Genomic DNA, 576,716 nt, shown 5'->3' with positions numbered 1-576,716 from the left:
CAATACCATTATTAAGGTGGCAGAAACAGAATCTTGCTAATCTGAAATTAAATTTCTTGCGAGCCAAGTCAACAAACGCTAGATAATTCCTGGAAGAGCTCTGGTAAATTAGCCATCAACAGACACATAGACATAAACAACATCTATATACTATGCAAAAGAGACAATAAACATGCCAAAAAAGGGAACAAAGAGACCCAAACACGTTCCCAGCAGCAATCAACACCTAGATTAGCATAGATTAACATCAAGATTAACATCAGTCCAACAATCAAGAAAAGAGAAGTACATGCTGGTTTCCAAGCACCCAAATTTTGATTACATGACTGCGGGGATGCTGAAATGGTCTTGTATGAAAAGACCGACTGTGTCATTTTTTTCATGCTATTGTAACTTTGACTAGTTGCTAAATGAATGGTTATAAGTCGAGGACTACCTGTATCCTATTCTACTTTGTTGTCTTCAAATTTCATGTAGAATCCTTGTCCAGGTCTGGATACCACCATACATAGAGCCTTGGTGGCGCAGCAGACTAAAAGTGCTGTTAACTAGCACCAGCTGTCTGCAATTACTGCAAGTTCGAATCTCACCAGGCTCAAGGTTGACTCAGCCTTCCATCCTTTCGAGGTAGGTAAAATGAGGACCCGGATTGTGGGGGCAATAAGCTGACTTTGTATACAAAAGAACACCGCTTGGGGGGGGGCGAAAGCCCTACTAAGCAGGTATGTACAAAAGTATGAAGGCTATTTCTTAACGCATTGTAAGATGCCCTGAGTCTCCGGAGAAGGGCGGCATATAAATCAAACCAATAAATAAATAAATAAATACTTCAAAAAAGGAGCAAATTCTAAAGAGGTCTTTAAAAATGGTGAAAGGTCAATCTTGAGAAAAATGATTAAAACCTTGTGAGTAATCTTTAAAGGATCTAGTTATGTTTAGGGGATGGATGGATGGATGGATGGATGGATGGATGGATGGACAGACAGAAAGGCTACATCCATCTAGTGGCTTTTTAAAATTAAGTAAAACAAGGAGAGAAGCAACCTAGAACTAAGGAGAAATTTCCTAATGGTGAGAGCAATCGAACAATGGAACAGCTTGCTTTCAGACGTTGTAGGTGCTCCATCACTAGAGATTTTCAAGAGAAGACTGGACAGCCATTTGTCTGAAATGGTAGACGGTCTCCTGCCTGAGCAGGGGGTTGGACTAGATGATCTCCAAGGTCCCTTCCAATTCTGTCATTCTGTCTATGTCTAAGTCTAAATTGAAGGTTGTTCCACCCTTTATTTTATCCATGTCAGCACTGATCATTCTTGCTAGGAATCAAATTAATTAATGCAAAGTGACATGTTTTATGGTATGCGTTTTGAGCTATTGATGATGTTGGCACTTTGATTATCTCTGTAGAAATCCAATGTTGTATTTTAGCTTTAATGTGACCTTCATTTGGGAGCTTTTTCCAGCAATTGTTCTTCTGAAGTAGGCAAACTTAGCATGTAGCTCGCTTCCCAGAGTTGTGGGTGATCCATCGCCGGAGGTTTTCAAAACAGACTGGGCAACCATTTGAACGGGGTGGTATAAGATTGTCTCCTTGAGCAGGGTTGGACTAGAAGACCTCCAGCATCCCTTCCAGCCATATGATTCTATGTTCTAAAGACTTTTTTCCTAGCAATAGCACTTAGACTTACATACCACTTTACAGTGCTTTACAGCCCTCTCTAAGTGGTTTACAGAGTCAGCCTATTGCCCCCAACAATCTGGGTCCTCTTTTTACCCACCTCAGAAGGATGGAAGGCTGAATCAACCATGAGCCTGGTGAGATTTGAACTCCCAAATTGCGGGAAGCCGGCAGTCAGCAGAAGTAGCCTGCAGTACTGCACTCTGCGCCACGATGGCTCATTAAATATGCCTTGACAGCATCTTTTTTTTGTATCTATGTTATTGGCTACATCTAACTCAGGGGTGAAATGCTCCAGGTTCGGACCGGATCGCCCGATCCGGTAGCGATGGTGGTGGGTGGTTTGGAGAACCGGTAGCAAAAATCCCTGTGCCCCCCCACCACCACCACCATGCCCAGCTGAGCCGCAGGATCATCAGAGACTTTTTTTTTTACTTTTAAAAGCATTTTTTCTACAACCTCTTCCGACAAAAAAATGCTTTTAAAAGTAAAAAAAAAAAAAGCCTCTGATGATCGTGCGGCTCAGCTGGGATCGTCAGAGGTTTTTCAAAGCATTTTTTTCTGCAACCACTTGGCCGAAGAGGTGGTAAAAAAAATGCTTTGAAAAGTCTCTGACGATCTCAGCTGAGTTTCCTGATCGGCAGAGAGGTATTTTTTTAAAAGCCTCTCTGACGATCCCAGCTGAGTTTCCTGATGGCCAGAGGCTTTTCAAAGCATTAGAAAAAATGCTTTGAAAAGTTTTAAAAAAAAAGTTGGCCACGCCCACCCAGTCACATTAACCCCCCCTACCAAGCCACGCCCACAGAACCGGTAGTAACAAATTTTACATTTCACCCCTGATCTAATTCCAGCCTAGAGTTAGAGAAACTTAAGTTATCTCAATTGTACTTTCTTGCTTATTCTGATATCATCAAAAAGCAACTTCAATATGAAATCCCAAAATTGCTTTTCCAAGAAAGTCCAGTTGCCTTATGGAGATGTCTCTTTGGGACAACCATGTCTGGATGATTGAAATCTCCATAGATGTTCCATGTTCAGAGTTTGTAATCCAGGTTTTTTGGGGGGTTTTCAAAAGCATATAGCACATGTTAGCCAGGGATCACAGACAGTGGCTGGCTGCCTCTGTGAAAGGAATTTTTTCGAGTGGTGTTATCTTTACACGCGGGATGCCCAAATGCAAGTAGGCAATTCGGGGAGGCTCCTTTCTTGCCCCTATGCAGTTTATTCGCTCACGGGTATCAAGCAGCTGACCTCAGCAGTGAGCAGGCCATTGGTGGTATTCAGCCGGTTCTATCCGGTTTGCGCGAACCGGTAGCGGGGGCAGGGGGAGGCTCCGTTCAACTGCTTGGATGTCATCATGCCCCGTTTTTGACACTCTGTGCATGTGCAGAAGTGGCACGCTCACAGTGGTGGGTTTCAAATTTTTTTACTACCGGTTCTGTGGGTGTGGCTTCGTGGACACGGCATGGCTTGGTGGGTGTGGCTTGGTGGGTGTGGCAGGGGAAGGATACTGCAAAATCTCCATTCCCACCCCACTCCAGGGGAAAGGATACTGCAAAATCTCCATTCCCATCCCACTCTGGGGCCAGCCAAAGGTGGCATTTACCGGTTCTCCGAACTACTCAAAATTTCCGCTATCGGTTCTCCAGAACCTGTCAGAACCTGCTGAATTTCACTCCTGGGACCCAGGCTCGGCCATCCACCACCACCTGGGTCAAAGATAGCCGTGCGGGTGAGCAGATGGATTTCAGACAGGAGTTATTGGTTCGGCCCTTCACAACAATCCAGTTTCTCACGTGGCCCCTTGGGAAAATTAGCTGCCCACTATCCCAAAGGTGCTTTTCCAAAAGGCAACTGGACTTCCTTGTTGTTGTTGTTGTTGTTTTCTTGAACTGAAGAAGCTTCTTGGAGTAATAGCGAAACATTTTCAAGGAAAAAAACTAAGGAAGTCCAGTTGCCTTTTGGAAAAGCACCTTTGGGACTGCTCTGACCTGGATGATTTGAGAATCTCCATTGGCATTTAATTGCCCACCCTTGCTCTATTGGAAGACTTCTAGAGAAGAATTCCTGTGACTGGCAGGTCTTATAGTTGGGAAGTTCTTGGTGGAGTGTGGCCTGAATCTCCTTCCTTGTAGTTTTAACCCATTGATTCTGGATCTGCCCTCTGGAACGACAGAGAATTAGCAGGGCTTTCTGTCCATTAGGCCTGTCAAAAATGACTCCTAAGGAAGAAAATATTGGGGCATATTTTTTTTTTTTAATTTGATTTATATGCCGCCCTTCTCTGGAGACTCAGGGCGGCTTACAATGCGTTAAGCAATAGCCTTCATCCTTTTGTATATTTATACAAAGTCAGCTTATTGCCCCCACAAACTGGGTCCTCATTTCACCTACCTTAGAAAGGATGGAAGGCTGAGTCAACCTTGAGCCTGGTAAGATTCGAACCTGCAGAAGTTGCAGGCAGCTGTGTTAATAACAGGGTGCATTAAACCACTGTACTACCAAGGCTCTTATATTTATATTATATATAAATATATATATATATATTATATATATTATAATATATTTATATTATATTTGTTCCAGAGGCGCAAAAATCTTAGACTGCCAACTTTCACAGAATATCAAACCAGCTTTTCAGCTCCCCCAAAACCACGCATTGATCTCCCTTTGATGATGCCTGCATACAAAGCAGAGTCAAATGCAAATTAAGATATTCAAGCATTGTCAGGACAACATTATTATGGAAGAAATATCGAGCATCCGTATGGATTTAGAAATAGAAAAAAATAATGCAGTAAAACTGAATAAGGAAAAGAAGTGAATTTGGTCACCCTGATGTAAAAAAAGATGTGGAGACTCTAGAACAGTGGTTCTCAACCTTCCTAATGCCGCAACCCTTTAATACAGTTCCTCATGTTGTGGTGAACCCCCAACCAGGGGTGGGTTCTAATTTTTTTTACTACCAGTTCTGTGGGCGTGGCTTATTTTGTGGGCGTGGCTTGGAGGTCATGTGACTGGGTGGGCATGGCTAGCTGGTCATGTGACCGGGTGGCCATGGCTATGTGTATAGGGACTACCCAGAGGGCTGAAAAAAGTCATTTCTGACAGGTCCTCGGACTTTTGACTGGTCCTCACACTTATGACCATCCTCAAATTTATGCCTGTGCAGCATTCTTAACAACCATGTCACTCATTTCACAACTGCTTCTCTTCAACATGGTGATAAGATAGGGCAAAAAATGTAAAATGTGAGGACAGTCGTAAATTCGAGGACTAGTCAAAAGTGCGAGGACCAGTCAAAAATAACTTTTTCAGCCCTCTGAGTAGTCCCTGTGTACAAAAGGACTACCCAGAGGGCTGAAAAAAGTGATTTCTGACAGGTTCTCGCACTTTTGACCGGTCTTCGCAGTTATGACTGGTCATCATTTATGCCCATTATAGCATTCTTAACAACCGTGTCACTCATTTCACAACTGCTTCTCTTCACCATGGTGACAAGATAAGGCAAAAATGTAAATTGTGAGGACAGTGGTAAATTCGAGGACTGGTCAAAAGTGCGAGGACCAGTCAAAAATAACTTTTTCAGCCCTCTGAGTAGTCCATATGCATAAAAGGATACAGCAATAGAGAGGGATGAAGGAAGGGAAGGGAAATTAGAGTAGGAGGGAGGGTAAGAGAGCAACAAAGATGATTAGGGGACTGGAAGCTAAAGCATATGAAGAACGGTTGCAGGAATTAGGTGTGTCTAGTTTAATGATAAGAAGGACTAGGGGTGACATGATAACAGTTTTCCAATATCTAAGGGGCTGCCCGGGGTGAAATGCACTTACCTTCGCTACCGGATCACAAATGTGAGCATGCGTGTGCCTTCTCCACACATGCGCAGAGCCTTCTGCTCATGCGCAGAGGATCAAAAATGGGGCATGATGACGTCTGGGCAGGTGGGCAGAGTCTCCCGCCACCGGTCCTACCAGATCATGCAAGCCAGATAGATCTGTCTGGATTTCACCACTGGGACTGCCACAAAGAAGAGGGGGTCAACCTATTCTCCAAAGCACCTGAAGGCAAGACAAGTAGCAATGGATGGAAACTAATCAAGGAGAGGAGCAATCTAGAACTAAGGAGAAATTTCTTGACAGTGAGAACAAATCAGTGAAACGGCTTTCCTCCAGAAGTTGGATGCTCCAACACTTGTTCTGCCCCAGCTACGGACCCCAAAGAATGCAGCACACACAAAATCTAAACAAAGCTTATTTTACTCAAATAACTCAGTCTTTTGCAAATGTAGGCTGTTAATAAACTTTCTTAACAGCCTGCAAGAATCCACAGATAAGGTAATAACAGTCTTACTAGGGTTGGCAGGAAGCCCAGAAGCAATGTTGCAGAGAATCCAAACGTGAAGGAGAGAGAACTAAAGTTGTTCCCTACAGCTTGCTGCAATCAGCATTCCTCCTTAAATAGGCTAAGGGAGTGGCCAATTAGCCCCAAGCCTTACTCTCGAGGAGACCTCCTCCTGAGGAACCACTCCTGTCTTTTGGCAGCTCTGCGTGCCCGTGCATTGAGAAGGGGCTCCTCCTCTTCATCCTCTTCACTTAAAGGAGCTTCTGGAGGTTCTGAAGGCCCTGGCTGAATCCCTGCTTCTTCTCCAGCTTCCTCACTGTCCGACTCGAGCGCCAGCTGCACAGGCTGCTGGCGCAGCACCAGCCTCCCCGTCGTCAGAATCAGCTACAATCCGCGCAGGCCGCTGGCGGGCCACAACAACATTAGAGGTTTTTAAGAAGAGATTGGACAACCATTTGTCTTAAATGGTATAGTGTTTCCTGCCTGAGCAGGAGGTTGGACCAGAAGACTTCCAAGGTACCTTCCAACTCTGTTGTTGTTGTTGTCATTGTTATCTTATGGGGAGGTTGGGTTGGTCTAGCTGCCATCATCCAAGAATACATCTAGGAGAAAGGCACACATCCTCATGCACTCAAGAGCAAAAAGTGAATTTATGCAAGATTTATCATGCGGGACTGCTGGTGATAAAGCATTTGTATGTGCTGGAAGTCCATTCTTCCATATTTCGCCGGAGTAATTTAATCACAACTCTGAGCAATTTATCTGCAACAAGGATGGCTTCTGTTTCTCCATAATGAGCTGATTATATCTTGTCAGAGGAGTCTTAAACCCATCAGATCTCAAATGAATTACACCAAACATATTATTTTCATAGCAGCTGGAAATGACTAAGGGGTGAAACAGAGCACTTTATTGTCATATTTCATTGAGAATAATAACAGAGAGTCTGTTAAAAGGGAGCATATGACACCAATTCACGTAGGTCACTAATTTCATAAATATGAACTTGATCATTTAGTCAAAGGCTGGCTCCGGATTAGCTCAGGCAGTTGGAAGGAAGCTATTTCCTCTCTGTAGAGCTAAGCAGGAGTTGGATGTTTCATTGATTGTACCTCCTTGTCCAATTCTCACACTTAGTCCTACTTCTCAGACACTGTAGAGCAGGGGTGTCAAACTCGCGGCCCATGGGCCAGTTGTGTCACGTGCTGGCCACACCCACCCCTGGTTTAGCAAAGGGGGGAAAAGTCATGGTATGTCACATGATGACAATGTGACGCCATGAGTTTGACACCCCTACTGTAGAGCGGTGGTTGGGTAGTATGGCCCTTTTATGATCTGTGGACTTCAACTCCCAGAATTCCTGAGCCAGCAAGGAGTCCCATATCTTTATCTGGGTTATGCAATGTCAGATTACAGGTGAAATGCACAATGGTTAGAATGTTTCTGCACACACAGACAGCCCACACACACCCATACATTTGCCCCTGTTCAATCAAAAGCAAAAACATCAATGGAGAAAAAGTAGAATAGCTTCCCCCCACTTCCGCCCCAATCTTTAAAGGTAAAGGTAAAGGTTCCCCTTGCACATATATGATAGTCATTCCCAACTCTAGGGGGTGGTGTTCATCTCCATTTCAAAGCCGAAGAGCCAGCACTGTCCAAAGACGTCTCCGTGGTCATGTGGCTGGTATGACACCAAAGGCACATGGAATGCTGTTACCTTCCCACCAAAGGTGGTCCCTATTTTTCTACTTGCATTTTTTACATGCTATCGAACTGCTAGATTGGCAGAAGCTGGGACAAGTAATGGGAGCTCACCCCGTTACGCGGCGCTAGGGATTCAAACCGCTGATCTGCCAACCTTTCTATCGACAAGCTCAGAGTCTTAGCCACTGAGCCACCACTTCCCTATAAAAATACAAAATATATAGATATATATATCTTTAGCTGTCCATATAAGATAACTTTTTTTTCTTTTTAAAGTCTCCATTACTTCCCAAAGTGAGTCAACTCCAGAAATAGGGTAACCACATTCTCTGTTTCTCATCACAATTGGCCAGATTCACACAATACCTTGAGACACAAATTACGGTGCTAAACCTAAATGCAAAAATAACCCACAAGGTCGCTGGCTATTGTCCCACTCTCACATACATCAATGTGTTTTTCAGACTGGCTGACAGGTGCCGAGGAGTCATCTCTATACTATTTGAGCATAGAATGGAAAGTCTGTCCAGTGATACAGAAGAGCCTCTCCTTCTGTTCAATCAGATGTATCTGCCATTCTGTAGATCATGACAGTTAGAACAATTAATCAGTGGAACAATTTGCCTCCACAAGTTCTGGGCATTCCGACCATGGAAGTTTTTAAGAAGAGATTGGGCAACCATTTGTTCTGTCCCCGTCCCACACGCACACACACCAACAGACGTCCAAGAGTTAAAAACCAAACCAGCTGACAAAATCCTTTTCCTTATGATAACGGAACTTGGCAGCAACCTAGTGGCTGCCTGCCAAGAGTTTATTACTCACGAAGATATAACATCTCTCCGCTTCTGGTACCTCAAAGGAAAATGTTCAATAATTACAGAGTAAATCAAGTCCAAATATAATCCAGCAAAGTCTATAGCAAAAGTCCGGCAATGCAGAATGGCGTGGAAGCTTTCAGCTTTGTTCGTCACAAGGTTAACTGGCCACCACACTCCCTTTTATACCCTGTGGGGTGTGGTCCAGTGACTCAGCCTAATCTCTGGCACGCCTTTTCTTCTGTTGCGCGCGCTTATCTCTGCGACGCTGTCGAGGATCCAGCCAAGACTCATTACTCTCATCACTGTCCACCTGTGGCTGTGTGGATGTGCTTGGCCCCGGCCCTATCTCTTGCCCTTCGGCAGACACCGAAGGCATTGCCAGAGAGGAGGGTCCTGGAGAGGGAGGCCTTGCCAACTCCTCTCCTTCACTCTCGGAGTCCTCTCCTGCTGATGACACAGGCTCAGGTAACGGAGCCACAACACCATTTGTCTGAAATGGTATAGGGTTGCCACTTGCGCAAATGGAACGTGCGTGCACACACTTGCCCACTGCTCACACTAGTGGGGATGTGCACACATGCGTGCTCACCACCATTTCCATGGCCCAGTTCTGAATGGTTCAAGGCCCATTACTGGGAGTTGGGAACCCCTGGACTAGAAGACCTCCAAGATCCCTTCCAGCTCTGATATTCAGCTGCCTTGGTGCCAGGTTTTGACAGATGGCTAAACTCAGAGTATGCCAAACTGTCAAAATTCACCTCTTTCCTGAGCCTCACTCCACATTAGGAAGAGTAAGGTGACACTGGTTGAAAGAGGAAATGAATCCAGAGGGGTTTATATCAGGCACAAGGAGCCCAAACAAGTCCATGAGTAGGCTAAAGTAGTTTCTTTATTGTTGATTGCCTATTTACAAGAATCTCACTGGACTAACTGCATTCTCTTGGGATCAGGCAGGTAAAGGCTTCAAGAGTGGCCTCTGTCGCTTCCTCCCATGGAGTGACTCCAAGCTAGACTACCTCTTTACTCCCACCTCTACTATAGCCGGAGATTCCATGAGAAGGCCAAATTAGTCATTAACATCTCTTCTAACCAGCTCCTTATTTGCTGCCAGAAACTTTTGGCTTTTGAGCACTCCCACCACATATGGTAATATGACCCTAGTTCCACCTCACATTTCCAACAAATTGGAGAGTATTCTTTACTAATTCTTGCCAATCTTGTGGGTGGGAAGTGCCACCTGTAAAACTTTTTATACAGGTTTTCTTTATAAGAAGTGTGATTTTGATATTTTTTTTCCCACAGATTTTGCCAGTTGTCCAAATCGATACTGTACCCAAAACATCTACTCTAGATTATCATTGTCTCCTTAACTTGTTCTTCAAGCATATCTTCTTCTAATACATAGTGGTACAGTTTTTTTATGGTCTTTCCCTCTGTGCAAAGTGTAAAGTGAAGTGTAAAGAAATACCCTTAGAAGAACAAGTAAAACACAAAATTAATAGCTGTGCAGAGATGGACAGACTTACTTTAGAACTCAAAGACAAAAGTGAATCAACATACTATGAAGTCTGGAATAAATTTTATAATTGGTTAGATAAGAGGAAGAATGCCAAAAACAAGGGATAACAAAGGTCTGGAAATGTATATATCAATGTATATTAATATATCAATGTATATTGAACTTGTGAATGTAATATTGGTTTATTAAATACATGCATAGTTGGTTAGGAAGTAAAATACTGTATACTTGATATATAACGAAGTAGGAAATATGTACATTTGTATATAGAGCAATGAATAGATTACTTATTAACTTGATTTTGACGTAAATGTTAGAAACCAGAGACGTTGAGCAATATCCATTGTTTTACTTTTAAAACTAATAAAATAATAATTTAACAAAAGACAGAAGGCTAAATTAGTTTCTTTATTATTGATTGTCTATTTACAAGAATCTCACCAGACTACCTACATTCTCTTGGGATCAGGAGAATTGTATCTATCAATTACTTTCCTGAATTAAAACTGTAAGGGTAGCACTAGTTCCTGACCTTGTTGCAAAAGCAGAATGGTGTTTGGCACTCAAAGTGACATATTTAATGCTGACGCTTCCTCTGAGTCAAGGACTGGAAGAATAGCAATAGCACTGAGACTTATATACCGCTTCACAGTGCTTTTACATCCCTCTCTAAGCAGTTTACAGAGACAACCTCTTCCCCTCCAACAATCTGGGTCCTCATTTTACCAACCTTAGAAGGATGGAAGGCTCAGTCAACCTTGAGCCTGGTGAGATTTCATCTGCCAAATTGCAGGCAGCCAACCGGCAGGCAGCTTGCAGTACTGCATTCTAACCACTGTGCCACCGCGGCTCCTAAGAATGTATATTAATACACCAACATCCTGGCTGAGCCCTTTGGCTCAACATGACATGTGAACCCAGCACATTGTTGTAGGTCTAAATTTCATAGTTGCCTTTGGGAAATCAGGAACTAAGCAAGCCCAGATCTAGCCGATTAGTTAATATCTTCCTTCCTTCATTCACTTCCACATGATTATTTCCACCGATTTACCCTGGATTTACAGCCACACAAGCAGCAAGTTGAGCTCTCCATAAACCAGATGTTGCAACGATGTATGCCTTGCCTGAAAGCATTTGGACGCCAGTTGCCATGGCTTGTTTCTCATAACTTCACACTTGTGTTTTCATCTGGATTGCATAATTGTTGCTGATGATGGCTTTAATTGGACAGGCAACTGTAAGGACAGCTGGAGAGAGGAAGTTTTGGTCAGCACAAGCGGAGACAGATTAGGAAGAGGGATTCAGAAAAGCCTGTGCAAATAACAGTAGCATGGGGGGAAAAAACTCAAGGGAAAACACTTCATTTGCAAGAAAAGTCAGATGTCTTGTAGAATTGACATGAAAATGCAGGATCACATTTTTCAAGTCCTCCTGTTAATGTTCTCCAAGTGGAAACTCACTCTTTAGTATAGGAAGGATTCAGTGGGGGTTTCAATTTTTTTTACTACCGGTTCTGTGGGTGTGGCTTGGTGGGCATGGCATGGCTTGGTGGGCGTGGCTTGGTAGGCATGGCAGGGGAAGGATACTATAAAATCAGCATAGTCCAAACTAAATCAAAACAAACTCTTCATAACACAAATTCTTCAGTCTAATCACCAACCTTGGTATAATTAGGCAAACTGCCAAAGGCTTCTCTTGGCAAAAGTTTAGAAGCAGACCTTTCTGTCCTCTACCATCCCCTGGAGACCATTTAAATTCACGCCTACTGCTTCAGTGACTCCATCCAGCCACCTCATTCTCTGTCATCCCCTTCTTCTTTTGCCCTCAATCGTTCCCAGCATTAGACTCTTCTCCAGGGAGTCCTTCCTTCTCATTAGTGGCCAAAGTATTTGAGTTTCATCTTCAGGATCTGGCCTTCTAAAGAGCAGTCAGGGTTGATCTCCTCTAGGACTGACTGGTTTGATCGCCTTGCAGTCCAAGGGACTCGCAGGAGTCTTCTCCAGCACCATAGTTCAAATGCCTCAATTCTTTGGCGCTCAGCCTTCCTTGTGGTCCAACTTTCACAGCCATACATTGCAACTGGGAAAACCATAGCCTTGACTATAAGTACTTTTGTTGGCAGGGTGACATCTCTGCTTTTTAGCATGCTGTCTAGATTTGCCATAGCTTTCCTCCTTAGGAGCAAGCATCTTTTAATTGCTTGGCTGCAGTCCCCATGTGTGGTGATCTTGGAGCCCAGGAAAATAAAATCTGTCACTACCTCCTTTTCTTCCCCATCTATTTGCCAGGAGTTGAGAAGGCCAGATGCCATGGTCTTAGTTTTCTTAATGTTGAGTTTCAAGCCAACTTTTGCACTCTCCTCCTTCACCCGCATCCAGAGGCTCTTTAGTTCCTCTTCACTTTCTCCCATCAGAGTGGAATATCTAGTAATAAAGGAGAAAAAAAAATTGCAACATTTGCGGTTTAGCTTGTCACTCGTGTAAGATGTTTTCAATATAACCGAATCTCCTCTTGGACAGACTCTACTTCATTCTCGGTAGCTTAAAATCTTGAAGATGTTGAGCTGAACTCTGGGTGACTTATAGACACATCCATTTAGTTTTCTCGGCAGGAGTGTGCAACCAGAGGCTAAAAAGTGTGTGCCACTGCTAAAACCCTTCCATCAAACCATCCCCAGCAAGTTAACACAGATCAATGCAATACTTTAACTACCATTCTTGTCCAAAAAAGTATGTCTGTTTTCCTGGAAATTTGGAGTTCCACACATACTGTATGTAGAACATGTGGAGCCTGAGTGGCGTAGGAGGCTAATGCCTCCTACTAAGGCAGCATTTAACATCCAGCTGCCTGCAATTACTGCGAGTTCAATTCTCACCAGGCTCAAGGTCGACTCAGCCTTCCATCCTTTCTAAGGTGGGTAAAATGAGGACCTGGTTTGTGGGGGCAATAAGCTGACTTCACATAAAATATGCAAAAGTATGAAGGCTATTGCTTAACGCATTGTAAGCCGCCCTGAGTCTCCGGAGAAGGGCGGCATATAAAAATAAATAAATAAATAAATAAATAAATAAATAAATAAATAAATAAATAAATAAATAAATAAATATGTAGGGTTTCCTGCCTGGGCAGAGGGTTGGACTAGAAGACCTCCAAGGTCCCTTCCAATTCTGTCATTCTATTCTAATCTAAATATACAATGATTTTGGTTTGGGTTTGCGTTTGTATTTCCTCTCTCTTTCCCCCCAAAAACGGGCAGAGACAGAACCCCAAATAAAAATGTAGAACTACCTTGTTTCCCCTAAAATAAGACATCCCCTGATTGGGCTTTGGAGCACATGTGCTAAAATAAGCCCCCCCCCCAAAAAAATAAGCCCTCCCCAAAAATATTTAAATGCATGCACAGCTGATCTCCACCATTTCCTCTGGTTACGATTAGGGAGTCAGATCTGGAAATCAGGTAAGATGGCAAAAGGAGCCTATCTTCCTCCATGCACTCCAAAGTAATAAGACATCCCCGAAAATAAGGCCAAGCACTTATTTCAGGGTTCAAAAAAATATAAGACAGGGTCTTATTTTGGGGAAAACACGGTATTACATACCAACTAAAACATTAATTTAGAGAGAGACAGAAATTCATGCACTATACTATAGGGCAGGGGTCAGCAACCTGCGGCTCTGGAGCCGCATGTGGCTCTTTCATCCCTCTGCTGTGGCTCCCTGTCACTCAAAATATGTGTCACAACTGCCAATGTGTGACACCCACCGGGACATGATTTATTGAGCTTTTCAACCCCCGATAGGCCAACCATGGATAAATCCAAGAAAAGAAAAGTTTCAGAAGAAAACAGAACGTTTAATTCAACTACATATGCTAGTTTTGTGGCCACTCAAGAAATAGTCAGGCACAAGAAGGGTTTTGTGGCTCCCGGTATTTTCTTTTCTGTGGGTCTAAATGGCTCTTTGAGTGTTTAAGGTTGCAGATCCCTGCTATAGTCAATGGCTATATTAATATTAGGGACTTTTTTAAAAAAAATGGACTCAATTCATTCACACTTTATAGCTTACAATGGTTAGGTTGGAAAAGCACCACCTCTATTACAAGTAATCCTCAATTTATGACGGCAGTGGAGCCTGCCCGTTAGGGTTGCAATGATGGTAAAGCAGGTTACTTATGTGCCTTTTTTTGCAGTGGTTGTTAAGTGAATCCATGGTGGTTAAGCAAACCTATTGTTTGCTATGGGATGCATTTGCCAAAAACTGGAAGTAAATACCTGTTTTCAGCAAAATTGTGTAAATCCCAGTCATAGGATCACAGGACCCAGGGGTGAAATGCTCCCGGTTCAGACCGAATCAGCTGATCCGGTAGCGATGGAGGCGGGTGGTTCGGAGAACCGGTAGCAAAAATCCCTGGCCCCCCCGATACCCAGCTGAGCTGCACAATCATCAGAGGCTTTTTTTTTTTTACTTTTAAAAGCATTTTTTCTACAACCTCTTTGGCCGAAAAAATGCTTTTAAAAGTAAAAAAAATAAGCCTCTGATGATTGCGCGGCTCAGCTGAGATCCTCAAAGGCTTTTAAAAGCATTTTTTCTACAACCTCTTCAGAGGTTGTAGGAAAAATGCTTTAAAAGCCTCTGAGGATCCCAGCTGAGTTGCCTGATTGGCAGAGGTTTTTTTTTTTCTTTTAAAAGCCTCTGATGATCCAAGCTGAGTTGCCTGATCGTCAGAGGCATTTAAAAGAAAAAAAGCCTCTGCCGATCAGGCAACTCAGCTGGGATCGTCAGAGCCTTTTGAAAGCATTTTTTTACAACCTCTTCGCCAAAGAGGTTGTAGAAAAAATGGTTTTAAAAATTAAAAAAAATGGCCACGCCCACCCAGTCACATTACCCCCACCACCAAGCCACGCCCACAGAACCGGTAGTAACGAATTTTAGATTTCACCACTGACAGGACCGTACAAATACCTACAAAGATGGGCCATTTGCTAAGCACCTGAAATGGAGTCTATCTTCTATGTTCTAAAGCTGTGCCTATTTTAAAGGGGATCGTTGAGGTTCTCCCCTGATGGTAGCCTTCCATCAAAGGTCCCTTGGTAAACATTAAAAGTTTGGATTGCAATAGCAAGGCAATCCAAACGAAGCAAGCCACTGACACACTTTCTTTGGTTAGAGGGCTACTCTTTCCATCTTCATTTCCCAAAGATGCTGAGTCATTTCCTACAGCCCAGAGTTGCTGTCTCATATTGTTTTGTTGCGGTGAATGCATTCACCTCGCTTTGATCTCTGAGTCATCCTTTCAACGCAGTGGTGTTGCCAGAGGAAAAGGGATTCTACGGAGGGAGAAATGCTTCTGCTTTAACCTCTCCGTCCTAGCTTCTTCTTCATTTTTGCATTTTTTTTCCCTATGCCCTTAAATGGCAGTGGCTTTTTCTCAGCGTGGGCTGGGCCATTCCTTCTCTTTCGACCACTCTTTCTCGGGATGGAGGAAGGAAACAAAGGAAAGGGATTCCTATATATATATATATATTTATTCCTAAAGAATTTCTTTATGGAAGTGTTTCTCAACCTTGGCAACTTTAAGTCATGTGGATTTCAATTCCCAGAATTCCCCAAAGCTGGCTAGGGAATTCTGGGAATTGAAGTCAGAGGTGGGTTTCAGCAGGTTCTGACCAGTTCTGGAGAACCGGTAGTGGAAATTTTGAATAGTTCTGGAGAACCGGTAGCAGAAATTTTGAGTAGTTCGGCAAACTAGTAAATACCACCTCTGACTGGCCCCGTCCCCATCTATTCTCTGCTTCCCGAGTCCCAGCTGATCGGGAAGAAATGGGGATTTTGCAGTAACGTTCCCCTGCCACGCCCACCATGCCACGCCCACCAAGCCACATCCACCAAGCCGTGCAACACCCACCAAGCCACACCCACAGAACCGGTAGTAAAAAAATTTGAAACCCACCACTGATTGAAGTCTACATGACTTAAAGTTTCTAAGGTTGAGAAATACTGCTTTATAGAATTGTCTCACAGGACACATGTAGACAAGGCAGAAAGATTGTGCCAAACTGGTCCCATAAAAAGTGCGTAGAAGAGCAACAAAGATGATAAAGAGGTTTGGAGGCTAAACCTTACGATGAATGGTTGTGAGAACTCGGTATATCTAATCTAACCGAAAGAGAAGGATTAAGGGTGAGATGATAGCAATCTTCCAGTACTCGAGGGGCTGTCACAGAGAAGAAAGGGTTGATTTATTCTCCAAAGCACCTGAGGGTAGGACAAAAAGCAACAGGTGGAAGAACCCCTCTTTGAGGGAGATGGGTGAAGAAAGAAAGAAAGAAAGAAAGAAAGAAAGAAAGAAAGAAAGAAAGAAAGAAAGAAAGAAAGAAAGAAAGAAATCAGTCATGAGTCACATTTTTCAGGGCTGTTGTAACTTCAAACAGTCGCTAAACGAACGGTTGTATGTTGAGGACTATCTGTATCGAAGCCCAGCAAAATCATGATAGTCCTTTGGTCATCTGTAAATCTCCTTATCCCTCTTCATAACAATAAATAATAAATCTTTCTTTCTTTTTTCTTTCTTTCGCTTTTTCTTCTTTCTTTCTTCCTCCCTCTCCCCTCCTTCCTTCCTTCCTTCCTTCCTTCCTTCCTTCCTTCCTTATTTTCTTCCTTTTCTTTCTCTTTTTCTTTCTTTCTCTTTTTCTTTCTTTCTTTCTTCCTCCCTCCCTACTTCTTTCCTTCCTTATTTTCTTTCTTTCTTCTTTCTCTTTCCCTCCCTCCCTCCTTCCTTCCCTCCTTCCTTCCTTATTTTCTTTCTTTTTTCTTTCTTTCTCTTTTTCTTTCTTTTTCTTTGTTTCTTTTTCTTCTTTCTTTCTGTCTTCCCCCTTCCTTCCTTCCTTCCTTATTTTCTTTCTTTCTTCTTTCTTTCTTCCTCCCTCCCTCCTTCCTTCCCGCCTTCCTTCCTTATTTTCTTTCTTTTTTCTTTCTTTCTTTCTCTTTTTCTTTCTCTTTTTCTTTGTTTCTCTTTTTCTTCTTTCTTTCTGTCTTCCTCCTTCCTTCCTTATTTTCTTTCTTTCTTTCTTCTTTCTTTCTTCCTCCCTCCCTCCCTGCTTCCTGCCTTCCTTATTTTCTTTCTTTTTTTTCTTTCTTTCTCTTTTTCTTTCTTTCTTTCTCTTTTTCTTCTTTCTTCCTCCCTCCTTCCTTATTTTCTTTCTTCCTCCCTCCTTCCCTCCCTCCCTTCTTTCTTTCTTCCTTCCTTCCTTCCTTTTTTCTTTCTTTCCTTATCAGCTTTTAAAATGTCACAGAAAAGGAATTCTGTTTTGCTTGCCAGACGTTTCTGGGTTTTTCTTTTTTTTTTTTCCCCTCGGTTTTCTTCAGCACAACAGATCCACCCTGTAAATCTTCCCAGTCTCTCCTGCTCAAGACTTGAGTTAAAAGAATTTGCTTTTAAAGAGATAAATGGAGAAACAAACCAAAGGAAGCCAGAAATTCGTGAAGCAAAAACAGATTCCGATTCTGGAATTGTTCCTGTCCCTTCTCCTCAGAGAATATTGCTGTTCCCTACCAAGCACGCATCATCCATTCACCTCCCGTCGCAGCTCCCAAATTTAGTGTTATTTCTACCCATTGTTATGGCTGCTGTGGGCAGGGTGCTCAGGAAGAAACATTGCCAACAGCTGGTGCCTATAAAAGTCTCTTCCTCCTCCTATCTGGTTTAATGAATGAAGGTAGGCCTTATCCCCATTCTGGAATGATCTCCTTGGTGTTCTCCCGTGTCCATAAAAGGCTTTGAAATTAAAGAGGCTGAAATCAACAGGAGTATATCTTTACCTGCTGTTCCATTAAGAAAGAGAGAGAGAGAGAGAGAGAGAGAGAGAGAGAGAGAGAGAGAGAGAGAGAGAGAGAGAGAGAGAGAGAGAGAGAGACTTACATTGAAAATTAAACAGAAAGAAGACACAGAATACTATCAAACTTGGAATTTATTTACCAATGGTTGGGGGGGGGGGGAAGGAGGGAGAGTAAGAATGGCATTTGTATTGTTAAGAAAATTAAATACCCAGTCAACACAATGTTTATTAAACACTAAGTAATGTACCTAAAACAGGCAAATACCACCTCTGGCTGGCCCCAGAGTGGGGTGGGAATGGAGATTTTGCAATATCCTTTCCCCAGGAGTGGGAAAAGAATGGTGATTTTGCAGTAGCTTTTCCCCTGGAGTGGGGAGGGAATGGAGATTTTGCAGTATCCTTCCCTTGCTATGCCCACCAAGCCACGCCACGCCCACCACGCCCACAGAACCGGTAGTAAAAAAAGTTGTATTTCACCACTGGATTAACCCACCACCATTTAGCAAAAGACACAAGCCCCTTCATTGCACAACCACCCCCCAAAAAAACAGTCCAAACTTCAAAGTCACAGAAACCTATAAATATCCATCCACTCATTTAACCATTTATTCAGCTGACCCAGAATTAAGGGGCCTTGTGTTCATCCACCCTGCCAGAAAGTTCCATGTAGGCAGAAACTACAATTGGAAATGAGTGGTCTTTCAGATATCTGGACGAGATAGTACTCAGATATTATTATTATTATTGATTAATCTTTAGTGAGATTCACAGCCTTTGAGGCTGGTTAATAGCTCAGCAGCTCGAGTCCTAACCAAGGACCTAGGAACTGTTAAGGTATCGTCGGAGGATGTAAGCTGTTCCGAGTAAGGTGGTTTTTTGTAGAGTCAAAATGTTCAAGTCCGGTAAATTTAGAATTTCTAAATAGCAAGGTAGCCCTTTGGGTATTGCTCCAAGGGCTCCAGTTACAATTGGGACAACACACGATTTCTTTTTCCACAGTCGCTCAACTTCAATTTGCAAGTCCCGGTACTTTGTGATTTTTTCTTGCTGCTTATCTTCAATCCGTGCATCACCAGGTATTGCAATGTCAATGAACCATATTTTTTTCTTTTCAACTATTGTTATGTCAGGTGTGCTGTGGACCAAGTGCCTGTCAGTCTGAATCCTGAAGTCCCACAAGATCTTGAGTTTCTCATTCTCTAAAACTTTCTCAACCTGATGTTCCCAGTGGTTTTTGCTGTACTCAAATCCAAACTTCTGGCACAATTTCCTACTACTACTACTACTACTACTACTACTACTACTACTATTATTATTATTATTATTATTATTATTATTATTATTATTATTATTATTATCCTTTTCATCTTTTCTACTACCCCCCTCCTATTGATATCATATTATGATTATTATTACGTTGTTGCTTTGTATGTACACTGAGAACTTCTGCAAATAAAGCCAGATAAAGCTCTTCCTTTCCCTTCCCTTCCCTTCCCTTCCCTTCCCTTCCCTTCCCTTCTCTTCTCTTCTTGTTACTCTACTCTACTCTACTCCACTCCACTCCACTCCACTCCACTCTACTCCACTCATTCCTATGCCATGCAGGAAGGGATGGGATTCAAATAATTTAACAACTGGTTCTTTGCCCTAATGATCGGCTGGGTGGGTATGGTGGGCATAGCCAGGGGGTGTGACAGGCAGCACTCAGCCTCCTGCACCCCCCTGGGAGTGAAAATGGGCTGGGGGGGGCGCCACAGCCCATTTTGGGCTTAGAGGCCTCCCTGCACTTACCTGGGAGACAAAATGGGGTGCGTGGGGACTTCTGGTAGGGGTGGGGTGGGAAGGGGTGGAGTCAGCCAGCAATTTAACTACCGGTTCACCCAAACTGGCCCGAACTGGCTGAATCCCACCACTGCATGCAGGACTTTGTAAGAAACAACTGGCATCTTGAATTGCCCTCAGAAACCAGCTAGCAACCAATGTAGCTTGCCTAACAGCAGTGACTCATGGGCACACCAAGAAGCACCCATTACTTTTTGCTCTACTCCCGTTTGTATGAGCTGTGGCTTCTAGCTGGTCTTCAGTTGATGCCCTTTTGGAAAAACAATACTTTAGAGCACTATTTCTCATCCTTATGTCAGGTTTCAGTGTCGTCTCAAATAAATTGCATTTCCAAAAAAAAAATAGTCTTTGATGAAATCTTTCATTTATTAAGCACGACAATCTGTCCCCGATTATATCGTAGCCAACACTGACTTCCTGACCCCAAACCTTCCCTTTCCGTTCCCCAATTCTCTGTGTCTCATTGGCCATCTTCCAAATCACTCTCCCCATATCTACTACTTCAGCTCCCAGGAATGTCCCCCCTTCCACCCCATCTCCTAGGGGATATTATCTTCAGGGAAAATAAGTAGGTGAAAAGTCAACCGTCCTCTTGCCAGCTGCCCCCTCTCCTCCTCCTTATGTCAGCACTGGAACGAATGTAGTTTGGAGTGCTGACACCTTAGCAGCTTTAAGATGTCTGGACTTCACCTCCCAGAATTCCCCAGCTAGCATGGCTGACCGGGGGATTCTGGGAGTTGATGTCCAGACATTTTAAAAATTGTTAAGGTTGAGAAACCATGTGGAAAACCTTATTCTGTAGATTTACAAAGCCATGATTCTACCCTGCCAGGTTTTTTCCCTCCTCTTCTTTTAAAGCTTTTTATATCACTTTGAATGTGTCTGTCACATGTCATTTAACAGCAGTAGTAAGTGTCTCAAGATAAATGGTTCCTTCTTTCTCAGGGGCACATTACATTTTTCTGTACCACTGGCCAGCTTGAATCACTTTTATTCCTTGGGAAACATAAGCTCCCTGCTTCCTTAAAAGGGATCATAATTCTCTCCAGTGGAGACCTCTTAAAACGCTCGTGACTGGCGCTATCTTCATTAGAGAAAGGCAAATTAAAGTCTCAGCAATTTTTTTTTTCCTCTTCTCTTTAATGATCTCGTAGGATTCTCTTCGATGCTGCCGGGGATGAAATGGCAATATATCATATTGTCATAATCCATGATGATAGATCAAGAGCCAATGGCCCAAAGTAAGACAGGTTCCCCCTCATCCCCCCCAAACAAGCCAAGAGTTACCTTTTTTTGGTAGAAATGAGATTTTATTTATCCTCGACTTTAGGGGGAAAAAAGTGAATGAGTAACAACACTCAATTTGATTTTGTGAGTCATTGGTCTGACACCCAAAATAAAGTCTAGGCATCAAAACTGTGAGCCTTGACTCATTGCCAGAATCCTCAAGCATTTCAGGATCTTCTTCCAAAGTCTCCCTTGAGCCCTTGAAATATATTTTTCTAATATTTTTGTCAGGAAGACAGAACTGTTTGGATCGAACCATCTAACAATAAATATTGTTGCCTAATGTGAATCAGAGGCACAAGGAGAAATGAAAATGACATTAGAATCATGTAGAATAGAATAGAATAGAATAGGGTAGGGTAGGGTAGGGTAGGGTAGGGTAGGGTAGGGTAGAGTAGAGTAGAATAGAATAGAATAGAATAGAATAGAATAGAATAGAATAGAATAGAATAGAATAGAATAGAATAGAATAGAATAGAATAGAATAACAGAGTTGGAAGGGACTTTGTAGGTCAACTAGTCCAACGTCCTGCTCAAGCAGGAGACTCCATGCCATTTCTGACAGATGGCAGTCTCTGCTACTGTGTGAAGTAACCTTATATTGAAATCTATCATTTTGCAAATGTTTTTATTCCCCAGCTAAATAAGCTTTTCTACTTTATTTTCAGAATGCTTGGGAATTTCTTTTGAATTTCTTTCAGTGTGTAATTACAAAAATATAAATAATTAAATAAAGGCAAGAATACATTGCTCTGTATAGGATAACTTTGCCGCAATTTTCTGGTCCTTTGGGGGAAAATGTTGAAATTCTCCCCATGATACAAGTTTAATGTGTCTTTTCTACCACCGATAAAAGAAAGGATCCACCACCAATTAAAGAAGGGATCCTGAACCTCCAATTAAAGAAGGGATCTGGAAGACATTTGTCAAAGTCTCTCTTAATTCTGGATCAGATCAGCTTAAGGTTTGCTGTTGATTTATACATCATACACCAACAGAGAAATATGTTTCTGATGGCTCCTTGGTGCTCTCTGATCTTGGTTGTTTTCTGGAATATTTTCATTACCCCAAATAAGTAAATTATCAGTGTACTGATGATGTTATCTAGTTTGGGTAATGAAACATCTGCAAGAAAACAACCAACTTCACAGAGCATCAAGGACCCCACTGAGCCGAGGTGGCGCAGTGGTTAGGGTGCAGTACTGCAGCTACTTCATCTGACTGCTAGTTCAGCAGATCAGCGGATCAAATCTCACCAGCTCAAGGTTGACTCAGCCTTCCATCCTTCCGAGGTGGATAAAATGAGGACCCAGATTGTTGGGGGCAATATGCTATTTAGTATACTGTCTTTGGTGTAAGCCGCCCAGAGTCCTCGGAGAGTGGGCGACATAGAAATATGAATAATAAAATAAAAATTTGAATCCTGAGCTATAAATAATCTTTCTGCCATCCATTTGCTAACCATGATTCTAACCAACTTTTTCCAATTGTGCAGGAAAACAGAACTAACCAAGGTTGTAGGACAAGAAGGGGCTTAACCTACGTATTTTGAAATCATTTATTTTAACTCCAGTGAATGAGTAATTTTATAGTATAGTGTAGTGTAGTGTAGTCTAGTCTATTGTCATTGTCATTACAATGACATTATTGTCATTGTACATAATATACCATATTTTTCGGAGTATAAAACACACCGGAGTATAAGACACACCTTAGTTTTTGGGGAGGAAAATAAGAAAAAGCTGGTTGGCAGGTGGATCGGCCTTCCAGAATACCCCCAATCAGCTGTTCCCAGAGGTGAATTTTAGCAACAGGTTCCTTGGTTGTGAGCTCTGTGCCTTGCTTTTTTTTTTTTTTTTTTTGCTTTTTTTTTCTGCCTCTGAAAGCCTCTGAAACAGAGCTTCAGAAAAAAAGCTTCTGAAGCTCTGTTTGGAGGCTTCTTTTCTGAAGCTCTGTTTGGGGGCTTTTTTTCTGAAGCTCTGTTTGGGGGCTTCTTTTCTAAAACTTCATTTCTGATGTTTTTTTCAGCCTCTGAAACCTCCGTTTGAGAAGCTGGGCGGGGCTATATTCATAGTATAAGACGCGCCCAGATTTTCACCCTCTTTTTTCGGGGAAAAAGGTGCATTTTATACTCTGAAAAATACGGTACACAACGAAATTGGTTTAGCCTCCCTGGTGCAATCCATAACAGAAAATACAAAACAACATAAATAGTATAGAGAATAATCCCTATACAAGTAGAATAATCCCTATACAAGTAATTGGGGAAAAAAGACTATTCATACATTTCAGTATGTGCATGGAGTGATTGTGATTGTGTTTAAGAGTCCATGGGTAGAAGCTGTTTTTAAACCTGTTTGTCTGGCTGGCTATGCTTCGATGTCTTCTGCCCGATGGTAGAAGCGAAAAGAGACACTGGCCAGGGTGTGAAACATTCCTAAGTATCTTCCTTACTCTGCTGAAACAGCGAGACCTGGCAATGTCATCTAGTGGTGTTAGAGGGCAATCAATGGTTTCTTGTGCTGAATTGATCACTCTCTGTAGTGCCTTCCTGTCCGCAGCTGTTAGACCAGCATACCATCCTGTTATACAGTATGTGAGGACCAGTGGTGAAATCTAAAATTTGTTACTACCGGTTCTGTGGGCATGGCTTGGGGGGGGGGGGTGTAATATGACTGGGTGGGCATGGCCAGTTGTTGTTTTTTTACTTTTAAAACCATTTTTTCTACAACCTCTTGGGCCGAAGAGGTTGTAAAAAAATGCTTTCAAAAGGGTCTGACGATCCCAGCTGATTTGCCTGATCATCAGAGGCTTTTTTTCTTTTAAATGCCTCTGACAATCCAAGCTGAGTTGCCTGATTGGCAGAGGCTTTTTTAAACAAAAAGGCTTTTTTAAAAAAACCTCTGCCGATCAGGCAACTCAGCTTGGAGCATCAGAGGCATTTAAAAGAAAAAAAGCCTCTGATGACCGCGTGGCTCAGCTGGGCATGGGGGGGCAGGGATTTTTGCTACCGGTTCTCCGAACCACCCACCGCCATCGTTACTGGATCGGGTGATCTGGTCCGAACCGGGAGCATTTCACCCCTGGTGAGGACACTTTCTATCTTAGACCAATAGAAGTTACTAGAGATATTACCATCTTGTCACCATGTCCCCCTCTGGTTCTGGGAAGCATGTTTTTATTTATTTACATTTATTTCCTTACTAGACAGACACTTATTAGGAACTGCCAGCCAGAAAAGGTGTCTGGCCATGATCTGGAAAATTAAAGCAAATAAAATAAAATAAAATAAAATATAAAATAAAATTAAATTAAATTAAAATAAAATAAAATAAAATAATAAAATAAAATAAAATAAAATAAAATAAAATAAAATAAAATAAAATAAAATAAAATAATAAAATAAAATAATAAAATAATAAAATAAAATAAAATAAAATAAAATAAAATAATAAAATAAAATAAAATAAAATAAAATAAAATAAAATAAAATAAAATAAAATAAAATAAAATAAAATAAAATAAAATAAAATAGATCTTTAGAATTCTTGAAAGCAGTTTGTACATTCCTCCAAAGATGTCTAGGGCCTTTAGAATGATGGCGAGAAACAGCCATTCAATATGTGAAGCACTTTTCTATGAGGTCAGAGATATTGTGTTTTTGTACACAAACCATGTCAAGAGGTCGCTGGTTTTACATTTGCTATCAGTGGAAACAAATACAACAAATGTTTGCTCCATCTGTGGAAGTTTCTAACAATTTTTCGGTGATGTTACAATTTTCAAGATTTCTACCTGACCTCTGACAACCAGCATTCTCAGAGTGGAAAATAACTTCACTGAGCTGGACTTTTAGTGAAACTTGAATGAATAATCTAGCCAACAATCAGCTGTCTGCCTCAAAAGCAAAGATGTGGCATAATAGTTTTTAATAGATTTTAATGACCGGTTTTCCATATTTATTGGTTTTTAATTAACCGTGAAACATTACTCAAAAGTTCTGTTCTTGGGAGATGGGTAGCCATACAAATAAGATAAATAGGTAAAAATAATACTTTGTATCACCTTGGATGATGAAGATGAAGATGACGATGACTTAAATTATGTGCCATCAAGTCATTGTCAATTCCCGGCTACCACATAAATAGATTTTCTTCGTGATGATCTGTCCCTAACTTAGTTCTTCAGGTCTTTCAATGGTGCATTTGTCACCACTATAACTGAGTCCATTGACCTTCCTTCTCCTCATTCTCTTCTGTTCTAGACACAAGAAGAGTTTTCTCCCCATACTATCACTCTGCTAAACACCTAATTCCCACAACACTTTCAAATTATCTACTAAGATTGTATTAATATTATTCTTCTCACCTTTCCTATTTCCTATCTCCTTTTCTACTTATGACTATAACTTTGTTACTTGTACATTTACAATTTCTATTCTTTTATTTAGTTTCCTAGTACAATTTATGTTGGTTCCATCACGAAGTAATGTATCTTAAGTTTTATGATGAATGTATTTTTGTGATGACTATGATAATGAGTTATCACTTATAGCTTTTATGTACAATGAGAGCTTATGCACCGAAGACAAATTCCTTGTGTGTCCAATCACATTTGGCCAATAAAGAATCTGTTCTGTTCTGTTCTGTTCTGTTCTGTTCTGTTCTGTTCTGTTCTGTTCTGTTCTGTTCTACTCTACTCTATTATCTTTCCCACCACTGAAGCTTTCTCTTGAGAGCTGGGTCTTCACATAATGTGTCCAAATACCAATATGGTTCTAGGCCGCATTAATAAAGGGACAGAATCTAGATCATGTGAAATGTTAGTACTGTTTAAATTGCCTTGGTAAAATCACACTTAGAACACTGCATCCAGTTTTGGTAGCTATGATATTAAAAAGATATTGAGACTCTAGAAAAAGTGCAGAGAAGATCACCAAAGATGATTAGTGGAGTGGAGGTTAAAACATATGAAGAACAGTTGCAGGAACTGGGTATGTCTAGTCAAATGATGAGAAGCCCTTTCTTATCAATGGAGACCAAATGGAGCAAGTGGCCAGTTTTAAGTTTCTAGGTGTTATCATAAAAGAGGACCTGACCTGGGGTGCTCACATTGTAGCACTGGTCCAGCAGAGATTATACTACCTGAGACTTCTCAGGAAACAACAACTGAATGAAAAATTGCTGGTGACCGTCTACCAATGCACCATAGAGAGTATTTTAATTTATTGCATCTGTGTATGGTTTGCCAATTGCACAGTGGCAGATAGGACAGCACCCTAGAGAGTCAACATCATTGAGCAGAGGTTCATTGGTTGCCCTCTCCCCTCTTTGGAAGACCTTTATAGCTCCTGCTCAGTGGTGGTTTCAAAATTTTTTTACTACCGGTTCTGTGGATGTGGCTTGGTGACGTGGCATGGCATGGCTTGGTGGGCATGGCTTGGTGGGCGTGGCAGGGAAAGGATACAGTAAAATCTCCATTCCCACCCCACTCCAGGGGAAGGGTACTGTAAAATCTCCATTTCCTCGGCCTTGGTCACAATACCTTCCAACTCTATTATTCAAAATAGGATAATTGTGCTTTGAGTGAGAATTCTGGATACATTTGTTTGATGATCAAATCCATTGCTTGTCTTGGCTGTCCATGGTCTTCTCAGAAGCCTTCTCCAGCACCAAATTTCCAAAGCGTCAATACAGATAGTCCTCAACTTACAACCTCAATTGAGCCCAAAATTTACGTTAAGCTATAAATTTGTTAAGTGAGTTTGGCCCCATTTTACAACTTTTCTTGTCACTGTTGTTAAGTGAATCATTCTTAAATGGTTGTTAAGTGAATCTGGTTTCCCCCATTGACTTTGCTTGTCAAAAGGTCACAAAAGGAGATCACATGACCCCAGGTTATAAATGTGAATCAAGCATCTGAATGCAAATCACGTGACCATGGGGATGCTGCAATGGCCATAAGTGTGAAAAATGGTCATAAGTCACTATTTTCAACGCCGTTGTAACTTTGAACTGTCCTTAAGTGAACTGTTGTAAGTCAAGGACTACCTGTATTCTTCCTATCCTGCTTTTTCAAAGTCAATGTTAGCTTTCATAGATTGTCACAAAGACAATCACAAAAGTGTTTTTGATCTTTGTATGTATAGACTGTATAGACTAAATAATGGTTTTAATGATCATCGTAAAACATGCTTTTTAAAAACAATAATAGTAATTGTCACATTTTGGGCAAGAATTCTCCATAGTCAACACACAATTCATTTTCAGCGCACTTTGCAAATAGTAATAATTATGTAAATGTTTGTGTAACAAATAAGCCACTGTCATTGGCAATAATATTCCATCAAGTTATTAGCTTAGCAAATCTTATTCAGCACTTTTTAATTCAAAATGGGAACAGAGCAATTTAAATCACAGTCTACGTTTTTGCCTTTTTTATTAAGGGAAGTAAAAAAAAAAAAAAAGCACCGGCAATTCACTTACTATAAGCTGTTAAATTGGTACATTTAGATAGGTTTTAATTTAGTATACAGTCTGAGCTTTAACAAGGTAAATATTCAGCCAGACTATTCAATTAAACAAACCAATTGAAATACCATTTCTAATACTTTATAACAGGAGCCTCTGCAGAGGTGGTAAAAACAGCAAAATGACAGCCATAACTGGGCATTTAAAGCCTTGCCCCCTTTCTACACATGTTATGTGCAACACTCTTAAAAGGGGGGGCAAGGCTTTGATTGCACGCAAGGCCGCCATGTTGTCTATTTGAGCCTCTCTTGTGGATGCCCCTGCTTTACAAAAATATATAATTAAATGACTACAGAAACTCACCTTGAAACTTGCAGGGAATTGGGAGCAGTGGTATTACCTAAATCAGTTCTAGACAAATGGTTGCCATGTTTGTTATTTTCCATTTGTCCCTCTTCTTACATTAGACAGCAGACCAAGTATCTCTGACAGTGGAGGCTTTTAAGAAGAGACCAGACAATAGTATAAGGCAGGGTTGTCAAACTCACATCGTCATGGTGGCATCACATGACGTAAGGCAGTGGTGGGATTCAGCCAGTTTGTACCACTTCGGGAGAACCGGTTGTTAACTTTCTGAGCAGTTTGGCAAACTGGTTGTTGGAAGAAATCATTAGGGCAGAGAACCGATTGTTAAATTGCTTGAATCCCACCACTGACGTAAGGGGACTTTTTCCCCCTTCGCTAAACTGGGAGTGGGTGTGGCCAGAGCATGACGCATCCGGCCCGTGGGCTGGGAGTTTGACAGCCTTGGTATAGGGTCTCCTGCTTGAGCAAAGGATTGGATAGAAGACCTCCAAGGACCCTTCCAACTCTGTTATTCTGACCAATGTATCAACTAAACAGCTGACCTAATTACATCCCTGGAACATTTTAAGATACTGTTAAAGGATCCATGATAGAGAGAGATTAGAGAGAAAGAGACAGAGAGAAATGATAGAGATAGAGATAGGGATAGATTAAGAGACAGACAGAGAGACAGTTGACAGAGATAGAGATGACAAAGACAGGAGAGAGAGGGGGGGAGGGAGAGAGAGAGAGAAGGTGTAGAAAGAGACAGAGATAGAAAGATAGAAAGACGAGAGACACCAAGACAGATGGAGACGAAGTAACTATAGACAGATAGATAGAAAAGCTATAGCAAGCTATAAAGAGAGACAGACCAAGATTGATGGAGACAGAGACAAAGAAATTAGAGAGAGAGAAGCTGTAGAAACAAATGGAGATTGAAATAGAGACAGAGAAGCTGTAGAGAGAAACTACAGAAAGAGAGAGGAGAGGAGAGGAGAGGAGAGGAGAGGAGAGGATAGAGACTATAGAAAGATAGAAATGGAGGCAGAGAAGTTACAGAAATAGAGAAGCTATAGACAGAGAGACAGAGAGTGAGAAAAATTGTAAAAGGACATATATATAGAGATAGAAGCTGGAGAAGATAGTCAGGGAAGCTATAGAAAGAGAAATAAATGGCTCCAAGAAATACCAAAAAGTAGTGAATGCTTCCCTAATCCTCAATTTTCCACTCGCCCTTTTGTCCCCTATTTGAAATTATATTTTCAGCAGTATTCCTACAAAGAATCAAATCTCCAGCAAGACAATTAGCAAAGTTGGGTTAACAAAGACATTGCTGTGTTGACATAGCAAGTTATTGCCCTAAAGCAGAAATCGCCAACCTGGCAACTTTAAGACTTGTGGACTTCAATTCCCAGAATTCCCCTGCCAGCATGGGGAATGGCTGGCTGAGGAATTTTGGGAGTTGAATGTCAGGCCTGGAAGCCATCTTTTGCATTGGGCCTTCAGGCCTGCCACATTTATTACTGTGGGAAACTGGGAGGGGGGATTGTATGGAGGATGGGTGGTATATAGTCATAATAATATTCCTTTCTCAGAGAGTCAAGGACATTTTGCCCTGCATCTGGAGGGCTGGAACTGGGAGGCATCTCCAGTTGGGACGGTGCTTGGATTGGACCATGTGATGGATATGTGGGTGCTGGGCAGGGTCTTGGACTTTCCTTTGGGTGGGGAAAACCTGGAAGCTTTCAGATTCGGGTTTTCTCAGATGTGGGAAATATGACATCTCTAATAAACGTAACTTTGAGGAAACTCAAGCCTCGGAGTTTTCTTTTGTTGGGGGTGTCCCTTGGAACCCTGACCTTGAAATTTGCCAAGGTTGGAGTCCCCAGCTCTAAAGGATGAATCACAGGAAGATCTAAGGTTATGGAATGACCTAACAGCATGAGCCAATGGCGAGTTTCCGCAGCACCATGAACCACAGATTGTCCAACTTTAGTTTAATATTTTCTGTAATCCCGTCTTTTTAATGTGAAATAGTGCTGTAGAGGTCCAAGATGGTTGCATGAGTAGGGATTTGCTGGTTTGTTTAAATCCAATTTGGATATTCCTTTGTCCCCAACAAGTAGAAGACTTTCCCAGAAAATGGAGTGCGGCCCTTACTTTTTTCTTTTCTCAGCCACAAAATTAGTTTGGATAAAGCCACATGTGAGGAAACCTTCCAGTTACTGTTCTTCTCTCCCCCTCCTCATTTTAAATTTCTTACCCACATTGATTTGAACAAAAAGAAAAGAAAAGAAAAAGAAAAAGAAAATTAGCCTGCAGGCAGAATAGACAGTTAGATTTAATGTGGCTCATTTCTAAAAGGAGTTCAGTCCGTTTTAAAAAATAAGTTTTGGAAATGTTATATCAGCTGTCGCTGCCAATGGCAAAGCTTTTCCTGAGCCAAAATGTTTCTGAGAAAAATAAAATAAGATTTATATTTCATAGAAATGGGCTGTGTCTAAAAAGGAAAACTATTATGGCTCATTCATGGCTAGATGCCCATCACTGATATCCAGTGATATAACTCGGTCACAGTCTCTTAATGTGAAATTTATTTCTTTTAATGAAACGGGGATATTCAGGTTTTTTTTAAAGGGAAATAAATTAACATTAATTACCTTCATGATTTGTCTATAAGATTCTCACACCCGTAATAGCATTCTTTGCAAATGCTTTGCTCTCTAAACTAGTTATCCCAAAAATATTGGATGTAAAGTTCTGCCTTCAGAGAATATTTGTGTTTGTCGTAAATGTAGATGTGGAATTCTGGACAATATTTGATGAGATTTTTTTTTTTTAAAGCCACCTAGAAAAAAGGCCCTATAAATTTTTCAGTGATCATGGAAAAACTGCTGTGGGGACCTAAGGAAATAAAGAAATAAGAAATGTAAAATATGAGGACCCAGGAAAGGAAGAGAGAGAAAAAAGCATAGGGCAAAGAGATGTTCTAGAATCAAATGAGAACTTTTCACTTTCCAGAGTGGGGTGGGAATGGAGATTTTGCAGTATCTTTCCCCTGCCTTCAACCTTCAAATCCCACACTAAAATAATGCCCACTGCGCCACGCCCACCAAACTACACCACGCCCACCAACAAAACCGGTAGTAAAAAAAATTGGATTTCACCACTGATCTATATAGCCATTTGCCATCTAAGTAATATCTATAGAATGAATAGGAGCTTGGGTGGTGGAGATGTAGCAGAAGAAGCCCACAGCTGAGACAGCAATTTTCCTTCACTTCCTTGCAAACTCCATCACTCATCATGTACAAATGTATTTGTTATTGTCCTAACTGAATATACACCTTGTCTTTCTGTTTATGCCAAGTGGCTTGCAAAAGTAACCGGATGCAGAGTATTAAATGTAATAAATCGGATGCCATCAACATCAACCTTCCAATAAAGGAGAATATTTGCACCTCAGGATTGGTGCTCTCGGAGCTTGGTTGCTTTCTTGCAGATGTTTCATTACCCAACTAGGTAGCATCATCAGTGCTAGCCCCACAAATCAACCTTCAAATCCCACACTAAAATAAATAGCCATTAAAAGTTCGGTGAAAGAGATGGTGGTTTTGGTATTTTTATCATCCTCTTAATTTCTACACAAGCAGCAGCTAAACACTCTTCCTTAAGAAGCTGGTTTCATAACCTGGGAGTCACAAAGGAGAAGACTTAGCCCCATGTTCATGGATAAGCTTCTGGCAAGCAAAACACGGATGCCCTAATTAAATCATGAGCCTCGAGCCAAGCTTCAAAAAAAATCCAGTTATTTATTAGAAGCTTCATGTTGGCACATTCCAGGTGAAGCCAACTCTAATCCCACATAATTTATGCCCCACTCATGACCCTGTTTTTCCCCCCCTCTCCCCAGGGTGTGTCATCAATCACATTCGCCAACGGGGCAATTTCGTGGGTTGTAGAGATCACTCCCCTCCAGCTGCTGTGGGTAACCCTGGGAGACAGCCTTGAGAGAGATTATGTCTGGAATGTGCTCCTGACTTTGGCTGCCGTGCTGCTTCATCGGTTTCCCATCCCCCTTGCCTATGGCAACTCGAGAGCAAGAAAGGGATGCTTTGCAAGTTGACATCCAAAGGGCTACAATGGTCCAAGTTATCAACCAGGTTCTAAGAAAAGAGAAGAAGGTCCTTTAGATAACACAGGTAGTCCTTGACTTACGCCTGGTCACTTACCCAGATTCCAAGTTCCGATGGTCACCACCCCCAACGATCACGTGATTACATTTTGGGTGCTTGGCAACCGGCCTGCATTGGCAGCCATTTGCAACATCCCCAAGATCACGTGACTGTGATTTCCAATGTGATTTTTTCTGGAAAACGGCATTTACTTGTGATTTCAGCAAGACATACCCACTGCGCCAATCGGTTGGCTTTACAACTACTGCATCTTTTTAGCCACTGCTACACAAAAAAAGGTCTAGGGCGCAATCACACCATGACCTAATTAACAACCCAAATGACTTATGACCTTAATTCCAGGCTCAATTACGGTCATAAATCAAGGACTAGTGTAAGGTCCTAAGACGTCAGCCCCATGAAGTGCACTCAATAATCAAATTATAGCCAAGATTGGAAGAAGAATCCATGTGCCATGCATTAAGTAGCATCATCTTGAAAACCCTGTGTGTTTTTAGTACAAATGTTTACTCTCTTTAGCTGTTTGCAGAAGAGGACAAAAGTGGTTTGTGGCTGTCTTATTTTAGATATACAGTATATATATTTAAAAAATCTTAACTGCCCTTTAGATTTTCCTCTCCTTTCCTCCTCACTCCGCTCCCTCTTGTAACTGCAGGGTGTTTTTTTTTTTTTATTGGATTAATGATTTGTAATGCACAATAATATGCAGTCCTCTTTGCAGTATTATCTTGAGAGCAAGGCATGGCCTTAATTATGTTTACGCTTGTAAAATAAAGCATCATAAAATTGCTAGCAAATGCAATAGCACAGGGTGATATCTCCTTCCTTGCAAATCATTTCGCTATGAAAACCATTCCTTTCCTGGAGAGAATGGTATGGAATCATTTTTTTAAAAAAAAACAAAAAAACAGCCCACCCAGAATAAAAAGCTCTTATGGAAGTTGTTGTCCCAAAGTGGGATTACAGCCACTGTTTTAGATAGCTTCATAACATTATTAAGCCAAGTGAGACTCTAGAAAGAGTGCAGAGAAGAGCAACAAAGATGATTAGAGGACTGGAGGCTAAAACATATGAAGAACGGTTGCTGGAACTGGGTATATCTAGTTCAGGGGTCAGCAACCTGCAGCTCTGGAGCCGCATGTGGCTCTTTCACCCCTCTGCTGTGGCTCCCTGTCACTCAAAATATGCGTCACAACCGCCAATGTGCGACACCCTCCGGCACACAATATATTGAGCTTTTCAACCCCCGGTAGGCCAACCATGAATAAATCCAAGAAAAGAAAAGTTTCAGGAAAAAAACAGAACGTTTAATTTGACAACATATGCTAGTTTTGTGGCCGCTCAAGAAATAGTCAGGCACGGGAAGGGTTTTGTGGCTCCCGGTGTTTTCTTTTCTGTGGAAAATGGGTCCAAATGGTTCTTTGAATGTTTAAGGTTGCAGACCCCTGGTCTAGTTTAATGAGAAGAAGGACTAGGGCAGTAGTGGGTTCCACTTACTTTCGTTATCAGTTCAGAACTGTGAGCGCGCACACGGGCTTGCTTTGCTTGTGCGCGGCACTTCTGTGCATGCGCAGAACCTTCTGCACATGCACAGATAGTCCGTGATGACATCCGGTTGGGTGGGCGGAGCCTCCTGCCGCCACCATTACCGGTTCGCCCGAACCAGGGCGAACCAGTAGAAACTCACCACTGGACTACGGGTGACATGACAGCAGTCTTCCAATATCTGAGGGGCTGCCGCAAAGAAGAAGAAGTCAAGCTATTCTGCAAAGCAGTTGAAGGCAGGATAAGAAGCAATGGATGGAAACTAATTAAGGAGAGACGCAACCTAGAACTAAGGAGAAATTTCCTTAGTTAATCTGTGGAACAACTTGCCTCCAGAAGTTGTGGACGCTCCAACACTGGAAATTTTTAAGAAGAGATTGGTCAGTAATTTGTCTGAAATGGTATAGGGTTTCTTGCCTGAGCAATGGGTTGGACTAGAAGAACTCTAAGGTCCCTTCCAACTCTGTTCTTCTGTTAAGCACATAAAGGCGACTTGCATGATGAAGTTCTGGTCTGCATCAACAGAGAGATAACATCAAGATCATTATAAGCACGGGTGAAATCCAGCAGGTTCTGACAGGTTCTGGAGAACCGGTAGCGGAAATTTTGAGTAGTTGGGAGAACCGGCGAATGCCACCTCTGGCTGGCCCCAGAGTGGGGTGGGAATGGAGATTTTGCAATATCCTTCCCCCAGGAGTGGGGAGGGAATGGAGATTTTGCAGTATCCTTCATCTGCCATGCCCACCAAGCTACACCACGCCCACCAAGCCATGCCCACAGAACCGGTAGTAAAAAAAATTGGATTTCACCACTGATTATAAGTACAGTAATAGTACCGCTCTATACTTCACTAGTGAGGCCACATTTTGAATACAGGCAGTCCTCGACTTATGACCACAATTAAGCCCGTTCTATTGCTAAGTGGATTTTGCCCCATTTTATAACCTTTCTTGCCACAATTGCTAAGTGAATCACTTAGTAACACAGTTGCTCAGGGAATCTGGCTTCCTCCGTTGACTTTGCTTATTAGAAGGTCACAAAAGGTGATCATGTGACACACACCCCACACACAGACCCCAGGACACTGCAGCCGTCATCAATATAAGTCAGTTGCCGAGCTTATGAATTCTGATCACATGACTTTGGGGATGCTGCCACAATCATGAGTGTGAAAAATGGTCATAAGTCACTTTTTCCCAGTGCCGCTGTAAATTTGAATATGTCACTAAACAACTGTTGTAAATTGAGTACTGCATCCAGTTCTGGTCACCACGATACAACAAAGATACTGAGACTGTAAGAACAAGATCAAGACTGTAAGCCTTGGTAGTACAGTGGTCTAAAGCACCCTGTTATTAAGACCAGCTGCCTGCAATTACTGCAGGTTCGAATCTCACCAGGCTCAAGGTTGATTCAGCCTTCCATCCTTTCTAAGGTAGGTAAATTGAGGACCCAGTTATGGGGGCAATAAGCTGACTTTGTATAAATATACAAAAGGATGAAGGCTATTGCTTAGCGCATTGTAAGCCGCCCTGAGTCTCCGGAGAAGGGCGGCATATAAATCAAATTTAAAAAAAAAAACACGGGTGTCAAACTCGATTTCATTGAGGGTCACATGAGGGCTGTGTTTGACTTCAGGGGGCCGGGGTAGGCATAACCAGGATGGGGGTGGCCAGATCAATGTCACTTGTGTTGGGGACCCCTGTGGCAGCCTGAGTGCCCTGACAGCAAAAATGGGCTCCCAAACTCCAGTTTTCAGTTGCGACAGCCTCCTGCAACCCTCGGCCAATGAAAACGGAGCTTGCAGGGGCCGTACGCTGCTTCCCTTGCAAACTCTGTTTCTGCTAGCAGAAGCCCCATAGGCCAGTCCTTCACTGTTTCCAGGGCGGCCCTGTGGACCAGATCTAAGTACCCTGTGGGCCAAATCCGGCCCACGGATCTTGAGTTTTGACACCCCTGCTCTAGAAAGTGCGCAGAGAAGAGCAACAAAAGAGTCTGGAGGCTAATTAAACCTCACACATCTTTTCCTTCATCCTTTGCCATTTACAGTAAATCTGGTACTTCTGTCCCTTTATCTCCCACAGACCGTAAGGATCAGTGCTGGGTTTCACATTTTTTTTACTACCGGTTCTGTGGGCGTGGCTTGATGGGCGTCGTGTGGTGTGCCTTGGTGGGCGTGGTGTGGCTTAGTGGGTGTGGCAGGGGAAGGATACTATAAAATCTCCATTCCAACCCCACTCCAAGGAAGGATACTGTAACATATCTGGAGCCTGAGTGGCATAGGAAGATAATGCCTCCTACTAAGGCAGCATTTAACATCCAGCTGCCTACAATTACTGCAAGTTCAATTCTCACCAGGCTCAAGGTCGACTCAGCCTTCCATCCTTTCTAAGGTGGGTAAAATGAGGACCCGGTTTGTGGGGGCAATAAGCTGACTTTGTATAAAATATACAAAAGTATGAAGGCTATTGCTTAACGCATTGTAAGCCGCCCTGAGTCTCCGGAGAAGGGCGGCATATAAAAATAAATAAATAAATAAATCTCCATTCCCTCCCCAATCCAGGGAAAGGTTACTGCAAAATCTCCATTTCCTCCGCTTGGGAGGCAGAGAATAGATAGGGGCAGGGCCAGTCAGAATTTTTACTACCAGTTCTCCAAACTACTCAAAATTTCCACTATCGGTTCTCCAGAACTGATCAGAACCTGCTGAAACCCACCTCTAGTAAGGATACCAAGAAGATCCTTTGGATTGGTGAACAAGGAAAAGCTAGTTAGGCACAATCTTGTCAAAAAACATAGTCACTTTCATATTTCAGAGGTCAATTTAGGAGAACCACTTACCAAAGCTTCAGATCTTTCAGTTATCTGGGGAGGAACCATCCAATCAGTTCATCCTCCCTATGGAGTTGTTGACACCAGATACTCCATGAACATCTGATGTTCGTGCCTCCCCCAACTCAGATCAGCATTGCTCCTACTCCAAGACAAAGACCAGATCTACTATGCATCCTCCTACATGTCTTGGATAACCCACATGGTTGTCAGGATGCCATGAATTCTTGAACCATCTCTGACACTTCCCACAAGGAAAACAGTTTGAAATCCTCTAGCACCATATGCCTGCCATCAAGCTCTAGTGAAACCGGGCTGAAAATTGAGCCTGTGTTTTCCTGCTGGTTTTAGGTAATAGAACTCAATGCTAAAATTAACTTGAACAAAATCCATTCATTTCACAATTTGTCTCGGTATCATGTGAAACCAGTCTAAACAAAGAAGACCTTAAAGTCACACTCCTAAATTGGAAGTAGAAAAGATGCAGGGGGAAAAAAATGCTTAGTTGAATTTGTTATCCTACCAAGAAAAAAAAAATGTAGCTACGTCTCCTTAATTTAGGAAGATTTCAGATATCGGAATTACGGGTTATAAAATCCTGTTTGTGTGGAGTAGAGATGGTGGAGGAATAAGTTTAATTTAAATGTGAATATATTAGATTTACATTTTTCAAACTAAGGCATATGTAAAACTTAACTGTTCTTTGAAATTCACATTTCTGCCAATCTTTTTTATTCATAAACATTTTGAATATAGTGCATTGTCAGGGTATTATATCATTTACAAAAGAAAAATAAAGAAAAGACAAAAAGAAATATTAACACATATACTGTTAACAATAGTAGGTTCGCCTGATTCGCCAGTTGCGTCCCTTTCTGGATCGGGACTCCTTACACACAGTCACTCAGGCACTCGTCACTTCCCGCCTGGACTACTGCAATGCTCTCTACATGGGGCTCCCCTTGAGGATCACCCGGAGGCTCCAACTGGTGCAGAATGCGGCCCGCGCGGGGGATTATGGGAGCGAGGGGGCGCTCTCATGTGACACCTCTCCTGCATGAGCTGCATTGGCTTCCAGTGGTCTTCCGGGTGCGTTTCAAGGTGTTGGTCACCACCTTTAAAGCACTCCATGGCATAGGACCTGGGTATTTGCGGGACCACCTTCTGCCGCTGATAGCCTCCCACTGACCAGTACGCTCTCACAGAGAGGGACTCCTCAGGGTGCCGTCAGCCAGGCAATGTCAGCTGTCGACTCCCAGGGGGATATCGGATCTCTAGGTCTTTTGCCATGCCCTAAAAACTTTTCTTTTCCATCAAGCAAAGCTGGCGTGAACCCCCCCCCCTTTTTTTTTTTAGCCTTTTAAATTGTCAATGGGTTTTAGTTTGAATGTTTTAAATTTAGGCCAAAGTCATATAATTCTTCTAAAAATTTTAAATTTTGTATTGGTATGTGTTTTAGTTTCGGCTGTGCACTGCCCTGAGTCCACTAGGAGAAGGGCAGGATACAAATTGAATAAAATAAATAAATAAATAAATAAATAAATAAATAAATAAATAAATAAATAAATAAACAAACAAACAAACAAACAATAGTAATAATGTAACAGAATAGTTTTGGCTAAATTTCTCTTTATATTGGCTTATTTATAATTCTGTTAATTATGTTGGTATATTTATAATTATAAACCATCTTTATACTTAATTCATACATAGCCAGGGGTGAAATCCAACAGGTTCTGACAGGTACTGGAGAACCGGTAATGGAAATTTTGAGCAGTTCGGAGAACCGGCAAATACCACCTCTGGCTGGCCCCAGAGTGGGGTGGGAATGGAGATTTTGCAATATCCTTCCACTGGAGTGGGGTGGGAATGGAGATTTTGCAGGATCCTTCCCCTGCCACACCCACCAAGCCACGCCCACCAAGCCACACCACGCCACCAAGCCACGCCCACAGAACTGGTCAGAACCGGCTGAATACCACTTCTGCCATGAAGCCTGAGAGAGGGAAGGGAGTGGGGGAAGTAGATAGTCCAGCTAACAGTCAAAACAAAATCTTTTTCTGTGGGAACCAAGGTCATTCTAATGGCTGGCTGGTGAAAGAAGGAGGAGCCTGCCAGCTATACTCATTGGACAATGTGACACCTGGGAAGGGGGATTTTTACTCTTTTAATTAGGTGAAAACTGTGGGAACTTTTAGAGTTGGTTTCTACCGGCTGTGCCAATATGATGTATCCAAACATGTTCTTTGAGGAATCTACCTGCCTCTGAGTTCTGCTGTCAATGGGGGTGTTATTCAGAATGCTGACACTGAGCATGAATTCACTAATCAAGGCAATAGTAACAGAGTTGGAAGGGACCTTGGAGGTAATCTAGTCCAACCCCCTGCTCATGCAGGAGACCTTTACTAGGGATTTGAACCACCGAACTGCCAACCTTTCTAATCAACAAGCTCAGTGTCTTAGCCACTGAGCCACCTAGTCAGGCTTGACTAGGTGCAAGTCCAAAACAGTTTTCAGCTCCTGTTTGTAGCCCTGTGATACTTTGATGCATTGAACCAACTGAAAAAAAAATAATAATAAAGATGCCTTCATGCGCTCTCCTTCCCTCTTTAGATTTATACCTTCAGCTATCTATTGTTGCACATTCTGAACTACTTGAAATTAACTGCGATAAGATCCTTTATTGGAACTTACTAACTATGGGGCATGAGAGATAAATCTAAGTGTCCTGCCCTGTTAATTAAACCAAGATTTATTAATTTATCAAGACTCTCGAAACAGACATGTTTAATTGCCCTCTTTATTAATGTGTCTAAGAAAGCTTTAGCATTTAACTGGCATTTAAATGAGAGTTCCAGCAAGATGTGGTATCAATTAATGGTCTTCTTAAAAGTCAGACGGTATTTTCACAATGCCAACCCAATTCCTCTTTTTCCCCCTCCCCACCTACACACCTCAAAGAATACTGGAAATGCATTTTGTGTACCAGGAAGGAACAAAAGGCTTCTATCTGGAAAATAAGTCTTGCCTGCGATATCTTGCCGACATTTTTGAGAACAAAATCCCTCTCCAAACTATCTTTCCAAGAGGCATGCATGAAATTCAGGCAAATGGAATTTTCCTCTCCTGCAAAATGCAGTCTCAAGGGGCAAATAGAGGAAATCAAGAATGGGATACTGTGGTGCTTAATGACGTGGGAATTGCTAGCCAGAAATGTTTGCGCTCCAGGAGTTCGAGCCCAGCTCCATCAGATGGAGTGAGTTCCCGCCGCTCAATCCCTAGCTCCTGCCCACCCAGCAGTTCAAAAGCGAGTAGGTCAATGGGTACCACTTTGGTGGGGAAAACTTAGCTCTGTTTGTGTGTGCAGGGAGCAGAAGCCGGCCAAGCCAAGGCGTCATGACACAAGAGGAGGCAAGGTGAGGTGAGACTGATGGAGGCAGCCCAGAAAAGCCAACAACCCAAGTGCTGCTGGTTAATTAGTGTATTGCTACCGTGTTTCCCCGAAAATAAGACCCTGTCTTATATTTTTTTTGAACCCTGAAATAAGTGCTTGGCCTTATTTTTGGGGAGGTCTTATTATTTGGGGGCATGTGGAGCAAGACGGGGCTCCTCTTGCCATCTTACCTGATTTCCAGTTCTGTCTCCCTAACCCTAACCAGAGGAAATAGCGGGGACCAGCTGCGCATGTGGTTAAATATTTTTGGGGAGGGCTTATTTTCGGGAGAGGGCTTATTTTCAGGGAAACACAGTAGTTCACACCCCAAGGTGGACCAAAGATAGGCATGCAAGTGCTGAACAGAATGAACTAACAATCTAAGACACGGGTGTCAAACTCGCGACATCACGTTGCGATCATGTGATGCTTCGCGACATTTTTTTCCCTTTGCAGAGCTGGGGTGGGCGTGGGCTACACGTGACACATCCAGCCCGCGGGCCCCCAGTTTGAGACCCCTGGTTTAAGCTGTCAGGACTGCCTTTGTGTCTAGCATGTGTAGATTTCCCTGACACATGTCATACACTAAATACCATCTGTTTGTCTGTCTGTCTGTCTGTCTATGTATCATCCGTCCATCCGTCCATCCAGGGGTGAAATGCTCCCGGTTCGAACCGGATTGCCTGATCCGGTAGTGATGGAGGTGGGTGGTTCGGAGAACCGGTAGCAAAAATCCCTGCCCCCCCTCCCATGCCCAGCTGAGCCGCGCGATCATCAGAGGCTTTTTTTCTTTTAAAAGCCTCTGACGATCCAAGCTGAGTTGCCTGATCGTCAGAGGCATTTAAAAGAAAAAAAACCCTCTGACGATCAGGCAAGTCAGCTGGGATTGTCAGAGCCTTTTGAAAGCATTTTTTTACAACCTCTTCGTCGAAGAGGTTGTAGAAGAAATGGTTTTAAAAGTAAAAAAAAAAAAATTGGCCATGCCCACCCAGTCACATTACACCCCCACCAAACCACACCCATAGAACCGGTAGTAACAAATGTTAGATTTCACCAATGCATCCATCCCACTATACCTGTTGCTTTTCACCCCAATGGATGGGTTCGTGTTATTCATATTTATTACTATTGCCTTGTCCTGGGGTCATGTGATCACCTTTTGCAAACTTCTGATAAGCAAAATCAATCAGGAAGCCAGATTCACTTAACAAACGTGTTGCTAACTTAACAACCGCAGCGGTTCATTTAACAACTGTGGCAAGAAAGATAGTAAAACAGGGCAAAATTCACTTAACAAATGTCTCATTTAGCAACAGAAATTAGGGGCTCCGTTGTAAATCAAGGATGACCTGTATAACACCCAGGTGACCAATGTTGCTCAAACTATCAGAGAAAGTACATCTTCCTACTTTCCTGCCTCTTCAGCTTTTCCTTCCAGAGGAAGATTTTTTTTTTCTTTCTCCTGCTTTTATGGCTCCCCCTTCTAGCCCAACCCTTTTCTGAAGTCAGGCTGCCCTGACTTGAAGCTGAGAATTCAGACTTTCCCCAAACAACCTCTATTTCATGAGCCACATGGTCAGCTTGATCTAGGCACACATCCTTCTCAGAGCCATTGTAGCAAATGAGGACCGGACGAGCAATGATTAGTGGCGTTCCCTAAGAAACCACCGTGTAGTTTAAAAAGAAGAGTGGAAAAGCTCAAGGCAGCACTTGTGGGTGTTTACCAGGGGAAACAAGGCAGAGGTGGGTTTCAGCAGGTTCTGCCCAATTCTGGAGAACCGGTAGTGGAAATTTTGAGTAGTTTAGAGAATCGGTAGTAAAAATTTCTGACAGACCCCGCCCCCGTCTATTCTCTGCCTCCCAAGTCCCAGCTGATCAGGAGGAAATGGGGATTTTGCAATAAACTTCCCTTGGATTGGGGAGGGAATGGAGATTTTACAGTATCCTTCCCCTGCCATGCTCACCAAGCCACACCCACCAAGCCATGCCACACCCACTAAGCCACGCCCACAGAACTGGTAGTAAAAAAAATTGAAACCCACCACTGAAACAAGGGCTGAGGGGCACTCAGCCTGGAAATAAATGCACCCAGGACACATAGGTCCTTTGTACCTAACGCCGGAAGTCTGTTTTCCTTCATCATATTCATATTTTGGTCCAATTTCAAGGAGGCAATATCTCAAAGAATGCATTTTGGAAACACCCATTTCCTAAGGACAGGTTTAAAGTGCAAAATGTTCCTTGAGATGGGCTGAATTTCGATGGACATTGCATGCATGTTCTAGTGAGGTGGGCTGGTATAGGCATCTCCTCAGTTAGCCCAGTTCCATGCCCGGGGTGGGATTCTACCAGTTACGACCGGTTTGGGCAAACCGGTAGCTCCAACAATCAGCTGTGAATGAACCGGTTCACCCCGACGATCAAATGGGCTAACCCTAACCCTAACCCTAACCCGCCCACACGATTTTCCTACCTTTATCGTCTTAGCTGATTCATATGGCAGAGTGGATTGCTGCGTGAATCAGCTGTGTTACTCCTCCAAAGAAACACAGAAGTGAAGATTTCTTTGAACTGCACACGCAACCACCGAACCAGTTGTTAAACTGGGAGGATCCCACCACTGTCCATGCCCTAAAGTGCTTTAAAGGTTAAAACTGGCATCTTGGACTAGACCTGGAAGTAAACTGGTAACCAATTCAGTTTGCAGAGCAGACGTATAACATGCCCTGTTCTAGAAATGCAGCTTTCTGTACCAGCTTAATCTTTTGGATAGTCTTCAAGGCCAGTCTCATGTACAGAACATTACAGTAGTCAAATCTGGAGGTGACTAGAACATGCGTGCCTGCAAATAGGGCCTGCTGATAACAATAGCAACAGCACTTAGACTTATATACTGCTTCACAGTTCTTTACAGCCCTCTCTAAGCAGTTTACAGAGTTAGCATATTGACCCTAACAATCTGGGTCCTCATTTTACTGACCTTAGAAAGATAAAAGTCTGAGTCAACCTTGGGCCGGTCAGGATTGAACTGCTGGCAGTCAGCAGAATTGGCCTACGATACTGCATTCTAACCACTTGCACCATTACAGCTCTGATCCAAGAATTGTGCAACTGATATACTAGACAAACTTATGCAAAGGGCATGTCAGCATTCCAGAAAAAAACCACAAATCCAAGTAAAAACTCTGAAGCAAGCATCTTTCAAAGTTCTATTTACTAGAATAGGTAAACTGGCACATCTGGGAAAACCCGAATCTGAGAGGTCTGGATTTTCCCTCAGTAAATCAAAACCCCCAAAACCATCCCCTCACTCCTCAGTCGATCACATGCTCCAATCACCATCCATCCCATCTCAAGACAGCACTCCAACCACTCCTTCTCCAGATGCAGGATCGGCCTGACCTTGACCGACAGGAAGAATGCTATTATGTCTAAAGACAGCCCCTCTACTAAATTCCTCCCTCCTACTTTCCCACACAGGAGAAGGTGGCAGCATGGAAGCTTCCGGCCTAATATGGCTTCCAAAGTTGACAGGGCATCCTAGCCATGATTGCCACCCATTTATTGAAGGATCCCCAGATTGCATTTAGGATCTGTCTGGGGCAGTACTACCCAGTGGTGGGATTCAAATAATATAACAACCGGTTCTCTGCCCTAATGATTTCTTCCAACAGCCAGTTCACCAAACTGCTCAGAAAGTTAACAACCGGTTCTCCCGAAGTGGTGTGAACTGGCTGAATCCCACTACTGGTATTACCCCATCCAGCCCCCAAAATGGCATAATCGTAGGAACATAATCCTAGTAAATCCAAAGCCACTCAGTCTTGCCAGGATTCAGCTGGAGCCTATTGTTCCCCATCTAGATCTTCACAACCTCCAGGAACCAGAATAAACCATCCAGAGCATCATTTGATTTGTTGGGTGGAGATACATCATTGGGTACCACCCACATATTGATGATACCTCACCCCATGGTGATGGATGAACTCATCAGCAGTGTCAAGTAGGTATTAAAAAGAAAACACTGAACCATGCAGCGTCCAACATGGTAGGGACCAAGGACCTCTCCTCCCCAATCATCACTGACTGGAATCAATCTTGAAGGATGCAGGCAGACGAGCATAACATCATGCCACCCATGACTGTCAATCCTCTGAGCCCATGAGTGATGGCATTGGAAGCCATTGAGGAGCATGAGTTGCATAGGAGGCTAATGCCTCCTGCTAAGGCAGCATTTAACATCCAGCTGCCTGCAATTACTGCGAGTTCAATTCTCACCAGGCTCAAGGTCGACTCAGTCTTCCATCCTTTCTAAGGTGGGTAAAATGAGGACCCAGTTTGTGGGGGCAATAAACTGACTTTGTATAAAATATACAAAAGTATGAAGGCTATTGCGTAACACATTGTAAGCCGCCCTGAGTCTCCGGAGAAGGGCGGCATATAAAAATAATTTTTTAAAAAAAATTGAAAAGTATGGGTGCACCATCCTAGTTCTGTCCTTGTGAGAGGTCACCTAAAAGTATAACCAATACTCATTTCCATCCAGGTCTAGATGTGAAGTCCAGCTGAAAATGAAAAGAAGGAGTTCAGAAAACAATATATGTAGCAGTGTTCCAATATTTGAGGGGCTCCTAGAAAGATGAGGAGGTGAAATTATTTTCCAAAGCACCTGAAGGCAAGACAAAAAGCAATGGATGGAAACTAATCAATACTTGGTTAGAATAGAATAACAGAGTTGGAAGGGACCTTGGAGGTCTTGTAGTCCAACCCCCTGTTTAGGCAGGAAACCCTACACCACTTCAGGCAAATGGTTATCCAACATCTTCTTAAAAACTTCCAGTGTTGGAGCATCCACAACTTCTGGAGGAAAGTTGTTCCACTGATTAATTGTTCTGTCCAGTGGTGGGTTCCAACCGGCATTACCACCAGTTCTCTTCATGCACACGCTTTGCGCGTGATTGCCGCTCGCATGCGAGCCGAACTTGCGCTCTGCGCAAGCGTGTTAGGTTTCTGCCCAGCTAAGGTGTGGCAATCCACTCTGCCGCACCTATCAGCTGGGCTAGAAAAATAAGAAATGAAGATAGGAATAACACGGGGGCGGGCGGGAGGGCCCAGCTCCCAAACAAAGAGAACCAGTTCAGTGACATCACATCGTCACTGCTACCGGCTCGGCCGAAACGGGCTGAAATGGGAGCAACCCACCACTGGTTCTGTCAGGAAATTTCTTCTTAGTTCTAAGTTGCTTCTCTCCTTGGTTAGTTTCCACCCATTGCTTCTTCTCCTGCCCTCAATAGCTTGACTCCCTCTTCTTTGTGGCAGCCCCTGAGATATTGGAAGACTGCTATCATGTCACCCCTAGTCCTTCTTTTAATCAGGCTAGACATACCCAGTTCCTGCAACTGTTCTTCATATGTTTTAGCCTCCAGTCCCCTAATCATCTTTGTTGCTCTTCTCTGCACTCTTTCTAGAGTCTCCACATCTTTTTTACATCATGGTGACCAAAACTGGATGCAGTATTCCAAGAGTGGCCTTACCAAGGCATTATAAAGTGGTATTAACACTTCAGGTGATCTTGATTCTATCCCTCTGTCTATGCAGCCAAGAACTGTGTTGGCTTTTTTGGCAGCTGCTGCACACAGCTGGCTCATATTTAAATGATTGTCCACTAGGACTCCAAGATCCCTCTCACAGTTACTACTATTGAGCGAGGTACCAAGGAGTGAGGTATCACGAAGAGAAGCAATCTAGAACTAAGGCAAAATTTCCTAATGGTTAGAGCAGGGATGTCAAACTTGCAGCGTCACATTGTTGTCACTTGATGCAGCATTACTTTTTCCCCTTTGCTAAAATGGGGGTAGGCATGTCTAGCACATGATGCATCAGGCTTGTGGGCTGCGAGTTTGTCACCCCTGGATTAGAGCACTCAATCAATAGAGTAGCTTGCCTTCAGAAGATGTGGGTGCTCCATCATTGGAGGTTTCTAAGAAGAGATCGGATAATAATTTGTCTGAAATGGATAGAGTCTCCTCCTTGAGCATCGGTTTGGATCAAGGTCCCTTCCAACTCTGTTATTCTATGTTCTGTGAACCAGATAATCCTTTCATTGTGTCTGTGTCTGTATCTGTGAGAGAGACAGAGACAGAGAGAAGAGAGAGACAGGGAGACAGAGACAGAGAGAGAGACAGAGAGTTGAGAGAGAGAGACAGACAGACAGAGACAGAGACAAAGACAGAGAGAGAGAGAGAGAGAGAGAGAGACAGAGACAGAGACAGAGACAGAGACAGAGAGAGAAAGCTATTCTTGTCGTTTGTGAGAATTTTTCTGTAGTTTTAGGAAATAATTATCAGGAAGATAAGTAAAGGGGGATGAAAGATGGCCCTTCCTTCCTTCCTTCCTTCCTTCCTTCCTTCCTTCCTTCCTTCCTTCCTTCCTTCCTTCCTTCCTTCCTTCCTTCTTATTTCTATTTATTATTATTTTATTAAATTTATATGCTCATCTTGCAGTTTGAGACGACTGGACTGATTAAACCAGGATTTTTCAAATTTGACTAAGCCAGGATTTCTCAACTTGCCATGTGTGTGTGAGATAGAGAAAGAAAGAAAGAAAGAGAGAAGAGAGAGAAAGAGAAAGAGAAAGAGAAAGAGAAAGAGAAAGAGAAAGAGAAAGAGAAAGAGAGAGAAAGAAAAGAGAGAGAGAGAAAGAAAAGGAGAAGGAGAAAGAGAGAGAGAGAAGGAGAAAGAGAGAGAGAGAGAAAGAGAAAGAGAAAGAGAAAGAGAAAGAAAGAAAGAAAGAAAGAAAGAAAGAAAGAAAGAAAGAAAGAAAGAAAGAGAAAGAGAAAGAGAAAGAGAAAGAGAAAGAGAAAGAGAAAGAGAAAGATCAGTAGGGCACAGAAATAGTCTGGGCAAGAAGGAGCCCCCTTCCCTTAATTATGAGCAGTCATGGGGGTGGGGCTGAAGAGCCAAAATAAAGCTACATTTTGCACTAATTGACTTTCAGTATTTGGATGCAGTTTGAAAAGGGTTGGGGAAAGACCGTTCCCATAGTGACAAAGACTATTCTGCCCAATTAGCCAATCACTCATTATTTGGCAATTACATCAACAGGAGGATTGCAATTTCAGATGTCCTTAAAACTTACCACAACCGATAAATGTTAACAAGATTGTGATTGTGTGTGTGTGTGTGTGCGCATGTATGAAAACACGCCTTTGGGTTAATCTTGCCTCCTGACAATTGCCTGGAACACGTCCTCGCCGTTTTTTTGGCAAAGTTTCAGAAGTGGTTTGCCATTTCCTCTTTCCTAGGGCAGAGAGAGGGGGGGGAGACTGGCCCAAAGTCACCCAGCTGGCTTTGAGACTGAGGCTGGAGTAGAACTCAGGGTCTTTCTCCAGCACAGGAGTGGGTAGCCACCTAGAGTAGCTCCAATGCGAGATAGGCAGCAAATAAATGCAACAAATAAATAAATAAGCCAAAGTTCCTTTTTTTTCTAAGCTAATTTCCTGGCCTATACAGGTAGTCCTTGATTTATGACTACAATTGAGGCCAAAATTTTCTTTGCTAAACGAGGCGGTTGTGAGTTTTGACCACTTTACAACTTTTTTTTTTTTTGCGACAGTTGTTAAGTAAATCACTGCCGTTGTGGAATGATGAGGTCATTAAACAAATCTGGCTTCTCCCATTGGCTTTGCGTGTCAGACACTGGCTGGGAAGGTTAAAGGGCAACCATCATGAATATATAAAAGGTAAAGGTTCCCCTCACACATATGTGCTAGTAGTTGTTCTCAACTCTAGGGGGTGGTGCTCATCTCCATTTCAAAGCCGAAGAGCCAGCGCTGTCCAAAGACATCTCCGTGGTCATGTGGCCGGCATGACTAAACACCAAAGGTGCATGGAATGCTGTTACCTTCCCACCAAAGGTGGACCCTATTTTTCTACTTGCATTTTTTTACGTGCTTTCGAACTGCTAGGTTGGGAGAAGCTGGGACGAGTAACGGGAGTTCACCCCGTTACGTAGCTCTAGGGATTTGAACCACTGAGCTGCCGACCTTTCGATCGACAAGCTCAATGTCAGCCACTGAGCCACCACGTCCCTCACATAAATACATACATAAATACAATAAATACAAAGAGCCAAAATTTTGATCACATGACCATGAGGATGCTGCAGCAGTCATAAGTGTGAAAGGTGGTCATAAGTCATCTTTTTCACTGCTGTTGTAACTTAGAACTGTCACGAAACAAACAGTTGTAAGTCAAGGACTACCTCCGGCGTTGTGCTTGGCAGAGGATATGCAAACCACCATTTTGTTCTTCACCGATTCATTCTAAAGGTATGAATGACAAAATGTGTTGTTAATGTGTTGGTAAACAGACAGTGTATGATACATTTAAATGATGGAATGTTTTACACACAATTAGTGTTGAAGGTTGGTTATCGAATTCAATAAGAGCAGTGTAGGGTCGCATAACGCTTGTGTTGGAAGCACAGAGGCACTTCCAGGTTTGAAAGGATTAGCCAGTGACAGCACCATTGCCCAGGAGATGTCCATTTGGGGGCTTCTTTCACGTCTCCGGCAAGAGTGGAGCGAAAGACGGGAGCTCAACCTACCCTACGGCAGCACTCGGGTTTCAAACGCGGGCTTGCTAACCTCCATCCCAATGTCCTAGCTGCTAACTGTAGCAGTGTAAGATGGACATATAATATCATCATCTTTTAATGACCCCATAATCCTTTGCTGGGTGGAGTCTGGGCAACTGAATGGAGTTAGTAGAGTGTTTAATGGCCAGATGCCCTTCCTGTCACCAATGCAGAGTTTTGTTCAGCAGATATATTCTCACTGTGCCCAGAGAGAGAAATATCTGCCTCTATCTAGGATCGAACTCACAGCCTCCTGATTGTGAGGCAAGAGCTCCACCTCTAGGCCACCGCACCACTCCAGGATGGACATGCATGAAAATAAAAGAGATACTTAGCCAATGGTTCAACAATCAACAATGAACAAGGATGTGTGAAATCCATCTGGCTGTTACACATGCTAAAGGAGAAACATCAGGAATCTCTATGGCGACATTAGATTTCCGCCGGTTGATGATGGGTTTATACAGGTATATTTGCATGCAGAGGATGGGGTCTTGATGGCTGAAGGCCTGAACGATTTCCAATAAAGGTTAGATTGTGTGATGCTGCCAGAAATATGGACTTGAACGTTAATGCAAAAGACCAAGAGACACGTTCCTGATTAGAAAATGGGTTGGAAACCGCAAGTTATAGAGAAGTGGTGAAAAATGGGACAAGGGGAAGAATTTGTGTGCCTTGGTTGAATGTTTACCAAGATGGGAAAATGTTAAGATCTGCAAAGGCTGGTTTTAAAAAAAAATTGGTGGATGGTATGTGGTTCTGTTGAAAGGAATACATTTTCATTGAACGTAGTGAAAATAGCTGAATGCAAAAAAAGGATGCATTGTAATGAGAGCTGGCTACATCCAAAGATGTATTAAAAACGAACTGAATGTAATAGAAACTTACTTAAGAAATGTATGTAGGAAAGCAAGATGATATAAAATCAGGGGTGGGCTGCTGGGGGTTCTCAGGGGTTTGGGAGAAGCTCTAGCTAAGATTCTGTGCAGTTTGGAGAACCCCCAAATCCCACTCCTGGCTGGCCCCACCCACTCTGCCCCTCCCCTCCCAGGAGTCTCCATGTGGCCTGTTTTGGATGCAGCTAAGTGCAGGGTAGGGCTGAAATGCTCCCTGTTCGGACCGGATCACCTGATCTGGTAGCGATGGCGGCAGGTGGTTCAGAGAATCAGTAGCAAAAATCCCTGTGCCGCCCCCCCATCCCCAGCTGAGCCGTGCGATCATCAGAGACTGTTTTTTATTATTTTTTCTACAACCTCCTCGGCCGAAAAAATGCTTTTAAAAGTTTTTTTAAAAAAAGCCTCTGATGATCACACAGCTCAGCTGGGATCATCAGTGGCTTTTAAAAGCATTTTTTCTATAACCTCTTCGGCCAAAGAGGTTGTAGGAAAAAAAATGCTTTTAAAAGCCTCTGATGATCCCAGCTGAGTTGCCTGATCATCAGAAGCTTTTAAAAGCATTTTTTTTTCTACAACCTCTTCGGCTAAAGAGGTTGTAGAAAAAATGCTTTTAAAAGTTTTTTTTAAAAAAGTTGGCCACACCCACCCAGTCACATTACCCCACCACCACCAAGCCACGCCCACAGAACCGGTAGTAACAAATTTTACATTTCACCATTGGTGCAGGGTGCTCATGGAGGGTCGGAGAGGGTGAAAAATGGGCCTACTGGAAGTTCCGGAATGGGCCTGTTTCCCGCCTCCAGAGGGCCTCCAGAGGCTTGGGAGGCTGTTTTTGCCCTCCCAGAGGCTCAAAAAAAGCCTCTGAAGCCTGGGGAGGGGAAAAAATGCCCCGCACACACACACACCATGGTGCAGGAGGCCAAGTAGGCCATGCCCAATATGAACACACCCACCCACTAATCAGGCAGAGAACCCCTTGCTAAAATTTTTGAAGCCCATCCCTGGATAAAATCAAGAATTAATAGTGGTTAGTGTGGTTTGAGTACAACGGTGAGGGACCAGTATGAAAAAAAAGAATATCAAGATGGTTTATTTCTTTAAAAAAAATGAATGAATTAGGATTGAACTGAATTATATGAAGGGAGAGCAAATGGATTGAGAGAAAAGAAAAGACTGAGAAAGAAGTAATTGGATGACGTAAATGAGGTCCTTAAGGAGATGTCCATGGAGATGTTTGTGTTATGTTTGTTTTGTTTTATTTGATTTGTATATCGCCCTACTCCCGAAGGACTCAGGGCGGTGAACAGCCACAAGATAAAAACACATTAGTACAAAAATTAAAACAGAATAAAACCGGATTAAATAATTTGGCTGAAGACCGATTTAAAACACCCCAATAAATTAAAACCAATTTAAAATTTGTATTTTAAAAGGAAAAAAGGGAAAAATTAGGCCAGGCCAGCCTGATAGAATAAAAAGGTTTTAAGAGCGTGGCGGAAGGTGCGTAGATCCGGGATCCTCCATATCTCTGGGGGGAGCTCATTCCAGATAGTAGGTGCCCCCATCGAGAAGGCTCAAAGGTGCTCAAAAGGTGCTTTTTAAAAAAGGAACTGAACTGTTTTTTTCTCTTGAGGAAGAAGAAGAGGTTTCGCTTCTCATCCAAGAAACTTCATCAGAACCAATGAAGCTTCTTGGATGAGAAGCGAAACCTCTTCTTCTTCCTCAAGACGAAAAACAGTCCAGGTGGCTTTTGAAAAAGCACCTTTGAAACAACTATGCCCTGGATGACGGAGAATCTCCATACATGGCTATGAAGATTTTCAATCATCCAGGTCATGGCTGTCCCAAAGGTGTTTTCTAAAAGGCAACTGGACTTTCTTGGGATTTTTTTCCTTGAAGAACTGAAGAAGCTTCTTGGATGAGAAGTGAAACGTTTTCAAGAAAAAAACCAAACGAAAATCCAGTTGCCTTTTGGAAAACCACTTTTGGGTCCTTAAAAAGAGTTTAAAAGAATATAACAGAATGAATGGAGCAGTGGTAGAGGTGGTGGAATCAAAGAATAGAAAAATATGACGAGATAATATGGTTTTTGTGGTAACCTAGACCAGGAGTCAGCAACCCGGGGCTCTGGAGCCGCATGTGGCTCTTTCATCCCTCTGCTGAGGCTCCCTGTCACCAGTCGGTGCCACATTTGATAGGACGTTCAGTTAGGACAGGTAGAGGAAGAAGGATGCTGCGCTAGGAGGAGACACTATGATGGGGGAACTGGACTTCCAGTCGGCTCCAGAATTGAACGGGGGGCTTCCATTTAGGACCTTTGTGGCTCTTTGAGTGTTTAAGGTTGCCGACCCCTGACCTAGATGTACTCATGTTTCGTTTCCTTCTCTTTTATCTCATGTCTTTAAATTCTTGAGTTATTATTTCCTATTCCTTTTCCATAATTTGCATTGCATACTTATCCAGGCATGAAGGGCGTGTATGTTTTCTTTGAACCAAATAAATTATTAAAACACAATGTATAAGTTGTGGAAGAGATGGGAGAGGCAAGGAATAGAAAAATTGGATAAACGAACTAATTGAAGGCAAACCAAGCAAGAAGGAGATGAGGGTAATCAGCTGAGAAATAAATCACTAGACTGCTCACACGAGAGAGTGCTATCTGCACAAAAGCACATCCACACACACAAACACAAAAAAATTGGGTGGGATAGGATAATTTTCCACAGCCCACTCGCAGTGACCAACTTGCCATGGCCAACTCGCTGTGGGACAACTCGCCACAGGACAATTTAACACTTCAGTTTAATTATTCAAAATGAGTTAAAAATATTTTAATTTTTGTCATTCACATTTCATTCTGTTCCTCATTGTGCTTCCTTTCTTTAATGATTCTATTCCACCATTTCTTTGATATTAGTGTCACTCTTGTCCCACAGCAAATTGTCCTGCAGTGAATTGACCATGAGGAGTTGGCTGTGGTGAGTTGGCCGTGGTGAGCTGGCCATGGCGACTTGGCCGTGGCAAGTTGACCATGGCAAGTTGGCTGTGGTGAGTTGGCCATGGTGAGTTGGCTATGGCGAGTTGGTCATGACAAGTTGGCTGTGGCGAGTTGACCATGGCAAATTGGCTGTGGTGAGTTGGCCATGGTGAGCTGGCCATGGCGACTTGGCTGTGGCAAGTTGACCATGGCAAGTTGGCTGTGGTGAGTTGGCCATGGTGAGATGGCCATAGCGAGTTGGCCATGGCAAATTGGCTGTGGTGAGTTGGCCATGGTGAGCTGGCCATAGCGATTTGGCTGTGGCAAGTTGACCATGGCAAGTTGGCTGTGGTGAGTTGGCCATGGTGAGCTGGCCATAGCGAGTTGGCCATGGCAAGTTGGCTGTGGTGAGTTGGCCATGGTGAGCTGGCCATAGCGAGTTCGCTATGGCGAGTTGGCCATGGCAAGTTGGCTGTGGTGAGTTTGACATGGTGAGCTGGTCACGGCGAGTTGGCTATGGCGAGTTGGTCATGACAAGTTGGCTGTGGTGAGATGGCCATGGTGAGATGGCCATTGGTAAATTGGCCGTGGCCAATTGTCATAGACCCAAAGTGGGGGACATTGAAGTTTCATTGTCCTGATGGAGGTACCTTTTCTCTACTATATCTAGAGCTAGTGAACTCATCAAGGAAGAAAACTAGGGATTATAATAACTCCAGATGATAACCTGTGATGAAAGAATGTAAATGGAAAAGAAACTAATCTCAGGTTGCTCTCCAAATTCCATTTGAGATATGTCACAATTATTATCTATGGAGCTTCTCAGTCATCCAGGTCATGGTTGCCTTGAAGGTGCTTTTAATTCAAAAAATGTTCAGTTGCTGCACTGATTCAGCAGTCCAGCTGCATTTGAAAGACAAAGGTCACTCTTGAAGGCAGCAAAGTCCACATTCTGGGGAGAGGGGACCACTGGCTTGAAAGAGGGGTCAAAGAGGCCATCTACATTAAGACTGAACAGCCCTCTCTCAACACAGAGGGAGGGATACGACATCACCTATCTCCTGTTTACAACACAGTCCTTTCAGCAGTTCCAAGAAGGGTCCACACCCATTTGTACCATTCAGGTGACCCTAAGGGCAGTGTTATGGCCCACCAGCGGCCAGCAGAGCTGGCAGCAGATTCAGACAGTGAGGAAGTTGGGGAGGAACATGGGCCAGTCCTGGAGTCTGGGGAAGGCTCGGACGATGGCTCTGAGTCGGAGGCAAAGAGGGGGCCAAGGCCATCTGGTAGTTCTTTGCTGCCTCCAGAGTCTCCGGAGTCTGACATCAGTGAGACAGAAGAACAGCGTGAGCCCATTCCCAGTGTGCTCATGCACAGAGCTGCCAGGAGACAGGAACAATTAAGGAAACAGGGTTGACTTGGGAGTAAGGCTTGGAGGTGATTGACCCCTCCCATAAGACATAAAAGAGAAGCGAACGGGACGTCAGCTTTTGCAGGAAGCAATTAGTTCATCTGGCCGATTCAAGATTTGAAAATTCTGTTTGTGACTCTGTGCCAAGTTTGGCCTTGCCCTGCATCTGGAAATTAGCTCTTTGGCAGCGTTCCACGTGAGATAGGTGGGTGTTGATAACCTTCCTCTGAAAGACTGTTTATCAAGCCTTGCGGACTATAAATGAAAGTAATTTACAGCCGTATAAATTAAAGAAATTTGCCAGGACTAAGTTTGTGCTGTTTACTTTCTAAGGAAGCCTAGGTCAGAACAGGCATGGATGAACCTCCTAGTGGCCTCAATGACTCTCAGAAAGAGTGCTAATGACCAGATGACTATAAATCCTCCCGTTTTCCACCATCCAGTCAGAACAGAAGAAGTTTCTTGGATGAGAAGCGAAACGTCTCCAAGCAAAACAAAGAAAGGGCAGTTGCCTTTTGACAAAGCACTTTTGGGAATGTCACAATTAACTTTTCTACCAACCAATGTTCTGTATTAGCAGCATCGCAATAAGATGAATGTTCCTGCAAAGGAAAGAGTCTGGACTTTTCCTCCTCTAATGGATCATGTCATCAGCATTGATTTTTCTGCCTCAGTCACCTTTGGAAATTCTCCTACACCCTTTTCAAAGCTGCAGCCTGTTACAAATGAGTTGACAGCAACCACAGGGACATGGGAATCGGAGATAAGCAGGGGATCTTCTGCACCTTCATGGTTTATTCATCAGTTAAAATGGATGAAAACTGGTTAGATGAACTCGCATTTAAGGGTGGAAAAATCACATTTAAAAACAAATAAGTGGTTATCGTTGTTGTTGATTATGATGAACATAATCATCATCATTTATTTATTTATTTATTTATTTATTTATTTATTTATTTATTTATTTATTTATTCAATTTATATGCCGCCCCTCTCCGAAGACCCAGGGCGGCTCACAATACACTCAAAAAATCACTATAAAAACACTTAAAAATTAAAAACATTAAAGACATTAAAACTCATTCACACCATTCATGGCCGGATCTCGCCAGATCACAAGAGCGAGATCAACGGCCCCAGGCCTGCCGGAAAAGCCAGGTCTTCACTGCTTTTCGGAAGGCCAATAGGGTGGGGATGGTCCGGACCTCAGGAGGTAACTGGTTCCAGAGAGCTGGGGCAGCCACAGAGAAGGCCCTCCCCCGCGGCCCGCCAGCCGGTATTGTTTAGCTGACGGGACCCAGAGGAGACCAACTCTGTGGGATCTTACCGGTCGCTGGGAGCTATGCGGTCGAAGGCGGTCTCGAAGATATCATCATCCATTAACCTGTTTGGTGGGTTTACACACATTAGCCAGTCAGGCTAGGTTGGTATAAACCATAATATAAGGTTAAAACTAACCATTAGCCAGTAATTCTTTAATCAACCTGGTCAACTGTTACATATGAAACCCATCTATATATGAAAATTGTAATACATTTCCTGAAACTGACTTGACAGAAACCCTATTCAGGGTTAATCTTTATAAAGCATTCCCCATTGTGCATATTTTGAATAAAATTCATTTCCCTTTACCAGAATAACTCAAGTGTCATTGTTCCACTTGCACACTGAATAGTAGGAGACGTGTTTTCATGCTATCAAATTTCTCTCTTGTAGATAGTTGTACTTAATGAACAAATTCCTAAGGGGAACTCATATCAGCATGACATTGTTGTAATGTTTGAATAAGGTTACAGTTAACAAAACATGGGATTGGGGGGGGGGTTGAGTGGAGTAAGGTAACCAGTGACTCAAGCCATGGAGGTTTTGAGACTCTACAAATCCTACAAATCCTTATAAAACTACTATCTGGATGCCCGTGCTTCACTACGAAACTATATGATCAGGCGTGATAAATTGACACTTACAGCCTGAAACTTAATGTAGAATGTGTAAACTCCATAGCATCAGAGCGTGTTAATATAAGGCAACTGGCAGTTGGAACAGAGTTCCTTTCAGGTGGGGAGGGAGAGTAGAACATCTAGCTCCTTAGCCTCAGAGCATGTGACTATATATGAAATACTAATTATCTGATGGTCATTTCGAAAAATCCTTTCTTAGTGAGCATCTTAGAGGACTTACTGAGTCCAACCTCCTGCTTGGGCAGGAAACCCTATACCATTTCTGGCACAGGTGGGTTTCACATAATTTTGCCACTGGTTCGCAGCACACTGAAAATGTTTTGCTCACATGCATGGCTTGCATGCTTGCGCAGGGCTTAGAAAATGTGCCTAATTAGGATGGCATAGTGCCGGGGCAGGTGGGTCGCCACTACCAGTTTGCATGAACCAGTCTGAACTGACTGAATATCACCACTGATTTCAGACAAACGGTTATCCAGCATCTTCTTAAAAACTTCCAGTGTTGGAACATTCACAACTTCTGGAGGCAAGTTGTTCCACTGATTAATTGTTCCAACTGTCAGGAAATTTCTCCTTAGTTCTAACTTGCTTCTCTCCTTGATTAGTTTCCACCCATTGCTTCTTGTCCTGCCTTCGGGTGCTTTGAAGAATAGCTTGACTCCCTCTTCTTTGTGGCAGCCCCTGAGATATTGGAACACTGCTATCATGTCTCCCCTAGTCCTTCTTCTCATTAAACTAGACATACCCAGTTCCTGCAACCGTTCTTCATATGTTTTAGCCTCCAGTCCCCAAATCATCTTTGTTGCTCTTCTCTGCACTCTTTCTAGACTCTCAACATCTTTTTTACATCATGGCGACCAAAACTGGATGCAGTATTCCAAGTGTGGCCTTACCAAGGCATTATAAAGTGGTATTAACACTTCACATGATCTTGATTCTATCCCTCTGTTTATGCAGCTTAGAACTGTGTTGGCTTTTTTGGCAGCTGCTGATCACAGCTGGCTCATATTTAAGTGATTGTCCACTAGGACTCCAAGATCCCTCTCACAGTTACTACTATTGAGGAAGGTCCCACATATACTGTACCTGTGCATTTTGTTTTTCTTGCCTAAATGAGTTGACATCCAAGGTCTCTTCCAGAATCATCCTATGATTCTATTATTCTAAGGCTGGCCCAAATCACCCTCTGGAGTAGCAAGTATGGTCAGAAATCTGATTTCTGGAGGAACCTAACGCCAGTAAGAGTACCCATTTTAACTTTACTTCTCACAGCTTCCTTTCTTCTCTCTCTCTCTTTTTTTTCCTTTAAACACATTTTACTATCTGGGGAAGTAGGGAAGCAGTCAACTATATGCATGGTTAGGGTAATCATTTCTGAATATTTTAGCTTTGCTTTAAAGTTATATTATCCTTTTTTACACGAACGGTGCTTATTCTCATGGAAATACATTTATCACTAGGGCGGTAAAACTAAGGTCTTCGTTCCAATGACTAAATTGGCATCCTAATGTAGAACAGTTCAAAATATGAAATTTAATAATGCCAATCATTTTGGATCTTGCCCCTTGGGGGGGAAAAAAGTTAATTTCTCCACCAGAGTTCCAAATGTTTCTTAATAAGAGTTAATAATAAGAGAACTCCCAGGAGACCATTAAGATCAGGGTTTGCAATGATATAACTGAGCAAGTCCTCAGCATCAGAAAAGCCATGGCGGTACAGTGGTTAGAATGCGGTATTGCAGGCTAATTCTACCCACAGCCTGTAGTTCGATCCTGACCGGCTCAAGGTCGACGCAGCCTTCCATCCTTCTGAGGTTGGTAAAATGAGGAGCCAGATTGTTGGGGGCAATAGGCTGACATTGTAAACTCCTTAGAGAAGGCTATAAAGGAGGCGTGTCAAACTCAAGGGCTGGATCCGGCCTATGGGATGCTTAGATCTGGCCATGAGGCCACCCTGAAAACAACAAAGGACTGGCCCACGGTGCCTCCACCAGCAAAACCGAAGCCTGGGAGAGCCACACGTGGCGGCCTCACGCTCCATTTTTGCTGGCAGAGGGCTGCAGGAGGCCGTCGCAGCCAAAAACGGAGCCTCAACGAGTGACGTCGAGGTGGCCATGCTCACCCCAGCCATGTCCACTCCAGCCATTCCCACCCCACTCCGGCCATGCTCACCCCCCCCACCCCGGAGATGAAATACAACCCTGCTGTAGCCCTCAATGAAATCGAGTTTGACAGCCCCGCTATAAAGCACTGTGAACCAGTATGTTAGTCTAAGTGCTGCTGCTATTGCTATCACGGTGAAGTGGGAATATGAACTAGGTCTCCCTAATCTGATCCATCGCTAGTCTTATGAAAAGAAGGACTAAGGGAGACAGGATTGCAGTGTTGCAATATCTCAGGGGCTGCCACAAAGAAGAGGGAGTCAAGCTATTCTCCAAATCAACTGAGGGCAGGAGAAGAAGCAATGGGTGGAAACTCATCAAGGAGAGAAGCAACTTAGAACTAAGGAGAAATTTCCTGACAGTTAGAACAATTAATCAGTGGAAGAACTTGCCTCCAGAAGTTGTGAATGCTCCAACACTGGAAGTTTTTAAGAAGGTGTTGAATAATCATTTGTCTGAAGTGGTGTAGGCAGTGGTAGAATTCAAGTTTTTTTTACTACCGGTTCTGAGGGCATGGCTTGGTGGGCATGGCAGGGGAAGGATACTGCAAAATCTCCATTCCCACCCCACTCTGGGGCCAGCCAGAGATGGTATTTGCCGGTTCTCCAAACTACTCAAAATTTCCACTACTGGTTCTCCAGAACCTGTCAGAACCTGCTGAATAACACCTACAGGTGTAAGGTTTCCTGTCTAAGCAGGGGGTTGGACTAGAAAATCTCCAAGGTCCCTTCCAACTCTGTTATTCTATTTCTATTTCTAATGTAGTGAAAAAAAGGACTAGACATGATAGCAATATTTAATAATAATAATAATAATAATAATAATAATAATAATAATAATAATAATAATAATAATAATAATAATAATAATAATAATAATTTTATTTCTATACCGCCCTTCTCCCGAAGGACTCAGGGCGGTGTACAGCCTATTTAAAAACACAAGACAAAACAGCAATTAAAATTTAAAATAATTAAATAAATTTGGCTCAATTAAAACCCCAGAAATTTAAAATACCAGAATTTAAAACTATTATGTTGATAGCCCGGCCTGGCAGAACAACAGGGTCTTCAGTGCGCAGCAAAACACCCGGAGGTCGGAGATCTTACGTATCTGAGGAACTGCCACAAAGACAAGGCGCTCAACTCAAGGCAAGACAAGAAGCAATGGATGGAAACTAATCAAAGAGAGAAGCAATCTGGAACAAAGGAGAAATTTTCTGACAGCGAGAACAATCAACTAGTGGAATAGCTTGCCTTCAAAAGTTGTGGGTGCTCCATTATCTGAACTGATATAGGGTCTCCTGCTAGAGTAGGGGGTTGGACTCGAAGACCTCCAAGGTTCTATGTTTTACATTCTATAGTTATGGATTTGTGATCAGAGCCCCACCAGAACTCAATCTGGATTTTATTTGGATTGGATGGAAGGCAGTGGGTGGGTTGCCCCCAGTTCGGACCGGTTCGCAAGAACCGGTAGTAAAACCGGTGGGAGGCTCCGCCCACTGACCCGGATGTCATCAGAAGTGATCTGCGCATGCGCAGAAGAGCGCGCGTGTGAGCAAACAAGCATGAGCATGGGGGCACTATGCGAACCGGTAGTAAACACATTTATTTATTTATTTATTTATTTATTTATTTATTTATTTATTTATTTATTTATTTATTCAACTTGTATACTGCCCTTCTCCCCAAGGGGACTCAGGGCGGTGAACAGCCAACCTTAAAACACATATAATACAACAGTTAAGAAAAAACTAAAAATAAATTAAATCATCGGCATTCCAATTTAAAATCCCAGATCTACAAGATCGAAAAGTGAATGAACAAGGATTCCAAGCCAACATTTTCTAGGACTAAAAACAAATTAGCCAGTCCAACAGACATGAATCCAAAGAGGGTCCCTAAAGTATTTTTCTAATGTCATTTGTTCAGTAGCAGCATTTTTTTTAACCTAATCATAACCTTTGACACGCTTTTGCAATTCCAAATGAGTTTTATTAGAGTTGCTCCTGCAAACAGCACACTCTTTGAAAGTTATTTATTTCCTACAAATATTTCTATCCTGCCACAATTCAAAAAAGACATGTGACAGCTTATACATAAAATAAATAACACACTTAAACCATCCAGTGGTACAATCTAAAAACCCGACAGTTGTAAGTATAAACTGTACAGTGCACAACACAAGCCAAAACCACAATAATACCACATAAGTTTTTAAAAAAATAACACACCATCAGTCCAGCAAATTCCCCAGAAATGAGAGATTGGTAGTAATTTCTCTGTAATAAATCTAACCGATTGGGCTGATACTTCTAGGGTAGACTTTAAGCATTGAGACTCACCTATGAGACTTTCTCATACCCACATAAGGTGAAGGACTAGATAAAACTAAAAGCAGAGTCGTTCCCAAGGAATGGGGCTTTATCTGGGCAGACCCAGATGAAAAATATGTTGCCTTGAAGCTAAAAAAAAAAAAGCAAGACGCATTTAAACTGATTCTGGTTACCTTGTGCCACTGAGTACCTGATAAGCTAAAGGTAAAAGTTCCCCTTGCACATATGTGGTAGTCGTTCCCGACTCTAGGGGGCAGTGCTCAACTCCGTTTCAAAGCTGAAGAGCCAGCGCTGTCCGAAGACGTCTCCGTGGTCAGGTGGCCAGCATGACTAAACGTCAAAGGCGCATGGAACGCGGTTACCTTCCCACCAAAGGTGGTCCCTATTTTTCTACTTGCATTTTTTACATGCTTTCGAACTGCTAGGTTGGAAGAAGCTAGGACAAATAATGGGAGCTCACCCCATTATGCGGCATTAGGGAGTCGAACTGCTGATCTTTCAATCAACAAGCTTAGGGTCTTAGCCACTGAGCCACCCCCACCCCCAATAAGCTAGTACCTGATAAGCTAGTGGTAAATCAACACTCCTACTGACTGACTAGGAACCCATTTCCCAGGCTTCAATCATTTCTCTGACTATTTTTGTCCCTGCTCGGCCAACAATTGTAGTAGCTGTGGACATCAGAGATTGAACATCTCTGTCTATTGCAGTGTGAGAGTACTAATGAGTTTGGATCTCTCCTCATCTAACCGCTCACTTGTGTTCTTGCAATCTGGTGGTTAGCTTCCTCCCCGTCTGAGCTACGTAGTCACAGAGGCAATCCAAATAGGGAATCCGATGAATTACATTAGAAGTTTCTCCCACCTCCAAATGATTTTTGTAGTGCATAATTTGTCCTCCTTGTATGGTAGCCTCTGGGTGGTATTTAAACTGGGCTCAAATCTTCTGCACCAGGGGTGTCAAAACTTGCATTGTCATGGCGGCATCATGCGACATATCCCCCCCCCCTTTGTTAAATGTGGCATGGGCATGGCCAGCACGTGATGCATCTGAGCCACGGGCTGTGAATGTTCTGTCCCACTTCCTCACACAGGCAAACATAATACCAAGCACGTCTGCCAATATTTTATTAGGTAAACAGATTAGAATTCTTGGCAGACCAAGGTTTTGGCAGCAAACTGCTGAATGCCTGCCAAGACCATTTTCACTCCCATAAAGCAGAAGAGGACTTATCTTCAGTCCGCTCCAGGAGCAACAAATTATCTATGAGACAAGAGTTTAGTCAATGTTCAGTCCAAAATATATCCAAGCCGAATTTCAGAGATCATGATGTGACTTTCAGGGTTTAACTTTGTCTGTCACAAAGCCTGAAGAGCAATCCCACCCACTTTTATTCCTGGTGGGGCGTGGCTCCGTGACTCAGCTCAATCTCTGGCCCACCCATGCCTCTTCCATTGCTGCGCCCGCTTCTCCCTCCGACGCTGCCTGGGATCAAGCCAGGATTCATCATCCTCGTTCCCAATCAATTGGTGCTCCGATATGCCTTCCTCCTTCAGATGGAACCTGAGGCATTGCCAGAAAGGAGGGTCCTGGAGAGGGAGGCCTTGTCAGTTCCTTCACCTTCTGAGTCCTCTTCCTCTGTTAGGACAGGTTTGGGAGTCGGGGTGACAACAATGAGTTTGACAGCCCTGTTCTGCACTTATGCCACCAGGATCTGGGATGAATGTCTTGGGGAGGAGAAATACTCTAACTTGACCTATGGGCTTGATAGCTTGGTGGACCTTGGAAGTGAAGCAACCCAGGGAGCACTGGAGAGCATCTGCTAAGTCCATAGCCTCATCCCCATGCATACACAAACTTAGATTGGATGTGTACCTTTCTAGTTGACACATCCAATCAAAGCTTTAAAAAGTAAAGGTTCCCCTTGCACATATGTGCTAGTCGTTCCTGATTCTAGGGGGCGGTGCTCATCTCCGTTTCAACGCCAAAGAGCCAACGCTGTCCGAAGACGTCTCTGTGGTCATGTGGCCAGCATGACTCAATGCCAAAGGCACACAGAATGCTCTTACCTTCCCACCAAAGGTGGTCCCTGTTTTTCTACTTGCATTTTTTACGTGCTTTAACTGCTAGGTTGGCAGAAGCTGGGACAAGTAACGGGAGCTCACCCCGTTATGCGGCACTAGGGATTTGAACCGCTGAACTGCCGACCTTTCGACCGACAAGCTCAGCATCTTAGCCACTGCGCCACCGCATCCCTTATATAATCAAAGCTTAGCCAACTGTAAAATCCTTTTTCCAAAGACCTTCCCAACTTTCCCACTCAAAGTTTGAGGTTACATCCCCAAATGATGTTGAGGAGAAACCCAGCACAGGATTCTCACAGGATACATTTTGAGCCTTATGAGATTCCCATTCGATCTCTGCTGGGCACTATTGTGGAGGGCACTATTGTGATTATACGAGCACCGAATTGATTTCAAAGCCATTCATAACTCTAATGAGGAATGAAGACATCCTATCTTCTCATTCCATAAGAGCCCACAAGTGATCAACCATCGGAAAAATGCAGTGGAGAGATTTTCCACCCATCAAGTCCCGTATAAAGGTGGAAAAAAATTTATGAAGATCATCTTTAGCTTTCAGGAAAAGGGGAACAGGTTTAGACTGAACTTATTTTTCCCTACCGTCAACTTATTTTTTCCATGCAGACATCCACTTATCTGTAATCAATAGCTGCTAGCTAGCAAATGTGACTCCGAGAAGGTCAGTTCACATGCTTTGACATGGGTGATTAATTGGACACAGGACCCAATGGCAAGTGATGGGAAGGTTTCAGAAGAAGCCCACTGGGAAACAGGATGGCTAATTCTGCTGTCAAAAGGAGGCCAGGCTAAGACAGAGATCTATACCTTCAACAGCTTTAGCACCAGAGTAACAATGAAGATGAGAAGTCAAGGCAGATGGAGTTGTAAGGACTGAGGTATGCAATTTTGGCTGGGCCTTTGAGTGATGTGCAAACAGATTTGTGCTAAAAAGAAGTGAAGTGTAGGTACTCCTTGGATTATGACCAATGGTTTAGTGACCATTTGAAGTTACAACAGCACCTAAAAATGTGACTTATGAACAGTTTTCACACTTACGACCGTTGCAGCATCCCCATGGTCATGGGGCCATGGTGGCACGATGGTTCAGAGGCGGGTTTCAGCAGGTTCTGACCACTTCTGGAGAACCGGTAGCGGAAATTTTGAGTAGTTCGGAGAACCGGTAAATACCACCTCTAACTGGCCCCATCTATTCTCTGCCTCCCGAGTCCCAGCTGATCGGGAGGAAATAGGGATTTTGCAGTAACCTTCCCCTGGAGTGGGGAGGGAATGGAGTTTTTACAGTATCCTTCCCCTGCCACACCCATCAAGCCATGCCACGCCCACCAAGCCATACCCACAGAACAGGTAGTAAAAAAAAATTGAAACCCACCACTGCAGTGGTTAGAATGTAGTATTGCAGGCTAACTCACTACTCACCACCAGGAGTTTGATCCTGACCGGCTCAAGGTTGACTCAGCCTTCCATGCTTCCAAGGTCCATAAAATGAGGACCCAGATTGTTAGGGGCAATAGGCTAACTGTGTAAACCGCTTAGAGAGGGCTGTAAAGCAATGTGAAGTGGTATATAAGTCTAAGTCCTATTGCTGATCAAAATTCAGATGCCTGGCAACTGACTCATATTTATGACAGTCACAGTGTTCTGGGGTCATGTGATCACCTTTTGTGATCTTCCAATAAGCAAAGTCAATGGGGAAGCCAGATTCACTTAACAGCTGTGTTACCGACTTAACAACTGCAATGATTCACTTAAGAACTGTGGCAAGAAAGGTTGTAAAATGGGGCAAAACTCACTTGACAATTTTCTCGCCTAGCAACAGAAATTTGGGGGGCTCCATTGTGGTTGTAAGCCGAGGATTCTCTGTAGAACCAAGACAGAGGCTACATTTGATTTCATTTAATTGACAGTTCGGTACATGAAAAATACAGTAAATATAAATCCTCTCCAAGTATCTCTTTAGGAGTTCATAGAATTTCTGTGATATTCCTGCAGGTGCTATCATATCACTCACAAGGTTACTTAGACCTTCAAGCTCTCTTGTGGGACTTGGTTTACAGGCTTAGCCCATTTATGTTCTTCTTTGTAACTGTTCTGGTTGGTTGATTGGTTGATTGGTTGGTTGCATTGTTGGTTGGATGGTTGGTTGGTTGGTTGGTTGGATTGTTGGTTGGATTGTTGGTTGGATTGTTGGTTGGTTGGATTGTTGGTTGGTTGGATTGTTGGTTGGTTGGTTGGTTGGTTGGTTGGTTGGTTGGTTGGTTGGTTGGATTGTTGGTTGGTTGGATTGTTGGTTGGTTGGTTGGTTGGTTGGTTGGTTGGTTGGTTGCATTGTTGGTTGGATGGTTGGTTGGTTGGTTGGATTGTTGGTTGGATTGTTGGTTGGATTGTTGGTTGGTTGGATTGTTGGTTAGTTGGATTGTTGGTTGGTTGGTTGGTTGGTTGGTTGGATTGTTGGTTGGTTGGTTAGATTGTTGGTTAGTTGGATTGTTGGTTGGTTGGATTGTTGGTTGGTTGGTTGGTTGGTTGGTTGGTTGGTTGGTTGGTTGGTTGGATTGTTGGTTGGATTGTTGGTTGGATTGTTGGTTGGTTGGTTGGTTGGTTGGTTGGTTGGTTGGTTGGTTGCATTGTTGGTTGGATGGTTGGTTGGTTGGTTGGTTGGTTGGTTGGTTGGTTGGATTGTTGGTTGGATTGTTGGTTGGATTGTTGGTTGGATTGTTGGTTGGATTGTTGGTTGGTTGGATGGTTGGTTGGTTGGTTGGTTGGATTGTTGGTTGTTGGTTAGATTGTTGGTTAGTTGGATTGTTGGTTGGTTGGTTGGTTGGTTGGTTGGTTGGATCATTGGTTGGATTGTTGGTTGGTTGGTTAAATTTATATAGATGCCCATCTCATGACTCTGTGTGGCTTACAAACTTGAAAATCCACAACAAATTCTCCCCCAAAAGAACCTTGGACCCCAAATATAACCAGTAAAGTCATTAAAACATTTTTAAAAAACATCCCAAAGGTGCTTTTTCAGGAGGCAACTGGACTTTCTTGTTTTTTCTTTGAAGATGTTTCCATTCCTCACCATCCAGTCAGAGCTGAAGAAGCTTCTTGGATGAGAAGTGAAACATCTTCAGAATAAAAACAAGAAAATCCAGTTGCCCCCTGAAAAAGCACCTTTGGGATAACTATGACCTGGATGACTGAGAATCGCTACAGACTATAAAAAATAACATGCAAACTATTCAACCATAAAAAATATAATCTGCAAGAGAACACCATTCATTTTCTGTAGCCATCAAGGTTGGAGCCAATCTGACCTTTGGAGGAATGATGTTTCAAGGGGGGGTTGCTGGACAGTACCTGCAACATCCCCTTTCTTTCAGACCCAGGTGGGATGGGTAGATGTAATTCTCAAGACCCTTTCTTGAACGATGGTGACCAGAACTGGACACAATGTTCAAGGTGGGATCTGACTGAAGCATAACAAAGGGGGAACTGTTGAACTTTCTAATCTCCTTCCACTAATGACTGTATGATTGTAACCTTGTTGCTGGTATCCTGACGATTTAGATTGACTGTTTCCTAATATGATTTGATTGCTTATTTGTTCCCTATGACTATCATTAAGTATTGTACCTTATGATTCTTGATGAACGTATCTTTTCTTTTCTGTACAGTGGTGGGTTTCAAAAAATTTTACTGGTTCTGTGGGTGTGGCTTGGTGGGCATTGCTTGGTGGACGTGGCAGGAGAAAGATACTGTAAAATCTCCATTCCCACCCCATTCTAGAGAAGGATACTGTAAAATCCCCATTTCCTGCTGATCATCTGGGACTTGGGAGGCAAAGAAGAGATGGCGGCAGGGCCAGTCAGAATTTTTACTACCGGTTCTCCGAACTACTCAAAATTTCCGCTACTGGTTCTCCAGAACTGGTCAGAACCTGCTGAAACCCACCTCTGGTACATTGAAATATGCACCAAGACAAATTCCTTGTGTGTCCAATCACACTTGGCCAATAAAAAATCTATTCCATTCTATTCCATTCCATTCCATTCCATTCCATTCCATTCCATCCCATCCCATCCCATCCCATCCCATCCCATCCCATCCCATCCCATTCTATTCTATTCTATTCTATTCTATTCTATTCTATTCTATTCTATTCTATTCTATTCTATTAAGAATTAGCCCTCAACTGCCTTTGCCTTCTTTGCAGTCACATCACACTGGGAACTCACATGTTATTTGCATTCATTCAGTTTTCCAAGGTTGTTTTACAACCACCCTATAAATCAGGAGCTAGTGCCAGTCGTAGACCTTTGCACAGGTTCATCTTATACCCTGTTCCTGCTGATAGTCACTCATGCCATAGTCATCTCCAGATTAGACTACTGCAATGTGGTCTAGATGGGACTGCTCCTGAAGAGCATCTGGAAGCTTCAGCAAGTACACAATTCAACAACATGTACAATTTGGTGTTCTCCTAGGACAATGCATATTAGACATCTGCTCCACAAGCTGCATTGGTTGTCAGTTTCCTTGCTGGTCCAATTTAAGGTGATGGTGTTGACCTTTAAAGTCCTTCATGGCATGGGACCGGACCATCTCTCCCCACTTAAATCAGCCTGTGCCATCAGATCCTGCAGAGAAGACATGCTACTGATTCTATCAACTAGGGATCTACATTTCATGGGTCCCAGGAGATGTGCCTTCTCTGTTGTAGTGCCGTTCTTATGGAACATTCTTTCCTCCTTAATTTAGATTGTCCTCATCCCTTCTGACATTCCCAAAAACCCTCAAAACCTGGTTATGTGACCAAGCTGGGCGCCCATGGAATCGAAGATCAATTTAGATAGCTCCTTGGTTGAAGGGTCGATTTTCATTTCTTTCAACTACGAGTTGCATTTCTGGGTTTTAGCATATTTATTATGATGGTCTTTCACACTTCTATTTGCCGTTTTTATATTTTCTCTTTTTATCTATTGTTGAGTACAGTATAACCCAGAGTCACCTTCGATGAATTTTCTCTTTTTATCTTTTGTTGAGTATAACCCAGAGTTACCTTCGCTGAGAAGGACAGCTATATAAATTTGAATAATAAATGAATAAACATCTGAGAAATGATCTGTCAACAGAAGATGTGACCTGCCAATGAAAGAGGCCTCTCTTACTTCAGCCAGCATGGCCTCCCATGAAGCAGGTTGACAGGTTGGGAGAGAGAGTACGTGCTAAAGTGGGACAATTTGGACAGAGTAGGAGTAATTTTCTGTTCCAGGCAACCACTCCACAAACTGTGTAAATTTCACAGCCTCACTGCATGGCCTGTGAATCCTCAAAATCTCTCATTTCAGCTGGCACTGCCACCATGGAAACTGCCGGCACACCTCTCTATAAAGCCCTAGTAAGACCACTCCTAGAGTATTGCATCCAGTTTTGGTCACCACACTATAAAAAAAGATGTTGAGACTCTAGAAAAAGTGCAGAGGACAGCAACCAGGATGATTAAGGGACTGGAGACTAAAACATATGAAGAACGGTTACATGAACTGGGCATGGTTAGACTACTGAAGAGAAGGACCAGAGGGGACATGATAGCAGTGTTCCAATACTTGAGGGGCTGCCACAGAAAGGAGGGGGTCAAGCTATATTCCAAAGCACCTGAAGGCCAGACAAGGGACAATGGATGGAAACTGACGAAGGAGAGATGAGGAGGAACTTTCTGACAGTGAGAACAATCAACCAATGGAACAGAAGTTGCCTTCAGAAGTTGTGGGAGCTTCATCACTTGAGACTTTCAAGAAAAGCTTGAACTGCCATTTGTCAGAAATGGTGCAGGGTCTCCTGCTTGAGCGGGGGGTTGGACTAGATGACCTATAAAGGTCCCTTCCAATTCTGTTAATCTGTTTATCTGTTTACCATGCAGCAGAGACCAGAGGATAAGACCCCTATCCAAATCAGCCAAAAGTAGCCAATAGGAACAAAGTAGACCCCCATCTCCAGGTTTATTGTCAATTCAGTCCCAAAGATCATATGGAATTCAGCAGGAGTCCTTGTAGGATAGGGTGACTGGAAAGACATCAAGATGGTGGCTACCAAAAGTGCCACCCTTTTTAAAGAGCCTTGATAGTACAGTGGTCTAAAGCACCCTGTTATTAAGACCAGCTGCCTGCAATTTACTGCTGGTTCGAATCTCTCCAAGGCTCAAGGTTGACTCAGCCTTCCATCCTTTCTAAGGTAGGTAAATTGAGGACCCAGTTTGTGGGGGCAATAAGCTGACTTTGTATAAACATACAAAAGTATGAAGGCTATTGCTTAACGCATTGTAAGACGCCCTGAGTCTCTGGAGAAGGGCGGCATATAAATCAAATTAAAAAAAAATGCATTATGATCATGTAATTATGCTTGCCAACTTGACTTTTTAGATACACATAGCAACAGGAGGACAGCCCTATCAGCCTGACTTCATTTCAGAAGAACCCAGAGTCAGCTGATGCTGGTTATGAGCTGTGAAGAAAAGGATGTTACACAATGCAGCGGTATGGTTCAAGGTTGGTTGGTTAGTTAGCCATCCAGAAGCTGAATTAAGGGGAGCAACACAGAGCTTGGAAAGAGAAGAAGGGATGTTCCAGATGTTTCCTGTTCACCGTTCCACTCTCTAACTCCTTCAGCTCCTGCGGAACCTCAGAAATCGAAGATGCTGCTTGAAGAACTGGCTCCTATCAATCAATCAGAATAAAGCTGGAGGGGACCTTGGATGTCTCCTAATCCACCTCCCATGTTCAAGCAGGAGACCCTACACCGTTCCAGACAAACGGCTGTCCAATCTCTTCTTAAAAGCCTCCAGTGATGAGCCGCCCGTAACTTCTGAAGGCAAGACATTCCACTGGTTAATTGTTCTCACTGTTAGGAAGTTTCTTCTTAATTCTAGGTTCTTTCTCTCCTTAATTAGTTTCCATCTATTGTTTCTTGTCTTGCCTTCTGGTACTTCCTAGCAGAAGAAGAGATGGGAAAGGAGAAGGTGGCTACTGCATCGATGAATCCATAATACTACAAATGCAGGCTTGGGCAGAGCTGTTGATCATCTCCATAAAAGAGCTCAGACTATTTTTTCCCAGTAGTCGACCTCCATCCCCTTTCATCCTCGGAAGAATGCCTTGTACAGGAATAGCCAATCTGATGTCCTCCAGATGTTTTGGACTACCGTTCCTATTAACTCTTGTTACTGGCCCACGCTATCATGGACTGATGGGTGTTGAAATCCAAAGTCCCTAGAGGACGGTGGGTTACCAATGTCTGGTCTATAAGCCAAGTAACTTTAAAGGTAAAAATAAATGATAAATTGCAAATTCCTGAGGAGGAGAAAATGCAAAAAAAAGAGGAGAAAGTGCCATCTAGAGGTCAAGAGAGGTAATCAGCCAAGCTTTAAAAAAAGGAAGTAGAAGAGTCTTTTGAACTCATAGTGGTGTTACTGATCCCCTTTTCTTCCAGCCTGGGTGGATCTATAACCATTAGCCTGGTCATCTGGGGATGATGGCCTTTGTCATAGTATCTATCTGATGGGAAGATTCAGGGAGAGGCTGCAATATGTCCAAGCAGGATTCTTTGTGGCCCTCTATTATCATTATCATTATTTATGGGACTATATTATTGTTATTGTTTTTGTTATCATCATCATCACCTTCTCTACTACCTTCTCTTATTGGTATCACTATTATTATTATTATTATTACTCTGCTGCTTTGCATGTACACTGAAAACTTCTGCAATGGAGACAAATTTCTTTGATGTCTAATCACACTTAAAGTACCGTATTTTTCGACGTATAAGACACACCTTTTTCCCCCCTAAAAGGGGGTGAAAATTTAGGTGCGTCTTATACACCGAATGTAGCCCCGCCCACCCACTGGCCCCCACCTTTTGGCCTCTGCCTCCCAGCAGTTTACCTCCTTGCAAGCAAACAGCAAGAAAAAAACAGCTCCTTTCAGCTTCAGCACAGCCTAATTAGCACAAGTTGATTGGATCGGCCTCCCGACTCTCAGCTGATTTGCTCTTAGCTGTTTTGCGCAGGGCTCTGCTGCTTGCTGCAAAGAGGTAAATTGCTGGAGCAGGGTTTTTTTTTTTTTCCCTTGTGCTAATCAAGCTATGCTGAAAACGAAAATGAAAGTAAAACAGGCTGTTTGCTGTTTGCTGCAACGAGGCAAAATTGCGCAGAGGCAGAGGCAGATTTTTTTTTCTTGTTTTCCTCACCAAAAAAGATAGGTGCGTCTTATACTCTGGTGTGTCTTATACTCCGAAAAATACGGTATTCTTTCTGTTCTGTTGTTCTGTTGTCCTGTTAGCTGTTGTCCTGTTCTGTTTTTTTCTGCTCTGCTCTGCTCTGCTCTGCTCTGCTCTGCTCTGCTCTGCTCTGCTACGTTACGTTACGTTACGTTACGTTATGGCAAAGGGTGATCATAAGACTTGGGACATTGTTTTAAATACATGCCCGTTGTCAAGGACCTGATGATACGACCATGGTGATGCTGCGTTGTAAGTGCAAGGTCCAGGTATAAGTCACTATTTTCAGTGCTCTTGTAACTTTGAACGGTTACTAAATCGCTAAGTCAAGGACCACCTGTAGACCACATCCATGAATAGTTCCCACTGAGTAGCAAGACCCAACAACTTTCACAATGAAGTCCAATTAAGAAGCCTGACTTGCCGTTTAACTAAATCCTGAACCTTTAAGGCATCTTATCTCGACAGCGGGGAATTAAAAGTGCCAGAGAGTTTAATTAAGCTGCGTTAGATCGATAGCTTTCACACTGAGTGAAGCACAAAGTCTGCCCTACACCCCAAAGCTACAGCTCTGTCAAAAGGGCACCTCAACTCCCAAGTTGGAAACCATCGCAAGAACAAAATTGTGACTTTGCCACAATAATTCCCTCATTCATACATTCTCCTCCACGCCAGAGGTGGGGTTCAGCAGGTTCTGACCAGTTCTGGAGAACCAGTAGCAGAAATTTTGAGTAGTTCGGAGAATCGGTAGTAAAAATTCTGACTGGCCCCGCCACCATCTATTCTCTGCCTCCCAAGTCCCAGCTGATCGGGAGGGAATTTTGCAGGAACCTTCCCCTGGATTAGGGTGGGAATGGAGATTTTACAATATCGTTCCCCAGCCACACCAACCCAGCCACACTCACCAAGCCACACCCACAGAACCGGTAGTAAAAAAATTTGAAATCCACCACTGCTCCACGCATACATTGGCCTGGATCCCATGATATAGCCTTCTCCCAGTCAACAGATTCCTCTTTCTGTATGACAGAACTCAGTATCAGATGGCTCAGTCATGTCTTTATTTCCATATTTTAATTCTCCAAATAGTTCAAGAATGTCCCCTCAGGAAATTTCAAAGTACTTAGGATGATCTCACCACAACCACATTAGAAGTCAGGTTCCTTAAATATCGAATTATAACATCTAGCCCATTGCAATTATATGCCTCCATATTATGGTGATTTTATTATGGTTTTGTCTTAAATTAATCTATTATCTCCTGTATTGTATTCTCCACATATCTATCTCTGTCTCTATCTTTAGTGTGTGTGTGTGTGTGTGTGTGTGTGTGTGTGTGTGTGTGTGTTTCCTCTAGCCAGGTTTCTCCTACGTAACCAAGGTTTTTCTGCAGCCCTAGCTCAGTAGAATCACATCTGGGCTTTTTTTCTTTCTTTTCTGGCAGCCAGCAAGTTCCAGTTGCCAGGTGAGAGACTTATATAGATCTATTTCTAGCTTGTTAGCCTTCATCAGTAAGCCACACCCACACCTCATGTATCCTCCCTGTAAAGGTATAGTATCTATTTTCTTACTTCTTCATAGGATTTATATATTCTCCGGAACATTTAAAAGTTTAAAAAATTTTATTTTAAAACTTGTGCTAAGTATAAAATGGGGATTTTATACTCTGACGAAGTCGGTAGGGGCCGACGAAAGCTTAGCACAAGTTTTAAAATAAAAAAATTTAAACTTTTAAACATTCCGGAGATCGTGATGTCTATCGCCTCTTCTATATTGTGCATATTCTTTCTAGCCAGGTTTTACCTATGTAAACTAAGTTGTTCTACAGCCCTGGTTCTGTGAAATCTCATTCACAAGTTTCTGGGCCTTTTTTCTGCTGACAAACTGCAACTCTGTGTTGCTCTCTGCCAGAGAGATATATAATAGATAGATAGAAGATAGATGATAGATAGATAGATAGATAGATAGATAGATAGATAGATAGATAGATAGATGGATGGATGGATGGATGGATGGATGGATGGATGGATGGATGGATGGATGGATAGATAGATAGATAGATAGATAGATAGATAGATAGATAGATAGATAGATAGATATGAAAGAGTAGTGATAACAGATAGATGAGAGACAGACAGAGACAGAGACAGACAGATACAGAGAGAGACAGAGACAGAGAACATGGAAATTACCACGGAGCTAGAATGCCTAGAAAGGTCCTGTTTGCCATGGACATTGAAACAAACCAGAAGTTCACAGGTAAGTAAATTGCACAATGCAGACTGTTTGGGTGACAGTTTAGCTTCCTTTAGTTAGTTCCAGAGGTTGAGTTTTCCATGGATGGATTATTGATTTTATTATTAACTGCCCAGTTTGATTGAGCAGGCTGGTTGTACAAACTTTCTAAATAAATAAAGAGAATGGATATAGTTGCAAGGATAATTCATCATTTTAAAAACCAGGAATAGTAGTAGTAGTAGTAGTAGTAGTAGTAGTAGTAGTAGTAGTAGAAGATCATGTGCATTTTGATGATGATGATAAACAATTTCATGTATAGGATTAGGGTTTAGAAAAATAAAAACAAGTGATATGGGTTTGTATGCGTGTGTCCAGACACATATATGTGTGTGTTCATGTTATTCAGATAGTCCTCAATTTATCAACAATATTGGGACCAGAATATTTGTTGCTAAAGAAGACGGTTGTTAAGTGCATTGTGCCTGATTTTACAACCTTTTTCAGCCACGGTTGTTAAGTGAGAGGGCAGTTATTAAGTGCCATTAAGCAAATCCGGCTTTCCTCATTGATTTTGCTTGCTGGAAGCTGGCTGGGAAGATTGTAAATACAGGTAGTCCTTAACTTACAACCACAACGTAGTCCAAAATTTATGTTGCTAAGTGAGAAATTTGCTAAGTGAGTTTTGCCCCATTTTATGACTTTTCTTGCCACATTTGTTAAGTGAATCACTGCAGTTGTTAAGTTAGTCAGGCGGTTGTTAAGCAAATTGGGCTTCTCCAGGACGCTGCAACCGTCATAAATAGGAACCAGTTGTCCAGCATCCGAATGTAAATCATGTGACAATGGGGATGCTGCAAAGGTCATATGTGTGAAAAACAGTCATAAGTCGGTTTTTATAGTGCCGTTGTAACTCTGAATGGTCACTAAGTGAACTGTCGTAAGTTGAGAACTACCTGTACATGCCGGCAGCCAAGAATCCAAATATTGATCATGCAAAGATCAGTTGTAAGTCCATCTTTTCAGGGGAATTGTAACTTCTAGCAGTTGCTAAACAAATGATTATAGGTTGAGGACTACCTGTATTACATTACTATTTAATAATACTTTTAAATTATTCTATATAGTGTCCTCAAAATCATAGTTAAAGGTTAACTGACATACGGTATCTATAATTATATTCTAGGGTCTATGTGTAATGTATAGTATGCATGTTATGTAAACATATTTTTTTTAATGAAACTTTAGAATAATAGGAGGGACGCGGTGGCTCAGTGGCTAAGACGCTGAGCTTGTCGATCGAAAGGTTGCCAGTTCAGCAGTTCGAATCCCTAGTGCCGCGTGACGGGGTGAGCTCCCGTTGCTTGTCCCAGCTTCTGCCAACCTAGCAGTTCGAAAGCACGTAAAAAATGCAAGTAGAAAACTAGGGACCACCTTTGGTGGGAAGGTAACAGCGTTCCATGCATCTTTGGTGTTTAGTCATGCTGGCCACATGACCACAGAGACGTCTTCGGACAGCGCTGGCTCTTCAGCTTTGAAACGGAGATGAGCACCGCCCCCTAGAGTCGGGAACGACTAGCACATTTGTGCTATTTGTTGTTGTTGTTGTTTTTTGATGTCACCTCTGTTCCTTTTTGCTTCCAAAGAAGTCGGTGGGAAGTAGAAGTGGGGAAATCTTTTACAGGCAGAATAATAAGTAGTAATCTTTTACCTTAGAATAATAAGACCACAGCTGTCCCTTTTGTCCTCTCCTTGTTCAATGCTGCCTTATTTCTTTCTCATTTTCTAATTCTGGTTTTCTGTCGAATTTATTTTTATTTCATTCCCCCCCCCACCCAGTTTTGCACAAAAATTACACTTCCAGAACTGAGTTTCCCTTCAGCTTTCACAACTTCCCTTGTGAATGAAATCACCCACATCTCTTTCACAAAAGCTCACCTCTAAAATGAAACAACTTTTGCTGAAAGGAAATTCAACCCATAAAGCATGAGCACAACTTCCTTTTCTGCCTGCCCCTCTCATTCATTCTTTTTTTTTTTAAGTGACAGTTAATTCACAAAAAGTGGTCAGCCTTTCATCACCGTAGGAAAGGCCACCTTGTGAGCTGCGAGGAAGGAAGGCGGGACATGTTCCTTCTTCAAACTTGACAAACCGTAAAGGTTACTAGACCTCTTATCTGCCTGGAAAAGATTTCCCCACTTCTACTTCCCACCGACTTCTTTGGAAGCAAAAAGGAACAGAGGTGACATCAAAAAATAACAACAACAACAAAAACACTACCGGTATTACACAGCAAGCCATAAGGAAGACTCATGAGCTGGTTCCTGGCTCCATTTTCCATGCAACTTCTCCCAAAGTGTTGTAGGAGATCTAAGATCTAGAACTAGTCCACACCTAGAACATTGCATCAGGTTTTGGTCACCACACTATGAAAAAAGATGTTGAGACTCTAGAAAGAGCGCAGAGAAGAGCAACCAAGATGATTAGGGGACTGGAGGCTAAAACATATGATGAATGGTTGCAGAAACTGGGCACGGCTAGTCTAGTGAAGAGAAGGACCAGGGGAGACATGATAGCAGTATTCCAATATTTGAGGGGCTGCCACAGAAGTGGGGGGAGGTTTAACCTAGTTTCCAAAGCACCTGAAGGCCAGATAAGGAATAATGGATGGAAACTGATCAAGGTGAGGTTCAACCTGGAAATAAAGAGAAATTTTTCTGACAGTGAGAGTAATCAACCAATGGAACAGAAGTTGCCTTCAGAAGTTGTGGGAGCTTCATCACTGGAAGCTTTCAAGAAGAGACTGGACAGACATTTGTCAGAAATGGTGTAGGGTCTCCTGCTTGGGCAGGGGGTTAGACTAGATGACCTACAAGGTAGCTTCCAACTCTGTTAATCTGTATCTGTATCTAATTTGACCTTTACAGCAGGGATGAACTCAAAGTTATATATATATATATTTCCCTCATGGTTTCTTCACAGATCTCAGAGACTCCCTCAGTCAATGTTTAATGAGAATTATTAGCAGATTCCCTTCCATTTTGAGGTGAGTAAACTGTCCAACGAGATGTAGATGTTTTCCCTGTTGATTTCCTTGGATACATCCAGATATAAATGTCAAAACGGAAAGTTAAGGTCACATGATTCCTGCCTGCACCTTTCCTATGCTCTCTCCAGATCTGGTAGGACCAAATTATGGGTTAATTTTTACACTTCGGATTATTTTGAGAGCATTAAGAGACCAAATGTGTATCTCAAAAGTTACAGAGACTCAAAGCACCCATGTCATCTTTTAAAAACCCACTCTTGCTTGGCCAATGTAACCTGAACTGGCCAATTTAACAGAATAACAGAGTTGGAAGGGACCTTGGAGGTCTTCTAATCCAGCCCCCTGCTGAAGCAGGAGACCCTATACCATTCTGGACAAATAGCTGTTCAGTCTCTTCTTGAAAATCCACAGCTTCCTGTGGAAGCTGCTGTTCCGCTGATTAATTTGTTCTCACTGTTTAAAAAAAATTCTCCTTAGTTCTAGGTTGGAACTCTCTTTAATGATCTTTCCCCTGTTGCTTCTTGTCCTGCCCTCGTGTGCTTTGGATAACAGGTTGATCTCCTCTTCTCTATCACAACCTCTCAAGTACTGGAAGACTGCTATCATATCACCGCTAGCCCTATTGTTGTTGTTGTTGTTAGTTGCGAAGTCCTGTCCAGCCCATCGTGATCCCATGGACAATGTTCCTCCAGGCCTTCCTGTCCTCTACCATCCTCTGGAATCCATTTAAGCTCATGCCTACTGCTTCAGTGACTCCGTCCAGCCACCTCATTCTCTGCCGTCCCTTTCTTCTTTTGCCCTCAATCGTTCCCAGCATTACACTCTTCTCCAGTGAGTCCTTCCTTCTCATTAGGTGGCCAAAGTATTTTGAGTTTCATCTTCAGGATCTGGCCTTCTAAAGAGCAGCCAGGATTGATCTCCTCTAGGACTGACCGGTTTGTTCGCCTTGCAGTCCAAGGGACTCGCAGGAGTCTTCTCCAGCACCAGAGTTCAAAGACCCCAATTCTTTGGCACTCAGCCTTTCTTATGGTCCAACTTTCACAGCCTATTAAGCCTACTCCTATTAAAAACAGTTAAATACTAATAACAACAATAGCAATAGCAACTTATATACACTTCTTACACACATCAGAAACGATAAGGAAATTTGGCGGTGTGGGCAGGGAATGGCCTCTCTGATACATCTCAAGTAATCCCAGTTATTGTAGCTTGGAGGGTTGACCTCCAGTCCAATAAATCTCTCTCAAGTCCTTAGAAAAATCCCCTTTCTTATACGGACAAATCCTCTATCGTGGCTGGATTGGATCTTGGTTTAAGTGCTCAGCTGTCCATTAGCATGTCATGAGACTCATTCAGTATTTGCCTTACCGGGCTCTGAAGAAAAAGAGAGATAAAGCCAGAGGTGGTATTCAGCCGGTTCGGACCAGTTCAGGCAAACCGGTAGCGTAAATTGAGGGTAGGCCCGCCCCCGCCCACCCAGCCACCTGCCCAACTGCCCCGGCTGTATGCCATGCTATTTAGGCATGTTTTTGAGGCCGGGCACATGCGCGGACGGCGTGAGAGCAAAGCGCATGCACGCTTTGGCTGGGTACACGCGTGGAAGGTAGGTGGCGCACAAAGTGTGCACGTGCGCAAAGCAAGCATCCATGCTAGGCGAGCATCCATGCGCGTGGCGAACCGGTAGTAACAAAATATGAAACACCACCAGATAAAGCTCACTGGGTGTTATCAGTGTGTTGATGATAGGACCAGGGGTGAAATCCAGCAGGTTCTGTCAGGTTCTGGAGAACCGGTAGCGGAAATTTTGAGTAGTTTGGAGAACCGGCAAATCCCACCTCTGGCTGGCCCCAGAGTGGGGAGAAAATGGGGATTTTGCAGTATCCTTCCCTGGAGTGGGGTGGGAATGGAGATTTTGAAGTATCCTTCCCCTGCCACGCCCACCATGCCACACCACACCCACCAAGCCACGCCCACAGAACAGTAGTAAAAAAAAAATGGATTTCACCACTGGATAGGACTCTTTCAATCTCGGAATGATCTCACTCAGCAGTGGAAAAGTGGATCAGATTAAACCGGCTGAAACACTCCCGTGCAAACACCACAAGGTTGAGGAAAATATCCCGAAACACCATCCAACTCTACAGAAGGGGACAGTGATGGATGGAATCAGAAGAGTCCCTGGAGAAGTGAACTATTCTCGTTCCTCCCCATCTCTTTCTTAGCAAAGGTCACATGCAAGATAAACGGGCTGCTCGAGGGGCCTAAACCCTGAATGAAATGGATACAGGCAATCAAGTTCTTCTCAGAAGATCTGGATCCAATCCGCCAGCAATTAAATGGGACTGGCTTCATTTTCAAGGCCTGATCACAAGTGGCCTTCACCAATTAATGCAATTATGAAGGTCTTGGCCTCATTCCAGTGAAGGAGATCAGTGGAAAAATTAGGCAAGTCTCCAAGTTGGAAAGGAAAGGGAATTTACCTTTGCACAGAGACAGTGAATTCTAGTCCCACCTTAGGCATGAAAGCCAACTGGATGACTTTGGGCCGATCACCAGGAGATTGTGAGCTCTAGTTCTGCCTTAAGAATAAAAGCCAACTAGGTGACTTTGGGTCAATCACCAGGAGACTGTGAATTCTAGATCCACCTTAGGCATGAAAGATGACTGGATGACTTTAGGCCAATCACCAGGAGACTATGAATTCTACTCCCACCTTAGGCATGAAAGCTGACTGGATGGCTTTAGGCCAATCACGGGGAGAATATGAGTTCTACTCCCGCCTTAGGCATGAAAGCTGACTGGATGACTTTAGGCCAATCACCAGGAGGCTGTGAGTTCTAGTCCCATTTTAGGCATAAAAGTTGACTGGGTGACTGGGCCAATCCTTGTCTCTCAGCCCAACCCATCTCACAGGATGTTTTTTTGTGGAGAAAACAGAAGGAAGAAGGAGTATTGGGTATGTGCTGGCTGCTTTGAATTATTTATGAAAAGAAGAAAAGCAAGGTTAAAAAAAAACCTAATAAATAAATCTCAAAAAGATGGACTCTTCCTTCCTCTCTCATGCAAGGAGAATAACTGGATCCCACTCTCAAGTGAAAAAGTTCTGTCTCAAATGGATTTTCAGAAGTCAGACTCTGCTGAGTTCAGATGCAGGTCAACAATTGAGGATTCAATACTGGACAGTTTCACTCTTGTCTTCGTGCACTCTGCCAAAAATAGTCTAAGAAGAGACAGAGGAAACAGTAACTGTTGCGTCGTATATCTTCCTAGGCCTAATAGACAGAGACCCAGGGAACTAAGGAACTATAACTGAAAGCGGAATTTTTGTGGCAGGTTTCACACACGCTCAGCAGCCGGAGATGGGAATTTGCAGGGTGTCAAACAGCAGTTAGCAATCTGTGCTCTGCAATGAGAACCTTGCAAACCAAAACGCGTCTCATCCTAGAGGGTGTCACTGCGTCAGCACGACCACATTCTCTCCCTGTCCACAAATGAATGAGCCTTGTTTGCTTTTCATTCAGCTGGTTGTTTTCATTGAGAAAGAGAGAGAGAGAGAGAGAGAGAGAGAGGGATGAGACTCTGCTTGTCATTCAAAAGGTTATTGCTCTGTGGGCGATGGCATGTGGAGTGCTTTTATTTTTAAACAGCTTCAAGTTTTCCCACCCGCTTAGGACAGTTGCTTTGCCCAGCGTGCACACACACTGTGAATCAAAACCAGGAAGCGTCTGCGCTAAATGGAGCTAGTTGTTTTTCTGTCTTGGCAGCTTTCCTGGCGGGCGAGGCCTGCCGATTGAAAGAACATATGCGCCATGCTGCTTTTATCTGCAGCGTCTCTCTCATTGGCCAAGGTTGGAAGGAGTCAAGGGGGGGGGGGAATGATAAGTTGCCTCTTGTTAGCGAGAAAGCAAATATTGAAAGTCCAAAGTCCGTTCCTTGGCGGTCTTCATCCACATGATCCGGATGGAAGATGGTTGCAGACATGACCACTCTGGTGAAGAAGAGATGATGTTGGGGTAATGGACCTCTGACCACTGTTGTCAGGCGCCTTCTTGTAGAACAAGTCTCCTAGCATCCTTCTAGAAGGATTGTCACTACTCAGGTGACCCTGACGACACAGATAAACCTCCAGTTCAGGGGTGAAATCCAACAAGTTCTGACAGGTTCTGGAGAACCGGTAGCAGAAATTTTGAGCAGTTCAGAGAACCGGCAAATGCCATCTCTGGCTGGCCCCAGAGTGGGGTGGGAATAGAGATTTTGCAATATCGTTCCCTCAGGAGTGGAGTGGGAATGGAGATTTTGCAATATCCTTCCCCTGCCACGCCCACCAAGCCATGCCCACAGAACCACTAGTAAAAAAATTTGGATTTCACCACTGCTCCAGTTTTTTTTAAGTTAGCTACGTAGCCAGTTTTGTTTTTTCACCAAAGTTTTTTTTTTTTTGGATTGGAGCTTTCTTATTGTTATGGGTAATTTTTTTGTTTGTTTTGGGGTTTTGGGCTTTGGGGGTTACTAATGGTACGTATAGTTTAATGACTCTTTTGACTTCAGGCAGAAAGGTGTTATAATGATCTTCTGCAGTATTACAGCCAATGAACAGAAGGTGCCAATCAAGAGATGAGAGGTTGGCAACTGTGAGATCATAGTTAGTTTTTTTTAAGTTATAATTTGGAGTTCCATCCTTTTGACCCTCTTTGCAAGGACCTAAAGTGAGACAAAAGTCAATCATGCTGTGGTCACTGTTGGAAAAAGATTCTTTGACTTGTAGACCATAAATATAGTTTAGACTGTTGCAGAAGATTAGATCAAGGCAGTTGTTGAGCCTAGTGTTGTTAGTTACTAATTGATCCAGTTCCAGAGTTGTAGCAGCATTCTACAGTTGGCCTCAACAACTCTCTAAAAAGACTGCAAATGTCCAACTGTCTGCAAGGAGCATAAGTCCTTCCATTCCCCACCATCCAGTCAGAGCTAAAGAAGCTTCTTGGATGAGAAGAGGAACGTCTTCAAAGAAAAACCAGAAAGTCCAGTTGCCTCTTGGAAAAAAAAGCATTTTTGGGACAACTATAACCTGGATGACTGAGAATCTACATTTAGCATCCTTCTACTTTTTCTACCTGGGTTCACATGATATACCAAACATTATTTAGGTTTTCTGAATGTTTCCTGACAGTGAGATAGGACTGGATATCAGTGGAACAGCTTACCTCCAGAAGTTGTGAGTGCTCCATCTCTGGAAGTTTTGAAGAAGAGGCTGAACAGCCATGTGTCCTGAGTGATATAAGGTCTCCAACTTGAGAAGAAGATTGGGCTAGAAGACCTCCAAAGTCCCTTCTAGTCCTGTTATTCCATTCCACGTTTTACGTTCTAGATTGAGTTCAGCATGTTTGATGAAGCCAGACAGTGCTCAGGTCTTGATTTCTGTGAACCCAGATGAATTGGTTTATTTATTATTTATTTATTTATTTATTTATTTATTTATTTATTTATTTATTTATTTATTTATTTTATTAAATTTGTATACCGCCCTACTCCCGAAGGACTCAGGGCGGTGAACAGGCACAAAATAAAACACATAAGTACAAAAGTTAAAACATGATTAAAACCCAATTAAATAATTTTTGCCCGAGACAATTTAAAACTCCCAATAATTTAAAACGAATTAAAATGATTTAATGGATGATGATTTAACCAATCATCATCCAATCTTTCCCATGTTGGATTTACAAACGAGAATTGTGAAAGCTTTGAAGAGTTTTGTGAGAAGGGTCTAAGAACAAATGAAAAGAAGTCAAGTTCTAGGACAGTGTTTCTCAACCTTGGAAGCTTGAAGATGGGTGGATTTCAACTTCCAGAATCACCCAGCCAGCAGCACTGGCTGGGGGATTCTGGGAGTTGAAGTCCACCCGTCTTCAAGCTAGCAAGGTTGAGAAACACTGTCCTAGGACATTATGTGAAGGGACTAAAGCTCAAGATTGTTAAAAGTAAATGGGAAAAATACAAAAATGTGGTGTATCTGTTCAAGTGTAGTAATCCTTAATAAACATTTGCTGAGGAGAACTTTAAGAGAAGAGATGGAATATGGGAAAAAGAGACGATTTGTGGTATTTTAACAGAAAGTGATAGATGACTAAAATTGTTTATATTTATGATGAGAGAAGTCACTTTTTTTACATTTCTTTTTCTTTACTCTTATTTTTTTTCTTTTTTATTTTTTCTTCTTCTTTGCATTTTCTATTGTATCTTTTTATTGTTTTTTCTACATTTGCACTAGGTTGCTTTTCTTTTTAATTGTACCGTAATTTTTAATAAAAGCACTAGGAAAAAAATCATGGCTTAGGGCAGGGGTGTTAAATTCAATTTCATTGAGGGCCACATCAGATTTGTGTTTGACCTCGGGGGGGGGGTGTTTATGGCCAAGATGGGTGTGGCCAGCTCAATATCACTCATATTGGGGGCGCCTGTGGCAGCCCGAGCGCTTTGCCAGTGAAAACAGGCTCCCGAGCACCGTTTTCAGCTGTGATGGACTCCTGCAAGCCTCTGCCAGTGAAAATGGAGCTTGAGAGGGGCCCTCCGAAGCTCCATTTTCATTGGCAGAGGCACTGCTGGTCCTTTGCTGTTTCCAGGGTGGCCCTATGGACCAGATCTAAGCACCCCACAGGCTGGATCTGGCCTCCAGGCCTTGAATTCGACATCCCTGGCTTAGGGCAATGTGCAAACCAGGTTGAAGTGTTCTCATGAGAAAAAAAAATGGTGCACCTCTTCCTTTAAAGCAGTGTCTCCCTAAAGCTTGGCATCTATGGGAACTTGGCATGCTGGCTGGGGAATTCTGGGGATTGAAATCTTAGAGTTGCTAAGGTTGGGAAACACTGCTTTAAGATGTTTCCAGACTGCTTCTGTCTGGCTATTAGGTACACTGTCCACATAGCATTTTTGATAAGGGCATCGGAGTAGTCACTTATCGTAGGCAAGTGACTTGGTTCTCTTTCTAGCCTTAACAGAACAAAACCCATGGATGATGGATGGAGAGAGAAAAAGAATTCCGCATATCAGAGGACCCCTTGCATCGATTAAACTTAAAATTTCTGTCTTGGACCACAGATATCAAAGGCAAAAGAAATAAACCTTGCAATCAGATCGAAGGCAACATGAATGCAGCCTGAAAACTTTGAAATACTTGAGATCACCTAGTTAGCTGATTAGAAGGGAAGATTCCCAAGCCTGCTGTCCCTATGCCTGCTCCGAAGAATTTATTTATCTGATATTAATCCCACCTTTATTATTGTTTATAAATAACTCAAGGTGGTGAACATACCTAATACTCTTTCTTCTCCTGTTTGCCCCACAACAACAATCCTGTGATATGGGTTAAGCTGAGGCAGAGAGACTGGCCCAAAGTCATCCAGACAGCGTTTATGTCTGAGACGGGACTAGAACTCACAGTCTCCTGATGATTGGCCCAAAGTCACACAGCCCACTTTCATGCCTAAAGCAGGACTAGAACTCACAGTCTCCTGGTACTTAGGCCCGCACCTGAACCACTAGACCAAACTGGTTTTTGATATCCCAAAGTCTTTATTCATCTAGCAATTCCTGACCACAGCAGGATAAGATGATTTTATACAGTAAGATAATAACAACAACAACAACAACAACTGGAAAAAAATCATGAAATATCGCGACCTGGTCATCAAAACTATATGGTTACATGGATGAAACATGTAACAGTGATACCTATTGTCATCAGGGCACTTGATACCATGTCCAAGAATTTTATAAGATACATCAACAAATAACAGCTTCCTGCAATAACACCAGTGGAACTGCAAAAAACTGCGCTACTCAGAACATCGTACATCTTAAGAAGGTACTTGGTTGATATCTAGGACACTGGCAGCAACCTGTATCAACCATTAACACCAGTCAATGGTATTTGTGATGCATTTTTGAATGTTCAGTTGACTGAGTTTCACGTTTAATGAATAAAGTAAATAATAATAATAATAATAATAATAACTTTATTGTCATTGTACATGTATACACAATATACCCATACAACGAAATTCACTTAACACCCAAAGACCAGGTCCAACACACATAACAATCCCCAAACACCACCCCACCACAAATTCCCCACCCCTAAACCACCCAAACATCCACACAACAGATCAAGTAATGCTGTCCAACAGCTCACTGATGGTGGCCCTTTAGTTCACTGTTGAGTGCAATTATAGCTCTGGAATAAAAACTATTCAGAAAACGTGTGGTCCGAGTTTTAACTGTTCTGTATCTTCTGCCAGAAGGCAACAGTCCAAAAAGATTGTAAGCAGGACGGGAAGAGTCTCTGAGAATGTTATGCAACTTCCTCAAACAGCGAGATGCAAAGATGTCATCCAGGGCTGGTAGCCGGAGCCTGATGATATTCTGGGCAGTTTTAATGATTCTCTGTAGAGCGTTTTTGTCCGCTACAGAGTTGCTCCCATACCATGCAAGAATGCCGTATGTCAGGACACTCTCAATGGTGCTGCGATAGTAGGACAGAAGTAGATGCTGAGATAGATTTATCTTCCTGAGCATTCTCAGGAAGTACAGCCTCTTCTGTGCCTTCTTCTTAGTCTTAGTCTTAGTAACTTCATCAGCAATGTATCACCATTCAAAACCTTTGACTTTCCCCAGTTAAGTATTTACCACTGCCCTGCTTAATTTATTTGACTTAATTCATGCATCACCTGCATTTCTGGTGTGGCATGAACACAGCAAGCTAATAGTGTAGTCACCCTCTACTGTGCACACATATGCTGCAGACAGAGGATGTGGGGAGCCACCAGGCTGAGCATTTCACCATGTTTGGAAATAACTCTGGGGGGGGAAAAAAGAGAACTAACATTTTATGCTTAAGTTGTTTGCAGACATGGGGCCCCGGTTTCCATATGAGAGAACAGTGAGTTGGGATCCAGAACTTTCTAAAGAATGGCTCCGAATACAGAAGGAGAAAGAGGAAAAGGGAGCATTATCACTGGAGGCTTTCAAGAAGAGGCTGGAGTGCCATGTGTCAGAGATGGTATTGTCAGGTTTCGGTGCTATCTTGAATAAATTTCATTCTCAAGTGCAAACTGTCTAATGAATCATTTTTATTTTAAGAATAGCAATATCCGACATTTCTGATTCAAATTGCAGCCAAACTGGCCCCTCCTTCCAACCCCCTCCTCTTCCGCTCTCCAACCCCAATGTCCCATTGGCCATCATACAGATCCATCTCTACATCCCGGCACGTTCTTTTCACAGGAATGTAGCCCCCATCCTCGTCTCCCAGGAAACACTATCTGTAACATACAAAACTAGGTAAAAGTTCATCTTGTTATGTCAGCGCTGGAAGAAAGCCTAATTTGGAACGCTGACAGGTATAGGGCAGTGATGGCTAACCTTTTTGCCATCGCGTGCCAGGAGAGGTGGGGCGGGGGAGGGTCGCGTGCACACGTGCCCACACACATGCGCGCGCAAACACACCCCCCCCGCTCCTGACACATTATGGCCTGGTAGGCCTGTTTTTCTTTCTTACCTGGTTCCAGATCCTCTCTATTTATCTGGGAAGGGCGAAAACAGCCTTGGAGGCCCTCCAAAAGGCCTGAAACGGCCCATTTCCCAATTCCCGGTGGGACAGGAAGTGACATTTTTTGCTGTCCCCAGCCTCCTGAGCCTCTCTAAGAGTCTCTAGGAGCCTCTCTAGGAGTCTCTGGAAGCTGGGGACAGCAATGTCACTTCCTGTCCCACCGGGAGTCAGGAAATGGGCCCTTTCAGCCTCCATAGGGCCTCCAAGGGAGTGGGAAAGGCTGTTTTCGCCCTTCCCAGATACACAGAGAGGATCTGGAACCAGGTAAGAAAGAAAAACGGGCCTTCCCCACCCCACCCCAGGCCCTCCAAAGGCAGGAAACAGCCTGTTTCCCTATTTCTGGTGGGCCCAGAAGGCCCGAAAATCAGCTGCTCGGTGCGCGCATGCGCCCCAGAACTGAGGTGGCGTGCCCACTAATATGGCTCCCCGTGCCACCTTTGGCACACGTGCCATAGGTTCGCCATCACAGGTATAGGATCTCCTGCTTGGACGGGGGAGTTGGACTAAATGACCTACAAGGTCTCTTCCAACTCTGTTAATCTGTTAATTTTAATTGTAATAAAAAAAAATCTTTTTAAGCAATGAAATTAAGAGCCGTGGTGGCGCAGTGGTTACAATGCAGTACTGCAGGCTAACTCTGCCCACTGCCAGAAGTTCGATCCTGACTGACTCAAGGTTGACTCAGTCTTCCATTGTTTCCGAGGTCCGTAAAATGAGGACTCAGATTGTTGGGGGCAATAGGCTGATTCTGTTAAACCGCTTAGAGAGGACTGTAAAGCACTGTGAAGCGGTATGTAACTCTAAGTGCTATTTCTGTTGCTATTTAAATCTATTGGGTCATATCCAAAGACACTCTTTTTCCAGATCAGGCCAAAGCAAAAATCATTTAAATTGACTTGAATCAAGAGATCTGCACTGCACTTCATTGAAGCAAAGAAGTGAGAGATTTTTCCCCATGAAGCATCATTAAGGGTGATATGATAGCAGTCTCCCAGCATTTTGTGGATTGTCACCGAGAAGAGGGGATTGACTTTTTCTCCAAAGCCCCTGAGGGCAGGACAAGAAGCAATGGGTGGAAACTAATCAAGGAGAGAAGCAAACTAGAACTAAGGAGAAATTTCCTGACAGTCAGGACAATTAATCAGTGGAACAGTTTGCCACCAGAAGTTGTGGGTGCTCCAGCACTTGAGGTTTTCAAAAGAAAACTGGACATCCATTTGTCCAGAATGATATAGGATTTCCTGCTTGAGCAGGGGGTTGGATTAGAAGACCTATAACAGTGATGGCTAACCTTTTTGCCGTCGGGTGCCAAAAGCAGGGGGAGCGCAAAAGGGTTGTGCGCGTATGTGCCCACACCCATAATTCAATGCCCCCCCGTGCTCCAACCCCCCTGCACATGTGTGCGCGACCCCCCCCCACACACACACACACACACCGTTTTGGGCCTAGCAGGCCTCCCTGAAGCCCATTTCCAGACTTTTCGTAGACCCCCTTTTTCATCCTCCTCAGGCTCCAGAGGCTTTCTTGGAGCCTGGGGAGGGTGAAAACAGACTCCCCTGCCCCTAGAGGCCTTCTGGAAATGGCCCATTTCCCGACTTCCAGTGGGCCCGGCAGGCCCGGTTTTCACCCTCCCCAGGCTCCAGAAGCTTTCTTGGAGTCTAGGGAGGGCAAAAACAGCCTCCCCCCCCAGGCCCTCTGTAGGCCAAAAACGCCCTCCCAGAGCCTCTGTACGAGCCCTATACTTACCTGGCATCCAAAACGGGCTGAGTGGAGACTCCTGGGAGAGGAGGGACGGTGTGGGCGGGACTAGCCGAAAATCAGTTGGGGAGCTGAGCTAGGGCAACGGCTCACGTGTCCGCAGATATGGCTCCACGTGCCACCTGTGGCACGCATGCCATAGGTTCGCCATCACGGACCTAGAACATTATATGTTCTAATAATAATAGAACATATTATTCTATGTTCTATGTTTTGGACCAGTTCTGCATAGGAATTCTTAGTCTTCGTTCTACTTGTCATAGGACAGCTGAGCCAGTAATGGGTTGCTACCGGTTCACCCCGTTCAGGCAAACCAGTAATAGCAGCAGCGGGAGGCTCTGCCCACGCACCCAGATGTCATCAAAAACACTCTGCGCATGCACAGAACTTTCTATGCATGCGCAGAAGTACCGCATGCTCCCAATAGGCGTGGCTTGGGGGGGTCCTGTGACTGAGTGGGTGTAGCCAACTCAATGTCACTCATGGCCACACCCACTCAGTCACATGACCCCCACCACCACCAAGCCACACCCACAGAACCCGGTAGGAAAAAATATGTGTATGAGCACCAGAAGGGCTCATAGTGAATGCTGTGGCAGAGAGAATCCGAATTTTTCTCCCTCCATTCCCAGCAGAGCTGTTGCTCCCTTTATGGTCGTCCCCCCCCCGGCCTCCTCCCTCCCGGGGTCGAAGTACCTTAAAGGGACAGGCTGCAGCAGCTCCGCTGTGAATGGAGGGAGAAAAGTTTGCATTCTCTCTGTTGCAGCATTTAATGTTGAATTGGTTGAGCGGTCGGAAGGGGTAAGTAGCAATCAGGTGAGTTGGTGGGTGTGGGCAGGACCAACCAGAGGTGGTTTTTACCAGTTCAGCAAACCGATTCAAATCGTCCCTACCAGTTCGCCCGAGCCAGTCCGAACCGGTCGAATTTCACCCCTGCCTTTAATGACATCAAGGCCAGGGGTGAAATGCTCCCAGTTCGGACCAGATCGCCCAATCCGGTAGCGATTGTGGCAGGTGGTTCGGAGAACCAGTAGCAAAAATCCCTGCCCCCCCCCATGCCCAGCTGAGCCACGCGATCATCAGAGGCTTTTTTTTAATTTTTAAAAGCATTTTTTCCTACAACCTCTTCAGCCGAAAAAATGCTTTTAAAAGTAAAAAAAAAAGCCTCTGATGATTGCGCGGCTCAGCTGGGATCATCAGAGGCTTTTCAATGCATTTTTTCTTCAACCTCTTCAACCAAAGAGGTTGTAGGAAAAAAAATGCTTTTAAAAGCCTCTGATGATCCCAGCTGAGTTGCCTGATCGTCAGGGGCTTTTAAACACATTTTTTTTTTGCAACCTCTTCAGCCAAAGAGGTTGCTTTTAAAAGTTACCAAAAAAAAGTTGGCCACGCCCACCCAGTCACATTATTCCCCCCCATCAAGCCATGCCCATAGAACCAGTAGTAACAAATTTTAGATTTCACCCCTGATCAAGGTGACTCTAAACTGGGCAGCTTCGGCACATGGAGCAGGAAATGGAAATACAGCAGCTAGTAAACTTGGGTTGCTTCTTGAAAGGCCTCCTCTTTCCCCCCCAGGGCTCACCAAGAAAGCTTTCTCTCTCGGCCTTCTCCGATAGTCATCTCTGTAAGCAGATGGCTGAGAGAAGCTGGAAACAGATCAACAGGAAACAATAGAGTTACTCTGCTTTTAAAAGCAAAGGAGCCACATGGAGAAGACGGTTCGCTTGAACCTTCATCAAAGGAAAACACCCTTCCCAAGATTTCTGTCGCTTCTCTTCCAGATGCCGCTTGTCTTCCACCCGATAGAGGACAGACCTGTAAAAAGATAGAAAGGTGACTCTCAGAATGGAAAGCCGGTGACAGAACCATCTTTCCCACACAGACACTTTCCAGATGTGGGTGCCATTCCGACACATCTGGAGAACATAAGGCGTGACCTCAAATTGAACTGCAGGGAGAAGCTTCCCTTCTCCAAATTCCACATCTGCATTGAAGGGCACCCAGAATAACAGCTGATGGACCAAAGCACCAGCTGGAATGTCTGCCGAAGGCAGAAATCAGACATTGTAGTGAGGTTTAATCTTGTTCGTCTAGTTTCGGCTCAGCAAAATTGGGCAAATCCAGATACTGTTGCCCGTTCTCCATCATTTATGTTTTAATGTTATGTGTGAATCTACCCAGTTTTGATTTACTGGATGAAACATGTTTGAATAAATGATCAACGCCTTATTTGTGATCGATGAAGACAATTACTGTGTCATTCCTGCAGAGTTCACCCACATTTTTAGGAATCTCTGCAAAAAAAAGGGGGGGGGTGAGGGCTGGTTTTCGTCTTTCTTGTCTCTCTGAAAGAGCACTAATTCAATTTCTCCAGTCTTCAAAACAGCAGCCATAGCAATTAATATGATTATTAGCAAATGATTGTTCTGATTGAATACAGACTTCCAGACATCAGCTGGCAGTTAAACATTTCACACACCAAAGTCTCTGTAGAGAATGCAGAACGGATTAGAGGGGGGGGGGAATGGATTATAGGGTCTCCTCATTTAGCAACTGCTTCACTTAATGACCTTTCAGTTATGATGGTGATTCAAAGTAATTTTGCAACCAAGGCCCGCATTCACAACTTACAAATCATCTCACTCTCTCTCGGTCACTTGATCGCCACTACAGTCAGTTAGTACACATTGTCCTATGTAGAATCAAAAACCCAATCACAGTCCCATGATTTTTCACTTATCAGCCACTTCACTTAATGACAGAGTTGCTCATCCCAGCCTCAGTCACTAAACAAGGATTACCTGCACAGTGGTGGGATTCAAATTATTTTACTACTAGTTCTGTGGGCATGGCTTGGTGGGCGTGGCTTGGTGGGAGTGGAAGGGGAAGGATACTGCAAAATCATTATTTCCTCCCGATCAGCTGGGACTCGGGAGGCAGAGAATAGATGGGGGCGGGGCCAATCAGGGCTGGTATTTACTGGTTGTCCAAACTACTCAAAATTTCTGCTACCGGTTCTCCAGAACTGGTCAGAACCTGCTGAATAGCCCCTCTGTACCTGCAGATATATTCAAACTCATTTACATGAGCAGTTCAAGAATGGTAGGAGTAAGAAGGAAAAAATGAAAATGTCCAAAGTGAGTGATCTTTATCCTTTACCTTTGCACTTTAAGTGTTTGTTAAATGTCAAAACAACTCTCGGTGGATCTGGGCTTTTTGCTCTTAAGTGGTCTGAGATATTCACAGAAGATAACATGAAGACTAAAATTCCAAAAATGGTATGTGCCAGAATATTCACACAACATATAAGAATATATAAGAATAATATATAAGAATATATAAGAAGGGTTGGGGGGGTGACATGACAGCAGTGTTCCAATATTTGAAGAGCTGCCACAAAGAAGAGGGGGTCAACCTATTCTCCACAGCACCTGAAGGCAGGAAAAGAAGCAATGGGTGGAAACTACCGTATTTTTCAGAGTATAAGACACACCGGAGTATAGGACGCACCTTAGTTTTTGGGGAGGAAAATAAGAAAAAAGCTGATTGGCAGGTGGATAGGCCTCCCGGGATAACCCCAATCAGCTGTTCCCAGAGGTGAATTTTAGCAACAGGTTCCTTGGTTGTGAGTTCTGTGCCTTGCTTTTTTTTTTTGCTTTTTTTTTTGCTTTTTTTTTTGCTGCCTCTGAAACTTCTGAAACTCTGTTTCAGAAAAAACTTTTTTTCCTGCCTCTGAAAGCCTCCGAAACAGAACTTCAGAAAAAAAGCCTCTGAAGCACTGTTTGGGGGCTTTTTTTCTGAAGCTTCATTTCTGATGCTTTATTCAGCCTCTGAAACCTCCGTTTGAGAAGCTGGGCGGGGCTACATTCGGAGTATAAGATGCACCCAGATTTTCACCCTCTTTTTGGGGGGGGGGGGAAAGTGCGTCTTATATTCTGAAAAATACGGTAATCAAAGTGAGAACCAACGTAAACTAAGGAGAAATTTCCTGACAGTGGGAACAATTAGCCAGTGGAACAGTTTGCCTTCAGAAATTGTGGATGCTCCATCACTAGAGGCTTTTAAGAAGAGATTGGACAGTTATTTGTTTGAAATGGTATAGGGTCTCCTGCTATTTTTTTTATTTATTTATATGCCACCCTTCTCTGGAGACTCAGGGCAGCTTACAGTGCATTAAGCAATAGCCTTCATACTTTTGTATATTTATACAAAGTCAGCTTATTGCCACCACAAACTGAGTCCTCAATTTACCTACCTTAGAAAGGATGGAAGGCTGAGTCAACCTTGAGCCTGGCAAGATTCGAACTTACTTTAATTGCAGACAGCTGGTGTTAAATTACAGTGCCTTGTCTGCAGAGCTATCCAGGCACGAGGATGGACTAGAAGACCTCCAAGGTCCCTTCCAACTCTGTTATTCTGTTATATTTAAACTTAATAGTACCTAGTAGTGTCTTCGTGTTCCTAAATTCTTGTGTTCTTTGATTCTTACTTTTCTTCCGTGATGTGGCCTTCAGTTCCAATTTGTCCACCGCTCTCAATCCATATGTAGGTTTGGTGACTTCGTAGTTTTTTCAGGCAATCAAGCACGTCTGCCAATTCTCATTTATTAATCAGGATGCAAAAATGTTTGGCTCTTGCATATATAACAGTATAGATTTCCCTGCTTCCTAGAAAATATTTCTTAACAAGTCAAATCTCCGTTGCAATCAAAAACGAAACCTTAAAAGGGAACCAGAATTTGGAATCACATAAATATTCTTGAGGGGCTTCAAAAACTAACTCTGAGTTAAGTTCTACCACAAGTGAAGAAAAATTACTTTTGCCTCTGGAGATATCCTGGTATTAACAGAATAATAGAGTTGGAAGGAACCTTGGAGATTTTCTAGTCCAACCTCTGTTTCAAATAGGAAATCCTATGTCAGACAAATGGCTGTCCAGTCTCTTCTGGAAAGAGACTCATACTACTTTTTTTAACCCTAAATATTATGTGCAGGATGCGGTGGCTCAGTGGCTAAGACGTTGAACTTGTCGATCGAAAGGTCGGCAGTTCAGCAGTTCGAATCCCTAGTGCCGCATAATGGGGTGAGCTCCCGTTACTTGTCCCAGCTTCTGCCAACCTAGCAGTTCGAAAGCACCTAAAAAATGCAAGTAGAAAAATAGGGACCACCTTTGGTGAGAAGGTAACAGCATTCTGCGCGCCTTTGGCATTGAGTCATGCCGGCCACATGACCACGGAGACGTCTTCGGACAGCTCTGGCTTTGAAACGGAGATGAGCATACGTCCCCTAGAGTCGGGAACGACTAGCACATATGTGCGAGGGGAACCTTTACCTTATTATGGGTAGGCAGGCGACCTTCAATATCACAATTTTCCTTCCTCAACTAATTTGAAATCCACCTGATTTTAGCACTCTTTCTCTCCAATTCACCAACGAGAGACTGCAAAGAACATCCTCCAATTAATATCTTACTCTCTGGACTATACTAATCACGGAGTCACAACAATCCCATTGCTGCCACTCCAAACAAAATATAAAATAAAATGCCATTTCTTCTGCAGGTTTTCCAGCACCTGGGTTTAAGTGCAGTTATATAGAGTTTACAAAAAAAAATAATAATGTTTTTTTTAAAGACATTGCTGTGATGGGATGCCTAGGCAAGAAAAGGCAAATTGTAAAAGCTGTAAATAACATGTTGAAATCTTCTCAAGGTTTCTGACTTGCCTTGCTGTCATTCCTCTAACATTTTAAAAATCCTACGAATTGAGAAGGTGACTTTTGGGCAGTTTTGCAAACAGGTATCTTACTCAATCGCTGTGATCATGTGGGTGTGTTGCTACATTTGGGTGGCTTGGGAGAGAGATAAATTTAAAACAATGCATGGAAGGGAAGATAAACTCCAGGAACAGGAAGCTGGATTTTGGAGGGGGAGGCGAGGGAGGAGAGAAGTTAGTGACTGGCTTCAGTCTAGCTGCTGCAAAACAGGGCAAGAATTCCCATCAATGGGAAAATGGACCGCCCAGATATTCTACAAAGCCACAATGTTAAAAAAAAAAAAAATCAGCTTTGCTGCATTTCTAATAAACAGGAGTAGGGGCTGAAATCAATTAACTAAAAATTAAAAATAGGTGACAGCGTGAAAGTGATCAGGTCTAGGGTGAATCTTCTAGGGGAGCAAAGCAATGGCATGAGAACATCTAACCATCAACATTATCTTTATCAGTTCAACCTTAACTTTACCTTGGAACTGATTTTGAGATGTATATTTCATAGTTGATCTATGTTTTCGATTACCATATTTTTCAGAGTATAAGATGCATCTTTTTCCCCCCAAAAAAGAGGGTGAAAATCTGGGTGGGTCTTATACTCCGAATATAGGCCTGCCCAGCTTCTCAAACGGAGGTTTCAGAGGCTGAAAAAAGCATCAGAAAAGAAGCTTCAGAAAAAAAGCCCCCAAACAGAGCTTCAGAGGCTTTTTTTTTGAAGCTCTGTTTTGGAGGCTTTCAAAGGCAGGAAAAGAAGTTTTTTCTGAAACAGAGTTTCAGAAGTTTCAGAGGCAGAAAAAAAAAGCAAAAAAAAGCAAGGCACAGAGCTCACAACCAAGGAACCTGTTGCTAAAATTCACCTCTGGGAACAGCTGACTGGGGGTATTCCAGGAGGTCGATCCACCTGCCAATCAGCTTTTTTCTTATTTTCCTACCCAAAAACTAAGGTTTTTTTATACTCCGGTGCATCTTATACTCCAAAAAATACAGTGTCTTCCTTCCTCGCTACCCTACTATTTGTAAAATATTGGCCGATGAAGAATTTTGAAGATAATCAAGCAACAGATCTTCAAACACCTAGAAGTAAGCAAAGCTGTTACTAGAAAGACAACATGGGTTTGTCCAAAACTTATTAGGCCAAACAAATCTTATTGCATTCTTTGACAAAATGGTTAAGTTAGTGGCCAGCAAAATGCTGCGGACATAGTATTCTTGGACTTCGGTAAGGCATTTGACAAAGTTGGCCACTGTCTATCTTGGTAGGATAGAAAAATGTGGGATAGACAGCATCACCACCAGATGGATTTGTAACTGGCTGATAAACCATACTCAACGAGTAGTCCTTAACAGTACTACATCTGAATAGAGAGAAATAAGCAGTGGGATATCCCAAGGTTCTTTCTTATGCCCAGTACTCTTCAATATCTTCATAAATGATGAGGGAATAGAAGGAAAATTCACTAAATTCACTAAAGGATGAATAGCCAATAATCTAGAACAGGGGTGTCAAACACAAGGCCCGTGGGCTGCATGCGGCCCATGATGTGGTCAGATTCGGCCTGCAACGCTGTCCTGGAAAATGTAAGGGACTGGCCCACATTGCTTTGGCCTGGTCTACCCAATGCGAAGAGGAAACATCAGGCCAGTGTCACTTCAGCCTGGTCTACCCAGTGCAAAGAGGAAACATCAGGCCAGCGTGGCTTCGGCCTGGTCTACCCAATGCAGAGGAAGCATGCCAGCAGTTTGGGGAGTGGCGTCAAGCTGGCCACTCCCACCCAGTTGGCCATTCCCACCCAGTCAGCCACACCCATTGAGTGGCATCAAGCCCACCATCAGCCACACACACACACCCCCAAGATCAACCACAGCCCTGATGCAGCCCTCAATAAAATTGAGTTTGACACCGCTGATCTAGAAGATAGGCTCAAGATCCAGAAAGATCTTAACAAATCTGAACACTGTGCTCTATCCAACAAAATGCAATTCAACGGCAAGGAAAAGAAAGTTTTACACTTAGGCAAGAAAAACCAAATTGACAGGTCTAAAATAGGTGACACCTGACTCAACTGTGAGAGGGATCCAGGACTCTTGGTGGACAAGCACTTCAGTATGAGTCAGCAGTGTGCGTCAGCTACCCCAAAAAGCCAATGCAGTTCTGGATTGCATCTTGCCTTGGTAAAATCACAGTCGGAATACTGCATCCAGTTCTGGTCACTAAGAGAAGTTGAGACTCTAGAAAGAGTGGAGAGAAGAGCCACGAAGACGATTAGGAGACTGGAGGCTGAAATATATGATGAACAGTTGAAGGAACTGGGTGTGTAACAGAAAGAGTAACTGGGTGTGTAAGAGAAAGAGAAGTATAAGAGAAAGACTCGGGGGGGTGACATCAGAGCTGGTATTCATTTTATTTATTTATTTATTTTATTTAACTTATATGCCGCCCTATCTCCAATGGACTCAGGGCAGCTCAGAACAATAAAATCCACAATAACCACAGTACAAAGTTAAAATACCTAATTAAACCAGATAAAAGTTAAAAACCCATATAAAACCCCATCAGTCCAGGCCCTGGGACTTGAATAACCAAGTTTTTAATTCGCAGCGGAAAGTGCAAAGGTCAGGGGCCAGTATTCAGCCGGTTTGCACCAGTTCAGGCGAACAAGTAGCAGCAATCGCAGGTGGGCCCACCTACCCACGGGCCCACCCACCCACCTGCCCTGACTGCAGGTCGTGCTGTTTAGGCACATTTTCGAGGCCGGGCGCATGTGTGGAAAGCATGCGAGCAAACAAAGTGCATGCATGGAAGACTGGGTGCATGCATGGACAACGCATGCACGAAGTGAGCCTGTGCGCACGCAGCGAACCGGTGGTAAAGTTAAGTGAAACCCACCCCAGGGACCGGTTCCATGGGTAGAGATTCTTCCGCAGACTGGAAGGCAGAGGTGGTATTCAGCCGGTTTGGACCAGTTCTCCCAAACCGGTAGCAGAAATCGCGAGTGGGCCCACCATCCGCCCCGGCTCTATGCCGTGCTATTTAGGCCCGTTTTTGAGGAAGGCATGTGCGTGAGCAAAGCACATGCGTGGAAGGCCGGGCGCATGTGCAGAAGGCAGGCACACACGCAAACCGGACACAGGCGCATACAAGGCAAGCGTGTGCGCGTGTGTGAGAACCAGTAGTAAAATAATCCAAAACCCACCACTGCTGGAGGGGGCATGCTTTCGCGTGCTGCCTCCATCCTGCAGATGAGGCTTTGCCCACCAGGGGTGGGTTCTAAATTTTTTTACTACCGGTTCTGTGGGCGTGGCTTATTTTGTGGGTGTGGCTTGGAGGTCATGTGACTAGGTGGGCGTGGCTAGCTGGTTAGAGTCATTTCTGGAAGGTCTTCGCACTTACGACCAGTCCTCGCACTTACGACCCGACTCATTTGTTTGCTTTTAACACTGATCAGCTGTAGGACGGCCCTTTGAAGCCCCGCGGCAAGAGTTTAAACAGTTTTTTTCCCTCTAGTCATCAGCTGGGACTCAGGAGGCAGCAATAGATTGGGGGTGGGACCAAATAAAAGGTAAGAATAACGTGAGGGGGTGGGGGTGGGAGGGCGGGGGGGAGAACCGGTTCAGTGACATCATATCGTCACCGCTACCGGCTCGGCCGAACCGGACCGAACCGGGAGGAACCCACCACTGGTTGGCACGACCTGGTTTCTGGACTGTCCGGTGCCAGTCCATGGACCAGGGGTTGAGGACCCTGGTATAGAGTGTTCTGCTTGAGCAGGGGGTAGGACTAGAAGACCTCCAAGGTCCTTTCCAGCTCAGTTAATGTAGGAAACTTGGTGAATGCTTTTGTGCTGATTTGGCTGGTCTTAATGAGGCTCCCCCCCACCATGTATGGTATATCAAAGCTCTAACTACTTTTCCTTTTTCCTTTTGCCAGTTTGCTTCTGCTACAATCCCTTTTAATCTTGAAGACACCAAAGGGTGGGTGGGACCTTGCGTATGTGTCAGGATCTTGATGGATGGATCCCCTCCTAAGCTGATATATAACTGAAAATGATGGTGCTCTTGCTAGAAACTCTGGCCGGCAGAAAATGTCAAACCCTAACAAAACACTAAATCATGGTTGAATATAGAAGTTTTCTGGACCAACAGTGACCCCTGCTGCTTCTTATTTCTTTCTCTTTTCTCTTTAGCCGGGCTAAAGCTTTCAGATGAGGAGTTTCACAATGCGCCAAAGAGCTAAGGAAGCGCAGACACCCGCCAAACCTGCAGTTTTGGCAAGCCTCAGTTGGCTCCTTCAAAAGATCCTCCTGGATGTCTTTACGTGAGTGTGCAAGCACAGCCATTTTATGTTCCCAGAAAGGAAAAGACTGACAAGACAAGTAATGTGTGGAAGATCATTAAAGAGAGAAGCAACCTAGAACGAAGGAGAAATTTCCTGACAGAACAATTAGACTTAGAATAACTTTATTGTCACTTCGAATGTACACTAATCGACATATATTGAAATGAAATTCCGTTGCATATAACTCTCAAAGGGTCACCAGCTCCAATATACACTACATAAACATGAAAAAAATAAATGAATAAATGATAGATAGATGTTAGACAGACAGACAGACAAACAAACAGACAGACATAGACTTAAACTAACTTTATTGTCACTTTGAATCAGGGGTGCTATTCAGCAGGTTCTGACAGGTTCTGGAGAACCGGTAGCGGAAATTTTGAGTAGTTCGAAGAACCAGCAAATACCACCTCTGGCTGGCCCCAGAGTGGGGTGGGAATGGAGATTTTGCAGTATCCTTCCCCTGCCATGCCCACCAAGCAACTCTCACAGAACCGGTAGTTTAAAAAAAATTGAATTCCACCACTGCTTTGAATGTACACTAATCGGCATATATTAAAATGAAATTTCATTGCATACAACTCTCAAAGGGTCACCAGCTCCAATATACACTACATAAACATGACAAAATAAAATGAATAAATAATAGATAGATGATAGACCAACAGACAGATAGATAGACATAGACTTAGAATAACTTTATTGTCACTTTGAATGTACACTAATCGGCATACATTAAAATGAAATTTTGTTGCATGCAGCTCTTAAAGGGTCACCACCTACATAAACATGACTAATTAAATAAATAAATACAAAATTAGGCATTTATACCAGGGGTGAAATCCAGCAGGTTCTGACAGGTTCTGGAGAACCAGTAGTGGAAATTTTGAGTAGTTCGGAGAACCAGCATATGCCACCTCTGGCTGGCCCCAGAGTGGGGAGAGAATGGGGATTTTGCAATATCCTTCCCCAGGAATATCCCCCAGGATATTGGGGAGGGAATGGGGATTTTGCAGTATCCTTTCCCTGCCATACCCACCAAACCACACCACACCACGCCCACCAAGCCATGCCCACAGAACCGGTAGTAAAAAATTTTGAATTTCAATATATATATATATATACCCACATACCCTGTTTCCCCGAAAATAAGACATCCCCTGATAATAAGCCCAATCGGACTTTTGAGCGCATGCATTAAAATAAGCCTCCCCCCAAAAAATAAGCCCTACCCGAAAATATTTAAACGGCGAGCTGGAAATCAGGTAAGATGGCAAGAGGAGTCCCATCTTGCTCCATGCACCCCAAAATAATAAGACTTCCCCGAAAAGGGGAGGCCAAGCGCTTACTTCAGGGTTCAAAAAAATATACGACAGGGTCTTATTTTCAGAGAAACACGGTATATAATGTGACACAGAGAAACATCACAGTCTAATTCAGATGTATACATGTATATAGCGAGAGAAACGAATCTTGCGAGTTTACCAGACCGATGGCCTAGGGAACAAAGCTGTTACAGAATCAGGTAGTCCTGCTAGAAATACTTCGAAACCTCCTCTTAGAGGGTAACAACCGAAACAGACTGTGAAGTGGGTGTGTGGGGTCTCTAACCATGCTTTGAGCTCTAAGCACATAGCTTCATTAATCAGTGGAACGGTTTGCCTTCAGAAGTTGCGGGTGCTCCATCACTGGAAGTGTTCAACAAGAGACTAGACAACCATTTGTCCAGAATGATATAAGGTCTCCGGCTTGAGCAGGAGGTTGGATTAGAACAAGGGACCCCAACCTGTGGGCCCTGAGGGGTTTGCAGCTGGACTATGGAAAGGGCTGGAGGATGTGCACACATGCACATCCTCACTTGCACAAGCAGTGGGTGAGTGTGTGAGCACACACTCCCTTTGTGTAAGCGAGATGCGCATGCATGCCGCTTATGCAAATGAAGCTGCATCAGGGGTGAAATGCTCCCGGTTCGGACCGGATCGCCCAATCCGGTAGCAATGGCGGCAGGTGGTTCAGAGAACTGGTAGCAAAAATCCCTGCGCCCCCACCCCCCCCCACCATGCCCAGCTGAGCCGCAGGATCATCAGAGGCTTTTTTTTAATTTATTTTTAAAAGCATTTTTTCTACAACCTCTTCCGATGAAAAAATGCTTTTAAAAGTATAAAAAAAAAACCTCTGATGATCGTGTGGCTCAGCTGGGATCATCAGAGGCTTTTCAAAGCATTTTTTTCTGCAACCTCTTAGCCGAAGAGGTGGTAAAAAAAATGCTTTGAAAAGTCTCTGACGATCCCAGCTGAGTTGCCTGATCGGCAGAGAGGCATTTTTTAAAAAATCTCTCTGACTAACCCAGCTGAGTTGCCTGATCGGCAGAGGCTTTTCAAAGCATTAGAAAAAATGCTTTGAAATGTTAAAAAAAAAAGTTGGCCACGCCCACACAGTCACATTACACCCCACCACCACCACCAAGCAACGCCCAAAGAACCGGTAGTAACAAATTTTACATTTCACCCCTGAGCTGCATGCACGCTTGCCAGCCGCTTGCGCAAACCATCCTCTGCCCCTCCCTCCCTTGCAAGTCCACGAAGCTGGAAACATTGGGCAACTCTAAACTAGAAGACCACCAAGGTCCCCTCACGTTCTATTAGTCTATGTTCTATGTTCTAAAAAGGATATTTTTTTCCCTTCTTAAGGCATTCCTACATGAAATAAATGACTCTTAAAGGAATTAGGGCTTTCCTCACTACCAAGCTAAAATGCTCTTTCGAATTGGCAGAAAATGAGACTGGTGTGAAACCTTCTGCTTCCATTACTGATCTCTCTACTACAGGGGTATCAAACTCAAGACCCAGGGGCTGGATCCGGCCCTCAGGTGCTTAGATCTGGCATGCAGGACCTCTCTGGAAACAGTGAAGGACCAACCCACGGTGCCTCTGGCAGCAAAAATGGAGCTCAGGAGGGCCACTCGTGGCTCTCCCAAGCTCCATTTTCAGCTGCAACGGCGTCCCGCAACTCTCCGCCAGTGAAGGAGTTCAGTTTTCACTGGCAGAGCACTAAGGCAACCACAGGTGCCTCTGATATGAGTGACATCGAGCTAGCCACTCGCCCTGGCCATGCACCTTGCCCCCCCCAAGGTCAAACGCAACCCTGATGCAGCCCTCAATGAAATCAAGTTTGACACCCCTGCTCTACTACATAATACATAATACATACTACATAATACATACTACATTTATTGCTTACTAGCTGATAACCCGGCATTGCCCGGGTATTTATGTATCCCAATTCTTACAGGCTTTTAAAAGTATACGTACTGTATACACATTATAAAGTAAAAACATACACAAAATCACTATACATCTTTGGGCCCCACCCCCTGTCCATCCAGATGCCCACGGCCACCGGTAACCACCATCCGGCGCCCGGCAGTGTTGGGGCTACGCATGGCTGGCTGCCACAGTAACCACCTGGGCCAACACCCATATGGCAGCAATGGTCCTCCTCGCCATCAAGAATGGCCCAGCGGGTGCTGCGTGGACACTGTGGAAGGCCGCCGGGGCTGATCAGCTGGGCAGCGCGGCCACTATATTCACCCTGAGGAGCGTTAGGGGTGTCCTACCCCCACAGTATTTTTTTCCAGATGGTAAGTTATCTGTGTACCAAGTTTGGTTGAAATTTCTCAAGGCATTCCAGAGTTATCCTGGAACATACACACACACACAGAGAGAGAGAAAGAGCCATTTATATATATGTGCAATCACACACATTGCTCCTAGAAGCACGAAGCCGAAGACACCAGCCTGAAGATGACGAATGAGACTTCGTCGAAACGTTGCCAAGAAACCTCCAATTTTACGCAGGAGAAAACCCGAATAACCAAAGACCTACATACAAACACCCGCGAAAACCTCGTCCTTAAACAGTATTGGAATAAGAGAAGATGCTAGTTGAGTAGAACTAGAGAGGACTTGTATGTTGATGAAGGCTCTGGAGATATGGAGAAAAGAAGCAATGGATGGGACATGTTCATATTTTAGGTTCATAGAGCTGGAGACACGGCCCTAAGTTTCCTCAATATCTGGATGTAATCTTAGCCACCAAGCACTCGGTCCATTTGGGAAACATGCAGTTGTCAGTTTACATAAATTAAACATACATATGGGGTGTAATCCGTGGTTTTCTCATCTCTGGGCATTGGATAACTGTGACGGAGTTCCCAGTTGTGTTAGAGTATTCCTGTAATGGATTACAAACCACAGCTGCTGGATTCACTCAACATGCCCATTTCAAACCAAAACAAACCAAACCACTGTTGCGGCTTAATGAGTTCTGTGGAATCAGGACGATAACTCACGATGATTAATTTGGGAGTCATTATTAGTGTTCTCCAGGATAAAAGGAAGTGCTACTGGAATTGGATATAGTCTAAAGCAGTGTTTCTCAACCTTGGAAGCTTGAAGATGGGTAGACTTCAACTCCCAGAATCCCCCAGCCAGCGCTGCTGGCTGGGGGATTCTGGGAGTTGAAGTCCACCCATCTTCAAGCTACCAAGGTTGAGAAACACTGGTCTAGAGAAAAGAAGGACGAGAGATGACATGATAGCAGTCTTCCAATATTTGAGGGGCTGCTACAAAGAAGAGGGGAGGGTCAACCATCCTAAATACATGACAGTTGCCAAGCATCTGAATTTTGATCATGTGATCATGGGGATGCTGCAACGATCGAAGGTCAGTTGGGTTTCAAATTTTTTTTACTACTGGTTCTGGGGCGTGGCTTTGTGGGCGTGGCAGGGGAAGGATACTGCAAAATCCCCATTCCTTCCCCACTCCAGGGGAAGGATACTGTAAAATCTCCATTCCCTCCCGATCAGCTGGGACTCGGGAGGCAGAGAATAGATGAGGGCAGGGCCAGTCAGAATTTTTACTACCGGTTCTCCGAACTACTCAAAATTTCCGCTACCGGTTCTCCAGAACTGGTCAGAACCTGCTGCAACCCACTTCTGTCGTAAGTGTGAAAAACGGTCATAAGTCACTTTTTTCCAGTGAAGTTGTAACTTTGAACAGTCAAAGTTGTTCTAAGATCAGAAAACAACTTGGAGGTGTTTTTGAGAAGAAAAACAGTAGGGCAGGGAAGGCCTAAGCTGCCTCCGTAACTTTATCTTGGGTCATGCTTCATTTAGGATGGTAACCTCAAGGCTGCTTTTCAATCTTTAAACATTCTGGAGAGATTCTCTTTCAAAGGTTTTGATCTAAAATTGGTGGCGATTACATTGCATCTCTGTAGGGGCCTTACAGACGGGTCTTTCCTGGCCCATGTGACTTTAAGCATGTACAGAGTGCAGCTGGAATATAGAATGTAGAATAACGGAGTTGGAAGGGATCTTGGAGGTAAACAGATAACAGATTAACAGAGTTTGAAGGGACCTTGGAGGTCTTGTAGTCCAACCCTCTGTTTAGGCAGGAAACCCTACACCACTTCAGACAAATGGTTATCCAACATCTTCTTAAAAACTTCCAGTGTTGGAGCATTCACAACTTCTGAAGGAAAGTTGTTCCACTGGTTAATTGTTCTAACTGTTAGGAAATTTCTCCTTAGTTCTAGGTTGCTTCTCTCCTTGATTACTTTCCACCCATTGCTTCGTGTCCTGCCTTCAGGTGCTTTGGAGAATAGCTTGATCCCCTTCTTCTTTGTGGCAGCCCCTGAGATATTGGAACGCATCACATGTTCACCGCTTGCTTCTTATGTTCAAACAAAGAACACTGCAGAAGATCGTTTAGGGACTGGCAGTGAAATGACCAACTCAAAAGTTAAAAACACTCCAGACAGGAAAATCCCCAAAGCATATTGGATTGTTCAAACCAGCTGTGAAACTCTAAACCTGCCTTATCAAATGACACGAGGAGGAAGCCCCCCTCCTCCTTAGACATGACTCCAGCCTCAAAGCTTGGAGGCCGCCAAGTGAGGGAACAGACAGAGGCTTTAAAACAACGAAAGGGGAATCTGAGAATCAACAAGGAAATGTCCCTTTAAGCCCAGCCAAATGGCAGACCGTGTAATAAAGCAATGGGCAGCGAGTTTTTTACCCTTTTGTCGTGTCGTTTTTCCTGCTGGCACAATTCTAATTAAAATCTGGCTTCTACAGTTAAAAGGAGAGGTTGATCAGTAAGGGTTGACTTCACTTATGAGATGAAATCTCATAAATAGGATGGGAGAAGTAAAATCCCCTTTCAGCTGAGTTTCGTTTCTGATGACTTCATGGATACAGCTGTAAAGTTGTTTCTTCTTCTTCTTCTTCTTCTTCTTCTTCTTCTTCTTCTTCTTCTTCTTCTTCTTCTTCTTCTTCTTCTTCTTCTTCTTCTTCTTCTTCTTCTCCTTCTCCTTCTCCTTCTCCTTCTCCTTCTCCTCCTTCTCCTTCTCCTCCTTCTTCCTCCTCCTCCTCCTCCTCCTCCTCCTCCTCCTCCTCCTCCTTCTTCTTCTTCTTCTTCTTCTTCTTCTTCTTCTTCTTCTTCTTCTTCTTCTTCTTCTTCTTCTTCTTCTTCTCCTCCTCCTCCTCCTCCTTCTCCTCTAAACCTTCATAGCAAATGAAGAAGTGTTGCCCTTTGATTACAAGTAGTCCTCACCTACCAACCTCTTGTTGCAGTTGGTAAGTGAACCCTATCTGTATTCTAAATCTCCTTCCACTCAGCCTTTGTAGATGGATTGGAGTTCTAATGCTCTGCAAAGGGGAGAAGATCTGCTTTCTCCAGACCATGCATGGTTTCATAGGTGTCAAGCACATGGGTAGTCCTCAACATAGGACCACAATTAAGCCCAAAATTTCCATTGCTAAGCAAGGCAACTGTTCTGTGAGTTTTGCCCCAGTTTATGACTTTTCTTGCAGTTGTTAAGCTAGTAACACATTTGTTATGTGGATTAACCCCCAGGGGGTTGGACTAGAAGACTTCTAAGGCTGCTTCCAAGACCTCCAAGGCGGTGGTGAAATCTGAACCAGTTTGCCACCAGTTCGCTGGACATGCATGCGCAGTGCATGCCAAATGCGCACTGCATGCACACATATATGCAGTGTGCGCCAAGCATGTGCCAAATGCATGGAAAAAGGAGGTTTGGGAAGGTAAGTATAACAGTGGGGTGGGAACAGCTGTTCCGCGTGATTTCGATTCACTAGAAAACAGGATTTACTGCTTTCTAGCGATTTTAAATAGCACGGCACAGCTGATCATAGGAAATGGTTTGGAGGAACCAGTAGGTTTTTTTTTACTAGTAATACGCCCGAACCGGTAGTTTTTATCACTTCCAGTTCACCCGAACCGGTGTGAACCAGTAGAATTTCACTACTGCTCCAAGGTTTCTTCCCCTCTGCATTTGTTGTCAGGAAATCAGAAAAGGTGATCCCATGACCCAAGGATTGCAATCGTCATAAATTCATGCCAGTTGCCAAGTAAGCAAATTTTGATCACGTGATCAAAATTCACACTTACTGCAAAGGCCATAAGTCACTTTTTTCAGTGCCACTGTAACTTCAAACAGTCACTAAATGAATGGCTGTAAATTGAAGACTACCTACCCTGTTTCCCCCAAAATAAGACATCCCCTGATAAGCCCAATTGGGCTTTTGAACCCATGGCAATAAGGCCAAGCACTTATTTCAGGGTTCATAAGACAGGTCTTATTTTTGGGAAAACACGGTATATACTCCCTCAGACACCCATTCTCCCAGTTAGAGAGGTCACGTGTTCTAACTTTATCTCATAAGAAAGATGTTCAAACTCCCTGAACATTTTGGTTCTCCTTTCCTATGCATTTTCCCACTCTATAATTTCTTTTTTCAGATATGATGGTCAGAACCTTCCATGCAGTGTTCCAGAAAAAAGACACCCCATAAAGTTGGGACTATGGTGGCATTTTTCTTTCTAATCCTTTTCTGATGAACCTAGTATGGAATTTGCTTTCCTTACAGTTCTCCTCACTGAATTATCCGTTATGATCCCATCAGTGGTAGAATTCATTTTTTTTTTACTACCAGTTCTGTGGGCGTGGCTTGGTGAGCATGGTGTGGCTTGGTGGGTGTGGCAGGAGAAGGATATGCAAAATCTCCATTCCCACACCACTCCAGGGGAAGGATACGGCAAAATCTCCATTCCCTCCCCACTCCTGGGGGAAGAATATTGCAAAATCTCCATTCCCACCCCACTCTATGACCAGCCAGAGGTGGTATTTGCCGGTTCTCCAAACTACTCAAAATTTCTGCTACCGGTTCTCCAGAACCAGCAGTGAAATCCACTTACCTTCTCTACCGGTTCAGGAACGGGAGTGCACGCCTCTTCTGTGCATGCGCAGATGGTAAAAATACAGGATGTAAATGATGTTCCGGCAGGTGGACGGAAACTCCCGACGCCAGCGCTACCGGTTCAGCGAACCGGATAGAACCGGGGGGATTTCACCACTGTCCAGAACCTGTCAGAACCTGCTGAACAGCACCCCTGGATCCCATTCTACCCTCCTTTTTTTCACGTTAGTTACAGGCAGCTGTGCATAAAAAACCTTATTTTATCCTTTAGAGTGTAAAATATGGAATAAAGTTGCATAGGCCGTTTGATTGACATTTCACCCAGTTTAAAGAATTCCTCCTGGAGTCTTATTCTTTTTAATCAACCAGAATAGTTTAGCATCAGATGCAAATTTGGCCCGGTCTCTACTTACGCCTTGAGACTATTTTTGAACAAGTCAAAAAGCACGGTCCCAATTAGATCCCTGAGGGATTTGACTTCTCCACCTCACCGATTCTTTGCTTGCTTGCTTGCTTTTTTAAACAAAAAAACCAACAAAAAAATCTAGCAATCTATAAAAAGACACAACCGCTTAGCCAGGGCTGTTGATTTTATATAAGAGTCATTAAGGAGGAAGAACTTCATCAACAGCTTTTCAAAAATCCAAGTATAAAATGTTGAGAAGGATAGGGTTAAGGTTTCCTCCATCAGTGAGTCTGCTGACAGTTTCAAAGCATTGTACAAGGTTGGTGAGGAGGTGGGATTTAATTTATTCATTCATTCAATTTATCGTACTTCGCAGAGATGCTATTCAACAGGTTCGGCCCGGTTCACACAAACTGGTAGCGGAAATCGAGAGTAGGCCCGCAGTGGGCCCACCCACCTGCCCCGGCTCTATACCATCCTATTTAGGCACGTTTTTGAGGCCGGGTGCATGGGCGGAAGGTGCAAATATGAGCAAAAAGCATGCACGGAAGGCACATGCTCCAGTAGCAACAAAATGTGAAACCCACTGCTGCTACCTTGGACACATTTAAGGAGTCTGGAGAAAGCTCTGTTGCTAGGAAAGGAGGAAGAAAAGAGAAGAAGGGGATGAGAAAGAAAGTGGGTGGAATATTATAGCAGTAAAGAATCCATTCAGTAGTGGGTTGCCCCCGGTTCAGTCTGGTTCTTGCAAACCGGTAGTAAAACAGGGGGAAGCTCCGCCCACCCACCCGCATGTCATCATAGACGATCTGCACATGCACAGAAGCTTCTCATTGCAAGCCAGTAGTAAAGGTAAGTAGAACCCACCCCTGATTCCATTGTTGGAAGACTGGAAAGACCAGGGACTGATTGACTCGGAGAAAATCTATTTATGCTGTCTGAAATGGCGTAAGGTCTTCTCCTAGACAGGAGGTTGGACTAGAAGACCTCCAAGGTCCCTTCCAACTCTGCTATTCTGTTATTCTAGCATCAATTTGATGGTACATAATCCATTCATTTATTTTGAGAGTCTGTCCAATTCTAAAAATTTAAACTTTGCAAAATCCATGAAGGTTCCCCAACTCCAGCAAGGCTTATTCTTCTATGTGCTATTTCATCATTGTCGTCATCATCTTCACTAATGATCATTTCTATCATTTTGCTTGGGCAAATGCTAAGCTGGTCAGCCAATGATTATGGCACACCCTTTATAAAAATGAATGTCTCACTTAGTTCATATTCAACATGTAAAGGTTAAACACAGGAGTCTCCTACCTTGGCAACATTAAGACTTGTGAACTTCAACTCCCAGAATTCCCCATCCAGCCTTTCCAGGGCTGAGGAATCTGGGAGTTGAAGTCCACAAGTCTTAAAGTTTCCAAGGTTGGACACCGCTGTCTAGTGAATCCCCAAAAATGCAAGGATGTCGCGCATTGGAGCAGGGCTTGCATGTTCTTCCAGCCATGGTTTTTTATTCCACATGAATAAATGTTGAAACAGTGCCAAAGTCTTAATGATTTGGTGTTCACGCCAACAATTTGATAGAGTAGAGTAGAGTAGAGTAGAGTAGAGTAGAGTAGAGTAGAGTAGAATAGAATAGAATAGAATAGAATAGAATAGAATAGAATAGAATAGAATAGAATAGAATAGAATAGAATAGAATAGAATAGAATTCTTTATTGGCCAAGTGTTATTGGACACACAAGGAATTTGTCTTGGTGCATATGCTGTGGAGTACATAAAAGAAAAGATACATTCATCAAGAATCATAAGGTACAACACTTAATGATAATCATAGGGAAACAGTCAATATAAATCTTAAGGATACCAGCAACATTTGATTGAAAAAGAGGATGAGAGAACTCATAACAATTAAATGAATTTATTACTTCTTCTTGTGCTAAGATGTCCAGTTTCTGTTCTGATTTGCCCTCCTGGATCCCATCTGTGCCTTACCTAAAGGAAAAGCATAAAGAGTAGTAGAACTTCTCCTTGGTCTTTAGTAGTTCTTTGGAAGACCAGAAACTAAAAGGAGATAGAATAACAGCAATCTCTAGCTAGGTTCACACAACATGTTAACTAGGTTAAACTAGAATTTACAGCTTATCATATTGTGGGAATCCTGAATTGCTTTAACCTCGAAACTTCCACATTATGGAATATTATTGTGGACGAGGGAGAGATTCATATGTAGGGTTTAGTTCACTGGATAAATGCAAATAATGGATTGCAATTCAAAAAATATGTATCAGATTACTTTCCAATAGGTTCAGTTACATTGTGTTTTGGGTTGTTGTTTGTTTTTTACTGTGTTTACATTGGGTACAAGTTTGTAAACTACTCTATTCATTTCGCAAATGGGTTCATTGTGTTACTCTATTGTAAATTACTCTGCAGAAGATAACTGGCAAGGGGACATGGGTCCATTAATTTTAAAATAAATGAATAATTAAATCTGGAGTACATTAGAAGTACTTTTGAGTCAGCTTCCAAAGAACCTTTATGAAAATAGTTTCTCAAGGGATTATTTTTCCCAAGTGCAATTTACAAAGTTATTACTAAATAACATTGCAACACATAACACGGACCAGTCATTTTTTAAGATTTTTTTCCCCTCCTTGTTCTACTTGTCTGTCTCAATACCTGCAGAACTTCCCATAAAAATTGTAGATACCAGCAAGGAAAACATCATCCCGATGATGACTTTGAAAAATGGCTATCCGAAAGCTCTTTGTAACTTTTCATTCACAAAAAAACTGCTCTGTGTAAATATGTGGTTACTGAATGTCTTGGATAAGCCTATTACAGTAATTCTTACCACAATGGACAAGGTGTGCTGGCTGATTGGGAGGAACTTGTTTCTTTCCGTTGGTAACCACAGGACTTTCTCCGAGTCTTTTTTGTTAATGATTCCTAGAAGAGGAGGAGATCGCGGCGATGTTTATAATGTGTGTGTATGGGTAGAATAGACCCTTATCTAGATTCCAGCTGATTTTCATTCTCAGACAGCACCCATTTTCTCCAGCATAGAATGGAATGGAATGGAATGGAATGGAATAGAATAGAATAGAATAGAATAGAATAGAATAGAATAGAATAGAATAGAATAGAATAGAATAGAATAGAATAGAATTCTTTATTGGCCAAGTGTGATTGGACACACAAGGAATTTGTCTTTGGTGCATATGCTCTCCGTGTACATAAAAAGAAAAGATACATTCGTCAAGAATCATAATGTACAACGCTTGATGATGGTCATAGGGTACAAATAAGCAATCAAATCATATTAGGAAACAATCAATATAAATTGTAAGGATACCAGCAACAAGGTTACAGTCATACAATCATAAGTGGGAGGAGATGGGTGGTGGGAATGATGAGAAGATTAATAGTAGTGCAAACTTAGTAACTAGTTTGACAGTGTTGAGGGAATTATTTGTTTAGCAGAGTGATGGCGTTCGGGAAAAAAACGGTTCTTGTGTCTAGTTGTTCCGGTGTGCAGTGCTCTATAGCGTCGTTTTGAGGGTAGGAGTTGAAACAGTTTATGTCCAGGATGCGAAGGGACTGTAAATATTTTCACAGCCTCCTTTTTGACTCATGCAGTATACAGGTCCTCAATGGAAGGCAGGTTGGTAGCCATTGTTTTGTCATGTTGGGTTGCAGAACCAAACCAGACAGTTATAGAGGTGCAGATGACAGACTCAATAATTTCAAACTTGGAAGGGACCCTGGAGGTTTCTAGTTCAACTCTTTGTTCAAGCAGGTGACCCTATACCATTTCAGACTGATTGTCCAGTCTTCTTAAAAACTTCCAATGATGGAAAACCCACAATTTCTGAAGGCAACCCATCTCACTGGTTAATTGTTCTAACTGTCAGGAGATTTCTCCTTAGTTCTAGGTTGCTTCTCTCCTGGATTAATTTTCATCTGTGGCTTCTTTTCCTGCTTTCAGATGCTTTGGAAGACAGAATGTAGAGATTCTCAGTCATCCAAGTCATGGTTATCCCAAAGGTGCTTTTTTCAGGAGGCAACTGGACTTTCTTGTTGTTTTTTGGATGACTAAGAATCTCTACAGACTCTTAGCTACACAATTTGGGATTTAACAGATTAACAGAGTTGGAAGAGACGTTACTATACCATTTCTGACAAATGATAGTCCAGTCTTTTCTTGAAAGCCTCCAGTGATGAAGCTCCCACCATTTCCAAAGGCAACTTCTGTCCCATTGGTTGATTGTTCTCACTGTCAGAAAGTTCTTCCTCATTTCTAGGTTGAATCTCTCCTTGGTCAGTTTCCATCCATTATTCCTTCTCTGGCCTTCAGGTGCTTTGGAAAACAGCTTGACCCCCTCCTCTCTGTGGCAGCCCCTCAAATATTGGAACCAACAAATATTGGATGAACACCCTTTGAATGGTGTGGGAGTAGGAATGGATTTCCAGAGAAAAAATTGCAGACTACAGGAACCAGGAGCTCTACTCAGGTGACCCTGAGGATACAGATAAACCTCCAAGTGATTCAATGACCCTCTAAAAGGATGCAAATGACCAGCTGTCTGCAAGGAATCTAAATCCTTCCATTCCCCCACTATCCTGTCAAAGCTGAAGAAGCTTCTTGGATGAGAAGCAAAATGTCTTCAAAGAAAAAACAAGAAAGTCCAGTTGCCTCCTGAAAAAAGCACCTTTGATACTTTGGAAGACAGATTGACTCCCTTTTCTTTGTGGTGGTCATTGGCTTTGTAGTCCAAGAACAAGCTGAGGAAGGTTGGACTATGTTGATGCATTCTTGACCAGTTTTTGTGAATGCTGCTGGCAATCATTGTTAAAAGACAAGATAGGTTAGTGGGTAAATAAATCAATAAAGATAACTCAGTGTGACCTATTTCATAGGGGTTCCAAGAAGATCCAATGGGACCTCATTGCAAAGAAGTTCTTAAAAGGTGCAAATCTAATCATAAGCATTTTGTTCTAGTTTGAATGGATTGGACCTCTGTTTTTTCAATGACTTCCACTGAAATCCTTCATTGGAATCCTCTCTCCAGTGATTACAGAGGGGATAAGTGATAGATAGATAGACTAAAGAGATGGATGGATGGATGGATGGATGGATGGATGGATGGATGGATGAACAGACAGACAGACAGACAGACAGACAGACAGACAGACTATAGATATGACAGCAGAGATGGATGGATGGATGGATGGATGGATAGAGATAGATAGATAGATAGATAGATAGATAGATAGATAGATAGATGATAGACAGACAACAGTCTATAGAGATGCATGGATAGATGGCTGGATGGCTGGATGGCTGGATGGATAGACAGATGAGATAGATTCCCAATGTCCTCCTTTCTTTGCTGAGTTTGTATTATCCTCAGCTGAACAAGTGGGATTTATTTTTGCCACCAGGAACATGGATTGTTCCTCTTGGAGATAGAAAACCAGTGCTGAGCAATGAATTCAGTTGATGCTTGAAGTCTCAGAGCTGCAGCTGTTCAGTGATCCAATGTGCCCACACATATCTCCAAAGAAATGAAAATGAAGGCTAGCTGTTCTTCAGAAGTGTGCACTGCACTTGTTCCAGAGGAAGCACCAAAGTAAAGAGGAGCATCAGAGAACATCAAGAAAGAGGTCAATAAGTTCTGTTATATTGTCCATGGAAGCCATACTCTGATCTGGAAACCTATGAGCCATTTTGGGAGAGAGTCCACAGATTTCACTCCAAACTCCAAAATACGTCCCAAATCCATAAATATTGGAGATCCTAACCAGAGAGTTGAAGATGTATAAGAAGAGACTTTTGGTAAACATATTGATCGCATTAAATTGCTGAACCAACAACTAAGAATGTAGTTGGGTAAATTACAAAAAAAAAACATGGCACTCTTGATTTCAATCACTAATATTATCAGTTTGGCTCTCATTCTCAACTGGAGCAAAAACAAAAGTAGTTGGAAAATATATATGTTTGTTTGTTCATTTGTTCATTCATTCATTCATTCTTCCCTCCAGTCCTTTGCTTGTTATTACTTCTCTTGCTTCTTCTTGCAATTTCAATGTTCAGCATTGACTTCCTATATAAAACTTTGAGTGACAATAAATAAATAAATAAATAAAAACTTTGAGTGACTGATTGTATAAGAGGCCATGTTTCCCAAAGCCTCAATAATAACATAGTAATTCAGTATTACCCATACGGCCACTTACTCAGGAGTAATATATTTTTAGATTTATTAGGTTCTCTAGCTTTTACTCCAAGATAGCCCTCAATGACATAACAATAGTTGAAAAGAAAAAAGTATGGTTCATTGACATTGCAATACCTGGTGATGCACGGATTGAAGATAAACAGCAAGAAAAAATCACAAAGTACAGGGACTTGCAAATTGAAGTTGAGCGACTGTGGAAAAAGAAATCATGTGTTGTCCCGATTGTAATTGGAGCCCTTGGAGCAATACCCAAAGGGCTACCCCGCTATTTAGAAATTCTAAATTCACCGGACTTGAACATTTTGACTCTACAAAAAAACACCTTACTCAGAACAGCTTACATCCTCTGACGATACCTTAACAGTTCCTAGGTCCTTGGTTAGGACTCAAGCTGCTGAGCTATTAACCAGCCTCAAAGGCTGTGAATCTCACTAAAGAGAGTAACCAATAATAATAATAATTTATACTAATAATAATTTATAATGTATACATTATTATACTAATAATAATATAATTTATAAATAATAATAATAATAATAATAATAATAATAATAATAATAATAATAATAATTTATTTATTTATTTATTTTATTTCTATACCGCCCTTCTCCCGAAGGACTCAGGGTGGTGTGCAGCCTGATTAAAAGCACAAAGACAGACAAAATTTAAAAATAATTAAAATTATTAAATAATTGGCTCAATTATAAAACCCCCAAATTTAAAATCCCATATTTAAAACCAATTAAAATGTTTACATTGATAGCCCAGTCTGGCGGAACAACAAGGTTTTGAGGGCACAGCGAAATACACGGAGATAATAATAATAATAATAATAATAATAATAATAATAATAATAATAATAATAATAATACCCTTTGTCACACTGATACCCACTGTCATCCGGGCACTTAGTACCATGTCCAAGAATTTTATAATTTGCTATATATGCGCTACTTGGAACATTGTACATCTTAAGAAGGTACTTGGTTGATACCTAGGACGCTGGCAGCAACCCCTATCAACCATTAGCATCAGTCAATGCTATTGGTGATGCATTTTTGAATGTTCAGTTGACTGAGTTTCATATTTAATTAATAAAGATAATAATAACGAAGCCTTCTTTAGTGAACTCTCCTTGCTCCCATTCAGAAAATCGGCAGTCTTAGAAATAAAGGGATCTTTCCTTGAAGTAAGGGGGGGGGAAATTATCTCTCAGCCTGCACAAGAAGAAACTCAAGTAGGGCTGATATAATCTGTTTTGGGAAGATTAAAGAAAGGAGTTTCCTCATTCCTTCACCAACAAAGGCGAGCTGATTTGTCTTCAGTGGACAAGGCAGATAAGGGAAGTGAAGGCTCCTCTCCAGCCAGCACTGTTTGTGTCTCTTTCACACCAGGGGATCTTATCCATGTGTCTTTCTCTGAAATTCAGTGTTTGTTTGCTCTGGGGCCACAGATAGCTGTTGGGTGGGAAGCTTGCGGTGTACTCGTTCAAACAGTTCCTCCATCTGACTGGTCTAACGGGGGTAAACAAAGAGGCCCACCAAGCAAAACAACCCACCCCAAGATGGGCAAGCCGATCCCTTTGGATTGCTTTCCCTAACCTGATGTCCTCCAGATGTACCAATCCCATTGTAGGAATCCCAAGTATATGAAGAACGGTTGCAGGAATTGGATATGACCAGTCTAGAGAAAAGAAGAACCAGGGGGGACATGATAGCAGTGTTCCAATATTTAAGGGGCTGCCACAAAAAAGAGAGAGTTAACTTATTTTCCAAACCACAGGACAAGAAAGAATGGTTGGAAACTCATCAAGGAGCGATTAAGGAGAAACTTCACAACAGTGCGGACAATTAACCATGAAACATCTTGCCTTTGGAAGTAGTAGGTGCTTCATCACTGGAGGTTTTCAAGAAAAGACTAGAAGCCACTTATCTGAAATGGTATAGGGTCTCCTGATTGAGCAAGGAATTGAACTAGAAGACCTCCAAGGTCCCGTCCAGCTCTATTCTGATTGATTGATTGATCATTCTCAGCTCAAATACTGGAGAATTGTAGGGACCAGGAAGTCCAGGAAGTCCTTAGATAGGAAAATTTGCTTTGGCAAAAGAAAGTGAAGACATGCTTCAGTTTGGCCTACAATAGATAGGGTCCCTTTGGCGTACAGTCAAAATCCTGTTAGTTCCTGACACTGATGTCCACAAAAGTGTGCTGCTTGTGTGGGTCAGGGATTTAAATAATTGGCTTAAGACTTGACTAAAAGGTTTTTTTTTTTTAATTTTTATTTGATTTATATACCGCCCTACTCCCGAAGGACTCAGGGCAGTGAACAGGCACAAGGTAAAACACCTAGAATACAAAAATTTAAGAGCAGAAGTAAAATCGAATTAAATCAATTTAGCCCAAGACAAATTTAAAACCCCAGGTTAAGAACAAATTAAAAATTTACATTATAATTTAAAAGAGAATGGGAGAGGTTAGGCCAGACCAGCCTGGTGAAATAAAAAGGTCTTGAGAGCACGGCGGAAGGTGCGTAGATCCGGGATCCTCCGTATCTCCGGGAGAGCTCGTTCCAGATAGTAGGTGCCCCCACAGAGAAGGCTCTCCCCCTGGGGGCCGCCAGCCGACATTGTTTGGCTGACGGCACCTGGAGGAGTCCCTCTCTGTGAGAGTGTACCGGCCGGTGGGAGGCCATTTGCGGCCTCCCAAGGTTGCCTTGAAAGCATCTGAAAACTTCTCTATTCCTAAGTGGATAGAGGTTCTGGTTGGTAAGTTGATTGATAAGCTCCAGAGAAATGGTGGACTAGATTATGGAGGGTCAAATGCTCCAAAAGTATCTTGCTTAGGAGCAAAGACCTTCTTCTTTGGACAGAAATTGACTCTACTGCTGGGATAAGGCACCTAGATCCCATGAACTATAGTTCCCACCTGTCAAGCGCAAGAAATCAGGAACCAAGGCTGTTCAAATGAATGCAAGTTTATCCCATGCTAGCTCTCTACAAGAATGCAAATGAATAGAATTTTATTGGCCAAGTGTCATTGGACACACAAGGAATTTGTCTTTGGTGTATATGCTCTCAGTGTACATAAAAGAAAAGATACGTCCATCAAGAATCATAAAGTACAACACTTAATGATAGTCATAGGTTACAAATAAGCAATCAGGAAACAATATCAATATAAATCGTAAGGATACCAGCAACAAAGTTACAGTCATACAGTCATAAGTGGAAGGAGATGGTTGATGGGAACGATGAAAAGATGAGAAGATTAATAGTAGTGCAGACTTAATAAATAGTTTGACATTGTTGAGGGAATTATTTGTTTAGCAGAGTGATGGCGTTCGGGATAAAACTGTTCTTGTGTCTGGTGTGCAGTGCTCTATAGCATCGTTTTGAGGGTAGGAGTTGAAACAGTTTATGTCCAGGATGCGAGGAGTCTGTAAATATTTTCACAGCCCTCTTTTTGACTCGTGCAGTATACAGGTCCTCAATGGAAGGCAGGTTGGTAGCCATTGTTCTTTCTGCAGTTCTAATTATCCTCTGAAGTCTGTGTCTGTCTTGTTGGGTTGCAGAACCAAACCAGACAGTTATAGAGGTGCAGATGACAGACTCAATAATTCCTCTGTAGAACTGGATCAGCTGAATCTGAACTACTAATGGTGAAAACAAATTGGCAGTAGATAAGAGTCAGTAGAATTAAAGGAGGGTGGGATGTAGATCTCTTGTGGGCACAAAGGGGCTCCAAGATGACGACACCTTGACCTCTTTCTTGGGCTCAACCTGGTCATCTCCTACACACCATTCTTTATTATTGGACATGCTAGCAAGAAGTACTGGGCATTCACATGGGAAGGGTCACCATTCTCTACGCATACATACCCTTACTTTATCCACCATATCTTCTGAGGTTTATTAATGCATGCATGAACTCTGGGGGGGGGGTATTTTTGTATGTTGGTATCAAGGAAGTTGGCCTAGAAAAAGTCATAATTTGACTCAATGCAAAGCATTCTTATATTTCCATCAGCTTCAGTCTCTTGTTTCTTGCATTTCCTACTTCTGAAAAGATACAGGAGTTTCTTCACTCATTTTCACTCCTTTCCAAGCAATAGGTATCTGAGAATGACCTCCTCCCCAACACAGATTTTGACGGTCAAAAATTCTACTGCATCCAGTTTGGTCACCGTATTATAAAAACGATGATGAAGCTTTGAAAAGAATCCAGAAAAGAGTAACAAAGATGATTAGGGGTCTGGAGGCTAAAACATATGAAGAATGGTTGATTGCTCTGCCTGTTAGGAAATTTCTCCTAGTAATTAAGAAAATATTGGATTGTGCAGAAATGAATCGATTGACTTTGACAATTAAAGAAAGACAGGAATCGGAATATTTTAAGGTATCGGGACAATTTTATCATTGGTTAGAGAAGAGATATATGTAGGGTAATGTTGTAATGAAATGAGTGAAGAAGAAAGAAGAGAAAGAAGATAGATAAATGTATTAATAGAAAAGCAAGAAATGTGTGAGAAATGTTATAACAAATGAAATGATAATATTAAGATATGATAAATAGTGGAGGAGTAGGAAGAAGAAGACACAAAAGATGTACTCAGTTGATACACTGATAGATTGATTATGTATTGTATGTTTGTTTGTCTATAAAATAAACAACTTTTATTTAAAAAAAGGAAATTTCTCCTTAGTTCTAGGTTGCTTCTCTTCTTGGTTTGTTTCCATCCATTGTTTCTCGTTTTGCCTTTTGGTGCTTTGGGAAATAATTTGACCCCCTCCTATTTGTTGCAGCCCCTCAAATATTGGAACACTGCTATCGTGTCTCGCCTTGTCCTTCTTTTCACTAGTCTAGACATACACAATTCCTGTAACCCTTCTTTGTATGTTTTAGCCTCCAGCCCTCTAATCATCCTTGTTGCTCTTCTCTGCACTCTTTCCAAAATCTCTTTTTTATATTTTTAACATCTTCTTTTATATTGTGATGGCCGGAATATAACTTGTGTGATTAGCATCGGTGAGCTGCATATCCCTCAGAATAGGCCTAATAGGACACAAGCCCTGATCACAAGCCCTCGGTGGTGCAGCGGAGAGCCTCGATGGTGCAGCGGACTAAAGTGCTGTTAAGTGCTAGCACTTAGCTGCCAGCTGCCTGCAATTAGTGCAAGTTCGAATCTCACCAGGCTCAAGGTTGACTCAGCCTTCCATCCTTTCGAGGTAGGTAAACTGAGGACCTGGATTGTGGGGGCAATAAGCCAGCTTTGTATAGAACAACACCGCTTGGGGGGCCCGAAAGCCCTAATAAGCAGGTATATACAAAAAAGTATGCAGGCTAGCTATTTATTTATTTATTTATTTATTTATTTATTTATTTATTTATTTATTTATTTATTTATTTATTTATTGGTTCGATTTATATGCTGCCCTTTTCTGGAGACTCAGGGCAGCTTACAATGCGTTAAGCAATAGCCTTCATACCTTTGTATATACCTGCTTAGTAGGGCTTTTGCCTCCCCTTCCTAAGCGGTGTTCTTTTTTATACAAAGTCAGTTTATTGCCTCCACAATCCGGGTCCCCATTTTACCTACCTCGGAAGGATGGAAGGCTGAGTCAACCTTGAGCCTGGTGAGATTTGAACTTGCAGTAATTGCAGGCAGCTGGTGTTACTTAACAGTGCTTTAGTCTGCTGTGCCACCAAGGCTCTTATAAGGCATTGTAAACCGCCCTGAGCCTACAGAGAAGGGCGGCATATAAATTGGACTAATAAATAAATAAATAAATAAATTTATCACACACACCACCCCTTGCAAACACCAAAAACCCTGCTTAGCAAGTCAATGGATACGGCCTTCATGTTTTAAACATTGATTACATATAATTAGTTTCTCTCGTTTGAAGTCTGGCCCAGTATATTCTTGTGGTGCCAACAAGCTGCTCTGCTTGTGTGTGTGTGTGTGTGTGTGTGTGTGTGTGTGTGTGTGTGTGTGCAAGTGTATGTGGGTGTGGGTGAGAGTGAAATAATAGGGTATTTGGAGGGGGGGCCATGCCCTCCCAGTTCAGTTAACGCTTGCAGGAAGTGGTTTGCCAGCCCCTGCACAAGAGCTGATACCCCTTCTCAGAAATGAACAGGCAGTTCTCTAAAGATAGATTGCGCAAATTAAGACGAAAACCCACTGGGGGCCTTCGAGGGCTCCAGCTGTTAATTCCCCCAGCGCCGAGTTCCAGGAGACCATCAGAAGATCCTCTTCTGTCCATACCCCACCCACCCACCCCTCCCCAGTTTCCCCTCCCAGCATTTTACACAGCTGCCTCCCGGACGACTACAAGCAACGCTCGTTCGTATTCACCCATGGAGGCCTCTTATGCAAGTGGTCTTGGGTTTCACATCCGCAGCTCCCCCAATTTTCTCCAAAGTGTGGCAGCTGCACACATCCTTTATTGCCCCCCTCACCACCACCACCACCACACACACACACACACCCCATTCAGCCCCCGGGGCCTGTGAAATCGTAACTGTAATTTCGAAAATTGTTCCCAAGGCTGCCATGCCAGTGGGCTTGGCTGGCCCTCTACAAAAAAATGTTTCACCCAGGTTTGGAAGAAGCCGGTGTTTTAGAGATAAAGCACCCTGGAAAGAGAGTGGCAAAGATTTCCAGAAGGGTGGTATTAGAAAGGATGTCTCTCGGTCCATCTCAGGGTGGGGGGGGGATCTCTAGTACCAGGTCCCCATAGTTGACAGAAAGTGGAGGAACCCCATTCAGCAATTATATTCATTAAAGCTAAAACGTAGGCGATGGATAATTCTGCCAGCTATGGTATATCTCTGTTCCTCATTTAGGATCACCTGTTGTGATTTAGGTGATTTTTTTTTAAAAAAAATGGAATGAGAATAGAGTTGGAAGGGACTTTGGAGGTCTTCTAGTCCAGCCCCCTGCTCAAGCAGGAGATCCTATGCCATTTCAGACAAGTGACTGTCCAGTGCTGGACAGTGATGAAGCACCCACAACTTCTGCAGGCAAGCTGTTCCACTGGTTAATTGTCCTCACTGTTAGTAAGTTTCTCTTCAATTCCAGGTTGCTTCTCTCCTTGATTAGTTTCCATCCATTGTTTCTTGTCCATTTTTACCAAGCAAAAAGTTGCTTGGTAAAAAAAATTGTGTGGAATTTGGGGCATACTTCGCCAAGCTCATACAGTTTTTGATTTGCCATGTTAGCTAAATAGATACAGCTTTTCAATTTGTGTGTGTTTATATCATTCCATATGGAAAAAACTGAACTTTTGAATACTTATAGTTTAGATGTAAAGATACCTAAACAGCATAAACTTCTATCTCTATGTAATCTCTATCTCCCTCCCTCCCCAGATAGATGATAGATAGATGCATGGATAGGTAGGTAGGTAGGTAGGTAGGTAGGTAGGTAGATAGATAGATAGATAGATAGATAGATAGATAGATAGATAGATAGATGTAGGTAGGTAGGTAGGTAGGTAGGTAGGTAGGTAGGTAGGTAGATAGATAGATAGATAGATAGATAGATAGATAGATAGATAGATAGATAGAAAGATAGAGGTAGGTAGGTAGGTAGGTAGGTAGGTAGGTAGGTAGATAGATAGATAGATAGATAGATAGATAGATAGATAGATAGATAGATGTAGGTAGGTAGGTAGGTAGGTAGGTAGGTAGATAGATAGATAGATAGATAGATAGATAGATAGATAGATAGATGTAGGTAGGTAGGTAGGTAGGTAGGTAGGTAGGTAGGTAGATAGATAGATAGATAGATAGATAGATAGATAGATAGATAGATAGATAGAGGTAGGTAGGTAGGTAGGTAGGTAGGTAGGTAGGTAGATGATAGATAGATAGATAGATAGATAGATAGATAGATAGATAGATAGATGGAGGGAGGGAGGGAGGGAGGGAGGGGGAGGGAGGGAGGGAGGGAGAGAGAGAGAGATGATAGGTAGGTAGGTAGGTAGGTAGGTAGATGAGAGAGAGAGACGAGAGAGAGAGAGAATTGAATTCTTTATTGGCCAAGTGTGATTGGACACACAAGGAATTTGTCTTTGGTGCATAAGCTCTCAGTGTACATAAAAGAAAAGATACATTCATCAAGAATCATAAGGTACAACACTGAATGATAGTCATAGGGTACAAATAAGCAATCAAATCATACTAGGAAACAATCAATATGAATCGTAAGGATACAAGCAACAAAGTTACAGTCATACAGTCATAAGTGGGAGGAGATAGGTGGTGGGAACGATGAGAAGATTAATAGTAATAGTAATGCAGACTTAGTGAATAGTTTGACAGTGTTGAGAGAATTGTGTGTGTGTGCGCGTGTGTGTGTAAATGATTTTTTATTGCCTGCTTCCTAGGATTGAGAGAAAGTGGCTGCCCCAAGGCCACCCCACTGGCTTTCCACCTAAAACAGGACTAGAACTCATAATCTCCTGGTTTCTAATCTAGTATCTTTATCCATACACTCTGATACATGTGTATCTCCCTATGGAAATAGACATGCATTCAAAATACCAAAACACTGGTTAAGTTCTCCTCTGCCTGGGTTCCTCTTGAGTTTTCTCCATGGGAAACTTGTTGTCATCATTGGTGACTTCTTTGCCTACAGAAGGTCCAAGGTGCGAATCCTTCTATATCTCCAAAAAATAATAATAATAATAATCTAACAAACAGGAGAACTAGGGTGACATGACAGTAGTCTTCCAGTACTTGAGGGTCTGTCACAGAGAAGAGGAGGAGTCAACCTATTCTCCAAAGCGCTTGAGGGTAGGACATGAAACAATGGGTGGAAATTCCTCAGAGATAGATCCATTCTAGAACTAAAGAGAAATTTCCTGACAATGAGAATAATTAATCAGTGGAAAAGCTTACCTCCAGAAGTTGTGGATGGTCCATGAGTGGTGTGGTGGCCTAGAGGTACAGTTCTCGCCTCACAATCAGGAGGGTATGAGTTCAATCCTAGGTAGAGGCAGATATTTCTCTCTCTGCGCACAATGAGAATATATCTGCTGAACAAATCTCTCCATTGGTGTCAGGAAGGGTATCCGGCCAGTAAACACTCTGCTAGCTCCATTCAGTTGCCCAGCCTCCACCCTGCAAGGAATTATGGGGTCTTTAAATGATGATGATGATGATGATGATGATGATGATGGGAAGTTCTGGATGCTCCATCACTTAAAGTTTTGAAGAACAGATTGGACAACCCTTTGTCCAGAATAGTATAGGGTCTCCTGCTTGGGCAAGAGTTTGGACTAGAAAATCACCAAGGGCCTTTCCAACCCTATTGTTCTATGTTCTGAGGTGGATCTCCATCTGAAACCTTGCCTAGCTTCTAACAGTAGCCTCCTTTGTTGTTGCTGTTAGTTGCGAAGTCGTGTCCAACCCATCGTGACTCCATGGACAATTTTCCTCCAGGCCTTCCTGTCCTCTACCATCCTCTGGAGTCCATTTAAGCTCACGCCTACTGCTTCAGTGACTCCATCCAGCCACCTCGTTCTCTGTCGTCCCCTTCTTCTTTTGCCCTCAATCTTTCCCAGCATTACGTTCTTCTCCAGTGAGTCCTTCCTTCTCATTAGGTGGCCAAAGTATTTGAGTTTCATCTTCAGGATCTGGCCTTCTAAAGAGCAGTCAGGGTTGATCTCCTCTAGGACTGACCGGTTTGTTCGCCTTGCAGTCCAAGGGACTTGCAGGAGTCTTCTCCAGCACAAGGCCTCAATTCTTTGGCGCTCAGCCTTCCTTATGGTCCAACTTTCACAGCCACACATTGCAACTGGGAAAGCCATAGCCTTGACTATTCGCACTTTTGTTGGCAGGGTGATGCCTCTGCTTTTTAGTATGCTGCCTAACTTTGCCATGGCTTTCCTCCCCAGGAGCAAGCGTCTTTTAATTTCTTGGCTGCAGTCCTCATCTGCGGTGATCTTGGAGCCCAGGAAAATAAAATCTGTCACTACCTCCATTTCTTCCCCATCTATTTGCCTCCTTACCAAGGCACTTTTTAGTGACATAAACAGAAAAAAATGTATGCCATTCTTAACTTCACTGCCATTTTTGGCTGAAATTCTTTCTACCCATGTCTGTTGGCCAAGCTGGCCAAGGAAGCTGAGAAGTGTAGCCCAACACATCTAGACAAACATTCACAGAGGGAAGGAGGTCCAAAGATCTAACTCGCACCTGTGGTTGCTAATGAAAGATACTTATTACTCGGCATCCCAACCGTAATAACCTGCTTCCCCGGGCCTGTAGATCCCATCCCTTCCTTGAACCAGTGAGGGACTTGCATTCCTCCTTTGCGCGCTATATTCCCACGCTGGAATTGGATTCCGTAATTCAGCAAGAGAGCATCTCTCCTCTCCCTTCTGTACAACAAAGAGCTGGCCACACAGCAACAGAGGAAATGAGAAACAGCTGGTCAGCTTCCTTTCTCTCTGCTAAGCATTGCACAGCAACAGCTGTGTCTGGCATTTCATCCAGTGCAGAAATCCATCGGGCTTCATCCCACCCACCCCATTCCCCTCTTGCTTTACATCACACCTCTCAGCACTGGCATCTGGGCTCACACCAAACAAAACAAGGGCAGTAGTTGGAGGCCTTCTGAGATGCCTGGACATAGAAATCCTCAGTCACCTATTGATGGAGAGACACGAAGGGCCAGCTATCCCTTTTCCAAAACGATGTTCTTTTAAACGAAACCATGTTGCGGGGTCTTAAACCTTTTATCTGCTTCCTTTGTAGAAGCCAGAAGGTTTGGAACAGGGGTCTTCAACCTTAAACACTCAAAGAGCCATTTGGACCCATTTCCCACAGAAAAGAAAACACCGGGAGCCACAAAACCCTTCCCGTGCCTGACTATTTCTTGAGCGGTGACAAAACTAGCATATGTAGTTGAATTAAACGTTCTGTTTTCGTCTGAAACTTTTCTTTTCTTGGATTTATCCATGGTTGACCTACCAGGGGTTGAAAAGCTCAGTAAATCACATGCCAGCAGGTGTCGCACATTGGCAATTGTGACACATATTTTGAGTGACAGGGAGCCACAGCAGAGGGGTGAAAGAGCCACATGTGGCTCCAGAGCCGCAGGTTGCTGATCCCTGGTTTAGAAAGTTGTACTTATAGAGGCAGTCTTATCAGCAGTGGGTTTCACATATTCTTACCACCGGTTCACCCTGCATGTGCATGCTCGCGTGCACCCGGCCTTCTGCATGCTCGCTTCATACGGGCACTTTCCATGCATGTGCCTGGCCTTCCGTGCATGTGCTTTGCTCGTGCACACCTTCCACGCATGCGCCCGGCCTTGAAAACGTGGTTAAGTAGGATGGCATTACATCCGGGCGGGTGGGTGGCCACCCGCAGTCGCCACTACTGGTTTACTTGAATTCATCCAAACCAGCTGAATACCACCTCTGAGTCTTATCCTTTCCATGCTTCTCAATCAAAAAAGTTCTGATTTCAAGAGTGGTAGAGTCAACTCTTTGAGATTGGTACATGGATGAGTCCTTGTCAGCCCAACATGGTAAATCAGGTTAAGAAACCACCACCGTAGAGGTCAGGGCTGTTTTTATTGTAGTAGCTGTAGTAACAAAATTTTGCAAGTCTGAATGTGCTTCCCCCAAACTCAGTTTGTCTTCATGTGAACTATAGATGGGCTTCTCTGAGTTGTTTTCTCAGTTTACTTTCTTGAGTTGGCCTCTCTTATCTGGCAATTGCCTTAATCATCATTCTTCCTCCTATCTTCCAGGCCTTTCCTGGTGCCCTTTAGAGCTCCTCCACTGTACCAGATCATCTCATGAATAGTTGGCTAGATCAGATGATTCTGTGGTTCTCTCCAGTGGTGGGATTCAATTTTTTTTTACTACCGGTTCTGTGGGCGTGGCTTGGTGGGCGTGGCATGGCTTGGTGGGTGTGGCTTGATGGGCATGGCAGAGGAAGGATACTGTAAAATCCCCATTTCCTCCCCACTCCAGGGGAAGGGTACTGTAAAATTTCCATTCCCTGCCCACTCCAGGGGAAGGGTACTGAAAAATCCCCATTTCCTCCTGATCAGCTGGGACTCGGGAGGCAGAGAATAGATGGGGTGGGGCTAGTCAGAGGGGATATTTACCATTTCTCCCAACTACTCAAAATTTCTGCTACCGGTTCTTCAGAACTGGTCAGAACCTGCTGAAACCCACCTTTGCTCCTCTCCCACTTTATTACTTTATGATTTGTGGTGTGGGCTTGTTTCACAATTAGGATCAGCCTGGATATCTCCAGTTTGATAACTATTGTCCCACAGCAAATTGTCCCATGGCGAGTTGCCCATGGCGAATTGTCCCATAGCAAGTTGGCCACAGCAATGTTGGCCATGGTGAGTTGGCCGTGGCGAGTTGGCCATGGTGAGTTGGCCATAGTGAGTTGGCCATGGTGAGTTGGCCATGGTGAGTTGGCCATGGTGAGTTGGCCATGGCGAGTTGGCCATGGCAAGTTGGGTGTGGTGAGTTGGCCGTGGCAAGTTGGCCATGGCGAGTTAGCCATGGCAAGCTGGCCATGGCAAGCTGGCCATGGTGAGTTGGCCATAGCAAGTTGGCCATGGTGAGTTGGCCATGGCGAGTTGGCCATGGCGAATTGGCCATGGCAAGTTGGCCATGGCGAGTTGGCCATGGCAAGTTGGCCATGGCGAGTTGGGCGTGGTGAGTTGGCCATGGCAAGTTGGCCATGGCAAGTTGGCCATGGTGAGTTGGCCATGGTGAGTTGGCCATGATGAGTTGGCCATGGAGAGTTGGCCATGGAGAGTTGGCCATGGTGAATTGTCATAGACCCAACCCAGAATCACAAAGTGGGGTATGCAGTAAATGCAGTGCTAATTTCATTGGCACAGAAAGAGATTGCCCAAGTGTTTCCAGGGTATATGTTTTCAAGAGTAACTTGAATGCTCTGAAGCTCCGAAGACTCCTGGATCTGGACAGACCTGTCATGAACAGCAGCCTAGAGAAATAATCAGCAAAAGAAAACGTGTAAATAGAAGACAGTGCAAAGAAAGAATGATAAAACGTCTATGCCTTGAAGACATGCAGCCTTCAAGAATCCTTTGGGAAGAAGGGGAGTTTTATCCCACCCCATCAGTTTGCAAAAGTTCCAGGAAAAAGTTTTATGGTGCTGTCAAAACGTTGCATTATTTCAGCTAATGAATTAAACATCCTTCTCATGCAGGCTTAAAGGAGTTGTATTCAATGGCTGAAGCCAGATTCATCCCAAGAAAGAATGTATCTGGTTTGTGAGTTTTCTAATGAAAACAGATAATCACTGTCATAATAAAATATTCTGCCATGCCACACAGCAACTGATGACATAATCACAGATGGACGTATGGGAAGTGGGTTAATGTTTAAAATGTGTTGTTTTTTTCTCTTTCTTAGGTTGCAGCAGACAGAAATATATATATCAGAGGAGAGGCAATGAAGTTGCTTTAAGTTGTCCTGAAAAATATTCCCTTCCAGACTGAGCATTTGGTACAGATCGCAGGTTTGTGGCAGTTGGCTTGGACTTCAACGTGTCCTCATTTTTCTGTCTGAAGTAGCTATAGGTATAAATATTTCTGATATCCCAACTATTTTTGTAAAATGTGGGCTGTTCACTCATCTCTGACTGATTCAGATTTAACAGATTAACAGAGTTGGAAGGGACCTTGTAGGTCTTCTAGTCCAACCCCACACCCAAGCAGGAGACCCTACACCATTTCTGATAAATGGCAGTCCAATCTCTTCTTCAAAGCCTCCAGTGATGAAGCTCCCAGAACTTCTGAATGCAACTTCTGTTCCATTGGTTGATTGTTCTCACTGTCAGAAAATTTCTCCTCATTTCTAGGTTGAATCTCTCCTTGATCAGTTTCCATCCATTATTCCTTCTTTGGCCTTCAGGTGCCTTGGAAAATAGCTTGACCCCCTTCCTCTTTCTGGCAGCCCCTCAAATATTGGAAGACTGTTATCATGTTTCCCCTGGTCCTTCTCTTCACTAGACTAGCCATGCCCAGTTCCTGTAACCATTCTTCATATGTTTTAGTCTCCAGTCCCCTAATCATCTGCACTTATTCTAGAGTCTCAACATCTTTTATATAGTGTGGTGACCAAAACTGGATGCAGTATTCTAGGTGTGGTCTTACTAAGGCTTTATAGAGTGGTATTAGTGCCTCCCTTGATCTTGATTGTATCTCTCTGTTAATGCAATTTAGGATTGCATTGGCTTTTTTGGCTGCCACTGCACACTGTTGGCTCATATTTAATTGGCTGTCCACTAAGACTTCAAGATCCCTCTCACAGTTACTGCTATTAAGCATGGTTTCTCCCAATCTATATGTGTACTTTTGGTTTTTCTTGCCTAAGTGTAAGACTCATTGAACGATTGATTGATTATATGTTATCAAGCCAGTTAGCAACCGCATAGGTAGAACTTCTCCAGATGATCTGGAGAAGATCCTTCAGAACTCCAAACAATGTACTCATTGTCTCTTTACTTGAGTCCATCATTCTTCTTACTGATCATCCTTCTCTTTCTTTCCATCTTTTCTAGCATTATGGGCTTCTCAAGGGAGTTGATTGATTATATGTCATTAAATCAGTCTTAGCAACTAGATAGATTCCTCAGAAGGATTTGTCCCCAACCTGGTCCTTTGATCCTTCCTGGATCCATAAGGTGTATAGTAGTGTTGAAAATATAAGGTACAGAATCTGCTGCTTCTGCTGAGGAATTAACTTATATATGGTTAATCTAGGAAAGAAAGAAGAAAGAAACGATTGTATTGGAGCAATCTGAAGAACATCTACTGAAGCATTCTCTGTCACAAAGACAACCTAAATGCATTTGGGAAACTCACTGGCTGAACTCGAGATTGATAGCCCCTTCCACTATCTCTTTCCACAGTTAGTACTGAAAGTCCATGATTAAAGAGGTAGTCAATAAACATCAATATTTGTAGCCATTGATAGCCTGTTCCTCCAGTCCTCTGTTAAAGCCATCCAGCTTGTGGTAGGAAACTCCAGTGTTTAATACGATATTGGATGGAAAAGTATTTTCTCCTTGTGATCCTACACCTCTGTCAAATTTGTTCCAGTGGATGACTTCTCACATTGTGAAAAGAATAGACTAGAATAACAGAGTTGGAAGGGACCTTGGAGGTCTTCTAGTCCAACCCCCTGCTTAGGCAGGAAACCCTACACCACTTCAGACAAATGGTTATCCAACATCTTCTTAAAAACTTCCAGTGTTGGAGTATTTATAACTTCAGGAGGAAAATTGTTCCACTGATTAATTGTTCTAACTGTCAAGAAATTTCTCCTTAGTTCTAAGTTGCTTCTCTCCTTGATCAGTTTCCACCCATTGCTTCTTGTCCTGCCCTCAGGTGCTTTAGAGAATAACTTGACTCCCTCTTCTTAGGGGCAGCCCCTGAGATATCAGAACACTGCTATCATGTCTACCCTAGTCCTTCTTTTCATTAAACTAGATGCAACCAATTCCAGCAAGATGCCAGGCTCTGCCAGTTTGCCATGGTTGCATAACGATGAAAGACGGACCTGCCCCGTGTTCACCAAGCGGGGGGGGCGGGGTTTACACAGCCACAGAGTGCGGCAGCACTTTCTGTTCCTCACACAGAGAAAGAGATCTTGCCAGGCACACCACCAGCAGTTAGGTAATCGGAAGCCTTTGTTTCCGCTAATTGCCACATTGGGGCACTATATAAGGGAACACATTGTTGTGGAGGTGACCAACGACCAAGCCGCAAAAAATGCAATGCTGACAAGAGAATTGATGTCTCTTTCTCTCGTGCGTACACCACAAACACACTCACATATATACGGTACACACAGCCGGGGCCGTGTTTCATCTCCAAGGACGGATCTTGGCTGGGTGGCTTTTGACCCAGGCACCTTTCACACGGAGAGGGAGGGAAAGGGACCGATCTCCAGTTGGTGTCATCTCCCATCTGTGTTTCTTACAATGCCAGAGGGAAATCTCTTCTCTTTCAAGTTGAGATGGCTTTTTTTTGGGGGGGGGTGATTATTATTATTATTATTTTGCAGTCTTTCCTCCAGAACAACTCTCTCACGCTGGTACCTGGTGCTTCATGGATGCCATGGCACCTTGCCACCACTTTCCATCCTGCAGTAATAATTAGATTTATTTGCCTGTCCCACAAACATCACACTTGTTCCGCTGAGGATAATACAAACTCAGCAAGGAAAGGAGGACATTGGGAATCTATCTCATCTGTCTATCCATCCAGCCATCCAGCCATCCAGCCATCTATCCATGCATCTCTATAGACTGTCTGTCTGTCTATCATCTATCTGTCTGTCTATCTATCTATCTATCTATCTATCTATCTATCTATCTATCTATCTTATATCCATCCATCCATCCATCCATCTCTGCTTTCATATCTATAGTCTGTCTGTCTGTCTGTTCATCCATCCATCCATCCATCTCTTTAGTCTATCTATCACTTATCTATCTATCTATCTATCTATCTATCTATCTATCTATCTATCTATCATCTATCTATCTATCTATCTATCTATCATCTATTTATCTATCTATCTATCATTCTTTCTATCTATCTATCATTCTTTCTATCTATCATCCATCTATCTATCATTCTTTCTATCTATCTATCTATCTATCTATCTATCTATCTATCTATCATTCTTTTTATCTATCTATCTATCATTCTATCTATCTATCTATCTATCTATCTATCTATCTATCTATCTATCCAATTTCGATAGTTGCCCATTTCAATCAATGACTCTGGGTGGCTTACAATTAAAAAAATATATATTACAATTAAAATACTGAAAGCATTTTAAAACGAAAAACAAACAAACAATAGAAACATCCAAAATAAATATACCTAACAGCCAAGATACTTGGCAATACAGTCAGGAAATGAGGCCCCTGACACATTCAGCACCCCAGACATGGGAACATAATCATATGCAAAAAGTCTTCACAGAGAAAAGGAATGAGGTGGATAACCTGGCAGACTATAGACTGCAATAGACTGCATTCAAATAAGATATGAAAGCCATGGTTGGCTGGATCATAGTTTCCTGAATTATGGTGTTGGAAGGTGTTATCTAGGCCAGGGGTTTCCAACCTTGGCAACTTTAAGACTTGTGGACTTCAACTCCCAGAATTCCTCAGCCAACAAAGCTGGCTGAGGAATTTTGGGAGTTGAAGTCCACAAGTTACATCTGGTTTTCAGCAAACCGCAACCATAGAAAGTATTGGTATGCTGAATGACAGTGAGTTTGCTTCATGACCACAGTGATTTGCTTAATGATCACTGCAACAGAGGTCATACAATTGGGTCAATCACTGACCAACTCGCTTTATGACTATCACCAGTTATGACTAGGGTGGGGCAGGTCATAATTCCATATGGTCGTAATTTAAGGACTATCTTTCCGCCGTGCTCTTTCCGCCATGCTTTCTGCCGAGCACGACTTTCTGCCATGCTCTTAAGACCCTCCTATTTCAGCAAGTCAGCCTGGCCTAATTTTCTCCCCTGTTTTAAAATTCTTTTAAATCAAAATTTTAATCTGTTTTAAATTATTGGGATTTTTAATTGTCTTGGGCTAAATTATTTAATCTGGTTTTAATTATGTTTCTAACTTTTGTATCTATGTATTTTATTTTGTGCCTGTTCACCGCCCTGAGTCCTTCGGGAGTAGGGCGGTATATAAATTTAATAAAAACAAACAAACAAAACAATCTGTATACACTGAGCCTGGTTAGTAATTGACTTCTGGTTAGTAATTCACACTTCTCCCATGACACAGTGACAAAAGATGAGCCATGGTGAGCCCACCATCACTGTCTGAAACCCCCTCTCACTACAGTCCAACAGGCTGAGGCAAGGGTCAGCAACCTGGGGCTCTGGAGCCGCATGTGGCTCTTTCACCCCTCTGCTGCAGCTCCCTGTCACTCAAAATATGCATCACAACCGCTAATGTGCGACACCTGCTGGCACACGATTTATTGAGCTTTTCAACCCCTGGTAGGCCAACCATGGATAAATCCAAGAAAAGAAAAGTTTCAGAAGAAAACAGAACATTTAATTCAACTACATATGCTAGTTTTGTGCCGCTCAAGAAATAGTCAGGCACGGGAAGGGTTTTGTGGCTCCTGGTGTTTTCTTTTCTGTGGGAAACGGGTCCAAATGGCTCTTTGAGTGTTTAAGGTTGCAGACCCCTGGGCTGGGGTAACTATCAGAGTTCACATAACTTGAGAGATGGTAAAACCAGCACTGAAATCAACGGAGCTTTTCCTGCTGCCACCATCTCGGCCTCTTCAATTTGCTGGTTTCTGCTGCCATCTACTGCCTCTCGTGTTTTCCAGGGACTAATGTGCGAACACATTAAACACCCCAAATCTCTACGTAAGGACGCTCATATCTGGATTGCAGAATTGGTTTATTTGAGATTGCCTTTTCAGGGGAACAAAAGGAAAGTTTGGTTTCTATGTTGTGCTAGGTTTCTCTATCGCATCTCCTAACCACTGGAAACACCCGCGGGAATAGCCAGTTTCTTTCTTTGCTGAGTCTCACTTAGGTCACCTCATGCGGAGGAATTCACTGGAGAAAGTAATTATGCTTGGAAGAGTTAGTGGTAAAAGGAAACCAACAAAGCATACAGTGGCTGGGCACCGTCAAAGTGGACACCGGGCCAGAGCATAGGAAAATTCAAAGAAGAAGTGCAAGATCAGAAGATGTGACAAGACCTGGTCATAGAATCCCCAAGATTTGGAATGACTAAATGGATAACATCAACTTTTTTTTCTGCAGAGAAAGGCTGGTTTCATATGTTGGAAGAAACGTCCATCTGGGTTCAGTTCCAAGTGGGGAAAAAAGACACTGAAAACATGGAGACTGTTTGGAAAGATGGTTTTTAATGGTGGACAGGACCTTGATGATGTTGGTTGAAGAAAAAAAGGGCAGAGATGCTGAGAGTGCCTGAGTTTTATACCCTCTCTGGGCTTTTGAATTTGAGCTTGTATTCTGATTGGTTGTCAGACTCTCCATGGGGCCATGCAGGGGCAACTCTGTAGGCTGTCCTGAGTCCCAGGCTTGGTTGAGCCTTGCTGGGTGATGTAATCTTCCCAGGTGCCGTTTGGTGAGATGTGTTGAGAACTAATCCAGGGGTGAAATCCAGCGGGTTCTGACAGGTTCTGGAGAACCGGTAGCGGAAATTTTGAGTAGTTCGGAGAACCGACAAATACCACCTCTGGCTGGCCCCAGAGTGGGGTGGGAATGGAAATTTTGCAATATCCTTCCCCCAGGAGTGGGGAAGGAATGGGGATTTTTCAGTATCCTTCCCCTGGAGTGAGGTGGGAATGGAGATTTTGCAGTATCCTTCCCCTGCCATGCCCACCAAGCCACGCCCACAGAACCAGTAGTAAAAAAAAATTGGATTTCACCACTGGGCTAATCCTATCATGTCCTGAGAGCCATGCCTTAATCCCATCACCCTGGAGCTGAAGGTCTTTTGTGTTGTAGATAAGATGTCTTTTGTCTTTCTGAGGCTATTAACCAGGGGTGAAATGCTCCTGGTTCAGACCGGATCGCCCGATCCGGTAGCAATGGCGGCGGGTGGTTCGGAGAACCGGTAGCAAAAATCCCTGTGCCTCCCCCCCCCAATATGCCCAGCTGAGCCGCACGATCATTAGAGGCTGTTTTTTTTTAACTTTTCAAAGCATTTTTTCTACAACCTCTTCAGCCCAAAAAATGCTTTTAAAAGTTAAAAAAAAAAGCCTCTGATGATCTCGTGGCTCAGCTAGGATTGCCAGAGGCTTTTAAAAGCATTTTTTTCTACAATCTCTTCAGCCTAAGAGGTTGTAGGAAAAATGCTTTTAAAAGTAAAAAAAAAAAAAGTTGGCCATGCCCACCCAGTCACATTACCCCCACCACCACCAAGCCACGCCCACAGAACCGGTAGCAACAAATTTTACATTTCAGCCCTGCTATTAACAAAGGTGGGAGCCGCTTTCCAAGAGCACGTTTCTCCTTTTCTCATCCAGGAAGGTATAATATTCTGCCTTTTTAATATTTCCTAGAATATTTCATTTTTTTTTTTAGGAGACGGCTGGATGCTAACTTCCTACACATACAACCCATTCATTCTTAATCCAGGTTAAGAAAACACAGTTTCTGTGTCCGTCCAACACAAATGGCCCAAACCCATAGATTATACGATGTCTTAATGTAATGGTCTTAAGTCACCCAGCATTCCAAGAAAACAACATAGCATAGCATTGTGATTAACACCAGCTGTCTGCAATTACTGTAAGTTTGAATCTCACCAGGCTCAAGGTTGACTCAGCCTTCCATCCTTTCTAAGGTAGGTAAATTGAGGACCCAGTTTGTGGGGCCAATAAACTGACTTTGTATAAATATACAAAAGTATGAAGGCTATTGCTTAACGCATTGTAAGCCACCCTGAGTCTCCGGAGAAGGGCGGCATATAAATAATAATAATAATAATAATAATAATAATAATAATAATAATAATAATAACAACAACAACAACAACAACAACAACTGGATTTCTTACAATATGATGTTGCCTAATGCCATTTCGGTCTAGTTTGGCGTTTTGTGTGAAGCCAGCCAAAATGTGCTTGCTTCATGGACAATGCTCCTTTCTCTGGTTTTCTTCTCATTTTAACTTTAATTGTACATGCTTGCTGTAAATTCCTTTGAGGGGATTCCTCTTCCGCTCACCACTTGAAAAGTAAATTTATCTTAAGTCTGTTTCTATTCACAAGACTTTATTTTTTAATTCATCTTTTTCATGCCCAGCTGCTACTGTAAATTTCTGCTGGGAGGACTGTTGAATGTGCTCTTTGCTTAGTCAAACATGACAAGACTCTTCCTGCATGAAATGACAAGGATAGAAAAGTTATGGAGAAAGCTGTTCCATGTTTAAAATCCTGAGATGTTAATTTATTTTATTATTATTATTTTGATGCAGGGTAAAAGGGATAATAAAAAAGGAATGTGGGTTCATTTAAAACAAAATTCAAAGGGGCCCCTTAACAACAAATGGCCCACATGATTGTCGTATTTATTCTATTAGCTGTGCATGGCCCTTCTTCTTCTCTCCATGCTCATTCCAAAATGATAAAGGAACATGGTGAGCGCCATCTAGTGCATTTATCTAATACTGTGGCAGAGTTGAGATTAAGAAAGCCACCCAAACTTCCTTTCTTAATGATTTTTTTTAAAAGGTCCTGATGGATAAGGATGACTGCTGTTCTAAGAAACAATAAGTAAAAGAACAAGGTAGATAGATGCATCCTAGACTAGAGACTTCTGAATATTACGTCAAGTGGCATATGCATCTAATGTATAGGGTTACGGCCAGTGGTGGGATTCAGCCGGTTCGGGACAGTTTGGATGACCAATAGTTAAATTTCTGTCTGTCCCGCTTCTTCCTGTCCCGCCCTTTCCAGGAGTCCCCACACACCCCATTTTTGCTCCCAGGTAAATGCAGGAAGACCTCCTAGGCTCAAAATGGGGCGTGGAGGGAGGCACTGCGGCCCCCCGCAGCCCATTTTCGCTCCCAGGTAAATGCAGGAAGACCTCCTAGGCTCAAAATGGGGCGTGGAGGGAGGCACTGCGGCCCCCCGCAGCCCATTTTCGCTCCCAGGAGGCTGCAGGGAAGTCTACTAGGCCCAAAACGGGACACGGGGGGCAGCGCTCCCCCTTGTGACCCGTCTTTGCTCCCAGGGGGGTGCAGGAGGCTGAGTGCTGCCTGTCACTTCCCCTGGCCACGCCCACCATGGCCATGCCCATCCAGCCAGTCATTAGGGCAGAGAACCAGTTGTTAAATTATTTGAATCCCACCACTGGTTATGGCTCAGAGTCATGATAGTCTGTAGAGATTCCCAGTCATCCAGGTCATGGTTGTTCCCAAGCTGCTTTTTCAGGAGACAACTGGACTTTTTTTTTTTTCTTTGAAGACGTTTCACTTTTCATCCAAGAAGCTTCTTCAGCTCTGAGGTGTGGCTTTACTCCCAAGTCGACCCTGATTTCTGAGTTCTTCTTGTCTTCTGGCAGCTCTGCACATGTGCACACTGGGAACAGGCTCCAGGTGTTCCTCTGCCTCACTGTTGTCTAGCTCTGCCTCTGACTCAGAGCCCTCGTCTGAGCTTTCCCCAGTCCCCAGGACTGGTCCATATTCCTCCCCAACCTCCTCACTGTCCGATTCTGCTGCCAGATCCGCTGGCCACCGGTGGGCCACAACATCTCCAAAACACCAGAGGACAGGACAAGAAGTAATGTGCGGAAGCTTGTTAAAGAGAGATCCAGCCTAGAAGTAAGGAGTAATTTTCTGACTACGTGAACAATTAATCAGTGAAACATTGCCTCCTGTAATCAGGGCTGGATTTAGATGAAAAGAGGCCCTAGGCTATTCCACTTATGAGGCCCTTTCACCTATAGTGAAAGTGTAATTTTAATTTTGCTAACAATTTGAATGTAGGGAATGTAGGCCCCTCTTGATCTTGAGGCCCTAGGCTGAAGCCTAGTTAGCCTATAGGAAAATCCGGCCCTGCCTGTAATACTCTGTGGCTGGAAGTTTTCAAGAAAAAAGAATTGGATATCCATTTGTCTGGGATGGTATATCCTATTTTTCAGAGTATAAGACGCACCTTTTCCCCCCCAAAAAGAGGGTGAAAATCTGGGTGCGTCTTATATTCCGAAAGTAGCCCCGCCCAGCTTCTCAAACAGAGGTTTCAGAGGCTGAAAAAAGCATCAGAAGAAGCTTCAGAAAAGAAGCCCCCAAACAGAGCTTCAGAAAAGAAGCCCCCAAACAGAGCTTCAAAGGCTTTTTTTCTGAAGCTCTGTTTCAGAGGCTTTCAGAGGCAGGAAAAAAAGTTTTTTCTATAAGGGAGTTTCAGAAGTTTCAGAGGCAGAAAAAAAAGCAAGGCACAGAGCTCACAACCAAGGAATTGCTAAAATTCATCTCTGGAAACAGCTGATTGGGGGTATTCCGGGAGGCCAATCCACCCACCAAATAAGCTTTTTTCTTATTTTCCTCCCCAAAAACTAAGGCGTGTCTTATACTCCAGTGCGTCTTATACTCCAAAAAATACAGTAAGTACTCCTGCCTTGTGGAATCACAGGAAAACAGAATTAGTTACACAGTGGTGAGAACTGTGAAACTTCAGCCAAAAATATCACACACACACACACACACACACACACACACACACACACACACACACAGAGTTCCAGCAGATATGGGATTCCCACCCTCCGACAAATGTTCTCTGAAAACCGAATGCCTGTGGATCATCAACAATGAATGGAGGTGAAGTCTACATGTCCCAGGCGGGGGAAAATGAGACATTTTACATGCTAGAGAAACCTAACAGCCTTGATGCAACCCAGTGTGTTGCATCAAGGCTGAAATGTTTGAAAGAACAGCTGGGAAGACATTATTCACTGTTTAAATCAGACTCTCTTCAACTTTCCTTTGAAGGACCACGCTGGGTATTGCAGTTACATCCCAAGGCAAGCAGAACTGAAAAATATGGCTTCCATGTAGAATGTATAGGGTTCCAAACCAGATGCATAATAATCAGTCAGTTTGGCCCTTCAATTATTTCAGTCAGTAAATAAATTGCTAATTTATTGAAAGTTTGTTTCGCCTATGTAAATGCAGAGTGCAGGGAAGAGCAACAAAGAGGATTAGGGGACTGGAGGCTAAAACATATGAAGAACGGTTTCAGGAATTGGGTATGTCTAGTTTAATGAAAAGAAGGACTAGGGGAGACATGATAGTAGAGTTCCAATATCTCAGGGGCTGCCACAAAGAAGAGGGAGTCAAGCTATACTCCAAAGCACCCGAAGGCAGGACAAGAAGCAATGGGTGGAAACTAATCAAGGAGAGAAGCAACCTAGAACTAAGGAGAAATTTCCTGACAGTTAGAACAATTAATGAGTGGAACAACTTGCCTGCAGAAGTCGTGAATGCTCCAACACTGGAAGTTTTTAAGAAGAGATTGGATAAGCATTTGTCTGAAGTGCTGTAGGGTTTCCTGCCTAAGCAGGGGGTTAAACTAGAAGACCTCCAAGGTCCCTTCCAACTCTGTTATTCTATTCTATTCTTTCTAATCTTAGGCAGGACCCCTCAAGCTAAACAGGCTATTCTGGGCTGGCTAGAAGAAAATATTTGTAGCTCAGGGTTTTTTGTTTTTTTTTAATTTGATTTATATGCTGCCCTTCTCCGGAGACTCAGGGTGGCTTACAATGCGTTAAGCAATAGCCTTCATACTTTTGTATATTTATACAAAGTCAGCTTATTGCCCCCACAAACTGGGTCCTCAATTTACCTACCTTAGAAAGGATGGAAGGCTGAGTCAACCTTGAGCCTGGTGAGATTCGAACTTGCAGTAATTGCAGGCAGCTGAATGTTAATAACAGGCTATTAGTCTGCTGCGCCACCAGGCTCCTCTATGGTTGAACTATGGGGTCCTTGATGCTCTCAGAACTTGGCTGTTTTCTTGCAGATGTTTCATTATCAAAGTAAGGTGGCATCATCAGTGGTAGATGATCCCGGGATTCTCTGGTTTCTTTGTAAATTGTGAGTCTACTCTACTCATACAATTCAATTAATTAGGACAAGCTTGACATAGCACTAGCTGGTTGATTTTCATCTGGGGTCAGGAAACTCAGCAGTGTTGGATCTAAACTATGAATTTCAGGAGATGTTTAATACACTTGAAGGTTAAAGAAGGGTGATGCAGGTCATCATACAAGATCCTTCCATACATACATAAGCTTACATAGGAAGCTTATTTTCAAGAACAGCCAGGATCTCTGAAGCAATTTGATGGGACTCAGTAATCAAAGCCTCCCTTGGTCCTTACTTTTATAAATCATTTGCAACATTTGGAAATCCTCACTTTAATTCTGTATCAGACCGATCTAAGTGGTTGAGGAATTGCCAAGGCACAAAGTTTTTCATTGAGAATCTCTGATATCTTTGGGCAGAATTACCATTAAAAGAACTCGGAATCCTTCACATTAAAAAAATCTGGAGATGTCTTCTCCATCTATTAAGACCAAGGTTAGGAAGGCTTCAGTTTATGAGATTATATTTTATTAGAATTCTGAATCCCTTTGTGGATTCAAAGAAAGAACCTCAGGGAAATTTGAACCCCTTGGTCCAATTGAAGTCACAATCATTCCTTCAAAACTATACCCCAACTCTACCCTGACTGTTCTAGCTGTTGATAGGAAGCCTATCAATATTCCCATGGCTGAACAATTAGATATTTGCTCAGAGGAGAAGAGGGAATTGCAAAGAAACTGAACAAACTCTTTACATTTGTCTACACAGGAGAAAAATTGGGAGAAATCTTTGAACCTCTTCTCGGGAAAGGAATTAAATGAATTGATCCATAAAAAGGTAAAGGTAAAGGTTCCCCTCGCACATATGTGCTAGTCATTCCTGACTCTAGGGGGCAGTGCTCATCTTCATTTCAAAGCCAGCGCTGTCTGAAGACCTCTCTGTGGTCATGTGGTTGGCATGACTAAACGCCAAAGGCGCACGGAAGGTTGTTATCTTCCCACCAAAGATGGTCCCTATTTTTCTACTTGCATTTTTTACATGCTTTCGAACTGCTAGGTTGGCAGAAGCTGGGACAAGGAACGGGAGCTCACCCCGTTACGCGGCACTAGGGATTCGAACCGCTGAACTGCCAAACTTTCGATCGACAAGCTCAGCATCTTCGCCACTAAGCCACCGTGTCCCTGAAGAAGCACTAGGATTGACTGACAAATTGACAAACATCAACAAACCTCTAGTCCTTGTTAGCATCCACCAAAGTTATCAAGGAGCTTAAAAATGAGTTTGTGGACCCCCTAGCTGAAATAGTGACTCTGCACTCAGCCTCTTTGGTTGAGAACTGGAAGATGGCCAATGTAATTCCACTTTTGAAGAAAGGCTCACAGGGAGATCCAGGGAATTATAAGCCTGTCAGCTTAACGTCTGTTCCAGGAAAGATAGAGGAAATTGCCATTAAAGATAAAATTTCCCAACGTTTTTGAGAAGATAACGTTTTCCTTAAGGATATGGTTTCACTTAGCAAGGGTCTTATCTAACCAACCTTGAACTTTTTGTCGGAGATAATTTGTGAAAGCAGGAGACATCAACTACTTAGAGATTTAAAAAAATCCTTATTCCAAGGCTTTCAAGCTTACTCAGAAATCATCGATAAAGGACTTTATCTATGACTTCTCAGTAAGCTCAACAGCCTTGGCATAAGACAAATAAGTAAGGCCACAGCTGGAATGCTGCATCCTGTTTTGGTCACCACATTACAAAAGAGATGTCGAGATCAGGGGTGAGTTCTACTTACCTTTACTACCGGTTCGCATCGTGTCCGCGCATGCGCGGATCACTTCTGATGACGTCCAGGTCAGTGGGCGGAGCCTCCTGCCAGTTTTACTACTGGTTCTTGCAAACCGGTCCAAACCGGGGGCAATCCCCCACTGGTCGAGATTTTGGAAAAAGTGCAAAGAAGAGCAACTAAAATGATTAACGGCCTGGAGACAAAAACATATGAAGAACGGTTACAGGAATTGGGTATGGCCAGTCTAGAGAAAAGAAGGACTACGAACGACATGATAGCAGCTTTCCAGTATTTGTGGGGCTGCCACAAAGAAGAGGAGGGTCAACTTATTCTCCAAAGCACCAGAAGGCAAGACAAGAAACAATGGATGGAAACTCATCAAGGAGAGAAGCAACCTGGAATTAAGGAGAAACTTCCTAACAATGAGAACAGTTAACCAATGGAACAACTTGCCTTCAGAAGTTATGGGTGCTCCATCACTGCAGGTTTTTAAGAAACGACTGGAGAGCCACCTATCTGTAATGGTATAGGGTCTCCTGCTTGAGCAGGAGGTTGGACTAGAAGACCTCCAAGGTCCCTTCCAACTATGTTATTCTGTTCTGTTATAAAGTTGCGCGGATTTCGTTCGTTTTTGCGAATCGCAGCATGTGTCTGGAAGCCAACGTGAATAAACCAGCATTTTGCAAAGAGCTGAACTGTGTTTGCTGAGTTTTGCTTGCTTCTTGCACGGAACTACTGAGAGCTTGCCTATTTTAGTAATCCTGGAACTCTCCTTCAATTGCATTCCTGACAGGTCAATGGATACTCTATGCAACTTTCCTTAGGAAATCTGCATGCCTTTGTAGTATCCTTCTGACTTTTAAACCATGTTAATGTGATAGCGGATAAACAAATTGCTGCGGCAAATTGCTGTAAAGGAAACAGCGGAAAAAGCTCCAGACAGGGGTGTTTCCTGCCAGAGATGTCAGAAGATATGGTAAAGGATAGTCATTTGTGGATGGTTGATACTACTTATTTGTGTTATTGATATGTTAATGTAGGCATCCATTCTAAGGTGGCCTCCAGGCACCATCATCTCCATGTTGAGGGCCATCTGCCCACCTTATCTCCACAGATGTCCTTTCCTTTAAGTAGCCATAAAATAATTGTTCATGACATCAATGTTGTCCTTCCATCCTGATGAGATCTGGTAGGCTCTTGACAATCCAGTGATCACTGCATTCTTTGAGGCTCAATAAACAGACTCTGTTATCCAATTACTTTGGTTCCTTAGAGATGGGAAGAAAAATTCCAAAAGCCTGGGCATTTTCCAGAAGTGTTAGGAAACGATTGTCCCAGCCCCGTCAGCTCTGTACCTGCAGCCCGTTAGCTTGATATAAGCTGATCAGCTTTGACTAGTATTTAGATAATTAGAACTGCAGAAAAAACAATGACTACCAACCTGCCTTCCATTGAGGACCTGTATACTGCACGAGTCAAAAAGAGGGCTGTGAAAATATTTACAGACCCTTCGCATCCTGGACATAAACTGTTTCAACTCCTGCCCTCAAAATGACGCTATAGAGCACTGCACACCAAGACAACTAGACACAAGAACAGTTTTTTCCCCAACGCCGTCACTCTGCTAAACAAATAATTCCCTCAACACTGTCAAACTATTCACTAAGTCTGCACTACCGTTAATCTTCTCATCGTTCCCACCACCCATCTCCTCCCACTTATGACTGTACAACTGTAACTTGTTGCTGTATCCTTACGATTTATCTTGATTGTTTCCTAGTATGATTTGATTGCCTATTTGTACCCTATGACTAGTGGTGGGATTCAGCCAGTTCGCACCACTTCGGGAGAACCGGTTGTTAACTTTCTGAGCAGTTTGGCAAACTGGTTTTTGGAAGAAATCATTAGGGCAGAGAACCGGTTGTTAAATTACTTGAATCTCACCACTGCCTATGACTATCATTAAGTGTTGTACCTTATGATTCTTTTTTATTTTATTTTTATTTATTTTATTTTATTTTGAATTTGTATACCGCCCTTCTCCCTGAGGACTCAGGGCGGTGAACAGCCAAATAAAAACATCAAATACAAATATTAAAATACAGTTAAAAATATCTATAGATTTGGCCCCATTAATTAAAACGATAAACAAAACAATTAAAAACATTTAAAAAGAATTAGGCCAGCCCGGCTTGTTGGAAAAAGAAGGTTTTAAGGGCTCGGCGGAAGGCACTGAGGTCATGGATTCTCCTTATCTCTGGGGGCAACTGATTCCAGAGGGTAGGAGCCCCCACAGAGAAGGCCCTCCCCCTGGGGGTCACCAGCCTGCATTGTTTGGCTGATGGCACCCTGAGGAGGCCCTCTCTGTGGGAGCGCACGGGTCGATGGGAGGTCGTCGGTGGCAGTAGGCGGTCTCGAAGATAGCTAGGCCCTATGCCATGGAGCGCTTTAAAGGTGATAACCAACACCTTTACATTCTTAACGAATGTATCTTTTCTTTTTATGTATACTGAGAGCGTATGCACCAAGACAAATTCCTTTTGTGTCCAATCACACTTGGCCAATAAAGAATTCTAATCTAATCTAATCTTCTAATCTAATCTACTTATTTCACACAATCCATAATCAGAATCTGGCTTACTTACAAGCAAAGCAAAATTAAAGGCCTACACCAGCACAAAGCAAAATGAACAGACAATTATATATTTCTCGAAAACACTCAACTGTGCATTTATACTTGCCCAAAATCAGGGCAGGATTCCAATCAGGAGATACATCTGTGTTTGTCCACAACCAGGATATGCATCCGTGGAGGTTGTCCTTGACTTAACGACCACAATGGAACCCAAAATTTCTAGGTGAGATCCTAAGTGAGTTTTGCCCCATTTTGTGACCTTTCTTGCCACGGTTGTTAAGGGAATCACTGCAGGACTTAAATTAGTCCGTCGGACAGTTCTTAAGTGTGAATCTGGCTTCCCCATTGACTTTGCTGGTCAGGAGGTCCCAAAAGGGAAATCCCGTGATCCTGGGACAATTATAACAGTCATAAATACATGCCAGTTGCCGAATTTTGATCATGTGACCATGGGGATGCTTCCAACAGTTGTGCGAACAATGGTTCTAAATCACTTTTTTTTTGCAGTGATGTTGTAACTTTGAATGGTCGCTAAATGAACCATTGTAAGATGAGGACTACCTGCCATTCCCCAGCAATGTAACTGCCTGTTACTTTTGCACCAAAATACCCTGTGGGGACACGGTGGCTCAGTGGGTAAGACACTGAGCTTGTTGATCGAAAGGTCGGCAGTTCAGCAGTTCGAATCCCTAGTGCTGTGTAACGGGGTGAGCTCCCGTGACTTGTCCCAGCTTCTGCCAACCTAGCAGCACATAAAAAAATGCAAGTCGAAAAATAGGGACCACCTTTAGTGGGAAGGTAACAGTGTTCTGTGCGCCTTTGGCGTTTAGTCATGGCGGCCACAGGACCACGGATAGCACTGGCCCTTCGGCTTTGAAACGGAGATGAGCACTGCCCCCTAGAGTCAGGAACGACTAGCACGTATGTGTGAGGGGAATCTTTACCTTTACTCTGTGGCTGTTGGAATTTGAAGAGCCTCCTTCTCCAACAGCACCTATCTTGAAGGTGCCTTTTAAAAAGGTTGAGCTGTTGACTTTCTGCTGGATGAAGCAGCAAAAGATACCGGAGGGAAACCTTTTTTTCTAAACATGATTTTTTCAAAGAGGAGAAATAAAAGGACACCAGGAGTAGCAGCAACCTACTCTTGGCCCCCTAACCAAAGATGGATAATCCCTCCTGTCTTCTAAAGATAATGGCTGCTTCCAAGAACCTCTTTCTTATCAGGGAGTATCTTGGGTTGACACAATAGGGAAGAGGACAGGGCAGTGACATCAACTTCAGCATCGGGGCAGAGGTGGGGTGGGGGGTGGGTTTCAGGAAGCCAGCCCTGGAGTCCTGCTAGGAAATGCCAGGCCCTCCCTTAACCCTTCCTAGCACTGATGATGTTACCTAGTTTGGGGAATGAAAGATCTGCAAGAAAACAACCAAGTTCAGAGAGCATCAAGGACCCTTCGTTTCAACCCCTAGCTATAAATATTCTCCTTTATTGGTAACTCCCTTGAACAGTTCTGCTTTCTGTAAATAGGAAATGGCCTTGCTGGACAGGTGAAGAGGACAATGTATGGGCTGTAAAAGCTTGAGGAAACCCAGTTCAAGTCCAGCCTGAGCCACAGAAGCTCACTGGACACCTCGGAACCATTTTTCTGGTTCTCTCCAAGCCCATTTTGCCTTAGAGAGTGGCTATTCTGGAGATAACTCAGAGATTTTCATAACACCCTCTAGATCAGTGGCCTCCAATGCTTTGGGAACCAGGGACTGGTTTCGTGGAGAAATATTTTTCCACGGACCGGACAGTGCGTGGTTTCACGTGCTGCCTGCATCCCGCTGGCATGGCCCGGTTTTGGCATGCCGCAGCCCAGTACTGGTCCATGGACCAGACGATGGGTACCACTGCTCTAGATCTTTTAGGAAAAGTGGAATTTTATGCTTATGGAAGTCTATATGTCACTTAGGTGAGATGAACAGGATAGGATAGGAGGGGAGGGGAGGGGAGAGGAGAGGAGAGGAGAGGAAGGAAGGAAGGGGAAGGGGGAGGGCCTTGGTGGCACAGCAGACTAAAGCGCTGTTAAGTAACACCAGCTGCCTGCAATTACTGCAAGTTCAAATCTCACCAGGCTCAAGGTTGACTCAGCCTTCCATCCTTTTGAGGTAGGTAAAATGAGGACCCGGATTGTGGGGGCAATAAGCTGACTTTGTATAAAAAAAAACACTGCTGGGGGGGGCGAAAGCCCTACTAAGCAGGTATATACAAAAGTATGAAGGCTATTGCTTAACGCATTGTAAGCCGCCCTGAGTCTCCGGAGAAGGGCGGCATATAAATCGAACCAATAAATAAATAAATAAATAAATAAATAAATAAATAAATAAATAAATAAGGGGAAGAGGAAGGGGAAGGAATGTATTATTTATTTTTGTATTAAATCTATTTGTCACCCATCTCATTTCAAACAACGCTGGGCAGCAGATACATTTGATAAATAAATAATAAATCCATTCATTTATGCATTCACTCCTTCATTCATTCATTCATGCAATCATTCATTCCATGAAGGTAGATCTCAACTTACAACCTTTCATTTAGTGACCATTCAAAATTACAAACGCACTTGAAAAAGGTCATGACTTATGACTGGTCCTCACACAACTGTAACAATGTTTTACTCTGTCCCTCCTTTGGCATCCTTTCTTGAATTATCCTATTCCACCATTTCTTTGATATCAGGGTAACTCTTGTCCCGCGATGAGTTGTCCTGCGGTGAGATGGCCGTGGCGAATTGTCATAGACCCTCTCAGGAATGGGTTACAATGGGTTGTGCTTTAATATCCAGAATGGAACAATGCCAGGATTTCTGTATTGTTTGCGAGAAGGACCTTGGGGTTCTCCAAGGCTTGACATTTAAAGGGAAAATAGAGAGATCTGGAGGGAGGGGGAAAGGTAATATTAATGTTAATAACAGTGGACTAAAGCACTGTTATTAACACCAGCTGCTTGTAATTACTGCAAGTTCAAATCTCTCCAAGGCTCAAGGTTGACTCAGCCTTCCATCCTTTCAAAGGTAGGTAAAATGAGGACCCAGATTATGGGGGCAATAAGCTGACTTTGTATAAATATACAAAAGTATGAAGGCTATTGCTTAATGCATTGTAAGCCGCCCTGAGTCTCCGGAGAAGGGCGGCATATGAATTAAAGCAAAATACATACATATATATCACGTTACTAACCAGAGCATACAAGACATTTGCTAGACCAATTCTCGACTACAGCTCATGTTTCTGGAACCCGCATTGCATATCGGACATTAATACAATCGAACGTGTCCAGAAATATTTCACAAGAAGAGTCCTCCACTCCTCTGCTCGCAACAAAATACCTTATGCCACTAGACTTGTAATTCTGGGCCTAGAAAACATAGAACTACGCCCCTAAGTGTAGCTCATAAAATCATCTGCTACAATGTCCTAACCTGTCAATGACTACTTCAGCTTCAACCACAACAATACAAGAGCGCACAATAGATACAAACTTAAAGTGAACAGCTCCAAACTCGATTGCATAAAATACGACTTCAGCAACAGAGTTGTTAATGCCTGGAATGCACTACCTGACTCTGTGGTTTCATCCCAAAACCCCCAAAATTTTAACCTAAGACTGTCTACTGTTGACCTCACCCCATTCCTAAGAGTTCTGTAAGGGGCGTGCATAAGCTCACTAGTATGCCTATCATCCCTGTCCTAATGTTTCCTCTATTTGTATCTATTTTATGTATTCAATAAATGCTTATAATTATATAAATTACCTAATACGTTCTTGACAAATAAATAAATAAAATAAATAAATAAAGTTGTCACTCTCAGGACTTGGGAGAATGGTCTTAATTCATCGGGCGAAATTTTCAAAGGCTCGTGTTCACGTCGCCCGAAAATGGACGGAGGACCGAAAGAAGGTTGTTTGACATAAGGAAAGGCTAATCTGGAGCAAGGGGTGGGGAAGGAGAAGCGGGCAGGCGAAACTCTCGCAATTCTGCCTTGCAACATTTATCACTGACACTCTTCCCCTCCCTCCTCTCGAGGGTCTGCCTTTTCAAAGCTGGCAGCCTTTCAGCGTTTTCATGTGCCAAATCTCCAGGCGATACCATTAGCCTACTTTCAAAACTGCCACAGCCTTCAAAAATCCCTGGAAACAGCCTTTGCGTCAAAGCCTTCTAGGAAAGGAGACTCAGCAGTTCATCAACTCGGAAAGCAGGCGAGGGGCAGCGAGGGTGGTGGGATGGGATGGCTGCTGTTTCAGCACAAAAAGAATACCTGGGGAGGGGGCTGGTTTAGGTTGTTTGGGGAGGGTTGTCCCAATCCACCCTTTAAATAAAAGATGATGCCCTGGCCATTATCCGAACGGTGTAAAATGCCTTTGAGCACAGAAAGGAGATCAAATGCGTATTATAAATAGCTCACACCAGGGGTGAAATTCAGCAGGTTCTGGAGAACTGGTAGCGGAAATTTTGAGCAGTTTGGAGAACCGGCAAATGCCACCTCTGGCTGGCCCCAGAGTGGGATCGGAATGGAGATTTTTACAATATCCTTCCCCCAAGAGTGAGGAGGGAATGGGGATTTTGCAGTATCCTTCCCCTGGAGTGGGGTGGGAATGGAGATTTTGCAGTATCCTTCCCCTGGATGGGAATCAGATGGTTAGCAAACTGGTTCATATTTATGACTGTTGCAATGTCCTGGGGTCATGTGATCCTCTTTTGCGACTTTCTGTCAGTTTCCTCTCGAACCACCTGTGCTCCGCCGAACAAACACCACACGCACACACTCAAAAGGTGAAGCTATCCGGTTTAATCGTAGCTTACACGGTGGTCATACAGTAAGCGCTGAAATTTTTTGATGAAAAACAAAGTCGGAGACGCCCGATTCCTCCGCTTATCCGGCTTTATAGAACGCCCCCAAGCGCCCCGCCCTTGCTCACTTGTACATTTAAAGTAACCACGCTATTTACTCATTCAGGTTTGCTGTGGATCGCCAGTTACTTCCGGATCTCGCTGTCCCTCGTATCGAATGGCGTTTTTTTCCTTTAACATCGTTTTATTGACCCTGTCCCCAGATTCCCATACTGTCCACCACCTGATATCACCGTGCCTTGCTAAACGCTACAACACCCCCTTTCACCGTGTCTCTGTTCTTCTGGCTTGTCACAGTCCCCGGGATCATGTGTCGAGGGAATGGCTGACACTCGACACTTTCTAACAAGTAAAGTCAATGTGGGAGCCACTTAACAACTGTGACAAGAAATGGGACAAAACTAAGTTTTTAAAAAAATTCACTTAACAACATAAATTTTGGGCTCAATTGTGGTTGTAAGTCAAGGGCTACCTGGATTGATGTTATTGTTGCACTGATGATGTTACCTAGTTGGGTAACGAGACGTCTGCAAGAAGACAACCAAGCTCAAGAGAGCACCAAGGACCCCTCATTTCAATCCTGAGCTGCAAATATTCTTTTCTATTGATGAACAACTTCGGAAGTTGTGGCAGCTTCATCACTGGAAGCTTTCAAGAAGTCTGGATTGCCATCTGTCAGAAAAGGTGTAGAGTCTTCTGCTTGGATGTGGGGTTTGTCTAGATGACCTACAAGGTCCCTTCCAACTCTGTTAATCTGTTTAAAATGATATTGTTTTGAGGGAGGGTAAAGGTTCGTTCTCTGAGCTTGAGGGTAGGTTTCTGAACGTTTCAGCCTGGTTTACCCAACGCGAAGAAGAAACATCGGGCCAGCACGGCTTCAGCCAGGTCTACCCAACACGAAGAAGAAACATCGGGCCAGCACGGCTTCAACTGGGTCTACCCAACGCGAAGAAGAAACATCGGGCCAGCACGGCTTCAACTGGGTCTACCCAACGCGAAGAAGAAACATCGGGCCAGCACGGCTTCAACTGGGTCTACCCAACGCGAGAAGAAACATTGGGCCAGCACGGCTTCAGGCGGGTCTACCCAACGCGAAGAAGAAACATCGGGCCAGCACGGCTTCAACCGGGTCTAGCCAAAGTGAAGAGGAAACATTGGGCCAATGTGGCTTCAGCCGGGTCTACCCAACGCGAAGAAAAAACATCGGGCCAGCGTGGCTTCAGCCGGATCTACCCAATGCGAAGAGGAAACATGATAGCAGTTTGGAGAGTGGCATCGACCTGGCCAAATACACCCAACCAGCCACACTCACTTAGCCCCCCAAAGTCCACCACAGCCCTGATACAGTCCTCAATGAAATTAAGTTTGACACCCCTGGTTTAGGACTTCAGTTGTGGGTGTGTCAAGTGAGGGTCTTGTGGCAGGTCGTGTGATGAGTCAGCTGACTCACAGATGACTCATCACAAGACATCATAATATAAACAGAAGAACACTGACACTCCCCTAAACTCGGCTGAAGATATTACCTAGCCTGGTAATGAAACATTCGGAAACCAACCCACAAGCTCGGAGAACAAAACTTCACCCTCAACCTACATCCTACACCTGAGCTACAGATATTGCAAACTACCCGTGTTTCTCCAAAAAGATGACCCACCTTGAAAAGAAGCCCTATCACATTTTTGAGGCATGCAATCAAATTAAGCCCCACCTACAAAATTAGCCCTAATGAAGACCCCGCCCACCCCAGGGTGCAGGGGGTGGGGCGAGGAACACAGGTAAAAAATAAGCTAGGGTGGGGATGGTGAGGGGTAGAGCTCCCTACTTACCAGGCCTCGCACAGCCCGACACCCGCCTCGCCTTCTTCGGTGGCCACTTGCCGCCAATTGCACGCATCACCCCGGCCTCCATTTCGCCTTCAGATGCCTTCAGGCATTTGTTATCTGCAGCCGATAAGCGATCCGGAGCTCTGTGATTGGCTGCAGATGCCTTCCAGCAGGCATCTAAATACGAAACGGAGGCCGGGGCGATGTGTGTGAGTGGCGGCCTGCAGCCGCAGAAGGAGTAGGTCAGCAGCGGGCTTCCGCTAGGCGGGGCTGTCAGTGCCACCGCCGTGAGGTGAGTCAATAATTAGAACCCTTCAAAAAGAAGGCCTAGCCGTTTTTTTTTTCGGGGGTCAAAAGAAAATAAGACCCGGCCTCCTTTTTGGAGAAAGACAGTATTGCATATTGTTCTGAGGGCTGTGCAGGACCTAAACAGAGGTTTTGAATGGGAGAGACTATTTCTTCCTTTCCATGCACTCCCAGATCTGATCCAGAAGCTTGAAGGGTTCAATCTTCAAGACCGCCTTCTACCGCATAGCTCCCAGCGACCGGTAAGATTCCACAGAGTTGGTCTCCTCCAGGTCCCGTCAGCTAAACAATGCCGGTTGGCGGGCCTGCGGGGGAGGGCCTTCTCTGTGGTTGCCCCAGCTCTCTGGGACCAGTTACCTCCTGAGATCCGGACCATTCCCACCTTATTGGCCTTCCGAAAAGCGGTGAAGACCTGGCTTTTCCGGCAGGCCTGGGGCCGTTGATCTCACTGCTGCGATCTGGCGAGATCCGGCCATGAATGGTGTGAACGGGTTTTAATTGTTTTTAATGTTTTAATGTTTTTATATATGGTTTTTAAATTTATTTATTTATTTATTTATTATATTTCTATACCGCCTTTCTCCCGTAGGACTCAAGGCGGTGTACAGTCAAGAAAAATATAGACCCTCAAACATCATAAAATTGCTAATTAAAATTATTACTTAGTTTGGTCAATTAAATAAAACCCAGAATTAGATAACATTTAAAAAATCATTCACATGTTTTGTAATGAATTGTAAGCTGCCTTGAGTCTTCGGAGAAAGGCGGCATACAAGTTGAACAAACAAACGAACGAACAAACAAACAAACATAAATAAATAAATAAATAAATAAATAAATAAATAAATAAATAAATAAATAAATAAATAAATGGGACCCCACGGAGTAAATTGGACCGAAAGGGAAGCCTTGTGTCAGAAAGTTGCTTAGGTCTATCCGGAATCTTCAAAAATGGGATGGTTGTTTGAAAATTGACTGGTCAATTTAGGGCAAGGTTTGCTATTTTGTACACACAGCGTGGAAGCCAAAACATGTTGTCTGTAACCAGAGCACCTCTTTCCCAGCACAAACAAACATAAAAGCCACATGATGACTTGTTTTCAAAAACTCTTCAATAACAAAAAACATGGTGATTCTTGTGGGAAAACAGAACTTGGGGGAAAAAGTGAAGTCAAAATTCCATAAATTCCACGTTAAGCTAACAAGGCTGTCTGTGGAACGAGAATTTATTACTGTACGTAACGGTTTCTCAGGAAGTGGGTTAAAAGCGTCTTAATCCAATGAAGTTATGCCGGTATTAACTCATGACTTAAGGCAGAGAGGTTAAAATAGGTTTTTTCCAGCCAAGGGAACAACTAAAATTAATCTTGCTAAAATACTATTAAAAATGAAACAACAAAATGTTGAAAAGTTATATTTATATAGTTACTTACCGAGCAAGAATAGAATAGAATAGAATAGAATAGAATAGAATAGAATAGAATAGAATAGAATAGAATAGAATAGAATAGGTGGAATGGAATGGAATGGAATGGAATGGAATGGAATGGAATAGAATAGAATAGAATAGAATAGAATAGAATAGAATAGAATAGAATAGAATAGAATAGAATAGAATAGAATAGAATATAGGAGTGGAGTGGAGTGGAGTGGAGTGGAGTGGAGTGGAGTGGAATGGAATGGAATGGAATGGAATGGAATAGAATAGAATAGAATAGAATAGAATAGGTGGAATGGAATGGAATGGAATGGAATAGAATAGAATAGAATAGAATGGGATGGGATGGGATGGGATGGGATGGGAATAGAATATAGGGTAGGGTAGGGTAGGGTAGGGTAGAATAGAATAGAATGGGATGGGATGGGATGGGATGGGATGGGATGGGATGGGATGGGATGGGAATAGAATATAGGGTAGGGTAGGGTAGAATAGAATAGAATGGGATGGGATGGGATGGGATGAGAATTGGAATTAGAATATAGGGTAGAATAGAATAGAATAGAATAGAATAGAATAGAATAGAATAGAATAGAATAGAATAGAATAGAATAGAATAGAATAGAATAGAATAGAATTAAAATATAGAGTATAGAGTAGGGCAGGGCAGGATAGGAATAGGAATAGGAATAAACTGGAAGAGACCTTGGATTACCATTCCAAACAAGTGATTATCCAGTCTCTTCTTAAAAACCTCCAGTGAAGAAGAGACCACGATTTCTGGAGGCAAGCTGTTCCACTGGTTAATTGTCCTCACTGTTAGGAAGTTTCTCCTGAATTCCAGGTTGCTTCTCTTCTTGATTAGTTTCCATCCATTGCTTCTTGTCCTGCCTTCTGGTGCTTTGGGGACTAATTTGACCCCCTCTTCTTTGTGGCAGCCCCTCAAATACTGGAATACTGCTATCATGTCACCCCTAATTCTTCTTTTCTCGAGACTAGCTGAACCCAAATCCTGCAGCCGTTCTTCGTGCTTTAGTCTCCAAGCCTTTGATCATCGTAGTTGCTCTTCTCTGCATTTTTTCCAAAACTCAACATTTTTTTTTTTTTTGGTATGGTGACCAAAATAGGTTGATCTAAATTATATAGTAACCAAAATATTTTTATAGTCCTCAAGGCACGTCACAATGTTTGCAAGTTGAAAATTGAAAAATTTGACACTTCCTACAAAGAAAAAGAGCTGGTTAATTAAGACTTACTCATTCCTTTGGTTCCAGTGGAACGTAGCTCCAATTAATTTTAGTTTGATCAAAATGACTGCAGGAAGGAAGTCAGAAAAAGCATACTAGTCTGAAAGCAATTCAAAAAGTGCTATTTGCTTTAAGAAACTAAGAATCAAAATCATGCAAAGTATTAGTACTGCTTTATAAAATCTTAGTAAGGCCACACCTCTGGAATACAGGGACTCCTTGGCTTACAACAGTTCGTTTAATGACCGTTCAGTTACAATGGCACTGAAAAAAGGTGACTTATGACCGTTTCTCACACTTACGACCATTGCAGCATCTTCACAGTCAAAATTGATGCTTGGCAATTGGTTCATATTTATGACGGCTGCAGCATCCCAAGGTCATGTGATCCTCTTTTGCGACCTTCTGAAAAGCAAAGTCCATGGAGAAGCCAGATTCCCTTAAAGAACCAGGTGACTAACTTAACAACTGGCAATGATTCACTGAACAGCTGTGGCACGAAAAGTCCAACTGGCACGAAATTCACTGAACTATTGTTTCTCTTAGTCACAAAAAAATTGGGGGCTCAATTGCGGTTGTAAATTGAGAGCTACCTGTACTGCATCCAGTTTTGGTCACTACAAAAAGATATTGAGACTTTTGGAAAAAAAAGTGCAGAAAAGACCAACTAGGATGATTAAAGGGCATGGAGACTAAAACATGAAGAACGGTTGCAGGATTTGGGTTTGGCTAGTCTAGAGAAAAGAAAGACGAGGGATGACGTGATAGCAGTGTTCCAATATCTGAGGGGCTGCCAGAAAGAGGAGGGGGTCAACTTATTCTCCAAAGCACCAGAAGGAAAGACAAGAAACAATGGATGGAAACTAATCAAGGAGAGAAGCAACCTGGAATTAAGGAGAAACTTCCTAACAGTGAGAACAATCAATCAGTGGAACTGCTTGCCTCCAGAAGTTGTGGGTGCTTCACCATTGGAAGTTTTAAGAAGAAACTGGACAGCCACTTGTCCGAAATGATATAGGATCTCCTGCTTAAGCAGGGAGCTGGACTAGAATACCTCCAAGATTCCTTCCAGCTCTGTTTGATTGATTGTGCCCTGTTTCTCAGGAAGATAAATCTATCTCAGCATCTACTTCTGTCCTACTGTCGCAGTACCATTGAGACATATGGCATTCTTGCATGGTATGGAAGCAGCTCTGTAGCGGACAAAAAAGCTCTACAGAGAATCATTAGAACTGCCCAGAATATCATCGGATATTCTACAAGCCCTGGACGACATCTTCAAATCTCCTTGTTTGAGAAAGTTGCATAACATTCTGAGATTCTTCCCCTCCTGCTTACAATCTTTTTGGACTGTTGCCTTCTGGCAGAAGATACAGAACAACTAAAACTCGGACCACACGTTTTCTGAATAGTTTTTATCCCAGAGCTATAATTGCACTCAACAATGAACTAAAGGGCCACCATCAGTGAGCTGTTGGACAGTATTACTTGGTCTGTTGTGGGGATGTTTGGGTGGTTTAGGGGTGGGGAATTTGTGGTGGGTGGGAGTGTGTTTGGGGATTGTTATGTGTGTTGGACCTGGTCTTTGGGTGTTAAGTGAATTTCGTTGTATGGGTAAACTGTGTATACACATACAACGACAATGAAGTTATTTATTTTATTTATTTATTTCCCCTAAAATAAGACACCCCCTGATAATAAGACCAATCAGACCAATAAGACAGAGCTGCAAATCAGGTAAGATGGCAAGACGAGCCTCGTCTTGCTCCAAAATAATAAGACATCCCCGAAAATAAGGCCAAGCACTTATTTCGGGGTTCACCAGGGTCTTATTTTCGGGTAAACACGATGATCTAAATCCAGTTCCACCGACATTACAGGCAGTCCTCAACTTACAACCATTCACTTGGTGACATTCAAAGTCACGAAGGACCTCCCCAAAAGATACTTATGGTTCGGTTGTGAAGTTTGAATGGCCGCCCCCTGACTCCGCCCGAGTTTGCAGAGTCCCGTGACTGCTTTTGTTGAAAACTAGGATTTTACTTCTGCTTTTCAGCAAAAATGTCCCATAGTGAATAATAAGTTCACTTAACAACCGCGGAATTCGCTTTACGAGTGTCCATTCACTTAATGACCATGATTTACTTAGGGACCGCCGTTCAAAAAAAAAAGTCATATAATCAGTTGAGTCACATGATGGTCCTCTTTATGACCATCCTGATTTACTACCGTAAGCGGAAACTCGACAGATAGTCCTCGATTTACAACAGTTCATTTAGTGACTGTTCTAAGTTACAAAGGCGCTGAAAAAAAGCGACTCATGACCGTTTTTTGGAGTTACGACCTTTGCAGCATCCCCATGGTCACGTGATCCAAATTCGGATGCTTGGCAACTGTTTCATACTTATGATGCTTGCAATGTCCCGGGGTCACATGAGATCCTTTTGCGACCTTCTGACGAGCAAAGTCAATGGGGAAGCCAGATTCACTTAACAACCGGGTGACTAGCTCATCAACGGCAGTGATTCACTTAACAACTGGGGCAAGCAAGGTCGTAAAACGGGGAAAAACTCACTTGACAAATGTCTCACGCTTAACAATAGAACTTTTGGGCTCAATTGTGGTCTTAAATCCAGGATTACCTGTATTCCTTTTTAAGCAATGTTCTCCAGGCACCTATTCATTATAGGCCCCTCCCTCTTCAATTACTGAAACAAACCACGCTTAGAAAAATGAAAGCTGATTTTTATTGTTGTTTCCACAGCCAATCCTTTGACACAAACATGCATACGTAATTTGGCTACGCACACACCAATTTTTTTTTTGTTGAAAAACATTAGTTATTAAACATACAACATACATCCTTACAAAAATGAGTCGAAATGCAAACTTAACTTTTTTTTAAAAAAAACCCAAACGAACGGTTTTTACTAGTTCTTTTAAAAAAAAATCTTTGTGTTGGGTACCATTTGTACAAACACTGTTAATTTAAACAAATCTGCTTTTTTTTTTTTTTTGAAAGTTTTCCTCCCGGTTGCACATAAGAAAAGCTGCAAATAGAAAATGAAGTCACTGAGGATTTTTCTTTTTTCTTTTTTTTTTAAATAGCAGTAATAGGCAGTTTCGCCATGCACGAGAAGCAATATTAAATATTAGTTTTTCAAAAAACAAAAAGGAAAACAAAACAAAAAAAGAAACCACGTTTAAAAATATTTAGTTCAAGTCACAGAACTTTCTCTCATACAGAGAAATCCATAACGCAATGCAAGAAATTAGCTGCCATGTACAATGGCGACTCTGAAAAGTAAAACAAAACAAAAAAAAAATAAATTTACCTTCCAGAGATGATACATTTCATTGATTTTGGCACAGAAAAGAAGTTATCAGCTTACCCAAGGACAAGAACGTGATTTTTTTTTTTTTTTTAATGGAAGAGAGGACACGGGGAAAGAAAGTCAAAAGCAAGACTGAACAAGATAGTAGTTGCAATCACTTTTTTTTAAAAAAAAAATCTGTGCATCTCAGTCATTGCAGAATACTGTTTACAGCAGGAGCACACCTTGCAGGTAACTGTTATTGCAACATAGATTTAATTTGCTTGGAGGTAGTCTCATCGTTCAAATGTTTTGTTGTGTACCTATCGAGGAAAGAAATACATGTTAAGGTGATGCTTCGCCTTATTTATTATTTTTTTATAAAAATGTCAAATGAGCCTTGGTGGCGCAGCAGACTAAAGCACTGTTAAGTAGCACCAGCTGCCTGCAATTACTGCAAGTTCAAATCTCACCAGGCTCAAGGTTGACTCAGCCTTCCATCCTTTCGAGGTAGGTAAAATGAGGACCCGGATTGTGGGGGCAATAAGCTGACTTTGTATAAAAAAGAACACCACTTAGGGAGGGGGGGCCGAAAGCCCTACTAAGCAGGTATATACAAAAGTATGAAGGCTATTGCTTAACGCACTGTAAGCCGCCCTGAGTCTCCGGAAAAGGGCGGTATATAAATCGAATCAATCAATCAATCAATCAATCAATCAATCAACGCGGTGAACAGTGTGGCACCTGGGCGGCATACATTCCAGTACAAACAAAACTAATTGGATTAAACATTATTATTGCATTCAATCAACTTGTGAAATTTCCATAACAATACACATCTATATTAGGTTACAGTCTTATCATTATTCAATTATTCCACCTATTTCTCATTATTACTTTCATTTTATCGAATAAAAATGTAATACATTAATATCCCCTTTATTTCTATCTCTTACTCTAGCTTTTAATCATATCACCCAGTTGTCAAATTTCCGAAAGATGCCCTAATTCAAATTTTTTTTACTACCGGTTCTGTGGGCGTGGCATGGCTTGGTGGGTATGGCTGGGGAAGGATACTGTAAAATCTCCATTCCCTCCCCACTCCAGGGGAAGGATACTGTAAAATCCCCATTTCCTCCCGATCAGCTGGGACTCGGGAGGCAGAGAATAGATGGGGGTGGGGCCAGTCAGAATTTTTACTACCGGTTCTCTGAACTACTCAAATTTTCCGCTACCGGTTCTCCAGAACTGGTCAGAACCTGCTGAAATCCACCTCTGATATCACCCTATATTAGAAATCTTTTCCTTTCCGTTTTTTTTTTTTAAGACTCAGATCAAGTACAGTTTGTAGTGCTGAGGCAGCCATAGCAACAGCACTTAGATTTATACATGCTTCATAGTGTTTTACATCACTCTCTGAACGGTTTATAAATATCAGCATACAACAATCTGGGTCCTCATTTTACTGACCTCGGAAAGATGGTCAACCTTGAGCTGGTCAGGATCGAACTGCTGGCAGTGGGCAGAGTTAGCCTGCAATATTGCATTCTAACACTACGTCACCACCATGATGCTAAATAGTGCAATTGACTGTCTATCCATCTCTCTTCTCTCTCTCTTTCTTTCTCTCTATCGATCGTATTCTTTCTCTGTCTCTCTCATCAGCTCATCTTTCTCACCAAGGGACTCTGGGCAGTGTACAAATAACATAAAAACTGTACATAATTTTTTAAAAGAGGCAATTAGAATTCCACATTAAAAAGTTGATTAAAGGGCAGGAGTTGTGGAACAACATATTCTCTGGATAAGAGTTATTTGACTCACAAATGCCAGAAGAAGACATGTTTGACAGAAACCAAACACAGCACTCCTGGAGAACCCGATACAATGGAAAAGCATGGTGATGGAAAGGTTATGGTTTGGGGCTGCTTTGTGGCATCACGGCCAGCTTCCCATCAAAGAACCCACTATGAATCCTTCATTGTACCAGAGGATGCTTCAGGATAAAGTGAGACCACCTGTCAGAAAACTAAAGCTCAAACAAAAGGTGGCCTTGCAACATGATAGGAACCCTAAATCTTCTACTAAATCCACCTAAGAATGAGAAAGAAAGAAAGAAAGAAAGAAAGAAAGAAAGAAAGAAAGAAAGAAAGAAAGAAAGAAAGAAAGAAAGAAAGAAAGAAAGAAAGAAAGAAAGAAAGAGGGAGGGAGGGAGGGAGAGAGAAAGAAAGAAAGATAGAGAGAAAAAGGGAGGGAGGGAGAAAGAGAAAGAAAAAAGAGAGAGGGAGGGAGGGAGAAAGATAGAAAGAAATAGAAAGAACGAGAGAAAGAAAGAAAGAGAGGGAGGGAGGGAGAAAGAGAGAGAGAGAGAAAGAAAGAGAAAGAACGAGAGAGGGAGAAAGAAAAAAAGAAAAAAGAAAGAGGGAGGGAGAAAGATAGAAAGAAAGAGGGAGGGAGGGAGGGAGAAAAAGAGAGAGAAAGAAAGAAAGAACGAGAGAGAGAGAAAGAAAGAAAGAGAGAGGGAGGGAGAAAGAGAGAGAAAGAAAGAGAAAGAACAAGGGAGAGAGAGAAAGAAAGAAAGAAAGGAAGGAAGGAAGGAAGGAAGGAAGGAAGGAAGGAAGGAAGGAAGAAAGAAAGAAAGAAAGAAAGAAAGAAAGAAAGAAAGAAAGAAAGAAAGAAAGAAAGAAAGAAAGAAAGAAAGAAAGAAAGAAAGAAAGAAAATAAATTCTGGAACGGCTAAGTCAAAACCTAGATGTAAAGCTCACTAAGGGTGGTTTAAAATAGGCTATATAATTGAGGACCCAGTTGTGGGGGCAATAAGCTGACTTTGTATAAATATACAAAAGGGTGAAGGCTATTGCTTAGCACATTGTAAGCCGCCCTGAGTCTCCGGAGAAGGGCGGCATATAAATCAAATTAAATAATAATAATAATAATAATAATGCAATAAACCCCTCAAACATTTTTTTCGCACAGCTGGGGGGAAAAAGTGTCTGGAGAATGGGGAAAAATTCCTTTTAGTTGATCGGTGGATGGTTATAAGAAATGTCCACTTGAGATTACTTCTGTCCAAGGGGCAATACCAGGTATTAGAGCCATGGTAATTTTTTTCCACAGGGGAAAAAAATGGCATATAGGTAGTCCTTGATTTACAACCATAATTGAGCCTACAATTTTAGTCATAAATCAAAATGGTCATTAGGTGACCGTGCTTGATTTTACAACTTTTTTTTTTTTTTTGCAGCGGCTGTTAAGTGAACGTCGCAGCCATTAAATGAACACGATTCGTTAAGCGAACTCATTATCTCCAATATGGGGGTGTCTTTTTGCCGGAAACCAGAAATAAATAATGGTTTCTGGGGGGAAAAAAACCCCATCATACATTGTAAAAAAAGGAAGTTTTTCAGGTCCATCGTAACGCTGAATGATCACCTAGCAACTGGTCATAAGTCATGGACTACCTGTATCTATTTTATTTTTTGTTGAATGGATGATCGCAAAGTGAATTTTTCATAGGATCTTTTTGTTCAATTACATCATCTTTACACCTTTATATTCTGCTTGAATGAAAACGAAAAGATGTGATATATTTACGTTTGTTTTTTTTTAAGCACATGGATGATGTGCTTGCGAATTTATCTTTTTCACATGACGGCATCTGATTAAATTAGCGTTTACTACGCAAAATGTTCTTATAAACTTGGATCTTTCGCATTTGTACCATCTTAATTTTTACTGTGCTTTGTCCCTAAGCTCTAAACAGCGGTTAGTGCCAGAAATATACCATAGAGAATTGAGATATTTGATTGTGAATGTTTTAACAGCGGCTAGAATTGTGTTTGCGAAAAACTGGAAAAATGAGAAAATACCAACGCAAGATGAAGTTATTAAGAAAATTATGGAATGTGCTGAAATGAGTAAATTGACATATGAAATTAGAGAACAAGAAGATAAACAATATTATAAGATATGGGATTTATTTTACCAATGGCTAGATAAGAAAGCATGGAAATGAAATATGAAACATGAAATGAATGTTATAAATATAATACTTGAAAATAATTTTTATAAAGCGGTAAAGCCATCGTTAAATAAATGATAAATGAGGATGTTTATTTGTTTGAAAGTATGAGAAACTAAGTAACTAGTAAATTTGAATATGGAGATAAAGCACAAAAGATTTGTAACCAACCGACACACTGTTTGAAATTGTAATGGAAGACGGATTGATTTTTTATGTTTTGTTTAAAAAAATTTTAAAAATAAAAAATAAAAAATAAAAATAAACAGCTGTTAGTGAGAATTCAGTCCAACATGGCTTGATCTCCTTGTTCCCTTTTCTACTTATTTGGGAGACAAAATTGTCTGCTAGGTTTGTCAGGAACCTGTTGGATCTTCCACTTGGTGCAGAGTTTGTCCCCCTGTTGATGTCAGGGTAGTTAAAATCCCCCAGCTTTGGGCAATATGTTTGCAGTACTGGTTAACCAGCAAATGAAAGAGGATGGAGGGCTTGCTAATTCTTACAAATCTGTTTCTTGGAAGCAAGAGACTCACAAGCCAGCAACTCTATTTCTTGGAAGCCAGAGACTCACAGTCTCTTGCTCACAGTCAGCAAACCTCTGGGATTCAAACATTCATTCTACATCAAGATGGATTTAAACACACACACACACACACACACACACACACACACACACACACACACACACACACACACAACGCAACGATTGTGCTTAACATGGGAGGGCTTGTTAGGTACCTGAGAGCATTTAGAAGGCCTTCTACGCTGTTTGGAGGCTGGTCTTTGAGAACTTTGATGCATCCTTTCATCTAGAGTGCCATAAAACAGGAAAAAACAAAATATAGCATTTCAACGAACGTCTAGACGTGATGCAGTAATTCCGTACCTGTAATTTCAGCGAACTTGATTCATGCAAAGACTTTTTATTGGATATTTTAGGAAATATCCAAACTTGGTCTCAGTGTAAGTCACCTGAATTCTTAAAATGGCAACTTAATAATAATAATAATAATAAACCCTGCCACCACAAAAAAAAAAAAAAAAAAAAAAATCAAAGAAACTGTAGCATACATTTTCTCAAGCTCTGTTTAGTTGTGAACTTGGAGAGACCCATACGTGTAAACGACTCCTGAATTATCCCATTTATTGTCTAAATTATTTATTTTTCTAAATTATCCCATCTGTTGTTTAAAGCAGTACTTTGAATGCTACATCACCCATGTGTTGTTCATATGTGCTGTTAGGAGAAAAACATGAAGGATAGCATAAAAACCGAAATATGTTACATAAAGAACTATATTTTATGAAGACCTAGAGCAGGGGTCAGCAACCCGCGGCTCTGGAGCCACATGTGGCTCTTTCACCCCTCTGTTGTGGCTCCCTGTTGCTAGTCGGCTCCACAACTGATAGGGCTTTCGGTTAGGACAGGTAGAGGAAAAAGGATGCCGTGCTAGGAGGAGACTCTATGGTGGGGGAACCGGACTTCCGGTCAACAGAAGAAAAAGGACACCGTGCTACAGGGGTGGGTTCTAAATTTTTTTACTACTGGTTCTGTGGGCGTGGCTTATTTTGTGGGTGTGGCTTGGAGGTCATGTGACTAGGTGGGCGTGGCTAGCTGGTCAGAGTCATTTCTGGAAGGTCCTCGCACTTACGACCAGTCCTCGCACTTACGACCCGACTCATTTGTTTGCTTTTAACACTGATCAGCTGGAGGACGGCCCTTTGAAGCCCCGCGGCAAGAGTTTAAACAGTTTTTTCCCCTCTAGTCATCAGCTGGGACTCAGGAGGCAGCAATAGATTGGGGGTGGGACCAAATAAAAGGTAAGAATAACGTGGAGGGGGGAGGGCGGGGGGGGAGAACCGGTTCGGTGACGTCATATCGTCACCGCTACCGGCTCGGCCGAACCGGACCGAACCGGGAGGAACCCACCACTGCTGTGCTAGGAGGAGACTATGATGGGGAAACCGGACTTCCGGTCGGCTCCAGAATTGAATGGGGCTTCCGGTTAGGACCTTTGTTGCTCTTTGAGTGTTTAAGGTTGCCGACCCCTGACCTAGAGCAATAAAGAACACACAGAGGAAATAGGAAATAGCACACAAAGAAGAATCCAGGCAAGCAGCTTGAAGCAGCAGAAATGGAGTTGTGAAAATAAAAACTCAAAATCATTTGAGGCCAGCACACAACATTAAGAATAATAGAAAGGGCTGCTTCGCTTATGTTTAAAATAAAGGGGGGGGGGGCGGATCAACATATCACCTATTCAATGAAGAAGGGTAACAACTAATAAGGAAGAAACAGAGTTATTCCTGTTTTCATTCCATCTTCTCTAACGAAATCTATGTGTTCCACTAGCAGATTGTGAAGAGAAGTAGGAAGGGATGAGAATAAAAATTGAGACTGATAAAACTATGGTCATGAAATACCTCTTTATTTTGAATGAGTTTAAATGTCCAGGGCCAGATAAATTGAATTTCAGAATACTGAAGGAATCACCTGATGGGTTGGCCAAATATTTGGGTATTATTATTACTATTAAACTCCCTGGAGAACCGAAATCTCCTTATCTTCAAAAAGAGGAGAAAGGAAGGCCAAAGATGCAGAAAACTATAAATCCGTCATTTTGACACCAATGCCTTGGGAGATGCTATAGTAATAGATCTGTTTGTAAGCACTTTTAAAAATAATGAAGCCAGCACGGATTTGTCAAGAACAATTCTTGCTGCATCTCATTTTTCAAAAATTATCCCATTTTTTAATCAAATAGCTTCCCTAACACATTATGGGAAGGTTGCATATTAAATATTGATTAGCACCCTCACTTGGTATCTCTCTCCAATTTGATGAGGTGGGTATAATTATTGATTATATCTATTTATCCATTTAATTGGAATGCTTTCCAGCCCAGACTTAATTAGCTTGCTAATCAGCATATTGTAGGAACTTGGACCAAAGTCAGGGATAAAATCCAGCAGGTTCTGACAGGTTCTGGAGAACCTGTAGCGGAAATTTTGAGTAGTTCAGAGAACCAGCAAATACCACGTCTGGCTGGCCCCAGAGTGGGATGGGAATGGAGATTTTGCAATATCCTTCCCCTGCCACGCCCACCAAGCCATGCCCACCAAACCACACCACGCCCACCAAGCCACGCCCACAGAACCGGTAGTAAAAAAATTTTGGATTTCACCACTGACCGAAGTGGTGTAGAAAATGTGTCTCCCATTTGCAGCTGATACAAAATTGGATGGGAGAGTTCATATCTTAGAAGATGGAAGTAAAGTTTAAAATTGAGTTGATAGGCTGGAAAAATGACCTGAGTATAATGTGAAAAAAGTTCAGGTAGTCCGACTTACAACAGTTCATTTAGTGACTATTCAAAGTTACAATGGCACTGGGGGGAAAAGTGACTTATCACCGTTTTTCACATTTACAATCGTTGCAGTCTCCCCAACAGTCATGTGATCAAAATTTGGATGCTTGGCAATTGACTCATATTTATGACAATTGCAGTGTCCCAGGGTCATGTGACAGTGTCATGGTTTTGTGACTTTCTGATGAGCAAAACCAATGGGAAAGCCAGATTCACTTAGCGACTGTGTCACTAAGTTAACAATTGCAGTTATTCACTCAACAACTGTGGCAGGAAAGGTCGTAACATGGGGCAAAACTGACTTAACTATCACGCCTAGCAACGGGAATTTTGGGCTCAACAGTAGTCGTTAAGTCGAGGACTATCTGTACTTGCCCCTTTCATATTTTTTCTAAAGGTTCTCATTCAGTGGCAAAGACTTCCCAAAAAATCTGAAAGGGAAGAAGTACTGTTTCCCTTTCAGAAGGGGAACAGTGTCAAGTGCTTCAACTAGGAAGCAAATTCCAAATGTCCTAGGATTGGACATTTATTTATTTAATTTATTTATTTGTCAACAAGGAAACAAGTAACAGTATAGACATAGACATGGACACATGAAAAAAAAATGGCACAAATAAAAGGAAATAAATAAGCAGAACATAGCCATAAACACATAAAATGAGTACATATAAATGGGAACAGTAGGACAGGGGAAAAGATCGTGGAGAAGTCCTAGATTGCAAACTGAATTTGAAACCGTAGCCTGGTGTTGCAATAAAAAAAAAAACACTTATTAGGCTGACTCAACAGAAGCATTGTTGCCAAATCACGGGAAGTAATTGTTCCCCTTTATTCTGCTTCAGTCAAATCCCGCTGGGCTCCATTTTAAGGATTCAGAGAAATTGGAAGAGGCTAAGAGAGGTGCAATAAAAGGATCATCAGGGGAGGATAAATTTAAGGGAGAATCTGAAGGTAGAATCCAGGGTTACTCTTAATAAAAAAGTATCCAGGGGTCACATGACAGCCCTCTTCAATTGAAGCCAAAAATTCTTAAAGTTGCAAAGGTTGGACAGTAAAAGTAAAGGTTCCCCTCGCACATATGTGCTAGTCGTTCCCGACTCTAGGGGGCGGTGCTCATCTCCGTTTCAAAGCCGAAGAGCCAGCGCTGTCCGAAGATGTCCCCGTGGTCATGTGGCCGGCGTGACTAAATGCCAAAGGCGCACGGAACGCTGTTACCTTCCCACCAAATGTGGTCCCTATTTTTCTACTTGCATTTTTTACGTGCTTTCGAACTGCTAGGTTGGCAGAAGCTGGGACAAGGAACGGGAGCTCACCCCATTATGCGACACTCGGGACTCGAACCGCTGAACTGCCGACCTTTCGATCGACAAGCTCAGCGTCTTAGCCGATGAGCCACCGTGTCCCTAAAGGTTGGATACCCTGGCCTAAATAGTCCTTCCAATCTACAATTAGCCCTCTGTGTCCTCCCACTGTCCTTCCTCCTCCCCCATGCAGTCAGCAATGAAAAGGAACATTTCAAACTATCCAAGCAAAGAACTTACATCAATTTTTGAAGTTTTTGCAAAAGCACCCACTGGATGCACATGGTCGTAGAGGATTATAACACCCACCATTACCCTCAGGCAGAAGGATACGGTCTCCTCGTTTGTGAACCTGCTTCTGTATTCTCTGGAGAAACAAGAGACGACACAAAAGAACATTGGATTACCAAAAGCTGAAGCAACGTAGTTTTTAACAAACTTGCAAGTTCAGCTCAATAACTTCCCAAAACATGACCTACATTTGCCATGAGTGACTGTAGGACAGCCATTTATGAAGAGTCTTAAATTAAGCTTATCAACTATAACGTTCAACTATTGTTATCCATCTTTCTTGGATGGATCCAGCTGTTCTACGAGAGCCCCGATTCAGCTCCTGAAGTTTATTTTTTAAATGCATTGATTCATATCTTGCCTTTATTATTTTTTTGAAAACAACTAAAGTTAGAGAACATATCTAAAGTTCCTTTTTTCTCCTATTTTCTCCACAACAGCCCTGTGAGATGGGTTAGGTTGGCCCAAAATCACCCAGCCAACTTTCATGCCTAAGGCGGGACTAGAACTCACAAGTCTCCTAGTAACTGGCCCAAAATCACCCAGCCAGCTTTCATGCCTAAAGCAGGACTAGAACTCACAGTCTCCTGAGGATTAGCCCAAAATCACCCAGCTGGCTTTCATGCCTAAAGTGGAACTAGAACTCAGTCTCCTGTAATTGGCCCAAAATCAACCAGCTTGCTTTCATGCCTAAGGCAGAACTAGAACTCATAGTCTCCTGGTAATTGGCCCAAGGTCGCCCAGTTGGCTCTCATTCCTATGGCAAGACTAGAATTCACGATCTCCTGGTTTCTAGCCTGGTGCTTTAACCACTAGACCACACTGGCTCTCCTTAACTTTGATATTGTTCTCAAAGGAGAAAGCTGTGAAATAAGCGCTTGGCCTTATTGCCATGCGCTCAAAAACCCAATTTGGCTTATTATCAGGGGATGTCTTTTTTGGGGGGGGGAAACAGGATATATATATAAAAGGCTTCAACTTTACACAGACTGTACTGTAGGCAAAACAGACAATTTCATGCTTTTTTTTAAAACTATGTAGGAGGTGAAAACATGTAGAAAACTATGGGACACCTTGGAACGCATCTCCAGTGTTGAAATATTTAACAGTATTCCCACAAGAAATAAACTGGAGAGTTTCCCCCTAAACGTAAGATAATATTAAAACGGAAAGTGCCAAGATCTCTCTAAAGAAGAATGTAACTCCATCTGCTCTTTAAGCGGGGTTACTAGTTCTACTGGGAGAAGATGGGAAGCAGTCCTTATTTCCCCCTATGGCCGTCATCGCCTGATGAGACAGGGGCAGACGCAAAATGTATTTTACGGTTCTATTTTATCACTGCTCAGGCCTCCTCAGGGTTCTCTTTCACAGAACCATTGTATTTTTGCTGAGAATGGAGACAGAGGATAAGACGAAGAGGATAATATCCCTGCTCCCTGCTAGGATTCCTGCCTCTGGCAAATCTCCTGCAGAACTAGGCGCTTAGAGCTCAAAGCATGGTTAGAGACCCCACACAACCACTTTACGGTCTGTTTCGGTTGCTCCCCTCTGAGAGGAGGTTTCAAAGTATTTCTAGCAGGACTTCCAGATTCTGTAACAGCTTTGTTCCCTAGGCCATTCGTCTGGTAAACTCGCAAGATTTATTTCTCTCGCCATGTTATATGTATACATCCAAACTAGACTGTGTTGTTTCTCCGTGTCATATAACAATATATGTGGGTATATGCATAATTGTATATGTATGTATGTATGTATGTATGTATGTATGTATGTATGTATGTATGTATTTATTTAGTCATGTTTATGTAGTGTACATTGGACGTGGTGACCCTTTGAGAGCTGTATGCGACGAAATTTCATTTTAATGTAGGCTAATAAGTGTGCATTTATAGTGACAATAAAGTTATTCTACTCTACTCTAACCGGGTTAGACTAACCCGTCATCTTAACACACTACTTGGATAAACAGATCAAACTAAAAGAAGGAGCAACATGTTTGTGATCCAGCATTTTGGAAAATGTGAGGTTATATAAAACCACGGGAGAAAGAGACCTAAATACTGACAATATACCAAATACTGTTTCCCCCCTGCCCCTCTCCCTCCTTCCTTCCCTCCCTCCCTCAATCTCTCTTCTCTTTCTCCCTCAGTCTCTCTCTCTCTGTCTCTCTCTTTCTCAATCTCTCTCTTTCTTTCTCCCTCTCTCAATCTCTTTCTTTCTCCCTCAATCTCTTTTTCTCCCTCAATCTCTCTCTCTTTCTCTTTCACACTCTTTCTCCCTCACACTCTTTCTCAATCTCTTTCTCTCAATCTCTCTTTCTTTCTCCCTCAATTTCTCTCTTTCTCCCTCAATCTCTCTCTCTTTCTCCCTGTCTCTCTCTTTCTCCCTCACACTTTCTTTCTCCCTCTATCTCTTTCTCAATCTCTCTTTCTCCCTCCCTCTCTCTCTCTCAATCTTTCTTTCTCCCTCAATCTCTCTCTCTTTCTCTCTCACCACTCTCTTTCTCCCTCACACTCTTTCTCAATCTCTCTCTCAATCTCTCTTTCTTTCTTCCTCAATCTCTCTTTCTCCCTCAATCTCTCTCTTTCTCCCTCACACTCTTTCTTTCTCCCTCAATCTTTTTCCCTCCCTCCCTCTCTCTCTCTCTCAATCTCTTTCTTTCTCCCTCAATCTCTCTCTCTTTCTCACACACTCTTCCTCAATCTCTCTTTCTCCCTCAATCTTTCTCTCACGCTCTCTCTCTCTCTCTCTCAATCTCTCTCTCTTTCTCCCTCAATCTCTTTCTCTCTCACACTCTTTCTCCCTCACACTCTTTCTCTCTCTCTCTCTCTCTTTCTCCCTCAATCTTTCTCTCTCTCCTTCCCTTCCTCTCCCTCTCCCCTTCCCTTCTCTCCCATGGCTGGGAAAAGATCACACACACACACACACATTGCTACCCTAAAAGCAACTTCTGGGCTGAAAGGATTTCTTTGAGGAGAAGAGGAAGCTAAGTTAAGGAAAATAGGTTTGGTCTCAGCCTTTGTTCTATATATGTTGCAACAACCTCAGTGGTTGGGAGAGGGATGGGAGGAGACTGCCATTCTGCAATATTCTGTCATTTTAGAAAGGTCCTGGCTACTTTAACACGAGTGCAGCTTTGTGTTTATCCGTGTGTGTGTGTGTGTGTGTGTGTGTGTGTGTGTGTGTGTGTGTGTGTTTGCAGAGACCAGAATAAATCGATTGGTTGACTTTACCCTTCTTTCTTTTACCGATTTTAATTTCTTTCAGTCTTTTACAATTTTACTAGTACCAATAAACCTCATTTAGGTTAATTGAAAGTTTACAAACTACTACTCAAATACTTCCTTGTCAAAGCAAGGAGGTTAAAATGGAAAAGGGAAGAAGGGAGGGGGGAGTCACCAAGCGTGTATTTTAGGCTATAAAAGGTATTAAAGTAATGTTAACTTCCGTCAGCGATTCTTCCAAAATCTTTCCTGGAATAAAAAGCCAACATATAAGAGTTGCTCCCGTATTTGTTAAAATCAAAGTTGGCTCTATCCTTTTGTGTAAAATAGTCCCTTAGGTTAGGACCATTACAGTGATACCTCGTGAGGGTTATACGATGGTCAATCATACAACCCAACTGATTTGATTTTACAATCCTTTTCTGGCACCTGCGGTTAAGTGAATGCCATTGGTCGTTCAGCAAACATCACTGTCGCTACACAAATCAATGGTTTGTCAATAGATCAATAGATCTATTGACAAATCAATAGATCTGTCAGAACTTTGAATGGTCGCTAAGTGACCAGTCATTAAATTGAGGACTACCTATATTTAACATCTGTAAAGTAAACACTCTTTTGGGTCAAGATAAGTTATCTAGTAAGTTCATCAACCTGTCCATGTGCTTTTCTTGGGAAAGTGATGGAAGTTGTTGTTGTGATCTAGGCTTTCTGAGTCATTAAAACACACAAGTAGTCCCTAAAACCTCTTTTATTGCAACAGCTGTGAATTATGTTCATTCACAGCTGAGTCCCAATTAGTTGCAAAAAGTCCTTCGGGATAATCACCAACCTTTATCTCCCTTGACACCCTGCCAAAGATCTACTTGGCAAAGCCACACAGATTCCAGAATCAAACAAGAGATGCCGACCGGGAACAGAATTAACAACGCTGCTTTCCTGCAAAGGGCCCACATGCCTTTGCTCCTCTTTTAAGCCTTATGGAAGGGGCCAATCATCTCCAGGCCTTACTCCCGAGTCGTCCCTTTAGTTTTAACTGTTCTTGCCTTCCGGCAGCTCTGCCCATCCGCGCTCTAAGAACAGGCTCCTCCTGTTCCTCTGCCTCTCTGATGTCTGACTCTGGAGGCTCCAGAATCCACGCATAACTCCCAGATGGCCCTGGCCCCATCTCTGCTCCAATGCAGAGCCCTTGTCCGAGCCTTCCCCAGACTCCAGGACTGGCCCATGTTCTTCCACAGCCTCCTCACTGTCTGACTCCACTGCCAGCTCTGGAGGCTACTGGCAGACCACAACAGTTGTCTGCCACTGGTCTCCTTCTATTTTTGTTGCGTTTTACTTCTTGACTTCCCAAACTAGCTTACATCTCTTGGCGTTCCCCATCCAAATACCAACCAGACCTGATGCCACTTAGCTTTATGAATAAGTCCAGGGCCAGTTCAGAATAGCCACCTATTTGTGAACTGAAGGAATTAAAAATGATTCCCACATTTCCCCTTGTCTGCTCAGTTTAGATCAGGGGTGAAATTCAGCCGGTTCTATCCGGCTTGGGAGAACCGGTAGCGGCGGCTGTGGGAGACTCCACCCACCCGCATGGATGTCATGACATCACTTTTTGTGACATTTTAAGCCTCTGCGCATGTGCAGAAGGCTTGGCGCATGCGTGCACGACGGTTCGCACACATTTGTGAACCAATAGGGAAGGTAAGTGAATTTCACCCCTGGTTTAGACCCTGTGCATATTGGTACCGGTAGTCCTTGACTTAAACCACAATTGAGCCCGAAATTTCCGTTGCTAAGTGAATTTTGCCCCATTTTACGACCTTTCTTGCCACATTTGTTAAGTGAACGACTGCAGTTGTTAAGTTAGTCACATGGTTGTTAAGGGAATCCGGCTTTCCTACTGACTTTGCTTGTCAGAAGGTCGCAAAAGAGGATCGCGTGAATGCTGCAACGGTTATAAATATGAAACACAGTTGCCGAGCGTCCAAATTTTGATCGTGTGACTTCAGGGACATTATGACGTGTGAAAAAGGAGTCATAAGTCATTTTTTTTTTCAATGCCGTTGTTCACTTTAAACGGTCACTAAATGAACTGTTGTAAGTCGAGGACTACCTGTATTTGACAATGATGATGGTTCTACTCACGGGGTTTCCAGCATGACTCTGCAAACGCTGGCCATGGTGCTTAAGCAATCTGTGGTGTTTTCTATAGGTAAATTCTTGTTCTGTGAATGGATGGTTAAAGGAAGAAAAAGTTAGTGAAATGTGACCGGGAGCATCGTTTTCGTCACCCCTTTCCTAATGGGAGTCTGTAATAGTAATTATGGTTAAGGATGGCCCAGAGGTTGTTTGAGCAATTTCTCCTGATTCTAAACCATGCAAGGCACGTAGGAGGAATTCAGAGATTCTAAAGTGTTAACGGGTTTGTATTCTACCTGGAGCTGCCTTTGAAGAGCATCCCAAAGCTTCCTCTGGCATAAAATGCATTGTGCCAGTGGAAAATGCACAGACAGTCACACCTCGGCTCTGTGAGTTGCACCGGTTGGTAGTTTGCTGCTAGGTGCAGTTCAAGGCCTTACGGCTTTGACTTTTGACTTTTAAAGCCCTTATTAAAGCCGTAAGATCTTATCTGAGGGATCCTATCAACTACCCCGTTGGCATATGCAGCAAAAGAAACTCCTGGGACATTATTTTACCAAGAGTATAACTTTGCTGATAGATCCATATAGGCACAGTAGAAGCAAAGCCAGTTCTGAAGTTTTTGTGCGCAAAAAAAAATCTGCATAGTTAAAATCTCCATTTTCCACCCTCTAGGCCACCCACTATCCATTGTCCCCCAATCCAGTGCAATTTCTTTGTTTTGGGAAACAGTCAGCCGGCTCTCATCATTTGACCTTGAGTTGTCGAGATTCTCCCAGGTCACAAATGGCACACATAAAGTCTTCAATTCCTCCCCAGCCACCCATACTATTCCAATCTTCTTTTGGGAAACCATAATGAACTTGCGAAGTCATTGTATGAGGCTAAATGAGGTTGGGGGGTCCTAGGTGCCTCTCTGATTGTTTTGTTGTGGACCTATCGTTGCTCTAATTAGGTAACATCATCAATGCTAGACTAGCACTGATGATGTTCCTTAGCTGGGTAATGAAACGTCTGTAAGAAAACAACCAAGCTCAGAGGGCACCCTCATTCAACCCTAAGCTAATACTAGTCTCCTTTATCAATACCTTGAGATTCTTTTATATTATCATTTTTGTTCTCGTTCATTTTTGTTTTGTTTTTAATATTGTGATATGGCTTTGTTATTCTGCTTGTAAGCAGCCCAGAGTAATTTTTACAAAATGGGCAGCTACACAAATTTGCGAAATAAATAAATAAAAACCTCTGAGCAACATTACACAGGTCTTGCTGTCTGTGAAGAACACTTCATAATATTGACAAGGTTTGACGCTTCCTCTCCACTGAACCCCCAAAATAAAATTTATGCGAATCAGTCACAAAAGACACAATTGTTTTTCCAAAGCTATCTGTGTTAACGGAAATTAATTCATGCACATACCTCTGAAACAAATTTTGTTGTGGCATCACTTAAGGTTTTCAACATTGGTGTCGCTTCAGCGTAAAATAAGGACATTCTATTAGCCAATTCATTGTTTACTTCATTTTCCCCTTCTGCCTACCAAAAGTTAAAATACATGTTTGCATGATTAAACGGGTCAAGGAGAAGAGAACACAGGAAGTCATTTTCTTCGATTCTACTTAAAGGTTACCTACTGGGACATTGTTGATTCTCATACGACTTAAGGTTCTTCTGTAATAACTGAAATCATTCTGAATTGCAGGATTTGTCATCTAAAAAGAAAAAAAAGAAAAGGTCAAGATACCAAGAACTTCATGATAAAATTACATACAAGCCTGGGCAACTCAGTTTCTGGTACCCAAAATGACACTCACAGAACCTCCATGTTTAAATATATTAGGATAAAGAATGAATTATTAAAAATTAAAAGAGAATATATCTGATTAAAAATGGAGAAAATGGAATTTGAGGGCAAAAGAAGATACTGTTTATAGAAACAAGAATAGAAATATTAAGATTTGATTAAAAAATATGGAAAAAGAACACTTTGGCAGAAATTGTAACTAAGTAAAATATATTTGGATATGACAAGTTGTATATATGATATGATCAATACTCTGTTTCATAAAATATGTGGGTGTGTGTTGGGAGGAAAAAAAACTAATAAAACCTGGCTCAAAAAAAAAAAAAAAAAAAGAACCTCCATGAAATATTGAAAAAAATACCATATTTTTCCGAGTACAAGATGCACTTTTTTCCCTCCCAGAAGAGGCTGAAAATTTGGGTGCGTCTTATATTCCAAATGTAACGCCGCCCACCCCCACCCTTCAGCCTCTGTGCTGCAGAGATTGCCACCAACAATGGCTTGTGTTTTTAGGCTCCATATGCCGCGTTTTCAGCCTCCAAATTCTCTGTTTGAGAGCCCTTCAAGGCTGCAGGGAAATGTGCCAAAGCACATCGCTGCCAATCGCCGCCTGAAAATGCGACACGTTTGGAGGCTGAAAATGCGATGCGCGGTGCCCAAAATGGCTACCCGGAACAGCTGCTGCCTTCTCTTATCCCTTCACGCTTCGCCTACTTTAGTCACTGGAGCTCCCTCCGAGGATCAGCTGTGCTTTTGAAGCTGTTTTTCAGCCCCAATGTGGCGCTTGCGAGTGAAGCGATCTTCCGCGCTTTGCCTCCTTTTCTAATTGCTGCTCCCTCCGATGATTAGCTGTGCTTTTGAAGCTGTTTTTTAGCCCCAACTAGCCCCAACCTCAAAACCAGCGAGTGAACTAATGTGCTGAAGCTGACCGGGCTAAGTACGCTAGCCAGATGAATACCTGGTAGGCAGAATTCCCCCCCCCCATTTTCCTCCCCAAAAACTAAGGTGTGTCTTATACTCCGGTGCGTCTTATACTCTGAAAAATATGGTAATTGCTAAATCTTGTGAATCAGGATCCCCATGTGAGAATACATGACATTTGAGGGGAGAATATGCCAGTTCTTGAGGCAAAGGAATCCTGAAATCATGTTTAAGATTTGGGGAATGTGTGAGATTTTCTACCCTTTTCTACTTTCTTATCTTCTTATGAATAATTTATATGCCTATCCATTATGAACACTGTTAAGTTTTGGTGACTCACAATCAAATTATTTCGATTTTATTAGGTGAAATGCCAACCTCTGCCTTAACTTGTTCAAAAGAGGGCAGAGTTTCTCAGTTGTAAAAGGTGGAGAAATTAGACATATATATTTGATTTTTTAAAATCCTGCCTTTATTACTTAATAGGTAACTCAAGGCAGTGAACACACGTGATACTTTTTCCTCCTCCTATTTTCCCAACAAACCACCCTATGGGATGGGATGGATTGAGAGTGACCAACTCAAATTCACCCACCTAGCTTTCATGTCTAAAGCAGGACTAGAACTCACAGCCTTCTAGTTTGGACCAAATTCCCCAGCCAGCCTATATGCCTAATAAATAAATATAAATAAAATGGCATTTCAAGCCCAAGCCACTTCAGTAGCATTGATGATCACAGTTCAGGACCTGATCATATATAAAGCTTAATCAACTGGACTATTAGAGATGCACCAAAATATAAATGAGCAAAAATGGTGAGTCTGGGACATAATAATTAGAATTACCAAATTTCTTCCTCTTCCTCTGAAGACTTACCATAGATTGCACCGAAGTGAGGGATAGAATGGCAAAACTAGGATGGCTCCTGATTTGATTCAGGTCTCTTATTGGTTGGTTATTTATATTCTTAATGTGGATTAATAACCCGACTCATCTAACAAAAGGTTCACAAGTAAATATGTTCTAAAAGAATGTTAGAAATCTATTATTTCTGCAAAAGGCGGAAATAGGAAGAAAGACATTTAACTACCACCTTATCTGTTTTAAACGCAATCTGAAAGGAGACCAAACCTCACAGCCAATAATGTGACTTGGTGATCAGCCAACCATTCAGGAATGACTCTGTTGTATTTACCTTCAGCTCATCAAACCGAAGCGTGAAATGAAGGATTTCTGCAAACTGTTTAGCGAGAGCCTGCTCTCGCTCCAGATGCTGTGTAGGAGAATATGGCGTGCTAGTCAGGGCCCCAAGGAGACCTCGTAAAGCAGCTTCTATTTTGAAGGTGAAAAAAAGAAAGACAGGCATATATCAAACACTGGGGACGTGTTGGTAACATCTTGGCATAATTCACAGTTACAAAAACAGGGTGCAGTTCAAGCATGACAAAATCCTTGGTGTGTTGTCTAAACAGTTAAGTTTAACCTGCCTCCAAAAAAACGGGGGTGGGGGGGAAGAAAAAACAAACAGGCCCACACTGAAAATTTACAACTCAAACACACACCAGCAAGCAAGTTGCCAAAATTATGTAGGGGTGTGATATTGTTCTTAAAAGTCATCTCCGATCATCTGTCATGCTAAAATGGATTTAGGGCTTTGCAGTTGCTAATCTAAACGTGTGTGAAGTGGAAATACAGAACTGGATAAAATAAACACTCTGAACTATTGCGGGCATCAATGAGCTAATGGTCTTACCTAGCCTCTGAGAAAATTCATAGAATTTCTTTAGTTTGCCCACTAGGGGGATAACTGCACCCCACGCCTTCTCTTGCAGTCTCTCGTCGGTGGGATGCTGTATTGCCTGAAAAAAAATTAAAACGTAGTTCATAAAAACAGGAGTTTCCCTTTACCCCTACCCTTTAATATGATCTTTTTATTGTTATTGATTGATTAGTCTATAGGCCTGTGAAGGGGAACCTATGGCACGCGTGCCATCATCAGCTGTTCTTCTGGTTTCCAGTGCATACATGCAGGCCAGCCAGCTGATCTTCGCACATGCCGGAGCCCCAGAAACCCGAAGACCAGCTGGCTGGTGCCCATACACGTGCCAGCAACCTAATCTTTGGGTTTTCGGCGCTCCGGCGCGTGCGAAGACCATCTGGCCAGTGCACATGCATGAGCCAGAAACCAGAAGACCAGGTGGCTGGTGCATATGTGCAGCTGATCTTCGAGTTTCCAGGGCTCCAGCACACACGCGTGTTCTGGTTTGGGCACTCGGTGCTGAAAAGGTTCGCCATCACTGCTATAGGCCATATCAATGTACAAGGTTCAAACGCGTATTACGAATAAAATCCTATACAAACTGTTTAAAATAAGAGTGGGATAAAATACAATAATTTAATACATAAATATATAAAATAGAATAAAATGACATAACACTGTATTTCTGTATCACCCCTGCAATCTACCCCAATCTTTAATATTATCTAATGACAAAGTAGAGGCATTGTTTTGTATGTTGTTTATACATTCTGGGGAAAGAGAAAGTTACAGGATTTATTTATTGGTTCGATTTATATGCCGCCCTTCTCCGGAGACTCAGGGCAGCTTACATTGCATTAAGCAATAGCCTTCATACTTTTGTATATACCTGCTTAGTAGGGCTTTCGGCCCCCCTCAAGCAGTGTTCTTTTTTATACAAAGTCATCTTATTGCCCCCACAATCCGGGTCCTCATTTTACCTACCTCAAAAGGATGGAAGGCTGAGTCAACCTTGAGCCTGGTGAGATTCGAACTTGCAGTAATTGCAGGCAGCTGGTGCTACTTAATAGCACTTTAGTCTGCTGCGCCATCAAGGCTCAAGGATCTAAACGTTTTCACTGTACACATCAGACTATGAGGTCAATAGCAGTTCTATGAGGATCACCTTTTACAAGTTTTTGATGCAAAGGCAAGCTGGCAACTGGTGTGTATTTACAACGGTTGCACAGTGCTCCATGGGCACGTGCTCTCCATTTGCAATCTTCAGAGCCGGCTTCTGATTTGCAAAGTCGATGGGGAAGACAGCAGGAAGTCATAAGTTGCAGTTAGGTGACATCATGCTTATTGACTGTGGGTGATCTACTTAATTGCTGTTGTTAAGTTGGGAATGGTCACATGATTTACAATTTTACAGCCCACAGCCAGGAGTTTGATCTTGACTGGCTCAAGGTTGACTCAGCCTTCCATCCTTCCAAGGTCAGTAAAATGAGGATTGTTAGGGGCAAGATGCTGATTCTGTAAACTACTTAGAGGGGGCTATAAAGCACTGTGAAGTGGTATAGAAGTCTAAGTGCTATTGCCACCGTGTTTCCCCGAAAATAAGACCCAACTGGAAAATAAGCCCTAGCATGATTCTTTTTTTCAGGATGCTCGTAATATAAGGCCTACCCCCAAAATAAGTCCCAGTTAAGATCGTCAACCAGATGGATGCATTTAGTACTGTATTTCCCTGAAAATAAGACCTAACGGGAAAATAAGCCTTAGTGTGTCTTTTGGAGCAAAAATTAATATAAGACCCAGTCTTATTTTCGGGAAAACACAGTATTAGTGACATAATTGCCAGTCCCGAGGGCAATCTTTGATCCACATACTGATGGGTCAAAAGTGGGGGAAAGGAGATGCCTTAAATAAAGTGTTATCCTTAAAGGGAGCAGTGTGGTGGTGACACAACAAATGAGAAATAGATGTAATTTGTGTGCATGGAATTGATTGCTTACATGGAAAAGTATAAAGCAAACCCTTTGCGTGATTGCTAAAGACATCAAGACCAGTTTTTTTCAAACTTGGCAACTTTTAAGATGGGTGGACTTCAACTCCCAAAATTCCCCATCCAGCATAAAGCTGGCTAAAGTCCACCCAGAGTTGCCAACACTGTGTTGAAAAACACTGATCAAGACTCTTGACCTACTGAGTATGCTTGTAAGTATTATGTTAAGGCTGATAAACAAGCAATATAATCTAACATTTTCTCAGTTAAGATATCAAGAGGCCTTCACTGATCGCAAGGAAGCTCGTGGGCGCTAGGCTTTTAGAACAGGATTCCTGAATTGAGTATCCGATGAAGTTTACCTCTCGTATTTCATGTCCAGCTCCTCGGTAGGATTGTAAATCTTCCAGGATTCCTTCTGCATCCTTTAACACTACATTTACCTGATTGTAAATTTCCTTTTCTGATTCTGTAGGTTGAGCATCTACACACAGGAGAGAATATCAGGTTGCGTATGGAGTCATCCAGTTTACAAATCTAAATATTATGCCCGTATTTTATTCCTAATTCTATCAACCATTCTCAACTTTAGTGGAATATCTTTCCACTGTGACATTCGATGACAATTTATCTGTCATCAAGATAATGTTTGTGTGGCTTAACTTTATTTATTTTATATTTATCAACCAGTGGATGATCTCTTTTATCCGTTACATTGGTGGTAGCCTGGGTAGATCTCGTTTTATCAGTTTACTTTCATATATCATTGCAAGAATCTTGCAGATTAAAGTAGATCAACTACATTTTCAGGCAATGTGTTCTTGTGTTATGTCCCCACCACCAAATATAAAAATATTATCACTGATCAGCATTCTTGTGAAATTTTAGGTACCATTCGGAGTGATTTTAAGAGGCTAATAAAAAGAGATACTACATCTATTATAAAGCCACATGGGCATAGAATGTATTCTAATTTCATTTAAAAGATCTTTATCCCAAATCAGGAACATTTAACACATTTCTCTGTTCTCTCGCAGTGCTTTTTGAAAATTAGAAGGCATTGAGCTGTATACTACTTTGGATGTGAAAGGAAGAAAGGATTCTACAGAGAATGGGAAACACCTCATTAAAGTAGCTGCATCTTTTCCCAGGGTCACACGGCTGCCTTTGTGGTGCAATCCAATAAAGATGGGTGTAGTTGAAGGAGTTATTACCTAGTGACATGACTGTACCACTATGTGCACCAAAGAATCTTTTCTCCTTTGAATCTGAAGGGCTGCACAGCCTTCATAAGGAAAACTTCTAAATGGAAATGCTTGTTATGGCCTTATTCAGGGGAGTTATGCACAGATGTTTTGCTTGCCCATCCAGCTGCTTTGCAGCAACTTCATTTTACAAGGAAGCCTCTTAATCTTGGGGTTTTGTTACATTCAAACTGCAAAACTGTGATTATTCAAAAGAAACCAGTTTCACCATAAGCTTTAGGGCCCTCTTCTTTTGAAATTGGTTTCCCAGTTCTGATAAAATAGGACTTGCTAGCTTCGCAAGATCTGTTCCACTACAGTTGAATACAAATTATGGGCACCAACAAAATACTTAAAACATGTTTATTATAACCTATAATTAATTAACACAATAACCCCTTTTTTCCTAAATGGATATTGTTGTCTCAGTGAATACTCCTAACACGTGCTCAGATTTTTTCATCCTTGTGTAACCCACTCTCATATAAATTAGCCAATAAAATTAGAATTAGAATTTTTTATTGGCCAAGTATGATTGGACAAACAAGGGATTTGTCTTGGTGTACATAAAAGAAAAGATACGTTCATCAAGAATCATAAGGCACAACACTTAATGATAGTCATAGGGTACAAATAAGCAATCCGGAAACAAAACAATATAAATCGTAAGGATACAAGCAACAAAATTACAGTCATAAGTGGAAGGAGATGGGTGGTGGGAACAATGAGAAGATTAATAGTAGTGCAGATTTAGTAAATAGTTTGACAATGTTGAGGGAATTATTTGTTTAGCAGAGTGATGGCATTCAGGATGTGAGTGATGGCAAAAGGGAACTTAATTTATGATTCAGGCATTGTCTAATAAGGTTCTTTTTCAGAAATACATAAAACAAATAGCCAGGGCTTATGATACACAAGTTAAAAACAGTTCTCACTTTCAAAATCCAGGAAAAAGTTTGGTCCCTGTTCAAGGTCTGTGCATGTCAAAACTTTAAGAAGGTTCCCCATGTTAAGATGCCTGTTGAGACAAAAAGAAGACATATTTTCTTTAGGAAATATTTTTAGGAAAGACATTTTCTTTAGGAGGAGATGAATACATTGATATTCACATACCCTTGGGAGCTCAGTCACTCCCTATCAATGATCAACAGAGTGGACATATCACCTCCAAATTCCCAATGTCCTACAGATGACAGTTGGCTCTTCCATAACAAATGAAAGGCACAGGAATCTCATTCCGTTGAACTCTGATGAAAAACTAATTAAGAAGGTATCTAATTTCTTAAAGGTAAAGGTTCCCCTCGCACATCTGTGCTAGTCAATCCTGACTCTAAGGGGCGGTGCTCATCTCCGTTTCAAAGCCAAAGAGCCAGCGCTTTCCGAAGACGTCTCCGTGATCATGTGGCCGGCATGACTAAACGCTAAAGGCGCACAGAACGCTGTTACCTTCCCACCAAAGGTGGTCCCTATTTTTCTACTTGCATTTTTTACGTGCTTTCAAACTGCTAAGTTGGCAGAAGCTGTGACAACTAACGGCAGCTCACCCCGTTACGCGGCACTAGGGATTTGAACTGCCGACCTTTCGATCGACAAGCTCAGCGTCTTAGCCACTGCGTCCTTTTATATAACTTCTTTTATATAACTTTATAATAACTTTTATATAACTTCCATTTTCTTAAAAATGGAGGATGAACAAATAAAAGGTACAATGGGAAAAATGTTTTGGCTATAACATAGAACTAGAGAAATGGCAAAATTTATGGGAAAGAAACTGTAAGTTCACAATGGCAACTTCTTATAAAGAAAATTTATATAAAAGGTTTTAAAGATGGCATTTACCACCTGCTAGGTTAGCTAAGATGTTTAAAAATATGTCATGTTGGAAATGTAATAAAAAAAACCTGGCACAGTTTATTATATGTGGTAGACTTGTGTTAAAGCTAAAAAAATTGGCAAAAATACACAGATGGATAGAAATGATAATAGGGAAACATGTAGATTTCAAACCTGAACTGTTTTTATTAGGGATGGTATCAGAAAAAATTGATAAGTATGTAGGTAATATTACATGTCTTAACAGCAGCGAGGATTATTTTCGCACAATATTGGAAAAATGAAGAAATACCGCAGGATGAAGAGATAAAGAAGATATTAGATTGCGTAGAAATGGTTAGACTTACATTGAAAATCAAACAGAAAGAAGGCACGGAATATTATCAAACATGGAACTTATTTTACCAATGGTTGGAAAAAAGGGGTGGAGAGTAAGTAGGGCAATTTAAATACCCAGACAACTTAATGTTTATTAAGCACTAAGAAATGTAATAAACAGAAAATAATAAAATTTATTTTTTTAAAAAAGGAACCCCATTCCGAATCCACTAAAGCCACAGACCACACAGTTCCCCAAGGACGATTATACTACTCTTCTTAGATTTAACAGATGCCTAGATTTGAAAGGGGACACGGTGGCTCAGTGGTTAAGATGCTGAGCTTGTCGATTGAAAGGTCGGCAGTTCAGCGATTCGAATCCCTAGTGCCATGTAATGGGGTGAGCTCCCGTTACTTGTCCCACCTTCTGCCAACCTAGCAGTTTGAAAGCACATAAAAATGCAAATAGAAAAATAGGGACCACCTTTGGTGGGAAGGTAACAGCATTCCGTGCACCTTTGGCATTTAGTCATGTCGGCCACATGACCAGGGAGACGTCTTTGGACAGCGCTGGCTCTTCGGCTTTGAAACTGAGATGAGCACCGCCCCCTAGAGTCGGGAACAACTAACACATGTGTGAGGGGAACCTTTACTTTTAGAGTTGAAAGAGGCTCTTTGAATTACTGAATCCAATCCCCTTATCAGTGAGCAAATATATTTTCCCTTTGCCCACAGCTTATAGATTTGGCAGATCTGAACATCCAGGTCTTCCTTTCTTTGCTGCTTTCACATCATATTAACAACAAATTCTCATCATTCTTCCATACTTTAAAATAGGGCCCAAGCAGCTGAATGCCCTTAAAATGCTTTGGAGTATGACTTCCAACACAGCTGATGGAAACTGTAATCCAAAAAGCAGAAAAATTGCTTATTCCTCAATCTATATCATCACAGCAGGTATCCAGCATAAGTATACAGTTATAATTTTTTTTAAATACTAAAGCCTTTCTCCTATTTGTTTTTTTTTCTCTAAGTGCATAGCTACACACACACACACATACACAAACACACACCATGTATATTCTTGAATTATCCATAGAAAGGGATATCAAGTTTATTATTACCTACAGTAGTGGCCAAAATTGTGGAAACCTTTTGGGAAAAGTGTATTTTTGAAGTTTGATGGCTAATAACACCACTTTTTTTTGGGGGGGGAGAGTTTCAAGATACTCATATTCCACTGCTGGAATGGCCTGGGAATAGCCCAGACCTTCACCTAATTGAAAATCTAGGGAGCCGACTAAAGAAACTTGTTAGTCAGAAGCGACCCAGCATTAAAACCCAGTTAACAGAAGCCATCATTCAATCTTGGTTTCACATTATAACAGCTGCAGTACTAAAAGACTTGGTTCACTCCATGGGAAGACCTTGTAAGGCTGTAATTCATGCTAAAGATTACCCAACTAAGTATTAACTGACATGGTGATAATTTCTGTATATCTCGTTTTTTCTATGGTGATCATTTTTGTATATCTCATTTTTTTTTCTATGTGTTTCACTTTTCTTCTTTATACTGTAACTGCTATTCCAATAGCAAATTCTTCATAAAAGTTATTGCATTACATTCTTGATTAAATTCTTTCCATTAATATATAATTTTATGGTACTACTCCCACCAAAAAAGTGGTATTATTAGCTAGTTTTAGAAAATACACTTTTCCCAAAAGGTTTCCACAATTTTGGCCCCTACTGTATTTACATATTAATAACCAATAGATACGTTGAAGAGGAAAATATGTTTCTTTTAATGCAGAGAAGAAAGGTATACAATACAATTTTCAAAGAAAAACCCGTAATATCTCCAAAATTATGTTTCTCGGGTCATTTTACCACTGAACCAGAGTTGAATGGCAATATTTCCTTCTCAACAACTGGCTTTAATAATCTTCTGCTACCCAGAAAGTATTTATCATTTATTGAGAGAAATGTTAAGTGCAATCCAGTTTAGTCAGCAGCTTGTTGTACATTTCACTTCCAAAATGACTTTCCTTCACCCACAAAAGGTAGGTTTATTTTTCACAGCAAGCTGTGTTATGGGAAAGTTATGGGATTAAGATGGATGGCACCCCTGAAATGCTTCCTTTTTAGGTCTAAGAATCTTAAATGCCGACAATTTAACAAGATGTCAAGCCTATGCTTTAAAGTATCATGTTGAGACAAATGATATTCTGGGAAAATCGGCAGCGTGGAACTCGGATGCTGCAGGAAACCATCTGCTGAAAAAGCAATTATTGGTGCATGAATGAGGAAAACCTTGTTTCCCCCTCCTTCCCACAGTTGTGGGGCAGACTGCATGCATTAAGGTTAAAAAAGCAGGAGGATGAGTTTCTAAAGCTTTCCTACATGAACTCTTAAGGTCAAAACAGTCTTGGGTGATTAATAAACCAGCTGCTATCAGAAATTAGAATCTTTCAACATCATGGAGCAAAGTTATAGAATTAAACCTCGGATTCATTAGGGTTTCTTTTCTCTGAACTAACTACGCGCCAGTTCCCACAGCTTATGATGCAACCACAGTAACCATAATGTAATATTGATTTATGGGGCAAAAGGGGGAGAGAATCCCCAGTACAGTAATACACAAGCACTTCTAGTGGGCTTTTATATTAATAGAGCTCTCTATATTTATAAAGTATGGTCAGATGTAAACACAAAGGGAAGGAAAACACATTTCCCCACCAGCCCTACAATGAAACTACCTTCACTGAATGTTACTTATTGCCTGCTATTATTTAGGGGCCATTCTCTCAAGCTGCAACAGGTGTAGCAACGGAAGGAGGAGGATTTCAGTAACTCAACTGAGAAATCAATAATTTTACATGCCTTCTGCCTTTTAACTTTTACCACTCCAGCTGGCACTGAAAGGAAGAACAAACACTTCTGCCCTGTTTTATAGTATTGTTAACTCTACTGCAGGAAGTTACATACTCTAAGAGCTCTAATTGTCATTCATTGACAGAAGGCAAAATATATGAACGCTATAGCTCTGGTTCGACAAAACATACCGTATTTTTCAGAGTATAAGACGCTCCTGAGTATAAGATAAGTATTAGTTTTTGGGGAGGAAAACAAGAAAAAAAAAATTCTGCCTCTGCCTACCAACATCCATCGGTATTCATCTGGCTAGCGTCCTTACAGCAAACAGCCTGGTCAGCTTTAGCACGTTATCGCAGCCTGATTCAGCACGAACAGCTGATTGGCGGTTGGATTGGCCTCCTGGAATACCGCCAATCAGCTGTTCCAGGCTGCGGGGATCGCCACAGCCCATCGCTACCTCCACGCGTCGCGTTTTTGGCCTCCGCGTGTTGCGTTTTCAGCCTCCAGATGCTCCATTTTAGACCTGTTTCAGGCTGCGGGGATCGCCACAGCACATCGCCATCGATCGCCGCATCCGCACGTTGTGTTTTCGGCCTCCGTGTTGCATTTTCGGTCTCCACACGCCCCGTTTTTGGCCTCTGCATATCACGTTTTTGGCCAGTTCCAGGTGGTGGGGACCAGCAGGGCGGCCACCACCTAAAACCCGCCAAGAATGGGGCATGCAGAAGCCAAAAATGTGACTCACGGAGGCGGTGACTGGCGGCGTTGTGCTGTGACGATCTCCGCAGCTGGAATTGGACTAAAAAGGGGTGTGTGGAGGCCAAAAGCGCGATGCACGGAGGTGATGTGCTGTGGCGATCCCCGCAGCGTGGAACAGGTCTAAAATGAGGCATGCGGAAGCCGAAAATGTGACGTACAGAGGTAAAAAACACGATGCACGGAGGCGGCGATCGATGGCGATGTGCTATGGTGACCCCCGCAGTCTGGAACGGGTCTATAATAGGGCATGTGGAGGCCGAAAACGGGATGCGCAGAGGCAGAAAATAGCCAAAGGGTGGGGCCGGCAGGTGGGCGGGGCTTCGGCAACATTCGCTGCATAAGATGCACTGACATTTCTACCCACTTTTAGGGATGGGGAAATGTGCATCTTATACTCCGAAAAATACGGTAATTATTTTCCTCTTTAGAATGAGAAGGTATTCATCTATTTTAATGCTTTCCAATTTAGCTATTTTTAGGCACTAATTCTCATTATCAGATGCTGTCTGATGGGAGATATTTACAGACCCAAATGCCAATGACCGTGTAATTCATACCATTGGTTGGTCCAGATTATACACCAAGATATCAGCCAACTCTGCTTCCGGCCCCCTATAAGAACAGACTGCAGAAATCAGTGGAAAATACTGTTTCCAACTTGACCTACTTTCACGAAATTAGACACATGGAACGCTGCATTTGATTACAATGACTCGGCCCATTACAGCCTTATGGGATTGTCTGATGCAAGGGGCCATGTCAAAATCAGACAGGCAGAAAGCTGGGGCACATTTTCCAAACGAGACTTGCACGCATGGCCTTCCTGCTGGATGCATCTGATACATTTTAGTTTGGGCTTAATTCAGAGGAAGACGCAATGGAATTACAAGATGTAATACCAATTCTGAAGCATCAGAGAGAAGTCCCTTAGGGGTAAGAGTACATTAATAACTACCGTGTTTTCCCGAAAATAAGACCCTGTCTTATATTTTTTTTGAACCCTGAAATAAGCGCTTGGCCTTATTGCCATGCTCTCAAAAGCCCGATTGGGCTTATTATCAGGGGATGTCTTATTTTGAGGAAAAGAAGGTACTTTATCCCCGACACGTGGCTCAGTGAATGATAACAACACCCTGGTTCAATTTCAATACTTTGGGAGGAAAACCCCCAAGATAAAGAAATATTCTTCGAAGGCTCAAAATAACGAACTGCAAAGCTATTCTACTTTTTCATTTGGAGAACCGATATATGAAGGTAGTATGGCAGCTCTTTTTATAAAATAAGCACATTCACTCTATTTCTTCCTAAATGACATTCAAAACACAAGATATCAAAAGCTGGCTAGTACATTTGCATCATACACTAGGGTCCTTTAGATCTCTCCCTCACTCACACCCATGTCTACAAGGATAATGAAGTGCAGTGTGGAAGGATTTAATACTAATGAATAGAAGAGACTGCCAAATGTTTAAATCACAGAAAACAACAGTGATCATGAGTCAGTTCCCATAATTTCTAATAATGGGTAAACAATGCACACAATAAACTAGATATGTGTTTTAATGTACCAATGGTATCCATCCATACAACCAACCAATGATACCCAATACATGTAGCTCTTGATTTATGACTACAATTGAATGTCGGAGCTGAAGAAGCTTCTTGGATGAGAACCTAAACGTCTTCAAAAGAAAAAAACAAGGAAGTCCAGTTGCCTCCTGCCTTTGGGACAACCATGACCTGGATGACTGAGAATCTCCACAGACTTTTGGAAATACAATTTGAGATGAACACCCTATGAATGGTGTGGCAATAAGGAATGGATTTCCAGAGGGAAAAATTGCAGACTACAGGAACGAGGAGCACTACTTGGGTGACCCTAAGGACACAGATAACCTCCAAGTTCTTCACAACCCTCTAAAAGGATGCAAATGACCAGCTGTCTGCAAGGAATATAAATCCTTCCATTCCCCCACTATCCCCCACTTTTTCTGTCAAAAAAAAAAAGTGGTGGTATTAGCTAGTTTTAGAAAATACACTTTTTTTTTTAATTTGATTTATATGCCGCCCTTCTCTGGAGACTCAGGGCGGCTTACAATGCGTTAAGCAATAGCCTTCATACTTTTGTATATTTATACAAAGTCAGCTTATTGCCCCCACAAACTGGGTCCTCAATTTACCTACCTTAGAAAGGATGGAAGGTTGAGTCAACCTTGAGCCTGGTAAGATTTGAACCTGCAGTAATTGCAGGCAGCTGTGTTAATAACAGGGTGCATTAAACCACTGTACTACCAAGGCTCCTAAAAGCCAAAAGGTTTCCACAATTTTGGCCACTATTGTAGATAGATGAATGATGGATGGATTATCTCTTAATCACAAAAATCCCAAACCCTGAGGAGCTCCATAGCAAATAATACAGTGCAAGAACGTACAATGGACAAGGAATTTAATACAGATATTGAAATAAGAGGAAATATTTGCTAGGCTTTTGTTGTGGTGGGGACTGAGGAAATAGGATTCAGCAACATTTTCTCTTTAGCAACTTCAGCTTTTTTATCTTTACCTGCCATGGTCAGGAGCTGCAGAAGAAGAACCTATTTTAATGGTGAAAGAGCAGTAAATGAAATTTCCAGCAAAATGATGAAAGGATAAATATCCACTCCTAGAACAAGACGCAAAAACGAAGAAGAATGAAAGCTGCTCCGTTTCTAAGCTTGTTTGCTTACTACGCATTTCCCAACTTCGAATTCCAAATCGGCCATCTGACAAAAGCAGGCACAACTACCACACTTCCATCAGTCTCTGGTAATGATCATCAAGCTTACCTAACAGGAGGAAAGAGCTACCTGTTGCATCGGGTTTCTTAGAAAGTAAAATCCAGGCTGTAAAATGTGTTGAGCATAATAAAGGAGAATATTTGTAGCTCAGGGTTGACATGAGGGGGTCCTTGGTTAACAACTCCAAGGTTAACATCAGGCCTACAATCAAGTAAACTATACCCTAATCAAGAAGCTGCCAAAGAAGCCAACAGCAAACAGCCCAACCAAAGAATCTCTAAGACCAGGGGTGTCAAACCCAAGGCCGGGGGGGGGGGGCAGATCTGGCCTGTGGGGTGCTTAGACCTGGCCCGCGGTGCCGTCCTGGAAACAGCGATGGACTGGCCCGCGGTGACTCTGCCAGCCGAAAAAGTAGCTCGCAAGGGCCATGCGTGGCCCCCCCAAGTTCTGTTTTTGCTGGCGGAGGGTTGCAAGAGGCCATCACAGATGAAAATGGAACTCGGGAGCCCATTTTCGCTGGTGGAGAGCTCGGACCACCACAGGTACCCCCCCCCAACACTAGTGACATCCTGGCCATGCCCACCCTGGCCCCCCGAAATCTAACACAACCTGATGCGGACTTCAATGAAATCGAGTTTGACACCCCTGTCTAAGACCATCCCCACCCACACTGATGGGCAACTCAGTAGAATATAAATTGACAGCAAACTGACAGCACTGATGAAGTTACCTAGTTTGGGTAATGAAACGTCTACAAGAAAACAAGCAAGCTCAGAGAGCCCCAAGGGCCCCTCATATTATTGAGCATTTTGGAAAAAAACAAGCAAATATTGTTCGCTCAACTCTTCATGCTTTTAATACTTCTTTAAATGTCTAAATTAAAGGAGCCTTGGTGGAGCAGCGGACTAAAGCGCTATTAAGTATCACTTAGCTGCCAGCTGCCTGCAATTACTGCGAGTTCAAATCTCACCAGGCTCAAGGTTGACTCTGCCTTCCATCCTTCCGAGGTAGGTAAAATGAGGACCCGGATTGTGGGGGCAATAAGCTGACTTTGTATAAAAAAGAACACCGCTTAGGGGGGCCCAAAAAGCCCTACTAAGCAGGTATATACAAAAGTATGAAGGCTATTGCTTAACGCATTGTAAGCCACCCTGAGTCTCCGGAGAAGGGCGGCATATAAATCGAACCAATCAATCAATCAATCAATCAACAAACAAATAAACAAACAAATAAATAAATGAATAAATAAATGCGATACTCAATGTTTGGAGAGCGTCAAAGAGACGAGGGCAAAGGCTGATGCACTTCCTTTTCACTCCCTTGTGAAACTAGCAACCAACCACGAACCCAGGCGAGCATTTCCTCTTCGTGAACTGCACATAAAAACCTGGCAGCCATTCTGTGCCGTACAACCGTCCCTTGAAGAAGTCGGCTATTAAAATTTGAATTGCAGAAACACACCCACCCCTGCGAAACCAGCCATCTTTGCAGCCCAGCTCTTGCAGGAATATGAATTCCAAAATCAAACACAACAGTAGCCTACTGTGGAAGATGAATTTGCCAAATTCTTTCTGCCACTACAGGTAGTCGTCGACCTACAACCATAATAAGAGCCTTGGTGGCGCAGCAGACTAAAAGTACTGTTAAGTAACACCAGCTGCCTGCAATTACTACAAGTTCAAATCTCACCAGGCTCAAGGTTGACTCAGCCTTCCATCCTTCCGAGGTAGGTAAAATGAGGACCCGGTTTGTGGGGGCAATAAGCTGACTTTGTATTAAAAAAAGAACACCGCTTGGGGAGGGGGGGCCAAAAGCCCTGCTAAGCAGGTATATACAAAAGTATGAAGGCTATTGCTTAACGCATTGTAAGCCGCCCTGAGTCTCCGGAAAAGGGCGGCATATACAGTAAATCGAACCAATAAATAAATAAATAACTGAGCCCATAATTACAGTGGTAAGTCACGGTGGCCGTTGAAGCAAATTACTGCATGACTGGGACCCGACTTTTAAGGTTTTGTTTGTGGTGGTTGTTTAAGCGAATGGGCCAGATAAGCAAATGCGGGGATCGTTAAAACGAATCCTTTATACTCAGTGAGCATTTTTTTTTTTTGTCAGAAACTAGAAGCAATCACCAGAAATTGGCAAATTTGTCCCAAAAGTGCTTTTTTCAGGAGGCAACTGAACTTTCTTCAAAGAAAAAAAACAAGGAAGTCCAGTTGCCTCCTGTAAAAGCACCTTTGGGACAGCCGTGACCTAGATGACTGAGAATCTCTACAAACTTTTTGCTATGTAATTTGGGATGAACACCCTTGGAATGGGGTGGGAATAAGGAATGGATTTCCAGAGGAAAAATTGCAGACTACAGCATCCAGGAGCACTACTCTGGTGACTCTGAGGACACAGATAAACCTCCACATGGCCTCAACAACTATCTAAAAGGATGCAAATGACCAGCTGTCTGCAAGGAATATAAATCCTTCCATTCCCCCACTATCCTGTCAAGAGTTGAAGAAGCTTCTTGGATGAGGAGCGAAATGTCTTCAAAGAAAAAAACAAGAAAGTCCAGTGGCCTCCTGATTGTCACCTTTGGGACAATCATGACCTGGATGACTGAGAATCTCTGCAGACTTCAAAACTACATTGAAACTCAAGATTGTGTGACTATGGGATGCTGAAAAACAGCCATAAATCAACCCAGTTGGCAAGCACCCAAAATGCAACCACGTGTCCATAAGAGGTGGACATTGGAAGTCTGGAACTGGGTCATGAGTACCTTTTGGGAGATCATCTGTAACTTTGACCATCACTAGGCGTTAAACGAGGACTACCTATATTTGTTTCCTAATTGGCAGAGACCATTTATATACGTTTCCACAGACTTACCGTTCAACGCTCTCCGTTCTTTGCTAAAGGAAAGTACAACTATCAATATTGTAATATAATTTCATACACTATGTAGAACACTTAACTCCTATCCCTCCCTCCAATAATTTCAAAGAGTTAAAAATGAAAAAAACAAAACAAAACATAGACACAATTGTCTCTTCCTAAAATCAAAGTAAATTAAGCTACTGCAAGAAATACTGTTTAGGTCATAAGTTCCAGACATATTCATGGCTGCAAGGAATGGGAATAGTTGAACAAACACTGGGTGTCAGATGCAAGATAAAACAAACGTTTTGAGTCACTTGTGTATCTTGCGCTACACATCCTTGCTTATTCTCTTTTCTACTGCTGACATCTAGTGGCAAATTTTAAGTAGGCGGCTTTAGATTGGTGCAAGAAGCTAACGACTATAGAATAATATGTTCATTAATAGGGCTGTTTGAAAAGATATTAAAAGCAATCAAAGTGTCAGTTCTCTTCAGTGAGAATAAAGCATTACTGTTTTTTGAATATTTATGGCAATGAAAGCAATTCAAATAAACACGAAGCAGGAACCTTATAAATAATAGGCAACAGTTTTATTTAGAGAGATTTAAAAATATTCCAAAATCACAGTTCATTTTTTTTTCTTGTGACTTCCAATGCTCTGTAACAGAATGGAAAACTGAAATTGTGCTATAGCTACACCTCTAGCATTCTTTTTATTATTCTGACATCAATGACATTTGCCTTTGGACTAAGGGTGACATGATAGCAGTATTCCAGTATTTGAGGGGCTGCCACAAAGAAGAGGGGGTCAACTTATTTTGCAAAGCACCAGAAGGAAAGACAGAAGGGATGGAAGCTAATCAAGGAGAGAAGCAATCTGGAATGAAGGATAAATTTCTTAACAGTGAGAACAATTAACCAGTGGAACAGATTTCCTTCAGATGTTGTAGGGGCTTCATCACTGGAGAGTTTTAAGAAAAGACTGGACTATCTGAAATGGTATAGGGCAGTGATGGCTAACGTTTTTGCCATCGCGTGCCAAAAACAGGGGGGAGCATGGGGGCGTTGAGCGCGCACGTGCCCACACCCATTATTCAATGTGCCCCGCCCCCGTACATGCATGCGCAACTCCCTTGTGCGACCCCGCTTTTGGCACTTGATGGTCCGGTGGGCCCGGTAGGCCCATTTTTTGCCCTCCCCAGGCTCCAGAGGCTTTCTAGGAGCCTAGGGGGGGGCGAAAACGGCCTTCCCCACTCCCCCGAAGGCCCTCTGGAGGCCAGAAACGGCCCATTTCCCGACTTCCAGAAAGGCCCAAAAGTCAGCTGGCCAGCGCACGATGCAGGCTGGAGCTGAGCTAGGGCAATGCTCGTGTGCCCACAGATATGGCTCCGCGTGCCACCTACGCGTGCCATAGGTTCGCCATCATGGGTATAGGGTTTCCTGCTTGAGCAGGGGGTTGGACTAGAAGACCTCCAAAGTCCCTTCCAGCTCTATTCTATTCTACATAGGATTCTATATAGGATTCATTTTTACTAGCATGTCAACTATGATAAAATGCAAACTAAGTTGCATCACATTTAGGTAAATAGGATTTACAGCAATTCCTAATATTTATGAGAAATCATACGTGATATCTTAAGATCAGCATCTTTTGCTTTTTTAAAAATGCATTGCAATAAATAACTCAATACTTGGAGTCATGGAGAGTTCATTATTCTGTGTAGTAAGAGCTGCAGGGAGAGCCATGTACAAGAAAATGGAATTAAAAATGGAAGACATGTTTGTTTATTCATTTATTGATTAAGAAAAGGTATATGTTCTTATGCATTAAGGTTGCATTATGTCTCACTTAAGAAAAAAGAACAATATTGCATTAACAACTGTTTTAAAATCAGTTTCCAGATACCATCCCCAAACCAAATTTAGGTAACAATCTTCACTGCAAAAACGAAACAAAGAACAAGGGTGCTTCAAGCAAGGGTGGTGGGAGAAACAAGCATTTACTGTGTAACAAAACAACATTCTCACCTTCAGCCAGTGCTGCTCTGTTTTTGTTCCCAATCTAAAAATATAAAAAGAGGAAATGAAGCCACGTCCAGTCAGTTTTCAACTAACACTTCATCTGTTTTTCCCCCCAAACAGAATATATTTTTAGTCACACCCAAGTCCCCTTAGCAAATACACTAAGGTCTAACAGAAGCTTCTATGCATCAAATATTAGCACATTTTCTATACAGCTGTCAATGTTCTAAATATAATTGCAGATACAAGTTAAAATATTAAAAAACGGGAGTAGATTTTTGCAGATTTTTCTCCCTCAAAAGAATACTAATCTGGCTGTGGAGGGGTGATTATGCTACAGTGCTTATCAGCCAGGAAAATTCTTATTTGGAATTGCATTTGGACGAAATCTAATCAAGCAATTACCGAGCTAAAGCAGAAGGTCTTAATGCTGATACCATCAACGCTTGGTCACATATCAGGATGTGAAACCAGCATATGAAATAAGGATGCAAATAAAGGCTAAGTCATTTCCCCTCTTTCTCCAACTTCACTGTCTGCAACACGACAAGAGACTTTGCTGGCATGTAGGGCACCTGTTATTTTTCATACAGTTCAAGCTTAGTATGAGTCAAGGAGACTTTAAATGGGAGGAAAGTGGAAAAGTATGATTGAGAGGTGTAAATCAACCAGGGTGGATTTGATTTAAATCGAGTTGATTTAAATCACAATTTAAATCATGATTTAAATCACGTAAAAAGGCTTGATTTAAATCAACTCGATTTAAATCATAATTTTTAAAGAGCAACTGTCATCTCTACTACTCCTTTGACCCACTGTTGACTCACCGATAGTCCCAGTGTTGCAGAATATACAGCCTCATGCTACATAACTAAGCTCCATTTCATGCTGAATAAACTAAATTAATGTATCTTAAATAGAAAACTATCTTACGATAGATTTTTACCCCAAAAGTTTTTTATTAAAATAAATTTGATAAAAATCAAAAAAATCCGATTTAAAACAAAAAAATCTGTTTTTTTTTATTTTTTTAAAAAAAATCATTGATTTTTATCCACCCTGAAATCAACTCATAACACACCAAGGTAACTATTTATACGGATGTTCTATGCCAGGGGTGTCAAACTCATCCGGGGGCCAGATTTGGCCCACGGGGTGCTTAGATTTGGCCCATGGGGCTGCCCTGGAAACAGCGAAGGACCAGCCCACGATGTCTCTGCCAGCGGTGTGGCCCTCCTGAGCTCCGTTTTTGCTGGCAGAGGGTTGCAGGAGGCCGTTGTAGCCAAAAACGGAGCTCATGAGCCCGTTTTCACGGGCAGAGCACTCAGGCCACCAGAGACGCCCCCAACAGGGGTGACATCAAGCTGACCATGCCCACCCTGGCCACGAACCCACCCCCCCCAGGTCAAACACAACCCTGATGTGGCCTACCGTAAATGAAATCGAGTTTGACTGCCCTGTTCTAAGCACATGGTGGGGCAGCCATCTAAAACATCTCAATTCACACGATCTAATATCTACTATATGAAGAACCACGGAGGTAGTGTATATCTGGGAGAACTGACGAATGGCAAAAGTGGGTTAAACAGACAAACCATTTGCACATGGAGCTGGAACATCACATAGTAAGTTCTGAATTTCAGAAGCAAAGAACCATACAATATGGCCAAGAATCTCACTATGTATCCTGCAAGGGAATTTGGGCAGAAATCTGCTTGTTGGCCCTTCATATCCATTTCGTGACAAAAGAGAATCCAAATCCATTCAAATTTTCCCTCAGTACTTGCACTGTATCAACACTAGAAAGAATGCTGAGGCAGTAATTGAGTATGTGAAACATTAAGATTGAAGGAAGAGGTATAAAAAGCACTGGATGTTTCTTTAATCCAAGAGGAAATATTCCTATATTATTAGCTGGTGCATTAAAAAGCCATAAATAGCAATAGCCCTTATATACCGCTTCATAGTGCTTTTACAGCCCTCTCTAAGCAGTTTACAGAGTCAGCATCTTGCCCCCAACAATCTGGGTCCTCATTTTACCGACCTTGAAAGGATGGAAGGTTGAGTCAACCCTGAGCCTGGTGAGATTCGATCTGCCAAACTGCTGGCAGCTGGTGATCAGCAGAAGTAGCCTGCAGTACATGCAGTAAATGCTTTTAAAGGGTTTAAGTATCCTTTCTTTCTTTCTTTCTTTCTTTCTTTCTTTCTTTCTTTCTTTCTTTCTTTCTTAAAAGTTTGAATTTACTATTTAAGTTTAGGATCTGTTTAAAATATAAGGTGTTTGGAAAAGATTGATAGATTACTTTTGTTCTAATCCTTACTATAGCTATCAAGAAAGAGATGGATGAGGTAATAAGAGATTACTATTTCAGCTACCTCAAAAAATATGTTGTCCTACCTGCCATAAGAAATTTTATTTGAAGGTATCTGGATGGAACATACTGTATATTCTCCAGGAGTTCTCCTTGACAAAATGTACTATCAGGTTGATCGTATCTGGCTCTACACCTGATGCAATTTCAGATCTGGCACTGACACTGGGAAAACCATGGTCAACTTGATGGATGGGCCATTCTGAATGATTTGCAAGGGGCTTCGATATCACTGACCATGGTGTTAATTAAAGCTCAGCCATGTATATGTGCTTTACTTAACCTAAAGGTGCTTTTTCAAGAGGCAGCTGGACTTTCTGGTTTTTTTTTTCTTTGAAGATGTTTTGTTTCATGAGCTGAAGAAGCTTCTTGGATGAGAAGCAAAATGTTTTCAAAGAAAAAAACCAGAAAGTCCAGTTGCCTCTTGAAAAAGCACCTTTGGGACAACCATGACCTGGATGACTAAGAATCTCCATACACATGTTTTACTTAAATGTTAGATAAGCTACCTGGTCTTGATGACTGCAAACACCTTAGAGCCGTGATGGCGAACCTATGGCACACGTGCCACAGGTGGCACGCGGAGCCATATTAGTGGGCACGCCAGCTCAGCTCTGGGGCGCATGCACGTGCTGGCCAGCTGATTTTCGGGCCTTCTGGGCCCACCAGAAGTAGGGAAACAGGTTGTTTCCTGCCTCTGGAAGGCCTGGGGGGGGGGGGATGGGGAAGGCCCATTTTTCTTTCTTACCTGGCTCCAGATCCTGTCTGTGTATGTGGGAAGGGCGAAAACAGCCTTTCCCACTTCCTTGGAGGCCCTACGGAGGCTCAAAGGGCCCATTTCCCCACTCCTGGTGGGACAGGAAGTGATGTTTTTTCCTGTCCCCAGCCTCCAGTGACTCCTAGAGAAGCTCCTACAGACTCCTAGAGAGGCTCCTAGAGACTCGTAGAGAGGTTCTGGAGGCTGGGGACAGCAAAAAATGTCACTTCCTGTCCCACCGGGAGTTGGGAAATGGGCCTTTTCAGCCTCCGTAGGGCATCCAAGGAAGTGGGAAAGGACGTTGTCTCACCTGAACGTCCATTTTCGATGTGCTGCGACTCCAATCCATGGACGGGTAGCTTCTCCTTAGTTGCTGGGCAGAACTGAGTGCTGATCTCCTTCCTGCAAGCTGGCCACGCCCACTCTGTCCAATCAACTCCAGTCTTTCCTCACGAAGGCGCCATAACTCAACTGGAAAACTCAACTGAAATATCAACACAACCGTAACAATCCAAACATAGCAGAAAGCCCGAGGGCGGGTATGGATTGGAGTCGCAGCACATCGAAAATGGACGTTCAGGTGAGACAACGTCCTTTTTCCACTGTGCTGCTCCTCCAATCCATGGACGGGATGTACCCAAGTTCACTGCTCAGGGAGGGGGCTGTCTGCTCTCAGAGTCCTGGGCCGTGGCCACCTGTTGTAAAACCCTGCGACCAAAGGAAGCCTCCGCAGAAGCATACAAATCAATTTTATAGTGCCGAATAAATGACGAAGCGGAAGCCCATGAGGCCGCACGGCAAATATCTAGAACTGACGCCTGTGTGGCCCAAGCCGCGGAAGCGGCCGCACTCCTGGTAGAATGAGCATAAATACGTGGAGGACGAGGCCGGTCCTGAACATCATAAGCGGTTGCTATGCAGGCCTTGATCCATCGAGCCAACGTGGCTGACGATACCTTCCGCCCCAAAGATGATGGATGAAAGGACACAAACATTGCTTCGGTTTGCCTGAAGGACTGTGTACGTCTGATGTAGCGACGAAGCGCCCGACGAACGTCCAAGGTATGCCATAGTGTCTCTGAGGGATGGTGAGGATTTGGACAAAAATTCGGTAGTATCACCTCCTGGGCTCTGTGAAAAAGGGAATTAACCTTTGGTAAAAACGCTGGATCTAGCCTCAGGACAACCCTATCAATGTGGAAGGTACAGAGCTCTTTGCGTATAGACAGGGCGGTGAGTTCCGACACCCGCCGAGCGGATGTAATCGCTAACAAGAAGGCGACCTTGAAAGTTAAATATTTTAGGGACACCGAGGCCAAAGGTTCAAATGGTGCAGCGGTAAGAGAGTTAAGAACCAAAGGCAAGTCCCATGACGGGTACCTATGAACCACTGGTGGAGAAATGTTAGTAGCACCGTGCAAAAACTCCCGAATTCTGGGATTAAGAGAAAGCGTGCGGTGTCGTTCACAGGTGATGACAGTTGATAGAGCTGCTACCTGGCGACGTAAGGTCGCCGGGGCCAGACCTTTGGTGAGACCGGCATGTAAAAAGTCCAATACATCCGGAATATCAGGTGATGTCGGGTCTACATGGTGTGACAGGCACCAAGATGTAAAGGCGCGCCACGAAGCCTCATAAATCCGTGTCGTGGAGGAACGCCTGGCAGATTGAATCACGGAGATTGCCCCGGCAGAGATTCCATCCTTCTGCAATTGGAGCCGCTCAAACGCCAGGCGGTTAAGCGGAGCCACTGCGGATCTGGGTGGACGACTACCCCTTGTACTAGCAAGTCTTCCTGGAGAGGTAACGTCCAAGGCGGAACGATGGAAAGTTCCAGTAGATCCGCATACCAGGGTCTCCGAGGCCACAGCGGGGCTATTAGTAGCAGCTCTGCCTCCTCTCGGATCAGTTTTCGAATCAAGCGAGGGATCAATGGAATCGGGGGAAAGGCATAAAGAAGTCCGGTGGGCCATAGACACCGCAGCGCATCGCTGCCCTCTGATCTTGCGCTTGGATAGCGTGAGTAGAAGCGGGGTAGCTGAGCGTTCTGTGCTGTGGCAAACATGTCTACCTGAGGGTGGCCGAACCTGCGTGTCAGTTGTTCGAAGACGGCGTGGTTCAGGCTCCACTCCGCCGGATCGATGAGTTCCCGACTGAGCCAATCTGCCTTCACGTTGGATTGTCCCGAAATGTGATCTGCCACCAGGGACGCAGTGTGGAGTTCCGCCCAGGCCAACAGTCTCTCGGATTCCATCATCAAGGCCCGGGAGCGTGTGCCCCCCTCCCGATTTATGTGGGCCTTGGTGGTGATATTGTCCGTTCGGACTAACACATGTTGACCTTCGAGAGTGTGCCGAAAGTGGCGGAGAGCAAGGCGAACAGCCCTCAATTCCAGCCAATTGATGCTGTTCGCCTTCTCCGCCTGAGACCACCGACCTTGAACCACCGCATCCTGCAGGTGGGCACCCCAACCGTGTAGACTTGCGTCGGAAGTCAGGACCAGTCGGCTGGGCTCGAGAAAGAGACATCCCTTCTGAGTTGCTGACGACCTCCACCACCGAAGGGATAATCGAACCTGAGGGGGTAAAACAATTGGATAACTGGAAGTGCTGCGGCCCTGTTTCTGGAAGGGAAGCAGCAGCCACTGTAGGGGACGGGCATGCCTGCGAGCCCACGGCACGATGGATATGCAGGACACCATCTTCCCTAACAGTTGAGATAGCAGTAGAAGTGGCACCTTCCTTTGATCTTGTATTTGTCTCACCATTGTCCTGAGGTCCTGAATGCGAGTTGGGGACAGAAACACCTGGCCTAGTTGCGAATCGATTACCGCTCCCAAATGTTGCAGGCGGGTTGTTGGACAGAAGTGACTCTTCTGACGGTTGATGGAAAAACCGTGGGCCTGGAAAATCTGTAACACCAACTCCATGTCCCTTATTGCCTGAGGACGCGACGTCGACATGACGATAATATCGTCCAGATAGCACATTAAGCGGATTGTGTGCGCCCTGACAGCCGCTGCCACTACTTCCACCAGTTTTGTAAAGGTTCTGGGTGCCGATGACAACCCAAAGGGCATCGCGCAATATTGATAATGGTTGTTGTTGTAGGCGAACCTCAGGTAACGACGGTGGCCAGGATGTATTGGGACATGTAAGTAGGCTTCTCGCAAGTCCACGGATTGCAGAAGGTCGTTGGGTCTGATCGCCGCCAGAATCGATCGAAGGGATTGCATCTTGAACCTGCGATACCGAAGGTATCGGTTGAGGCTCTTCAGATTCAAGATGGCCCTGTGACCGCCCGATGACTTGGGCACCAGAAACAAAGTAGCGTAAAACCCGGTGTATTCCTGTCCCTGGGGCACCGGTTCTATCGCCTTGATTAAAAGAAGATGCGAAATCTCTGCGTCCATGAGTCGTCTTTTCAGGGGACACAGTGGAACAGGGCAGCTGCGAAATCTGTTGGGTGGTGTGGAGTGGAATTCGATGTAAAGGCCCCGTTGAATCGATTGACGGATCCAAGCGTCTGTAGTCGATAGGTCCCACTGGGGGTGGAAGAGCTGGAGTCGACCCCCAATAGGACCTGACTCGGGAGCGTCACTTGCCCCTGCGAGCCTGACGGTAACTGGAGCCTCGGAATGGGCGTTTCGACTGGGACTGGCCTCTGGAGCGGTCTCGGAAAGTTTGTCTGTCTGTGTTCCTGTCTGAAGACTGGGAATATGAACGAGGAAAGTAGGGTCCGCCTGACCCTGCGTAGGTCCGAAAGGGCGGCCGCTGAGGATAAGGGGCATATCTCCGCTCAGCTCGACGAACGGAGGACGGAAGGATCTTCCGTTTGTCCTTGTCCTCTACTAATATTGGTTCAAGGGCAGTACCGAAGAGAGATGGAGCCGAGTATGGAGCAGAGGCTAACTTCCACTTGGCTCTGGCATCCGCTCTCCAATTGCGGAGCCAAAACATACGGCGATTTGTCACGGATGCTGCCATCGATCTGGAAGCAAACTTGGCCGCTGTGAGGGACGCATCGGCCGAATATTCAGTTGCGGCCACCAACTTATTAATGTCCTGATGTAGCCGTATGTCCTCAGGAGGTAATCTCTCCTGTAGTTGTCTGAGCCAGATTAGAGCAGCGCGGTTGAAAAATGAGGTCGCTGTGGCTGCCTTTATTGCCCAAGCAGCCGCCTGGTGCGCTTTTCGAAAACCAAGTTCCATCTTGCGGTCCTCAGCTCTTAGACCATCCGCAACGTCTGATGTCAGCAAAGATGTAGTAGATAAATTAGCCACCGGAGGGTCAACAGTAGGCATGGCCAGTGCATCCTCCAGTTCTTTCGCTGAGGCGTAAAGCCGTTTATCTATGCCACTCGGTGAAGACAAGGAGCCTGGCTGACCAAAGGCTGAATTGATGACATTTGAGAATAGCGGCGGATAAGGAATCACGTCCTGATCTGGCTTTGAGATCTGGAAAAGAGCATCGTGTGGTGCTTGAGAGGTATTATCCGATTGAACATCCGAAATGCCAAACTTGGTGGTAAGCTTGGCTTTGTGTAAGAGCGATTTGAAAAGAGACGGACGGAAGAGGCTAGTAAAGACAGGCTTGTCTGGTGGAAGGCCCTCGTCTTCCGAAAATTCTACATCTTCAGGACAAATCTCGCCTGATTCAAGTTCATCAGAAGAGCCTTCATCCGTCTGGTGAGTCGCAAACTGCGTTGGCCTAGGCTCAGGCCGGACTGGAACCGGTGGGTCAATGGACGGAGGAGTGGGGCCCACCGCACCTTGCTGAATCCCAGCTGCCAGAATCTTGGCTAGCGCATCAGACAAGGCTGCCTGGAAATTAACCGGATTGTCTGACAAATCAGGCCGAAGGCCCGCAGCCGTCGGTGTAAAGGTCGCTTCAGGTAAACGTCTCTGATTAGAACCTTCCAGCACGGAATGACTTGAGACATCTGGTAGCGACATAGAAACGCCTCTAGAGTGGCAAAGATTAGAAGAGGCGTGTGAGTCCTGTCCGCCCGAAGAGGATCCCAAATGCGTTGAAGACTGCTGTCGGGCCTTCTCAAATTGTTTTTCTAAAACCTGGTGTCTGCGCTGCTCTGCCTTGTTAGATCCAGGCTGCGTATGATGCTTTCGTTTGGTCTTAGCCTTTCTTGTTCGAGTCGATTGTTGAGGACACGGGGGAGAGCAGTCCAGCTCTGAATCCGAAGAAAGAGGGACATCCGCCATCTTTGACTGGGAGGCAAACCAGTAAGACAACCTAAACTGTTGACCAATAGTTTAGTGGTCTTCAGATAGATGACTTCAATTTTTGGAAGCGCCTTCTTAATGGAAATGCCAGGCTCAGAAGACGCTGAGCTCTATGCAGACAGTAAGGCTGCTCCACGGGGCGTAGCAGGCAGGGCTTCCTCCTGGAACCTAGCCCCCTTAGAAATCTAGGTCAAAGGCTCGGAAACCGCCGAGCTCAAGCCTCTTAATTAAGTCACTTAATTAATAGATACTGCAGTAAGGGAGGCCAACAGTCGCTTATCAGGATGTATGAGTCACAAAATGGTTGCCTCTCTAAAATGGCGGCCGTTGCTTGAAAGACGGCACTGGCGGGAAAGTTAATAAGGCCAATAGCACTCCTAGCGTCTCTCCGCCTCCTCCTCCGAATTTGGCGGCCGTTAGAGCAAAGGCGGCTTTGGCGGGAAATTTAATGAGGCCCACAGCGCTTACAGCGCCTCACAGCTGTTCGCGCTCTCGCCGGCTAAGAAACGGAGCCGCAACGTCCGGCGATGAAAATCCTACCGTCTTGATGTTCTCGGCGACGGCGATCAACAGCTCCACGCGGAACCGCCCAGCCGGGTCGGATCCGGCAAGATACGAGCTGAATCTAGCCTGCAGGGGCTGCGGCTTGGGTCCCCAAGCTCGCACGCGCCCACGCTGCCTCAGGTCTTCCGCTAGGCAATTAACAATTTCACACGAATCCGCCCGGCCGGGTCGGATCCGAAAGGCTGCTAGCCAAGCAGGTCAGCAGGGACTGCGGCTTGGCGCCCCAAGCTCGCGCGCGTCCCAGCAGCCTCGTAATTCGCTTTGAAGAAGTAATCCAAATAAAGCACAAAGGGGAAGGAGACAAAAATAACAAAACAAGGGAAATAGAATCTATACTCTGGAGCACTCAGAATTGCTAGTTCTCACAGCAACTGAGTGAGAAAGACTGGAGTTGATTGGACAGAGTGGGCGTGGCCAGCTTGCAGGAAGGAGATCAGCACTCAGTTCTGCCCAGCAACTAAGGAGAAGCTACCCGTCCATGGATTGGAGGAGCAGCACAGTGGAAAAAGGCTGTTTTCGCCGTTCCCAGATACACAGAGAGGATCTGGAACCAGGTAGGAAAGAAAAACAGGCCTACCAGGCCATCATGTGCCAGGAGCGGGGGGGGGAGGGGGTTGCGCACACATGCGCGTTGGCACGTGCGCGCGCGACCCTCCCCCGCCCCCCTCTCCTTGCACGCGATGGCAAAAAGGTTAGCCATCACTGCCTTAGAGTGTTCCAGATATAGTTGCAACTCCAACATCAATCACAGACAATGACCAGGGATATGGCCTTCTTCAATTTCCCAGTCCAGGATTCTCAGCCCTGAGATTTCTTGGATGATTGTCTTCTTATACAACGAAGACTCTCTTGTCTCCCTCCATCACACTTGTTATAGAGAGCAATACAGTGGGGATGAGTGGGAGGATGCAAATTTGGGGTTGGAGCTAAATACAGGGATTACTGTTCCTGTCATCTTATTTATGCAAATATTATGAATGATGATGCAGACCTAGGAATATTCAGGTTCAAAACTCCAACGATAGACATGGAAGCTCACTGAATGAAGTGACCGGCATTAGGCTAGCTATAACACAGGTCTGGTTTTGTGGGGAATATATATTTACGTGTACATGAATTAATGGGCAAACTATTAGCCTTCTGAACTGAATCTTGGGCACCGAAGATTCTGTGGCTAAGACGCTGAGCTTGTCGATCGAAAGGTCAGCAGTTCAGCGGTTCGAATCCCTAGTGCCGCATAACGGGGTGAGCTCCCATTACTTGTCCCAGCTTCTGCCAACCTAACAGTTCGAAAGCACGTAAAAAATGCAGGTAGAAAAATAGGGACCACCTTTGGTGGGAAGGTAACAGCGTTTCGTGCGCCTTTGGCATTTTAGTCATGCCAGCCACATGACCATGGAGACATCTTCAGACAGCGCTGGCTCTTCGGCTTTGAAACGGAGATGAGCACTGCCCCCTAGAGTTGGGAAGGACTAGCACACATGTGCGAGAGGAACCTTTACCTTATCAGCCTTCTGAACTGAATCTCGGGCACAGAAGCTTTTCATCTGGTCTTAATTCTTTTTTAACCTCTTCTATTTCAAAGTGAAGAGCAAGAGATACTCCAGAGGGTTTTTTTCCCTACCTATTATGCATCTCAGATCATTTTAAAGCATTTCAGAATCCAAATCACACAATGGCTCGTGTATTAAGCAAGAAATCAGTTAAAATCTCCACTGCTGCTTGCAACTGGGAAACGAGGAAACGAGAGCCATTTGACAGTCCCTGTCCTCATGAGGACTGGTGGATGAACCCAATGTTGCTGACCCTTCAAGCTGCCTCAGTGCGAATTATGCTCTCAATTACCTAAATTTGTCAACTGCACACTCAGGTGCCTCGAGTGGCTCATTTTAGCTTGCTCAGTTTTTAACTTAAAAGTCGTTTGCAAGGCAACATATGCTTTGCCACAGAGAAGTGAGCACACAAGAAACAAAACTGCACACACCATCAAATAGTTCCCTACTCTTTACAGCTGGCAGCCCAATTAGACACACTTGCTGAATTCAAAGACCACCAACCGACAGGCACACATCAAATGTCCCCGCATTTTTATTTCATCAGAATGGCTCCATTAAATACTAAATCACATTCTGCTAGATCGTTGCTATACTCTGATAATAGAATCCCTTCACTGCACCTGTGAAAATTATAAATAATAACAATGCTCCTACAGACAAGCAGAAAATGTATTTCAGAAACCTCTGATTTTTGGAGAAGTGAGTTTCCTCCAACATGGAAAATAAGTCATAAAGGGTACTAGTCCACAAATAACAATAGCAATAGCACTTAGATTTATATACTGCTTCACAGTGCTTTACAGCCCTCTCTAAGCAGTTTACAGAGCCAGCATATTTCCCCCAACAATCTGGGTCCTTATTTTACTGCCTACAGAAGGATAGAAGGCTGAGTCAACCTTGAGCCTGGAGAGATTCGAACTGCCAAATTGCAGGCAGCCAGCAGTCAGCAGAAGTAGCCTGCAGTACTGCACTCTAACCACTGCACCACTGCAGCAAAAAGTTTTAAGTATTAATTATTAAGTATTAATTAAGGGTGTGGTGGCTCAGGGACTAAAACGTTGAGCTTGTCGATCAAAAGATCGACAGTTCAGTGGTTCGAATCCCTAGTGCTGCGTAACGGAGTGAACTTCCGTTACTTGTCCCAGCTTCTGCCAACCTAGCAGTTCGAAAGCACGTAAAAAATGTAAGTAGAAAAATAGGGACCACCTTTGGTGGGAAGGTAACAGCTTTCCGTGCGCCTTTGGCGTTTAGTCATGCTGGCCACATAACCACGGAGACGTCTTCGTACAGCGCTGGCTCTTCAGCTTTGAAATGGAGAAGAGCACCGCCCCCTAGAGTCAGGAACAATTAACACATATGTGCGAAGGGAACCTTTACTTTATTAATTAAGTATGTATTAATTCAGTCTTCGAGTTAGTGTGTGCCAGGTATCCAGAGATGTGAAAGTCCAAGGGGGAGGGGGGGGGGAATCAGAAAAACCTCTTTCTCCAAATCCTTTACTTTTAATTTTATTAATTTTTTTTTCTTACATCAGAGGCAAAAAACGTATTCACATACAGTACTGCTATCCAGTTTAATGTTCCAAATGGATTTCTTCAAAGCTACGTGAAAGACAACTCACTGTGTGAGAACATTAAAAATTCTATACATGGAAGGCAACCTATAGAGAGCAGCTCCCAAATACAAGGGGCAGGAATCTATTTATAGGGTTGTTTCCATCCGCTGACTTTTGATCCAGAAATTGGGGGTGGATTTGCTTCTTCCCTATGGAAATAGGGCAGAGATTGGCAGCACTATTCATATAACTCTATCTGTAGTACAGGGCTGGGCAAGCTTTTGCTGACAAAGAGCCATATTTAACATCTTTTCTGTGGCTGGAGGGCACAGTGAGTGGTTTCATGACGTCAAGGGGGGGGAAATAAGATTTTATGGCAATTGGTAAGAGGAGTTTTGAAGTTTCTCTTTATTAAAAGCCGTATTAAGCCAACTCCAGGGCTGATATCACAGTTTCTGAGCAGCTCTTTCTTCTACAACAGCACTGGAAAAAGTGACTTACGACTGTTTGTTAAAAGTTAAAACCTTTGAAGCACAATCCCCACAATCATGTGATCAAAATGCAGAGGCTTGGCAACTGGTTCATACTTATGACCGTTGCGGCGTCCCAAGGTCATGTGATCACTTTTTGCGGCCTTCCGACAAGCAAAGTCAATGGGGCAGCCAGATTCACCTAACAGCTGTGCCACTAACTTAACAACTGCAGTAATTCACTGAATTTCTGGCAAGAAAGGTCATTGAATGGGAAAGGTTGTAAAATGGGGCAAAACTCACTTAACAAATATGAGCCGCGGTAGCACAGTGGTCAGAGTGCAGTACTGCAGGCTACTTCTGCTGACTGCCTGAAATTTGGCAGTTCAAATCTCACCAAGCTCAAGGTTGACTCAGCCTTCCATCCTTCCGAGGTGGGTAAAATAAGGACCCAGATTGTTGGGGACAATATGCTGACTCTGTAAACCGCTTAGAGAGGGCTGTAAAAGCACTGTGAAGCGGTATGTAAGTCTAAGTGCTACTGCTATTGATATCTCACTTAGCCACAGACATTTTGGGCTCAATTGTGGTCGTAAGTCGAGGATTACCTGTACTTAAAAGGCAAGAACCAGCATGTGTATCCTCAGCTGCTTATCCTAGTGTCACTCAGATATCCTGGAAGAGCCATTCTACTAATGCTTCTTTGCTACCCTGACAAGAGACAATCTTAAACCTACCACATACACATGAGCCTATTTGGGGTCTGCTTCAACATAAAAAACTCAGAACTGTTGGACCAAATCTTACATTTACTCATTTCTCTTCCCTTTGCTGTTGCTTCCTCTTTCTGCAAACCAAAGTAGCAGAGCTGAAAATTACCCTTTAAGGCAAATTTCCAGGGGCCACACAAACCCTAGATTTCTTCTCCAGATGCAATAATGTAAAACAGCCAATGCTGTGCTGTGGCAAAGTCAGAAACCACAACAGTGAGGCAGAGGGGGAAAAGGACATTGAAAACACTTGAGTCACATGTGGCCAGTAAAATATTGCATTGCCATAGCTGCTTTACCTTTGGGGGAAAAAAAACCCACTATATCCCGTTCATTTCCCAGAGTGGAAAGTAATATTTTCGTCAACTTTTGGGAGCTATCGTGTCTCCCCGAAAATAACACCCTGTCTTATATTTTTTTGAACCCTGAAATAAGCGCTTGGCCTTATTGCCATGCGCTCAAAAGCCCGAGTGGGCTTATTATCAAGGGATGTCTTATTTTGGGGAAAACAGGGTACGTTTTCTGAAATATGCTCAGGTATACATCAAGTGGCAATGCTGCATTTGGTTTGCAGCATAAACAAGCATTCACTTAACAAAATTATCCTCAAGGAAGATCTAGTTATCTAAGATTCCTAAACTAGAATAGAATGCAACCGTACAGCCAATAATTAAACTATAATTATTAGGAGCCTTGGTAGTACAGTGGTTTAAAGCATCCTGTTATTAAGACCAGCTGCCTGCAATTACTGCAGGTTCGAATCTCGCCAGGCTCAAGGTTGACTCAGCCTTCCATCCTTTCTAAGGTAGGTAAATTGAGGACCCAGTTGTGGGGGCAATAAGCTGACTTTGTATAAATATACAAAAGAATGAAGGCTATTGCTTAGCACATTGTAAGCCGCCCTGAGTCTCCGGAGAAGGGCAGCATATAAATCAAATTAAAAAAAAAATTAAAAAAAAATAATGAAAAGGAAGTCCTACATAGGTAAACGACTCTTAATTTAACCATTCATGCTTCTCAAAAAAAAAAAAAAAAAAAAAAAAAAGAATTGCAAGGAGATGTGGGAAGAAGCTCTCTAGTAAGATTGACATAAGGCAAATAGAATTATGTAGAATTGGTATAGCCTGGTTTTTTCCCCTTTTCAAGAAGGAACAAAACTGCCTTCTAATGCAGTGGTCCCCAACGTTTCCAGATCTATGGACCAGCGGGGGGGGGGGGGGGGAGGGAAGAGAAGAGGGGATGGTTTCATGTGTCCATCAGGGGTGAAATTCAACCAGATCAGACCGGCTTGGCCAAACCGGTAGGGATTATTTGAATCAGTTTGCCGAACAGGTAAAAAATCACCCCTAGTTGGCCTCGCCCATGCCTGCCCGGTCGCCGCTCACCTCTTCCGGCCGCTTGCTCGGCCCTTCTGGCCACTCGACCCGCCCACCCAACCCTCCTTCCCAGGGACTACCTTAAAAGGACAGGCTGCAGCAGCTCCGCTGTGAATAGAGGGAGAAAAGTTTGAATTCTCTCTGCCACAGAATTCAACGTTAAATGCAACAGAGAAAAGGGGCGTTGGTCCTACCTGAGACGCTCCTTCTCATTGGGGGGAGACAGCAGCCACCTGCTGTACTACCAGCAGGTAGTACTCGGCCAATCAGCTTGAAGGACTGAGTCTGCCAATAAGATTAAATCCCGCTTGTTGTTGGGCAGGCCAGCTTTTGACTCAGTCCTTCAGTTAGGATTGGCGGAGGGAGAAAAGTTTGAATTCTCTCTGCCACAGAATTCAACGTTAAATGCAACAGAGAGTATCCGAACTTTTCTCCTCCATTCACAGTGGAGCTGCTGTAGCCTGTCCCTTTAAGGTAGTCGCCGAGAGGGAGGGGGCCGGGGGGACCGTAAAGGGAGCAGCAGCTCCGCTATGAATGGAGGGAGAAGCATTCACAAAGCATTCACTATGAGCCCTTCTCCTGCTCATACACACATTTTTTCCTACCAGGTTCTGTAGGCGTGGCTTGGTGGGGGGGATCAGGTGACTGATTGAGCGTGACATCGAGTTGCCCACGCCCACTCAGTCACAGGACACCCTCCCACCAAGCCACACCCACAGAACTGGTAGGGAAAATATTTGAATGTCACCACTGGTGTGCGTGTGTCGTTTGCGCAAAGGCAGCCTTGTGTGCTCGCACGCTCGCCTGCCGCTTGTGCAGCCCAGTTCCTAATGGGCCGTGGCCCAGCACCAGGCTGTGGACTCAGGATTGGGGACCCCTGTACTAATGGGAATTGAAGTCTACATACTAGGTTTAATCCATAGCTTTGGTCAATATCTGAAGTCTTTCACACGGATGGTTAATTTTTTTTTAATTGATATGAATATCTTGAATTTACGTACCAGGTAAACTATGTCTTGAAACTTCTATAGACACTTACTCCTTGCACGGAAGATCCACCAGCTGTTGTATGAAGCCTGAAAAAAATGGAAAAAAACAATGAAGCACAGTAAAACTAAAACCATTCAGCTAAAGACCTGTCTGGTGTGTACTGTTGGCTACTTCAAATAAAATATGCAAGATGTCTATGCAGACTTACACAGTAAAATCCTCACAATTAATTGGTAGGTAATGAGCATACTCAATGGAGGACAGAGGTCTTAATTTCTGTACTGCACAGACGAATGATAAACCCTCAAAGAGATTTACATTAGATAATGTTTTGTTTATTTTATCGAGTGTCAAAACTGTGAAGATAATATGACCCTGATACAGATTCGGCTTTTGAAGAGTTTATGTATTTGACTGTTGTAAGCAGGGTGGATTTGATTTAAATCGAGTTGATTTAAATCACAATTTAAATCATGATTTAAATCACTAGTAAAAAGACTTGATTTAAATCAACTTGATTTAAATCATGATTTTTAAAGAGCAATTGTCATCTCTGCTACTCCTTTGACCCACTGTTGACTCACCGATAGTCTCAGTGTTGCAGAATATACAGCCTCATGCTACATAACTAAGCTCCATTTCATGCTGAATAAACTAAAGTATTTATGTATCTTAAATAGAAAACTATCTTATGATAGATTTTTACCTCAAAAGTTTTAAAAATTATTAAAATAAATAAATTTGATAAAAATCAAAAAAATCCGATTTAAATCAAAAAAATCTGATTTTTTTGATTTTTTAAAAAAAAAATCATTGATTTTTATCCACCCTGGTTGTAAGTACCTGGTACTTTTTTTCTGCTGCCTCTTTTTATCCAGAAGAATAAAAAGCAGTCCAGAGAGAAGGATTACTTCCTCATTACAAAAGGAAGGTGGAGTACATTCACACAGGGTCACTGAACTTGAATGCTTCACAGGAAGGAAAGGAAAGTAATCTGAAATATTCATTGTCACAGTAGCTGACAATCTTCCATGACAAATATTTTCAGAATCACAACTATATCATGAAACTACATCTAAAAGCACAGATTTAAGACAATATACTGCACAATTTCACAACTGTGCAGTATATTATCTTAAATCTGTGCTTTTAGATGTTCTTCCTATACAACAAGCTTTCCCAGTTTGCCATGATAAATGCGCAAAGACAATAACAATTTAAAAAAAAAACTAAAGAAAACTGTATCTTTAAAAAAAAAAACACTATAAGATTACCTTAAATTTATAATACAGGACACTAGAGACTTGCTATATGAATGGGAAATCTGTATTTTCTGCCATGTTGCCTCTACTGTCCAAACAATTCATTTAAGGCAGTCGCTTAATAAAATACTTAAAGCAGGAGTGTCCAATCTCGGAACTTTAAGACTTGTGGACTTCAACTCCCAGAATTCCTCAGCCAGCTAGATTAGCTCAACTCTCTGCCTGAAAAAAATAATCATCTCAGCTCTGCGGTTCTCAAATTTGGTAACTGCCAAGATATACACACTTCAACTCCCAGAATTCCCCAGCTAGCAAGAATTCTTGCAAGTTCACACACCTGGAATTGGTTCAGTTTGGGAAACATTAAATTTACTCCAGTACCAATCAGAAAAAAAAAAATAAGCTGGCTGCTCCCAAGAGTTCTCAAAACCAAATCATGGTCAGAGAAAATGTATTCAACGCATTTGGCGTGTTAATATAATTACCGCATTTACCAATAAATCTAGTTCACTTTTTCTTAAAGGACATTTAAAGATGTTTTCTCGCTTAAAGATCAACATAATTCCCCCACCGAAAAAAAGAAGAAGTTGCGATACAATATTTTATAATGCAGCATTTCACTGTAGAATCTCCCAATTCTAGAATTGTAAGGCTCCATTCTCAACGTCATTTCTAGAGGGGAGACGAAAGTGTAGCCCTCCAAATTCTGCTTCATTGCAATTTACCGTACTTTTCAGAGTATAAGACGCCCTTTTCCCACCCTAAAAGAGGGTGGAAATGTCGGAGCGTCTTATACACCAAATACAGCCATTTTTGGCCTCCCGAAATCCCGCCCCGCATGTTCCATGTTCACGATAAACGGACCCATTTTTCGCAAAAACAGGACGCGCAGAGGATTTGGGAGGCCTGCAGAGTGCTCCTGGGGACTGGGGAGGGCAAAAACGGGATGCGTGGGGGGTTCAGGAGGCCAAAAACAGGCCCATTTTTCGTGAAAACTGGCCCGTTTTTCACAAAAATGGAGTGCACAGAGGGTTTGGGAGGCCTGCAGAATGCTCCTGGGCGCTGGGGAGGGCAAAACTATTTTTTTTTCTTGTTTTCCTCTTCGAAATCTTGGTGCGTCTTATACTCCGGTGCACCTTAATAGTCTGAAAAATACGGTAACTGCAGTTACCAGCCCCCATTAACATGCCAGGGTCAGTGATCTAAGTTTAACCAGTTTCTGGAGAGATGAATATTCCCCACCCTGCCTTACGGGAACCAAGTGGTTGCCATTTGTTGGTAACTGAATCCCACATTATTCCAGTAATGTTTGAATGACTGGAACACATGGGTATATTACCCAAGGCAGCAAGGGCTGGGGTCGGGGGGATACAGCCTATGAATAATAGCCGTGCAACTGCATTACTCAGCTAAAGTTGTTAGCAATCCATATCCAGATGAAAAGTAGCAACCGTGACAAGTGGAAAGATCAATTAGGGCTTGTTTTCACCAGTTTTAAGTCTGACACCGTTCAGTCCGTTTGCTGGAGACTTTATTATGACGTAAGCTTTCAGGAACCTGTGACCATTTTGCCAGCTGCATGGGGTGTATTATGCTGAGAAAAGAGCTTATGTGCACTAGGGATATGCAAAAACAGTTCAGGAGGTCGCTGGTGGTTTCTAGCAGAAGGCAAATATGACGGCACCAGATTGAGTTCCGTCTAACCCCAAATCCACCCTTTTTACTTAGTCCTCTACTTATGACCGTAATGGACTCCATCAGTTGTAAGTCAGGATACCCACTTTCCCACCCCGATTACACAACGTACGCTGTGGCAGTCATTAAGCGAAACCCATGGTCTGCGATAAGCATTTTTGCCGGAACACAGAAAGAAATGCCAGTTTCCACAAAAACTATCATGCAGCATGTTCACATGACCATGGGATGCTGCAAATAGCTTTAAAAATGCAGGCCAGGTGCTGAGCGCTGAAAAATCATGTGACCTGGGGTGGGGTGGGGGGAAGAGTCACAATTTCATACTGGATTATATCAGTGGCGAAATCCAATTTTTTTTTATTACCGGTTCTGTGGGCGTGGCTTGGTGGGCGTGGTGTGGTGTGGCTTGGTGGGCGTGGCAGGGGAAGGATACTGCAAAATCCCCATTCCCACCCCACTCCAGGGGAAGGATACTGCAAAATCCCCATTCCCTCCCCACTATTGGGAGAAGGATACTGCAAAATCTCCATTCCCACCCCACTCTGGGGCCAGCCAGAGATGGTATTTGCTGATTCTCCGAACTACTCAAAATTTCCACTACCGGTTCTCCAGAACCTGTTGGATTTCACCCCTGCATTGTATGTACCTTTTGGGGAGGGGGGGGGTGTCTGCAGAAACCTCAAGGACTAAATGGCTGGTTGTAAGTCGTAAATTGAGGACTACCTGTAGACTTCCACCCATCAAGATACTGCTTGAACAGTGGATGACTCTGCAGGATAAGGCACCTAATTGGATGTCTCCAGAACACCTGGAAGCAGACATTTGCAGCCGAGGCAGTTTCTGCCCTTTCCATGAGGAACCTTTTTAAGTGCAAAGATATTCCCAGGAAAAAAACAGGGCTCCAGGATCAGGCAACCTTACAATCCCAAAGGTGTTTTTTCAAGAGGCCACTGGACTTTCTGTTTTTAATTTGAAGACGTTTCACTTCTCATCCAAGAAACTTCTTTAGTTTCCCGGGACATCTGCCTGCTGTTGGAAGTGCGATTACAGTAATGGAACTTATTTTCACCAATGGTGGACCTGCCCGCAGACGGTTAAATATTGGAAAAAAATACGGCAATGGATTTTGGAAATTACACAGATTAATTTGGAATTAAGGCCCGAGATTTTCCTATTGGGGGAAAAACCTTTGAATGTTAAATCAGATAGATGGTTCTTGCTGATTCACATTATTACTGCAGCAAGATTAGCGTATGCGCAGGAGTGGAAAAATCAATACTTACCGATGGATTTGAAAATAATATATAAAATTAATGAGTGTGCGGAATCAGATAGATTAACTAGATTGATCAATGGTAAAAAAGATTCAGAATTTTAAAACAGTTGGAAACTATGGTACGATTGGGTCCAGAAAAGGTGGGATGGAATAGATATATGATGATGTATATATATGATGGCAAATATGTATGTATAAAGGAATGACTTTATATTTATGGACAATGTAATCACATTATACCATGGTGGCAGGATTGTATATTTGTGTATTGGTGTATAGAATATATTAATAAAAATTATTTTTAAAAAAAGAAAAGAAACTTCTTTAGTTCAATTCAATTCTCGGATGAGAAGCAAAACGTCTTCCAAGAAAAAACGTAAGTCCACTGGCTTCTTGAAAAAGCACCTTTGGGACAACCATGACCTGGAGGACTTAAGAATTTCCATAGACGTCTGACTTTACAGTGGAGTGATGGAGAAACTGAGGCCTCTGAGTTCCAAACAAACATTTGTGCTCATCAGCTACTGCGATTCGAGGTTGAAGGGCATAACCACTCATGCTCACAGGAGGATGGGACAATCTTGGACAGCATCTATCCGGAATGGAGAAGGATCTCCTGCTTGGGGAGGGGGCTTGAACTAGAACAGGGGTCAGCAACCTGTGGCTCCGGAGCCACATGCGGCTCTTTGGGCCCTGTGCTGTGGCTCCCTGTCAGGTGATCCCACCACTGGCCGGCCCCACCTCTCGCCCTCCCCTCCCAATCACTCACCTGGCCTGAGAAGGTAAGATGGAGAAATGGCCAGGGCAGAGACAGACAGATACAGAGGGAGGGGGAGAGAGAGAGACATAGAGAGATACAGAGAGAGGGAGAGGGGAGGGAGGGAGGGAGGGAGAGAAAGAGTCAAAAGGGTTTTGTGGTTCTCGGTGTTTTTTAACAACTGGTTCTCTGCCCTAATGACTGGCTGGATAGGCGTGGCTAGGGGGGGTCCTGTGATTGGTGAAAGTAAGCGACATCGAGTTGGCCACGCCCACCAGGTTTTGTGGCTCCCGGTGTTTTCTTTTCTGTGGGAAACGGGCCCAAATGGCTCTTTGAGTGCTTAAGGTTGCAGACCCCTGGACCAGAAGACCTCCAAGGTCCCTTCCAACTCTGTCATTCGTATTCATTGGGCAAATATTCCCTCCCAGCAGCAGCTAAGGTCTCCAACAGTCCAAGCCCACCAATCTCAACCTGGAGCAGCAAACTTGCTTCTCCACCAGAAGAAAGACAGCCCGTTTGCTAAAAGCCAACAGTGTGGAATTCTATGTTTTGCATTACCTGAGTGGAGGAAGGTAAAGAGGCAGACCCATTCCGCTCCAGACTGCCTGCGGCTCCTCAAATTTCCACAATCAACTTCCATGGCTTATCTAAACAAGTAGTCCTCAACTTACAACCCCCGTTGGGACCAGAATTTCGGCCATTAAAGCACTGAAGTTATTAAGCAGGTCATCATGTGACTGGCACCGATTTTATGATCGTTTTTACCGTGGTTGTTAAGTGGACCACGTGGTCATTAAGCAAATCTGGATTCCCTAATCGAGTCTGCTTCTTAGAAGCTGGCTGGGAAGGTTGCAAATCACAATCATGTGACGGAAAGACACTGCAACTCGTCATAAATGCGAGTCGGTTGCCAAACGCCCGCATTGTGATCATGTGACGGTGTGGGGACGGTCGCAAATTTGAAAATGGGTCTTAAGTCACTTTTTCTAAGGCTACTGTAACTTTGAACCTTTTTTAAAAAAAAAAAATTAATTTGATTTATATGCCGCCCTTCTCTGGGGACTCAGGGCGGCTTATAATACGTTAAGCAATAGCCTTCATACTTTTGTATATTTATACAAAGTCAGCTTATTGCCCCCACAAACTGGGTCCTCAATTTACCCACCTTAGAAAGGATGGAAGGCTGAGTCAACCTTGAGCCTGGTGAGATTCGAACTTACAGTAATTGCAGACAGCTGGTGTTAATCACAATGCTATCAGTCTGCTGAGCCACCAGGCCCTCATTCATTCCTTTAACCGTTGTTAAAGGAATGAATGTAAGTTGAGGGCCTTCACCCAGAGCCAAGAATAATAGTGTTTAGCCCCAATCTCGGACCCTGAGAGTTAATTTTAAAGCAACCCCTTAATGGATAGGCTGGAATTTATTTTCTGCCAAGATATCCTTTTGCCTTGGAGGAGGTAATTAATTTGAAAGGGTTGTTTGTTGTCTTGCTGGAGAGATCAAAGCTACAGAGCCAGCCTATTAGTAACCTCCCCTCACATTCCCTTCAATTAGCATACCTCCAGGGCAAAGTAGATTTATATTGGGGTACTTAATTCAAGAAAGGTAGCACGAGAGGAGGAAATTTGGTTGCATAATCAGAGGCATAGAATAAGAAACTCGTGAAGTATTAGTACCATTTTATAAAACCCGAGTAAGGCCACACCTGGAATGCTGCATCCAGTTTTGTTCACCACGGTTCAAAAAAAAAGATGTTGAGACTTTGGAAAAAGTGCAGAGAAGAGCAACTAAGATGATGAAAGGCCTGAAGACTAAAACATACGAAGAACGGTTGCAGGATTTGGGTTTGGCTAGGCTAGAGAAGCGGGACGCGGTGGTTCAGTGGGTAAGATGCTGAGCTTGTTGATCGAAAGGTCGGCAGTTCAGCGGTTCGAATCCCTAGTGCTGCGTAACGGGGTGAGCTCCCATTACTTGCCCCAGCTTCTGCCAACCTAGCACTTTGAAAGCACGTAAAAATGCAAGTAGAAAAATAGGGACCACCTTTGGTGGGAATGTAACAGCGTTCCTTGCGCCTTTGGCATTTAGTCATGCCGGCCACATGACCACGGAGACGTCTTCGGACAGTGCTGGCTCTTTGGCTTTGAAACGGAGATGAGCACTGCCCCCTAGAGTCAGGAACGCCTAGCACATATGTGTGAGCGGAATCTTTACCTTTACCTTTTTAGTTTAGAGAAAAGAAGGATCACGGTGACATGATAGTAACATTCCAGTATTTGGGGGGCTGTCACAAAGACGAGGGGGAATCAACTTATTTTCTAAAGCACCAGAAGGAAAGTAAAAAAAAAAAAAACAATGGTTGGAAACTAATCAAAGAGAGAAGCAACCTGGAATTAAGGAGAAACTCCCTAACAGTGAGGATAATTAACTAGTGGAAAAGCTTGCCTTCAGATGCATGCTCCCTTTTCGGCACTCGGTGCCGACAAGGTTCGCCATCACTGGTATAGGGTCTCCTGCTTGAGCAGGGGGTTGGACTAGAAGACCTCCAGGGTCCCTTCCAGCTCTATTCTGATTGAAAGAGAGGAAAGGAATTTCTTCCTATTCTTCTTTGTTATACTGAACACCAGATACTTGGGCTACCCTAATGCCTTTGTTGATCTGTTTAGTCTCCAACTTCTGTGTGAAAAGAAAGGAGCAAGAAACTTACACTGTTTCCCATGACGGAAAAAACCACGTGAAATGGTTTCAGGTGTTTGTTTCGATGAGACAAAACCAGCTTTTTGAGTTTGGGTCTATTCAACCACAGGCAATCTGAGAGCGGAGATTTCAACGTGCCCATGTATTTTGTTTTCAGCACTGTCATTTTTGAATTACAGCACCGATGTACACCTAGAGAAGTCTTAGGAGAGGGCAGCCACCATGAGGTCAGCAGGATACCCGAAGACAAAGATGCCAACAGTAATAGATATCTAGAGAGCTAATCACAAAATAGCTGCTGGCAGTGACAGACATTCCTGCAACCGACAGCCTAATCCTTATGAGAGAGCATTATTATCTTCCGTTTGCTGAAGATTTTAACAGCTGAACCTTGGACAGAACTTTCACTGTCTGGCACTAAGCTTTTAAAAGAACAAATTCAGCGTGGATTCACCCTCTATTCATAGCCGATTGCGATCAGGAGCAGTGTTAAAATATATTTATTTATGGTATTCCTATGTTGCTTTTCCGTTGGTCCAAAATTATTTGCTTAATGATTAAAGCAGAAGTGTTCAAGTTTGATAACTTTTAAGACTAATGGACTTCAATTCCCAGAATTCCCCAACCAGCTGTATTCTGGTTCGGGAATTCTGGGAGGCGAAGTCCATAGATCTTAAGGTTGGACACACCTGGATTAAAGCATATAGATGTTCACATATATAGGTAGTTCTCGATTTATGACCAGTCACTTAGCAACTGTTTGAAATTACAACAGATCCTGACCTAAATATTAAGTCCTTTTCCTGCCATATTTTGAGCACTCGGCAACCAGCCAAGATTTATGGCCATTTGCAGTGTCCCACCAGTTTCATCCAGAAACTGGTCTTTGCTTCCAGTTTCCAGAAAAAAATATGCCCGTTGCAAACAATGGGTTTGTTTATTGACTACCACAAAGAAAGTTATAAAATGAAGCAGGGTAATGTGATGACACGTTTTACGAACATCATGACATACAACTGAAATGTCTTACACTTATGGTTGTAAGTTGAGGACTATCTGTAGTCCTCAGTTAGCAACCGCATTTGGGACGGATAACCTGGTTAAGGAAAGTTTCACTTTAAGGAAAGTGAAACTGCATATTACCATCTTATTTTAATTTTGGTTTGCTTTACAGACCCTGCATAAGTTATAAATTCAAGGGCTGCTTGCAAAATGACTTTTTCCTCACCAAAACTGCAAATGGTTGCTAAATGAGATGGTTGATAAAACAAGGATTACATGTTAATATTAAAACAGTTATTACACTGATTCTTAATCGTAAGTGACTAATTAAGGAGCAAAGAAGAAATGCAGAGTATGGCATACATTAGATGAATGTATTGCAAGTATATATTAATAATGAACGTATATGTCTGCAAAAAAATAATCTCCTTGTGACCCCTAATTAATTTTGCTTTACATTCTAATTAAGAAATTGAGGTTCTGCAAACCATATCAAAATCATCTAAAAATCATGAATGTCTAATTAGTGAACTACCTAAAAAACTTTCTAGAAACACTTTTAAAGCGTTAAAAAGGGGAAAAAAAGCACTTCAAACATCCAGGAACAGCAAATTTAGCTCTCTCTGATGCTGCTCATTATCAATAGATCTTTTACACACATTCTCCCTCTCCCCATTCCCCCCCCCCACACACACATTCTCTCTCTCCCCTGAGGGAAGGGGAAAGGATGACCATCTCAATTTGCAAACACCTGAATAATGAGTGTTCTCCAAGCATGATAAATGAGCACATGTTTGGTTAAAAAAAAAATACTTACAACCCACTCAGAAGCTGAGATAGATTATCATCATCTTTACAGGACCAAGAAATGAATATAAAACACAATTGCAGCGACATTTGATTATCAGGAGGAAAAAATCCATAATGTCTAAATATCATTATATTATTATTAGGGTTGGTCGCCCAGTCAGCCAGATGTTTAGACTGGATTTGGCAGTTTTAATTGTCCACCTATGGAGTTGAGATAGGCAGATGTTGTTTGACAAAGTTGAAGATATCGTTACAGATGTAAACTGTTCCGAGTAAAGCTGCTATTGTGACCCCAACTCCCGAGCCTGTCCTAACAGAGGAAGAGGACTCAGAAGGTGATGGGGAGGAACTGACAAGGCCTCCCTCTCCAGGACCCTCCTCTCTGGCAATGCCTCAGGTTTCATCCGAAGGCCAAGAGGAACAGCCTGGGATATGCCAGGAGGGAAGCATATCGGAACAACAACAGATAGGGAGCGAGGATGATGAATCCTGGCTTGATCCCAGGCAGCGTCGGAGGGAGAAGCGTGCGCAGCAACGAAAGAGGCGTGGGAGGGCCAGAGATTGAGCTGAGTCACTGAGCCACACCCCACAAGGAATAAAAGTGGGTGTGATTGCTCTTCGGGCTTTGTGACGGTCAAAGTTAGAAACCTGAGAGTCACATCGCGTTACCTAGAATTTGGCTTGTACATATTTGGATTGGACCTTGGCTAACTCTTGCTTCGTGGATTACTTTTTGCTACTGGACCAGACTGAGGATAAACTCTCTCTTGCTTACTGTGAGTGAAAACTGACTTGGCAGGCATTACGCAGTTTACTGCCAAAACTCTTATCTGCAAGGGTTTCTAGTCTGATTGCTTTAATAAAAACTTGGCAAATGTGCCTGATTGTGTGTTTGCCTGTGTGGGGACGGGGGACAGAACAGCTGCCTTTTGCAATTGATTGATAGGGACTTTGTCAATTGTTCAAATGGTGCTCAGAAGTTTTGAAATTGCACCCAAGGTGCCTATTACTTCAGGTGGTCCTCGCCTTATGACCACAATTGAACCCAACATTTCTGTTGCTAAGTGAGACAGTTGCTAAGTGAGTTTTGTCCCATTTTACCACCTTTCTTGCCCCAGTTGTTAAGTGAATCACTGCAGTTGTTAATAACACATTCCCCATTAACTTTGTTTGTCAGAAGGTGGCAAAAGGGGATTGCATGATCCCGGGACATTGCAGTCGTCATAAATACGAGTCAGCTGCCAAGTGTCGGAAACTTGATCATGGGGATGCGGCATAAGTCACTTTTTTTCAGTGCTGTTGTAACTTTGAATGGTCACTAGATGAACTGTTGTAAGTCGAGGACTACCTGTACTGCACCATCTTTGCTTTCTTTTGCCAGTCATTCTACTTCTATTTGCAAATGATTTATCATTTGGGTGCCTTAGAGTCAGTCTTTACTTGGCAAGATTTTGGAAATGCTTTCATTGCCTGCTTCCTAGAGTGAAGATTGACTGGTCCAAGGTCACCAATTGGCTTTGTGCCTAAGGGGGGGGGTTAGAACTCAACAATCTCCTGTTTCCAGCCTGATGCCTTAACCACTACACCGAACTGCCTCCCAATACCTTTATGAAGAGCAATTAAAAAGTCCTGCAGAAATCTTCATCAGGCAGAATGTTACCAATAACATGGGATGAGAAAACCCATGAATATTCAAGAGTATGATCCAGTGGTGGGTTCCTCCCAGTTTGGCCGAGCCGGTAGCGGTGACGATATGACGTCACCGAACCGGTTCTGCCCCCACCCCCGCATTATTCTTACCTTTTATTTGGCCCCACCCCCAATCTATTGCTGCCTCCTGAGTCCCAGCTATCGGCTAGAGGGGAAAAAACTGTTTAAACTCTTGCCTCCGGGCTTCAAAGGGCCGCCCTACAGCTGATCAGTGGTAAAAGAAAACAAATGAGTAGACCAGTGCCTGCAAAAATAAAAAGGTAGACCAGTGTCTGCAAAAATAAATGGGTAGACCAGTACCTGCAAAAATAAATAGGTAGACCAGTGCCTGCAAAAATAAATAGGTAGACCAGTGCCTGCAAAAATAAATGGGTAGACCAGTACCTGCAAAAATAAATAGGTAGACCAGTACCTGCAAAAAATAAATGGGTAGACCAGTACCTGCAAAAATAAATGGGTAGACCAGTGCCTGCAAAAATAAATGGGTAGACCAGTGCCTGCAAAAATAAATAGGTAGACCAGTACCTGCAAAAATAAATAGGTAGACCAGTGCCTGCAAAAATAAATAGGTAGACCAGTGCCTGCAAAAATAAATAGGTAGACCAGTGCCTGCAAAAATAAATAGATAAACCAGTGCCTGCAAAAATAAATAGGTAGACCAGTGCCTGCAAAAATAAATAGGTAGACCAGTGCCTGCAAAAATAAATAGATAAACCAGTGCCTGCAAAAATAAATAGGTAGACCAGTGCCTGCAAAAATAAATGGGTAGACCAGTGCCTGCAAAAATAAATAGGTAGACCAGTGCCTGCAAAAATAAATGGGTAGACCAGTACCTGCAAAAAATAAATGGGTAGATCGGTACAGCTCTGCAAGCAGTTAAAAGCCTGGTAGACCAGTTCCTCTGCTAAATCCTAACGAATTGTCACATGATCAACAAGTCACCCCCACAAAATAAGCCACAGCCACAGAACCGGTAGTTAAAAAATTTAGAACCCACACCTGGTATGATCATATACAAGACAATAGATTTAACTTCAGTGTGGAAATTGCAGACAGAACACATTAGACTTGTTCATTCTTTAGTGTCCAGGTCCACAGATTACGTAAACAATCATAGGTGATATTGATATAATGGAAAACAACAATGGTTTAAGAATCACAAAGGAGATTGGGGATCGGCGGCGCCTTTCTTGGCAGATGCTAGTAAATGTGTGGCTTTACGATAGATATGAGATTAAAATTAACGTGAAACAGAAGGTTATATGCTTCCCATGCTCCAATTACTTCTGCTATCAGTGATTAGATGTACAGATCCTACAATTGTACTGAAGCAATGGATGGAAACTAATCAAGGAAAGAACCAACCTTAGAACTAAGGAGGAATTTCCTGACAATTAGAACAATTAATCCGTGTAATAGCTTACCTCCAGAAGTTGTGGGTGCTCCATTGCTGGAGGTTTTTAAGAGACTGGACAACCATTTGTCTAAAATAGTATAGGGCAGTGATGGCTAACCTTTTCTGGACCGAGTGCCCAAAGCATGCACGTCCCCCACGTATGCGTGCCCCCCCCGCACATTGCCCACCCCCCAGCATGCGTGTGTGGGCCCCCCACACATGGCCCCCATGCATGCACCCACCCCCTGCATGCACCTCGTCTCCCATGCATGCATGTGTGCCCCCCCTGCATGTGCCCTGCACATGCATGGCAGAGACCCGATGACCAGCTGGCTGGTGGGAGGCACGCGCGCATGTGCGGCGGAGCTGAATTGGGGCGACAGCTCACATGCCCACAGAGAGGGCGCTGCATGCCACTTGTGGCACGCGTGCCATAGGTTCGCCATCACGGGTATAGGATTTCCTGCCTGAGCAGGGGGTTGGACTAGAAGACCTCCAAGGTCCCTTCCAATTCTGTTATTCTGAGTTATCTTACATATAATGGAGCAAGAATAACGATACATTATAATTTGTAGGAAATGCATAAAAAAATGCTCTAAATACATATTTCAAAGCCTAAACAGGAGCTATTTTGTGAATAAAATGAAGTGAATAAAATGAAAGTTAATGCTCAAATAATTGAAAACATTATGTGCAGACCTGTTGTACTTTCCGTCTGCAAACCATCTCAATTATTTCTTGGCACACGCGTGAAGTATAAGCATCTGTCCTCTACCTCACATGCTGAGTTAGCATCAGGCTTTGATAGGTGTGCTAAAAATGCTTCATCAGTAAATGTAGCCTTGGCCAAATATATTGGGGGGGAAAAAACCCAAAGAGATAGCAAAAAATGAGAGAGAGCTTTGAAAATTAATCTTGCTATCTGCGGAAATCAAAGACAATACCCAAGGCAAGCCAATTACAAAAAAGTTAAGTTGTGCAGCTTTTTACCTGATCTACCAAATTAAAAAGAAAAACCCACAAGGTAAATTTCTCATATTAAATATATTTATATTTATATTTTGCTGATCTATATTATATATTATATTATATCGCTGGTTTATATTTCATATATATATATATATATATATATATATGCATATTCTTTCTAGCCAGGTTTTACCTACGTAAGCTAAGATGTTCTACAGCCCTAGTTCTGTGAAATCTCATTCACAGAACTAGGGCTGTAGAACATTTTAGCTTACGTAGGTAAAACCTGGCTAGAAAGAATATGCACATAAAAGCCTACGAAAAAGATATATATATATATATATAGGTCTTTGGTTATTCGGGTCTTCTCCCACGTAAAATTGGAAGTGTCTTGGCGACGTTTCGACGAAGTCTCATTCGTCATCTTCAGGCTGGTGTTCTCAGCTTCGTGCTTCCAGGAGCAATTTTACGTGGGAGAAGACCCAAATAACCAAAGACCTACATACAGACACCTGCGAAAACCTGAGAAAACAAATATAGATAGATAGATAGATAGATAGATAGATAGATAGATAGATAGATAGATATAGATACACACACACACACACACACACACACACACACACATACACATAACCTGTATGTCTTTAGATGCCACTGATAATAATTCTATGATCCTCTGAGTGAGGAATGGTAAAAGTCCAATTCTATTTTTCTCTTTTTTGCAATGATTTTAAGGGGCAAAAATGGCCCACAAAGTGCTGTGTTGTGTTGTGTTGTATTCTGCATTCTATTCTGCATTCTATTCTCTCTCCTCTCCTTTTTGTTGCCTCCCTCACTTAGTTTTAAAAAAAGATCCAAAAATTTACCTCATTTGGGTCCTTCTTTCATCTACTTTTTAAAAATTGCTCTTGGATCAAAAGAATTTATTCAGTCCTGCATGCGCACTACACATCTCATAATATCTTACTTCTTTCTTACTGGTTGGCTGATACAGATTTGATAGTGAATTGTAAGCTAAGCCATAATAATGTTCAGCTTGGTTTGTTAAGTAAACCACACCGTGCTAGGTTCAGACATCATACTAAGCCCTAAGCTTATATTTTAATTTAATGTATGAACCCAGTTCCAGAATAACAGCTGGAAGCGACCTTGGAGGGGATCTAGTCCAACAATAGAATTATCACAACAGTTGTAGGCCTGCTTAATAAAGAGAAATTTAAAAGAAACTTACAGCTGACTATCAACCGAGTTTGGATTCCCAGATGATGATAGCATTGAGCATTTTTACAATGATACTATTGTATTAGTTGCAAACTTTCTCAAATTGGTCAAACTTTGGCAGATGTTTTCTATTATATCACAACCTAATTTCTGTAATTCATACTATAAAAACTGCACAAGTTTCAACTGGTAAAATTTGGCAGCTGGTCTGTTAACCAATGCAAGATATTCAGACAGCGTTTCACTCCAACCAAAGTTGGGAAACTTGCTTTGTTACCAGCATTTTTAATACACATTTACAGTATAGAGTTGGTCTGAACCTCTAAAGCAGGGGTCTCCAATCTTGGCAACTTTAAGACTTGTGGACTTCAACTCCCAGAATTCCTCAGCCAGCTTTGAAGTCCACAAGTCTTAAAGTTGCCAAGATTGGAGACCCCTGCTCTAAAGTCCCAAATGACAGAAAACTGATTGAATAAGGTCCACCCAAACTCAAATAATGAATTTTAGCAGTCCTTCAGGAGAGATCAAGGATGCTTTTATTTTCAGTGCCCAAAGCGTTTTCTCCTGAAGTTTTCTTCCCAAGAATCAGGGCCCCAGGGCAAGGTATGCCTCATAAAAGTACTGGTACAAATAATACGACATTTAAGTTCACATCTTGGAAAAGCTGACATTACAGATTCATGTCCATGCATGCCTTATGATCATAAATGCACTTTTCTCGTCAGGTTGCAAACCATGGTATTATCAGATGCCTTTCTAAATTATCTTTACAGTGATTAATATCTAAAGTGACAAAATGGATACTGTGGCGCAGTGGTTAGAATGCAGAATTGCAGGCTAACTCTGCCGACTGCCAAGAGTTCGATCCTGACGGGGCTCAAGGTTGACTCAGCCTTCCATCCTTTGGAGATCAGTAAAATGAGGATCCAGATTGTTTGGGGGAGGGGGGAGGGATATGCTAACTCTGTAAACCGTTCAGTGAGGGCTGTAGAGCAGGGCTCCCCAAACTTGGCAGCTTTAAGACTTGTGGACTTCAACTCCCAGAATTCTCCAGGCAGCTGGCTGGAGAATTCTGGGAGTTGAAGTCCACAAGTCTTAAAGCAGTCATGTTTGGGGACCCCTGCTGTAGAGCATTGTGAAGCGGTATATAAGTCTAAGTGCTATTGCTACTGTAGGTGTGAGTCTTCAGTTGTTCAGAAACATGTGCGAAGTGTTGCTTGGAAAGCCTTTCGGATATCAAGTGATATTTGAGATTGTCTGAAACCTATGTATCAATACTGCATACTTGGTTTATGCTTCTCAGCTTGGCTTCCATTAACTCACTATTAAATAAGAACTAGGAATGGAATAGGACTGAAATATCTAACATGTTTTTCTGCTAGCTAGAAATCTCATGTCATCGTGTGAAAAAATATCATGCAAAAGCTAAGGATATTCTCATATTCCCAAAATGAATGAATGAATGAGTGTGTGTGTGTGCATCAGGGGTGGGTTCCACTTACCTTTACTACCGGTTTGCAGTGGGATCGCGCATGCGCAGATCACCAATGATGATGTCGTGCCGAGTGGGCGGAGCCTCCCACCGGTTTTACTACCGGACAGTAGAACTATAGAACCGGACAGAACCGGGAGCAATTCACCACTGGTGTGTATGTGTGTGTGGGTTCTTTCCTAAGGTTGAGACAAAGTGAACAACCGAAGGTCATTCAGTTGGCCTCTTACTCAACGTAGGACTAGAACTCAAGGTTTCCCAATTAATTTTGTATTGGATGTAGAAAGCAACACAATTTCATCCTATATGAATAAATATACGATATCAAACAAACAAAATATAGAATACCAGTATGGATGGCAAAAATTGAGATGCATTTGAAGTAAGCTATCTATTATTATCTTTTTCTCTCTCGTGTACACCAAGCCTCCACTCGAGCCTATGAATAGATATTAAAAAGAAGGAAACTAGCATACTCAGGGGAAAATGCCATTTTAAACATGGAATTATAACCTGGAATTCTTAAGGATACTGAATGAAAGGCATTCCTGCCTTTCATTAGGGCAATGGGAAATCTTCCATTGCAAATAGTTTGTGCACTCATAGAGAGATGTTTTAATAAAGATTTTTGCATGCCAAACAGTTTGTTAAGAAAGCACTTAAGCTATAAAGTTGCTGCTGCAGACAGAACAAAAGATACAAAGATTGATTTCTAAGAGCCCACTTGTACATTTTGCAGGCAAAATGGCAGTTTTACCTGCAAAACGGGACATTTCTTGGAAGTTTCACACTTGAAATGGTTCCAGAGTAAACGTTTTGCATGCCCCGATCTTCAAATATAGATCTGGATACTGAAATACTGTAGTTGTAATCTAGTCAACTGAGTTTGTCACTTTTTCCTCTTTGCTTTTTTGATCAACCTTTATAGAACATAATCGACTCTCATTGTAGCTGTCGGATTTTGAAACATATATATTTTTATCATGACTTTTGTTTTGCCTGCAAAATGTACAAGTGGGCTCTTAGAAATGGGCGGTTGGAAAAGTTCTAAGCTCAAAATGGAGATTTTTGGGGTTTGCAACACTCTCGTTTCCAACTTGAACCCCTACCCTAAACACTCAATGCTGACAATTTTTCACTTGAAACAGCGGTTTTTGTGCTCAAAACAAAGGTCCATGCTGGTTTTGCATACTCATTATTGGACAATCTCGCAGGTATCTTATCCTGTGCTGTGCTTCTAACCAAGGCATATTTATTCCATAGGAAATATATTTTACAACCATAGCATCAGTGATCTTAATCACTGAAACTGACACCTCATGCGGTATGCAAATAAAAATAAATAACTTTTAAACGAAAGAGAAGTCTGTAAAAAAAAAATAATAATAAAACATTCCACTGTGGCTTTTAAGACTGGAAAAGGCTACCTACCGATAGTGTGTATAATCATCTCAAATGCGGCTGAACGTTTTTCAGGCGAGCAAGAAATTTCATTGAGTAACAACTACACAAGCCCAGTTGGTTTGTTTCAAGCTTCGGCTACATTCAGTTAGTGCTTCCTTCCTTCTACTGGGTTGAGTCATATCCTCAGGTTTAGTTTCTTTTTAGAAAAAGGGAAATAAATCACACTAAGAGGCCAGGGCTGCAATCCTAGCAAGAAGCTTCTTTCCAGGGTATGGTGATAGATAGATAGATAGATAGATAGATAGATAGATAGATAGATAGATAGATAGGAAAGATAAATAGATAAGATAGATAGATAGGAAAGATAAATAGATAAGATAGATAGATGATAGATAGATAGATAGATAGATAGATAGATAGATAGATAGGAAAGATAAATAGATTAGATAGATAGATAGATAGATAGATAGATAGATAGATAGATAGATAGATAGGAAAGATAAATAGATAAAATAGATAGATAGATAGATAGATAGATAGATAGATAGATAGATAGATAGGAAAGATAAATAGATAAGATAGATAGATAGGAAAGATAAATAGATAAATAGATAGATAGATAGATAGATGATAGATAGATAGATAGATAGATAGATAGATAGACAGATAGATGATAGATAGATAGATAGATAGATAGATATAGATAGATAGATAGGAAAGATAAATAGATAGATAGATAGATAGATAGATAGATAGAAAAGATAAATAGATAAGATAGATAGATAGATAGATGATAGATAGATAGATAGATAGATAGATAGATAGATAGATAGATAGGAAAGATAAATAGATTAGATAGATAGATAGATAGATAGATAGATAGATAGATAGATAGATAGATAGATGATAGATAGATAGATAGATAGGAAAGATAAATAGATTAGACAGACAGACAGACAGACAGACAGACAAACAGACAGACAGATAGATAGAAAAGATAGATAGATAGATAGATAGATAGATAGATAGATAGATAGAAAAGATAAATAGATAAGATAGGTAGGTAGGTAGGTAGATAAGAAAGATAAATAGATAAGATAGGTAGGTAGGTAGATAGATAAGATAGATAGATAAAATAGATTAGATAGATTAGATAAAATAGAGAGATTAGAGAAGATAGATAGATAAGAAAGATAGGTAGATAGATAGATAAGATAGATAGATAGATAAGCTAGATAGATAAAGATATAGATTAGATAGATTAGATAAAATAGATTAGATAAAATAGATTATAGATAAAATAGATAATAGATAAGATAGATAAAATAGATTAGATAGATCAGATCAGATAAGATAGATAGATAGATAGTATTATCCCTCATTTTTATTAAAATTAATATAACATTAATACCCTGTTTCCTCCAAAATAAGACATCCCCTGATAATAAGCCCAATCGGGCTTTTGAACACATGGCAATAAGGGTTCAAAAAAATATAAGACAGGGTCTTATTTTCAGGGAAACACGGTAGTAAATTAAAATTAATATAAACGTTATTAAGGAAAAATGACAATTGTACCCCCAAACATTTTGAAAGTACTGAACTAGCAGTTTACAGCAAGACACCAAAATTACACTATATTTCTACAATGGAGTTCTGCCAGGATAAGAACCTTTCTGTCTGTCAGTAAGTTCTCATCCACAAATTCTACATCAATCTGATTATAAATCTGATTTATGGGAAATGTTTTAACTTAGGCAAGCTTTGAACTAAATTGTCCCTTTGACCCAACAAAATACCTTAATGTATTAGGTTTAGTATTATTTGACGTATGCTAAATAAACAAACATAACTTGCCAAGCAAGGACACATTTTGAACATAAATACATCTTTGTGATCATGTAAAAATGTGAAAAGTTAAATCATCATCACTGGGTAAAAATATATGAGTTCACATTCTACACTAACCCTTAACATGGTTTGCTTTGCCTTAATGTGATGTTTAACCTCAGTCTTTGTTTTGTAAGCCATGATTTATGATCTAGCACAGTATTAAAAAAAATTACTGAAACAATTATTTTTGAAGTTAATTTGCTTATTTACTTATTTTTCAGACAGATGTTACTGAAAATAGAAAATGCATTGTAATTATGTTAAGCACTGCATTTTAGCTATGTTACTTGTACGGTTTTTAGAAAACTATCTGTATACAAGCTCACATTGTAAACATATTGTTATGTCCTTCCTTCCTTCCTTCCTTCCTTCCTTCCATCCATCCATCCATCCATCCATCCCTTTGCTTTTCTTCTTTCTAGTAGCAACAATGGATTTTATTTGTACTAGTTTTTAAACAGCTAGGAATTCATTACAATAAAAAGGGGAAATAAGTTTGAACTATTCAAGGATCTATGCAAAGTTCTGCATTTTACTACTGTTGCATTTTCCTGACAACATGCTACAATTGACAAACTCCTGTTTACATGGCAGAGGTCTTGGCGACCCTTTTGTATTACGATATTAAAGATGAGATGGTAAACAGAAGAACTCTACGTTTATTTCAAAACAATATTGATCCAGGAATCTCAAAGGTGCTTTTTCAAAAGGCAACCAGACTTCGTTTTCTCCTTGAAGACATTTCGCTTGTCATCCCAGAAGCTTCTTCAGTTCTCACTGAAGATCAGTCAGAACTGAAGAAGCTTCTTGGACGAGAAGCGAAACGTCTTCACGGAAAAACCAAGTCCGGGTTGCCTTTTTGAAAAAGCACCTTTGGGACAACCATGACCTGGATGACTGAGAATCTCCATAGACATTAATCCAGGAAAGAAACTCTCTAAGCAATGGGCTTTCTATGCTCAATTGTTTCATTTGGTTGTCTTTTTTTAACATCTCTCAAAAAACCATTTGGAATGCTGACATATGAAGAAAAGAGTGGGCTCACCTGACAAGAATTCAGTACAAGAGTTCAGTACAATCAAAAAAAAAAAAATACTGCTAAAAGGGAAAAATCACTGAAATCCCCAAATCCCACTCCTGGCTGGCCCCGCCCACCCCGCCCCTCTCAGGAGTCTCCACGCGGGCCGTTTTTGATGCAGGTAAGTGCAGGACGTGCGTGGATGCTCAGGAAGGGCAAAAAAAGAACCTACTGGAAGTTTGTGAAGGCCAAAAACGGCCCTATTTCTGGCCTCCAGAGGGCCTCCGGAGCCAGGGAGGCCATTTTCGCCCTCTCAGAGGCTCAAGGAAAGACTCCGGAGCCTGGGGAGGGCAAAAACACACACACACACACGCCATGGTGCAGGAGGCCGACTAGGCCACGTCCATTATGGCCACACACACCCAGCAACCGGGCAGAGAACCCCTTGCTAAAAAATTTTAAGCCCACTCCTGACTGCAAGGCGATCCAACCGGTCAGTCCTTGAGGAGATCAACCCTGACTGCTCTTTAGAAGGCCAGATCCTGAAGAGGAAACTCAAATACTCTGGCCACCTAATGAGAAGGAAGGACTCACTGGAGAAGAGCCTCATGCTGGGAACGATTGAGGGCAAAAGAAGAAAGGGATGACAGAGAATGAGGTGGGTGGATGGAGTCACCGAAGCAGTAGGCGTGAGCTTAAATAGACTCCAGAGGACGGTAGAGGACAGGAGGGCCTGGAGGAACGTTGTCCATGGGATTGCAATGGGTCGGACATGACTTCGCGACTAACAAGGATTCTACATTTCAAAATAAATGCGAACATTTTTGGCCAACTATGTTTACACAAATTCAACAAGCATGCCCAGATTATAACTTTGAATGTATTGTTGTGTTTTTACTATTTTTTTTTTTTTATTGCAAAAGTTTTTCAATTACATTTTCACCCCTTTTTTCACCCCCCCACCTCCCTCCCCAAACTTCCCATCCTCCCTAACCCTCCCTAACCCTCCCCCCCCAGACTTCCCTATTACATACTCATAACTAATAACACTAATATATAAACCTGAACCCATCCCTCCCCCTATATAATTTTTCCTCTTTGTCTCTTTACATTAAAATATTTCTAATACATTATTTTCAAATAAAAGCTATTTGATACTTTCTAGTTTGGTATTTGTTCTGAACATATTCTATCCACCTTTTCCATTCCCATTCATAAGTCTCTTGTGAACAATCTTTTAAATACGCTGAAATCTTCGCCATCTCTGCAAAACTGGCCATCTTCAAAGTCCATTCCTCGATAGTAGGCAAAGCTTCATTCTTCCAATATTTACCTATCAACAATCTTGCTGCTGTTATCATATACAATATTAGTTTTATTTCACCCCGTGTAAAACCCTTAACTATACCCAATAAAAACAATTGTGGAGAAAATTGAATTTTTTTCTTCAAAACATTCTGCATGACCCACCAAATTTTTATCCAAAAAGCCTTAACTTTCCTACAGGTCCACCATACATGATAATACGTAGCATCCAAACATTCGCATCTCCAACATTTTGGCTGAACATTAGGGTAGTGTTTTTACTATTAACAGAGAGAAATCAAAAGCCTCACAAGCCATTGAAATCCTATTACGGACTTACCCACTTGGGCAAAATTTTGAAGAAAAGATAGCACAAAGTTCCCTCACTCAGACAGAACCCCAAAAGCTATTTTGGTTGCATGTTGTTACCTGAAAGTGGCTCTCTAAAGAAAACCAAGTCCTTTTTAAGAAATAAGGATCTGCAGAATCTACAGTCATAAGATGCAGCGTCAGTCATCAAAACTGCATCTCCAGATGATCAGACATTTTTCCACTAATGGACAAAGCTGTCAAAAAGCACGTAGTCCTTACAGCAAAACGGAACCACTGTCTTTAGCACACGTCTGATTATTCAAACCTTGGGATAAGCAGGATCGTGTTCCACTTGTGAGCTCCTAAAAGCAACTTTCTGAACACTACAAATAGTCCTCGGGTTATGATGGCAATGGGGACAAGAATTCCTGCCGCTAATGCCATAGGACCAGATCGCTTAGCGATGGCAATCCCAACAGTCGTGGTTGCCATTGTAACTCAAAGTTGTGAACTGGGAAGCAGTGGGAATTCCAGTTAAGGAACATGGGGGTGCCACAGGAGTGGGGGGGTAGCAATGAGGGGGGGGGGTTAGTGGAGGTTGGGGGAGGCCAGGGCAGGTCCTGGGAATCCCGATGCTTCCCCATTGACTTTCCTTGTGCGAAACTGGCAGGGAAAGTCACAGTGATCATGTGGTCACAGGTCCTTTGATGTCATAATCATCGTCATGCATCCAAGCACCCAGGTCATGATCACGTGATTGTGGGGTTACACCAAAGGCTGAAATTTCAAGGAACTGGTCCTTATATCCATTTTTTCAGCACTGCCGTAACTTTGAACAGTCATTAAATGACTTAGATGAGTTTTGTTCTTTTGAATCAATAAGACTACAACACTACTCATACCTTCCAAATTTTTAAAATTTGATTTCCCACCAAAGCCTGTAGGCTAAATATGATAATGTAGGACTATATTTATCAGTGACTTGAGTTATACAGCAAGTCAATCCAAATGTATTGGCAAAATACAGTTGTCCACTTAGAACATGGTTAAACAAGGCATCTTGCACCGTCTTGGTTGTCCCAAAGGTGCTTTTTCAAGAGGCAACTGGACTTTCTGGTTTTTCTTTGAAGACGTTTCACTTCTCATCCAAAAAGCTTCTTCAGCTCTGACTGGATGGTGGGGAAGGGAAGGATTTATACTCCTTGCAGACAGCTGGTCATTTGGTTTGAAAGAGGGGTCAAAAAGGCCATCTACGTCAAAACTGAACAGCCCTCTCCCAACAGAACATAATAACTTCATTGTCACTTCGAATGTTCACTAATCGGCATACATTAAAATGAAATTTCGTTGCATACAGAGATGGAGGGATACGACATCATCTTATCTTCAGTCTACAACACAAACCTTTCAACAGTTCCAAAAAGCCTCCACAGGTGACCCTGAGATGATCCAGATAAACCTCCAGGTGGACCCTCAAAAAAGATGCAAATGACCAGCTGACTGCAAGGAATATCAATCCTTCCATTCCCCACCATTCAGTCAGAGCTGAAGAAGCTTCTTGGATAAGAAGCGAAATGTCTTCAAAGAAAAACCAGAAAGTCCAGTTGTCCCTTGAAAAAAAGCACCTTTGGGACAACCATTTATTTATTTATTTATTATTATTATTATTATTATTATTATTATTATTATTATTATTATTATTAATTTATTTATTAGTTCAATTTATATGCCGCCCTTCTCTGAAGACTCAGGGCGGCTTACAATGCATTAGCCTTCATTCTTTTGTATATACCTGCTTATTAGGGCTTTTTTTTGGGCCCCCATAAGCGGTATTTCTACAAAGTCATCTTATTGCCCCCACAATCCCGGTCCTCAATTTACCTACCTCGGAAGGATGGAAGGCTGAGTCAACCTTGAGCCTGGTGAGATTTGAACTCGCACTAATTGCAGGCAGCTGGCAGCTAAGTGCTACATAACAGCACTTAGTCCACTGAACCACCAAGGCTCAACCATGACCTGGATGATTGAGAATCTCCATAGACACTGACTTGGTTCACTCAAAATGTTATAATAATGGAATAATTCCCGTTATTCACTGAAAACATAAATTCCATTTTACCCAGCCTAGTATATACTTCAATCCTGCTCTTATTTATTACGGCCCACCCCTTCCTTATATTAATGGAACCCTTTATAAATGCCATTTTTCTTCATTAGCAGCATCCCCTATATTTAGGATGTTTTTCCTACCAATCTCATTAACAAGGCAATACAATGTCCCAGTTCCTATTTGATAAATATAGCCTTTAATACCATTTTTTTTTCAACTGCCAACTGCCTACACTTGCTTCAAACCCACAGGAGGGATGGCAATCCTTTCAGAATCAGATTCCTGCCCTTAGTTCAACTGAAATCTTCTAAGATAATAAGGGTATCGCAGTCAGCTTGCCGTGGAAATGGGTGGGAAGCTATCCCTGGTGAACGTGGGAGTTCTGCCTTAATTTTGCAGTAGAAATTCGCTTCAGTTGGAAGGGGAAGAATTTAGGAATCTGGTGCTGTCCTTAAGGAAGCAACTCTGCAGTGATTTATAATCCTTGGAGACAGCTGGTCATTTGCATCCTTTTTAGAGGGTCGTTGAAGCACTTGGAGATTTATCTGTGTCCTCAGGGTCACCTGAGTAGTGCTCCTGGTTCCTGTCATCTGCAATTTTTTTTTTTTAAATCTCTGGAAATCCATTCCTTATTCCCACACCATTCAAAGGATGTTCATCCCAAATTGTATAGCTAGAAGTCTGTAGAGATTCTCAGTCATCCAGGTCATGGTTACCCCAAAGATAATAGAATAATAGAATTATTGGCCAAATGTGATTGGACACACAAGGAATTTGTCTTTGGTGTTTATGCTCTCAGTGTATATAAGGAGAATAAATACATCCATCAAGAATAAAAAGATAAAAAGATACAACTCTTAAGTGATAGCCAAGATTACTAATAAGCTATCAAATCGTACTAGGAAACAAACAGAAACAATATAATTGAAAGATACAAGCAACATGGTTATAGTAATAAGTGGGAAGAGATAGATACTAGTAAGGAAGAGAAGAATAATAGTAATACTGTCTTAGTAAATAGTCTGAGTGTTGAGGGAATTATTTGTTTAGCAGAGTGATGGCATTCGGGAAAAAAATGTCCTTGTGTCTAGTTGTTCTGGTGTGCAGTGCTCTATAGCGTCGTTTTGAGGGTAGGAGTTGAAACAGTTTATGTCCAGGATGCGAGGGGTCTGTAGATATTTTCATGGCCCCCTATTTGACTTTTTGATGCAGCTGTCTGCAAGGAATATAAATCCTTCCATTCCCCCACTATCCTGTCAGAGCTGAGGAAGCTTCTTGGATGAAAAGCAAAACGTCTTCAAAAACAAAAACAAAAAAAACAAAAACAAGGAAGTCCAGTTGCCTCTTGAAAAAAGCATCCAGTGATTTCCAAATCCATTCCAATCTCCAAACTTAACAAGAGCTATTTCACTCTGACTCAGCAAAGCCTTTTATGTATACAGGAAGCTTCCTCAGAAGCAGCCACTTCTCTTATTTCCTAAACAAATCACTCAGCTGCCTCCACAAGCATAGAAGGAAATGCCAAAAACTGGACTTGGCAATTTTTGCCCTTCCAAAAATGCGCTGCGCTACTGAAAAAAAGAGCAACTTTAATACAGTCTGAGCACTGAGGCGGATTATTTTTTTTCCGTTGTTCAAGGGAGTTCAGGGAGAAAAAAAGGTTACTTATCAACTACAGCAACGTATGACCACAGCAACGCTTCTGTTGCTAAGCGAGACATTTGTTAAGTGGATTTTGCCCCATTTTACGACCTTTCTTGCCAAAGTTGCTAAGTGAATCACTGCAGTTAAGTTAGTAAAACGGCTGTTCACGGCTTCCCCATTGACTTTGCTTGTCAGGTCACAAAAGGGGATCACGTGACCTGGCACTGGAACCGTCATAAATATGAGTCAGTTGCCAAGCGTCGGAATTTTGAATGCTGCCATGGTTGTAAGGTCATAGATCCTTTTCTCAGTGCCACTGTAACTTCGAACGGTCACTAAATGAACTGTTGTAAGTCGAGGACTATACAATTGTATATCCATGTGCAACATCATTGAGGGCTATATGATGGTGACTTGTTTTCCCAGTTGTTAGTGGTAGGGTTTGTGGGTTGTAGTGCTGGAATGATGGGTTAGATCAGGGGTCTGCAACCTTAAACACTCAAAGAGCCATTTGGACCAATTTCCCACAGAAAAGAAAACACCGGGAGCCACAAAATCCTTCTCGTGCCAGACTATTTCTTGAGCGGCCACAAAACTAGCATATGTAGTTTAATTAAACGTTCTGTTTTTGTCTGAAACTTTTCTTGGATTTATCCATGGTTGGCCTATTGGGGGTTGAAAAGCTCAATAAATTGCGTGCCGGCGGGTGTCGTACATTGGCGGTTGTGACACATATTTTGAGTGACAGGGAGCCGCAGCAGAGGGGTGAAAGAGCCACATAGCCGCAGGTTGCTGACCCCGGGTTAGATAGTTCTTTATTGTGTCTGAACAAGGTATACAGGTAGTCCTTGATTTGCGACCACAATTGAGCCTAAAATTTCTGTTGCTAAGGGAGACATTTGTTAAAGAGGTTTTGCCCCATTTTACGACCTTCCCTGCCACAGTTAAGTGAATTGACGCAGTCGTTAAGCCAGTAACATGCTTGTTAAATGAATCTGGCTTCCCCATTGATTTTTGCTTGTCGGAAGGTCGCAAAAACGGATCACGTGATCCCAGAATGCTGCAATCATAAATCTGAGCCAATAGCCAAGTGTCTGAATTTTGAGATACTGCAATGGTCGTAAGTATGAAAAACGGCCACGAGTCACTTTTTTCGGTGCCATTGTAACCGTCACTGAATAAAACGGTTGTAAGCATAGGACTTCCTATAGTTTTCATATGATTTTTCTCTGATAGGAATCTCGTACGTATATTTGAGCATCAACTGAGCCTGATAATGAGATAAGTCTTTATGCAGGAATTTGACTGAAGGCCATCCTTACCTTACAACAGGGGTATCAAACTCGAGGCCCACAGGCCACATCCGACCCACGGGATGCTTAGATCTGGCCCACAGGGCCACCCTGGAAACAGCGAAGGACTGCCCCGCAGTGCCTCTGCCAGCAAAAATGGAGCTTGGGAGGGCAGAAGTTCGCAGGAGGCCGTTGCAGCCGAAAACAGAGCTCGGGAGCCCATTTTCAATGGCAGACCTCTCGGGCCACCACAGGCGCCCCCGACAGGAGTGACATCGAGCTGGCCACGCCCACCCCGGCCCCTTGAAGCCAAACACAACCCTGATGCGGCCCTCAATGAAATCGAGTTTGACACTCCTGCCTTGCAAGAATATAAAAAACACCTGCCACCTTGGTTGTGCTTTTGTCTTGACGCACAAAAAATTAAGCTGTACCTGGAAGCCACACAAAAGACCCCCTTTTGCCGTGTCTCCAGTTCGAAACTGATTTTTGCAACTGTTAAGATCTTCCAGTTGTCTGCAAGGCCAAATACCGCAGCAAGGAAGGAGGCGGAAGACGAGAACAACTCGTCTCACTTCAGCTATCATCCCAGACATGTTTCACAATCCCAACTGGGGATCGTAACGTTTCAAGAGGAACCTGGACAATTAAGTTGTGAAGGGGAGGGTGGGTATTGGTTCTGTTTGAGATGTAAATAGTCCTCGACTTGCATTTTGTTTTGTGCCTGTTCAAAGTTACAACGGCACTGGAAAAAAGTAACTCACAACCGTTTTTCAAGCTTACAACCATTGCAGCCTCCCCATGGTCATGTGATCAAAAGTCGGATGCTTGGCAACTGGTTCATATTTATGACGGTCGTAATGTCTCGGGGTCAACTTTTGCAACCTTCTGGCAAGTGAAGTCAGTGGGGAAATCAGATTCACTTAATAACCGGGTTACTAACTTCACAATTGCATCGATTTATTTAATAACTGTCGTAAAATGGGGTAAAACCCGCTTAACAACTGTCTGGCTTAGTAACAGAAATGTTGGGCTCAATTGTGATCCTAAGGCGATGACTATCGATATTAGGTTCCTTAATATTATTTTGCTAAGTTGGGACATGTATTCCATGGAAAACAGTTATACCTGATCACCTTAGCACCAGGTTTTTAACAAAGCTCAAGTTAACTTAAGTATAAATTAGACTCTGGGATATGATCCCATAAGCCTGAAAAAAGAAAAATGTAAAATCTGTATGCTGAGATTGTTAAAGCATACAAAGGTTGCCAGCCTAGGTAGCCAAATGTTTCTGCAGGACTACTGTGTTTTCCCAAAAATAAGACCCTGTCTTATATTTTTTTTTGAACCCAGAAATAAGCGCCTGGCTTTATTTTTGGGGAGGTCTTATTATTTTGGGGCGCGTGGAGCAAGATGGGGCTCCTCTTGCTGTCTTACCTGATTTCCAGCTCTACGTTTAAATATTTTCAGGGAGGGTTTATCTTTCAGGGGGAGGCTTATTTTAGTGCATGCGCTCAAAAGCACGATTGGGATTATCAGGGGATGTCTTATTTTCGGGGAAACAGGGTAAATAAATACATTTCTCATCCAGTCTTACAGGAATAAAAGAGTCACAGTAATGAATGTACGGTCAAAACTTTCCTAGCTCCTGTAAGAATTACAAAGATTTATTATCCAAGTTCAAGATGCTTCTAATAGTATTCTAAAAATTCTAAAATTGAATTCTGAAAGAACCTTTCAGGCAGCCCCACGTTAATTAATACATTAATTCAGAAAACTCTGTGGATCAAAGGGCACATTAATAGTTACATGGAATGAATAGGACCCTGAGAAAGGTATATGCACATCCTTTCAGAGTGAGAGTGTGAGGACTGTGGTAGTAAATCATGTGTTTGGCAGGAAATACAATGCAGGAAGTAGAGGGTTACTTACTGAAGATGTCTACCACCAGTGAACATTAAGTGCAATACACATACACACACAGAAATGTGTATGCATATGCAATTGTGCGCTGATTAACAGATACAGTGTTTGCATTTAAAATTTGGTCTCATGAGCCAACAAGTAAATGATAGTTTCCCCTTAGCAACCACAATTGGGATCAACAATTCGGTCACTGAGCGAAGCATGCAACTGTGTTAAGGATCTTATTTCAGCATTCTCGTTTTATAAATCTGCAAAGGTTGCAAATGCCAGGGCTGGTTGTAAAGTTAGTTTTCCAGCACCATCATAACAGGGAAAGATTGCAATCAATTAAACAAGGATTATCTATATCCCCAGATTGCACAGGACTTGGTCAACGACAATCGGTCTATCCTAAGTGCTTAGTGGATTTCATTCTTGAGACTTAATCCTTTACTAGTCTGTCCGCTGACCAGACCTTAAACTGTTCCTAGCATCAATAACATTCTGATTTATAAATCTAGCTTATTGTTGAAAGCATTTTTCAGAAAGCAAATTCAACATCCCTGTGCAACTCACAAGGTCCTCTGAAATTGATCTGTCTGTGATAAAATGAGAACTCTTAGCACAAATTCAAAGAAAGTTGAACAGAGTTTTCTACAAGGCCTACAAATGGAGTTACAGTTGCATATGCCTTGTATTCAAAAAAAAAAAAAAAAAAGCACATTTTTCAGACAGAAAACATGTTGCAAACACACACACAACCGGTATATACAATTAGACTGTGATATTCAAAGGAAATTCACTACAAATTATACAGAATTTCCACACCTGTGAAATTTAATGCAGGATAGGGATGTATTAATGCAAAATAAAATTACAGAACTGATTTTAAAATTGCTGGAAAGGCTAGTGCTACACCTGTCAGGCAAAGAAAAAAATAGTATCCTCCTGCACGGTCTTTATAAAATAGTTTATTTATAATTACATTTACTGTATAAAATAACATACTGCAGTTAGATCTCGACATTATTTTACTAGGTCAATATAATTAAAAGAGGGGGGAAAAGGTATATTACTGCTATTTACTAATCATTAAAAATTACGGCAAGTATGTTCCTGGGAATCATTAAAGCATCTGGAATAGCTACTAAAAATTGCATAATAGAAAAAAAAATGGACTATATTGATTTCCATTAAAAGAAGACTTGACAATAACAGTACTTCAGTCAGCTAATTTTTATGCATAAAGTGCCACGGTCTCTGATGTTTTTTATAATGATTTCAGAGTAATCAGAATAATAATAGCAGTACAGACATTTGGGACTTTGTAAGCATAATATAATATTAAAGCCTTTCAAATTCTTTTTTTGTCAAAAAAAAAAAAACAATCCTTCATTTGGTACCGTTTCCCCGAAAATAAGACATCCCCTGATAATAAGCCCAATCGGGCTTTTGAGCGCATGCGCTAAAATAAGCACCCCCTGAAAATAAGCCCTCCCCCAAAATATTTAAATGCATGCACAGCCGGTCACTCCCATTTCATCTGGTTAGGGAGACAGAACTGGAAATCAGGTAAGACAGCAAGAGGACCCCCTTCTTGCTCCACGCGCCCCAAAATAATAAGACCTCCCCGAAAATAAGGCTAAGCGCTTATTTTGGGGCTCAAAAAAATATAAGACAGGGTCTAATTTTCGGGGAAACACGGTATGCTTTTTCACAAACAAAGAAGAAAAAAACTGAATGCTGAGAAGTGAACAAATGAATGAATACCACATGATAGTATTAACAATTTGAAAACAAAAATGTCAGATGGACATGATATCAGTTATGCACCAAGCAATGAAAAAGTCAAAGAAACTAGGCATTTTCTAAGCTGCTCATCTAGTTATGTTGATATCTTGAAAGGTATCTGTGGGTTAGTAGCTTCCACATCTGCAAAGTGGCACCTTAGCATAACAGATCAAGATATTTTGTCACTGTACAGATACAAGGAAAGTAGTTTCTTGGGACTCTTGCAAACAGGAACAGTACAGACTCAAGTTTTAGCCCAAAGCACTATATATTTACACTTCCTTAAAGAAGAGAATATAAAATGAAAATAGCTATTTTTACTAAGACCTACGTATATATATAATAATAGCAAGGTTATACAGAAGCATTTTCATTTTAATGAGCTGTTAATAAATCCAGATGTATTTCAGACTTCTAATTAACTTGCTCTGCCAATAAATTGCTGTTCCCAATTAAGTTTAGTTTCTGAAAGATAATGGCAGAGATAGAAATCGAACCGCAAATTATTGATTGATAATATAGTTACATGGTCATTAGGAGACATCTTTGTTTGAAGATTAGCTATAGAATAAATTAGTGCTACCAAGATTATGTACAATAAATCAAATAGGAAGACAGAAAAACGAAGCGCTAAACTCTCCCTGATTCATATATAACTCAATAATATCTTTAAAAACTACTGCGTTAACTATCGACATTATGACCATGAAAGAAGCATCAAAAAAACTGCCACCCTGAAGCTGGGTAAATTTACTTTTGGAGTAAGTTCTACCAGCTTTATTTCCAAATCCATCTTGTTCAGTCACAGAACTGTACAAGAGAAAATTCAATCAATACTTCTGGAACTTTGTGCAAGAGTTTTTAATTATACCTTGAGCCCACTTCAGGATTCTATTATCTCTGCTACGTTATTTAATATCTTGATGAAACCATTTAAGCGGGATCATAGGTCATCAGTACGCAAATGACTCCCAGATTTCTCTTTCATCTCGAGGAAACAGCTGTGGTTCTATTTGCCCTGAGCCCCGTTTCTGGATGGAGTTGATGAGGACAAATTGAGCAAACGGAGTCATAAAAAGCAAGCTAAATCAATGGTCAGTGGGTCAACTGCTAAAATGAATGGCATTCAGATGAAACTATGGAAGGTCAGTGCCCACTGAAAAACCTCAACTGTGAGGAAGACTAGTGCTAGCTTCAATGGCTTTCAAGTTATTGTGTACAGTTTAGTAATCTTTGCACAATTAGACATGCTTTCATAACCTCCCACCTGTCACATGTGGGAATGTCTTTAAATAAAGTTCAGAAATGTGTAAGTTGCGTCTCTCTAAACATACTTAGTGAGAAATGTAGAGTGAGTAATGAGGTGCCTAACTCACTCCCAAATGCACAGTGAGAAAAATGACACTTGATCACATGACACCCCCCCTTTATGACAGCTGCACCTGTCATAAATATGAACCAATTGCCAAGCATCCAGAATTTGATCACATGACCTTGGGGATGCTACAAGGTCGTAAGTGTGAAAAATGGTCATAAGTCCCTTTTTTCAGTGCCGTTGTAACTTGTAATGGTTACTAAAAAGTGATATAATATGGTCATAACCCCCAATGCTAGGTAGTAATCTTGCAGCCCTTTATTAGGCAAACGGTAATTCTCAAAACGTAGTATCTAAAATCTATATGGCATGTTGTGGGCAACATAAATCTTTCCAAACTCAGCGTATAAGCGGTATTATATAAAATACAGGTGTAAAAAAAAAAAAGACTCACATTCAAGAAATTGTAGCGGAAAAACTGATTAATGCATGTTTAAATTGGACACAAGTTAGAAAATAAATGCAGAGAACTAACATGAGCAGGAAATCCATGAAAAATTTACCACAATCTGTTACACTACAAATGCTTTTCTTAGAGCAGAGGTCTCCAACCTTGTCAACTTTAAGACTTTAAGACTTGTGGACTTCAATTCCCAGAATTCCTCAGCCAGCAAAAGCTTTGCTGGCTGAGGAATTCTGGGAGCTGAAGTCCACAAGTCTTAAAGTTGACAAGGTTAGAGACCCATGTCTTAGAGCAGGGCAAGAATAGGCAGTATCTGACAAACAGAAGTATATTGTCTCTAATATCCAATTATTACAAGTTTATTCCACGAAGCTTTCTGTTGTATTAGAGCAGTGGTTCTCAACGTGTGGGTCGCGACCCCTTTGGGGGGGTCAAATGACTCTTTCACAGGGGTCGCCTAAGACCATTGGAAAACACATTTTCAATGGTTTTCGGAATAATTTTATGGTTGGGGGTCACCACAACATGAGGAACTGTATTAAAGGGTCACGGCATTAGGAAGGTTGAGAACCACTGTATTAGAGTCTCCAAAACTAGCAATTCTAGTATCATGGGATACTGTAATTCATGGAAGGATAAAGATACAGATTGAGAGATGAATTCTACATTCAAAATAAGATACATGCTGTTGTCATTTAAATAAAGATAATTAGTATATTCAAGGCAGAGGTTTTAGGCATATTCTTCATCGTTCATTTCAGCACAGAGTATTAATACTCAATGTGGTATTGTATGGTGCATTAAATCGAACATATTTAAGATACCCGTATGAATAACAAGGGCAAAAAGTAAGCATGACATGCAATACAGAAAACTAACAGGCAACTTTAAGGAAAGGGAGCAAATAGCCTTGAAACAAGACCAGAGATCTATAAATACAAAGAAAAATAAGGATGATATGTGGGATACAGAAGTCAGTTCTGCAGAGGTTCGTATCTTATGCAAATGTACTCTCAGCTTGGTTCATGTGATGAGTTTATCCACAATGAACTCATTTTTCTGGCCACAAAGACTCAATTCACACAACACCCTAGGCTTAGATGGGGTTAGCTAATTTGCAAGATCTTATAGGTTCACAATCACTTGAAAGTAAATAAATATAGCAGGAGTGGTAACCAACAATAAAGATGATCTAGAAAAGCAAAAGAACAGATGGGCAAAAATGACTATGTCCTCCTGTAATAAAACCTAAGCAAAACAAGGAGTTCTCAAATGAAAACTATGCAACAATTAGAAAAAATGTGAACCACAACACAGTTGCCGGCCTAAGAATTTGCAGAATGACAACATCCCCCAATCTGTAATTTTTCTTTCATTCATTCACTCAACTTGTACAGCCGCCCATCCTAACAAATGACTCTGGGTGGGCGAAGAAGCTAAAATAAATTAAAATAATTCCAATTGCAGGTATGAACATTGAAATACACACCGGCCAAGAAAGATATCACAATCCACAGTGGTTAATACAGCCAGGAGACTAAGACTGGGACACAGAAGTAGGTTTTTAAGGCCTTATGAAAGACCACCTGGGTGATAATGAGTGCAGGTCAAGATATAACCTGGTCTTAAAGTTGTTTAGAGCCATAAATGCCATTGGGTAAACACTAAGCATGTTTACCTGTTCGCCTTCAGTTGCTAACTGAAGCAGTGCAATTGCTTTATGTGGAAAGGTGAATGCAGCACCTGGCCATTATATTCTGTGCTAAGGGCAGGTTTCTGATCAAATACAAGAACTGCTCTAGGTAAGACCCATTACAGCAGTAGTCCTCGACTTATGACCACAATTGAGCCCGACATTTCTGTTGCTAAGCAAGACAGTTCAGTGGGTTTTGCCTCGTTTGACAACCTTCTTGCCACAGTTCTGAATCACTGCCACTGTTAAGTTAGTTAACATGGTTGTTCGCTGAATCTGGCTTCTAAATAGGTTTTGCTCGTCAGATGATTGCAAAAGGGGATCCACATGATCCCAGGAAACCGCAACCGTCAGCTGCCAAGCAGCTCAATTTTGATCATGTGAGCACAAAAATGCTGCAATGGTTGTTAAGTATGAAAAACGGTCATAAGTCACTTTTTTTCAGGGCCATTGTAAATTTGAGCAGTCACTAAATGAATGAGTGTAAGTCTGTAACAGGTGGAGAAAGCTAAGAAATCATTGTCTCTTGGGGAGATGGGTAGAATATAAATTTAACAAACGAATAAAACTAAATCCAGATGGGTAACCTTGGGCCAGTCATTCTTCCTCAGCCCTAAGGAGGAGGCAACAAAAACCCATTTCTGAAAAACCTTGCCCATAAAATTGGAGGGACAGTAGGAAGAAGGAAGGAAGGAAGGAAGGAAGGAAGGAAGGAAGGAAGGAAGGAAGGAAGGAAGGAGTGAGTAGGGGATGGATGGATGGGGAGGATGGAAGTAGGGGTGCGGGAGGAAGAAAGAAGGAAGGAAGGGAGGGAAGGAGGAAGGAAGGGAGTAGGGGATGGATGGTTGGGTGAGTAGGAGGGGGGAAGAAGGAAGCAGTAGGGGATGGATGGATGGATGGAGGATGGAAGAAGGGGTGCGGGAGGAAGGAAGGAAGGAAGGAAGGAAGGAAGGAAGGAAGGAAGGAAGGAAGGAAGGGACACAGCCAAAGCAAAGGGGGGGGAGAATGGAAAAAACTGTACAGGTAGTTCTCGACTTACACCCTCAAGGGAGCCCAAATATTTCTGCCGCTAAGCGAAACATTTAAGTGAATGTTGCCCCATTGTACGACCTTTCTTCTTACAGTTGTTAATTGAATCATGGCAGCCGTTAAGTTAGCAACACACTTACCAACAACCATGCAACTAATTGAGCAACCGCAGTGGTTGCCTTGTCCACTGTGGCAAGAAAAGGTAGTACAATGGGGCAACACTCCCTTAACCAACATCTCACTGAAAAGAGCGACTTACGACCATTTTTCACACTTATGACCATTGCACCATCCCCTCCTGATTTCCATTCGAATGCTCGACACCTGATTCACATTTATGATGGTTGCAGCATCCCTGGCTCACGCGATTTCCCTTTTTTGAAAATATTTACAGATCCTTCACATCCTGGACATAAACTGTTTTAACTCCTACCCTCAAAACGACGCTATAGAGCACTGCATACCAGAACTAGACACAAGGACAGTTTTTTCCCAAATGCCATCACTCTGCTAAACAAATAATTCCCTCAACACTGTCAAACTATTCACTAAGTCTGCATTACTATTACTATTCATCTTATTGTTCCTATTACCCATCTCGTCCCACTTACGACTGTATAACTGTAACTTTGTTGCTTGTACCCTTATGAGTTATATTGACTGTTTCCTAATATGATTTGATTGTTTATTTGTTCCCTATGACTATCATTAAGTGTTGTACCTTATGATTTTTGACCAATGTATCTTTTCTTTTTATGTACACTGAGAATTCCTTGTGTGTCCAGTCACACTTGGCCAATAAAGAATTCTATTCTATTTTTGCGACCTCCTGACAAGCAAAGTCAATGGGGAAAGCCAGATTCCCCTAACAACTGTGTGGCTAACTTCACAACTAGCAGCCATTCACTTAACAACTTTGGCAAAAAAAAAAAAAAAGGTGATACCACGGGGTTTAAGGACTCCCTTAACAAATTTAACAGATTAACAGAGTTGGAAGGGACTTTATAGGTCATCTAGTCTAAGCCCCCACTCAAGCAGGAGACCCTACACCATTTCTGACAAACGGCAGTCCAATCTTTTCTTGAAAGTCTCAAGTGATGAAGCTCCCACAGCTTCTGAAGGCAACTTCTGTTCCACGGGTTGATTGTTCGCACTGTCAGAAAATTTCCTCCTCATTTCTAAGTTGAATCTCTTCTTGGTCAGTTTCCATCCATTATTCCTTGTCTGGCCTTCAGGTGCTTTGGAAAAATAGCTTGACCCCTTCCTCTCTGTGGCAGCCCCCGAGGTGGGTTTTCAGCAGGTTGTGACCAGTTCTGGAGAACCGGTAGCGGAAATTTTGAGTAGTTCGGAGAACCGGTAGTAAAAATTCTGACTGGCCCCACCCCCATCTATTCTCTGCCTCCTGAGTTCCAGCTGATCCGGAGGAAATGAGGATTTTGCAGTAACCTTCCCCCGGAGTGGGGAGGGAATGGAGATTTTACACTATCCTCCCCCTGGAGTGGGGTGGGAATGGAGATTTTACAGTATCCTTCCCCTGCCCGCACACCAAGCCACGCCCACCAAGACATGCCACGCCCACCAAGCCACACCCACAGAACCCGTAGTAAAAAAAAATTGAAACCCACCACTGGGCAGCCCCTCAAATATTGGAACACGGCTATCATGTCTCCTCTGGTCCGTCTCTTCACTAGACCAGGGGTGGGCAAATGTGGCTCTTTTACAACCTGTGGACTTCAACTCCCAGAATTCCTGAGCCAGCCAAGCTGGCTCAGGAATTCTGGGAATTGAAGTCCACAGGTTGTAAAAGAGCCACATTTGCCCACCCTTGCCACTAGACCAGCCATGCTCAGTTCCTGTTTTTCTCACTCAGCAACCTAAATCCTGGGCTCTGTCGCGGTCGTAAGTCGGGGACTACCCGTAAAAGGTGGAGGGGCTCTATTCAAACCGGGGGGGTTTGTGTGGAGGGGAGGAATTCATTGAAAAAAAAAAAAACCCCACCCCCACCCGTTTGGGGGAAGAGGCCAAGCGAGGCAACCACGAGGAGGAAGAGCAGCAACAGAAACCACGTGGAAGGAAGAGAAGGGGGGAGGGAGGGGCCAAGGAGCGGTTTCCAAGGGAACCGCGCGTGAGGGGCTCGCGCCGAGGGGCGGGGCCGCAAGGCAGGGGAGGGGGGCGGGGCCGGCCCATGTGCCGCGCGGGAGGGGCCGAGTGCCTCTGCAGACGGGAGCCTGAGAGGAGGGGGAGAGGGAGGGGGGAGGAAAGCGAGCGCGGGGAAAAGGCTTTTTTTTTTTTTTTTCTCCTCCCCTTCTCGCCCTCCCGCCCTCGTTTTCCTCCAGCGCCTACTCACCGCGCTATTCCCCCCTCCCCCGAAGCTTGAGGGGAGGGACTCAGGTGGGCAAAGCGGAGCCGCCGCCGGAGCCGCCCGCACGGACCAGGCAAGACAGGGTGTGGAGACGAGGACGGCCACCGCCGGGCGTGCGTGCGTCACGCGCGTGCGCGTCGAACGAGCCGGATATATAGATATATATATACCGGGAGGCGCAGCGCAGCTGCCCGGAGAGAGGGTGGCGTGCGGTTGTGGCGGCGGCGCCTCTTCGAGACACTGCGCATGCGCCAGAGCCGGCAAAAAAAGAGGAAGGGGGTAGAAAGAGAGAGAGAAAAAAAAAATTCCGAGTTTCTCTGTCCTTCCATCAGGGTGAGAAGTGGAGTCGGGCGGGCGCCAAAATATAAAAAAAACGAACCACGGGGGCAAATCCTGTGGCTTGTGGTTCCCCGGGCTCTCGGGTGTTGAGCCGTTTCGGGTCCAGGTAGAAAAGAGCAGAGGAATCCTTTTTTTTGGGGGGGGGGGACCGTGGATCGGGCGGAGTGGCTGTCCCTCAAAAAAAGCCAGGACTTAAGTGGCAATTTTTTGGGATTGGGGTGGGTGTCATTTTTGAAAAAAAGCGTTATCAACCCTTGAAAACACAAGAGATGCTTCCTCCAGACTCTATGAAAAGGAAGGACTCTGGAGAATCCTGGACCTGATCCATAGTTTGCTTTAACCGTGGTTTGTTGAATAAACCGTGGTTTGTTGAATAAACCGTGGTTTGTTGAATAAACAATGGTTTGTTGAATAAACCATGGTTTGTTGAATCCTTATTGCATGTATTGCCTGTATATACATGCAATAAGCATAAACCAGAATTGGTAAGCCAGAGTGCGAATGACCAACAGTTCCCAACCTAGAGAAAGGAAGGTGCAGGAAGGAAAACCAAAAGAAATATACTTTCCCCCACGATGATCTATCCTTAACCTATTTCTTCAGATCTTCCAACAGTATCTAAAATTTCACAAGGTTACCAGATTTTGCAAGATTTCAAAATCATGCAATGGGGCGACTTTTCCCAATGAATGCTTAAGTAACGCAGATGGTGGGGCAGGTTGCAGAGGCACTGATGTCCATAGGTAGTCCTTGACTTATGACCACAGCTGAGTCCAGAATTTATGTTGCTAAGTGAGAAATGTGTTACTTAAAACACATTTCTCACTGAGCAACATACATTCTGGGCTTTTGCCCCGTTTTACAACTTTCCTTGCCACAGTTGTTAAGTGGAAACCACGGCAGTTGTTAAAGGAGTAACACAGTTGTTAAGTGAATCTGGCTTTCCCCATTGACTTTGCTTGCCAGAAGGTCGTAAAAGAGGATCACAGTTTGCAAACTTCTAACAAGCAAAGTCAACGGGGAAGCCGGATTCATTTGACAACCTAACTTAACAACTGCAGTGATTCATTTAACAAATACAGCAAGAAAAGTCGTAAAGAGAGCCTTGGTAGCGCAGCAGACTAAAGTGCTGTTAAGTAGCACCAGCTGCCTGCAACTACTGCAAGTTCAAATCTCACCAGGCTCAAGGTTGACTCAGCCTTCCATCCTTTCAAGGTAGGTAAAATGAGGACCCGGATTATGGGGGCAAAGCTGACTTTGTATAAAAAAGAACACCGCTTAGGGGAGGCCGAAAGCCCTACTAAGCAGGTATATACAAAAGTATGAAGGCTATTGCTTAACGCATTGTAAGCCGTGCTGAGTCTCCGGAGAAGGGCGGCATATAAATAGAACCAATAAATAATAAATAAATAAATAAATAAAGTAGGGCAAAGCTCACTTAACCAATTTCTCACTTAGCAACATAAAGCCTGGGCTCAATTGTGGCCGTAACCTGGCCTCCCCATTGACTTTGCTTTTCAGAAGATTGCAAAATATGATCACATGAGCCTGGGTGGGACACTTTATGCCACCATCATAAATATGAACCCTTTGTCAGGCATCTGAATGTAAATCATGTGACTGGATGTTGCAATGGTCATAAGCGTGAAAAATGGTTGTCAGACTTTTTTTCAGTGCCGTTGTAACTTTGAATGGTCACTAAATGACCTGCCGTAAGTGAAGGAGTAGCTCTAGTAGGTTGGGTTAACTTCGCATAGGAATAAAGATAGCCAACATTAAGGCAACACCCATAAAGAATTTGGCTATTGCTTTAGGGCAGAGGTCAGCAACCTGGGGCTCTGGAGCCGCATGTGGCTCTTTCACTTCTCTGCTGCAGCTCCCTGACACTCAAAATATGTGTCACTAACGCCAATGTGCAACACCCACTGGCACGCGATTTACTGAACTTTTCAACCCCCGGTAGGCCAACCATGGATAAATCCAAGAAAAGAAAAGTTTCAGAAGAAAACAGAACGTTTAATTCAACTACATATGTTAGTTTTGTGGCTGCTTAAGAAATAGTCAGGCACGGGAAGGGTTTTGTGGCTCCCGGTGTTTTCTTTTCTGTGGGGAAACCGGTCCAAATGGCTCTTTGAGTGTTTTAAGATTGCAGACCCCTGCTTTAGGGAGTAAAATGTACAGGTAATCCTCAATTTACAACCACAATTGAGCCCAAAATTTCTGTTGCTAAGTGAGGCATTTCTTAAGCGGGTTTCGCCCCGTTTTACAACTTCACAGCTGTGGACTTTGCTTGCCAGAAGGTCGCAAGGAAGACCCTGGGACACTGCAACCGTCACAAATATGAGTCGGTGGCCAAACCGCCTGGATTTTGATCCCGTGGCCATGGGGATATTGCAATGGTCGTATAAGTGTGAAAAATGGCCAGAAAGTGGCTTTTTTTCAGTGCCATCGTAATTTCCAGCGGTCACTAAATGAACTGTCGTAAGTCCGGGACTACCTTTATTGGTTCGGCCCCTATTCCATGGTGAGCAGCAGCTGTTAGTTATAGCTTCTTCCCTACAGAAGGATGCAGCTATTTCCTCCTTCAACGAGTCCTCCGTTAACACGCCCTGCAACAGTCTCTCTTTAGGGCTTTAATCCGATTAGTATCGCAAAACCCCGGTGGAGTTTTATTCTTCTGAATGGCCCTGTCACAACATTGTTAGAAGCGCCAGAAGCGAGAGTCTCGGGTCAGCCTCAGACTGAGGTTCTCATCGGCCAGATGGCCACGCAGGTGGAGGGGGTGGGTGGGAACTGGGGTTGTCGCCCAACACGCCAGGAGGACCTTGAGTTTGAAAAGAACTTAAACAGAAAAGAGGATTTCTGCATCTCGGGGTTTTATTTTTTTTAAAACTGCCAAGCTTTAGAAAGAGCCCATCAACTGTTCTTCTGCATTGCCAGAACATTAATTCCACCCTACTGGATGATGGGCTTAGTCTTGGTTGCAGACAGGAGTGTAAAAAAAACGATCAGGGACTCAAGAGGAAAACCCCATCGCAAATCTCATGAAGGTGACTGTGCCTTTATTAAGAAGCCTAGCTTCTTAATAAACAACTAGACACAAGGACAGTTTCCCCCCATCACTCTGCTAAACAACTAATTCCCACACACTGTCAAAACTATTTAGTAAGACTGTATTACTATGATTATCCTCGTCTTTCCTATTACCTATCTCCTTTTCTACTTACGACTATATAACTTTGTTGTTTGCATCTTTACGATTTATATTGTTTTATTTAGTTTCCTAATGCGATTTATGTTGCTTGCTTATTTAAGTATCCTATGGCTATCACTAAGCGTTGTATCTTATGATTCATGCTGGCTGCCCAATCAGAACATAGCCAAGCTCCCACCCAATCAGTTCACACCCCCACTGGCAGTTAAAAGGAAGAAACAGCTGCGATCACACACATTGCTTCTAGAAGCACGAAGCCGAAGACACCAGCCTGAAGATGACGAATGAGACTTCGTCGAAACGTTGCCAAGAAACCTCCAATTTTACAAGGGAGAAAACCCGAACAACCAAAGACCTACATACAAACACCCGCGAAAACCTCAGAAAACAAATATATATATATATACACATATATAAATACACACACACACACACACCCTGTTTCCCCCAAAATAAGATGTCCCCTGATAATAAGCCCAATCAGGCTTTTGAGCGCATGGCAATAAGGCCAAGCACTTATTTCAGGGTTCAAAAAAATATAAGACAAGGTCTTATTTTCGGGAAAACACAGTGGATATATAGAGAGGAGGGGAGGGAGGGGGGAGGAGGAGAGAGAGAATATGAATGTATATGAATATGTGTGTGTGTGTGCATGTATGTGTATATATGTACCGGTAAATAAGTTTCTTCAGCTCTGACTGGATGGTGAGGAATGGAAGGATTTGTACTCCTTGAAGACAGCTGGTCATTTGCATTCTTTTTAGAAAGTCATTGAGGCTGTTTGGAGGTTATCTGTCCTCAGAGTTACCTTGAGTAGTGCAAATGGGTGTGGATAAACCTCCAAGTGGCCTCAATGACTCTAAAAGGATGCATATGACAAAGAGTATAAATTCCCCACCATCCAGTCAGAGTTGAAGAAGCTTCTTGGGATGAGAAGTGAAATGTCTTCAAAGAAAAACCAGAAAGTCCAGTTGCCTCTTCTCCGTACATCTTTGGGATGTACGGAGAAAGACCTCATGCTGGCACGAGATAACGTCGACGTGTTCCAATACTGGGCGAATATCATTTTGTTCTAAACCTATTTATATATTTTTTTAAAAAAAAATAATATACTATATTGCTATGATCTATTTGATACCTATTATATCTGCTCAGAGTTGAATGTTATGTCTGTAATTTTTAGGTGCTTTCAACACCAATGAAGAAGCTGGAAATTTGGTTGCCACTTTCATTCATCAGAAGTTGGCAACATTATTGCTACTGTTTGCTGCAGTATCAGCAAAAACCTCAGTGAATGCATGTTTATTGAGAGTTTGACTTGTGCAGATGTTTTGGCCAATTCTCACCAATGCTTGTCAGGGCCTGCAATTATTCTGACAAACGTCTCCCATGCAGCACAACTTAAGGACTTCAAAGCATGAACTTTCTACCAGTTGGGTTCAGGTGTCACATGAGGCCACAGCTTATGCTCTGTTTGAGGGGACTTTGGTGCTCTCTGAGATAGAATAGAATAGAATAGAATTTTTTTGTTGTTGTTGGCCAAGTATGATTGGACACACAAGGAATTTGTCTTTGGTGCACGTGCTCTCAGTGTACATAAAAAGAAAAGATACGTTCGTCAAGAATCATAAGGTACAACACTTAATGATAGTCATAGGGTACAAATAAGCAATCAGGAAAAAATATCAATATAAATTGTAAGGATACCAGCAACAAGGTTACAGTCATACAGTCATAAGTGGAAGGAGATGGGTGGTGGGAACGATGAGAAGATTAATAGTAGTGCAGACTTAGTGAATAGTTTGACAGTGTTGAGGGAATTATTTGTTTAGCAGAGTGATGGCGTTCGGTAAAAACTGTCCTTGTGTCTAGTTGTTCTGGTGTGCAGTGCTCTATAGTGTCGTTTTGAGGGTAGGAGTTGAAACAGTTTATGTCCAGGATGCGAGGAGTCTGTAGATATTTTCCCAGCCCTCTTTTTGACTGGTGCAGTTTACAGGTCCTCAATGGAAGGCAGGTTGGTAGCAATTGTTTTTTCTGCAGTTCTAATTATCCTCTGAAGCCTGTGTCTGTCTTGTTGGGTTGCAGAACTGAATCAGACAGTTATAGAGGTGCAGATGACAGACTCAATAATTCCTCTGTAGAACTGGATCAGCAACTCCTTGGGCAGTTTGAGCTTTCTGAGTTGGCGCAGAAATAACATTCTAGGTTCTTTTCTTGCAGACGTTTCATAACCCAGCTAAGTAACATTATCAGTGCTAGTAGAAAATGGGGTTTGCTCTCAGGTTATATTTATAGTGGCTTGTCCTATCAGTGTTGGTGGCAGTGTTCTCAGCAGTGGTCTTGGTTTGGGGTGTTTACTGTTAGCTTGTTTGGCAGTTCCCTGATTGCGGTATTGTTTATTTCTTGATTGTTGGTCTGATAGTTAATCTTGATCTCAATCTATGCTCATTTGGTTGTTGATTGCTGGTGGGGAAGTGTTTTGGTCTTTTCGTTCCCTTTTTGGCTTGCTGATTGCCTCTTTTGCAGTGTATGTAGATGTTGTTTATGTCTATTTGTCTGTCAATGGCCAATTTGCGAGAGTACCAGGTTTGTAACCGAATAACTCAGTTGGAAGGGACCTTGGAGGTCTTCTAGTCTAACCCCCTACTCAGATAGGAAACTTTATACCAGGAGCGTCAAACTCACATCGTCACGGCGGTGTAACGTGATGTATCGGGACTTTTTTCCCCCTTCGCTAAACTGGGCGTGGCCATGGCCAGTGCGTGACATATCTGGCCCACGGGCCAGAAGTTTGATAGCCCTGCCCTATACGATTCCAGACAAATGGCTGTTCAGTCTCTTCTTAAAAACCTCCAGTGATGAAACACCAGCAACATCTGGATGCAAGCAATTCCACTGATTAATTGTCCTCACTGTTAAGAACTTTCGCCTTAGTTCTAGGTTGCTTCTCTCCTTGGTAGTTTCCATCCATTGTTTCTTGTCCTGCCTTCAGGTGCTCTGGAGAATTGATCCCTCCTTCTTTGTGGCAGCCCCTCAAATAATGGAAGACTGCTATCATTTGTCCTCCTCTTGGTTAGACCAGATATATCCACCTCCTGCAACTGTTCTTCGAATGTTTTAGCCTCCGAACCCCTAACCATCTTTCTTGCCCTTTCTAGAGTCTCGACATCTTTTTGATATCGTAGCGACCAAAACTGGATGTAATAATCCAAGTATGGTCTTGCCAATGCCTTATAAAGTGGTGTTGACACTTCATGTGATCTTGATTCTGTCCCTCTGTTTATACAACCAAGGATTGTGTTGGCTTTTTTGATTGCCGCCGCACACTGCTGGCTCATATTTAAGTGATTGTCCACTAGGACTCCAAGATCCCCCTCACCAGGGGTGAAATCCAGCAGGTTCTGACAGGTTCTGGAGAACCGGTAGCGGAAATTTTGAGCAGTTCGGAGAACCAGCAAATACCACCTCTGGCTGGTCCCAGAGTGGGGTGGGAATGGAGATTTTGCAATATCCTTCCCCTGGAGTGAGGAGGGAATGGAGATTTTACAATATGTAATTTAACACCAGCTGTCTGCAATTAAAGTAAGATCGAATCTCGCTAGGCTCAAGGTTGACTCAGCCTTCCATCCTTTCTAAGGTAGATAAATTGAGGACCCAGTTTGTGGGGGCAATAAGCTGACTTTGTATAAATATACAAAAGTATGAAGGCTATTGCTTAGCGCATTGTAAGCCGCCCTGAGTCTCCGGAGAAGGGCGGCATATAAATCAAATTAAAAAATATATATATCCTTCCCCCACGAGTGTGGAGGAAATGGAGATTTTGCAGTATCTTTCCCCTGGAGTGGAGTGGGAATGGAGATTTTGCAGTATCCTTCCCCTGCCATGCCCTCCAAGGCACGCCCACCAAGCCACACCATGCCCACCAAGTCACGCCCACAGAACCGGTAGTAAAAAAAATTGGATTTCACCACTGCCCCTCACAATTAGTTCCAACAACAACTGAATGAAAAACTGCTGGTGGCCTTGTACCGCTGCACCATAGAGAGTATTTTAACTTAGTGCACCTGTGTATGGTTTGCCAATTGCACAGTGGCAGATAGGACAGCACTCCAGAGGATCAACATCATTGCCCAGAGGATCACTGGTTGCCCCCTCCCCTCTTTGGAAGAGCTTTATAGCTCCCGCTGCCTTAAGAAAGTTCAAAACATTCTTAAAGATCCATCTCATCCTGGGTACCCTTTTTTTTTGAACTATTACCATCTGGCAGCCGGTACAGGACAATAAAAACAAATAGGCTGAAAAACAGCTTCTATCCCAGGGCAGTAACCACATTGAATTCTACGGTATAGCGCAATATCGGGTTTTCAATTTCAATTATATAGAATGTAAAGGATGTATGTTTGTGTTTTTATTTTTATAATTATAATGTACACTGAAGACGGCATTTAATTTCGTTGTACCGTGTGCAATGACAATAAACTAAAGTAAACTAAACTAAGTGGAGGCTGGTTGGCTGGATATCCTGCCAAGCTGTTCCCCTGGATTTGCACCAGTGAGAATGGGCAGTGTCTGGGCACAAATTTAGTAAATAAAATCCAATAAATAAACTGCAAAATTATTTCTGCACTGGGATCGCCCTTATCAGATAGAACCTAGAAACCTTCAGAGTAAAATGTTTGAGCGGAGAAATTTTAAAAGATCTTGCTACAGGCTCATGACATGCTGGATATGGCTAACTTTACCATAGTTCTCGCAAACCATTTTTGAGAAAGAGATAGGTTGGGATTCCCGTTTTTATTTCTGTCACTTTTTTCCCCTTGGCAAGGACGTTTCCTGCAAGCTTGGGGACTAAATTATGCCCGCAATGCTTTCAAAGGAATGCAGCATTGTCTTTAAAATGCTGAAAGTGCCTTTTTGCAAAGACCCAAGGTTTCACTGTAATTTAAATTTTCTTCTATTCTCTTAAATTGGGCAACGTCTCAGGGACTACAGCACTCAAATTGGACAACTTAAAATAGCCAAGCCTTAAGCCTTAGAAATTTCAACTTCCAGAACCCCTGATGGGAAAATCATTCAATTGGAAAGTGGTTTTTTTTTTTAGAAGCAGCACAGCTATTTCTACCATCATAGACGTGCCAAGGTGATACTCACAGTATGTCTGTGGAGATTCTCAGTCATCCAGGTCATGGTTGTCCCAAAGGTGCTTTTTCAAAAGGCAACTAGACTTGGTTTTTTCCTTGAAGATATTTTGCTTCTCATCCAAAAGCTTCTTCAGTTCTGGGACATTCATACTCTCGCGCCATTCAAAATGGATTCAAAATGGATGGATTGTGATTAATACTTTTTTTTTTAATTTGATTTATATGCTGCCCTTCTCTGGAGACTCAGGGTGGCTTACAATGCGTTAAGCAATAGCCTTCATACTTTTGTATATTTTATACAAAGTCAGCTTATTGCCCCCACAATCTAGGGGGCATTTACCTACTTTAGAAAGGATGGAAGGCTGAGTCAACCTTGAGCCTGGGGAGATTCGAACTTACAGTAATTGCAGACAGCTGGTGTTAATCACAATGCTATCAGTCTGCTGAGCCACCATATATATATATATTGAGAGAGAGAGTGAATGTATAGGTGTATGTGTGTGTGTGTGTGTGTGTGTGTGTGTGTGTGTGTGTGTGTGTGTATAGAGAGAGAGAGACAGACAGAGAGAGAGAGGGAGAGGGAGAGAGGGAATGAATGTATAGGTATATATGTGTGTGAGTGCATGTATGTCAGTGGTGCGTTGCCCCTGGTTCGGACCAGTTCGCAAGAACCGGTACTAAAACCGGCAGGAGGCCTCGCCCACCGCCCCGGATGTCGTCATCAGTGATCTGCGCATGTGCGAGTGAAGCGAGCGCGATCCCGTTGCAAACTGGTAGTAAAGGTAAGTAGAACCCACCCCTGATGTATGTGTATATATGTACCAGTACATATATAACATGTACTATAGCATGTACCATGGTGTGCATGGGCTTTTACTGTCTTTAAATGTTTTTATAATGTTTTTTTTTTAAATTTTCTATGTTCGCATTATTTTTGCTGTAAGCCACCCAGAGTCCCTTGGGAGTTGGGCGGCATAGAAATGTGATAAATGAAATGAAATGAAATGAAATTATATGTATATGTATGTGCATGTATATGTATGTGTATATATTATATATGTGCATGCCTGTGTGTATATGTACAGTATATATATGTGTGTGCATGTGTGTATAAAATGTATTATATAATTTATAATATATTTATATTATATATATAAAAGGTTTTTTTGTTTTGAGAGTGGGCATCAGAATTTCATTTTTTTAATGTGTGCTACTGCATTCACAGAAAAACTATCAATAAAGGGTGTCTTATCTTACTCCAAAATGCATAGCTAAATGTCCATGGAGATTCTCAGTCACGTCTCAAAGTGCTGAAGAAAAGCTGAAGAAGCTTGTTGGATGAGAAGCGAAATATCTTCAAGGGAAAGCAAAGTCCTATTGCCTTTTGAAAAAAAAAACAGCTTTGGGAAATTGACAGTATGGTGACTAGTGACTGATTATGGTAAGGCAATTCTTTAACCAGCCCAAGGAAATCACCTCCGCTAGAAAGTCAGTTAGCAAGTCAGAGGGATTTGATAGATAATAGCAATAGCTCTTAGACTTCTATACCGCTTTACAGTGCTTTACAGCCCTCTCTAAGCTGTTTACAGAGTCAACATGTTGCCCCCAACAATCTGGGTCCCCATTTTACCCACCTCGGAAGGATGGGAGGCTGAGTCAACCTTGAGCCTGGTGAGATTCGAACTGCCAAATTGCAGGCAGCCAGCAGAAGTAGCCTGCAGTACTGCATTCTAACCACTGGGCCACCGCAAAAGGTCAGCACCATTTATTTGATCAAATTGATTTATTTATCTGGCTCTTACAGCCTAAAGGCAAATAAGGTATTCAGTAGATCCGCGGGCAAGAAAAGCAAGCCCTTTTTGATGACTGTCCCAAATTGATTTATATTCCCCTCCCTCCCTCTCTCTTCTCTCTCTCTCTCTCTCTCTCTCTCTCTCTCTCTCTCTCTCTCTCTCTCTCTCTCTCTCTTCTCATCACAACCTTCCCCCTTGTCTTCTAATGGGAAAGTAATGAATCCGAGTTCCTTGCACTACCACATTTATCCTTCATTCCAAAAGATAAATGGGATTAAAAAAAGTAATATTTGAGCCAGGCAAATGTGATTACTGAATACAGCAGGGGTTTCCAACCTTGGCAACTTTATTTATTTTTATTTATAATTTAATTTCTATACCGCCCTCCTTCTGAAGGACTCAGGAGGAGGGCGGTATAGAAATTAAAGTACAGCCAATTAAAACATAATATATATACATCGATTTAAAAACCAATTAAAAGTAATAAATAATTTTGGCTCAGAATTAAAACCTAATTAAAACACCCAATTTAAAATCATTCACAAAGATAATCCAGCCTGACGGAACAGTAGGGTTTTAAGAGCGCAGTGAAATACCCGGAGGTCGGAGATCTTATGCACTTCCAGGGGCAGTTCATTCCACAGGGCAGGGGCTCCCACAGAGAAGGCCCTCCCCCTGGGTGTCGCCAGCCGACATAACTTGGCCGATGGCACCCTGAGGAGCCCCTCTCTGTGGGAGCGAACTGGCCGATGGGAGCTACTGGCGGCAGAAGTCGGTCTCGGAGGTACCCAGGCCCTAAGCCATGGAGCGCTTTAAAGGTGATAACCAACACCTTGAATCGCACCCGGAAGACCACTGGGAGCCAGTGCAGCTCGCGCAGGAGAGGTGTTACATGGGCATAATGGGTCGCGCCCATAACTACCTGCGCGGCCGCATTCTGGACCAGTTGGAGCCTCCGAGTGCTCTTCAAGGGGAGCCCCATGTAGAGAGCATTACAGTAGTCCAGCCGGGAGGTGACAAGGGCATGAGTGACCGTGCGCAAGGCGTCCCGATCCAGAAAGGGTCGCAACTGGCGGATCAGGCAAACCTGATAAAAAGCCCCCCTGGCACGGCCGTCATATGCTCTCCTAAAGACAGCCGAGCATCCAGGAGGACACCCAGATTGCGAGCCCTCTCTGTGGAGGGCAGAGATTCACCCCCAATAGTCAGCGATGGCACTAGCTGACTATATCGGGGCGCCGGAAGCCACAGCCACTTGGTCTTGGAGGGGTTGAGTCTGAGCCTATTTCTCCCCATCCAGACCCGCACGGCCTCCAGGCAGCGGGACATCACATCAAGGGCATCATTGGGGGTGGTCTGGGGTGGAGATGTACAGCTGAGTGTCATCAGCATACTGATGGACTCTCACCCCAAAACCATGCCATGCGCTGGCTGAGGAATTCTGGGAATTGAAGTCCAAAAGTCATCAAGTTGCCAAGGTTGGAGACCCCTGGAATAAAGGACTTCTTTAAAGTCATCCTTTCCATGTGGGGGGCCCTTTAGGTGTGCTGCTATTACATCTCTGGAGTTACCTCTCTCCCATCATCCCTAGCCAGGTGGTGCACGGGGTTGAGGACAGAATCTAAATGTTACTTATTCCAGAGGAGATGACTGCTGAACCTGCAGCCGGCCTGTGATAACCCAGGATGTGACACAAAGGCAACACAGCCAGAGAACCGGTATGAGTCCCTTTATTATCACCAACTGTGCCCCCAATGTCCCTTTCAACTCTCCGGCCTGGAGAGAGCTCTTCCACCAACCTGTAACAGCTTTTGGCTGACAATACTTCAGTCCCAAACGTTGTAAGCAGAAAACGTCCAACGATAAATCCAACAAGGCAAAATAAGGTAATTAATCCGGCAGGGCAAGCAAGATAAGGAGTTCCAGAAGTGAAGTAGCACGGCAGTAAATCAAACCAGTTGGGAGGATGCCAGGAACTCAGATAAACAGTGAACACAAGATGAACTCAGCGTTTGTTCCGGACAACTGCCTCTCCCATTTGCCTCTCCTTTAAACTCCATCCCCAGGTGTGCCTTGTGAAGGGAATCGGGGCCCTTTCCTCTCTTGTAAGCCACGTTGCTCTCTTCTCCATTCTTCCCTATGCTGCCTAGGATGAGAAGGGGGTGGGCCTTGGTCTTCATCTGAACCCCCTCTCCCTTGTTCTACCTCTCCCCTGCTCTGCCCAGCCTGACTTTGCCCTTCCTCAGTTTCTTCCACAGAGCCACTCTCTCGCTCTCTGTCAGCTGTTCATCTTCCCCTTCGGATTCAGACTCCGACAGGGGCATGACACAGCCCACGGAATACAGTTTGGCCATTTTTTGACGTGTGAAACTAAAACTAATCAAAATCACCCTGTAGGAGTTAGCATAATTTGGGAAAGTAGAAACGATATTTATTGAACAAGCTTTAATGAAATCAACATTAATTTAGAGTGATTTGTGAACAGGGACAAGTGCAGTACTCCAGTTAAACATGCCCCCTTCCATAATATTTTCAAATCATCCATTCTCCCATTTTTCCATTTTATTCCTATCAATGGAAAGCCAGATTTCTGTGTCACACGAAGCGTTCTGATAATGTCGATATCAGAAGTCTAGGATTTCCAGACCAGGTTTCAATTACTCGGCCACCATTGATAGTGCCACTTGGGAAACCTGAAGAGCAGCATCCCATGGTGCTGGTGGACTTGGAATTTGGGGAGATGACAACAGTTCAAGCTGGTGGATTTGGAATTTGGGGAGATGACACAGCTCTATCCTTTATCTCCTCAGTTAGCCTTCCTTCCTTCCTACTTTTCCTTCCTTCCTTCCTTCCTCCCTCATTTACCTTCCTCCCTGCCTCATTTTCCTTCCTTCCTTCCTTTCCTTCCTTCCCATCTCATCCCATCCCATTGTTCTCCCTTCCTTCTTTTCCTTCCTTCCTCATTTACCTCCCTCCCTGCCTCATTTTCCTTCCTTCCTTCCTTCCTTCCTTCCTTTCCTTCCTTCCTTCCCATCTCATCCCATCCCATTGTTCTCCCTTCCTTCTTTTCCTTCCTTCCTCCCTCATTTACCTCCCTCCCTGCCTCATTTTCCTTCCTTCCTTTCCTTCCTTCCTTCCATCTCATCCCATCCCATTGTTCTCCTTTCCTTCTTTTCCTTCCTTCCTTCCTCCCTCCCTCCCTCCCTCATTTACCTTCCTCCCTGCCTCATTTTCCTTCCTTCCTTCCCATCTCATCCCATCCCATTGTTCTCCCTTCCTTCTTTTCCTTCCTCCCTCCCTCCCTCATTTACCTTCCTCCCTCCCTCATTTTCCTCCCTCCCTTCCCATCTCATCCCATCGTTCACCCTTCCTTCCTTCCTTTCTTCCTTCTTTTCCTTCCTCCCTCATTTTCCTTCCTCCCTCCCTCATTTTCCTTCCTTCCTTCCTTCCTTCCCATCTCATTCCATTGTTCTTCCTTCCTTCCTTCCTTTTTTCCTTCTTTTCCTTTCTCCCTCATTTACCTTCCTCCCTCCCCCATTTTCCTTCCTTCCTTCCTTCTTTTCCTTCCCCCTCATTTTCCTTCCTCCCTCCCTCATTTTCCTTCCTTCCTTCCCATCTCATCCCATTGTCTTTCGTTCCTTCCTTCCTTCTTTCCTTCTTTTCCTTCCTCCCTCATTTACCTTCCTCCCTCCCCCATTTTCCTTCCTTCCTTCCCATCTCATCTCATCCCATCCCATCGTCCGTCCATCCTTCCTTCCTTCCTCTCCCTCCCCCTCCCCCAGGCAGAGAGAAGCCTCTTCAAAGATGGCTGCAAACACATGCATTTATCCACAAACCGTTTGTGGAAATGAAGATTATGGTGTAATTATTATGAGCCTTCACTTTACAAAATCCCACAGTCTGCCAGGCATGATTTTAAAAAGTCGCCATCTTGATTTTTTTTTTAAAGTCCACACCCAGAAAATACCCCAGCCAGCCAACCTCCCATTTGCAACCAATAGCGTTTGTGTGTTTTCATAGAAACCCACCCACTTCTACCACAGGTTATGCAGAAAGGGAACAAGTCCGTTTCCTAAAACTGGAAACTTTTTGTTTCCACTTACTATCACTTCGTGTCATACAGTTAAAAAAAAAAAAACCCACCAAAGAACAGGGAACTAAAGTCACACGTTGACAGCAGGGGAAACTTCCACTTAATGTGGTCTGGAATAATCATCTGGTTCCTTCTTTGGAGAAATGAGATTTCTGTCTTAAAATATACTGTAACTTCAACTGATGATGTGGAATAGCTAAGATGTGGTGTGAAGGACGTCTGGGCGGGAGAGAAGTTTCCCAAAGAAGCCAGACTAGCAAATTGGGGATAATGGGATTTGTAATCCAAACCTTAAATTCGTGCAGACTCTGAGCACAGGATTAAAACACACCGTCTCCCTTCTAGGTGTGTCAACCCACATTCAGAGCTATGATTCGTGCCCCTGCTTTGAAGTGTACACACACACACCCATTAACACTGTTGCCGACTGCAGGTGCTGGGAATTGTAGTTCCGTAGCATTTCAGGTGCTTCTGTCTTAAAATATAACTGGAACTGATGATTTGGAATACTAAGATGTGGTGTGAAGGACGTCTGGGTGATCACAGAACAACGCAAGGTGAGAAAGATTCCCAAAGAAGCCGAACAAGCAGGTTGGGGATAATGGGAATTGTAATCCAAACCTTAAATTGGTGCAGACTCTGAGCAGGATTACAACACACCGTCTCCGTTCTAGGTCTCTCAACCCACATTCAGAGCTATGATTCGTGTCCCTGCTTTGAAGTGTCTACATGCACCAGTGGTGGGTTCCTCCCGGTTCAGTCCGGTTCGGCCGAGCCGGTAGAGGTGACGATATGACATCACCAAACCGGTTCTCCCCCCCTGCCCTCCCACCCCCCCACCCACGTTATTCTTGCCTTTTATTTGGTCCCACCCCCAATCTATTGCTGCCTTGAGTCCCAGCTGATGACTAGAGGGGAAAAAACTGTTTAAACTCTTGCCGAGGGGCTTCAAAGGGCCGTCCTACAGCTGATCAGTGTTAAAAGCAAACAAATGAGTCGGGTCGTAAGTGCAAGGACTGGTCGTAAGTGCGAGGACCTTCCAGAAATGACTAGCCATGCCCACCTAGTCACATGACCTCCAAGCCACACCCACAAAATAAGCCACGCCCACAGAACCGGTAGTAATTTTCCAGGACGAAATACAAGCAGTCCAGATTTAAGCTGAACTTGCTTCTCTACAATCACCTTGGTTTCACTTTTTCCTATGGCCTGCTCACCCAAAAGATTATGGAAGCAAGTGGAGGGGGAAAATATGGCGTGGTGGGAGGAATTTGTAGCCACTCTAGCCGGGAGAAGGAACTTGAAAAGCAGGGCACACCCCAGAAAGCAGCTGTTAGAATACCACCTCCAAGGCTGTTCCCAATAATAGCAATCGCAATAATATTTAGACGGGTTTAGGATAATTCGCTGCAGCCGACTCCCCTTGGCCATCTCGCCATGGGACAATTCAACACGGGGTTCAACTCAAGAGAGGGACAAGTGAATTGCAGCGGGCCTTGTCTTGCTTTAAGTTTGAAGTAGGAGCCTGGTGGCGCAGCAGACTAATAGCCTGTTATTATCATTCAGCTGCCTGCAATTACTGCTGGTTCGAATCTCCCCAGGCTCAAGGTTGACTCAGCCTTCCATCCTTTCTAAGGTAGGTAAACTGAGGACCCAGTTTGTGGGGGCAATAAGCTGACTTTGTATAAAATATACAAAAGAATGAAGGCTATTGCTTAACGCATTGTAAGCCGCCCTGAGTCTCCGGAGAAGGGCGGCATATAAATCAAATTAAAAAAAAAAAAAAAAAGAACAGTCTCAAGTTAGACGTCCTCAAGGCTGGGGTGAGCTGTAATTCTATTTATCCCTCTCTTGAGTTATCCTGCATTGAATTGTCCCATGCCGAGTTGTCATGCTGTGATAATTTGGCCGCAGCAAGTTGTCTCATTCTACATTTAGCCTTCTCTATCACCCCATAATGAAGGGGTGATAAAGGGACACGGTGGCTCAGTGGCTAAGACACTGAGCTTGTCGATCGAAAGGTCGGCAGTTCAGCGGTTCAAATCCCTAGTGCTGCATAACGGGGTGAGCTTCCATTACTTGTCCCAGCTTCTGCCAACCCAGCAGTTCGAAAGCACGTAAAAAATGCAAGTAGAAAAATAGGGACCATCTTTGGTGGGTAGGGAACAGCATTCCATGCGCCTTTGGCGTTTAGTCATGCCGGCCACATGACCATGGAGACATCATCGGACAGCGCTGGCTCTTCGACTTTGAAACAGAGATGAGCACTGCCCCCTAGAGTCAGGAACCACTAGTACATATGTGCGAGGGGAACCTTTACCTTTTATCATCCCATAGTGCTTTACAATGTAGAAGCATTATTTGCATATTGGCCCCAACTATCTGGGTCCTCGTTTTACCGACCTTGGAAGGATGGAAGGCTAAAATCAACCTTGATTCAGTCAGGATCGAACTCCAGGCTGTGGGAAGATGTGCCTGCAATACTGCTCTTTAACGATGGCAACACCATGACTCAACAAACTGACTTTGCTACACAACTGGTATCAGACTGCTTCCTGTAGATCCCCTACAAAGTGCTTTGGGTGTGATTCAAGAAGGTGCTTCAAGGATACGAAGACAACGCTTGCCCTCAACTCTTCAAAGCAAGCACATTCTTTCCCCAAGATTGGCCCCAGGAGAAGACATTCATTCATTTGTTTGTTTGTTTGTTTGTTCGTTCATTCATTCTTCATTCGTTCGATTTTGATGCTACTGAACCTGACTCTGGGTTCTAGATACGTTGTAAGACACACAATGTAAAACAGCATAAAAACAACAAGTAAGTAAGAAGTGTTAATACCGCTTTATAATGCCTTGGTAAGGCCACACTTGGAATACTGCATCCCATTTTGGTCACCACGATGTAAAAAAGATGTGGAGACTCTAGAAAAAGTGCAGAGAAAAGCACCAAAGATGATTAGGGGACTGGAGGTTAAAACATACGAAGAACGGTTGCTGGAACTGGGTATGTCTAGTTTAATGAAAAGAAGGACTAGGGGAGACATGATAGCAGTCTTCCAATATCTCAGTATTGCTAAATTGGTGGAAGATTCATTTATTAAACGAAGCACACACAGCATATTCCTACTAGGCCCTAAATGCCAACATGATACTTTAGTACTGTAGCAATAGCAATAGCACTCAGACTTATATACCGCTTCACAGTGCTTTACAGCCCTCTCTAAGCAGTTTTACAGAGTCAGCCTATTGCCCCCAACAATCTGGGTCCTTATTTTACCGACCTCAGAAGGATGGAAGGCTGAGTCAACCTTGAGCCTGGTGAGAATTGAACTGCCAAATTGCAGGCAGTCGGCAGTCAGCAGAAGTAGCCTGCAGTACCTGCACTCTAACCGCTGTGCCACCACGGCTCTTATGAATCCATCCAGTGTTTTCTTTCCAGCCAACCCCTTTCTAAACCGCGAAATCGCTTAGCGGCTACAATTCAGCCTATGACAGATGCATCCTTCGATAAGCGAGCAAGCGAGACGGGAAATCCCGGGCCCAGCATCTGGTCTGACATAAAGAGGATAATCTGCTTTTTATTCAGACGAAATCTAACCAGCTCAGCCTACGATAAAAGCAGCTAGGGCATGTGGTGGATGCTAACGCTTGGATAATTGTCGCCAGCTTCTTAGACAGAAGAAACCTTTGGCTTAAAGTCTCTAATAACTGGGAAGGAACTCTGTGCTAATCAATCCTGCTTAATAGATTTAAGGTAGCATGTGACAAAACGACAGGTAACGACTATAGATGGCCTGGAAGATTTCAGTTAAAAATTAAGGTCAAAATTCCCCTGACAAATTATGTTTTAATTTTACGCGTCCTTTGGAAAACTAGGTAAAACCTAAAACTCATATCCCCAGTTTCCTAGAGCATCATGAATTTGTGAAACATTTTACAAGAGCTAGAATTGTTTGCATCTCTCTCTCTCTCTCTCTCTCTCCTTCTCTCTGTCGCCCCTTTTCTCTCTCTTTCCTTTTACAATATCTTTATTAAATTTTAAATGCAAACATTAAAATGCAAATTAGCATGAAAGGGAAAAGGAAGGGGAATATAACACAACTTCTGAAGGCAACTTCTGTTCCATTGGTTGTTTGTTCTCACTGTCAGAAAGTTCCTCCTTATTTCCAAGTTGAATCTCTCCCTGATCAGTTTCTATCCATTATTCCTTGTCTGGCTTTCAGGTGCCTTGCAAAATAGCTTGATCCCTTCCTCTCTGTGGCAGCCCCTCAAATATTGGAACACTACTATCATGTCTCCCCTGGTCCTTCTCTTCACTAGACCAGCCATGCCCAGTTCCTGCAATTGTTCATTATATGTTTTAGTCTCCAGTCCCTTAATCAACCTGGTTGCTCTTCTCTGCACTTTTTCTAGAGTCTCCACATCTTTTTTATAGTGTGGTGACCAAAACTGGATGCAATATTCTAAGTGTGGTCTTAATAAGGCTTTATAGAGTGGTATTAGTACCTCACATGATCTTGATTGTATTCCTCTGTTAATGCAGCTTAGGTTTGCATTCGCTTTTTTGGCTGTCACTGCACACTGCTGGCTCATATTTAATTGGTTGTCCACTAAGACTCCAAGATCCCTCTCACAGTTACAATAGAATAGAATTCTTTATTGGCTAAGTGTGATTGGACACACAAGGAATTTCTCTTGGTGCATACGCTGTGGAGTACATAAAAGAAAAGATACATTTGTCAAGAATCATAAAGTACAACACTTAATAGGGATACAGTCATAGGGAAATAATAGAAATCTTAAGGATACCAGCAACAAGGTTACAGCCATACAGTCATAGGTGGGAGGAGATGGGTGATAGGAACGATGAGAAGATTAATCGTAATGCAGACTTAGTGAATAGTTTGACAGTGTTGAAGGAATTATTTGTTTAGCAGAGTGATGGCATTCAGGGAAAAAACTGTTCTTGTGTCTAGTTATTCTGGTGTGAAGTGCTCTGTAGCGTCATTTTGAGGATAGGAGTTGAAACAGTTTATGTCCAGGATATGAGGGGTCTGTAAATATTTTCAGAGCCCTCTTTTTGACTTGTGCAGTATACAGGTCCTCAATGGAAGGCCGGTTGGTAGTCATTGTTTTTTCTGCAGTTCTAATTATCCTCTGAAGTCTATCTTGGGTTGCAGAGCCAAACCAGACAGTTATACTATTACTGCTATTGAGCCTGGTTTTACCCAGTCTATATGTGTACTTTTGGTTTTTTTGCCTCTTACTTTTCTCTAGATTGAATTTCATTTTGTTAGATAGGGCCCATCTTCATCAGTGCCAACAACTATTGATATTACCTAGTTAGGTAATGAAATCTCTGCAAGAATATAACCAAGCTCAGAGAGCACCATGGACTCCAAGCCCCAATTGGCTAAATCCAACCTCCCCACTTAGGCCAAAACCGAACATTATAGTTTAGGGCACTATATGAAGCCAGCCAGTGTCAATTAGGAGCTCTGGTGGCTCAGCAGACTAAAGCACTGTTATTAACATCCACTTACATCTGCTGCCTGCAATTACTGCAAGTTCAAATCTCACCAGGCTCAAGGTCGACTCAGCCTTCCATCCTTTCTAAGGTAGGTGAAATGAGGACCCAGATTGTGGGGGGCAATAAGATGGCTTTGTATAAATGTACAAAAGTATGAAGGCTATTGCTTAACGCATTGTAAGCCACCCTGAGTCTCCGGAGAAGGGCGGCATATAAATCAAATTAAAAGAAAAAAATTACCATTAGCCAAGTTGTGTTCCCTTTTGGAGCTTAAAATACACCTACAGAAAATGCATTTGTCCCCAGTTCCCACAGCTTTCAGAAAGGTTGAATTAAAGTCCACAAGAGTCATGCTAAGTTCTTTTTTTTTTTTTTCTCCTTTTCTCCATTGTCTTCAAGCCTCTTTTAGTTCCTCGGCCTTAAAGTCTTAACTTTCCTTACCGAACCAGCCCCACTCATTCAGCGAGATCTTGAGCTGTATCGAACACACCCTTATCAGACTAATCTGTTGAGAAAAAGGAGTCACAGATTGTGTTTTCCACTCCATTCCTCACAGCCGCAAACAAGGACAGAGAGGTTTTGGGGCTGGAATGTGGCTCGTAAGTCTAAAAAGGGCTGTGTTTTTTTTTAAACTAGGCAACTTTAAGATGTATGGACTTCAACTCCCAGAATTCCCCAGCCAGCCATGTTGCAGTAAAATGGTGGATGAAGAGCCCTCAGGGAGTCAGGAAACCAGTCCATACATCTAAAGCAGGGGTGAAATCCAGCAGGTTCTGACAGGTTCTGGAGAACCAGTAGCGGAAATTTTGAGTAGTTCAGAGAACCGGCAAATACCACCTCTGGCTGGCCCCAGAGTGGGGTGGGAATGGAGATTTTGCAGTATCCTTCTCTTGGAGTGGGGAGGGAATGGGGATTTTGCAGTATCCTTCTCCTGGAGTGGGGAGGGAATGGGGATTTTGCAGTATCCTTCCACCAGGAGTGGGGAGGGAATGGGGATTTTGCAGTATCCTTCTCCTGGAGTGGGGAGGGAATGGGGATTTTGCAGTATCCTTTCTCAGGAGTCGGGAGGGAATGGAGATTTTGCAATATCCTTCCCCCAGGAGTGGGGAGGGAATGGGGATTTTGCAGTATCCTTCCCCTGCCATGCCCACCAACCTACACCACGCCCACCAAGCCACGCCCACAGAACCGGTAGTAAAAAAAATTGAAATCCACCACTGAATTCTGCAGATCTACCTGTGTTTGCCCCCATTCAAACTAGGTTATTCTTTCATAGTACATGCAGATCGTCTGCTCGTAGCAAGGAGGGTACCCTGAAAACCTGGTCTATTTTGGCCAATAGGCCACCAGCAATGCCAAACCCTGTTTTATCCTTATGCATTTTCCTGCTGTTTTTACACAAGCCACCATCTCCCATCCAGATACCCAGCTTGCACGTCAACAAACTATTGGCCACACCCAGCCTATTAAAAGGTATATGCCATGTTCAGGTAGTCCTTACTTAGAATAGAATAACCAGAGTTGGAAGAGATCTTGGAAGTCTTCTAGTCTAACCCATTCCTTAGGCAGGAAACCCTATATCCGTATTGGCTGACCTTTTCGGCACCAAGTGCCGAAACGGGGGCGCGTCCCAGAAACTGGAAGAGCAGCCACTGGTGCACATGCGTGCTCCAGGAAGACGATCTTCCGGTTTCCAGCATGCACAGGCACACCGGCCAGCTGGTCTTCACATGTACACGCGTGCCAGAAACTGTAAGACTGCTCTCCTGGTTTCCAGCGCTCCTGCACACGAGAAAACCAGCTGGCTGGCGCGCTGGAACCCAGAAGAGCAACGGGCGACAACTCGCGTCCCCGGAGAGATGGCTCTGCATGCCACTTCCGGCATGCCTGCCATAGGTTCGCCATCACGGCCTTATACCGTTTCATTGACAGAACGATGGACAGCCATTCATTTCATAACCGTATAAAATCACGACACTGAAAAAAAAGGGACATGACCATTTGTCACACGACCGTCGAGGCATCTCTGTGGTCAGGTGATTGAAATTCAGGCGCTTGCCAACCAGCTCGTATTTATGTGTCCTGGGGAAGAGGGGGTCCTTTAGCGACCTTCTGACTAGCAAAGTCAATGGGGAGGTCAGATTCACGGAACCACCTTGTGGTTACTAACTTAACAACGGCAACGATTCGCGTACCAATTGTGGCAAGGGAAGTCGTAAAATGGGGCAAAACTCACGTAACAACTGTCCTTGCTGAGCAATGGAAATTTTGGGCTCCATTGTGGCTGCAAGTCGAATGGCCTCTTGGACCTTCAGAAATACCGAAAAGACCTAGATTTGTTGACACATTTGGGGTCAACAGACGAGCACACAGCCATGGGGCTGGTTAGCACCAGGGGTGAAATGCTACCGGTCCGGTCTGGTTTGAGCAAACCAGTAGTGATAAAAACTATTGGTTTGGGCGAACCAGTAGTTTAAAAAAGCCGGTTCAGTCGAAAAAAGTTAAAAAAAAGATACCAGTTCCTCTGAACTGGTATTTCTGACGATCAGCTGTGTGGCGTGGTTTAGCTTTGCTAGAAAGCAGGAAATTCTGCTTTCTTGCGAAGCTAATTCGCACAGCATAGCTGATCTCCCCCACCCACCTGTTCTACTTATGTTCCCAAGCCTCCTTTTGGTGCGTACTGTGTATGTGTGCACACGCGCACTGCATGTTTGGTGTGTACTGCGCATGTGCATGCAAGCATGCATTTGGTGCGCAATGCACATTCGCGGCCAGCGAACCGATAGCAAACCGGTTCAGATTTCACCCCTGGTTAGCACCTTAAAGACTCTTCCCTGCCTTTTTAATTTTGCATTTAAATCTTTCTACTCTTGCTTTAATGGCCTCCTAACATAATATTTGTATATATAGCTTTTATGTGTTTTATGTTCTATTTGCATGCAGCCCAGACTCGCTCTGTGATGGAGATGGGAGGTTTCTAAATTTGATATATAAATAAAATGTAGCTGCCACCAATGATGCATTCAACAGAAGAATAAGGGATGCCTTTCCTTAGCTGGAGGAGAATTGCTGGATGCTGCTTTTGGGAGTGATTTATATATACAAAGGAGCAGCTGCAGTAATCATGTTTTGCGGTAGTGGGTTGCCCGCGGTTCGGATCGGTTCGCAAGAACTGGTAGTAAAACCGGCGGGAGGCCCCGCCCACCACCCCGGATGTCGTCATCGGCGATCTGCGCATGCGGACAAGGCGCGCGCACGAGCGAAACGAGCACGCGTGGGCAATCCCATTGCGAACCGGTAGTAAAGGTAAGTAGAACCCACCCCCGATGTTTTGTCAAAACGATGAAATGTGCAGGGCAACCGCATGATAGAGGTAGTCCTCGGCTTACAACAGTTCATTTAGTGCCCATTCGAAGTTACGACGGCACTGAAAAATGTGACTTACGACCCTTGTTCACAGTTACGACCTCTGCAGCAGCCGCATAACCATGTGATTAAAATTCAGATGCTCGGCAACCGACTCGTATTTATGACAGTCGCAGTGTCCCAGGGTCACATGATCCCCTTTATCTGACCTTCTGACGAGCAAAGCCAGTGGGGAAGCCAGATTCACTCAACAACCAGGTTACTAACTTATCAACTGCAGTGATTTACTTAACAGTAGCAAGAGCCTGGATAGCTCTGCAGACAAAGCCACTGTAATTTAACACCAGCTGTCTGCAATTAAAGTAAGATCGAATCTCACCAAGGCTCAAGGTCGACTCAGCCTTCCATCCTTTCTAAGGTAGGTAAATTGAGGACCCAGTTTGTGGGAGCAATAAGCTGACTTTGTATAAATATACAAAAGTATGAAGGCTATTGCTTAGCGCATTGTAAGCTGCCCCGAGTCTTCGGAGAAGGGCGGCATATAAATCAAAATTAAAAAAAAAAGAAAAGAAAAGAAAGGTTGTAAAATGGGCCAAAACTCCCTTAACAAATGGTTTCACTTAACAACAGAAGCTTCGGGCTCAATTGTGATTGTAAGTCGAGGACTACCTGTAAAAGCCTCGCCTCTTACATACTTGGGTGCCCCATCAGAATGCATTACCAAAAGTGTAGCGCTCACCATGCAAATTTCAATACAGGTTGTCCTCAACTTACAACCGTTCATTTAGTGACCGTTTAAAGTTACAATGGCATAGGTCAGTGATGGCTAACCTTTTTGCCATCGCGTGCCAAAAGCGGGGGGAGTACGGGGGGGGTGTTTGCACACGCGCGTGCCCACACCCATAATTCAATGCCCCACACATCCTGCTCCCCCATGCATGCGCGCATGACCCCGCTGCGCTCCTCCCCCCGCTTTTGGCATGTGACGGCAAAAAGGTTACCGGTGGGTTCGGTAGGCCTGTTTTTTGCTCTCCCCAGGCTCCAGAGGGTTTCTTGGAGCCTAGAGAGGGTGAAAACAGCCTCCCCCCCGCCCCCGGAGGCCCTCCAGAGGCTGGAAGCGGCCCATTTCCCAACTTCCGGTGGGCTTGGAAGGCCTGAAAATCAGCTGGCCAGCGTGCGCATACACGCTGGTGTTGAGCTAGGGCAACGCTTGCATGCCCACAGATATGGCTCCTGTGTCACCTGTGGCTCTGGCATAGGTGATATGTTTTTCCTGCTTATGACCGTTATGACTGTTGCAGCATCCCCATAGTCACACAATCAAAATTCAGAGTCTTGGCAACAGACTCATGTTTACAACCAGGGTGGATAAAAATCCATGATTTTTTTTAAAAAAATAAAAAAAATCAGTTTTTTTTTTTATTTAAATCGGATTTTTTTGATTTTTATCAGATTTATCTTAATAAAAAAACTTTTGGGGTAAAAATCTATCGTAAGATAGTTTTCTATTTAAGATATATAAATAATTTAGTTTATTCAGCATGAAATGGAGCTTAGTTATGTAGCTAATGAGGCTGTATATTCTGCAACACTGGGACTGTCGGTGAGTCAACAGTGGGTCAAAGGAGGAGCAGAGATGACAGCTGCTCTTTAAAAATTATGATTTAAATCGAGTTGATTTAAATCAAGCCTTTTTACTAGTGATTTAAATCATGATTTAAATTGTGATTTAAATCAACTCGATTTAAATCAAATCCACCCTGTTTACAACTGACAACTGATTCACATTTATGACCGTCTCTGTATCCCAGGGTCACAGGATCTCCTTTTGTGACCTTCTGACAAGCAACGTCAATGGGGAAGCCAGGTTCAATTACTAACAACCGGGTTAGTAACTTAACAACTGCAGTCATTCTTAAGGGGAAAACCTAGCCTTGTACTTAAAATGAAACTCATTTAGAGGAACTTCTTGACTTACAATCGGTCGCTTAGTAACAGTTCCCAGTTATGACCTACCTGAAAAAGAGACTTACGACCCAGATGCGAAGAGATGACCAGGTTATGCCATTACTTAGTAGAGAAACATAATTAGTAGCGAAACATGAAAGACGGGTGAAAAGAGCCCCGTTTTTCATACAGGAAGTGCTTTTGACACTCTGCAGCCTCTAGAGTCCTTTCGTTATCGCTTCATCACTTTTTCCCAATAGAAAAAAAAATCACTTAACTTGATTTCTTGAACTCTTGGGGATTCTTGCCTAACCGATTCCAATCCTGATGAAAATATATATTTATGTCAAATCTAGGCAGATATCTAAGTGTACCCTGTTTCCCCCAAAATAAGACATCCCCTGATAATAAGCCCATTCGGGCTTTTTGAGTGCATGGCAATAAGGCCAAGCGTTTATTTCAGGGTTCAAATATATATATATAAGACAGGGTCTTATTTTTGGACAAACACGGTAGGTAGGTAGGTAGGTAGGTAGGTAGGTAGATAGATAGATAGATGACACAGATATGATAATAGATATGACAAAGTAGATAGCTACCCTGTTTTCCCCAAAATAAGACATCCCCTGATAATAAGCCCATTCGGGCTTTTTGAGTGCATGGCAATAAGGCCAAGCGTTTATTTCAGGGTTCAAATATATATATATAAGACAGGGTCTTATTTTCGGGGAAACACAGTATTGCCTTGGGAATAAGTCTGGTTGCACTTGGCCCAAACCTGTAGAAGTAGCCCCTTGACTCACAACATTTGTTTAGTGACCGTTTGAAGTTACTAAGGGCACTTTTAAAAAAAGTGACTTCCAGCCAGTCCTCACACTTACAACATCCCCGTGGTCATGTGATCAAAATTGAGGTGCATGTCACAACTGACATGTGTTTACGATGGTTGCAGCATCCTGGGGTCATGCGATCAATGTTTGCAACCTTCCCAGCCGGCTTCCGACAAGCAAAGTCAACGGGAGAAGCCTGCTTTGGCTTTTACAAGCACGTGGTTCATTTAACGACAGTCGCAAAAAAACAAAAAGTCATACAATCAGGCACAGCTCTCTTAAGAACCGCTTTGTTTAATTTATTTATTTATTTATTGTCATATTTATATGCCGCCCTTCTCCCGAGGGACTGGGGGGTCGGCTCACAGAATAAAACAACCCAACAATAAATAGAATTAAAATGTTAAAATCCGATTTAAAAACCCCAAATCCCCCAAATTAAAATGCACGGCAGATTTATTTATTTATTTATTTTATTTTATGTCTATACCGCCCTTCTCCTGTGGGACTCAGGGCGGTGTACAGCCAAGATAAAACATAGCATATAAAATTTAAAAAAGAAAGAGCCATGTCTTTAGGTCAGCGCAGAAGGTGCGGAGGTCGGGGGCCGTCCGGAGCCCAGTGGGTAAACCATTCCAGATGGACAGTACAACCGCATAGAACACCCTCATCCTGGGGGCCGCCAGCCGACACTGTCTGGCCGATGGGACCCGGAGGAGGGCAGTCCTATGTGAGCGCACTGGGCGGTGGGAGGCCGGTAGGAGGTAGTCCTGCAAGTACTCTGGGCCCATGCCCATAGAATTCCCGTTTAAGCAACAGAAATTCTATTCCCAATTGTGGTTGTAAATCAAAGACTACTGCTCGTAAGTCACTGTAGTCTGTGTTTCTACAAAATTCTTACTTACTAAAATGAGGACCCAGATTGTTGGGTTGACTCAGTAAACGGCTTAGAGAGGGCTGTAAAAGCACGGTCAAGCGGTATCTAAGTCTACCATTGCTACTTCTGCTTATTCAAACAAGCAAAGACCGAGCACCAGAAGTGTCTCCAATACAGTTTTTCTTGGTCAAAATAATCAAAGCACTTTCTCCTTTATAGGGTTTCCCTTCCTGAGCCCAGGGTTGGACTAGAACAGTGGTTCTCAACCTGTGGGTCGCGACCCCTTTGGGCGGGTCAAATGACCCTTTCACAGGGGTCGCCTAAGACCATCAGAAAACACATATTTTCAATGGTTTTAGGAATAATTTTATGATTGGGGGTCACCACAACATGAGGAACTGTATTAAAGGGTCGCGGCATTAGGAAGGTTGAGAACCCTTGGACTAGAAGATCTCTAGGATCCCTTCCCACGCCGTATTCTACCTTCTATCCAACACACAGCCATAGGATTTCTCTTGCCACCCTCCACCCAAATCCTAACCCTCATCCCAATGCCGCTCAGCTTCCCCCAACCCAAGGCAGCTCAACCGGTCAATGTTGAGCCCACCCACTCACCCTTTTCTCCGTGCCAGGCATCTTTTCCCTCCCTAACTACAGGGCGCTAGATTCACACAACCCCTGAGCCCACCATGCGGCGGCGGCTGCTTCCTTGAGTGGCTCGGGCTTTTGTCACGTCAAAACAACCCCAAAGGCATCACACAACCGATTCTATACACACACACCGGATCCGATTGCTGAACGGGGGTGGGGATCGAATCCAAAGAACCCCCCCCCTGCAGATTTACCCCAAATCCCCAGATCCTCTCCCATTTGGCGGTGGGGATCCTTCCTTCCCCACTCCCACCCAAAACGAGGAATTTCCCACACCCGGTGCGAGATGATGGACCTTTCCCCGGGGGGGGGCGTTGCGACCCCCGCCCCCCAAAAAAGCACCCCTCCTTGTCTTCATTCGCACGGAACGAGCCGCTTTTACCCAAGCATCGCCCACCTTTGCGCCTGGCTCCCTCCGGACCACGGAGAAACCCTCTCCGCTCTGCCCCCCACCCCCACACGCCCCGATCCCGGACCGGATCCGGACGACCACCGGAGCCCCCTCAACCCAACCCCACCGCGTGCGGAGCGCAAGGCAGGCGGGCAACGTTCCCTTCTTCCTCCGCCCCGCCAGCGGCGCGCATAGGGGGGATCGGAGCGAGGCGCGGCGCTGGTCTCTTGGAGCTCTCGGCTCACAGCATGGCCAGGAAACGGAGCCAGCCCGAGCCCCATTCAAAAAAAAAAGCGGGGCTTCGGCTCCAGAAGCGGGATCGGACACAAAGCACAAGGGGTCGGAGCGGAGCGAGGGTCCCGCTTGGAGGCAAGGCGGCTCCCCCTTTGGATTCCCCTCTTTGCAGGCGCCTGGTCGCCAAATGCCCCTTTCTGGATCTCTCCATCCCTCCCTCCCTCCCTTCTCTTTGAAGGAAGGCGATCGGGCAAAACAAATTAAGATTAAAATGAAATGAAGCAAGAGAAAGAGGGAGTTTATCCCCAAAGGCATCAACCCCACATCCCCGCCTCCGCCCCACTGCAGTGGGGTTCCTCCTCCTCAGCCCCCCACCCCACCCACCCACGCCCAAAGCCATCGGATTGGAAGCCCCTCGATCGGATCAGCCCCGGATTCCAAAGCCGCTCGGGGGAACCACTCACCGTTCGCTGCTGCTGGGCGCCCAGATCCCTCGCACCAGGTTCGGCGGAGAAAAAGCAGGCGGGCTATTGCTTGGAGATCCACCCGCCGCCACACACACACAAACACACGCCACCAGCCCCAGGAGGGAAAAAGGGGGGAAAAACCCCAAAATGCAAAAAGAGAGAGAGAGAGAGAAAGAAAAGGGGAACCAGATTCCTGCAGCCTCTTGCGAAGGCAAGCGGAGCTTCCGGGTTGGTCGACGACCTAACGTCACTTTGCTACAGGTTTACGAGGAAGAGGTGGCGGCGGCGAGTAGCAAGCGCCCGCGAGAGACAGCTATAAAAGGAAGGGATCGGGGAAAGGAGGGAGGGCGGAAAAGAAAATGGGGAGGGTGAGAGAGAGAGGGAGGAAGGGAGGGAAAGAAAAAAGGAAGGTTGGAGGGAAAGAAGGAAGGAAGGAAAGAGAGAGAGAGAAAGGGAGAGAGAAAGGGAGAGACACAGAGAAAGGAAAGAAAGAAAGAAAGAAAGAAAGAAAGAAAGAAAGAAAGAAAGAAAGAAAGAAAGAAAGAAAGAAAGAAAGAAAGAAAGAAAGGGCACAAATAAACAGAAAAAGAGAGAGAGAAAGAAAAGGAAGGAAAGAAAGAAAGAGAAAGAAAGAAAGAAAGAAAGAAAAGAGAGAGAAAGGGAGAGAGAGAGAAAAAGGAGGAGGAAAGGGCACAAACAAACAGAAAGAGAGAGAGAGAGAAAGAAAGAAAGAAAAGGAAGGAAAGAAAGAAAGAAAGAAAGAGAAAGAAAAGACAGAGAGAGAAAGGGAAAGGGAAGGAATGATACAGACAAACAGAAAGAAAGAGAGAGAGAAAGAAAAGGAAGGAAAGAAAGAAAGAGAAAGAAAGAAAGAAAGAAAAGACAGAGAGAGAGAAAGGGAGACAGAGAGAAAGAGAAGAAAGAAAGGACACAAACAAATAGAAAGAGAGAGAGAAAGAAAGAAAGAAAAGGAAGGAAGGAAAGAAAGAAAGAAAAAGAAAGAAAAGACAGAGAGAGAAAGGGAGAGAGAGAGAGAGAGAGAGAAACAATGATACAAACAAACAGAAAGAAAGAGAGAGAGAAAGAAAAGGAAGGAAGGAAGGAAAGACAGACAGACACAGACAGAAAGAAAGAACTCCCCCTCCCATAGCTTAGCTACCCTCCCCCATAGTTTAGGTTCCACTTATCCTCTTTGCAAAAACGCCAGGTAAACCGTGTTTTTTATTTTTTATTTTAGTAGAGGAGGGAACCAAATCTGGAGAGACGCTTGCAGGATTGGAGTCCCTGCAGATGGACATCTAGCAGTGCGAGGTGCCGCGAAAGTTTTTGCACCAGGCGCCAAACGGGTTGCGAGGTTGCAGGCGACCATTTTGTTGTTGTTGTTTTTATTGTTGTTTTGGATGAGTTTTGGCAAGACGTTGGTTCCGAGGGGCTCAGCTCACCCCACGTGACAATCCGAAATAGGGGGCCAAGATTAGAATGAGCTCTACTTCGTATGTGGTTTAAGACCGGGGTCCCCAACCTTGGCAACTTTAAGCCATGGCGGACTTCAACTCCCAGAATTCCCCAGCCAGCAGCTGGCTGGGGAATTCTGGGAGTTGAAGTCCGCCATGGTTTAAAGTTGCCAAGGTTGGGGACCCCTGGTTTAGGAGACCTGAAGTAATATGGGTAGGTATGTTGTATGACAACCCTGATCCGTGGACTGGCCACCAGGCAGAAACCGGGCCGGGCAAACAAGCAAAGCCACATCTGTGGGATGTGGGCAGCACCCGAAACCACGGCCCCTCCGGTCCACGGGAAAACCTGCCTCCACAGAACCGGTCCCTGGTGCTCAAAAGGTTGGGGGCTGCTGTTGTATGAGGCTAGCAGAGGGAGAGAGTTGTATAAAGATCCGGAGACGTTAGCCAACTGAATTAATCCAAGCATTGTTCTAGACCAGTGTTTTTAAACCTTGGCAACTTAAAGACGGTGGACTTCAATTCCCAGGATCCCTCGGTCAGCGCGCTGAGGTTAGCGTCAATCAAAGTTGGGTTTTTAATTGATCTGATGAAACATGCAATGTGAATGCTATTTCTAGCATTGGGGATATCGGATCTACCTTGCAAGACTACAGATGACCACTAGAGGGCCAAAGTCCTGGTACTCTTTGCTGCCCTCTAGTGCTCCTAACGAGAGGACGCGGTGGCTCAGTGGGTAAGACGTTGAGCTTGTCATTTGAAAGGTCGGCAGTTCAGTGGTTCGAATCCCTAGTGCCTCATAATGGGGTGAGCTCCCGTTCCTTGTCCCAGCTTCTGCCAACCTAGCAGTTCGAAAGCAGGTAAAAAATGCAAATAGAAAAATAGGGGCCACCTTTGGTGGGAAGGTAACAGCGTTCCGTGCGCCTTTGGTGTTTAGTCATGCCAGCCACATGACCACGGAGACGTCTTCGGACAGCGCTGGCTCTTCGGCTTTGAAACGGAGATGAGCACCGCCCCCTAGAGTCGGGAACAACTAGCACATATGTGTGAGGGGAACCTTCACCTTTACCTTTAGTGCTCCTAACGAGCTTTTGAAATCAAAATCTTCAAACAAAACAGGTATTCTTAGTGATGCTTTTTGCTCTCTCCCACCCCCCACCCGAAAAAAGACTTTCCTTTCTCTCTCACGAAATTGTTAGATTTATTTACCTTCATTACACCCAAACCAAGAGATTCACTCATATGTTGCCATATGATTGAAAAAAAGCTATTTATTTATTTATTTATTTATTTATTTATTTATTTATTTATTTATTTATTTATTTATTGGTTCAATTTATATGCCGCCCTTCTCCGGAGATTCAGGGCGGCTTACAATGCGTTAAGCAATAGCCTTCATACTTTTGTATATATCTGCTTAGTAGGCTTTCGGTCCCCCCTAAGCGGTGTTCTTTTTTTTTTTTTATACAAAGTCATCTTATTGCCCCCACAATCCGGGTCCTCATTTTACCTACCTCGAAAGGATGGAAGGCTGAGTCAACCTTGAGCCTGGTGAGATTGGAACTTGCAGTAATTGCAGGCAGCTGGTGTTACTTAACAGTGCTTTTAGTCTGCTCTGCCACCAAGGTTCCTTTAAATTGCATTAAGATCTGACATACCCATCCAAATGTTTCTGGAGGTTGTAGGAAGGGATTGGGGGGGGGGGGGTGTATGAAAATAAAATATGTTCATATTGATTCTGCAGAACCTCTCAGTATTCTCTAATGCAGTAATCACAAAACACATCTGTCAGTTGTCCAGTTGGCGAATCCAGAACAAGAAACTCCTGGGACATTATTTTACATTATTTTTATAAACTTTACTGACCAACCAGACTTTACTTTACCAACCAGACCAGTGGTGAAATTCAATTTTTTTTACTACTGGTTCTGCAGGCGTGACTTGGTGGGCGTGGTATGGCTTGGTGGGCGTAGCTTGGTGGGCGTGGCAAGGGAAGGATACTGCAAAATCTTCATTTCCCCCCCCCACTCAAGAGGAAGGATATTGCAAAATCTCCATTCCCACCCCACTCTGGGACCAGCCAGAGGTGGTATTTGCCGGTTTTCCGAACTACTCAAAATTTCCGCTACCGGTTCTCCAGAACCGAGTGGAACGACTTGCCTTCAAAAGTTGTGAGTGCCCCATCACTGGAGGCTTTTAAGAAGAAGACTGGACGCAGCCGCTTTTCTGGAACGGTAAACTGTCTCCTGCTTGAGCAGGGAGTTGGACTAGAAGTCCTCCAAAGTCCCTTCCAACTCTGTCGTTCTGTTATTCCCCACAGAGGTCTGTAACTGTTCCTTACGATCCAGAGTTAAGATTTGGTGGATCCATTTAGCCCAGGAAGGGAGAGCATGTTGTGAGCGAAGGTTAGATTATGGCAAACGTTTCCCCTTTGCGTATTTTCTGTTTATTATTTTGATGTTGCCGGCTTTGCTTATATTTTGGGCAGGTTTATTTTGACAATCTTGCTCGTCAGGCCTTCTGAAACGGGAGCGTGCAAATAATAAACAAATATTATACTTGCAGAGCCAGTTTGGTTAGCGTAAAAGTGGCAGGCTCTAGTCTAGAAGCTGTGAGGCTAAGGATTCTAGTCCTGTGTGTGAGGCACAAAGCCAGCTGGGTGGATCTTTGGCCAGTCACTTTCTCTTAACCCTAGAAGGAAACAATGGTAAGCTAGTCTTCCTACCCCCAACCCCCCTCAAAAAAAAAAATCTTGTCAAGAAAACTACAAAGATTAGTTCAGGCAGTTGCCAGATGTTAAAAAAAAAAAAGATTCGAATCTACAAAGAAGCTGCTCCCACAAAGAAGAGTGGGTTAAATGATTTCCCAAAGCACCAGAAGGCGAGACAAGAAACAATGGATGGAAACTAATCAAGGAGGGAAGCAACCTGGAATTAAGGAGAAACTTCCTAACAGTGAGGATAATTAACCAATAGAACAGCTTTCCTCCAGAAGTTGTGGGTGCTCCTTATCACTGGAGGCTTTTAAGAAGAGACAGTACAACCACTTGTGTGAAATTGTATAGGGCGGGGGTCTGCAACCTTAAGCACTCCAAGAGCCATTTGGACCCGTTTCCCACAGAAAAGAAAACACCGGGAGCCACAAAACCTGGGTGGGCGTGGCCAACTCGACATCACTCACTTCCACCAGTCACATGACCTCCCTGGCCACGCCTACCCAGTCGGTCATTAGGACAGAGAACAGGTTGTTAAAAAACACCGGGAACCACAAAACCCTTTTGACATCTCTCTCTCCCTCCCTCTCTGTATCTCTCTCTCTCCCCCCATCTCTCTGTATCTCTCTCTCTCTCCCCCTCTCTGTATCTCTCTCTCTCCCCCCCCTCTCTGTATCTCTCTGTCTCTGCCCTGGCCGCTTCTCCATCTCCCGCCATCGCCCTTACTTTCTCAGGCCAGGTGAGGAGTGACTGGTGGGGGAAGGTGAGAGTTGGGGCCAGCAAATGGTGGGATCACCCAACAGGGAGCCACAGCAGAGGGCCCAAAGAGCTGCATGTGGCTCCGGAGCTGCAGGTTGCTGACACCCGGTATAGGATCTCCTGCTTGAGCAAGGGGTTGGACTAGATGACCTCCAAAGTCCCTTCCGATGTTTCTTATTCTGTTATTTGTACTCGGAAGCCACACGCAGACGTATTCTATTGTGACTTAATTCCTTATCTATTTCTGACCGCAGAAAGATCCGGTTGATTAAAAAGGCCATTGAGAGGTCTGGAATCAACGGAATACATTTATTTAAAAGCAATTTTAAATATTAAAAAAGTAGAAATTAACACATACAGTACTCAAACGGTCACATTAAACACATAAAGGAAACAAGTGTACTGATGGAGGAGGAGTGTAACATTCAAGGGAGATTTCAGTATCATCTAGAGCAGGGGCCTCCAACCTTGGCAACTTGAAGCCTGCGGACTTCAACTCCCAGAATTCCCCAGCCAGCAAAGCTGGCTGGGGAATTCTGGGAGTTGAAGTCCGCCAGGCTTCAAGTTGCCAAGGTTGGAGACTCCTGATCTAGAGTACGATAAGATTTTTTTTTCTTCTACAGGTGGTTGCAGTATGTCATAAAAAAATAAATAGCAATTGCTGTTCAACAGTAAGATAACACATCATTTTCCAGAACATACTTCCCTCCCTGGGGGAAAAAAAGACCAAAACAAAACTCAAAAAGCAAGCAAGCTTTCCAAATATATCATGAAATGTACAAAATTGCAGATAAGTGGCCCTAGAGTTTAAATAGAACCTTGTACTTAAAACTCAGCCTTATATATATCATACATTGCATCTTAATTATCCTATATGGATTCTAAATCAAAGAAGTCAGCTCTTGGGTTCCGGATGGAACTCAAATTTTATTTTAAAAAATCCATATGCTACTTCAAAAAGCTTACAAAATAATAGACATTTGACTCTACATCATTTTACACATCTTTATAGGTTTGCTTTTATCTTCTTTTTTTTTTTTAAACATGGATTTTGAGTTTGTTTTAAAAGACAATTGAGAAAGTGGATGAGTTTTCCCCTTTAATGGACTGGAAGGACATTTAACGAGCAATATGGAGTGCTAACTTGTTCTTGTTCTAGCGTTTGTATAAACAGCATTAAGTTTATTAAACTTAATTTAATTTACTTTATTAAAAACACTGACATTAGCAAGCAGGCTCACTCATTCATCTGATACCTTTGAACAAAAAACGTCCGTGACCTGGAAGAAGCAATGCTTTGAAAAGCCACATTCCAATAAGAGCTAAATAATTGCTTTGCTTTCTTTTATGTTGAGTTCTTAAACTGATTGTGGGTTTTTTTGCATGTTAACCACTCAAATAAACATTGTTTTAAAAAATAAATAAATAAGCCCATATGGCTTTGGCTATGGATGATTTGTAAAACTCTTAATGTTTATTTGATTTAACGTGCAATTAATTGGAGCTCGTGCTTGGAGTGAAATGCATTGTTTTGAGATGGAATTTCAACAGACTGCTCTGGAGGAAATGAAACTTGGTCTTTTGGCAAAGTAGCTTTTTTTTTAACCAGTTTCTGCCCAGTGAAACGGCAAAATGTGATACGACACACTAGCTCTACCCATTTCTCCCTCCCAAAAGCCATATTTATCTGTTCTGAAAATGTTTAGGCATAAATCCTTTGGCCCAGCAATTCTCTGCTGTTTATCAGACATCTTTTGTAGGCTTCCATGCAAATTTGTAAAAATCATCATCATCAATAATGTACTGTCGCTTTAAGGGACCAGCTCCTTAAATTGCAAGGAGTGGCACTTTTCTTTCAGGGTCTTGCGGAAATCTCAGAGACAACCTGATTGTGTAGCAGAGAGCTGTGGCCATTGTGCAAAAGCCCAAAGCCTTCTCCCAACCCGTGTCTGAAGCATGCACAATCTTAACAAATAAATATGTAGCTGAAAGGAATATGTCCTTACTACCTTGATTAGAAAAAAAAAACGAATGAATTGAAGCTGCAGTCATGATATTTTAGCAGTCTAATAATCACATGTCCAAACAGGTCCTCCCTATATTATTATTATTATTAAACTTTGTGGCGGCCAGACTCTTGGCACTCTTCAATTCAGGAAAGAAAACTACTTCCAGATGTTCTCATGGCTTCTCTTCACAGCTGCTATTTTTCAGGAAAGGGTATTTTTTTTAAAAAAAAATTGTTTCGATAATGATTTTGATTTCTCCAGGCAGTAATACGAGAACGATACTGTGACTCGAATACGGTACGGCTTCGGTGGAAGGAAGGTTTGAAATCTCCCCATAGCTTAATGAACCAATTAGCTCGCCAGCTAAAACTCCGATCAGCTGATATTTCGATTCGGGGTGGTAAAAGAGATCACTCCCCGAAGCTGCCCTACTTGAAACCGAAGAGACAAAAGCTGACAAAGCTCGTTTGCCTGAACAGAGACTATAAGCAGAGATATGAAGAAGCCATGCATGCAGGAATGTACTTTTATACGGAGACCCTGAAAAAAAAACCCTACAGCCAGGAATCTTGCATGGTTTCCTTTGCGAGACGGAATAATTTTTTATTGAAGACTTTTGAGATGGAGCCCAGTGAGGTAAAAGACCAAAGTTACAGAATACAAACATGAACAGTTGGCTTATGCACCGTAAAAATCCTACCGGTTGTACCTGTAGCATTAGTGCATATTTCCGTTCGTTGGATGGATACATCGGAGACACACACGTACACACATATATATATTTCTAAATGAATACCAAGGAAAGGGGATTTCACAAGCTGTCCACGGTGCAGGTGGGGTAGCCATCAACGGACATCAGCCGTTCCTTTGGTGGGGGAAGAGAAAGGCTGCTAGCTATCTACTTCCAAGAATACTGATGTATTATTAGGGATGGTAAATTCTGTACAGCTGAATGGGAGTGAACGGGACTAACGGTTTATTTAGAAAGCTGGCAGTTCATACACACAGACAATTTTTTTTTTTAAGTGCTTGATGCCAAGAATGGCTTGAGCAACCCAATAAGGCATGCCAGCTCCGACAATGACCATAATACTGGCAATGGCAAAGGAACACCTTCTATATACAATTACAGGTATGATGAGCCCTTCGTACGGGCAGGACCGATTTCTCATTAACAGCAGTTATATATATATACATCAATATCCACAATTATGCACAGAATTGCAGGGATGCAGCAGCTGTCTTGCTTTTTGCTTAAAGCCTGACTTTGCAGGAATGATGTGCAATGCTCAAAATTTCTGGCTGGAGTTAGTCTGATAAAATGTGGACGAAGGAGACGGGGAAGACCCCTTTCCGTTCCGGCTTTCCTTCGATGTGGCCAATCTGCAAATAAAGAACCGAGGGTGTGAGGCATAATTTGGCAGGAGGCACTTTTGCAAGGAGGAAGTGTTTGAGAGGCGTCCGCCGTTGTGTACAGGTAGTCCTCGACTTACGACCACAATTCAGCCCAACATTTCTGTTGCTAAGCGAGAACAAGTTTGTCAAGTGGATTTTGCCCCGTTGTACAACCTGTCTTGCCACAGCTGTTCAGGAATTTACAAGGTCTGGCAAGATTACAAATTGTATGGATAATGGGTGCCCCAAAGGGCCTGGTGGCTCAGCAGACTAATAGCATTGTGATTAACACCAGCTGTCTGCAATTACTGTAAGTTCGAACCTCACCAGGCTCAAGGTTGACTCAGCCTTCCATCCTTTCTAAGGTAGGTAAATTGAGGACCCAGTTTGTGGGGGCAATAAGCTGACTTTGTATAAATATACAAAAGTATGAAGGCTATTGCTTAACGCATTGTAAGCCGCCCTGAGTGTCCGGAGAAGGGCAGCATATAAATCAAATTAAAAAAAAAAAAAGGTGCTTTTTCTGGAGGCAACTGGATTTTCTTTCTTTTTTCTTTGAAGACGTTTCGCTTCTCATCCAAGAAGCTTCTGATCATTTCTGTCTTCAAGGGATATAATCTTTCCATTCCTCACCATCCAGCCAGAGCTGAAGAAGCTTCTTGGATGAGAAGCAAAACGTCTTTTTTTTTTTTTTTTTTTAATTTGATTTATATGCCGCCCTTCTCCGGAGACTCAGGGCGGCTTACAATGCGTTAAGCAATAGCCTTCATACTTTTGTATATATTTATACAAAGTCAGCTTATTGCCCCCACAAACTGGGTCCTCATTTCACCTACCTTAGAAAGGATGGAAGGCTGAGTCGACCTTGAGCCTGGTAAGATTCGAACCTGCAGAAATTGCAGGCAGCTGTGTTAATAACAGGTATAATAACTGTAACAGGTATAATAACTGTACTGTATTAATAACAGTAATAACTGTACTACCAAGTCTTCAAAGAAAACCAAGAAAGTCCAGTTGCCTCTTGAAAAAAAACTATCTTTGGGACAACTATGACCTGGATGACTCAGAATCTCCACAGATATTGATAATGGGGTTCATGTCAAATTTTCAGGGCCCATGTAAACCCTAGGTTTCTTTTTCCAGATGCAATAATGTAAAACAGCCAATGACAGTTGTATGAGGCCTTGTACTTAACAACACCACAGTATCCGTGCGGTCTTGCGATTCTCATTTTTTACCTCCCCTGACAGCTTTCTACAATTAAGTCAATAGGAAAACAGGCATGAGGTAAAAAAAAAAAATGGCAATCACGTGACATCCTCCCTTAATGACCCACTGTGGTTTATTTAATGACAACAGCCAAAAGTGCCGGAATTCCCATCGCTGGGCAGTGTGATCATGTGATGTTGCACTTTATGACTATGTCCCTTAGCGATGGAAACTCCAGTCTCAATTATTGCTGTTTAATGAGGACTATCTAGTATACTGTTATGTATTATATCCTCAAAAGTTTGTTTTATTTAACTGTTAAAAGTAGGAAAAAAAAATACTTACCCACCACTCTTGATCCTCCTCTCCTGTTACGATTATAATTTCACCTTCCACAAATGTAAGCTCATCGTCGTTATCGGCTTGGCAATCGTAGATTGTCTTCACCCTCCTGACTTTATTCTTTCCCTGAATAACAAAAATAAACAGGTGCCATTTTAGCTAAGGCAGAACAAAAATTGTTATCAGAATAGAATAGAATAGAATAGAATAGAATAGAATAGAATAGAATAGAATAGAATAGAATAGAATAGAATAGAATAGAATAGAATAGAATAGAATAGAATAGAATAGAATTCTTTATTCGCCAAGTGTGATTGGACACATAAGGAATTTGTCTTGGTGCATACGCTCTCAGGTGTACATAAAAGATATATTCGTCAAGAATCATAAGGTACAACACTTAATGATAGTCATAGGGAAATAGTGAATATAAATCTTAAGGATACCAGCAACAAGGTTACAGCCATACACTCATAAGTGGGAGGAGATGGGTGATAGGAACTATGAGAAGATTAATAGTAGTGCAGATTTAGTAAATAGTTTGACAGTGTTCAGGGAATTATTTATTTAGCAGAGTGATGGCATTTGGGAAAAAACTCTTCTTGCGTCTAGTTGTTTTGGTGTGTAGTGCTCTATAGTGTCATTTTGAGGGTAGGAGTTGAAACAGTTTATGTCCAGGATGTGAGGGGTCTGTAAATATTTCACAGCCCTTTTTTTTTTCACTCGTGTAGTATACAGGTCCTCAATGGAAGGCAGGTTGGTAGCAATTGTTTTTTCTGCAGTTCTAATGATCCTCTGAAGTCTGTGTCTGTCTTGTTGGGTTGCAGAACCGAATCAGACAGTTATAGAGGTGCAGATGACAGACTCAATGTTTCCTCTGTCGAACTGGATCAGCAGCTCCTTGGGCAGTTTGAGCTTTCTGAGTTGGCGCAGAAAGAATATTCTTTGTTGTGCTTTTTTGATGATGTTTTTGATGTTAGGTGTCCATTTTAGGTCTTGAGATATGGTAGAACCTAGAAATTTGAAGGTCTCTACTGTTGATACTGGGTTGACTAGTATTGTAAGAGGTGGTAGTATGGGAGGGTTTCTCCTAAAGTCTACCACCATTTCTACGGTTTTGAGTGTGTTCAGTTCCAGATTGTTCTGGTCGCACCACGAGGCTAGTTGTTCAACCTCTCATCTGTATGCGGATTCATCATTGTCTCGAATGAGACCGATCACTGTGGTGTCATCTGTGAACTTCAGTAGTTTAACAGATGGATTGTTTGAGATGTAGTCATTGGTATATAGAGAGAAGAGAAGTGGAGAGAGCACACAGCCTTGGGGGGACCCCTGTGCTAATTGTACAGGTATCTGATGCGATTCTCCTTAGCTTTACCTGCTGCTTCCTATCTGTTAGGAAGCTTATGATCCACTTAGAGGTGTGTTCAGGTACCGCTAGCTGGTTTAGCTTAGTTAGAAGAGTGTCTGGAATGATGGTATTGAATGCTGAACTAAAGTCTACAAAGAGGACCCTTGCGTAGGTCTTTGGAGATTTCAACATGTTGTAGGATGTAGCGCAGAGCCATATTAACAGCATCATCTGTCAATCTATTTGCTCGGTATGCAAGTTGCAAGAGGTCTAACAGCAGATCCGTTATGGTTTTCAATGCAACAGCACTAGCCTTTCAAAGGTTTTCATACCTACAGATGTTAGAGCAACTGGTCTGTAGTTATTCAGTTCCTTGAATATGGGCTTCTTCGGCACTGGGATGATAGTAGAGCGTTTGAAGCAAGAAGGAACATAGCACATCTCTAGCGATTTAGGTTACTAATTGTAAGCAGAATGGGACAATCTATCATAGCCAACTCGCCACGGCCAATGCACCACAGGATAACTCACTGTGGGACAATTTAACAATTCTATTTGATTATTTAAAATAAATAAAAGCATATTTTAAGTTTTGCCATTCACATTTCATTCTGTCCTTCCTTTTACATCCTTTCTTTAATGATTCTATTTCTATTTCTATTCCATTTCCGCAATATCAGTGTGACTCTTGTCTTGCAGCGAGTTGGCCCACAGCGAGTTGGCCATGAGGAATTAACAGATGAACAGAGTTGGAAGCGATCTTGTAGGTCATCTAGTCCAACTCCTCTGTCCAAGCAGAAGATCCTACACCATTTCTGACAAGTGGCAGTCCAGTCTTTTCTTGAAAGCTTCCAGTCATGAAGCTCCCACAACTTCTGAAGGCAACGTCTGTTCCATTGGTTGATTGTTCTGTCAGAAAAATTCTCCTTATTTCCAGGTTGAATCTCTCCTTGGTCAGTTTCCATCCATTATTCCTTGTCTGGCCTGCAGGTGCTTTGGAAAATAGCTTGACCCCCTCCTTCCTCTCTGTGGCAGCCCCTCAAATATTCGAAGACGACTATCATGTCTCCCCTGGTCCTTCTCTTCACCAGAATAGCCATGCCCAGTTCCTGCAACCGTTCATCGTAAGTTTTAGCCTCCAATCTCCTAATCATATTGGTTGTTCTTCTCTGCACTCTATTTCTAGAGTCTCAACATCTTTTTTATAGTGTGGTGACCAAAACTGGACTTGTCATAGATCCAATTGTAAGACCAATGAGCCTATTCAGATGCAGTCAGAAAATCTAGGGCAGGTTTCTATGCCACAGAGATGAGGCAGGTCCTCTTGTGAGTAGGGAGTTGGAAAAATCTTTCCACTTGATGATGTAATTGTCTCTTTCGGAACAGGGATAACGGGTAACAATCCTTGCCTTTCTGATCATCTAGAAACCTAAAGATTTCTTGCTCTCAAAACCATCGCATTTTATAGGTATAATTTATCACGTTGTGCAGGTGTATTTCTGAAACGCTGAATTCACACAGATGCCAATAAATGTGTTAAACCAATTAAACATACCTGTGCTTGGAGATATACAAATCTGGACAATAATTAGTCCTGCTAAGCATCTGTTTGCCTATTTGTTTTAGGATTGCAACTAGTCCTCACCTTAGGACAATAATGGTTCTGTTACTAAGTGAGACAGTTGTTAAGTGAGTTTTGCCCCATTTTACGACCTATCTTGCCATGGTTGTTAAGTGAATCACTGCAGCAGTTAAAGTAAGTAAGTAACAGGGTTGTTAAGTGAACCTGGTTTTCCTGGTTTGTCAGAAGGTCACAAAAAGGGATCACATGACCCCGGGACATTACGACCGTCATAAATATGAGCCAGTTGCCAAGTGTCTGAATTTTAATCACTTGACCATGGGGAATGCTACAATGGTTGTTAAGTGTGAAAAACGGTCGTGTCACTTTTTTTCAGTGCTGTTGTAACTTCTAATGGTCACTAAATGAATGGTTGTAAGTCAAGGACTAGCTGTACGGCACCATCAAAGCTGACCCCAGCCAGAGTATAGAACAGTGATGGCGAACCAGTTCGACACTGAGTGCTGAAAAGGGAGCCTGCGCGTGTGCGCGCAGCACCAAATGCCAAAAAGGGAGCGCATGTCTGGCCCGCGACCAGGAAGAGGAGCTGCCCAGGGAGCATGCACGCACCAGAAAATGTACGTCTGGTTTACGGCACATGCATGCGTGCTGGCCAGCAAGTCTTCCGATTACTGCCGCACGGCATCAGCTGACCGGCACGCATGCTCACACTGGAAAACAGAAGACCTGTTGTGACCTAGACCCAAGTAGGTATTATCAGACACAATCAGTTCGAAACAAACAGATTTTATTAGAACAGCTGAGAATTAACTCATTCTCAGTGTAGTCCAAGCTAATTCAAACCAAATTCTTCATAACACAGTGCTTCGGCCTTATCACCAACTTTGGTCTACTTTGGCAACCTGCCAAAGGCTTTTCTTGGCAAAAGTTCAGAAGCAGGAGACGCCGACAAGAAATAAATGCAGCAAGACAAGAAACAAATCTATCAACGTTGTTTTCCGATTAAGAGCCCAAGAGCCATTGCTGGTCTTTTAAGCCTTATGGGAGGGGCCAATCATCTATTGGTCTTACTCCCGAGTCATCCTTTTTGCTTTAGCTTCTCTTGCCTTCCGGCAGCTCTTCTCGTGCATGCACTAGGAACAGGCCCCTCCTGTTCCTCTGCCTTTCTGATATCTGACTCTGGAGGCTCTGGAATCCGCGCATCGCTCCCAGATAGCCCTGGCTCCATCTCTGCCTCCGACGCAGAGCCCTCATCCGGGCCTTCCCCTGACTCCAGGACTGGCCCATTGTCCTCCCCAGCCTCCTCACTGTCCGACTCCACTGCCAGGTCCGCAGGCTGCTGGCGGACCACAACAAGACCAGCTCTTCTGGTTTCCAGCACTCCCGCACACACAAGGGCCAGCCGATCATCGCGTGCACATGCACGCCAGAAACCCGGAAGAGGAACGGGTGACGCTGTGTGTGCCAGGCAACATGGCTCCGCGTGCCACTTTGGGCACACATGCCAATACGGGTATAGAGCAATTCACAGAAGTAGTGCAATAATAAAAGACAAAGAGAGACCTAACCCACAGAATCATTAAGAGTTAGACATGACTGAATTGACATCATCATCATCATTGCATGGTCCACAACATCGAAAGCAGAAGCTATTCTACCTACCATGTTTATTTTTCTAGGAAGTGGCACAGGGGTTTCAGCTGATCCGGGGGTTGTATCTCCAGAGTCTTCAGATGCTTGTTTCTGGACAATCTCTTTCGATTGTATCTTTGGGGAAAGATCCATATTGGGTGATTTCTGATTGGCCTCGGGAGGCTGAGATCTGGGGGATAGCTCCCCACCAGGAGATTTTGCCAACGTTTCTCCTAGTTGTGGCTTTGGAGGGAGATCCTTCATTTGGGGTTTCGGAGGTAAGTCGGCTAGTTGGGGTTTGGGGGGCAGGTCCCCCAGTTGGGGTTTGGGGGGTAATTCTCCTGGTTTGGGGGCTAAATCTGCAGGCTGGGGCTTCTGGGGCAGATCGATACAAAGAGAAGCCGACTTTTGAAAGATTTCCGAGTGGTGGCTGGATTTGTCTAGTGAAGGAAGGTGAATCGTTTCTATTTTTCGTAATGCCACTGAAACAGAAAGCAAAAAAACGATGTGAGAATTTCAGATGAAACCTTTCTCGTTTCCTTCCCGCTTTTGTTAAAACAAATCCCACCTGTCTCCAATGCAATTTTACGACTGCCACCTTATTGAGCAGAATATATTGATTTATAGTGGGACCCACTGACAGCAGAAGAAGAAATGGTAAGCATGCAATCTCAAAAGCCCAAATGTAATATATACGGGGAGGAGGGGTAAGAGAAGGAACACCTGTGGTTCTTTTGTTTATCCTTTCTTCTTTCTACAGCACAATGTTTTATTTATTAATTTTTTCTTGCAAAGATATATAAAAAGAGAGAAATGTCTATGGTTTGGTTTTTTTTTTAATTTGATTTATATGCCGCCCTTCTCCGGAGACTCAGGCCGGCTTACAATGCGTTAAGCAATAGCCTTCATACTTTTGTATATTTATACAAAGTCAGCTTATTGCCCCCACAAACTGGGTCCTCATTTCACCTACCTTAGAAAGGATGGAAGGCTGAGTCAACCTTGAGCCTTGGAGAGATTCGAACTTACAGTAATTGCAGACAGCTGGTGTTAATCACAATGCTTTCAGTCTGCTGAGCCACCAGGCCAGGTTCTTTTGTTTATCCTTTCTTTTTTTTACAGCACAATGTTTTATTTATTTATTTTCTTGCAAAGGTATATAAAAAGAGAGAAATGTCTATGGAGATTCTCAATAATCCAGGTCGTGGTTGTCTCAAAGGTGTTTTTATTTCCAAAAGGCAAATGGATTTTCTTGGTAGTTTCTTTTTTTTTTCTTTTCTTTGAAAACATTTTGCTTTCTCATCCAAGAAGCTTCTTAGAAACCGAAGAAACTTCTTGGACGAGGAAGCAAAACATTTTCAGAAGAAGAAAAGAAAGAAAATCCCAGTTGCCTTTTGGGAAAGCGTCTCTGGGAAGAAGGGAGGAAGGATTACTTCACACCACAAAAACTTACCAACCAAAAACTATGGAAGGTTAAAAAAAAGGGGGGGGGGGCGGTTAAAAAGAAGGTTTCAAAATGGATCTTTAGCAGTCGCCCTTAAATTAAGCCTTGGTCGCATGAAACTTTTAGTCTCTTAACTGAGAGAATTTAAAGAGAGAACGTAAAGAGAATTTAAGGCAAAATTCTACTAGTTGCATTCCTACCCACTGGCTCTTAAAATAGTTGAATTATTGGAGAGCAGATTGCAAGATAGTTTTATTCAGGGGTGGGATTTAAAAATTGTAGCAACCGGTTCTCTGCCTAGTTGCTGGGTGGGCGTGGCCATGGTGGGTGTGGCCAACTCGGCCTCCTGCACCACAGGGAGGAGTGGGGGGGGGCGCTTTTCGCCCTCCCCAAGCTCCAGAGGTTTTTTTCAAGCCTCCAGGAGGGTGAAAACGACCTCCCCTGGGCACCGGAGGCCGGAAACAGATCTGTTTTCAGACTTCCGGAAGGCCTGTTTTTCATCTTCCCAGAGCCTCTGTGCAGGCGCTGCACTTACCTGGCATCCAAAATGGGCTGCGTGGAGACTCCTGGGAGGGGGAGGGCAGGGTGGGGTGGGTGGGGCCAGCCAGTCCTTGCAACTACCCGTTTGGCGAACCAGATGTAAAATTAGCATCCGGTTCACCTGAACCAGTCCGAACCGGCTGAATCCCACCTCTGATAGTTGATAGTTATTTCAAACTATCTTTCAATGCAATTCTATGCCTCTCTCTCTCCCTCCCTCCCTCTCAAAGGCAGACTTTATAGGTCTCCTACATTCATTCACTATCCTACCTTAGATTGTTGAGGGCTTTTTTTTTTTATAAATGAAAACCATTCAGCATAATACATGCTCAAACAAAATCCCCCTTGAGTCAACTTCGACAGTTCTTAATAATGAAGTTCTTTCATGGTATTCCCGCCACCCCCACCCCCACCCCAGGTTCTCTTCTCATTGAACTTACAGCCCTGGGATAATCTTGCAGTTTCCCATTCCAAGACTAACCTTGTCTGACCCTGCTTAGCTTGTTTCATGATCAGCCTTACCTTTTTGAGGTAGTTTGGGAAGCACTCTTGGGCCCAGGGCAGTCTTAGCAGTCCCGGTGCTGATGAAGAAATACACAAGGGATTAAATTCAATCATCATCATCATCATCATCATCATCATCATCATCATCAATACCCAAAGGGCTACCCCGCTATTTAGAAATTCTAAATTTACCGGACTTGAACATTTTGACTCTACAAAAAATCACCTTACTCGGAACAGTTTACATCCTCCGACGATACCTTAACAGTTCCTAGGTCCTTGGTTAGGACTCGAGCTGCTGAGCTATTAACCAGCCTCAAAGGCTGTGAATCTCACCAAAGATTAAATAATAATAATAATAATAATAATAATAATAATAATATTATGCATTCACATATTCATTTAATATGTGAATGCAGCAAAGTTGCACAAACTGATTACAAAGCTAGACACAACCGAGTTGTTAAATTAGTCCACTGGTCATTATGTAAAAAATACGACTTTCCTGTATCCAAAAAGTCATGGGAACATAAAGTGGAAAAAGTTATAGACAATGAGAAGGTGAAGATCTTGTGGGACTTTCGAATACAGACGGATCGTCACTTGGAACACAACACGCCAGATATCACAGTTGTCGAAAGCCGAAACGTACAATTTATTGACATTGCGGTACCAGGAGATGCCAGAGTCGATACAGCAACCTGTATCAACCATTAGCACCAGTCAATGGTATTTGTGATGCCTTTTTGAATGTTCAGTTGACTTAGTTTCATATTTAATGAATAAATAACAACAACAACAATAATCCAGCATGGTTATCTCGTTTGCTGTGTATACTGTCATTTTTGTGTATATAATAATAATAATTATTATTATTATTTTTAAAAAGCCATTAAAATATATTTTAATGTAAGCATGTGTATTAATAGTAGAATTACACGGCTTGGATGATTGGAAAGAACATGAATAGATTTATTCTATATGTTTAAATGATTGTTGATTGGTACTAGAAGTGCACATTGAAACACTGAACAATGAAAGAATGAAGGATGAAACTTTAATATAAATAGATGTGAAGAGCTAAATAAGGGAAATATGAATAACAAAGCAGGTGAAAGATGGAAGGTAGAAAAGAAAACGTCTTTGAATATTACGGTGACATGGGAAAACAAAGTTAAAATAGAGATAAAAATAAGAGGGGAATAATACCGTGTTTCCCTGAAAATAAGACCCTGTCTTATATTTTTTCGAAACCCAAATTAAGAATTTGGTCTTTTTTTCAGGGAGGTCTTATTATTATTTTGGGGCACGTGGAGCAAGATGGGGCTCCTCTTGCCATCTTACCTGATTTCCAGCTCTGCGTTTAAATATTTTCAGGGAGGGCTTATTATCAGGGGATGTCTTATTTTCGGGGAAACAGGGTAGTACATATATATTATTAGGTATGTTTAAACAATATGAAACAATGAAATGTAATAACTATGAGTAATAATACTATATTTGTATTAAAATGTATGATACATAGGTATCACACTAATCACGCATTGATATATATAAATAATATAAAATAAAAAACTTGAAATTAAAAAGAATTTTTTTTTAAAAAAAAGTCTCATATTTGGAATAGATGCATCCATCAGTATGGCCAAGGTAAACATTTTCAGACTGAAAATCTTAACAGTGTCATTTATTATCATTTTTACCGCGCTTACTAAGCAAACCATGCGGTCTTTAAGGTAATCCAGCTTCTCCGATTGACTTCGCTTGTCGGAAGTCACTTAAGGAAGGTCACAAACTCCGATCGTGAGACCACAAGACACTGCAAACTTTGTAAATGTGGGTTGGTTGCCGCGACTGATTGCGGTGCGACTGCGGGGATGATGCACAGTGGTGGGTTTTGGAAATGCTTACCTCCGGTTTGCTTTGTGCACTCACGCGCCTTCTGCGCATTTGCCCGGCCTCGAAAACGTGGCTAAATAGGGCGTCTTTACGCCGGGGCAGATGGGCAGCATAAAGATGCCCCCACCCACAGTCGCCACTACTGGTTCGCTCGAATACCGGCTGAATACCACCTCTGATGGTGCAACAATTTAAACCACTTTTTCCAAGTGGAAGTATGAGCCATCATTAAACAAATGGTTGTTAAATCAAGGACTACAGTTGAAGGCAAACTGTGCAATGGCTAGAAGAAGCTAAGAAAAAGGGGATAGGAATGCATGGCTGTTGTGTGTTTGTAGGTGTGTATATAAAAACCTTCACAATATGAAAATTGTATCTACTTTTACACAGTTTGTGTGATGACAGTTAAGTATAAAAAGTAACATCAACACATAAATATCTCACCTTGACTGTTGAGACATCCCTTCAAACTTATTTGCCGTTTTGGTGGCTGGTGGACCCAGATCATTACCTAAAAGTAAGAATATTGAACATTAAATATTTTAAATGTAGCAGCTATGACTTTAAATGAATAGAATCCGTAGTAGACCTAGTATAAAGATTTGGATATACATTCTTTTTTTTTTTAATTTTAATTTTTAATTTTCAATTTACATAACAATAAACATTTTTAACAGTACTGTGTCATATGTCTCTTACAGGTGTTTACATTTATTCCTATACATTTTTGTTTCTCTGTTCTAACCAGTTATACCACTTATCTCACCCCTCATAAAATTCTGCTTCTTCCTTGCCTTTCATTTCTAATATGAGTCTATGCATCTCAGCACATTCTAGTATCTTGTATATAATAATCTCATTGGCTGGTATATTTTCTAGTTTCCAACATTGAGCATAGACAATTCTCACTGTTGTTACTATGTGTAGAATAATGTATTGGAGTTGCTTCTTGATCTTTCTGTTAATCGTTCCTAATAAAAACAATTCAGCTTTGAATTCAATTTTTTCTCCTGTTATCTCCTGCAGCCATCTCCTTATCTGTTCCCAATATTTTTTTTTGCTTTGGGGCATTGCCACCACATGGGATAAAATGTTCCATCCATGTGCTTGCATATATATTCTTATCTATAATGATTTAAAGCAAAAGATGCATTGCTTTCCAACACATTATAGGTAGTCCTCGACTTACGACAATTGAACCCAACATTTATGTTGTCAAGTAAGACAGTTTAAGGGAGTTATGGCCCCTTTTTACAAGTTTTCTTGTCACAGATGTTAAGTGAATCTGCAGTTGTTAAATTAATAATCCGGTTGGTAAGTGAATCTGGCTTCCCCATAGACTTTGCTTGCCAGAAGGTTGCAAAAGGGGGATTACATGACCCTGGGACAATTGCAAATGTCGTAAGTATGAACCGTTTGCCAAGTGTCAGAATTTTGATCATGTAACTGTGAGGAGGCTACAACAATCATAAAAATTGTTTATACAATTATAATTGTATGTTTGTATATACAAACATAAATGTGAAAGACAGTCATAAGTCACTTTTTTTTTTAGTGCCGCTGTAACTTGGAACGGTTACTTAAAAAAATGGTTGTAAATTGAGGACTATCTGTAATTTGAGACAATAAAAATCAGACTGCTAATGACGAAAGAATATTCAAAATGAAACACTCAATTCAACCTAATTGTATTTCATCTACATCACAGGTGTCAAACTCATGGCATCACGTTGCCGTTACGTGACTTCCCTTTTTTCCCCTTCGTGGAGCTGAGGTGGATGGGGCCTGCGCATGACACATCTGGCCTGCGGGCCGCCAGTTTGACACCCCAGATCTACATCATTCAACACTGACTGCATCTCAGAGTCTGTCTATCATGTCTCTATCTTTGTATCTCTATCTCTATCATCTCTCGTGTTTCCCCAAAAATAAGACCGGGTCTTATATTAATGTTTGCTCCAAAAGACACATTAGGGCTTATTTTCGGGAAAATACAGTGAAATGTGTCTGTCTGGCTGACGATCTTAACTGGGGCTTATTTTTGGGGTAGGGCTTATTTTCTGGTTTGGTCTTATTTTTGGGGAAACACAATATCTATCAATCATCTCTCTCTCTCTCTCTCTCTCTCTCTCTCTATCTATCTATCTATCTATCATATTTATCTTATCTATCAATTGATCTATCTATATCTCTATTTATTTATTTATCTCTATTTATTTTTCTATCTATTTATTGCATTATCCATCTATCCAACTTTATGCTCCAACACTGGACGTTTTTAAGCTTTTAAGAAGATGTTGTGTGAAGTGGAGTAGGGTTTCCTGCCTAAGCAGGGGGTTGGACTAGAAGACCTCCAAGATCCCTTCCAAATCTGTTGTTCTGTTCTGTTCTGTTCTGTTCCGTTCCATTCCTATTTCTTTGTCTATCATTATCCATCCATCAATCCATCCATCCATCCACCCACCCACCTATCAAATTTGTCTACCTATAAAATTTGTTGGCTGCCCATCTTACCATAAGGTAACTCTGGGCATCATACAGTCATAAAAAATATCTACATTAAAACATAAATTGAAACCAAATATTAAAATTTAAGGACATGTGGGGAAGGCGGGGGTAGAATGGGGGGGAGGTGGGACTTGTTGTTACTCGATCAACCATTTCCACTGTTAAGAATTAAAATTTGACCTCACACTTACTTTCAACTTTGTCGCAATTTTGTCCAGATACAGAAATCATTGTTTATGTAATGGATGGATAGATATTTTTAAAAAGTATAAGAAACTTCTTTTGTATTTTTCTTTCACTAAGCACTGACTACGTCATGGCACTTTCATATTGTTTTACAAGAACTTGCAATTCAAAGTATTATTAGTTTCTATTGCAGATCTTCAAAAGTCCTGTTTAACAAGGCTGCATAATTACTCAGATTTCAGGGGAAAACACCTACAGTGTGTATGTGAGAATGCATATTGCACCCATTGGCAACTCCTTCAATCAAATATGCCCACTCCTGGGATTCCACAACCCCCAATCATCTTCTATTTACATAAAGTCTTTATTTCTGTTTTACTAGACCAGCTACAAGGAATGCATTCAAACTTTCAGAGAGAAAATGTATTTGATTCTAACTAACACATTTTGAATTGGCTAGGGATAGCTAGAACTCCAAAGCAAATTTCCTCTGTGATTGATTTGATCCGTTGATTAATTTATAGGTTGCCCAACTCCATAGACTTGAGTTAGCCTTGGATGATGTAAATACAAATGGTTTTTGGAGGGCAAATTATCCAGAAGTACTAGAAATGTGCACCACGTTCCCTGCTGATTTAGACTGTCTAAAACTGTAATCCTTTTCTTCATCTAAGCTTCCATAATCTAGAGAGCGAAGAGTAGGAATCAGAATGGGGAGATCTCAAGAAGTTCAGACCAGTCAAAATGCATGGAAGTCAAGGCGGAAGAACTATTAGAAGATGATACAGAGAGAAACTCTTAAAGAAAATGGCCTTGACAGTTAGAAAAGTTGACAAGAAAGTGGAATACTCCTGAATATTAGAGATAGGAAAGGTATAAACTGGTGCTTAAAAGGTTGTGAACCCTTTTGAATTCTCAATATTTATTTTATGAATACGACCTAAAGCTTGATCTGTTCACCAAAATCGTAAAAGAAGAGAACAAAATTATACCAATCAGTTAAAAAATATTGTATTTTAATTTATTTATTGGGGGAAGATGATCCAAAGCTACATATTTGTGTTTTCTTTATCTAGTTTTAGGACTTGTGTGGAGAACAAACAATGTTTTAGCTCATGTTTATGTACAAATATTGAAATTATGCACACATTTTAAAAGGGTTCACGAACTTTTAAGAACCCCTGTAGAGGGTGTTGAAACTCATCTTGTACACACTCACTCCTCCATTTCTAATAAAAGTGTTACTTAAAATTCAAAACGTACACAAAAAAATTACAAACAACTGAGGTCATAAAAACAGACAAAATACAGGTGATCTCATTCATCACATGAAAACTGCAGATACACTAACACCAAAAACAATGCACAATACAATATCTGTGTATTCAGTTCTTCCTTTCACATGTCACTGTTACTACAGATTCAGAAGCTGTCTTGTAATTCATAGTTAATTTTATTTTTGATCTTTCTTCTGTTGTTTAATTATGTTCAGGTTTGATCTAGTGGTTAAGGCACTAGGCTAGCTAGAAAGTGGGAGACCATGAGTTCAAATTCCACCTTACACATGAAAGCCAGCTAGGTGACTGTGAGGCTATCACCAGGAGAGTGAATTCTAGTCCCACCTTAGGCACAAAAGCCAGCTGGATGACTTTGGGCCAATCACGCTCTCTCAGCCCAACTCAACTCACAAGGTGGTTGTTGTGGGAAAAATAGGAGGAGGAGTTTTAAGCATGTTTGCCACCTTGAGTTGTTTTTAAAAAACTATAATTTAAAAAAAAATGTAATTTGGTAGTCAAAACAATATATAATTCAACAGATTCCTGTTCAGCTGTTTTGTGCTTCAGGGAAGAACTACATTCTGTATAAATCTAGAAATATATTTGGCTATCATTTATATGTCACCTGCATTGATGTATAAGAAGCTTGAGTATGTAGCAATTACTGATAACCTTATAGAGAGATTTTGATTTTTAATCTGATATAAAGTCCTGTCATCTACAGTGCCACTGATTAAACATTTCAGCCTTTACTATGTTTTGAATCAATGATCCATTTCTATTAAATTTCAGTAGTCCTTTAGAACCACTTTTTAAAATGTCGAACATAAATCAGCTGCTAAGAGTTTTTCAGTCTACTAATCTTTATGCTGTTGGACTTCAAAACCATTAACAATAAAGTATGTGGTTCAAACAATCCTTAGACCCTTTTTTAGAGCTAAAGTTAAAAACAGATAACCTAATGCACAGAATCATAACTTAATCAAGTAAAAATTTAAGGCCTCTGAAATGTTCTGGAGCTATAACTGAAACATCCTGTTTTCATTAATCTCTTTTTTAGCATTATAAAATGCTAATTTAAAGCATTTTCCACACAACAGAAAATTCATGTGTTAGAGTAAGGTCAAAGCTGGATGACAATAGGTTTCCTAGGATGTTTCAAAACTGACTGTTGTCTCGTATCCCAACACAAAATACACAGTAGTGGCCAAAATTGTGGAACCTTTTGGGAAAAGTGTATTTTCTAAAACTAGCTAATAACACCACTTTGTTTTGGAGTAGTACCATAAAATTATATATCAATGAAAAGATAATTTAATCAAGAATGTAATGCAATAACTTTTATGAGGGATTTGCTATTAGAATTGCAGTTACAGTATAAAGAAGAAAAGTAAAACACGTAGAAAAAATGAGATATACAAAAATTATCACCATGTCAGTTAATACTTAGTTGGATAACCTTTAGCATGAATTATGGCCTTACAACATCTTCCCATGGAGTGAACCAAGTATTTTAGTTCTGCAGCTGTTATATTGTGAAACCAAGATTGAATGATTGCATCTATTAACTGGATTTTATTGCTGGGACTAACAAGTTTCTTTAGTCGGCTCCATAGATTTTCAATTGGGTTAAGGTCTGGGCTATTCCAGCAGTGGAATATGATTATCTTGAAATTCGAAAAAAAAAAGTAGTGTTATTAGCCATAAAACCTCAAAAATACACTTTTCCAAAAAGGTTTCCACAATTTTGGCCACTACTGTATACTAATTCAAAGACTGTTACTTTAACAAACTTCTGGGCAGTCATAAATTTCTATCTATCACAAGTTTCAGGGGGAAAAAAGAGCTATAAGACTTTGGAGTAGCTCTAAAATGTCAGTAGCAGCATCTAATTTACAATCAGAGGTTCCAGCTCAATTAAAACATCATATCCAACTATTGTTGGTTCTAAAGTTGTAGAGAATTGCAACCACGGCTTGAACTTTCAAATGTTAGGCTATTTGTTTCTTTTTTACTTGTTTCCATTTTGCATTTGTTTTTATATTCTTCCACGTAGGAGTACTCCAGATACAGAGTAACGTAAAGGTTTGTCAAGACGTCACACCAAGCCAACAGTGGAAATCATATTTCCCAAAAGATCAAACCATAACACGGGACACCAGTTAGGACTAGGATCCCCTACAAGCTGGCAATTTAATCTCCAACTACAGTAAATCATGATGAGGATCTAATCAACTAACAGTCAGCGCTAAATAGGTAAGAGTTAATGAAATTCAAGGGGGATCTGGATTTGGATCCTTTGTGGGAACGTAATGATTCCAGGCTGGTTCCTCTCTTGACTCCATCCCCAGCCTCTACCTGTCCTTCTCCTGTAAGTGTTGAAACTAAATCAGTATGCATATTATTATAACTCACCCCAAGACATTTGGACCTTATTCTGGGGCCCATGTGGTTGTGGGCTGGGTGGGTCTGATAGGGTTCTTTTGTGTCCAGGGGGTGGGGGAGGGGGCTTCTTCTTAGACAGGGTGGAGCTGCCACTAGAGGCTGGAGTGCTTAATGGGAGAGTTGAAGGAGGGCATGTTGGACCTGTGGAGATAAACAAATATCTTCTTATCAACACAAAGATGGATTAACACTAATACAGCACACAGGAAAGTCAAAATCAGACAACAGGAAAATACAGCAAAGGACTGGGGGGCGGGGATCAACAATTGGACATTCCAAAAAAATGCAAAATTCTTTTCCTACAATTAACTTTTCCAGCAATTACTGTGATGGGAGAAGCAGATACACGCGTAGAGACATACACATGGTTTCAGAGAGAAGGTAACCCAAAGAAATTTAAGATATTAAGGTGCAGGAAGAGAAGTTTACATATAATATCAAGTAAATCCACTGAATCCAATCTGGGTCTGTCACCGGGACTAGAGTTTTACCGTATTTTTCAGACTATAAGACGCTCTGGACTATAAGACGCACCTAGATTTTGGAGAAGAAAACAAGAAAAAAAAAATCTGCCTCTGCCTCCCAGCAATTTGCCTCCTTGCAGCAAACAGTAAACAGCGTGATCAGCACAGTCTGATTTAGCATGAGCAGCTGATTGGCGGTTGGATCGGCCTCCCGGAATACTACCTATAAGCTATTCCAGGCTGCGGGGATCGCCACCATCCATTGGAGCCGTCGCCGCCCATTGGTGCTGTCACCTATTGCCGCCTCCACGTGCCCCATTTTTGCTCTCCGTGCATCCCGTTTTCAGTCTCCACACGCCCCATTTTCAGCCCGTTCCAAGCAGCGGGGATTACCGCCGCCTATCCTCGCCTTTAACGGGCCAAAAATGAAGCATGCGAAGGCCGAAAATGGGATGCATGGAGGGCAAAAATGGGGCACACGGAGGTATTGATAGGTGACAGCGGTGATGGGTGGTGCCAGCGCCGATAGGCAGCGATGATCCTCACAGCCTGGAACAGTTGATAGGGGGTATTCCAGGAGGCCAATCCAACCACCAATCATCTGCTTGTGCTAAATCAGGCTATGCTGAAGCTGACCACGCTGTTTGCTGTTTGCTGCAAGGAGGTAAATTGCTGGGAGGCACAGACCAAAGGGTGGGGGCCAGCGTGTGGGCGGGGCTTCAGCAACATTCGCTGTATAAGATGCACAGACATTTCCACCCACGTTTTTTTTGGGGGGGGGAAGTGCGCCTTATACTCTGCAACGTACGGTAATCTTCTGAACTTTCAGATTCATGTTGTAGCCCATCCTCACAGAACTTTGCTCTCACCAGAATGTGTCTCATGCATTCTGGTGAGAGAGATGTTCCCTTTGGGTGGGCTCCCGCATGAGTCCAAAAGCTCGGAAGACAAAACTTCTGGTCCCAGTGACCGACCCGGATTGGATCCTGTAACATTATCATTGCAACATTATATAGGGACCTGTATATTTGCCTTCATTTGTAAATCAACGGGCTTATATTACACCTAAACCCATTGTGAAATGTCTTTGAATATTAGTATTCAAAGACATTTCATAATAACATTCATTAGAATATTAAACCCATTATTTCAGCAGATCTACTTAAGAATAACTGGGTGAAATATATAAATATTCATACATTTAGGAATACAAATATTAAACAAAAATATCATCTCTGGCCTGAATCTTAAATTTTGGTAATAGACCTAATGCAGAGAGTGTATTATTTAAATGGCGAATATGTCCCATAAAAATAATCTCCACTATATTGAGTCTCATCAATAGAATAAGTTAGTTACTATTGTAAATCCCATTCATTAAAGTTGGTCTTTTATAAATATGACTAAGACTAGATCTGACTCACTGTTTACCAATAAAAATATTCATCAACATTGGTATGAGTAAACCTAGGCAATAATATAATTTATTATATCTAATGTTAAATCTAAAAGAATAGTGTCGACAGCCAAAAGTACAGATTTAATGCAGTAAAGGTCCCAAGTTCAAAACACTAACAAGCCAAGGAGAACAGTGATTTATCATTGTGAAATAGAGACTACTCTTGATTATGTGTTTATCTATGTTGAACATCTTTTGAATTGAACAACATATCTTTAACAAATGGATTTAGCAAGGTTTAGTCTTGGAATAGATACCTTTTAACACTGTTATATCTGTTGTTTGTTTTTATATTAATTTCAGATTATTTATATTTTTGCTTTGACTCACTATTCCTCTAGAAAACAACTGTAGGATTATAAGCAAATACATCATCATCATTATTAATATTATTATTATTATTAGTCTTTTAATGACCCCATAATCCCTTGCATTGGGGTGGAGTCGGGGCAACTGAATGGAGCTGAGTGGCCAGATGCCCTTCCTGTAGCCAATGCGGAGTTCGCAGCAGAGATATTCTCATTGTGTCCAGAGAGAGAAATATCTGCCTCTACCTAGGATCAAACTCCCAGCCTCCTGACTGTGAGGCGAGAGCTCCACCTCTAGGCCACCATACCACTCAAGCAAACATATGAATGAAATAGATTTAATGAAACTATTCGTTTACTAACTATACTAACTAACAACACAGCATAAAATCCTCTTTCATTCTATTAAGCTTGATTAACACCCTGATAAAGAAGTTCAAGTCAGGTTAGGCAACCATGGTTTGTTAACCGTAATCACAAACTTCTTTGCACTGTCAATTAAACTAATTTATTTGAAACAAGGCAATGCTCAAGAGGGAGCATAAATCAATCGATAAGGGGGGTTTTCACTTCTTTTAGGTGTCTGTCATAGTTGGACATGACTACAGTTGACCTTATATAGACACTTCCCTTTAGGGCCACCATAAAGCAAGAATTTATGAAATTCTTTTATCATTTATGAAAAAGATGGAAAGCTATGGGTTCGAATCAGTGATGATATTCAAAAATTTTCCCTACCGGTTCTGTGGATGTGGCTTGGTGGGCGTGGCTTGGTTGGTCATGTGACTGAGTGGGCATGGGCAACTTTTTTTTTTACTTTAGCATTTTTTAACTAAAAAAAGATTTAAAAAAGTTCCCACGATTAGCTGTGACAATCGGCTGTGTCGTGTGATTGTCGGAACCTTTTTTTTAACTTTTTAAAGCATTCTTTTACTATTGGTTTGGGCACGTAGGTAGTAAAAAATGCTTTAAAAAAGTTTTTTAAAAATTCTGACAATCAGCTGTGACAATCAGCTGTGCTGCGCAATCGTCGGAATCTTTTTAAAACTTTTTTAAAGCATTTTTTTACTACCTATTCGCCCGAACTGGTAGCATTTTTTTACTAACGGTTCGGGCGAACCGGCCCAAACCGGTAGCATTTCACCCCTGGTTTGAATCACCATGGGTATAGGCAATCAACAAAGTTCCTTCTCTTTGCTTGCAATAAAGATTCCTTTAGCAAAAATGTGTCTGCAAAAGTTATTTCGAACCCAAGCCTAGATTTCAAGTTTGCTAGCCAAAGTTAAGCGGTCTCTGATAAGGGATGCTGCTTGGTATCATCTATCCACTTTATTTTCTAAGAATAAAGTGCTTCCAGGTTAGACTTGGGGCAGTCCTCGACTTACAACACTTCATTTAGTGACTGTTCAAAATTACAACGGCACTGGAAAAAAGAAAGTGATTTGCAACCATTGTTCAGACAACAGTTGCAGCCTCCCATGGTCACGTGATCAAAATTCAGATGCTTGGCAACTGGTTCATATTTATGACGGTTGCAGTATCCCGGGGGTCATGCGATTCCCTTTTGCGACCTTCTGACAAACGAAGTCAATGGGGAAGCCAGATTCACTTAACAACCAGTGTTACTAACTTAACAACCGCAGTGATTCACTTAACAACTGTAGCGAGAAAGGTCATAAAATGGGGCAAAGTTCACTTAACAACTGTCTCGCTTAGGAAAAGAAATTTTGGCCTCTCCATTGTGGTCGTAAGTCGAGGACTACCTGTACTACCTATGAATATCACTTAAAGTAAATATTTTTGAAGGTGGTGTTTTGCTTTGCAACATACAAGCTTCCCAATTAAATTAAATTTAAAACGTAGAAGATGCTAGTATGTTTTAACATTCCCCCAATTTCTGATAAAGATTGTTGCAAGGATCCTTACCTCCTATAATAAATAAAATCCTGCTCTTCCTCACAAAATAATGATTTGCTACTTCTCATTATTAAGAAATACACTATGAGGCAATACTATGGAACAGATCTTATCTTATTCATTATCTTGAGATATTACTTTGATAGCCCCACTCTTTAGCAATAATTAATTTGACTGTTAAAATTTGATTTTTAATTTTTTTTAAATATTTTTTTGGGTTCTGCTATCAAATATATGTAATAAATCTTAACTTTGGGGGGAAATCCCTCAATCTTCCGTTCAATTATATGTGAAATCTCATTTAAAACTTTCTTCCAAAAACCTGGAATATTATCATATTTGTGCACCACAGACAGAAGTCATAACATATATTCAGAAGTACAGCCTATTGGGACCCTTATGTTAAAACAACGTATTTCATATGTGCTCAGAAATGCAAAAATTACATATAAAACAGCCCTTCGGTTGAAGAAAACAATACAGTTGAGAATTATATATGTGGATCAGATTGGGGTAAATTGTAGAGGTGACATAGAAATAGGATTTGCATTTTCTTTTACTTATTTTTTATTCTTTTTTTTTAAATATATGGTATTAGTACTGTTCTCTGTTTTATATTTTATATTCTGATATGGCCTAATGGCTAATCAATACAGTATTACTGTTATTGCTTTCTGTTACTACGACTGAAGTATTACTATTACAAGTCAAAGATTAGACAATGCGCCCTTCAGCTTATAGTCTTAGCAATAGTACACGGAATATTTTCAAGCTTTGTTTGAAATTCTTACCAGAGTTAGGTGTCACTGATGTTCAAACATGCTTCCTGTTTTCATGCTAATTAAGAATCCTCTAAGGGTTTTATTTACTTTATGGTAGTTTCACCAACATTTAATTCAAATAGGAGCCAATGTATACTTTTGAAATTATATCTGTAGTTCCTATAAAAAAAAGGTTGACGATTCCTAGTATTACTAAAAAAAAATCAGAAGTATTTGTTAATACCTTGTTTCCCTGAAAATAAGACCCTGTCTTATATATATTTTTGGAACCCTGAAATAAACACTTGGCCTTATTGCCATGCACTCAAAAGCCCGATTGGGCTTATTATCAGGGGATGTCTTATTTTGGGGAAAACAGGGTACATGTATAGAAGTTTCTAAACACAAGCATTGTGTTTAGAAACACAATGAAGTTTTTAAACACAAGCATTCATTTTTATTTCAAGAATGCTTGAATTTAGTGTCAGCAGAACGATTCCTCTGAGTGTAGTCTGCTTGTACTACTGCAACCACTAAAATGAAGAATTAAGAATTAATGTCCTTTACTCCATTGATATATTTGTCTGTGACAATAGCCCTTTTCTCATTCTGATTTGTCAGGTGAGACTAGCAACTGAAGAGAAGGGATCTATGTCTAAAAAAAAATTATACAGTTATTCCCCAATTTATGACCACAATTAAGAGCAGAATTTCCATTGCTGTTAAGTGAACATGATTCCCAAAGCTCACGATTTTTTTTTTTTGCAGTGGATGCTAAGTGACTCACTGCAATTGTTAATTGAACGATGCAGTCCTTAAGCAAATCCAACTTTGACTTGGCTTGTCAGAAGCTGGCCAGGAAGGTTACAAACATGACTCCAGAATTATACAAATATCATACTGGTTGCCAAGCATCTGAATTTTATTCTATCTTCCTGGAGGGAAAAAGAGTGGGGTCACTTAATTGCTTGGAAAAGTACTCTGCTACCTGTTTATTACACCCTTAGTAGGTATGCACAAAAGTAGCTGTTTTGGGGTACTAATATTAATACATCCATGTTGGAAGCATCAAAGGGCTTCCGTGGTGAAAGGATTTGCCAGTGACAACATCATTGCCCAGTTGGGGGCTCCTTTTGCATCACCACGAAGCTTTTGTACTGCTGGGCTGGCTGGAGCCAGAGGATGTGACAGGAGCTCAACAAGTCCTGCAGCAGCTACGGGTCTCTAACGCGAGGCTGCCAATTGTCACTCCATCCTTCTTAACGCAGGAGCCGCCATGCTCATTTTGTGGCGATCTAATGCTCATAACATTCATTTGAGATATTGCTGGCTGAAGAATTCTGTAAGTTGAAGTCTTAAAATTGCACTTTGAAAAAGACTTACATATGGTAGCAGGATAACTAGAAGAATCTAAAAATATTGTATGAAGATTTCACTCAGCAAGTTTTCTTTATCTGCCTTTTCTGATTATAAACAGGCTCTTTTTCTGGAGTTTTTAATATTGCATGCTACTCTATTGGAAAAAAAACCCATAGTTTTATAGTTATATAATTGCAAAATATTAATGCCTGCTTATATAAGTCATTGTCCAGAAATTTTGGAATTTATAGCCTCAGTGCAATATCCTTTTAAAATGTTACTCAGCTTTATAAAAAATGTAAAAGAGAAATAAGTTGTTTACACTTCTGTAAATATGCCTAGTGAAACAAATTGCTACTCATCACCAGTGTTCCTCACACCATTTGAAAATCCTCTTCCAGAAAGCTAAAATTAAGCAGTAAGTTTCTATAGGATTGGGGGCAAAACAGCAACCACGCTGCATTCCTGCAACACTCACAACAGTGCGGAACAAATACCTTTTCCAGCATTTCTTGGAGGAAGTGGGGGCCCATCTACAGTTGTTGGTGAAGTGGCAGAGTCGATGCTGGCAGAGAGAAAAATCTGATGTGGGAAGGCGCCGTAGGACAGTCTCTGTTTGTCTCGCGGAGTGCTAAGACCGGGAAGAGCCATTTTGTCTTGAGGAGAAATACTGGAAGAATGACAAAAACTCTGCGGTCTCGGAGAGCGTTCTTTCTTAATCGGACTAGGCTGTGGGAAAAAACAACAACGCTTTTATTTCAAGGTGCCCTCTCTATTTCACTAATAAAAGTCAAAACTTTCCAGCTGAAGAACAGGAAACGATGTTGTTGGGTAAACTGCTGAGGCATGAACAGTGATTTTCAGTTTTGTCATATGAAGTTTCCTTATTTATTTCAGCGACGGGTACAATTTTGCATTATACATCTCATGAGGGGAAAAAAAAATCTACTCCAAAAAAAGATCTTCTTGAGCTCATGGAAAGCTCATGAACTCTTCTAAACTCCCTGTGAATCTTAGAACTGGAGGAGGCAAGAAAATAGGTTGATGGACATATGGTTTCTAAATATATTTCATTATTGTCAGGTGCAAGCAACCTGAACTATTAATGAACAAGTCAGTAACTTTACTACCGTCTATATTACAAGAATCTCACCTGTCTGTCTACCTTCCAAGGACTTCAAGCTAGGCCCTTGCTTGACCCCTCCTTCCAACGTAGCTGTCAGTTTCCTAACAATTATTGAGTGAAGCTCTAAATAGATTATTAGTATTTTGTTCAGGAGCTAATTAGCGTTCATCACATGAAAACATGTGCAATGAAGACCTATCCTACTCCAAGATCTCTGAAGCTACATCACTCAGAATCATTAAGTCGGATAACAGAGCTTTGATTCTTCCTCCTCTCCCCATTTCACATATATTATTGTACCCTACAATCTATGCATAACTAGTTTGGTATGACATACAAATTCATCCAGCTTCGTGAAAGCCATTTATTAATAGTCCATGCATATATATTGCATGGACTATTAATAAATGGCTTCCATGAAGGTGGATGAATTTGTATATCATACCAAACTAGTTATGCATAGTGTCAGGTTTCGGTATCGTCTCAAATAAATTGCATTTCCAAACAAATAGTCTTTGATGAAATCTTTCATTTATTAAGCACGACAATCTGTTCCCGACTACATCGTAGCCAACACTGATTTCCTGACCCCAAACCTTCCCTTTCCGTTCCCCAATTCTCTGCGTCTCATTGGCCATCTTCCAAATCACTCTCCCCATATCTACTACTTCAGCTCCCAGGAATGTCCCCCCTCCCATCCCATCTCCTAGGGGATATTATCCTCAGGGAAAATAAGTAGGTGAAAAGTCAAGCGTCCTCTTGCCAGCTGCCCCCTCTTCTCCTCCTTATGTCAGCACTGGAACGAATGTAGTTTGGAGTGCTGACACATAGATTGTAGGGTATAATAAACACATTGTTTGTAAACCACTCATTCACTATTGGCTGCTGGAAATAAACGTAAGTGCTGGCCAGTTGCTGAGTCCCCAACATTCAACCACATGATCATAGGGAGGGACCCTCAGCCATTGAACCTTCAGAACAGGGTCATAAGTACCCTTGGGGAGACCAGCCATAAGTTCAGATGATCTCTAAGTGACTGGTGCTAAATTGAAGACTAATTCAGGTAGCCCTTGACTTACAACCAGAGGTGAGTTTCAAATAGGTTCTGACCAGTTCTGGAGAACGGATAGTGGAAATTTTGAGTAATTTGGAGAACCGGTAGTAAAAATTCTGAGTGGCTCCGGCCCCTCTGCCTCCCAAGTCCCAGCTGATCGGGAGGAAATGGGGATTTTGCAGTATCCTTCCCCTGGAGTGGGGAGGGAATGGAGATTTTACAGTATCCTTCCCCTGCCACACCTACCAAGCCATGCCACACCCACCAAGCCACACCCACAGAACCGGTAGTCAAAATTTTTGAAACCCACCACTGTTTACAACCAAAATTTAAGCCCCAAGATTTTGTTGTTAAGCGAGATAGTTGTTAAGTGAGCTTTGCCTCATTTTTAGATCTTTCTTGCCACAATTGTTAAGTGAATCACTGCAGTTGTTAAGTTAGTAACACGTTTATTATACCCTACAATCTATGCATAACTACCCTGTTTCCCCGAAAATAAGACATTCCCTGATAATAAGCCAAATCGGGCTTTTGAGCGCATGCGCTAAAATAAGCCTGCCCCCGAAAATAAGCCCTCCCCAAAAATATTTAAATGCAGAGCTGAAAATCAGGTAAGATGGCAAGGAGAGCCCCATCTTGCTCCATGCGCCCCAAAATAAGACCGCCCCAAAATAAGGCCAAGCACTTATTTCGGGGTTCAAAAAAATATAAAACAGGGTCTTATTTTTGGGAAAACATGGTAGTTGTTAAGTCCCAAAGATGCTTTTTTCAAGAGGCAACAGGACTTTCTGGTTTTTCTTTGAAGGCGTTTTGCTTCACTTCCAAGAAGCTTCTTCAGCTCTGACTGGATGGTGGGTAAGGGAAGGATTTATACTCCTGTATAAATCCAGTTGCCTCTTGAAAAAGCATCTTTGGGACAACCATGACCTGGATGACTGACAATCTCCATAGACAGTTGTTAAGTGAATCCCCATTGACTCTGCTTGTCGGAAGGTCAGAAAAGGTAGGATCACACGGCACACTGCAACCGTCATGAATATGAGTCAGTTGCCAAGGATCCAAATCTTGATCATGTGACCATGGGGATGCTGCAACAGTTGTAAGTCACTTTTTTCCAGTGTTGTCGCAACTTTGAAGGGTTTGCTAAATGAACTCGGTTGCAAAACGAGGACTACCTGTAAACCCCCAATTCGTCTTTACCTTGTCATCCAGGTCATCGTCACTTTCATCCATTTCTTCCTGCCGAAGATTCCACTCGTATTCGACGTGAACGTGCGGATTTAGTTTCCCCACTTTGGCCTGGGAAAGCTGAAATAACAGGTAATACAGAAAGGTCGTCTTTTTGTGTTTGTGAAAAGCATGTTCTCTACTTGGCAGACGCATTTTGTACTGTATTGAAATGCCTGGCTTTATTCTGATTTATTGAAAATCCTTTGCGATCGTAAAAGAAATTATCGTATTTTTCAGAGTATAAGACATACCTTTTTCCCCCCTAAAAGGGGGTGAAAATTTAGGTGCGTCTTATATACCGAATGTAGCCCCGCCCACTCACTGGCCTCTGCCTCCCAGCAGTTTACCTCCTTGCAAGCAAACAGCAAGAAAGAACAGCTCCTTTCAGCTTCAGCACAGCCTAATTAGCACAAGTTGATTGGATCGGCCTCCCGACTCACAGCTGATTTGCTCTTAGCTCTTTTGCGCAGGGCTCTGCTGCTTGCTGCAAAGAGGTAAATTGCTGAAGCAGGTTTTTTTTCCCCCCTTGTGGTAATCAAGCTAAGCTGAAAACGAAAATGAAAGTAAAGCAGGCTGTTTGCTGCAACGAGGCGAAATTGCTCACAGGCAGAGGAAGATTTCTTTTTCTTCTTTTCCTCACCAAAAAAGGTAGGTGCGTCTTATAGTCCGGTGAGTCTTATACTCCGAAAAATACGGTAAGAAATAAAGCAGGGTAAACTTTCTCATGCAACGGTTCACACTTTCATCATTATCTTTTTTTAATGACTCCCATAATCTGGACAACTGAATGGCAGAATGCTTTAGAGCATTCAGCAGAATGTTTTAATGGCCGGATGCCCTTCCTATTGCCAATGCAGAGTTTTGTTCAGCAGATATCTTCCCGTTCTGCCCACAGAGAGAAATATCTGCTTCTACCTAGGATCGAACTCACAGCCTTCAGATTGCGAGGTGAGAGCGCCACCTCTAGGCCACCGTACCACTCCTAAGAGTTCATGTTTTGAAATTAGAAATGCTTTTTATTCCTGGTGGGGGGGGTGGGGGGGTGGAATTACAGAAAAGCTGAAAAAGAACAAAATATCAGTCTGGAATCTCTGTCTGTAGCTGATTCATCCCATTCTACATGTGCAAGAGAGAGGGAGGGAGGGAGGGAGGGAGGGAGGGAGGGAGGGAGGGAGAGGGAGAGGGAGAGGGAGAGGGAGAAATTTTCATGCACATTTTCCCTTCTCATCTTTTAATTGTAATCAAGCATGATTTTCTTACCAGATCTTCACACTGGATAGCTTTCAGTCTCTTCGCCGTGTCCAGGGGTGTTTCGCCAGCTTGATTTACTGCAAAATGTCAGGATAAAATTAAACTACCAAATGCTGCAATAAAGTTCGATATTCATTCACCGTTAAAAGAAAAGACGCAATGAAAATCAAACCGTTGTTATATAGAAGAAGGGCATCTAACAGGCAGTTCTCTACTTACGACAGTTCACTTAGCGACTGTTCGAAGTTACAACAGCAGTAAAAAAGGTGCCTTATGACCATTTTTCACACTTACGACGGCTGCAACATCCCTATGAGATTTACATTCGGAGGCTTGACAACTGTCTCACATTTATGACGGTTGCAATGTCCCGGAGTCATGGGATCAACTTTTGCAACCTTCTGACAAGCAAAGTCAATGGGGAAGCCAGATTCACTTAACAACCGTGTTACTAATTGAACAACGGCAGTGATTCAGTTAACAGCAAGAAAATTTGTAAAATGGGGCAAGACTCACTTAACAAATTTCTCACTTAACAACCTACATTTTGGGCTCAATTGTGGTCATAAGTTGAGGATAACCTGTATCTGCTCACACAATCGACTCCCTTTTTTTCGACCTTGTAATGAATCCCTTAATTCAGAATAGAATAGCGTGACTGGATATAGCTGAGCGTTTACTGGCCGGATGCCCTTCCTGATGCCATGCTCACACAATCAACTGAATAGTGTAACCCAGCACACCTCTCACAGTCCCTTTCATAACCAAAATACTGGCTCTGAGAAGAACCTCCGAGACCAGCCTTTGGATCAAGAAATGGAGGTCATAGGACTGCCTGTAATTCTGGCAGGGGATCAAGCAGATACAGTATGGTCCCAATATAATTGCTGATCCGAGCGTGAGATCTTATTCCAAAATTGCACGGGTTTCCACGACAAAACAGCAACCAAACAGGATAGGTACAGACTCCAACGGATAGAGTTGGGACTGCAGAAAGAACAACTATGCCTTCTGTAAAAGACTTGTATATTGCGTGGGTCAGAAAGAGGGCTGAGAAGATATCTGCAGATGCCTCACATCCTGGACATAAACTTTCCTCAGGACGATGCTACAGGGCATTGCAGGCCAAAACAATTAAACCCAGGGATAGTTTTTCCCCTGTGCCATCACTTTGCTGAACACCTACCATACTTTTCAGAGTATAAGATGCACCCCCCCCCAAAAGAGGGTGGAAATGTTGATGCATCTTATACACAGAATACAGTCATTTTTGGCCTCCCGAAATCCCGCCCCGCGCGTCCCATTTTTGCCAAAAACAGGCCTGTTTTTCACAAAAACGGGGCGCGCAGAGGGTTTGTGAGGCCTGCAGAATGGTCCTGGGGGCCGGGAAATGCAAAAAAATTTTTTTCTTGTTTTCCTCTTCGAAATCTTGGTGCGTCTTATGCTCTGGTGCGTCTTATAGTCCAAAAACTACGGTAATTCCCACAACTGATAAAATAAAGTGACTACTAATTTTTCTCTAATGTATAAATGTAAGGCATGTCTGCAGTATTTTAGTACCATATTTTCCCGAAAATAAGACCCTGTCTTATATTTTTTTTGAACCCCGAAATAAGCGCTTCACCTTATTGCCATGCAATTGAGCTTATTATCAGGGGATGTCTTATTTTGGGGGAAACAGGGTATTAATCCCTTTCATTATTCTTTACTTCCCACTTTTATTGTCTGAACACTTTATCATTATTATTATCTTTTTTTATCCATTAAACATGAAACTTAGTCAGCTGAACATTTAAAAATGTATCACAAATATTATTGAGTGGCGCCAATGGTTGATACGGGTTGCTGCCAGCATCCTAGGTATTGACCAAGCATCTTCTTAAAATGTACGATGTTCCGAGTAGCGCAGGTTTTTTTTTTGCAGTTCTGCTGGTGTTATTGCAGGAAGCTGCAATTTCCTCTTCTTCTTCTTCTTCTTCTTCTTCTTCTTCTTCTTCTTCTTCTTCTTCTTCTTCTTCTTCTTCTTATTATTATTATTATTATTATTATTATTATTATTATTATTATTATTATTATTATTATTTTCTGTTGTTTTGCAAGTACATTGAGTGCTTAAGAGCCATGATTGTGCAGTGGTTAGAGAGCAGTACTGTCGGCTAATTCACTGCTCACTCCAGCAGTTCGATTCTGACCAGCTCAAGGTTGACTCAGCCTTCCATAATAATAATAACTTTATTGTCATTGTATGTGTATACACAGTATCCCATACAACAAAATTCACTTAACACCCAAAGACCAGGTCCAACACACATAACAATCCCCAAACACACTCCCACCCACCAGAATTCCCCACCCCTAAACCACCCAAACATCCACACAACAGACCAAGTAATGCTGTCCAACAGCTCACTGATGGTGGCCCTTTAGTTCATTGTTGAGTGCAATTATAGCTCTGGGATAAAAACTATTCAGAAAACGTGTGGTCCGAGTTTTAATCCTTCTGAGGTCGGTAAAATGAAGACCTAGATTGTTGGGGGCAATAGGCTGACTCTGTAAACCACTTAAAGAGGGCTGTGAAGCACGCTGAAGTGGTATGTTAAGTCTAAGTGCTATTCTGTACTGAAGAATACATGGCATTGGACCTGGGTACCTTCGAGACTGTCTTCTGCCACCAGTAGCCTCCCACCGGCCAGTCCGCTCCCACAGAGAGGGTCTCCTCAGGGTGCCATCGGCCAAATTATGTCGGCTGGCGACACCCAGGGGGAGGGCCTTCTCTGTGGGAGCCCCTGCCCTTTGGAATGAACTGCCCCCAGAAATGCGTAAGATCTCTGATCTCCGTGTATTTCGCTGTGCCCTCAAAACCTTGTTGTTCTGCCAGGCCGGGCTATCAATGTAAAGATTTTAATTGGTTTTAAATGTGGGATTTTAAATTTGGGGGTTTTATAATTGAGCCAATTATTTAATAATTTTAATTATTTTTAAATTTTGTTTGTCTTTGTGCTTTTAATTAGGCTGTACACTGCCCTGAGTCCTTCGGGAGAAGGGCGGTATAGAAATAAAATAATAATAATAATAATAATAATAATAATAATAATAATAATAATAATATTATTATTATTATTATTATTATTATTATTATTATTATTATTATTAAGACAATTTCCTTCTGTGTCTAACCACACTTGGCCAAATAAGTAAAATATATACAAAACTACAGAAAGGAGGCACTGTGGATCGGTTGCTTCTCCTTTCCAAAAGTGATCTCCAGAAAAGTTAAGTGGACTGAGGCATGACCAGGAGGGGAGAGGCCCAAGTATATGAGACCCAGAGTGACAGGGAGTGTAGAAAGTAGTGCCTCATGGGGTGGAGGAGTTCAGGGCAGGGACACATGGAAGATGGGGAGGTGCTGCAGTGCAGTCTGAGGCCTGTGTCAAGCTTCCAAGGGCTTCCCCATTTCTGTGCACACCCCATGCTCCACTTAATAACCCATCAGGTCACTAGACTACTGCAACAGGGCCAGTGGTCATTAAAAAATGCGATCACATGGGTACCTCACTTAACAACCATCATAACTTACAACCATAATTCTGGACTCAATTGTGGTCGTAAGTTGAGGACTACCTGCAATTAGAATAAATGGAAATTTATATGGTGTGTCAGATAGACCACACTTCAGAAGAACAATACGGGATCTTTTTTGAAATTGGCAAAATGAAAATAATGTTTTGCTTTTGACCATTGAGCAAGTAGGCACAAACTGGGTTCCTGGTGCAAAAACTAGACAGGGGAATCAAGGAAACAGAATTACAAATTATGGCCCTTCCCGTATTATATTTCATTTATGAATGTTGGGACTACACTTGAAAATTGTTCATTATTCAACCCTTTGATGAAGGGCGTTTTATTTTAACAAGTTAACTTCAAAAACAGTGACGGCTGAGGTAAATCTTCAAAGGCCTAGCTGAAATATGAACAATATGCAAATTGAGAATCATCAGGAGATTGCACATTGGGAAAAGCTTTTTAGGGTAATTACTAGAGGAATATTGGTAATTACTTCCAGTCAACTATGCCTATTTTATAGTGGGGAGAGAGAGGGGGGGGGGAGAGAGAGAGAGCGAGAGAGAGAGAGAGAGAGAGAGGGAGAGAGAGAGAGGGAGAGAGAGAGAGAGACAGAGAGAGAGAGAGAGAGAGAGACGGAGAGAGAGAGGGAGAGAGGGAGGGAGGGAGGGAGAGAGAGAGAAGGAGGGACGGAGGGAGGGAGGCTGTGTGTTTGGGTACTTGAAGTATCTACAGTAGTGGCCAAAATTGTGGAAACCTTTTGGGAAAAGTGTATTTTCTAAAACTAGCTAATAATACCACTTTTTTTGGGAGTAGTACCATAAAATTATATATCAATGGAAAGATAATTTAATCAAGAATGTAATGCAATAACTTTTATGAAGGATTTATTATTAGAATAGCAGCTACTGTATAAAGAAGAAAAGTGAAACACATAGAAAAAATGAGATATACAAAAATTATCACATCAGTTAGTTGGGTAACCTTTAGCATGAATGACGGCCTTACAATGTCTTCTCACGGAGTGAACGAGATCTTTTAGTTCTGCAGCTGTTATAATGTGAAACCAAGATTGAATGATTGCTTCTATTAACTGGGTTTTATTGCTGGGTCGTTTCTGATTAACAAGTTTCTTTAGTCGGCTCCATAGATTTTTCAATTGGGTTAAGGTCTGGGCTATTTCCAGGCCATTCCAGCAGTGGAATATGATTATCTTGAAACTCAAAAAAAAGTGGAGTTATTAGCCATCAAACCTCAAAAATACACTTTTCCCAAAAGCTTTCCATAATTTTGGCCACTATTGTATTCACATACACATACACACACACATGTATGTGTGTCTCTAAATATATGCTTCCAATATTTTTTATTGACTAATAGTGAAAAGAACATACTCACCTATATGCAAAGTTGGCTTCCCCTTCAAAACCAACTTCAAACACTCTGGTTTGTTATATATACTGCAATAATGTAGAACAGTATTCCCCAACACTGTTTGCTTATCCAGGTTTCCACTAAAAAAAAATAAAGGAAAAAAAATCCTATATTAGCTTTCATACCTAATCATGGATTTAACATTTATTAATCATATTAATTATTATTATATTAAGAGGAGCCTGAGTGGCGTAGGAGGCTAATGCCTCCTACTAAGGCAGCATTTAACATCCAGCTGCCTGCAATTACTGCGAGTTCAATTCTCACCAGGCTCAAGGTCGACTCAGCCTTCCATCCTTTCTAAGGTGGGTAAAATGAGGACCCGGTTTGTGGGGGCAATAAGCTGACTTTGTATAAAATATACAAAAGTATGAAGGCTATTGCTTAACGCATTGTAAGCTGCCCTGAGTCTCCGGAGAAGGGCGGCATATAAAAATAAATAAAAATATATAATATATATATATATATATATCTAATCTATCTAATCTATCTATCTATCTATCTATCTATCTATCTATCTATCTATCTATCTATCTATCATCTATCCATCCATCCATCCATCCATCCATCCAGTCATTCTATCTATCTATCTATCTATCTATCTATCTATCTATCTATCTATCTATCTATCTATCTATCCATCCATCCATCCATCCATCCATCCATCCAGTCATTCTATCTATCTATCTATCTATCTATCTATCTATCTATCTATCTATCTATCTATTTATCATCTATCCATCCATCCATCCATCCATCCATCCATCCATCCATCCATCCATCCATCCAGTCATTCTATCTATCTATCTATCTATCTATCTATCTATCTATCTATCTATCTATCTATCTATCTATCTATCTATCTATCTATCTATCTATCTCATCTATTGTATCTGTCATCCATTCATCCATCCATCCATTCATCCATCATCTAACTCTACCATCTATCTACCTAACATATCCATTCACCCACCATAACTTTGTCTATCTAATCTGTCATTCTATCTCTTTCTATCTATCATTCTATCTATCTCTCATATTTGAGAACTGACCATCTCCTTCACAGAGGGACGATGGATGACATACAATAAGATGTCAAAAGCATAAAAAACCAGTATGTAAAATTTAAAAGAGGCCAGAAATGTTAGAAACAAAAGAGGCAAGAGCTTTCAGGGCACTGATCAGCCCCATGGCTGTGTTCTTATCTGCGTGCCCAAGCAAGGGGACAGACCCATGTTTTTACGCCTTTGCAGAAGGCCACGAGACTGGGGGCTACCCCACCAAGGGTGGGGGAGAGGAGAGAGTGTGCCCCAAGTTATGCATGTGATTACACCGTACAAGTCAGGGAGACAGTATTTTTAGGCTTATATGCCGCCATCAAAACAAACAGCTGTTACCAGTTTTGTACAAGGAAGTCGATCAGATGGAGTGTGGTGTGATCAGCAGTCCGGACTGCTAAATGAAGAGCAGTTTCACCTGGCTCCTAAAGACAGGAAGAAAAGATGAAAATTAAGAGCTCTGGGATCATTTGTGTCCTCACAGAATAACAGAGTTGGAAGGGACCTTGGAGGTCTTCTAGTCCAACCCCCTGCTCAGGCAGGAAACCCTACACCACTTCAGACAAACGGTTGTCCAATCTCCAGTGATGGAGCACCCACAACTTCTGGAGTTGGCAAGTGATTCCACTGATTAATTGTTCTCTCTGGCAGGAAATCTTCTGTTGAAGTGTTCAGTAAGATGCAAATGATCACTCTCACCCACAATATAGTTCTATGGTCCTCGACCTACAACCATTTGTTCAAAGTTACAGCAGAACTGATAAAAAGTGAGTTTTGTGACCAGTCCTCACACTTATGACTGCTGCTGCAGCATCGTGATTTGGGTGCTTGGCAACTGGCATGTATTTATGACAGTTGTAGCATGCTGGGGTTATGTGATCCTCATTTGTGACCTTCCCAGCTGGCTTCCAACTAGCAAATTCAATGGGGGAAGCTGGATTTAGGTAATGGCCCTGTGTTTCATTTAACAACTCACTTAACCATCGTGACGAACAAGGTCGTAAAATCAGGTGCCACTTCCTTAGCAACTGCCTCACTTAGCAACCGAGGTGCCGATTGCAACTGCAGTCATAAATCAAGGATTACCTGTACATGCTACTATCAAAGCAATTTATTTTAAAAAAAATATTAATCATCTGATAACAATGAAGGCTGTTATGATTGCTGCTGTAGAGGATGTAACTGGACACATGTCACAATATGAGTTTAGTTTGCTTATAATGTGGCTGTGAGGCTTGTTCAATGTATGTGTGAAGAAACATCTGGGCTGGGAACAATGACGTCACTGTTCTTCAAAACACAAGGTCAGGCAAATGTCTATGAAGATTCTCAATCATCCAGGTCATGGTTGTCCCAAAGGTGCTTTTTTTCAGGAGGATCTTCAGCCAACACAACATGCATGCACACTTTAAACCCAAGAATACACTAAGCTTGTCCACTCCAAGGATAAAACAATCAAGACAGAAACTGAGCAATGTGGTGTATGCAGTACAATGCAGTGAGCCATGTGCAGATAAGTACAATGGGGAAACAAAACAGCCACTTCATAAACGCATGGCACAACATAGGAGAACAAACCCATCAGGAGAAGATTCAGCAGTTAATCTGCATTTAAAAGACACAGACCACTCTTTTGAAGGCAGCAAAGTCCACATTTTGGACAGAGAGGGCCACTGGTTTGAGAGAGGGGTCAAAGAAGCCATCCATGTCAAAATTGAACAGGCCTCTCACAACAGAGGAGAGGGATACGACATCATCTATCTCCAGTCTACAACACTGTCCTTCCAACAGTTCCAAGAAGACTCCACACCAGTTTGCCCCACTCAGGTAATCTTGAGGATACAGATAAACCTCGAGGTGGCTTCAATGACTCTCTAAAAAGAATGCAAATGGCCAGTTGTCTGCAAGGAGTATAAATCCTTCTATTCCCCACCATCCATCTAGAGCTGAAGAAGCTTCTTGGATGAGAAGCGAAATGTCTTCAAAGAAAAAAAACAAGAAAACTCCAGTTGCCTCCTGAAAAATGAAGCTTTGGTAGCAAAATAATGCAAATATTCCAGAGGCGTTTGTTTCTTCCAACTTCCTGGGAAACAGTTTTGCAGAATTCTGAATGAAAAGATGGCACAGAGAGCAATACGAAAAGGACAATGTAGTTCTATGCCGAGCAGAGGAGAGATGCTAATTGGATTTTTGCTTTCAAGCAGGGCATTGAAAAATATGTGCGCGTGGGAAACAAATTACAATAAGCCTCTTTTTTGCATTAGTATTTGTTTAGACAATCAAAGTTTGGCTGCTGAAGGAGATAAGAGTGATACATAATGGAAGGAAAGACAAATGTTTCAGCACCGAGCAGGAAGTAAGACAATGATGTGTGAAGTCCCTTTGGTTGTTTGGGCAGGTATACAGGCAGATAAACACCACGGTCATTAAAGTGAATGTGGTAGTCATCAAGTGAATCTATGTATTCTAATGGGTGGTGGTTTTTTTTTGGTTTTTTTTTTTGCTGGAAACCAGCAAACGTCGTCATAAATTGTGGTCATCTGACCACAGAAAGCTGCAACTGGCTGTAAAGATGCACAGATTGCTAAGTGACCATCATGACATATGATGGAAATTCCAGCTCCATTATGGTCGTAAATCGAGGACTACCTGGAAGATTATGCAATTGCCTACTTTGTTATATGGAAGTAATAGTTGGATGTATCAGGAGCCAGGCTGAAGGCAGGAGGAACAGCCTTCTTAGCAATAGCACTTAGACTTATATACCACTTTACAGTGTTTTATAGCCCTCTCTAAGCAGTTCACAGAGTCAGCCTATTGCCACCAACAATCTGGCTCCTCATTTTATGGACCTCAGAAGGATGGAAGGCTGAATCAACCTTGAGCCTGGAGAGATTTGAACTCCCAAATTGCAGGCAGCCGGCAATAAGCAGAAGCAGCCTGCAGTACTGCACTCTTAACCACTGCGCCACCATGGCTCCTAGAAGTGTTTGGTTAACATAGAATGGTCAAAAAAATTAATCATAGATCTATTTCAATACACACTGAGAGAGGGAGGGAGGGAGGGAGAGAGAGAGGGAGGGAGGGAGAGGGAGAGAGAGATGCATTGGTACAAATTATACATTACAAAACCACATTATAAAAAAGACATTGGGACTTTGGAAAAAGTGCAAAGAGCAACTAAGATGATTAAAGGAAGCCTGGAGACAAAAACATGAAAAACGGTTGCAGGAATCGAGTATGGCCAGTCTAGAGAAAAGAAGGAATAGGGGGGACATGATAGCAGCATTCCAGTATTTGAGGGGCTGACACGAAGACAAGGAGGTGAACTTATTTTCGAAAGCACCAGAGGGCAGGACAAGAAAGAATGGATGGAAACTAATCAAGGAGAACAGCAACCTGGAATTAAGGAGAAACTTCCTAACAGTGAGGACAATTAACCAGTGGAACAGAAGTTGCCTCCTGAAGTTGTGGGTGCTTCATCCCTGGAGGTTTTTAAGAAGACTGCACAGCCACCTGTCTGAAATGGTATAAGGTCTCCTGCTGGAGCAGAAGGTTGGATTAGAAGCCCTCCAAGGCCCCTTTGCAGCTTTATTCTGATTAAAATATCATGACTATGATGCACTCGTTCTTTTTTTATTTAGCTTTTTTGTGTGTGTGTGCGTATGTGTTTCCTCTTAAATGTATGTAAATTCAGATCCCTAGTCTTGAGATCTCACCTGTCCAGGCTCTAAGAGTGGTTCCATTAGTTCAACTCCTTCTGCATAGACTTGAAGTAGTGCAAGTAAATCCTTGGATCTAACAGCCTCTAGTAGTTCATTCAGTTTAGCCGCTGCCGAGGCACAGGTCTTTCTGGAGAACTTATGATCAACATATTTAGCAGTAATAAATTCTTTGCGGGCAGTCCTGAAAAACCAAACAAAGCAAAAAAAAAAAAACAAAACCCCAAAAACATTAACAGACTGCTTTTTACAGAAATGACCTTATTCAAAGTTACATTTCAGATCAACCTTTCAGTTTGACGGATTAAACATGAAGAAAAATGAAGATGCAGTTAGTCATCTTTACTCATCTAATCACCATCATCCCTAACGGTCTATTAGTGAGAAGCTACAGTTGGGGAGTGTTGTGCCCTGTCAGCGACCTGTGCAGCTAGTAGCTGATTCCGACAACGAGGAGGCTGGTGTGGTGCTACTCCAGCTGCCTGTGCAGCTGGCACTCGAGTCAGACAATGAAGAGGCTGGAGAAGATATGGTGCCAGAGGCGGGGATTCAGCCAGGGCCTTCAGAACCTCCAGAAGCTTCCATGGGTGAAGAGGAAGAAGAAGAGGAGCCTCTTCTCGATGCACGGGTGCGCAGAGTTGCCAAAAGGCAGGAGTGGCTCCTCAGGAGGAGGTCTCCTCGAGAGTAAGGCTTGGGGCTAATTGGCCACTCCCTTAGCCTATTTAAGGAAGGACAACGACTGAGGCAATTTGCAGGGAACAACTTTGTTCACTCTCCTTCGCGTCCTGATCTTAGTTCTCTGCAAATTGCTTCTGGGCTTTCTGCCAATCCTAGTAAGATTACGATTATTTATTCTTTGGATTCTTGTAGGCTGTTAAGAAAGTTAATTAACAGCCTTTGTTTGGAAAAAAATAATTATTTAATTTAGTAAATTAAGGTTTGTGCAGACTTTGTGTGTGCTGCGTTCTTTGGGGTCCATAGTTGGGCAGAACAGGGAGTGTGGAAAACCAGCAACTTCCTTGTCAGCTTTTGGAGCAGCTGTACCTACACATAGCTATAGAGGTTATAGTCACAGTCACTCATGAGTTCATGTCTAGATTACTGCAAAGCACTCTACATGGGGCTACCCTTGAAGAGCATTCAGAACCTTCACCTAGAGCAGAATGAAGATGAATGGACAGGTGTTTGACACAGGTTAACACCATTGCTTCGTTGAGTTGAACTGCTTGCCAATGTGTTTCTGAGTGCAATTCAAGGTATTGCTTATCACCTGTAAAGCCCTTCATGACTTGGGATTGGGTTTACCTATGGGACCACCTTCTCCCCAGTTGTTTCTCCCCATCCAAGTCAGGCAGACAGAGTGGGCATGCTGCGGGTGCCATCAGCCAAGGAACGTCAGCTGGCAGCAATCGGGAGACGTACCTTCTCTGCCATTGCCCTCTGGAATATTCTCCCTTCAAATATCAGGATAGCAACAGCAACAGCGCTTGGATTTATATACCGCTTCATAATGCTTTACAACTCTCTCTAAAAGGTTTACAGAGTCAGCCTATTGCCCTCAACAATCTGGGTCCTCATTTTACTGACCCTGAAAGGATGGAAGGCTGAGAGTCAACTGTGAACCGGTCACAATCGAACTGCTGGCAGTCGGCAGAATTAGCCTGCAATACAGCATTCTAATCACTACTCCATCACAGCTCTCAGGATAAATTCAACTTGTGGACATTTCACAAGGACGTGAAGGCTCCTGGGTCTGTGGCTCTGAGTGTATTAAGGGCCCCATTTCCTAGCTGTATTAACATCCACAGGAACAGTTTTACTTGGCGTGATATACATTTATTTTGAACTGTTTTAATAGTTTTAATTGCCTGAACAGCGAGATAAATTTGATAATTAAGAATGGTCTAACTTCTTATGATGTGCACCAGTGGGTCCCCTCTCTCCACGGAACCAGTCCCTGGTTCCCAAAAAGTTTGGGGCTGCTGATCAGTGGTGGGTTTCAAAATTTTTTACTACCGGTTCTATGGGTGTGGTTTGGTGGGCATGACATGACTTGGTGGGCATGGCTTGGTAGGCATGGCAGGGGAAGGATATTGTAAAATCTCAATTCCCACCGCACTCCAGGGGAAGGTTACTGCAAAATCCCCATTTCCTCCCAATCAGCTGGGACTTGGGAAGCAGAGAATAGATGGGGGCGGGGCCAGTCAGAATTTTTACTACCGGTTCTCCGAACTACTCAAAATTTCCACTACCGGTTCTCCAGAACTGGTCAGAACCTGCTGAAACCCACCTCTGCTGCTGATGTACAACACTCAGATAAATCCGATAAGTAAATAATAAAAACTGAATTTGTTTTTATACATCACCCAGAGTAACTTGAGATGGGCAGCTACAGGAATCAAATAAACAAACAAAAAACCTACAGAAGGATCTTGAAGCAGCCCCCCGCTCCAATTTTGCAACTTTGAAAGGAACATGTTATTCCCAAATGAAGTCTTTGATGATTTGCACAACCCTAAAATAGCTGCAAATTCCACTTTTTTTTTATTTTATTACTTACATATCACTTGATGGAGTGGGTTTTGGAGACGGCGTCGGTAAGTTTCCCTCCATAATGTCATTAAAACTATTATTTCCTAGATTCTTGGCCAGCTAAGAAGGAAACAATAACAAAAAAAAAGCGTGCAATTAAACACATGCCATTAATCTAAGACGTTTCAACCACGATATAGTTTAAGACCATCTGATGTTTAAAAGCTATCCTTCAACACAATTTTATAAATACTGAGACAGTGAAAAGCAAACGCAAGACTTGATCATCTATGTCAGTGTTTCTCAACCTTGGCCCCTGGACGATGTGTGGACTTCAAATTCTGGGAGTTGAAGTCCACACATCGTCCAGGGGCCAAGGTTGAGAAACACTGGTCTATGTTTAACAGCCCAGGAGCTGTGCAGAAGTATTATTTGGTCTGTTGTGTGGATGCTTGGATGGTTTAGGGGTGGGGAATTGTGGTGTTTGGGGATTGTTATGTGTGTTGGACCTGGTCTTTGGGTGTTAAGTGAATTTCGTTGTATAGGTATACTGTGTATACACGTACAATGACAATAAAGTTATTAGTATTATGACCTGCTTTGGTGATCGGAAAATTCAGCCTCTGACAACCCCAAAGGTGTTTTTTCAAAAGGCAACTGAATATGTTTTTTTTTCTGCGAAGACATTTCGCTTCTCGTTCAAGAAGCTTCTTCAGCTCTGATCAAATGATGGCGAATAGAAGGATTTTTTTTTCTTTCTGAGAGTCGTTGAGGACACTTGTAGGTTTATCTGTCCCCTCAGGGTAACCTGAATGATGCAAATGTTTCTTGGAACTGCTGAAAAGATTATTGTAAACAGGATATAGGCAGAGGTGGTATTCAGCCGGTTCGGACCAGGCGAACCGGTTAAAGGCGAACCGGTAGCAGCAAATGCAGATGGGCCTGCTCCCCCTCGCCCCGTCCTATTTAGACACGTTTAATGCCATCCTATTTAGACACGTTTTCAAGGCCAGGTGCATGCACGGAAGGCACGTACGCGAGCAAAGGGCATGTGCAGAAGGCCAGGTGCATGCACGGAAAGCACATGTGGGAGCAAAGCGCATGTGCAGAAGGCCAGGTGCATGCAAGGAAGGCACATGCGTGAGCAAAATGCATGTGCAGTAGGCCAGGTGCATGCACGGAAGGTGCGGTGCGCGAGAAAAGCACATGTGCAGAAGGCCGGGTGCATGCGGGAAGGCGTGCGCGGGGCGAACCGGTGGTAAGAATATGTGGAAATCCACCACTGGATACAGGTGGTGCTGTATCCCTCCCCTCTGTTGAGAGAGGGTCATTCAATCTTAATGTAGATGGTCTCTTTGTTTTTGTTTTGTTTTTGTTTTGTTTTTATTGAATTTATATACCACCCTACTCCCTAAGGATTCAGGGCGCTGAACAGCCATAGAATAAAACATATAAATACAAAATTTAAAATAAAATAAAACGAATTAAATAATTTGGCTGAACAAATTGAAAACCCCAATAATTTAAAAACAAATTTAAAATTTCCATTTAAAAAGGGAAAGACTTAAGTCAGGCCAGCTTGATGAAATAAGAAAGTCTTGAGCGCGCGACAGAAGGTACGCAGATCCGGGATTCTCCATATCTCCGGGGGGAGCTCGTTCCAGATAGTAGGTGCCCTCACAGAGAAGGCTCTCCCCCTGGGGGCCGCTAGTCGACATTGTTTGGCCAACGGCACCCGGAGGAGCCCCTCTCTATGGGAGCGTACTGGTCGGTGGGAGGCTATTGGTGGTAGCAGGAGGTCCCGTAGATAACCCTTTGACCCCTCTTTCAAACCAGCGGCCCTCTCTGTTCAGAATTTGGACGTTGCTGTCTTCAAAAGTGTAACCCCTGTCTTTCAAATGCAGATGGACTGCTGAATTTTGTACACTCTCAGAAAGAAGGCTGACAAGCGGATGAATGCAAGGAGTATAAATCCTTCCACGCTCCACCATTTGATCAGAACTGAAGAAGCTTCTTTGATGAGAAGTGACAAGTCTTCAAGGAAAAACAAAGTCCAGTTGCCTTTTGAAAAAAGCACCTTTGGGACAACCGTGACCTGGATGACTGAGAATCTCCACAGACATTCAGCACATTAAATTGGACCTGCTAAGCAACTGGAAACTGCTAAGATATTTTGGTACAGGTGACATATGGTCAGGCAATTGAGTTAACACGCCTACACTAATTACAACTTCTGGTCACTTTTCAAAAGTATTTCTGCAGAGAGCATGTTGCAAACTGTCAAAGCAGTATTTAATCAAGTCCTGGATAATCACTCTTAAATCTGATCAGTGCAAGAATAGTCACAGCTGGCCAGCTGGTCACCAAAGTTCTCCTCATCTCAACTGCCACCTGCAAATTAGGAGGAGTTGATCATGGAATAATCCTCAACTGCAAATCTGCTCTGTCAGGAGGAATGCAGCCCCAACGAAACAGGATTAGCCTCAGTCCCTGACTCTTAGTTTCATGTTTAGCAATAACACATTTGTTATTTGATTTGTCTTGTCCGGATTCAATTCAATAGGCTTTCCTCAACCCATTTCCGATCTGAGCATGCTGAACCTCATGGAAACTTCCTGAGAATGCCCAACCTCTTAAAAACCACACAATCTTTAGTTTCTGGAAGTAAATCTTCTATATAGGAAGAGGCTCCATGTAGCTCCATGGTTTCCTGCCTGGGCAGGGGGTTGGACTAGAAGACCTCCAAGGTCCCTTCCAACTCTGTTATTCTATTCTATTCTATCTTGGATATGGTGTGGCAGACAAAACCAATCTGTTTCGGGACCAGAATTCCCTGGAATACCTCAAACTGCCTCAACTCCAGATTAAACATAGATTTCTGAAGAATTATCAATGCATAATCAGTTTGGTCTAGTTGGGAGAGACAGTTTGATCTAGTGCAGGGATGTCCAACCTTAGTAATTTTAAGACTTGTGGACTTCAACTCCCAGAATTCTCCAGCCAGCTATGCTAGATGAGGAATTCTGGGAGTTAAAAGTTCAGAGGTCTTAAAAGTTGTCAAGATTGGATATCCTTGGCCTAATGCAGGGGTGTCAAACTCAAGGCCCTTGGGCCACATCTGGCCCGCAGTGCCTCTACTAGCGAAAACGGGCCACAGAGGGCCCCCAAGTGGCCTGTTTTTGGCCTGGACGGCTTCCTGTAGCACCCTGCCGGCCAAAATGGGGTGCAGGGGGGCTATTTTGGTTGGCAGGGTGCTGCAGGAGGCCATCCAGGCTGAAAATGGGCCGCACAGGGCCGACCCACAGCCCCCCTGTGCCCTATTTTGGCCAGCAGGGTGCTGCAGGAGCTGTCCGTCCCATTTCCTCCCCCCTGACAAGCTCGCGGAGGACAACTACAATGCTGATCCAGCCCTCAAAGAAATCCAGTTTGACACCCCTGGTTTAGTGGTTAAGACATCAGGCTAGGAACCAGGAGATCCTGAGTTCTAGCCCTACATAAAAGGGTGAGTGACTTTGGGCCAATCACTCTATATCTCAGCCCAACTCACCTCATCAGGGTTGTTGTGGGGCAAATAAAAAAAGGAAAGAGTAATAGATAGGTTTGCTACCTTAAGTTACTTATAAAAATAATAAAGGTGGAACACAAATGCTAGTTTGTCAATTTTTTTCCCCTTATAATTACAGCAAGTGGATAATACTTATTTCATAAAGCTGTTTACCAAGAGTTCGGATGTTCCTAATTTGTCCAGTTCTAAAGATTGGATTCGAGAAATATGAACACCCATTTCTCTGTGTATTCCGGAACATTCTATACAGGTTAAAATGCCCAGGTTAGTAGAAAGCCAAGTTGGATCTAAAGAAAACAAAAAATAGATAAGAACAACAACAACAACAACAAAATCTTCTTCTTTTTTTCCTTCTTCAGTAACAACAACGATTTTGGGTACAGATTGTCGCGACTTATGACCACAATGGAGACCAAAATTTCCACTGCTAAGCGAGACAGTTGTTAAGTGAGTTTTGCCCTGTTTTACGATCTTAGGTCACAAAAGGGGATCACATGACCAGGGGGCACAGCAACCGTCATAAATGTGAGTCAGTTGTCAAGCGTCTGAATTTTGATCATGTGCCCATGGGGATGCTGCAGTACTCTTAAATGTGAAAAACGGTCATAAGTCACTTTTTTCGTTGCTGTCATTAACTTCAAACCGTCACTAAACGAATGATTGTAACTTCAGGACTATCTGTAGTTAATTGTAATTGCAAACACCTAATGCTTCTTGATACGTCTGTTAAACTTTAGACTGTGTATTCAAACACGTCTTAGGAATAGACTCCACATGGTCCCAAACTACCAACTCTGTGAGTTGGGCAGCCATATTTTTTTTAAAATAAATAGAAAGAAAGGTACAAGACCAACTATCCTTTCTAAGGTAGGTAAATTGAGGGCCCAGTTTGTGGGGGCAATAAGCTGACTTTGTATAAATCTAGAAAAGTATGAAGGCTATTGCTTAACGCATTGTAAGCCGCCCTGAGTCTCCGGAGAAGGGCGGCATATAAAAATAAATAAAAATAAAATAAATAAAAATAAAAACTATATGGCACACCCTGCCATACATCAAAAATATTTTGGAAGCAGTAGAATGCAACTTCCGAGACCTACAAGTGGGCATCACACACCACCCAGAGGCTACGATATGAGGGCAAATCATGCATTGCTAAGATCGTTTGGAGGTAGAAGATATTTCTTAGATAATCTACAGGATCTCCTTCATGGATTGCCCCTGTGACCATGTAGGACAGATGGGGAGGAAGCTAATCACCAGATTGCAAGAACACAAGTGGTCAGACAAGGAGACCCGATCTCATTGGTGGTCCACCAGCAGCCTACGGAGCTGGCAGCAGAGTTGGACAATGAGGAGGCTGGGGAGGAACATGGGCCAGTCCTGGAGTCTGGAGAAGGCTCGGACGAGGGTTCTATGTTGGAGGCAGAGAAAGGGCCATCTGGGAGGTACGTGCTGCCTCCGGAGCCTCCACAGTTGGACATCAGCAAGGCAGAGGAACAGGGGGAGCCTGTTCCCAGTGCGCGCATGCACAGAGCTACTAGAAGGCAAGAACAGTTAAAACAAAAGGGACGACTCGGGAATAAGGCTTGAAGATGATTGGCCCCTCGCATAAAGAGGGGCATTAAAAGAGGAGCAAAGGCACATGGGCCTTTGCAGGAAGCAACGTTGTTAATTCTGTGCAGTTTAAAGTCTGAAGCTCTGTTTGATTCTGGACTCCGTGTGGCTTTGCCAATTAGGTCTTTGGCAGCGTGTCAAGGGAGATAAAGGTGGGTGATTATCAGCCTTATCCCGAAGGATTCTTTACAACTATTTGGGACTCATCTGTGAATGAACAGAATTCACAGCTGTTAAAATAAAACAGGTTTATGGGACTACTCGTGTGTTTTACTGATTCAGGAAGCCTAGGTCATAACAGGTAGCCTCACATTGCAATGAACAAGGATGTACATTCAGTTTCACAGCTACCGTGTTTCCCTGAAAATAAGACCGGGTATTTTCATTTTTGCTCCAAAAGACGTATTAGGGCTTATTTTCTGGTTAGGTCTTACTTTGGGGGAAATATGGTATTAAATGCACCCATCTGGCTGACAATCTTAACTGGGGTTTATTTTGGGGGTAGGGCTTATATTACGAGCATCCTGAAAAATCATGCTAGGTTTTATTTTCCGCTTGGGTCTAATTTTCGGGGAAACAGGGTACTAAGATTGTTGGCAGAGCAGATACAAAAACAGCCAGGGAAATGATTGCAGCCTGGGAAAGACGCCCCTTGTCAGTCAACAGGAATGCTTATTTATCATTAGCTAGGAGCCCAAGGAAACAACAGCCAATGGCTTAATAGCTGGCCATCAACACCCCAATCAAAAGAAAAAGCCAGACACAATGGAATAGCCCAAAGGACATATTCTGTAGGGAGAGAAGTTCCCTGAGGATGGACTCCAGCATGAGTCTGAAAGCTCAGACAACTAAATCTCTGCTCCTGGTGACCGACCCAGATTGGACCTTGCAATTGTTGTGACCTAGGCTTCCTTAGTCATTAAAACACACAAGTAGTCCCAAAAATCTCTTTTATTGCAACAGCTGTGAATTACATTCATTCACAGCTGAGTCCCAATTAGTTGCAAAAAGTCCTTCGGGATAATCACCAACCTTTATCTCCCTTGACACTCTGCCAAAAGACCTACTTGGCAAAGCCACACAGAGTTCAGAATCAAATAGAGATGCCGACTGGGAACAGAATTAACAATGTTGTTTTCCTGCAAAGGGCCCACGTGCCTTTACTCCTCTTTCAAGCCTTATGGGAGGGGCCAATCATCTCCAGGCCTTACTCCTGAGTCGTCCCTTTAGTTTTAACTGTTCTTGCCTTCTGGCAGCTCTGCGTATGCGCGCACTAGGAACAGGCTCCTCCTATTCCTCTGCCTCTCTGATGTCCGACTCTGGAGGCTCTGGAATCCGCACATCACTCCCAGATGGCCCTGGCCCCATCTCTGCCTCCAATGCAGAGCCCTCATCCGGGCCTTCCCCAGACTCCAGGACTGGCCCATGTTCCTCCCCAGCCTCCTCACTGTCCGACTCCGCTGCCAGCTCCGCAGGCTGCTGGCGGACCACAACAGCAATAAATAAACACGTTTCCTAATTAAGTATTGTTAAAGTACACCCAAGTACCTGGTGATCCGCAGTCACAACAGACATCATTTCCAGCCAATCTCTGAATGTCATCGATGATGGCTTTTGTAAGATCTTCTAGACTGTTCTCCCCTGTGCTCTGTTCTCCACGGAAGGCCATATTTAAAGCTTCTTCTTTGCTGTTGGTCAGTACTGATATCCACCTATAATAAGACAGAAATGATCACATCATTTACCCAACTATAAAAGAAATACAACAGGGAGGAACAGAATAGGAAAATTGCTCCCTATTCTTATTTTATTCCATCTCCTTCAAACTTTGAAGGAGGTGAAAGAAGAAAATTTGGAAGACAATACAGGTAGTCCTTGACTTATGACCCAATGGAGCCCAACATTTCCATGGCTAAGCAAGACAGTTGTTAAGTGAGTTATGTCCCATTCTACGACCTTTTTTGCCACAGTTGTAAAGTGAATCACTGAATTGTTAAGTTCAGTTCATAAATGAATCTGGCTTCCACATTGACTTGGCTTGTCAGAAGGTCACAAGAGGTGATCATATGACCCCGGGACACTGCAACCGTCATAAGTACATGCCAGTTGCCAAGCATCTCAATTTTGATCACATGGCCATGGGGATACTGCAATGGTGGTAAGTGTGAAAAAGGGGTCATAAGTCACTTTTTTCAGTGCTTGTAACTTCGAACGGTCACTAAATGAATTGTTGTAAGTCAAGGACCACCTGTATATATGAGATAATTTTTCCATTTTCTAGTATGTATAAACTCTGCATACCCATTTAACTGAGATTAAAAACCTTCAGGTAGAAAAAACAAAAAAATAAGATTGGTCAACTGGGGTGTTTTTTTTGTTGTTGTTGTTGTTTTGAGTGGTTGCTTGTGACTTTACATACAGAGGCTTTGTACCTGTATGAATGTAATTTAATATATTCTAGAGCCCGGCTTTTACGTGTGAAGGATCCACATGTAAATTTGCCCAAAAGATTTAAGAGATGCTTATTTTCATGTGTCCCTTGAATCGCAAATATTTATCAAGTTCTATATAAAGATGTTCTCTGTGCATCACAAATATGGGAAATGCTGCTTATTCCAAAATCAAGGGGAGAACTGATGCTTCACGGACCTCATTTAACTGTGATCCATCTAACTTACAGCTTTAACATGTACTTGTCATTAAAGTGAAAAGATTTCAATCCTGCGCTTCCAATTTTATGAGAATTAAAATGGTATTGTGGTTAAGGAGGGGGCGCGATGGCTCAGCAGTTAAAGATGCTGAACCAGTCAGCTGGAAAGCTGACACACTGGGTTGGAGACCCCGCGCTGCACAGTGGAGTGAGTTCCCATTCTTTGCTCCAGCTCCTGCCCATCAGGCAATTCGAAACCATGTGCAAATACGAGTAGATCAGGGGTGTCAAACTCAATTTCATTGTGGGCTGCATCAGAGTTGTGTTTGACCTCGGGGGGGGGGTGGACAGGGGGGGGCTTGGCCAGCTCAACATCACTCGTGTTGGTGTGCCTGTGGTGGCCTGAGCGCTCTGGCAGCAAAACGGAGCTTGCAAGCGGCGCTCCTAATAAATAACTGGATTTTTGTTGAAAACTGACTTGAGGCTCCTGCTTTTATTAAGGCGTCGGTCGGAACCCTGACCTCCTCTTTAATTTTACAGAACTCTCTAGAATGACATGCTAGAGCCATGATGGCGAACCTATGGCACACGTGCCACAGGCGGCACGCGGAGACATGTTGCCTGGCATGCCAGCTCAGCTCCGGGACCGCATGCGTCGGAGTCTCTGGAGACTGGGGACAGCAAAAAAGTCACTTCCTGTCCAACCAGAAGTTGGGAAAGGGGCCGTTTTGGGCCTCTGAGGGGGTGGGGAAGGCTGTTTTCGCCCTCCCCAGATGCATAGAGAGGATATGGAGCCAGGTGAGAAAGAAAAACGGGCCTACCGGGCCATTGTGTGCTAGGAGCGGGGGGAAGGGGGGGTTGCATGCGCGGGGCGGGGTGCATAGAATTATGGGTGTGGGCACACGTGCACGCAAACCTCCCCCACCCCCCGCTTCCTGGCACGCGATGGCAAAAAGGTTAGCCATCACTGTGCTAGAGGGAACATAACCTGGAAAGCGATCAGTAGGCATTTGCATTGTGTGAAGTAGCTAAAATATACGCCCATGTTGCCAGCCGACATTAATCTTGTTTATTATTGGACAAAAACAAAAAAAAACTTTTCTAAAAAACTCCAGGAATGAAAATGTTCTTACGCGACATAATCCTGCTCATCTTCTGCCTGAAAATGGTACGTTCTGTTATCTGGAACATAAACATGCAAATCTTCAAAATAATGAATGTATTAATTGCATTCTTAGAGGGGAAAAAAAAATATTTAAAGCCTTAAAAGTCAACACTTAGTAACTAAGGACATATGCTGAAATGAGTCAGGGAACCTTCAGAAGTTCTATTTTCAGTAGAAAACATTTTGTTCACTTTTTTTTTTTTTTTAAAAAAGAGCTAACTTGCTCTTACAAAAATATGCAGAAAAGAATTGTTCTAAATCAGAGGTGGGCAATTATTTTTCCCAAGGGGCCACATGACAAACTGGGACTGTTATGGAGGGCTGACACCGCCCCCCTCGTGCCTCTGCCCCATCCCCCCAATACCACCACTGCGTCTGACCTCTGCCGCCAACTCTGCCGATGCCCCACCCAAACCGCCAATACCGTGGGCCGGATTGGGACCATCCACAGTCCAGATATGGTCCAGACACTATAAAATGCCCAGGTCAGTTCTAAATAGATACATTGTAGGAGATGACTAGGCTGAATCTGAGGGAGGAGTCAAACATGTCATAAGTCTCACATCCCTGCGCGCCTGCAAGAAATTTAAGTCCAGCCTGTCTTGAATGCCTTTCTTATCTCCCGCTCATTTCCCTTGACTGTTAGTTGGTCAGATTCTTGTAGAGAGCTTAAGCTTGCCTGAAACTCTTGATTTCCCCGGCGCTTAACATGTATATCTTCCAACAACTGTTCAAGGTAAACCCAATCCTAAACAACCGTTTAATATGCAAGTAATTAACTTTAAAGACATACGTGATATCAGGTCAAATGATTTCTTGTCTTCGGCGTTTGGTTTCACTTGGCATGTAAGCAGGTTTAATTTAGCAGGTTGCCTGTTTGACTTAAACATAAGAAAAGCACAATTTTACTTTGCTTAATGTTTGTTTCGTTATATTTTTAACTTAAAGATCATCCCCGCACAGATGCTATATTTTTTTCCCTTGTCCATTACTAAATGTATTGACATTTTCATCTGCATCAATAGTCCTTGGTGGCTAAAGGTGCATTAACAGAAATAAAGATTTTCATCTTATCTGCAAGTCATTACTGAGAAACGTTAGAATGCTTGGGAGACTGAGATTGGTTTTTTTCATGAGATGGCAGGAGGCATATTAATTTTCTTTTCTTCTGTTCAATTGTGTCTGATTCTTATAGACTGCCTGGACAGATTCTCTGTAATTTTCTTGGGAAGGTTTTTCAGAAGTGGTTTGCCATTGCCTCTTTCCTAGGGCTCGGAGAGACACTGGCCTAGAGTCACCCAGCTAGTTTTGTGCCTAAGGTGGAACTAGAATTCACAGTCTCCTGGTGATTGGTCCAAAGTCATGGACCTGGTTTTCATGGCTAAGGCAGGACTAGAACTCACAGTGGTGATTGGTCCAAAGTCATCCAGCTGGCTTTCAAGACTAAGGTGGGACTAGAACTCACAGTCTCCTGGTGATTGGTCCAAAGTCACCCAGCTGGCTTTCAAACCTAAGGTGGGACTAGAACTCACAGTCTCCTGGTGATTGGTCCAAAGTCACCCAGCTGGCTTTCAAACCTAAGGTGGGACTAGAACTCACAGTCTCCTGGGGATTGGTCCAAAGTCACCCAGCTGGCTTTCAAGCCTAAAATGGGACTAGAACTCACAGTCTCCTGGTGATTGGTCCAAAGTCACCCAGCTGGCTTTCGTGGCTAAGGTGGGACTAGAACTCGCAGTCTCCTGGCAATTAGTTCAAAGTCACCCAGCTGGCTTTCAAGACTAAGGTGGGACTAGAACTCTCAGTCTCCTGGCGATTGGTCCAAAGTCACCCAGCTGGCTTTCAAGCCTAAAATGGGACTAGAACTCACAGTCTCCTGGGGATTGGTCCAAAGTCACCCAGCTGGCTTTCAAGCCTAAAATGGGACTAGAACTCACAGTCTCCTGGTGATTGGTCCAAAGTCACCCAGCTGGCTTTCGTGGCTAAGGTGGGACTAGAACTCGCAGTCTCCTGGCAATTAGTTCAAAGTCACCCAGCTGGCTTTCAAGACTAAGGTGGGACTAGAACTCTCAGTCTCCTGGCGATTGGTCCAAAGTCACCCAGCTGGCTTTCAAGACTAAGATGGGACTAGAACTCACAGTCTCCTGGTGATTGGTCCAAAATCACCCAGCTGGCTTTCAAGACTAAGGAGGGACTAGAACTCTCAGTCTCCTGGTGATTGGTCCAAAGTCACCGACCTGGCTTTCATGGCTAAGGTGGGACTAGAACTTTCAGTCTCCTGGTTTCTAGCCTGGTGCCTTCATCACTACACTAATCTTGCTCTCCATTACTTGATTGCGGTAGTCTAAAGGTTACACTAAGTACATTGTTAGAAAAAGGAAACAGAAATACTCATACAGAGGAATAGAACCATTAGTTTAACTTTTTTAATCAAAATGGGCTTGGTTATTAATGATTTGTAAAAAATAAGTTCTACACAACACTGGTAAAGAAAAAGAAGTCCCTTTCAAGCCTTCTGGAAAAACTGTTTCTTTCTCTGTTTCTTTTTTTAAAAAGTCGTATCAATTTGGCCAGACATGGATGGAGATACAGTACATCATTTTGCAGCTATACCTGTTCAGCTGAAGTATTGAGAAGAAATTATTTCTTCTCCAATCCATTAGGAAAACTACCCCACAACTACTAATGACAGCTTGTTCTTGAATTCAGGTAGCCCTCGATTTACAACCACAACTGAGCCCAAAATTTCTGTTGTTAAGCGAGACATTTGTTAAGTGTTGAGTTTTGCCCCCATTTTCCACAGTTATTAAGTGAATCACTGCAGTTGATAACTTAGTAACACGGTTGTTAAGTGAATCTGGCTTCCCCATGGACTTTGCTTGTCAGAAGGTCACAAAAGGGGATCACATGACCATGGGGACACTGCGACCGTCATAAATATGAAACAGTTGTCAAGCATCTGAATTTTGATCACATGATCATGGGGGATGCTGCAAAGGTCGTAACTGTGAAAATGGTCATAAGTCATATATTTCAGTGCGGTCACTAAACAAACTGTTGTGAGTCGAGGACTACCTGTACCAAATTCAGCCTCGTTTTCCATAGACCAAGAATGTTTGGAAAACGGGTCGAACACAAGGGGGCGATATTCGCTCAACTCTGACAACTAAATCAGAATTAATCAGACTGGAATTTTTCCTTGCTATTTTCTAACCCCTTTGAAGCAACTTTGGCTCAAAAGCTGTAAACATGATTTAACGCTTTAAACGCTCTGTTTTAAGTCAGGGTGTCTCACTGAAACCAATGAAGCTATTTCTCCTAATGATGGTCGTTGAGTGATGACGCAGAATTGCAAACCTCCTAAATCCTGAATTTCTTCCCTATAATGGAACACATCTAACTATCAATTTTTTTCCCCCAAATGCTAAATTTCCCTGGAGCGTGCCTTCTATGGGCTTGAAGTGAAATTCTGGCTAGGATAGCTACCAAGTGTTATGGGAGCTAATAACAAGGAAGACTCCTAATACCAAACCTCTTAAATGAAGGACTATATTTAAATTAATTGCGTGGACAATAGATTTGTTGATCTACTTCAGGCTATTATTCTTCAGCCTTAATAATCCAAAGCATTTCATGCATTACAAGGCACATGTGCATTTTCAGCTACATGTTATGAATAATGGTTTGCAAAGAAAAATACGCATTTACAAATTTATGCCCAGTTTTGATAACTTACCAGAAATTTAGCAGAATTCAAATTAGGCTATTATGAAGTCCGTAGAATCTCAACTGAAAACAGGACACTATGAAGTACATGTAGTCCTTGACTTACGACCACAACTGAGTCCAAAAATTTTTGTTGCTAAGCGAGACGGTCCCATTTTATGACCTTTCTTGCCACAGTTGTTAAGTGAATCACTGCAGTTGTTAAGTTGGTAACACGGTTGTTAAGTGAATCTGGCTTGGCTTTGCTTGTCAGGTTGCAAAAGAGATCACATGACCAGGGGGCATTGCAACCGCCATAAATGTGAGTCAGTTGTCAAGCGTCTGAATTTTGACCATGGGGATGCTGCAAAAGTTGTAAGTGTGAAAAGCAGTCATAAGTCCACTTTTTTCGGTGACATAACTAGAAACGGTCACTAAATGAATTGTTTTAAGTCGAGGACTACCTCTATAATGACAGGTAAAACAGTTTTTCAAGAAATGCAATGTTCATTTTTGCTCCTCATAGTATCAAGAATTCACAAAAAAAAATATAATAATAACAGAGAAGTAGCTTCTCCATAGAAAATGGTACCTTGAGAACTATTCCATGTCTCTCTGTAGACAGTATTTCTTTTCACTGTTCCTTGCAGACAGAAATTGTCTTCATAATTGACTTACAATCCTTTGTTTAGTGACTGTTCAAAGTTGTAACCGCACTGAGAAAGGTGAACTATGATCCCTTTTTCATACTTATGACCATTGCAACATCCCTGTCTTCCCTTGATCAAAATTCAGACACTTGGTGTTCTGTCCCAGCTACGGATCCCAAAGAACGCAGCACACACAAAGTTTGTACAAAACTTAATTTACTAAAATAACTTAGTCTTGTTCAAAACAAAGGCTGTTAATAAACTTTCTTAACAGCCTACAAGAAACCAAAGATAAAGTAATCACAATCTTACGAAGGTTGGCAGAAAGCCCAGAAGCAATTTGCAGAGAATCCAGACGCGAAGTAGAGTGAACTAAAGTTGTTCCCTACAAATTGCTTCAGTCGGCATTCCTCCTTAAATAGGCTAAGGGAGTGGCCAATTAGCCCCAAGCCTTACTCTCGAGGAGACCTCCTCCTGAGGAGTCACTCCTGCCTTTTGGCAGCTCTGCGCGCCCATGCATTGAGAAGAGGCTCCTCCTCTTCGTCCTCTTCACTTAAAGGAGCTTCTGGAGGTTCTGAAGGCCCTGGCTGAATCCCTGCCTCTGGCACCACATCTTCTCCAGCCTCCTCATTGTCTGACTCGGGTGCCAGCTGCACAGGCTGCTGGCGCAGCACCACACCAGCCTCCTCGCTGTTGGAATCAGCTACAATCCATTCAGGCCGCTGACGGGCCATAACACTTGGTAAGCAGCATGTATTTATGACAGTTGCAGTATCCTGGGGGACGGGGGTGTCCCGTGATCAGATTTTGTGACTTTCTGGCAAGCAAGGTCCACGGGGAAACCAGTTTCCAGCAAAAAATGCCCATTTGAAATATTGGATTCCCACTTATAATTATTACATTCATTTAAGGATCACAGCAAAAAAAGTCTTAAAATCACTTCCGGTCATGTGGGCACTTCAAGACCAGTCCCAACCTGGGATTGTAAATGGAAGACAACAGTATGGTTCTACTGCTATTCAGTCAAAAATGAAATTGATCTGATCTGATGTAATCACTAACCACCTTGATATTAACTTCACTTCACAGTGTGGGGATAATCATTTACAATATAAAAAGACTACTCACCGTTGCATGGGAAATGGTCAGGATGCCATTTTTAACTGTGCATTTTCTTCTCTGCCAAACTTTCCGGATGCTGATAAAAAAAAGTAACACGAATCAATGAGGTATTGTTCAAAATTAAGATTTTTTTTCCCCATCAGGTGCTGCAGAACAAGCAAGCGCAACCTAATATACCTCATGCATTTGTCAGAAATATACACAATGTGTATTTAAATGAAAAAAACAAACCACTATATTACTCGAGTACACAAATAAGACTACTGATAGAAGAGAGTATTTGTAGCTCAGGGTAGAACCGTGGAGTCCTTGGTGCTGTCTGAGCTGGTTTGTTTTCTTGCAGACGTTTTATTACCAAACTAGGTAACATCATCAGTGCCCTCATAATGAAATGTCTGCAAGAAAACCACTAAGCTCAGAGAACACCAAGGACCCAATACAAACAGGACTTTTCTTCATATGCGATTTTCACTGCCCGGTTGAATTTCTTGAGTTATATATAAGCTGCGTGCAGTGACACACTACCAAGCAGTCAAACCAGTGGTAAAAACCAATTTTTTTTACTACCGGTTCTGTGGGCGTGGCTTGGTGGGCGTGGTATGGCTTGGTGGGCATGGCAGGGAAAGGATATTGCAAAATCTCCATTCCCACCCCACTCTAGGGCCAGCCAGAGATGGTATTTGCCAGTTCTCCGAACTACTCAAAATTTCCGCTACCGGTTCTCCAGAACCTGCTGGAATTCACCCCTGAGTCAAACAATCTACTATCCAAGAATGGCGGTGAAGCTTTTGGGCTCAGCGTTGTCAAAAGTTCAGAAAATGCCTAACTTAACTCTCCCGATGTATATCCCCTCCTTCTGACAAACGAGAAACAATTCATAACAAATAATACTAAGTTGAATTTAAAAAAAAGTATTTAAATTAATTAGTGAATAAATAAAAACTTCCGTTAACTGTGAATATTTTTTTCAAAGTGCCTATCTGAGGCATCTCCAGGTTGCAAGAGACCTGGAAATTTTGAAGAATGCTCCTGCATGGCCTAAATACACTAAAAAGAGTAGGAAACAAGCCCGATTTCTCTGCAGGAGATCAGGAGATCTCTTTTGTGATCCAGAGAATCTAGAGGCCTGATGTGTCCCCCAAAATGAAATCAGGTATCACTTGTGCTGTGACACACCTGTCTTAGGTTTGTTATCACCAGTCTAACAGCTAACAAGTATGTTAGCATAGATATGTTAGTTATATGTTAACAAGTAACCAAAAAAAAAGCATAGGGTTTCCTGCCTAAGCAGGGGGTTGGACTAGAAGACCTCAAGGTCCCTTCCAACTCTGTTATTCTGTTCTGTTCTGTTCTGTTCTGTTGTGTTGTGTTGTGTTGTGTTGTGTTGTGTTCTGTTCTAATCTAATCTAATCTAATCTAATCTAATCTAATCTAATCTAATCTAATCTATTCTATTCTCTATTCCTAGTCTACTTTCTATTTCTATTCTATTCTAAGTTATTCTGAAATTCTATAACAGGGCAGGTGCAGACTGTAATTCTGCTTGTAATTCAGCAAAATTGGCTTGAACCAGCCACATTATTCTCCCCAGTGTAACTCCTATTTCTTCCTACTTTATGATGCTGGAAGGCATTTTATTTTTCCTCATGCACAATAGGTACTTCTCTGAAAAGAAAAGACTGTGTTATTTTTTTTTTCCGTTCCATGATCTACATTTTTCTTTACAAAAGCTCTTTCATTAGGTTTCTTACCCATAACCTCAAGGCCACAGGCCTGCACGTGGCTCAAAAAAAAAAAAAAAAAGCCTCAATAACTAAGCATATGAGGAACAGCTACATTAATTTATCAATTCAATTAAAGTAACACCAAATTAACATTTAATCGAATGCCATACTGACTTTGGACTTGCCCTTTTTTTTTTTACCACCGCTAAATTGTACTTTATAGTCAAAGCTATGGTTTTCCCAGTAGAACTGTATGGCTGTGAAGATTGGACCATAAGGAAGGCTGAGCACCAAAGAATTGATGCTTCTGATTTGTGGTTCTAGAGAAGACTTTGGAGAGCTGCTTGGACTATCAGGAGATCAAACCTGTCAATCCTAAAGGAAATCAACCCTGACTGTCCTTTGGAAGGACAAAGACTAAAGCTGAAGCTCAAATACTTTGGCCACCAAATGAGAAGAGACCCTGATGTTGGGAAAAATAGAAGGCAGGCGAAGGCGATGCCAGAGGATGAGATGGTTAGATAGTGTCATTGATGCAATGAACATGAATTTTGGCCAACTCTCTAGAAGACGATGGAGGACAGGTGGACTTGGTGTGCTGTGGTCCATGGAGTCGCTAAGAGTTGGACATGACTTAGCAACTAAACAACATCAACAAGCTGCCCTTCCTGATGCAAAGGTGGATTAGTTTTTATTTGTACAACATTTTGCCTAACATCAGTAGTCCTTTATTCATAGAAATTACTGGCTCCCCTACCAGCACACACCTGGTAAAGGTAAAGATAAAGGTTCCCCTCGCACATATGTGCTACTCATTCCCGACTCTAGGGGGCATTGCTCATCTCCATTTCAAAGCCGAAGAGCCAGCGCTGTCTGAAGACATCTCCGTGGTCATGTGGCCAGTATGACTAAACACCAAAGGCGCACAGAACGCTGTTACCTTTCCACCAAAGGTGGTCCCTATTTTTCTACTTGCATTTTTTACGTGCTTTCAAACTGCTAGGTTGGCAGAAGCTGGGACAAGTCATGGGAGCTTACCCCGTTACGCGGCACTAGGGATTCAAACCGCTGAAATGCTGACCTTTCGATTGACAAGCTCAGCGTCTTAGCCACTAAGCCACCCTGTCCCTATATACACTTGGAAGTCTTACTAATTTCAGTTCAAAATTTTAGAGCAGTGGTGTCCAACTTTGTCAATAAGTTTATAGTTCGGTCTTTATCTTTTAATGAGATGCTTGTTATTTTTGCATTATTGATGGATTGATTTAGTAGAAAGGCTGTCATCTTGTGTTAAATTTTTGCATATTCCGATCCCTCTAAAACAGGAGTGTTCAGCAACTTTTGGCAACTTTAAGACCTGTGGACTTCCAAGTTCCAGAACTGTGGCTGGCTGGGGGATTCTGGGAGTTGAAGTCCACAGGTCTTAAAGTTGCTAAAGTCGTTGGACACTCCTGTTTTAGAGAGATTGCAATCTGCAATAATTTAATGTGGGATGACAGCCTTTCTACTATATCGATCAATAAATAATGCAAAAACAACAAGCATCTCATTAAAAGATAAAGACCGAACTTTAAAATTATTGACATGTTTACTCATATTTCTCAAGATCTGAGTGAATTATCACATTCCACTGGGTTATAATAAATGGAGTTTGGGCAGAATCTTTAATTATACTTAACTCCTTAATCTCTCTATCAGAGGTTGAAAGAGATTGATTCTTTCTTTTTTTTGGGGGGTGGTGGGGATTTGTGACTGATCAATAACCACAATAAAACAGGCCGCCTTCCTATGCAGCTTTATTTTTCTGATTTATGGGCAAATAATCTTGAGACTCCACAGTGCTCAGCTATGAAATGGGGCATTATGGTTAAGAGTGCTTGGTATCACATCAAGTTTCTTTATTGTGCATTTTTATTTTTCAGGAATATGTACATTGTGCCAGTTTAGGAAGGAAAAAACTTATTTCAATACATGCCGATTTATTTTTTAAATAAATAAAGCATGAACATTGAAAAGACTTACAACTTTTCTTTCCTTTTTCCCTTTTCTACCCCTTTTCTTTTCCCTCCCCTATTTTTCCTATTATTTGCTTTTGTATTTTTTGTATTTTGTATTATAAATTTAAAAAAATACTTATTAGCTATATAAAAAGATTTATACCCTAGTTCTCAACCAACCACATGCCTCTCTTGAATTGCTGTGAGATGTTTGGTTGGACAAGAATCAGGGGGGAAAGGTCTCACCAGCATTAACAGAAGCCAATTTTTCAAACCCTGGAAGTTTTAGAATGTAATAAATGGAATATAAAAGAGTGTTTTGCATTAAAAAAAAAGTTTTAGAGTATTAATTCACTCCATCTGTCAAAGATCGTAGTCTGAAATCCGTACCCATCACTTTTCTTTAAAAGGTATCCTTTCTTTTCACTGCCATATTCTTTATTTCCCTGAAGTTGATGCATGCTATATCCTCCTTGCCGGCTCTGTGAATCCTAGACAAAAAGAAAGGGACAAATATATTGATATTTTCCTTCCTCTTGATTAGCTCTTTGGCTTCTTTGTTTCACATTAATTCCTTTATTTATAGAGCTACAGCACAAAGAATGATTTCGTTTACAGAAGACTTGAGACACAGAATGTTTATTTATTTTTTGGCTTAGCAGATAAAGGATTATTGCATACTTCCACAGTGCTGAAAAGCTCTGAATGAAAAATCTTAGCACATTTAGTTAAAAAACAAAATCATAATGTCCGATGTAAGAAATGTAGAAAGAGTTGGCAGCCAGCAAGCTATATACACACACACGTAAACCACATGTATGTTGATTGTTCAATGGTATTTCCAATGTCTCGGTTTTTTGTTCTTAGTTTGAAATTAGAATGAAATTCAAAGTACCGTATTTTTTGGAGTATAAGACGCACATTTCCCCCCCAAAAGAGGGTGAAAATTTGGGTGTGTCTTATATACCAAACGTAGCCCCGCCCACCCTCCTTCCCCCAGAAAATGGGGCACGAAGAGGCAGCAATAAACTATGGCAATCTCTGCAGCCTGAAACAGCTGACCTTCGGGAGGCCGATCTAACCGACAATCAGCTGCTTATGCTAATCAGGATGTGCTGAAGCTGAAACAGGGTGTTTGCTGCAAGGAGACAAATTGCTGGGAGGAAGAGGCAGATTTCTTTTTCTTGTTTTCCTCCCCAAAAAAGGTAGGTGTATCTTATAGTCCGAAAAATACGGTATACATGTGCGGGATGCCTGTATATACCTATGGCAAACATACACAAATACACAAGCCTGATGGAAATGTGGCGACAGTGAAGACAAGATCTGCAAATTTACTGTGAATATAAATAGCCATTAAAGCATTGACTTACTCTCCTAGACTTCGATCAGAGAAGGCAAATGAAACAAAGAGAAAGAGAAAAGTAAGACAATTTATTTTTTCTAAAAGAACAATACCGAACACTTTGCAGCCTATTTCAATACACAATTAGTAAGGGCAGTAATAAAAACAGTCACAAAGGGGCACAGATTGTCTTTCATAATAAAATAATGCTGATGGAAAGATGTTACACAAATCTCCAGGGAAATTGTGTACACAGGTAGTCCTTGATTTACGACTGGCCACTTAGCAACCATTCAAAGTTACAATGGACCTCCCCAGGATACTTACAACCCTATTCCAAAATTCTGATGGCTGCCCCCCCCACCCCCGATGGTCATGTGATTACATTTTGGGCGCTTAGCAATTGGCCTGCCTTTACGGCCATTTGCAACATCCTGTGGTCATGTGGCCACAATTTACAATGTGTTTTGTTGTAAACTGACATTTACGTCCCGTTTCCAGCAAAAAAAAAAAAAAAAACACCACTTGCAAACAATGGATTCGCTTAACGATCATTGCAAAAAAAAAAAAGTCATAAAATTGGATGCAATCACACGATGAGCTGCTTAACAACTGACAAAACTTATGACTGTAATTCCAGGCTCAATTGTGATCATAAGTCAAGGATCACCTGTATGTGTCAATGCTTTTTTAAAGATAGAATGGAACAGCAATACGTAGAACTTAATTACAGTCATCCTATAGCATATGTTCTGATAAATGGCCACCGATTCTGAATTTGATATTAGCATCACTAAAATTTATTTTATTTATTTATTTATTTATTTATTGAATTTCTATACCGCCCTTCTCCCGAAGGACTCAGGGCGGTGAACAGATTAAGATTTCATATATATTTTATAAACAGTAAATAATAAATTGAGTCAACTTGGTGTTATCTGCTAAGACCTTGGCATAGAATTTAGATGTTTATGCTAGCCCTGCTTGTTGAAACAGAAAGGTCTTCAGGGCATGTCGGAAAGTGCGAAGATCTGGGATTATTCGTATTCCAGGGGGTATTTAACCAAAATTTGTTCGTCTTCATTAAGATTTGTTGAATATGAAGCAAGGGCACTTGCTTTCCCACAAGATTGGAGTCCTTTTTTTGTATCATGTCTACTAACTCAATGAACACAATACCAGTTTTGGCAGGGCGCGTAAATTTGGGAAATACAGAAAATTCCCTTTAAATTAAGGGGGATTTTTTTCCCTACCCCCAAATGTAATGAGAGAACACCCCTTCATCCTTCTACATACATGCTTCTGTTTCCCCAAATTGTTTGTCTCCTCCAAACTTCCTGACCTAAATCCAGAATGGCAAAGATGTTTTTTGCAATTTTTACAGGGAACAAAGCACCAAAGGAGATGATCCAGTTAGCAGGGAAGAATTTTAAAACTAAGCATTTTCTCTACCTTCTTCTACTTTTAACAGCAGCCTCGAGAAAATTATCTGTTTTTATTAAGGGGGAACTAATTAGAAACTCATGGTAAATAAGCCTATTTTCCTAGAAACATTTTTCACGGAGCCACTGCAGAAAACACTACACGAAATGCCAGCGTTCATGTTGCTTTCTTCAACATGCAAAAACTGCAAACAGGTTTCCGAGATTATTTAACACAAAAGCTCTGCACTAAACAGTTGTTTGAAGGGCAGGCACGTGTCCATGTGTTAGAGCAACAAATCTAACTTTTTAATCCCATCCTACATGCCCAGGGAGCAAAATGACCTTTGGAGTGTGTTGGTGTTTCATTTGCAAAAATTGGGCAGGGCTAGCGTTGAACAATAGGACTGGGAGAAAAATAAATATTGGACGTTATGAAATATATTACTCATATTTCTACAGTCATTCTTTCCTATAAATGGTTTTCCCAGAAATAATGTACGACTGTGAGAGTTGGGCCACCGGGAAGGCTGAGCGCCAAAGAATTGATGCTTTCGAACTGTGGTTTTGGAGAAGATCCTTCAATGTCCCTTGGACTGCAAGGAAGGAGATCAAATCAACTCAATCTTAAAGGAAAACAATCTTGACTGACAGATGCTGAAGCTCAAATGCTTTGGCCACCAAATGAGAAGGGAGGACTCCTCGGAAAAGATCCTGATGTTGGGAAAGAAGGAAGGCCAAAGGAGAAGGGGAAGGCAGAGGATGACATGGTTAGATAGTGTCACTGATGCAATGAACATGATTTTTGGCAAACTCTAGAAGACAGTGGAGGACAGAGGGGGCTGGTATGCTATTGTCTATGGCAGGTGTCAAACTCAATTTCATTGAGGGCCACATCAGGTTTGCATTTGACCTCGGGGGGCTGGGGTGGGTGTGGCCAGCTTGACGTCACTTGTGTCGAGGGCGCCAGTGGGCGCCCAAGTGCTTTGCCAGCGAAAACAGGGTCCCGAGCTCCGTTTTCAGCTGCAACAGCCTCCTGCAGCCCTCTACCAGTGAAAACGGAGTTCGTGAGGGCCGCCCATGGCCCTCCTGAGCTCTGTTTTTGCTGGCAGGGGCACCGCAGGCCGAATCCGGACCACGGGCCTTGAGTTTGACACCCCTGGTCTATGGGATTGCCAAGAGTTGGGTAGTATCTTGAAGAACAACAACCTGTGCGATGATATGTAGGAATGAGTTGGAAGACAGGAGGAAGACTTGCAGCCTGGACAAGGTTTTTAAGGCAGGGATCTCCAAGCTTGACAACTTTATGACTGGTGGACTTCAGCTCCCAGAAATCCTCAGCCAGCATGCACTGACTGAGGACCTCTAGGAGTTGAAGTCCACAAGTCATAAAGTTGCCAAGGTTGGAAACCCCTGCTTTAAGAGGCAGCTCAGTTCACGGTATCAGTCTTGCAAGGTAGTCCAGACAAAAACCCCAAGCAGATAAACTGGCCGTACTGCACTGTGGAGCTACTTTAACAGAATCTTACAAGGTTGATACTTTTCCTTGCCTCTTCTGTTTTTAGTCTCCAGAAAAGAGACTTCCTGAAATGTTCCCCAGGCTTTTTCCACCACTTGTGGACTGAGCCCCTTCTTATCAGGCTGTGGGGCTTCCTCCTGTCTCCCAAGGTCATTCTCACATACCATCACGTAGAGGTTCCAGAATGTTGTGTTGATTGTAGGGTCTTTGGAAGAAGACAAAGTAACCACAATAGTTTCTGAAACGAAGAGCCTTCCCCAGAGATCGTTGCTGAGAGAAACATCTGGGTCAAGGCTACTTGCAAAGGTCTGGCAGTGTTCACAGCCTGGCGTTTCCCAAGGGAACCAAAGCAAAGCTTGCATCCATCCATCCAAGGAAGGAAGCTTGCTGTTGCAACAATGCCATTCGTGGGATGGACCTTTCAAGGCCATATGGCTAAGACCAGGAGACAAGGGAGTGGAAGTAATCATCTACCTCCTTAAACCCTCCATGTGTAAAATGAAGAGTAAATTAAGTTTAAAGAGCTAGGCCAGGGATGTCCAATCTGGTGGACTTCAACTCCCAGGATTCCCCAGTCAGCCATGCTGGCTAGAGAATTCTGGGATTTGAAGTCCACAAGTCTTAAAGTTGCCAGGATTGAACACCCCTGAGCTAAGCTATTTAAAGTTGAATCAAAGAGAACAAACTAAAACAAAAACAATATTCTAGGAAAAGGAGAAAAAAAACAAAACAAACAGGAAGCTCCAGAAATGAAAGAGTTATCATTATGGTAATCACCATAATGAAAGGATTCCAGGAGAGATACATTTAGCCAGGGTTGTGGAGCATCGGATAAATAAAACATGCTAATGACTGAATTAAACTAGTACCAATAAAATGCTAAGCATCCTGTAACTGGGTGTTTTAAAGTACTTCTTTCAACTATTTAAGCGTAACTGGCCTTTGAGATTGGCCACAAAAATATGGGTCACCGTGCTACTTGCAGGCCATTAAATTGGCAGGCATGAAAGGCACAATCTCCTCCGTGGAGTTTTGTGGCTACATAATTCTCTTTCAAAGATATAATTTCTACTTCCTCCGCAGACTGTTTTCAACTGGAATCTTAAAAAACTGCTTTTGCATCTGTTTTGCAAAATCTGGCCTTAAAAGTAGAATGTAAAAGTTGCGGTTGTTTTATTGCGGGATTCTGGAATGCATTTTGTTTCTGTGTGATTTTAAAGCGTACATTTTGCATTCTTTTAATCACTCATTTTAAATTATGTCTCCTTTTGAGAAAGACGCTTCAGCTCTGAAATGTAGCAGAAAAGTTGTTAAAATAAATAGGGTATTGTTTCTTAGCTTTTCACTGAAAAATATTTTAATGATTCATTTAGCAATCCGCTTCAGTCACAGTTAGAATTGTTCACCAAAGAAATATAATAGGTTTTGAATAGTTTTAAAGGCGAGTCTACAAAAACTTTTTGTGAAGGATGGATTTCGTTACTCCTTTGCCATAAAGTCTTAAATGAATATGAATCTATTTTAAATTTTGTATTTATATGTTTTATTCTATGACTGTTCACCGCCCTGAGTCCTTCGGGAGTAGGGCGGTATACAAAGTCAATAAAATTAATTAATTAATTAAGTAATTAATTAATTAATTTGCCCTAAGAAATAAATATTTCTTCAAAATGAGGTTTGATACACTAGTGCAGAATCCACTAGAGGAATAAAGTGACTTTTATTTTTTAAAAAATGTGGAAGGGCAAAGCAGAAACTAATAAACATATAAAAAGTATACTCATTTTAATGATATCTAGGCTAAATAAACTATGACTATGGTTAATTTTGCCCATTGCGAATGCATGGAGAAAGCCAGTATTAAACAGTTTTACATGCAACAATTAAGACATTCTTTTGAGCATCTCTGGGTTTGGCAAAATAAGAATCAGTAAGCATTGCCACCTGATCCTCGGATTGAGAAGATGATGGCTATTATTTTCTTAGAACACTTTTAAACGACTTCGCAACTACCAACAAATTCCACTTTTTAACTCAGTGGGCTATAGAATATTAATTTAAAGGTGAACCCTGCAGTAACACTAGGCGCAATTCATTGGTTGTCAACTATAAAGCCCTTTAAGACTTAGGATCTAGTTACTTATAGGACCATCTTCATCCTCTTTCTGACTGACCTATCGTATCTGAAAGGCTTTCTGCAGTCCAAGTCCCCTCTGTAAACACTGTCATCTTGAAGAAGAAGAGAATGGATGGAAGTGGAAGTGGAAGTGGAAGTGGAAGTGGAAGTGGAAGTAGAAGTAGAAGTAGAAGTAGACGTAGACGTAGACGTAGAAGTAGAAGTAGGACTAGACTAGACTAGATTAGATTAGTTGGAAGGGACCTTGGAGATCTTCTACTCCATCCCCCTGTTGAAACAGGAGACCCTATACCATTTCAGACAAGTGGTTGTCCAATCCCTTCTTAAAACCTCCAGTGCTGAAGCATTACACCTTCTGAAGGTAAGCCATTCCACTGATTGATTGTCTGTGGGATCAGCCTTGGGAAGAGAAAGAGCAACCAACAGAACAATGGTCAGGTAAGAATGGAAAGCATCTCAGAAGGGAGTTCCATGGAAAGTGAAGGCAAAGAAGCAGCTATGTGTTTTGAGACTTGCAAGATTGATGTCAGTCCTTCAAGGCAGTCCAGACAAGAAACCAACATCGTAAGAAATGGCATACTTTTATTATGAGGTTATAACAACATAATCTGTTGATTTCCACACCCCTATTTCTTCTGTGGCCTTAGAAGACAGGCCTTCTCTTAAGATGTGTGTACCCTATAAAACTCCTGGCAAATAGATGGGGAAGAAACGGAGGTAGTGACAGATTTTATTTTCCTGGGCTCCAAGATCACCACAGATGGGGACTGCAGCCAAGACATTAAAAGACTCTTGCTCCTAGGGAGGAAAGCTATGGCAAATCTAGACAGCATTCTAAAAAGCAGAGACATCACCCTGCCAACAAAAGTGTGTATAGTCAAGGCTGTGGTTTTCCCAGTTGCAATGGATGGCTGTGAAAGTTGGACCATAAGGAAGGCTAAGTGCCAAAGAATTGAGGCCTTTGGTGCTGGAGAGTCCCTTGGACTGCAAGGCGATCCAACTGGTCAGTCCTAGAGGAGATCAACCCTGACTGCTCTTTAGAAGGCCAGATCCTGAAGATGAAACTCAAATACTTTGGGCACCTAATGAGAAGGAAGGACTCACTGGAGAAGAGCCTAATGCTGGGAACGATTGAGGGCAAAAGAAGAAGTAGACGACAGAGAACGAGGTGGCTGGATGGAGTCACTGAAGCAGTGGCCGTGAGCTTGAACGTACTCCAGAGGATGGCAGAGGACAGGAAGGCCTGGAGGAACATTGTCCATGGGGTTGCGATGGGTCAGACACAACTTCGCAACTAACAACAACAACCCTATAAAACAATAGCCTCCAAAGTGATAGAAATGGTATGTGTGAATGACCTTGGGACACAGGGGGAGGAGCCACAGTTAGGGGAATGGTTGGATAAGATAAGAGGTAGCTTAGCCCACAGAAGGAATGTGGGTGTGCAAACGGCTCAGATGGGGCCCTTCCCAGTTTCTTGGGCTGTAAAGGTGACAAGGAAGAAAGGTGCCTTCAGACTTGCAAGATTCTGTTTACAATAAAGTGCATTTAGTTCATCAGGGTGTGCTTCCTATCTGGATTACATCGCAAGGTATGAATGACCCATACTCTGTTGGTTCTTTCATAAAGTTATAAAAACACGGTTCTCAAGTAGGATGATCTGCTCCCTGATAGTTTATCCCGATTGGTACGAATAGGTGTGAGTTGATTGTCCTTCTCTGGTGCATGATAGGCATTTTTGTCTTTTGTTGTTTCTATTATTTGTTTTCTGAGGTTATTTATTTATTTTATTATTTTATTTTATTTTATTTTATTTTATTTTATTTTATTTTATTTTATTTTATTTTATTATTTTATTTTATTTTATTTTATTTTATTTTATTTTATTATTTTATTTTATTTTATTTTATTTTATTATTTTATTTTATTTTATTATTTTTTTATTTTATTTTATTTTATTTCTATACCACCCTTCTCTCGAAGGACTCAGGGCGGTGTACAGCCTGATTAAAAGCACAAGACAAACAGAATTTAAAATAAATTAAAATTATTAAATGATAGGCTCAATTTAAAACCCCAAATTTAAAATCCCATTTTTAAAAGTTAATCGTAATCGTAATATGTAAGGTGCATAGAGTTAACACCCCTAATGGGTGGAAGGAGCTGGTTGGCTGGCAGGCTAACTGAGAGATGGAAGGATAGATCTGTAGAAAATAGCTGGATAAGCAAATGATTATCAAATACTCAGAAAGAACTCCATGCTGAGCGAGAGAAAGCTAACCACTTTACAAACATATAAAACATATTAGCAGAATACCTGAGTACTTAATGGGGAAAATGGAATGGATGGTTTTTAAAAGGGCACAGATTGACCTAATGTTTTGCTGTATTTTTCATTTATCTGAGCTGATCTAGGAATATACCCAATTTCAACCAAATCTAGTAAAACTGTCATAGATACCAGCAAGTAAAAGAAATGGTAGCATTGATTTGTGTACCTATTTTGTGTTGGATGTTTTACTTCCATGGATACAGTTTGCGACATTAAATACTTCATTCAGACTTATCATGGTAGACAGCCCTCGACTATGATGATTTTTCTGCATCCCACGGATAGGGACTTAACTTGCTTGCACGGACCAGTTTTTGGCATGCTGCGGCCTGGTGCCAGTCCACAGAACGGGGGTTGGGGACCCCTTCTTTATGGAACACATATATACACTTACACTGAAGTGTTAAGAATGAAGGTATTGTGGCCTGTCGGTCACTGGCCTCTCCAGCAGCTGAATCAGAGGAGGAGGAGGCATGGGAGTCAGGATCAGCATCAAGGCAACCTGAGAGCTCCGAGGGGGAAGAGGGAATGGAGCTGGAAGAGAGAGAGAGAGAGACAGAGGGGGAGCCTGGGCCATTTGTCAGCCCTCAGATAGAGAGTCAACAGCCCCCAGATCTGGAAGTGGCTGATGAGGAAGAGGAGGAACAGCTGGGTCCAGTGCCTGACGCACGGATGGGCAGAAGGCAGAGGAGAGGAGAGCAGTGGAAATCTATGGGCTGATCCTTGGGAAGGAAGAGTCACCGCTACTAGCAAAGCCCCACCCTAGCTCTGGGGATAAAAGGCAGGGGCAGAAATGAATAGGTATGGCAGACAACTATTCATCTCCCTTCTGGGCAGACTCGTTAGCCTGAGGTAAAAGAGAAACTTTTTTTGCGATGGCTGCTGGTGCTCCTAATAAAGGAATCATTGAGTTAAATACAGAGGGTTTGTTGTGTTTGGGGAGCTGGGTCAGAACAGAAGGTTTTTTAAAGTCACCTTTATGGAGTATGAAAGTACTGAGAGAGAGAAAAAAATATATGGGAGAAAAAAGTGTGACCGTCTCCTTGTGTTCTGCAGGCCTGAGATGGACACTTTGTCCACACGTAACTTGCAATTCAAAGGAAACGGACAGAACACACAATATATTCCATATGTACTTTTGACCTCAAGGAGCTGGGAAGAATGGAATCCACAGATGGGAAAAGAGGAAAGACCAGCATTTTCTATTTCCTTCCAGAAAACAGAATGGTGGGAAGAAAAAGAATGCTATATGGTAAGAAAACAATGTGCATAAATCAGAGGCACAGAGGCAGAAACAAGAGAACAGATAAATGAGGGACTCTTTCAACTTCTCTTCCTAGGCAGAAGTCCCTCAAGCGTAACCTGTGAAGTCCATCACTTGAAACAACCGAGAAGGGGGCACTCCTGACTGAGCATTAAAGAAGTCAACAGAAAAATCCTCAGAAAATTAAGGGATTCCCGTGACCGTCCCAGCTGGCTTCCAACAAGCAAGTCAACGGGGAAAGCCAGATTTGCACAATAGCACTTAAGACTTTTATACCGCATTACATTGCTTTTACAGCCCTCTCTAAGCGGTTTACAGAGTCAGCCTATGGCCCCAACAATTTGGGTCCTCATTTTACCACCTCAGAAGGACGGACGGCTGAGTCAACCTTGAGCCTGGTGAGATTTGAACTGCCAAATTGCAGGCAGCCGGCAGGCAGCAGAAGTAACCTGCAGTACTGCACTCTAACCACTGCATAATTATGGCTCTTAATGTGATTCACTTAACAATGGTGGTCATCCACTTAACAACCATGGCAAAAAAAGTCATAAAATTGAACCTAACTCCCTTTACAACTTCCTTATTAAGTGAAATTCTGATCCAAACTGTGGTCGTTAAGTATAAGAAACGGGAACAGGTTCAGAAAATGGCAACAAGGATGATGAGGGAATTCACTAGTATGAAAAGATGAAGGAAATGGATATAGGTACACTTAGTCTTAACAGAAGACGATTGAAGAAGATACGATAATTGTCTGCAGAAATGGTGCCGCGCAAAGGAAGTGGAAACCGCTCTACTTATAGAGGATTGGACAGGAACCAATGGATTTAAATAATTAAAGAAATATAATCCACTGGAGTAGTGGGGTAAAACGTCATAACCATACAGCAACCAATTCCTCAGAAAGCAAGTTGTTTTCTGTCATGGAGAAAAGGCAGCTGATGTTAAGAATGGTTTCAAGCAATGACAAGAAAGTTGAACTTGAAGATCTAAATGGCTACCAACAATTCTCCGGTATTTTCCACCACAAGAATTATACTAAACATGTCTTAGGGCAATGACTGCACGGAAATGTCGCGTGCGTGATCGCACTCCGGAAAAGCCAAACTTCCAGGTTATAGCGTGCATGCGCACCCAATGATCAGCTGGCCGCCGCGCATGCACAGTCTGGTTTTCAGCACTGTTGCACATGTGAAGGGATTGTGCTCTGGAAAAGCCGAACTTCCAGGTTCTGGCACGCATGCACGCACGACAATCAGCTGGCTGGCGTGCATGCGCACACCAGTTTTCAGCACTGCCGCGCATGCAAAGGACAGCTGATCATGGCATGCGCATGCGCACCAGAAAGCCGGATGACGAACAGGCATGGCTGCGCGTGCTGGGTGACGTGGCTTTGTGTGCCACTTTGGCCACGCATGCCATAGGTTTGCCATCACAGTCTTAGGGAATGGCCTTAAAGGACAAGAAGAAGAGACATCCCTTCACCAAGGCAATGAACAGACAAGTATAGCTTGCGCTCCTTCCAAGAAATTAATTTGACAAAATGCCTCAGAGAGATCCTTCCCTAACTCTCAGGAAGTGAGGGAGGGAAAGGAGCACGATGGCTCAAGTGGTTGGGAGGAAGCAGGAGGTTAGCAAGCCCGTGTTCGAGACCCGAGAGCTGCTGCGAAGCAGGGTTGAGCTCTCATCCTTCACTCCAGCTCCTGCCGGGGACGTGAAAGGAGCCCCCCCAACTGGGTGTCCCTAGGGCAATGGTGATGTCACCAGCTAATCCTTGCAACCCGGAAGCGCCTTGGTGCTTCTGACACAAATGCAAAAAAAGTGAGGGAGAAGAAAAGCACATTCAGGCCTTCAAAACTGTATCACTACAGCTGTTCCAATAAAAGTAGTAGTTCTAGACTTACATGGCATTGGTTTATTTATTCATTAAATTTATATGCTGTCCATCTCACTGCTAGTTTAGATTTGCAAAACAATAAAAAGTTTGCAGAATAACAGAAAGTTCAAAAGATAATTCAAAAGACTTACAATTAGAAGGATTAAATAGTTGGCTTCTTTGTCTGGTTTATTTTACAGGGCTGACATACACCATAAGCTAGAAGCACTGTGGTGTTTGTGTGATGGGCAGCATGATTGAGTCATACTTGTGATATCCCTGAAGAATGGCAGATAGTAACTTGCAGTAAATTGGGAAACCTTATATTATTACAAATCTTTCCCAGGGTCTACTCAGGTATCTTATTTTTTCTTTTATTTTCCATACTCTCTGGCCATGACCTACTAATTATAAATTACATAGTCTAGAACAGCATGTAAATAATAAAATATAAATAGTATAAATGACATAGTCTATAATAGAATGTAAATAATAAATATAACGCAAACATCGCAATTAGAGTGTCTTTTTATGTCACTTTAAATGCTGACTTTACTAAGTGTAAAATGGAGTCAATGGCGTTCAACCCATTGTTGATAGCAATAGCAACAGCACTTAAGACATATACTGCTTCGCAGTGTTTTACAGGCCTAGCTCTAAGCAGTTCACAGAGTCAGCATATTACTCCCAACAATCTGGGTCCTCATTTTACCGACCTCGGAAGGCTGGAAAGCTGAGTCAACCTTGAGCCAGTGAGAATCGAACTGCCGAACTGCAGGCAGCCAGCAGTCAGCAGAAGAAGTCTGCAATATTGCATTCTAACCACTACGCCACCACGGCTCTTAGTATATAAGTAACTCAGACTGACACTAGTTTTGCTTGTGATTCTTACCTCTTTTTGGTCAAGTTGTAAAGAGGATTTTATCAAGTCCCTTAATGCAGTAAGTTGCTTCTTTTCTTCATCTTGTGTCTGTTTTATCTACAGCAAAAATATCCACAAAGTGTTACCCATGTACATTTCTTTATTATTTGGATCTACACAAATATACTTGTGTGCATCTTTATGTCTGGGTATAATATTAGATTTTTATCCCTCCTTTATTAGTATATACGTAACTCAAGGCAGCAAACATAACTAATACTCCCTCCTCCTATTTTCCCCAACAACAACCCTGTGAGGCAAGTTGGCTGAGAGTGTGTGACTAGTCCAAAGTTTCATGCCTAAGCGAGGACTAGAATTTATAGACTCCGGCTGATTGACCTAAACTCACCCGGTTGGTTTTCATGCTTGAGGTGGGACTAGAACTCATAGACTCTTGCTGATTGGCCCAGACCCATCCAGCTGGTTTTCATGCTTAAGGTGGGACTAGAACTCAGAGTCTCCTGGTGATTGGCCCAAAGTCACCCAGGCGGCTTTCATGCCTAAGGTGGGACTAGAATTCATAGACTTCTGCTGATTGGCCCAAAGTCACTCGGTTGGCTTTCATGCCTAAGGTGGGACTAGAACTCAAGAGTCCCCTGGTGATTAGCCCAAAGTCACCCAACCGGCTTTCATTCTTAGGGCAGAACTAGAACTCACAGTCTCCTAGTTCTTAGCCTAATGCCTTATACTTTAATCATCTACAGTGGAAATAAATTATGTGCTTTTTTCCTCTTTTCATTATTTATTCTCAGAAAACCATAATGAGCTCAGTCCAGAAGGGAAGTTTTGAGAATGCAGATTTTCTTTACACTTTTCCACCCCCATATATATTCAAAAATAAGCTACATTGAGGAAGTACGTTCAGTCTCTTCTAAAAGAACCACAGTCACTTTCAAGAAATTACTGATCCCATGGTCTGACCACAAAGAACAGCATTCCTCACGCTACAAAACACCATTTTACAACACTAACCCTTTAAACATAACTGCCTACACATTAGATTCTCAGAACAGCAGGACTGGGCTGGTTATAAACTTAGGTATGTAAGAGTATAGGATGGCCACTGAATTTATGCTTAGCTGTCTTTTTTCTAGAAATATAATTGGACTAAAAAAGAAATTTGCTGAAACAAATTCCCAAATAACATTGAAAAGTCGTCTTAATATCCAAATGGGTTCAGGTCCCAGGAGTTTCAGAAAAGGTATATTCAACTCCCAAAATTCCCTAACCAGCTAATGCCGACTGGAGAATTCTGGGAGTTGAAGTCCACATGTCTTAAAGTTGCCAAGATTGAGAAAGATTGTCTTAAAAGCACCCCAGAAGTTTCTAAAATTATTTATTTATTTATTTATTTATTTATTTATTTATTTATTTATTAATTAATTATTCAAATTTCTATACCGCCCTTCTCCTTTCGGACTCAGGGCGGTCAACAGCCAAAATAAAAACATTTATACATAAAGTACGATTAAAAATAGATTTAAAATAATTAAATTTGGCCCATAGTTTAAAATTTATCAATTTAAAATCCATATCAAAATTTAAAACCAACCATAAAATCATAAAATCAAGAGAAACCGGCTAACTGAAAGAGGTGAGTTTTTAGGGCCCGACGAAAAGTCTGGAAGTCGGAGATCACTCGTATCTCTGGGGGTAGATTGTTCCAAAGGGTAGGTGCCACCACAGAGAAGGCTCTCCTCCTGGGGGTCGCCAGCCGGCATTGTCTAGCCGACGGCACCCTGAGGAGGCCCTCTCTGTGGGAGCGAACTGGCCGGTGGGAGGCTATTGGTGGCAGAAGGCGGTCCCGTAAGTACCCTGGCCCTAAGCCATGGAGCGCTTTAAAGGTGATCACCAACACCTTGAAGCACACCCGGAAGTCCACCGGAAGCCAATGCAGCTCGCACAGGAGAAGAGTCACATGGGAGCGCCCAGTCGCTCCCATAATCCCCCGCGCGGCCGCATTCTGCACCAGTTGGAGCCTCCGGGTGTACCCCAAGGGGAGCCCCATGTAGAGAGCGTTACAATAGTCCAGACGAGAGGTGATGAGTGCTTGAGTGACTGTTCGTAGGGAATCCCAATCCAGAAAGGGGCACAACTGGCGTATCAGGTGAACCTGATAAAAAGCCCCCCTGGCCACGGCTGTCATATGCCCTTCTAAAGACAGCCGTTTATAATAAAGTTATTTATTTCTAGGATGTACATGACAGAGCCAATCTACCAGAGGGCTATTCAAATGTATAGGCAGGCAAATACTTTCATTTTTCAAGCAATATAGGAGAAAGTCTATATATGGACTCATAAAAACATAGCAGAGACACTTTCCACTTGTAAACCCATTTTATTCTAGGTAATCTGAGCAAACTAGTCTAGCTGGTTTAAGAAATTAGAAAATCGGCAAGTTCATTTGTGAAAGTAATTTTGTGAATCCTACCTCACTTTTTATTCTTGGCTATTTGTACCCCACCATAGGTGATTATCAAATAAGGCCCTATTTTATGGATGACTTACGTTATATAAATCAGCAGCTAGCTTTTCAATGTACTGTTTGAGTTTATCAGCTGTCTTCAAGCCGTCTTGAAAGAAACTATAATGGAAATAAAATGTTATTCATCAGCAATGTTGGAATCTGGTTTTAAATTTAACAGTTTTTTTCCCAATACATAAGTTACCCTGATTCCACAAATCCCATGTCAACAGAGAACCAGAGATATCTATAGATGGCTCTGTTTCTGAATATAGTCATTCTCTTTGTGGGGTTTCTAAATGCTTACAGTATTTTATTTTTAATACTGAATTTTGATTTTTTTAATGATTGTGTGTGTATGTGTGTTCTTTTTTGTCTGATTGTGGTAAACAGCCCAGTCACTTTATATGAGATGAGTAGCCATATAAATTTGTTTATAGGTAGTCCTCAACCTACAACCATTCGTTTAGTGACTGTTCAGAGTTACAATAGCACTGAAAAAAATGACTTATGCCCAGTGTTCACACTTACGACCATTGCAGCATCCCCATGGTCAAGTGATCAAAATTTAGGAGCTTGGTAACTGGCATGTATTAATTTTAAATTTATTGCAGTGTCCTGGGTCAGCTGATCACCTTTTGCAACCTTCTGACAAGAGGAACAATTACAGGCCAGGCAATAGCAAATTTCCTTCAATGTGAATTATATCTTACATTCAAGGCAGCTTTTTCTTCTCTTTCCAGATTATATCAAGTCACCTCTGATTCATTTTTCAAACCAGTTTGTATGACAGTGAAAGGATAATCAAATCAAACCTTCTATGCAGAAAACAAGAGGAATTCAATATCTACGACTCTGAACAAAGGGCATTCACATTTTTGTTTTTTTTTGAAATCGAGAAATTTCAATAAAAGCAGGTGATGTCATCCCTGAGGAGAAAAAGCCTTCTATATTTAAACAAAAAAAAAAAACACATTGCAGATGAAGAGATGAAAAAAATATACTCACTTGCATTGTGCATGATAATACTTAATAAGATTTTGTAAAAGGTCCACACCCTTTTTCGTCTTGATTTCATTAACCTTAATGAGATACTATGGAGAGAGAGAAAAATCAAAGCTCAGTAGATAATTATACATTTGGGCCTAGCTGCATTCAAAGGCAGGTTCTATTTGAAATCTATTTTAACAAATTAAGCAATTATCTTGCAAGTTGTTTACAGCTAGCATCTGAAGGTACTCTGCTAATATGTGATTAAAATTGTGCTGTATATAGAACAGTAAAACATAGCAAGGATATTTTACATTAAGCCAATACTGTGATGAATAGTGCTTTCTAAGTTATCTAATGCTATTGTTATTTCTTCCTTCCTAATACAATTAGTATCCTTTTTAGATATCGAGTAGCTAGGTCTAAATTTACATTTAAGTGCTTTAAAGTAGTAACACTGTTCTAAAGTACGGCACTACACTAAATACATTTAGAGGCATGAAAACCTGCAAATCTCGGGTTTACATGTTTTTTCAATATGGCGCAACATCATCAGCAAATGCTAAGTTCATCATAAATGACGCTTACAAATTATGCTAGCAGCACATTATTTTTTTAAAATATTATCTGTAAAGCACCTAGAATTGCTCTGGATTGCGGTAGGGATAATCGACACAAATAAATAAATATCTCATTTAGTTCTAGTCCAAAATCTTGCGTTATCATTGGGAAGATTCACATGAAATAGTAAAGAGAATGAATAGGGAATGAACAAGAAAATAGTATATGCTATTCTATGCTGCTGAAAGATTTACTGCAAATCTGAAATTCTGGTTTCATTTCTCTCCTATAAAGCCAGAAATCATAAACCAACAGTAAGCCACAATTTTATAAGAGAAAGAAAAAATCAGAGACTTCTTTTAACACATAACTTTATTTAAGTCAGAGTTAGGGAGTGCTATCTGGGTTTATTATCTACTATTAGGTAGAGCAAAGTGGAGCAAATCAAAGTTCTTTGTATACTTTGTATGTATTGTTAAGCATAGAACTGTCACTTTTTTAAAGATTCCAAAGCATAAATTACCTTGCTTTTTTTTTTTTTAACCCTGAACAATTCCACAATAATCATCTTGCAGCCGCATCTAAGCAACTTAGGAACTGGCACAAAAAAATTAGGTTTAGAGCATTCATCTAGATTCTAGAATTATTGCAGGCCAGCACTGGGCAATCGCATAGATTAATGCTGGCTGGGGAATTCTGGGAGTTGAAGTCCACGCATCTTACATTTGCTGAGGTTGATAAAACACTTATCTAGGCCAGCGGCCTCAAAAGTTTTGCCACCAGGGATTGATTCTGTGGAGAAAGGGTTTTCTGCGGACCGGAGGGAGTGTGGTTTTGTGTGCTGCCTGCATCCCGCAGATGGGGCAGATGGGGCATTGCTTGTTTGCATGGACCGGTTGCCGGCATGCCACGGACCAGTGCCGATCCACGGACCGGGGGAGGGGGTGTTGGGGACCTCTGATCTAGGCTATATTTGCACAAGCGGTGAAGCTCCAATGAAAGTGTGTCAACTCTGAAGCGAACCTGGCTGAAGCCATCTTTAGCTGCCTCATAGTTGCCACATACTCTGAGGGAGGGGGGAGGGAAGAGAGGGGGAAGCAGATAAAACAAAGAGCTCTCCCGTGGGAACCAAGGTCATCCCAACAGGTGAAAATTGGAGGAGGAAAGGAATGACCAAGGAACCCGCCAAATGCCTTATTTGGACAATGTGACCTGTGACACTTGGGGAGGGAAACAATTGCTCTTTTAATTATATCACAAAACGCGGGAAACTTTCAGAGTTGGTTTTCACTAGCTGTGCCGGTATGATGTGTCCAATAAACATGTTCTTTGAGGAATCTACCTGCCTGTAAAAAGTTCTGACTTTAATGGATGCGTTACTCGGAACACTGACAGAAAGATTCAATGTAATCACACAGTTTGCGCAAACTCAACTTTTATCCTCTTTTTGTGAATTAACCCTAAAACAGTTATTGAATTTGATACAAAGTTGGTAAGTGCTTGTCAATTTGGGAAGGGATGGGGAGAGTTTTGAGTTCCAAAAGAGAAGTACCCTGTTTCCCCCTAAATAAGACATCCCCTGATAATAAGCCCAATCGGGCTTTTGAGCGCATGGCAATAAGGCCAAGAGCTTATTTCAGGGTTCAAAAAAAATATAAGACAGGGTCTTATTTTTGGGAAAACACAATATCTGTAGTTCAGGGTTGAATTGTGGCTATTTTAGGGCTTTCTGGGCTTGGTTGTTTGCTTGCAGATGTTTCAATACCCAATTAAGTAACATCTTCAGTGGAAGCAAGAGTTTGCTGCCAGTTGATGAACAGTAGCTTGTCCTGCTCAGCATGTGGACAGACTCAACCACAGTTTCAGCTGGGAAAGTATTCGCTATCTTAGCATCCAAGCCAAGCCAGGAGCCTTGGTAGTACAGTGGTTTAATGCACCCTGTTATTAACACAGCTGCCTGCAATTTCTGCAGGTTCGAATCTTACCAGGCTCAAGGTTGACTCAGCCTTCCATCCTTTCTAAGGTAGGTTAAATGAGGACCCAGTTTGTGGGGGCAATAAGCTGACTTTGTATAAATATACAAAAAGTATGAAGGCTATTGCTTAACGCATTGTAAGCCGCCCTGAGTCTCCGGAGAAGGGCGGCATATAAATCAAATTAAAAAAAAAAAATTTCCGGAAGCTTGGCATTCAAATAAATCACCCATCAAAGGACATAGTGAAATACCAGTTCGCATATCACTTCGGACAGACAATAAAAAACTTTGAAAGGAAACAAACAGACTGGAACACATCCCCTTCAGCAGCTAATATTCAGATAAGCATGGATTAATACCAGACAAATGATCAGGCAGAAAGCAATACTCTAATCAAAGAACTGGAAAGGAGAAAGCTACAGCCTGAAAAAACTGGCAGATAAACTACTACATATAAACAGTCACGTGCCCTGATGATGTTACCTAGTTTGGTAATGAAACATCTGTAGGCAAGCAATGAAGTTTATACAGCACTAGGAATACAGGTTTCAAGTTGTTTTATACATTGTGGCCAAGATAAATAGATTTATGGAATGTTTAATCATAGAATGGTTAATAATCATGAGAGGTCCTTGGTGTTCTCTGAGCTTGCTTGTTTTCTTGCAGATGTTTCATTACCCAATGCTAGCACTGATGATATTACCTCGTTTGGGTAATGACACATCTGCAAGAAAACAAGCAAGCTCAGAGAGCACCAAGGACCCCTCATGTCAGCCCTGAGCTACAAATATTCTCCTTTACTGACGTTTAATCGTTTAAATTTTAAAACGTGACTTACTTCACACATCTGGAGCTGAAACAGCCTTCTCTCTTTCTCCATTTCTTCTGCTATCTCGGCCCCAGTAATCTCTGTTCGTATCATCCCATGTTGTTTGGCATGTTCCCTTTTTTCCTTCTCAATTTTCGTGCTGTCCAAATTGCAAAACAAACCCACAAAAAGGAGAAACCTGTCAAACTTTTTTGACAGTCGCAAGAATCCACAAGCCAAGTCCACTAATATAGAAACAATGACATTTCTCATGTTTTCCATTTCAACAGACTTCATCGAACAATAAATTCCAAACGAAAATAGCTCTCCACCTTAAGAGCAAGCTGTTAAGTGCTAAAAAGCAGAAGGACGAATCCGTTATTTTAAAAAAATCCAACATAAACACGTCAAGAACGATTCGAGTTCTATAGCACCTTGGCATTTGAGGTTTTTTCCCAATCTAAAAACGCTTCATTTTAAGGAAATTAACTTTGGAAGCAATCCTGTTCCTAAAAAAAGAATTGTAATATGTTTTGAATCCTTATTTACTTATTGCTTTAAAAAATTGTAACATGATTCACTGATTCATGATGCACTGGTACAGATACCTAAGTGGGACTAAATTATATCAGGGGTGAAATTCAGCCGGTTCTATCTGGCTCAGCGGAACCGGTAGCGGCGGCTGCGGGAGGCTCCGCCCACCTGCACGGGGGTCATGACATCCCTTTTTTGCGACGATTTTCAGTCTCTGCGCATGTGCAGAAGGCTTTGCGCATGCATGGAGAACGGCATGTGCAAGGCGCACACACATTTGCGAACTGGTAGGGAAGGTAAGTGAATTTCACCCCTGAGTTATATACATTTATTTTTTCACAACGAATCATGAAGTGACAGACATGTGAAAAGAGTTTAAGGACAGGTAGTCCTCGACTTACAACTGTTCGTTTAGTGACTTTTCAAGGTTACAGCATCACTGAAAAAAGTGACTCAGTCATGACCAACGCCCCCATGGTCACGTGATCAAAATCCAGATGCGTGGCAACTGACTCATATTTATGATGGTTGCAGTGTCCTGGGGTCATGTGAACCGCTTTTGCGACCGTCTGATAAGCAAAGTCTATGGGGAAGTCAGATTCACTTAACAACCGTGTTACTAATGTTAACAACTGAAATAATTCACTTAACCACGGTGGCGAGAAAGGTTGTAAAATGGGGCAAGACTCACTTAATAAATGTCTCACTTAGCAACCTAAATTGTGGTCGTAAGTTGAGGACCACCTGTATAGAAAGACAGGAGGTTATTTTATTTTATTTTTCACATTTCCGTCCCGCTCAAAGAAAGACTCTAAGCCGTGTACAATAAACTTCTTGACTTTAAGCACAATTGTTTGTTCAGCAAAGTTAACCATACTTACAATTTGGTCTCATAATCCTTCCAGGCTTTATCAAACGGCTTTTTGAGATCCTTAAGGGAGAGAAAAGTAACTTAAAATAAGTTTATGGCAGTGCTATGTTTAAAAAATGCATGCTTAAGGTACTATTCCACGATTATAAAATGACTTAAAAGCTTTAAGTATTCGCACGCCCCCCCCCCTTCCCGGTGAATCTTAAGAGCTCATATATCTCAAGTTTTTTTTAAAAAAACGGATTGATGGGAAAGATAAGTATGCAGTTACAAGTAGATATAATCAGTGTTCATGCAAATGTGATAATGTCCCCACTATATTTGTGGGGACAAATTTGTTGTTTCTGTTAGTTGCAAAGTTGTGTCTGACCCATTGTGACCCCATGGACAATATTCCTCCAGGCCTTCCTGTCCTCTACCATCCTCTGGCGTCCATTTAAGATCACGCCGACTGCTTCAGTGACTCCACCTAGCTACCTCGTTCTCTGTCGTCCCCTTCTTCTTTTGCCCTCAGTCTTTCCCAGCATGAGGCTCTTCTCCAGTGAGTCCTTCCTTCTCATTAGGTGGCCAAAGTATTTGAGTTTCATCTTCAGATCTGGCCTTCTAAAGAGCAGTCAGGGTTGATCTCCTCTAAGACTGACCGGTTTGATCGCCTTGCAGTCCAAGGGACTCACAGGAGTCTTCTCCAGCACCAGAGTTCAAAGGCCTCCATTCTTTGGCGCTCAGCCTTTCCTATGGTCCAACTTTCACAGCCATACATTGCAACTGTGAAAACCATAGCCTTGACTATACGCACTTCTATATTGATAGATAACCGCAAAAGCACAGAAATAACCCCCCATTATTAAAGCCCATAGTAAATGTGTAAACTTACCCCTTTAATTCCTTTCAAATCCCCTTTCAACAGGGAGTCCAAGGTGAAGATAACATTATGGCTCAAGCCTTGCAGCTAGGGAGGAAAAGGAATATTATTCAGTATTTAAAAACAGTGAACTTAAAATAAACTACAGATAGCCCTAGTGAGGGTTCGAAGCTACAACAGCACTGAAAAAAGTGACTTATGACCGTTTTTCACACGTACGACTGTTACAGTATCTCCGTGGTCACATGATCAAAATTCAGACACTTGGCAACTGACTCATATTTATGACGGATGCAGTGTCCTGGCGTCATTTGATCATCTTTTGCAATCTTCTGACAGGCAAAGTCAATGGGGAAGCTAGTTTCGTTTAACAGCCATGTTACTACAATTCGAAGACTTCACCTTTCTTCACTGATAGCTACCTGCCTGCCACCAGTTTGACACCCCACTCTATGTCTGTCTGTCTGTCTGTCTGTCTGTCTGTCTGTCTGTCTATCTATCTATTTATCTATCTATCTATCTATCTATCTATCTACTGTATCCATCCTATCTATCTATCTATCTATCTATCTATCTATCTATCTATCCATTGTATCTATCTATCTATTGTATCTATGTACCTATCTATCCATCCATCCATCCATCCATTGTATCTATCTATCTATCTATCTATCTATCTATCTATCTATCTATCTCTATCCATCCATCCATTGTATCCATCCATCCATCCATTGTATCTATCTATCTATCATCTATCTATCTATCTATCTATCTATCTATCTATCTATCTATCTCTATCCATCCATTGTATCCATCCATCCATCCATTGTATCCATCCATCCATCCATTGTATCTATCTATCTATCTATCTATCTATCTATCTATCTATCTATCTATCTCTATCCATCCATCCATTGTATCCATCCATTCATCCATTGTATCTATCTATCTATCTATCTATCTATCTATCTATCTATCTATCTATCTATCTATCATCTACTGTATCTATCCATCCATCCATCCATCCATCCATCCATCCATCCATCTAAAAACAATTAAGTACAGATAGTCCTCAAATTACAATTATTCAGTTACTGACTGTTCGAAGTTGCAACAGCATTGGAATAGTGACTTATGACTGTTTTTCTCACCATTATTGCTGCATCCCCGTGGTCACACAATCAAAAGTCGGATGCTTGGCAACTGGTTCATATTTATGACCGTTGCAATGTCCCGGGGTTATGTGAATCCCTTTTGTGACCTTCTAATGAGCAAAGTCAATGAGGAAACCAGATTTTCTTAACAATCGTGTTGCTAACTTAACAACTGCAGCGATCCCCTTGACAACCGTGGCAAGAAAAATAGTAAAATGGGGCAAAATGTATTTAAAAGCTTCTTAGCATTGGAAATTGTGGGCTAAATTTGTGGTCGTTAAGTCAAGGGCTACCTATACCAAAGTAACCTCATTTCTGGGACACATTTACACTCTAGAGCAGATATTTAACTTATTCCTATGTATTGGCAGACCAAACTTTGTACAGCGCAGGTTTTATCCTAGTTAAGAAAACTACACCAACTTTTGACAAGAAGAAAAGGATTTCAAGAAGGTGTTTTTAGATAAAGAGTAACCCGTTCAAGAACTGCAGAACAATATTCAGCCAACACAGCTTAACCCCCACTGAAGATCGTAGTTGGGCTTCCCATGTTCAAAAGACTTTACTTCTTTAAAGCAGCTGGAAGTCTTTTGAATTTAAGAGCGCGTTTCCAAGGGAGAAGAGGTTCTCCTTTTTTTCATTTTTTCAAAACTAAAATACAACTGGGGAGGATATCTTGAAGAGCAGGCAAACTGTTCTTCTGTTGAAATATTTATTTATTTATTTAAGAGGGTTTATATGGCCACCCACTCACCCTGGGTTGCTGACGAAAATAAAAAACCAATAGGCAAATAGTTAAAAACAATAATGCTCCCCCTTGCCAAATAACCATCAATCAGATAAGCTATTTGATGGGCTTCATCCCACTCTGGGTTCCCCAGGTTTTTCCCTTTTGTAAAGAAAGAAAAGTAAAATTCTTTGAACGCTGAGATTTGAGTCAAATTGTGAGCCTTTTGGAGGGACGATGCAGAGGTGGGATTCAATTTTTTTTTACTACTGGTTCTATGGGGGTGGCTTGGTGGGCGTGGCATGGCATGGCATGGCGGGCGTGCAGGGGAAGGATACTGTAAAATCTCCATTCCCACCCCACTCCAGGAGAAGGTTACTGCAAAATCTCCATTTCCTCCTGATCAGCTGGGACTCGGGAGGCAGAGAATAGATGGGGGTGGGGCCAGTCAGAGATGGTATTTACCGGTTCTCTGAACTACTCAAAATTTCCGCTACCGGTTCTCCAGAACTGGTCAGAACCTGCTAAATACTATCTCTGGGACGATGGCAAAATAATGCAATTCTGAGACACAAGGGAAAGAACAGGATGGGTGGACTTCAACTCCCAGAATTCCCCAGCCAGCATGAAGTCTGCAAATCTTCCGGTTTCCCAGGTTGGAAAAAAAAGTTATATACAGGTAGTCCTCGACTTACAACAGTTCACCTAGGGACCATTCAAAGTTACAACGGCACTGGAAAAAAGTGACTTATGACAGGTTTTTTTTATAGTTACAAATCTTTTGCAGCATCCTCATGGTCATGCAATCAAAATTCAGACGCTCGGCAAGTGACTCATATTTATGACGGTTGCAAGTGTCCCCGGGGGGGTGGGGGTTGGGGGGGTCATGTGATCCCCTTTTGTGACCTTCTAACCAGCAAAGTCAATGGGGAAGCCAGATTCACTTAACAAACTGGGTTACTAATGTAACTGCAGTGATTCACTTAGCAACCATGGCAAGAAATGTCGTAAAATGGGGTAAAACTCACTTATCAGATGTCTCTCTTAACAGCAGAAATGTTGGGCTCAATTGTGGTTGTAAGTCGAGGACTACCTGTATATGAAATCCCACCCCTGCGAACCAGTTTCAAATGTTTCTGCATCTCTCAACTGTCAGCAGATTTACGGCTCAATTTATAAAAACTATTTATCCAAAAGATCACAAGATGATGGATCAAATTAATCAGCTTCCTTCATTGACTTTGCTTGTCAGAAGCTGACTGAGAAGGTCACAATGGGAGATCAGGTGATTTTGGAACACTGCAACTTTGAACACTCCCTAAAGTAGTTGTAAATGGAGTTCTACCTGTATGGATTTGGAGGAATAGTGAGGTACGAATTGTTTGTGAAGATGTAGAAACTTTGATATTAAATACGGAAGTTGAAGGTTTATGTATATTCATATTCCATGAACTCAAAGCTGCTGGGTATTGACATTCAACCCTTCGACGCCTTCGGGAGTTTATGATGGAAAACTTAAATTTCAGAGTAGAAAAAGACGTCCAGGCAATTGGGGTAAAGGCCTTTGCCCTTGGCGAGCCGGAAGAGCAATTTTGGAAGGCTCCAAAGGTCTTCTCCTAAAGATGATAGCAGCTCATTGCAATATTTACTAGCTAATGTTCATGCAAGATACTGTCATCTTGATGTAAAGAACCTTGAGGAGGGATTCTTCATTTGGTAGTCATGAATGTCTCTGACTCCTGCTGCTTTCTTCAAAATAACAAAAGGCTGTGCCTTCTGGATGTATGTGCAACATCAAAACACTCATAAAAAAATGGGTGTCATTGCTCCCAGGTAAATCAGACAGGAAGCACAACTAAATGAACTAATTCTAATTTACTGTAAGGCTACATTAACAGAATCTTGCAAGTCTGAAGGTGCAAACTTCCTGATGCAGCTTTTCATTGCATGACGCATTAGGACAGGTCTCTCCTTAGTTTCTTTCTCTGACTGTTAAGCCACTGGGGGCTCTTGTCTCTCTTATCTGATTGTTTCCTAGCCAGTATCTCTTCCCCTTGTTCCCCAAAGTCATCCACACATTCCATTAGAATGAGTGGTGCTTGTGTTACACGGTGCAATGCTGCGTTTTGTCAGACTGACCCTCTTTGGAAGTTGTTGCTGATGGATTTGACATAATAATTGAGGTTCCTTTCCAAAAACAACTTTGGAGAGACTCAACCATAGCTTCAGCTAGGAAGCTGTGACAGTCTAGACTAAGCTAAATCCAAAAACACTAGAGAATTCCTGGAAGCTCTGCATTCAGACAAATCAGCCATCTACAGATCCATAGAGATAAACCACATTTACACAGCATTCAAAAGAGGCAATAAGAAAGCTAAGAAGGGAAAAAAAGGATCAGAACACATCTTTTCCTGCAACTAAAACCTAGAAATGCAGATTAACATCAGACAACCAATCAAGGAGAAAACAATAGCCTAATCAAGCAACTAACAAAAAAAAGGCACACCCCCACCAACACTTGTAGACCAAGCTAATGTATATTAACAGGAAGCAAACCCCACACTCAATAGCACTGATGATGTTAGCTTGACGAGTAATGAAGTATTGGCAAGGTCAGAGAGCACCTAGGACTCCACAGAAACAACTGCTTAGAACTTCGCTTACAGAAAAGAAAAAGAAAAAAGAAAAAAACATACCAACAGAGGAAGAATTGATAAAAATAAATCCTAGAGTGTGCCGAGATGGACAAATTAACAAAAGAACTTAAAGAAAAAGAAGATACGGAATATTATGTAATATGGAACAAATGGTACACCTGGCTGGAGACCAGAAATAGTGAACAATAAGGACAAGGGAGAAGTTATAAATGTAAAATGTTTATAGGACCATGTATAAAAGGTACAAAATTAATATTATGATTGTTAGGAATTATAGTGTAAATAAGAGAGAAAGGGACAAGAAGAAAATGAATAGTATAAAGGGAATTGGGTGAAAATGTAAATATTAGAAGATGACCGTTACGAAACAGTTGTAAAAAGGGAATATATATCACGTGTTTTGTGTTTGTTATATTGTGTTGTGTTATAAATAAAAACAATTTTTTAAAAAAGAACTTCCCTTATACCAGGGGTGTCTGAACTTGGCAATTTGTGGACTTCAACTCCCAGAATTCCTCACGCAGGCTGGGGAATTCTGGGAGTTGAAGTCCACAAATCTTAAAGTTGTCAAGTTTGGAGACCCCTTGCTTTACACCAATGGAACAAATTCAAATATAACATTTAGAATATAATAAATACTACATATTGGCTTCACACAGTATTAGAGAAGGAAGGCGAGCCAGTTTGGTGTAGGCTAGGCTAGAACCCAGGACACTGTAACTTCTAGTCCCACCTTAAACACAAAGCCAACTGGGTGACTTTGGGCCAGTTATTCTTTTTTAGCTCTAGGAAGAAGAAAGGGGGACATCACTTCCTAAAAATATTACTATGAAAACTGCCTAAACTTGTCCAGGAAGTCACCAATGTCTACACTGACTTGAAGGCACACCCCAAATTTAATACAATTCATTTACAGGAACAGGATTTCTATTGCATGTTTTCATATTGAACCTTAGTCACTTCTTAATTACTTCTCAGTTTATGGCAGCCGTAGGTTGCCAGTAGATTCAAGATACTAACCTTCCAAACTAGAATTACAAGGAAGAATTAAAGACTAGAGCATGAAAGAAGAGAAAGATGGAGGGCGTAAGTCCAAATTATGATTACAGGTTGGATCTGATGTCACATACATTCTGCTGTTTGTATATTGTGGTGGGCCATGGTGGCACAATGGTGAGAATGCAGTATTGCAGGCTGACTCTGTCCACAGCCAGGAGTTCGATCCTGACGGGCTCAAGGTTGACTCAGCTTTCCAACCTTCCAAAGTCGGTAAAATGAGGACCCAGATTGTTGGGGGCCGTATGCTGACTTTGTAAGCCGCTTGGAGAGGGCTGCTAAAGCACTGTGAAGCGGTATATATGTGCTATTGCTATTGTATCACTCAAAATAAGCTTACTTGAACGGCGTACCTTGCAGTAATAATTCCTATACATTTAGACAATAAATACAATATGTATAGCTTTACAGCTATAAATTGGGTTCTGAGGAATGGAAAAGTTATTGTTTTATTACTGAACAGATTTATTAAATGTACTGTACTGAGCAGGAGGAGATTGAAGGAGAAGAAAAATGCACTCACTTAAAATCATTTCAACTGTTTCTCCAGAATTATCCAGTGCAAAAACCAAACAAGAAAGTTAATTTTAAAACCCAAATTTAGGGTGAATGCCATTACAAATGACTGCATAGACTGAATAGCTTTAGTCATTCACAAAGCCTAGACCAAAGCTTAAAAACATTGCATTAGGCCTCAGAAAACCTAACATTTTTTCCATAGCTGCATCGAACTGGATTTAAAATGTAATGTTCCCTCCAGAAATGTAAATGGTTCGGTTGTTTATTACAATCAATACTTATGTAACATTTATATAACTTATATAACAACTGTAACGTCCCAAAATTCACAACCCTTATATAATAATAACTATAAATATTTTAGAGGACAAAAAGATTAGAAGCGTCTCACCAGATTTTTAAGCAGTGTTGACAATTCCTTAGTTAGCGTGGAAAATTTTACAAAAGCAGTGCCCAGGTCTGGATTATCTCTACTTAAGAAATTACTTCCAAATTTATCGAGCACTTGTGCATAGCTTTCTTCATTTTGGCTATGTTCTGAAAGAGAAAAATGTTCAGTTAATTCCACTTTACAAGAAGACAAAATAATAACAATGAGAAATAGCAAGTATTTTTTTTTCTAAGGGAACAATGCTAAAATTGGCCATTTGTTCGTTTCAAAGATATTAAAAGTTATGTTATTTACGTTAGTTATTTTCAGCTATTTATGCCAGTTAAAACCTGGAGGGTGTCTTCCAACAAAGATGCCATCGTCAAATCCTAAAGATTTCTATTTTGACCATGTTACTAACGAAGAAGTGCTCCTGCAAATTACATAACATAGTCACATGCAGAAGATTCCAACTTGCAGGTCATAAACTCCGTATGGAGAATAATCAAATTCCCAACACGGCCATAAGATAATAATGCCAAACGGCCAACAGGATGCCCTTGAAATACATGATGAAGAACATTCATAGATGACTTAAAGATCTTAAACATCACATGGGAAGACACCGAAGTCTTTGCCCCAAATACATAGCATGGGTGTCAGCCCTGGAGGCCATCTTTGAATCTTCAGGACTGCCACATTTAGTGCTGTGGGAAAGTAGGAAGGGGGATTGCATGGAGTTGGAGAGATATCTAGCCATAACAACATTCTTTTCTCTGGGAGTCAAGGACATTCAGCCTGCACCTGGAATGGCGTGACTGGGAGGCATCTCCAGTTGGGACGGTGCTTTGATTGGACCATGTGGTGGACATGTGAATGCAGGGTAGAGACTTCAACTTTCCTTCGGGTGGGGAAAACCCGGAAGCTTTCAGATTTGGGTTTTCCCCAGATGTGCCAATATGACATCTCTAATAGAGTGGAACTTTGAGGAACTTCTAGCCTTGGAGTCTTCTTTCATTGGGAGTGTTACTTGGAACCCTGACAATGGGATGCTCTAAAGCAGGGGTTCTCAACCTGTGGGCTGCGGCCTATGGGCCACCGGACCATGTGAGTATAGCTGGCCAGTGCGCGTGTGAACACACACACAGGCCCGTTCACGCGAGCATCACGGGGGCTAACGGCCCCACTCATGCGGGCACTTGCAGCCCCACTCATGTGATCAACAGGTGTTTGTGCACATGCATAACCGCGCGCATGTGTCTGCCGTTACCATAAAACCATCCCCTCTTTTCCCCCTTCCCCCACTCCAGGCCGCGAACCTGGAAAGATTGGGGAACTCTACTCTAATGCTAATAATGCTAATTGCAATAGCAATATTGGACTTTTAGAGAGAAATTATGCAAATAATGTTTTGCTCTCTTAGAAAGTCAAAGCTGAGACTATTAAAAAAATAATTTGAATAATGACTTAATAATAAGAATTCAGCATCAACAGCACATCATCACTCCAGGAACATCTTGTGGTAGCATATATAGGTAGTCCTCAACTTACAACAGTTCATTTTGTGACCATTTGAAGTTACAACGGCACTGAACAAAAGGGACTTATGACCGTTTTTCACATTCACAACCGTTGCACCATCCCCATGGTCATGTGATCAAAATTTGGATGCTTAGCAACTGACTCATATTTATGACGGTTGCAGTGTCCAGGGTCATAGTGATCACCTTTTGTGACTAATCATGTTACTAACTTAAGAACTGCAGTGATTCACTTAACAACTGTGGCAAGAAAGGTCAGAAAATAGGTTGACATGATAGCTGTGTTCCAATATCTCAGGGGCTGCCACAAAGAAGAGGGAGTCAAGCTATTCTCCAAAGCACCTGAAGGCAGGACAAGAAGCAATGGGTGGAAACTAATCAAGGAGAGAAGCAAATTAGAACTAAGGAGAAATTTTCCGACAGAGCAATTACAACAATGAATCAGTGGAACAACTTGCCTTCAGAAATTGTGAACTGGAGCATTCCAGTTATTTATTTATTTTTAAGAAGATGTTGGATAACCATTTGTCTGAAGTGGTGTAGGGTTTCCTGCCTAAGCAGGGGGTTGGACTAGAAGACCTCCAAGGCCCCTTCCAACTCTATTCTATTCTATTCTATTCTATTCTATTCTATTCTATTCTATTCTATTCTATTCTATTCTATTAATGGCAAAACTCACTTAACAAATGTTTTGTTTAGCAACAGAAATTTTGGGCTCAGTTGTGATCATAATTCAAGGTCTACCTGTACCAGAGTGTGAATAGACTAAAGTCCGTTCCCTGCTTCAATCATTAAGACATAGCATATTAATTTAAAAAATCATCATGCTTTAATAGCATATTAATTAAAGAAAGGAAGAAAAGCAGTAATGTCCAACAAAAGAATTAGGGATGAAATTGGGAAAACAAGCAAAAAGAAAAGAATGTTTCCTAAAACAAAACAAGTTTTCAACATTGAGTCAGTAACAAATTATTCACTGAAGAGATTTGGTCTCCTTGACTATAGTTGAGCAACCAAGGGCATGGCATAAATAAAGGCTATGAATCACAGCAAACAAACTAAAGGCTAATTAAAAATCTCTTCTCTGTTGTGTCACCATCCTACAAAAGCTGTATTCGACATGATACTCAAGTATTTCTTAATATTAGTATTGGATATATTAATAGTGCTAAATAAGTGCATCACAAAAGACAGGGACCTAAAGAAGAAATATTTTATTGGTCCAATTGTAGAAATTCCTGTGGCAACATATTTTGTCATACCGTATTTTTTGGAGTATAAGACGCACCGGAGTGTAAGACTCAGCTTAGTTTTTGGGGAGGAAAATAGGAAAAAAAAAATCTGCCTACCAGGTATTCATCTGGCTAGCATCCTTAGTCTGGTCAGCTTCAGCACATTAATTTGTTGGTTTTTTATCCCCTACTTGGGGATAAAAAACAGCTTCTAAGGCACAGCTGAGAGGAAACAGCAATGAGAAAAGCAGGCAAAGCACAGGGGGAGATCGCTTCACTCGGCTAGCGCCTAGTTAGGGCTGGAAAAAAGCTTCTAAAGAACAGCTGAGAGTCAGAGCAAAGCATGGAGATCGCTTCACTCACATTAGAGCAGGCAAAGCTAGCGCCTCGTTAGGGCTGGAAAAAAGCTTCAAAGCTACATTCAGAGTATAAGATGCACCCAAATTTTCAGCCTCTTTTAGGGGGGGAAAAAGGTGAGTCTTATACTCCAAAAAATACGGTGTGTGTGTGTGTGTGTGTGTGTGTGTGTGTGTGTATGTATACACATACATATATAAACAAAAAAAATTCTGCCTCTATCTCCACAGCCCGTTTGCCTCCGCGGTCCGATCACTGCGGCACCTCCCCCCCCACTGCAATATTCACTGTATAAGATGCACAGACATTTCCACCCACTTTGGGGGAAGGGGGGGAAGTGCGTCTTATAATCTGAAAAATACGGTAATTGCTTGTCTGTTAACAAACATACATGCTGCCCATTTACCAGACAGCAACCTCTGATACAGGTAGTCCTCAATTTACAACTGGTTGCTTAGTGACAGTTTGAAGTTACAATGGACCTCCCAAAAGTTACTTACAACCTAATATCAACGTTACGATCGCTACACATACCCCTGCAGTCACATGATGACATTTTGGGCACTTGGCAACTGGTCTACTTGTATGACTATTTTCAGTCTCCTGCAAGTCACATGACTGTGATTTTTGATGGGGGTTTTCTCTTAAATCACTTCACTAATGTTTCATTTAGCAACAGAAATGTTGGGGTTAATTGTGGCCATACGTCGAGGACTTCCTGTATCAGATTTATTTTATTTGGCAGAACCCTTTGCTCTCTAGGACTAAATCTGGATGGGAAATAACAAATCAGTTAATTATATCTCTCCGTAAGTCAATTTTCAAGGCCTGGTTACCACTATTCCAGCATTTAAGGTGTCAGACTCAAAACAACTCTCAGATTTTTCTTTTTCACATACGAAAAATGCAAGCACGTTCCTTTTTTAATGTAGGGAAGAGAGATTAAAAATTAATGATGAATATAAACAACGCTGCAGAATTACCACTGTGCTGAATGTCACACTTATTACCTTTAGCGCTAAAAGCAGATGTTATTCTAGGAAAACTGTTAATGTTCGCCAGTAAGATTTATTAGTGCATGCATATAAAATCCTTCAGCTACTACCCGGATGATGATTGATATAGCTGTTGAGGAATGTTATGGTGCCTTTGGTTGTCTGAAATGGTTTTATTTCTTTGGGTTTTATTACCTTTTGAGTGTTGTTGTGAGCCACCAAGAGTTGTGTTGAGTAAGACGAGCATTCCATATAAATATTTTAAATAAATATGGGCTGGCAAGTGGAAATAGAAGGAAGCCTTCTCAAATACTGATTCTCTTGGTTTTAATCAGTACGTTAAATATATATACTGCTCAAAAAAATAAAGGGAACACAAGCAGAAGACATCCGAGATCTGAATGAATGAAATAGCCTTATTAAATACTTTGTTCTTTACATACAGTAGTTTATACACTGCTCAAACAACTAAAGGGAACACAAAACTACTGTATGTAACGAACAAAGTATTTAATAAGGCTATTTCATTCATTCAGATCTCGGATGTCTTCTGCTTGTGGTCCCTTTATTTTTTGAGCAGTGTATATTCAAAAATGCATTTGAAGCAAAAAAAAATTTTGAAAGAACACCATAACTATTCCGAAGGTTTAGGAGTATTTTTTTTTTTAATATATTGATAATACAAACAACTATACAGAGGTAGTCCTTGACTTATGACTACAATTGAGCCCAACATTTGTTACTAAGAGAGACATTTGTTAAGTGAATTTTGCCCCATTTTACAACCTTTCTTAGGTTGTTCAGTGAATCACTGCAGTTGCTAATTTAGTAAATCTGTCTTTTACTTGCTTAATAGAGACAGATATAGCCAGAGAGACACTTAAAAGGTTCTGAACCTTTAAATAATTCCTGGTAATATAAACAAAAGGATATAAACTTGAAAAAAATTAAATTTAAAAAAATGTTTAAAGTTATTTTTTTTAGTCTGCTTCATCTCTTGTGAAAATATTATAATAAAAATCTGTATTTTTCCCACTCCATTGTATTTTGAAATTCTCCCTAATCCTTATAGTTCAAAACGATTTATTTTAAATGTATTTATTATTTGTTAACATGCAGTAAATAATAATATAGAGAAATAAAGCTTACCTTGCCCAGAATTATATATTGCTTTTACAGATTTTTTCACTTTTTGTAGTGCAGTTCTGTCCTGATCTAAAGCCTAGAAGGAAAAAGAAAACAGAGGAAAAGAAATTCAAATCAGGGAAAAGGAACTCAATTGGATACAGGCAGTCCTCGACTTACGACCACAATGGAGCCCAAAATTTCTGTTGCTAAATGAGACAGGCCCCTCATTTCAATCCTGAGCTACAAATATTCTCCTTTAGTTACTTGCATGCAGATGACTTATATTATGTATTTCTGTCTACAAATAAATGCCGTTTTCATTACTTTTCTTTGTTTTGTTGTTTCCTTTCCAAAATTTCCAGATTGTTTATTTTTCAGTTTGTTTTTGTACTCAATTAATAAAAGGCAAAGCAATAATAGTAAAAGGCAGACTGAATAAAAGCTCAGAGCGCTGAACGCTTTAGACAATTAAGAACGGAGGTTTAATTTTTTTTCAAGGGTACTAAATTATTAATGCCATGTTCTTTTGGTGAGCAATTATGTGAGAAAGAAAGCCTTCTAAATGGAAAGTATTCCTTTGAAATGTATTTTATAATCGCTTAAAAAACAGAACTTAACATTTTTTTTTGCAAAAAGAACATCAAATCAAAATAATGATCAATATACTGAAGAATAAGCCTCATTTCTCTGCAAGATTATTCCGTTTAATTAGTTCTACAAATGAAATACAGCATCTGGTCTGCAAGATTCACTGATAAGATAGATAGCCTTTCACTGCGAGGACCTCAAATAATCCAGCTCTAATCAACAATTCACAAATGTTACCATCTGTTTGGTCTCTAGCATGTTGTTATCCAAGATAAAGAATATATTCAGTGCATTCTCCTATAAGTAAAATTAGACACCCTTGGTTAATTAGCTTTACATTTGCATTGGCATCCTTCAGTCTCAAGAGACTATGGTATCGTGCTCTGGAAAGAGGTCCTAAAACAGCATCTAGTGTGACTAAAAAGGCCAATTCGAGAATGGCAATCCCTTCCACACTGAGGGCAGATACATTCTGTCCCCTGCCCAGCCCCCAGATTTCTCTGGTTCCGGGACTGCCTCTTTGCCTCAGCCTGCCGAACAATTGTCTCTTCGAATTGGAGAAGGCCATGCTGCGTCTTTAGCCTCCAAGCTGAACGATCGGAGGTCAAGTTTTCCCAGTTGTTAATGTCCATTCCCAGGGCCTTTAGGTCCCTCTTGCAGGTATCTTTATATCGCAGCTGTGGTCTCCCTCTGAGGCGCTTTCCCTGCACTAATTCTCCATACAGGAGATCTTTCAGAATCCGATCATCAGCCATTCTCACGATATGCCCCAGCCAGCATAGACATCGCTTTTTCAATAGTGTATACATGCTAGAAATTCCAGCACATTCCAAGACTGCGCTATTTGGAACTTTGTCCTGCCAGGTGATGCCAAGAATTCGTCGGAGACAGCGCATAATTAGCTTTAACCAGCAAGGTTAAAACATTTTATACCTGCAATTATTATGGTAAACTCACCCACTACAAAATAAGTTAACCAAGTTCAATAACTTGACTTAATAATTAGTTTTCAGGAGTATATTTGCCCAGAAAATCTAGGACAAAATACACATTGTAATGAACACTACCAAAACATATTTTGCAAAGTAATATTTCTTACTTTGGTCCAGTTACTTTAATTTTCTTTTAATTAACAATGCTAAGGAAGAACTTTTCAAGTTAGGTTTACAAATTAGACTTATGTTAGGTTTCAATAAAAATAATGAAGGAGGCTGGCTATCTTGAAAAAAACGAAAGAGTTGTGATTTGAGGGATCCAATCTGGGTCAATCACCGGGACCAGAGGTTTAGTGTTCTGAGCTTTCGGACTGGTGCTGGAGTCCATCCTCAGGGAACTTCTCTCTAGTAGAATGTGCTAGAGAGATTGGGTCCTGTAAATTTATCCTGGGACACGTATATTCACCTTCATTTGTGAATTGAGATTTTGGTAGCATCAACATCTCAAGTTAAAGTTAAAAAAGAATCTTAGAAATCCATATTATGGTCTCCCCCCTCAACCCCGGAAAAATCCTACACGTCATCATGCAATCTCTTGGTAACAATTTGAGTGCTCTATGTTGATCTATCACCCTACAACACCCTTAACTGATTTCTTTTCTACATTTCACTGACTTTCATTGACTTGCTGTTCAAAACTAATTGGTTTATTTTCTTCTCTCTAGAACCGTGATGGCAAACCTGTGGCACACAGTGCCCTCTCTGTGGGCACGCGAGCCGTCATCCCTGTTCAGCTCTGCCACGCATACGCCAGTCAGCTGGTCATCAGGTCTTTGCCGCGCATGCGTGGGGAACGGGGTGTGTGCGGGAGGGGCACGCATACATGGGGGGTGGGGCACGTGGGGGGACTTGACATATGCAGGGGGTCCGTGTGTGCATGCATAGGGGGAGGAGGGAGTGCGGGGCATGCAGATGCATGGGGTGCATGAGGGGGCGAGGCGCATGCGCCGGGGGCATGTGCGCATTGCATTTTGGGGGTTCGGAAGGGCACTTGGTCAGGAAAAGTTTAGCCATCGCAGTTCTAAAACAACTCTCTGTACTTTAACCTGTGCTGAATTCTTTCTCAATGATTACCGAAACAAACACAAATTAAGAGTTGCAAATTCAAAAGAGTGATGGGAACAACGATTAGAAATTATTTCTTCTTTCTAACCCATAGCGAAGATTATTTATTTCAGTCAAAGAAATTAAAAATAGATTACTATGTAGTTCTGAACTAGTAGTGCAGTTAGTATGTAGTTCTCTTCTACTGGTATCAAGACAAAATTTTCTTGCATTCCTGTCAATAGCTCTGCATTTCTTGCCATCCAATACTGTGTAATCCTCCCAAAATAATCTGAGCAACACGTCACTGCTTCCAAAGAACAAGTTACAGGTATTAAAAATAAGCACAAAATCAAAAATCGTGTTGAAAAAATATATACAGCACAATTGCAAAGGTAACCCCTCCTCCAGAGTCACAATGATTGATTTTAGGATTTTTTGAAGTATGGAGTTGCAACCTAAAAAAAAAAGCATGCAGTTCAACCTAACGAATATTTGCATGAGAGAGTTTTCTGCTTATCCAAGCTTCTTCAATGTGACTATTGTGGTCCTTCAGATGTCAACAATGTTCCCTTCAATATTGAACGTGTTCCTGAACTTCAAAACTGAATTCTCTAGGCCCGTGTTTCTCAACCTTAGCCATTTTAATATGTGTGGACTACAACTCCCAGAATTCCCCAGATACCAAAGCTGTCTAGGGAATTCTGGGAATTGAAGTCCACACATCTTAAAATGGCTGAGGTTGAGAAATACTAGGGGCTATAGGAGGGCATGAGAGTTCAAGTAGAAATATGTTTATTACTTTCTGAATCCAACTGTTCTGAGTTGTATTTACTTCATAAAATATTAATTTTCATTCCTAAAAATGGAAGCATAAACATAAACATTCACAAAATGACCTCTCTTTTCTTCATGCAGTGAGAGATATCTCTACTGTTATCAGAATTGCCCAGAAAGAAATTTAGACAAACTGGACAAACTAACCCCTTGATTAAACTCAAAAAATATAAAGGATTTCTCCACAATAAAATATATTTCTGAAACCACACATTGGCCACCGAAGAAAGACTACTGTACAAATTTTAACCTAAGAGTGTCTACTGTTGACCTCACCCCATTCCTAAGAGGTCTGTAAGGGGCGTGCATAAGTGCACCAGCGTGCCTACCGTCCCTGTCCTAATGTTTCCATTAATTGTATTCATCTTATGTATTCAATTCATGCTTATACTTATATATATTATCTAATAGGTACTCGACAAAATAAATAAATAAATAAATAAATAAATAAATAAATAAATAAATAAATAAATAATAAAATAAGTCGAGGATGCCTGAACTAGATAACTTTTCATATTTATATGATAAGCATTTTCTTCTCCTGAATCGTAGAGAACATGGGTTTCTTACAGCAACTGTCACCACAGATAATTAATTCAAAAAACCGACTTTCTAAAAGTCATATAAATTTAAAGTCAGCTGATAACAGTTTGAAAAAAACACCATGTAACACAAAGTACACTAAGGTAGTTAAGCAGCAAATTGTTCATCCTACAGGTATTTGTTGAGAAAAGTCTTCTTCACTAGATTGTAATTATCTTAACAACCTATTCATTAGGAGTAAAATGGATTAAAACTCTTTCACAATTTCCTGAAATTGAGTAAAGACATACCGAGACATGAGGGCATGACTCATTCCAATTTTCTGTACCACTATTTACATTAAGTAGTCAAAAATCAGAAAGAGAATCTGATTTTAAAATCACCAAATGTGATTAAAAGGCAAAAGGTTTTGTGAGCTGCAGTTCATAAATAATAAAATCTGCTCGCTTGAAAACATGTCACAAAACACCTTCAGATGTTTTGCTGCCATGCAGTAACACAGCTCTCCTCCTACATTCACTCAGGCAATCCTCGAATTACGATCAGTTGCTTAGTGAGCATTTGAATTTCTGACAGACCTACTTTGGGGCTATATACAACCTAGATTTGGAGTTCCAATGGTCCCCTCCCCTCACAGTCACGTGACCGCACAACCCAGCTGCATTTACAGCTGTTTGCAGCATCCCATAATCGCATGACTGCATTTTACAATCGTTTTGCTGAAAACCGGCCTTTACTTCCGGTTTTCAGCAAAATTGCATTCATAACGAGTCACTGGTTCACTTAAGAACTGTAGCGTTTGCTTAACAACCATCACAAAGGAGGTAAAATCAGATTGATCCGAGTTTTATAACTGGCATGAGTTATGCCCATAATGGTCAGGGGCTCCGTTACAGTTGAAATTCTAGGACTAACTATAATTAGAATCAATTTTTAGTTTCCCTGGTTTACAAATGCCCCTGCTCAAACTAGTATAGGTAGTCCTTGACTTACCACCACAATTGAGCCCAACATTTCTGTTGTTAAGTGAGACAGTTGTTAAGTGAGTTTTGGCCCATTTTATGACCTTTCTTGCCACAGTTTTTAAGAGTGAATCACTGCTATTCTTAGTTAGGTTGCAGGAATTGGGTATGTCTATTTTAATGAAAAGAAGGACTAGCATGATATGACATGATAGCAGTGTTCCAATATCTCAGGGGCTGCCGCAAAGAAGAGGGAGTCAAGCTATTCTCCAAAGCACCTGAGGGCAGGACAAGAAGCAATGGGTGGAAGCTAATCAAGAAGAGAAGCAACCTAGAACTAAGGAGAAATTTCCTGACAGTTAGAACAGTGAAATAGCTTGCCTCCAGAAGTTGTGAGTGCTCCATCACTAAAGGTTTTTAAGAATAGATTGGACAACCATTTGTCTGTAATAGTATAGGGCAGTAATGGTGAACCTTTTCAGCACAAACTGGAACGCACATGCATGTGTGTGCATGTGCACCTGTGACAGAGCACTGGAAACCTGAAGAGCAGCTGGCTGGCGTGCATGCACCTGCTGGCCAGCTGGTCTTTGGATTTCCGGCACATGCATGCACCCAAAGACCAGCTAGTGCATGCCTGTTTTTTGGCCATTTTTGGCTGTTTTTCGGGCCCCAAAACAGCCTAAAAATGTCCTGAAAATGTCCCATAAAATGGCCTGTTTTGGGGCTGGTTTCAGGCTGGTTTTCAGCCCATTTTGGGGGCGTTTTTCAGGCCTAAAAAAGGCCTGGAAAATGGCTCGAAAAACTGCCTGTTTTATGGCTGTTTTGGGGGCCGTTTTCCGGTGCTCCAGCACCTGTGAAGACCAGCTGGCTGGTGTACCAGAAACCAGAACAGCAGCTGGCAATGGCGCACGTGCCCACAGAGAGGGCTCTGCATGCCACGTCTGGCACGTGTGCCATAGGTTCGCCATCCCGGGTATAGGGTTTCCTGCTTGAGCAGGGCATTGGCCTAGAAGACTGCCAAGGTCCCTTCCAATTCTGTTATTCTAGTTATTCTATTCTGTTATTAGTAACGCTGTTGTTAAGTGAATTTGGCTTCCCCATTGTGAGAACAGCGCTTGTGAGAACAGCGCAAAAGGTAATCCCATGATCCTGGGACAACCACGACAGTGGTTCAGTGGTTCATAAATATGAACCAGTTGTGATCACCAGATTCCAGGACAATACCAGAGTGGTTCAGTGGTTCCTAAATATTTTTTTGCCAAATATCCGAATTTTGAACATGCGACCATGGGGATGCAGTCATAAGTCACTTTTTTCAATGTCATCACTAAATGAACCGTTGTAAGTTGAGGACTACCTACACTCAAACTACTTCTACCCAGGGTGGATAAAAATCAATGATTTTTTTAAAAAATCAAAAAAATCAGATTTTTTTTATTTAAATCGGATTTTTTTGATTTTTATCGAATTTATTTTAATAAAAACTTTTGGGGTAAAAATCTATCGTAAGATAGTTTTCTATTTAAGATACATAAATAATTTAGTTTATTCAGCATGAAATGGAGCTTAGTTATGTAGCAGGAGGCTGTATATTCTGCAACACTGGGACTATCGGTGAGTCAACGGTGGGTCAAAGGAGTAGCAGAGATGACAGTTGCTCTTTAAAAATTATGATTTAAATTGAGTTGATTTAAATCAAGCCTTTTTACTAGTGATTTAAATCATGATTTAAATTGTGATTTAAATCAACTCGATTTAAATCAAATCCACCCTGCTTCTACCTATGCACATACACGCTATATAACAATTCAGTGACTAATAACAGGAAGTTCTACCGTATCTGCTTCGTGAAAAAAAAAAGAAACAGAAGCTGAACATTCTTTTTCCCAATACATAAATATGCAATCAAAAATGCTGTAAAATTGTTTGTGATTCATAAAGAAGTTGTAAGGTCAACCCTTCATAGCATCAAAGGGGAAAAAATGCACACATGTCATTTACATACTCAACTCCAAAAGCATGCATATGTGTCACTATTCAGTTCTGGAAACACTTTGGTTGCAAAGTCATTCCTATTAGTGTAAATGCCAACAACAGTTTAAACTCCAAGTCAAGTATAAAGAAAATAACTGAAGATAGCTGAAAAAGATTTGAGAGTAAAGATAATGGCTGACAGATTACACCAAATCTCAGAATTGTCCTATTAACTTCATTACTTGTGCTGTTATAATTGTATCTAAGCCATTCTTTAAAACAACCTTTTTTTTAAAATCATCTGTGGCGGTAGCAAGATCATGAATCAAATCTACTTAGCTCTGATAAGGCTCAAACAATAACTGCTATTGTCTTTAAACTTCAGGGAAATGCAGCATCATATAAAAGACTATATTTGCACAACATGTCGAAACAGACCAGATAAATACCTACCTAAGCTTGATTAACTTTAAGGGGGGCTTAAGGTCTTTTTAATGGTATAGTAGAGACTGAATAGAGCAAAATCAGCAACTTCTATAGTTCATAAATTCAAAAAATAATTTGTTCAAATCCAGCAAATTACACAATCTATGTACAGACCAGAAGAGACCCCAAAGGGATGGGATGGGATAGGATGGGGTGGGGAGGGGTGGACTAGACTAAACTAGACTAAACTACACTAGACTAGACCAGAATATTGGCCAAGTGTGATAGACATACAAGGACTTTGTCTCTGGTGCATATGCTCTCAGTGTACATGCAAAACAACAAAGTGATAATAATCACAATAACAAAGTAACAATAATCATAATAATGATACAATAAGAGATGGTAGTGGGAACATATGAGAAGTATTATAGTATCACAGCCATACTACATGGGTAAATAAAGATAAGAGAGGATTGTGGGACAGTATGTTGCTTAACTGGACTCACTGGAGAAGAGCCTAATGCTGGAAATGATTGAGGGCAAAAGAAGAAGGGGACAGCAGAGAAGGAGACGGATGGATGGAGTCACTGAAGCAGTAGGCATTAGTTTAAATGGACTCGAGAGGATGGTAGAGGACAGGAAGGCCTGGAAGAAGGTTGTCCATGGGGTCGCGATGGGTCGGACACAACTTCGCAACTAATAACAAATGTTGCTTAACCTCAATTAAATGTGTGCACAGAATGCAATCTTGGTAGCTTTATAGAGGTACTAAAACTGGAAATAAAATCTGTATTGCCTGCTTCCAACAGACCTCCATTTAAATTGATTACAAGGGATAAGTGCTTATGTCCCAAAGCATGGCTTATAGAACAAAAGAAAAACTAACGAGTGGTAATAATTCTAAAATATGTTAAAGATATAATCACTCTCAAAGGTGTTTGAAAACCTGAACCTACTTTCCTAATTGCCCAACTATCCCACTCTTTCCTTGATCACTAGTAACCATAGAAGACACTACAGTAATTAGGATTTTCCCAAACATAGAAAGCTTTTTGTAAATCACATAAAACCAATGATGTGGCACAAAATGAAGGTATTTTGGGCAGAGATAATAGAATAACAGAGTTAGAAGGGGCCTTGGAGGTTTTCGAATCCAACTCTCTGCTCAAGCAGGAGACCTATACCAATCCAGACAAATGGCTGTCCATTTTTTTTCTTAAAAACTTCCAGTGATGGAGCATTCACAACCTCTGAAGGCAACCTGTTGTGGCTCTGTTGCCTGAGCCTGGGCTATCGACAGATGCAGACTCTGAGAGTGAGGGAGAGGAGTTGGCAAGGCCTCCCTCTCCAGGACCCTCCTCTCTGGCAATGCCTCTGGAGGACACCGAGGGCCAAAAGATAGGCCCAGAGCCAAGCATGTCCCCGCAGCCACAGGTGGACAGTGACGAAGTAGATAAGTGCTGGATGGACCCTCGGCAGAGGCGCAGGGAGAAGCGTGCGCAGCAGAGGGGAAGGCGTGCCAGAGATTAGCTGAGTCACTGGACACATCCCACAGGGTATAAATGTGGGTGTGGTGGCCGGTTCAGTTTGTGATGAGCAAAAACTAGAAATAATCCATGATCTCTGCGTTACTGGACTTCTGCCTGCCTTGTCGGACTGCATTTGGACTAATCCTTGTATTGCAGAAACTTTGCCTGCTTTATCGGAATGCTTGCAGTCTAATCTTTGTTTTGTGTGAGTAAAGTCTGAATTGGCAGCTAGCCACTGGGTTGCTGCCAGCTTTATCTTCAAAGATTTTGTCGTGTGGCTTATTAACTCCGGGCCGTCTGTGGGGGTGCTTGTGTGGGACGGGGACAGAACACAACCCATTCCACTGGTTAGTTGTTCTCATTGTCAGGAAATGTCTCCTTAGTTCTAGGTTGCTTCTCTTCTTGGTTAGTTTCCATCCACTGCTTCCTTGTTTTGCCTTCAGGTGGTTTGGAAAATAGGTTGACCTCTCGTTTTTGTGGCAGCCCCCTCAAATATTGGAACGCTGCTATCATGTCGCCCCTAGTTCTTAACAGCCATACTGTCTACTTGGTTGACTCTAAAATGCGTCACCACGTCTCTTTCCAGACTGTTTATGAACTTGGAGAATTGTCAACCATGTTTTGTATCCATCATGAAGCTGTTTTTAAAAAACCGATTCTTGTATACAGCAATACCTAAAACATTACTCACACTCGAGAGCAATTTCATCTGCTATTTTCATACTAATATTAGATGGGTAGATTTCTGCTCACCTAAGGGGATCTGCTCATTGCTCTTCTCCCCACTGATGTGCAAATGCACAGACACACGGACACACACAAATAGATCCTTTTCCCAAAGTTCCAATTTGGTCCAAAGGGCCCCCAACTATTTGAGAGACATCTGGATGATACGTGGGTAGAGAAGACATTCTGTTGGCAGATTCTATTCTGTTAGCAGATGGGAACTACTGGAAAAGACTTATGTTCGTTTATATCTATGAGTAGAAATAAGTTTGGAGGAAAAAAACTACAGCAGATAAAAGTGCAAAAACATGGAAAGCAGAGTTTAAACAGCATCACAACGAAGTGTGACAGAGCTGTAACCGTCATCTAGAACCATTGGTTTTGAAACTGAAAAACCGGACTTAAAAAGAAAGATTTGCCAAATTTGCTGGTTTTCATGGCCAGGGTGGATTTGATTTAAATCGAGTTGATTTAAATCACAATTTAAATCATGATTTAAATCACTAGTAAAAAGGCTTGATTTAAATCAATTCGATTTAAATCATAATTTTTAAAGAGCAACTGTCATCTCTGCTACTCCTTTGACCTACTGTTGACTCACCAATAGTCCCAGTGTTGCAGAATATACAGCCTCATGCTACATAACTAACCTCCATTTCATGCTGAATAAACTAAATTATTTATGTATCTTAAATAGAAAACTATCTTACGACAGATTTTTACCCCAAAAGTTTTTTATTAAAATAAATTCGATAAAAATCAAAAAAATCCGATTTAAATAAAAAAAATCTGATTTTTTTGATTTTTTTAAAAAAATCATTGATTTTTATCCACCGTGTTCATGGCTAAGGTGGGTATAGAACTCACAGTCGCTTAGTGATGGGCACAAGGTCATCTGACTAGTTTTCATGGCTAAAGTGGGATTAGAACTCATAGTCTCCTGGTGATTAGCCAAAGTCACCCAGCTGGCTTTCTTGTCTAAAATGGGACTTGAACTCAGTTTCCTGGTTTCCAAGCCAGCACCTTCACCATTGCACCAAATCTGCTCTCAATTTTCTGTTTTGACAGTTTGCAAAAGTATGCAGCCTCCATTGTGTAAAAACTGTTGCACAACATAAATTTCATTTACATACAAAATCATAATAACAATCCCTACCTGAAAGGTATAGCAAAACCAGATTTCCTGTAAGGATTTATCTTAAAATGCTGTCTTCGCTGATAACATAATTAGTCACAGGTAAAAGAATTTTAGCTTATGGATTAATGCTGTAAGATGTGGGAGGAACAGGTTGAAATATGGGATACTTCAAAAGTCTGTTTCTTTTGTTCTTCTATTTTTGAAGATCAACATGAGCAACGTTCTTCCACCTACCTTAAGATACATATTTGCCAGCTACTTAAAAATACACGAGGCCAATCTGCAATGTTCAGATTGTAGGAATATGACCAGCTTGTTCAGGCTAAGGATTTTTTTAAATATTGAGGATGGACAAATGATTAAAAAAAAAAAAAAGGAAATTACCATCTGCTAATAACCAAAATGAACATGTAGCACAGTCTTTCTCAATCTTGGTAACTTTAAGATGTGTGGACTTCAACTCCCAGAATTCCCAAGCCAGCATGGCTGACTATGGAATTCTGGGAGTTAACGTCCATTATGTCTAAAAAATTGAGAGTTGAAGTCCATACATCTGACCAAGGTTGAGAAACACTGATTTAAGGAATCATCATCATCAAGAGAGAAAAAACCTACAATCCTAAAAACTATAGATGTTTAGATGAATAGATCTGAAGTTTATTCAATGGGTCCTTTGTGTTCAATTGTATCCTAGTCAATACAAACCTGGGTGTACAATACAAACAAAATATAGGTTTTGTGATAGGATGGCTTTTTTAAAAATTAATTTCGACATTATGTTGCATCATCCATCCAAAAATAATAACAAGACTCTTCCAAATGATATAGGGAGCATCTTCTCCTTCCTTCTCAGAAAAATCACCACTGAATATAATCTTAGTTATATTTTTCTAAACTCTAAATATAAGGCAATCCCATCATTTTCTACCAACAGTTTTCAAAAGTTTATTTTTAAAGGAATAAATACAATCTTAATATTAATTTTAAATGTAGCAAGATAAAAGGCATGTAAATATGTTATTAAAGCAGCTCCTTAAAGTAAACTTCCTCATAAGGTTATTTCTCAATTACATATACACCCACGTGTATCTTTATATATATAAAAATAAGCTACTGACATTGCTAATTTGATCTGGAAATACTTGAGATGTAGCATATAATTTTATTCATCCAGAAAAACACAAGAAGCAGCATAAATCAACTTCTCTTATGTCCCAATGTGCTAGGGAAGTGATGTACAAAAAATTCCATAGCAATGGTAGCGAGACATACTTCTCGGCTTAAAAACAGTCGCTTAGCAACTATTCAAAGTTATGACAGAGCCCCCCCCCCCCAAATCTACTTACAACCCAGATTCAAAGTTATGACAGCTGTCCTGTTCCCCCCCCCCCCCGTCCCCCCACCCAGTTACATGACTGCACTTTGATACTTGGCACTGGGTCACATTTAAATCTGTTTGCAGTGTCCTACAGTCACATGACTGCATTTTACAACTATTTTGCTGAGAACCAGCATTTACTTCCTGGTTTTGGCAAAACCACCACAAAAAGGATCAATTGGTTCACTTTAAAAAATTTGAGTCTTAATCCTAAATTGCATTAACAGAGGGATACAATCAAGATCAAGTGAAGTACTAATACCACTCTATAAAACCTTAGTAAGACCATACCTAGGATACTGCATCCAATTTTGGTCACCACACTATAAAAAAGATGTTGAGACTCTAGAAAAAGTGCAGAGAAGAGCAACCAGGATGATTAGGGGACTGGAGACTAAAACATATGAAGAGCTGCCACAGAGAAGAAGGGGTCAAGCTATTTTCCAAAGCACCTGAAGGCCAGACAAGGAATAATAGATGGAAACTGACCAAGGAGAGATTCAACCTGGAAATAAGGAGAAACTTCCTGACAGTGAGAACAATCAACCAATGGAACAGAAGTTGCTTTCGGAAGTTGTGGGAGCTTCATCACTTGAGACTTTCAAGAAGAGATTGGACTACACCATTTTTCAGAAATGGTGTAGGGTCTCCTGCTTGGGTGGGGGATTGGACTAGAAGACCTACAAGGCCCCTTCCAACTCTGTTAATCTGTAATCTTGAGTCAGTCAAATGAGTTACCCAATTGACAACTGTCACACAAATTATGACTGAAATGGGTTGCCTCCCGGCTGGACTATTGTAATGCTCTCTACATGGGGCTCCCCTTGAAGAGCACTCGGAGGCTCCAGCTGGTCCAGAATGCGGCCGCGCGGGTGGTTATGGGCGCACCTCGTTGTGCCCGCGTGACACCTCTCCTGCGCGAGCTGCACTGGCTCCCAGTGGTCTTCCGGGTGCGATTCAAGGTGTTGGTTACCACCTTTAAAGCGCTCCATGGCACAGGACCCGGGTACCTTCAAGACCGTCTTCTGCCACCAATAGCCTCCCACCGACCAGTCCGTTCCCACAGAGAGGGTCTCCTCAGGGTGCCATCAGCCAAGTTATGTCGGCTGGCGACACCCAGGGGGAGGGCCTTCTCTGTGGGAGCCCCAACCCTGTGGAATGAACTGCCCCCGGAAATACGTAAGATCTCCGACCTCCGGGTGTTCCGCTGCGCACTGAAGACCCTGTTGTTCCGCCAGGCAGGGCTGTCAATATGATAATTTTAAATTGGGGTATTTTAATTTTTGGGGTTTTAAATCGGCCAAATCTATTTAATTATTTTAATTTTTAATTATTGTTGTGTCTTGTGTTTTTAAATTGGCTGTACACCGCCCTGAGTCCTTCGGGAGAAGGGCGGTATAGAAATAAAATTATTATTATTATTATTATTATTATTATTATTATTATTATTATTATTATTATTATTATTATTATTATTATTATTAAAGGACAACCTCTATTTCAGGGAAAAAAATTACAATCTTAACCAAGATAAATTAAAGGAACAATGAACTTTTAACCTACATTAAAACAAACCAACATAATTCAATATTAAACATAAATGCCAAATAACAACATAGACAATGTCATACACCTTCTTTATAATTGTTTGTGCAGTAGCTTAAATAAGAAATGAAGTCAGGGATGGTAACAGATTAGTGTATGCTGTATACCAGGGGTGTCAAACTCAAGGCCTGTGGGCTGGATCCGACCCACGGGGTGCTTAGATCGAGCCCACGGAGCCGCCCTGGAAACAGCGAAGGACCAGCCCATGGTGCCTCTGCCAGTGAAAAACACAGCTTGGGAGGGCCGCGTGCAGCCTTCCCAAACTCCGTTTTTGGCTGCGACGACCTCCTGCAGCTCTCTGCCAGTGAAAACAGACCCCAGGAGGGCCGCGCTGGCAGAGGGCTGCAGGAAGCCGTTGCAGCCGAAACCGGAGCCCAGGAGGGTCACTCACAGCCCTCACGGGCTCCATTTTTGCTGGCAGAGGACTGCAGGACGTTGAGCTGGCCATGCTCAACCCGGCCACGCCCACTTGGCCCCCCCAAGGTCAAACACAACTCTGATGCAGCCCTCAATGAAATCGAGTTTGATACCGCTGCTATATACAAACACTGTACACTGCATGGATATTGTGCAATGATGATTACCTAGTTGAGTAATGGAATGTCTACAAGCAAACATCCATGCACAGAGAGCACCATATAAATATTATCTCCATTTGAAGCTTCTCAGCCCCTCCGAACTTGACAAATTGAGGTACACCTTTGCTTGATTATGAAAAGCCACAAACCAAGTCTAGAAATATAATAATTTTGGAACTTGCCGATACTGTATTTTGGGAGGTGTGAATAAAAACTGGAGAGAAATACAACATATATTTTGTTACCAAGCCTAAAATTCTGAATATTGGCAAACCTACCTGCCAATGATCAATACCCTCAATATCCAGTAGTCTATAAAAGAGGAGATCTAATGGTATAGTCTTTACTTGTTATCCTTTTTAGCGCGAGAAAGTAACAAACATATTTTTTTTCCTCTGAGCAATAAAGTAAGTTAAATATGCTGCACCCATGTTTATCCATTTCATTCAAGCAAATACAGTTCCGTCAGAAACAGAAACATTTAAATTTTGTTAGATTTCAGAAACAGAAATAGAAAAAAGGGAAGGGAGACAAGAGGAAAAATTTAAAAAGTGACACAAATAAAATAATAATAATAATAATATAAGAAAAAGGTACTGCCAACTCTCTTCAATACTGATACAATTATAAAATACTCCCTTGTTCTAGTACAGCCAAAAAGTGAATACAAGGCTAAAATATAAAAGACACATATACCAAATCATCAAATAATAAAACCAATATATAAGATCATAATCAAAAATAGCAACATCTGGAAAATACAGTATTCGAACACGATCTGAGAGATCTATTTTATGGGCTTTAAAAAGGGACGGAGCTTCGCATAACTTGAAACCAATTTCCATGGGTTCAATTGTCAGTTTACTCTTTCTAAAATTTTAAACATCCACCATGGATTTAAAAACAAAGGACTCTGAATCACATTCTGGGCTAACCATGCCACTATGACGTAGGAAGAATTCGTTTGGCAGAAATTGAGACTGCAATCGTAAACTGAACCTTAAAAACTTCAATCTCTAGCATCGTTTTTCCAAAAAACCCCACACTATATATTTTGTAATGTTGCTCTTCGTAATTACAGTCCTTAGTAACAATAGTAATTAACTTATTGTTCACATTAGAATGAAAGAATTTGCCATGGTATATATATTCCTAGAAAATTTTAAAGACCTCTTGGGAAAAAAAGATAACATTCTAGTAGTGAAAAAAGAGGATTTTTGTGAAAGATGCAGTTTTGCAGTTTATCCATCTGTCTGCTCCCCATCCTTTCCCCCAGCAAGCTCAGGAGGCGTTCATTTTCATATCATTACAGTTTGCCCTGGTTTAGCCAAAACAGACTGTGTTTAGTGGGAAACAGAAGCAATCTCCTTTTTTTGGTAGCTTTGGTATGAAAAGGAAAGAAAAGACTTGTGTTCATCAGGGTGGATTTGATTTAAATCAAGTCGATTTAAATCACGATTTAAATCAAATCGATTTAAATCACAATTTAAATCACTAGTAAAAAGGCTTGATTTAAATCATAATTTTTAAAGAGCAACTGTCATCTCTGTCCCTCAGGGGTTCCTCCTGTGACCCACTGTTGACTCACTGACAGTCCCAATATTACAGAATATACACCCTCATGCTATAAACTAAGCTCCATTTCATGCTGAATAAACTAAATTATTAACGTATCTTAAATAGAAAACTATCTTTAGATAGATTTTTACTCCAAAAGCATTTTATTAAAATAAATTTGATAAAAATAAAAAAAAATGGATTTAAATAAAAAAAAAATCGGATTTAAATTTTTAAAAAAATCAGATTTAAAAAAAAACAACATCAATTTTTATCCACCCTGATCACACTGTTATGTCTTACAGCATTTGCTTCAGAATTTCAAAAGTGGGAATGGAAAAGATATATACCAATAGAAGTGAATAGCTGTAGCTCAGCGTTGAATTGAGGGTCCCTTGCAGTGGTGGGTTCCTCCCGATTCTGTCCGGCTCTATAGAACCGGTAGTAAAACCGGCGGGAGGCTCCGCCCACCCGGCATGATGTCATCATGGGTGATCTGCACATGAGCAGAAGCTTCTGCACGAGCGATCCCGCTGCAAACCAGTAGTAAAGGTAAGTGGAACCCACCCCTGGTCCCTTGGTGCTCTCTGAGCTTGGATGTTTTCTTGCAGATGTTTCATTACCCAACTAGGTAACATCTTCAAGGCTTCAATGCATTGAAGATGCACTGAATCTTTCTGAAGTGTCCTGAAGATGTTACCTAGTTGGGCAACGAAAGGTCTGCAAGAAAAAAACCAAGCTCAGAGAGCACCAAGGACCCCACAAAAGATATTCTAACCCAAACCAAGTTTTCTCAGTATCCTTTCACTATTTATAATGCTGTTCCTGGTTCAGTTCTTAAATAGCATGACATTGACTTGTTCTAACCCTAGATCAATGTCCAAAATATCTCAGTGGCTTGGTGAGTGCCAGATATTCTGAAACTAAAATCCATAGAGCTGAAGGACATTAAGGTTGGAGCCAGCGGCCTACTTCTTCTTCTATTTGACTCAGCTCAATTTTGAACAAATTCACTGGTAAACAGTCACAGTCGAGTGAGCTTAGAGAGAACTCCCGCTTAAGCCATTCAGTTCTAAGAAATAATCATGCAACTTTTTGTTTCTTCGTAAAGCAAATTACAGGAGGGTTCTGGTGTTCATTTAAATAAAAATTTAAAAAAAATTCCAAAAGCCAGACTCAAAAGCAGAGGGAAATTCCAGTCGTGTAGAGGAAAAAAACAAAATAATTCTCCAAAAGGTCATCTGGGGTTTGTAGGATAAGAAGGGACACGAAAGTATTCAGCTGGTGGCTAACTAGTCAAATTGGAAATTCATGTCCAAGCAGCTTCTGGGACTTAATTATAACTATAATGTGACTTAGCAATGGTCCCCCCCCACATCTATTTGTTGCCCTTGTTATGAATCATTCTCTTTAAAAACAAAAACAAAACTACAGATCTGCTGGCCTAGTTACACTGAGTTTTATTTTGTAGCAAATTGTTTTCTGTCCTAACAATACCTGGATGTTCTGCTTAAACATTTATTGGGCATTAACAGTAACATTTTTTTCTTTTAAGCATTTGACCACAAGCAATAGGATAAGATAAAACACTACCCTAGACAAGAAAAAGAAAAGGAAAAGAAAGGTTGAGTTTGAAGCAGCGGTGAAATCCAAGTTTTTTTAGGACCAGCTCTGTGGGCGTGGTGTGGCTTGGTGGATGTGGCTTGGTAGGCGTGGCAGGGGAAGGATACTGCAAAATCTCCATTCCCACCCCACTCCAGGGGAAGGATATTGCAAAATCTCCATTCCCACATCACTCTGGGGCCAGCCAGAGGTGGCATTTGCCAGTTCTCTGAACTGCTCAAAATTTCCGCTACCGGTTCTCCGAACTACTCAAAATTTCCACTACTGGTTCTCCGAACTACTCAAAATTTCCGCTACCAGTTCTCCAGAATCTGTCAGAACCTGCTAGATTTCACCCCTGGTTTGAAGCTATTCGTATGCTACCATATCTGTCTGTCTGTCTGTCTGTCTGTCTGTCTGTCTGTCTCTCTCTGTGTGTGTGTGTGTGTGTGTGTGTGTGTGTGTGTGTTTGTATGTGTACAGGCAATCTTTGAGTTAGAACAGTTCGTTTAGTGTCTGTTCGAAGTGACAATGGCACTGGAAAAAATGACTTATGACCGTTTTTCACACTTACAACCTCTGCAGCATCAAAATTCAGATGCTTGGCAACTGGCATGTATTTAGGACGGTTGCAGTACCTTGGGTTCATATGATCCCCTTCTGAAAAGCAAAGTCAGTGGGGAAGCCAGATTCACTTAGCAACCGTGTTACTAACTTAACAACTGCAGTGATTCACTTAACAACGGTGGCAAGAAGGGTCGTAAAATGGGGCAAAATACACTTAACGACTGTCTTGCTTAGTAACAGTGGCCAAACACTGAGGACTCTCTCTCTCTCTCTCTCTGTCTCTCTCTCTCTCTGTGTGTGTGTGTGTGTATTCCCACTGTCCTCATTTAAGACTTCAACTGGGATCATGGGTGGGGAGGCATGTTTTGTTCAAGTAATGCTATGCTTTACCTCTTGTACATCTACATTTTGAAAAGAAAAAAAAAATAAACAAACGTCAAACAAATCCTCAAAACACAGCTATGGTTTTAGAATCAAGAGTTATAATCAAAAAATGTATAATTAACTATAAATAGCTGTATTTAAATCTCAGGGACACAAAAGCAGTCCTTTTAAAATCATCTAAGTATTATGATCCCATTTTGGGCTGTACCTTCCAACAACACAATGCAAGGAAAATGCTAATAGTGTGTGTGTGTGTGTGTGTGTGTGTGTGTGTGTGTGTGTATGTGTATATACATACTATATATACTATATATATATACATACTATATATACTATATATATGTAGTTTAGGATTGAAATCTTTGATCTTCTTTGATCTTAGTTGTTTTCTTGAAGACTTTTCATTACCCAACTAAGTAACATGTTCAGTGCTGATAGGGAGTGGCTTTTGCTTTCAATTTAGAACAGAACAGAATAACAGAGTTGGAAGGGACCTTGGAGGTCTTCTAGTCCAACCCCTTGCTCAGGCTGGAAATTCTATACCACTTCAGACATATGGTTCAGACAATCTCTTCTTAAAAACTTCCAGTGTTGGAGCATTCACAACTTCTGGAGGCAAGTTGTTCCACTGATTAATTGTTCCAATTGTCAGGAAATTTATCCTTAGTTCTAAGTTCTCTCCTTGATTAGTTTCCATCCACTGCTTCTTGTCCTACCTTCTGGTGCTTTGGAGAATAGATTGTCTCCCTCTTCTTTGTGGCAGCCCCTCAGATATTTGAACATTGCTATCATGTTACCCCTTTTTTTCATTAAACTAGACATACCCAATTCCAGCAACCATTCTTTATGTTTTAGGCTCCAGTCCCCTAATCATCTTTATTGCTCTTTTCTGCACTCTTTCTAGAATCTCAACATCTGTTTTACATTGTGGTGACCAAAACTGCAATAGCACTTAGACTTATATACCGCTTCATAGTGCTTTACAGCCCTCTCTAAGCGGTTTAAAGAGTCAGCCTATTGCCCCCAACAATCTGGGTCCTCATTTTACCCACCTCGGAAGGATGGAAGGCTGAGTCAACCTTGAGCCTGGTGAGATTTGATCTGCCAAATCTGCCAAATTGCTGGTAGCCAGTGATCAGCAGAAGTAGCCTGCAGTACTGCATTCTAACCACTGCACCACTGCGGCTCATGTGGCTCATAATTGTGTAAAAAGGTAAAGTTTCCCCATATCAGTCATGTCTGGTGCTACAGGATAGTGCTCATCACCACTTCTTGGCCAAGGGAGCCAGAATTGTCCGAAGACACTTCCATAGTCATGTGGCCAGCATGACTATACACCGAGGCACACACAACACTGTTATCTTCCCACCAAAGTGGTATCTTTTTATCTACTTGCATTTGCATGCTTTTGGGCAGGAGCTGCAGCAAGGGACTGGAGCTCATCCCATTGCATGACGCTCGGGTCTCTAACCCAGGTTGTCAGCTTTCCAGCTTACAAGCTCAGCGTCTTTAACCATTGAGCCATTGCGCCCCTCCTAATTGTTTAGGGTATTAATTATTTGAAAATAATCACATGAACACAGAACTCTGGAAAAATCAACCCATTGCTCCTACGAATCTTGCAAGTCTCAAGCCAAAGAGCCAACTCATAACTTGTTATTGGCTGTCTTGCTTTACAGTAGATATACTTCCTGCCACTTCTACAATGGTAGGATAAAGGTATTAATTAAAACAATCATATCTGCCAACACCCTCATGCAAATTCCATGTGGAATTTCAATCCAATTTGCATTTTATAATCCCACTGCTATGGAATCTGACAATGAAAATTTGTAGCAAGTATGTCTAGTGATTAAAGGCACATGCGTGCACCAGGCTCACGCACACAGCAGACCTCTAAATGCAAAATTTCAGAGCAAGTCTCAACCAAATATAGTCACAAAAACCAATGTATATAAATATTGTGCAGTGTAACCCCACTCTGTAGGATTTGCTGCTGGATTCTGTTTCCTAAAGCCATTGCCGCATATAGTTGCACGCTCAAAACATTCAAACTACACTGGCTTAAGAAATATGTCATTTTCATTTAGCACACTAAAAGAACTGTGCTAATGTGCATGAAAAAATAATAATTTATACTGAAGAACTCTCAATGATGAGGCGTTAACTATTGTTGCATATCCAGAAAGAAAATGATTGTACATGATATTTATTTGAATGCACATATGCATTGTTCACTGCCTAAAAACTGTAACGCCATGCAACTAGGCTGCAATTGAACACGGGTTATATTACTGTGCATGCATGGTTGACACACCCCAAAATTATGAATCAAGAACTACTTAATTAGTATAAAATATTTGTTTGATATTACACCAACAGTAGGTTTTCAACTTCCACAACATCCTGTTTCCTCTTTCATTTGTCACAAATTGCAGAAAGCAAAAAAGAAAACTACAGAGTCAACAGAATGGAACGTTTCATCAAAATTTAATTTTATGGGAAACTTTTCCTCTCATGTTTTCTTTACAAGTTAAAAGCCTGTTTAAATGTTTAAGAACTGGTGAAACAGCACTTGGAACGCTGCGTCTAATTCTGGTCACCATGATAGAAAGAAAAAAAAAGATGTTGAGACTCTAGAAAGGGTGCAGAGAAGAGCAACAAAGAAGATTAGGGACCTGGACATAAAAATATATGATGAACGATTGAGGGAACTGGGTTTGTCTAGTCCAGAGGTGTCAAACTCAATTTCATTGAGGGCCGCATTAGGGTTGTGGTTGACCTTGGGGGGCAGGGTGGGTGTGGCCAAATGAGTGGGTGTGGCCAAATGGGTGGGCGTGGCTAGTTTGACGCCACTCCCCAAACTGCTGGCGGGTTTCCTCTTTGCACTGGGTAGACTGGGCCAAAGCCATACTGGCTCAATCTTTTTTCTTTGCATTGGGTAGACCAGGACGGCCCTGTGGGTCAGATCCGACCACATCACAGGCCAGATCTGGCCCACGGGCCTTGAGTTTGACACCCCTGGTCTAATCTAATGAAGAGAAGGACTGGGGGTGATATGATAGCAATTGTCCAGTACTTGAGGGGTGTCACAGAGAAGAGGGGGTCAAGATCCAATCTGAGATGGTCACCAGGACCAGAAGTTCAGTCTTCCAAGGTTTTGGGTTTGTGTTGGAGCTCATCCTCAGAGAAATTCTCTCTCACCAGATTATGACACATTCTGATGAGAGAGAAGTTCCCTGAGGATAGGCTCCAACACAAGTCCGAAAGCTCAGAAGATTAAACCTCTGATCCTGGTGATCAACCCAAATTGGATCCTGCAACATTATCCTGGGACACCTATATTTGCCTTCATTCATAAGAGGGGGTCAGCCTATTCTCCAAAACACCTGAGGGTAGGACAAGAAGTAACAGATGGAAGAGCATTAAAGAGAGAACCAACCTAGAATTAAGGAAAAATTTCCTGACAGTAAGAACAATTAATCAGTGGAACAGAAGTTGCCTCCAGAAGTTGGGGATGCTCCATCACTGGAGGTTTTCAAGAAGAGACTGGACAGTCATTTGTCCAGAATGGTATAGGATCTCCTGCCATGGATAGAGGGTTGGTCTAGAAGGCCTCCAAGGTCCCTTCCAACCATATGATTCTGTTCTAGAATTTACCATGCATAGTTCCCTTTGATAAGAAATAATTAATAATTATTTTTAATCCCAAAAAGCAGCAGAGTTTTTGTGTTTGGGGAAGCTCAAAGCTTGAAGAATCAATAAGAATCGACAAGAACAGCAAACTTCAAGCCAGAATTAAAAGAGGATAGGAGCCTGAGTGGCGTAGAAGGCTAATGCCTCCTAAGGCAGCATTTAACATCCAGCTGCCTGCAATTACTGCGAGTTCAATTCTCACCAGGCTCAAGGTTGACTCAGCCTTCCATCCTTTCTAAGGTGGGTAAATTGAGGACCCAGTTTATAAATATACAGAAGTATGAAGGCTATTGCTTAACACATTGTAAGCTGCCCTGAGTCTCCAGAGAGAGATTAAAAATTTAAAAAAATTTAAAAAAAAAAATCAAAAGGATTCCTGGAAAACCACATTTTGTAGGTAAGAGAATTCCAAAAGACAACTATGCTTGAGTTCACATTCTACATTAGGCTTTGATTTGTATATAACCGTTTCTCAAATTTGGAACAATGGATTCATACTCTATGATACTCTACATTGGGGATCATGGCTGGCTGAGGAATTCTGGGAGTTGAAGTCCACAAGTTTTAAAGTTGACTCCTCATCATTCATTAAACCATGGTTTACAGATCACGCAGACCACACCACATTAGAGCTTAGTGTAATGCATAAATTTGAACTCTTGATGTCGTCTGCTGAATCTCAACTAGTACAACTAAGATAAGGAACTTGTAGCTGCCTCATATATTACTAACAAGAGTTAGTGCCAGGTAAACAGAGCTATTGGTGAGTGGAAATTACAACATCTGAAGGTTCACACACTACCCATCCCTTTCAAAGCTACTACAGAATATAATGCCGGATTCTGATACTGATCAAGAAAGAATAGGAGAATGCATTTTAAAATAGTATTTCTCAACCCTGGAAACTTTTGGTGATCAAAATTCCAACAGTTGGCAACTGACTCACATTTATGACAGTGTCCTGGGGTCATGGGATCCCCTTCTGCGACCTTCTGACAAAGTCAATGGGGAAGCCAGCTTCACTTAACAACCTTGTTACTAATTTAACTGCAGTGATTGACAATTGTGGCAAGAAAGGTCATAAAATTGAGCGGAACTCACTTAACAACCATCTCGCTTAGCAACAAAATTTTGGGCTCAATTGAGGTCATAAGTCGAGGACTACCTGTATTTCACCATTACTTTTAGATCCCTTTGGAATACCAGATGCTATCCAAAACTGCTAAAAAATTTACTGTCTTTATATCTTATATGTAAGACTTTCCAGAAACATCTGTTTGGATGTTTTTATGAAACAGGATATTCTCTTAAATGGGCACTTGATCCCATTCAGCAGGATTCCCACAAATTATATTTACACTATAATCAGCTATAATATAATCACATATAATATAATCAAATATATACATATATAGAGATACATATGCACACAGTCAAACTGCATAACAATAATTACCAGGAATGAATATAGTCAAACAAATATTACATTATTCTGTTTTGACAATTTAAATGCAACGCTTTTGGTTTCTGCAAGGAGAGATTCTTTTTGATTTTTTCTTTCCAATGGAATGGCAGAAAGAATGTAAGTAAAATGTCCATCGGTAGCATAACTGTCCAAAATAACCGAACAGATCAAATCTGGTATGGGTTAGAAGCCAGCCAAAAAAAAAAATCAGATTAGAAAAAGAAACTAGATCAGGATAGAGGCTGCAAGGGGAAAAAAATAAAATAAAAACCACCCAATTCATTCCATTTGGAAACACAGCAAAGCAAGGGCTCAGAATATTAGTGTCTCCTCCATACTTCCGTTCTGGTCACATGATCCAGAGCTAAGTCATCATTAAGGGAATGGAAAACATTTCAAGTGCCAAACTCTGCATGCCTGCTATAGCAATAGCAATAAGACTCATATATGGCTTCATAGTGCTTTTACAGCCCTCTCTAAGCGGTTTACAGAACCAGCATATTGCCCCCAACAATCTGGGTCTTCATTTTACTGACCTCAGAAGGATGAAAGGCCGAGTCAACCTTGAGTCGGTCAGGATCGAACTGCTGCCAGTGGGCAGAGTCAGCCTGCAATTTTAACCATTGCACCACCCCGGTTCTACCAATCTATCAATTACAACCCATGGGTCTTCTGGATTTTGTTGTTGTTCAGACACTAAGTCATGTCCAACTCTTTGTGACCCCCTGGGCCACAGCATGCCCGGCCCTCCTGTCCTCCACTATCTCCCAGAGTTTGTCCAAATTCATGTTCATTGCGTCAATAACACTATCTAACCATCTCATCCTCTGCTATCACCTTATCCTTTTGCCTTCCCTCTTTCAAAACATCAGAGTTTTTTTCCAAGGAGTCCTCTCTTCTCATTTGGTGGCCAAAGCATTTGAGCTTCAGCTTCAGCATCTGACTTTTCAAAGAATGACCAGGGTTGATCCCTTGACTGGTTTATCTCGTTGCAGTCCAAGGGATTCTTAACACCACAATTTAAAAGCAGCCTTCTGAATACCCCCCTTCTCATTAATCTGAAACTGGTCATATTAGTCATGCAGCCATCCTTCATCTGATTTATATAACCACCCATTAGTTGATGTGTGGAAAGTCTATCCCAGGTTTTAGGCTGGCTGGGGAATTCTGGAAGCTGAAATCCACCCACCATAAAGTTGCCAACTTTGAAAACACTGGTCTACACAATGGCTTACTGCCTTTGGGAATAAATTCTTATCTGGCAAAGTCTTGAAGAGGCTTCGGAGAACTGGTTCCAAATGCACTTGACAGGGAAAAAACGGTAGCCATTTTGGATCCAGTTCCATTCAAAAATGCTAGCTTTCTTCCTTAAAGCTCTGAAATGCTTCATTTCCAAGTCAAGGTCAGAGTAGCATCAAAATACAGGTAGTCCTCGACTTACAACCACAATGGAGCCGAAAATTTCTGTTGCTAAATGAAACATTTGTTAAGTGAGTTTTACCTCATTTGACAACTTTTCTTGCCACTGTTGTTAAGTGAATCACTGCGGTTGGTAAATGAGTAACCCGGTTGAGTAACTGGTTTTCCCACTGCATTTTCTTGTCAGAAGGTTGCAAAATAGGATCACATGATCCTGGGACACTTCAACATTCATAAATATGAGTCAGTTGCCAAGCGTCCGAATTTTGAGCATGTAACTATGGGGATGCTGCAACTGTTGTAAGTGTGAAAAAAGTTCATAAGTCACTTTTTAAACACTAGTTGTAACTTTGAACCATCACTAAACGAACTGTTGTAAGTCGACAACTACCGGTATTTCCAATAAGTCAATGCTGCCAGAGTAATGAAAGAGAAAACCAGAGACAATAGGATTTTTTTTTTGTTTGAGACATCTCAATGAATCATATAGAAAGATTTCCAATAAATGCTCATTACATTTCTCCATGTTGTATCATCTGAGTAAATAGAATTCAAAATGCAGAACTATAATGGAATAGACCATCACTGTCTGCCATTCAAACTTAACATTGTCTTTTTTCATGATAAAATCTTTGGTATTTGAAAAGGATGGCCAAACAATGTTGGTGATATCAGAATATAAACATGGGGCACCTGAGGGGAAAAAACCCTCCATCTTTGCCTAGCCTAATTACATATATGATTATTGGTGTATAATCACTTAATAATTTTAATATTTTATATTGCTGTTTTATGATGCTGTAAGCTGCCCGGAGTCACTTGGCAGTTAAGATGAGTGACATATACACTTAATAAATAAATAAATATAGTATCACCGCATGGTTTTTTTCTACCCCAACATCTTTCAGCAAGTGATTTGGAACTATTTTGAAAAAAAAAATACTGGTAATTATTCTTAAAAATATAATTCATAGGTAGAGTAGGGATTTTATCAACTGCAACTGTTTCTGCTTCAAACATTTCACTAAATAGTTTTCAATTGGCCATTTTGAGGGGGGTTTTTTTCCAGCAGAGAAAAATTAAGTCCTTAAAATGTTATAGAAAATCATTAAGTTTTTATATAACCAAGCAATCAACAATCTGGCTTGCTACTTAAACAACAACAAAAAAATGACAATCAATAAAACCATTGAATTTCATTCTTTTCTTTTCTTTCTCCCTTTATTCGATTTGTTATGACAGAGAAACAAGAAAATGCATCTCTTTGATTTCTTGTTAGTGGGGAAAATTATTATTTTTTAAAAAAAAAATATTGATATTTGTTATTTTCTTAGCAAGGAAAAGAACACAGATTCAATGATTAACCAAAGAAAAGAAATGTAGTAAATTACTTTAAGAAAGGATGGTTTAAAGGCCTGGTCCTTACTTTAAGGTACATGGATTTCAATTCCCATAATTCCCCAGCCAGCATGAGGAATTCTGGGAATTGTAGTCCACATATCTTGGAATTATCTAGTCTCCAAAACACTGGCTTAGTCCAACAATATTTCTGAGCATTCTCAAAAAGAATAAAATATCTCTAAATTCACTGTCCTGAACATTCCCAAGGATTTGAACACATGCTGAGGTAATAATTGTATCCAATTTATTTCAAGAATTTACTTTACCCAAGATGCTTAAAACCACAGCCTTAAAGAAAATACTTTCATAACACATTTTAGCCAAAATGTAGCAGTTTCTTTCTTCCTCTCAGTACAAAACTAATGAAAAAAAAAATCTAGTCACACACAAAGCGTAACTTTTCATAGATTGATACACTAAGTATATGCAGCCAACACAGAAGGCCACTGTGAATACATTTTGTCTGGCAAGAGTGTTTATTTGAGTAACATATTGTCTTTTAGTATTTCACAGTTGCAACTGGATTTAAAATCGTTTGCTAAACAACAACAATCCTCAAAGGCACTTTATTAAAGCTTGAAGGTCACCCAGAAAAAAAGCCCTGAATTGTCAGATTCCAGCTGCTACCCCACCCCATCCAGGCAAGATGAGAGAGAATCATATGACTTGTAAAATTCCTCCCGTCTACATCTTTTGGGGATCAGAAACCCAGAGATCCATGGTAGCAGCAGGAGTGATTATCTTTTTGTTGAAGTGCAAGCAAAGCTCTGATTTTCCTATATCTTACTAAATTCCTTTCAGAAGAAAGCTTGAAAGATGACATAAGGGGATTTAAAAGAAGCTGTGAAGATTGTTGATTCAGATCCCAACAAACCTTGGAAGAGCCAGCCAAAGGGATTCAAACCCACCGACCCCCATAACAGACTCTTCTCTTAAGCTGAATGAACAGCCGATCGGAGCATTTGATTGGTTACATTCATTATTTGGGAAATTGTACTAAACAGTACTTACGCAGCAAAAACTACCAAGCTGCCACAGCACAGTAGAAAGTTACAATTCTATTGAAACAATGCCATTCCTCCAACAAGACATTCGTAAGCAATTGATCTTATCCTTTGGTTCTTTACCCAATTAGTTAACATTAAAATGGCTTTAAGCAAGACTTTGAATAAAGACACAATTACCACCAATCTTTCAGAATGTCATTTTATCTTCCCTAAAGCAAAAGCATTATCAGCGCAATCTCGGTGTCAGGGAATTAAAGCTCTTTCAAAAAGGCCAGAAAACATTTTCTGCCAGCGATAATTTAAACTGATGCCAGAAAAACACTAGGTTAATTTGATAGCCTTTTAACCAATGGCCATAAGATGCTGGGATAACGATTTAAGGAATGATACGGATAATGACCTGATAGAAAAATAAAACAGATTAGTTTTGCTTCATTTTTGCAGAAATGTCTTCTACTATGCATTCTTGAAAAACACAGTCCAGTCCAGTCCACACATTTGCAGATGTGAAGAATGACACCTATATCTTTGTTAATCGTGACCTTTTAATTTTGGGGGAAATGGATTAGACCGAGCACATTACTACTGCCACAAAATAATCCACACCGTATCCTCCCTTACTTTCATCATCTTCCAACTTCTCATCAGTGCCTTCACCGGGGTTCTGCATTTGTGAGCAATTTCCTCCACTCCTTGTCCTTGCTACTAATTATTTACTGTTTCACCTGTGCTAAAGATACACCAAGCTTCATTCATTCCATACAACCATTTCCTCTGCGTAATTATATGGACAAACAATCCTGCCTCTGTTGCCCCTAGTGTCATCATGAATGCAAAAATAAATAGCAGGATATGGAAGAGAGAGCACGCAGCTTCGCCTGCCTCCGAGCTTTTCAAAAGAGTACAGGAGCCCCGAAGCCCCTTATCACCCAGAGCACACATGTCACAATCATGAAGAACACAAGGCAGCACCCGCCACCGAAAAGGAGAGGAGAAGCACTGATGTACTGTACCTCTTCTAGCAGCGTGACGGTGTTCCTGCAGTTCTGTAGCCGGGTGGTAAAACTGGATGTCGTTGGGGAATTGTAATCTTCCGTCGTCTCAACAATAAACTCCGACACAGTGATCTGGTCCGGCATGATCCTGCCCCACGGGGACAGTCGAAAAGCCACAAGGAGAAGAAAGGGGAGACAAGGAGAGAGTGAGAGCATTAAACATAAGGCAGGGCATCAAGGAGAGGAGATCAGCTGGGCTCCTGACTGCAGTGGGAGCCTGCTGGAAAGAGAGGAGAAGCAGGATGCCCTTCCGGGTAGAGATTATACTAACTAGGGGGGTGGGGGACCATCTCCCCTGGGCCACCTCTGTCTGACTAAAACCAGCTCTTCTTCCACCATCCAAAGTCAGCAGGAGCTGCTCAGGTTGTCTCAGAGCCCCTATTCCCCAAAGGGAGGGGGGCGGGTCCCAGGCTCACCCCCAACTATCCCCACCCCCAAGACTTTGCCAACAAGCTGCCAGCCCAGTGCCAGGTCCAGCCATGCACCCACCACCACCCCCCTTTTTGCAAAAATGCAAAGTGATCCCTCCCAGCTCCAGAAAGCCACTGGATCTCTCCTGGTCCCAGCAATGGGCAGGAGAGGAGTGGGATGGGCAGGAGAGGAAGGGGCCCCTCCGCTAAGGTCTCCTCTCCAGCCCCCCCCCCGAGAAGGACGTCGCGCCTCCGGGGTACACCAGCTCTTTGGCACCTCCCCTTCCCCAAAATTTAGGGGAATCCATCCAGCTCTTGCTTCTTGGCCCCGGTCGCGCCCCCTCCCCACCACCACCCTGGAAACTGGGGGGGGGGAGGGAGAAGCTGCTCTGCAAGGGATGGACCCCCCCCCTTGGCGGGGTTGCTGCAGGAGGGTCTCCCCTTCTTCCCCCAGAGCTACTAACTTGCGCAGGCGCCCCCTCTGCCCCTCCGCTGCGCCCCCCCAAGATGGAGCGGGGGGGGGAGGGACCCGGCGAGGGGGAAATCAGCAACAGCAGCGGAGGAAGAGGAGGAGGAGGAGAAAGGACCCCCAGCTGCAACCTCCCCAGCAAAGACCGCCGAGCCTGCCCGACCGTCCGTCCGCCCGCTCTCCAGACGCGCCTCTTCCTCCCTCCCTCCCTCTCTCCGCGCGCGCTCCCGCGCCGCCTGCTGCAGCCGCCTCCGCCAGCGGGCGGGCGGGGGCAGCAGAACGCACGCGCGTGCCTGCCTGCCTGCCTGCTCGCCTGCCCCGCCTACTCCGGAGCGAGGGTGGGGAGGAGGGACGACGGTCAGAGAGAAAGAGCGCGGGCGTAAACGCGCAGGCGCGCTCTCTCCTTCGGATTCGCTTGAGATCTCCGGCGACGCATGCGCTCTGGTGGGTTTTTGTTTTAAGCGAGCGAAAGAGAGGGAGAAATGATTTTACCAACGCGCCCCGCCCACTCCTCCTCCTCCTGCTTCGCCGCCGCCGCCGCGCCTCGCGGTCACGTGAGGAAAACAAGGAAGTGGCCGGCGCACGCGCCTCTTCCCTTTACCACCCCCCCTCCTGCGGCGGAACTCCGACATAGGGGCGAGCGGGGGAGTGTGTGTGTGTGCGCGCGCGGGGGGGGGGGGGGAAGCAGCAGCTCCTCCTCCGCGCGCGTGCCCGCGGCAGTCCCAGCTGTGGTCCAGCTCCCCCCCACCCCGACTTTTGGATGGTGGCAAAGTTTTAGCTCCTAATCCAACAAACAAAAATGTGACTGGACTTTGCTTAGGGAGAAAAGTCCCAAAAGGTGCTTTTTTTTTTTGAGGCAACTGGACTTGATTGTGTTTTTTTTCTTTTTGAAGACGTTTCTCTTCTCATCCAAGAAGCTTCTTCAGCTCTGACAGGATAGTTGGGGGAAATGGACACTTATCCTGTCAGAGTTGAAGAAGCTTCTTGGATGAGAAGAGAAACGTCTTCAAAAGAAAAAAAAAAACACAAGCAAATCCAGTTGCCTCCCCCCAAAAAAGCACCTTTGGGATAACCATGACCTGGATGACTGAGAATCTCTACAGACACTTAAGGAGAAAGTCAAAAGAGAGACTCTGTGAAAAGCCCAAAGGATTTGTGTTTCATTTGTTGCTTTTATTTGGGAAAGAAGAATATCCAAGCTGAGGGGAGGAGGAAGAGGACTTTCCCAGTTCAGACCTGGAAGGGACCTTGGAGGTCTTCTAGCCCAACCTTTGGTGTAGGGTCTCCTGCTTGAGCAGGGGGTTGGACTAGAAGACCTCCAAGGTCCCTTCCAACTCTATTCAGATTGATTGATAACCCTATAGCATTTCAGACAAACGGTTGTCCAGTTCAAGCCATAAACTGCGGAGGCAGACTCAGTTAAAAAGATGAAATTCTTCAACATAACGAGCCGAGGAATTATTTTATCTGAAAGAGCCAGTTTGGTCTAACTGTTTAAGACAGGGGTCTCCAAACTTGGCAACTTTAAGACTTGGCAACTTTAAGACAAGTCTTAAAGCTTTGCTGGCTGAAGAACTCTGGGAGTTGAAGTCCACAAGTCTTAAAGTTGCCAAGTTTGGAGACCCCTGGTTTAAGACATCAGGCTAGAAAGCAGGAGACCTTGAGTTCTGGTTCCACCTTAGCCATGAAAGCTGGCTGGGTGACTTTGGGCCAACATTTGGAGACTGTCCCTTCTAATCTTGGGAACTCATGCAAAAAGATACTCCTCTAAGGATGGAACCTCACGAATTGAATTAAAAAGAAAACTGGTGCAAATTTTGGAGGGAAGAAAAGGCCACAAACAATTTAATCCTATTTTGTCACACCACACTTTCTCTTTTTAAAAGTAGGCTGACCCACATTTCCTTTACAAACTTGTTCCTTTGTTTATTGCTTGGTTGGAATGGGGGGGGGAGGGAGGCATTCAGCTGGACCTGCTCATCTGAATTCAAAAGAATTTCAAAGGCTAAAAGTCAAAGTGAGATTAACTTCGCTTTGCAGGACGGAAAGGCTTTTCAGGTTCCTGTGAACAGAAGTAGCCAAATAGGAATATTTTTCAACAAATGGGGTTGCTGTGCTGGTTTTGAAAAGTCGGACTGATTCCTCTGTAGGAGATTGCAAAAATGGGGCAACTCCAGCATTGATCACCCAAGACAAAGAAGGAACCTTGTATGTGTGTGTGCCACCACTTCCCCAAGAGTGTGGAGACCTCGGTGCTCTCTGAGCCTGGTGGTTTTTTTGCAGACATTTTGTTACCAAGCTAGGTAACATCATCACTTCCCCAAGTCCACACCTTACAAACTCTGAAGAAATGAATTTGTATTAATTGCCAGGCAGTGGAGCATGACAGAGAAATGCTGAAATTGGTGCACCCATTCAACAGAAAATAAGGTCAGTGTGATTGCCCCCCCCCCCTTCAAATCACACCTCCAGCTAAAGAGAAAATGTCACAGATTTTGCCCATGTGCCTTTTGATGGAATGGGGAAGAAAAAGGATATGGTTACTCTTATTGGTAAAGCTAAGAATTTGACCACAAGATTAAGCAACTTCATGGGAAAGCTGCAGGGGAAAAAAAGGTGTAACTGAGGCATGTTAATACCAAAGTATGAGGGGAGCCTGCCCTATATTACTCTCACCTCGTGAAAATGCAGTGTTTGATGTGGCTTCTTTGTATGTGTGGGAATTCCTTTGGCCCCTGCTGAAATGAGTGTGTTTGTGTATGTGTGAAAAATGATCTCCTACCATCTGTTGAACATCCTTTTACATGACAAAGTGAACTTAAAATATACATGGTAAAAAAAAAAACCCTAACCCTTACTCACTGTAGCATCTCAGGGCAGGACCAAGAAGCAATGGGTGGAAACTCCTCAGAAGGAGTTCCAAACTGGAAACATGGAGGACTTTCCAGATTATGAGAGCAATTAACCAATGAAATAGCTTGCTTCCAGGAGTTGTGGATGCTCCATCGCTGGAGCGTTTCAAGAAAAGATTGGAAAAAAACATTTCTCCAGAATGGTATAAAGACTCCTGCCTTGGGGGGGGGGTGGACTTGATGACCTCCAAGGTACCTTCATGAATCTATGAAACATATTGGACTGCCTGAGAACCAAACTGTGTTACTCACAGCCTAATGACAGGGAAAAAAACAAATTAGGAGAGGTATTGCTTAACTCTTTCCCTTCCTGCTATTTTAGTCTCCTCAAATTGCCTTGGGCAATTTAGCTGTCCACATCCTTCACTTTATATTCCCCAGTGGATTTTCAATCAAATATGGAATGTCCGTTAATTTACATGCAGACTGTTAGTGAAGCAAGGGAAAGGATTGAAAGTTTTATTTTTCCTTTTACCCTTCCTGTTCTGTCTGCAATTATAGGAGTCCCCTTTATATTCATCATAGCCTTCGGTTAACTTTCTCCCTCTGCCCCATTTTAATGCTTTGAAAAATGTGTATGTCTCAATAGTTCCAAATTTAATAAAGCCAAAAGGAGGTTTAATCCCATTTTCTGGCATCTTTTCTTCATGCTTTCATAAATATCATTAAGATTGGAATCTGGAGAATGACAAATACTTTGAAATTTAAACATATGTTGAAATCCCACAAATTTCAGAGGGATTTAGACTCACCAAATATTCTTATTTTGGAATTACAAATTCAAAAAGGGGCTGTAACTCAAACATTCCAAGTTTAGTCCCATTCTCTGGTGTTTGTAACTAGATTTGGGGGAAATCTAACTGAAAAGTGGCCAACTAACTCTTTCTTAATTTAATAACCTTTGGATCTGTTCAGTTTCCACTCTCATAATCCTCCTCCGGCACAGCTGGTGTAAACAACAGCGAGCTGGATGGATGTGAAGACTTTTGTTTTGCTTTGTTATTTTGGTTTTGTCCTAAAAGTTACCATTTTGGCAAGTATAAAGTGAAGGAATTATAGTCATTGTTTTGCCAGTATGAAGTCAGGGAACATCAGATGGCTTTAGCATTGTAAACGATACAGTTGTTTAGCAGTTGCCCTAAAATAAATTATTATGTAACTGACCTCATGGCAGTTCCTAACAGAATAGAATAGAATAACAGAGTTGGAAGGGACCTTGGAAGTCTTCTAGTCCAACCCCCTGCTTAGGAAGGAAACCCTACACCACTTCAGACAAATGGTTATCCAATCTCTTCTTAAAAACTTCCAATGTTGGAGTATTCACAACTTCTGGAGGTCAGTTGTTCCACTGATTAATTGTTCTCACTGTCAGGGAATTTCTCCTTAGTTCTAAGTTGCTTCTCTCCTTGATTAGTTTCCACCCATTGCTTCTTGTCCTGCCCTCAGGTGCTTTGGAGAATAGCTTGACTTCTTCTTTGTGGCAGCCCCTGAGATATTGGAACACTGCTATCATGTCTCCCCTAGTCCTTCTTTTCATTAAACTAGACATACCTCAGTCCTTGTACCTAAGGACCATAGTGATAAAAATTTGGGCGCTTGGCAATCAATATCTATTTACCACAATTGCAACTTACTGATAGACTGTTTGTAGCTCATGGCTGGACTGTGGGGTCCCTGGTGCTCTCTGAGCTTGGTAGTTTTCTTGCAAACATTTCAGTACCAAACTAGGTCTAACACTGATGATGTCACCTAGTTTGGTAATTAAATGTCAACTGACAAGTGACATGCATTTACTATGGTTGTAGACTACCTTCATGGAAAGTCCAATATATCATTCTGAAGTGCCATACAAAGACCAAATAAAAGCGTAATCAATAGCAGCCTTGAAATTTATTGGGCAGTTTTGCTGTTTTGAACTTTTCACTGTGAAACGCAAAGGGCCACCTTCATTTTAAAAACAGTTTTCAGATGAGAAGAAAGTGATTTATTTTATTTATTTATTTATTTATTTATTTATTTATTTATTTATTTATTTATTATTTATTTTATTAAATTTCTATACCGCCCTTCTCCCGAAGGACTCAGGGCGGTGAACAGCCAGAAGATAAAACACAGGAAATACAAAATCTAAAATAAATTAAAACAAATTAAATAATTTAGGCTGAATTTTAAAATACCCCATAATTAAACAGATTAAAAATTTACGTTTAAAATTTAAATTTAAAAGAGGAGATGATTTAGGCCAGGCCAGCTTGATGAAATAAAAACGTTTTAAGCGCGCGACGGAAGGTGCGAAGATCCGGGATCCTCCGTATCACCGGGGGGAGCTCGTTCCAGATCGTAGGTGCCCCCACAGAGAAGGCTCTCCCTCTGGGGGCCGCCAGCCGACATTGTTTGGCCAACGGCACCCGGAGGAGCCACTCTCTATGGGAGCGTACTGGCTGGTGGGAGGCTATTGGTGGTAGCAGGCGGTCCCGTAGATAATCAGGTCCTAAGCCATGGAGCGCTTTAAAGGTAGTAACCAAAACCTTGAAGCGCACTCGGAAGACCACCGGGAGCCAGTGCAGCTCGCGCAGGAGAGGTGTTACATGGGAGCTCCATGTTTCCATCACAGCAGGAGAATTTAGCATCACTATATACCGGTAACACTTTTTAATGCTGCCTTACGGTAAGCAGTCTTACCGTATGTATTTCAAATGTGAGACTTGATGTGTCCTGCAGAAGTAAATTTAAATGTCTTTATTATGGGACAAATTCCCTATGTATGTATTACTTCCTCCTATTTTCCCTACAATAACAACCCTGTGAAGTGAGTTGGACTGAGAAAGAGTGACTGGCCCAAGCCACCCAGCCAGTTGCCTAAGGCGAGACTAGAACTCACTGACTCCTGGTGATTGGTCCTAAGTCACCCAGCTGGTTTTCATGCCTAAAATGGGACTAAAACTCACAGTCTCCTAATTTGTAGCCTGGCGCCTCAGTCACTAGACCAAACTGAATCTCTAATGCTTTCATAGTGTTTCCTTTGTAATTTAGCTGTGGTAATTGGGCAGAGGACTTGGATTTTGGGAGGCATCTCACCATTCCCCTCCCCCCCCTGCAAAACACAAACATTAAATAAAAAAATAAAGTTCAAGTGGTAAGAACTTTCACTGAAACTTCATCACCAGTGGAACCATCATATAAGATTCCTCCACTTTAATATCCCTACCCATCAGTGGTTAAATCCAATTTTTTTTACTACCGGTTCTGTGGCTTGGTGGGCATGGTGTGGCTTGGTGGGCGTGGCAGGGGAAGGATACTGCAAAATCCCCATTCCCAGCCCATTTTGGGGCCAGCCAGAGTTGGTATTTGCCAGTTCTCCGAACTGCTCAAAATTTGCGCTACAGGTTCTGCAGAACCTGCTGGATTTCACCCCTGATACCCATGCATTTTCTCCATATTTCTGTTTCTGGATGGAGTTGGCTCCGATCCTGACCTTTAATGAAACTTGTCATTAGATGGCTTGCATTCCTTACTTTGGCTTGAATTGGATTCTTAGCATAGTACAGCTATGAATCTCAAATGGACTCTACTGCAGGGAAACCGGGGAAAAACGTTTTTTAAAAATCTGTGGTTTTTTTGGAAGGGTGTGGCTCTAGGATGGAACAGGTAAAGAGCTCTTTTGGTGGCACTAAAAATATATTTTCCTTTTGTTGTTTGGGGAGTGGACAGTAAACAAATGATAATTTTAAATCTTTGTAGGCAGATTCCAGCAAAGCCTAATGAAAGTCTTGTATTAGTGTTCAAGACTAGCCTCACCCTGTTGGAAATACCTCTTTCCTGTTACACTTAGAACTCTTATCAAAATACAATTAGTCCTCAACTTATGATTCATTGCTTAGCAACCGTTTGAAGTTATGACGGACCCAGTGGTGGTTTCAAAATTTTTACTACCAGTTCTGTGGGTGTGGCTTGGTGGGCGTGGCAGGGAAAGGATACTGTAAAATCTCCATTCCCACCCCACTGCAGGGGAAGAATACTGTAAAATCTCCATTCCCTCTCCAATCCAGGGGAAGGTTACTGCAAAATCCTCCCGATCAGCTGGGACTTGGGAAGCAGAGAATAGTTGGGGTGGGGCCAGTCAGAATTTTTATTACCGGTTCTCCACAGTACTCAAAATTTCCGCTACCAGTTCTCCAGAACTGGTCAGAACCTACTGAAAACCACCTCTGGACAGACCCCAAAAAAGGTACTTACGACCCAGATTTTACATCCAAGCTCCCTCTAAGCTCACATTGCCACATTCTAGGTGAAATTTTTGGGCATTTGCAGCAATTTGCATTGCTTTTTCTGAAAACCAACATTTATTTCTGGTTTCCTGGCAAAAGAACACTCATCCTGAACAATGGCTTTGCTTAACAATTGCCCCCCAAAAGTGGTAAAATCAGGTATGGTCATCCACTTAATGACCATCATGACTTACAACTGTAACTGTGGGCAAAAATACAAATTGTAAGTCTACTTAGAGTCATGTTTTCAAAAATATATGTACCAATTAACCATCCTTTATGCAATTATTCCGATTTTCTTGGTTAGCCTGACACGCTGAGCCCTAAACTCAGCTAAGCTCATAAAACACAAACACAAGTGTGATTGGTTTCTTTGTATTTTAATTTATCACGTAAAGGGAGCCATCGTCTTATGTTTATTCTTCTAGGAGGTTCTATGGTGAGAAACATCTACTGTGTTTACTCAGCATGGTTAATTTGGTTACCGAATCTACCCATTTTCTGTGTTTACACAATACACTGAACAATGACCCAACCAAGTGTAAAAGTAAACAAAGCTTGAATTCTGCATGAAGGCACTGAGGCCATTCAATCCATTTGAGTATGTGGTTAGTGGTTGTACCAAAAAAAACCAACACAAATTGTTTTTTGAATTGTGGATGATCTCACATCATTCTTTTCCAAGCTAAAATTCCTTTTTAAAATTCAGCACGTCATATATGTCCATACTTCACCTATAAATAGGTTAAGAGCACAACTGAGCCCAACATTTCTTCGCTAAGCAATACAGTTATTGAGTTTTGCCCCATTTTCCGATCTTTCTTGCCACTGTTGTTAAGTGAATCACTGCAGTTGGTAAGTTAGTCACCCGGTTGTTAAGTGAATCTGGCTTCCCCATTGACTTTGCTTGCCAGAAGGTCGCAAAAGGGGATCACATGACCATGGGGACACTGCAGCCATCATAAATACAAGCCAGTTGCCAAGCGTCTCAATTTTGATCACAGGACCGTAGGATGTTGCAACAGTCGTTAAGTGTGAAAAATGGGCATTTTTCAGTGCCGTCATAACTTCGAATGGTCACTTAACGAATGATTGTAAGTCAAGGACTACCTGTATTGACTCTAAACAAGGATTTGGGCAAACATGTTAGCTTCAAAACTAGTTGGCTTGTTTGTAGTTCACTGCATCCTATGGTCCCAGCACATCATATTACTGTGCTTTGCTTCTTTATCATTCTGTTTATAGTTGTCAGCTTTCATCATTTTGAACATTTTTATGATCTGGCTGTCTATTCTCATCTAGAGTTCTCATATTTCAGCAAAAAACTGTAGCCATCACTCATTCATGTCTCTATCAAGTCTCTCCAGTACTAATGCCTATAACCTTTAAGCTCCTATATGCTAAATCCATGCTCTTTTTAACTTCTCCCACATTTCCTGCTGTTGGCTGATCTGCACTGATGCTATGTAGGTCATATCCAAATTCCTCCGGAAAGAAAAATGACATAGGCGATGTTTGCATAACTGTCAAGCCAAAAAGGAGGCAATCACATTTTAGTCTATTGTTGGTATGTGGTTTTACGTGAAGGGAGAAAAAGGAATTTCGGCTCATTTCATCTCCGTATATTAAGACCACCGCAAAATTAAAAAAAAAAAAATGTTGTAACTCTAGAAAGAGTGAAGAGTAGAGCAATAAAGTTGATTAGGGGGCTGGAGGTTAAACGTATGAAGAACAGTTGCAGGAATTGGTTATGTTTATTTTAATGAAAAGAATGACTAGGATAATACGATAGCAATGTTCCAATGTTTGAGGGGCTGCCACAAAGAAGAAGGGGTCAACCTATTTTCCAAAGCGCCTGAAGGAATGGATGGAAACCAACCAAGGAGGGAACCAAGCAGTGGTGGGATTACAAATTTTTTACTACCAGTTCTGTGGGTGTGGCTCAGTGGTGGGTTCCTCCCAGTTCGGTCCGGTTCGGCTGAGCCGGTAGCGGTGATGATATGACGTCACCGAACCGGTTCTCCCCCCCCGCCCTCCCACCCCCCCCCACGTTATTCTTACCTTTTATTTGGCCCCACCCCCAATCTATTGCTTCCTCCTGAGTCCCAGCTGATGACTAGAGGGAAAAAAAAACTGTTTAAACTCTTGCCGCGGGGCTTCAAAGGGCCGCCCTACAGCTGATCAGTGTTAAAAGCAAACAAATGAGTCGGGTCGTAAGTGCGAGGACTGGTTGTAAGTGCGAGGACCTTCCAGAAATGACTCTGACCAGCTAGCCACGCCCACCTAGTCACATGACCTCCAAGCCACACCCACAAAATAAGCCACGCCCACAGAACCAGTAGTAAAAAAATTTAGAACCCACCCCTGGTGTGGCTTGGTGGGAATGGCAGGGGAAGGATACTGTCAAATCTCCATTCCCTCCCCTCTCCAGGGGAAGGTTACTGCAAAATCTCCATTTCCTCCCAATCAGCTGGGACTCGGGAGGCACAGAATAGATGGGGGCAGGGCCAGTCAGAGGTGGTATTTACCGGTTATCTGACCTACTCAAAATTTCCGCTACCGGTTCTCCAGAACTGGTCAGAACCTGCTGAATACCACCTCTGGAACCAACCTAGAAGAAATTTCCTGACAAAACAATCAACTGCAGGAACAGCTTGCCTTCAGAACTTGTAGGTGCTCCATTACTGGAGTTTTTCAAGAAGAGATCAGTCAGCCATTTGTCCAGAATTGGACTGAATGACCTGCAAGGTCCCTTCCAACTCTGTTATTCTGTTAAATAATCTTCAGATTATGACCATTTGTTCAGCAACTCGGAGTTTCCCCCACTCTCGAGACGCTCTATGCTCTGCATGGTGACTGCAATGGGGAGAGCCGGGATTGCATGGATGCCTTGCTTAATGACAGCGACAGCTTAATGACTGTAATTCTGGACTCAATTGCGGTCTTAAGTTGAGGACTACCTGTATTGCTTTCATCAAATGGCCAGGAATTTTGAGAGAGCTGTAAGTAACCCCAATTCATTGGAAAGAAACCGGATTGAAGAGAATTGGACTAGTCTCGACTCTTATTGTAATCCTAGTCCCTTTTACCCCAAATCCCCATCATAAGGGGTGTCTGCAGAGGTGGGTTAAAAGTCTTTAATATGGTGGCCAGAACCGTGCAGTCCAAACCCACCACCTTTCTCATACATTAAAAACAGGACTTTGATACCCTGGTTGCAGGGGTGGGAGTTCACAGGGGTTCAGGAGAACCTCTAGCTAAGATTCTATGCTGTTCAGAGAACCTCCAAATCCCTCCTGGAACTTCTGGCTGGCCCCATCCAACCCTGCCCTCCCAGGAGTCCCCACATGGCCCGTTTTGGATGAAGGTAAGTGCAGGGCGTGCACGGAGTCTCAGGGAGGGTGAAAAACGGGCCTACTGGAAGTTTGGGAACCCGTTTCCGGCTTCCAGAAGGCCTCCTGAGCCTGGGGAGGCTGTTTTTGCCCTCCTGGAGGCTCAAGGAAAGCCTCTGGAGCCCGGGGAGGGCAAAAATGTCCCCTCCCCGCCATGGTGCAGGAGGCCGACTAGGCCACGCCCACCCAGCAACCGGGCAGAGAACCCCTTGCTAAAATTTTTGAAGCCCACCCCTACCTGGTTGTAACTGACGACTTGTTTTTACTTACTATTCACCACCTTATACAACATCTGGAAAATCAGTCTGGCTTTAACAGATTTAAGATATTCAGCTTCTATTGTTGCAGAATGTTTGGAAGGAACAGAAGTTTTAACGATCTATTTAAACTAACCGGAAAGTGGGTTCCCTATGAATATTCCACCTTGATTTAAAATGGGTAAAATTAGGACATTAATGTTGTGCATTATTTCCATATGATAATCTGTTCTTATAATAAAGTAATTCATGTTAAGAAACAACACACCTATAATCCGCCTTGGTATATCAGTATTTTCTTGAGAGACAAGGGAAGTTTTCATCTTAGGTGATTAATTCACTAAGTGCTTTTTCAGATCAATTTAAACTCACTGTAGGTGGGATAGAGTTTAGAAAGGAAACGTAGGAGTACGAAATATTTTCAGGTTCTTTGTACCCCATGTTTTCTGTATCTGTATATGTTTAAATTCTCTTTATTTTCTGCAGTCTCTCTAAACTGCTGTCAAATAGGAAATTGTGTATGATAGTTGCTTTTGATTTAATCATATGGGAAGTTACAAACTAGGTATCAAGGATCAATTGGAGATCAGTATGCAAGAAGGGGAATATATATTTTGCCGGTCAATATATCTCTATCTATCTATCTACCTACCCTGTTTCCCCGAAAATAAGACATCCCCTGATAATAAGCCCAATTGGGGTTTTGAGCATATCTGCTAAAATAAGCCTCCCCCCGAAAACAAGCCCGCCCCAAAAATATTTAAACACAGAGCTGGAACTCAGATAAGACAGCAAGAGGAGCCCCATCTTACTCCATGCACCCCAAAATAATAAGACTACCCCAAAAATAAGGCCAAGTGCTTATTTTGGAGTTCAAAAAAATATAAGACAGGGTCTTATTTTCGGGGAAACACGGTATCTATCTATCTATCTATTAACGTTCTTTAAGGTCTTCTTAGAATACATGGGCCTGTCAGTATATCTACAGCACCTGGTGTGGCAGTGTACAGGAAAGGTTATATAATTTGACATTTATTGAATTTGGCATAGCTTCCCATGTTCGCTATTATTTATATTTGTATGACATCAAATAAATTAAATCAAATATGATTTCTTTATCATATTTGCATAGCCGTCCAACTCACATAATGAATCTAGGCAGAATACCTGATAAAACAAGAATACATAAAAGCAAAATACATTAAAAACAATAAAACCACAATTTTAAATGAAAAATGAAAACAAGTAAAATAACCAAAATGGCGGCCAGAACCCAAGGAGTGCACCCGTTTATGATCAATTGGTTCTAGTGGTTAAATGGTTTAATGGTTAAGCATGGGCTAAAGAGCCAGCTTGGTTTAGTAGTTAAGGCACTAGGTTAGAAGCCAGGTGGCTGTGAGTTCTAGTTTTGTGTTTAGACATGAAAGCTTGACTGGGTGGCTTTGGGCCAGTCCTTCTCTCTCAGCCCAATCCACCACAGAAGGTTGTGGGTTATTGGCCTTCCGGAAAGTGGTGAAGACCTGGCTTTTCCGGCAGGCCTGGGGCCGTTGATCTCGCTGTTGCAATCTTGCGAGATCCGGCCATGAATGGTGTGCATGGGCTTTTAATGTTTTTAAAATGTTTTTATAATGTTTTTAAATAATTTTTCTATGTTCATTGTTCGCATTATTTTTGCTGTAAGCTGCCCAGAGTCCCGGCATAGAAATGCGATAAATTAAATTAAATTAAATTGTTGTGGTGATAATAGAAGGAGGAAGTTACATTGTGTGTGTTCACTGCCTTGAGTTATTTATACAAAATAATAAGGGCAGGATATAAAATAAATAAATAAAATTATATACAGGTCATCCTCATCTTACAACCACAATGGAGCCCAACATTTCCGTCGCTGAGCGAGACAGATGTTAAGTGAGTGTTGCCCCACTGTACAACCTTTTCTCGTCACGGTTGCTAAGTGAAGCGCTGCAATTGTTAAAAGTTAGCAACACGGCTGTTAAGCGAATCCGGCTTCCCCATTGACTTTGCTTGTCAGAAGGTCACAAAAGAGGATCCTGTGACCTTGGGAGACCACAAGACACAAAACGGGTCACGGGGGCATGCTGTGTTCCCCCCTTGCATGCGCATGTGACCCCTCGGCCCCCTGTACATGCGCACACAACCCCCTCAGCCCCCCAGGCAGGCGTGTGCATCTCCCACATGCGCCCTGCCCCCCCATGCATGTGCAGCAGAGACCCAAAAATCAGCTGGCTGGCAGGAGGCGCACATGCATGCAGGGTGGAGCTTAGCTGGGCGATGGCTCACATGCCCGCAGAGAGGACTCGCCATCACGGCCCTAGAGCATTCAGACAAATGTTTGTCCAATCTCTTCTTAAAACTTCCAGTCTACCATCTGGATCTCCCAGCTTGTTTTTAATCTGCAAACTATCAAAATAGGAAGCTCAACAAACTCCACGTGGGCTCAGCTGCACAATTTATATAGGCCCCTGTAAAGCCCAGGGGATCATGAATTGAGTATTTTACCGGTAGTAAAAAAGAACAGGCAAGCAGCTGCGTGTCCCATATCAAGATCTATTTATCTACCGCTCTTTGAAATGTCCCTTTGACCCCGTTGTGTTAGGTAATTCCATTTCAGAAGACGGGGCAAAAAAATGATGGTAGCGGTAATATTCATTAATGTCAGTCTTAGGCTATGAAAAGAAACGCTAATTCATTTGCCAGCTTAGACTCAGCTGAGGCCATCCATTTCATTTTGGATAGGTCAAGAAATCAATTGCCCGGCAGGTCACTCGCTTGTTGCCATTAGCTGATGACACTCGTTTTGCATATGTGTGTCCTCCTTCCATCCATAGGTTTCATCTCTACTTAACCCCGGAGATTTTCAGATGCCATCAAAGCAGTCCCTCAGGGCAAAGAATTCTGGCTAATTTAGTCCTATAAATGCCTGGGAAAAAGCTTCTGTCCCTTGATCTTGTCCCTTCTTTTTATGTCCTTTATTGTTTTTTTGGATCTTCGCTTTATGTTTTTCGTTTTGCAGTTGTCTTGACTTCTACTGCTGTCTTTTATTTCTTCCCTAATGGAACGTGTTGTTATAACTTTTAGGAGGTGTGTTTCAAGAACTTGCCATAAGCTTTTGTACCCATCAGCTTCTCTTGTGCTGGAGCTAAACTAACCATCATTAGTTGTTGTCCCAAAAGTGCTTTTTCAAGAGGCAACCGGACTTTCTGGTTTTTCTTTGAAGATGTTTCGCTTCTCATCCTAGAAGCTTCTTCAGCTGAAGAAGCTTTTTGGATGAGAAGTAGCTGAAGAAGCTTCTTGGATGAGTTGAAGAAGCTTCTTGAATGAGAAGAAGCTGAAGAAGCTGAAGAAGCTTCTTGGATGAAAAGAAGCTGAAGAAGCTTCTTGGATGAGTTGAAGAAGCTTCTTGGATGAGAAGAAGCTGAAGAAGCTGAAGAAGCTTCTTGGATGAGCTGAAGAAGCTTTTTGGATGAGAAGAAGCTGAAGAAGCTTCTTGGATGAGCTGCTGAAGAAGCTTCTTGGATGAGAAGAAGCTGAAGAAGCTTCTTGGATGAGATGAAGAAGCTTTTTGGATGAGAAGAAGCTGAAGAAGCTTCTTGGAAATGTCTTCAAAGAAAAACCAGAAAGTCCAGTTGCCTCTTGAAAAAGCACCTTGGGGACAACCATGACCTAGATGACTGAGAATCTCCATAGACATCACTGTTGTTGTTTTTAACCATTTAGTCATGTCCGGCTCTTGGCGACGTTATAGGCAAAGGCTCTCCATGCTATCCTGACAAGCACAGCTTCTTTCAATTGTTGGATGTTCAACTTTGCATTAGATTTGATGTTATCAAGCCAGCCTGTCCTTTGTTTACCCCTTTTTGCACTAACCATTCCTAGCATATTGACTTCTCCAATGAGTTTGCACACCTTACACGGCCAAAATAAATCAGACATAGTCTTATGATATTTAGCTTCTAGTGACGTGTCTAGTTTTATACTATTTAACACCTCTCTGCTAGTTATTCTGGCTGTCTATGGTATTCTGCAATAATTTAGTCAGCACCACAGTTCAAAGGCGTCAATTCTTCTTTGATCAGCCATTCTTAGTGTCCAACTCTCACACCCACACGGCATTATAGGGAAGACTATTGCTATAACTAGCCTGCTTTTGTACTTATATCAATATCTCTCCTTTTCCAGAACCATCACCAGGAATTGAAAGTTGAAGAGCAACTAAGATGATTAAGAGCAGCTAAGACGATTAAAGGCCTGGAGACTAAAACATATGAAGAACGGTTGCAGGATTTGGGTTTGGCTAGTCTAGAGAAAAGAAAGACTAGGGGCGACATTACAGCAGTATTCCAGTATTCGAAAGGCTGTCACAAAGAGAACTGGGTCAATTTATTTTCCAACGCACCAGAGGGCAGGACAAGAAACAATGGATGGAAACTAATCAAGGAGAGAAGCAACCTGGAATTGAAAAGAAACTTCCTAACAGCGAGAACTATTAACCAATGGAACAGCTTGCCTTCAAACGTTGTGTATGTTTCATCACTGGAGGTTTTTAAGAAGAGACTGGACAGTCACTTGTCTGAAACGGTATAGGATCTCCTGCTTGAGCAGGGGGCTGGACTAGAAGACCTCTAAGGCCCCTTCCAGCTCTACTCTGATTCTGAGACTCTAGAAGGAGTGCAGAAAAGAGCAACAAAGATGATTAGGGGGCTAGAAGCTAACATATGATATTGAGGGAACTAGATATGTCTAGTTTAATGAAAAGAAGGACTAGGGGTGACATGATAGCAGTCTTCCAATATCTCAGGGGCTGCCACAAAGAAGAGGGAGTCAAGCTATTCTCCAAACTACCTGAAGGCAGGACAAGAAGCAATGGATGGAAACTAATCAAGGAGAGAAGCAACCTGGACATAAGGATAAATTTCCTGACAGAACAATTAATCAGTGGAACAGCTTGCCTTCAGAAGTTGTGGATGCTCCAACACTGGAGGTTTTTAAGACGAGATTGGACAAACATTTGTCTGAAATGGTGTAGGGTTCCCTGCCTAGGCAGGGGTTTGGATTAGAAGACAACCAGTCCCTTCTAACTCTGTTATTCTGTTACAGCCAACATAGTCTTAAAAGAAGCATATACATATTTTGGTATGGCAAAGAGTCTCTTAATATAGCAAATTCTGCCAGTAGTTTATATAAAGAGTAGTAGAGTACTATGTCAATTTAAGCATTTTTTAATTTTAGCATTTTTTAACAGCAAGTATTTCTGGTACTTGCTTCTAGGAACCATATCCAGGGGCACCTAATACTGAATACATGAATAACAGAGAAATCTTTTTTTTTCCCCCTTGACATTAAGTGCCTATTTTAGATACACATACCAGTTGATATGATCTCAAAACCCAACCAGCAACTGTAATCTGAAAGAAAGAGGGAAGTGTTGGTAGACAAGGGGGTGACGAAAGAGAGGTTTGGGCTTACAGTTAGAAGCAGAGGCGCAAGAAAACTATTTCGGGAGCTGCGATGTGAATTTTAGAGTTTTCAAGTGGCAAATGGGAATGAAAAAAAAAAAGACTCGTTTAAAATTAAATGATGCTATTAATATGATGAATGAATGATAGCCAAAAAAAAGGTTCCATAAGTGCTTTTGCAAAAGACATCTGGACTTTTTTTATTTTATTTTATTTGTCAAGAATGTATTAGGTATAAGTATAAACATAGATAGGATACATAAAATAGATACAAATGGAACATTAGGACAGGGACCATAGGCATGTTGGTGCACTTACGCACGCCCCTTACAGACCTCTTAGGAATGGGGTGAGGTCAACAGTAGACAGTCTTAGGTTAAAATTTTGGGGGTTTGGGGAAGAAATCAGAGTCAGATACTGCATTCCAGGCATTGACCACTCTGTTGCTGAAGTTGTATTTTCTGCAGTTGAGTTTGGAGCGGTTCATTTTAAGTTTGTATCTATTGTGTGCTCCTGTATTGTTGTGGTTGAAGCTGAAGTAGTCATTGACAGGTAGGACATTGTAGCAGATGATTTTGTGAATTACGCTTAGGTCATACTGAAAGTGGCGTAGTTCTAAGTTTTCTAAGACCAGAATTTCAGGTCTGGTGGCATAAGGTATTTTGTTGCGAGCAGCAGAGTGGAGAACTCTTCTTGTGAAATATTTCTGGACACTTTCAATTGTATTAATGTCCAATATGTAGTGCGGGTTCCAGACAGATGAGCTGTATTCGTTTTTTTCTTTTTTGAAGACATTTTGCTCCTCATCCAAGAAGCTTCTTCAGTTCTGACAGTCAGGATGAGAAGCTTCTTCTTGGATGAGAAGCAAAATGTTTTCAAAGAAAAGCCAGAAAGTCCAATTGCCTTCAGAAAAAAAAAAAGTACCTTTTGGATCAACCATGACTGAGAATCTCAATAGTCAATGGATAGAAACTAACCAAGGAGAGAAGCAACCTAGAACTAAGGAGAAATTTCCTAACGGTGAGAGCAATCACCCAATGGAACAGCCTACAGAAGTTGTGGGTGCTCCATCACTGGAGGCTTTTAAGAAGAGAGTAGATAGTCATTTGTCTGAAATGGTATAGGGCAGTGATGGCGGAACCTTTTAGGCACGGAGGGCCCAAACTGGAAGGTGAGCATGCATGTGTGTGTGTGCCAGAATGCCAGAAGCCTGATGATCAGCTGGCCAGAGGGCATGCGCACCTTGGAAACCCGACAACCAGCTGGCCATCATGCATGAGCTTGTCGGAAACCCCAACGACCAGCTGGCTGAGCTGGGGCAACGGTGCGTGTGCCCACAGAGAGAGCTCTGTGTGTCACCTCTGGCATGCGTGCCATAGGTTTGCCATCACGGGTATAGCAGTGGTGGGTTCCTCCCAGTTCCGCCTGGTTCTGCCAAGCCGGTAGCGGTGACGATATGACATCACCGAACCGGTTCTGCCCCCCACCCCCCGCGTTTACCTTTTATTTGGCCCCACCTCCAATCTATTGCTGCCTCCTGAGTTCCAGCTGATGGCTAGAGGGAAAAAAACTGTTTAAACTCTTACCGCGGGGCTTCAAAGGGCCACCCTACACCTGATCAGTGTTAAAAGAAAACAAATGAGTAGATCAGTGCCTGCAAAAATAAATGGGTAGACCAGTGCCTGCAAAAATACATGAGTAGATCAGTGCCTGCAAAAATAAATGGGTAGACCAGTGCCTGCAAAAATACATGAGTAGATCAGTGCCTGAAAAAATACATGCGTAGATCAGTGCCTGCAAAAATAAATGGGTAGACCAGTGCCTGCAAAAATACATGAGTAGATCAGTGCCTGAAAAAATACATGAGTAGATCAATGTCTGCAAAAATAAATGGGTAGATAGGTAACAGCCTGGTAGACCAGTACCTCTGCTAAATCCTAAATAATTGTCACATGACCATCAAGCCATGCTCACAAAATAAGCCACGCCCACAAAATAAGCCACGCCCACAGAACTGGTAGTAAAAAAAATTAGAACCCACCCCTGGGGTATTCGAGCTGGGGATTGGACTAGAAGACCTCCAAGGTCCCTCCCAGCTCTATTATTTTATGTTCTATGCTTTTCAGAGAATTTATCAAAATGTCTCACTGAAATTTCTTGGAAGACTGGGAGCTACTGAAGGATCAAAGGAATGTCGCTTAGTGTAGCCTCTGGGAGAAACGTCTTTATCCCTTTGCATTCTCCGCTGTCCTTCAAAAGTATTAAAGGAAACTGATGTTTTGTATTTAAGTGGCGAGATTAAAGAGCTATGAAAATCTGAAAGTTGACTCTCTTAAGCAGGTGAACCTCCCATTTCCAAAGCTGCTTTCAACCATCTGTCTCAAAAAAAAAAAAAAAAAAAATGCCGGAAGGGAAAAAAAAATCCTCAGAAGTTGAAGTGAAGCTGAACTCAGAGCCGCAGATGATAAGCTGATTTACTTGCTGATTCAGTTTTGCCTTTGTGTTTTGAAGCTGTCATGCCAGAGCAAGTTACGCTTAACAAAGGCATTTAAGGCATTCGAGATTTGCAAGAACAATAAGCAATAAAGCCCTATACTTTGGAACGGCTGCATTCAGGAAAGAAACGGAAAATGCAACAAATGAGAAATGCGTAAAGAACCGGAGAGGGGAAGGTGGTGTGTTTGGCAGGGGTGGAAGGAAGATAATGGGATTGCTGGAATGGAGTTGCTTTTCTGTTCTGCTTCCTCGATGCAAAAGGCCGTTGGCAATTGCTAAAATTGTCAAGTGTAAAGAACAATAATAGGATGAAATCATTGACCAATATAACAAAATAACAGAATAGCAGAGTTGGAAGGGACTTTGAAGATCTTCCAGTTCAATCCTCTGCCCGAGCAGGAAATCCTATACCATTTCAGAGAAATGGTTGTCCACTCCAATCTCTTCTTAAAAACCTCCAGTGTTGGAGCATTCGCAACTTCTGGAGACAAGTTATTCCACTGATTAATTGTTCTCACTGTCAGGAAATTTCTCCTTAGTTTTAGGTTGCTTCTCTCCTCTTGTTGTGCCCCAGCTACGGATCCCAAAGAACACAGCACACACAAAGTCTGTACAAAACTTAAACTTACTAAAATAACTCAGTCTTTTCCAAACAAAGGCTGTTAATAAACTTTCTTAACAGCCTACAAGAAACCAAAGATAAAGTAATCACAATCTTACGAAGGTTGGCAGAAAGCCCAGAAGAAATTTGCAGAGAATCCAGACGCGAAGGAGAATGAATTAAAGTTATTTCCTACAACTTGCTTCAGTCGGCGTTCCTCCTTAAATAGGCTAAGGGAGTGGCTAATTAGCCCCAAGCCTTACTCTCGAGGAGACCTCTTCCTGAGGAGCCACTCCTGCCTTTTGGCCACTCTGCGCGCCCGTGCATCGAGAAGAGGCTCCTCCTCTTCGTCCTCTTCACTTAAAGGAGCTTCTGGAGGTTCTGAAGGCCCTGGCTGAATCCCTGCCTCTGGCACCACATCTTCTCCAGCCTCCTCATTTTCTGACTCGAGTGCCAGCTGCACAGGCTGCTGGCGCAGCACCACACCAGCCTCCTCGCTGTCGGAATCAGCTACAATCCACACAGATTGCTGATGGGCCACAACACCTCTGATTAGTTTCCATCCATTGCTTCTAGTCCGGCCCTCAGGTGCTTTGGAGGATACGTTGACTCCGTCTTCTTTGTGGCAGCCCCTCAGATATTGGAATATGATCAGCGGCTGCAATAAAACTTCACAAACTGACTACTGTACAGGTAGTCGAGTTATCAGAAATCCACTGCCTTGCTGAAATTTCTTGGAGAACTGGAAGCTATTGAAGAATCAAAGGTATGTAATTTAGCATAGGTCCTGCAAGCTACGATTGCTTGATGACCATTTGAAGTTAAAGAAGAGACGAAAAAAGGAGACTCACAACCCGTATCAGGGGTGAAATCCAGCAGGTTCTGACAGGTAATGGAGAACCGGTAGCAGAAATATTTTGTAGTTCGGAGAACTGGCAAATACCACCTCTGGCTGTCCCCAGAGTGAGGTGGAAATGGAGATTTTTGCAGTATCCTTCCCCTGCCACGCCCACCAAGCCACGCCCACAGAACCGGTAGTAAAAAAATTTGAATTTCACCATTGACCCGGATCCAAAGTTATGATGCCCCCCCTATGGTCACATGACCACACTTCTGGCGCTTGGCAACACAGCTACATTTACCGCCGTTTGTGGTGTCCTGTGGTCAACATGACTGGGTTTTACAATAGTTTTGCCCAAAACTGCCATTTACTTCTGGTTTTCAGCAAAATTGTGCCACAGTGAACAATGGGTTCACTGAACAACTGCACGGTTGGTTTCACAACTGCCGCATTCGCCTAACAACCTCCTCAAAAATGTTTGTGAAATTGGTTTGGTCACATGACTGACCCGTTTTACAACCGTTACGACTTGCAACTGTAGTGAATAAGCTCCATTGGGGTTGTAACTTGAGGGCTATCTGCATTTTAATCTATTTATTTTTAGATTTTCCCTTTAAGCATCCTCCCAGTTTTTGTTTTTTTTTAAATTTCTGATACTTCTGCTTCACAGATCCTTTTCATACTGAGCAAATTCATTTTATTACCGGAAAATGAAAAGCACTGCATTATTTATTTAAGGCGGAGGAAAAATTAATGAAAACAATAATTCCAGTGGTTATGAATAGCTATAGTAAAGCAGCAGAGAACAGTATAATAAAATAGTCCTTTCCAGACCTTATGATTACATATATATATATATATATGTGCCCTAACATTTTCAATCATGTAAAAAAAGAAAAATCTAGGTCAGGAATGGGGATCCTAGTCTGGCTTAGTTAGAGATTAAACCAGGTTGGGCAAGGGAGTCAGATACTGGATAGCAGGCAGAAATCTATGTTAGTAAATCCCCCCATTTCCTTTGACCCCCAACAATTGAGCTTTAAAATAGTCCAAAATACTAAACTATTAATCCTATGGTTTTGATGGTGTTCAGTCAAGCAGGAATTTAGGGCTTGGCTAACCCATTCCTTTCTATGGGGCTGATTGTCGATAATCTACCATTGGTGGAAGCCAATAAGGTTCGCAAAAGCCATGCTTGATTTCCTATTCAATGATGAAATCCTCAGTTATCCTAGCCTACCTCCAAAGATTACTGTGAGAATAACAGAGAGGAAACATGTATGCTTCTCTGATCTTTTAGAATTAGGAAGTGGATGGACTAGGGAGGTCTTTCCCTTCTCCAACTGTCTGCTGTGAATTTAAGATAAGCCCACAGAACAGACTTCCTTTCAGTATTCCGTATGTCAAGAAATTGTAAGTCTTGTGGTGTCACCATAACTTGGCAGCATTGCTGATTTTACACTTCCGGGATCCTAGGTTATTAATGCATCCTACTTCGAGTTGTCCAACTTTCTCAGTTTACATATGAGGAAGTTAGATGTTTATGGCAGGATCCAATCTGGATCAGACGCTGAGACCGGAGGTTTAGCCTTCCAAGCTTTCGAACTTCTGCTGGACCCTATCCCCAAGGAACTTCTCTCTACTGGAATGTGTGCTTTGAGCTATTCTATGCATCCTATTGGGATGGGGTGGCTCAGTGACTAAGATGCTGAGCTTGTCAATCAAAAAGTCATCAGTTCAGTGGTTCGAATCCCTAGTGCTGCGTAACAGGGTGAGCTCCTGTTACTTGTCTCAGCTTCTGCCAACCTAGCAGTTCAAAAGCATGTGAAAAATGCAAGTAGAAAAAATAGAGACCACCTTTGGTGGGAAGGTAACAGTATTCCGTGTGCCTTTGGCATTTAGTCATGCTGGCCACATGACCACGGAGACATCTTCGGACAGTGCTGGCTCTTCGGCTTTGAAACGGAGATGAGCACCGCCCCCTAGAGTCAGGAACGACTAGCGCATATGTACGAGGTGAACCTTTACCTTTACCTTTTATGCATCCTATTTATATGGTGCCTGGTTGGGTGTGGCTTCTTACTGGTTGATTGAGGTGTTGATGGCCAGCTATTAAGTCACTGGCTGTTGTGTCCTTGTGCTGTCAAGTCTTCTGCTCCTAAATATCAGATAAGGTGATAGTAAATCACCACTCCTGTTGAATGACAAGGGCCCATTTCCCAGGCTTCGGTCATTTCCCTGGCTGTTTTTGTGCCTGCTCGTCCAACAATCTTAGTAGCTGTTTGAATGCATGTCCTTGTTCATTGCAAAGTGAGGCCACCCATGAGTGTGGATCTCCTCATCGCACCTTCCTCCCCACTCTATCCTACATAGTTACTAGGACAAGCCATGCAGGGATTGTACAGTTGCTTGATTAATATTGACAACCCAGTTTATTGGTGCTGACTGAGGGCCTTGTAGCAGGGGTGAAACGCTACCGGTTCACTCCAGTTCGGGCGAACCGGTAGTGATATAAACTACCAGTTTGGGTGAACCAGTAGTAAAAAAAAAAGCTACCATTTCAGTCGAACCGGTAGTTTAATATGGTAGTTAAAAAGCTACTGGTTCTTCCAAACTGGTATTTCCGACAATCAGCTGTGCCGCGTGGTTTAGCTTTGCTTGAAAGCAGGAAATCCTGCTTTCTAGCGAAGCTAAACCACGCGGCACAGCTGATCCCCCCCTTGCTGTTCTACTTACCTTCCGAAGCCTCCTTTTGGCGTGTACTGCGCATGCGCGCGTGTGTTTGGTGCACACGGCACATACACCCGCAGCGCGTGCTTGGCGTGCAGCGCGCATGTGCAGCCAGCAAACTGGTAGCAAACCGGATCAGATTTCACCACTGCTTTGTGGGATGGACTTTATAATAGCAATTAGCAATAGCACTTAGACTTATATACCGCTTCACAATGCTTTACAGCCCTCTCTAAGCGGTTTACAGAGTCAGCATATTGCCCCCAACAATTTGGGTCCTAATACTTGCAATATGGTTTTTGTAGTACTGTTGCATTGGCTCTAGGGCCAGATTTGGCCATCAGCCAGAAAATTACCAACAATTAAATGGTTTTATAAAAACAAGCATCTCTCCCTTATGAAACCCGAAGCCCACCAGATGATTTGCTTTCAATTTTTATAATTCCCAGTAAAGAAGGAGAAGTTACCTTTGAAGCTTTAACTTAGCTTGCTTTCACTTCCCGTAACCTTGGGATAATATTATCAGCTTATCAAAGGAAGTTGCTACAAAACTAATTTGGATTAAGTGCTTTGATCATCCAAACTACTCTGCATAAAATTAAGCATCGCTATCAATAGTGGCTATTCATATAAAATTTAGAGATGGGATTAAATACTGTCAGGATAAAATGCCCCATCAATTTCTCCAGCATCAGAAAGCTTGGGCCATTGAGCCCCCGATTTTTGTTGCTAAGTGAAACATTTGGCTAAGTGAATGTTGCCCCATTTTACGACCTTTCATACCACTGTTGTTAAGTGAATCACTACTGTTACAAAGTTAGTGGCATGGTTGTTAAGTGAATCTGGCTTTCCCATTGACTTTGCTGGTCAGATGGTTGCAAAAGAGGGATCACATGACCCCAGGACACTGCAACCGTCATAAATACGAGTCAGTTGCCAAGCATCTGAATTTTGATCACATGACCATGGGGATGCTGCAATGGTCATAAGTGTGAAAAACGGTCATCAGTCGCTTTTTCCAGTGCTGTTGTAACTTCGAACGGTCACTAAACGAACTGTTGTAAATCGAGAACTACCTGTACAAGTAATGCTGTAATATTCTACGAGCATTGTTATTATACTATTCAACCAATGTGTATCGGATTTTCATTATGACTGAAAGCAGATGTGTCCCAAATCTTGTTCTCCTCCTGCAGTGTCTTCCTCCTCACCTTATTCACATTTATTTATTTATTTATAAAATTTATAGGCTGCCCGACTTACTTTGAGGCAATTATGGGTGGCTTACGCACAGAAGCATTACATATTCACATACAGAAAACCTTCAATAAGATTCTGGAGAAAGAGCAGAGCAGGATCCGCCACATTAATTGTGCCACAAATTTATTGCTCCAATATACAGTAGTGGCCAAAATTGTGGAAACCTTTTGGGAAAAGTGTATTTTCTAAAACTAGCTAATAACACCATTTTTTTTTTTTTTGGAGTAGTACCATAAAATTATATATCAATGGAAAGATAATTTAATCAGGAATGTAATGCAATAACTTTTATGAAGGATTTGCTGTTAGAATAGCAGTTGCCGTATAAAGAAGAAAAGTTAAACACATAGAAAAAATGAGATATACAAAAATTATCACATCAGTTAGTTGGGTAACCTTTAGCATGAATGACGGCATTACAATGTCTTCTCATGGAGTGAACGAGGTCTTTTAGTTCTGCAGCTGTTATAATGTGAAACCAAGATTGAATGATTGCTTCTATTAACTGGGTTTTATTGCTGGGTCGCTTCTGACTAACAAGTTTCTTTAGTCGGCTCCGTAGATTTTTCAATTGAGTTAAGGTCTGGGCTATTCCCAGGCCATTCCAGCAGTGGAATATGACTATCTTGTAAATCCCCCCCAAAAAAGTGGTGTTATTAGCCATAAAACCTCAAAAATACACTTTTCCCAAAAGGTTTCCACAATTTTGGCCACTACTGCACGGTATTATATACAGGTAGTCCTTGGTTTATGATCAAAATTGAGACCAGAACTTTCATTGATAAGCGAGGTGGTCATTAAGTTGTGCCCAATTTTCCACACTTTTTTTGCGGTTGTTCTTAAACAAATCTTCATGGTCATTAAATGAAACATGATCGTTAAGCATATCCGGCTTCACCTCCATTTGACTTTGCTTGTTGGGAAGTGATCTGGGAAGGTTCCAAAAGGTGATTACATGATTCTCCGGGACATTGCAAATATCGTTAAGTGCATCCTAGTTTGCCAAGCATCAGAATTTTGGTTATGACTACGGGATGCTATAAAACTGCTCATAAATCACTTTTTTTTCCAGTGCCATTGTAACTTTGAATGGTTGTTAAACAAATGATTGTAAGTCAAGTTTTACCTGCATGTGAAAAGGCCATGAATCAGGGGTGAAATTCAGCAGATTCTGACAGGTTCTGGAGAACCAGTAGCGGAAATTTTGAGTTGTTCGGAGAACCGGCAAACATCACCTCTGGCTGATCCCAGAGTGGGGTAAGAATGGAGATTTTGCAGTATCCTTCCCCTGCCATGTCCACCAAGCCACGTCCACCAAGCCACACCACGCCCACCAAGCCATGCCCACAGAACCGGTAATAAAAAAATTTGAATTCCACCACTGCCATGAATATCTACCTCAGTCATTGTCAAGTATTTCAATCTTTATTTCCCTGTTTATTAAATGGCCATAATAGCCACTTTTTTACAGAGATCAGGAAAAATTCACTCTTTTTTTAAAAATGTGGAGACTCTAGAAAGAGTGCAGAGAAAAGCAACAAAGATGATTAGGGGACTAGAAGATAAAACATATGAAGAACGGTTGCAGGAACTGGGTATGTCTAATTTAATGAAAAGAAGGACTAGGGGAGACATGATAGCAGTGTTCCAATATCTCAGGGGCTGCCACAAAGAAGAGGGAGTCAAGCTATTCTCCAAAGCACCTGAGGGCAGGAGAAGAAGCAATAGGTGGAAACTAATCAAGGAGAGAAGCAACTTAGAACTAAGGAGAAATTTCCTGACAGTTAGAACAATTAATCAGTGGAACAACTTGCCTCCAGAAGTTGTGAATGCTCCAACACTGGAAGTTTTTAAGATGTTGGATAACCATTTGTCTGAAGTGGTGTAGGGTTTTCTGCCTAAGCAGAGGGTTGGACTAGAAGACCTCTATGGTTTCTTCCAACTACAACTCTGTAGAGCAAGGGAAGAGGTAGAATTGCCAAAATTGCAGAACCATTTCTCAAAAGGTCACAATTTTGTAACTCCTAACAACAAACAGGGTTCTTCAACGCAATGTTACACTTCAGAAGATTTTCACCAAGCTGTTATTTTGGCTCAAAATACTATTTCTTACCGATTCCATAATGAATCCCTTGAGGAGAAGCTGGACAATCTGGAAGCTGAAGATCTCATGTCTCAACACAAGGAAATTACCTGCAGAAATTTGAGGGGGTGAGGGAGGGAAAAGAGGGACACACGCTAATTAAAATCAAAGAGAATATATCCATGAAAAAGCATACTTATTAAGCACACCTATGCACTCTTTTTCTCAATGGCTCACTTCATACTCGAACAAGCAAGAACAATGTCTACAGTTACAAGATATAATTCCCACAGGAACTGCCGCCAAGTCATTTGACATTAAAAAAAAAAAAAACTATTCTGAAGTAAACAATTACACTTCTTATACTGTAGTTGACACAGCATTTTTTTTAATCTCTGTGTGGCAGAAACTGCTCAAATTATAACCATTTCATCCCAGCTGATTAAGGAAATGCTTCCTGCAACTGTCCCTTGAGAAAAAATAGAAATGCACGCTAAACGCTTAAGTCCAGATTAATAAAATCTTGCTCCTGCATTTCCATAATACAGCTTGACCAAATAAATAAACTCTTATTACATCTTAACGCAATGACCTGACTAAGGCAGTAACGGAGTTCTTAAAATAAAAAGAACCAGAAATGAGCGCTCTTTTTTTAATCTACTGTGGCGTTTTGCTAAATCCAAGTCAGTTTTTCTTCAAGTGATTGAAAACAGCATGTAAGCAAAGATATCATTGTGACAGACAGTTCTAGAGACTGCAATATAATGAGAAAACATTATGTGAATACAAGTAGCCCTCAGTTTACAATCATTCGTTGCCTTGAATCATTTATAGAAATAATAAAGTCAGGATAAAGATAAATAAGTAAATAAATTGCTAGTAAATTTGAGGCGAGCGTTCATACCACCACAACATCTTTAAGATGTGATTCACACATAATGCTAAATCATAAATCACATTTAGTTTTGTTTGGCCACTGCAGAGTGGTTTATAACCTAGTGTCAGCACTAGAGTAAACGCAGCGACCTCAAAACCTGACACCTAGCAGTGTACAATCTTTTAATTTACATTATTCATACATAATCACAAATACAGCCATACATATTGTATATGTCTTTTATGTAACTCTTTATATCTCCCTACACCAGTGGTGGGTTGCCCCTGGTTCAGACCGGTTCTATAGAACCCGTAGTGAAACCAGCGGGAGGCTCCGGCCCAGGGTTCTAAAATTTTTTACTACCGGTTCTGTGAGTGTGGCTTATTTTGTGGGCGTGGCTTGATGGTCATGTGACAATTCTTTAGGATTTAGCAGAGGTACTGGTCTACCAGGCTTTTAACTGCTTGCAGAGCTGTACTGGTCTACCCATTTATTTTTGGAGGCACTAGTCTACTCATGTATTTTTGCAGGCAATGGTCTACTCATTTGTTTTTGGAGGCACCGGTCTACCACCAAACTGCCTTTTAACACTGGTCAGCTGTAGGGCGGCCCTTTGAAGCCCCGTGGCAAGAGTTTAAACAGTTTTTTTCCTTATAGCCATCAGCTGGGACTCAGGAGGCAGCAATAGATTGGGGGTGGGGCCAAATAAAAGGTAAGAATAATGCAAGGGTGTGGGGGGGGCGGGGAGCGGGGGGGGCAGAACCGGTTCGGTGACGTCATATTGTCACTGCTACCGGCTCGGCAGAACCGGGAGGAACCCACCACTGGTTCAGTCCATTCTGCCTTAATATTCAGAGATTTTTTTTGTGTGTAGGCATTGTATTTGTAGACTTCTATTGCTTATGCCTTTGTTGGAAGTAAAAATCTTATTCCAAGCTGGGAGAAAGACACAGGAGAAATGGATTGAAGGCAGGCTGCAATTGGAAAGGAGGTCTCCATTTATTTCTTTAGGGGAAATAATTCTATTCTGTCCAGGGGTGAGCTGCTGGGGGTTCTCAGGGGTTCGGGAGAACCTCTAGCTAAGATTCTGTGCAGTTCGGAGAACCCCCAAATCCCACTCCTGGCTGCCTTACCCCCCTGGACAAAGAAGCAGGCCAGAGATTACAATGAGTTCAGGGGTTGTTATTATATTCTTTGACATTTTCATAAATTGCACTCCTACAGATATCTTGCTTCCATTTGTTAGATATTTTCATCTTTTTCAGCAGGCATCTTACTATGAGAAAGCTAGTATATTCTATTGGTGAAGGCGCCAGACTAGAAACTGGAAGACTATGAATTTTAGTCATTCCTTAGGCAGGAAGGCCATCTGGGTGACTTTGGGCCAATCACCAGGAGACTGTGAGTTCTAGTCCTGCCTTAGACATGAAAGCCAACTGGGTGATTTTAAGCCAATCACCAGGAGACTGTGAGTTCTAGTCCTGCCTTAGACATGAAAGCCAACTGGGTGATTTTAAGCCAATCACCAGGAGACTGTGAGTTCTAGTCCTGCCTTAGACATGAAAGCCAACTGGGTGATTTTAAGCCAATCACCAGGAGACTGTGAGTTCTGGTCCCGCCTTAGGCATGAAAGCCGGCTTGGTGACTTTGAGCCAATCACCAGGAGATTGAAAGTTATAGTTCCATTTAAGGCATGAAAGCTGGCTGGATGACTTGGGCCATTCACTGTCTCTCATCCCACTTCACAAGGTTGTTGTTGTGAGGAATATAAGAGAGGAAAGAAGATTATGTTTACCACTTTGACTTATTTATAAAAATAATAAAAGGATAAATATCTAAAATAAAATAGAAAAAAATTAAGGATTTTATTTTGAATGAGATACTTAGAAGTTCATGTATTTTTGTCATTTTTGCATTTATTTACAGATACATTGGCTTGACTGGGTAGAGTAGATTCCATAGGTTTTATGGAACAGATCATAGTAGATCTTCAACAGACTATTTAGAGTAGGGGTGTCAAACTCAAGGCCCGGGGGCCGGATCCGGCCTATGGGGTGCTTAGATCTGGCCCACTGGCCACCCTAGAAGCAGTGAAGGACCGGCCCGTGGTACCTCTGCCAGCAAAAATGGAGGTCGGGAGGGCCACCCGTGGGCCGCCTCTGGCCACTCCCACTCTGGCCACGCCCAACCCAGCCCCCCCAAGGTCAAACACAACCCTGATGTGGCCCTCAATGAAATCGAGTTTGACACCCCTAATTTAGAGAATAAGAAAAACGTTCCTTTTTCTGAATTTTCTTTCTTAAAGGTTGCTGCATTTCTACAAATTCTGGGGAGCCTTCAGACCCCTATCTCATGTGTTATTTACAAACTAATATGCTGGCACCCATTTATGCTTGTTGGAACCCGAAAGAGCAATTTTCTCATTTGTGAAGGTTAATTGTGAATATTAGTATCAAACTCCCTGATAAAACTGGATTGGAGTTAGCCATGAAAAGAAAGGAGAGAAAGAAATGTTACCAAATCCATGTTAATTTTGTTGCTGTCTCTCAACAGTAGCTTAAATCACAGAGTTTTTGACCTTGAGCTATAATGCGAGCAAAACATAATTATAGTTCTTTTTTCTGTCTTAGCAAATAGATGAAAGATTTGAGAGAGGCTGGTTCACACACTGCATCCCCCCCCACCCCAACAAATGGGGAAAACTTGGGGAAAAGAGATCACTTTGCATTACCTCAGAAAACAGGAGGACATTTTAGCGGGAACTTTTAGGGAGACATAACTCAGTAGCAGAAGCTACCAGCATTATATCAATGGCATTCATCAGTATGATGACAAAGCAAGTTATAAATCAGAGGGTAATGCGTGTGGGTGTGTTTATGGTTTCCATAAGATTTGGCAACTTTTGAAACACCAGGCACTATGGTGTGATCTCACCGGATGGCCTGCCAACAAAGCTTCTCCAACTCGGCTTAAAATATCGAGATTAGCACATTGTCTACAATTTCACTCTGAGATCTTGAATGAGAAAACGAACCAATTTCATAAACTTCTGGTTTCCTCGTGCAACTTCGCCCAAGCATCCCTGGCGAGGAGGTATCAGGAGGGTCAATCACGGCATATTTTTTGGAGAGAATGGAGAACTGGGGAATATTTGGGGGGGGGGCAGGGAGAGGCTGAGCCTCATCCTTAGAAGAATGTCCATTGGGCAGTGGCATGTTTATATTTAATGTCAGAAAAAGCAAGGATTGACAGCTCCTGGTTGTTTAAATATCAATAGGATAGAATAGAATAGAATAGAATAGAATAGAATAGAATAGAATAGAATAGAATAGAATAGAATAGAATAGAATAGAATAGAATAGAATAACAGAGTTGGAAGGAACCTTAGAGGTCTTCTAGTCCAGCCCCCTGCTCAGGCAAGAAACCCTATAGCATTTCAGACAAATGGTTGTCCAATCTCTTCTTAAATGCTCCAGTGTTGGAGCGTTTACAACTTCTGGAAGCAAGTTGTTCCACTGATTAATTGTTCTAACTGTCAGGAAATTTCTCCTTAGTTCTAACTTGCTTCTCTCCTTGATTAGTTTCCATCTATCACTTCTTGTCCTGCCCTCAGGTGCTTTGGAGAAAAGCTTGACTCCCTCTTCTTTGTTTCAGCCCCTGAGAAATTGGAACACTTCTATCATGTCACCCCTAGTCCTTCTTCTCATTAAACTAGACATACCCAGTTCCTGCAACCGTTCTTCATACATTTTATCCTCCAGTCTCCTAATCATCTTTGTTGCTCTTCTCTCCATAAACAATTGTGCAGTTCTACTGCTACCCCTGTTCTACCCAGTCATATGACCTCCGATGGATAGACAGACCGAGAAAAGAACACACAGACAAATGAACAGAAAGGTGCATAGGGACAGAGGAGAAAAAAAAATGTAACTTCCAAGTCAGGCAAGGATTTGATGGTGTCAGTGAAACAAAACAGAAGCTTGGAGATATCCGCAGGTCAGTGCTTCTCAACCTTAGCAACTTGAAGATGTGTGGAGTTCAACTCCATGTGCATCTTGCCAAGATTGAGAAGTACTCTTCTAGGTTAATGGGACAGAGGGAGGAAGGAACTCTACAATAAAGACTGCTACAGATTCTATTAATAATTGAATGGCTCAGTAGATGTTCTCTGTATCCTTGCCATAGAGCAGTGATGGCTAACCTTTTTGCCATCGTGTGCCAGGAGCGGGGGGGGGTCACACGTGCATGTGCCCACACCCATAATTCTATGTGCCCTGCTCCCATGCATGTGCACATGACCCCCCCCCCCCACACTCCCCCTGCTCCTGGCACGGTAGGCCCGTTTTTTTGCTCTCCCCAGCCTCCAGAGCCTTTCTAGGAGTCTGGGGAGGGCGAAAACAGCCTTCCCGACCCCCCCAGAAGCCCTCTGGAGGCCAAAAACGGCCCATTTGCCAACTTCCAGTGGGACTGGAAGGCCTGTTTTTCTGTCCCCAGCCTCCAGAGCCTTTCTAGGAATCTGGGGAGGGTGAAAATGGCCTTCTCTACCCCCCTGGAGGCCCTGCGGAGGCAGGAAACAGCCTGTTTCCCTACATCTGGTGGGCCCAGAAGGCCCGAAAATCAGCTGGCCAGCACGCGCATGCATGCCGAAGCTGAGCTCGCGTGCCCACCGATATGGCTATGCATGCCACCTCTGGCACGCGTGCCATAGATTTGCCATCATGGCCATAGAGCAATAATTCTATCTCTGCTGCAAATCAAAATGCAATGCAATATCATGAAGTACATGATAATGATGACCATTGGCTTTGGGTAAGACTATCAGTTGGTAGCTCTTCAGTCAACTGTCTCCTTGTATTGTGGAGACATGCAAAAGACTGTAGCCAAGGAAACAAACAAATGGATCATTGAACACATAAACCAGAAGATTTTTCTTGATGCACAAATGACCAGACTCAAGTTAGTGCACCTTGGACATCTATGCAAAGACCGGTCTCTGTGGAGAAGGTGGTAGGAAAGAGAAGAAGAGGACAACTTGCAACAAGAGGGATGGACAACAGTGCTCTCTTGCAGATGTTTCATTACCCAACTTGGGTATGAAACATCTGCTAGAAAACAACCAAGCTCAGAAAGCACCAAGGACCCCACAGTTCAACCCTGAGCTACAAATATTCTCTTCGGTTGGGATGGATTCAATGACAGAGATGATGAGTGCACCATTAGAAGACCTGAAAGAGAAGGTCAGGGATAGATCATCATGGAGAAAATCTGTCTATGTGGTCACACCAACTTGATGTCATATAATCCATCCATCAATGAGTTAAGAAAGCCACCACTGTGACTTTCTTCAGAGCTGGAGAAGCTTCTTGGATGAGAAGCAATACGTCTTCAAAAGAAAAACCAAAAAGTCCAATTGCCTCTTGAAAAAAAGCACTTTTAGGACAACCATGACCTGGATTACTGAGAATCTCCATATCCACCACTGTGTTCTTTTAGGCAACCATATAACTAAGCAGTGGAACAATCCCATATAACATCTAGCCAAGGATCCTTATAATCTGTTTTGTAGTAAATAGGACTATCAAACAATCCCTCAAAAAAAAATCAAGTCTTTGAAGAGATGATTCCTTTTGGATGATTTTGGATGCCAGAACAATTTCTTTGATTTACGATTTGCCTCTTGCTGAGATTTTGCTTGGCAAAAAACTCTTACTTACCTAGGTGGCTTACAGCCAACAGATGCCCATAGTACTGATGCTCCTGTGGTTGTAACTGGTTCCATAAATAAACTCAGATGTTCCACTATGAGAAAATATCCAGGGTTTTGCCACCCTTGAAATCTAGAGTCTGCATTTTTTAATGGCACTGCCTGGGCTATGCCAACTGTTGTGGTACATGGTGTTCCTTGCTTATGTGAATTGGTGACATGACCATTGGGGCAGGAGTGGATGTAGAAGGAAAGGAAATTGTGAATGAAGAACCTTTGAATATTGAAGGGCACTGAATTTTTTTTTTTAAAAAATGATTTCCTAAGAAGTCACTCTGTACAAATCAGCCAGGATCTGCAGAGCTTCAAAGAAATAATACTGATGAGGTGTTTGAAAGATGGACATATCTATCTTTATTTTCTTAAAAGATGTGGGAGTAGGACTATCTTTAAGAATTCTGCAGTGGCTGCATGATAAGAAAACCATTTGAGACTCACTTGTAGAGCAGTAGCTATTTTTAATATGTAGATATACTAAAGACTCCACAATTGCTTCATATTTGTTCTATGGAATTAGTAGCCAAATTGACATTAACGCTAGAATTCTGGTTCATCTTAAGCTCTCTTTTAGCGATGCCAGAAGAGCACAGCTGATTCCATCTCAAGTCACAAGGTGTAAACTGTTTGCGTGGCCCAGTTTTTGGCAGGCTGTGGCCCAGTGCTGGTCCATGGACCAGGGGTTGGGGATCCCAAGGGGACCCCTTGGCAAAATGTATTCAAAGAATACATTTTGCCAAGCTTTGTTGACTGTTCTGTCTTCCAGTTATGTAATCTAAGAGAGAGACAGTTTGTTCCAGTGGTTAAAGCACCATCCCAGTGGTGGGTTGTCCCGGTTCGCACCAGTTCTATAGAACCGGTAGTAAAACCAGTGGGGGGCCCCGCCCACTGACCCCAACGTCATCAAAATGCTTCTGCGCATGCCAGGGGTGGGTTCTAAATTTTTTTACTACTGGTTCTGAGGGCGTGGCTTATTTTGTGGGTGTGGCTTGATGGTCATGTGACAATTCTTTAGGATTTAGCAGAAGTACTGGTCTACCAGGCTTTTAACTGCTTGCAGAGCTGTACCGTGCTAATCATTTGTTTTTGGAGGCACCGGTCTACTCATTTGATTTTGGAGGCATCGGTCTACTCATTTGTTATTGGAGGCACTGGTCTACCCATTTGTTTTTGGAGGCACTGGTCTACCACCACACTGCCTTTTAACACTGATCAGCTGTAGGGCGTCCCTTTGAAGCCCCGCGGCAAGAGTTTAAACAGCTTTTTTCCTTCTAGCCGATCAGCTGGGACTCAGGAGGCAGCAATAGATTGGGGGCGGGGCCAAATAAAAGGTAAGAACAACGCGGGGGGGGCGGGGGGGGCCCTGAAGCTCCTGAACAAAGAGAATCGGTTCGGTGATGTCATATCGTTACCGCTACCGGCTTGGCCGAACCGGGCTGAACCGGGAGGAACCCACCACTGGCGCATGCGCAGAAGGGCACGCGCATGGCCCCGTTGCGAGCCGGTAGTAAAGGTAAGTAGAACCCACCCCTGCACAATCCTAGAAAAGAGGAGACCCCTGAGTTCTAGTCCTGCCTTAGGAGCCGAGGTGGCGCAGTGGTTAGAGTGCAGTACTGCAGCTACTTCAGCTGACTGCTAGTTCAACAGATCAGCGGATCAAATCTCACCGGCTCAAGGTTGACTCAGCCTTCCATCCTTCCGAGCTGGGTAAAATGAGGACCCAAATTGTTGGGGACAATATGCTATTTAGTATACTGTCTTTGGTGTAAGCCGCCCAGAGTCCTTGGAGAGTGGGCGGCATAGAAATATGACTAATAATAATAATAATAATAATGAAAGCTGGCTGGTTGATTTTGAGTCAGTCACTCTCTCTCAGCCCAACTCACCTCACAGGATTTTTGTTGCGGGGAAAATAGGAGGAGGAAGTTGTGTTGGATATGCTCACCACCTTGAGTTAATTGTAAAACTAATAAAGAGGGGATATAAACAAACGAATGAATTGCCGTTGCACACACAAGATACGAGGGTCCGTCAAATGTACTGTATCTAATGGATATTTCATAAACTTGTTAGCTACCAGCACAGGGACTATTCCTTTTTCAATCTGTAAGTTTGGCTTCGCTCTCGAAACAAATATTTTTCTACATCGACTGCTTTGATCAGTGCTCTTGAATTTAAGTGGATGCCAAATTGCAGGCTGTATGTTTTATGAGAACGATGGAAAGGCTGTAATAATCCAGGAGGATAGGAAAAAAATTACAATCTTCCTTCTTAACCCTTTGATCAGAATCCCATTGCCAGTTTCCACTGCTTATTTCTCTTTATTGGAGATTTGAATTCTTGCAAGCGCTTACGTGCCTGAACCTAAGCACGGTGGCAAAAGAGCGCAGAAAAATGAAATAGCAGAACAATCCCATTTCAAAAGTGCTGTTTTTAATCTGCTGACTTTATTTTTTATTTTTTTAAAAATCTACTCGGCTCTGAACTGTTGGGGATAGAGCAGCATGGAAATGTTAGGAAATAAAGTAAAATATATATTTAAATGTCTTGAATAGGGGCTTAGTCCAGAATGTTGATGGACATACATTATATATGAGGAAACAAACTAGAGTTCTTGAAAAATATGTAAGATAGTGTTGGAAGAAATGTCCATCTGGGTTCAGTTCAGTGGTGGGTTTCAAATTTTTTTACTACTGGTTCTGTGGGCGTGGCTTAGTGGGTGTGGCATGGCTTGGTGGGTGTGGCTTGGTGAGCATGGCAGGGGAAAGATACTGTAAAATCTCCATTCCCACCCGACTCCAGGGGAAGGATATTGTAAAATCTCCATTCCCTCCCGATCAGCTGGGACTTGGGAGGCAGAGAATAGATGAGGGTGGGGCCAGTCAGAATATTTACTACCGGTTCTCCGAACTACTCAAAATCTCCGCTACCAGTTCTCCAGAACTGGTCAGAACCTGCTGAAACCCACCTCTGGTTCAGTTCCAAGTGGAGAAAAGGACACTGGATTCATGGAAGTTGCTTGGAAAGAACGTTTATTGATGAACAGGATCACGTGGCTTAAGATCCTGGGCAGAGATGCTGAGAGTGCCTGGGTTTTATGGCCTCTGTTGGGCTTTGAATTTGAGCTTGTGTTTTGATTGGTTGTCAGACTCCCATGGGGTCATGCAGGGGTAACTTTGTAGGTTGTCTTTTGAGTCCCAGGCTTGGTTGACTCTTGCTGGGTGATGATGTAATGAAGGGGCTTTGGGCAATTCCTACTAGGGCTCTGCCTGAAGGAGGTTGATCTTTGTTATGTAGAATAGACTGGCCCAGGCCTTAATGGCCCATTGACAAAGCTGGGGGGGGTGAGTTTCTCCCTCCCTTTTAGGGGAAATATTCTGCCCTTTTAATATTTCCTAAATATCTCATTTTCCTTGGAGATGGGTGGGTGCTAACTTCCTACAATAGGAAAGGCTCACTCCTATCTGAACTGCATTTTAAACAGAAAGAAGGGAGAGAGAAACAGGAAGTTCTCTTGTCTTTCAAAGAATAGACTCATTTTGCTAACAATAAGCCAGCTGAGAAACAGAAACAGAGGCAGTATGCAAAGAGTCTTCCCTATATTTTTCTCTTGCTGTTTACCCCGGTGGTCAATTAGACTTACAAATAAATAATAATAAAAAAGATGCAATCTTATTTATATATTTATTTATTTGCTGGCTTACCTACTTACTTACTGACTTATTCACAGTCTACCAGATAGTGCTGGCTTGGAATGTTTGACCTTTGGTTTTGTTGCAATATTTTCAGGATCAGACTCAATAATGATAATAAGAGTTAGAGGTTTAAATATATTTCTCTTTAATTATAACAGGCATTCTATATTCACTGAATATTCACAGATAGAAGCAAAGAAAATGGTGAAGGTGGCTCCTTATATATACAAAGGGTGGAGCCAAGAGTGGGAGTGGTGAATTATGAATACATTAAGAATCAAAGAATAAGTTAACCCCTGACATCCCATTTATACACTATTTACACATTAGGGAATAAGGCATTTACATCTGACAAATCCCCCTCTAAATGCCGATTCGCTATACAACACCAATTACATTCAGATTTAGGACAATATAAGACATACAATTTAGAAGTTAAATATTTGTGCTGTTTAGAAGGTAAAGGCTTCGTCAATATGTCAGCTAATTGTTCAGAAGTATCACAATGTACTGCTTTGATAAACCCATCTTGAGACAATTGTCTCACATGCTTAAATTTTATATCTATATGCCTGGACCTTTGTCCAATGGCATCGGATCTAGATATTTCAATGGCTGCTTTATTGTCTTCATGCATAACAAAAGGCAAAGCAGGTTTTTTCCAAACATCTGAAATTAAATCATTAAACCATACAAGGTTATTTGCAGCTTTGGATAAACAAACATATTCCGCTTCTGTGGTTGAAGTGGCTACTAGCTCTTGTTTACCAGTGTACCAGTAAACTGGACAGTCATTTAAAAGAAAAATATAACCAGAAGTACTTTTTCTGCATGATACGTCTCCAGCCCAATCCGCATCTGCGTAACATGTAAGCTTTGGTTCTTTATTGTCATTAGGTTCTAATACTAAGCAAAAATCTAATGTACTTTTCAGATATCTTAAAATTCTTTTGACAGCTTCCCAGTGATACATTGTTGGTTTGCTGACGTGTCTTGATAATAAATTGAGTGGTAATGCGATATCTGGCCTAGTCCAATTAGATATATAAAGAAGTGAACCTATTATTGATCTATAAAATGTGTTATCCTTGAATTCAGGAGAAGATTCATCAGTATTTCTAAGGAAATCAGTTTGCATAGGAGTGTCACAGGGTTTGGCATTGTTTAAATTGCATTTGTTTAGAAGTTCAATAATCTTATCCCTCTGTGTAAGTTTGAATCCCCTTCTAGTTTTATTAATTTGTACACCAAGGTATTTGTTTACTTTACCTAGAGATTTCAATGAGAAATGTTCATTTAGCTTATTTACAAAGGTTTCTCTTCTCTCTTTGTGTTTTCCTATATATAAAATATCATCTACATAAATCAATACAAATTCAATGTAATCATCACCCTTTTTGACAAAGAAACAGTTATCAGCGGTGGTAGCGTTGAAATCCATGGTTTTAAGTACTTTTACCAAGCAATCGTACCATCTTTTACCAGATTGCTTTAATCCGTATAAACTCTTGTTCAATAGCCAAATTTCATTTTTATTAGTGTATTGACTGTGAGGTGCTCTTACATATATTTCCTTATCTAGTTTTGCGTGTAGATACGCAGTCTGTATGTCATATTGAAATACATCAAGATTGAGTGCAGATGCTACTACTAGAGCTGTTTTGACACTCTCTGTTCTTACTGTGGGGGAGTATGTGTCAGTATAGTCCTCCGGATATTTTTGTGCATAACCTTGTGCAACTAATCTAGCTTTGTATAGAGTATTGCCTCCTTCTAGGTTCTTAATTTTATAAATCCACCTGGTACCAATAATTGTTTTATCTTTAGGTGCAATTGCAGGTGTAAATACATTTAATCCTTGCAAACTTTCCATCTCCTTTTTCATAGCTAGTTCCCATTTTTCTTTTTCTTCACGAGGGAGTTTTAATACTTCCTCATATGTATTAGGTGTTATTTGTTCACCATCCATATGCATTATGTAATCTCTGTATTTATTTGGTATTTGATTTCTGTTGTTTCTAATGGCTCTTTCAGGTTTGCTATGGTTGTCATGCAAATATCTTGCTTCTTTTTTTGTTAGTGTGTCTGTCTTTATTTTGTGTTGACTATTTGTCCAAGTTTTGGTTTTGTTTTTATATTTGTTGATATTTTGATTTTCTATGGTCTCTTCCTCATGAGATTTTGTATCTTTGCATTTATTTGGAAATATTTCATTAAGATGTAATTTAGACCAGTTGGCCTGTTCATGGAACACAGCTGTTCTGGAAACTATAAATTTGTTATTATTATCAATGAATCTGTACCCTTTGGTGCCAGTTTCATATCCCATAAATCTTAGTCTTCTGGATACGTTTTCTCCCTTTCTTCTCAACTGTTTAGGTATGTGTACGTCTGCAGTGACTCCAAATATGTGCATGTGTGCTAATTTTGGTTTCCTATTATACATCACTTCATATGGTGTCTTATTCACAATACTGGACCAGGTTCTATTTTGAGTGTAATTTGAATAATGTAAGGCTTCTGACCAAAATTGTTTGCCTAAACCAGCATCCTCTAATGTGCACCTAATCATGGTTTGTAATGTAGAATTCTTTCTCTCTGCAATCCCGTTTTGGAACGCAGAAAATGGACTAGACGTGAAATGTAGCATTCCTCTATCCTTTAACCATTGGGAGAATTCTTTAGACATGAATTCACATCCCCTATCTGTCATAATTTGTTTTATTCTGATATTATGTTGTGTTTCTATGCGTTTGTAAAATTCCTTAAATTTTTGAAAGGTTTCATCCTTGTGTTTTAATGTGTAAACAAAACCATAGCGACTGTAATCGTCTACTATTGTTAGGAAGTAACGTTTTCTATAAGTGATTGATGGAGTTAATGGACCAACTAAGTCCATGTGTACTAAGTCAAAAATTTTGTTAGTTGATCTGGTGGATTTTTTTGGCCTGGGACTAGTTTTTAGTTTAGTAGATTTACATACTGAGCATTCCAAATAATTTTCACAATTTTTTATTTTGACACCTTCTGCGTGTTCAGTCATTTTTTGTACTACAGGAAAACTTGCATGTCCTAACTTCCTATGTAAGATGTGAGCACACTCATCATGAATTGGTTTACCTATTTTTGGTTTCTTCTCATTGTGTGTATCTGCGTGATTATGAGGTATTTTACATTCATCATTGTCACTGTTACTAATATTTTCATCATCTGCCTCAATACAATCTTCCATATTTGAATCAATGTTATGTAACCATCTTTCTTTTGTTATCAGATAGGGTAGGCCTCCTTTAATCATCACAGTGCCTACATTTGTTTTATTCTTTTCTAAAGTTGCTTTTCCCTTTGAGAAAACTATATTAATGTCAGAATCTCTACTTAGTTTTATGGCACTTAGTATGTTATGAGGTATTTCTGGTATTAACAATACCCCCTCTATTTTTCCTAGACCAGGCAAGGTCACATTCCCTCTGCCTAATACTTGAACCTTTTCTTGATTAGCTACCTTTATTACAAATTTATCTTCTGTAAATGAAGACAATATATTTTTGTTATCAGTGGTGTGATTAGTTGCCCCAGAATCAATAAGCCAATTATTGTTCTCATTTTGTTGTGTTTTTGTGCTGTCTTGTTTATTCAGTCCATTCAGTGAACCAGATTTTCTCTCTTTTGAATTTTCTCTGCCCCCTCTATTTTCTCTGTAATGTGGTGGGCTTCTATATCTATGTCTATCTATGGAAGACTGTCTATAATTGTATTTATTCCTATATTCTGACCTGTGTCTTTCCTTGGAAATTTTGGGACAATCTCTTCTATTGTGTTCCCTAGACCCACAATTGTGGCATTTAAAAGTTTCATTATATTTTTCTTGGAAAGCTACTTTCCTAAAAGATTTGTGTTCTGTGTGATTGCTGGAACGATTTTTTCTTGAATTGTCTTCTGCTATCAATTTGTTAGATAGACTTTCTATGGATAAATATCCTAGATTAATGGTGTCTAAGTGTGACATAAAACTATCCCATGATGAATCAAGTGAATTGATAATAACACTTTTCATCGTTTGATCTGAAATCACTTCCCCCCTCAAATGCAGCTCAGCTCTTATTTTGTTTAAAGATATTAAATGCTCACTTATGGAAACCCCTGGTTTTACTCTGGAAGAAAAGAAATCCTTAGACATTCTTGTAGTGGTAGCTACACTATCGCTGTGAAACAAATTAAACATGCATTGAATTATTTCTGAAACAGTTAGATTTGGTTTGATGCTATGATACATTGCAGGAGACACGCTAGATATTATTAAGAAAAATGCTCTATGATGTAAACAATCTATTTTTAAAGTCCAAGGTCTTCTTGGGGGACTAGTGATAAAAAATAGTAAATTTTCTTTCATAAAGACAACCTGGAGCTGTTGATACCATTCTTGCAAATTAATGCCATCAACTCTAAGTTTTGGGAAGTCACTGGGTAAGTTTCCCACATTATTTTGTCCATTACTTACAACCTGAGGTAGTCCGTGGTCTCGCAAGTGTAGGAAATTGCAAAACGGCATGGGGATGCTCGCAACGAGTCTGCACGGTTCTCTGGCCAGTTCAAGTCTTTCCGGACCGTCTACGTAGTTTCGCACATGCGCGTTGCTCATTTCTTCTTTGGCGTCGTCGTGGAAGGTTCTCTCCATTGCAGCTCGCTCGCTCCGCTCCTCTTCAGACGAGTTGGTCTCTGGCTCGGTCTTAGGAGTTCTGATGGCGGCGACAGCTCTTCTCTTTCTTTTGGGTGCGTTGGCACTTGCTTTGGTCTGCGGTGTAGGGCGGAATCGACATGGCTCTCTGGGCTCGGGCGTCGTCGCTCTCGAAGTCAGGATGGGAGCGTGCAGGTCTTGAGGTATCGGCTTGTTCGCTTGCTTCTTCGTTGGCGCTTTGGAAATTTTTAATTTTGGCCCAAATGCAGCAAAAAGCGTCTTCATTGCTGACTTTACTTGGGATTTCGTTAAGTCGTCTTCACTTTCTGATTCTGGCTCTTCTGAAGAGTTTGGATCCTCCTTTTCACTTTCGTTGTCTGATAACGTTTTTCGCGCCAGAAATTTTGAACTAAGCATTTTGATTGGCTCTGCTTCGCTCACTTTGGAGGCTTGTTGAAACCAAGATGGCTGCCATTCAAAATTTCGCGCGGGATCACATTTTTTCTTTTTCATAACGACTTTCTCTGTAGTCATATCACTCACAGTTTTTTGGTCGTTGGGTTTCTCTTTAGCGATGTTTTTCTCTCTCGCTGCTCCGCTGTTCTTCAGCATTTCTTGGAGGTTCGCGATGAGGCTTTCATCATTCTTCTGGCTTTTTAATAGCTTCAATATCTCTGACCTGAGTTCGTTATTTTCTATTTCGATTTCCTCCTGGTCATCATTTTCATTTATTAATTCTTCTTCTTCAGTGGTGTATTCTTCGGATTCTCTCGAAATCGCGTTTGTGGATTCGTTGATTATTTCTTGTTCAGTTTCTATTTCTTTGCTGTAGGCCCTGGTGTTGGGCCTATCTTTCTTAGACATGTTTAAGTATTTATTGAGTCAATTAACCATCCTCTGCTACCAGCTTGTTGCAATATTTTCAGGATCAGACTCAATAATGATAATAAGAGTTAGAGGTTTAAATATATTTCTCTTTAATTATAACAGGCATTCTATATTCACTGAATATTCACAGATAGAAGCAAAGAAAATGGTGAAGGTGGCTCCTTATATATACAAAGGGTGGAGCCAAGAGTGGGAGTGGTGAATTATGAATACATTAAGAATCAAAGAATAAGTTAACCCCTGACATCCCATTTATACACTATTTACACATTAGGGAATAAGGCATTTACATCTGACAGGTTTCTTCCCAAAGATATATGACAATAAAGATTTCATTCATTGAAATATATGTGCTGTTCCCCAAAATGCCACTTTTGGTAACTTGCAAATTGAGATTCTGTCTATCCTGTCAGATTATTCATGAACTGGCAGAGACATGGTAACAAGGTCAGCCAATGAATAGGCATGGCAACTAAGTCAGCCAATTGGGAGCTGAGACAGACTGGAGCCAGGGCGTGTCTTAGTCTGCAGCTTCTGAGTCTGTGCAGATAATTGAAACTGAAACTAAGCAATCTGTGCATGCTGTCTGCTCTGCTGAAATGAAACTAACTGTTCTCTCCTGTCTTATGTTTTGCCTGTAACTTCTACCACATTGAAGAATCAACTATTGGTATTGTAAATACTTAATCTGTTATTATGTATATAAAGAAGTTAAAGAATCCAGCTGAATCAGTTATCTGTGTGTGCTTCTGGATTTGTTTTTTGCAAGAAACTCTGATATATCCTTACTATGCCCAATTAACAGAATAAAAGAGTTGGAAGGAGCCTTGGAGGTCTTCTAGTCCAACCCCCAGGTCAAGCAAGAAACCCTATAACATTTCAGACGAATGATTGTCCAATCTCTTCTTTAAAAACATCCAGTCTTGGAGCATTCACAATTTCTCGAGGCAAGTTGTTCTACTGATTAATTGTTCTAACTGTCAGAAAATTTCTCCTTAGTTCTAGATTGCTTCTCTCCTTGATTAGTTTCCACCCATTGCTTCTTGTCCTGCCCTCAAGTGCTTTGGAGAATAGCTTGGCTCCCTCTTCTTTGTTTCAGCCCCTGAGATATTGGAACACTGCTATCCTGTCTTCCCTAGTCCTTCTTTTCATTAAATTAGACATACCCAGTTCCTGCAACCGTTCTTCATATGTTTTAGCCCCCAGTCCCCTAATCATCTTTGTTGCTCTTCTCTGCACTCTTTCTAGAGTCTTAACATCTATTTGATATCATGGCTACTAAAACAATATTCCAAATGTGGTCTTGGAATATTGGAATAATGTCATACGTTATAAAACAGTACAATTGCTTTAGACAATCCTCTTCATCTCCTCCTCCTTTCTATATTTATCAATAGGACAAGCACGTTATCCTGAATTTGATGTTGATGTCCTGATCCTGCTGGTATATCAAAACGTTGAGAGATGCAGACATGCAAAGAACTAAAAATACAGCCTGCATCTATAGATGTTAAGTGTAAGGCAGATTTGCCCAACTGCCAGAATTGTAAGTCAGTAGGACTGCTTGTTTTCGTTTTGCCTTTCTCATTAAGTTCCGTCTCAAGTTTCTTACAGTTCCATTTTTATTGCTCTTTTAGCATGAGTTAGAATTTATGATGATGCTTCTATGATTTTTTTCCCCCTCCTGCAATAAGCTGCTATGAATGGCTGTTCAAATGACTCTTCAGCTTGGCAGAGAAAGCAAATCATCTCTAAATCTATATAAATAAGTAGCTCTTTCTGAAAATTGTACACTAATAAAGGAGAATATTTGTAAGCTCAGGGTTGACATGATGATCCCTTGGTGCTCTCTGAGCTTGCTTGTTTTCTATAGAGTTAGAGCAAATCGTCTCTAAATCTATATAAATAAGTAGCTCTTTCTGAAAATTGTACACTAATAAAGGAGAATATTTATAAGCTCAGGGTTGACATGATGAGCCCTTGGTGCTCTCTGAGCTTGCTTGTTTTCTTGCATTAGCCAAACTAAGTAACATCATCAGTGCTAGTGAGTGTGGAGTTTCCATAAAGAAGAATATTTCTGACTCAGGGTTAAACTGTGGGGTCCTTGGTGCTCTCTGAGCTTGGTTGTTTTCTTGAAGACGTTTCATTAGCCAAGTAGGTAACATCATCAGTGCTCCATCAGGTAATGGAGGTAGTTTGGGTAATGAACCGTCTGCAAGAAAACAAGCAAACTCAGAGAGCATCAAGGACCCATCAATTATACACTGCCATGAAAGGGTAAGATATTATCCATACCTGGACAAGAGCTATTCTCCAAAAGTAGCAGCCAAAGATGAGACACAGTTTAGGTCCAGCACCACCTAGAGATGAAACTGTAGAATGACATTTCACATGCTGTGTTGTGTGGAAGACATTCCTTAAGTAAGCTATTTACCACTTGAAATCTTTTTATTAGCAACAGATGGATCATACTCAGCTTAATCAAATAAATTTAGTAATGTGGTCAAATGCAATATATCCTCTAAACTCTATCCATACTGTAATGATGATGATGATGATAATAATAATAACAACAACAACAACAACAACTTTATTGTCATTGTACGTGTATACACAGTATACCCATACAACGAAATTCACTTAACACCCAAAGACCAGGTCCAACACACATAACAATCCCCAAACACACTCCCACCCACCACAATTCCCCACCCCTAAATCACCCAAACATCCACACAACAGACCAAGTAATGCTGTCCAACAGCTCACTAATGGTGGCCCTTTAGTTCAATGTTGAGTGCAATTATAGCTCTGGGATAAAAACTATTCAGAAAACATGTGGTCCGAGTTTTAATTGTTCTGTATCTTCTGCCAGAAGGCAGCAGTCCAAAAAGATTATAAGCAGGATGGGAAGAGTCTCTGAGAATGTTATGCAACTTTCTCAAACAACGAGATTTGAAGATGTCATCCAGGGCTTGTAGCTGGAGTCCGATGATATTCTGGGCAGTTCTAATGATTCTCTGTAGAGCTTTTTTGTCCACTACAGAGCTGCTCCCATACCATGCAAGAATGCCGTATGTCAGGACAATCTCAATGGTGCTGCGATAGTAGGACAGAAGTAGATGCTGAGATAGATTTATCTTCCTGTGCATTCTCAGGAAGTACATCCTCTTCTGTACCTTCTTCACAAGCATGTTAGCATTCATAGTCCATGAGAGATCCTCCAAGATATAAATGCCCAGAAATTTAAAACTACCCACCCTCTCCACCTCCTCACCATTTATGTACAATGGTAGATGTACATCTCTCTTCCTCCTAAAGTCAATTATAAGTTCTTTAGTTTTTGTGGTGTTAAGTGTGAGATTATTTTCATTACACCACAATAAGTGCAATTTACATGAAGTTATTTCATTTTTATTTTGTATTAGTTGAAGTAATATGCTTGGTTTCTACTGTAATTCATTTATCATTTGATTTAATTGGATAGTTTGTTGTTGTTAGTTGCAAAGTCATGTCCGACCCAACGCAACCCCATGGACAATGTTCCTCCAGGCCTTCCTGTCCTTTACCATCCTCTGGAGTCCATTTAAGCTCATGCCTACTGCTTCAGTGACTCCATTCAGCCACCTTGTTCTCTGTCGTCCCTTTCTTCTTTTGCCCTCAATCGTTCCCAGCATGAGGCTCTTCTCTAGCGAGTCCTTCCTTCTCATTAGGTGGCCAAAGTATTTGAGCTTCATCTTCAGGATCTGGCCTTCTAAAGAGCAGCCAGGGTTGATCTCCTCTAGGACTGACTGGTTTGATCGCCTTGCAGTCCAAGGTACTCAAGCAGGAAACCCTATACCATTTCAGACAAGTGGCTGTCCAATCTCTTCTTAAAAACCTTCAGTAATGAAGCATCCACAACTTCTGGAGGCAAGCTGTTCCATTGGTTAATTGTCCTCACTGTCAGGAAGTTTCTCCTGAATTTCCTCAATTCCAGATTGCTTCTCTCCTTGATTAGTTTCCATCCATTGCTTTTTGTCTTGAATTCTGGTGCTTTGGAAAATAAGTGGACCCCCTCTTCTTTGTAGCAGCCCTTCTAATATTGGAATACTGCTATCATGTCCCCCTTAGTCCTTCTTTTCTCTAGACTAGCCATACCCAGTTCCTGCAACTGTTCATCGTATGTTTTAGTCTCTAAGCCTTTAATCGTCTTAGCTGCTCTTCTCTGCACTTTTTCCAAACTCTCAACATCTTTTTTGCAATGTGATGACCAAGCATGGATGCAGTATTCCAGATGTGGTCTTACTAAGGCTTTATAAAGTGGTACTAATAATTTCAAGAGATGTTTCATCTGAATCTGGAAAACCCATTTGCCTTCTCGGTCTAATAGATCTCAAAAGACACTGTCAGCTTTTTCTCTTAATATGTACACAGCCTTCACATTCAGTGATATTTCAGAGCACGATCTATTCTAATTTGTCTGTTTCCACTCAGTCACCATGAAAGGAAGCCTCACAAATGTTTGCAGACTAGAGTTGGGCCAGTGTGTTCCAGCTGTTGCATTGCCACTTTTCCTTCCTTTGTTCCTTGCTCAGAGCCAGAATAGATTAGATTGTCATTCAGCCTCTTTAAGTCCCTATATCCATGACAATTGGAAAACAAATTGGTTTCTCATAATCTCAACCATGTCTTCCTCCAAAAGTTGCCACTTTTCTCTATGGGCGTTGGCCAACATCTGTAGACAATGCAAAACTTATGTGTTTTCTGGCAGAGCTTTCTGTCCCAAGATTTATACCCTTCTTTCCAGTCCAATGAAAGCTGCTTATTTTAAAATGCCGTATTCTTTCATTTCACCACATTTAATTCACTGGATATCCTCATTTCAGATTCCATTGCCAGATTCGTCACAGTGTCTTCTCGAGCACATTCAGTCAACTTTGGTTGCTGCTCAAATGACAAAGGCCAGAAGTCAAACCCAGAGGAAATGGTAGATAAATTGTCATTTTCCCTTCAAATACTGCTTATGTATTTTGCGTCTTGGATTTCCTAGGTTCAAATTATGGCATTTGGTGATTGGGGGTGGGGGGGAGGATGGGCTCTCAGCATAATCCCAAAATACTACACGGAGGTGGATCCATCCATACCACAGGTAGTCCTTGACTTATGACCACAATTTCTGTTGCTAAGCAAGATAGTTTTGCTCCATTTTATTACCTTCCTTGCCAAGGGCTGTTAGGTGAAAACTGCAGTCGTCATCATCATCATCATCATCATCATCATCATATTTTAATTTTTGTCAGATGTTTATCCCAAACAAGTTTAAACTCAGTGACTGATGATTAACTCACTACCTTTGCTGGAAGTTGGCTCCAAGCTTCCACTACTCTTTCTGTGAAATAATACTTTCTAACAGTTCTTTTGAATTTCCCTCCTGTCAGTTTGTGATTATGCCCCTGTGTTCTTGATTTTTTGATTAATATTGAAAATACCGCCTACTAGAACTTCTTATTCCCACCCTTATTATATTTAAAGATTTCAATCACATCCTACCATTTGTCACCTGTCCTCCAAACTATACATATTCAATTCCTCCAACCTCTCTTGATATGTTTTGTCCCTCAGACTTTACACCATTTTTGTTGTCCATCTCTGGGCTCACTCAATCTTATCAATATCTTTTCTTTAAGGGAGGTCTCAGAACTGGACCAACTATTCCAAATGAGGTCTGACATGATAGCAGCGGCCCAATATTTGAGGGGCTGCCACAAAGAAGAAGGAGTCAACCTATTCTCCAAAGCACCAGAAGGCAAGATAAGAAGCAATGGATGGAAATCAATCAGGGAGAGAAACAACCTAGAACTAGGGAGAAATTTTCTGACAGCGAGAACAATTAACCAGTGGATTAGCTTGCCTCCAGAAGTTGTGAATGCTCCAAGAGATTGGACAATCATTTATCTGAAATGGTAAAGGGTTTCCTGCCTGAGCAGGAGGTTGGACTAAAAGGCCTCCAAGGTCCTTCCAACTCTGTTATTCTGTTGAAAGAAAGAACGCCTGGTTTACGTTTGATGATCCATTTGTTTGTTTTCCTGGCAACGGTCTTTTGGATGTCTCTGCCATAAATGGAGATCGTGGGCCGAAGATCTACCAGTTGGTAGCCTTGCCCAAAGCAGCTCAAGCATCACGGTTCTACTTCATGAGATTTTGCATCGCTTTTTCGGTTTCCTGCAAGGATGGGATTATTGCTTTTGGGCAGGGCTCCAAAGAGCACCTACTGAGCCATTCAATTATTAATAGAGAGCGTAATTAAGATGGGTATCAGACCCCTAATATGTCTTTGATGGCAACTACCTCTCGTGGTTGGGCTGGTTCTGCCTCATAGAATCAATTCCTTCAGTTCCTGAGCAGAATGAAACATAAAAGAGAGCAGAGGCAATTGAACAAATGGCTCTTCAGAATACAGCTGAGCTTCTCTGCAGAAAGAGTTCCTTTTCATAACACTGAACCTCTGTTCTCATTTTAGTTGTGCAGAAATTGTTCCTTCCCCCCCTCCCCTAGTAAGGTAGGGTAATATTATTCCCATGGGACCTCTTGGGGGTCTTTTATCTTGCATTTCAAGCTAAAATTATACATTTCTGGGTATATCTGCCACTGAGACTTTCCTAAGGGGAAATGATAGAACAACGTGGAGAAAAATTGAACGGGTTAGTGAGCTTTTTTTCAGTTCACTTCTTACACCAGTAGGACACGAGAGCCAGTTTGGTCTAGTGGTTAAGGCACTAGTCTAGAAACCAGGAGACTGTGAGTTCTAGACCCACCCTAGGGATGAAACGTAACTTTGGGCCAATCACTAGGAGACTGTGAGTTCTAGTCCTCTCTTACTCGTGAAAACTAGCTGACTCTGAATCAGTCCCTGTCTCTCAGTCCGACCCCTTCACAGGGTGGTTGTTGAGGAAAAGTGGAGATGGGGAATATTATGTGAGCAATACAAAATAAAGGTGAGATACAGATCAAATAAGGAACTCTGAAGAGAGAGGAGTTTAGGTACAGTGGTTCAATGCTTTTCAAACTTATAGTTTAATGAAAAGAAGGACTAGGGGTGACATGATAGCAGTCTTCCAATATCTCAGGGGTTGCCACAAAGAAGAGGGAGTCAAACTATTCTCCAAAGCACCTGAGGGCAGGACAAGAAGCAATGGGTGGAAATTAATCAAGGAGAAAAGCAACCTAGAACTAAGGAGAAATTTCCTGACAGTTAGAACTATTAATCAGTGGAACAACTTGCCTCCAGAAGTTGTAAATGCTCCAACACTGGAAGTTTTTAAGAAGAGATTGGACAACCATTTGTCTGAAATGGTATAGGGCCGTGATGGCACCATATTGGTGGGCACGCGAGCTCAGCTCATCTGATTTTCAGGCCTTCTGGGCCCACCGGAAGTAGGGAAACAGACTGTTTCCTGCCTCCAGAGGGCCTGGTGGGGTAGGAAGGTCCATTTTTTGCTCTCCCCAGGCTCCAGAGCCTTTCTAGGAGTTTGGGAAGGGCGAAAACAGCCTTCTCCACCCTCCCGGAGGCCCTCCGGATTGGGACTGGAAGTCAAAAAATGGGCTGTTTCTGGCCTCCAGAGGGCCTACTGGGCCCACCGTGCCATCGCGTGCCAAAAGTGGGAGGAGCTTGGGGGGGTAACGCGCGCATGCGCAGGGGCAGTGCTCATAGAATTATGGGTGTGGGCACGCACGCACGCGACCCCCCCACACACTCCCCTTGCTTTTGGCATGCGGTGGCAAAAAGGTTAGCCATCACTGGTATAGAGTTTCCTGCCTGAGCAGCGGGTTGGACTAGAAGACCTCCAAGGTCCCTTCCAACTCTGTTATTCTATTACATTCTACGATACAACTTACAATTTGTTTAGTGACCATTCAAAGTTACAACGGCAGTGAAAAAAGTGACTTATGACCATTTTTCACACTTACGACCGTTGCAGCATCCCCAAGGTCACGTGATCAAAATTTGGCTGCTTGACATCTGCCATGATTTAGGATGGTCACAGTCTCCTGGGATCACGTGATCACCTTTTGTGACCTTCTGACAAGCCAAGTCAAGGGGGAAGCCAGATTCACTTACCAACTGTGTTCCTCACTTAGCAACTGCAATGATTCACTTGGCCACTGTGGCGAGAAAGGTTGTAAAAGGAGGCAGAATTCACTGAACAAATGTCTCATTTAGCACCAGAAATTTTGGACTCAATAGAGGTCGTAAGTCGAGGGACTATGACTAAACTAGAAGTAACCAGACAATAATCCATTCCTTAATTTTTCGGAAACGTTTTGTTGATAATTTGTGAAAAGGTGGTGAAAACCTTGTCACACATATATCGTTTTATTAAGCTTTAAAGATGGCCGGAACAGCACAACTGGGAAAGCGTCCAATAATTGGGGCTTAGAATGGTGTGTGTGCATTGTACACACACGTGCACACAATTGTTGGCAGGAGGTCTGAGCTGGAAAATTTCTAAAGCATTCTGTCCCAAAGGAATTGTGGTGTCTGACAGTTATTCCAAAATAACTAAGAGAGAGAGCGGGGGGGGGATGTATTTACTTGCCCCTGCTATGCACAAAAATGCACTTGTGTTTTAGTAAACAATCATGAATACTCTCCTCTTCCTAGCCAGAAAGCTACCCTGCTTTGACAGAATTGAAACGTGACCTTCATGTAGCCCATATTTAAATCCTGACATCTACTTTGGAAAGGGATGAGAAAAACCTCAGCCTGAAATTCTGCTCTGACAATCGGACTAGTCAGAAAAAAAATAGGCCGCTTCTTAATTCCATGGAGACCATTAGCCCCGTCCATTCCTAATGATTTATGGGTTGAGTTTAGACAATATTTTTAATGGGGTCGGGATAGAATAAGGGTGTTATGTAAGAATCCAATGCAGTCGAGAGGGAGGCAATTGTAAAGCCCCATCTGATGGAGAAGAAAGAGGAGGAGGAGGAGGAGGGGTAGGGGAAGAAGGAGGAAGGAGGAGGAGGGGGGGAAGGGGAAGAGGAGGAGGAGGGGAAGGGGGAGAAGGAGGAGGAGGGGGGGGGTAAAGGGGAAGAGGAAAGAGAAAGGGAAGAGGAAGGAGGAGGAGAAGGGGAAGGAGGAGGAAGAGGAGGAGGAGGGGAAGGGGAAGGGGGAGAAGGAGGAGGAGGAGGATGGAAGGGGAAGAGGAAGGAGAAGGGGAAAGGGAAGGAGGAGGAGAGGAGGAGGAGAAGAAGAAGGAGGAGGAGGACGAGGGGGGAAGAGGAAGAGGAAGGTGGAGGAAAAGGAGAAGGGGAAGGGGAAGGAGGGGAAGGGGGAGAAGGAGGGGGAAGGGGAAGAGGAAGGAGAAGGGGAAGGGGAAGGAGGAGGAGGAGAAGAAGATGAAGGAGGAGGGGGGAAGGGGAAGAAGAAAGGGAAGAGGAAGGGGAAGGAGGAAGAGAAGGGGAAGGAGAAGGAGAAGAAGAAGGAGGAAGAAGGAGGAGGAAGAGGAAGAGGAGAGTGGGGTTTGCTGCCTATTTATATAGCTCGCCTTGCGAGTTTTGGTGAAGGTTTCTTCCTCAGTCATTCCTTGATAGGCCCCTTGCCTACAACTTTATTAATCCTATCTCGCTCTGCCCAGTCAGATGTTCTCAGTAGAGGTTCTACCCACATGTTCAGATTCAGAGTAACTGGATCAAAAATAACCAGAAATGGGATTCCTATCATTTTGTCTGTTTGAGGACCTCTGGATATCCTGTGAAGTCTAGCAAATGTCCATGACGGAATACCATAGAAATGGGAAAAAATAGTACTTTTTTTTTCCTAATCCAAATTTTAATTCAATACCACTCTCTTGGAAGATCCACCAGAGTTTTTCCAAACATGATGGACAGAGAGAGACATCTCCAATCATGGCCAATGGCATCAGAATAGCAAACGAAACCAGGTCCCTGAAATCCATTTTGAGACTGTTGATGATGGCTGCAGATGCTTCCGACTGGACATCAAAGATGCTGAAGAAGATCTGTGCCAGGTGCATCAACTTCTCCCCGTTGGTTAGACAGGAAGTCGTGGGCATGGAAGGATCGGGAAAGGAAAAGGAAGTGCTCTAAATCCCGATTCAGCCTCAGACTTACAATAGCCACTATCTCTCATTGTAATGGAATGCATGGATGACCTTGAAGAAAGAGGGGAAGAGATGTTGCCTAGGAAACAACCAGAGAGACAGGAGCCCCCGATGGCTTAACGGTCAGAGAAAGCAGCTTAGGAAGGACCTGTCTTAATGGATCAAGCAATTAACAGATTAACAGAGTTGGAAGGGACCTTGTAAGTCTTCTAGTCCAACCCCTGCCCAAGCAGGAGAGCCTACACCATTTCTGACAGATGGCAATCCAATCTCTTCTTCAAAGCTCCCAGAACTTCCAAAGGCAACTTCTGTTCCATAGGTTGATTGTTCTCACTGTCAGAAATTTTCTCCTTATTTCCAGGCTGAATCTCTCCTTGTTCAGTTTCCATCCATTTTTCCTTGTCTGGCCTTCGGGTAGTTTGGAAAATAGCTTGACCCCTTCCTTTCTGTGGCAGCCCCTCAAATATTGGAACAATGCTATCATGTTTCCCCTGGTCCTTCTCTTCACTAGACTAACCATGCCCAGTTCCTGCAACCATTCTTCATATATTTTACTCTCCAGTCCCCTAATCAACTTGGTTGCTCTTCTTTGCACTCTTTATAGAGTCTCAACATCTTTTTTATAGTGTGGTGACCAAAACTGGATGCAGTATTCTAGGTGTGGTCTTACTAAGCCTTTATAGAGTGGTATTAGTCCCTCACTTGATCTTAATTGTATCCCTCTCTTAATGCAATTTAGGATTGCGTTGGCTTTTTTGGCTGCTGTCGCACACTGTTAGCTCATATTTAATTGGTTGTCCACTAAGACTCCAAGATCCCTCTCACAGTTACTGCTATTAAGCCTAGTTTCACCCAGTTTATATGTGTACTTTTGGTTTTGGGAAGTTTATAGCTTCAAACTTGCAAAATTCTGTTAATGTAAATGTACCTTAAAGTAAAATTTATGTATGTATGTATGTATGTATGTATGTATGTATGTATGTATGTATGTATCTATCTATCTATCTATCTATCTATCTATCTATCTATCTATCTATCTATCTATCAACAAGTATAAGGAAACAAGTAACATTATAGACATAGACATGGACACATGAAAAAAAATTAGTTCATCTAGTTGTCTGGATTATTTTAGGATGGCTTGATGCTCATTTGGCACCCTTCTTTCTAGTGATATCCATGTCCCTTCACACAACACCCTCCCTTTCTAATCCCTGCCCTGGATTTCCCCCACTCAGAGCCACAGAGAGCAACATAAAGTAATCCCTTCAAGATAGGTCAGGTCAAAAAACAGATACAAGTAGATCTCCCTTACAACTGTTTCATTTCACAACCGTTGGAAACTACAACGTCACTAGAAAAAGTAACTTTACGACCAATGCTTGCATTTGTGACCATCGCAATGTCCCGTGGTCATGTGATGACCAGTTGTGTGCTTTGTAACTGGCTTGCGATGAGCAGACACAACGGAGAAGGCAACAGTAAAATCAGAAGCCATGGGCACGCGAGTTCTCACTTATCAACTGCAATACTTAGCAACGGAGCTGTCATTCCCAATTGTAGTCACTAAGCAAAGAGTATCTGCAATAAGAAACAGCTGGAACAGCTGGAACTATTACAGGTAGTCCTTGACTTACAACCATAATTGAGCCCAAAATTTCTGCTCTGAAAAAAAATGGCTTATGACCGTTTTTTCACACTTATGACCGTTGCAGCATCCCCATGGTGTCACCTGGTCAAAATTCAGGCAGTCGGCAACTAGCATGTATTTTATGATGGTTGCCATGTCTCAGGGGTCATGTGATCCCCTTTTATGACCGTCTGACAAGCAATGTCAATGGGGAAGCCAGATTCACTTAACAACTGTGTGACTAACTTAAGAGCTACAGTGACTCGCTTAACAGCTGTGGCAAGAAAGGTTGTAAAACGGGGCAAAATTCACATCATTAGCAATGGAAATTTTGGGCTCGGTTGTGGTCGTAAATTCAGGACTACCTGTATTTTCTTAAGGGGAAGAACTGTTGATATTCCCATCCCTATATATTAACTGTATTGTGGTTGTTTGCAACCTCAAAATGGTTTCAGCAGCTTTTTCGTTTCCTGTTAACTTTTACTCCTCACTTTTAGAAGATAAATGTGTCTGGTAAAGCCCAGGAAAATCTTAGGAAGAAGAGATTCAGGAAGACCAAAATCAGAACGAACATATTTTGACAACTAGCATCGTATATTCAAAATGGTCACCACAGAAAAATTGTGGCTGCCACATCCCACATCGTTGTGCCCGCGTGACACCCCTCCTGCGCGAGCTGCACTGGCTCCCAGTGGTCTTCCGGGTGCGATTCAAGGTGTTGGTTACCACCTTTAAAGCGCTCCATGGCATAGGACCCGGGTACCTTCGAGACCGTCTTCTGCCACCAATAGCCTCCCACCGACCAGTCCGTTCCCACAGAGAGGGTCTCCTCAGAGTGCCATCGGCCAAGTTATGTCAGCTGGTGACACCCAGGGGTAGGGCCTTCTCTGTGGGAGCCCCAGCCCTGTGGAATGAACTGCCCCCGGAAATACGTAAGATCTCCGACCTCCGGGTGTTTCGCTGCGCACTGAAGACCCTGTTGTTCCGCCAGGCCAGGCTATCAATATAATAGTTTTAAATTAGGGTATTTTAAATTTTTGGGGTTTTAAACCGGCCAAATCTATTTAATTATTTTAATTTTTAATTATTGTTGTGTCTTGTGTTTTTAAATTGGCTGTACACCGCCCTGAGTCCTTCGGGAGAAGGGCGGTATAGAAATAAAATTATTATTATTATTATTATTATTATTATTATTATTATTATTATTATTATTATTATTATTATTATTATTATCCCAGCTTAGGAGTGGGAAAAAGAAAATCTGTTTTTCTTTCTCATTCTGTTCCTCCAATAATGTTGCTAATACTCGGGGGGGAAATATCACCAGATTTTTCAGGTATGTATTTTGAATCCCACAGGGTCAAGAAGAAGCAGCTGGAAGAAGGAGAATCCAACAGGGACTAGTAGCATGCAGAAAAAGAGCGTATCATATTCTTCTAATCTTTCACGCTTATTTTTCACACCCAGAAAGGAAAAGCCAAAAGGGGAAAAAAAGGGGAACAACAAAGCCGTCCTTTGCTCCTCACTCATATCGACCAAGAACGACAAAGAGATTCAATCTTACGTGGGAATAACAGTGAATTCTTTTTTGGTGCGAGGATTGGGATTTTTGTGCCAAATGATAAAAATGGCACATCCTTCTGCCAGGAGACCTCAATGGAATGCACTCTGTTTCCTGTGTCTCTTTTGCCAACAAAAAGAAAAGCTTTTTCCTGTCCAGGGAGTTGTGCAGTCTGCAAATACTTAAGAAGTTGGGTTGTTGTTTTTTTCAAGAGTAGCTTATGAGCCACATCTTAAGAAAAGGCTGGTGGTTAGCTCCCAATTCACTTCCTACCAGGGTACCTCTGTTATTACAGTCATCTGCCGTATTGCACTCTAATCCAATTGAAATTAGTTCAGAGGGACAAAAAAATATTGTTAATGCAAATGACAGGGTTTTTTTTTTCTTTTTAATAATGGCAAACTTTAGAGAAGCTAGAAAAAGTTTTACCCAGCAGCAAGACGATGAGATTGGATGAGAAGGACATGGTGATGCAACTTTTCAAAAAGACGTTGTATAGGAGAGACCAAAAATTGTGTTCTGATATCTTAGAGGAATGTATGTATGTACCGTGTTTCCCCCAAAATACGACCTACTGAGAAAAATCCTAGTTTCATTTTTACACATGCGCCCAATATAAGCCCTAATTAAGACCCCACCCACTCTATGGTGCACAGGTAAAAATTAAGCTAGGGTGGGGATGGGGGTAGGTGGAGCTGCCCTACTACTTACCTTCGGATAATTGCAGCCAGGCTTCGCAAACCTTGCCCCATTTCTTTTGCAGCTGGCAAGCTGACTTTCCTGAAGGCCTCTGTAGCCGATAACAGAGCTCTGGATTGATCCGGAGCTCTTTTATCAGCTACAGAGGCCTTCAGGAAAGCCTTATTCACCTTGCCGGATGAAGAAGTTCCTGAAGGCCTCTGATAGCGAAAAAGAGGCTGGGGGCAATGCGCACAAGTGAGATGAGTCAGTGGATGACATCACCCCCCCAAAAAAATAAGACCTGGCGCCTTTTTTGGTGGCAATATATATATATATATATATATATATATGTTTTTCTTCTAGCCAGGTTTTCCCTACGTAGCCAAGGTTTTTTTGTAGCTCCAGCTCAGTAGAATCTCATCTACTCATCAAAAAAAAACCTTGGCTACGTAGGGAAAACCTGGCTAGAAGAAAAACACACATAAACCCTACGAAGAAGTAAGAAAATTGATACTGTGCCTTTACAGGGAGGATATGGGTGTGGCCTACTGATGACAGCTAATGAGCTAGAAATGGATCTATTTAGGTCTCCCACCTAGCAGTGAGAGCTTGCTAGGTGTTAGAAAAGAAAAAAGCCCAGAACCGAGTAGATGAGATTCTACTGAGCTGGAGCTACAAAAAAACCTTGGCTACGTAGGGAAAACCTGGCTAGAAGAAAAACACACATAAACCCTACGAAGAAGTAAGAAAATATATATATATATATATATATATATATATATATATATATATATATATATATATATATATATATATATATATATAAGACAGGGTATAAGAAGGTATAAACTCTAAACTCCCAGAATCACATGTGGTTGGTGGTTTTACTTCATCAATAAAGGAAACCTTTCTTTCCAATCAGCCTTCAGCCTCCATTTTATTTTCAGTGCCTTTCTCCCGGCTTGGAAGTGAACCTGGATATTTCTTCCAATGTATGTATGTATGTATGTATGTATGTATGTATGTATGTATGTATGTGTCAGCACTTCAAGCTGCATTTACTCTAGTGCTGACATAAGAAGGAGGAGCGGAGGCGTCTGGAAAGGGATGTTTGACTTTTCACCTACTTATTTTCCCTGGAGATAATATCCCCTAGGAGATGCGATGGGAGGGGGGAAATTCCTTTGAGTTGGAGCAGTAGATAGGGGTAGAGTGACTTGGAAGATGGCCAATGAGTGCAGGTGAGTGGGGAACGGAAAGGGAGGGTTTTGGGTCTGGAAGTCAGTGTTGGCTACGATGAGTCGGACTTTGAATGTCATGCTGAATAAATGGGAGTTTTCTTCAAAGACTTTGTTTGAAATGCAATTTATTTGAGACGACCTTGAAACCTGACAGTATGTATGTCCATAATTTTTTATGTGTCCATCTCGCTATCAAGCAACTCTGGATGGCTTATAGACATCATAAAACCAGAAATTCTGGGCTCGTTTGTGGTCGTAAGATGAGGCCTACCTGCATCACCATGGCAAATTGCAATGTTTGATGTGGAGAAGACCTTTAATAAAATAAATGTGGAGAAATGGGATCATTTTGTGGGACCAGGTAGAAATTGAACAGGTAACTGCTATGGATGCTCTAACTATAGTGCTCTCATTTAGAATACTCCATTGTCTTATTCAAAATTAAGGTGGGAAATCAACCAAATTAATCAGTCTAGTTAGAATAGCTTTCCCTATTTCCCCCTATTTTTCATTCCAATGTTACAGGTAAGTTTAAGTGGCATCCTGTGACAGATTGTGGGGAAGCTGGGAAGGAATGGAATAGAATAACAGAATTGGAAGGGACCTTGGAGGTCTTCTAGTCCAACCCCCTGCTTAGGCAAGAAATCCTATACCACTTCAAGACAAATGGTTATCCTATCTCTTCTTAAAAACTTCCAGTGTTGGAGCATTTACAACTTCTGGAGGCAAGTTGTTCCACTGATTAATTCTAACTCTCAGGAAATTTCTCCTTAATTCTTGGTTGCTTCTCTCCTTGATTAGCTTCCACTCATTGCTTCTTGTCCTACCCTCAGGTGCTTTGCAGAATAGCTTGACTTCTTCTTTGTGGCAGCCCCTGAAAAATTGGAAACACTGCTAACATGTCACCCCTTTTTTCATTAAACTAGACATACCCAGTTCCTGCAACCGTTCTTTATATGTTGTAGCCTCCAGTCCCCTAATCATCTTTGTTGCTCTTCTCTGCACTCTTTCTAGAGTCTCAGCATCTTTTTTTTTACATTCATGGTGACCAAAACAGAAGAAAGGAACAGAGAGGTTTTTTTTATAAACAAAGAAAAGGTAGAAGGTATATATTGGCACCTTATATGATAAACTGCAAGTCGGTCCAGGTGCTGAGAAACCTGGAAATAAATGTTTCAAATTACTCAGAGACATTTCATTATAAATGAAAGGGAAAATTCTTCTTCCAGTTTACAAGATACTGCATTTATTCCAGGACGAGTAAAGTTTGACATGACCCAGAAAACTAGGAGTTCTTTCATTGACACTTGGTAAGTAGTGACTTTTATAAGGGATCTGCTGGATTAAGTTGTTTGGTCAGTCCAGCATCTCTTTTTCCACAAAGACCAGCCAATGTTTCTGAGAAGTTTTAAAGCAAGGCATGAGGGCTTTTCATATTTGGGAGTGTTTACATTTGTTAAACAGGAAGGACAATGCACTAAGAATTTATACAAAAAACACAGGGGTTGACGTTGTATTGAAAAATCTCGGTGTGTTTTTCCCCGGTTTTTCATTCGGTTTGATAAAATATTTACTTTTTTATTTTTTTTGCAAAAAGAAAAACCAACTGCAAGTGAAATTTTCATGGACAAAGTATGCAGTTCTTGAACTAAATAAATTACAAAGGGTACATCATGTACATGTAATCATTTTTCTTTCGATTGTAACATCCTTGGCTTCCCCGTGTTTCTCCTCAAAATGGAGAATTCTATTTCCCTGAGTTCTTATTTTTTTTCCAACTAAGAAGAATTGGAAGGCCAAGAGACAATCTTCTCATCGTCAAACAAGCTCAAAATCACCTCCATGTAAAAAATGAAAGATTCTGAAGAGCCTTGATAATGTGGAAGTGTGGGAAGAAAAATTTGAGAAATTACAAGGTAGACCTCAGCATCCTTTTTAATAATGGGAGATTCAAGGAAGTACAGTAATTTTTTATGCAATATTTAGTATAATCCTGATCTCCGGGATTTTAATATATGGTGATCTCCACTATCTTAAATGGCTTTAAGAGGAGATTAGCAAATAAAAATGACCTTGAACTTCCCAGCATTTTAAAAGTATTTATTATATTGTATACTTTTTAAGAATGTTAACTTTTGCTTCAGTAGATTACAGGGTTAGGATGGCCAGGAAAATGTTTTTGAAGCTGTGGGTGCTTCTTCATTGGAGGCTGTTAAGAACAAATTGGACAGCCACTTGTCTGAATTGGTATAGGCCAGGGGTGAAATCCAGCAGGTTCTGACAGGTTCTGGAGAACCGGTAGCGGAAATTTTGAGTAGTTCGGAGAACCGGCAAATACCACCTCTGGCTGGCCCCAGAGTGGGGTGGGAATGGAGATTTTACAATATCCTTCCCCCAGGAGTGGGGAGGGAATGGGGATTTTGCAGTATCCTTCCCCTGGAGTGGGGTGGGAATGGAGATTTTGCAGTATCCTTCCCCTGCCACGCCCACCAAGCCACACCCACAGAACTGGTAGTAAAAAAATTTGAATTTCACTACTGGTATAGGACTGTGATGGCGAACCTATGGCATGCGTGCCACAGCTGGCACACAGAGGCCTCTCTGCAGGCTGTCGCCCAGCTCAGCTCCACCGCGTGTGCGTGCATGCCTCCCGCCAGCCAGCTGATTTTTGCGATGTGTGGGGGGCAGGGCACATGCAGCAGACGTGCGTGCATGCACAGAGGGTCACATGCATGCATGGGGGTTGCGCACACATGTATAACCAGCTAGCCACGCTTACCCAGTCACATGGCCACCAAGCCACACCCCCAACTAAGCCACGCCCACAGAACCGGTTGTTCAAAATATTGAATCCCACCACTGCTTACAAGGACTATTCACTTGGTGAGTGTTTTAAGTTGATAAGTTACAACAGCAGAGAAAAAAAGTGACTTATGACTGTTACAACTCTTGTCGCATCCCCATGATCATGTGATCAAAATTCAGGTGCTTGGCAACTGACCGATATTTATGGCGGTTTCATTATTTTGGGGTCACGTGATCAACCTTTGTGACTTCCTGTCAACGGGGAAGCCAGATTCATCTACTAACTGTAATATTATAACACTACTAATTACAACTGTAGTGTTTCACTTTACTGCTGTGGCAAGAAAGGTCGCAAAATGGAGCAAAACTCACTTAATAACTGTTCTGACCCAGGCTTCCCAAGAGCAGGAAGCAGACTCTTTGTCCCAACGAAATCCTCTTTTTATTAAGTTACTGTGAATTCTTCTCATTCACATCCAGCAAAGTCTTTCAAGGGAAAATTTACAGTCACAGACCTTATCTGGCTTGGAGAGCTGCCAGGCCGATATCTTCAAAACTTGGCAAGAAGTTTCTGAGAGTCACGAACCAACTAAGCGAATTAATTGTCTCCTGCAAACTCCCCTCCCCTTTTGTTCCTCTTAATTCCCTATGGAAGGGAGTGGCCATTCACTGTCCACCTGTGGCTTTACTCCTGAGCTGACCCTTGTTTCTTAGCTGTTCCCTTCTCCTGGCAGTTCTGCGCATGCACACACTGGGAACAGGCTCCAGAGGTTCTTCTGCCCCACTGATATCCGACTCCAAAGGCAGCTGACAACTGCTCAGACAGCCCTGGCCCCTTCTCTGCCTCTGACGCAGAGCCCTCATCAGAGCCTCCCCCAGACTCCAGGACTGGCCCATGTTCTTCCCCAACCTCCTCACTGTCTGAGTCTGCCACTAGCTCCGCTGGCCGCTGGAGGGCCACAACAATAACTGACTTGCTTGGCAACAGAAATTTTGGGCTCAAACTGTGGCCATAAGTCAAGGATTACCTGTATTTCCTGGATGTGTTTCTCATATAATCTTTCTTTCATTCTCCCAGCTGGACTCAGTTCCATTTTATTGTCCAGTTAGGGAAAGCAAAATGGACAAGAAGGATGCATTTTTAAGGAAGAAAAACCAGATGGAGGAAACATGACCCTATCTGATTCATCAGTCACCTCCTCATTCCATGCAGCAGCATTATGAGCAAAATAAGAAGTCCAGAGCTTCCTTTCTATGAGTAATTTCCCCTTGGGCTCCATGGTTTTCCATGGGTATTTGAACGTCTTGATTATACAAGCATTGCAGACTTTCTTATTTAGGGAAGTGAGACCACCGATTTGGTTGAGGATCTTCTAACGTCTATGACAAGAGGACGGTTATCACAATCAAACAGCTGGGGAACGTTCCCCTCTCCAGATTAAAATTCTGCATTTCTAAGATAAGCCTGTGTGAAGCTTCTGTTCTTTGGGGAATTATTTGATCTGGTGAGCTGCCAAGGACAAAAATGAATGACAAAAATGGTGCACGCTAGGAACCAAGTAGGGGAAGTCTTCATGTAAACCGGAAATTGTTTTCTTTCTTTCTTTCTTTTTTTTTTTTTACTGTGGGGTACCAGGGGTGGGTTCTACATTTTTTTACTACTGGTTCTGTGGGCGTGGCTTATTTTGTGGGTGTGGCTTGGAGGTCATGTGACTAGGTGGGCGTGGCTAGCTGGTCAGAGTAATTTCTGGAAGGTCCTCATACTTACGACCAGTCCTCGCACTTACGACCCAACTCATTTGTTTGCTTTTAACACTGATCAGCTGTAGGACGGCCCTTTGAAGCCCCGCGGCAAGAGTTTAAACAGTTTTTTTCCCGTCTAGTCATCAGCTGGGACTCAGGAGGCAGCAATAGATTGGGGGTGGGACCAAATAAAAGGTAAGAATAACGTGGGTGGGTGGGTGGGAGGGGGAGGGCGGGGGAGGGGGAGAACCGGTTCGGTGACGTCATATTGTCACCGCTACCGGCTCGGCGGAACTGGACCGAACCGGGAGGAACCCACCACTGTGGGGTACCATAACATTTATAGGAATCATTCCTGCTGGGGGTTCGCAGGAGTTCAGGAGAACCTCTAGCTAAGATTCTGTGCAGTTCAGAGAACCCCCAAATCCCACTCGTGGCTGGCCTCTCCCATCCTGTCCCACCCCTCCCAGGATGCTGCCCATTTTGGATGCAGGTAAGTACAAGGCACGCACCGGGGAGGGTGAGGGGAGGGTGAAAAACGGGCCTACCAGAAGTTCGGGAAGGCCGGAAATGAGCCTCCGGAACCTGGGGAGGCTGATTTTTCTGTCCCGGAGGCACAAGGAAAGCTCTGCCCACTGACCCTGATGTCATCAAAACGCTTCTGCGCATGCGCAGAAGAGCGTATGTGCGTGTGAGCAAAGTGAGCACACGCGCGCGGCCCCATTGCGAACCGGTAGTAAAGATAAGTAGAACCCACCCCTGCCTGGGTACTACCATACAGAGAAATACTCAAGATGCCTTGGAAAGTTACAAGATTCATGAGCGTCAAAATGTGCAGATTATCAAAGTCTTAATAGTAGGTGCTTACAATACTGTCAAACATGTGAGACAATGTCCATTTCCTTAAATCCATGCCCAACTCACAATAGCAGTTTCATTTCTTAGTACAGAAAGCTACCAGAATCAAAACAACATGAAACAATGTTAATCACTGATTATACTTTTTTCCCTCACCAATAATTTATCTCCACTTGAAGGCCAAAGACAACTTATTGTGGGATTTCTATTATTTTCTTTTCCCAAGAGAAGTTCTGGGTTAAATTTGGATCAAGGGCCAACCGCAAAATTAGGTCAAGTCTACTTTTCCCCTTTTTTTCATATACTTGTTCCTGATTTGCCTTTGTTCTGAAATTGCAACTCGCTGGTCCTTTTATGTCAGTTAAGCCAAGGGCCTCAACCTTGGTAACTTTAAGACTTGTGGACTTCGATTCCCAGAATTCCTCAGCCAGCCATACAGAGGAAATCTGGGAATTGAAGTCCACAGGTCTTAAAGTTGCCAAAGGTGGAGACTCCTGAGTAAAACCCCTGTGGGGAGAAAGACACCCTGTAACAGTAACAGAGTTGGAAAGGACCTTGGAGGTCATCTAGTCCAACCCCCTGCTGACACAGGAGACCTGTACTAGGGATTCGAACCGACAAACTTTCTGCTCGACAAGCTCAGTGTCTTAGCCACTGAGCCACCTAGCCAGGCATCAACACCCAGTCTTCAGTGTGTAGCATGTAGAAATTGGCTGTGGTTTTTCTTACATAGTTATACTGAGGAGCAATCTGTAATTACATTAGGGTGCCCTGTGCCACAGACATTAATTTTAATGTAAAACAGAGAAGGAAGTAAAAGGAGAAAGAATTGTGTGAGAATTGTATGAGTAATTCTACAGCCTTAAAACATTATTCTGAAGCTTATTCATGACCTATTTTTTTCTTTTCATAGTTTTCCCCCTCCCTCCCTGCAAATGTAGAATCCATTATTTTATTCCATTTTCAACCAAATGCATTAGTTGCAACAGGAATTGACCAACGAGATTGTCACTCAGGCTTAATGTTGTGGGCTGAGATAGAGTGACTGGCACAAAGTCACCCAGATACAGGGGTGAAATGCTCCCGGTTCAGACCGGATCGCCCGATCCGGTAGCGATGGTGGTGGGTGGTTCGGAGAATCGGTAGCAAAAATCCCTGCGCCCTCCCCTCCATGCCCAGCTGAGCCGCACGATCATCAGTTTTTTTTACTTTTAAAAGCATTTTTTCTACAACCTCTTCGGCCGAAGAAGTTGTAGAAAAAATGCTTTTAAAAGTAAAAAAAAAAAAGGTGGCCACGCCCACCCAGTCACATTAACCCCACCACCACCAAGCCACACCCACAGAACCAATAGTAACAAATTTTACATTTCACCACTGCTCAGATGGCTTTCATGCCTAAGGCAGGACTAGAACTCACAGTCTCCTGGTGATTGGTCCACCCAGGTGGCTTTCATGCCTAAGGCAGGACTAGAACTCACAGTCTCCTGGTGATTGGTCCACCCAGATGGCTTTCATGCCTAAGGCAGGACTAGAACTCGCAGGCGGCCCCTAGGAGGAGAGCCTTCTCTGTGGGGGCACCTACCATTTGGAATGAGCTCCCCCCGGAGATACGGAGGATCCCGGATCTGCGCTCCTTCCGCCATGCTGTGAAGACCTTTTTATTCCATCAAGCGGGCTTGGCCTAATCTCTTCCCTTTTTAAATATGTAAATTTTAATCTGTTTTTAAATTATTGGGGTATTTTAATTTGTCTGGGCCAAATAATTTAATTTGATTTTATCGAGTTTTTAAATTTTGTGTATTTATGTATTTTATTGTTGGCTGTTCACCGCCCTGAGTCCTTCGGGAGTAGGGCGGTATACAAATCAAATAAACTAAACTAAACTAAACTAAACTAAACTAAACTAAACTAAACTAAACTAAACTAAACTAAACTAAACTAAACTAAACTAAACTAAACTAAACAGTCTCCTGGTGATTGGTCCACCCCGATGGCTTTCATGCCTAAGGCAGGACTAGAACTCACAGTTTCCTGGAGATTGGTCCACCCAGATGGCTTTCATGCCTAAAGGAAGGAGTAAAACTCACAGTCTCCTGGTGATTGGTCCACCCAGATGGCTTTCCTGCCTAAAGGCAGGACTAGAACTGAGTCTCCTGGTGATTGGTCCACCCAGATGGCTTTCATGCCTAAAGGCAGGAGTAGAACTCACAGTCTCCTGGTGATTGGCACAAAGTCACCCAGCTGACCGTCATGCCTAATATGGGACTAGAACTCATAATCTCCTGGTTTCTAGCCCAGTACTTTAAGCAATGGACCAAATTGGCTCTCTTTCATGTTCTCTAGAATGGCTTGCCAAAAAAATCGGAGGAAGCATTTTTTTCCCACAGAATCTATGGAATTTGCTGATGGCTATGAATTTAAACTCCTTTATGAATAGTTTACAGGAATCTAAGGAATAATCAGTATACCATCTTCTTCCTGTGACTGTTCTGTCATGCTTCCTCATGTATCATGTCAACCAAAGAGAAAATATAATAATACCTTCAGAAAGTCTATCCTCACAGGGTCTTTTGCCTAATCAAAATCAATTGGTTCAGGTGGATGAAAGCTGGTTTGTGATTGATTTTTTTTTTAATGCCCAGCCCTGACTGGTCATCTGGTGTTGGTTTCTGATCAATCCTTTGTTTATGCTAGTGTAGATGAAGAACAGAAAGAGCTGCGGTGGGGTTAAGCAAGTCATCAGCCTAGAGTCGTTACATTTCCACAAACGGTTTGAGTCTAACTTCTCTTGAATGTTGTTGATCCTTATCTGGTGCCAATTCAGTATTGTAGGTTAGTTGACTAGATTAACATCAGGCACAAAGGACCAGGATCACACAAGAATCTAGTCAACTAACATGCAATATTAAATTGGTGCCAGTTAAGGGTCGACAGAGTTAGGTCATTTGTGGAGATGTAATGATGATTTACTTAATTCTGCCCTCCTACCTCTGCCCGCTGTTCTCTTACTGCTAGCTTCCGATTGGTCATTTTGAAATGATTATTCCTGATTGGTTCTTGGTATGTACTGGATTCTGGTTTATAATTTGAGCAGCTGATTCCACATTGGCTCCTTATACAGGAAAGTTCCTGATTTGCTCATCTATTCAGAACTCTGTGGAAGGCCTAGGAGGCAGAGACCAGGGGTGAAATCCAGCAGGTTCTGACAGGTTCTGGAGAACCAGTAGCGGAAATTTTGAGTATTTCGGAGAACTGGCAAATGCCACCTCTGGCTGGCGCCAGGAGTGGGGTGGGAATGGAGATTTTGCAGTATCCTTCCCCTGCCATGCCCACCAAGCCACACCCACCAAGCCACACCCACAGAACTGGTAGTAAAAAAATTGGATTTTACCACTGACCCCCATATTGTATGCCGAAAGTCATGACAATTAATCCCCGAGGATTTTGCTTTAGTTATTTTACGATGGAAATCGCTCATCGGAATGAGTGAATTTGCCAAAATCCATTTTATTCAATTTTCCTGCCATAAATTCATTCCATCCAATTTATCCATCAATCTGCATAATTTTTTTTTAAAAAAGGCACAATAGTTATTCCTTTGAAAATAGGCACTTGCTTCTCTTTATGTATGCATTTATCCTTTTGAAAAAAAAAAATCAAAAGCTTTATTAACAGTATGTGCCTTTTTCTCTCCCAGCACATTTTTCTGTACATGCTTATTGCAGGTGGTGAAGACTGAAAGGAGTGTATATCAGAAATATTTGTATAACCTCTCGTGACTATCTTATTGATTCCCTCAGGGATTTTATAAATGTCTGAAAATATGAAATGTCAAGTCCTTCATTCATTTATTTATTTATTTATTTATTAGTTCGATTTATATATGCCGCCCTTCTCTGGAGACTCAGGGCGGCTTACAATGCATTAAGCAATAGCCTTCATACTTTTGTATATACCTGCTTAGTAGGGCTTTTTGGCCCCCCTGAGTGGTGTTCTTATTTTATACAAAGTCAGCTTATTGCCCCCACAAACCGGGTTCTCATTTTACCTACCTCGAAAGGATGGAAGGCTGAGTCAACCTTGAGCCTGGTGAGAATTGAACTCGTAGTAATTGCAGGCAGCTGGCAGCTAAGTACTACTTTAACAGCAGCAGTTTAGTCCACTGCGCCACCAAGGCTCATTGAATACATATTTAAATAAATAGTCCACCTTTTCAAGAGAACATGCCCCCCCCAAATGCCCCCCCCCCAAAATGAATGATATGCAGATGCCTTCCAATATATCAGGTTAATGTTGCAAATCTTGTATTCATGAAATGTTTACCAAAGAAGCATGTTTACTGTTATGAAAATATCCCCATTGAGGTCAGAAGCAGTAGAGATTGTATTGTGCAAATTTTGGTTCTTTTTAAGGCATTAAGAATATTTTTTTTAAAAAATGATATCAACAGGATGCAATACAGAAATGACAACCTATGAGTCAGATTAAACCCCAGTGGGTTCATTCCAAAACCCAAACCTTGGTTTTCCATATCTAAATATAATTTAGATATGAAAATAGAATTTAGATATATAAAAACCAGCATAAATTTGCCCCACCCCTTCATATACAAATCCATAGCAAGCGACCCAGTTCAAACTGTCAGGTAGGCTAAAACTATTTGCAGACACATCCGCTGAATATTGCATCCTGTAAATTAGGTTTATGACTAAAGTGTGGAAAGGAAACTCTTCAAAATTGAACTCAAATTGGACATTTGCTGGCGCAGAACTTTGTGGCTGAATCATGTTAATGGGAAGTGCAGCTGGACTGCTCTCATTTTTTATTAGTGGGTCCTCATAGCCATCTTAGGCTCGCCTAGTTATAATACTACAATGTCGGTTAAAAAAACAACCCACGACTATCAGGTTTCCCAATGATATCACGCAGAGGAGAACTTCTCAACGTTGGCAACTTTAAAAAATAAAAAGTGGACTTTAACTTCCAGAATTCTCCAGCCAACATCTCTAGAACTTGGCAACTTTACGACGGTTAGACTTTAACTCACAGAATTCCCCAGCCGGCATGTGCAGTTCAGTGGTGGGTTTCAAATGTTTTTACTACCGGTTCTGTGGGTGTGGCTTGGTGGGCGTGGCATGGCTTGGTGGGCGTGGCTTGGTGGGCATGGCAGGGGAAGGTTACTGTAAAATCTCCATTTCCCCCAATCAGCTGGGACTTGGGAGGCAGAGAATAGATGAGGGCGGGGCCAGTCAGAATTTTTTACTACCGGTTCTCCGAACTACTCAAAATTTCCACTACCGGTTCTCCAGAACTGGTCAGAACCTGCTGAAACCCACCTCTGGTGTAGTTGGGTAGAAGATGTGCAAATTCTCCCAGGATATGTGTCTCATTTCCTTAAGACCTCAATTAGAGGTACGACCTCAACTGAGCCCAAAAGTTCGCCAAAAGCGATCACATGACCCCAAGACACTGCAACCGTCATAAGTTTGAGTCAGTTGCCAAGCATCTGAATGTTGAGCATGTGGCCATGGGGATGCTGTAACGGTCTCGTAAGTCACTTTTTTCATTTGCCATTGTAACTTTGAACAGTCCCTAAATGAACCCTTGTGGGGCATAAGACTACCTCAATGTGCCTTCTCCCAATCTACATATTATTTTGCACAAATCCCTTTTATACAGGAAGCAGTTTTTGAGTTACAAAGTTACATGAGCTCTACAGTGTTCTAGGGTGGCCTTTCTGTGGAGTTTTGGAACAGAACATGGAATAACAGAGTCGGAAGGGACCTTGGATAGAATAGAATAGAATAGAATAGAATAGAATAGAATAGAATAGAATAGAATAGAATAGAATAGAATATAGGAATGGAGTGGAGTGGAGTGGAATAGAATAGAATAGAATAGAATAGAATAGAATAGAATAGTATAGAATAGAATAGAATAGAATAGAATATAGGAGTGGAGTGGAGTGGAATGGAGTGGAATAGAATAGAATAGAATAGAATAGAATAGAATAGAATAGAATGGAATAGAATAGAATAGAATAGAATAGAATAGAATAGAATAGAATAGAATATAGGAATGGAGTGGAGTGGAGTGGAATGGAATGGAATGGAATGGAATGGAATGGAATGGAATCGAATGGAATAGAATAGAATAGAATAGAATAGAATAGAATAGAATAGAATAGAATAGAACAGAACAGAACAGAACAGAACAGAACAGAACAGAATAGAGCTGGAAGGGACCTTGGAGGTCTTCTAGTCCAGCCCCCTGCTCAAGCAGGGGAACCTATACCCTTTCAGACAAGTGACTGTCCAGTCTCTTCTTAAAAACCTCCAGTGATGGAGCACCCACAATTTCTGGTGGCAAGCTGTTCCGCTGGTTAATTGTCCTCACTGTTAGGAAGTTTCTCCTTAATTCCAGGTTGCTTCTCTCTTTGATCAGTTTCCAACCATTGTTTCTTGTCCTGCCTTCTGGTGCTTTGGAGAATAATTTGACCCGTTCTTCTTTGTGGCAGTCCTTCAAATACTAAAATATTGTATATTTGAAGACTGCTATCATGTCTCCCCTAGTCCTTCTTTTCATTAAACTAGACAAACCCAGTTCCTGCAACCGTTCTTCATATGTTTTAGCCTCCAGTCCCCTAATCCTCTTTGTTGCTCTTCTCTGCACTCTTTCCAGAGTCTCCACATCTTCTCTGCACTCTGCAACATCATTTGTATATTATGGCAACCAAAACTGAATGCAGTATTCCAAGTGTGGCCTTACCAAGGCATTATAAAGCGGTATTAACACTTCACGTGGTCTTGATCCTATCCCTCTGTTTATGCAGCCTAGAACTTGCAGTGTATCAGCAAATAACTCGACTCGGATTCATTTAAAAGCACCAGCAAAAGTTCTCATCACTAGAAAGCAATACAATTGAAAAGTATGCTGACGCCAACCTGCAGCACAGCTTCATTAATCAGCTCCCCAAAGGTGTCTGAACTAAGACAGTCTTCCAGTTTCAAGAAGATTTTAAATTAAACCCCACCCTTCCCTCCCTCATCCTGCCTTAATCCGCCCGCCAAAGGGGAAACTTTTCGTAACGAAAGCTCAGATTGCTTTGTGCTGCCTGATCCGATGCACAATCGTTCATCAGCCAGCGTGGCTGAGTTTCAAACCGTGCAGGCATTTTCAAACCCTTCAGGGTTTTTTTTTTTTTGGAAAGTTTTCCTCCTTCTCTAAACTTTGCATCTTTAAGATTCGTCAATAATTCTTTTGGTTCCTTGGTTTCTTTCATGTTAAAATGCAGGCCTCTGTGAAATCAGGAGCTAGACATCAAGCGCATTGGAAATGGACTGAGGAGACATGCAGGGGTGGGTTCTAATTTTTTTTACTACCGGTTCTGTGGGCGTGTCTTATTTTGTGGGTGTGGTTTGATGGTCATGTGACAATTCTTTAGGATTTAGCAGAGGTACTAGTCTACCAGGCTTTTAACTGCTTGCAGAGCTGTACTGGTCTACCTCTTTGTTCTTGGAGCGTCCTGGTCTATCCATTTGTTTTGGGAGGCAGCGGTCTACCCATTTGTTTTTGGAGGCACCGGTCTACTCATTTGTTTTTGGAGGCACCGGTCTACTCATTTGTTTTTGGAGGCACCAGTCTACTCATTTGTTTTTGGAGGCACCGGTCTACCCATTTGTTTTTGGAGGCACCGGTCTACCCATTTGTTTTTGGAGGCACCGGTCTACCCATTTGTTTTTCGAGGCACCGGTCTACTCATTTGTTTTTGGAGGCACCAGTCTACTCATTTGTTTTTGGAGGCACCGGTCTACCCATTTGTTTTTGGAGGCACCGGTCTACCCATTTGTTTTTGGAGGCACCGGTCTACTCATTTGTTTTTGGAGGCACCAGTCTACTCATTTGTTTTTGGAGACACCGGTCTACCCATTTGTTCTTGGAGCGTTCCGGTCTAGCCATTTGTTTTTGGAGGCACCGGTCTACCCATTTGTTTTTGGAGGCACCGGTCTACTCATTTGTTTTTGGAGGCACCAGTCTACCCATTTGTTTTTGGAGGCACCGGTCTACCCATTTGTTTTTGGAGGCACCGGTCTACCCATTTGTTTTTGGAGGCACCGGTCTACTCATTTGTTTTTGGAGGCACCGGTCTACTCATTTGTTTTTGGAGGCACCGGTCTACCCATTTGTTTTTGGAGGCACCAGTCTACCCATTTGTTTTTGGAGGCACCGGTCTACCCATTTGTTTTTGGAGGCACCGGTCTACCCATTTGTTTTTGGAGGCACCGGTCTACTCATTTGTTTTTCAAGCACACTGGTCTACCACCACACTGCCTTTTAACACTGATCAGCTGTAGGGCGGCCCTTTGAAGCCCCGCGGCAAGAGTTTAAACAGTTTTTTTCCTTCTAGCTGATCAGCTAGGACTCAGTGAATAGATTGGGGGCCGTGCCAAATAAAAGGTAAGAATAACACGGTGGGGGGGAGGGCCCAGCTCCCGAACAAAGAGAACCGGTTCGGTGATGTCATATTGTCACCGCTACCGGCTCAGCCAAACCGGTAGCAGGTTCGGGGCCCAGCTCCCGAACAAAGAGAACCGGTTCGATGACGTCATATCATCACCGCTACTGGTTCTGCCGAACCGGGCCGACCACTGGAGACATGGAATTGTGGAAATGTTATTCGACTTCTGAGAATACAGGTAGTCCTCGACTTATGACCACAATTGGGGGATGACATTTCTGTTGCTAAGTGAAACATTTGTTTAAGTGAGTTCCCCCCACCCCCCCTTTTCCGACCTCTCTTGCCACAGTGTTAAAGTGAATCACTGCAGTTGTTCAGTTAGTAACCTGGTTGTTAAGTGAATCTGGCTTCCCCATTGACTTTGCTTGTCAGAAGGTTGCAAAAGGTGATCACATGACCCCAGGACACTGCAACTGTCATAAATATGGAACAGTTGCCAAGCATCCGAATTTTGATCACGTGTCCATGGAGATGTGGCAAAGATCATAAGTGTCAAAAACAGTTATCAGCCACAGTTAGTCCTTGATTTATAACTACAATTGGGATAGGATTTTCCATTACTAAACTACTGGTAGATGGTTGTTAAGTGAATCACACCCAATTGTATGACCTTTTTTTGCCATGGCTGGTAAGCGAATCCTTGCAATTATTAAGCAAAGCTGGCTTCTCCCATTGACTTTGATTTTAGGAAGCCAGCTAGGAAAGTCGTAAATGGAGATAGCAATAGCACTTAGACTTATATACCGCTTCTTGGTGCTTTACAGCCCTCTTTAAGGGATTTACAGAGTCAGCAACTTGCCCCCAACAACCTGAGTCCTCATTTTATCGACCTCGGAAGGCTGCAAGGCTGAGTTAACTTTGAGCCTGGTGAGATTTGAACTGCCAAATTGCAAGCAGCCGGTAGTCAGCAGAAGTAGCCTGCAGTACTGCATTCTAACCACTGGGCCACCACACATCATATGACCCTAGGGTGCTGAAACCATTGTAAATACACACAAGTTGCCAAGTACCCAAATTTTTGCTACTGTGACCACAAGAATGGTGTGACAGTCATAAGCATGAGAACTAGTAACAGTAATAGAGTTGGAAGGGACCTTGGGGGTAATCTAGTCCAACCCCCTCTTCATGCAGGAGCCCTGTACTAGGGATTCGAACGCCGAACTGCCGACCTTTCTGATCGACAAGCTCAGTGTCTTAGCCACTGAGCCACCTAGTCAGGCTTACAACTGGTTGTAAGTCACATTTTCAGTGCTGCTGTAACTTTGTACAGTTACTAAATGGTTGTAAGTAGAGGACTCCAGTGAAACTACTAGGTTGAATAAAAAAAAACCGTATTACTTTTAACACAACATGAGAACAGGCAGGGGTGAATAGCATAGCGTGTGTGAATAGGATCATAATTTCTACCATTCTGTGCGTCATCACATTGCTGAAGAAACACTAGCCATATAAATCAATGAGTGAATAAATCAATGAAACTTTCTCTCTAAACTTCCACACAAAGGCAAATATTTCAAATGCAATTTGTATCAGCTTTTCTGCACAAATCTTGAGTAATGCACAGTAAACCTCTCCTTCGGTAGATTTCAATATTGCATACAGATATTGAAAGCTTGGGAGCTTAAAATATCTCGGATTTCATGGAAAGGATGCAAAATAATCACCCAAATTCACTGGAGTTTACTTCTGAGTAATTAGTTATTTATTAAAGTCACCAGCTCCTGCAAATCTTGCCTTATTCCCTGGTAAGGATTGGGTACCTTAGCATAGATTACACCACTTGAAGAGCAAAAAAAAAGTTGATCTGAATTTGAACGTGCTTTCTAAATAACATTTAGGGTTAAAATAGTCAGATCACATCTTTATCGCCTTCAAGGTAATCTAAAGGTCTTTTTTTAAAAAAAAAAATTCGCAAAGTTCTTATTGCTTCTTTCGGCAGAAAACTTGAGGAGTAAAATTAGCTCTTTGCTGACTGCTCGACTTTGCTTTATCTCCTTTGGCTCAGAGAGATCTGAAAAGTAATTTAGTCTCTGCATTGGGCTGAAATTAAAAAGAAATAAGACCTGTGGCCTTGATATGGCATGAATGGGCTTTGAAAACGATGCAAATAAGAATCATCCACAGCGATGATGTTGTTTGAAGTGGGAAGAAGGAAAGAAAACTTTTAATTTAAGTTTGATTTTTAGCCAGGATCAGGGCAAATCGGTGGACATGTGGCTTCTTTTGCAGAACCAGAAATCTGCCCACAAGTGTTGTTTTTAAAATGAACAACATTTTTTTCCCCCAAAGTAAGGATTTTTGAGCCTGGAAATCTTTCTGAATTACATACTTAGCAAAAAACATTGTTCAGTGAAAAGCATGCATCCCCCAGCAGTTAAAATATAAACGTATCCATAAAACAAATAGTTTTGTGGTCTGAGACTTGTTATTTAAAACATCCCAATCTAAGGAACACAAAGTTGGCCTGGACCATTATTTCCCTTAATCCACAATCCCTAAACCAGCAGCTTTTAACTCACCAAGACTCGTCCAGTTTGAAGTCCCATTCCAGAAGAGCATGCCAGAAGGAAGGCCATCATTCCATTGTCTTGAAAGTGCTAAAATTATTTTCCAACACGGAGCTGGAAAAAAAAAGGAGAGAAAAGGGGGAAAAAAAAGAAAAAAAAGAAAAAAAGAAGACACGCTGCACCAATAGGAAATTCCCAGGAATTTTTGTGTTGATTATTTGCTCGCTAGATTAAAACAAAACACACCCCAAAGTCCAGGGATCCAGATATATTTTCCTGGGGGATGCCTAAAACGTTTTGATTTTCATCCATGAAAATCTTGGCTGGTGAGGAGACAGAAATACAGTTGGGAAGGGAAGTCCACCCATGTGAGCTGAAAGAAGGGGAGGAAAAGGCCACGCACTGGACACCCTTCAGACTGATAGATTTCAGGAAATCCAAACATTTAAACAGGAAATCTGAATACTAGATAAACATTCTATAATCTCCAGTGTGAGCTTGGAACTTGGCGGGTTAACCCTTCCGTGGCTGAGAGCTGGAGAGAAAAACTCAGTCAGAGGGCCTTTTTTTGTAACGGGATCTCTTTAACAGTTCCCTCTTTGCTTCCATGAGCCAACAGCGAGATCTTGCTCTGAATGCCTTTCTCCCTTCCCTACCCCCATTTATTTTAAAAAAGTTACTAGCATCTGGTCAAAGAAATTTAATTTTTTCTTTCTCTCCTTCTCTCTCTCTCTCTCTCTCTCTCTCTTTTCCTCAATGTCTGAATCATTACCCAGCAAAGCTTTAGGGAATAAGGCATGGGAATGTTGCGGCTAATATTTTCCATCAGACAGACATATCTTAGGAAAAAGAAAAAGAAATTGTGTATCTTCCACAGTCCATCTAGAGCAGGGGTGTCAAACTCAAGGCCTGGGGGCCAGATCCGGCCCACAGAGTGCTTAGATCTTGCCCATGGGGCTACCCTGGAAACAGCAAAGGACCAGCCCGTGGTGCCTCTCTGTCCAAAATGTGGACTTTGCTGTCTTCAAAAGAGTGGCCTGTGTCTTTTAAATGCAGATGGACTGATGCATCTTGTCTTGATGGGTTTGTTCTCCTATGTTGTGCCATGCATTTGTAAAGTGGCTGTTTTATTTCCCCAATCATGTACAGATCAGCACATGGCTCACTGCATTGTACTGCATATACCACGTTGCTCAGTTTGTGTCGGAGTGGACACTCCTTGGTCTCGTCTTCCTCTGCTGGAGACAATGGATCTCCCCAGCCCCGCCCAGGTCACCACAGGTACCGCCAATACGAGTGATGTCGAGTTGGCCATGCCCACCAGGCCCCCCCCAAGGTCAAACCCTGATGTGGTCCACAATGAAATTGAGTTTGACACCCTTAAACTATAAAGTCAGTTTGGTCCACTGGGTAAAGCATCAGAATTAGAAAGTGGGAGACTGTGGGTTCTAGTCTCACTTTAGCCATGAAAGAGAGCTGGGTGATTTGGGGCCAATCACTAGGAGCCTAGTCATACCTTAGATCTCAAAGACAATTGAGGGACTTTGGGCTAATCAATAGGAGACTGTGAGTTCTAGTCTTGCCTTAAGCATGAGAGCCGGCTGGGTGTCTTTGGGCAATTACTAGGAGATTGTGAGTTGTAGTCCCACTTTAGGCATGAAAAGTGGATGGAGGACTTTGGGCCAGTCACTCTCTCTCAGCCCAACCCACCTCACAGGATTATTGTTATGGGGGAAAATAGAAGGAGGAATGTGTGTTGGATATGTTCACCACCTTGAGTTATTTGTCAAAATAATAAATGTGGAATACCAATAAATATATAAAAATCTTCCTTACCAATGGTTCTTTCCATTCATTCATGTAATTTCCCCATTTTATTGGGTCTCTTCTCTCCTGCCACGGCTTTATGCCAGCTGGTTTTATATCTCAATTGTGCAGCTAGAAAGGTTAATTTCAGGATCTTATCTGTAGATTAATTTTATTAGCTTTCTGGTTCTCTGCACTGCATGAAAAGAGTGAAAGAAAGAAGAAAAATGGCACCGCTATAATAACTTTTTGCAATCTAGTAGACCTTATTTTATATATATGTTATAATGATGTACGAGAAATCAAAATCTCTTCCTGCAGGCTCAGAGATACAGCTCCAGGAGTCACTCTGTTCTCCCAAAACCCTAATAAATTAACTCATACTTTATTTCCCAACTTTTTAACTTAACCAGGGCCGGAAAAGTCAAAATAATGGCCACAATGATGGAAGCTCTGGCCATTTTTTTAAACATTTGCTTTGCTTGGCCAACAGCCTTTTATATAGGCATATTAAATGATAAATAGATGTGGTGGCTCAGTGGCTAAGACGCTGAGCTTGTCGATCGAAAGGTCGGCAGTTCAGTGGTTTGAATCCCTAGTGCCGCGTAACGGGGTGAGCTCCCGTTACTTGTACCAGCTTCTGCCAACCTAGCAGTTCGAAAGCACGTAAAAAATGCAAGTAGAAAAATAGGGACCACCTTTGGTGGGAAGGTAACAGCGTTCCGTGCGCCTTTGGCATTTAGTCATGCTGGCCACATGACCACGGAGACGTCTTTGGACAGCACTGGCTCTTCAGCTTTGAAACGGAGATGAGCACCACCCCCTAGAGTTGGGAACGACTAGCACATATATGCGAGGGGAATCTTTATCTTTACCTATTAAACAGAACACAGTTATTTACAGCAGGGGTCCCAAACCCTGGGCCGTGGCCCACTACTGGCCCACTACTGGCCCATGGCCTATTTACAATCAGCCCATGCAAGTTGTAGGCTGGTGCCCGTGCGTGCAGCTCGACTTGCGTGAGTGGTCGGCCAGCACACTTGTACATATGTGCATAGCTCAGTTTGTGGAAGTTGAGCTGCACGCACATGCACCACTCAGACAAGTTGAGCTGCGCTGGCACATGCATGCCGACCTGCCACTTACATGGACCAGTTCCCCTCTCCCGCCCCCCCACTGCCCCCCCCAAGCTGCAAAAGTTGGGGACCGCTGGTTTACAGAATGCTCCAAAACCCGTTGTGTAGATTGTGTCTATCCATTCTCCTTCCCAATGCGTAGAAGTTAACAGCAACAATATCCAACGTAAAAGGGAACCCAGGAGAAAGAGAATATTATGAGCTGTGGTGGCGCAGTGGTTAGAGTGCAGTACTGCAGGCTACTTCTGCTGACTGCCAGCTGCAATTTGGCAGTTCAAATCCCACCAGGCTCAAGGTTGACTCAGCCTTCCATCCTTCTGAGGTGGGTCAAATGAAGACCCAGATTGTCGGGGGCAAGATTTTGATTCTGTAAACTGCTTAGAGAGGGCTGTAAAGCACTATTATACTCCGCTTATTTTTCTCTTGAGCAGAGAAGACAAATCCTTGCTCCTGACTGATGTTCCCACAGGGTTCTTTCCTGCTATGTACTTTTTACAGTGACAGAAAGCAAAATTCTGCAACTAAGAGCTTACTCAGTCCTGGATTTCATAATAGGGTCCTTGGCAAACGATAGTAGAAATGACTAAAACTGCACTGAGAGAAAGCAAATAAACACTGACAGCCCTGTTACTACATAAACAGAGTTTTAATCATCACATTCAGCAACAAACCAGCTTAAGGACTGTCTATGGAGATTCTCAGTCAACCAGGTCCAAGAACTGAAGAAGCTTCTTGGATGAGAAGCAAAACATCTTCAAAGAAAAAACAGAAAGTCCAGTTGCCTCTTGAAAAAGCACCTTTGGGACAGCTTAAGGATTCCTTGCTGGGTTGGGAAAAAATGTTTTGTCTTCTGCCTTTTGGAATTTAGCCCAGTTTTTGCTCCTTCTCTTTAAATGAGCAGTCATCTTCAGTCTTCAGGCTGTGAAGCAAAATGCTTCTTCATGTGCATCTACAACATACAGGTCATCCCTATGACCCACCCACCTGGTTCATTCAGAAGGCAGATCCTAGAAACTGAATTTTAACAGCAGTGTCTCTAAACCAAACATTGCCCTTTTGTTAACCTGATTATCTCTCTGAAATGGTATTGCACTGCTGACTGGAATAAAGACAAGAACTCCCGACATTTTATGGAAGCATGGGACTGTGACTTCAGTTCAGAACTAAAGAAGCTTCTTGGATGAGAAGTGAAATGTTTTCAAAGGGAAAGGGGAAAGGGGAGGGGAGAAGGAGGAGGGAGAAGAAAAGGAAGAGGAGAAGGAGAAAAGGAGGAGGAGGAGGAGGAGGAGGAGGAGGAGGAGGAGAAGAAGGAGGAGGAGGAGGAGGAGAAGAAGAAGAAGAAGAAGAAGAAGAAGAAGAAGAAGAAGAAGAAGAAGAAGAAGAAGAAGAAGAAGAAGAAGAAGAAGAAGGGGAGGAGGAGGGGGAGGGGGGAGAAGGAGAAGAAAGGAAGGAGGAGGAGGAAGAAGAGAATTTAATTTAATTTAATTTAATTTAATTTCCAATTTATATACCGCCCTTCTCCCTGAGGACTCAGGGCGGTGTACAGCCAAGATAAAAAACATAGAATACAAATATTAAAAAACATTTAAAAATATAGACATAGAAGAAGAAGAAGAAGAAGAAGAAGAAGAAGAAGAAGAAGAAGAAGAAGAAGAAGAAGAAGAAGAAGAGGAGGAGGAGGAGGAGGAGGAGGAGGAGGAGGAGGAGGAGAAGGAGAAGGAGAAGGAGAAGGAGAAGGAGAAGGAGAAGGAGAAGAAGGAGAAGAAAGGAAGGAGAAGGAGGAGGAGAAGGAGGAGGAGGAGAAGGGGAGGAAGAGGAGAAGGAGAAGAAGGAGAGGAGGAGGAGAAGGAGAAGGAAAAGGAGGAGAAAAGAAGGAGGAGGAGGAGGAGAAGAAGAAGAAGAAGGGGGGGGGGAGGAGGAGGAGGAGGAGGAGGAGTGACAGGAGAGATAGATTATGAGTCATTGTGTGTTATTCTGTCACTCCAAACTGATTTGAAAGTAAATCAAACTTCCCCAAAAGATCTAACCCCAGCTGCAAATAAAAAGGCAAGAGCTACATCCAAAGGAGTTTCAACAGCAACTTTAATCAACTTTAATGTTCAGTTTCCAAGATCATTCCGTTATTTGCTTAATAGAGTAAACGTTATTTTTTAAAAAAATCACTCTGAGTACATTAGAAAGATGGTTCGTATCAGTTCAGCTTTTCTGGACTCCCTGCCTCTGCTGATCTTTCTTTTGTGTAATAGCTTTGTAATGGCTTTTTAATCGTGAGTGTTTCTGTTAGTTGGCAAATAAGATAATTCTGCACGTTAACAGTTAGATTAGATTAGTCAAAGACCAATTGTTTGTGGCAGGAGACTTCAACCCTTGCGATACAAGGGCTGCTCTCCGGAGAAGACGTTGATGAGGCTAATGGTTTTCCTAGCTCGGCCCAGACCTGAAAATACTGCAGATGAGTGGGAGAATAGAATAGCTTAATGGTAAAAACAGCTTCTGGCCATGATCCAACCAAGATTGAAGCTTGCTGGAGCCAACTGAAACCCTATAACCTATTAAGCACTAAAGTGTTGTGAACCTTGTGCTGGATTTTGGCCCACAGCAATTAGCTAGAAGAGTGAAATTCAGACACTGAGGTTCAGTTCCTTGGTATCAAGAGATATTTTAAGAATCAATAGACACCATCTTTGGGAACGGTTTCTCCCATCCCGCTGTCCTCTCTAAACTACTAATCCTCATTGACCATGGATGACGGGGGAGGGAAGAAATTAATTTAGTCTATACAGGTAGTCCTTGATTTACAACAGTTTTTTTTTTTTAATTTGATTTATATGCCGCCCTTCTCCGAAGACTCAGGGCAGCTTACAATGTGCTCAGCAATAGCCTTCATCCTTTTGTATATTTATACAAAGTCAGCTTATTGCCCCCACAACTGGGTCCTCAATTTACCTACCTTAGAAAGGATGGAAGGCTGAGTCAACCTTGAGCCTTGGCGAGATTCGAACCCTGCAGTAATTGCAGGCAGCTGGTCTTAATAACCAGCTTAATAACAGGGTGCCTTAAACCCCTGTTTAGTGATCATTCCCTATGTCAGGGAAATACTTTAAGAGCTGACCAGCTTCTACAATGATATAAGGCAGGGAATGAGTCAGCAAGGTTTTTGGGCTGATACAACTTTAAGAGGCTGTATATATAAGAGAGGCCTTGTGAGGGCATCCTCTCTCTCCGTGTGTGCTTCTGTGCTACAGTTGATGATTTATTGCCTGACTTTGCCTAGTATGTGTATGTATATATTCCTTGAAGATAAACCACCATTTGAAAGACAAGCCTCTGTTTACTGTATTTTGCTCCTGGGTTGTCTCAAAATAGTCACACTGTGCGCACTCTGACAGATATTTTAAGAATCAATAGACACAATCTTTGGGAACAGTCTCTTCCATCCTGATGTCCTCTCTAAATTACTAATCAGCATTGACCATGGATGGCAGGGGAGGGAAGAAATTAATTTAGTTTATACAGGTAGTCCTTGATTTACAACAGTTTGTTTAGTGATCATTTGAAGTTACAATGGCACTGAAAAACAAACATATGACCGTTTTTCACACTTACGACCCTTGCAGTATTCCCACGGTCATGGGATCCAAATTTGGCCATTTGGCAACTGGGTCATAGTTACGATGGTCGCAGTGTCCTGGAGTCATGTGATGAACATGTTCTGACAAATGGGGAATCCAGATTCACCCAAAAACCATGTTACTAACTTAACAACTGCAATGTTTCACTTAACAACTGTGAGGAAACTGTGAACAACTGTGAAGAAAGGTCATAAAATGGGGCCAAAGCTCACTTAACAAATGGCTCGCTCAGCAACAGAAATTTTGGTCGTAAGTCGAGGACTACCTGGGTTTGAATGCAAGCTAACCTGTAATTGTACATCTTTGAACCTATACATGAATTGAAATTCAAGTAACTTTTGGTAACCATCTCCCCAAAATATATATTCAGTTATGTCTGCCTAGCCCCGTGATGGTGAACCTATGGCACGCGTGCCACAGGTGGCACACAGAGCCATATCAGTGGGCACGCAAGTGTTGCCGTAGCTCAGTTCCAGCGCACATGCATGCACCAGCCAACTGATTTTTGGGCCTTCCAGTCCCACCGGAAGTTGGGAAATGGGCTGTTTCTGGCCTTCGGAGGGCTTCTGGGGGGGTGGGGAAGGCTGTTTTCGCCCTCCTCAGGCTCCTAGAAAGCCTCTGGAGCCTGGGGAGGATGAAAAACGGGCCTACTGGGCCCAACAGGTCATTCTGTGCTAAAAGTGGGGGGTGGGAGGCGGCGCAGGAGGGGACATGGCGCATGCACGGGGGTGGGGCACATTGAATTATGGGTGTGGACATGCACGTGGGTGACCTCCCCGTGCTCCCCCCGCTTTTGGCACGTGACGGCAAAAAAGTTAGCCATCACTGGCCTAGCCTTTTGAAAGCATGCAAATGCAAGTAGATAAATAGGTACCACTTTTGGTGGGAAGGCAATAGCTTTCTGTTTGTCTTGGGTTATAGCCGTGCTGGCCACATGACCACAAAAATGTCTTGAGATAACACCGGTTTCCTCAGCTAAGAAATGGAGGATGAACATCATCCCCTAGAGTTGGACATGACTGGACTGGGAAAATTTTTACAGCTCCCCCCTCTCACCCCCTTCCTTCCTTCCTTCCTTCCTTCCTTCCTTCCTTCCTTCCTTCCTTCCTTCCTTCCTTCCTTCCTTCCTTCCTTCCTTCCTTCCTTCCTTCCTTCCCCTTTGCACCAGTGGTGAAATTCAGCCGGATCTATCTGGATCGCGCAATCCGGTAGGGCCGGCAGTGGGAGGCTCTGCCCACCCGCCCGGACATCATCATGTCTCATTTTTGACCCTCTGCGCATGTGTGGAGGAGGCTCGCACGCTCACATTTGCGATCCGGCAGCGAAGGTAAGTGCATTTCACCCCTGCTTTGCACCTTTGAATTATTTCTATCTTTTTTACTTTCTTTTAGTTGGTGTTAGTTTTTATTATTGTAATTATCATGTGTAATAAAATTACTTTAAAAAAGTAAGTGGATTCGGGATAAAAACTGCTTTAATTGAACTTAACTTGAAGCCAATTAAGTTCACTCAATGAAATTAATATGATTACTCCCCAAGTGCTTTTTTTATTATTTTCCTTTGTGCCCTATTAAAAATTACAACTGAGCAGCAACAGCTGGAGATCTCTGAAAGTGTCATTTATAGATGGTACAGGATATCTTACTGCAGTTTTTTTTCAACCTTGGCTGCTTTAAGATATGTGTACTCCGACTTCCAGAATTCCTCAGCTAGTCATGCTGGCTGGGGAATTCTGGGAGTTGAAGTCCACACGTCTTAAAGGGGCTAAGGTTGAGAAACCCTGTTCCTATTGGTCAATCACAAAAACACCCACCTTCATTCCCTACTCAAAATTAGCCAGAGTTAAGCAGGCATTTCACATGCACAAACCAAGTTTTTCAGAGTTGCTGTCTTTTCTAGATGGAAATAGACTAGAATAGACTAGAATAGAATAGAATAACAGAGTTGGAAGGGACCTTGGAGGTCTTCTAGTCCAACCCCCTACTTATGCAGGAAACCCTACACCACTTCAGACAAATGGTTATCCAACATCTTCTTAAAACTTTCCAGTGTTGGAGCATTTACAACTTCTGGAGGCAAGTTGTTCCACTGATTGTTCTAACTGTCAGAAAATTTCTTCTTAGTTCTAAGTTGCTTCTCTCCTTGATTAGTTTCCACCCATTGCTTCTTGTCCTGCCCTCAGGTGCTTTGGAGAATAACTTGACTTCTTCTGTGTGGCAACCCCTGAGATAGACATACCCAGTTCTTGCAACTGTTCTTCATATGTTTTAGCCTCCAGTCCCCTAATCATCTTTGTTGCTCTTCTCTGCACTCTTTCTAGAGTCTCAACATCTTTTTTACATTGTGGCGACCAAAACTGAATGCAATATTCCAAGTGTGACCTTACCAAGGTATTATAAAGTGGTATTAACACTTCGCATGATCTTGATTCTATCCTTCTGTTTATGCAGTCCAGAACTGTGTTGGCTTTTTTGGCAGCTGCTACACACTGCTGGCTCATATTTAAGTGATTGTCCAGTAGGACTCCAAGATCCCTCTCACAGTTACGACTATTGAGCGAGGTCCCACATATGCTGTACCTGTGCATTTGGTTTTTCTTGTCTAAATGAAATAGAGGATTAAGCCTATGATAGCATCCACCTGTGCTTCCAATGAGTTATCCAAAATGAATTCCTTAGAATGATCTTTTATTCTGCTAGTCCTCAGAGCTTCTATCATCATCATCATCATCATCATCATCATCATCATCATCATCACTTCTACCACTCTCATCATCCGTTCTGAGAGGCAGAAGTGTTTTAAAAAATTATAGGCATTTTCGGTTTTGAAAAGAAGAAATGTTGCTTTTATCCCCTTTGTGTGTTTGTCTGCAACAGAATCAGAAACATATGTTTTACATGATCTCGATTCCTCAAAATAGATTCCCTCTGAGTCAAGTTTTAATGATTGTGCAATATTGCAATTTGAAGACGAGCTACGGACTCTTCATTGATGAATGGACCTTTAGCTCTTTAGCTGTAATTTGGACTGTTCATATCAATATCCTTTAAGGCAGGGGTGAAATTCAAAATTTTTCCCTACCGGTTCTGTGGGCATGGCTTGGTGGGCATGGCAGGGGAAGGATACTGCAAAATCCCCATTCCCTCCCCACTTCTGAGGGAAGGATATTGCAAAATCTACATTCCCACCTCACTCCCGAGGCAAGGATATTGTAAAATCTACATTCCCACCTCACTCCTGAGGGAAGGATATTGCAAAATCGCCAATCCCACCCCATTCCAGTTGAAGGATACTGCAAAATCCCCATTCCCTCTGTTATGTGGGGTGAATGAGGACGCAGCAAGCCAGAGTAGTTAGTGACAACAGCTCTTTATTATATGGTGAGACTCCAGCAACGGACCAGGGGAGCCAGCTCCCTTTATATACCTTGCAGCTGTGGTGGTCAGCCAATCAGCTGAGGGTCAGTTAATTCGAACTTCCCGCCAAACAAACCTATTTACATAACACTCTCCCTGCTCCTGAGGGAAGGATATTGCAAAATCTCCATTCCCACCCCACTCCTGAGGGAAGGATATTGCAAAATCTCCATTCCCACCCCGCTCTTGGGCCATCCAGAGGTGGTATTTGCTGGTTTTCCCCAACTACTCAAAATTTCCGGTACCGGTTCTCTGAACTGCTTAAAATTTCTGCTAGGGGTTTTCCAGAACCTGTTAGAACCTGCTGGATTTCACCCCCTGCTTTAAGGGGAAAAAAAGAGTACAGGTAGTCCTCAACTTACAACAGTTCATTTAGCAACCATTCAAAGTTACAGCAGCAACGAAAAAAGTGACTTATGGCCATTTTTCACACTTATGACCACTGCAGCATCCCCATGGTCATGTGAACAAAATCCGGAGGCTTGGCAACTGGCTCGTACTTTTGCGAACTTCTGACAAGCAAAGTCAATGAAGAAGCCAGATTCACTTAACAACCATCTTACTAACTTAACAACTGCAGTGATTCACTTAACAACTGTGGCAAGAAAGGTCATAAAATGGGGCAAAATTCACTTAACTAATGTTTCTCTTAGCAACAGAAATTTTGGGCTCATTTGAGGTCATAAGTCGAGGACTACCTGTATTCCATCCATAACATCTTCTCCAAACTTGAGTATTGATAGGAGCCTTTTCTCAAAGATTATTAACAGTATACAGTAGTGGCCTTGGATTATTCCCATCGATGGATGTTATTTGCTGGGAAACCAGGCTGATCGCTGTCATTCCCTCTCTTGGCACTTGCTCTGTAATGGCCCAGAGCTCTCGCACCCTCAGCAAGAGTATTTAGCAGTGTTTGCACCTTTTGCTAATACACAAAGTGGCACAAGATGTTTCCCGTGGGCGGTGGCATTACGCAGAATCACAACACCAGCTGGCGTAGACAAGCGTGTGTGTATGCAATAGGAAGGAAAGCACTCTGCAGCTGATCTGCACCCTTTTGAGATGGGGGTGGGAAGAGGCAAACGGATTTCTGTTGGCAAAGACAGGGAAAAATGGGGGGGAAGAGCCTTTAGAAATAGCAATAGCACTTAGACTTATATACCGCTTCACAGTGCTTTCACAGCCCTCTCTAAGCGGTTTACAGAGTCGGCCTATTGCCCCCAACAATTTGGGTCCTCATTTTAGCCACCTCGGAAGGATGGAAGGATGAGTCAACGTTGAGCCTGGTGAAATTCGAACTGCCAAATTGCAGGCAGCTGGAATCATCTTTAAAATCTATATGTTTAACATGTGAAGTTACAACTGACCCCAAAAAAGGGGATTTATGACTTTGATCCCAAATTCCGAAAGTCAGTCTTGCTCCTCCAGGTATATCACCACTGGGGTGAAATCTACTTACCTTCCTTACCGGTTCGGAAGCTCATGCGCCGCGCGCTCGCTTACTCGCTTCACACGCATGCACACGTGCCTCGTTAAAACCAGGAAGTATGACACCTGGGCGGGTGGGTGGAGCTTCGCTCTGCCATTGCTACCAGATTGCTGAACCACCGGCCAAGATCGCTATCAGATCGGGCGATCCGGTTCTATCTGGGAGCATTTCGCCCCTGGTCATCACACTTCGGGCACTTGGCAAACTGGCTGCATTTACAGCTGAAAAAGCCAGATGGGTGACTTTAGGCCAATCACCTGTGAGATTGTAAATTGCAGATGCATCTTAGGCATGAAAGCTGGCTGGGTGACTTTGGGCCAATCACTAGGAGACGGTGAATTCTAATCTCACCTTAGGGATGAAAGCTGGCTAGGTAAATTTGGGCCAATCAGGAAACGGTGAGTTCTAGTGCTTTCTCTTCTTGCCCTCTAGCTAGCAGACTAAAGGAGTTCATGGCGCCTACACAGAGCTGGACCCGACTCACTTTATTCTCCTGCCCCTGTGGCACACTTATTTACATTCAATTTCTAATTTCCAGTTAACCTCATATGGGCCTGACAGGGACAGCAAATGGCCAGATGTGGTATTGAGGCTGTAAAATGCCCAGGTCTCTTCTAGATATTCTACAAGGGCAGCCTCATGTAGAGCACATTACTATAGTCCAGGGGTCAGCCACCTGTGGCTCTGGAGCCGCATGTGGCTCTTTCATCCCTCTGCTGCGGCTCCCTGTCACCAGTCAGCTCCACAATTGATAGGGCTTTCAGTTAGGACAGGTAGAGGAAAAAGGATGCCATGCTAGGAGGAGACTCTATGGTGGCGGGAACCGGACTTCCGGTTGGCTCCAGAATTAAATGGGGGGCTTCCGGTTAGGGCCTTTGTGGCTCTTTGAGTGTTTAAGGTTGCCGACCCCTGCCATAGTCCATTTGGGAGATGACCAGGGCATGAATAACACAGTGGTTACTATCAATAAATTGTGTCTCTGTTGCTACTATTGCCAGATTGAAGAGAATATGTTTGCAGCATTAGGAGAAATAGAGAATAATATTCTCACAGGAGCAGCCATAAATCTGGAATCCCGGAACAGCTTGCCTTCAGAAGTTGTAGGTACTTCATCACTAGTTTCTTAAGAAAAGACTGAACAGCCACCTATCTGAAAGGATATAGGGCAGTGATGGCTAACCTTTTTGCCATTGTGTGCCAAAAGCAGGTGTGTGTGTGTGTGTGTGTGTGTGTGTGTGTGTGTGTGTGTGTGTGGAGAGGGTCATACGCATGCGTGCCCACTTCCAAAATTCTATGCACCCCGCCCCCCGTGCTCCCCCCATTTTTGGCACGCGATGGCACGGTGGGCCCGGTAGGCCCGTTTTTCACTCTCCCCAGGCTCCAGAGCCTTTCTAGGAGCCTGGGGAGGGCAAAAAGGGCCTTCCCCACCGTGGAAGCTGGAAACAGTGTGTTTCCTGACTTCTGGTGGACCCAGAGACCTGAAAATCTGCTGGCCGGCACATGCATGTGTGCCGAAGCTGAGCTCACATGCCCACTGATATGGCTCCACGTGCCACCTGTGGCACCCGTGCCATAGGGTCACCATCACGGGTATAGGGCAATGATGGCGAACCTATGGCACACGTGCCACAGGTGGCACGCATTACCCTCTCTGTGGGCACGTGAGTTTTCACCCCAGTTCTGCGCTGCGCATGTGCACGTCCCTCCCACCAGGCAACAGGTTGTCGGGTCTCTGCTGTGCATGCGTGAGGGGCGTGGCGTGGGGGAGTATGCATGCATCGGGCATGGGGTTTGGTGGTGCACATGTGCGGGGGGTGCACATTGCATTTTGGGGGTTCGGGCACACACGCATGCATTCACACGTGCTTGCATGCTTTGGGCACTCGGTCCGGAAAAGGTTAACCATCACTAGTATAGGGTCCCAACTTTGAGCAAGGGTTTGGACTAGGAGACCTCCGAGGTCTCTTCCAGCTTTTTTCTGATTGCTTGAATCTGTTCTGTGCTCCAAGGACTTCCTACTCAAAGATTAAAATTGATGGGATGAATGTGTAATCTCTCTTTAGCCATTGGGCACATTTGTTAGGGCTATTAAAGATGAAGCTCAGAACATGCGATATTAAAATGCACTGAGGTTTATGGTAAACCTTACTCCAAATCTCATCAGCGTATCAGTCTAAGTTTGTGTTGTTCCTTTTTTTAGATTCAGCTTCTGAAAATGAATAAATCAGCCTGATACTTTGGATGGGGGACCCTAACAGGAGCTGGAACTCAACTGATTTCAAAGGAAACTGTGCATTAATAACCAGATGCAGAATTGCAGCCAACATTCTTAATACATTTGAATCATTTTTTCAGCTAATGAACTAATGTAATATAAGTCATACACATCAGTTATATAACATTTTAACTGATTTATGTCTGTCTGTCTGTCTGCCTGCCTGCCTGCCTGCCTGCGTCTGTCTGTCTGTCTGTGTCTGTCTGTCTGTCTGTCTGTCTGTCTGTCTGTCTGTCTGCCTATCTATCTATCTATCTATCTATCTATCTATCTATCTATCTATCTATCATCTATCTATCATCTCTAACTACACACCTATCTACCTACTTATATTTATATATCTAGCATCTATTAGCTATTAGCTATTCTCTCTCTCTCTCTCTCTCTCTCTCTCTCCCTCCCTCCCTCCCTCCCTCCCTCCCCCTCCCTCTCCCCCCCTCAGAATAAGTTGCGTTATTTCCATTATTTTATTTGTTTCCTAGTACAATTTGATAGCTTATTAGTAACCTTGACTATCACTAAGTGTTCTATCTTTTTATTCTTGATGAATATATTTTATTCTCCTTATGTACCCTGAGAGCATATACACCAAAGACAAAATCCTTGTGTGTCCAATCACGCTTGGCCAATAAAGAATTCTATTCTAATAAAGAATTCTATTCGTATTATCTATAAGAAATTGTTCTTACTGACATCTGCAGAGCATAAAGTCACCTATTTTGGGCAACAGAATCAGACAATAGATGGGAAGAGTTGACCTTAAGTATCCACTGACTTTAGGAAGGGCAGAAAATCTAATCTGAGTTTGCACACATACACCAATGAAGAACAAAATATATCCCCTGCAGGGAACATTACAACAATCCAAGCGTAGATATTAACAGAGTCAGATAAGCTCCTGCTTCAATTCCTGCTTGACTGGCTGATTTCCATTGTTAGATATTTTGTCTCCTTCTTAGAAGGAGATAGGAACAAAGCCAGACATGCACATTCAGCTAACAAGGGAATACAGTGTGGCTTATTAATATGCAAGCTTAGTGCAAAGTATACACATAGACGCAAACACACAAAGTGTACAAGAAGTCAGCTCTCATAGACAAAGTCAAATTCTAGACAATTTGACCTCAATAAATCAAACTCCTTTATTATAGATTGCAAAAATTAAAAAATGAATACGGTGTAGGAAGTTAGCACCCACCCCTTTCCTAGAAGAATGAAATATTTTAGGAAATATTAAAAAGGCAGAATATTATGGTTCCCTGGATGAGAAATGGAGAAGCATGTTTTAAAGACGAAGCAGCTCCCATCTTCCTGCCCCAACCCTTTTGTCAATGGGCCAGAGGCAGAAACTCAATCTTTGTCAATGGACTATCATCTGCAACACAATAGGACCCATCTAGCAACAGAAGCTCTCCACGTGGCACCTGGGAAGATTACATCAGCCAGCAAGGCTAGCTAAGACCCCCACCCCCTGGGAGTCTGACAACCAATCAGGATACTCTTTCTGGGCCCCAAGAAGTTCAAAGCCAGAGAGAACATAAAACCCGGGGACTCGCTGCATCTCACCCCTTTTTCTGTTCAGGAACTCAAACAATGTGATCCTGTCCACCATTAAACCATCTTTCCAAGCAGTCTCCATATTTCCAGTGTCTTTTTCCCCACTTGGAGCTGAACCCAGAAGGATATTTCTTCTAGCAACGGCATGGTTCTTCTCTCCACTCAAGCTCGATTATCTATACTGTAGTCTTAGGAGCACTAATAACTTTTCCTGACTAACTGGGACTTCATTAAAGTCCATTATTTTCCCCTCCTTGTCATCTTTTACAGTATCTGAAATACTTCGGCATTCTGCATTGCCTCCATCTGCAGCCCAGAGCAGTGTTTTCCTTTCTGTTGATTCTCTGTTGATCTCTTTGGCTTCAGCTGGGTCAACCTTCCTTCAGGTGTGCTTTCTCTGGCTGTGGATCATTTGGTACTCAACTATCTCACCTGCTACCTCTTTTGTTCACATCCCATCTAGTCATCATTCATTCAAGCAGCATCGTCTGCCAAAGCTAGAAAAATCTCTGCATCTCACCCTGCTTTCTCTCTCCATTATGGATTCTTTATCCCTCTCCCTCCCTTCCCCCCTCCCTTCCTTGTCCGTCCATCCATCCATCCATCCATCCATCCATCCGTCCATCCATCCATCCATCCATTTCTAACCCGGCTTAATTGCAAGATTCTGGTGATGTAAACTTACAATAAAGTTACATCTAGTGGTTCGGCTTCTTAATTGGATTACTTCCTAAAGCTGACATCAAACTTGCAAGCCTGAAAGTACACTTCCTCCCACTTTTAGAGTCCAAGAAATTAGGAAGGGTCCCTTCTGAGATGTTTTAACACATCCACTTCCTTCTATGGACTTAATTGATGTTTGCCTGACCTTCAAAGCCAGAAGAACCTAACTATTTCACCCTGCTTTATCTTAACTGTTATGGATTCTTTTACCTCCTTCCTTCCTCCCTCCCTCCCTCTTCCTTCCCCTCCCTTCCGCCCTTCCCACCTTCCCTCCTTCCTTCATTCCTTCCCTCTCTCCCTCCTTCCATCCTTCCTCCCTCCCTCCTCCTCCTCCCTCCCGCTCCCCCTTCCCCTCCCTCCCTTCCTTCTTTCCCTCCCTCCCTACTTCCTCCCTCCCTTCCCTCCCTTCCTCCCTCCCTTCCCTTCCTCCCTCCCCCTCCTCCCTCCCTCCCTTCCTTCCCTCCCTCCTTCCTTTTTCCCTCCCTCCCTCCTCCCTTCCCCTTCCTTCCTTCCTTCCTTCTGCGGTTCCTCCCTCCCTCTTTCCTTCCTTCCTTCCTTCCTTCCTTCCTTCCTTCCTTCCTTCCTTCCTTCCTTCCTTCTTCCTTCCTTCCTTCCTTCCTGCTGCCTGCCTGCCATGGTTCCTCCCTTCCTCCCTTTGTTTCTGTCCCAGCCTTAGATGCCTAAGCTAGAGAGTAAAAAATATATATATTGACTTGACAGTCACATGGAAGAATTTCTTCTTTCAAGGCAATTCAGCCTGGTAGACGTCTCCTTCAACTCCAAATGAATGTTAAAGCAGGAGAAAGGAGACACATAGTAAAAATGGGAGAGCTAATTTCCCCCCCTTTTTTCCTCCCCAGAAATACAATGGAAGCCCCTTCCCTTTGCAGTGCTCAAAATACTGTATTCATTTTTGGAAACAGACCGAGGATGTTGGCTCTCCTCCTGCAACTTCTTGGTTTTAAAATGATTACATTATCCAAAGGCAGATGTACATAGTACATGTAATCACTAAATAATTTTTGAGATTTTTTTAAATGAGATGAGTACTTCCTAAATAAATAATGCATGCTGAATTATTTATAATCGAGATAAATGATTTTCTTTTCAGCTCCCTTTTGTATTTTTCTTTTCTTTTTTGAGGGGGGGGGGGGTTTAAAAAAATGATAAGCTCAGATATTTGTGTCTCTCTCCATTTCTGTCCCGTTATAACTTGAGGCTTGTTTTGTAATCCACAATGTAGAATGGAATTTGGACAGGGTGCTCCTGTAATGAATATTTTATGGAGGAGGAACAAGGCAGAACAAAATCTAATTCTGAAGTCTAACTATAGCATCAGACAGAATGAAGCTTCCTCAAGCAGGAGATGTTTGGACAGTGATGGCTAACCTTTTTGTTGTCGTGTGCTGAAAGTGCGTGCCGGCACCCATAATGCAACGCCTGTGCAACCCCCCATGCCCCGCCCCCCCCCCCTGCACAAGCATGTGTGACACTCCTGCCCCATTTTGGGCCTAGCAGATCTCCTGGGACCAAAAACGGCCCAAGAGGAGGAGCCCTGCGCCGCCCCCGTAATCCATTTTTGGTCCCAGGAGGCTGCAGGGAGGCCTGCTAGGCCCAAAACGGGCCATGAGGGGGGCCGCGCTACTCCCCGTGCTCTTCCCCTGCCTCCATGCATGTGCGTGCGACCCCGCTGCCCCATTTTGGGCCTAGCAGGCCTCCCTGCAGCCTCCTGGGACCAAAATGGGCCATGGGGGGTACACGGGCCCAGACTGGTGTGGTGCTGCGCCAGCAGCCTGTGCAGCTGGCGCTCAAGTCGGACAGTGAGGAGGCTGGAGAAGATGTGGTGCCAGAGGTAGGGATTCAGCCAGGGCCTTCAGAACCTCCAGAAGCTCCCTTAAGTGAAGAGGATGAAGAGGAGGAGCCTCTTCTCAATGCACGGGCACGCAGAGCTGCCAAAAGGCAGGAGTGGCTCCTCAGGAGGAGGTCTCCTCGAGAGTAAGGCTTGGGGCTAATTGGCCACTCCCTTAGCCTATTTAAGGAAGAATGCCGCTTGCAGCAAACTGTAGGGAACAACTTTAGTTCAATCTCCTTTGCGTCTGGATTCTCTGCAAAATTGTTTCTGGGCTTTCTGCCTACTCTAGTAAGACTGTGATTACCTTATCTTAGAATTCTGGTAGGCTGTTAAGACAGTTTATTAACAGCCTTTGGTTGATAAAGACTGAGTTATTTGAGTAAAATAAGCTTTGTATAGAGTTTGTGTGTGCTGTGTTCTTTGGGGTTCGTAGCTGGGGCAGAACAGAATGTCAGTTTCTAGTGAGGAGGTTTTTTTGGTCTTTTTGTTTCCTTTTTGGCTTTTTGATTGTCTCTTTTGAATGGTAGGTAGATGTTGTTTATCTCTATGTGCCCGTTATGGCTGATTTTTTTATGGCTAGAAATTCTCTAGCATTTTTGGACTTAGGATGCTCACTGTTCATCCATGAACATGAGCTAGCAGTCAAAAGACATGAAGAAAACTCCTTAATTGCACAATGCATGGGTAGATTTCACCACAGTTTCACCTCTAGTTTAAACAACAGCCTAATCAAGGAACCACCAGGAAGACTTCCAGCTTCTAGTCTAACCACAATGAGAGATGGTACCACCTTGTTCCTCAGCTGTGTAGCCAAATATCCTAGGTTGGCTCTGATTTCTTGGTTGGCCATCATGATCTTCCTAGAACAGGGGTGTCAAACTCGATTTCTGTATACACAAAGGATGCTTATTTTCTCTTTCTCATGTTCTCATGAGGCACAGCATCAGCTTGCTGGATTTTATGCAGGCTCTAAATTATTTCTTTAGTTCAGAAACAAGGCTGAATAATTGTGATGCTGAAGTTTAAAGGTATCGTTTGACCCCAAAAATGGTTGGTTGCTTACAAGCAATTTGCAGATGAATGAGTCCCGTAGACCAGCAAAGGATAAAATAATTCACACTGCACCTGATGCAGATAGAAAGCCAAAGGAGAATGCAAATAAACATGGATTTCCTTGCCTGCTACACCGAAAGAATATTTGTGAATTTCTCACAGCCCCAACTCTGAAAACATTGGATTTTTATTGCATCAGAAAAACATTCTGGATGGAAAGATTGAGGCAAAGACAGCTGTCTGACTGCGATATTTGACACTGCAGTGTATACAAGAATCCACCAAAACTGTAGAAGTTTCCCAGGCTCCGAGAACCAAGGAAGACACATAAAGTTACTTCTAAATAGTTCCCTTTATTTTTCTTCTCCTATGGACAAAAATCTTGCCAAACAAAAACAGCTATTTTCATCATTAAATATATACTCTAAGAACTTCTTTGTTGTTGTTGTTAGTTGTGAAATCGTGTCCAACCCATTGTGACCCCATGGACAACGTTCCTCCAGGCCTTCCTGTCCTCTACCATCTCATGGAGTCCATTTAAGCTCATGCCGACTGCTTCAGTGACTCCATCCAGCCACCTCGTTCTCTGTCGTCCCATTCTTCTTTTACCCTCAATCGTTCCCAGCATTAGGCTCTTCTCCAGTGAGTCCTTCCTTCTCATTAGGTGGCCAAAGTATTTGACTTTCATCTTCAGGATCTGGCCTTCTAAAGAGCAGCCAGGATTGATTTCCTCTAGGACTGACCGATTGGATCTCCTTGCAGTCCAAGGGACTCGCAGGAGTCTTCTTCAGCACCAGAGTTCAAAGGTCTCAATTCTTTGGTGCTCAGCCTTTCTTATGGTCCAACTTTCACAGCCATACATTGCAACTGGGAAAACCATAGCCTTGACTATATGCACTTTTGTTGGCAGGGTGATGTCTCTGCTTTTTAGTATGCTGTCTAGCTTTGCTATAGTTTTCCTCCCCAGGAGCAAGCGTCTTAATTTCTTGGCTGCAGTCCCCATCAGCGGTGATCTTGGAGCCCAGGAAAATAAAATCTGTTACTACCTCCATTTCTTCCCCATCTATTTGCCAGGAACTGAGAGGGCCGGATGCCATGATCTTACTTCTAAATAGTTTCCTTTATTTTTCCTCTCCTACGGATAAAAATCTTGCCAAACGAAAACAACTACTTGGATCATTAAAGATATACTTTGAAAACTTTTAGGGAGGAGCTATTTTGACGCTTTTCCTCCCAGCCAAACTATCTAAATTTCATTATCTCTTGTTCCTCTGGAATGTAGCCCCTTCTCCCCTGGGAATCCAGACTACATTCCACCACATCAAGTCATCTGTGAAACTCCGTTTGGGGTTTAATTTGAGGCATCCATTTTTTTTAAAAAAAAGTAATACTGTGATATTTAGTACCTCAAAAGTAATTTGATTCATAGGGCGACCCCATTGAATACAATATTTGGAGTTTGCAGATATGGACTTAGGCTAATTCTATATTTCAAAGCATTTCAAAAATTTTCCTATCAGTTCTTCTTTGGTTTAATGACAGATAATTGGTCTTTCTTGCTAACAACAAAATTTGAGGAATTTCACATGGGGAATGTTCTTGCACTTATTAGGGTTATTGGAGAGCCCAGGATACGTACACGTTTAAAGGAGAATATTTGTAGCTCAGAGTTGAATGATGGAGTCCTTGGTGCTTTCTGAGTTTCTTTTTTTTCACCCTGCTTATGGATCTGCAACTTACAGTCTTCATAGCAGCATTTGGCCCCCAATGTGAGCTTGGCTTGGTTTTGGCTTGGCTTGGCTTGGCTTGGCTTGGCTTGGCTTGGCTTGGCTTGGCTTGGCTTGGCTTGGCTTGACAGCTCTTGGTTTCCTCTTCAACCCTGCCACCAAATTTTAACAGTAGGGTAGATGCAGAGGTGGGCTTCACAGAAACTGGTTCACCCAGAATCGAAAATGTGAGTGCACACATGCACTGCGTCAAAACACAGCAATTGTCTAGGACGGGATAGCTTTGCTCATTCGCACGCCTTGTACATGTGCGTGCTGCGTCAAAAACATGGCGAGTGTATAAGACGGGATAGCGCCAGAGCGGGTGGGCAGGCCCAGCCGCTGGCCATAACTACCAGTTCACCCAAACCGGTCTGAACCGGATGAATCCCATTCTTGGGTAGGTGACACATGAAAACTGAAATGCAATCTACCAATTAAAGATGAACCATTTTATATATACGTATTCCTCTTCAATTTGCAGCAACACTCACCCACCGCAGTTCCAAATTAGCCTTAAATATTCCACACACACCCCAGGCTTCAAAAGGCTGCCTACCTCCTTCATACATTTTGCTACAAGACAGATGATGTTATCCTATGACTAAGCAACGTTCAATTTATTATTATTATTTTTTTTAAAAAAAAGCCTTTCTCAGCTCAGGGCCAAGTCTGTCTCTGTGGCTGAGCTGAACCCAGACAGACAGTAGGAAACTCGGCATGGCGAGCAATTTAGCAATGGGGACCAGGCAGTGGTGAAATCCAATTTTTTTACTACTGGTTCTGTGGACGTGGCATGGTGTGGCTTGGTGGGTGTGGCTTGGTGGGCGTGGTAGGGGAAGGATACTGCAAAATCTCCATTTCCACCCCACTCCAGGGTAAAGATACTGTAAAATCTCCATTCCCACCCCACTCTGGGGCCAGCCAGAGATGGTATTTGCCTGTTCTCCGAACTGCTCAAAATTTCCACTACCGGTTCTCCAGAACCTGTCAGAACCTGCTGGATTTCACCCCAGGACCAGGTACAGGTAGTCCCCCACTTACAATGGTTCATTTAGTCAATCAACCGCACTGAAAAAAGGGACTTATGACCCTTTTGCACATTCATGACAGTTGTAGCATCCCCATGGTCACGTGATCAAAATTTGGACGCTCGGTAACTGGCTCATATTTGTGACGGTTGCAGTGTCCTGGGATCAAGTGATCACTTTTTGAGTGATCACCTTTGGACAAGCCAAGGTCAATGGGAAATCCAGATTCACTTAACAACCGTGTTACTAGTTTAACAGCTGCAGTAATTCAGTTAACAACCGTGGCAAGAAAGGTTGTAAAATGGGGTAAAATTCTCTCTTGGCAACAGAAGTTTCGAGGATTACCTATATCCGGATGACGGATGTTATATATTGCCTGGGTCTCAAAATAGGTTTCACCTTGAAAGGCATTTGAGAAATGCCAATGTCATTTCTCATTCCTCAAAAGCATTGTTACGTCAGTTAATTTGTTTTATTTTTCTGGCTCTGAGTCAGTTTTGACTTTGGGCAACTGCCTGGACAAATCTATGAAAATTTCTTTGTCTTTATTTTCAGAAATGGTTTTCCTCTGACCTTCTAGAATCAAGATCATGTGAAGTGTTAATACCACTTTATAATGCCTTGGTAAGGCCACACTTGGAATACTGCATTCAGTTTTGATTGCCATGATGTAAAAAAGATGTGGAGACTCTAGAAAGAGTGCAGAGAAGAGCAACAAAAAGGATTCCGGGACTGAAGGCTAAAACATATGAAGAACAATTGCTGGAATTGGGTATGTCTAATTTAACGAAAAGAAGGACTAGCGGAGACATGATAGCAGTGTTCCAATATCTCAGGGGTTGCCACAAAGAAGAGGCAATCAAGCTCTTATCCAAAGCACCTGAAGACAGGACAAGAAGCAATGGGTGGAAACTAATCAAGGAGAGAAGCAATTTAGAACAAAGGAGAAATTTCCTGACAGTGAGAACAATGAATCAGTAGAACAATTTGCCTCCAGAAGTTGTAAATGCTCCACCATTGGAAGTTTTAAAGAAGATGTTGGGTAACCATTTGTCTGAAGTGGTGTAGGGTTTCCTGCCTAAGCAGGGGGTTGGACTAGAAGACCTCCAAGGTCCCTTCCAACTCTGTTATTCTATTCTATTCTATTCTATTCTATTCTATTCTATTCTATTCTATTCTATTCTATTCTATTCTATTCTATTCTATTCTATTCTATTAATTCTTCTCAGAACTGAGAGAGAGTGACTGGCCCAAGGTCACCCAGCTGCCTTTAATGCCTAAAGCAGGACTAGACCTCATGTTTTCCCATTTTTAGCTTGCTTCTTTAACCGCTGCACCAAACTGGCTCTCTATCAATTAATTAGCATTCCTGTAAAGTGAGCAGAAAGCTTGTTTGTTCTGCTTACTTGAAGAAATAACAGTCTGGTGCCGTTTGAAAGCTTTTCTTTGCTGTTTTGCTCCAGTGAAAACTTCACATCTCCCCAAGGTGCTTCTAGATCAAGCTTTCGCGTCCTTTGCCGATGGGAGGAAAAATAACTCAAATGGCTTCTCTGCTTTTCGATGGCAAAATTAGAAGACAGACTGGGAGCAAATTTCGCTCCAAGATCAGCAACCTGGAAGGATGCCAGATCAAAGGTTGTGACGGATTCTTTACAAAAAAGAGAAGAGAAGGAAAATTGTTATGAGTAAACCCCGAGTTTGCATAACACAGCGTGCCAAACCCAGACAGAATACTTCACAAGGCAAAGTGGCTTGTTAAAATCATGGACTTGTTCTTAACTCCCAAATGCACAAGGCGTTTAGAAAAATGCATGTAAAGTCTTCAACATTGGACTGTGAAAAAATTAAAGATACAGAAGGGGTCCTTGGTGCTCTCTGAGCTTGCTTATTTTCTTGCAGATGTTTCATTACTCAAACTACAGGTTTGAGGAAACCTTTTGGGAAAAGTGTATTTTCTAAAACTAGCTAATAACACCACTTTTTTGGTGGGAACAGTACAATAAAACTATATATCGATGGAAAGATAATTTAATCAAGAATGTAATGCACTAACTTTTATGATGGATTTGCTATTAAAATAGCAGTTATAGTATAAAGAAAGAAAAGTGAAACACATAGAAAAAATGAGATATACAAAAATGATCACCATAGAAAAAACGAGATATACCAAAATTATCATCATGTCAGTTAATACTTAGTTGGGTTACCTTTAGCATGAATGACGGCCTTACAACGTCTTCCCATGGAGTGAACCAAGCCTTTTAGTTCTGCAGCTGTTATAATGTGAAACCAAGATTGAATGATGGCTTCTATTAACTGGGTTTTATTGCTGGGTCGCTTCTGACTAACAAGTTTCTTTAGTCAGCTCCATAGATTTTTAATTGGGTTAGGTCTGGGCTATTCCTAGGCCATTCCAGCAGTGGAATAGGATTATCTTGAAACTCCCCCCCCCCCAAAAAAAGTGGTGTTATTAGCCATCAAACCTGGTGGGTGTGTGATAACATATACAAGTATAAAGATAATTATGAATATATGAAATGGATACGAATAAAAGGAAACATTAGGACAGAGACAGTAGGCACACTGGTGCGCTTAAGCACGCCCCTTAAAGATCTCTTAGGAATGGGGTGAGGTCAACAGTAGACAGTCTTAGGTTAAAATTTTGGGGGTTTTGGGATGAAACCACAGAGTCAGGTAGTGCATTCCAGGCATTGACCACTCTGTTGCTGAAGTCGTATTTTCTGCAATCGAGTTTGGAGCGGTTTACCTTAAGTTTGTATCTATTGTGTGCTCGTGTACTGTTGTAGTTGAAGCTAAAGTATTCATTGACAGGACGTTGTAGCAGATGATTTTGTGAACTATGCTTAGGTCAGACTGAAGACGACGAAGTTCTAAGTTGTCTAAGCCCAAAATTTGAAGTCTGGTGGCATAAGGGATTCTGTTGCGCGCAGAGGAGTGGAGGACTCTTCTTGTGAAATATCTCACAAGACTCGTTCGATTGTATTAATGTCCGATATGCAGTGCGGGTTCCAGACAGATGAGCTGTATTCAAGAATTGGTCTGGCAAAAGTTTTGTATGCCCTAGTTTGCAGTTCAATATTACCGGACAAGAAGCTACGCAAGATTAAATTAACAACTCTTAATGCCTTTTTGGCAATGCTGTTACAGTGAGCTCTGGGACTTAGATCATTTGAGATGACTACTCCAAGGAATGACATGTCCAGAAGAAACAAGCCTTTGCAAACATCTATTGAAGCCTTCTGTTTTTTCAACTATGTACTGAGTAAGGATTTTTAAACAGGTGAAAAAGTCAGATGTATGGATTACTGAGATATTTAACAAATGTGGAATGTGGAAACTGTGGGACTAGGAAATCTCGTCTGAAGATGAGATCATCTAAATGACAATGAATGTAGCAATTGGCTGAAACTTTGGCCAAAGTTTCAGTGAATTCAGTGGAGAACTGCTTTGGGATTTCTTGGCCAACAGGTTGTTTGTAATTTACATAATCTGGTAGGAAAGAGTGGCGTTGTGATTCATTGCCACCTAAACAAGTGTGCACTATTCATGGAGGTGAGAAAGCTGCCTGATTCCATTAATGGAATCTCTATAAATGGTGGGGAAAACCAACACTTCCTTAACAAGTCACGCATCAACCATTTAATGCAAGCATCAGTCATGAATTTAGTCTCTTAAACATAGCCTGAAAACACCCTTTGCCTGCTCAAAGGATATCTTTCTCACAACGAAAAAGGGGATTTTTATGACCATTTCTCCAAACTTACCCATCATTTCACCATCCCAGTGGTGAAATCCATTTTTTTTTTACTACCGGTTCTGTGGGTGTGGCTTGGTGGGCGTGGCTTGGTGGGCGTGGCAGGGGAAGGATATTGCAAAATCTCCATTCCCACCCTATTCCAGGAGAAGGATATTGCAAAATCTCCATTCCCACCCCACTCTGGGACTAGCCAGAGGTGGTATTTGCCAGTTCTCTGAACTGCTCAAAATTTCCACTACTGGTTCTCCAAAACCTGTTAGAACCTGCTGGATTTCACCCCTGCACCATCCCATTGGTCCCATGATCAAAATTCAGGTAATTGGCAACAGATTTATGACAATTGCAGTGTCCTGAGATCATGTGATGACCTTTTCTAGCCTAAACCAGTCAATCCTAGAGGAGATGAACCCTGACTTCTCTTTAGAAGGCCAGATCCTGAAGATGAAACTCAAATACTTTGGCCACCTAATGAGAAGGAAGGACTCACTGGAGAAGAGCCTCATGCTGGGCAAGATTGAGGGCAAAAGAAGAAGGGAGAATGAGGTGGCTGAATGGAGTCACTGAAGCAGTAGGCGTGAGCTTAAATGGACTCCAGAGGATGGTAGAGGACAGAAAGGCCTGGAGGAACGTTGTCCATGGGGTCACAATGGGTCGGACAGGACTTCGCAACTAACAACAACAACAAGCAAAGTCAGTAAGAAAGCTAGATTCACTTAACAACCGGTTACTAATTTAAGAACTGCAGTGATTCACTTAACCCATGTGGCCAGAAAGGTCATAAAATGGGGGCAAAACTCATTTAACAGCAGTCTTGCTTAGCATCAGAAATTTTGGGCTCAATGGTGGTCGTAAGTCGAGGATTACCTATAATGTCCATCTATTTTTCTGAGAGAGTGGAGGAAATTTACATGACCTACTTTAAGAGCCTTGGTGGCACAGCAGACTAAAGTGCTGTTAAGTAGCACCAGCTGCCTGCAATTACTGCAAGTTCAAATCTCACCAGGCTCAAGGTTGACTCAGCCTTCCATCCTTCCGAGGTAGGTAAAATGAGGACCCGGTTTGTGGGGGCAATAAGCTGACTTTGTATAAAAAAGAACACCGCTTGGGGGGGCCTGAAAGCCCTACTAAGCAGGTATATACAAAAGTATGAAGGCTATTGCTTAACGCATTGTAAACCACCCTGAGTCTCCGGAGAAGGGCGGCATATTAATCGAACCAATAATAATGATAATGATAATGATAATAATAATAATAATAATAATAATAATAATAATTTGGTCTTGGTCCACAACACACCTGACATAACAATAGTTGAAAAGAAAAAAGTATGGTTCATTGACATTGCAACACCTGGTGATGCACGGATTGAAGATAAGCAGCAAGAAAAAATCACGAAGTACCGGGACTTGCAAATTGAAGTTGAGCGACTGTGGAAAAAGAAATCGTGTGTTGTCTCGATTGTAACTGGAGCCCTTGGAGCAATACCCAAAGGGCTACCCTGCTATTTAGAAATTCTAAATTTGCTGGACTTGAACATTTTGACTCTACAAAAAACCACCTTACTCGGAACAGCTTACATCCTCCGACGATACCTTAACAGTTCCTAGGTCCTTGGTTAGGACTCGAGCTGCTGAGCTATTAACCAGCCTCAAAGGCTGTAAATCTCACTAAAGATTAAATAATAATAATAATAATAATAATAATAATAATAATAATAATAGACTTTACAATGGTTCTCCAGCCCATCCTCCGCGAATGTTAACCAACTTTAAAATGATATTAAGGCCACTAGGATCAATAGCCCGCATTCTTCTAAGGAGGCGTCAGATTAGGGTGACAAACATGTTTCTCACAAGGCCTCATTATTTACTCAGGAGACACGCTTTCCAAACAAATGTGTCATTAGAGAAAAATATTTTTTTTCCCTCTCCCCTCCCTGTGATGCCATTGTCATCGGAGGCTGTAAAAGGCTCATTTAAATTTTAATTTCCTGCAAGTCAGCCACAGCTTCTGCAAGCAGCCAGATAGTCTTCTCGAAGATGGGAACCATTTGCTTCTCCCATTCTCCTGGCAAAGAGAAATTGCTTAGTGATAATAACAACAGCGACAACGATAATAGATATTATTATGCTGGCTTGTCTCTCCCCATCCTCCCCCCCTCCCCGCCGGCCTGTTGAGAGGCTGTCAGCTCCAGAATAACTTCAGCAAGCTTTCCAAATCCTTCTGTTTACGCATTCCTTCCGTTTTGGAATTTGGAAGCTGCAGCAAGAACAGCAACGGGAGGAGATCGAGGCCGCATACAGATGAGCTTCAGTCCCTCGTGTCTGACTATCCATCTAAAATGTATGATGCGGTTGGTGCCTGAGTTAAAGAGCACCTATGAATTGGCCCCAGGGGTGAGATTTGCATGGAAATTAAGTGCATTAAAAATAGCTACTGTTCGGTGAAGAATTGGTACTCAGTGTACCCAGATGGAGCATCAAATGGTACCTGCAAGACTCTGACTTCCATAACAGCTCATTGAGCTCATCTGCATCGCGATGCCTTGAGATGGGAGGAGAAGACATCGACGGAGATAGTGCTCTTCCCAGAATGAGGAGGCGGGTGGGTGGGCAGTGATTGGGGGGGTTCCTGGCCAGCCTTTCCCCTCCCCTTCTCCATCACCACTAATCGACCAACTATCTATCTATCTATCTATCTATCTATCTATCTATCTATCTATCGTCTATCTATTTATCTTCTATCTATTTATCTTCTATCTATCTATTTATCATCTTCTATCATCCAACTATCTATCTATCTATCTATCTATCTATCTATCTATCTATCTATCTATCATCTATCTATCTTTTATCATCTTTTATCATCCAACTATATCTATCTATCTATCTGTCTGTCTGTCTGTCTGTCTGTCTGTCTGTCTGTCTGTCTATCTATATCTATCTATCTATCTATCTATCTATCTATCTATCTATCTATCATCTATCTATCTATCTATCTATCTATCTATCAATCATCTATCTATCTTTTATCATCTTCTATCATCCAACTATCTATCTATCTGTCTGTCTGTCTGTCTGTCTGTCTATATCTATCTATCTATCTATCTATCTATCTATCTATCTATCTATCTATCTATCATCTATCTATCTTTTATCATCTTCTATCATCCAACTATATCTGTCTGTCTGTCTGTCTGTCTGTCTGTCTGTCTGTCTGTCTGTCTGTCTATCTCTATCTATCTATCTATCTATCTATCTATCTATCTATCTATCTATCTATCTATCTATCATTATCACCTCTCTCTTTCTCTCTCCTCATGAGCTCATGGAATCTCCCTCTCGCTCTCTGGGACAAATCCATCAGGACAGGATTCAGAAGTCCATCTGCATTTGAAAGTCAAAGGCCACTCTTTATGAGTGGACAGTAAATGTCACATTCTGGACAGAGTGGACAGAGGAGTCCAAAAGGCCATCTGTGTTAAAACAGAAGGGGAGAGATACAGCACCACCATCTCCTGTCAATAACACAGTCCTTTCAGCAAACCCAAGAAGGTCACACACTCATTTGCAGGTGACTCTGAAGCAGGGGTGAAATGCTACCGGTTTGGACCAGTTCGCCTGAACCGGTAGTAATAAAAGCTACAGGTTCAGGTGAACCGGTAGTAAGACGAACTGGTATTTCTGACATTCAGCTGTGCCACGTGATTTATATTCACTAGAATCCTGCTTTCTAGCAAATCTAAATTGCGCGGCACAGCTGTTCCCCCCCCACTGTTCTACTTACCTTCTTAAGCCTCCTTTTTCAGTGCTGCACAATAGCACATGCGGTGCACATGGTGCTCTGAAGCCAGAAGTGGCCTCATTGATTTTCAGAGTGCTAACAACAGATCCTCAGAGTACTAATGACCAGAGGACTACACAGAATATATAAATCCTTCCATTCCCCACCATTCAGTTAGAACTAAAGAAGCTTCTTGGGTGAGAAGGGAGATGTTTTCAAGCAAACAACAACAAGAACAAAACCAAGATAGTCCAGTTGCCTTTTGGAAAAGCATCTTTGGGACAACCATGACCTGAATGATTGAGAATCTCCATAGGCATGTTTCAATATGCGTGACTTAATGTCTTACGCAAGGTCAGCTTGTTGGGTTCATTTCTGGTTCAATGTACAGTATTGTGTAGTTCTAAAAAATGCTAAGTGTATTCCACATCACAGTTAATATGCAACAGGCAGTAAAGTGTGGGGAGAGAGCGGCACAAGGAGCAAGAAAAGCAAAGAGTTTTTGCAATTTCAGTCAATACATGAAGATACATGAATAAATCCTTTTTAAAGGGCTGTTTCCAAATATGAGAAGGACGCAGTGGCTCAGTGGCTAAGACGCTGAGCTTGTCGATTGAAAGGTTGGCAGTTCAGCGGTTCGAATCCCTAGTGCCGCGTAATGGGGTGAGCTCCCGTTACTTGTCCCAGCTTCTGCCAACCTAGCAGTACGAAAGCACGTAAAAAACGCATGTAGAAATATAGGGACCACCTTTGGTGGGAAGGTAACAGCGTTCCGTGTGCCTTTGGCATTTAGTCATGCTGGCCACATGACCACGGAGATGTCTTCGGACAGCGCTGGCTCTTCAGCTTTGAAACGGAGATGAGCACCACCCCCTAGAGTCGGGAACGACTAGCATATATGTGCGAGGGGAACCTTTACCTTTACCTTACCTTCCAAATATGCTAATGAATTATGCTTGCCCTTTAAGAAAAAGAAGTACTTTATCATATCTTGAAAAAGTACCAACTGCCATAGCAGAAGCAGCAGCAGCAGAAATATATTTTCTGGAATAAACAAGGATTGCCTTTTTTAACTTTTTCGTTCCAATAATTTCTTAACTCAAGATTTTTTTTTCCCCTGCTTGGGCCAGTACCCAACATCTTCTTGGTGTAGGAACTTCATAGGTATGCACTTTGTCATTTTTTCTCCTCTGTTCCATACCAGGAACCAGTAGAAATCTGGACTCAGAACATCTACTTGCACAGGAAATATTCAAAGGTCTTGGAGCATCCTCAAATATACATACATACATACGTACGTACGTACGTACGTACATACATACATACATACATACATAATGCCTGATGTTCTCATGGGCTGCAGAGCATTACATTTGCAGATAGTCATCCATGAAACTTCCATTGAATCAATCAGTTAATTAAAGGAATATAAACCTGATTGTCCACCCATAAAAATTTATTTTCCCATAATTAAAATGTCAAGGAAGGGAGGGAGGGAGGGAAGGAAGGAGGGAAGGGAAGGTGAGTGAGTGAGAGAGAGAGGAAGGGAGGAAGGAGAGGTGAAGGAGGGAAGGGGGGAGGGAGGAGCAGGAGAAGGAAGAAAGGGAGGGAGGGCGGGAGGGAAGAAGGATACACACACACACAATCATGAAGCATATTCAGAGATGGTATTCAACTGGTTTGGATCGGTTCGCCCGAACTGGTAGCGGAAATCACCCCAACTCTATGCCATCCTATTTAGGCATGTTTTTGAGGCCAGGTGCATGTACAGAAGGCGCGCAAGCCAGCAAAGCATGCACTCACATTTGCGAACTGGTAGGGAAAGTAAGTGAATACCATCTCTGAGCATATTGTTGTAGTGTTGTACTTGTATGAGGGAATGACCTTGGAAGACAGAACAGCTGCAGACTATATAAAGGTCAGGCAAACAGCAACTGAGTCCACAGAAGAAATGTAGGTGTGACAAACATCTCAGAAGAGACCTTTTTTAGTTTCTTGGACATAAAGGGGGAGGGGGGAGGGGAAGAAAGAAAAAAAAAAAAAAGAGAGAGAGAGAGAGAGAGAGAGAGAGAGAGAGAGAGAGAGATATGGATGTACTTTCAGTCTTGCAAGGTTAATGCCAGCCTTAGGAAGCAATCCAGGTAAGACACATACCCAGAAATACTGTGTGTAATTGTAACTTTACGTTAATAGACTCTGGCAAGTAGACAATATAGGAGTGACTGGAAAGAAAGGAAAAAGGAAAGGAAAAAGGAAAGGAAAAAAGGGAAGGGATAAGGGAAGGAGAGGAGAGGAGAGGAGAGAGGGGAGGGGAAGGGAGAGGAGAGGAGAGGAAAAGGGGAAAGGGGAAAGGAAAAGAAAGGAGAGGAGAGGAAAGGAAAGAAAAGGAAAGGGGAAAGGAGAAAAGGAGAGGAGAGGAGAGGAGAGGAAAGGGGAAAGGAGAAGAAAGGAAAGGAAAGGAAAGGAGAGGAGAGGAGAGGAGAGGAGAGGAGAGGAAAGAGGAAAGGAAAGGAGAAGAGAGGAAAGGAAAGGGGAAAGGAGAAGAGAAGAAAGAAAAGGTAAGTGGAGGGAAGGAAGGAAGGGAAAGGAAAGACGAGGGAGGGGAGGGAGGGAGGGAGAGGGGAGGGGATGGGGGAAGGGGAAGGGGAAGGGGAAAGGAAAGGAAAGGAAAGGAAAGGAAAGGAAAGGAAAGGAAAGGAAAGGAAAGGAAAGGAAAGGAAAGGAATGGCTGCTACCTAGACAGCCTTCCTTGAATTTTAATGAACTACATAACTTCTCTTAGATAAAAATCTGCCCTTTTGTTCTGACTAACAGGCTGTACACATCTGTGATTTATAATTTTTTTGCAGGCACCATTCCTGATTACCATATGGAGAGTGGGGTTAAGGGTCAACCCCTCTAAGTTAGTCGCCCGCTTTGTTTCAAACGCATCCATCAGTCCTTCTTTATCCTGACGTCTTTATCTCCCTGTCCTTGTTAGAGAAGAAATGCACGTCCTGTCCTTGTTTTTCCTTTCAATCTGGTGGCCTTGGGCTCTTTTATGAAAGGGAACAGAGTCACATAAGCTCTGTGACTGGAGGGGAGGACATGAATTCTGAGTGACCTCTCTGTGATGGCCTGAAAAAGCCTTCTAAGGGAGCCTGGCCTCCCTCCGGGTCAGTGTTTGGTGTCTACTTGCTGAAATGGTCCATCCATTTATACATTGTGCTCTAGTATGAGCAATGACAAAGGAGCCACAAACAAATGCTTTTTAAAAAACCCTAATGCAATCTTCTCAATATTCTCAAAACATCTCGCCAACTCTGTTCCCTCAAGGACAAAGTACTGCTCGGGAACTCATTTGCCTTCTCTGCCATTCCCTCTAAAATGGACTCCCCAATTTAATTTAATTTAAGGGACACGATGGCTCAGTGGCTGAGTTTGTCGATCGAAAGGTTGGCAGTTCAGCAGTTCGAATCCCTATCGCTGTGTAATGGGATGAGCTCCCGTTACTTGTCCCAGCTTCTGCCAACCTAGCAGTTTGAAAGCAGGTAAAAAATGCGAGTAGAAAAATAGGGACCACCTTTGGTGGGAAGGGAACAGCGTTCTGTGCACCTTTGGCATTTAGTCATGCCGGCCACATGACCACGGAGATGTCTTCGGACAGCGCTGGCTCTTCGGCTTTGAAACAGAGATGAGCACCGCCCCCTAGAGTTGGGAATGACTACCCTGTTTCCCCCAAAATAAGACATCCCCTGATAATAAGCCCAATTGGGCTTTTGAGCACATGGTAATAAGGCCAAGTGCTTATTTCAAGGTTCAAAAAAAATATAACAAAGAGTCTTATTTTTGGGGAAACACGGTAGCACATATGTGTGAGGGGAACCTTTATCTTTACCTTTACCTTTAGTTTAATTTTGCCCATTTCACCAGAGATTGCAAAGATGGGGGGAGGTAGACCGAGGGTCTCCAAACGTGGCAACTTTAAGGCTTGTGGACTTCAACTCCCAGAATTCTCCAGCCAGGCTGAGGAATTCTGGGAGTTGAAGTCCACAAATCTTAAAGTCGCCATGTTTGGAGATCTCTGGGGTAGACCAAAGATCCAAGACTCTTCCAAAGTGAGGTTATGCCTGAGAAGACCCCAAAAAGTGTTTTGGTACCATAAAGGCTAAATTATTCATTATCGTGCAAATTTTCATGAACCAAAACAAGCCATTTCATTGGCTGCTTGGGGGAACATGGCTAAAGGAGGACCTCTACTTTCCCGTAGCTAATGAGAGGTGAGAAAAGAAGTCAAGGAAATGAATGGTGGAAACTGAAAGGTGATACCAACAGAAGAGAGTATTTGTAGCTCTGTGGGGTCCTTGGTACTCTCTGGGCTTGGTTGTTTGCTTGTAGGTGTTTCATTATCCAACTAGGTAAAATTATCAAAGCACTGATGATGTTACCTAGTAGGGTAATGAAAGGTTTGCAAGGAAACAACCAAGCTCAGAGAGCACCAAGGAACCCTGCAGACAGTGGCCATTGTCAGAGCTGTACATAGGGCTTATATTGTGGGGAAAAGGTTCTTGGCTTAGGTTCACACACCTATCAAGTGGACATCTGAGTTACTTCAACACAATGTGGATTTTTAAATGTTATATATAGAGTAGTCAACCATATTAAGTTTTAATGGGCTAAGACAATGACCAAACTATTTAATCTAAGCATCTTGTGGAAATGGATAATGCAAAACACCATGATCAAAGATGATGAATGACGGAGCAGTGCGATTGCTTACTTTCTTAGCTACAAGACTTTGCCCCTTTCTTAATAGCAAATAAGTTGACACCTTCTTGATGTATCATCTTGTTGAATGCTTAGGTCTTAATTTCGAGCAAGCAAGTTTGTTAATTGGAAAGCATTTCCTTCTCCTTCTGAAATCCAATGAATTAAAGTTAATGGGATACTTTGGAGCATTTTTTTCAAATAAAGTATCTGTTTATCTTCCTTCATTGATCTAATAAGCACTTAGAGCCAAAATTGCTTTTTTGTTCTTGGAATTATTTTCCAATTAGCCAGCACTGATTTCCTAATCTCTGTGTGAATCCATGACAAATATGGTAAGTAAACTCAACTCCCTAGATAAATGGACAGACAGTTGATAGATGTAGATAATAGCTAGCTAGCTAGCATGGATAGATACATACATAGATAGATGATAGATAGATGATAGATAAATAGATGATAGATAGATGATATAGATAGATGATAGATGATAGATAGATAGATGATATAGATAGATGATAGATAGATGATAGATGATAGAGATAGAGATAGATGATAGAGATAGATAGATAGATAGATAGATGATATAGATGATAGATAGATAGATAGATAGATAGATGATATAGATGATAGATAGATAGATGATAGATGATAGAGATAGAGATAGATGATAGAGATAGATAGATAGATAGATAGATAGATGATATAGATGATAGATAGATAGATAGATAGATAGATAGATGAGATAGATGATAGATAGATAGATAGATAGATGATAGATGATAGAGATAGAGATAGATGATAGAGATAGATAGATAGATAGATAGATAGATAGATAGATAGATGATATAGATAGATGATAGATAGATAGATAGATAGATAGATAGATAGATACATACATACATACATACATACATACATAGATGATAGATGATAGATGATAGATGATAGATGATATAGATAGATGATAGATAGATAGATAGATGATAGATAGATGATAGATTAGATGATAGATGATAGATTAGATGATAGATAGATGATAGAGATAGATGATAGAGATAGATGATAGATGATAAATGGATACATAGATAGATGATAGATGATAGATGATATAGATAGATAGATGATATAGATAGATGATAGATAGATGATAGATAGATTATAGATAGATTAGATGATAGATAGATAAATAGATAGATGATAGAGATAGATGATAGATAGATAGATGATAGACATAGAGAGATAGATACATAGATAGATAGAGGATATAGATAGATGATATAGATAGGTGATAGATAGATACATGATAGATGATAGAGATAGATGATAGAGATAGATGATAGATAGATAGATAGATAGATAGATGATAGAGATAGATGATAGATAGATGATAGATGGTATAAATAGATGATAGATGATAGATGATAGAGATAGATTATAGAGATAGATACATACATAGATAGATGATAGATTGATAGATGATAGATGATAGATGATAGAGATAGATGATAGAGATAGATACATAGATGATATAGATAGATGATAGATAGATAGATGATATAAATAGATGATAGATGATAGATAGATAGATAAATAGATAGATAGATAGATAGATAGATAGATAGATAGATATAGTTAGATAGATAGTTTGATATAGAGTTAGATACAGATATAGATAATTTTATTGATATTCTCATATAAACCAGTGGCTTTTGTTCTTTGGGATTATGATGACATGCAGACAACAATACATACCTGCCATTTGTGTCCCAATCAGCATATTGAAAATCTTTTGGCACCGTGACAGAATGCAATTAATGTTGCAAGTTTCTGAGCAAGACCTGTTTAATTTGTACATATTTCAATTTTTTGTATTTTGATTTTTATGCCATTTAGTGGGCCTTATTTTAATTGTGATGCTTCTGGCATGAATAAACAAACAGTTGATATTATCATCATGTAAAACACAAATGAAAACAAAGATAGCGAGGGAAATGGAGGAGGGAAAAGGGGAAGAGAAATGTAGAGTCAATGAAAAAAGAAAGAAAAAGCATTAACTTCCCACTCTTTTTTCAACTGTAGAAAGTTAGCACCCACCCCTCCTGGAAGAATGAAGTATTTTACGAAATATTAAAAAGACAGAATATTATATTTCCCTGAATGAGAAAAGAAGAAACAGGTTTCTAAAGACTCAGAACTAGAGTTTTCTAATCCATTCAAGACAGGATATTTTGAACAAAGGTAGAATGATAGGATTAGCCCTCACTCAAGATCCAAACCAGTGATGGGATTCCAAATTTTTTACTACCAGTTCTATGGGCATGGCTTGGTGGGCATAGCAGGGGAAGGATACTGTAAAATCCTCATTCCCTCCCCACTCCTGGGGGAAGGATACTGTAAAATCTCCATTCCCTCACCACTCCAGAGGAAGGTTACTACAAAATCCCCATTTCCTCCCAATCAGCTGGGACTCAGGAGGCAGAGAATAGATGGGGGGTGGGGCCAATCAGAGATGGTATTTGCCGGTTCTCCGAACTACTCAAAATTTCCGCTACCGGTTCTCCAGAACTGGTCAGAACCTGCTGAATACCACCTCTGATCCAAACCAGGACAAAGCCATTAAGACACAATAGGAATTGCCCACAGAACACAAGCCTCTTCATTACATCATCGCTCTCCAAGTTTCAACCAAACTTAACTCAGACAACCTCAGCTATGACCCCTGCATAGCCCCATAGGAGTCTGACAGCAACCAATAGAATACCTGCTCTTGCCACAGGAACAGGAAGCTCAAGGCCAAGGCTCAAGAGAGGGTATAAAAACCTCTCACTCTCCACTCCATGTGGTCAGCTGCCCAGGACCTAAAGCCCATGTAGTCCTGTTCACCAATAAACCATCTTTCCAATCAGCCTCCATGTTTCCAGTGTCTTTCTCCCCACTTGGGACTGAACCTTCCATCACAGTGCAGTAGAATAAAAATAATGAAATAGAGCCGCAATATTTTACATTTACATATTTAGTACATTTCTGTAACAACAAACTTATCTAATCAGCAAATCCCAAAGTCAGAATTATTTTTTTTTTTGTGTCTTGAGCAAAAAATCCAGAAATGGTTCCAAGTAAAAATAAAACTGGATATATTCTTTAATTTAATATTCTATTGCTGAGCACATTGTAAGCCACCCTGAGTCTTCGGAAAAGGGCGGCATATAAATCAAATTAAAAAAAAAAACAAAAAAATTAAAACAGTTAATTTGCCCATCTCTTCTAATTCCATCAGTTTTTCCATCTATTCTTCCATTGTGGGGATTGTTATATCTTTCCACTGTTTGCCAAAAACTCTCCCATTTTTAAAAAAGAGAAAGAAAGAGAGGGAGGGGGAGGGAGGGAGGGAGGGAGGGAGGGGAAGAGAGAGAGGGATGAAAAGAGACAGGAGGGAGAGAGGGAGGGAGATAGAGCAACCGGGGGAGGGAGGGAGAGGGAGAAAGGGAAAGAAGGAGGGAGAGAGAGGGGGAAGGGAAGAGAGAGAGAGGGAGGGAGGGAGGGAGAGCAAAAGAGGGAGAGAGAGGGAGGCAGGGAGAGAGTGAGGGAAAGGGAGAGGAGGGATGGAGGGGGAGGGAGTACAGGGAGGGAAGAAGAGAGCGAGGGAGAGAGAGGGAGGGAGGGAGGGAGAAAGAGAGAGAGAGAGGAGAGGAGAGATATGAAACATTAGCATGACCAATATTTTTCCCTTCCTTGTCTTTTTCTTTGCAATATTTTTTTCCATTTTTCAATTACCATCTCTTAAGTCTACCCAGTTCCCATTTTTCTCCAACGTGTGGGGAGAAAGAATGACAGTAATAGCTTTTGCCAAGAGATTGCCGATTCTACAATAACAAAAATATTGTTTCTGTAAAACATCCAAAATTGAATTCCAATGGCACAGCATCAGTGTTTTTCATAGCAAGAATTCCATTCCTTGCTACAAAGAAAACAATCTTGGTGTTATATTTGGGTAGCGTAAACTAAATATGCGTTCTCTGCATCCGATTCTACTAAGGAAGTATGGGCCATAGCGCAGGCCAGATACTGTAAACCTTAAAATCTCTTTTGTGTAGTCTCAAAAAGCTCTTATATCTGCTGACTGAAACTTACGACTCTTACATAAAAAAGATGTTGAGACTCTAGAAAAAGTGCAGAGAAGAGCAACCAGGATGATTAGGGGACTGGAGGCTAAAACATACAATGAACAGTTGCGGGAACTAGGCATGGCTAGTCTAGTGAACAGAAGGACCAAGGGAGACATGATAGCACTGTTCCAATAACTGAGGGGCTGCCACAGAGAGGAAGGGGGTCAAGCTATTTTTCCAAAGCACCCGAAGGCCAGACAAGGAATAATGGATGAAACTGAACAAGGAGAGATTCAACCTAGAAATAAGGACAGTGAGAACAATCAACCAATGGAACAGCTTGCCTTCAGAAGTTGTAGGAGCTTCATCACTGGAGGCTTTTAAGAAGAGATTCAAGATCACGTGAAGGACTAGTACCGCTTTACAAAGCCTTGGTAAGACCACACTTGGAATACTGCATTCAGTTTTTGTCAACACAACGCAAAAAAGATGTTGAGTCTTTGGAAAGAGTTCAGAGAAGAGCAACAAAAATGATCTAGAAGCTAAAACGTACAAAGAACAATTGCACGAACTGGGTATATCTAGTCTAGTGAAAAGAAGGACCAGGGGTGACATGATAGCAGTCTTCTGATACTTGAAGGGATGCCAAAAGGAAGAAGGAGTCAATTTATTTACCAGAGCACCTGAGGCAAGACAAGAACTAATGGTTGGAAACTAACCAAAGAGAAAAGCAACCTAGAACTAAGGAGAAATTTCCTGATAGTGAGAAGTTAACCAGTGGAACAAATTCAGAGATGGGATTCACTTACCTTCCCTACCGGTTCGCAAATGTGAGCGCACGCGCCTCTTCTGTGCATGCGCACAGCCTTCAGCACATGCTCTTTGCTCGCACATTACATGGGTGGGTGGGAGGAGCCTCCTGCAGTCGCCACAACCGGTTCACCAGAACCGGATAGAACCGGCTGAATCCTACCACTGAACAAATTGCCTTCAGAAGTAGTGGGTGCCTCATCACTGGAGGCTTTTAAGAAGAAAGAGACTGGATACCCATTTATCAGAAATAGTATAGGTCTCCTGCGAGAGCATGGTGTGACAGGTGTTATGTCTACCTTATATGCAGCTCTATCATTCCTCTCTATTGTAGTTGTATCCTATATCACATTGCCACTCTAGGATTCATCTGTATTGTTCCTGTGATGCATTTCTTGTTCCTGTTGTATTACTCACTCTCTAGTAAAATGGTTTCTGCACAGTGATGGCCTGTAGTGTGCTTACTTACTCTACATGAAACATGGTGTCAGAAGTGGGATCAAAGCAAATTCTGATCTTCTCAGGCTTCCTAATAACAACCATGTTGCTCATCCAGTCGGTGGGCTCAGATACTGAATTAATATGTCCTTCACAGTAGTGGGTTTCAATTTAGTTTGCTACCGGTTCCCTCATGCAAGCTCGCATACACAGAAGCGTCTGGGCAGATGGGTGGAGCCTCCCGCCACCGCCACTACAGGTTTGCCCAATTCGGGGAAAACTGGTAGCAACCTGTTCTGTCCCCATCTCTCTCACACACACAAACAGACAGCCAGGGGTTAAATAAACTGGCAGACAACCAATTCTTCCGATAAGACACTTGGCAGCAACCCAGTAGCTGCTTGCCAAGAACTTTTACTCAATAAACAAAATACCCACAGTCAAGAATTGTCCAGTTCGTAAAATAAATCCAAGGCCGATAATGTTGTTTCCAAAGATGCAATGTGACTCGATAGTAGTTAGTTTTGTCCGTCACAGAGTCTGAATGGCCACCTCACTCCCTTTTATACCCTGTGGGGTGTGGTCCAGTGACTCAGCCTAATCTCTGGCACGCCTTTTCTTCTGTTGCGCGCGCTTATCTCTGCGACGCTGCCAAGGATCCAGCCAAGACTCATTACCCTCATCACTGTTCACCTGTGGCTGCGTGGACGTGCTTGGCCCTGGCCTTATCTTTTGCCCTTTGGCGGACACCGAAGGCATTGCCAGAGAGGAGAGTTCTGGAGAGGGAGGCCTTGCCAACTCCTCTCCTTCACTCTTGGAGTCCTCTCCTGCCGATGTCACAGGCTCAGGTAACGGAGCCACAACAGCAGCCTTCAGCTGGTCCTTCAGCTTCATACTTGTCCAGTTGTGTTTTGACCTGTGGCTTAATGGTTATTGGCACATTGCGTGGGGCATACTGTACAGGCAAAATGACAGGATCAAGTTCAAAATGAACCTATCCTGGAACAAATACTATGAGGCCCTCAAACATCTCATTGTAGACTCAGAGGATTTTCTTTTTTTTGTCAGTGGGCTCACCAAAGGTTTTGAGGGGTGGATCCCAACATTGTGTAACTCAGCCGGAATGATCAACCGCATCAAATCCAGACGCTCACATGTTGATCCAGACAATAGCGGTTTCTGACTCTACATGAAACACACAGGATTGGACTAGATCAGGGGTGTCAAACTCAAGGCCCGGGGGCCAGATCCAGTCCGGGGGGTGCTTAGATCTGGCCCGTGGGACCATCCTGGAAACAGCAAAGGACTGGCCCACAGTGTGTCTGCCAGGGAAAATGGAGCAAGGGAGGGCTGCATGCGACCTTCTCGAGCTCCGTTTTCCCTGGCAGAGGGTTGCAGGCGGACATCGCAGCCAAAAATGGAGTTCGGGAGCATGTTTTCGATGGCAGAGTGCTCGGGCCACCACAGGCACCCCCAACATGAGTGACGTCGAGCTGGCCACGCCCACCCTGGTCACACCTACACTCACCCTGGCTCCCCAAGGTAAAACACAACCCTGATGTGGCCCTCAATGAAATTGAGTTTGACACCTCTGGACTAGATGACCTCCAAGGCCCTTTCCAAATCTCTGCCAGCGGCCTGTGCAGATTGTAGCTGATTCCGACAACGAGGAGGCTGGTGTGGTGCTGCGCCAGCAGCCTGTGCAGCTGGCACTCGAGTCAGACAATGAGGAGGCTGGAGAAGATGTGGTGCCAGAGGTGGGGATTCAGCCAGGGCCTTCAGAACCTCCAGAAGCTCCCTTAAGTGAAGAGGACGAAGAGGAGGAGCCTCTTCTCGATGCACGGGCATGCAGAGCTGCCAAAAGGCAGGAGTGGTTCCTCAGGAGGAGGTCTCCTCGAGAGTAAGGCTTGGGGCTAATTGGCCACTCCCTTAGCCTATTTAAGGAGGAACGCCGACTGAAGCAAGCTGTAGGGAACAACTTTTAGTTCACTCTCCTTCACGTCTGGATTCTCTGCAACATTGCTTCTGGGCTTTCTGCCAACCCTAGTAAGATTGTAATTACTTTATCTTAGGATTCTTGTAGGCTGTTAAGAAAGTTTATTAACAGCCTTTGTTTGAAAAACTGATTTTATTTTAGTAAACCAAGGTTTGTACAGACTTTGTGTGTGCTGCGTTCTTTGGGGTCCATAGCTGGGGCAGAACATTACCGAATCAATAGGCAACATCCAAGTTACTAAATCTGAGCTGCTAATTATTATTATTATTATTATTATTATTATTATTATTATTATTATTATTATTATTATTATTATTATTATTATTATTATTGGTTAAACTCTTTAGTGAGATTCACAGCCTTTGAGGCTGGTTAATAGCTCAGCAGCTCGAGTCCTAACCAAGGACCTAGGAACTGTTAAGGTATCGTCGGAGGATGTAAGCTGTTCCGAGTAAGGTGGTTTTTTGTAGAGTCAAAATGTTCAAGTCAGGCAAATTTAGAATTTCTAAATAGCGGGGTAGCCCTTTGGGTATTGCTCCGAGGGCTCCAATTACAATCGGGACAACACACGATTTCTTTTTCCACAGTCGCTCAACTTCAATTTGTAAGTCCCGGTACTTTGTGATTTTTTCTTGCTGCTTATCTTCAATTCGTGCATCACCAGGTATTGCAATGTCAATGAACCATACTTTTTTCTTTTCAACTATTGTTATATCAGGTGTGTTGTGGATCAAGTGCCTGTCAGTCTGAATCCTAAAGTCCCACAAGATCTTGAGTTTCTCATTCTCTAAAACTTTCTCAACCTGATGTTCCCAGTGGTTTTTGCTGTACTCAAATCCAAACTTCTGGCACAATTTCCAGTGAATGATTTTAGCAACACGGTCATGGCGTTGTAGGTAGTCAGTTTGTGAAATTTTGCTGCACCCACTGATCAGGTGGTCAACTGTCTCTTCTTTTTCATTGCAGAAATAATAATTTCATTATTATTATTATTATTATTATTATTATTATTATTATTATTATTATTATTATTATTATTATGCAGCAAACACTTCGATTACAGCTGTTGCCTTAGTAGCACATTGGGAGAGTAAATTTTTAATCTGCAAAGTGGAAGGGTGTGACCAATGCCTACGCTTGATGAAGGATTAAAATTTGCATCAAAAACGCCACTCCTTTGCCAACAGAGCCATCACTAGCCGAAGAAAGATCAGAAGCCAGAAGCAAAGCTCAGCAAATGTTTGTTTTCCACCCATTAAAAAGTTTGGAAGCGATCCTTCAGTCACTTTGCGATTATTATGTTTTAAAAGGGGTGGAGAGTGGGGTGTCCTCACTCACACCATGTGGTCTGGCTAAGTTTTGCTTGGATTTATTTTTGTGTGTGTGTTGTTTTTTTTTTTTGCCTCCAACTCCTTAAAGTAAAAAGAAGCTACATCTTAAAACTGTCTTGTGGAAACTTTTTTTTTGGGGGGGGGGAAGGGAGGAGCGGGAGAGGGATTCAGCCAACCCCGGGATCTGATTGGCTCTCAGGACCCCAGGATAGTCGTAATTTCAATGTGTGTTTTTAAGCCACAGGAGATCCTGATGCTATGGCAAGCAGCCATCAGCCAAATCCCTGCGGCTTTGCTTCTTGCAAAGAAAAGTCTGCAAACTCCAATTTTGTCACTTCCAGCTGTTGCTACTTCTTTGAAAAAAAAAACCAGCTTAATTCTTTCAGCAGTGGCTAGGATAAAGCCTTCTGTGTGTCTCTCTAGGCCAGGGGGTCCTCAAACTTTTTAAACAGGGGGCCGATTCACAGTCTCTCAGACGGTTGGGGGGACCAAACTGGCTGGGTGGGTGTGGCTAGGTGGTCATGTGACTGGGTGGGAGCGGCTAGGTGGCCGTGTGACTGGGTGGGAGTGGCCAATTTAACAGTCCAATTTTTTTGCCTTTCTCCTTCCTAAGCGCCTGTTTAAATTGTTTTCAAAGATTTTTAATTTAAAGCACTACTTTACAAGCCCAGAGCTGCTTTTCAAGGCTGCACCAGTGAGATCACCCTTCAGCTGGCCCTCAGCTGGCCATCCAGCTGGCTCGCTGGAAGATAAGGCCTATGGTGAGGGGCGGGGCTTAATCCCGCCACTCTGCGGGCCGGATACTTTGCATCGGCGGGCCGTATCCGCCCCACGGGCCGTAGTTTGAGGATGCCTGCTCTAGGCTGAGTCACACACACCCATACACACACAAAACAACTCTTAGTACAATATTTGGACAGATGTTCAGATGGGGAATTGCAGCAATCAAGAAGGTGAAACAGCTACCAGTTTTGATGTTTTGGTTGAGATCGGGTGGTGGTGGGGTTTATCTCCCTTCCCCAAATAAAGAAAGCAGATAAAACTGAATTTGGAATTTCTTCTTGCTCATTATGCCCAAAATCAAGGGGATGTTTGGTGTAGCAGTTAAGGCACTAGGCTAGAAACCAGGAGACTGTGAGTTCTAGTCCTGTCATGAAAACTGGCTTTGGGCCAATGACTAGGAAGCAGTGAGTTGTAGTCCCACTTTGGGTATGAAAGTCAGCTGGGTAACTTTGGGCCAATCACCAGGAGACAGTGAATTCTAGTCCCACCTTGTGTATGAAAGTCAGCTAGGTGACTTTGGGCCAATCACTAGGAGACAGTGAGTTCTAGCCCAACCTTAGGTATGAAAGTCAGCTGGGTAACTTTGGGCCAATCACCAGGAGACAGTGAGTTCTAGTCCAACCTTAGGTATAAAAGTCAGCTGGGTGACTTTGGGCCAATCAACAGGAGACAGTGAGTTCTAGTCCCACCTTAGTATGAAAGTCAGCTGGGTGACTTTGGGCCAATCACCAGGAGACAGTGAGTTCTAGTCCAACCTTAGGTATGAAAGTCAGCTGGGTGACTTTGGGCCAATCAACAGGAGACAGTGAGTTCTAGTCCCACCTTGGGTATGAAAGTCAGCTGGGTAACTTTGGGCCAATCACCAGGAGACAGTGAGTTCTAGTCCAACCTTAGGTATGAAAGTCAGCTGGGTAACTTTGGGCCAATCACCAGGAGACAGTGAGTTCTAGTCCAACCTTAGGTATGAAAGTCAGCTGGGTGACTTTGGGCCAATCACCAGGAGACAGTGAGTTCTAGTCCAACCTTAGGTATGAAAGTCAGCTGGGTGACTTTGGGCCAATCAACAGGAGACAGTGAGTTCTAGTCCCACCTTGGGTATGAAAGTCAGCTGGGTAACTTTGGGCCAATAACCAGGAGACAGTGAGTTCTAGTCCCACCTTGGGTATGAAAGTCAGCTGGGAACTTTGGGCCAATCACCAGGAGACAGTGAGTTTCAGTCCCACCTTAGGTATGAAAGCTGCTAGGTGACATTGGACCAGTCCCTCTCTCTTTCTCAGCCCAACCCACCTCACAGGGTCGTTGTTCTGGGAAAAACAGAAAAAGGAAGAGGTATTAGGTAGGTTTCCTGCCTTGAGTTACTTATAAAGTAATAAAGATGGGATAAAAACCAAATAAATAAATAAAATTGCAGAAAAGAAAAGGAATTGTGTGGTTTTTACTGCTTACACAGATAGGAACTAAAAAAAAAAGGCAAGGGACAGCTGAGTAAATCTGGTAAATTGAAAATATTACTTTTCAAAAATAAATGTAGAAAATTTATTTATTCATTCATGCAATTTGTAATAAAGGCCCATCTGAGATTTGTGACTCATTTGGTGATAGCGGAACCTTGCATAATAATTTCAGGAGAATAAACTCAGTGTGGGGAATTGTATGACAGCCTCACCTTTTTTGCCCACATGTCTGTCATCATGCAGGTTTTGGCACACACACTCACATATACACACCACTTTTGAAGAATGGCTACCTATTTATATATGGCTTCCTAGTTGCAGGAACTGGGTATGTGTAGTTTAATGAAAAGAAGGACTAAGGGAGACAGGTTAGCAGTGTTCCAATATCTCAGGGGCTGCCACAAAGAAGAGGGAGTCAAGCTATTCTCCAAAGTACCTGAGGGTAGAACAAGAAGCAATGGATGGAAACTAATCAAGGAGAGAAGCAACTTAGAACTAAGGAGAAATTTCCTGACAGTTAGAACAATTAATCAGTGGAAGAACTTGCCTCCAGATGTTGTGAATCCTCCAACACTGGAAGTTTTTAAGAAGATGTTGGATAACTATTTGTCTGAAGTGATGTAGGGTTTCCTACCTAAGCAGGGGTTAGATTAGAAGACCTCCAAAGTCCCTTCCAACTCTGTTATTCTATTCCATTCTATTTTTGTGACTGTACGTTTCAATATCCAGAAAAAAAAAATTGCATCGGAAAAACAAACATGGTATGGAATTGAATTCTAACTGGAAAGCATTGTCGGATTCTCATTTCATACCTGGATTTTCGTCACATCTAAAATTGGGGTTTTCTTATGTATAGAGTTTATATTTAACACCATTTCTGACAGATGGCTGTCCAGTCTCTTCTTGAAACTCTTAAGTGATAAAGCTCCCACTACTATTGAGGGCAAGTTGTTCCATGGGTTGATTGTTCTCACTGTCAGAAAATGTCTCCTTATTTCCAGGTTGAATCTCTCCTTGATCAGTTTCCATCCATTATTCCTTGTCTGGCCTTTGGGTGGTTTGGAAAATAGCTTTTCTTTTATGTACTCCGAGAGAGTATGCACCAAGATAAATTCCTTGTGTGTCCAATCATACTTGGCCAATAAAGAATTCTATTCTATTCTATTCTATTCTATTCTATTCTATTCTATTCTATTCTATTCTATTCTATTCTATTCTACTCTACTCTACTCTACTCTACTCTACTCTACTCTACTCTACTCTACTCTACTCCATTCCATTCCATTCCATTCCATTCCATTCCATTCCATTCTTGACCCCCTCCTCTCTGTGGCAGCCTCTCAAATATTGGAAGACTGCTATTATGTCTCCCCTGGTCCTTCTCTTCTCTTCACTAGACTAGCCATGCCCAGTTTCTGCAACCGTTCCTCGTATGTTTTAGCCTCCAGTCCCCTCATCATCCTGGTTGCTCTTCTCTGCACTCTTTCTAGAGTCTCAACATCTTTTTTATAGTGTGGTGAGCAAAACTGGATGCAGTACTCTAGGTGTGGTCCTACTAAGGCTTTATAGAGTGGTATTAGTATTTATATTTTAATGTAAGGTTTGCTCCTCAGGAGGAAAGCTTTGGCAAACAAAGCTAGACAGCATATTAAAAAGCAGAGACATCGCCTATTGATGAATGAAACAGTTGTTAAGTGAATTTTGCCCCATTTTACAGCCTTTTTTTGCTCAGTTGTTAAGTGAATCACTGCAGTTGTTAAATTAGTAACATGGTTGTTAAATGAATCTGGCTTCCCCATTGACTTTGCTTGTCTGAAGGTTGCAAAAAGGTGATCGCATGAGTCTGGAACACTGCAACCATCATATATTTGAGCCAGTTGCCAACCATTTTGATCACATTGCCCTGGGGATGCTGCAACAGTCATAAGTGTTGTGGGAAGAAAACTCCGGTCTGGTTCCAAGCTGGGAGAAAGGCACTGGAAATAAAATGGAAGCTGACTGCAAGGAAAGAAGGTTTATTTGGTTTCCAGAAACTTCAGTGACAACAGCAAATGTTTCTGGAGTGGCTGACAAGATGGCTGAGTGAGTAGATGGATCTTTACAGGGTTCAGGGGTTTTGTGATTGAGATGCTCCAGGGGGGTTGTGCAATGTAGTGAGCCTTGTGACTTTTACTATTTCAATGGCAGTGGGTTAATCCTATTATGTCCTAAAGGTCATGTCCTGTCCTTAGAATTTGGGTGCGGGCATGTAAATTCTTAATCCCATCAGGTGTGGGAGCTGTGGGGGCAGAATACATTTTGTTTATGAATAGATTGGCCCAGTCTTTCTTAATATCCATCTCTAAAGACTTGAGGCTTCTGCTTGAGGCTATTAAGAAAGACTGGGGCTGCTTTCTGCCTTTGTTAAGATTTTTCCTCCATTTCTCCTTTGGGGAAATATAATATTCTATCTCTTTTAATATTCCTCAAAATATTTCATTCTCTAGGAATGGGGGGGGAGGCTTCCCACAGTGTGAAAAACAGTCATGTCACTTTTTTTCGGTGCCATTGTTAGTTGGAACGGTCACTAAGTGATCTGTTGTAACTCGAGGACTATTTGTGTTGTAGTTCAATTGTGCTGAGAAAGTTTTATGTCCCCCCCAAAGATGCCGAACTGCATCGCTAAGCAGGATTTTCTGCTATATTTTAGCCAGTGGTGGGTTGGTCCTAATTCTGTCCGGTTCTTTAGAACCAGTAGTAAAATCGCCGGGAAGCTCCGCCCACACGCCCGGACAGAATTGATGATCTGCGCATGAGCAGAAGCCCGCATGAGCGAAGCGAGCGTGCGTGTGTGCTCCCATTGTGAACCGGTAGTAAAGGTAAGTAGAACCCACCCCTGATTTTAGCCCAGTCTTCTTCAGCCTGATGTGTACCACTCTCAGCCTCGTTGTGGATTTATTAATTTAGTTAAGCATTCACATAGCTGCCCAGCTCAGACCAGACCAGGTGACTTTGGGTGGCCTACTAAAAAGAGAAGGAAAAAGAGAAAGGTATGATGGGAGTCGTAGTCAAATCCTCCCACCGGCTGGTACGCTGTCATAGAGAGGGGCTCCTCCGGGTGCCATCGGCCAAACAATGTCAACTGGCGGCCCCTAGGGGGAGAGCCTTCTCTGTGGGGGCACCTACTATCTGGAACGAGCTCCCCCCGGAGATACGGAGGATCCCGGATCTGCGCACCTTCCGCTGCGCTCTCAAGACCTTTTTATTCCATCAGGCGGGCCTGGCCTAATCTTTTCCCTCTTTTTAATTATGCAAATTTTAATTGGTTTTTTAAATGATTGGGGTTTTAATATGTTTGGGCCAAATTTGTTTAATTCGATTTTACTTTGTTTTTTAATTTTGTATTTATGTATTTTTACTGTTTGGCTGTTCACCGCCCTGAGTCCTTCGGGAGTAGGGTGGTATATAAATTAAATTAAATAAATAAATAAATAAATAAATAAATAAATAAATCCTTCTGGAGACTGCTAATTTGAGCTGGCAGCTGCCCAAACCACCATTACAATCCTCCTTCCGTCATATATAGCTCAAACTTTGGCTTTGTATCCCCCAGAAACCCAGAATCAAAACTATTTAGCTTTCTGCACACTGTACCTTCAAATTATATTGTGTAATTATTGAAGATAATTGTTTTGCAGATGTAGTTGCGATGCTGAGGGAATATTCTCCTTTGAAGCAAATGGGGAATAGAGGTTCCCCAGCAAGGCATTAAAAACATTTTTTATTGTTCCGCACAATACCTCCCATGTAGTGACACCTTAGGGAATTATGGGAAAAATGCTTCGATGTTGCACCTAATACCATGTTCCTAGGAGTAAGATTGCCAGTTCAATTTATTTTTATTTGTCATTTCACAATGGGGACACCCTACATAAAAAAAGTCACATAAAGAGCCAGTTTGGTCTGATGATTAAGATACCAGGCTAAAAACAAGAGCCTGTGAGTTCTAGTCCTGCCTTCATCAGGAAAGCCGGCTAAGTGACTTTGGGCCAATCACCAGGAGACTGTGAGTTCCAGTCCCGCCTTCACCATGAAAGCCAGTTGGATGCTCTTCGGCCAGTCACACTCTCTCTCAGCCCAACCCCCCTCATAACGGTGCTGGAATTCAAATATTTTTACTACCGGTTCTGTGGGCGTGGCTTGGTGGGCGTGACATGGCATGGCTTGGTGGGTGTGGCAGGGGAAGGATGCTGTAAAACAGTGTGTCAGGTTTCGATGTCATCTCAAATAAATTGCACTCCCAAACAATTAATCTTTGCTGAAATATTCCATTTATTGAGTACGACATATCTGGCCCCGACTTCGTCGTAGCCGATACTAACCCTCTGACTCCCAAACCCTTCCTTTCCGTTCCCCAATTCTCATCTCCTCATTGGCTGTCTTCCAAGTCAGTCTCCCCAGCTTCTGACCTCACCCCACAGGAATGTTCCCCCCTCCCATCCCATCTCCTAGGGGATATTATCTACAGAGAAAATAAGTAGGTGAAAAGTCAAGCCTCATCTCCTCCTTTTTATGGCAGCATCAGAATGCTGACACAGTGGTGGGTTGCTACCAGTTCGGTCCGAATCTTGCAAACTGGTAGTAATGGCGGTGGGAAGCTCCGCCCACCTGCCTGGACATTATCACAGATGATCTGCACATGCACAGAAACGCCACACGCAACACTCCCATTGAAAACCAGTAGCGAAGGTAAGTGGAATCCATTCCTGCTGTAAAATCTCCATTCCCTCCCCACTCCAGGGGAAGGTTACTGCAAAATCCCCATTTCCTCCCGATCAGCTGGGACTCAGGAGGCAGAGAATAGATGGGGGCGGGGCCAGTCAGAGGTGGTATTTACTGGTTGTCTGAACAACTCAAAATTTCCCCTACTGGTTCTCCAGAACTGGTCAGAACCTGATGAATACCACCTTTGCCTCACAGGATTGTTGTTGTTGTGGGGAAAATAGAAGGAGAAAAGTATGTTGGATATGTATGCCACCTTGAGTTATTTGTAAACATAATGAATTAAATAAAATATTTAAAAAAAATTGTAACTGCACACACGAGATGTGAAGGTGCCCCAAATATACTATATCTAATGGAGATTTCATAAACTAGGCGGAAGGTGTGTTGGAGATGTTTGCCACCTTGAGTTATCTGCAAAAAAAATAATAAAGGCAGGATAGAAACACACAAGCTCAGGTGAACATGCTGAGCTTGTCAGCTAGAAAGCCGGCAGCCCAGGTTCGAGACCCGAGCACAGGATGATGGCGTGAGCTCCTGTCCTCGCCCCAGTTCCTGTCAACCTAGCAGTTCAAAAGCATGCAAATGCAAGTAGATAAATAGGTACCACTTCGGTGGGAAGGTAAGAGCATTCCGTGACATCATGATGGTGTTCTGACCCAGCCTTAGCAGAAGCAAGAAACAGACTCCTTGCCATGAAAAACCCCTCTTTATGAATTAATTGCATTCACCTACCAAAAAGTCCAGGCAAGAGTCCTTCAAAGAGCTAACTGCAGTAACAGACCTTCTCAGTTCCTTGCGATAATTGCAAGGCTGTGAACGCCCAGCCGAAAGGCTGCAAATTAAGTTCTCACAAGCAGTCTCTGTGGCACGAAATACAATGAGCAAAATCTTCAGAAATACGAACTGATTTCTCCTATGACAACCACTCTTCTTTCCTTCTATTTATTCCCCAGGAAGGGGCCATTCAGCATCCACGTGTGCTTTGCTTCCCAAGTCGACTCCTTGTCCTCCATTGTTCTCCTCTCCTAACAGCTCTGCACATACGTGCCTCTGGAACAGGCCCCAGCTGTTCTTCGTCCTCACTCATATCAGCCTCCAAAGGCAGATGCCTCTCCATCTGGGAAATGTCGGACGGCCTTGGCTCTATCTTTGCGTCCGACACAGAGCATCCATCAGAGCCTTCCCCAGACTCCAGAACAGGCCCAGGTTCCTCCCCAACCACCTCATCGTCCATCATCTAACTGGCGGGCCACAACAGATGGCCACATGACCTCAGAAATGTCTTCAGACAGTGCTGGATCAATAGTCTTGAAACGGAAATGAGCAACCTCTGCCCCCTATAGTCGGCAATGATTAAAGGAGTAAAATCTGCAGGGACACCTTTACCTTTTTTTTAAAAAAAAACAAACAGAGTAACAAGAAGAAATATCTCAAATATCTCCAATATCTCAGGGGCTGCCACAAAGAAGAGGGAGTCGAATTATTCTCCAAAGCCCCTGAGGGCAGGACAAGAAGCAATGGTTGGAAACTAATCAAGGAGAGAAGCAACTTAGAACTAAGGAGAAATTTCCTGACAGTTAGAACAATTAATAAGTGGAACAACTTGCCTCCAGAAGTTGTGAATGCTCCAACACTGGAATTTTAAAGAAGATGTTGGATAACCATTTATCTGAAGTGGTGTAGAGTTTCCTGCCTAAGCAGGGGGTTGGACTAGAAGACCTTTAAGGTCCCTTCCAACTGTTATTCTAAATACTATCTGGCAATCCTGATAAGGTCCACTGACACAAGATAGGCCTGTTCATAAGATGATCTTTTCCCCCAGATTCCTCTGTTTTCCTGGCATGGGGAACTGGAGAACAACCGAACAATGAATGCGCATAGGGGGAAAAAAATTCTTTCTTTTAGAATCCATGCAGAGATTCTCTGCTCAACCTCTACTTTTCTCCGTTAAATTTTACATCTTCCCAACCCTGCTGGCTTCCCTGTCGACTGTTTTATTGAACCCCAGTTGCTGCTGTGAAATTGTGCATGTTGTGTTCGATGCAGCTGGTTGCACAGAGGCGTCTGTGCCTTCTGAAGCTCAGCATGCCCAGATTATGTGGTGGCACACATCTTGGCAGAATTAAATGCTCCCTCCTTTAAAAAAAAAAACCAACACGAGGAAGATGAGGCAAAATATTGGGTGTAATTTACTTAAAACCAGTTGGCATATTAATCATAACGTTTTGCCTGTTCTTTTCTCTCGCTTGGTGGTTTGAGTCTGTTCCCAACTGGTCTTTCCACTGTGTGGGTTGCTCCATTTAGTCCTTGGCTGTCCTCATCCTTCGGCAAGGATTGTGCTTCCTCATCGCATAATGATAGTCTGCGGGATGTATCAGAGAGCAAATTGCTAGCTGTGCCACACACAGTCGCTGGGCTATGAAGGAGTGACGTGTCCTTGCGTCTCTCTGATTATTGAGGGTTTTCAGCATCTGAAGGGATGAAATCTCTGGGCAGTGTTGGAAGAAATGACCATCTGGGTTCAGTTCCAAGTAGGGAGAAAGACACTGGAAACATGGAGACTGCTTGGAAAGATGGTTTTTAATGGTGGAAAGGATCACATGCTTTGGGTCAGGGGTGAAATTCAGCAGGTTCTGACAGGTTCTGGAGAACCGGTAGCGGAAATTTTGAGCAGTTCGGAGAACCAGCCAATACCACCTCTGGCTGGCCCCAGTGTGGGGTGGGAATGGAGATTTTGCAATATCCTTCTCCCAGGAGTGGGGAGGGAATGAGGATTTTGCAGTATCCTTCCCCTGGAGTGGGGTGGGAATGGAGATTTTGCAGTATCCTTCCTCTGCCACGCCCACCAAACCACACCACACCCACCAAGCCACACCCACAGAACCGATAGTAAAAAAAATTGAATTTCACCACTGTGTTGGGTGTAGGGAAAAAAATGGGGAGAGATGCTGAGAATGCCTGAGTTTTAGACCCTCTCTGGGCTTTTGAATTTGAGCTTGTATTCTGATTGGTTGTCAGACTCCCATGGGGCCATGTAGGAGCAACTCTATAGGCTGTCCTGAGTCCCAGGCTTGGTTGAGCCTTGCTGGGTGATTTAATCTTTCCAAGTGCCATGTGGCGAGTTCTGTTGCTAGATGGGTAGAGGGCTAATCCTACCTTTGTTGGATCTTGGGTGAGGGCATTTGCTAGCTATCTCTTTATCTCTTAAATGTGGACATCTCCTGTGGGCTATTGAGGATGGTGGGGCCTATTAAGAGTGAGTCTGTTTCCTGCCTAAAAAACATGTTTCTCCATTTCTCATCCAGGGAAACATAATATTCTGCCTTTTTAATATTTCCTAGAATATTTCATTCTTCTAGGAGAGGGGTGGGTGCTACCTTCCTACAACAGAAACAACGGTTTCATGATACCTCCATTTTGGGTCCCTTGTACACTCTCAGGAGGAGGAGGAGGAGGAGAAGAGGAGGAGGAGGAGGAGGAGGAGGAGGAGGAGGAGGAGGAGGAGGAGGAGGAGGAGAAGAAGAAGAAGAAGAAGAAGAAGAAGAAGAAGAAGAAGAAGAAGAAGAAGAAGAAGAAGAAGAAGAAGAAGAAGAAGAAGAAGACGACAAATGATACAATTTTATGGTTCACAGAGAGGGCACTTTTGTGCACTGCAAACAACCAGACACTAATCTTGTGATAAAATTAAATTAACTGGGACATAGTGATTGGACTCATTAGCAACACTGTGGCTGCAAAACTGCCGTCTTAGTGCGAGAACTGCTGTATTTATTTAGTGTTTCAAGCAAAGGCCAAGAAGACTGAAGCTAAAATGTTGTTTGGCTGGCAGATGTAGACTCCAAATGTAAACTGTAAAAATTAGCAACAGAGATTAATCCAGTGTTGGATATTCGAGCCCAGAATTACAATTTCCAAGTTTGGAAAATACCATTCTTGCTTTTCTCTTTTACTGTGCTATGATAAAATTCAGAGAAACTGATTATCTATGCCCCTGTTTTCTTGATTTCCAAACCGGTTGCATATGATTTATGATTTCTTGCAATGGGGCTGCAACGCTATTAGTGTCATGTATTTATTTTGCAACTGCCCCACTTTTGATGGCTTGTCAAAATTAAGAGGATGATTGCGAACACAACTGTGCAAAATACGGAGCAGCGCGTGTGCAAGATGGATGGTAGAAAGGCTTAACATCCATATGCGCAACCACAATTCCTGGCTCCTGATTTTTAATTTTTAATCCATCTTGTAAGGGCATTCCAGGTTAGGCTACACTAGCAAAATGTTAATGAAAGATTGACAAAAAACGAGGCAGAGATTTATTATCTATCTGAACCAGAGAGTAAGGCACACCTTGGAGAACAGGAGCTTTCATAAGACATCACTAGGACACTCAAATGACTATCACCATGAATTAACACAATATGAGACGCAGTTAAGACATGAAGCTAGAAACCAGGAGACTGTGAATTCTAGTCTTGCCTTGGGCATGAAAGTCAGCGGGGTGACTTTGGCCAATCACTAGGCGATGGTGAATTCTAGTCCTGCCTTAGTCATGAAAGCCAACTGGGTGACTTTGGCCAATCATCAGGAGATGGTGAATTCTAGTCTTTCCTTAGGCATTAAAGCTATCTGGGTGACTTTGGGTCAATCACCAGGAGATGGTGAATTCTAGCCTCACCTTATGCATGAAAGGGACTGGATGACTTTGGGTCAAACATCAGGAGACTGAGTTCTAGTCCTGCCTGAGTCATGAAAGCAACTGGAAGACTTAGGGTCAATCACTAGGAGACAGTGAGTTCTAGTCCTGCTTTACGCATGAAAGCCGACTGGGTGACTTTGAGCTAGTCACTCTCTCACACCCCAAACCACTTCACAGAGTTGCTGTTGTGGGAAAAATAGGAGAAAAGGGTATTAGGCATACTCACTGCCTTGAGTTATTTATATATATATATATATATAAATGAAGGCTGGAGAAAAAATAGTAATCATAAAATAAAATAAAATAAAATAAAATAAAATAAAATAAAATAAAATAAAATAATAAAATAAAATAAAATAAAATAAAATAAAATAAAATAAAATAAAATAAAATAAAATAAAATAAAATAAAATAAAATAAAATAAAATAAAATAAAACTGTCTGGGTCAATGTAGTTATATGAGCCTTGAAGAAAAATACTTGATCTAAGAGAAAGCAATCCATTCCTAATTGGAGCATCCTCTGCAAACAGGACTTGGTGCTTGCTCTTCAGCCTTCTACCCCATCTGCCATGTCTAATAATGTTGACAGACTCACATTCGCTGACTTGCCCTGAGCCTCCGGCTCTTGAAAGATAGGCTGAATTCACCCAGTGAGATATATCAAGGTTTGACGGCCTTATTCTTTTTTTTCCTCCCAGCCTCTTTCTTTGTCAGTTGTCAGAGGCAGGAAAATCAGCCTGATGGATGAATTCTCCAGCTCTGCTTAAAACCATGAGTCACTTTCGTAATCCAGTGTACAGTGATGGATGACAAGTTCATTCCACCACTGGCAAAAATCAGCTGTGGAGCTGCTGCTTCAGCAGCAGCAGCAGCGAAGAAACAAAAGGCAGAAAGGAAGTTTGGTTTCCTACAGAACAACTAACCACCTTCTGCAGAAAGTCAGCACCCACCCTCCCTGCTAGAGAATGAAATATTTTGGGGGATATTAAAAAGGCAGGATAGAATATGTCCCCTAAAGGAGAAATGGGGAAAAATCTTAAGGGAGGCAGAAACCAGTCTCCCTGCCCCAAGCAGAAATTGAAGAGGCCAGCTTTTAGAAATGCTGATTTGGTAATCCATTAAGAAAGATTGGGTCAGACAGAAACTCCTGATAAGGAAAACAATTAGGCAAGCCAAAAGTTGACAAGATTAGCTCAGACAAACACCTAGGATTTGTATTTCCCCTTTTGCCAATAGAGCCAGCCATGACCCCTACATGACCCCATAGGAATCAAGAAAGTATTTAAAAAAACTCAACTTCGTTTTGTCAGCTGTCCCAGAACCGCACTCTGGGTGTGCATTGGCTCTGCTCATCAATAAACAGACCTTTCCTTCTTAAGCAGTGTCCATTTAATTCCCGGAAGTGGACTTGGAAGTGGACTTGGATTTTTCTTCTAAGACTTCTCCCAAAGGTTGACCTTTAACAAAATTGCAAAGTTATCACCAGGAGTTGCTAATAGGCAAATGCAAACCATTGTTAGCACCCACCCCTTTCCTGGAAGAGTGAAATATTTTAGGAAATATGAAAAAGGCAGAATATTATATTTCCCTGGGATAAGCATGTTTTGAAGCAGCTCCCATCTTCCTGCCCTCACCCTTTGTCAATGGGCCATTAAGGCCTGGGCCAGTCTATTCTACATAACAAAGATCTACCTCCTTCAGACAGAGCCATAGTAAGAATTGCCAAAGATCCAACAAAGATAGGATTAGCCCTCTACACAATAGCAGCAGAAACTCACCACATGTGACCTGGGAAGCACATGTGACCATCAGCCAGCAAGACCTCCACCTCCTTGGGAGTCTCACTACCAATCAGGATACTCTTTCTGGGCCCCAGGAAGTTCAAAGCCAGAGAGAGCATAAAACCTGAAAAACTCGCTGTATCTGCCCCTTTCTGTTCAGGAACTCAAGCCATGTGATCCTGTCCACCATTAAACCATCTTTCCAAGCAGTCTCCATGTTTCCAGTGTCTGTTTCCCCACTTGGAGCAGAACCTAGAAGGATGTTTCTTCCAACACCATGAGGGTTCAATTTAGATGAGCAGCTCAATTGAAACCACAGTTTGGAGATAGCCAGCCTTGCTCTTTAAGTCAAATTGATTTGTTTGATTCAATAAAGGGATTCAAATAAAGGTTGGAAGTATTAGTACCATTTTACTTAATAAGACCACATATGGAATACTATATTGTGTCCAATTTGGGTCACCGTTATATAAAAAAAGATGTTGAGACATTGGAAAGAGTACAGAGAAGAGCAACAAGGCTGATTAGGGGGCTGGAGGCTAAAACGATGAAGAATGGTTACAGGGTAGAACTGGGTATGTCTAGTCTAATGAAAAGAAGGACTAGAGGAGACATGATAACAGTCTTCCAATATTTGAGTGGCTCTTACAAAGACGAGGGACTCAACCTATTCTCCAAAGCACCTGAAGGCAGGACAGGAAGCAATGGACGGAAACTAATCAAGGAGAGAAGCAACCTCGAACTAAGGAGAAATTTCCTAACGGTGATAACAATTAACCAGTGGAATGCTTTGCCTTCAGAAGTTGTGGGTATCCCACCATTGGTGGCTTTTAAGAAGAGATTGGACAACCATTCGTCTGAAATAGTATAGGATCTCCTGATCCGGCAGGGGGTTGGACTAGAAGACCTCCAAGGTCCCTTCCAACTCTGTTATTCTATGTTCTAGAGGGGGCTTTCTGCACACAGGAATAAACATCTGTTGAGCCTCTGAATTGGTTTGAAGGAAGCTGATTTGATTGTCAGGCAGCAAAACAATTTGGTCCAATGACTTAGTTCAGAATGAGGTTTCGCTCAAATCACTTCCAATAGAGCTTTCAGATAAAAGCTTTGCATAATCGTGGTTGCTAGGGGATCAACAATAGACCTCCTAGAAGAATAACCCCACAGAGTCCTGGATAATGGATTCTATCTATCATCTATCTATCTGTCTGTCTGTCTGTCTGTCTGTCTGTCTGTCTGTCTGTCTGTCTGTCTGTCTGTCTGCCTGCCTGCCTGCCTGCCTGTCTATCTATCTACCTACCTACTTATCTACCTATCTAGTTACTAAGTCTGCATTACTATTAATCTTCTCATTGTTCCTATCACCCACGTCCTCCCACTTATGACTGTATGACTGTAACCTTGTTGCTGCTATTCTTAAGATTTATATTGACTGTTTCCCTATGACTATCATTAAGTGTTGTACCTTGTGATTCTTGACGAATGTATCTTTTCTTTTATGTACACCGAGAGCGTATGCACCAAGACAAATTCCTTGTGTGTCCAATCACACTTGGCCAATAAAGAATTCTATTCTATTCTATTCTATTCTATTCTATTCTATTCTATTCTATTCTATTCTATTCTATTCTATTCTATTCTATTCTATTCTATTCTATTCTACCTACCAGTGGTGGGTTGCTCCCGATTCGCCCCAGTTTGGGCGAACCAGTAGTGGCGGAGGCGGGAGGCTTTGCCCACCCACCCAGACATCATCAAAAATGCTCCACGCATGTGCAGAAGCTTCTGCACATGCACAGAAGTGCCACACTCTCACAAAGCGAGCGCGCACACCTGCACGCTACTGATAGCGAACCGGTAGCACCGGGATTTGAATCCCATTACTGCTACCTACCTACCTATCTACCTTTGGATCAGTGTTGACACCTGGCAACAGGTCCCTGTAGTTTTCTTGGCAAGAATTCAGATGTGGTTGCCTCCTTCTTAGGGCTGAGAAAAAGTGACTGGCCCAAAGTCTTACCTAGCTGGCTGTTGTAGCCCGCTAGTGGCCAGCAGAGCTGGCAGCAGATTCGGACAGTGAGGAGGTTGGGGAGGAACATGGGCCAGTCCTGGAGTCTGGAAAAGGCTTGGACAAGGGCTCTGTGTTGGAGGCAGAGAGGGGGTCAGGGCCATCTGATAGTTATGCGTTATTATTTGTTATTATTATTATGTATTTATTTGTCAAGCAAATAAGAAAACAAATAACAAAGTAGTCACAAACATGGACAGATGAAAAACTTTTGGCACAAAGGAAAAGGATATAAGTTGGCAAAACATAGCCATAAGCACATAGAATGATTACATATAATTGGGAACAGTAGGACAGGTATGGTAGGCATGCTGGTGTGCTTATGCATGCCCCCTCTTAAGAAACATGAAAGGTCCACGGTAGACAGTTTACGGTAAAAGGTATGGGGATTAGAGAGACTAACAAGAGGAGGTAGATTGTTCCAGACATTTAGTAGTCTTTTGGAAAACTCATATTTCCTACAATTAAGATTAGAGCGAATTACATTGAGTTTAAATCTATTGATGGCCCTTGTATTATTATGGTTGAAATTAAAGAATTCATTTAGAGGTAGAACATTTTGGTAAATAATCTTATTTTTATTTATTTATTTTATTTAATTTATATACCGCCCTTCTCCCGAAGGACTCAGAGCGGTGAACAGCCATAATAAAAACAATGTACAAAAATAGAATTTAAAAGCAGATTAAAATAATTAAATCATAGGCCGAATTTAAAACTCTCATTTTAAAACCAATTTTAAAACCCCATTAAAACCAAATTAAAATCATTTATCCCATCAGAGCGGCTTGCTGGAATAACAGGGTCTTCACTGCATGACGGAAGGCGCGGAGGTCAGGGATCCTTCGTATGTCTGAGGGTAATTCATTCCAGAGGGCAGGGGCCCCCACAGAGAAGGCTCTCCCCCTGGGGGTCACCAGTCTACATTGTTTGGCTGACGGCACCCTGAAGAGGCCCTCTCTGTGTGAGTGTACCGGTTGGTGGGAGGCAATTGGTGGTAGAATGCGGTCTTGTAGATAGCCAGGTCCTAAGCCATGAACTAAGCATGGGTCAAAATGTAGACGACGTAGTTCGAGGCTTTCTAGACCTAAGATTTCAAGCCTGGTGGTATAGAGAATTTTATTTCGAGCAGAAGATTTGAGAACTCTCCTAGTAAAATATCTCTGGACCCTCTCTAATGTAATGATGTCTGAAATACAGGGTTGTGGTCCGCCAGTAGCCTGCGGAGCTGGCAGCGGAGTCAGACAGCAATGAGGCTGAGGAAGAACAGGGGCCAGTCCTGGAGGCTGGGGAAGGCCTGGATGAGGGCTCTGCGTCGGAGGCAGAGATGGGGCCAGGGCCATCGGGGAGTGATGTGCGGACTCTGGAGCTTTCAGAGGCGGACAGTAGAGAGGCAGAGGAACAGGAGGAGACTGTTCCTAGTGCATGTATGAGAAGAGCTGCCAGAAGGCAGGAGCAGCTAAAGCAGAGAGGACGACTCAGGAGTAGGGCCAAGAGATGATTGGCCCCTCCCATAAGGCTTAAAAGACCAGCAACTGCTCTTGGCCTCTTTGCCGGAAAACGACATTGAGAGAATTTGCTTCTTGTTTCACTGTATTCATTTCTTGTCGGTGTCTTCTGCTTCTGAACTTTTGCCAAGAAAAGCCTTTGGCAGTTTGCCTAATTATCTCAAGGTCAGTGATAAACTGAGCAATGGTGTTTTGAAGAATTTGCTTTAATTTAGTTTGGACTACGCTGAGAATGAGTTAATTCCCAGCTGTTCTAAGAAAGTCTGTTTGTTTTCAAACTCTTTGTATTTAATACTAACTACTTGGGCCTGGGTCACAACATACAGTGAGGGTTCCAGGCAGGTGAACAGTAATCAAGTATAGTATTTGAACCAAGTATAGGTCTGGCAAAGGTTTCATATGCCCTAGTTTGGAGTGCAGTGTTACCAGAGAGAAAACTTCGTAAAATAAGATTTACAACTCTTAAAGCCTTTTCTGCAATGATGTTACAGTGAGCTCTGGGACTTAGATCTTTAGAAATGAGTACTCGTAGGTCCTTGACAGAATGTGGGTCAACTTTTAGATCATTACCAGCCAGCAAATGTTTGAAGTTCTTATTTCTACAGCCAATGTGCAGGACTGAACATTTGTTAGCAGAGATTTGGAGTTGCCAATTGTTAGACCATTCAGATACACAGTCAAGGTCATTTTGAAGGGTAGCAAAGTTGTCCGTAGTGTTGAATAGTTTAACATCATCGGCAAAGAGGACACGGCTGCTTATAATTTGATCACAAAGGTCGTTGATATAATGTTCTGCCCCAGCTACGGACCCCAAAGAACGCAGCACACACAAAGTCCGTTCAAACCTTGGTTTACTAAATAAATCAGTCTTTTACAACAATGGCTGTTAATTAACTGCATTAACAGCTGCCAAGAATTCAAAGAATAATAACTCAAAGCTTACTGTGGTTGGCAGAATGCCCAGAAGCAATTTGCAGGAAGCTGATGAGATAAGCAAGACAAGACACGAAGGTATGTGAATGAAGTTGTTCCCTGCAAATTGCTTCAGTTGGCGTTCTTCCTTAAATAGTCAAAGGGAGTGGCCAATTAGCCCCAAGCTTTACTCTCGAGGAGACCTCCTCCTGAGGAGCCACTCCTGCCTTTTGGCAGCTCTGAGCGCCCGTGCATCGAGAAGAGGCTCCTCCTCTTCATCTTCTTCACTTATGGGAGCTTCTGGAGATTGTGAAGGCCCTGGCTGAATCCCCGCCTCTGGCACCACATCTTCTCCAGCCTCCTCATTATCTGACTCAAGTGCCAGCTGCACAGGCTGCTGGCGCAGCACCACACCAGCCTCCTTGCTGTCTGAATCAGCTACTAGCTGCACAGGCCGCATATGGGCCACAATATATAAAGCAGAAAGAGTGTTGGACCTAGAACGCTGCCTTGGGGAACACTGCTGTGGTGCAGGATTTGATAGGGCGCTGCCTATTTTGACCACTTGTTGCCTGTTTGACAGGAACGCAGCTATCCAATTATGTAGGAGTCCAGAAATGCCATAAGATTTAAGTTTCAGAAGTAGTTTGTCGTGCACAACTGAATCAAAGGCTTTGCAGAAGTCAATGTAAAGTGTTGCCTCCGGAGCTTCCGGAATCTGACATCAGAGAGGCAGAACAGTGTGAGCCACCAGAAGGCAAGAGCAATTAAGAAAAAAAAGGGCGACTCGGGAGTAAGGCTTGGAGATGATTAGCCCCTCCCATAAGACATAAAAGAGGAGCAAAGGGACGTGAGCCTTTGCAGGAAGCAATTAGTTCATATAGTCAATTCAAGCTCTGAGAAGTCCTGTTTGACTCTCTGCTCTGTTTGGCCTTGCAAAGCTAATAGACAATTAGGTCTCTGGCAGTGTTTCAAGGGAGATAAAGGTGGGTGCTTATCAACATTACCCTGAAAGACTGTGTCAACTCAAGCAGACATCTGTCGGAATCTTCACAGTTTGTGAATCATTACGAGCTGTGAATGACCATAATTCACAGCCGTCTCAATAGCAAGGCTCAACCAAACCTGGGAGACAGACAGCCTACAAAGGTAGCTAAGACCCCCGCCTCCTGGGAGTCTGACCACCAATCAGAGTGCATTTCTTACACAGGAACAGGAAACTCTAGGGTGGGGCCCAGAGAGGGCATAAAACCAAGGCACTCTCAGCATTTCTGCCCTTTTCTGCTCAGGAGCTCAAGTGATCCTGTTCATCAATAAACCTTCTTTCCAAGCAACTTCCAGTGTCTTTTCCCCCACTTGGAACTGAAACCAGAAGGACATTTCTTACAACACCCTCATAAACAAAACACAAAGGGTAACTCTTGAGCCGATTTAACATCGTCAAATGGTAACTATAGATACCCTTTAAAAAGAATGGTACACTTTGCAATTCCAAGGTGAAAAAAGTTATCAGATGTCTCTCTCTCTCTCTCGCTATTTATTTATTGATGGGGTGGCAATTCTTGGAATTCTTCATATCAGGGCTTCCAAAATTGGCACTATGCATAGTCCTTGACTTATCCTAGAACCAATCAATCCAGAGGTTCAAATAACGAGGCTCAAATTATCTTACTACAAGCACATTATATGTGAAGCTTTCTGGAGAAGGCTCTACTGCTGGGAAAGTTGGAAGGAAAGAAAAGAAGAAGAGAACCAGCATCAAGGTTCTCTGAGTCCTGGTGGCGCAGCAGACTAAAGCACTGTTATTAACACCAGCTGCCTGCAATTACTGTAAGTTCAAATCTCACCAGGCTCAAAGTTGACTCAGCCTTCCATCCTTTCTAAGGTAGGTAAAATAGGACCCGGATTGTGGGGGCAATAAGCTGACTTTGTATAAATATACAAAAGTATGAAGGCTATTGCTTAACGTATTGTACGCTGCCCTGAGTCTCCAGAGAAGGGCGGCATATAAATCAAATTTTTAAAAAAAAGGTGGGATGGATCAGTTACAGTGGTGATGGGACCACCATTGGAAACCTCAAAGGATGAGGATAGATCATCTTAGAGAAAATTTACCTATGCAATTGCTAAGAATTGATGCTAACTTGATGGCACACAATCAATCAATCAACCACTTTCTCCTTTTTCTTATTGACCACGCTGAATAAATATCCATCAGTAAATGAAGAGCAGGAAAGGAAAATGGGAAGAATCATATCACGGAACCCTTCACCCAAAGAACTTGATCTGACCAAGAAGGACCAGGCAGAGGAATGAAAGCACTATAGCAATTACAAAGTGTAAGGAATGTGATGGAGAGTTCACAGCATGGTTCACTCTAGGTCTAGGAGATGGAATGGCAGAAGCTGAGAGCAGTGTTAAATGAGGAATCAACCTAGAATCCCTACGTAGCCACAGGTGAATTAAGTCCAGCCTCTCTTGAATTCTATTGAGCCTTCTCTAACTCTAAGCTGGTGCTGACTGTTAATTGAGAAGATTCCTGCGCATGGCAATAAATCGGTTTAATTGAACCTTCATGCATGGACCTGGCCTTTCTCACCTGATACCCACCTACTTGTCCCTGGACTGTAGAATGTGCTGCTTTGTCTTCTGGGAAGGTTGCCTGGCTGCCAAGTATCTGGAGAGAGATGCTTCTACAGTGATATTCCAGTTAAACTGGCCTAACTTGTATCTCATCCGACTTCTGCGGTGCTCCTAAGAAACACAGCTAAAGCAAAGACCAGATGGCAGAGTGTGATTTACATCTTCCTGTTTAAGGAGAACGAGTGAAATTTGTTCTTCCGGGCAGGTTGACATGTTTGTTTCCCCTGTTTGCCCTCTCTCCCCCTCCCCGCCTTCAGCATTTTATGTCATGGTAGCAAAGCAAGAGAGCACAGTCTGAATTTTCCATTTAGGACAGGAGGCTGGGCGGTGGCCAGACTTTTAGGGCACAATGCAAGGAAAGCATTTCCTTGAATCTTTTAAAACTGCAGCTTGCCTGCTGGAACAATTTGTTCCTTACAGTGTGAGCTACTTTTCTCAAAGAAAGATTCTGGATTTTGGCAGGGGTGTGGAAGAGGAGTGTGGAAAAACTTTTTTTGTTGTCACAGAAGCCTCTGGCCTACGAAAGAGACAACGAGAGCTTTCCAAATTGCCCATGCAAACAGCTAGACAAATTAAAAGAAAAGCTATTGTTCCTTAGGGCAAAGATTCAAAGGGATCTTGGTTGTGTCAGTCAGGTTCAAGAGTATGAATTACTCAGAGTCTTACTCCATGATTAGGAGAGCCATCTCGGCACTCTTATAGATCATAAGGTATCACCATGTTGGTAGTACTGTGGGAATTGCACCCTAATATAAAGACTCTTAAATAAAGAGTCACGGGGAAGTATAAAAATTAGATGAATGATTGATTGATTGATTGAATGAATGAACAAATGGATCAATGAATGAATCAATCAAAATAAATCATCCCAACTCTTCAGTATATAAAATGTATTGATTTGTTTTTTTATTTGTAACTTTATATAAATAAAGTGTAAAATGGGGACCCAGATTGTTGGGGGCAATAGCATTTTGGCAACACCAGCATCCCTATCGGCAATGTCCTAATGTTTTCTTTTATTTGTATCCTTTTCATGTATTTATAATTATGCTTACAGTTGTATCTGTCATAAAATACATGCTTGATGAAATAAATAAATAAATAAATAAATAAATAAATAAATAAATAAATAAATAAATAAATAAATAAATAAATAAATAATATGCTGACTCTATAAAGCACTTAGAGAAGTCTGTAAAGTGGTATATAAGTCTAAGTGCTATTGCTATTTGCTATATAAACTTCTAGTATGCTTTAGTCTAGACCAGGGATCAGCAACCTGTGGCTCTGGAGCCACATTTGGCTTTTTCATCCCTCTGCTGTGGCTCCCTGTCGCTCAAAATATATGTCACAACTGCCAACGTGCGACACCCACCAGCACGCGATTTATTGAGCTTCTCAACCCCTGGTAGGCCAACCATGGATAAATCCAAGAAAAGAAAAGCTCCAGAAGAAAACAGAACGTTTAATTCAACTACATATGCTAGTTTTGTGGCTGCTCAAGAAATAGTCAGGCACGGGAAGGGTTTTGTGGCTCCCGGTGTTTTCTTTTCTGTGGGAAACGGGTCCAAACGGCTTTTTGAGTGTTTAAGGTTGCAGACCCCTGGTCTAGACCAATGTTTCTTAATCTTGGCAACTTTAAGATGTCTGGACTTCAATTCCCAGAAGCTAGGCTGGCTGGGGAATTCTGGGAATCGAAGTCCAGACATCTCAAAAGTTGAGAAACACTGTCTAGATAACTGGTTTCCAGTGATCTATATCGGTGTGCGGATTTCATCTCCCAGAATTCCTCAGCTGGTTAAAAATCATTAGATTTTTTTTTAAATTAGCGCTATTTTATTTATTTTATTTTATTGAATTTGTATACCGCCCTACTCCCGAAGGACTCAGGGCGGTGAAGTTTTAGGCTAGTTTTAGGAAAGTGTCAAATAAATGTTAACTCTCCAATTCATGAGGCTCTAGGTGCAAAATCCTTCACCCTCACAGATGTACCACTGCAGTGATGTTGATTCTGGTTTTATCTGCAAACATTTTTTCCCTCTCTGGTCTAAAGATTTAAAAGTCGGTTGTAAAAAGAAAGAAAAGCACTTCTTTTTAAAGAATGCGATTGAATTATACGGCACAGGAAGATCTGTTCTGAGTTAGACATGTTTCTTTCCACGTTGCTTGCAAATGCTTTCTAGATTTTCACAGGCTTCCCCCCCCCACACCTTGTTTACTAAGATTTCAGCCACAGATCCCTAGGCAATGTTGCCATAGCATACGAGCGATTTGAAAATTATCTCCTCAAACAGCTCTTTAATTTGCCAAACAGAAATGTTACATCAAACAGCCTCGATTGATTGGAAGAAAAGGGAAAAAAGAAAAACGAAAAAGCATGCAGAGGGATTTGGCTTCCCTCAGAAAAAGCTGAGTCACCCTTGCCTGAAAAAAAAAAAATCATTTTTCTTGGTAAATCTATTCCTTAGATGCTGCCTTTGTTTATTTGCTTTGGGTGGTGATACTTGTTAAAAATTTAAGGAAATGACCTTGTCTTTTGATGGGGACAGTGAAGTAGACTTCTAACCAGTGGTGGGTTTCAAAATTTTTTACTACCAGTTCTGTGGTGTGGCTTGGTGGGCATGGCTTGGTAGGCATGGCAGGGGAAGGATACTGTAAAATCTCCATTCCCACCCCAATCCAGGGGAAGGTTATTGCAAAATCTCCATTTCCTCCCCATCAGCTGGGGCTCGGGAGGCAGAGAATAGATGGGGGTGGGGCCAGTCAGAGGTGGTATTTACCGGTTCTCTGAACTACTCAAAATTTCCACTACCAGTTCTCCAAACTACTCAAAATTTTCGCTACCGGTTCTCCAGAATTGCTCAGAACCGGCTGAAACCCACCTCTGCTTCTAACCTAGTATTTTGCGAAAGTTGCATTTTCCCAAAGATTGGAGAGGGATTATGGTATCTGTGGTTTGACACACCTAGAAAGTGTAGGAAATTAGCACCCATCCCTCTCCTAGGAAAATGAGATATTTTAGAAAATATTAAAAGGGCAGAATATTTCCCCTAAATGGATGGCAGAAACTCACCTCCCCACACCTTTGTCAATGGGCCATTAAGGCCTGGGCCAGTCTATTCTACATAACAAAGATCAACCTCCTTCAGGCAGAGCCATAGTAGGAATTGCCCAAAGCCCTTTCATTACATCATCACCCAGGAAGAGTCAACCAAGCCTGGGACTCAAAAGACAACCTACAAAGTTACCCCTGCATGGCCCCATGGGAGTCTGACAACCAATCAGAACACAAGCTCAAATTCAAAGCTCAACAGAGGGCACAAAACCCAAGCACTCTCAGCATCTCAGCCCTTTTTCTGCCCAGGATCTCAAGCCATGTGATCCTGTTCATCAATAAACCTTCTTTCCAAGCAACTTCCATGAATCCAGTGTCTTTTTTCCCCACTTGGAACTGAACCCAGATGGATATTTCTTCCAACAAAAGGAATTCTGGTAAAGCTGCAGGAAGAAAGAAAAAAAAATCTTCAGGATAGACCACTATCTTGTCCGCCCTGTGCAGATAGGAGTGCTAATGAGTTTGTATACTAGAACTGCCATATCTGGGCTGCAAAAATCTGGATTGTCACTAGATGGCAGCAAACAGAGGCGGAAAACTAGTTCCTTGGCACCATCTAGTGGCTCTCCAGAGTATTGCATTTTGAATATGGCAACCCTACAGTACAGTACTTTCTCCCCATTCCCCCAATATGTCCAGCTACAGACAGTTACTAGGTGGCTGGAATTATACCATTTTTTTTATTTTTTATACCGTGACTTATACAGTGAATTTCTGGGGAATGCAAAGGTTTATAGTGACTCAGTAAGTTAAGTGTAGCATGGGAAAAAGAAGGAAGTTTATTCAAATTGCAATGCTTGGGATTTTTCAAACAACACCTGACAACTTTCCTATTGTACCTAATTTTATTTCTGTTTAGACGTCTTTTAAATTAAAGCATGAATCACTTGCAAATAGACGGCATATCCAAGTACCAACCTCAAACTTAAGCTGAATTTCTAAAAATGTCTGCATAGAAAACAGAAGACAGCCACCTGGGTTGATATAATTTGGCCTATTGGTGCCGAATTATATACCACCTATTGGTGGTATAGACTTGGCCACAAAAATCTCCCAGCAATCATTATGTAAATCCATAACACACTTACAAAATTTCATACCCAGTTCACTGGGCCAGGGAGGCTCAGAATCCCATCCTATAGGATTGCCTGTTAGATAATGAACACAACTAGAATAGAATAGAATAGAATAGAATAGAATAGAATAGAATAGAATAGAATAGAATAGAATAGAATAGAATAGAATAGAATAGAATAGAATTCTTTATTGGCCAAATGTGATTGGACACACAAGGAATTTGTCTTGGTGCATACGCTCTCGGTGTACATAAAAGAAAAGATACATTCGTGAAGAATCATAAGGTACAACACTTAATGATAGTCATAAGGAACAAATAAGCAATCAAATCATATTAGGAAACAGTCAATATAAATCTTAAGGATACCAGAAACAAGGTTACAGTCATACAGTTATAAGTGGGAGGAGATAGGTGATAGGAATGATGAGAAGATTGACAGTAATGCAGACTTAGTGAATAGTTTGACAGGGATTGTTGAGGGAATTATTTGTTTAGCAGAGTGATGGCGTTCAGGGAAAAAACTGTCCTTGTGTCTAGTTGTTCTGGTGTGCAGTGCTCTATAGCATCGTTTTGAGGGTAGGAGTTGATGTCCAGGATGCGATGGGTCTATAAATATTTTCACAGCCCTCTTTTTGACTCGTGCAGTATACAGGTCCTTAATGGAAGGCAGGTTGGCAGCAATTATTTGTAATTTGACACTAGGTAGTAATTTGACACTGGCAGGTACCACTGCCAGGAGTGTTTTCAGAGTTTGGGCAAAAAAAGTCAAGATGGCAAATTGCAATGTTGCAATAGATGCTCTTCGTCATATGCAGTGCACAGAGCATTGAGACACTGGAGCCACCATCTTGAATTTTGACTATCTGGAAAGACTTCAGGGCTTATTGCGTTTGCTGGAGCAAGTCCCAAACATCTCAACAAATGGCAATTGGGGAAGTGTCAGAAGAGGACAATTAGCAGATACATGGAAATTAATTGTACAGGTAGTCCTCAACTTACAACCATTCACTTACAACCTGTTTGAAGTTACAACGGCACTGGGAAAAAAAGGAATTTATTACTGTTTTTCACATTTACGACTGTTGCAGCCCCCATCTATTCTCTGCCTCCCGAGTCCCAGCTGATCGGGAGAAAATAGGGATTTTGTAGTAACCTTCCCCCAGAGTGGGGTGGGAATGGAGATTTTACAGTATCCTTCCCCTGCCACACCCACCAAGCCATGTCCACAGAACCGGTAGTAAAAAAATTTGAATCCCACCACTGATTTCGCCCATGGTATAAAAATCTAAGAAATAATTCCCTTCCTTAAACTTGGAGAATTTTTCATTGTAGCACAGTAATCTTTAGAAAAACAGAGCTGGATTCAATTCATTTGATACATTTATGCCCCAACTTCCATACAAGCATTTATTATTTCCATACAATAAAAATACATATTGGTTTTTTTCCCCGTAACAAACTCTATTATATAGGAGATACTGGCCAGGGTTTTCCAGTTACACATAATCGATAGAGAAAAAGAAGTTCATGAATAAACAATCCATTGATGGCTTCTACTCACACTTATACGACTATTTTTAATTTTCCTTCTCTCTCTCTTTTTTTTTAAATTTTTTATTGAAAATTATTAAAAAATACAAAAAAAAGTATAACAATATGGATAGAATTGCAGAGAGTAATATAATATATGTAGAGTTTTAAAGTATCAGTTTTCGCCTAGAGAAAGTACGGACCTCCATTGAACCAACTCATCAAAATTTTCCTTCTCTCTCCCAGAGCAACACAGTCATTTGATGTGGAGCCAACGAGGAAGATATTATTATGGGCATTGTTGAGATGCTAGCAGGAAGTTCTACAGTTTTTAATGCCTGGAGCTGTTGAATTTTGAACTTATATTTACTTGGCTGGCTCTTGGTGTCTTAATTGACTTTCTTGTACATAACATTTTCCTGTACATATTGTGAAGAGGTACAAAGTAGGTCAAGCTCAACTCCCAGTGGTGACATTCTTGAAGTTCTCTCAACAGTATTACAAGAATGTTCTGCAAAAATGTTTCTAGTGAATTTTTTTGGGGGGTGGGGGTGGGGGAAGAATTTTCTGATGGTTCCTCATTCAAGTATTAACTATGGCTGGTGCTGCTTAGGTTCTCAGTGACTCTGCCACCTGCTAAACCTATTTACAGAAGCAATTAGAATGGATCTACAAAACAGAGGATGGATGACTATTTGAATTCAGTATCCTCTACTCCAGGGGTGTCAAACTCGATTTCATTGAGGGCCGCATCAGGGTTGTGTTTGACTTTGAGGGGGCCAGGGTGAGCATGGCTAGCTCCATGTCACTCGTGTTGGGGGCACTTGTGGTGGCCTGAGTGTTCTGCCAGAAAAAATGGACTCCTGAGCACCGTTTTCGGGTGCCACGATCTCCTGCAACCCTTTGCTAGCAAAAATGGACCTCGGGAAGGCCATGTGCAGCTCTTCTGAGCTCCGTTTTCACTGGCAGAAGCACCATGGGCCGGTCCTTCGCTGTTTCCAGGGCAGCCCCATGGGCCAGATCTAAGTACCCCCCGGTCCGGATCCGGCCCCCGGGCCTTGAGTTTGACACCCTTGCTCTATTCTCTTGATTGGTTGAATTTTCACAGATAACCATGGTTGGGATTTGACAACTTCCATGTTTAATCTACAGCTAATGTATCTCAGTTAAGATATCCCAATTATGAAATTCCTTTCTCATCTACCTAATGACTGGTGATAGGTTTTATTGGCTTTACCACTAATTAAAGAATTATCCATTCACCAAGATTTGGACTGGATTTATGCTACTGTGTTTTGGGGTCTTTCTCTCTCATTAAGACCTCTGACAGGCTTTCAAGATTGTGATATAACTTACCACTATAAAGTACCATTAGCAGGGGTGAAATGCTCCCGGTTCGGACCGGATTGCCCGATCCGGTAGTGATGGAGGTGGGTGGTTCGGAGAACCGGTAGCAAAAATCCCTGCCCCCCTCATTGCCCAGATGAACCACGCAATCATCAGAGGCTTTTTTTTTTTTACTTTTAAAAGCATTTTTTCTACAACCTCTTCGGCCAAAGAGGTTATAGAAAAAATGCTTTTAAAAGTAAAAACAAAGCCTCTGCCGATCAGGCAAGTCAGCTGGGATCGTCAGAGGCTTTAAAAGCATTTTTTAACCACCTCTTCAGCCGAAGAGGTTGTAGAAAAATGGTTTTAAAAGTAAAAAAAAAAAAAAAAAAGATGGCCACTCCCACTCAGTCATATTACCCCCCCACCACCACCAAACCACGCCCACAGAACCGGTAGTAACAAAATTTACATTTCACCACTGACCATTAGTCCAGTTCAGTGAAAAGAAGGACTAGGGATGACATGAGACCTTCAAGACCGATTTCTGCCACCAATAGCCTCCCACCGGCCAGTTCGCTCCCACAGAGAGGGTCTCCTCAGGGTGCCATCGGCCAAGTTATGTCGGCTGGCGACACCCAGGGGGAGGGCCTTCTCTGTGGGAGCCCCTGCCCTGTGGAATGAACTGCCCCCGGAAATGTGTAAGATCTCTGACCTCCGTGTATTTCGCTGTGCACTGAAGACCCTGTTGTTCCGCCAGGCCGGGCTATCTACATGATAATTTTAAATTGGGGTATTTTAAATTTCTAGGGTTTTAAATGGAACCAAATTTATTTAATAATTTTAAATTTTAAATTGATGTTTGTCTTGTGTTTTTAAATAGGCTGTACACCGCCCTGAGTCCTTCGGGAGAAGGGCGGTATAGAAATAAAATGATGATGATGATGATGATGATGATGATGATGATGGCAGTGTTCCAATATCTAAGGAGCTGCCACAAAGAAGAGGGGATCAACCTGTTTCCCAAAGAACCCAAAGGCAAGACAAGAAGCAATGGATGGAGCCTAATCAAGGAGAGAAGCAACCTAGAACCTGCGCAGCGCTAAAAAAAGGAACATTTTGAAGCCTTCCGAGTCTGCAAAGGTAAGTAGAACAACTGGGGGAGGGGGAAATCCGCTGTGCCACACGATTTAGATTAGCTAGAAAGCAGGAAATCTGACGATTCTAGCTAATATAAATCGCACGTCAGAGCTGATCATCGGAAATACTGGTTAGCCCGAACTGGTAGCATTTTTTATTACCAGTTTGGGAGAACAGGTCCAAACCGGTAGCATTTCATCCCTGTTATGCAAGGGATTGGACTAGAAGAACTTCAACGTTCCTTCTGACTGTTTTATTCTGTTAATAGGCACTTCTGCAATCCATGCAGTGTCTATTTCTTGGCCTAGCCAATTGATTGACATCAATCTTGAAAGTCTGCCAGAGTTTTCTTCTCTCCCATCTCATACCAAAGAAAATCATGATAGGGTTACTTTGAGGTTAGTTTTTCCCCCCTCATGCTTCTTGTATCTCTGGGCTGTATAATATCTTCTCTAAGTTCTTTCTTAAAAGGTTACTCATAACTTACCCAAGGCTAAACTTTAAATATCTTCACACTTGGCTTCCCGTGTTTCCAATAAACTCCAAGAGAAAAGCTCATGTGGAAACTTCACCGGGAGCATTTTTCAATAGCAATGCTGCTGTCACAACTAAAGGGGTAGAAATTCATTTTATTTATTTATTTATTTATTATTTAGTTAGTTTGTTTGTCTAACATGTACGAGATAACAGGAATAAGTATAAACACGATTATGAATACAGGAAATGGGTATGGATAAATGGGGACAACAGGACAGGGACGGTAGGCACGCTGGTGCACTTATGCACGGCCCTTACAGACCTCTTAGGAATGGGGTGAGGTCAACAGTAGACAGTCTAAGGTTAAAATTTTGGAGGTTTGGGGATGAAACCACAGAGACAAGTAGTGCATTCCAGGCATTGACCACTCTGTTACTGAAGTCATATTTTCTGCAATCGAGTTTGGAGCAGTTTACCTTAAGTTTGTATCTATTATTTGCTCGTGTATTGTTGTGGTTGAAGCTGAAGCAGTCATTGACAGGTAGGACGTTATAGCAGATAATTTTATGCATTACACTTAGGTCAGACCGAAGGCGGCATAGTTCTAAATTGTCTAAGCCCAAACTTTCAAGTCTGGTGGCATAAGGTATTCTGTTGCAAGCAGAGGAGTGGAGGACTCTTCTCGTGCCATATCTCTGAACTCGCTCAATTGTATTAATGTCCGATATGCAGTGTGGGTTCCAGACAGATGAGCTGTATTCAAGAATTGGACTAGACCAGTGGTAGGATTCAAATAATTTAACAACCGGTTCTCTGCCCTAATGACCAGCTGGGTAGGTGTGGCTCGGTAGTCATGTGACTGTGTGGGCGTGGCCAACTCAACATCACTCAGGTCAATGGGCGCTTCGCCTTAGCTGTTACAATGTAATAAGGGTTAACCAGAGAGGCAGTTTCTGTATGCAGGGCAATAAAGATTAGGCTAGAAACAACACCAGAATGTTTCTTCTTTCAGAATGTGGCTCTTTCACTCCTCTGCTGTGGCTCCTTGTCACTCAAAATATGCGTCACAACCGCTAATGTGCGACACCCACCGGTACACGATTTATTGAGCTTTTCAAACCCCAGTAGGCCAACCATGGATAAATCCTAGAAAAGAAAAGTCTCAAAAGAAAACAGAACATTTAATTCAACTGCATATGCTAGTTTTGTGGCCACTCAAGAAATAGTCAGGCACGGGAAGGATTTTGTGGCTCCCGGTGTTTTCTTTTCTGTGGGAAATGGGTCCAAATGGCTTTTTGAGTGTTTAAGGTTACAGACCCCTAGTCTAGTATTACCAATCAGGTTTCTATAAAGGAGGACTAGAAACACACTAAGACATATCAGTACTATCTTAAAATCTAGAATAAGTTTAACTTTATTCTGAGATCTAAATCAGGATGCAGCTACTGTCTTTCAGATAATTTCGTCAGCTACCCACAGAGTTTATCAACTCCCTTACGAGCTTATTACCTGATTTTTCTTTTCCTATAACATTTCTAACTTTGAAATATTGCAATAAACGTCCTTCCCACCTAATCTTTTTTTTTCTCCTCCTGACTTCAGTATAGATTTGAGTTATATTACTTGCTTTAGAAATATCAATGGATTTTTAAGACAGGCAAAAGCTAGAGAGCAAGGAGATGACATCTGAAATACTTCAAGCACTTATCAAATGCTTTATCATTTTTTCCCTAAATTCTCTATCCGAAAGCTTGATAAGGTATGATTTGTTGGACACCACACAGCGTCACTTGCTTGTGAGATGGACAGCTATGTAGTTTAGATAAGTAAAATAAAATGAATTAATATGCCTTATTATCTCTTGTAACCTAGTTTTCTCAACTAAGGCCTCCGTTGAATGTATTTGGAGATGTTTTGATAGCATACTTAACTAGGTCAGTTAGTCACTTAGTGCAGGGGTCTCAAACTCAAGGCCTGAGGCAGGGGTGCTATTCAGCAGGTTCTGACAGGTTTTGGAGAACTGGTAGCAGAAATTTTGAGTAGTTCGGAGAACCAGTAGCAAAAATTTTGAATAGTTTGGAGAACTGGCAAATACCACCTCTGGCTGGCCCCAGAGTGGGGTGGGAATGGAGATTTTGCAATATCCTTCCCCTGCCATGCCCACCAAGACACGCCCACCAAGACACACCACGCCCACCAAGACACGCCCCAGAACCCGTAGTAAAAGAAATTGGATTTCACCAATGGTCAAACATCTTGGGTGAAGCCAGAGAATAAGTTATGTGAGCACATATTCAACTTTATTTTGTTTTAGACTGGAAAGTGGGAATGTGAGTTGGGTTCTGAATGTTTTATGTTTTACTTTAGTACGAACTGCTCAAACTCTGCCAAAGTGTCTAGATAAAATATACATGTTTCATCAGAAAGCATATCTCAAGGTAATTTCTCGTATGCTGAATGAACACAAGATAAATCTGTTTATTTCCACGTTCTTTATGTATATGAGATGGAGGAGAAATATAGCAGTCCCACATATTTGAAGCTTGGGCTGCTTGTCCTGCAATAATTTTTTTTGAGAGACAGTTTGGTGAGATGGTTAAGGCACCAGGCTGGAAAGCAGGAGATTATGAGTTCTAATCCCACTTTAGGCATGAATGCCGGCTGGGTAACTTTGGGCTAATCACCAGAGGAGCGCTAGTCCTGCCTTAGGCATGAAAGCCAGCTGGATGATTTTGGACCAATCCCCAGGAAACTGAGTTCTAGTCCCGCTTTAGACATGAAAGCTGGCTGATTTTGGGCCAATCCCCAGGAAACTCTGAGTTCTAGTCCTGCCTTAGGCGTGAAAGATGGATGGGTGACTTTGGGCCAGTCACTCACTCTCAGCCCAACCTACTTCATAGGGTGTTTGTTGTTGTGGGGAAAATAGGAGGAGGAAGGAGCATTGTGTATCTTTGCCACCTTGAGTTATTTATCAAAAAAATAATAAAAAGTGGAAGTAAATAAATAATAAAAAATGATCCACAAAGGAACATATATACAATATAGTATAAACCACACTAAACTTGCTTTTCCAATGTTCCATAGTAATCTGGGTATGTGTGTTTGTCTACATGTGTGTGTGTGTATACACATACTCGTATACACACACACATATATACATATGGTATGTATACATACATACATACATACATACATACATACATAGGTCTTTGGTTATTCAAGTTTTCTCCCGCATAAAATTGGAAGTGTCTTGGCGACGTTTCGACGAAGTCTCATTCGTCATCTTGAGGCTGGTGTTTTCGGCTTCGTGCTTCTAGGAGCAATGTGTGATCGCAGCTGTTTCTTCCTTTTAACTGCCAGTGGGGGTGTGAACTGATTGGGTCTGAGCTTGGCTGTGTTCTGATTGGGTGGGGGTGTGTTCTGATTGGGTGGGGACTTGGCTGTGCTCTGATTGGATGGGGGGGTCCACCCAAGAACACTTGGCTGTGTTCTGATCCACCCAATCAGAACACAGGCTGAGAACACAAGGCTCAGAAAAGAGCCTTGGTAGTACAGTGGTCTAAGGCACCCTGTTATTAAGCTGGTTATTAAGACCAGCTGCCTGCAATTACTGCAGGTTCGAATCTCACCAAGGCTCAAGGTTGACTCAGCCTTCCATCCTTTCTAAGGTAGGTAAATTGAGGACCCAGTTGTGGGGGCAATAAGCTGACTTTGTATAAATATACAAAAGGATGAAGGCTATTGCTGAGCACATTGTAAGCCGCCCTGAGTCTCCGGAGAAGGGCGGCATATAAATCAAATTAAAAAAAAAAAAAAACCACAGCCAAGCTCCCACCCAATCAGTTCACACCCCCACTGGCAGTTAAAAGGAAGAAACAGCTGTGATCACACATTGCTCCTAGAAGCACGAAGCCAAAAACACCAGCCTGAAGATGACGAATGAGACTTCGTCGAAAGGTCACCAAGACACTTCCAATTTTACATGGGAGAAAACCCAAATAACCAAAGACCTACATATAAACCAAAGACCTACATACAAACACCCGCAAAAACCTCAGAAAACATACATACATACATAGATAGATAGATAGATAGATAGATAGATAGATATAGATATATATATATAGATACTATATATATATATATATATATATATATATATATATATATATATATATATATATACATACATATATATATAGATACTGTACCTTTACAGGGAGGATACATGAGATGTGGGTGTGGCTTACTGATGATGGCTAACAAGCCAGAAATAGATCTATATAAGTCTCTCACCTGGCACCAGAACTTGCTGGTTGCCAAAAAGAAAAAAAGCCCAGAATTGAGTGGATGTGATTCTACTGAGCTAGGGCTGCAGAAAAATCTTGGTTACGTAGGAAAACCTGGCTAGAGGAAAAACACACACACACACACACACACACACACACACACACATTTATATACACACACATACACACACACACATTATACACACACAAACATACACACACATGCACACATATATACATACATACACATACTTACATACATATATACACACACACATACATGCATACATCAGATTATTATGGAATATTGGAAAAGCAAGCTTAGTGAGGTTTCTGGATTGTTAGATAATGACTTCGCCATTATCTGATGAAGAATCCCAGTTGGGTAAAGATGGAGCAGAATTCACTGATGAAGAGGAAACATCTGAGCCAAAGCAGGAGATTTAGTCAAACCGACAAGTCAACTCTCTTGTTTGACCAAGTTCCTCCACTATGTTCTTAATATTGGGTTGAATCACAGAAGAGCGATGAGAACCTTTGCTCCATTCTCTTGGCTCTCTCACACTTGTCATCTTCTGCCTTTTATTGACTTTATTCTCATTTCTTGCTTTGAGTGTTGTCAGCCACCCAGAGTCGTTAGGAGGCAGCCGGCATGGCATATCAATTGAATAAATAAACAAACAAAACTAGGACGATGTGACAAGCCCCTAATTTTAGAATGGCGCATTCGTGCACCCTCCAACATTGGATAAATTGCCCTCCGCTGAGAGATGAGGTGGGATGAATAGATGCATTGTGAGTCCCCCAAATAACTTCTCCCATCTGATGCCATTGATACAAAGGCCCAGCTGCAGAAAACAACCACAACACGGATTGTACCTTTATAATTCCACTCACGTATCTTAAAAGGGATGGTTTTGCCCTTAGATAATTTCTGCTTTGCTGGCAGATCCAGGCCATTAGAGGCAGAGTTCGGACAATGTAACTTTCAGTATCTCCTAAAAGAATGTCTTTCGGTTCCCCCACCACCACATTCTGTAAAGCTGAAAATGGAAGAGAATAGAAGAGCAGAGCCTACCGATGAACATTTAAGCAGGAGGCCCACTCTTCAACCATCCTTCCTGCAGTGAACGTGTGTTGAACCCAAGTCCTTATTCCGGGAGATAATAAAAAAACAAGTCCGATTGCTTCAATTTTCTTTCGTCTTAAACAGATTTAAACAGATTAACAGATTAAAACCATTTTTTCTACAACCTCTTTGGCGAAGAGGTTATAAAAAAATGCTTTCAAAAGGCTCTGACGATCCCAGCTGAGTTGCCTGATCGGCTGAGACTTTTTTTCTTTTAAATGCCTCTGACGATCAGGCAAGTCAGCTTGGATTGTCAGAGGCTTTTAAAAGAAAAAAGGAGTTTTTTTCTTTTAAATGCCTCTGACGATCCAAGCTGAGTCGCCTGATCAGCAGAGGCTTTTTTTCTTTTAAAAGCCTTTGATGATCCCAGCTGAGCCGCACGATCATCAGAGGCTTTTTTTTTTTTTACTTTTAAAAGCATTTTTTTGGCCGAAGAGGTTGTAGAAAAAATGCTTTTAAAAATTAAAAGAAAAAGCCTCTGATGATCGTGCGGCTCAGCTGGGCAGAGGCGGGGGGGGGGGGGGAGGCAGGAATTTTTGCTACCGGTTCTCTGAACCACCCGCCTCCATCGCTACCGGATCGGGTGATCCAGTCCAAAACAGGAGCATTTCACCCCTGATCCAAATGTAAATCACACGATGATGGGGATACCATACATTACTGCATGGTACAGATAGTTAGACCTGGTACAGGTAGACTTGCAACCATTGGTTTAGCAGCCATTTAAAGTTACAACAGCGGTGAAAACTGTGACTTGTAAAACTGATTCTTGCACTAATGACTGTTGTAATCTCCCCAGGATCACTTGATCAAAATTCAGGCACCTGGCAACTAATATGTATTTATAATGGTTGCAGTATCCTGCGGTCATGGGATTGCCATGTGACCTTCCCAGCCAGCTTCTGACATTCAAAGTCAACGGAGGAAGCTCTGTTCACTTAACGACTGTGTAATTCACAAATGCAGCCATTCGCTTAACAACAACCGTGGCAAAAAACGGTACTCCAATCAGTGTCAGGCCTGGAAGCCATCTTTTTTTTGGATCTTCAGGCTTGCCACATTTACTATTGTGGGAAACTGGGAGTGGGGATTGTATGGAACAGGGATGATATGTAGGCAAAACAACATTCCTTTCTCAGAGAGTCAAGGACATCTTGCCCTGCACCTGGAGGGCTGGAACTGGGAGGTATCTTCAGTTGGGATTGTGCTTTGATTGGACCATGTGGACATGTGGGTGCAGGGAAAGGGACTTGAACTTTCCTTTGGGTGGGGAAAACCTGGAAGCTTTCAGATTTGGGTTTTCCCAGATGTGCCAATATGACATCTCTAATAAAATGGAACTTTGAGGAAACTCAAGGCTCGGAGTTTTCTTTCATTGGGGGTGTTACTTGGAACCCTGACAATCAGGTCCATTCATTTCCTTAAAAAGTTTGTGATCCAAATTCGGATGCTTGGAAAGTGGTTCATATTTATGACGGTCACAGTATCCCAGGGTCACATAAATTCCCTTGTATGGCCTTCCGGACAAGCAAAGCCAACGGAGAAGCCAGGTTCACTTAACTACCATGTAACTCATGTAACAATTGCAGTGATGCAGTGAACAAGGTTGTAAAGAAAGGTTGTAAAATGGGGGGCGTGGGTGGGGGGGAATTCACTAACAAATGTCTCACTTAGCAACAGAAATTTGGAGCTCAGTTGGAGTCGTAAGTCAAGGACTACCTGTATAGATTTCTTGAGAGAACAAGGTCCACCAATCCCACCATTAGCATAAATATGCTCCTGGTGGCGCAGCAGACTAAAGCGCTGTTATTAACATCAGCTGCCTGCAATTACTGCAAGTTCAAATCTCACCAGGCTCAAGGTTGACTCAGCCTTCCATCCTTTCTAAGGTAGGTAAAATGAGGACCCGGATTGTGGGGGCAATAAACTGACTTTGTATAAAATATACAAAAGTATGAAGGCTATTGCTTAGCGCATTGTAAGCCGCCCCGAGTCTCTGGAGAAGGTTGGCATATAAATCAAATAAAAAAAAGAAGAAGAAGAGAGATCTCGCTTCTCCAACCTGCTCCTCAAATCTGCTTCCTCATTAATTTGGGTGGTTTTTTTCCCCAGTTGAAGCTAAATGAAAACCCCACCCCACCCCACTCAGTTCTTAATAACTCTTGTCATTTAACTAAGTGGTATAAAAGAGATCTGACAAGGAACCCCACATAGAATTCAAGACAAAAGCATGAATATTAAAGCCATCAATCAGAGGGGAGAAAAATAGAGGTTTTAAAACCACGCAATACAATGAAAAATAAAATTCTTTTTATACCTTTTCATGTCACAGGCAGGAAAATGACTGCGAGCAGGGTGATGATTCAATGCTTTGGGAAGAAGAAACAGCGATGTAAAATGTTCTTTTTTTTGGAATAGAACCGGGGTGGAATTTAACAAACTGGGAAAGAAAACAACAACAACAACAAACGAGAAGGAAGTTATGAGAAGAAAAGGCAGGAAAGTTGGATCTTCAAAGTCCTACATATCTTGGGATCAGGTTATTGGAAGGAAGAGTTCTCCCCCAAATACATGATTTAAGGGGTACATGATATGATGCTTAGGGGGCTGGAGGCTAAAACATATGAAGAACATGTTGGAAGAAATGTCCATCTGGATTCAGTTCCAAGTAGGGAGAAAGACACTGGAAACATGGTGGCTGTTTGGAAAGATGGTTTAATGGTGGACAGGACCACATGGTTTGAGGTTCTGGGCAAAAAAAAGCACATGGGTGAGAGAGAGAGATTTAAACCGTCTGTTGGGCTTTAAATTTGAGCTTGTATTCTGATTGGTTGTTAGATTCCCAGGGGGCTGGGGTCTTAGTTAACTTTGTAGGCTGTCTATGTCCCAAGCTTAGTTGAGCCTTGCTGGGTGATGTAATCTTCCCAGGTGCCATGTGGTGAGATGGGTAGAGGGCTAATCCTATCCTGTCCTGAGGGCCAGGTCTTAATCCCATCACCCTGGAGCCGAAGTAGAGGGGGAGGACCGGGAGCTGCAGGGAGCTGCTTTGTCTTTAAAACATGTTTCTCCCTTTCTCATCCAGGGAAACATAATATTCTGCCTTTTTAATATTTCATTCTTCTAGGAGAGGGGTGGGTGCTAACATCCTTCAAACAGTTGCAGGAATTGGGTTATGTCTAGTTTAATGAAAAGAAGGACTGGGGGTGACATGATAGCAGTGTTCCAATATCTAAGAAGCTGCCACAAAGAAGAGGGAGTCAAGCTATTCTCCAAAGCACCTGAAGGCAGGACAAGAAGCAATGGGTGGAAACTAATCAAGCAACCAAGAACCAAGGAGAAATGTCCTTACCATTAGGATAATTAATGAGTGGAACAACGTACTTCCATGTGTTATGGGTGCTCCATCATTGGAGGTTTTTAAGAAGAGAGTGAACAGCCATTTGTCTGTAATGGTATAGGGCAGGGGTCGGCAATCTTAAACACTCAAAGAGCCACAAAGGTCCTAACCGAAAGCCCCCCATTCAATTCTGGAGCCAACCGGAAGTCCAGTTCCCCCACCATAGAGTCTCCTCCTAGCCCGGCGTCCTTTTTCCTCTACCTGCCCTAATCGAAAGCCCTATCAATTGTGGAGCCAATCAATGACAGGGAGCCACAGCAGAGGGATGAAAGAGCCACATGCGGCTCCAGAGCCGCAGGTTGCTGACCTCTGGTAAAGGGTTTCCCCCTGCTTGAGTAGGGGGGTTGGACTGGAAGACCTCCAAGGTCTCTTCCAACTCTGTTATTCTGTTACATCCATCCGGCTCAGGGATCTAACACGGTTTGTTATGAGTCCTATCAATTAAGGATGTATATTCAGTGAGACCACGCAATACGACCCTCTTAGTGGTGGCTCCTTCTCGATGGAACATCATCCCCATTGAGGTGTGGTTGGCCCCCATTTCTCTTGCTTTTCTAAAGACCCTCAAAACATGACTTCGTCTGTGGGCCTGAGACCACAAACAGAAATGGAGCCGATCCAATGCCTGATTTGGTTGTGTTGTTGCTGCCATAGGGTAGGGTGGGGCTTTTAAAAATTTTTTATAAGTTTGTCTGCAGTCATCTATGTATGAACTGGATGACTATATAAATTTTTTTTTTGAGAAATGATAATAAATAAATGTATCTCACATTCAAGAAGATGCAGAGGGTGGATTCACTATTTTCTAATCCAGGGATGGGCAGCTATAGCAACTTTAAGACCTATGGACTTCAGCTCCTAGAATTCCTGAGTGTTTATCTCTCTTTCTTTCACTTTCACTAATTTAGAAGTGGCCTCTGAATATTCTGGGCAGTTTACACTTTAAAAAGCAAGAGCAGCATTTATGGAGAGGTTATAAACATCTAGAAGAGAAAAGTCAAAAACAGGGGAAAGTTTTAAGGTAACAACTGCTCAGTAGAAAAAAGGGTGAAAGATATAATTGTATTTTTTTTTCTTTCCTTCAGTTTCTCTCTTGTATTTCTGTTTCTTATTTTCTATGTTTGTTCTTGTTTGCTTTGGGCATTTTGTTATGATGAAAAGCAGTGGTGGGTTGCCCCCAGTTCGGACCGGTTCTATAGTAATGTGAATGATGTAGGAATAGTACAGGGTCAGCTATTTGAACACTGAAGGACCCTCTTTATTCACATTATTATAAGAAAGAAATGTGCTTGTTTAGAGATTACACTAAATTAGCTAAATTCCATTCTTGGTAATATATATCTTCTGAGGGGCCTAGTTTCAAGAATGCAAGGACATCCATATGAAACAAAAGTTACTTATTATCCAAAGCAGCCATGATTCTACCCATCAGCAATCACAGAACTGAGGAAGGTTGTTTAGCTAAGATAATCTTATGAACTAGAAAATAATGTAGGAATTTAGTAATTTAGAAAGTATCAATTATCATGTAACAAATGTATATTAACCATATATGGAAAACTGCTGTGCTCACAAAATTCTTTGTCTTGGATATGTATAAAAGCAGTTGTATCAGAGCTCTTCTTGGTTCAGAATTGCAGGTACAAATCTGATTCTGAAACTGCGCAATAAACTGTCTCTGGCTGACCAGGAATGTTGTTTAGTCTCATCATTCCATAACAATAGAACCGGTAGTAAAACTGGAGGGAGGCTCCGCCCACTGACCCCGATGTCATCAGACCACTTCTGCGCATGCGCAGAAGCTTCTGCCCATACGTAAAAGAGCGTGCAAGACGTAGTAAAGGTGAGTAGAATCCACCCCTGATGAAAAGTGATATGGATATAGAGATATAAAGATAGAGATAAGTAGATAACAAAAGGGGGAAAAAAAGATGAAAAGAAAAAACAACCACAACACTTATCAACTGGGAAGGCTTATAACTGCATTCCCAGGATTTGGCTATTAATTCAGCCATGTCTCATAATGTATCCAAGTGGGTGAGGGACTTCAGATGAAACATAAATACTGTATTAAATATTAACTGAGCTGGCCAATTGTTTTAAAAACGAGTGTGACAGCATCTGGGGATGGATGGGGGATGGGGGAATCTGTCTTCAAAACAGAGCTGCAGATAGAATAAAGAGAAGGGAAGAACAGGTGGCAGAAGAGGAGCTCAAGGGGAGGTGGGGAGGGGTCCTGCAAATGGAAATGCCAACCTTTTGGATAAAGGGCTCCAAGTCTTCTTTTGGTGAATGGTATTTTAGAGTTAGTATCAACTTCAGTCTCCAGTTTCCACCCACATGGAATCTTCCTTCCTTCCTTCCTTCCTTCCTTCCTTCCTTCCTTCCTTCCTTCCTTCCTTCCTTCCTTCCTTCCTTCCTTCCTTCCTTCCTTCCCCTTCCCCTTCTCCATCCTTTCTTGCCTCTTGCTTCCTCCTGCTTTCTTCCTTCTTCCTCCTCCTTTCTCTTCTCTTCTCTTCTCTTCTCTTCTCTTCTCTTCTCTTCTCTTCTCTTCTCTTCTCTTCTCTTCTCTTCTCTTCTCTTCTCTTCTCTCTTCTTTTCTCTTCCCTTCCCTTCTACTCTTCTCTTCTCCTCTCCTCTCCTCTCCTCTTCCCTTCCCTTCCCTTCTATTATATTCTTCTCTTCTCTTCTCTTCTCTTCTCTTCTCTTCTCTTCTCTTCTCTTCTCTTCTCTTCTCTTCTCTTCTCTTCTCTTCTCTTCTCTTCTCTCTTCTTTTCTCTTCCCTTCCCTTCTACTCTTCTCTTCTCCTCTCCTCTCCTCTTCCCTTCCCTTCCCTTCCCTTCCCTTCCATTATAGTCTTTTCTTCCCTTCCCTTCCCTTCCATTATATTCTTCTCTTCTCTTCTCTTCTCTTCTCTTCTTCTCTTCTCTTCTCTTCTCTTCTCTTCTCTTCTCTTCTCTTCTCTTCTCTTCTCTTCTCTTCTCTTCTCTTCTCTTCTCTTCTCTTCTCCTCTCCTCTCCTCTCCCCTCCTCTCCTCTCCTCTCCCTCCCTTCCTCAGAGGGGAGATGTTACTTGACTATGCTTCTTAACTGTAGGCTTATTTTGGCATCTCCTGAAGGAAGAAAGTGAATAAAAACGTGAAACAAAGTCTGGAATGGGTGCCATCTTGTGGCAGTAGGCTTGTATAGCCTGGAAGGCCACTTATTCCTTCAAGTGGAATATTCATGCCAAGAGCTCAGAAGGAGCTCTTAAGAAAACGAAGCATTGAAAAAGGAGGAGGGGTCAAACCAGGGACGAAATCCAGCAGGTTCTGACAGGTTCTGGAGAAATTTTGAGTAGTTTGGAGAACCAGCAAATGCCACCTTTGTCTGGCCCCAGAGATTTTGCAATATCCTTCTCCCAGGAGTGGGGAGGGAATGGGGATTTTGCAGTATTTTTCCCCTGGAGTGGGGTGGGAATGGAGATTTTTGCAGTATCTTTCCCCTGCCACGCCCACCAAGCCACGCCCACCAAGCCATGCCCACAGAACCCATAGTAAAAAAAATTGGATTTCACCACTGGGTCAAACACATCATCAGCCATGAGTCCCTTCACCCCCACAAGAGATCCAAGACCAGCCTGCCTTGAATTCCTCTGACTCTTATCTCCCACTCATTTCCCTTGACTGTTAGTAGTTCAGATTCTTGTAGAGCGCTTATGTTTGCAATAAATCTGTATATTCATTTGAATTGCCTGGATCTCCTGATTGCCCTGGTGCTTGACAGATAGTCCTCGATTTACAAACAAAATTGAGACCGAAATTTCCATTGCTATCCCAGACAATTGTTAAATGAGTTTTACCCCATTTTATGACATTTCTTGCCATAAGAAGTTGTTAAGTGAATCACCGCGTTTCTTGTTTAGTTGGTAACAAGAAATTAACACTTCTTGTTAAGTTGGTAACACAGCTGTGAAGTGAATCCGACTTCCTCATTGAATTAGCTTGTCGGAAGGTCGCAAAAGGTGTCACATGACTCCAGGATACTGCAACCATCATAAATATCTGTCAGTTGCCAAATGGCTGAATTTTGATCATATCAGGGATGAAATCCAGCAGGTTCTGACAGGTTCTGGAGAACCGGTAGCGGAAATTTTGAGCAGTTTGGAGAACAGGCAAATACCACCTCTGGCTGGCCCCAGAGTGGGGTGGGAATGGAGATTTTACAGTATCCTTCCCCTGCCACGCCTACCAAGCCACACCATGACCACCAAGCCATGCCTACAGAACCAGTAGTAAAAAAAAATTGGATTTCACCACTGGATCATATGCTGCAATGGTTGTAAGTGTGAAAAATGGTCATAAGTCACTTTTTTCAGTGCTTTGAATGGTCACTTAAATGAATGTAAGTTGAGGACGACCTGTAAACAGGGTTCAATACTGAACAAGAAAGCAAAAGCAATCAGAAAAACAAATTCTCTTTTACTGGGGAAAAACAATAGACTGCAATCTTTGCAACCTTGACCTCATTTGTTAAGTTGCCAACTCTAATGCTTTTCTAACTGCATCTCTGCAAATCACTGATATGGCTTTGAAGACTCTAGCTGAAAGGAACCTGAAATACGAAGAAAAGGGCAGAAAAAAGAGAGACAGAAAGAACTGGTTTTGTGGTTCTCCATATCCTTAAAGCCAAGCAGAATGATGATTCAGGTGGGCTCAAAACATCAAGGTTTTATTTGGGGTGGGGGAGGAGAATGCATTTTATTTTGTCTCTGTGGTCTTTGGGATGCCAACTGGGACTATTGCAAAAGATGGTCTGTATAAACACGGGATCATCTCTTCTCTTTGTTGGAGGAAATGTCCATCTGCGTTCAGTTCCAAGTGAGGAGAAAGACACTGGAAACATGGAGACTGCTTGAAAAGATGGTTTAATGGTGGACAGGACCACATGGTTTTGAGGTCCTGGGCAAAAAGGCACATGGGTGAGAGAGAGAGACATAGATTGATACCGTCCGTTGGGTTTTGAATTTGAGCTTGTGTTCTGATTGGTTGTCAGACTCCCATGGGGTCATGCAGGGGCAACTCTATAGGCTGTCCTGAGTCCAAAGCTTGGTTGAGCCTTGCTGGGTAATGTAATCTTCCTAGGGGCCATGTGGTGAGGTGGGTAGAGAGCATGGGTGAAATCTACTTACCTTCCTTACCGGTTCGAAAGTGCATGCACCATGCACGTGTGTGCGTGTCACATGTGCATGCAGACCTTCTGTGCATGCACAAAGCCTGTTAAAACCAGGAAGTAATGACACCCAGGTGGGTGGGTGGAGCTTTGCTCCGCCATCACTACCGGATCGGCGAACCAGCCGCCACGATCGCTACCGGATCACCCGATCCAGTGCGAACTGTGAGCATTTCACCCCAGTAGAGGGTTAATCCTATCATGTCCTGAGGGCCATGTCTTAATCCCATCATCCTGGAGCTGGCGGGGGGGGGGGGAGGGGGGGGAGACAGGGAGCTGCAGGAAGCTCAGGGGTGAAATCTAAAATTTGTTACTACCGGTTCTGTGGGCGTGGCTTGGTGGTAGTGGTGTAATGTGACTGGGTGGGAGTGGCCAACTTTTTTTTTTTACTTTTAAAAGCATTTTTTCTACAACCTCTTGAGGTTGTAGAAAAAATGCTTTTAAAAACCTCTGACGATCCCAGCTGAGCCGCGTGATCATCAGAGGCTTTTTTTTTTTACTTTTAAAAAAATGGATAGCTCTGCAGACAAGGCACTGTAATTTAACACCAGCTGTCTGCAATTAAAGTAAGTTCGAATCTTGCCAGGCTCAAGGTTGACTCAGCCTTCCATCCTTTCTAAGGTAGGTAAATTGAGGACCCAGTTTGTGGGGGCAATAAGCTGACTTTGTATAAATATACAAAAGTATGAAGGCTATTGCTTAACGCACTGTAAGCCGCCCTGAGTCTCCGGAGAAGGGCGGCATATAAATCAAATTTAAAAAATAAAAAAAAGCATTCAAAAAAAAGCATTTTTTCGGCCAAAGAGGTGGTAGAAAAAATGCTTTTAAAAGTAAAAAATACAGCCTCTGATGATTGCGTGGCTCAGCTGGGCAAGGGGGTGGGAGGGGGCAGGGATTTTTGCTACTGGTTCTCCAAACCACCCACCGCCATCACTACTGGATCGGGTGATCTGGTCCGAACCGGGAGCATTTCACCCCTGAGGATGCTGCTTTGTCTTTAAAAACACATTTCTCCTTTTCTCATCCAGGGAAACTTAATATTCTGCCTTTTTAATATTTCCTAAAATATTTCATTCTTTTAGGAGGGGTGTGGGTGCTAACTTCCTTCATCTTTTTGGGAGAGATGAGAGAATTAAGCTGGGTTTTTCAGAAGTGGTTGGTTGAACGTACTGTACATTCTGAACATTCCACATCATTAATTTCGACATGGACCCAATCAAAAGACAGATTGAACTAATTTGTCCACCCTGAAGGTAGGCATAGATGAAAGAAATGGAGATGTCAGCCAGATGCTGTTTCTACCTCTTTTATACAAACTTTGATCTCACATCTGTTTCAGCTTCCAATGCCCAAAGCCTAATCAGGCAAGCTGATGGACTCCTACCATCTAATTTACAGAATTAAACAGAGTTGGAAGGGACCTTGGAGATCTTCTAGTCCAACCCACTGTTTAAGCCAGAGACCTGATACCATTCCAGACAACTGGCTATCCAATCTCTTCTTGAAAACCTCCAGTGATGGAGCACCCACAAGTTCTGGTGTTTGGTATCGCTGGAAAGCCGGTAGCCTTGAAGTAGCATTTAAGAGTCTAGGCCACCCCGTTGAAAAGACTGAGAATACAGGAGGTGAAGATAGTCACCTGGAAGAGGCAAAAGAAGGCGGCTGTTGAAACAACACACATGGTCTCACTGTTTAGAATAGTGATGGTGAACCTTTTCAGCACCGAGTGGAGATAGTCAACGGAAGAAGAGCTGCCCAGGACGCATGCGGACGCCCGAAAACAAACTCCTGGTTTCCAGCATGCGCATACGTGCCGGCCAGCTAGTCTTCTGAGATTCTGGCGCACATGTGAGCACGATGATCAGCCGGCTGGCATGCATGCTTACGCAGGAAAACGGAAGACCAGCTCTTCAAGTTTCTGGCACTGCCACATGCTACAAGGCCAGCTGATCATCGCAACACATGCACGCCAGAAACTTGGAAGAGTAATGGGAGATACCACACATGCCAGGTGACATGGCTCCGCATGCCATTTTGGGCATGCATGCCATAGGTTCGCCATCACGGGTTTAGAAACTGGATGCAAATTGCCTTGAAGAGGTTTTATACTCAAACTCAGGCCATTAAGGCCTGAGCCAGTCCATTCTACATAACAAAAATAGGATTAGCCCAGTGGTGAAATCCAATTTTTTCTACTACCGGTTCTGTGGACATGGCTTGGTGGGCGTGGCTTGGTTGGGCGTGGAAGGGGAAGGATACTGCAAAATCTCCATTCCCTCCCCACTCCAGGGGAAGGATACTGCAAAATCCCCATTCCCTCCCCACTCCTGCGGGAAAGATATTGCAAAATCTCCATTCCCACCTTACTCTGAGGCCAGCCAGAGGTGGTATTTGCCGGTTCTCCGAACTGCTCAAAATTTCCGCTCCCAGTTCTCCGAACTGCTCAAAATTTCCACTACTGGTTCTCCAGAACCTGTCAGAACCTGCTGGATTTCACCCCTGGATTAGCCCTCTACCCATCTAGCAACAGAAGTTACCACATGGCACCTGGGGAGATTGCATCACCCAGCAAGGCTCAACCAAGCCTGGGACTCGAAAGACAACCTACAAAGTTACCCCTGCACAGCCCCCTGGGATTCTGACAACCAATCAGAACATAAGCTCAAATTCAAAGACCAACAGAGGCTATAAATTTCTCTCTCTCTCTCTCTCTCTCTCCCCCATGTGCCTTTTCTGCCCAGGATCTCAAGCCATGGGATCCTGTTCATCAATAAACCTTCTTTCCAAGCAACTTCCATGAATCCAATGTCTTTCCCCCCACTTGGAACTGAACCCAGAGGGACATTTCTTTCAACCCTCCCCCTTCCCATTACTCACTGAGGATGCACGCAGTGCTGTTCACTGATGTGAAATCAAAAGTTTTGTTGACATGCATTACCTTCCATTCTGGCTTTGTTCTCCCTTATAAAAGAAAGCATTTTTACCGAGTTATTTTCCAATTTGACAGCTCTCTCGTCTAAAACAGATTAAGGCCCCCAGCACTGTCTCTGGACTTCCCGCTGCTCTGAAAAATGAAACAGGCTTGATGATACTGAAACTCTTTTCCTTCTGAATTAAGAAAACACAGGATGATGTTTTTAAACAAATCCGAAGCTCATCCAAATGACATCCAAAATGCATTTTTTAAAAAATGCATGTGTATTGATGTGCACTGGTGGGGCCATTAATTTTTGATCCACTAATCAGTTCAGTACAGACTCTTTATGAATTGCCCTTGAATATCTGCTAAATGCATTTAGAATTATAGAATCATAGGGCTGGAAGGGACCTGGGAGATCTTCTAGTCCAACCCCTACCCCACGGCAGGAGTCCTTACCTACCATTAAATCCTTGGTAGAGCCTTGATAGTACAATGGTCTAAAGCACCCTGATATTAAGACCAGCTGCCTGCAATTACTGCAGGTTCGAATCTAGCCAGGCCGTCCATCCTTTCTAAGGTAGGTAAATTGAGGACCCAGTTGTGGGGGCAATAAGCTGACTTTGTATAAATATACAAAAAGATGAAGGCTATTGCTTAACACATTGTAAGCTGCCTGAGTCTCCGGAGAAGGGCGGCATATAAATCAAATTAAAAAAAAAAATCCATTAAGGCAGAAGTGGGCAACTATGGCCCTTTTATGACTTGTGGACTTCAATTCCCAGAATTCCTGAGCTAACATGGCTGGCTCACGAATTCGGTGTTGCTCACCCCTACATTAAGGGATACCAGCAATAACTACATATTTATTTTAACTTTCCTCAAATAAACCAACTTTATATTCCTTGTTCTAGTGTACCTTTTAGGAAAAAAAAGATTAAATGCAGATAGTCCTTGATTTACAACCATTCATTGAATGACCATTCAAAGTTACAATGGTACTGGAAAAAAGTGACTTACGGCTGTTTTTCACACTTATGACCATTGCAGCATCTCCATGGTCACATGATCCAAGTTTGGATGCTTGGCAACTGCTTCATCCCATGGTCATGTGATCCCCTTTTGAGATCTTCGGACAAGCAAAGTCAGTGTTGAAGCCACGTTCACTTAACAGCTGTGTTACCAATTTAACCAGTGCGGTCATTCACTTAACAACTGTGGCAAGAAAGATTGTAAAATGGGTCAAAACTCACTTAACAACTGTTTTGCTTAGTAACAGAAATGTTGGGCTCAATTGTGGTCATAAGTCGAGGACTACCTCATCAGTGGCCTAAGCATAATGTACTATACATAACCAATTCTATACAGAAAGTTTGAAATGGAGGCCGTTACAGTGTCTTTTGTCTTTCATCCCTCTGACTTGCTCTCTTCATACATTATCTTTAGTGAAGCGTGCGAACCAGTGTGTGCATTTCCCTGAGTTGGATGAGGAGAGCACATTTTTGTCCTACTGTCCTGGCCACTTTTTACAGAGGCACAATTGAGAGCATTTTAATGAATTTCATCTCCGTTTGTTTTGGTGGCAGCAGTGCCTCAGATAGAAAGTCCATACAGAGAGTGGTGAGGGCAGCCGAGAAGATTATAGGAAGCTCGCTTCCCGTTATTCAGGATATTGCTTATAAGTGCTATGTGCTTGAAGCATTGTTAGAGACCCCACACACCCACTTCATGGTCTGTTTCTGTTGCTCCCCTCTGAGAGGAGGTTTCAAAGTATTTCTAGCAGGGCTACCAGATTCTGTAACAGCTTTGTTCCCTAGGCCATCCGTCTGGCAAACTCGCAAGATTTGTTTCTCTCGCCATGTTACATGTATACATCCGAACTAGATTGTGATGTTTTTCTGTGTCATATATGTATGTGTGTGTGTGGATATATGCCAGTGGTCAAATCCATTTTTTTTTACTACCGGTTCTGTGGGTGTGGCTTAGTGGACTGGCAGGGGAAGTAAAATGCAAAATCTCCATTCCCACCCCACTCCAGGGGAAGGATACTGCAAAATCCCCATTCCCTCCCCACTCCTGGGGGAAGGATATTGTAAAATCTCCATTCCCATCCCACTCTGGGGCCAGCCAGAGGTGGTATTTGCCGGTTCTCCAAACTACTCAAAATTTCCGCTACCGGTTCTGCAGAACCTGTCAGAACCTGCTGGATTTCACCCCTAGTATATGCATAATGTTCATCCTTTGAGTGCTGAATGCTACAAAATTTCTTTTTAATATATGCTCATTAGTGTACATTTAAACTGACAATAAAGTTGTATTGTATTGTATTGCATTGCATTGCATTGCATTGCATTGCATTGTATTGTATTGCATTGCATTGCATTGCATTGCATTGCACTCCATTCCATTGCATTGCATTGCATTCCACTGCATTGCATTGCATTGCATTGCATTCCACTGCATTGCATTACATTACATTGCATTCCATTCTATAGAAATAGAATGGAATTCTATTTCGGGGTCTTCAGCCTGCAATTTTCTAAGCTTCTTGGCTTTTGAAGTCAGAAAGTCACACAGGCCACCGGAGAACAATTGTCCTTGTGGTGTTTTCCTGCCACGTCTATCCTATCAGATGCTATAAGTGCAAACAGCTCTTTTAGCATCAGGCTGAGCTTTAGGGAAGCCAATAAAAGCTCCTTGCCGGATTTGAAGGTAGTAGTTCAGATCTTAATAGTTTCATCTGGAATGCTTTCCGGTGTTACAAATAAGTAACACTTACTTTTTTTTTAACACTTAAAGGACTAAAGTCGAATAAAAATGTACCGTAATTATGTTTCATATAGAAGCTGTGTAACTGATTTTGTAGCAGAGTTGAAGAGCGATGAGGATAAAATCCTGCCCTATATATGGGAATTTTGTTTTGTTTGTTCACTTCCCAGAGTCCTTTAGTAGATGAGTGACTACTGTATACACACATACACACAAAATTAATAATAAAATAATAATCGTCACCGTTTTTCTTAGAAAAAGGCTTAATTATTTTTGGGGACTGAGGAAAAGGTCCTATTTTCTTTCTTGGAAAGTCCAGTATTTGAAATTTTTGATAGTTCTATGGCTGGATTACTTTTATATCATCTATGACACGGATGTCAAACTCGCCACGTCACATTGCCATCACGTCAGTGGTGAAATCCAAATTTTTTTACTACCAGTTCTGTGGGCATGGCTTGGTGGCAGAGGTGGGTTTCAGCAGGTTCTGACCAGTTCTGGAGAACCGGTAGCAGAAATTTTGAGTAGTTCAGAGAACCGGCAGTAAAAATTCTGACTGGCCCCACCCCCATCTATTCTCTGCCTCCTGAGCCCCAGCTGATCGGGAGGAAATGGGGATTTTGCAGTAACTTTCCCCTGGAGTGGGGTGGGAATGGAGATTTTATAGTATCCTTCCCCTGGAGTGGGTTGGGATTGGAGATTTTACAGTATCCTTCCCCTGGAGTGGGGTGGGAATGGAGATTTTACAGTATCCTTCCCCTGCCACCCCCATCAAGCCATCCCCACAGAACTGGTAGTAAAATTTTTGAAATCCACCACTGCTTGGTGAGGGCAAGGAGTCTGTTTGTTGTTTCTGCTAAGGCTAGGTCAGAACAGTTGTTTTTAAAAAGGGGGTGAACAGATCCATGGACGATAGGGCTACCAATGTGAAGGGAAACAATAATAAGGATATAATAAATAATACTAGAATATGATATACTGGTATACTAGATTCTGTAACCATTAGGTTCCTGTAATACATATATGCCTTTGTATTTGTATCACATATATTATGCCTTTATATTTGTATCTCCTGTAACAAACTTATTCTGTTATTTGGCCTCTGTAATGCATCTGGTATTTGTCAAACGTATGTCCCTGCCATTTGACCTGAACCCATATCAATCTTCTCCCTGTTTTTTTTTTCTTGTGCCATCTAAGAGCATGGTACGTATCTCCAAGGGATAATTTACACCTCAGCCCTAATTTATGTTTGACCTGGATAGACTCCTACTTTCCAGAGCCAGGGGGCCAAAGTGGCCAATTGAGTAAACAAAGAAATGCTCAAGATGACTAATTGGGAAGTTTCTATTCCCCCTTGCAGGGCAACAAGGAATACACAAACCTAAATTAGGAGGCCAGAATTGGGTACTAAGCTGATGTCTCTGAGGGTACAAAAGGACGCCATACCTTCCCCTAGGTGTGGCTATCTCCTTGCATGCATTGTATCTGTATGTTCTGGATATAGTTCCACCCAGTATTTTGTTTTTGGCCATAAATAAAATCTGAGTTTTTTTGCAAGTCTCGTCTTGAGTCTCTCTCTTTGGCATTCTGGTGACTCAAGTGTATTTTGGGACCTTACAAATGTCTACAAGTCTAATTCCTGAACAATGGACAGAACAGAGGCACGTCTGTATGTGTCTGTCAAAAAGTCCTGATGAAAGGTGTAACAATATGAGTCAAACTCTGCTACTCTGTACACTTGTAAAAAAAAAAAATTGGGGAGAGAGACTCCATAATTGTATCTGGAAGGGCCCTGCCTGCCACATTCTGCTCATTCTAATTTTATCTCTGTCAGCAAGGCCTTGTATGATTTCAAAAACCTGGGCAACTTATTTGATGAGAACTGATTGCAGGGGAGGAAAAGATAGTTGTCAGCTTGCCGTCTAAAAATAAAACAAGAGAACCAGGGGAGAGCTTTTTAAGTAGACACCATCCTTCCATGTTGTTTTTTTAAAAAGCTCTTGATTGAAACATGCTTTCCTGAATCAGGGTGCCACAGATGACACAAAGTTTTAAGGAACTCCTAGCTGCTTAGGGTGTTCTGAGAATTCTCCGCAGGCGAGGCAGGTCTAAAATCTGTGGAGACTTTTAAGGTTTTTTTTTTCTCTTGGAGACAAGAGAATTAGAAAGGTTTTGATAGAGTAGAAAGGCGAGCAAATGAGACTAACTAAGAGATTGATGAACTGTTCGGCTGCATTTGAAGAATAGCAGTTTTAAGGAGTCCAAGTAAATGGTATGAAAGAGGCTGCGCACCAGAGTGCGCACCACTTCCTCCTCCCCTTCTTCTCCTTCTCCTTCTCCTCTTCCTCCTCTTCTCCTCCTCCTCCCCCTCCTCCCATTCTTCTTCTTCTTCTTCTTCTTCTTCTTCTTCTTCTTCTTCTTCTTCTTCTTCTTCTTCTTCTTCTTCTTCTTCTTCTTCTTCTTCTTCTCCTCCTCCTCCTCCTCCTCCTCCTCCTCCTCCTCCTCCTCCTCCTCCTCCTCCTCCTCCAAGTTTCTGGACAGGATTTCAGCAGTGGTTTGCCTTTGCCTTCTTCCTAACACTGAGAGTGAATGACTGGCCCAAGAATACCCAGCTGGCTTAGTACTGTTGGAAGAAATGTCCATCTCTGTTCAATTCCAAGTGGGGAGCAAGATACTGGAAACATGGAGATTGCTTTAAAAGATGGTTTAATGGTGGACAGAACCACATGGTTTTGAGGTCCTGGGCAAAAAATCACATGGGTGAGAGAGATAGAGAGATTTATACCCTCTGTTGGGCTTTGAATTTGAGCTTGAATTCTGATTGGTTTTCAGACTCCCATGGGGCGATGCAGGGGTAACTTTGTAGGTTATCTTTTGTGTCCCAGGCTTGGTTGGTTGACCCTTGCTGGGTGATACAATCTCCCCAGGTGCCATGTGGTGAGTTCTGTTGCTAGATGGGTAGAGGGCTAATCCTATCTTTGTTGGCTCTTGGGTGAGGGCATTTGCCTATGAATAGATCTAGCTATCTCTTTATCTCTTAAGTACAGACATCTGCTATGGGCTATTGAGAGTGTGGGGGCTATTAAGAGTGAGTCTGTTTCCTGCCTAAAAACATGTTTCTCCATTTCTCATCCAGGGAGGTATCATATTCTGCCTTTTTAATATTTCCTAGAATATTTCATTCTTCTAAGAGAGGGGTGGGTGCTAACATCCTACAGTACCTAAGGTAGGATTGAAGCTTATGGTTTGTACCCCGTTGCCTTAACCACTATACCAAACTGACTTGGATGCTTGTTTAACCCTACCATTTATCTTCAGGATACTAGCTCATCTCAAAGAATGATGATAATGAAGAAACCAACATTAACATCTTCCAAAGATTAATAAAAAACTCTTTAACATTAACTGTTGACTGTGAATCTCACAATAGCCTCTCTTTACACAAATGTAGCTTTGGGAGAGGCAATCTTTTAATTTAGAGGGTGGATGCTTTCGGCATCCAGTCCACGGGGATCGTCATGTGGAAATTGGCAATAAAACACAAGGATGGCCTTCAGAAATTAACCACAAGAAAGGACTTAATCAATCCCATTTAAAAGCAATAGCATTTGCAATTAACTTGATGAAATGGCAAGGAAGCTGATGGGTTTACCCCCCCACTGAATGCTGACTCTGCCGAAAGAAGACATGGCTGTTATAGACTAATACTCTCCAGATGACATAAGGACAGTTTAAGTTAGGGATGGCAAATTTTAGACCTGTAGATTTCTATGGAGATTCTCAGTCATCCAGGTCATGGTTGTCCCAAAGGTGCTTTTTTCAAGAGACAACTGGACTTTCTGTTTTTTCTTTGAAGGTGTTTCACTTCTCATCCAAGAAGCTTCTTCAGCTCTGGCTGAATAGTGGGGAACGGAAGGATTTATACTCTTTGCAGACAGCTGGTCATTTGCATCGTTTTAGTGAGTCATTAAGGCCACCTGGAGATTTATCTGTGTCCTTAGGGTCACCTAAGTGGTGCAAATGGGTGTGGAACCTCCTTGGAACTGATTTTTTTTTTAATATTTATTTATAAAAAGAGGAAAAAATTCAATGTCTATATAAACGTCTATATCTATATAAACTATATAGACTATGTATAAACTATATATAAACTATGTCTATATAAACTATATAAATGTCTATACCCAGCGTGTTGTCTGGGTATAGTTATTTCGGAACTGTTTAAAGGACTGTGTTGTAGACTGGAGATAGATGATGTCATATCCCTCCCCCTCTGTTGAGAGACGGCTGTTCAATTTTGACATAGTTGGCCTCTTTGACCCATCTTTCCAGTGGTCCTCTTTGTCCAAAATGTGGACTTTGCTGTCTTCAGAAGAGTGGCCTGTGTCTTTTAAATGCAGATGGACCGCTGAATCTTATCCTGATGGGTTTGTTTTCCTATGTTGTGGCATGTGTTTATGAAGTGGTTGTTTTGTTTCCCCAATGTATAGATCTGCACATGGCTCACTGCATTACCATGTTAGTTCTGTAGACTTCAATTCCCAGAATTCCCCAGCCAGCCAAGTCTGACTCCTCCTAAGTTCCATGAAATCTGATCTGTTTGTTCTCACAGGAAGGCAAGCAGTCTTGGAAGACTCCTTGTAAGATAGGTAGAGCACAATAAAGTAGCCAAGCTGGATTTTTCACAAGTCGATGTAGTTCTTTGCACCTGACAGTTGCATTGCTATATAAATTTGAGCATAGAACATAGGATTGTAGGGCTGGAAGGGACCTTGGAGATATTCTAGTCCAGCCCCCTGCTCAAGAAACCTTGAGGTGCCTCCGTGTGTGTGTGTGTGTGTGTGTGTGTGTGTGTGTGTGTGTGTGTGTGAGGAAAGCCGTTTTCCGCCTGCCCAAACTCCTAGAAAGCCTCTGGAGCCTGGGAAGGGCATAAAACAGGCCTACCGGGCCCACTTTGCCATTGCGTGCCAAAAGCATAGGGAGTGTGTGTGGGGGGGTTGCGCGTGCATGCACGGGGGGCAGGGCGCATTGAATTATGGGTGTGGGCATGCGCACGCTTGACCCCCCATGCTCCTCCCACTTTTGGCATTCGACAGCAAAAAGATTAGCCATCACTGCCTTATACCATCCCAGTCAAATGGTTGTCCAGTCTATTTTTTGAAAACCTCCAGTGATGGAGTACTCACAACTCTGGTGTCAGACTTCGATGCTATCTCAAAATAAATGAATTTCCAAACTGCCAATCTTTAAGGAAATCTTTTCTTTAGTTGAGCACAGCCACCGGACCATGACTCGATGCGGACAAGACTGACCTTTTGCCCCCCAATCCCTCCCTTTCCGATCCCCAATTCTCTGCTTCTCATTGGCTATCTTCCAAGTCATTCTCCAGACTTCTTGTCACGTCATTTCCCAGGAATGTCTCCCCCCCTCCTCATTTCCACGACAACCCGACTTCAAAGGGATTTAGCAGGCAAAAGTTCAGAAATTATCTCTCTCCTCTCTATGCCAGTGCTGAGGCGCTGACATCTGGGAGGCAAGCCATTGCAGTGATGAATTGTTCTCACTGTCAGAAAATTTCTCCTAACTTCTAGGTTGGATCTCTCTTTAACAAGCTTCCACCCATTGCTTCGTGTTCTGCCCTCTGGAGCTTTTGAGAATACGCCAATCCCCTTTTCTCTGTGACAGCCCCTCAAGTAATGGAAGACGGTTATCATGTCCCCTCTAATCCTTCTCTTCCATAGGCTAGACATACTTAGCTCCCTTAACTGTTCATCATATGATTTAGCCTCCAGAGCAGGGGTCAGCAACCTGCGGCTCTGGAGCCGCATGTGGCTCTTTTATCCCTCTGCTGCGGCTCCCTGTTGCTGGTAGCTCCAGAATTGATAGAGCTTTCGATTAGGACAGGTAGAGGAAAAAGGACGCCACCCTAGGAGGAAACTCTATGGTGGGGAAACCGGACTTCCAGTCAGCTCCAGAATTGAATGGGGGCTTCTGGTTAAGATCTTGTGGCTCTTTGAGTGTTTAAGGTTGCCGACCCCTGTTCCAGACCCTTTATCATGTTGCTTGTTCTTCTCTGCACATTTTCTAGGGCCTCAGTATCTTTTTTGTATCATAGTGACCAAATTTATTCCCGGTCATTGAATATTTTCCCCCTCCTATCACATTACAAAATATCTTGGGGTTGGGAGGGCTTTCAGAATTAAATCTAAAATTTGAAACATGTTTCTGAGATACTCCCAAACCTACACATTCAGAATTAGTCTGTATTTGAGAATAATTATCTGACCGAAGTTTTTGGTTAGAGTTGCCATAAGATGGCAGCAGAGGAAAACTGAAAATATCAACGTTAAGGGCATTCAAGGATAAGGAGTTTTCCAACTGTGATTAAGTTGCTGAAAATAGCGATATGTTTGAACCTGGAACTTTTAGGGGAAAAAAAAAAACACCTGGTGAGAAAGGAACATGTTGAAAAGTATTTTCAACTCATCCTGAGCTTCTTGGAAGTATAATTAAAGTTATAAAGCTGCTTCCTTCTGAATCTGGCCTTGGTTGATCTCCGTTTGTATATTCCAACTTGCAGACGATTTCCAAGGTCTTCTACCAGGGGTGAAATCCAGGAGGTTCTGATAGGTTCTGGAAAACTGTTAGTGGAAATTTTGAGCAGTTCGGAGAACCTGCAAATACCACCTCTCGCTGGCCCCAGAGTGGGGTGGGAATGGAGATTTTGCAGTATCCTTCCCCTGCCACGCCCACAAAGCCACACCACATCCACCAAGAATCGATAGTAAAAAAATTTGGATTATACCACTGTCTTCTACCATCCCATTCAACCTGTTCTTCCCTCTGCCACTGGTGTAGTTCCTTTTGTTGGGCATTTATGCAAACTAGATACCACTTTGTAGTGCCTTGGTAAGGTCACATTTGGAATACTGTAGGTTGTCTTTTGAGTCCCAGGCTTGTTTGAGCCTTGCTGGGTGATGCAATCTCCCCAGGTGCCATGTGGTGACTTCTGTTGCTAGATGGCTAGAGGGCTAATCCTATTATGTCCTGAGGGCCATGCCTTAATCCCGTCACCCTGTAGCTGAAGTGGTGTGGGGGGCAGGGAGCTGCAGGAAGCTGCTTTGTCTTTAAAAATATGTTTCCCCTTTTCTCATCCAGAGAAACATAATATTCTGTCTTTTTAATATTTCCTAAAATATTTCATTCTTCTAGGAGAGGGGTAGGTGCTAACTTCCTTCACCATGTAGCCACTGAGTAGCACGATCAAAATGAAGAGAAAGAGAGAATTCTAATTTTAACCACACAGAATACTTCATACTCTTCTATCCTTCTAAGTTCTGAATGGCTTATTCAAGAGTCCTGTATTGCCGAGAAACATAGAATCCCAGGGTTGGAAGAGACCTAGTGTTGTGGTTCGCCAGCAGCCTGTGGAGCTGGCAGCGGAGTCGGACAGCGATGAGGCTGAGGAAGAACATGGGCCAGTCCTGGAGGCTGGGGAAGGCCCGGATGAGGGCTCTGCATCGGAGGCAGAGATGGGGCCAGAGCCATCGGGGAGTGATGTGCGGACTCCAGAGCCTCCAGAGGCTGACAGTAGAGAGGCAGAGGAGCAGGAGGAGCCTGTTCCTAGTGCACGCATGAGAAGAGCTGCCAGAAGGCAAGAGCAGCTAAAGCAAAGAGGACGACTCGGGAGTAAGGCCAAGAGATGATTGGCCCCTCCCATAAGGCTTAAAAGACCAGCATCGGCTCTTGGGCTCTTTGTCGGAAAACAACGTTGATAGTATTGTAGCACTTATCTCTTGTCAGCGTCTTCTGCATTTGAACTTTTGCCAAGAGAAGCCTTTGTCAGTTTGCTGAATTATACCAAGGTTGGCGATTAGACTGAAGAATTTGTGTTATGAAGAGTTTGTTTTAATTTGGTTTGGACTACGCTGAGAATGAGTTAATTCTCAGCTGTTCTAATAAAGTCTGTTTGTTTTGGGACTGTTTGCGTCGATTACTACCTACTTGGGCCTGGGCAGATGGTTTTCTAGTTCAACCCTCTGCCCGAGAAAGGAGACCATATACCCTCCCAGATAAATGAATGTTCAATCTTTTCTGAAAAAACCTCCAGAGATGAAGCACCCACATCTCCAAGAGAAGAGCTGTTCCGCTGAGTAATTGTTCTCACTGTCAGAAATTTCTCAGCTGCTGATCTCTCTCCCCCACCCCCACCTCATAAAATGATAGACATGCTCTTATTATTATTATTTTTTTTAATGTAAAAGTCACTGGCCCAACAAGCGTTGCATCTGCTATCATTTCTCTAAAACCTGATCAAGATCCTCCATTGTTTGCCCAACGGTCGTCCCAATCTGTTCCTCCACAGTAATAACCACAAGGAGATACAGATATTTGTGGGTCCCCCCCACTTGCTAATTAACAAGGGGCCTTGATCTTCCTTCAGACTCAAAGGAACAGAGGCATGAATCAAAGTGAGCAACGAATGAATTGGCTCAAACCAGTTAGAAATTGTTTTTTTAAAAAAAAAATTCTATGAAATCTTTCCTGTAACTGTAGGATACAGTATTGTATGAATGATTTCCCAGTGTTTTCACTACTTGTGCTTCTGTATGGCATTCTCTAATAAAAGCTGTACAATCATATTGTTGTGGCTCCGTTACCTGAGCCTGTGTCATCGGCAGGAGAGGACTCCGAGAGTGAAGGAGAGGAGTTGGCAAGGCCTCCCTCTCCAGGACCCTCCTCTCTGGCAATGCCTTCGGTGTCTGCCGAAGAGCAAGAGATAGGGCCAGGGCCAAGCACGTCCACGCAGCCACAGATGGACAGTGATCAGGGTAATAAGTCTTCGCTGGACCCATGCCAGCATCGCAGAGATAAGCGCGCACAACAGAAGAAAGGGCGTGCCCGAGATTAGGCTGAGTCACTGGACCACACCCCACAGGATATAAAAGGGAGCGTGGTGGCCAGTCAAACCTTGTGACGAACAAAGCTGAAAGTTTCCATGCCATTCTGCATTGCTGGACTTTTGCTTTAAGTCTTTGCTGGAAGTATCTCTGGACTTGATTTAATTCCGTAATTATTGAGCTGCTTTCCTTTGATGTATTAGAAGTGGGGAGAAGTTATCTCTCCTCTTTGTAAATAATAAACTCTTGGCAGGCAGCCACTAGGTTGTTGCCAAGTTCTGTTATCATAAGGAAAAGGATTTTGCCGGCTGGTTTGGTCTTTAACTCCT

At 42.4% G+C, this 576,716-nt stretch overlaps 2 protein-coding genes across 8 annotated transcripts; both read right to left on the bottom strand.

Moving 5' to 3' along the window:
- Nucleotides 1-150,917: 150,917 nt before the first annotated feature.
- On the bottom strand, nt 150,918-272,327 carry CYRIB (CYFIP related Rac1 interactor B). 5 transcript variants are annotated; one of them, XM_070942017.1, is made up of 14 exons: nt 243,358-243,462; nt 205,560-205,634; nt 189,905-189,938; nt 177,374-177,456; nt 175,557-175,678; nt 173,202-173,307; nt 172,644-172,780; nt 170,357-170,434; nt 170,142-170,258; nt 168,728-168,807; nt 163,308-163,434; nt 159,137-159,207; nt 154,623-154,700; nt 150,918-151,037 (listed from the first exon to the last, which is right to left on the bottom strand). In XM_070942017.1, exons 4-13 carry the CDS (start codon nt 177,444-177,446, stop codon nt 154,637-154,639), a joined length of 975 nt encoding a protein of 324 aa, XP_070798118.1. In that variant the 5' UTR covers nt 177,447-177,456; nt 189,905-189,938; nt 205,560-205,634; nt 243,358-243,462; the 3' UTR covers nt 150,918-151,037; nt 154,623-154,636. The 5 variants fall into 5 exon arrangements, with proteins under 5 accessions (XP_070798118.1, XP_070798117.1, XP_070798116.1 ...); XM_070942016.1 differs by lacking the exons at nt 150,918-151,037; nt 243,358-243,462 and adding an exon at nt 272,243-272,327 and having other exon boundaries at nt 153,788-154,700; XM_070942015.1 differs by lacking the exon at nt 150,918-151,037 and having other exon boundaries at nt 153,788-154,700.
- A 5,142-nt stretch (nt 272,328-277,469) lies between these two features.
- Nucleotides 277,470-428,322, bottom strand: ASAP1 (ArfGAP with SH3 domain, ankyrin repeat and PH domain 1). Of its 3 annotated transcripts, none has more exons than XM_070940329.1 (29): nt 428,248-428,322; nt 400,980-401,109; nt 372,561-372,633; nt 367,308-367,453; nt 360,816-360,890; nt 359,952-360,001; nt 358,567-358,696; nt 355,211-355,296; nt 354,247-354,322; nt 351,709-351,795; nt 339,313-339,413; nt 335,208-335,277; nt 330,521-330,608; nt 329,696-329,744; nt 327,461-327,624; nt 324,452-324,585; nt 320,762-320,853; nt 318,199-318,385; nt 314,819-314,904; nt 313,386-313,501; nt 308,436-308,503; nt 307,146-307,253; nt 304,263-304,494; nt 297,468-297,638; nt 291,526-291,592; nt 289,201-289,259; nt 286,725-287,176; nt 282,133-282,255; nt 277,470-280,566 (listed from the first exon to the last, which is right to left on the bottom strand). In XM_070940329.1, exons 1-29 carry the CDS (start codon nt 428,304-428,306, stop codon nt 280,492-280,494), a joined length of 3,354 nt encoding a protein of 1,117 aa, XP_070796430.1. In that variant the 5' UTR covers nt 428,307-428,322; the 3' UTR covers nt 277,470-280,491. The 3 variants fall into 3 exon arrangements, with proteins under 3 accessions (XP_070796430.1, XP_070796431.1, XP_070796429.1); XM_070940330.1 differs by lacking the exon at nt 428,248-428,322 and adding an exon at nt 401,896-402,072; XM_070940328.1 differs by lacking the exon at nt 428,248-428,322 and having other exon boundaries at nt 400,980-401,177.
- Nucleotides 428,323-576,716: the final 148,394 nt, after the last annotated feature.

The sequence above is a fragment of the Pituophis catenifer genome, unplaced genomic scaffold (assembly GCF_029215685.1).
Source record: "Pituophis catenifer annectens isolate HBS135680 unplaced genomic scaffold, rPitCat1.0.hap2 SCAF_3, whole genome shotgun sequence".
Classification (NCBI taxonomy): domain Eukaryota; kingdom Metazoa; phylum Chordata; class Lepidosauria; order Squamata; family Colubridae; genus Pituophis; species Pituophis catenifer.
This window is presented reverse-complemented; position numbering and strand designations above follow the sequence as displayed.

Bases quoted from the DNA above. Each gene is read 5' to 3' on its own strand.
- ASAP1 (XM_070940328.1), bottom strand. From the start codon at position 401,177: ATGCTCTCACTCTCTCCTTGTCTCCCCTTTCTTCTCCTTGTGGCTTTT. The intron at 372,634-400,979 runs GTACAGTACATC...TTTTCCTTCTAG, and splicing joins CCGTCACGCTGCTAGAAGAG to GCTTTAGATCAGGACAGAAC. The intron at 304,495-307,145 runs GTAAAGACGAAT...TTTTTCCCACAG, and splicing joins ACGATGACCTGGATGACAAG to CCTAGTCCGATTAAGAAAGA.
- CYRIB (XM_070942016.1), bottom strand. From the start codon at position 177,446: ATGGGGAACCTTCTTAAAGTTTTGACATGCACAGACCTTGAACAGGGA. The intron at 173,308-175,556 runs GTAAACTTCATC...ATTTTTTTTCAG, and splicing joins CTGGACATGAAATACGAGAG to GCAATACAGCATCCCACCGA. The intron at 154,701-159,136 runs GTACCTAACAAG...TTTCCTCGATAG, and splicing joins GGCCTTCTAAATGCTCTCAG to GTACACAACAAAACATTTGA.